General features: G+C 45.9%; 1 protein-coding gene across 28 annotated transcripts; it reads right to left on the minus strand.

The window, feature by feature from the left end:
• Positions 1 to 337: 337 nt before the first annotated feature.
• On the minus strand, positions 338 to 278,720 carry Celf4 (CUGBP Elav-like family member 4). 28 transcript variants are annotated; one of them, XM_038329941.1, is made up of 14 exons: positions 278,435 to 278,720; positions 205,597 to 205,679; positions 60,191 to 60,239; positions 26,708 to 26,833; positions 26,302 to 26,381; positions 25,902 to 26,042; positions 24,716 to 24,863; positions 22,985 to 23,134; positions 18,708 to 18,773; positions 16,644 to 16,724; positions 13,618 to 13,701; positions 9,925 to 10,003; positions 9,479 to 9,650; positions 338 to 2,364 (listed from the first exon to the last, which is right to left on the minus strand). In XM_038329941.1, exons 1-14 carry the CDS (start codon positions 278,718 to 278,720, stop codon positions 2,338 to 2,340), a joined length of 1,572 nt encoding a protein of 523 aa, XP_038185869.1. In that variant the 3' UTR covers positions 338 to 2,337. The 28 variants fall into 28 exon arrangements, with proteins under 28 accessions (XP_038185869.1, XP_038185846.1, XP_038185868.1 ...); XM_038329918.1 differs by having other exon boundaries at positions 13,558 to 13,701; XM_038329940.1 differs by having other exon boundaries at positions 16,644 to 16,727.
• Between the last annotated feature and the right edge of the window lie 297,996 nt (positions 278,721 to 576,716).

The raw sequence follows: 576,716 nt of genomic DNA on the forward strand, positions 1-576,716 counted from the left end.
AGGCTCTGTGACCAATTCTCCCCCAGGAAGCCCAAACCAAAACAGAGACTAGCTCAATGTAACAGTTGAAGCTTTCTTAGGGTGACCAGGCTTGCCTTTTATTGTTCTCACACACAGCTGGACTGCTGGGGTCACAGTGAGGACCTGTATGTATGGCAGATCCCAGGAAAAGAAAGGTCCTGGGAAGACCTTAACGCTTTGAAGCACAACTGGAAAGAACCTGAGAGGCACAGAGCAATCAGACGCTGGAGTGTTTTGTTTTTTTTTAAACTGTGCTTTATTTAGGGCTAAGCTGGAGAAAGCGTCATCCAATAGTTACAGAAGGTTACAAGGAGTTTCGGGAGTCAGTGTGAAAAGAGCAGTTGTACCGAACTGCAGCTGATTTTTTTACAACATCTGGACATCCTAAAAGGAGTCAAGAGAAAGAAAAAGAAAACTAAATGAAGTAAAACAACAACAGAACAGACAGAAAGAAAAGGGAGGAGGCCTGAGAGCAACCAGAATTTTGTCGTTCTAAAGAAAAAAAAAATGGTAGTTCCGAGAGCCCTCTGGCCTCCAGATGGACATCAATGAGAAGCTCTTGAAGCAGAATGCAAAGCAAGTCTTCCCAAGGGTGCAAATAAATTATAATAAATATGTTATACTTTAAAATATATGTGTTCTTAAATAATTCAGTGTTTTTTCTGATTCTGAGTTTTTTAAGCAATGTCTTTAACTGCTCTAAAGTCATTTACCAAAGATAAATATCGTGCTTTCATTAAATAGTTTCCTTGTTTTTTCTCTATCATTACAATTAAAAGTCCTACAAAATATGCAAATTTATTTACAGAAAAACAGAGCCGGCATCATTTAAACATCCCTGTTTTTCAAAATTCCTTGTAAACAGTTTCAGAAATTCTTCAAAGATTGTTTGTTTTTCTCTCTCTTGTTTAAGGTTTTGTGTGTGTGTGTGTTGTCTAGTTGTTTGAAGATGAAAGTTCCCAGTTCTCCCTGACCTGGAAAGTCTCCGGAACAAGCACAGAAGGCGAGTGAAGCAGAGGTGAGGAGGGCGGAGAGCGCGCACGCGCGCGGCTCCCGGGCGGGCTGGCGGGCGGGCGAAGCGAGAGGCGGCAGGACGCTTCCGGAGAGGCGCTTCCTAGCGGAGGGGCGCTTCCGGCTGGAGCCCGCAGGTCTGGACAGTCCGGCCTGGCCCCTGGGGACCGAGTCCGACAGCACTCGCGGGGAGACGGGATCGATGCTCAGTCTAAACTCTACAGAAGTACAGTCCTACAACATCTGGGATTTTAGCATAACGCTAACTTCTATAAGGTTTTTTTTTCCTTTTTTTATTTTTTATTTTTTTGCTTTCCTCTAATTTTTTTCTTCTATGATATAGGTATTTTAAACTTTTCCTTTTAAAATTCTGTACAACTATTATGGTTTTAAGAGGGGGGAAGAGTTAGAAGCATTTACAGACTTTTCACAACAATTACCTTGCCTTCGAAGCCCCTTGGTTCCCCACGTGTTCTCACTCTTCATCGATAATGATTTACTATCTTTGTTGCTTTCCCCAAATATCCACCAATATGTTTATCTTAACAGCTCCATCCAGACATATAATACAGAAAACCATAGGAAAGTTTCAGAGACTTCAATGGGGGTAATCAAAGCGCCTCTCAAAGTATCAAAGAACTAGTATCTTGCTGTTTTAAAAGCGTTGAAGCATTATTTTTTCCTGTTTTTTTGTTCATTTTTAAATTTTTTTATTATTTTTTATTTTTTTATTACATTTTTCATAGAATCGCTCTAAAGCTGTTTCAAGAACAGCCAGGAGGCAGGAAGGAGTTTGGCCTCCATTCCACCTCTAATTGACAGAGCTACACATCTGCAATAAAAAGTTTGGTCCTTTGGTCCCTAAATAGCTAAAGGAATGACAGAGATGCTCAGTGGCGGCCTCCTAGCCACCTGCTGGGGACCAGGCCCCGCTGCACGCTTGCCTCTGCCTGCCTCAGGCGCCCACGGGCTGGAAAAGCCCCGGAATCGGTTGGCAGCAGCAGTGGCTCTTCCAGTGCCCAGCCCTTCAGCTCCTCATCTGGGCTCACGTTGTTTTGTTTCAAAGTTGCGGGATTTTGTTTGTTTGTTTTATCTCATTTTTCTTTGTCGTCGTCATCTTTATGTCTTGTGTATTTTTCCCCAAACACGTGCCCTCTGCACTCCATAGACGCTATACTTTCCTTCAAGAAATGTTACAGTCACACAGAGTGTCTGGAGTCTTCAGCTTGATTGGTATTGGCTGATATGTCAAAGGTGTCATCCAACAGTTCTCATTTATAAATAGAGAGAGAAAGAGGTTTGTTTTTAATGTAGCCCGTTCAGCATCCTGCCCTAAAATGAAGAAAATCAGGGCTGATTAAGCCAAGTGTGAAAACACAGAACACATCCAAACACCAATAGAATCCTACCTCTGGGGAAGATGGGGTTTCTGGGGATGGTGGGTGGGAAGGAAGAGAGACCAGTATGAGGATTAGTCATGATCATGATACGGCCAGAAGAAATTTGTTCTTCTCTTCAGACTGAGAAACCATTGGGCAGTCTAGAGGTGACGGTTGTAGCTGGGGCTTAGATGTTTGAAGAGAATTCTTGATTTGGCTTCCTTAAGAAGGGTTCTGGATTAAGGGACTGCTAGATTTAGGATAAATTTGTAATTCAACTTGTCCAAAGGGACCTAGCCCAGATACCATATGTATACAGAAGCCTAGCAAACAAGATAGCAAAAATGTGGCAAGCCAGACCAATCCTCCCCAGCCTGAGGAAAACTAGAAAGACAGAGCTAGCCACTTCTCAGATTTTGCCAAATCCTTGCCCAGTTTCTAACCAACCACTTCTTCCCCAAGGTCAGTAACTATTTGCGAGGCTGTGTGTATATATATGTATATCTGGATATATGTGTAGAATATATTCACCTGCACATATGTATATATACATGGATATGTGTGTATGTGAATGCATCTATGCACACACATATGCACATACACAATACTTTTCTCATACATGCCAGGGAATTTAGAGGAAATTCAGAACTTCCAGGGACTGGATGGGAGAACCTAAAATGGTCAAAATAGATTTAATTATCAAACTTAAATAAATTAACTGAAACAATTCTTGGATTTTGTTTCCAATGGTGGATTTTGTTTTGTTTTGTTTTCAAGGGAAAAAAAATCATGATCTGACTAGAATCAGAAAGCGAATGCTTAACCATTGTGAATTAACAAATGAGACTCATCTCCATTCTAGCAAGCAGCTTCCACTTATACATGGGGTGACCGGTTACATCAAGAAAACTGTAACTGCAAGGCCCCCACTGGAGGGGACAACGTCATGCGTATATCAATCCATGCTGGCAGGTTTTCACACTGTTGGTTCAACAAACAGCAAACCGTACACAGCAGTCTAAACAATTACAACACCAAAGAAAATAATAATCAAATTAAAAAACACTTGTCAAGGACCCTTTTTCAGTTGTAAATAAAAAGATGCATTTTGCTTTTGTTGCTACTGCTTTCTTTCGGACCAACCAAAAATCCCCTCCCGTGACCCCAGCCACCCTTCCCGCCCCACATTCAATTTAGCACAAGTGGCTACAATACAAACCTTACAATTTTTACCAGGCTCTCTCTCAGAGACCTCTGGCTTTGAACTCTAGCTTTTTGGCTTAGATTTTTTTTTTCTTTATCATTTTGTTTCTTTATCATTTTGGTTTTGGTTTCCATAAGGTGAGATTTAAAATAGACTAGCTCGAAAAAGACCAAACCTAGGAAAGTGTCAATTGAAAAAGGCCCCCAAATTTCTAGAAAAAAATAAAATCACAATATTTTCAAGTGCAAGTAAATCAACCACGCAGAAATATTTTAAAATGTTTTCCTTATTTGTAAGAAAAAAAAGAATGGTTTATACAGTTAAATGATCCCATGTTTGATAATTGAGGAATTTGTCTTTTAGTTTTACTAATTTTTTTTTTGTTCTTTTGTTTTGGTTTTTTTTTTCTTTCTCTATGTGACATCTAGAGAAGCATTAAAAAAAAAAAAAAAAAAAAAAAAAAAAAAAAAACGCTGAACAAGAAAAACCAAACAACAGAAAGTAAAACCACTGCAAGCACCAAGAACAAACGAAAATGAGCACAGCAAAAGAGACCGTGGCAGCACAAGGGTTAAGAAAATGCACGTGTGATCATGACTGGCCAATCATCCACGGGTACGACATCCAAGAAGAAACGCTCCAATCACAGCACCTCCACGAAACTTGACGGCAAGTGTCATGCAACCGATCCTTAGCCTCGTTACATGACGCCATCATGTCACACTGTGAACTTTGAGTCGATGTGAACTTACGGATGGGGGACTTTTCTCCACTCTCATGTGATTACGTGAACTTTATTCCTAGCTCAGCGCGAGACTGTGGTGGATTTGACTGGCCCTGGTTGGGTTGTTGGAATTTGGTTGAATGACAAAAGAAGAAAAGATTTATATATATATATTTATATATGTAGAGAGAGAGAGAGAGAAAGGGGAACAAGAGACTGTAGGGAAAGGGAAGGGGTAGGGCAAGTGGGATTAGAGAGGGAGGAGAGACAGGGAGAGGGTTGAGGGTAAAGAAGGGGAAGGAAGAAGTTAAAACAAAATTAAAAGGAAAAATATTTATACAGCACCAGACCACAGCATCAGTCTAAAAGCTTGGATGAGAAAACAGCAGTCAAATCATAGGGGAACCAAAGGGAACTCAAAGGATGGAGGAAGCCAGCAGACAGACAAGGTGAGCACATCAACACACACATATACACACACAGCTATTTATGCAGACACATGGCACACCGTGAACAGGAGCAGAACCTCACAAGGGGCCCCTAGGGGCACCCATCATGCGTTGGGAAGAGGAAGGGGTACAGGCAGTTTGGTGAGGGGGGCCAGAAAAAAAATCAGCCCCTCACACCACCATAGCCAGCAAGCAGGTGTCGGGGAGCAAGCTCTGTTAACACCTTTGGTTCCTTCTCCCCCACAAGTAGAGCTCTCCTCACCTGAGGACCTGCAGGGGAGCCAGTGTGCCCTGATGGGCCGTGCACGTAGGCCAGCTGAGTCTCCTGAGGCACTCTGCCACCACCACGGTGTAGTCCACCTGGGCAGCACCCTTGGACCCCCACCCGTGGATCCCCACCCTTGGAAAAGGTGTTCTGGTCCACCACTACACTCACACTTCCTCACCCTGGCAAACCAACGCCTTCCTTTAGAGTAAATTATATCAAAACCCCTGGCGTCACCTTTTTTTGGTTTGGGGTTTTTTTGTTTTTTGGGTTTTTTTTTGTGGTTACCTCATACTGACTAGCTCACCAGCTGGCCAAGCCAAGGTTGCTTCTGTGCTTTGAGGGCCTCTGGCCTGCAGAGAGCTGCAGGGTGGGGCTGCAGAAGGCAGGGTGCTGGTCTTGCCCCTTGTTGCTCTTATTCTTTCCTTGGCTCTGGACCACTCCTCCATCCTTCCTCTACCTATCACCAGCAGCTTTCCAGGCTGTCCCACCTCCCTGACTGGACCCCTCGGGTTAAGAGGAATTGCTTTGCTCTGTAGGCATCACCATGTTGCTCTCTTCTGGGATACCTTGTGTCTAGGGTCCCTGCCCCAACTCACCTCCTGAGGTGATCTGTGAACTGGCTCCCTGCTCCCTGTTTCTGTATAACACTCAAGCCTATGCTAAGACCTTCACATTCTCTGTCTCCAGAGTCTGCAACCCACCAGCCCCTGTGAAGTACACTTCCAATCTCTGTCTTGGTTTCTTTAAGAGTGGAAGGGAAGCCTAGACTCTCACAAAGGTACTGTAAATAATAAACTGCATTTGCCAAGCAACTGGGCGCACACATGGCCTCCAGCTCAACCTCCCAAGAGGCACTCCCCAGCAACCCTGCAATGCTGGATTCTTTGCTTTTTCAGCATCAGGCCTCGCTTTCAAGTGCCCACTGCATCCTGACTGGCACCCTCCTCTGCATTCCCAGGCCCTCAGAGAAGCCCTCCCTGCTGGGCTGCCTGGTTAGAGAAGTGGAAGAACTAAGGAGCACATGGCCATCGGGTGTCAGCTCTGGAAACTACAGTGAGAAGACACACTGGGTCTAGATCAGAACTCCCAACCAGAGTCCGCTCTTCCTTTCCCCTTAAGCTTCAGTCCAGCTGCCCCGGGGTGCCAGACACTGCCCTTGGCATGTGGACTCAGACCTGAATGTATACAGCTCCTCTTCTCAAAGCCCCACCAGGGAAGCCTCTCATACAGCCTTCATCTCTCCTACACTGATCCACAGACACACAGTACAGTCCCGTTCGTATCTATCCCCCAAGGAGGGGTACCTCACAGAGCACAGCCCTGGAGGTGATAATACTGTCCTGACCAGCATGGGTAAGCTGAGACCAAGTCTGGAACGTTCTGGTCCATCAGCCTGAACCAGGCAAGACCAGTTCATACACCATCTAAAATAGCTTGGCTCTAGCCATAAATGACCCAGACATTAAGCTATAGTCCAAACTTGCACAGGCTGGGGATACACCAGGCCCAAACAGCCAGTGGAGATAGGAAACCAGCAAGGGAGGAGAGCCTTGCTGTCGCCAGCATTGACCCTACCCTATTGGGGCCTCAGTCTGTGGAACCAAGCCTAGCCATGTTGCCTAGCTACCTAGCTACCTTGCTTGAATCTCTCTTCTCCAAACATGCATCACAGTGGCTTTGACTTGGCCTTGCACAATCCCATCTTACTACTACAGGGTGACCACCTCGCTGCTCCCAGCTTTACCTGGTCCCTCAAGCCTTCCCCTCATCATTTATATGCCTCCCTGACCTGTGATGGTACATCCTCTGAGTTGCCTCTGAGTGTGTGCTCTTTCCTCCTATTGGCAGCCCCACAGCTGCTTTCAATAGCCCCGCCTTCTCTTAGAACCCTTCTACTGCAGCTTCCATCCTATTGGGCTGCAAAGGCAGTGGCACTAAATACAGTCTGCATGAAAACTACAAGGCATCTTGATAAGCGTTTAAGACTGCGTGTCCTAGGGAGGAGGCAGGCAGATAGCTGGTTCCAAAGAAGTCATATAGTGTGCTTTCTGAAGTACAAGGTGCTGTGTGTAGGCAGCGCTGTGATGAGGGCAATAGTTTTCCATTCTCCCTACTTGGAGGGAGCTAGGCTCCTCGCCTCAAATTTTGGCTCCATTGCTCACTGGCTGATGGGCAAGTCACTTAATCCCTCTGTGCTCACCTGTGAGGGAAGAATTCTGATATTTCCCGCTAGATAGGGCATCATGGCTGGTAGCTACACGTTACTAACTGTTACCTGTCAGAGCAATGCCTGGTATACGAAAGTCTGTGGTGGTCATCTTCCCAGCCTATGAAAGTCTGTGGTGGTCATCTTCCCAGCCTTTGTATTTACTGGTGGAAGGACTCCTCCCAAGTCTGAGTGCCAGCTGGATCTGTCCACCCTGTGGTCCACTTCTTACTTACTTCATGTCCCACACAACACACTTGCCTTTTTCCATTCTGCATCTAGGAATTTCTGACTTAGAGGTTCTACCCTTGCTTAGGCAATAAGGGTATGACCACAGTTGCTAGCAAAAGTACCCTCAGCACCTCCAAAATCGTGGTTTCATTAGCAAGGAAGTGGAGGCCTAGGCATGCACCTTGGAGTACGCTCTCTATTTCAGGAAGTGTGTTCACTGTCCAGGAAGAGCTTTGTGACTTCCTCTCTGGGAGCAAACCCATCTGCTGGCTGCACCTTGGTGCCTGTGTGTTCATGACTCTGTGTTGTAACCCACTCATCTCTGTATCCTCAGCCCCAACATCCAGCACAAAATAGTGCTCAGATTCTGTGAACCAACATGCCTGCATGTACGCATACGGCAGAAACTGGCAGAGCTGGGAAGCGAGGAGGCCAGAGTCAGCTTTGCTCTTTCAGGCTTACAGAGTGCGGGCTAAAGTTCACAGAGAGAGAAAAGATCCCCTGCTTCAGCTGGTGCAGAAGGCTCTGCTGCTGGTGCCTGTACCCCTGCAGGGAAGTGTGAAATGACAGGAGAGACTGGGAATCTGGGGGCTCCCTCCCACGCTCCTGATCGTGAACCTCCACCTAATGGCTTAACTCTCACACACCTCAATTTTCTTACAGACTCTCTGTCTCTATCACTAGGGACGAATTGTGTCTCCCCAAGGTCCTCTCCCATTCCACACCTTCTAGTGTGTCAGGAATAACATCTTTGGCTCTGCCTTCAAATTGTGTCAGCATCCATACTGCCTGCCCTGCCCTAGACTAAGGTCAACACAGCAGATCTCAGCTGCAGCAGCCCTTGCAGCCTAGCAGCAGGCTACCCCAGGCCCCCTGAACACCTACCTCTCCAAAACCCCTTCCCACTTCAGGGGATGCCCAAATCTACATCGTGGCCTTCAGGGTCTCTCCCACTTCTTAGCCCTCTTTGCAACACCTTCAGCCCCCTGCTTGCTCTTTAGACACGCTGCCCCTGACCTTGCCCCAGAGGAAGGACACTCGTCCCCAGATTCTCCCTCCAACACCTTCTGTAATATCAGCTCAGGCTGGCCTAACAATTCTGTGTTTCTTCAGTCTGGCTTCCGGTCACTTACCCGCCAATACTAGGTAATCTACCTCCAACTTCCTCACTCACACAACACAGTGCCCGAGGCACAGTACTGCTGAATAAAAGGAGGAAGGGGTGGGGTGGAGCAACCTGAGCTAGAAGAGGTCACACGTGACCTTCATCTGTGGTCAGTGATTAAACTGAGGATTACTGGGGAGGGTGGCATCAAAGGAACTGGTAGAGGTGGACTTGATAGACTAGCATTCCCTCCGTTCTTTTCCCAGTAATCTGCTGTGTCCAGGAGACCACTTAGCCCAAAAAAGAGTGGCTAACTACCTCTGGTCACCAGGCAGGGTTCCCACTCCCAACATTGTTCCCTTCCTTCCTTAGCTGAGTGTCCTCCTGCTGTGTTTCTTGCTAAAATTCCTTTGAAAAATCCCTGACCCTCCTGTCCTGGCTGAGCTAGGGCACCTACAGGGTACAGTAGTCAAGGAGCAAGCTGCCAGCAAACCTGGGCGTACAAAAGCCAGGGAGTCTGGGAGAAGGCTCAACCCGAGGGTCTCTCTCACTGCAGGACCTGACCTTGCCGGCTGCCCAACCAGGGTCCCTATCTAACAGGACCACAATGGAAGCCTGAAGGCGCAGGCCCAAGGCTCTGCTCACCTTCACAGAGGTTCCTAGCTTCTACCCTTCGTGGTCGGGAAGCAGAGGGGATGGCCAAGCCTGGTTCTGCCAGGATGACCTTAGTCCTATGCCTATAATGTAGGCCTTGAGCCAGGAGCAGGTTGATCAGGGCGCATCGGGTCCAAGGCACAGGTGAGGGCGGGGCGCAGGAAGGCCCGAGTAGGCGACGGGTCCATCCAAACCTCCCGGCCCTACGCCCGCCGCCCCTGGTTACCTGTGCGAGTCCTGGTCTCCCCCGGGGGACGCTCCCGCCGGCGTTCAGTAAGGGCGATTGGCGTCTTTGGGCCGCTTCAGCTGCACCTTGAGCCTCTTCATGCCTATCTGAAAGCCGTTCATGGCCTGGATGGCGGTCTGCGCGCTGGCCGGGTTGTCGAAGCTCACGAAGCCTGGCGAGACACGAGGGACCAGGGCCTGGGTTTCCACGGGGCCGCCCGGGGCCGCTGCGGGCGGGAGGGGAGGGGAGGGGCGGGGCTCGAGGCTCCGCCCCCGGCCCGGCCCGGCCTCAGCCCCGCCCCGACGCCCGCAGGCCCCTCCCGGCCTGGCGCCCGGGCCCGGGCTCGGCTGCTTCTCGGCTCCCGGTGACGCCGGCGCCCACCCACCCCCCACCCCGGCCGGCCCGCCACCTCGGCCCTCTCCTCCCGCGGGAGAGGGCGGACACACCTGCGGGCGGAGGAGCTTATTGCACACTGTCCTCCCTGACAGGAGGGGGCCTGGCAGCGGGAGGGCACGGGGTGCCGGCCTGGGGAGAGAGAGGAGTGCGAGGGCCGGGAGGGAGGAACGTCGGGGAAGCCACTCCACCGCCCGGTCACCCCCCAACCCCGCCTCACCCCTGGGGCTGTGCGCAGCCCTCGCCATCGTGGGAAGCTCCCTGGCTAAACACACAAATGTGACTTGTCCTGCACCACCAGCCTTTCCTAGGGATGAGGAGCGCCTTCCACTACTGTTATGCTCGGTGCTTCACTTGTGAGCAACACCCGCAGACAGACCCGACTGTGGCTTAGGTTGGGGAGTAGCCTCTGAATGCATTTCCTCTGTTCCCTAACTGGCCCCTGAGAAAGGGGTTTGTTTCTATGATCCACTGGGCCAGGCTACTAGGGACCAGAATTAGGGGCATCAAGTAAAAGCAAGCCCTCTTGCCACAAATATTCCAGGAAATAAATAAACCTTCAGAGCTTAGTTTAATTCATTCTGTTTCAGAGGCTTATTTTCTGTAAGAAAAAAAGTGGACTTAGGTCCTATAAAACACATGAAGCCCAGCTTGGCTGAGATGGCCAGGCTATACACAGAACATGGTTGTCTACAGATGGCTGTGAGACAGAAAGAAAGAAAAGTGTATGAGCCGGAAGCCATGCAAAGTAGCTGCTTTCCTGAATATTTGCTGTGTATCTTGGGCCTGCCCTGACTGCATCCTGAGTTAACTACACCCTTGCTCTCTCCTGACCTTTTCTCTCTCTCCCAGACACTGTCTGCATCTGGCTCTCCTCTCTTCCTCTTGTCCCCCTCCTGCTTTGCTCAGTTAATTCATGCAGTCATGTATCATGAGAGATGAGGGAAAGGGTGTTCTGTGTCTCACTTGTGCACGTGTGCATGCATAAGTGATTAGAGTCAGGCTCAGAGTGACAAAACCAGCATCAACATGTACCAAAGCAGGTGGCCACTAGCCTCCAGTCCCGCATCCCCTCCAGCCATCTCCCTCCACTGACCTGTGTGTCTGATGACTCCAGAGTGGGAGTGGGAGTCTGTTTTCACTGCTGTCCCCTAAGCTAACTACGGAAGGAGAGCAAAGCTAAGCCCTGGCCCCACCCGGCTACATCCACTTGTGCACCTGTGGCACCGACTCTAGGGTACACTCAGATTGGGTGGGTCTTTCTGGAGGAAGGAAGGGCAAAGCTGAGAGGAGAAGGAGGACCTCAGAGCTGTCTGGGGTGAAGCCAAATGGAGGGATGGCCACTGGGTAGAAGTTTGCAGAAAACAGCAGCCCAGCTTTCTGCGAGCTAAGGATCTGGGAGTGTTTCTGAGCTCGGGGAACAGCCCCCCCCCCCCAATCTAGTTTCACTAGGCAACTAGCCATCAGGGCAAGGGCATCTGTAAGAAGACTGGGGCTCTGGGCACTGCATCCCTTGTCTACTGCTTTCCTTTGCCAGACAGCCTCCTACCCCACCTTCAGGAAGTTCCTGCCTCCCAAACACTGAAAAGCCTCAGAGGTAGGATGTTTTCCTTCCAAAATGGGGGCCTTTGTGCTATGCATTCCCTCATAAAGCTCCAGGAGGCTTATGCCGCCTCTGAGTGGTGCACGTTGGCACAGGACCGTGATTACAGCCACACGCTTTTTATAAGAAAAGAGACTGTGGCCCTTTCAGAAGGTCTGTTCAGCCAAGCCTCTGTATTTCCAGCTCATAGACCCTTACAGGACCCCTCAGGGACAACTGTTACATCCCTACTTCATAAACCAGGGCCCTGAGGCTCAGAGCACTCAATGGCTTGCCCGTGAGTGATCACTGAAGGTCTGGCAGTAAAGGTCTCTGATAAAGGGAAGGAGGCTGTCCTGTAGGAGTGAGCCAGGAAACCCAAGTGGCTTAAGGGGGGCAGGGGCAAGACAGAAGCCTACGGAGAGAAGAAGAAATCAAGTAGAGGTGTACGGGAAAAGGAAACCTTGGTCCTGGGGAGCATAAGTGGTCTAAGGGAGTAAGCAGTCATTTTGGGGGTAGACACTGCAGAAATGACTTTGAAAATTGGGTCGTTTCCATAGGGACAGACAACAAGTCACATGTGATGTGGCTAAAGGCTCCTAGCGGTGGTCTTTACGTGGTTTGTGGCGTAAATGACATTTGGAAAGCAAAGCACGAATGGAATCGACTTCCAGCTTGGTTTTATATACATCATCTTAATTCATAAAGAGACGTGCCAGTCGGTAGGGAGAGGCACAGCTATGTATTCTTCTCTTTGCTTTTCATAGCCAAGGAGAAATGAGATGCTGGGGCAGCCCTATCTGATTGGAGAAAAATGAGTTTCCTGTCATAGCTGCCAGAGGGGAAGGCACGATGGTGCCAAGTTCTTGACTCTCCTGGGAGACACACCCTGAGTTCCCAAGCTTTTTGTGATCCTGTACTGGAAAGTCCTCAATACTTCATGCTTCCTGGTGCTTAGCCAGTCTGCGCTACCTACAGTGTACATCCCTACGTTCTCTGGCCATCACGGTCGGTGCTTCCTTCCCTACAGTGTACATCCCTACATTCCCTGGCCATCACAGGCTCCCACTCTCTCCTCCTACACACAGAATCTGAGAGTCACATGACATTTTGGCAGACTCAGCTCTGGCTCCACGTATGGCACTCCATTGGGCTCTATACTCTTATCCCGTGGGGACTCACGAGTAGATACTGCCCTAGAAGGATGTTCTGATGGAAAATGAAAAGGAGGGGGATGGACCAAAAAGGAGCTGAAAGAAGAGGTGTGAGCATGAGAGAGGATCCCATGAGATCTGGACCTATCTCAATAATGGTGTCGAATTTATAAAACAGGAGTCAAAGACTCCCCACAGAATGGTGGAAGTCTAGTGCAGTCCTCCCTCTCCAGTACTGTGAGCCCTCTCATCTCCCGAACCCTCATCTCCTGCCCCCTGCCTCTTCTCATTCCAGTCCTGTGCCCATTCTAGCCTCCTGCTTTCCTTATTGCTCATTGCTTGGTACTCCGCCTAGCTCACTGCTGCTACATAGCTACTGTGCTCAGAACTTAGACTTCCTGAGGGCAGTCTCCTCCTGGCTCCTCAACAATGCCCACTCTGGTGGCCTGAAGTGGGTGTAAGGGTGGGGTCACTGCATGGCATGAGAGGAGCAAGGAGCGGGGCAGGCACGGGAAAGGTGGCAGGACAGAGAGATGGAGAGAGGGCTAAGGGGACAGGTAGGGAGAGCCTCCTCGGGCTGACTGACCCCTGGATCCTTCACCCTAGGGCTCAAGCCAGACTCTTGAGCAGGGGAGGCTTCTGGAAAGAGGAATGCGCTCTGGCTCTGCGTGCTACACTCCCACCCCCACCCACAGTGACCCCTTCCCTCTCTTGCTGGCTGCAGCTGGGCTTTGGGGCTAGTAAGGGATTTCTTGGCCTGGGGTGGGTGGGAGCCACGTGAGTGTGAGCAGGGAAAGCCGAGAAGCCAGAGGAAGAGCAGAACAGAAGAAAAGGACTGAGAGATGGAAGCTGGGCCCAGGAGCACCTGGGGCAGTGTGAAGGAGCAGGAGGAGTCGGTGGGAGCAGCCCCCATCCTAGGTGAAGCTGAATGGTTTGTTATCTTTACCCACCAAAGCATTTACTTTGGTTAGTCGCCCGATCCACAAACACTTTCGAGGAGATGACATTACCGAAAGGGAGGAACATCTGCATCAGCTCAGCGTCCCCAAACTCCTGGGGCAGATGGTAGATGAGCAGGTTACAGCCCTCGGGCCCTGTGGTGCGGGGAGGGGCAGGGCAGGGAGGAGGGGTGGCAGGGTGGGGGGAAAAGAGAGAGACAGAGGAAAGGTGAGTTAGGCCGCGCAGCAGGGAGGGAGGGCGGGGCTAGGAGGTGGAGGCTCTTCACAAGTCCGGGAGCGAATCCCCCAAACGGAGAGAGTTTACTGAGCCCCTAATATAAGCTCCAATCTCTACTTGAACCCTTCTGGGCCTCAGTAGACATTTAGCAAAAAGATCAATCACGGGTACCCTAGCAACTCTGGGGCTGGAAGGGCAGCCAGAGTCAAGGAGAAAATGGGGCTTACTATGCCAATGTCTGATCAGCTATGTCCCTGGAAATGAGGTGCTGAGGAAGGAGCACAGAACTTGGGGGTATTCTCCTGCCCAGTCCCTGTTCTGGGGGGCTGAGGAAATGGCCCTCCCTGTGCTGACACTTCCTTTCTGTCCCTTTTAGCCTTAGCTCAGACTGACCAGCCCAAGAGACAGGCACATAGACCCAGTCACCTGTTTGGCCGGCAGGCTTCACACAGATCTCTTTCTAAGGCCCCGCTGCCCTGCTCCATACCTTCCACCTTCCTAGTCTTGATGGCAGAAAGCAAGATTTCCCCTTCCTGATCCAGCATATGGCACAGGAACGGCTTGAGGGAGGCTCCAGGGTTGACAGCCCCTGAGCTGCCCGCCCCACCTGAACAGTAGCTGGAAAGCTTCCACCCCACCCTGGGGACATCCTTGGGCTGTGCGGGATTCCCATCACCCTTGCAGCACCCTCTCACTTAGCTACGCTGTCACCTCTTTGCAGCTGAGGAAACTGTGTTCCAAAGAGGTCAAATCATCTCTCAAAAGACATAGCTGGGGTGGGGTGGGGGGCAGTGAAGCCAAGCTATGAACCAAGCCTGTAGCTTTCATAATGTGAGCTCTGCTTTCTGCCTATCTGTCACCAACCATAGCCTGCCCGGCTAATTTCCAGATAAAGCTGTGTTTCTTTTACAGTGGTCAGACGGATTGATTTTTAACTACTTAAATGAAAATCTTCCCAAGTCTGTATCCTGTCATCCTAAGAAGCATCTGCCATCTATCCCTTAGACTTTGAGGTGGACTCTTCAGGGCAGAAGCCACCACTGAGGACCAATTTAAGTCATACTCCTCCAGAACTCCTCTAGATTCACACGCATGGAACAGAGTTTAGGGATTCATAGACCTTTAAGACAGAGAGATGAAGGAATCTGACAGAGAGAGAGGTAAGCAAGGAGCAAACATTGTGGGGCCTTTGGGCTCTAGGCCTAGATCAGCAATACTGGGACTCCTGGTCCACCCTCATGACTCTGACGTAATTGAGGAAGGTCTGGGCTGCAGTAAGGTAGGCCCACAGACCTCTGGGGTGCTGGGTATGGGGAAATGTGATGATATGGTCCTCAGGAGCTGTCTGATGCACGGGAATATGCCTTTCGAGGTTTGGGGGGAGATGGTAACTGGGTGGAGAAGGGCTGTGTGTGGACATTTGCTGCCCGGGAGAGCAGACCTAAGCGAGTGTGATACACACATCTTTCTAAGGAACTGCCCTCTGTTCTAGCTGTGTAAGCGATGGAGCAGAGGAACTCGTGTGGAGTTACCTAAACAGGACATAGTCAGTCTGGGAGGCAGACCCAGAGGGGTGTAGTTCGAAGTCCATACTGCTGGGGGCTCTCTCACCAAAGGGATTTGCATCAGTGTGTACTCAAAGTCGTTGGGGAGTAACCTAAACCCCAGATCACGGAAACGGTCCAGATCAGGAGCAGCCTGCCTGGCATTCGGAAACCACTGGAACCTGCCATGTGGACTGCTGGGACAGACTTGGTGGCCTCGTTACAGGTCACCCTTACCAGGAGGTGAAGAAGATGCGGTTTGGTTGTGTTCCTCATTCTCAAGCTCAGCTTTCTGTGACAGGGCCTCTGGGACGATTGTTTATATAGTCTCCTATCTTGCTGCTTCTGTGGCTTTTGGGTACTGGGAGGAAAACTGAGGAGTGCCGTCATGAATCTCTGCCAAAGCTCTGGTCTTGCTTGTCCTCTGCCCACACTCTGACTTCTGCCCACACACGACCGTCTAGGGCATCCCTCTTCACTGACCTGCACTGTTACCATCACACACCTACCCATGGAGCCTGTCTGGGAATGCCACCTTTCACTCCCCATCACCCAGAGGGGACATGCATCCTGCAAAGGATAAACTAGCCTCCTGTGCCTGCTCCTTCCAGTCATAGGCATTTATCCCTGCCCGCCCTCCACACTGACCAAGTCCTACCCCTGAGGGAAGGCAGGTGGGCTGTGCCTCCTGCAGCACCTCACTTCCCTGACCACCTGAAGCTAGCCACCATCTCCTGCCCAGTGCCCAGTGCTGCAAAGGCTGCCCCATTGTTGGAGCCCCACTTCCCAGCTGTTTTCTCTCTTTGGAAACAGAGCCGATGGACCTCAGAAGATCACTACCGGAGATGGACCTATGTGTTCTCTGGAGCAGGGACAAGGCCTCCACCAGCAAATACATTCTTAACTTCTACCAGGTCTTGTTTTGAAGAATAACTGGCAGGGCTTGCAGCAGCAGGAAAACAACCTCTCCATTCTCAAGGGTTGGATTTTAAAGACCAGTGAACATGCATGTGAGCTGTGTCAAACCACAAATTACAGTAGGGAGTAGAGAAGGTGCCTTGGGCATGGGCTTGCTGGCTCCAGGGGCATGGTATCCTGTCACCTGCCCAGGGGCCAGGCTACTTTGACTTGAGGGCTTCTTACAAGATGCACGCCTCCCTGTTTGAATAGGAGAGCACCTCTTCTTCTAGCCCAGCAGTCTCCCACCCACGTCCGTGTTCACAGCTAACCAAAGGCCTGTCAGAGGCCTGGGGAGGCCAGAGGCCCAGGGAAGCAGCCTCTCCAGGGAGTGAGGAGGAGCAGGGGCCGAGACTCACCTTCTCTCTGTTGCTGGGGAATCATTGGCGGTGGCTGGGGAAAGGCCTGGCTTATCTGACCATAGGCAGCAGGGTAGGCAGCTGCTGGAGAGCCGAAGAGAAAGTCAAGAGATGGCAACAGGGCGCAGAGAGACATAGACAGGGTGGGAGGCCAGAATAAAGAGAGAGATTTCAGTGTCAGTTTAGCAAGAGCCACCAGCCACGGGCTGTACGGCAGCTCAGGCAGCTCAGAGAAAGCAGCTCTGTTTGGGTTCCCTGTGGAGGGGAAATGTCAGTATGAAGATCAGAGATTCCTCTGTGTGTGTCTGTGTGTCTGTGTGTGTCTGTGTGTGTGTCTGTCTGTATGTGTGTCTGTGTGTCTGTGTGTGTCTGTGTGTGTGTCTGTCTGTGTGTGTGACTGTGTGTATGTGTCTGTGTGTATGTGTATATGTGTCTGTTTATGTGACTGTGTGTGTATGTGTCTCTGTGTGTGTGCTGTGTACGTGACTGTGTGTATGTGTCTGTGTATGTGACTGTGTGTGTATGTGTCTGTGTATATGTGTCTATGTGTATGTGTCTGTTTATTTGACTGTGTGTATGTGTCTGTGTATATGTGTCTATGTGTATGTGTCTGTTTGTGACTGTGTGTGTATATGTCTGTATATATGTGTCTGTGTGTATGTGTGTCTGTGTGTATGTGTCTGTGTATGTGACTCTGTGTGTGTATATGTGTATGTGTCTGTATGTGTGTGTGTCTATGTGTGTATGTGTGTGTCTGTCTGTGTGTATGTGTCTGTGTGTATGTGTATATATGTCTGTTTATGTGACTGTGTGTATGTGTCTGTGTGTATGTGTCTGTGTATATGTGTCTATGTGTATGTGTCTGTTTATGTAATTGTGTGTGTATATGTCTGTATATATGTGTCTGTGTGTGTGTCTGTGTATGTGACTCTGTGTGTGTATATGTGTATGTGTCTGTATGTGTGTGTGTGTCTGTCTGTGTGTGTATGTATATGTCTGTGTGTGTGTGTTTGTGTGTGTGTGTGTGTGTCCAGGGACAGGCAGATATAATCTGGAACACTGGATGATCATAGCTGACCTACTTCTGCTCAAATGATACCTGGTGGGGTATAAGGAGCTGCCTGAGGAAATATGGCTGTGTATTCCCCAGGAGTGTGCCTGATGTTCCCTGTGTGTGGTTGGAAAAGCTTTGGTCAGAGGGAGGGCAGAATGGCTCTCTCTCCTAGCAGCCCAGCCTGGCTCCCAGGGCTGCAGAGCCCAAGGTTAAAGCTGGGAAAGGCCCAATAACAGGGCCTCCTCTTGGCTCCAACTAAGCAAAGACAACTTTCGCTGAGGTCCCATCTTTTGGGGTAGCCCCATCACCCACAGGAGGGGCATCACTAGATCTCCAAAGTCAGTGAAGAAGTGCCCTGGCCAGCACAGGCAGTGGACACGGGCTGGGTAGGGATGACAAGAGTATGTGGCCAAGTGGTGAGGCAAAGGGAGAAGCTTGACTGACAGCGTGGCTGGATTCTATGACACCTAGCCTGCTGGCCTCAGGCCTCCTCTTCCTGCCTGCCTGTCCATTTTGCTGCCTCTCCTCTGGGCTCCATCTTACTTGCCTTAGAGGAGAAGCTGCTTCCCCTCCAGAGTGGCTCCTCCTCTCATATCCAGGCCTCTGCTTGCTGGGTCAGAGACCATGGACTGCACAGAGCAGCAACCAATGTAGCTATGTAACATGAGACTGCCAGGCACATTGGCCCTGGCAGGTAGTGCCATAGGGACAGGAAATCAAATGTGTCACTGCCTATCAAGGGCAAAACTTCACTCTGGCTCACCAGCTCAAGGGGTTCTGGCCCTCTCTCCACCCCATGTGAGGGCACCATGTAGAGAATCCGAGGTGGAAGACAGCCCAGGTGGTGATGAAAGCTGTGCCAGCCCTGCCCTCCCTCCTTCCATCTAGAGCCCCCACTACTCCCTCCCCGCCTCATGCAGGCCTGGGACCAGGGCTGGAGAGGGAAGGTACGGCGTGTGGAAAGATGGGTAGAGCTGGTGAAAGAGCCAAGAGGCTGCGCGGATACTAACGTCCTGCGTACTGCTGCACTCCAGCGTAGGCCTGCTGCAGGGGGTCCGCTGCGGTGGGGCTCTGTGCTGCAGGAAGCCAAGACAGCAGAGGTCAGTGACATCTACCCGAGCTAGTCCCTGCCCCCACCATGCCCAGTGTGGCTTTGATGCCCTCTCTGGTCACCACAGACCGGTTCCAAGGCAGGACAGCTGAGTTCTCTGATCTGTACCCAAAACCTAAGTAGGTACTGAACTGTCCGTTCTAGCTGGGAAGTACAAAGTGAAGCTAGCTGGCCTAGGGCGGGGCTGAGACCAGTTCATGCAGAAGCTTGTGAAGGCTGGGGAGAGATGTCAGACCATGAGGGCCTTGGCTGGGGAGACATGAGGGCCCTAGCCCTGGAACTGGACTGAGCAGCCAAGGGTGCTCACTTAGGTTGGGGGCCTTTGTTTACAGATCCCCAGAAGAAGGTAGGAGCAGTGAATGAAAGCTCTGGGAGGACTCACCCTGACTCTGGCCCTGTGCTGGGTGGGTTTTTGTCATGTGACACAAGCTAGAGTCATCTGGGGGAAGAACCTCAACTGAGAAGATACCTCCATCAGATTGGCCTTTAGGCAAGTTTGCAGGGAATTTTCTTGATTAATGGTCAACGTAGGAGAGCCCAGCTTATAGTGGGCAGTGTCACCCTTGGGAAAGTGGTCCTGAGTTGTATAACAGGTTGAGTCAATCATGGGGAGGAAGCCAATAAGCAGCACTACTCCATGGCTTCTGCTTCAGTTCCTGCCCTAGGTTCTTGCTTTGGCTTTCCTCAATAGACTAGGGCCCATGATACGTAGGCAAATAAACCCTTTCCATCCCATGGTCATTATCACCAATAAAGCTTGGAGAAAGATACCTCCCAGAGAAGGCAAGGAGCTAGAACAAGAGAAGCACCTCGAATGGAAACTTTACCAAGAACCCCGGGGAAACTGGACGGGGGAAAGACTTTTCAGTAGAAAAATTAAGTATCAACTAGTAGCGGGTGCAGCTGAGACCCCTGATGATTGACATGAGGAGTGGGCTGGTCCAGAGAGATGCATGGAGATAGATGTCCACACACAGGGAGGATATCCAACCCCACTGTGTTGGGAATAAACTGATTAACCCTAGATGGCAGGGGAAAAGCCCCTGGGCTCAAAAGTCCTTTAACCCAGACCAGCCAATGCCTTTAATGGGGCATTTTTGAGCTCTTTTTCTTGGGTAAAATTCCACATGGGAAACAACAGTTAGGGCTCAGAAAAACCTCTAGAATACCCTGGGACAAAAGTCCCTAGAGATAGGCAGGCGACAGATATAATACCCACTATGAATTGGGGGTGTGCACAACCCTCCACAGGTGGGGCTCTGCCTAGCAGGAGGGAGCTAAAGAGGGGTCATAAAAGGTATTTCCTGCCTGGGGCTGTCACAGCCCAATACCCAATCCCCACTTTTCTCCATGGTGGAGACTAGAACCAAGAACTCCAAACTGTGATGCTTGGCAGAGCTAATCCCTGCTCCCTCTTGACTGTCTCCTTTGCTTTCTTCTGAGCTCTCTAGATGACAGCCATATCTGGTTTGTTATCTTGGTCTTTCTGGATGCTCACCCATACAGCACCTTTATGCATGTAAGAAACGGTACCCTTTCTAACAGAGCAAAGTTTGAAGCCAACGTGCAAAACAACCTGTACAATTTAGAGGCAGTGCCCACCGTAGTGTGGGGGGCTCGGCAAACACTGAACTGGAAAGAAGGTATAAAAAGTTTTCAGTGCTTGTCAGAGCCAGTCCTTGGAAGGTGATACATGGCTCTTAGGACCACACACGTTGTTGGGTGGTGCTGGTGCAGGCCTTTAACCCCAGCGCTCACAAAGACAGAGGCAGGTGGATCTCTGTGAGTTCAAGGCCAGCCTGGTCTACAAAGTGAGGTCAAGCCCAGAGAAACCCTGACTTGAAAAACCAAAAACAAAAAAAGATCACACACATTAAGAACTTCCAACATAGTTGTCAGCAAGATGGGAGAACAGAGGAGCTACTGGGGCTAAGATTGGAGAGCAGCATGCAGAGACCCCTCTCTGCTTTTCTGCCTAACGACCTCATTAGTAACTGCCAAAGAGCGAACATTTTGAAGGATCTCGCTCATTACGGTGGCTCCAAACTCTGCATTTAAAGATGGTAAATTAATTTTTTTAATGTACTACTTTTCTTCTTCCCTTCCCTGCATCCCTCCTCTGGTTCTGTCAGGGAATTGTTTATGGGATATGGCAGATTGTTATAAATAGGGGGGAAAACATCTCCAAGCCCCATCAGAGAAATGGCTCACAGATGCTGGTGAGGGTGGGGAAGGAATTGGGGATCCAGATGGGCTTAGTGGCAGAGGAGAGTGGGGGAAGAAGATGCCCAGATGTGCCAGGGGTGGCATCTCCCAGCCACCAGGCCTGAGATTAGCACAGTCACTTCTGCCTCCAGCATGCCCCTCCCCCACCTGTGCCAGGCAGGATCCCCATGCTTACAGCACACCAGACCCAGTGGGCTCTAACAAGTCCCTCTCCAGACCCTACACTCCACACTTGCTACAACCTGTTTATACTGCAGCGTCCTTCTGGACTGTGAAATCCGAACCTCCAAGCTGCTAGGTTTTGTCAAGACCCATAGTGGTTTCTGATGAGCATGAATCTGCCCCGCCTAGGTGGGTCTGCTGCAGACTGGGCTCTTGTCCTTATTGGGCCTGCCTCCTAACAATTCTGCTTTTTTCCGAGTAGGCCTTTCCTGCATCTGGGTCTCCAGAACAGCCCACCCTAGAGCTGTGTTCTCTGTTTACCTTAACTGTTAAAGTTTGCCATGGGCTTGCTCACCAGGAATGCTCCTGGGGTTCTCTAGCCTGAAGGAATCTTCACTTGAGTCTTTGGCCATCTTGAATCAGAGGACATTCCCTCTTGATTGGCTTGGGTGTGCTGCTTAAAGATGGAGTAGGACAGGAGATAAGGTGCTCTCAACTGACAATCATTGGATTGTCAAAAGGGACAATCCAATGTCCTGGAATCCTAGCATCTAACAAAGACTGGGCTTTTATGACCTCTTCCTCTGATAGCCAGAAAGGAGTACTGATGTGGGATTTCCCTCTTTATGCTGTGAATATGTTCTGTTACCATTGATTAATAAAGAAGCTGCTTTGGACCTATGGCAGCGCAGAATAGAGCAAGGCGGGAATTCCAAACAGATAGAGGAGAAAAGAAGGTGGAGTCAGAGAGATGCCGTGTAGCTACCAAAAGAGAAAGATGCCATCTGCCAGTCAGAAACTTACCAGTAGGCCACACCCTTGTGGTAATTCACAGATTAATAGAAATGGATTAATTTAAGATGTAAGAGTTAGCTAAAAATATGCATAAGCTATTGGCCAAGCAGTGTTTTGATTAATATAGTTTTTATGTGATTATTTCAGGTCTGGGTGAGCAGGAAGTGACCGAGCAGCCTCCATCTACAAAGGACGGTGCCTTGCGCATCTCTATTAAGTGGCCACTTGATAGTCTAGGACTCTGGACCCTGCTTCCCTGCCATGATATCTGTCATCCTTCCTGTGAGAAGGAAGAAGTGCTTCAGAACAACTAACTGCATGCTCTTGTTATGTGAGGATCACTGGATTTGACAGGAACAAAGTTACTTGGCAACCAGCAATGAGCCTTCTTGTTTATCTTTAGGTCCATGTCCTGAATCCAGGAGCTGGCCTAAGGAGCTGTCCGGAGTGCTGACCTCTGTGTGTGTGTGTGTGTGTGTGTGTGTGTGTGTGTGTGTGTGTGTGTGTGTGTCTGTGTGTGTGAGTATGCGCGTGTGCGCGCACGCAAGAGCATCAAAAAACTAGACTGGAATGTCATGGCTAGACTGTCAGTCAAAGTAACTGCAGTTCCTTCTCCAATGATTACTTGTCACTAAATGAGGTTATTCTTTTAGCTTTTCCCTTCTAGTTATTGCAGCCCAAGTTCCCAATCAGCTCACAGTTGCTGGCCCCTTTTCTCCACCTGGGTTGTACAATGGCTCCCAGTGCTTTTTCTTCCTGCACACAGTCCCTGGGATGGAATTCTCTCTTATGGATCAGAAGGCACTCCCCATGTTAGGATCTTGGTGCTTCCTCTCTCATTACAGGTTCCCTGAAGCAGCTGCTCTGATCATATTGGTGGTCCCACCAGGGGATGGCCAAAGGAGCTCCCACAGCACAGAGGGCTGGTGTTGTGCATCTCTTCTTCTGACAGTGAGTGAAAAGGGGGAAGGGAGGGCCACTAGACATGCTTACCTGGGTATGGGTGGATGCCGTTGGCAAACACAGCTTCCGCAGCAGGTTGCCCATTGGCCTGTGGGGGGAGGCCGGTGAAGCCATTCACCCCAATGGGGGATGGGATGCTAGGCACAGCTGGTGCAGTGATGCCTGGAGGAGTGCTGCCACCTAGTTTGGGGGACATAGAGGGATTGGGGAAGAGGTAAGGCAAGGACAGCAAAGGTGAGAAAGGCTGAGTCATGGAGTTCTACCTTGCTAGCTCTCAGGGCCTTGGGTCAGACTTGGACCTTACACAGCCACCCTGTTTTGTTGTTAAACTATGCTTGGCTTAATTTCTTGAATGTAACCTTTATTTATCCCAGATTATTCATTGTCCGAGGCAGAGCCCCCAGGCCATGAAGACTTCTCTAACCACTGACGGGTTTTCTTGAATCTAGAGCACACAGACTATTCCCCATATCCTTGACTCTATCCACACTTGGCTCTTTGTTCCTTTTCAGTGGCTCTTGCCCACTCCAGCTAAGTCAGGACTGACTGATCCTTTTTGGGCCCATGGGAGGCCTATCTGCTTCTCCAAGAAGTCTTGCTATTCAACTGGAGGAACATTCTAGATTCTTACACAGAGGGAGAAAGGACAATTTAGAGTCCAATCTCAGCCCTATTTGGCTTCGTTCAGCAGAAGCAATAGCGGTGGTTGTGGTAGTGATGATTATGTTGGGGCCAGATGACAACTGCATGCACTTTCCATATTCCAGGTGGTGCATATCAAGATGTCGGACTGTTATCATCCTGAGGCCCCAAAGGGTGGAAAGAGCCTTCCAATTGTAGCCGAGGCTGATCCACTTCCCAGACCCATGAGTGTCCCTGACGTTGGGGAACAGGACTAAATAACAGGGTGATGCTCTAGTTGACTCCAGAGATATCTCAGTGAGGCTTTGAGATGGGAAAGGAACAGCTGGACCTCGGGACGATCGCTGCTGTGGCCTGGGACAGAGAGCCAGAATGCTTGGTAGAAGAGAGCCTACCATATCAACCCAGCCTTGGAATTAGAGCCTAGGGCTTCTCAGGGTTGACACTGTCGTCACCTAGAGCCAGATAGTTCCTCTAGAGAGCTGACCTGTGTACCGTGAGATGTGCAGTAACACCTTTCAGGCCTCTGCACACCAGATGATAGTAATGCTCTCTCTTCTGAGCTGTGACAAACAAAACATGTCTGTGGGCATTGCCAGATAGTCTAGGGGTGGGAGGCAGAATTGTACTGGAGAAGAGTCACGAGCCAACAAAAACATTGTTTTGTGAGATGGTTGGTTGCAGTGCCCATCCGTGGATGACTCATATGGCTCTCCAGCTGGTTGTGTAGTTTCTCGGAAAATGCCCATTAGTCAAGGTTGGTGTAAAGACGAAGGCCAAGGCAACTGAACAGGAGGGCTATGCTGGACTTTGAATGGAGGTGTTTTCATGTCACTTTCTTCCCAGACGTTGGTTGTTAATACACGTAAAGATAGGTTGACTTTAAGGAAGGACTGACAACTTGAGAGAGACTATCTCACACTGGAATCCTATTGTGGATTCCATGGGGCCCACATCTCATTTTCCCTTGGGCACCTACGGATTAGAACAATTTTGAGACAAACTACCTCGGTCTAGAGCCTGTGTGTTCTTACTGTAGAACGAGCCCCTCGTCGTTATAATGATGCCCCAGCCTGGGCCCTGATACTCTCTCCCCAGGCCAGGGACCTGCTGGCTCACCTGAGGTTGGGGTCATAGGTGCGGCTGCCAGGCCGTTCATGTTGAGGGCCGCCATCTGCTGCATCTGGGCGGCAGCGAAGGCAGCCATGGGATTCAGGTAGCCTCCTTGAGCAACCGATGCCATGATGGCCGCTTGCTGCTGCATCAGCTGGGGCAGAGGGAGTGGAAAAAATATCACACGCTTCCAGGGGGGCAACCCTCCCACCAGGGGCTCAGCTCCTGGAGACCAACTTCTGAGCCTCAGGGAGTTGGTACAGTCTTTTGGTCACTACCTCTTGAAAGCCCTGAGGCCTCCCCGGGGCTTGCTTGCTTTAGTCTCCACTTCCCCGGGGACTGACTACTTAAAACAAGGAGCAGTAAGACCTTTGGTAACCTAAGTTGTTCAGGGTAGGGAAAGGGACTAAGTATGCTAGCTGGCAGGTCTGTGTGAGGCATACTATTGTGGAGAATGGCAGCCAGACTCCTACACGCCTATTGAATAAGCCGTATACAGTTAACAGGGGAATTCTTGCTCAAATTGGTCACATAGAAAAGTGAGGAGAAACATGACTAGACCTTCCAATGTTATTGCAAAGGTGAGCGGGGGCCGAGGAGGTTGCATAAGTGGTCAGAGCTAGACTGCTCAGGATGTGAGTGGTGTTTGCACGGTTAGAGCCTGCCACCCTGCAACCCTGGAGGACCTCAAGGCCACCGTGCAGGGACGGTGGCTACAAGTCTGGAGGCAGGAGAGGGTGCTATTACTGGAGAGGATGCAACTGTGGAAGAAATAAGCTGGAGGGCCAGAGCAGAGGGAGAGTGGGTACTGGAGGCTCCGGGTCAGTCACATCACACAACCCCTGCCAGGGGTGACCAGAGTCCTGAGGAAAACCCTGGGAGTGGAGTTTGTACAATGAGACCCAGACGCCTGACCATTACCCCATTGGTGCTTCCCAGTCTTTACACTGATTTGGGGAGGGGGTGCGGGTGGCCCATCTGGCCTTCTCTAGGAGCCCCTCCTTGAACATCAGGACAGCAGCCCACCTGGATTCTCCTAAGCTCCGAGGCTACCCTCTCTGGGTTTATGCCTGACATGTCACTCTGGGGACAGAGCAATATGTTGGGTAGGCATCCCTGTGCTCTGGGACTCAAGGGAAGGGTGTTTGAGCTCCAGAACAAATCCCTGCCCACCCTTGCCCCCACTTACTGCCTGAGCGTAGGCCCCGTAGGCCCCGAAGGGGATGGCCATGGGGTTGAACATGCCCATCTGGCCAGCCATCTGCTGCATCCGTCGCATCGTACGCTCCTTGTCAGTGTCAGCAAACTTGACCACCAGGCTGGAGGAGGCTCCCTGCAGCCAGGGCGGCACATGAGATCTGCATGCCCCAGCCAATACCCCAGCGTCCCTGCTCTGCCTCGACCCACCCCCTCCCCTGCACACTTTGTGGGGGTCACCCAGGAGTACCAAGTCTCAATTCCACTTTCTGGGTTACCTCAATCTACCCTGATCTGAGAAACAGTGGTAAGGGTGGTGAGACCCTGCACATACCCCTGAGGGCCACTCTCACAGGCATGGTCACCCTGCGCGCACCCCCGAGGGCTACACTCACAGGCATGGTCTGACTGCCGTGTAGAGCATTGATGGCAGCTTGTGCCTCAGCGTGGGAGGAGTACTTCACAAACGCGCACCCTGCGGGAATAGGACAGATTGAGCCATGGCCTTGAGGACCCAGAAAGAGAGAGACAGAGAGACAAACAGACAGAGACATACAGAGAAAGTCAGAGAGAGATGTGGCACAGAAACAGGGTGAGCAGAGAAGATGTTCCCCCACGAGGAGCATAAAATGTGAAGGGACCAAGACAGTGATGGAAAGAGGCACAGAGCATAGGACCCACAGCCTCTTCCCCTCTTGGTCTCTACAAGGACCATCTGGAGGCGCTAGCATCCTTCCCAGCGCGCATGCATACACATACACACACACACACACACACACACACACACACACACACACACACCCTTGCTGTTGCCGTCGGGCCCGCGCAGGATAGTGCACTCCTCAATGTTCCCGAAGGCCTCGAAGAGGCGGCGCACGTCGTCTTCGGATTGCTGCTTGTTGAGCATGCCCACGAAGAGTTTTCTATCTTCTAGAACAAAATTAGGAGATGCTTACCCGGGCCAGGGGCGGAGCACTGCGGGGGGCGGGCCGCCGGCAAAAGGGCGCGGCCAGAGAAGGAGGGCAACGGGGTAGGGGAGGAGCTTGGCGGGAGGGGGCGGAGCTCACAGCCAGAGCAAAAGCAATAGGGAGGGTGAGGGAGGATCTTGGCGGGAAGGTACAAAGCTCTCAGCGGCCAGAGGTGGGTGGGGTGGAGACAGGAGCTTGGCTGGAAGCAGCGAGGTTTTGTGGTGGTGGGGGGAGGGGGGCGCGGGCCAGGAGCGGGGGGGCGGGGGGGAGCAGAGCGTCCAGAGCAGAGCGTCAGCAAGGAGTGGGAGCTGGATGGCAGCGACTTCCTCTGCCTCCTTCTGCTAGAAAACAGCTCTCTGAGAAGCCTTGTCCCTGGTCTGACTTCTGGCACACGGGCCATCTGGGCTACCTTGTAGTCCCTTCCTTCTTCTAAACCCCATCTTCTCTAGCACAAGAATGAATTGCAATGGGTAGTCGTCCTGAAACCTTGGCTGGTGCTGTGTGCTCTGAATGGGGGGGAGGGGTCCCCAGCAGAGTCCTCTTCTAGAACAGTCTCTTGCCAATGTGCCTTGTACCTCCTCTCACTTAATGCTTTCCCTGTGAGATTGTTATCTGTCTGCTTTCCTCCCCACCATCCTATCTCCAAGTTGCTCCCCAGAGAAAAATAGTAGATATTCTGCAGCACAGGGTCAGCACCTGGGGCAGCATGCACAAGCCATCCCAGGTCCTTCCCCACCAACCTAGGGATGAATTTTGGCTGCTCACCTAACCCACTGGTGATGTGTGGTCAACTCCTGGGTCAGGAACCAGTAGCCTGACCCTCTACCATGTTTGGACAGCCAAAGTTCTATGCCTGCCTTAGTTTGGGTCATGGCAGGGCTGTAAGTTCCAGTCTCACTTCATCTTTAGGGTCACAGTGCTCCTGGCTCACCAACAGCAAGCTCTGGGGTGGGGGTGAACATCAGAGACCAAGAGACTGAGACAAATGAGAGAGTGTAAAGGGTGCAGTGGAGGAGAGAGGGGAAATGACAGGGGAAAGGATTGGAGTAAAAAACCAGGGAGACTCCAGATGAGTAAAAAAGAAGAGAGAAAAAGCAAGAATAGAGCCCTTAGAGAGGGGAAGACTTAGGGAGAACCCTTAGAGATAGGAAGACTTAGGGAGAACCCTTAGAGAGGGGAAGACTTAGGGAGAACCCTTAGAGAGGGGAAGATGTCAGCCCTTAGGTTTGCCTTGCGAAGCTGAAGTGGAAGGGGAACTTGGAGTACTTCAGTGCAGCAACTGAAACTTGCCTCTGCCCCAGCCAGGTACCTTTTAAAGGCTCCAGGTTCGTGAACATGACTTCCAAAAGACTAAGACTAAAAGCCTGAAGCTTCTTAATATCTGGCCCTCCCTCCTGCTTTAAAAATCCCTTCCTTCCCTTCAGAAGGAGTCTCATGGTGCTTCCTCCATGATGTTGATTTAAATGCTGGAACTCAGTTCCCTGCCTCACTCTCCTGATGTCTGAATGTATTCCTTTATTATCATCGCGACAGCTTTCTGATTGCATTAAAATTCATCCACAGTGCCCTTCTATTCCGCTCCTCCCCGTTGTCAGTGTTGTTTCTCCCCTTAATTTGTACTCCCCTCCCCTGAGTCCCTTTTACTATGTAGCTCTCTGGAGACCATTCTTAACATGTAGGTTACCAGACTGCCCCTTTGCTGACCATCTTGATGATGCCAGGGAAACAGCAACTAGCTCACTTATCCCTAAAGCTAAAAGACAGCAAAACAGATCTGGCTCCAGACTTCTTCCTTCCTAGTGAACCTATACAATGCACATGTTCCTATCCTTTCCATTTGGATTTTGTTACCATAGAGTTGGTCCTAAGGCTTGTGTTTCAGATCAAGGACCGGAAGAATTGTGAGTCTGGAGTGACCTCCTGGGCAGGCCTAGCGTGTCATGCTCCTTTCCTCCCAGCTACAAAACTGACTACTTCAAGCCTCAGTTTTCTACGTCTATAAAATGGGGACAATGCAGCCCTTTTGCCTATGGTTCTGGGAGTTGCTGTGGGGACAGTGCCTGGTGAGCAGTATTACAAGATTATTTGGGATTCTTCTGTAGGAAGAGGGAATGGGTTGCCATTTCTCCTTGGACTGTTCAGCCCTGATTTTGCCAAGAAAGTCACCTCTGTTTTGGGAGGCAGTGAACTACAGCCAAGGCCTCAACTACCTCAGCTTCGAGATCCCAGAGCCCTCGCTTTCAGCTCCCCTACTCAACCATCCCCTCCAGCAGGGTTTATGGAGAACTTACTGTGTGCTGGGGAAATGACTCTCAAGTGAATCCTGGGTGTGGGGGTGTCCTTCTGGGTTTTTCTCTTTTAGTAGGTTGTAAGGTTGTACATAGTTCTGCAATCCCATGACAACCCAAAGCTTTTGTATTATGGGTCTCTCTGCCATAGAGCAGAGATTAGTCACACCTAGATTCCCAGTGGATGGTTACATCCAGCAGCTCTGAACCACAGACTAGTAAGGGCTGGTTGGAAGAAAGGGCATGGCTATGTTTAGAAGGACCCCAGGAGGAGGTGGGCTAGAGATATGACCGGCAGTCCAAGCAAGGACTCCAGAGCCTCTTCAGCTGCCTCTGCCCACCTGCTCCCATGTGATCCCACACCTACCCTCTCCCTCCCTCCCTCTCTCTCCCCACTCCCTGCCAGGGCTTATATCTGAAGAATGTGCTGCTATCCTTTATAATAACTTTGTCTCGGTCCGACTACCCTGAAACCCTTTTCTACAGTGTTGTCAAGGATCTAGCTTTACCTGAGTGGAGGTTCCTTCCTGTGGCAGTGCTTGCAGTGAGGACCCTGGGACACCCCCCCCCCCGTTTCTCATTTGACTCCTGTCTGCTCTCCCTCCCAACTAGCACCTCCATTCATCCAGCCTTGGAGATCTTTATTCTCTCAGAACCACGATCTGACTTTGTGCTTTCTCCATCTATAAAATGCACTAGGCCACGCCTCCTGGGACCCTGGTGGAGTGTGTGGAAAGGCAGCAGAGTCTGCTTCAGGAATCTCTGGCCCTGGAGAGAGGGAGACTCCTGCACTCACTCTTTTATCTTGCCTTGTCTTCAGATTAGGGTGGAGCAGGAAGGGGAGTTTGCAACCCACAAGCATTGCTGCACCACTAGGCAAAAGCCTTGGGAAGAACAGCCCTTAAGCAGGAATTTCAGGCTCTGCTTTGACTTAGCTGGTCTACCCCCACCCAACCTCTCCTAGGGAGCGTCTTGTTGGCTGCACAGGGTGCTTGACCCCAGAAGGTCAAGAAGTAGTGGCAACAGTGCCTCCTGACTTGCCAAATGCAAATATTTTGATGCTAATGTTCAAATTCCAGTTAAATTTTCAAATTTTGAATTGCTCACTACCATCAGCCAGCCCTGAACAGTTTTTTGTTTGTTTGTTTTTGTTTGTTTGGTTGGTTGGCCAATGAGGAGATGGGCAGGTGGGCAGTTTGTAAATGAAGATAACAGATCACACATCTCCAGTGATGGAGCTGGAAGCTTCTCTCCTACCCATAGAGCTTTGGCCCAGGTGTGGACAGGACAAAGCAAGAACCGACTAACCACTCTCCTGGACAGAGCATGGAGCACTGAAGCATCCCATACTGGACTCTTCAGAGCCTCTTGGGTACGTGTCTACTGTGGAATTCCTCCCTGTTGAAGGTACCTCTTCTGGGCAGAGCTTGAAGTGCTACTAAATCCCTAATGCCCCACAGGCATGAATTTAGGGGCAAATACACTTATGAATGAATTGAAACCTCCCTGAAGTGGGGCGCAGGGAGTCACAGCAGATAGGACAGAGCTAGGCACCCTGCATAGGAGGCGCATAGGAAGTGAGGCTCTGTCAAGTCCTGTTTCTAGCACTTTCTGGCTATGTAACTGTGGACAAGGAATGTATTCTACCTGGACAGAGCCAAGGGAGGATGAAGTAAATTGGACTTTATGACACTCTTAGGACAAGGCCGAGCACAGGATAAATGTTCAACAAATGTCTGTTACTGTGACTGCTAGCAGCCATGGCTGCTGCTTACTCACAGGGGTGCTGGGTGGTAGGTAAGGTGTGGAGCACTGGATAGTCTTGCCAGCCCAGACAATCTGAGAAGCCAGATTTTCCTTAAATCTTCCTGGTCACCTGGCAGTGTTTCCGGGACTGAGAGGCCCCCAGCATCCTTTAGGATGCCTAACTGGATGGAGCCAAAACAAGGGAAGCCTCTACCTGTTCTGCTCCAGCTACACTGGGCATCTCCACATGACATTTCCATTAGTTCCCCCAAGATCATATCAGTCAAACTTCTATGGCTCCAAAGCGACAAGTAGGGACCACACCAATTCATCTGAACCTGGATCTGTGTGTTCAGATTTCAAGGGTCCTGTAGTATACCCTGGTATAATCTGGGCCCAGCAGCCCCTGTGGTCTCTTCCCTGTTTCCCGTGGTGACCCCCTCACTACCTACACAGACAGCACCCAGCCTCAGCCCTAGCCCTGTCCTCTGCATAGGAAAGCCGTGCACCGGGATGAATGTCAGAGCTGCCTGCTGCTTAGGTGATGCGCAGCCAGTTCCGTTTCACTGGCCCCACCAGGAAAGCAAGCCCAGCTTTGGGTCCTTCTGAAGCTGACAGCCAGACTGGCTGTCCTCTTCACTTAGGTCTCAGGGGTCAGCTGCCAGGCCTCAGAAGAGCTCTTGCACGAGGTGACTGACCCAAGTGATAGGAGGATAATGCCCCTTTTCCTCCCTGCTCTGCTTCCCCCCTCTGTGACAGAACCAGAGCCAGTGACAGGCAGCTGGGCTGGGAACTGCCTCGTGAGGATTAAAGGCTTCCTGCCTGGGAAGAGGTTGAAGGAGACATCAAACCAGATCAAAGGCTGCTGGGCTGGGGACTGCAATGGGATGCAAATGAAGACCCTCACCCCTCTGTCCCCCACTGGCAAGGCAGTGCCAGGCCTTGATCTGACTGGATTCCTCCAGGACTGGGCTGTTTGATGTTGGTGTGGGAGGAAGCAGAAGCTGGAGAAAGCATCCATTCCCCCATCTCTTGCGTTCCCTTAGCCAGATTTATCCTCCCTCCTCTTCTGCCTTTAGATGGAGCCACCACTACCCATTGCTTTCTTACTCTCTGATATGACCTCCAGACCCTACCCTCCACTCTTCACATGGCAGCTAGAATGTGGGTTGTCACCTAAGATAGATCTTGTCCTTCCTGTATCCCACAGGAACTGTGCTGACACAAGCTCCACTCTGCTCATCCATGAATGAATGACCATGGCTGCTCACTAGCCAGTGCCTAACAGGCCTGGCGTGTAGTAGATATCCAGTGAACATTTGTTGATGTCAGTGAATGAATTCCCTGCTCAGTGAGTATTGGGGGTGGAGATGGAATGGGGCTGGGTTGGCAATAGGTGCAGGGGATGTAGGACTGACTTTAGGAAAGCCTCAGGAAGTAAGAAATGAGTGTCCCCAGCAGCAGTGAGAGCAGAGTCTAGAGGGATGAGCACTATGGGTGGAGGAGTAGGGAAGGATCTGGAAGGTGGGAACTGGATGCTGAAGGACTCATGGGGGCGGGGTTTGCATGCATGTGCATTCTCTCTGCTGCTTCCCCACCACATACCATACACACCCCTTCCTCCTTCTTGTCATTTCAACAAGCACCTCTCCAAAGGACCGAGTCCTGAGCCTCGCCTTTGGCACTAGGAAGCCTGCGCTAGGCCTAAGACCCCATTTCTTTCCCTTTCCTGCACTCACCGTGTCCTGAGTAGACTCTGTATGGCTCCCAGATGCACAGCTCCATCAGTCGTTAGTGATTCACTGGACTCCAGCCTACCCAGTCCCAGTGTCCGTACATTACGAAAGCCTGCAGGCCTGCCTGCCCTCTCCCGCTGCCCTGGGCATGCCTACTCCGACCCTGCTGCATCATTTAGGTCAGGCACCTTTCCATTTATCCAAAAGCAACCAGGACTCAGATGCTGAAGTAAGCACTCTACAGGCCTGGCAGATATTATTTGCAGTGTACAAATGAGGAAATTGAGCCACATAAAAGGTAAGAATTGTTGTGGAATAGAGTATTTGTTTAACTATGTAAAGATGTGTTGCATTTGATTGTGTTACAGAATAAATTGTTTATCTGTGTTGTGTGTTGCTTTTGTTTATGCTTCTTTGTTTAACTATGTAAAGATGTGTTGTTTTTATGTTATTCTGCATTTCTTTAACATATCAAGATGTGCTGCTGTTTTGCCTTGCCTGCCTAAGGCACCTGACTGGTCTAATAAAAACTGAATGATCAATAGCTAGGCAGAGGAGGGATAGATGGAGCTGATGGGCAGAGAAAAGGCAGGGAGGGGGGGAGGCAGCTGTCCAGGGGCCAGCCATACAGACACGGAAGAGTCAGGAAAGCAGGGCAGACAGCACATAGATGATGAAAAGTGCCTCAGGGCAGCACAGTGATGAATAGAAATGGATTCGTTTAAATTTAAGTCTAACTAGAAACAAGTCTAAACTAAGGCTAAGCATTCATAATTAGTAATGTCTTTGTGTTATATTTGGGGCCTGGCCATCCAAGAATGCCTGCTACAAAGGATCTTTCCCAAGAAATCTGACCCAGACTTTGGAGAAGGCAGGACTCTGGTCCTGTGGCCTGAATGGTGCTGTCGCTCTTAGGTTTCTGTCACTGCTCCTGGTGGAAGATGGGGCTGACCAGAGTTCTTGTTCTGCCTTCCCACCCCACAACTCACAAAATGCCCAATAAACATACTTTTTTGTGAGGACCAGGACTCCAGCTCAGAGCCCAGAGGGTGGGTGAGTGGGCAGGACATTCGTAGCCTGCTGCTCAGTTCCCAGGGATTGGCCTCATGATCATTTTGGTTGTCTGGAGGTCGCCTGACGACTCAAATTCCCATCACAAGTCTTGTCTGCCTCTCTGCCAAAAGCCTTGTTATAAAATCTCCTGATGACTGAGGAGTAAATCTCTGTTTTGGAGTCCACAGGCCACCTGATCTGAGACGGAAGGCTCTTCTTTCCCAATCACACCGGAAGTGTAGGCTGCAAACGCTAGAGCCATCCTCTGACCGCAAGCTCCCTCTCTAGTGTCTCCCATGTTGCTGGGTGTCTGTTCAGGTCAGAGGAACAGAGACTGAGGCATATTTAGGGAGACAGACCTAAAACTTGTGGTCTCTTATCACCTTTTAGAGGTGGGGAGCAGGGCAGAAATGTTTCATTCATTCTCGTAGTCTCAGAGATGAGACATTGCTTTAGGGTTCCAAGTTGGGCCAGATCTGAACCCCCGAGTTCTATGCAGGTTCAGGGTAGGGTCCAGAGAGTGACTGAGACCACACCCACTTCCCTTGCTGCCCGTCTTCCTGACCTTCCATCTGTGACTCAGGCATCGCTGCTCCCAGCAGGCGCATGGGACATGTGGTGGCTCTGTCTAGAAGTCACCTTTTGCTGAGGCGGCTGTGCACAGTCATCTCTCCAGGTAACTGATTATACATTTGATCGGCTACATTATCCTTCCCAGGCTCAGCGTACAACAGACGGCCTGGTGTTCTGTGGGGACTTCTCAGCAGCCGAACCCTGTTGTCTAATGGGGTTTCCGCTGGTGTCTGGCACAGTAGCCAGCATTTCACCCTTCACAGGATAATTTATAGCATAATGGGGCCTTTTTCCCCCCTTTATATCATGCTGGAGCATAAATTATGGCCAGTTTGTCCTCGGCTCTCAAGGAGACAGACAAAGCAGAGCTGCATTCCAGCTAGGGAAAGGGTTTCTGCAGGGCATGGCCAGTGGTTGGGTGGTCCACGGGAGAGGAGGGGGGGCCCGAGAATAAGAGAACAAGGACTAGAATGTAAAACACCTTGCTGACAGGGCCATACCCAGCCACAGAGCTGGGGAAGAAATCTCGGACCTGTTTGCCTGTACTAACTGCCAAGCAGGGCCTGACATTGAGTCAGGGCAGGAATAAAGCCCAGGGCAGCTGTCACTGCCTGTAGATAACCTGGCCTGGCTGTAAGCTGACCCTCACGTGAGCCTCAGATCTTCCCAGCTGTGGTCTGACTTCCCACAGCCTCAGAAACAGGCATTCGTAGGTAACGTCTGTGTTTCTGTGAGGCATCATCGCCCGAAGCACAAAGTAAGCCATGCCAGGGAGTAGAGTAAATGTCTGTCCTCTGACTTCCCACCTATTTTTACTGCTGAGGGTGGGCCACTCTAGTGGGTGATGGAGAAGGTCGCTCACTGAAGTATGGTGATATAAACACCTGAGTCCTGGGCACTCAGTGTCAGAGGGGAGGCCATGAGGCTATGGCTCCCCAGTCCACTCCCAACTTCTGGACATAACAAAGATCTCTGGGGTTTCCTGACTGGGATGGGGTCTTCAGAGCCCGCCTGGCACTACATCTCCCAGAATGACCTAGTGTCAGGAATGCCTCCTGAGCTCTCCCGGCAGTGGCCCAACTGGCCTCCATGAAAGACCAGGATTCAGCCCAGAGGACCTAGGCTCCTCCATGGGTCTCTTCAGAGCCTGCATCCTTCTCTCTCTTCCTGGGAATGACTGTCCTTCAGAGATAAGTAGCAGGAATCGGAGGCCTTATAGGGTGATGGTTCTCAGCTGTGGCTGTTATGAAGATCACTTGGAAACTTTCAAAATATAGGTGCCTAGGATGGCTGCAACATCAGGTTGGATTGGTTGATCTGGGGTCCAGGCATAAGTAGTTTTGTTTTAAGTTTTTGAAAGATACTCAGACAATGCCAGGATGCAGCCATTGCTGGGAAGAGCTATAATAAGCCTCTCCTGGCAGGGGTCTCCGTCCGGGTCCTACATCTCTGACTTTCCACCTGCCTTCTGGTTGGTGGAGGCAGGATTCTGGGCCCTGCCAATGCTGTGAACGATGGCAGGACCACACTCCCTATGCCCTGATACCTGAGCTCAGGCATTCTCCCTGCCCCTTCCTGTCACTCACAGGATCATCTTGAATGGTGCTATCGGGTTTGTGGAAGTAGAGAAAGGAGAAGACTGTATGTCTGCAACATTCCAGTAGCTTTTCAAGTCCCCTCTCTTCTTCCTTCTTTTCTCTTTGTCTGTTTCCCTCCATCCACCAGCCCAGCTCCGCTATGAAGAGAAGTCTTAGCTCCTCTGTCACTATCCAGCCCTGTTTTGCTCTCCAACTTTGATCTACTGTGAGTCACAGCTGCCCTCCCTCGGGGAACCTAGAGGGGCCTGTGCTTAAGTATACATTGTGTTAACTCCTAACTGATAATGGAGTCTAGAGAGACACGGAGATGGATGGATGGTAGACATGATTAATAAAGGCTAGATTTCCAGATTAAATGTTAGATGATAGATAGATACACAGATGAGAGAAGAATGATTGCTGAACGGAGATAGATTTATGATGGATGGCACATGAAGAGCAATAGGTAAATGTGGGTGGGTAGATGGATGGTTGGGAGGCTTCTTAGACGTTCAGATAAAGGCTCTGAACACAAAGGTCAGAAAACTTGTCACAGCCTCTAAAGTATTGGCATGTGAACTCTTAAAAGAAGGAGCCCTTGCTGGCTCCAGACCTACAGGGATCCAACCTGCCTTTTTACTGCAGGCCCCAACCTCTGTATTTGCCAATGGGCTGTGCTTAGCAAAAATTTCCATTGAGTTGGCTGTTGAGGTTATTGACAGACCCCGAAACATCACACGGTTTCCCTGAGTCTACTGGTGAGCCACGGTTGCCTTCTGAATCCCAGGTGCACCTGGTGAGAACCTCCCTTCCCGGAGAAGAGGGACAGCTTCAGTCTAGGTGTTCGGTCCTCAAAGGACAAGGCCACAGCCCCTAACCCCATGGAGCAGGTTGACTTTTGGAGTGTGATGGGCCTGAATCGGTCCTGTAATTACATGGCAGGTGGTGGCCCATATGGTGTGTGCAGAGATGCGGTCATTCATTGTCATGGTCAGAGATCATGGCCTCGGAAGAAACTGTGAGAACTAATTCATCTTCAGAACTCACCACGGACCAAGCTCTACACTTAATACTCTGGCTTTAGGAAGTGGGTGCCACTGTCACCCCATTTTACAGGTATCAAGTGAGATATAGAAGAGTTTGTGGCAGGTCTTCAGGGCTTTCAGGGCTAAGAAGCAGCAAAATTGGGATTTGAATTCAGGTAGTCTAGCTCCTGCACACTCATTCATAGTATAGAAAACAGCACACACACACACACACACACACACACACACACCTGCACCCTGCCTGATAGGGTGGGCTTAGGCAGCTCTGATGGGCTTAGGAAAACACATGACTCTGGGAACTGCATAGCAAACATTGTGTCTATGGCCAGTGGAATCAGAAGGGCAATGTCAGCTGGCTCCAGAAAATGAAGTATTCACCACTGGTGCATGGCTGGCATGGTTAACCACGGAGAAGCAGGCTCTTGCCATTCAGGGGGTTTTCTGAAGACTTCTGGTTGGCAGTATTTGGTTGCTATGAAGTTCAGAGGATAGAGAGACAGAGAGGAAATCTTACATGTTTCAAAACCTGCATGCCAGCCCTGAGTTGCCCCAGATCCCATTTATTATTTGGCAGTCAGTCACACAGTCATTAAGTCAACGAATTATGTACAAGATACTATTGAGAGATACAAGAACTTGACCCTCGAGTAAATGTTTTCCCACACGAGGGCACGATTGGCCAACTCTAGGAGGTCAGGCCACGATGGAGTGCTAAGGTAAGATGAAGAAGGGCCAACAGAGAGACAACAGAGCAGGGAGAGTTTGTCAGGACGCAGCCTCTTCAGGCCTGTAGGCCATAACCCTGAGAACTGGTCTACTTCTCCTTTCTGGGGGAAGCTGGAGGAAACACTGGAGAAAGGAAGGAAGGAAATCTGGGAATGAGAAAAGAAAATGCAGAGTTTCCTCTCAGTTACAAGGAACTAGGAAAGTGGGTTTTGAAGAACAAGGTATGTCCTTCCTACTGACGTTCTCAAAGGAAGTGGACCAACGTGCTAATAATTGTGAAGTCCACTTCATCCGAGGCAGGTTCTCCAGGAATGAAGAAAGCGAGCAAGACCTCTGGCTCACTAGCTCCCTCTTCTGATGCAGCCACGCATCTTCCAGACCATTTTGCGCCCTGTTTTCAGTGCAGCATGGCCGCAGTCCCTTAAGCAGTTAACTGAGGCTCGGAGAGAAGAAACAGCAGGCTGGAGTTCACAGCGGTGGTAAGTGCTAGGAGGAGCTGTTCCATCCAAGCCCACGCTAGCGGCTAGTGTGAGGAAGAGGAAGCTGAAGAGGCTGATGGAGAAAGAGGAGCTCAAGAGAACAAAGCTAAGCTCTATGGATCCACTCTTGGAAAGAGACAGTGCTCCCTGCCTGTTCTCACCCTCCTCGATTCCTTAAGCACAGCGCTTGGATAGGCTAGGGTGGCTGGGCTGTGTCGCTTGAACTCAAGGTCTGAGGCACCTCAAGTTTTCTCTACCAACTGCTTCTGAAATGTTCCCTTTATAGGTGTATGTGACTATTTTTCAGATGCATGTAGATGCTGCCGTGATTAAAAACATCCAAATCCATTTGAAAGCACCATTGAATCCTAGGTAGCTGTTTGTCATTTTGTATTCTCTTGAACAATGGATACTCAAAGTGTAACATCTGTCAAGGGGGGAGCTGATGAATTTTTTATGTTAAAACTGGCTTCTTCACCTTGAAAAGTCTGGGAATGCTGATCAAGAAAGGTGATGGAAGCCGCCAAGGGGAGCAAGCACAGCAACCACACAAATCTTAGGAGGTTTCAGCTCCCCCGAAAGACTATAGCTCCTTATCCAAACGGCAGGGGTACCAGGGCAGGGTCACCCTAGGCTTGGCGCTAGCAAACTGCTTTTTGTCCTGCCCACCTTGCACTGTTACCTGGCACTGATTCTGTCTTTCTCTGTTCATGAACCCCAAGCTCATCCTGTGACAAGGCCAAAATAATAGAACTAGGAGAGGAAGGTACTGAGTCCCACACAAGACTCCCAGTAAACACCTGGCTCAGCATCTCTGTTGCCAGTTGGGAAGGGGGTCAAGACACACACACACACACACACACAGTGCTTTCCTAACTCACAACTTGATTGATCATCTTCTTAGAAGGAGAAATGGACATCATTTGGACTCAGTGGTTAGGGGCTAGGGACTTGTCATCAGCTGTAATGAGCTCTGTGTTGGGGGGCAGGAGACTTGGGCTGGAATAAGGTTTGGACTGCAGCAATGGGCTGGCCTGATGTCACAACTACTTAGGATCTATTTGGCTGCCTGGTGGCTGCTCACTCCATGGTCATCTCCCCTCACCATGCTCTTCTACCCTACTACACTCTGGACATCCCTCAGAGTCTCCAGAGTCTATAGGTATCTAATAGAGATCCCATTCTGCTCAGCTACACCCAGACAGTACCCGTAAACAGGTCTAGTTCTCATCTCATAAACAGGTCTGACCACCCCTTGTCCAGTATAGTAAGGCCTAATCCTCCCTGCTAACATTTAACTGTTTGTGTCTTCCCAAAATTCAGAGAAGTCCTAACATGAAAGGTGATGTTTTTAGGGACTTTTCTTGGGTGACTAGGTCATGAAGGAAGAGCCCTCAAGAATGGAACTGATTCCTTTAGAATAAAAGCCTGAAGACTGTGGGTGCAGCTCAATGAGTCGAGCCCTTGTCTAGCATGCCCAAGATGCACAGGGCCCTGAGTTTGATCTCCAGAATCTCAGAAAACAAGGTTGGCATACGCCTGTAATCCCAGCATTCAGGAGTTGAAGGCTGGAGAATCGTAAGTTCAAAGTCTTTCCTGGCTACATAGTACTACCTCATGAAATTTGTTCAAGGTCAGAAGACCTTGAGGGGGCGGGGCGGGTAGAGAGAGCTTGTGGGTTCCTTTCCTGTGAAGCTGGGCCATCCGAATCGGCTGGAACCCTAGCCCTGTATTTCCCGCCTCCAGAACTGCAAGGGAAATGCCTGAGGTTGATGAGCCGCCCAGGCTCTGGTATTTTGTTAGAGCAGCTGGAACAGACTGAGCTTCTCCCGTTGAACATCTTGTCATTTCCACGACAGATATCATGTCAATACATATTTCTTTCTAGAAAAATTTAGAATGTGCTTCCAAAGCCTGACTCTAAAGGGATGCAGATTTATGGTGACATTATCACACTCTGTGACGGGGAAAATGTAAAATGGCTCCGGATGGGGAGACCACCCCGAATCCCTCAAAGTGCCTCATTGAAGTTCCCGCCCATTGACTAGTCTGCCTGTGGAGAAGACTTTCCAAGAGCATCTCTTGCCTTAGGTCTTCCCTGATGCAGGAAGTGACCCACCCAGGCAAGTAGTTAGCACATTCTCTAGGAGAGGAGGAGGGGCTGAGGTTATTAGTGGTGCCTAATGATATTTGCATAGACTAACAGACTTAATGCAATCATGAATGCCACAATCCCAAGAAAATAATGAAGGAATCCATTACAAAGTCATAAAGCAACTAAGTCAATACAGTAATAACCTGATCCTGCGTTAGCTATAATTTCATCTCCCGCTGAAGGCAATTTCACAATACTCACTGTTTCTGGACACTTTTATAAATTCCACCTTTGTTTGAGATAATTAATTAACAAAATAAAAAAAACTGCTTCTGGCATTTTCTACAGTAAATTAGTCATTAGTCTAAACTGGCAGGCTGTAATAAAATGTATGAAGATGGATGTGCTGGGGTCTCTAACTTTTCTTCACTTGGCCTGGAACGTTCTCGTGGGCAAAGCTCTCGGGGCTGCTTGGTGGCACAGTTTCCATGTACACCAACAGGAATTCTGAAAAGTTGAGATCCATCTACATTTGCATGGTTTGTGGGACCCCCTGGGGTACCTGCACCCTCTGCCCCCAGGGTCTTTTGGGTTCTGTGATTGTTCCTGAACCACCGCAGCAGTCACTGCTTCTTCACAGAAGGGGTCATTAGGGCTGTGCCCTTTCTGTGCCTTTGCCTTGCTTTTGGGGTTTGCTGGGAGTTCTTGGCTTCTTTCAGAATGTAGCCACACCATACCCATCTGTTTTTATGATCTTCTCTGCCCCCCCACCCCCTGTGTTCATGCCACTTTTCCTCCCAAGGACACTAGTCTTAACAGAAATCCCCTTATCCCCTACAGCTTCATCTTATCTTGACTGTATCTGTAAAGATTCTAAGTAAGGCCATTTTCATGGTTTGTGAGTGGGCACAAATTTGGGGGACACTATATTTACTAAAGCCTGGGTGAACACTGCCCTCACTCAACCACAAACAAAGAAATAGTCTGAGCTACCAGTAACTGAAGGGGTTGGCCTGCCTAGCAGAGGCTGGCTACTGAAAGCACGTGTTTCCCAAGAAGTTACAGGACTGGCTGGAGAGGTTCTGTGGGCCTCCCTCAAAGGGTCACCACCATCCATTCTTCTGTACATTCTTCCTAGAGAAAGAATCATAGCTTCCATCAGCTTTGGATGGGACTAGGACCCAAAAGTGTGCTGTCTAGTTACCATGTGAAATGTGGGCGTCAAGAAGGTTTAAATTACATAAACTTACTAACTGAAAGATACCTTCTGGATTTGCAGTCGTTCAAAATGTCCCCAAATCTTTCTACTCTCTCCATCCCTGAAGTCCTGGGCATTAAGAAGAGAGCTGTAGAATCTTTATTTCTGATGGGCAGGAAGATCGTAGGGGACAAGCCAGTAGCTCCCTTGCTTCGTCATCAGGAATGAGAACTTCATGGGGAGATGTCTTTGGACCTCAAATATATTATCAGCATCCTACCATTGAGACAGTGTGGGGGTCTCAGGAATTTACCCTGTCCTCTCCACAAAGTCCTTGATAAAAATGTTCTAGTAGGGAGGGTACCAGAAACAAATCATGACCACGCATGACAGCAGGGACCTCCTTTTCTACCCTGAGTTACTGAGACATCTCTGCCACCCTACTAGGTGACATGATGCAGGTTAGCCCTATTCTTCCATGTGTCCAAGTGGCACTCACCAAACAGACACCCAGTTCCGGCCTGTAAATCACTGTGGGTGAACCACGGCATTTCCTAAGTCCCCATCACGTGTCCCCAGTTGCTCTCAAAACACCAGCTTGACAATTTTTAATTTATTCTTCAGGATTTCCCAGCTTCCAGTTTTGAAACATCAGCCTCTTTACTTGTGAAATCTTGGATCTTAGTCCATTTCTGGGCCTCATGATACCTTAAAGTGACTCTAAGCCTCTTTGATTTCTCCTCCTAGGGCCATGCCTCAGAGTTTGTACTGGCCCGGAGAAATTCTACATCTGATCTTTTTTCTTGTCTGGATCTTAATTATTATTATTTTAAAAACAACATTTACCTCCATCCTGAGGACCAGGCTCTAAGCTGGTAAAGATGCAGCTCATAAGTCAGCCTCTCTGTTCCTTTTTTTCTAGACATCAATCAGAGTTCAGTCTTCTAGCAGGTATAATTGGTGGATAACAGGTAGGAACACCTGGCCATGGGATCTTGGGGGCCCACAGCTGAAACCTGGCATGGAGGAACATCCAGAATGTTCATAAAACAACCCAAAAATCTGCCAATGCCCCCTCCTCCAGGGAGGACAGTCATGACCTCTCTTCCTGTCACTTCCTTTCTCTGGGTACTCTTCCCTGGAGCTCACTCTTCCTGCTGTCTCCGAAGCCTGGAGAGGAAGAGGGTCATGCCCTTGGCACTTAGCACAGGGCCTGGCAGGCGGCTGTGTTGCCTAACGTGTTTGGAACAATCAGTTGGATGATTGAAAAGCTTCCTGGGAGTGGAGCACTGGAGATATAGCCCAGTAGAGTGCTTGCCTAGCATTTAGGAAGTCCTGGGTTTAACAGTCAGCACCAGATAAACCAGGTGTGGTGGCATATGACCAGAAGCCTGGCATTTGGAAAGTGGGGACAGGTGGGAGATGATAAGTTTGAGGTCATCTTCAGCTGCATAGAGAGTTCAAGGCCAGCTTGAGAGAGAAGTGGGGGGAGGGGAGGGAGAGACAGTGCAAGACTGCCAGTACTTCATTGAACTCCACCCCCACTCCATCCCTCAAAGCTTTCTCCTAATAAGGGACCCACCTGTTCGATCTGGTCCTGCCTTGGAGCTTTACATTTTCTGGGGAGTCTCAACCTCATGAGTGCAAAGCTTTGCTTGATTTCTACATTGTTTCATGGCTTCATCCCTGTGACAACAAAGCCTGGCACCTGCAGCTGAGGACCTCATAGGAGACAAGGTCCCAAGGACCAGATTAGAAACCAAGACAGGAACAGAGTCAACCTTTGGACGCTCTCCCACTGTGTGGGCCTAACAAGGGTGAGGAATGAGGAACACAGGGGTTAATGGGAAGGGAGGTGATGGAAGGCAGTGGCTGGGGACTTTTGCAGTGGTGCACGCCTCTGCCGCAGCTTCACTCCTCCAGTGTCACTTAATGTTTGCAGTTAAGTATTTACAGATACGTTGCCATGGCAACTAAGGCCTCAGAGTTACTCTCACAATTCTGTTTTCTCAAATGCATTTCTCTGCCTGCTAGCATAGAGTTTCCTGGAAACTGGCCAGGTTCTGAGTCATATTCACAGTCCTGGGATGTACCTACCATCTCTGCCTCCCGCTTTGGAGGTCAACAGCCTGACCCACACACTCTCCCCTAGCTCACAGGCCTGTCAGGCAATTCATTCTTGGGCCTAATACTCAGAACCCACCAGCCTTCACCACTCCAGTCCTCTCGCTTTCTGGATCCATTGCCAGCATTCCTTCTCTAAGAAACCTCTCAGAGCATCCTTAAATCCTTAACCCCACCAGACAAAGCTAAGCCTCTGGATCACCTGGACCAGAGGAGTCTTTCCTCTAGCCTCTGGCCCTCAGCTCCTGTAAACTTGCTGATATTGATACTCTCTGCTTGCACTTCATTGGACCCCATGCCAGCCCTCTCTCTTGCCAGCGCATGTAAGTCCCTGTCCTGTGAATTTAACCATTCATCCCGTACCCTGGCTTTGGGTTAAACCTTGTTCAAGGTGAAGAGACAGAAGGGGAACAGAGAGTCCCTCAAGACCTAGAGCTTATCTCTCAGTGGAGGAGAGATGCACAAAGATTAAGAAAAGATGGAGGTGTGAATACAATAAACACGTGACAGATGGGGGGGGGGCTTGGCAAGAGGGACGTGGTTGCTGAGCCAGGAGAGTGGAAGCGACATCTGTGGGAGCAATGTTTACCAGAGGAAACGCTAGTACAAGGGATGGAACAAGGATGTGTAAGGGACACCCAGGAGGCAAGGTGGCAGGTTATCAAGGCATCAGAGAGATAGCAGGAGCAGGCCACATAATGTTGCATCTGAATGCCACTGCCAAGCCCTTGCTAGAGTCATAATGGAATGGAGAGTCCAGGAAGAGAATAGGAAGACTGCAGTGTTAACCATCTGTGACTCAAGCTGTAGGAGGTCAGTCACTAGACATGTCCCCAAATGCCTCTTACGACCATGCATGATCTTGTTCTTGTCCAATCCTCCAACAGATGCTGCCACAGAAGGAAGAGACAGGACTCAGAACTCATCTAGTGAACCAACACCTTTCTGGGCAAACTCACTGCATCCAGCTCCCAGCTCGCACTCCCAGGGGTAGCCATGCAGCTCTCGTCAAGCCATGTTCTCTTTCTATCTGCCCATGCTGATGGGCTGCTTGGTGAAAAGGAGGAGGTTGGACCAGAACTCTTCGCCCAGCTCAGCGCCACCCTCCCCTGGGAACTCACCTATACTATGCTGCCCTTCTCCTATCCCACAAACCCTGGGGGTTGCTTGAAGGCCCTTCTCCTTCAGACCCTACTCGAAGCCAGAAGGCACTGGCAGCTAAGGGTTCCTCCAGTGGCTGTATCACCGTTATAGACTGTCTAAGCCACTGCCTTCAATCGATGTTATAAATACAACGCCCATGGCACGGTATGGGAAGTGATGAATTCTCTTGTTCTTGCACTTCATGGAGCCAAGGTGCTGCAGCCAAGTACAAAAGCTACAGAGCCTGAAGAAGGTACCATTCTGCAGGACCTGGGGCCCTGGCAGGTTGTTGAGCAGACAGGGAACTGAACATGTTCCCAGGAACAAGAAGCCACGGGATTAAGGATGGCCACGGCAGGAAAGGCCTTCAAGACTCTCTGGGGCCTTCAGCAAAGCAGAGGACTTCCCAGGCACTATGTGGTATAGAGAATGTGTAGGAATGCATTCAGGTGAGGACAAGTCAGGATGGAGACAGAGGTACTGGGGAGTAGGGGCGAGAGTGGAGCCTGCTGTCTGAGGAGGTTGAACCAACGGGGAGCAAGGACAGATCTCGTTCTGATGTCAATCAGTTTACTCAGACCCTCGCTGGCCTCCTTCCTGCGAGGCTTCCCCTGCAGTGGGGAGAGATTAATAGTTGAAATCCACAGAAGGAGGGCTTTTTCATCCACTACCCACCCCTCAGTTCTCCCCAAAAGGAAAACAGTTGTTGAAATTGAAAAATGGTGTTCAGCGGAGGGTTTAAAGACATTTTGAATTTAAAACATATTTTAAAGGTCATTTTAAGCAGTAATTATGTTCTAATGGTGGGGCTCTTAGCAAAAGGCAAGAGTCCTTTGGTTACATTAGCCCAAATGTGAAGCAGCAAGAGCTAGGTTTCCAGTAGCCTTCAGAACCCAGTGGAGGGACATGTGGGGGGGGGGGTAGTGGGAAGATAAGCTGGGTACACTCTGAACTCCCTTCCACATCCCACACCATGCCCCCTGTGAACGATAAGCCACATGCTTCAGCTTGACCCTGGCAGAGAAAGATCTTTCAAGACCCCGCTGGGGTCTGCCACCTCAGTGACTTTGAGACTCACAGGGAGTGGAGCGTGTAGGCTGGTCCTACGCCTTTCTCTCCCACTCTCAAACATGGTCTTCCACCAGTGCTTCCGGCAGCAGGCTTTTAAATTGTTGTGGGACATGTGTGTCTGGAGTGGGGAGGGGCCCCTGAGCTCGCACCCAGCCTTCGAGGCCCATGTCTATGTTACTCTGGGACACGCTAAGGATATTAGCTATTTATTCGAAAGTCAGCATTTTCCACCCGCCATCTCCAGCTAGCAAGCCCTCAGCCTGCTTTCTCCTTGGCGCATGCCCTCCCTGCTCTTGCAGAAGACCTCACCCATTTAGATGGGCACACACTTGTGGGGAGGCTGATGCTGAAAACTCACTGCTAGCACCTACTGTTCTCCAAACTTGAGAGGTTCCAGAAGGGCTAGCCATAGGTGAGCACCATGGGAGACCCTTAACAAGGGAAGCAGTGGACTGCAGAAGCGTGCAGCTGGGTTTGTAGAAACACAGGCATTGCATTTAATTTGGGAGGGATTCAGGACTGAGAGATGAGGGTCGTTACCAGAAGGAAAAACTAAAGAAGGAATAACCAAACACTTTGAGTGAAGAAATAAGCAGCAACCTTCCCAACTGGGTAAACCCCAGGTTTCAGCCATGTCCTCAAAGGGAGAGTATACAGGCAGCGAGGAGAGGATCACCGTGTGCACCGGGCACAGGACTCTTTGTTCAGGGCCTCACCCTTCCCATCTAGTCGCCTGGTCTTTCATTGAGCAAGAGCCGGGGCCAGGAGCACCCAAACTGACATCTGTGCGAGGAAGTCTGTAAAGGAGACCCGCGCACGCGTTTATCACCGGAGAGAGGACTGGGAGCAGGCAGGAGCTGGTGGCACTGGGCGGCCACCACTGTACACTGGGCGCTGTGGCGGGTGACCAGTAAGTAGGGAAGTGGCCCGGGACTCAGCCCAGGAGGCGGCTGCGGGTGGCGCGACACAGGAGCAGTGGAAGGGCAAAATATAAAAATATCCAGGAGTGGCGCAGCGCCGGGCCACAGCGTTATTAAACTAAAGCATCTTATAAATCTCGAGCCATTAATAACAGGCTGCCTCCACGTCGGGATAATTTATTCAAATTGCGGGTCCCGGGATGGAGGAGCAGATGTTTCAGAGCTGTTGGTGTCACTGAAAGAGTTCCAGGGGAGGAGGGGAGCGCTTCGTGCTGGTAGCGAGAGCTCAGCCCTACCCCCTCTGTCCCTCTAAGGAATAGCTCCATCTTCCACAGCTCAGGCCACGGAGCCCTTACGCTGGGGAGGGCAGAACAAAGTCCTTAAGGGACAGCCAACTTAGTTCAACAAATGCTAGACTAAAGAACTGTCTAGAGAGACAGGTGGGCAAGCTGCCACATCTAGAATGCAATGCCACTCCCCACTGGCTTAGGGTGGCCAGTGATCATGGCTGTCTTGACTCTTTGAAATAACGGGTCTCAAAGGAGTGTTGCTTAGAGTCTGGTAGCCTGGGAGTCAGAGGGCTTGAGCAGGTCATCTACTGATGACACAGAAGTGAATCCTGCATCTTATTTGCCTCCTCTGTACAACTGGGCAGTCCTACACGTATGATTTGCCTCCTGCTGGGAAATGGGGGGGGGGGCTGTCCCAGGGCTGCCCTTGTACTCAGATCAGCCCTCAGGGTCAAACCTCAGTCCTGTGACAGGGTGGAGGCAGATGTATCAGGACCTCAGCCTGGGTCTGGTCACAATTCCTGGACAGAATTCCAGGAAATACGCATCAGCCACTGAGTAGCTGTCTAGACCCAGGAGAGGTTAACTTCCTCAGGTGGAAGCTCTCCTGCCAAATTTCGCCTCTCTGGTGCGGCAGCTCTCACTCCATGGTGCCATTTCTATCCCCAACTCCTTCCTTTCCTAAATGTCTAGCAGGGGTTTGGGGAAGGGGTCACAGCTCTGTCCATGTTTTCATGCCTAGGAATCCCAATCTTCACTGAGTCCATATCAGTGGCCTCGCAGGAGACATGCTAACCTTTATTTATTGCACTTTCCCCCGTCATGGCAGGAAATTCAGGAGGGACCTGAGCAGCTGTGAGCGCCCTGGATTGTGCCTTGCTGTAGCTGAAGAGAGGGTCTTCCTCCTGTGTCTGTTCTGTGGTCCTGAAGGACTGCTTACCAAATGAATTTGGAGCGAGACCCTGCCCAGCCGTGGAATGCCATACTACTCCCTTCAAAGTCCAGGCCTTACATGTGTGAGCTCAAGTCCAGAGGCTCTCAGCCTGCACTGCTGCCATGCCCTGCTGAGTGGCGGCTGGAATAAAGGAAATGCCATAGAGGGAGGCACACTCATCTCTTCCCTGAAGTCTGATTCCGTGCCACCATCATAGGATGAAAGGCAAAGGAAGAGCTCCTGCTTCCTCGTGCCTGGTCCTGACATGTAATGGCATTTCTCAGGTAGAGCACTGGTAAGGAAAAATTGCATAGGCATACTCGACCCTAGACAGGACAGCATCAGAAGCCAACATCCAAGGAGAGAGAAGAGAGGCGCTCTTTGCCACTTCTGGAACCTGACTACCATAGATAGAGGAGCTGCTGGGAGAACTGATTGTCAGGAGCCTAGGGTGAGGTGGAAGGAGCCCCCAGTAGGCCTCCAGTAGGCCAAGGGAGGGAGGAGCCCCTCCCCCCACTGCTTCCTGTCAGCCACAGCATGGCTGGGAGGGTCAGTGGTAGCTGTCACCCTGTACTGCTCCAGGCACATTGGACCTCATCCACAGCTCAAGGTTCCTTTCCAGTGAAGGAGAAAGTGCAGCCCACACTCGCAGGGCAATCAGCATGCTCCGTGATGAATGGCGCCTGTGTCACTCAGCGAAAATGAATATTTCTCTGCGATAATGGCCAGATGGTAGCAACTCTCCGATCCAAATTAAAACATGCATGATAAATGCCAGGAAAACAGAGGAAGACAAAACCCCAACCTGGAGTGAATTCTCTCTATAAATCTTCCTTCGGTGCCCCTCCCCCACAACAGTGGCCCTGCTAATAGCCATTAAATTATTAAGATGTGCTGCAAGGAGAATGCCAATGTCAGTGGCTCCAGCCCCCTGCCCACCCCTGCCTCAGCTTGTGGGGCCAGAGAGGGTAGGAAGCCTGAAGTGTAGACTGCTCCGCCACCTGGCCCAACTGGGGAGGGGAGAGCATTTTCAGCCATAGACACAAGATTGGCATTGTGGAGCAAGCACAGACTGGCACCCATCCCCAGACAAGCTCTGAGGAGGGTAGATATGTCTCTCTTTAAACAGAGAAAAGTCTCCATGGAGATGAGAAATTAACACCATGCCTGACTTTATAGTGCATGCAGAGGGCAGAAGAGGGTGTCTCAGCTGGGGACGCAGTGAGGGGACCGCTAGAGAAAACCAATCAGCAGGGTGGAGTGAGGAGGGCTTGGACTGGTGGCATGGAGCTGGGTAACTGAGAAGGGTCAAGAGTGCTGCAAGGGTGGATGTGTTCTGGAAGTTTGAGGTAGCAGATCCCAGGGGAGAGGTGGCTTGGTACTGAATTTTTACTTCCTAGTGAGGAAGGGCTCCTGAATCTTTATTCTCATGGTTCTTGCCTATCCTCATGGCCAGAGCCTGCATGGATTTCTTGTTCTCCTGATATACTGGCCATCCTCCCTGTTGTTGGCCCTCTTCCCACGTCCAGTTCCTGTGGACCCAAACATTTCCACAGAACCCAGGCCTTCTCTTCTTTCTCCAGGAGCCAGACTCCAACACTTTCTTTGGTATTCCTAGGACTCTTCTCCTGAACCACGCGGTTTCCTGTTTGTCCCTGGACATGCTGGAGGCCATGGGGCTTGCATCTCATATCTTGGTGGAATATCAGTTTAGAATCCTCTCCAACACAGAGAAGCTTCCGGAAGGCCACTCAGATTGCCCCGGTTGCTCCAGGCACACACTGTCTCCACTGCGAATGTATTTCAACAGATCTCCCCAGTCTAGCCTGTGAGCTTCTCCAGAGCCTAGAGCCCAGCAGAGGTTGGAAAATAGCTTCCTAGAGCCATGCATCTGTCTTATGGTTCATAAGCTCTGCGGGCTAAGGAGTACCCTCTGGTGTGGAAAGTCACTGCAATTGGCCATTTCTACATAAACTTCAAGCATCCTGAGGCACCCAAATGGGTTACCCAGGGATGGGTTGTGGTGTTCAGGGTGTTAAGAACATAGGCTGTCCTTAGTATGGATCCCTGTTGATGTCTGCAATCCTGTATTCCAGATGGGCAAGGCCCTGGTGATTCAGTGGAGTTTCCATGGGCTTTTACTGCCTGCTTCTTCCAGCTGGTCTCCAAACTTACATGGCTACAGACAGGCTCTCCCTTCTATAAGTTGAGTGGTACCTGAGCAGATCCAGCCTTAGACCCTCTCTGAGGTCCCCTGCACCCTGTTTCCCAAAAGCATGGGCAAGGAGTAAGAGAAGCCATTGTAGACCGTGTTCCAGCCTCCTCTCTGTGGATAAGATGGTGGGCTTGGAGGATATGCTTTGGAGTGTGTGGTTGTGAGAGGTCCCAAAACCCCATGAGGAGTCAGCAAGATGTGGAGGTGACCAGAAGGATTGAGACAAGAAGGGTTAATGATTGCTATCTGTCCCGGGAAGTCAACTCTCTTCCAGCCCTTGTTTCTCACTCCATAAATGGAGAGGCTGCTCAGTCGAGGCCATGGGCCTGCTGCCAGGTGTGGGTGGGACTCTCACACTAGAAGTGCTGGGTGACTCAGTGGCAGTATTGGAGCACCACTGCCTCTGTCTGTCTTCTAGAGTCCCAGCAGTCCCTGTTGCCTGCATTGACAAAGCCCTGGATCTTTAACCTTAGGCCAGGAGGGGCAGACTCTAGAATACAACGACAAGAGCCAACCTTTTGGATGCAGAAGAATGAGCATGCACACCTATACTTAACTGTGTATTGAAGAGGACTTGGAGCCTCCTACCTCTTCACAGTATCCTTGGCCCAAGTCTGCAGTCCTATTTTAGAGCCATATTTCTCTACTCTGATATTGCCCAGGCCAGTGAGAGAACCTGTCTCAACAGAACAAAGGTAGGGCTAGCAAAATGGCCCACTGGGGGAAAGGTACCTGCTGCCAAGCCTGATGACCTCAGATCAGTTCCCAGGATCCATAGGGTAAAACGAGAGGACCAACTCCTACTAGTCTGCGTCCGGGTTTTACACATGCACTATGACACACGCATGCACCAACACACACACACACACACACACACAAAGTCCAGTTCCCCTAGTCCACTAAGTAGACACACCTTTCCAACCAAACCCACTCTTCTCCAGATTTAAAAATATCTGGAATGCCACCCACATGCCTGCCATCCTTGTCTCCAAATGCATGCCTTTGCTGTGACAACCCATGTGCTTCCTATTATCTCATTATCACCACCTCCGGGGAACCCCCCTCCCCCCCCAGTCCTGCTCCTTTCCGGTAATTCACATACCTAACCCAGTGGAGCTTCGGGTGGTATACAATCTCAGTTTGTGCTTGGCTCACCGCACCTCGTCAGAGGTCCTCATCCTGCTAGCATCTCTTTTTCCTCACATACCAGACTCTAAAAATAACACGACAACAGCTACAGCTACCGCGAGGGGACATCCTACGTTTTCCTACTATGCTCCATCTGCAAAAAGCATTTTAGGGGACGGTTATCTTCCTCTTTGCAATCAGAGCATGTAGCTCGCAGAGTGGATACTTTGTGGGAAAGACAGGGGTCTAGAATGAAGATGTGAAGCTTGGGCCTATTGCGCCTAGCTCTTTACTCAGGCTCCTTGCTCCACATGGCTGAACAGCCCAAGAACATCACTTGTACAATGTTACTCCCTAACCCTCGGGTCTAAGAGTGCTCCTCGTTACCTAAACACCTCTGTTCAAAGCCCCTTGTGAAAATCAGTGTTCCCATACCTTACCTCAACCCTCAGAGCCACACATCTTACACCCTTGCTCACCTGGAGGCCCTCACCTACTTGGGTTCCGCTCATTTTCCCGCAGAGCAAGTTCAGCTTCATACTCCCATTTCTGGTTCACACAGTCTGTTCCCTCTTCCTGTTCTGCCCCTGTAATCCCCACCCATGCCCGTATTCTTGTCAAACTGTCTTGGTGAGTTGCATCGGGCACTTGAGAACACACTGGTATTTCACTCCTATGCTGAGGACTGCCTAGCCCAGCAAGCATGTCCTCTCTCTCATTGCCCCATCTTCCCTAGAAGTGAGAACACCCTCCTGTGTGCTCACACAGTGCAGGGGACAGGATGCAATAGGATGGTTCACCAGAGGGGGCCCAGTCCCCTCTCTCTGTCATTCCTATTCCCAGGCGCACAGGCAGGAGGCACTTTTAAATATCATCCAGAAGGCCATTTGCGATGATTAATACCCCATTTCCCCCGAAACCGTTGTTTGCTAAATTAGCTGGGGCCAGGGGGAATTTGTTGAGGAGCTTGAGTCTCAACTTCGATGCTTAAAACAAAACAAAACAAAACAAGACAAAACAGAAAAACCCACTTTAAAACCAAAATGTAGATCAAGCCGCATGCCTTCCCCAGCTGAAAACCTAGAGTCCATTTGCATTCAGCAGATTTGCAGTTAATTATATTTTCACACCTGTGGTGGGAGTTACAGATGTATTTATAATGTGTGTCTGCCCCACTGGAGTGCCTTGGGCCTCCCTGGGGACCCTTCCCCATAGAGTCACCTCCCCAGCCACAAAGACCTGACTTCACAGGTCTATCTGCCATAGCTGTATAAATTAACGGAGAGGCCTCAGCTTTCAAAACTCCTTTTCCAATGGGGAAAGAAAGGAGACAAAGATTCCGTTAAGTCAGAAAATTGGGGGTTTAAGAATAAAAGCCACAAGGTAGAGTGAGCCTTGCACAAATGGGTTTGTAGATGAGTCATTGAACTTAATTGGTAGGGAAGCCACACTTTGGTTGGACAGTATGGCTTAGTCATAGGTTTGCCATCTCTTGATCATTTCAAATCTTTCAGACTGCATGCATAGAGCATGATGGGCCTAGGCCTGGGTCTGTGATCCTACATTCGAGATAAACATTGCTGTGGTTTTTTTTCCTTCAACATTAGTCCAAAATGAAAATGGGACATGGGCTTTGAGGTTGGTTCATGGAAAAACATGATACAAACTGAGAAATTCCCATGGTAACAGGAGGTCAAAACAGGCCTGAGACAGGAGACTTGGTGGGGGAGGGGACTGTGGAATTGTTCTGTTCTCTCTCTCTTCTCCCTCCCTCCCTTCCTCCCTCCCTTCCCCCTCTCTCCTCTGTGTGTGTGTGTGTGTGAGAGAGAGAGAGAGAGAGAGAAAGAGAGAGAGAGAGAGAGAGAGAGAGAGAGAGAGAGAGAGAGAGTTGCGGTGGTGGTATGCATGTATGCTTGGGTTAACCTAACGTTTTGTTCCTCAGATGCTACCCATGTTGGTTTGCTTTGTTTTTTTAAATATTTATTTATTATGCATACAATATTCTGTCTGTGTGTATGCCTGAAGGGCAGAAGAGGGCACCAGACCCCATTACAGATGGTTGTGAGCCACCATGTGGTTGCTGGGAATTGAACTCAGGACCTTTGGAAGAGCAGGCAATGCTCTTAACCTCTGGGCCATCTCTCCAGCCCCTGGTTTGCTTTGTTTTTTAAACAATTTGGTTTTAGTTTAAATCTCAATTGGCCTTCTTTTATTTTTTTTTTTTAATTCTGTGTGCTTGATTGGGGGAAGGGCAGAGCGCAAATGTGTGGTGGTCTGAGAGTAGCTAGAAAGGATCTCTTCTTTCTTTCTACCATGTGGGTCATAGCGTGGCCAGCTTGGCAGCAGGTGCTGGTGCCCTTTTTCACTGAGCTGTCTTGCTGACGACATCCCCCCCCTTTCTGTTTTTGAGCGTTTCTTACTGGCCTTGAACTCACCGAAGGCAGTGAGCCTCAAGAACCTGTCTCCCTGTCCACCATTGCGACCACGTGTGTGCCACCTTGCTCAGCTTTCTCACGTGGATTCTGAAGATTGAATTTAGGTTGTCGCACTTGTGTGGCAAGCTATTTACAGACTGGGCTATTGCCCTTTTCCAGCTGCTTCTTCATATAAATGGGGTGGGGGACTGGGTGAGGGGCAGACCCATGGGTTGGGATAGATTGGTTCCTGGGCCTCTCCAGGCCTACATGGTTTGGTGTCCTGGACAAAAATGAAATTATCTTCCCTGGTTTGCCATGGTATCTCCTTCATGGGACTATCTCAGAGGAAGAAGATGGTACTGTCACAGTCCCCATGATTCAGGGAGTCCCAGTTCTGAAGCAAGTTTTGATGGACGAACAAAGCACACATGTACTCACACACAAATGTGCACAGAGAGGGGGGAGTGTACTGTCCAGCCCAGCTCCCAAGACTTGCTGTGGGGACTCAGAAGGTGCAGGCGATGCTAAAGTGTGAATGTTTTGTGCTCCAAAGTGTTGGCAAACAGCTCCTTTCGGTGGCTGCTGTGAGGCCTCAGCCACCAGTCACGTTCTACTGGCTATAGTCAACTCTGTTCAGGCCTGGCTCCTCTGGCAGCTCCAAACTAGAGGTCTGTGTGTGCGGAATCAGGACAAAGCCCTGTGATCTACAGACCCAGGATAGCTTCAGGCTGGTGGAACTGCCCTTCAGCCTTCTTCTGCTCTGCCACCCTCCCACCTGCCTAGCCTGAGGGCTTCCTCTGCAGAACCCGGAGGGGCTCTGTTCTGTCAGAAGCCCTTGGCCAGTGAGTCATTCATTGCTTCTAGAGACAGAAAAATGGGCACTTTTTATGGTGCATTTCCACAAAGCAGGGTCAGCCTGCAAGTCCATTCCATCAGAACACACTGTAAATGGCCTTTGGAGTGTAAGAGGATTGGATTGTTAGAAGAGCCCGGAAGTGGGAAATGCAGCATCTGGAGGTCAATAGTTATGGCCGTAGGTCTCTCTCAGCCATGTGCCTGGGCCAGAACCACTGCAGGAGCAGACAGCTGCCCTGCCTGGACTCATACCCCTCAGCTGGTCCCCCAAAGCCTCTGGGAACCCTTACAGACCACACGTGGTCTGCTTGCTTAGAAATAGAATAATGCTTGGAGGAGAAATGAGGAACGTAATAGGATTTCAAAAGCCACAGGACCCGATGGGGCTACAGATGGTGGAGGGGCTGGGAGGAGGGAATGGGGCCTGGGTTTATGGTGGGGAACGTGGCCTCAGGGAGGGCCTGGGATCTGCATCACAGGCATTGTGTCCAACCTCATTAGCTGGCCCAGCGGGACTCCACCGCCACACTGGTGTGTCTGCCGTGAGGAAAAGGATGCTCTGAAGATGCCATTGTGGACTGGGGGCAGCAAGAGGCTATCAGAGCACAGCTCGCTGGCTCGGCCGGCACCTGCCTGGGGTGGCATGGGGGCAAGGGAAACCTAATGACTGGCGAGGGTGGGGCTCGCACCCGCCACAATCCTCCCCTTCCTTCCCTTACCCTGTATAGTTCTAGCAGAGATAGACGAGTCAGGGACACAAAAATGAGTGTGGGGGGGGGCGCAGAGTCCACAAAAGAAGATTGGGGAGCTGATAGGACAGGAATGTTTGGCTCCAGGCACTTCTGGGAGACCTGGGGAAGGAGAGGTTTCCACTTTCGGAAGGCTTCCTTGGGGGTGTGTCAACAACCGTGTTCCTTTCCACCATAGCTCAGGGCTCCTTCCCTCCTTGGTCTGCCTCAGGCCCTGCAGCTGGGGTAAGAGTGGGGGTGGGGTTAAAAAGCTCTCTCCTCCTGCCTTGCTCACCTGAACTCCTTGCGTGTTCCTCTGGATGCCCTCAGGCTACCATCTCAGTCTCCCTCCCCTGGCCTGGGGAAAATACAGCCTGCTTAGCTGGAAGAGACTTGGCCTGTCCTTTTAATGTGGGTTTAACCTATTCCAGCCAAAGGTCAGGCGACTGCTGATTTAATCTGGTCATGTCTTTAAGCAATTAGGCCTGATTCTGCCACAGCGGTTTCTGCTTTTTGTGTCTCTTTGCCTGTGAGCTTTCTCTAGAGCTAAGCGCCGAGGACAGTGGGGGCACACCCTGGAAGACTGGAACCTTACTCCTGGTCCTGCTGGAGGCCTTCCAAAGGCCAGACCTGTCAGCTTTAGTCTGGGCATCTGGGAACAGTGACCTGTTAGCCCAAGGCTCTGATGGACCCAGCCTTTGCGTTGGTTCTCATGGCTGGATGAGAAGAGGGGAAGAACCCTGCTCCTGTTCCTGTCAGTCTGACTAAGCAATTCATCTGCACCGGAGCTCCGCACGGAAGAAGGCGCCGTTACACTTACAGTTCTCTCGACACCTGCCCATTCCCTGAACTGCATGTGACCATGGGATGCATCTAGAAGCACAAGAAGTGGAATGGGAAATGGAACCTTGGGGTGCCTGAGCTAGCAGTCGCTTCTGTGTGCTGGGGTGTGGGGAGAAGCTCTCCTTCAGCCAAAGTCTCTTTACTGACCCGGAAGGCAGGTGGGTGGAGATCACAGAGGCTCATGCATGTCCCAGGTTCTAAGTCTTTGGAATATTGAGTGAGCACTATTCCACTTTGGAATAGTGGGAGGAGAACTGCAAGGATTGCGATGCAGCTGCAGCCTGGGTAGGGCTGGGTGGGGCCCAGCAGCACCGTCTGCTCCTGGGGTGCTTCCTTTCCTGCCCTCCCTGCTCCAGCACACATACATCCCCCAAGGCCCTTCTCCCAGCTCCTGTTTCCTTCTCTCAGCTCCTGTTTCCTTCTCTCACAGTTTTTTTTTTAAAAAAAAGTTGTGATGTGTGTGTTCATGAGTCTGTGTGTGTGTTTGCATACATGCCCGTGTGTGTGTGTGTGTGTGTGTGTGTGTGTGTGTGTGTATGGGGGCTGATAATGGTTGCCTTCCTCCATACTTTATTGTGATAAGACCTCAGGCCTCTCACCGACTATGAGCTTACCTATTGACTGGACTGGCTGGCCGAGAAGCCCCAGGAGCCTCCTCTCTCTGCACGCCTTGCCTTTAGGACTCAGTGACAGGATCACAGGCCCCTCACATGCTCAGCTCTCTACCCTTTCCCGAAGGAGCCCTCTCATCTGCCCGACCCATTTCTTTTCACCCTTCCTTCTTACTCACTCGGCTCCTCCCCTGCCACCCCACCCTCTCTTCGTTCCACACCTCTCCTCTTCTTTATTCCTTTAATCATTCCCACCTTTCTCTCCTTCCTTTCCCTCCTTTCCCCACAAGAAATATTTAATGGATATTAAATTATTTTAAACCAACTTTCTTTTTTTAAAAAAAAATAGCTTGGTGATAGTGCTGACTCAGGACCATCTCCCTGTTTAATATTGAATATGCAATTAATAGATAGATGTTTAGGTTTGGCTCTTCTCTCCCCCCCCCCACTTCCACCGCAGCAAGAATAAAAGAGCTGATTAATCTGGCTTGGGGCAAGTGTCAGAGCAGGAGATATATGGCAGAAAAGGATGAGGTTAGCAGCTTGGAGTTGGAGAGCAATTGCCTCCCAGGCAAGGGATGGGTGAAGAGCATTAGAACAGGCGCTCAGCTGGGCTGGGACTGAGGGGATGTCCCACACCCATGCTGGCTCTGGAGAACCTGCTGGGGCCAGGCCTGCCTGACCACTCTGAGGCTTCTCTAGGTGCAGCCTGCCTTGTTTGGGCCACCGGGTTTCTTCCCTAGCTCTGGGGATCCCTTCCCTTCAAGTCTAGAAGTCACAGTTCTCACGCTGTCTCCTCCGAGTTCTCTTTCTGTCCCTCTCTGCATTTACTGCAGGCACGGAGAGTCCAAGCAGACTGCCTGCGCTTGAGAGCTACCCTCTGTCGTGTGGTTCCCGGAGTACCGTTCAGTGAGGCACTGCATGTCTGGGTAACTTGCACCCAGCTCTCACTGGGTCTGCCTTCTAGAGACCATTTCTAAGAGAGACCCTGATTTCTGCCATGGGTCTCTTCAGCCCTGGATGAGGCTGAGCCAGGACGTGATCCTGCCTCCATCATGGAAGGAGCCAGGGTGGGAAGCAGAAGCCACGTGGGTTTGCTCCCTTCGGCCCTTTACACCCGAGTATATGCTTCAATTATCAGGGTCCGTGTGTTGCTCAGTGAGCCATGGGGGAGATGTGTTTATGCCCTAAGACATGAGGCCCCTTTGGTAGGCCCCAGGGTCTGCTTGAGCTCTGCTCTAGGACCTGAAGCTCAGGTCAACAGGAGCCTGAGCCAGGTAAGCAGCTTGAAACAGAGGGCTCATGGGAGTCTTCTGGGACCAGTGCCACCTTTAGTCACAGCAGATTCCTTCAGGACAGCTGAATCTGAGTTTCAAGTGTCTTTGGTCTATTTTGTTTTCTTATACATTTTTAGGAGAGAAGGAAGATGAAGAGAAACCCCTTAGTGGCTGGCCAAGCTAGTGAGTAGTGAAAGCCAGGGGCAGAAGTCCCTGAGTCTAGAGAGGGAGCAGCCAGCGTGCACCCGGGGGTGGGGGGGTCACATTCTACCTCAGTGGGAGGCTTGGCAGGAGGCAGAAGGTAGCTGGGATTAACTGATGCCCCGTTTCATTCCCACACCCTCCCTCTTGCCTAACGGACCCTGTAGGAAGACTTCTCTAACCCCTATGTGCTCGCTAGTTTTATGTCAACTTGACACAGGCTAGAGTCATTTAAGAGACAAAAACCTTGATTGAGAAAATGCCTCCATAAAATCAGGCTGCAGGCAAAGACCATGGAGCATTTTTGTGATTAGCGATGATGAGGAGGGCTGCTCCTGGGCGGGTAATCCTGGGTGCTTTAAGAAAGCAGGCTGAGTAAGCGTTGGAGAGCGAGCCAGTTTGCAGCCCTCCATGGCATCTGCATCAGCTCCTGCCTCCAGGTTCCTGCCCTGTTGGAGTTCCTGCCCTGACTTCCTTCAATGACGGACTGTGCAGGTGTAAGCCCTTTCCTCCCCAACTTGCTGTGGAGCACGGTGTTTCCTCACAGTAGTAACCGGAGCTAGGATGCTCCCCCTGGCAGCTCTTGCTCTGGGAGAGACCCTTCCCTGGTAGAAGAGCGGCCAAGATCTCTCACTGCTGGCCAAGGCAGGAAGCAAGTGCCCTTTCCCCTTTCGCTATCCCCTAGGGTTTCCTGCTCATGAATGGCTCCTCAGTTCACCACCTGCTGCTGAGCCTGTGCGTGTTTAGGTGGGGACCTGCCATTGGTGGGTTGGACAGTGTCCCCTTAGGGGGGGGGGGTCCTGGGTCTGACTGTGGACTGAATTTGTCCACATTCCTGAGGGCACTGTTAGGTGCTGAGGTCAGGCAAGTGAAAGTAAGTGTGGAGTTGGAGGCTGGATGAAGACAGACTCCACGAGATGCAGAAAGAACGGCACCCTCCTTTTCAAGGCTGCCAGTCTAGAGCTTAGCAGAGGCTGTGGCTCCCTTCTCTCTCTTGGGCTGATATGTCTCCTCTTTCTCAGTACCATGGGAAAGACTGTTGGCTATGGACAGAGTCCAAGCCTGGGTGGCAGAGGACTGACCTTTGATGCTTGAGGTGTTCTTTATCCTTTTCTTTTACTTTCTTTCCACACTATAGCGTGGTTGAATCCTACCTAGAGGATACCTAGAGATTAGACTGTGCCCAGGTGGGCACAGGTCACCCTGCAGCTGAGGTGGGAAACATTATTGCTACAAAGGCACTGAATTTTCGGGAGAATTGTTGCCTGGTAACAGAGCTGTCCCTGAATGGCACATGTCTTGTCTTCACAGGGCTGAGCTTCTGGGGTAGTCTATCTATCTAATCTATCTATCTAATCTATCTATCTATCTATCTATCTATCTATCTATCTATCTCTCTATCATCTATCTATCTATCTATCTATCTATCTATCTATCTATCTATCTATCTATCTATCTATCATCTATCTCATGTGTGTGCACACATATGTGTTCATGGGGTGAACATTTGTGGGTAAAGCTATATCCTTTTCCCCGTCCCCTTCCAGACATCTGTCTGCTTGGATCCACATGTTTGCCTTGTGCGGCCTGCACCCCCACCCCAGCCCTTCTCAGGTGTGTTCCTTCACAGCCTTGATTCCTCCTAGAACAAGATTGCAAGCATTGTGTCTCTCACAGGGCAGTGTTCAAATCCCATCACAGAGAGTTTTCCTTGACAGCACTCAGGCAGGCACACTTTTTTTTTTTCCCTAACTAAGAGAATGGGAAAGGATAGCTCTTACGTGGTTCCTTGTTTCACTAGACAAGTATTAAACCATTCCCTCCCGCCAGCAGGCCCGGTCTCCGAGCCCCTCCCTGTTGTCTTTCCACAAACAACAAAGGCCTGCCCCTAGCCTTCAGACCTGAGGGGAAAGCAGCAGGAAGAGGAAGAGGTAGGGAGTCGCTGCAGCCGGACAGGGTGGGGAGAAAAAAAGGAGGAGAGGGGGAGGGGTCAGAGACAAGTGGGCCCTCACGTGAAGGGGGCTGGCGCAGGCAGCTACTACCTCCTCGACTCTCGCTGTCCGCAGGCTTCACCTGGATCGGCCGGTTCATCTGCAACAGAGTAGAGGAACAGCATTACAGGGAGCCTGGGACCAAAGTGCTCAAGTGCACAGATGCCGGTGTGCAAGACACGCCCACATTGAGAACCCAAACACCTAGAGACAAGCAGGTACAGTCTCCAAAAGTGCCACCTGTCTTTGTCCACCAACTCATCCTCCAAAGCTGGAGAAGCTATATGGCTCCTGCCTCTTTGAGTAGCTCTCAATAGCCTGATACCAGAATCTAAGGGTAATAGCATGCCTGCTTCTCCTCTCTTTACCCAGAAGGCCCTCCTGTACCCGAGGCACACCTGTGGTCCAACCTTAGTACAACTGGCTTTGCTGAGCTGGTTCCTGCAGGTGTCTGACTTCAGGCCCTGCCATCTCTAAGCCTGGTCTGTGAGGCAGAGGTGGCAGGGGGCTTGGTTCCCACATCTGTGTCTGGGGTTCCTGAAGGCAGTCCGCCGAGGGTGGAGCAGACACCACTAGTTTTCTTGTTCTTGTGTACCGCTATGGTTTCAGGGCACTGGGGCACGGACTGCCTGAAACTGGTGCAATACTACATTTGGCCACTAGAGGTCTCTAAACACCAAGCATCTTGGCTTGATCAAACCGCAGGTTAAACGCCAGCTTCAAGGTACTAGAGAGGTCTCTCCAGCCTTGCGTTCCCGACGTATTCCAGACAATAAAAATTATGGAAGCCACACAATGAGTTCTTTGTGTCTTCACCGTGTTTCTCCTGTATGCCCCACCATGATTCCTTTTTTTGTAGTTGGGTTTTTCTCACAAGAACAAGCCCCAAGAGGCAAGGAGAGCCGCGAAAGCACCCCCATTTTAAAGACAGAGAAGCCGAGGCCAAGAGGCAGTCACGTGCTTCTCCAGGCCGCCTTGAGGCAGGATCTGCAAAGACTATTTCTGCCCTTGCTTTCACAGCGCCTTAAGACCTTGCTGCCAGTTCCCCTCCCTTCCAGGGCTTGGACCAGCAGTCACAAGCTGCCTCCTGCCTCCCAGTCTAGGATCTGAAGTGAGTTTTGGCTGCGTCGAGACAACTGGGGGTTGCAGGAAGGATGTTTGTGACTCAGCAAGGTGAAGCTGAGGCCAGGGGAAGGGCAGAGCCACACAAAGAAGGACAGAGGCAGCATACAGGATTCAGAGTGAGGGCAGACAGGGAAGGAGAAGTCGCAGGAGCCAAGGCCAGCAAAATGGGCCTCTGGGGGCCGGGCAGTTCTGCTTTGCCGCCAGGTCGTGATGGACAGCCCTGAAAGGGGGTGAATGAAAAAGCCCCAGCCCTCCAGGAGGAGTGTCATAGCACAGCAAACCACCAGTGTGTGGAAGCATGACAGGGTGCTTTTGGATCCCCAGCAAGACAATCCGTTCCAAAGTCTGAAGGGAAGGAAATGTCTAGAAGGCCAGTCAGGAATCTCACTATAGAAGAGGGGATCCAGGGGAGAGTTTGGTCACTCCTGGCTTGCTGTTTGGAGTGCAGCATCTCAGTGAGGATTGAACCTCAGGCTGTTGGCTTGCTAGCCAGAGCTCTAACACTGAGCTCCAGCCCCAGCTGTCTCTTTTCACGACACCTGGGATACTACCCCCTCCCCATCTGGGGGCTTAGCAGAGTTGGGCCCAGGCACCCAGTTACGACCATGTTTTCTCTCACACCTGTCTCTCTCCAGACTTTGTGCTTTCAAAGTAGACAGTTCTCTGAGGTCAGGAATATTATCTCTATCTTGCTAGGAGGAACCAGGAGATGCAGAAGCAACAGTACCAGGGACACAATGACTAGCTTTCTGTTAGGGACCCTGCCCACTTGGGCAGGAAGGGCCAGACAGTCAGTGGAGAATACAGAACGTCCAGGTAGCGAAGGTGGTTCGGTAGATTCTTTGGGCCGCCCAGTTGTATATAATCCTTTTGGTGTAGAAGCTTCTCCCACTGTCCCCTGCATTCTCCCTCCCCACATTTCCACGTCGCCCCTCCCTCACGTCCATTCCTTGAGCCTGCAGTGTCCTGCGCCAACATTCTGTCATTCTCTAGGGCTAACAGGGTCCCCACTGTGGGCCAATTCAAACGATGAAGCTGGAGCCCGCAGTGTGACTGTATCTGGCAAAACAAAGAGCATCAAGGAGGTGACTACAGTTACATTAAGTAATAACTGCAGGTCCCACATGGCTGCTGTCCTTATGAGACAAAGAGGAAACACGAGGACCTATGCACATGGAAAAAGGCCGTTTGAGGACACAGCAAGGTGACTCTCTTCAAGGAAGAACGACTTCGCTCAAAACCAAACCCACTCACACCTTCCATCCCTCAGGGCAGTGAGAAATACATTCTGGTAATTTAAACCACACAAGTAGCCTGTACCCAGAAGCCCCAGCAAATCTGGTCCATGAGGTCTGACTGAGGGAAGGATCTTACAGGGAATCCACCCTTTTCCAGATAAAATGCACACTTGAGGGTGGAAAGCCACTTACGAGAGGCGGGGGGCTTAGGCTACATGCATTAGATTGCTGGATTATGATACCCACTAGGATATATGGGAATAGAGTCACTGCAGTCAAGGAAGCAGAGCTTCAAAGAGATGAAGACATCAGCCCAGAGTTTCATAGATGGTAAATGGAAGCCTTAGCGTGAGCCCAGGGTTCTAGAAAGCTGCCTCTGGGGTTGGAAGATGCTGGGAGCCAGGTGAGATAGGTTCAGGGGTTAGGTCTAAGGAGACCCTAACCAAGATGAAGAGCTGAGGGGAAGAGCACTGGTGGGCGGGGAGGGGTGTCAGTCTGTCTGAGGCAGGCAGAGGTGTGAACAAGACCTTGTGTGTGAGCAGCGCCCTTATCCTTAGCAACAGTGGGGGGAAGATGGCTCTGCCTCTGGGAGGAGGTTCTGTGTTCTAGGCTGGCATTCTTCAGAAGAGCCCTATAGGCTGCCAGGGACTGGGATAGAAATCTTTCAGACATGATACGTCCTAATTTCCGTGACAAACACGGAAGGTGTTGAAATTTTCTTCATGTACATGAATCCATCCACTCTAGAAACCCTGCCCTCTGCAGCCACTCCCTGGCCCTGTCCTCGGCACCTGACCACTCAGAATGTTCAGTTTACACTCCTGAGTTAGGCCTGGCATATCCCCTTCAAAGACTCTTCATCCCATGCCAGGCCTGGACAATACACGTAGACCTCCTCAAAAGTTTACTGGGGGTTCATTCACTGCTCATTGCCCCCTACGCTTCTCCCCAGCTTCACTGAGGGCTTCCTGGTGGGAATCTAGGTTCTCACTGTCCTGCCACTTAAACCTCAGCCACAGGCTGGGCACCCATGACTTCTCCACAAAGACCATCGGAGCAGAACTGACTTGCCTCCCACTGAGCTGAGATTCCTAGAGCCACTTTGTTTTTCCCATTGTAATTGAGGGTGGCCAGTGTCCCAGCAGCCTTTTCAGGGCTTGCCTCAAATGATGGCCAGGTAGCATGCAGGCTTATTTTACATCAGAAGTCAAATACTGACTGTGGGGTGGAGGGTTCCCAGCCACAGCAAGCTCTCCACAGGAGGCTGGGGCAGGAAGACCGCCCTCCCCTGCTCCTTGTCCTAGATAGGTCCAGCCTTATCAAGTCTTGGTTCTACCTTAAGGAAGGAAGTGTGGGCAGAGCAAGCTGGCCTGGGTAGAGGGTACCAAGTCAGGCTGCAGAGATGGTGAGAGATGACAAAGCCAAGTATGACAGAGGGTGAGGAGCCAGGAGGACACCAAAGGAAGGGGAGAGAGACTGTGTGTGTGTGTGTGTGTGTGTGTGTGTGTGTGTGTGTGTGAGAGAGAGAGAGAGAGAGAGAGAGAGAGAGAGAGAGAGAGAGAGGGATTGTCGAGTGCGAGATGATCAAAGGGAGACCTGAAGAGGCAATGGCTACCTTGCTCTCTCCCTGCAGCTAACATTGTTCCTCAGGACCCCATTGGTCCTCACTTTTTCCTTTCTCACAGTTTGCCTGTCATCCGTCAACACCCTTCCACCAGTGTGAGCTCCCTGAGAAAGACCCTGTGTGTCACTTTCCTAGGGTGTGTTCTTCATTCTGGATCCTGTTCTCTGGGTTTGGGTGGGCTGACAGCCCAGCCAGGGGTGACCTTCCCTGGACCAGGATCAGCTCCCTAAGGAGCCAGATGTTCCTGTGCCAGCCTCTGTGGAGACTACTTGGGAAGTGTGGTCTTCTTGCAGTTAGAGTCCCCTCAGAAGGAGAAAGCTGATTTGACTTGAGTGTGGTAGTTTCCTGAGCTCTGCACAGGTGGCTGCGGTCAGAAGGGAGCTGACCCCTTTCTGTCCTTGCCACACACACCCAGGACCAACCCTGTCAACGTCTGCTTCTGCTTTGTGGAGAGATGTGTCCAGAGTGAGCCAGTCTCACCTGATCAGGATTTAGAGCCAGCTTTGCTCCTTGGCATGGCAGAGGGTAGACAGGCAGGTGGCTCCTTCCTAGTCCCTTCCCTCTAACTGTGTCTCCCTGTCCCCTGCCCCTCCCTCTGCCACTCTTTGCATCAACACATAACCATGCATTAAACAAGACATTCCATTAATTTCTTCATCATCATAATGTACGCTGGGACATACCCTTTAAATATTCATTCAGCTATGAAAACTGGGCATTAAAATTTTAATAATGTCAGGCTCATTTGAACCCCGGCTCCCTTGGGGACGATTACGATACAATTAGAATAAATACAATGATTGAGCTGGTCAAAAGGCTTCACCTGTCCGGCATGGCTCTCTGGCTAGGTAGAGACCTGTGGCTGATGGGCAGACAGACTGACAGCAGACTGACAGACGGGCCGGCTCTCCCTGACTCCCATCTCCCTCTGCACCCGTGGCCTCTCGTTTCTCTGCTCTGTGCTGCCGCATCAGCTCCTCACAGTTGCCTCTGCAGCTTTATTCCTGAGAGCCAGGGGCGCAGGGCCACTATCCATCTTCAGGAAGATGGCTCTGATAACACCCCAGTTCGGTTCCCTCCTGGCGCCTGCCCGGCTGTTCACCGGATTCATGTGAGAGCCTGGTTTTATTTGTACGAACTTCCTCCTCTCCCCAACCTTTAAAGGGTTCCTCGAACTGCAATGAACACGATCTCTAGAACAGGGCCCAGCCTGGGCATCCCATGGTCCCTGAACAATCAACTGTGCCCCATCATGGAGAGGGAGAGATGTGTACCTTCTGCAGCCCTGTGCTCCCTGAAGGCTTATATGGATATCTGGGGATGAGGCCTGAGCCTTCTCCTGCATCCCTCATTGCCCCACAGCTCTCAAAATCCAATTCGGGAGGTGACCTAGGATTGTCCTCTTGTGTCCCCATCCAGCTTCTATTTTCCCTGATGACAGGAAAATAATTTCTCATTAGGTCATGGGCCCTTCTGAGAAGCTGGTACCAGCCAGACCTAGCCTCTCTACTGAGCCTTCCTGGCTCACGTGTACACATGCATGATTAGTAGTAACTGTTGCTTAGGGAACTCCTTTTGGCTTGGGGGTCGGGATGAAAGAAGGTAAAAGAATACAGAAAGGTAGCGCCCATTATAGGCAGGCACGATCAGTGTCTCCTGCATTCCTGTGTCTGTGGGCAGAATAGCCCTGTGGTGTAGGAAAAAGCATCGTTGGCCTGATTTCAAAGGGCTGGCCCTCTGTGTTTCATTCCGGGTTCCCCCGTCCCACTGGCAGTCTGGAGCCCCCCTCCCCCCCCCCCCCAGGTGCTCCCTGGTTTGCAGGCGGAGACTACCAGGGCAGGGACAAGGGATCTTTAGTGGGTGGGGTAGCTGTCTCCAGGACATGGGCCAGTACTGGTATAAAGGGCACAGACTTCTGGACATGACCAGGCAGGTCACAGCACAGCCAGCCTGGGTTGTCAGAAGATGAGTGTGTTCCATCCTGATCCCTATAGCTTGCCCACTGCTGGCTGGCGCAGATAACATCCAGGATACAGATGCATGGGGATCAGTGCATGGCAGGAGACAGCCTTTGCATGAGCAAAGATCCCAAACTATACCATATCCCAGAAAATCACTTAAAAAACACAAGTTCAAAGCTAACCTTGAGAATTCCAAGGTAGGGAGCTCTAAATTCTAAGCTTTGTGTGGCCTTCTGAGAGCAGAAATTGCCAGCACAAAGGTGTTTTCTTTAAAAGATGCACTTCAACCCCTGTCTCCCGCCTCCTCACACATTCTTTGGGAGGCAGGATTACACCATGTAGTCACCTAGCTTCGAATTACAATACTCCTGCCTTCATCTCTCCCGTGCCACCATGCTTGTCAACTGACTGCAGGAACTTGTTGAGAAGAGAGACTAAGGATGGGCAGCCGCTGGCAAGCAAGTCTGGAGCTGAGGATCCCTTTATGGTCAGAGAACGGAACTCCCCCATAAATTCTCTGGGAACAAAGGTGTGTGGCTTGCCACACTGCCTTCCCTGAACTTTACCTTCACACAAATAATGTAATTAACATATTAATAACCAAAGTATCTGTCTCAAACTGCCAAGAGGTCAAGATCTCATGTGGTACTGGGTTCGACTCCAGGCTGTCTGTCATGGGCTCTGGCACAGTTGAAGGAAACACTGAGCCCTCGCCTGGGGGTTTCCATTGCCCTGGTGAGGAAGGTTCTCAGGGGAAATATGGAGGCTGTGTGCCTCACTTGTAGTTTGGTTAAAAAAAATATACTGCTTTAAAGTTGCTTCTCCTTAATAAATTGCATATGGTTCACATCCATAAGAGAAGGGCTAGAGCTTCAAGGAACATGTCTTTCACCGTCAGCAAGGGCCTGACTTGTGGACATCCCCAGTGGCAATCCGTAGCACCCAAGCCATGAATTGTCCAGCAGCTGGCCGCCGGTCAGAGATGACCGACTTCCAGGGCTTCCTGGGGTAGAGATGCTGTTGATCTCTTTCTGTGTGTTGGCCTCCTATCCCTTCTGTGGTCTCTTGGCTCTCCCCTCTTGGTCCGGCAATATATATGCTGCTTTTCAAGTCTGCTCCTACCCTATTCTTTCTCCATTTGTGGCATTGAGGGAATGTTCTGGTCCCAGACTACTTGATGGTTTCTTTACTGCCTATCCTCCACACGGTCAGGGAAGGCCCTGATGCACATCCAGGACCCAGTCACGGCCACAGAACAATGGGTATTTAGTCCATACTGAGGACTTGGAGATAGGCTCAGTCACTAAAGTACTTGTGGTACAAGCATGAGGGCCCCAGGGCCTATGTGAAAAACTGGACATGGTAGCATGTGCTTATAATCAATCTCAGTGATGGGGAAGTAGATCCAGGCAGATTTCTGGGGCGCCTTGGTCGGTCAGCCTAACCGAATTGATGAGTTCCAGGCCAGTGAGAGACCCTGCCTCAAAAACCTAAGCCATGTTCGCTTCCGCATCACATACACTAAGCCTGGGGAAAGGCACAGAATATTACCCTGGCCCCTGATAAATGGTCACACAGCGGATCCCTGAAGCAGTCCACTTCTTGGAAGTATAAGGGGAACTTGTTGAGAAGAAAGGTTCCAATGGGAGGAGGGGAAAGGGGGTTGTGGAGAGAGACAAATGAAGTCCATCATGTACTATTTAAACTGTCCAGGCCAAAACCAAACTAGACAGCGTCTTGTGGAATGACACCTGAAGTTGACCTTGCTCCACACACAATGGGCATGTGCACTCACAAGGGAAACACACATGCATGCACACACGCGCAATTTAACACGATCATCAAATGGATGACCAAAGCTTCTCAAGTGACATCATCGCCCTAGTCCCGAGTCTGGCAGAAGTGCCCCGGAGCTGGAAGTGGGTCATCCGCCTCAGACTTGTTTCTAGACCAAAGAGAAGGACCTTTTAATCCTCTGCCCTCCAGCTGAGTGAACGGCAGTGTTGTACCTTTGGATTAGGAAGGGTTTATTGAAGCAGAGATCGCCCTTTAGAGAGACAGCCAGCAGTTCGGACCAGACAGAAGAACAGGGTTATTGTTAAAATATGCAAATCTAGAGCCCATTGAAATGCAAGCCCTCCAGACAAGATTTTTTTTTTTATTTTAATAAAATCTTGCTTTCTCGTCATTGCTCCCTGATCCAAGGAGGCCATCTGATGCTTGTGTTGGGTCAAGATGCATCAGCCTTCAACTTTTCAATCTTTCAAACCCCTTTTAGTGCCCTCTCCGATTGACCTGCCAACTAAAGCCTTCAACACATTCCTTGGGCAAAGTGCTTGAGGTGGCCTCCAGGTCCCTCCCAGACCCCTCCTCTATCCTGCACCCCTCTTACTCTGTCACACAGGAAATCCTAAGTCTTTGCCTCCACCTCTTGCAAGACTTCCATGATTGAGCCCACTTGATTACACCCGCGACTTTGTGTGTGCTGTGTAATACACGTGTGTGGGCAGGTGTGCATGCCATGTAATGGCCAGAGGCCAATACAGGAAGCCCTCTTCCATTGCTCTCCACCTTATCTTTTGGGCCAAGATTTCGTGCTGAAGCTGGAGTTCAGTGAGTAAGCTAGACTGGTTGACCAGTAAGCCCTGAGAATCCTCCTGGCCCTGCCTTCCCAGTGCTGGGATTACAGGTGCATTTCAGAGGGTCTGGAATTTCATGTGCGTACTGGGATCAAACTCAGGTCTGCAGACTGGCGTGGCAAGCACTTTGCTAAGCCATCTCCTCCACCCTCCCACCTGTCGCACTGTGCACCACTGATTCGGGATGCTTTGCTCTCCACTGTCAACAGTGTTCGGTTTCAAGGACAGTTGCTCAGAAGCAACAGGGCTTCTAGGTCTAGGGCCATGGCTGGATCCTATCATAGGAGTGGGCCTTCTGGCTGTGAGAAAGGACCTGTGGAGTCAGGCATGTGGTAGGAACTGGGCTCCTGGGCGGGACAAGGGTGGACTGTGGCCAGTAAGTCTCTCTTATGCTCCAGGATTTTCCATGGCCACATAGTGAACATTATATCCTTTCTTCCTTCCAGAAACCCAAATTCTCAGGTTGGGTAGGATTAGGGTTGGAGGGCAGGGGTGGGGGCTTAACAGGGATAGACATAAGAGCAAGAGGGGCGATCACAGAGAATGAGAGCGAGGAGAGTCACTGAGGATAAGGGGAGAGGTAGACTGTTCTTGCTAAGACTGGCAGGACCTGAGCACTCTTGTGGGTTGGGTGTTCCCTGCTTGTTTGAGACAAGAGAGAATTCCACCAGGGTCTCTTCTAGCAAGAGCATGAAGTAGGGTGAGCTCAAAGAGGCCTGAGAGATGCCAGACAGATGATTAAAGCAAGATTGGCCACTGTTTTCTGGTCTCCTGTCCCCTCTGGTCCTGTGGAAAGATAGGAGTCCAGAGCTGATGCCAGGGAGGTACTGGATAAACTCATCAGTTATCCCATGATATAGCTGTATATTTTGGTTCCCAAGTGACCCCATGCCCCAGGGCAATCCTGGAAACAGGACTAAAATTGTGTGTGGAATGCAGAGCCCTTAGTCCAGGCAGCCTCCTTTGCAGCCTACACATCCTCTTGGTCCAGCAGGCTGCCCGGCGGATTGCTATGCAACAGGCTTCTCTGCTCTCAGTGTCCAGCCAGTAGCAGCAGGCAGCACTGGGAGGCAATTCTGTTGGTGGCAGCTTGTGCTGCCCACACTCCTTCCGTTCTGTTCACCTCCCTTCTCCTCTGAGCCTTCTCCTCCCCCTTTCCCTGGGAATTTATATTAAAGTCCACTGCCCTTTCACCTAAAGGGCTAGAAGGAAGGTTTCTCCCATTGTTCCTCTGCCCTGGACTTCCCAGGTCTATGGCAGGTCCTATGACAGGACCAGCCCAAGCCCACTGCTGCTTTCAGTACAGAAAAGACCTCCAAGTTGGCGTTTCGTGCCCCTTGTCCCCTGAACCTCCATGATACAATGAGGAGGGGAATAGTCCTTGGGATTCATGCTTCTCTGGGCCAGGGCAGTGAGGTAGAAGGTTTCCAAGATAGAACCCATTGACCTAAAGAAGATGGGATTTAGTGGCCCTACATCCCTGTCAAGACTCTGAGTCCCCCAGTGCCAAGGGTTTCCTCGTCCATCTCAGCCTTACTGTTTCCCACCCATGCCATCAGGCAGGGCTATGCTGGCAGAGGTAGGAGGATCCTCACAATCTTAGTTAAGCACTGCTGCCTTGGAAACCAAACTAATTAGCTGCTCAGCCAGGCTGGGTCACTAACCCTCTTCAGGGTGGGGGTGTGTGATGGCTGAAAAAAACCAGTGGATGGATAATTCTGGATGAAAACAGCTCTGATTTTAGTTGCCAGGCCCAGATTTCAGCCCTAGCTTTGCCGTGTACTTGCTCCTGGAGATAGATAGCAGTTGCTTAACCCCTTCAAGGCCAAACCCTCCTAGAATGCAGGGGAGATGGGGCTTAATGAAAACTCACAGGGTCCCACAAGCCATCCACCCTCCTGTGGCTCTCCCTGCCCCTCTGAGGAAAGGCTGGAATTAATGGTGGGAAGGCCCATGTATGACCAAGAAGCAGGGGCTTCCAAATGCCAGAGGCTTGTGTTACCTATTACCCTCCCCCTCCCAAGGGCCTACCCTTTGCTCTTGCCCCAGCTTTGTCCTCTCTACTTGGTCTATTGCACCTGTGCCCATTTATTCAATGGACCACAGCATTGATCCATTCAGCCACTCACTCATTCGTTCATCCGCCTGAGGACCTTGGTGGGCAGGGCCTACTCTACGACCCCCTCCCACCACACCACTCTGCTCGATTCTTCTTGGACCTCACTCTACACCCAGCTTACTGATTTGGCTAGATTGGCTTAGCAGTAAGTTTCAGGGACCAACATGCTTCTTCCTTCTGAATGCTGAGTTTACAAGTACATGCCATTATAGCATGTTTCCCCAGTACTTGCTGAGGACTGAACTCAGGTCTGCATGCTTATGGGACATAGCACTTTATTGACGACCATCTCCCCTAATCTACTCAGTGTCTATTTTTTATTTTTATGCCCCACAGTTTTGCTACTATGGCTCTGTAGTATAATTTGAGATTATGCTTACTGCTGCTGTTGTCCTTGAACTCACTATATAGAAGCAGGGCTAACCTCAGAATCATAACAATTCTCCTGCTTCAGATCCCCAGATTGGGGGATATGGATTTCCATGCCTGTTTTATTTTTCCTGGTATTTTTTAAAGCAATTATGACTTGGCCTGTATACTTCTGCCCATCACACAACACTGTAACTGATTCCTCAATCGCTAGACATAGCCCTTCTAACTACCAGCCTGCAAAAGTCCTCTCATTTCTGCCCGGTGGAGAGCTGCCCCGGGGAGTGGAGATCCCCACTGAGTGGTGTGAACATGTGGACATCTTAGGGCCCATGTAGGCTAACTTAGTGATCAGTGAGGCTGAGTCTCCTTTCCCAAATGTGGATCTGTCTCATCTCCCCTCACCCGCTGCTGCTGATCCTGTCTTCCAAGTCAGTGCCCCAAGGCTGAGCCATTCTGCACACCTAAGGTCTTTGTGTTTTCTTGGAAACATATCGATGATTCTCCTTCAACCAGCTATCAGGTGCCTTGGACTGATGACCCTGTCCTGCCTTCCCAGGGGCTCTCTGCATCTGCAGCTGACAGTTCCCAGCCCACAGTGCCACTGTTGCCTCTGAAGATTTAGACCCAGAGCCTCATGGACAAGCTAGCAGAGCAGGCATGAAGAGGGGATAGAGTCAGGCCCAGGGACTTGGACACAGGTCCTCTTCTGTGCCACCTACCCTTCTCCCTCCCTCTGCATCCTCTCATCTTACCTGTGCCACATGCTGTCTGTCCCCTCACCCTTCTAGGTTTGTCCCCAGCTAGGTTTCTTCCACTTCCTCCCCAAATCTGAACCCTCTTAATTCTCAGCCTCAGCATAGGCCTGGGGAGAAAACCCACACCAAGTAAATGACAAATGCAGAGGAAATCGCTCTTCTAATCCCATGCCACAATCTGGTGATGTCGGCCAAGCGCAAAGCTGAGTCATCCTCTCAACTGCAGGCATCGACATTTGCTTTTTGGAATTTTGTTTTGTCTCTGGGCTTTTTTTTTTAATCACCCCCCCTCCTCCTTTCCCTCCCTGCTCTCATCCCTTCCTCTGCCCCTAGTGTTCCAAGCGTTCTAATGTTAGCCTGCACCCAGCTCGTCCAAGCCTGTTTTCCTGGCATTCATTAACACAGCTCTCCACCTCCAACAGAGCTCTAAATGATGAATCCAGGTTTAAATTCCAGACAACAGCCACACACCACCATCAATTAGCCATCTCTAGGGCAGCTTCATTAATAAGCATCGATCACGATCCTCCTTCTGGAACATGCCAGGGTCCTCTGGGTCACGGGCACTGCCTGTAAGTGTGTCAGGCTTGGGTGCAAGTGTTAGCATGTGTGGTGAGAAGCTGGAGTGTGGGGTGAGGACAAGGTGTGGGGGTGGGCACATGTTGGGTGAGTTGACCTAAGTGGGTGTTGGCAGTTGATTTGTGATTAATGTGCATGTAAGTGGTGTGTGTGTGTGCATGTGTGTAGGGTGCGTGTGTGTAGGGTGTGGCATGGAATGTGTGTGCTGTAACATGTGACACATGGGTGGAGTGTGCAATCAAGGGGGTAAGGAGCTATGCTCTCTCCTCTTCTAACATCATGTCTTTCTTTCCAGTTGCCCCATGAATCCTCCCTGCTCCACCTCTGGTCAGGCAGAACCCAGGGCCTACTTCTTCTGCATGAGCACTTTAGGTGCCACTGGTCCCTTGTCTCATCCCCCTCCTCCTCTTCCCTCAGAAATTCCACTTGGCTTGCAGTTCTGTGAGGTAATTCTAAACTCTAACCTTGCCATTCGGACCCTGCTTCTGGTACATTCTAGATGGTCACTCAGCTTTTTTCTGACATGCCAGAGATCTGGAATGATTTCTAGCCAAAGCCAGACATGCTCCACAGTTTCCTTTCTCGGCCTTCGAGGCCACTCTTCACTCTCAGTACACAAGGCTAGCACACCCCCCAAAACCTTTCAGCTCTCCGAGATTAGAACCCAGCTCTCTGCCTCTATTACTCGACTCCTGCTTTGTCCCATATTTGCCCCTGGCAGAAAAACTTCTGATCCAGGAGCAGCTGGAAGGCTCAATGACCCCTGTGCCCACAGGCAGGTCCTGTCACTTCGCGCTGCCCATGTCAGCCTGCGCCCCACCCTACTGTTACTCTTGAGGACCCAGCCTGAGCACAGTTCCTGAAGGTGCTGTCCTCTCACCATGCCGGCCACAGCCAGCAGCCTGCAGCTGCTCACACCCCCCTTACCCTTCCAAAGTCTGCTTTAAGGGGGGGTGATTAGCATCACACGCGGGACAGTGTGGTCCTTACACATGAGCATCTGAGTGGGGGATGGAGCATGACCTCTCGTGGCAGCCTAGCAGATTGGCTTCTTAAAGGTTAATTAAGAACCTTCAGCTGACAGCACGGCCATGGTGCGGCCAGTGACGGCGGATGCTGTGTCTCTCCAGACCATTAAACACTAATTAGGTTTGGAAAGTCTATTGAGCTCCTGAGGTCTTGTCAAGGCAGGTGCTGGCCCCAGGATGCCCTTTGAAATACCAGCACAATCACCTTGACCCCAAGCCCAGCTGCTGGGCTGCCCCTGTAACCCCCATTCCCCCATCTCCACTGTCTCTCCCTTGCCTAGTTTTTCCCTAGCCTACCAGCCCTCTTGATGCTTGTTGGCAGGCTGAGTGGTCTATCTTGGTGCCTGCCCAACAAATACCTCCCGACAATCCTTCTTGTACCCAAGGGCTTACAGGAGCATGGTATCCTGTGAATGGGACAGGCTAATAGTGTTTGCAGAATTGGCCAGAGCTCCAGCGTCCAATAGCAAAGGATGTGCTGGAAGAATCCATTTCCCCAAGTTCCACACCTTCCTCTTGGACTTGTCGTCCTTTGGCTCTATTGAAAGTACCTTAAGATGTCTGGCCCCAGTGATTCCCCTGGTGGAATACTGCTTCCCCTTCAGCGAAGCCCCATCCACCAGAATATCGGCAACCTTCTAGGCACCCTCTTTCCTGATCTGCTTTTTTCTTTGCTGTTGAATTCAGCAAGCGCAGCCACAAGCTATCTGCATTCATTCACCAGCTGCCCACTACTGGAAGCCCTGCCTTGTGCTAAGAGACCTGGAAGGAGCCCCCCCCTGTGGGGTTTCTCCATAGGTGATTCAATATCCATCTGAAAGTCATGTTCCCTGTTGTCATGGATTTCCAGAGATTTCTTTTTTTTAAATATTTATTTATTTATTATGTATACAATATTCTGTCAGTGTGTGTGCCTCAGGCCAGAAGAGGGCACCAGGACCTCATTACAGATGGTTGTGAGCCACCATGTGGTTGCCAGGAATTGAACTCAGGACCTTTGGAAGACGCAGGCAGTGCTCTTAACCACCGAGCCATTTCTCCAGCCCGATTTCAGAGATTTCTGAAGCAGGGAAATAAGTATCTTCACACCCAGATGTAATAAAACGATCACACGATCCCAAGGGTTTCCCAAGATGCTGGGCTAGGGTGTGAGGTTCTTGGGCTCAGTTGCGGAAGTTGGAGCGAGGACTGGCCTTTAGCCTATCCACAGAGTCTGCATATCTTATCTGTCCCTCAGCTCTAGGAGCAACACATGTATCTGAGAACACACATGACTGCTGCTGTCCCCATTCCTGTCCACCGCTCACGGTCACCACTGCCATGTAACCTCCAGTCACCACTATTGGCACCTTCATCACTACTTCTCAGTCACCGCAGTCACCACCAGCACCACACGGTAGACCTGCATAGAGTATGGCTTAACTCGAGGGGTAGCACCTATTGGTGGGATGCTGGATAGCTCATGTTTCTCTTGGGCGGAGCTTTCTTGTAACATGCCAACATGCTAACCTTGTCCCCCCTATAATAGCAAGAAAACATAGGATAGCTCAGCAGTGCTAGAACTTTCCTCATCCCAGCCACTGAGGGACCACACCTGTCTTTGCTGAGTATGAGTGTTCTCTCAAGGGCCTTTCCTGGAATGGTTCCCCAGAGCAGGGCAGGCTCAAGCAGGTCAAGGCACCAGCAAAGGGCTGGGGACCCAGCTTGATACATTTGTCACTCGTTTCTCTTCACTGCCCCTCTGGACCGTACCCTGCACCCCTACTACCTCCCAGGAAGGCTGGAAAGGAGGTAGGTAGTGTACGTCATTTAGGGGTCTCCACCCATACTACCAGACTCCCCAGCTCTGGTGACAGGCAGGGCTGCAGTGAAGTGGGCCTGTGTGGGCCCAGGAGGCACAGCCCAATTTCATAAGCATGAAGTATTATGATTGCATTGATTTCCGTCATAAATCATATTTCCTATCTCCTGACTTTCTCTCCTGCGCCCCGAATTAAGACTTGGTATTTTCTTTAGCTGCTGCCTCTGCCGAGACTAGAGATGATATTAGGATAATGATGATAAATTTTGCCCAGAGGCTAGACCACTCCCTCTGTGTGGGGAGGGGGGGCTGTGTGTCCCTCAGATGGAACCTTTGGCTAGAAGGTGGCTTTTCTGAGGACCTACGGAAGGGAGAGTGCTCAGCTATGCCGGGTTGGGTTTTATCACACAAGTACATGGGCACACATGTAAGTGCATGCAAGTGTGCCCATGCTTATTTTCATACCCATACAAAGGCTTCCTAGGGTTTTTTGCTAGAATCACTGTGTGTAAACACATGACAAGAGGAAGCAAGGCTAAAGGTCAAAGTCCTCACTGAGCCTTCAATGAGCAGCTACCACCAGCCTGGTGGTCCTGGAGACTTAGGACCCCGTGTGTCCCATGTTCCTCTGTGGAAAGTACCTCCCATGCTATCCTAAGCTCTGCTGTACCTCATTCTCTCTTAAGAACTTGCAGCGTATCCCTGCGACAGCTGAGACGGGGCCTTCTCACCCTCCTGACTCTCACTATGGTGCCGAGCCTGGGATATCTTGGTGGGTGCCGGCACATTTTCCCCTGGACCCTGGCTTCAGGAAATCTTTCTGTAATACAGCTGACACCTAAGTGGGGGCACCAGTTTGACTTCCCACATCCCACATGAGCCAGGAGATGAAGCTCATGGATGGTGCTTGGAGCTCTTGGGTTTATGCCTTTCCAGATGACGTGGGTTCTGCTGACTGACCTGGGGTCACCTGAGGGTATAAGAAAGACATTGGGATCCAGGCACAGCACCAGTGATCCCATGGGGCTCTGCGGCTGAACCCTATGTGTGGAGACCCTGTGGAAACTGCAGGTTCTCTGACACAAGGACTGGTCTTGGGACAGGACGAAGGGCTTCAGTGGGGACATGGACTGGTGGCTGGCCTCTTATTCACTCATCTATTCAACACATATTTTTTAGTCTTGTCCCCCCCTTCCTGTCCCACAGAACTGAGGGCAGATGCCACTGGTTTAGGATCCCCTCCAGACTAGGGCTGCTTGAAACCTGTGTACAGTCTCTTGGACTTTATCGGATTTATCATCGGAATAGTGTGTTCCTACTGAATAAGGAAGACAGAGACAACGAGTCACACCCAAAGATGAAATGGTCCTAACCTACCACCCCCAATCCAGAAAGCCTTCTCACAGCACCCTCCAGGGTAAATGCCCTCGCGTGACGGGAGCCTCACGTCAGGCTGAGGGATGAGCCACACCCACACCATCCACAGCGCTGTGTTCCACCACCCCCCATGCTGTAAGTACAAGATTGCCTTGCTCTTCCCTGTAGACAATGGTGCCTTACGAGCAGGCCCGCAATGATGAGAGTCCCTTGGTAGGCTGGGAAGAGCAAACCTTTGTGTGAGATTGCCAGGGCTTGGGGTTTTCCATGGTGCATAATAGGGATTGAGGCATCACTAAAGGGGCTGAAAGCAAGAGGTGCCTCTGCCTACCAGTTCATCCAGTCCTTGTGTACCCATGGCTGCTTAGATATAAATTCCTACAATTCTGCCCCTGTCGGGAGGGTTATAGCCATTTTACACCTGTATAGGAGTTTAAACTGAGGGGGAAATAACAGACACACACACACCACACCACACACCACACAGAGAGAGGAGACGGAGAAGAGGCAGAGAGCGAGGAGAGAGAGAGAGAGAGAGAGAGAGAGAGAGAGAGAACGCACAAGCTCTTCATCCTCCTAAGGCTTTCTGCTCCCTGCCAGCACTCCTGAGAGCCAACAAAGACAGCATTCAGGTTCAGGCTGCCGAGCACAATGCCCAGAGAGTGCAGGGTCAGAATGAATGACTCCATGCTCTGTGTCCAGTTGCTGCTGTGCCAATGGGAAGGGTCCCTGCTTCAGCAGACTAGACAGGCTTCGGGAGACAGGAAGAGCAGGATGAGGTGGTGCATCTGTCCTGCCCTGACTCTCTGCACTGCATCCCCCACCCCATATTGTAGAGAGCACAGGCCAAACAAGAGGTCAGATCCCTGCTGGCTCCGGACTGTACGACCATCCTCTCCCAACCTTGTACCTTCTGGGAAATCATGGGCTGCAGGGGAGGAGGTCAAATAATAACGAATGCTGCGTCTCTCTCTCTCTCTCTCTCTCTCTCTCTCTCTCTCTCTCTCTCTCTCTCTCTGTGTGTGTGTGTGTGTGTGTGTGTGTGTGTGTGTGATTCTGAGCCACGTGGTGCAGGCCAAACTGTGAGAGTATCTAATTTTACCTGTTTTATTAACACAAAAAGCCCCTGGGTTCTAACATGGAGGGGACCAAGGAAACAGGTCATCCTTGCCCTGTCCCTGATGGTTTCCGTGAATGCCAGGTTTACAAGAGCAGGCAGAGCAGCGGGATGTCTGCCTAGCACCCCCATTTGTGCACAGAGGGAGAGCCCTAAAGCATGTGGGTGTCGACTCGAGGTGGGAGCTTGAGGTGCTGTTCTCAGGGGATTCGCTCGTGCTGGAAGCAGATTGGGCTGCAGAGAACACGCAGGTGTTGGCTGTGGTCGTGCGTGTGCTGGGCTGAGAGCAGAGCTTTATATGTCTGTGCTTTGCATATGCTTTCGTGAGAAGAGGCAGAATGTGTGAGTGGTAATGACCGTGTCTGTGTCTGGGTGTTCCTGCCGGAGCTCTTCTGGGAGGCCCAGTGTGCATTCTGTGTGTGGAGTGCTGTCGTGGACAGCCACTAGCTAATCCCTCTCAGTGTGTGTGTGTGTGTGTGTGTGTGTGTGTTGTGGGGGAAGAAAGAGGGAATGTAACATTCCAAAGCGCCAAGATCCCAGAAACTTAGGACGTTCTTCAAGTGACCCCCAGATGGCACCAATGTGCAACCTTAAGGGTTGAGACCTGCAGGCTTGTGGACTGGGTAGGCTTTGTGTTCAGTTCCCTGCCTGTGTGACTGGTCGTGGGGAGTGTGTCTAAATGGGTGGGGAGGTGTAGGAAGACACTACCTGATGAGGGCTGGGCATTCCTGCATATTTGGGGGATAGCTCGTGAATGCACCTGACCTACTGGCCATACTTAATGGGCTCTGCCCAGACTCCGCGCCCTACGCCCTACATTCTCTGCTTCTCTGGGTGTCTGTGTGTGGTGTGCCGAGGCTGACTGTGTCTTATCTCCAGACTCCCTGAAATCCCCACCTTCCATTCTTGCCGGGCTGCCTACCCTAACTGCCTGCCCCCATCCTCACAATTGCTTCCTTCTTTCCTTCTCCCCACCCCGCACCACACTGTGGTGGATCTGCCCCAAACAGGCTCGCCCACTCTCCAAGCACTCTGTGGGAGCCCTCTTTGTGCCTCTGAGCATCAATCCATGGCCCCTACTTGTCTCCTTCTTCAGCCAGCCATCGCCTGGGACTGTTACATTCACACTGGTTTGCAGTCAGTCATCTATTCAGCATGGCTCACTCAGGAATCTTCTAGAAATCAAGACCTGTCCTGATAGAGGCGACCATAGGGGCTAGACACTAGAGGGAGGGCCAGAAAAGCCAGTGTCAGGGGACACGTTTCCTACTTGCCTGTCCACAGAGGGTCCCAGTGCCTAGGAAAGACTGGTTGGCCCACCTTGGCACTCAGCCCTTGAGGCAGAACAAGTGGCATCCTGAAGATGCAGCAGGTTGTAGCAGAGCACTGGGGTGTGCAGAGCACTGGGGGGGGGGTGGCTGTACGGTTCACAAACGGGACTAGGGATGTGGGGAGATGGGGTGGGAGGTGAGGGAGGCCATGCAGATCACAGGCCCTACCTGAGGGTATTTGTTTTGTTTTGTGAAACAAGGTATCAAGTAACCTCAAACTACCTTTGTAGTTGAGATAGCCTTGAACACTTTCTGTATGTATAATATGCCTATGTGTATGCATTTGTTTATATTTATGTGCGTATATAAGTGTACATGTACATGGGAGCCAGAAGTCACCCTTGGGTGCTGAAGGAGCTCTCCTTGTTTGTGAGCCAGGGTTTCTCACTGGAATCTAAGGCTAGCCAAGTCAGCTAAGCTGGCACCTTAGTCAAAATTTTATTGCTGTGAGAGACGCCATGACAACAGCAACTATTATAAAAGAAAACATTTAATTGGGGTTTGCTTATATTTAAAAGGTTTGGTTCATTATCTTCATGGAGGAGAGCGTGGCAGCACACAGGCAGACATGGTAGCTGAGAATTCTACACCTGGTTCCACAGACAGTGGAGAGAGAGAGAGAGAGAGAGAGAGAGAGAGAGAGAGAGAGAGAGAGAGAGAGAGAGAGAGAGAGAGAGACTGGACCTGGCTTGAGCATTTGCAACCCCAAAGCCCACACCCAGTGACACACTTCCTCCAACAAGGCCATAACTCCTAATCTCTGATTTAAACATATCACCATGCATTTAAATATATGAGCCTGTGGGAGTCATTCCTATTCAAACCATCACAGCTGTCTGCTAAAGAGCATCAGGAGCTCCGGCTTCTGCCTCCTTCCTGGGGCTCAGATTACAAGCATTTGCCCCTGCCTTGCTTTTTACATGGGTTCCTCACGCTATTACAGAAAGCACTCCACGGAATGAATTATCCCCCCGCCCATGGCCTTAATCCTCCTGTCTCTGCCTCCCAATTGCTGGGATTACAAGTGAGCACCACCATGCCCAACCCTACCACCAATGGCTGCCAAACTGAAGGAAGGTTCCCTGGTAAGCCAGAAAGGGTGCTCGCTCTCAAAGAAGCCACGCACAGGTGTAGGCACTCTTGAACCTGAGCTCTAAGTGGGAGGAAATGCCCTGGGGCCAGGCTGGCCCACAGGTGTCCTCCAGGTTCTAGACTGCCATTCTTCAGGGAAGCTTGTTGAAGAAGCAGAGGGAGGGGCGTGTCCTTCCTGGCCCCTACAGTGTCCTAACCTCTATCCATTCCACTTGCTTAGGTTTTGTTGTTCAAAATGTGGGAGCAAAATGTGTGGGATGGGGGAGAGGCTGAGTAGGTAGAAATGGAGGAAAGGGGTGGAGTTTAGTGCAGTGTTCTTTGTTTCTTGGGCCAGACCAGGCTGGCCAGAAGTGTGGGGGTGGGGGCGATAGTGAGGTATGCAGGCTGTGCTTGCTTGCTGGGCTAGAGAAGGTGGGTAAGAGTCTGGGAGTTTGCTGGCAATGCGCTTTTAGGCACCTTTGAAGGAGATGGGTGGAGAGGAAGCCCTGGACTTGTAAAGGTGGAGGAAGTCTGAGGTCGGGGACCTCAGAGGATGCCCTGGGGTCTTACAGAGGACATGGCTGGAAAGCCAAGTCAGAGTCTAGCTTATAACCTGGGTACACTGCAATCTCCAAGGTCTCCCAGTCACCCACCCTCCCTGGCTAAGTGGTGACAGCCGCCACGCAGCTAAGATTTATCCGTGGCCCTTCTGTGCAAGATGCTGACATGTTGCTATGCTCATCAATCAGGGAAACGCTAGGCCAATTATTCATTTATTAATAAGGGCTCTGCAGGCCCATCCCCCACCTCTGTGCTGGGCTCTTTGAGTGTCTGCTTTCATCTGGAAAATCTCCCAGGGAGCACCTGACTTGCAATCCTTGGTCCTTACCACTTAATGGTCAGGAGGGAGGCTGCACGTCTCTGCTGGAGGTCAGTCCACCCGGCTTGCCCAACCTTTTGGCATTTCAAAATTCACACTTGGAAACAACGAAATCAAATTACAAAATAAGTAAATAAATAAACCTCTCATTTCTCTTTCGCTAATGTTCTTTGTAACTTTAGGATCTTTGTGTTGGGCAGACTTTGTAGTTGTCCAAGACTCCATGAAGGCCACAGGTTGGAGGATTCTTCCAAGCCCTGCTTCTGGTGTGTGTGTGTGGTGGGGGGGGGAGCTGCCTTTTCTCCTACACACTGGGGTGGCCAGCCTGCCTGCACCTGCCAGTCCCAGGGATCCACCTGCCTCCCACAGCCCTAGCACTAGAATTACATGCACAGCCACACTTGACGTTTTTCACGAGAAAGCTGAGGATTGAACGCAGCAGCTCATCTTGCTGTGTATAGCAAGTGTGTCACCTGCCATACCATCTCCCAGGCCTTCTTCAAGAAAGCTTCAGGAACACACAGCCTCTAAGGTGAAGCATAGCCCTTCCCTGTGACTGGGGGGGGGGGGGTGATGAGCATTGTCACGCAGGGTTCCCTGGGAGTGCTTGGTGATTCACTGTCCCCAGAGTGAGAAGGAGTGGAGTGGGGACATTCCTGCACATGGCTGGGGGACTTCAAGATGCCCAGTCATTAGGATTCAGTCCTTTTGATGGAACTGGGCCTGGGCAACACATGCCTTGCTGTCCTGGGTCTTTGGGTGGGAATAGCAAGGGAACAGGTTGGGACTGTGTGCTCACAGACATGAGGGAACCTTGAAGGAAGACAGCTATGCTACTGATGGGTGGCAAAAAACGTGAGGGAAATGCTGGACAGAGCACAGCTCACATTTCACAGAAGCACAGCTGGAAAGCTCCCAGACAAGGGTAGTTTCTGATCATTTTGTTTCCTTCAGGCTGGGGAAAAGAAAGGTTGTGTCTGGTTGCCCTCCAGACCTGAACCCAGGGCCATCTATAGACTCTGAAAGAAGCACATGGAAGTGGTTGGGGAAACCACGAAGCTAGGGAGTCATCAGTGCTGAGTTGGAGATGCCGGCCATAGTTGGTCCTTTCTGGTGGGATTATAGCGGGGAGAAGGAGACAGGGGACAATTTAAAATGACCCATAAGTGGTCTTCAGTGACAGCAGGAGTTGCAATGGCCTTAAAGAAGAATTTCTCTTTCTTTCAACCCCAAAAGACAAAATTGGGAAGTAGCAACCCTTCACTCTCCAAACACAACGGCAGCCTAAATGATAGAGCATCCGCTGCGCTGTGTACTAAGTGTGTGCCTGTGAGAGGCTCAGGCTCGCCTCTAACAAACATGCAGGGAAGGGAGGCTGAGCAGCAGCCTGGACCAGGCCCGTCAGAATCACAAAGCAGCAGCGAGTGATGAAAGACTTGTTCTGGGGTGACAGGCATGATGGGTTCCCGAAGGACACACGGGGGTGCATCCTTCCGCAAGCAGCATGACTCTGAGAGGGACTTGTGTCCATCAAGGCAAGGCTCTGGGAGAGCAAACGTTGTGGCAAGAGGAGCTGGGGGTTAGCGGCACCGCATGGAGGCTTGTGGACAGTTTGCGTCCAGGAGATATGAGTGTAGGGAAGCAAACAGAGCAGGCTGAGGCAGCTTGTGCATCCAGTCCAAGCAGACTTAGCTCTGCAGAGGTGCAGAGTCACTGGCATGTGCTGGCATCATCACCATAGTCTAGCAGCCTCTGCAGGGATGGGGAGAGAGCCGCACAGAGGGAAAGGAAGTCCTTAAGTTAGGATGTGGAGCAGGGTGGTGGTGCACGCCTTTAATCCCAGCACTCAGGAGGCAGAGGCCGGGGAACCTCTGAGTCTGAGGCCAGTTCTGGTCTACAGAGCTAGTTTCAGGACAGCCAGGGTTACACAGAGAAGCAGTGTCTCGAAAAACCAAAACAAAAAAAGTCAGGATGCAGAATTTAGGAAAGGGACAAATGACAGACAGACCCAGGAGCATTGGCATCCTGTTGTGTGGATGAAGGGACAATGGACGTCCTGGCCTTGACCCACAAGGGAAAGGACAGATGTGAAAGTGGCCCTCTGACAAAGACGCTGAGAACAGTCTGTATGCTGGCACTTCTCTCCAGAGACAAAACCAAGACTGTCCCTGTGAGTATGCTCTGCTTATGACAGGGACCTCTCACTCGGGGAGAGAAAGCTGTGTTCCGGGAACTTCCTTAGAGTCCATGTTTCTGAGCAGTTGGCCACTCAAGCACTTCCTTGCCAGAATGTCAAACTGTTCGTCCGAGCACACCTGATTGCTGGATGACTGTTTAGAGTCCCCACGGGGCTCAAAATCCTTCCTGAGCAGTTCTAAAGCAGTGTGGCATGGATTCCATAGATCCCAGCCAGGTCTCCATACTGCAGGACCTAACTGCCCCCGGATCCTATCCTAAATACCATCTCCCTTCCATCACTTTGGGAAGACCGCCACCACAGCATGTGTTCTTCTACTGAGTCAGGCTAGCTGGCTTTGCTAGACCAAGCTGATCAGATGGCCTCTCAAGGGTTTTGATGACGTTCAGAGTCTAAAAGGCAGCTTTGAATGTCTAGTTCTGAGTGTAGGCTTCTTTCAACCAAGACCCATGATTCTGAGATCCCCAGCTTCTTGGGTTCATGGTACATGCCATGTGAAGTCCTGATAGTAGCAGTGGGTCTGGACCTCTGACCTGACCCCACTTACCATCTCTGGGGAGCCCCCACCCAGAGACTTCTGTACTGACTCGAAGGTGACACAAGCCTTTCTGTGGGTCACACTCTCACCCACTTCCCTTCGTCTTTCAGAGTCTTATTTTTGGCCAGGCAATTAACATAGCTCTTCTCATTAATATTATATATTTTTAAAAGAATGGGTGCTAGTCAAGGGAGAAGGGGCAGGGAGGGAGGGGCTTGCACATGCCAGTAATTGTCCTGACAGCCAGAGAGGAATCCTGGTACATTGACAGTCTCCTTTAAGTGGCCCAATTAGCATAAGAAACAGCTCACCAAGAGTTCTGAAGGCATCATGTTGATTAATGCAATTTATCTTGCAAACCAGTGGCAGACAGCTGAGTCTGCTGCTGATTATTCTATACATTTATACACATTATGTGCATGTAGCTTCCTCTCCCAGAAAGGGCTCCTCATCTTTACTTCCTGCCCCGTGCCCTCAGGTCCAGAGTACAGAATACCCAGGGGTGATTCTACTAGGCCCCAACCCCAAGCCCAACTTAAAGATGTCCTGCATGGCCTCAGTTCCAATTTCTTGCTCCCATGAGTTGTCCTTGATATGTAGGCAGGGTCTGAATTTACCCTGATACTGAGCTAATCATCATCATCATCATCATCATCATCATAATAATAGTAATAACGACAACAACAACAGCCAGCAAAGATAATGTAACCTGCTCAAAGCAGGCAGCTCCAGAAGCGGCCAACAGAGAAATCTGAAGAATGAAGGTGGGGTCTCCGTTGTTCTGCACCAATGGTCCCCAGCTACCATTTAAACAAGACAGAATGTATGATGGGATGCTAACAGCGTCCCCCTCCTTCCATGGATGCTAACAGCTACCCCTCCTTCCATGGATGCTAACAGTGTCCCTCTCCTTCCATCTTAGACATCTTATTCTGGAAGCAGTGAACTGTTGTTACCCTGGCTATTGTGAAAACAGGAGTCCAGGCTGTGCCTTTCGAAGAGCCTCTTCACCTGGACAAGGCAAGGACAAGAACACGAAAGGAAGCTGACAAGTAGGGTGGTTCTGAAGTTGGCTGTAGCTTCCACTTCTCTCACTCCAGGACTGTCCTGAAGTTACAACTATATTCCTTTGTATTTCCTCCTTTCTCCACTTACAAATTTAAAATGATTTATTACTTATGTTTGTGTGTCAGGGCCTGTGTGCCTGCTCTGGTGTATATGTAGAAGTCAGAGGTCAGTTTGCAGGAACCGCTTCTGTCCTTCTACCGTGTGGATCCTGAGGATCAAACTCGAGTTGTCTGTCTTGGCAGCAAGTGCCTTTCCCAGCTGAGCTATCTTGTTGGCCTGCCTTTCTCCATTTTTGAAGGAAGGAAGTCTGCTAGTCTGGAAACCAGGAGACTGGCCCTTGAGCAGGTGCTCTTTTCAGACACTATGAAAATATCCAAATACAGGTCAGAATCTAGAAGTGGACACCAGCAGCAGAGGAGGGTAAGGCAGATGCTTCCTCTCTGAGGTGGGTGGGGAGGCTCAGAAATACTGGCTTCTAGACTAGTTGACTTCCAAAGAATACCAGGTGAAGATGTGGAAGTGGGACCAGGCAGATTAACACCAGGTCATCAGTGTAGACTCCATGCACGGGTGCTGAAAGACACCAGCCATGGCTGTAGGACATTGGCGCAGGCTATTGGTCTAAGACATGGCTGGTCTCTGGTGCAGAACCATTTACAGAAGAGGCTGAAGTTTACAAGGATGGTTAAGACAGGACTCTTACCTGAAGGGTTTAGGGACCAATGTTAAGCTTGATTAAGCATTGGAGTCAAAGCCTCTGGATTCATTCTTCACAGAACAATCCCTAAGGACAGTGGGAAATCTGACTAGTCCTTAATGAAGGATAGGAGGCCACTGATAAGGTGTGACAGCAGTGGGGATTGGGCTGAGGATTGTCTTGGAATGTGGCTTTGGGAGGACCAATAAGGTCAGGAAGGCAGCTGGCAGTGGTGATGGGCCACAGCATCTCAGATCTGTGTGCACGGGGACCAGGAGCTGCCCAGGGTGGCCTTGATAGTGGATGCAGATGCTCTTGGCAGCGATAAGAGCGTGGGGAGAGGGTTAGCTCGCCTCCCACTCAGCTCAGCCTTCAGGTGGAGGTTAGATGCTGACTCTCAGGAGGAAGGTCAGAGCCAGCAGAATGAGTTTTTCATTTTGTCTTAAGATATAGACTCCAGGATTGGAACACACCCCAGGTGAGCATTTGCTTTATTCCAGGCTGGGTGCCAGGACCAGGCTCCCTTTCTGCCAACTGTGCAAGGAGGTACTATTGTCCGCATTTACAGACCATCAAACTAAGTCTTATTGAGTGGCCAGCAAAGGTCATGCAGAGTGAGAACAAACTTAGTCTTGTCCTGCTGCTATTGAACATCAAAGAGAAATGAGGCCCCACAGAACAAAGGGCATGCATGGCATGAGCATCAGTTGATAACGCAGGGCACTGGGCATCACTACCTTAACCGTGCACCTGACAGAGCTCAGTGAGCATGGGCTAGGATGGTTCTTCACAGGCTCCTGCTTGGCTCCATTCAAGCATCCACTAGACAAGACTCTGATGTTTTGAAGCAGAGGTGGGTATGTGTATTCTCTCACAAACTCAAAGATGGAATTGTCTCACCCCAGTTCTCTGATCCCTTGTCTTAGTGCTGGATGCTCCCTGAGGTGAGAAGAGACCCAGGACAGGGTCCAGGAGGGAGAGGGCCTGCTCCATTCCCCAGCACACTTCTGCCCATCCTCCTCCTCCTCCTCCGTAATGCACCTGCCTGCATCAGCACCACCAAGCTATTCAAGGCATCTCATTGGATCCAGGTGAGCAGGGAGCCAGGACAATGGTGAAGAGGCCTTACTGGTGCCTCATTGTGTGGAGAAAGAGGTGTCAAGAGGGAAGAGACTTTGGTTCTTGGCAGTTCTTTCTCCAGCTATCAGGAGCAGGAGCAGGAGCATGAGCATGTGTGTGCTGGTGTGCTTGTGTGTATGCGTCTTTGTGTATGCTCGAGTGAGTGCATTTGTCCTCTTGTGTGGAGGGTGTGTCCACACACACAGTTTGGGCTTGGAAGTCCCTGAATACACACTTGGAAGTGTGTCTGGGTAGGGTTTGTACACAGCTCTCTGTGAGAGACAATGTGTGCCTAAGAAGTGTGTGCACATGTGCACCTGCTTGCTTGCTTGCCCCCCCCTTTTTTCCCCAGACAAATTCTCACCATACAGCCCTGGCTAGCGTGGGACTCTGTGTCGACCAAGATGGCTTCAAATGTAGCAATCTACATGCTTCTGCTTCCATAATACTAGGATTAAAGGCGTGCACCACCACTCCTGACTTTGCAGGTACATTTCTGAGAGTGTGCTGCCTGTCCCCTTGCCTGCAGGCCTGAATATGTTCTATACGTGTGAATGTGCACGGAAAGCTGTTTCCTCTGAAACGTCTGGCTATGTCTGTGATGCAGGTGATGCTTGGGAGTGTGAATCACGTGTGTTCACGTGCTCTTGTGCACATGTGTCCTGTGGTACAGTCAGCGGCAAACAAACTGAAAACACAGGCCTGGCAGGACAGATGGGCATGATGGAACCGGGTAGGGTGATCTCTGTAGACTGCCAGGTGGAGGTGGCGCCTGAGCCTTCTGCTCATCTCCTCTCTCTGGGCCACTACTTGTCTTCCAAGGCTTGCATAGCCAGAGGCTGTCAGTCGGCAGAGTCAGGGAAAGCCTGCACACAGAACCTGAGTCTGGGGCCTTAGAGTCCACAGAGCAAAAGAGGCCTGAATACATTTCCAGTGGAGGGAAGAGCAGAGAGGCCGTGCAGGGGAGGGGCACAGTGTGGCCGCTTCTGGGTAGATGGGATGGAGGGGCTGAGTGAAGAGAACAGGGCCTAGGTGCCTCCTCAGTGGAGACTGAGGTACCCAGGAGCCCAGCTCAGGCCTGGTCCCGGGGTCTGTCAGGAAATGGTGCACTGCCTCACTAAGACCCGGTATTTGGTTGCTAACAGCAGCTCTGGGGCCCAGGAGAAGGCCCCCACCTTTTCTTTTCTTCCGCAGATTGACTGAGCAATGGACGAAGTCACCATGGGGGCTATCAAAGCCACTCTGCTGACTTTCTGCTTCTGAATAGGAAAACATAGCTTGGCGCTCGTCCACTTTAAAAATAAAAAATAGAGAACATAAAACTTGATTTAATAAAGACACCAAATAATAAGATATTCTTTTGTTCTATGTTGTGGTAATTGAAGGGAGAGTGAAGGGGGTGGGGTGGGGTGGGGTGGGGAGGCAGCGTACAGAGAACTGGGAAGGCCGGGTGGGGTTCAAAGAAAGACCAGGAGAGAGCTGCCCAGCAGGACAAAAGTGCAGAGAAACAAGGGAAATGAGGAGTCCATGGGGCGCTTCAGGGTAAGCCTAAGCAGTGCCCCCATCCTCAGAGCCTGCTGTGGGCCTGCAGGGGCTCTTTTTCCCACCTGCTCAAACAATCTCCTTAGTAATCCTAACAGGGACTCCTGGAACAGCTTAGAGACCCAGGTGAGGCCCAGCTAAGCTGTCTCATGGCTCTGATTCCTAAGGCAACACTAGATCTCTCCACTTCGGCCTCACCTCATGTCAGGGCTGAGGATCTTGTCTAAGCTTGCGACACTGCTCTGACCTCACCTCCGGACCTTCATAGTCTTGTCAGGAGCTCCCCAAAGTAGTCAGTCAGCCTCCCTCAAGCCTTCATTTTCTACACTCTGCCCCTCCACAGGACCCCAGGGACCTGCTATTGCCAAGCACACTCTACGCACCCACGCCTTACGATTCTTTCACACGGTCACACTGGGGCGATATCTGCTTAGCCTGAGGTGCTTACGAGTACTATAGAGGTGTGTTTGGGGGCTGGAGGGGATCCTGAGAAGAGGGTCAGACTGTCCGAGCATGGAGTCTACAGATCCACAAAGACCTGAATACATTTCAAGTGGAGGGAAGAGCAGAGAGGCCATGCAGGCGAGGGGCACAGTGTGGCAGCTTCTGAGCAGGTGGGATGGAGGGGCTGAGTGAAGAGAAGCAGGGAGGTAGGCCCCCTGAGACTGTGCTAATTCTCTCCTGAGGTGGCTTTACACATGGCTACGAAGGGCACAGATGCGCAATGCAGACATATGGCCTGCAGGGCTCCTCTCCAGTTGTGGCGGGCACTGATTTTACTTCTCTAGACAACAGGATTTTGGATGGTGCAGGGTGTGCCATTCCTGCTAAATGGTATTAGCTCAAAAACGACCTGTCTGAGAAGAAAAAAAATCTAAGGATGACAACCCTCAAGGAACAAGCAAAGGCAGAACGGGTCAAATGTCATGCAGAATTGGGCCACATGGTAAGGCTGTGGTTACCAGGAAGGGCCAGTCAGAGGTCATGTCTACATGTGGAGTTCAGTATCCCTGGACTGCTGAGACCCCAGCAAAGCCATGAGTTATTCCTTTCCAACCACACTTGTCTGTTCCCAATAAGGTCTGTCTAACAAATACCCTTTCCACATTCTGGCCAGCACCTCCACGAGAGGCACTTGGCATCTGTGCAATTGACAGAGCCTCAGGAGACTCTGGATACCAAAGACTCCAGTTGTGTGCTAGTACACACACCTGTGTAGGAAGCAGCTGAAGGCCAAAGCCCTCTACAGGTTGCTAACAGTGGGGTGGCTCATCAACAGCCCGGTGAGCCAGGGTTGGCTCCTGCACATCACAAAGTAATCAGAATGACACCACTGGCATTGTCTTCATGGTGAGGACAGAGGGGGAAACTGAGGCCCATACAGGTGAAGCCACTTTGCCCCAAGCTGGGCAGCTGGGCAGCTGGGCAGCTGGGCAGCTGAGCAGCTCAAAGCATGGGGGCAGGAAGCTGTGCTCTGGGATTGTCCTCCAGAAGGCTAAAGTGGCTTGTGCAGCCTGACCTCGGGGCTCTGATACTGGTGCTCAGAAAACGACTCCATTTTCTATGACTTCCTGAGTAATGTGAACTGCAGGACACTGGAGAAGCCTCGGAAACAGTCTCTCTGCCCTCAGGCCTATTTCTGAGGTGAGCCCTCAGAACCAGCACCCTTCTTCAAGGTGGGTGGTAGAGACTAGACCCTGTCTCCCCTAGAGTACACCACTCTCCCTTCCTCTTGAAGACACTTACCCAAGAGGCCTATTTGCCCATGGGAGTAAGTAATGCTGCCCACAGGTCAAAAAGGATTACTCAGATGCCCTTTTCTGGGGTTTCTCGCCTCAAGCTATTAGCATCATGAAATCCCCTTTCTATAGGACTGTCCCTTCTTCAGCAAAGCTAAGACTAAAAGCGGTTTTTCCAGTCATTTGTGTCTTCATTTCTGAAGGCTCTGTGTCATGAAAACCTTGAATAAACGGTATATGGCTCATCTGTCTTTTGTTACAGGAGAAGCAGCCAGGACCCTTACAGACCCTTAGAGTGGGTGTCCTTTTAGGACACAGGGGCATCTACAAAGTGTAGGGTTGAGCTGCGCCACCAGTGCACAAGGCTGAGTGACTGAAAAGCTACCTCGTCTCCCCAGTCTCTCCAGGGACACGACTTCATTATCAGTGAAGATCGCGGAGGGCACGGTGACAGCTGAGTGGGGACCAGACTGAAACAAGATTAACATATGAAAGAAGCCAGTTGGCAGAGAAAGGCGTGAAGCCGGTCTTTATCCAGTTTCATCTGGCCAACAGGCTACTGGCTGTTGTGGCCCGGGCTGTCCAAAGGGAAGAGAAGTGCTGTGTCAAAGTCCTGTAAAGGACCGTGCAGCCCCTGGCCAGGCGCTTTGGGGAGCTTTCCCCTCCGCGCATTGGTGCACTTCTGTCTCATGAGTGCTTTCAAAACCCCTTTCTATGTCTAACTGTGTGCAGCCGGTGCAGTCCTTTGTCCCGGGACTTAAGAGTTTGGAATCTGCCCTCTGAAGTCAGATCCACAGCCCGATACTAAGCGCGTTTTAACTGTGCCTTTTATTTATCTCTTTTAGGGATACAAGCTTCTGGGGACCCTCTGGGCTTTCTCTGAAGTCCCCTTCCCCCACCAGCACTGTGACTCCCCTGGTTTTTGCTCTTCCTCTTCTCCACTTCCCTCCTCCCTGTGGCCGTCAAGATTTGCGATTTGTCCGCCTTGGTGTTTTTCTCTCAAACTCTAATCAAATTGTCCTTAAACTTCCCTTTGAGTCCATTTTTATTTATTTATTTTTAATTAATGAGACTAAGAACCCAAAAGGGAGCCCAAATTGCCCAGTAACAGCCTGTCTTAGACACGAGCCCCAGCATAGGCACGGTCCAGCCTAGGTGCTCACTAAACTCTCGTTATTACCAGCAGCGTTTCCTTAGGTGGCCCCCAGCAGTGGGGAAGCTCGGAACAGTCCGCTTGGGAAAGCAGCTCAGACGGACCTCAGCTGTCTTCTGGAGAGGTACGCATTTCCACCGCGCCCGCTTTTGCTGCATCGGAGGGCAGACCTGAAGCTGGAGCTAAACTGACCTCCGACGCAGAGATTTAAAGGGTGGCTGGGAATTAAAATCTCAAGGTGGAGTTTCCAGCTGGAGCAGTGGCTCCCCAGTTTCTCGGCTCAGGGTTCCTGCTGCTCTCAGGAAGCTGGCGTTGAGTCTGGCTGCTGCCCCATTAACGAAGTTATTTAGACTTCTGTGTTAATGACTTCCGAGGACAGCGCTCCTCCTGGATATGTAAATCCAGCGAAGGTTGTTAACAAAATTAGCCTGCTTAGCTTACAGTCTCAAACCTCTACTTGGCTCAGGATGGTGCGGGGACCCACCTAAGTGCGACGTGTGGGGTGTGTGTGTACACACCGTGGGTTCTGAGCTCCATATACTGTCTTGGCTTTTTTCCATCCTCAGGGGTCACTAGTCTTCATCAAGGACACTTTTAATGGCTTTTAAAAATCCTGCTTGAGTTTTCTGTCAAGACTCCCCTCAGAGATTCTCAGCTAGGAGAGCAACCAGCCCATTAGAGCTGCCATCGAGGTGGCATTTGTTAGTAGGGGGTCTGTGTGGGTTCCTTCCCTTGGCCCAGAGAGGGAGAGAGAGAAGAGAGGGAAGGTGGGGGTGGGGCACACCTAGGTTGCCCAGAGGGTCTGAAGCCAGTCCAGTCCGCTGTGCAGAGGGAGCAGTCAGTGACAAGAGCAAGGCAGCCCGGGGCCCATCCCCAGTGAGCGTCTGTGGAAGGATGTGACGGGCCTGCCCCTCAGTCTCGGTAAAATGACAAAGGTCTCAGGGTCAAGCTGGACGGGGAGCCCCTAAAGACAGACAGAGACCCACCCCACCTGTGGCTGACTGCAGCTGTGACCCCTAGGAATCAGAGTCAATCAAGGTTGTGGGTAGGTTTCTGATTAGCTGGTCTCTCAGGCCTGGTCTCTCTACTCAGGCACCCAGGCAGGGTTGGCTTGCAGTTCCTCCTCCTCCAACCACAAATGGCATTTAAATGTTAATTAAGTCTGGGCTGCAGACTAACCCTGCCTGGCAGCCATCGAAGGTCGTGGCCAAATCTGCCCTTCTGGGATGGGGCGACTTTGTGAGCTGGTCCATCTACCCGGTGGGAGACTGATTGTGAGCTGGGTGGGTCTGTTGGTCAGAGGAAAGTCCGAATGAAGACTGTTTATCTTTGCCAACCTGCCCAGGGAGCCCCTACTGCCCCCCACTCCCTGCTTTCTCTCAGTTCTTTCCCCTATTTTTGCCCCATGCACGGTGTCTCTCCCTCACTTCCTCTGACTTTGTCTGGGGAGTGGACTCCCTCCTTGCCCCTCTCCATCCATATATCTACACCTTCAAGCTTCTCTACGCCTTTGCTTCTGCCTCCCTGAGGTTTGAAAACTTCCCTGTCCAGGCCGAACCCTTAAGGAGTGATAAAAAAAAAAAGTGGCTTCTGGAAAGGAGCCTGAATACAGCAAACTCTCTCAGTACAAAATTCTCTATTCTTCCCAGTCTTCTTCAGTCCTTCCTTAAAGTCTCATTTCCACCCCCTCCTTAGGCATTGCCCTGCACGGGGTGGATTCACTCACCCTCTGGCTACGAAGTTTCCTGTGCACATGCCAGGGACTCCATAGAGGGTCCGGGGTGACCAGGGCAGGGGCCTGGGCCTGAGTGAGTTTTGGGGGCACTAAGTGGGCTTTTGTGCCTTGAAAACACTGTGACAAAAAACCGCAGCGTCTGTAATTTACTATCAAGGACCAGAGCATTCCATCCGGGCAACATTTTCAGGTACTCGAATTTATCCCATTCTAGGAGACAGACAGGAAAGAGGAAGGAAGAACCATTTTCTCCAGGCATCTAAACTCAGCCAAACAAAAATAAGCAGCAACAGTGTTCACATGTGACTTTTGCAGTGTTCACATGTGCCCTTGCAGTGTTCACATGTGACTTTTGCAGGGCTCCTCTCGAAGTCACATTGTCCAAAATGCTAACGGTGGGAACAGCCTGGTTCTAGCAAGAGCTTTGTTCGGACACTATGAGTGTTGGTGGGTGGCCGTGGAGAGAGAAACTCTAAAGTGTGGAGCCCCTGACAGGAAGGATCATGGCAAGGATGGTGAGATTTGGCTATAAAAGGTGAGGGAAGAGCCAGAATGGTCACTCACTGTCTGTGCTCCCAGCACTTGAGAGGCTGAAGGAGAAGAAATGCAGAGAGTTCTTTAGCCAGCCTGGGCTACAGGTGAGACCCTGTAACAAAGCAAAATAAAAATCCCCCAAAACAAAATAAATGAAAAAATAAGTAATAAAGAGATGAGGGCAATCAATGGCGGGAATTACCTTTGGCTATTCATGCTAGCTATTAATTCCCTCATACCTGAGCCACAAGTCAGCTGGAAGCGGCTGGACCTGTTGTTCTTCCCCATAACTGAACACACACTGGCTCCCTCCCTCACCACTATGCTTTCCTTGAATCCATTTCCTCCCCTTCCTCATGCCCAGGACTGTTCCTGCTCTCCGGCCCTCAAGTGTAGCCCCTAGCTGCTGGGTAGTGGGTGCCCGTGAGACTATGTTTGCAGGAGCACACTGCTTCTGAAACCCGGGGCCTGCTGGAGAGGAACCAGCAGGAGGCAGACCTTTCAGCCAGATAGAGGTGTCCATGTCTAGGAAATACTTCGTTCTCAGGTTCTCTGCAGTAGGCATGTTGCCAGAGAGCTTCCATGAGCCACCATTTACCATGCTTCCCTAAGCACTCAGGTTCTGGAGCTCACTCCCCAGAGCGCCTGCTCTGTCCCCACCCAGCCTCCTATCTTTCATGGCCTGTTGGCATCTTCTCCTTGACCCTCCCCAGCACCTCAACAAATGTGTTCCCGGCTGCTGCTGTTTGCCTTCCTCTTTGCCTGAAAGACAAGAAGTGGCATTTCTTTTCTCCCTGGCAGCCACCTGGAAATCAGCCCATTCTGGATCTGAGCTTCAGGATACATCCCAGAGATTCAGAATTCTAGCCATGGCTGGGGAAAGAGTCAGAAACCCAGAAATCCTAAGCAAAGAATTTCAAAATTTAGGTCTGGCAGTGCAGGCTTGGCCTGGCAAGGCAACAGTGGTCTAAGTGGGGTGTCTTCTAGACTGTCATTTCCTTGCGGGGAATCTTGCTTTCAAATGACCCACACTGCCCACCAGCCAAAAGTGTCTGCTCAGTCCATGAGAGGACATGCCCCAAATTCAGAGCATACTCTTTTCTCTTTGGGCTTGATGAATGTAGTATGAAGTGCTCCTAGCAGAACAGGGCTCACATGCTCTCTTCAGAAGGTAGAAGCCAAGTGCAAATGGTTTCTCTGCAGTTCAGCTGACGGGCACAGGAAGACAGCGGAGTGAGAGGATGGGGCTTCTGCTCCTTGTAGTTTGGGGGTGGGGCAAAGAGACAGGTGTGTCTGGGACACTGAAAAGGTCAGACAGCTGTACTGGAGGAGGGAGGAGCGGGGGAGGACAGGGAGGACCTGGGCAGTTACCAAAAGTCTCTCAAGGTGGCCTAAAGGAGGAGGTGCTTGGTGGGGATGAAAGTGATGAGGGGAGGGTCACTAGGAGGATAATTTATGTGGGAGAGTAAGAGCCAGCAGAGAAGAGTACTGAAATAAAGGGTGGGGGATGGGCAAGAGGAACCGCTTGGGAAGGGAAGACACAGGCTAGAATACCAAGGACCTAGGCATCAGCTCTTCCCTGAGGCAATATGATAAGCAACTGTTGCAGGTTCTTGAGCAGGGGAATAGCCCAGTGAAGGAGAAATATGGTTCTCTAGAACCTCCCAATATGGCAAACAGAGATTGGATTGAATGTTTCTCTATCATGCCTAGGGTTAAGTGGAACTGCTCACTACGTAAGCATGACGACTTTTGTTATTATTCATTGCCTCCATATAAAAACCAGGTAGGGCAGGGCGCATCATCCCATCATCCCAGTGCTTGAGAGGTAAAGACAGAAGCCCACTGATCAGCCAGTCTAGCCCATTGGTGACCTCCCAGTTCTGTAAGAGGTCTTATCTCAAAAAGTAAGGTGGAGAGTGGCCGAGGAAGAAGATACTGAATGTCTGTTGACATTTACACACATTTGTGTGTGTACTAGAACACACGTGTGTGCAGGAACATGTACATATGCATGCATACACACACAAATACAGTCACAAAAGGAATAGAGAAGCATTGCTTTGACATCTGGGATTGATTGAGGCTAAGAACTGAGGACGGGTCCGGATGAGACAGAAGAGCTGTTGTTCCCTCCTTGGTCCCTCTATTAATGTTATTTTAAATCTCAGTTGACAGTTTGACACCAGATCCACTCAGGAGGAAGTGACATTTTCATGTAGACAATTGTAGAATCCCACCCCTAGGTTCAGCTACTCAATGACAAGTCAATAACAATGGCCCTTGTTGACAGCCATTTGAAGAACTTAGCCATTAAAACTGACTAACTGTGGCACAGAACATCATGAAGAGGGAGGCCGGGAGCTTCCTTTGTGGGGGGCCCCATAAAGGAGGGGGCTTGGTAGCTACCATCTCTCATCTTGTCTTCTTGTCTAGTGGACCACACTGAGAATAGTCTGTATCGTTTGCTTCTTTGTTTGTTTCTCTGTATAGCCCTGACTGTCCTGGAACTCATTCTGTAGACTAGGCTGGCTTCAAACTCAGTGATCTACTTGCCTCTGCCTCTGAGTGCTGTTGAGCTGGAGAAGTCAGAAGACTGCTCACAGACAGCATCATTGCAGCCCAAGCAGATCTTCCTAACACTCACCATGACAACAGCCAAGTCCCATTGAGGGGCCAGCTCTGTTTCTCTTAGGTGTTCTTTTGACCTCCACCGACTAGCTCACACCCTCATGAGAGTCCACAGCAGAGACTTCATACCCATTATGACAGGAAAAACAAAACAAAACAAAACCCCAAAAGCAATCCGAAGCTGAAAGGTATTGGCTCACAGAGCTGGCAGGGTGCACAGGGGCTACAGTTGGCCTAACTCTGACCTGGTTTTACCTATACTCCTCTTCAGGATTCTTGCCTGGTCCTTTCCCATTTCAGAGATCTTAGGCTTAGTTCCTTTGGAAACAGTCAGGAAAGGATTTGGAGTTCGTCCCATATCTGCCCCTAATCACAGGGAAGAGCAGTGGGAATCGCTGATGCTGTCACTGCGGGACCAGGAGACTGAGCTTGGACAGAGTAGAGGCTGTTCTCAGGGTAGCAGCGTCCATGGATTTGAATCCTGGACCTGCTCACCTCACACACTTCTATGCTCCCTACCATCCTTACAGCATCATCTCTGTCTAGGGTGAGTCTGGGCTTCAGAACCCGCTCTCTGCTGGGCTCTGCTCCCATCCATCTCCTTGTAGCCTCCAGAGCTCTTCTGGATGACTGCTTGTTTTGTTTAAGAGGTGTTTACCAAGCTAAGTTCTTTGGGATCCGGGTACAGAGAACAGAGAGGCTGGCCTTAAGGACATGTTCACTGGCCTTAGAGGCAGATCTGAGAGAGGGAGCCTGGGATGCTGCAATCCTAGCCCCATAAGGGCTGTGCAGAGGCTGTCAGAGTCATGTTACGGTATCGCGGCTGGCAAGCAGGTGGGGCTCAGGTGTATGTGAGATGATTCCCGGTGGAGAGGAAGGACTAGATGTGAAGAGGATGCAGCAGGCAGACAGGAAGGAGCCATAGGTCAAAGGTGGGAATTTGAGGGGTGATTGACAGGTGTGTATGTGCACGTGCATGTGTGTGTGTGTGTGTGTGTGTGTGATGTAGTTGGAGTCAGGACAGGACCTGTAGCTTCCCAGATTGGGAAGGAAGATGTGGGAAGTTAGGTCTGTCCTACATGAGTCACTTGGGATGCAAGTAACTAGGACTCAGAGCTGATTTTCACAAGAGCTGTGGCCTTTGGACCCCAAGTTTGCACGATGGGGGCAGTTTTCCCCAATAGAGGAACAGAGAAGCAGAGGAAGGAAAAAAATGTAAATTGCATCAGGAAGATTTTTTTTTCCTTAACAGAGAGAGTGAGAACATAAGTGACATTTGGAGCCATAATACCTTAAAGTCAATATCATTACCTCTGATATTTACTGTCAGCTCACGGTGCTGGGGGAGAGGAGAAGGTTCATCCAGCTCTCCTTCCGCACCCCGCCCCACCCTGTGCGCAGCTGCAGTTCACTATTTGCTGACTTAAAGCCCCACATCTGCCAATTTCCCACTGGTTGAGAACAGAGGCAGGCCTGTGTTCATACTCTCTGGTACCTGACCTAATTTAGCACGTCCTATGAGTTGTCTCCTGGGGAATGCCCATGCCTGCATCCCTCCCTGAGCTCCCTGTCTCCTCCTTGCATTGGAGTCCTGGGTTATGTGAAATATAGGAAATAACAGCAGCCCTCTTCACCTCTACAGAGCTGATGTGGCAAATGTCTTTGCTCTCTGTCCTCAGAACTGGCCAGCTTGGCTCACGTGGCTTGTCTCAGCCCCATGTTCCTGTAAAGTGTAAAGCACATGCTACCCCAAACCAGAGGGACATAGGGAGAGAAAAACAGCAGTCCAGAAAGCCCAGCTCCTAACTTCCAGGTCCCATAAGCCAAGGACTCGTGAGGATCCCACCTTCCAATCAAGCAGGCTCTGTGGTAGGAAGCTTCTCTGCGCGTAGGATCCTATGTCACTCCTTCTGAGGGATCAGCTAACCCCTTCCTGAGACTTCAGAGATGCAGTAAGCAATAGCTACCTTTCTGCCCTGAGGGATATGGATTTATTCTGCTGCTCAGAGGGAGGGTGGAGATGCCACAGGCTCCTTGGTCTTAAATGGTATCGCGATCATGCCACCTAGAAGGTATGCATCAGGATGGGGGTGCCCTGAGAACCAGTAGGAACCATGAAAACCAGATGTCTTTACAAGAAGACTTTGAGACTGCCCTGCCTCTCCATATCCTACATTTAATTCTCATTGAGTGGTCCTTGCTCTGAACATGGGGTTGACCCACTCAGTAACTTAGCCCGTCACTCTATTCACAAATCCTGTAATCAGCAACGAAAGTGATTGTGCTTTTCATAGTTACCCCTAAGCTTGCTTCTGGAAACTTCCATGAATGGCCATAATTCTCTCCCTTAGGGGCACAGGGGAAAAGCCGTTTCATTGTGATTATGTTTGAAGCGTCTGCTTTTTAGTTGGTCCTCCCTTGGCTTAGCAGCACTAGTTCTTTTAGCCTGTATGACCTATGTCATGTATGCCAAGTGCAGATCATTCTAGACACATCACCCAAATCATGGGCTTATGTAGTTCTCACCCATTACCTCTGTGGTCCACAGACCTGGTTGGAGACCAACACCTATTCCTTTCAAATATCACCTGTGTCTTAACGCAGCCTAAAGTACCGCTAGGTGCCAGGATGGCCACACACTGCAGCAGCTTGCTATAAAGCTGTCACCAGAGCATTCATCCCAGGTGACAGCAGGTGCTTTTAAGCCTTGCCTTCTTTTGCCTATGTCTTTGCTGCAGGGGGGGAGACCCCCTCAGTTTCTGCTACTGAACGTTGTGCTGGGTTTTACCCATCACGTCTGTCAGTTGGGACTTCTTTGTGGTCTTATTCTGTCATCTAATAAGATGTGCCACATCCCTTAGCTCTAAGTCATCACAAATGTGGTCAACTGACGGACTATCTTTAAGCCACATCGTTGATAACAATGTGGGTTTCAGCAGGACCAAGGACAGAGGTGGCTGAGCTAGGTGACATATGTCTCCCTGGGTTGACTGCCTAATTGCCGGTTTTCAATGATTACATTCCTGTCTGATCTTTCTGTCACCCAGAACATTCTTTCTTCGTTATCCATGAGACACTTCTGCCAAAACTTGCTGAGGGTCATGGAACTCAAATCAACTTGTCGGCAGAGGAAATGACCCATTGACCTGGCTTCTTGGGGGAAGCCCTGGCGAAGCCCAAGGACTCCTATTATATCTCTGAAAGCTTGTGTTCTCTCTGTCATAGAATCTTCTTCTTGTTCTCTTTTTAAGACAGAGTCTTTCCATGTAGTCTGTTGACCTACAATCTCATTACCTTCCTGCTGTAGACTCCCCAGTACAGGGATCACAGACATGAACCACCACAGCCAGTTATTTCTAGAATCATGGCAATGACTCTCTTGTCTGTATTCCAGGAGACTCCTCTTTCATGTTAGGTGAAAATCAGACTTAGATTTGTCTTTTGGGGGTATCATAGTCCCATTCTCATTTGCCATTCATCAAAGACCATTAATCAAGAATATGTCAACCTATATCTACAAATTCTGCTGAAAGCAGACAATATAAAGCTGAAAGATTCAGGACCTGGAGCATTCTACAGGGAGCTAAGGCAGGTCCTGGGTGTTCTATGGGTATTTGGGCCCTAATTCTCAGTAATGTGGCTTCTGGGGATATATAAAAACACCCTAGTAACAGCAATCAGATATTGGGGGCTCAAGGGCTATGGCTACACCTCATGAAAATATCTTTCTTTCCTATAGTGGCCGTTGGACTAAAAATCTACAGGAATCTCAATTTGCTTATGGAGAAGCAATGCCAAGCTCACAGTGAGGGCTTCTTGGCTTGTGCTTGGGTTGAGGAGAGAAGAAAAAAAAGCCAGTAAGCATGATATAAGGGCCAGTCCAGGGTGAAATTAAATCAGAACTAGAGACCTTTGGGAGTACTGCCTAGGTCCTGAGGTCACCATGGAGGTGATGGAGGCATATGCCTGATTCTGAGACTAATCAGGTCACACGACCATAGTGATGATCCCATTCAGAAGCTGGTAAGCACAGCTTTCTTAATGCATGTGACATCTTTTCATTGTGCTAGAACTTGGTCTTGGCAACGTGGACTGTGGAGCTTTAAAAAGTGCAGCGTTGTTCTCCTGGCCTCTCAAAGGCCAGCCTGGAGAATTCATGGGGATGAAAAAGAGGCTTGATTAAGAGGAGAGAATTTAGCTGAGGGGCCTGTGTTCAACAGCTGATACCCTTCACAAATCTTCTCTTCAGCTGCTCGCTCCTGCAGCTCGACGAGTCAGGGGGATTCACAGAGAAATGGTGATCCCTATTTTACAGGCAGGATGCCACCATTGCCAGGTAGACCTCACTCAGTGAGTCTTACGGAGTGGGCACTGCCCCCCTCTCTGCCCTGTGCCTTTCCTGGTTCCCAGGTGTGAGTCAGGGGGAGACTGTTGCTTCCTGTCACTGGATCTGGGGTGCTTGTCTGGGCTGCAGCCTTAGTCTGTGTGTCTACACTCAGGAAGAAGGGTTTTCCTGTGCCCAGACTGACCATAGACAGTAATATCCCAGGCTCCACTCTGCCCAAGACTCTATGATGAGAAACAAATGAGCACCACAACAGTCTGGTTCCTTGAGGGAAATTGCTCAGAGTAGGCCTGGTGAGGCATCCAGAGATACAAGCATGATGATTAGCATGATCAACTCCATGGGTATCCAGGAAACTCTAGGCATGTTTGTGAGGGGGTTTCCTGTATTGGATTTATTGAGGAGGGTCTAGTAGGGGCTGGGTGCTAGATCAGTTCCAGCCTTCCAGTCGGTCCTCTCAATAAGGGGACACACAAGTAGGGCCCTCACAGGCGTGAGACTGATGCAGGTGCTACCAGAGGCTGCCTTCTGCTGACCCCCAGCTGCATACAGAGCTGAACCCAATTCTGCCCATTTGACCCTCCACACACCCGTAAGATGCTAATCATTCACAGGACAAGCAAGGAACTCAACACATGTAGAGGAAAGGGACTTCTTCCAGGACTCTTGGATGTTTCCCTTGGCTCTTCACAGGACCGGAGGCCCAAGAGTTAGGGATGTGGCCAGGGCTAGTGCCAAGCTCCCTGCTCCTTTATCCTCAGACACTTGTTTCCAGTTATCGTTCTCACTCCCTAGACCTGGGTTGACTTCGTCAGTGTAGCCCCACCCCTAGTGCTTGAGGAGATCTCTTTAATTGGGTCCATGAGAACTTTATTACTGGACAGGTACTTCCTTTGCTTTTCCTGTAACAAATTATCCTAATGATGTGACCCGGGACCAGATGTTAATTGCAATGGAAAGTAATCAATTTTCTTTACTGAGCAGAAGCTTGTAGGCAGGTTCCTTGGGAGCAGAAATGGGTGTCTTAATGAGGAAGGCACCTGAGGTGCCCATCTGGACTGCCTCCACCTCTCCTCCTTCCATGCCATCCTCACCCTTCCTTATAGGGATAATAGTCAGCCCAACCCTTTCCATGATAGCAAGAGCAATCTACAGCGTCTCCAGGCCACCTACATTACAAGGGCTTCTGCAGCTCCTAAGTCCCCATGCTGAGTTCTCCATCCTAGCACTAAGGCTACTGCCATCACCTCAAGGCCCCCTCCAGCCTGGCTGTCCTTTCCCTAGTGTAGACTCCTCTGTAGCTCAGTCCCAACCCTGCTATACTTGGAAATGTCACCTGATTTCCACCACTTTCTTTCCCCCAGGCAACTTGCCTCTCACAAGTGTGTCCCTCACTTCTCCAACTCTGGCCATAGTTGAGTCTTCCTCTGACTCAATGCTTCCTGGTTTCAGTGGTGGGGGATAAAGAATCCTGACTGTCACACACACCCTGACATCATTTCTGTTTTGCCAAGACTTACGGTTTTCCAGAGCTTAGGGCTCTGGGCAGAGAACAGGTGCCTTGGGGTCTGGCCTCACCTTGGTTGAAAAGCTGCTGGAGGCTTGTCAGGTTCACCAGGGAGTCAGGGGTAGGAAAGGTTTCATTTCCCCCTAGCATAGACATCAGTTCATGCTGGTGAGCACACTCTAGTGGGACTCTATGGAAGGTCATCTCCATTTAGAAGCATAGCCAGTCCCTGGGGTTTAATACTATTTTCCTTCAGCTGGGTATACCACCGGGAGGAATGAGGGTGACCTAGGGGAGGGGGAGGAAACAGGAAGTATGGAGGAATAAAGAGAAAAAAGGCAGAAGGGAGTCCTTAAGTAGAGAGGTATCCTTGATCTGTTCCAGACTACCTTAAACTAGACACCATTTCCCATCCCCCACCCACTGCAGTGCCAGACCAGGGTAGAAGGCTGCTATTCCCTCCTCTTCCCATTCCTTGCTGGTTGCCATGGTGGATGGAGGTGGGGATTGGCCCCCAGTGGAGCCAGGGAAGAGTCAGAGTCAGAGAGGGCCACAGGGGTGGCCAAGGACAAATTCCCCAGCCTTTACTTTACAAATTCCCCGTGAGTCTACAATTCTATTAAATAGGATAATGGTTTTTAAAATGCCTCGAAAAGCAGAGAGTGCTGTAAGATGGGCGGGATTGTTGTTGTTAACAGCCGTATTCTTCTTGGAGCTTGGAGAGGAAATAAATCAGATGCTTCTCTCGTGCAGCACCAAGCAAGTCCCTCGGAAGCGTTCATTGCAGGGAAGTAAACACATATATATTATAAACCCCAAATTAAAGGGAAATGGTGCTTGGGGGTGAGCCAGGACTTTATTTTTTAGTTTTTTTTTTAAAGTAAAACCCCGCAAATGCTGGGAAAGGAGGTTGGGGTGAAGAGGTTTATACCAGCCACAGTTGGGTCTGGGATCCTATGGTGGGGAGCCGCTGAGGGGTGCCCCTTCTCCCAAAGTAGTCTAGGAAAGAAGAAGCCTGGACCGGCCCAGTCGGCTCACTTTGACCTCCTACCCTCACAGCACAAAGTGGCCCTTTAGGCGGAGGGGCTGACAGGTCCTCCTCTTCTGCGGTTCCTTTTCTACTTGTCTGGGCTTCTCCCCAAAAGCCCACTTGCTTCTCATATCCTGCCTGAGCTCCTTGGCTCCATTCTGCCTCCTGCAGGCTGGCCCCATCCTCCTGTCCACTTGTCTTCCCAGGGCCTCCCTGGTGGGATGGGAAGGAGTGGGGGGTAGAGTTGTGGGGGGAGGTCAGGGGAGGTACCTAGTGGATGCTCAGAAACTGTGCACCTGAAGAATAGGTAGAGTGTTACAGGCATGGCTGTCTTCACACTTTGCTCTCCTTTGCCCCGATGGCTTTCATGATTTCCTCTCTCACCCCAAGCCAAAGGCTGGGTTATTGAGAAAGTGTGCAAGCTGAGGTGGGGCTGTACCCCAGTTGGGTCGTGGTCTTATTTTTTTTCTTTCTTACCTCATTAAGCTTAGCTTCCAATTACGTGTTAATGACGCTGGCTGCCTTTTGTAGCCTGGAGTTTACTGCAGAGTCTTTAAATTTAATCACCTCCATAATGGCCAGCTCTGGCACTGCAAATAACAGGCCATGGGGGAAAAAAGAACAGTCCTTTGCTCCTGAATGAGCCAGCAAGATCCGGGATCCCAGGGAAGCTAGAAAAGTCCTTCAATGTCTCCTTACCCCAGAAAACATCTAAGAGATTCTAAGACCGGCTTTCTATACCTCAAACAGGGTTCTCTCTACTTCTCCACTCAAACGTGTATCAAGAAAGAGAAAGGCCAGACTTGGGGAAAGATCTCTTGCTTGGGTAGGAATGGGAAGGTTTCTTCTGAGAGCCTACTTGAGGTCCTGAAAAATCTGATGACCACTGCTGGTCCTTACCTGCATCTCTTATGTAGGCACATTGTACATTGTGCTGGAGAGAAACAGAGGTGTGTAGTCCATACCTAACCTTCAGGAGCCCCTTAGTCTTAGACTGCTCTTCACCTTCACTCGGTCACCGAGTTCTGGGGACATGTGTCTTTGCGACGCTTAGGTCACGTTTCACATTGAACTACAGCTAGAATTTGAGGCTCTTCTCAGCTTGTGGCCTCAGTTCTCCTGCTGAGTCCCCCTTTGAACTTATCCAAAGGTTAGAGTGAAGGGCTGACCCTCCCAGAGTTCTGAAGATTGTGAAGAATCTGAGAGATGCTCTCTGCCCTTGCCTTCCTCTTGGCTGGCTGTCGTTCTTTTCCACCCCACAAACACCACTCAACTCGTCCCTTCAGCTGCACCCCCTATCCCGGGAAACATCTACCACCCTCCTGAGGCCACATGAAATGGTCTTTTCTCATTCAACTTCCCATTTCATACGCCACACCCCCTGAGTGTCTGACATTCCCAGAGTCCACATAACATGGTCTTCTTTCCTGGGATGAAAGTCTGTGTGCAAGTTCTCTCCTTGTTCTTCTTCCAGTCCTGTCCTCACTGTGTCTCTGGTCAGGCCACATTCTTGTCTTCCTCTATACCCTGGCCTCTGCTGCTTCTGCCACTTACCTACAAGTGACTTATCAACCACATATCTTCATTTATCTCTCTACCTCCCATCCATCATCCATCCATCCATCCATCCATCCCCTACACATTTATCTACAATCTATACATTTACCTCATCCATCAATCTATGTATCTACTATCTTTTTCTTCATCTATCCACCTACCTTCCACCCACCTACCATCCATCTGCCATTCCTCCCTTCCTCCAACTATAATTTCTCCCCCCAACCACCCATCCCTCCATGATCCATTCCTATATCATTCATCCATCCATAATCAATCACTCATCCTTGCTCATTTCACTCACCCATTTGTTTGTCTGTCTATCCATTTACCACCGATCCTTCCGTCTATTTACCTGCTAGCTATAACTCATTTATGCTCCATCTACCCATTCATCCATTTTTTTCATCCATTTACCCACATCCATCTCTTAACCCACCATTCGTCCCTTAACCCACTATCCATCCATCGTCCTCTATCTCTTCATCCACCAGCTATCATTCATTCAAGATCAACTGTCTATTCATCCATCAGTATCCAGTCCTGTATTCATTCTGGAATCAAGCATACCTTCCTCAGAGAGCAACATTAGCATGAAGAATATAGACAATTACGTCACAAAATCTTAAGGCTACCTGGAGGGGGCACTCTCTAAGGTGAACACTGAAGTGTGACTGGGTTTAGCTCAGGCCCTTACCTCTGAATTCTGAGCTTCTGAAATGCTGAGGCTATAGGCTACCAATCAGTTGCTTCAGAGGGCCTGTGGGTTCACCTAGATGTGAGTCTTGCAAGTGTCCTGGAGTAGAGACTGCATATTAACACTACTTTACAAGGGGAGGTAGAAGGGGGCCTAGTTCTGGGACGGAGTGGTGTTTTGGGTGTTAGGGTGGTGCCCTCTGTCCCTTCCCACTCTCCCCACTACCCACAGATGATGTGAATGATGGAGGGCTTGGGATGAACTTAGAGGGTATCTCTGATTGCAGAGACCCTGCTGGGTGAAGACACAGGTGACTGCCCCTCTCCAGCATACCCTCCTGCCTGTCCTATACCAGGCTCATCTTGGTTCTTCCTTACTAAGAACTCTGAGCAATACTCACTAAAGGGCCATTGGGAACTGGAATGGAGAAGCAACTACCCAGGGCAGCTGTAAGGAGGCCTTCCTTATGTGCTTCAGGCCTGCAAGGAGCCACCAACCCACTTTAGGCTACTTCCTGTGGTCCCTAAATCAACCCTGTAAGGAAGCCAAAGAGAAAAAGTAGAAAACATGAACAGACCAGGGTTACCATCAGTGGGCTGCAGTCAGGAGTTCCTGCTGAATAAGTGATTCTAACTGACCCTGCCACAGAAAGGAGAGAAGATGACCGTGGGAGACAAAGGATATGTGCATTTCCTTGTTTGCTACACACATATGTACCTTCTGGCACTTGTCTACCATAAATAGTCAGAATAAAATGTATTCTAAGAATAGTATAGAGAGACAGAAGGTGGGGGTGTTCAGCAGCAGTATAGGCACTTAACATACATGACTCTGTGTTCAACACTTACCATCAAAACCCCAAAGGAGTAAGACCAGGGGTATACTAAATAAAGTGTCTAGCCTAGTATAATAAAAAAATTAAATTAAGAAAAAGCCCAGCAAGTGCTGACTTAGAACTTGCTAAGTGACACACAGTGTTTTAAAGTCCAGGCATCTGACACTCAGACCATTTTCATAATGGCAAGAAGGGCACAGGCACCTCCCCATTTGGTACATGAGAAATTTGAGGCCCAGAGGTCAACATTTGCCAACAACCATGGAACCCATGCATGCTGGGCCTTGACTACTCTTTTGTCTTGCCTTTCTTGGCAAGAAGTCCTTGGAGGGTCTGAGAAAGTCAGACTTGGCCCACCCCAGCCTCATACTGGTCTGTAACTGAGTGTGTTCCACACAAACAAACACAGGCTCCTGACCCTGTACCTAGCGCTCACTCTGAGGGTGGCGAGAGATGGCCTCAGCAGCAGACTCGCTGCTTCCTGAGGTCCTGCTTCTTCACTAAGAGCAGGTAGAAGTGGGTGAATCCACACGTGTGCACAGCCATGTGCGAGGAATGCCTTCACTACCTATGAGAGAACTAGGAAGCAAGAAGTTTCTTTCTAGAACACAGCACAACACAGAACCAGGAAGTAGGTCAGAAAGGCCCGCAAGGCTTATTAATCCCTTCATTGATTCAACAAATGTAAAATGTTTACGGTCTGTGCGCTGAAACTCTTGTGTCCTTTCCTCATGGAAAACCCACTCTAGGGCTGTTAGTTGCTGCTTTACAAACAGGGCTGGCATCATGCCCCCTCCACAGAAGGCTGAACCCAGGATCCCATGCCCAGGTGAAGCATGGTACCCACACACTCCGGAGTGACCTGGCAAAGCTCAGTTATGCTGGTGTCTGTCATCAGAGGTGCCTGGCTACAGATTTCATCAGGAGGGCCAAGAGGGCAGCTGCCCCAAGGCAAAGCAAGACCTCCAGGAGGCAGGCTGGGGACATGGCAGGGACAGACAGTGGTGATTTTGCTTTCAGGCATTTTGGACGCGGTACTGCTTGCTTGAGGACACCCCTGGGTGTCAGGTTTCGGTGCTGAAGAATGGCAGTGAGATTGGACCAAGTTTCAGGAAGCTGTTCCCTAATGGCAGTTAAAATGAATGCTTATACGTTTTGATGCTTAAAAGAGGCCATCTACAGTCAGCTGAAAACTCGATCCTACACTCCTCCATCTGCAGATGGCTCCAGATAATACAGACGTCTGTAGCACGCAGCCCTCGGATTGCCCCTCTGCACCAAACGCCACGTTGCATCTGTAAACCTCTCCTTTACATTGCCAAGCACAGTCCAGTTTAGCTTCCTGCTCAATTCTGATTTGTCATCTTTTACAGAAGAGGAAATAGAGGCTCGAAGAAGTGTGATACAGCGTTCCAGTCACCATCAAAACCCACCAAGGTGGGACTCCTGACATATCAGTCCCCTGAGCTCCACCTGGCTGGCTAGGAGGGTGACAGGCTCCTAGCATCACAGAAACCTTGAATTGTCTTTAACCCCTTCCTGCCTAGAGCCCCAGCAGGCTCTGCCTCGCCTTCCACTTACCACAGGGCACGACTGCTCTTGGAGCCCTGTGGTGCTGAGCTTGCTCCTTTGCCTTCCCTCCTTCGACGAGGCTCACTGTGGGATGGGGCAGAGATGCTCAATGAGGGAGGGGGAGGAGGGGTGACAGAGAGACAGATGGACTGACTGATGGGAGGAAGCACGCAGGTCCGTTGGCGGGAGGGGCCCATTTTGGCTTCCCCAGTCTAGTTATCTCATTTATGGGGATGGGGGAGGGGAGGCTCCGTACTTCCTGAGCTGCTAAACGCTGTCACAAAAACATTTATTAATATGCAAATTCTAAGTGGCAATCTGGACCCAGTCGGGTTGCGCTAATTTGCACATTAATATCTGTCTTCAGGCTGGCCTCAGCCCTGGAGAGGGAAGCTTTAGGGCTTGGGAATGGGACTGGGAAGGGAGGGTGCAGGTGGGGTCTAATGGGGAGGGGTTACAGGCGTCTCCAGATGAGGTGGTAGGGGTCAGGGACCTGGCCAGCCTGTGGTGGAGACACTGGAGGCATCTTTTTGCAGGGTCAGTCATGTCAAGACAGGAATAGGACACTGTCGGTGTGCCTGGCCGGTGCCCTGTGATGGCAGGGAGAGCTGCTAGGAAGAAGCAGAAGTGCAGAACTGTTGGGAGCAGTGAGACCCAGATCCTGAATTTCTTGTAATCCCCTGATCTGAGTGACTATAGCTGCTCTGAGCATGAGACCTTCAGGAGTTCCTGATGGCAGGAGAGTGGTTTCTGGTGGGTTTGGCTGGGGCGTGGCTATCTCTATATAATCTGCTCCTGAACACAATAAAGGGAGCATTCTTGGGGAATTCAAGGATTACCCATGTCTCTGTCTCTCTGTCTGTATGTGTTTGTGTATTTTAACCTCCTGCCCCTTGCCTGAAGCTCAGTAACTGGGTAATAGTGCACTGAACGCAGACACGGGGGCGCGGTGCGCGGCACAGAACAGGGAGAAATATGCCTGGGCAACACTTTGGGACATTGGACTGGGCAGTGCCTACTATTCTGCACCTCAATCATGGGCACCTTTGGGGACAAGGCTAAGGCACATCTTCTGATTTGTTTGCTCCTGGCTTCCTTTCCTTCACACAGGTGACCCATGTTTCCAAGGGTTCACACGTCTCCAGTGAGCTCACTGATAACCATGGGACCATGCATCATAGGTTTTCTGTGTCGGCCCCATCTCAAACCCTCTTTTGTACCTGTAAACATATGAACCTGGTTCACATTGTCAGGATGATATGATCTCTAGCCTGGGCTGTGATGGCGTTAGGACCAAGGACCTTCAGGAAGGAGGGTGCTGTTGAGTGATAGCCTCCCCTTTCGAGCTAGTTCACACCTCCTACTTACTGGCTTTTCAGCAGCAGGGAGTGTGCGTCACCTTCTATCTCCCCAAGCCACAGTGCCTCCCTGCTGGCTGACTTTAGTCTAATGAGATGAGTCTTCCAATCCTGCCCTGTGCAGGGAGCCATCTCTGGCATCATCACAATCCTGTTTCTATGACAATATGTCACAATCTAGCTTTGCTTCTATAATTGCTTCATCTGTGAATCTTTTTTTCACAGCTACACAGGGAGTCTTCTCCACAATACCTGGCAGGCAATGTATGTTTGTTTGGTCTGTTTTCTATATATACATATCAGAAATATTTTTCCCAAGTTCTTATACCCGTTAACATAATTAACAGTGACACAAACCTGGAGAGTGACCAGAATATTATTTTCAGAAACTATATTTACAGTGTTCAAATGTGTCTTTCATTCCTACTTCACAAGTTAGATTTAGAGTCAAGAGTTCATGTAATCACAATAAACTATACTTGCAATTCTAAATTTGGCCACTAGGTGGTAATGTGTGCTTGAGTGTGCAAAAAACCTTTTTTAAAAATAATTCCCTAGCGTCTATACCTGAGACCATAAGTTAATGTATTTACTTTTCTTCCTTTTCTATTTATTTGATTTACCTGATTTTATGTTTCATGGGTGGTCCTTTCAGTTTAGCCCTCACGAAGTAGATCTGATCACAAAGTGTGGCATACAGATGTACAAAGATATCGTGTGATGCGTGTTGAAACCAAGTATTCTGGAAGCTAAGAGGAAGCCATAATTGACTCAAAGGAGGAGAGGGAGGTGAAAAGGGAAAAAAAGAGTTTATAGTTTATAGTGTGTGTACCTATGATAAGGGATGAGTCCTCCACAGGCTGAAACACAGACCCAAAGGAACAGAGGCTTCAAGGTGGGAGGAAGAAAAGACATGTGGCTGAGGGAGAGTCCCCACAGAAAGAGCAGGATCTGGGGGCCACAATAAGCTGTAACACCTTGCCCTGGACTGTAGGGGGGGTTGAGACAGTGTGTTGGGGTGAGGAGCAACTCTTGGGGATCATGCATGTGGTCTGTGGTAGGTGAGGTAAAGGGACATCACAGCACTGACCCTTAGCAGGAAACGTCCAGCTCTTCCCTGCAGGCCTAAAGCAAGGCCATGTTGGAGAGAGGCCTGCACCCAGGAAGCAACCATGGCATAAGGGCTGAATGGGAAGTCACTCCATGATGGCAACAGAGCCACCCAGAGCTAGAGACCTAGAGACGGTGTAGAAGATGACACCATTAAAGGAAAGAGGGAACACATGCTTCCCCACTAATTATCCCCAGGAAAAGTCAAAATAGAACTTTTGATTGAATTAAATTAACTTGAACATGGCGCCATTAAAGGCGGGATTGGAAAGTCTGATAGAACAAGGCCATAAAGAAAACGCACCTAGGTGCAATTCAGCCCCGTCTCCATAATCTTTAACTGTTATGCTCCTAAATAGCTTCTTGTTTCCTAAATCGTTCCCCCTCTAGGGTTCGAAAGAATCCGTCCTTGACTAACCACTCACCTCCTTGCTTCGTTCTCATACCGCGGGGTGTGTGCAAAACCCTACACTGTGAATTCTCTTTGCATTGAAACGGCTTTATTGCCTTCTATGGAGTACATTTGTACTCTCAGTGACCTGAAGAAGAAGCTATCAGCAGGAAAAAAGATTCATTATGCCTCTTCTCCAGTCCTGGGGCTTTCTGGGGTCTAGTCTGAGCAGTGGCATCAGGTAAGCCCAGGGCTGAGCCCAGGGCTTTAGTCTCCCTGGCCCTGTTGGTCTCAGCTGGGCGTATGTACTTTGATCCTCACTGAAGGTGCAGATTCTGATAGTGTTGGCCGTTGCTTTATTGTGTGCCCAAATCTTGTTAGCAGAAACCCAGGAGGCTGTCCTCCTCCCCAGCCTCCTCCTCGTCACTTCCATTGACACAGCAGGGTTAGTCCAGATTGCTGGTTTGAGACAATGCAGTTTCACAGCATAACTGAGTATACGCCTCTGGTACAGGCCTTGCTTCCACCATTATAGGGAAAGGGGGCTTTTAGATTCTGCCCTGGGCCCTTGCTGATCTCTACATTTGCAGGACAAAGTCTGCCTCCCCCTCCTTCCAAGTTCCTTCAGGAGATTTATCAGACTCCATGGACTCCCTGGTACTGAACCAAAGGCTGAGGCAGGTCCATGCATGCCAGCAGCCACTCCTCAGAGGACTGGATTCAGCTTCTCTTTCTCTTTGAGCAAGGGACTCTGAGCTCAAGGTCTCAGGACCTTGGTTGATTCGGGGAGGCTGGTGGAAGAGTCTGGGGTTTTCCAAGGCTTGGGTTCTTCCCTGGCTTGGGTATCCTTGCAGGGTAGACACTGCTGAGTAAGCCATCTCTTCTCTACCTTTGTTTCTTCTAGCTCTGATTCTAGTAGAATTTGAAGCTGCCCCTGGTAGCCCAAGACTCAAACCTAAGGCCCAGTAAAGGAGCCACAGGAGAGGAAGTATTATCTCATTGAAGCCGAGAAGACCACCCACCCTGGGGAAGGTCACTTTCTCCAGTATCAATCCAGACATTTCTCCATTCCTACTATCAGAGGATGCTCTGCAGGTGTCTTCCCTGTCACTGTCCTTGCTTTGAGGCAACACCCTGCAGGTGGCTAATACTATAGTGTGTCTTAGGTAGATCTTTTTAAAAAGCCAGTTTCATTGAGGGAGAGGAAAGAATGGGGAGCAACTCTGATGTACAAGAGGGGCTTCTCTGAGGGGGGAGAGGAGGATGAGGATGTGGGGGTCATTGATAACATCAAACATTAATCAGACTTGATGGCAAAGGTACCAGAGGTCCCATAATAGGAGATAGGGGACAGGGAGGAGTATTGTCCCTTCTTCTCAAACAGGCCACTGTCAAGAGGCTTCTGCCTCTTATTCAGCCTCTTCCCTCTTCTCCTTCCTTCCTCTTCCTCCTCTTTCTTCTTCACTTCTCCCTAACCCCTTTCCCTTTCCTTACCCCCGGCTGAGTATCAGAGATGGTCTGGCCTGTATTTAACCCCAGCACTGTTCCTGCTCCCCTTTCCTGTTGCAGGCCCTCTCAGTTCCTAAGGAGCCCTGTTAGGTTGAGCTCCTGTCACTCATTAGCATAATGGGCCAGGCAAGAAAGAGCTATCACAGTAAGTGCTAGTAGGGGGAAGACACAGTGCTTCTCAGTGTTTTTTTTTCAGGGTGCAATGAGGACACCTGCAATCACAAGCTCACCCCCATTCTACCCTGTCACCTTCCTTGTCTGAAGTCCCAACCCTTTGCTTCCATTTGGAGCTGTTCGGCCCTTGTCACCTGAGATAGATCCTTTTGTCCAGGCGACACTGCCTGGCACCCTGTAGGTACTCTTGAGCCATTTTGCCAGCTCATCATTTTCCAGGATTTTTCTGGGTACTTCTATGATCCAGGCACCTTGGCTGCCTCCTGATGGACAGTATGAGGACATCTGGGGTTCTCAGCATCCTTCTTCGCCCAGCACCTCCAGGACAGGGGGTCACCCCACTGCTAGTGCTTCAGTTTAAAATGAGAAGAAACACAAAGCTGGAGAAAGAGCCATAAGGCTGACAGCGGGAACACACCTGAACCGTGAGGCTATGTAAGATGAGGCTTAGACGGACTCGGTTTCATGTCTAGATATAGCGAGACAGATCTCTGGGTGTGGCATAGAGGGAGGGGGCATTTCAAAGCGCCAGCACTGATGTTTCTTGTCAGTCAGCTCAGTCCCATTCTGGTCTGAACCTACGTCCACAGAGTAGCTGTCTAGCTGCCGAGCACGGCAGGCTACCAGAATGCAAGGCTCCTAAAATTTATGGCCAGACTTTATGACAATGGAAATATTTTTTTAATTGAGGCTTGCACCACCATTACACTGCTAATTTAATTATTCCCTATATTTCATCCATCACCATCTGATCCTCTGGAAGCAAATAGCTTGTCTTCTTGACAAGAAAGCACCAAATTAATTAAAAGTGTGTGCAGGACAGAGCTGGGCTGTGATCTGCTCACCGAGGCTGGACCTCTGGGTGTGCTCAGGGGAGAATAGGAAAACAGAACTTGCAAACATGCGCTTGCCAAGACTGTTGCCTCCCGGAAATGTGTCTTGTTCTTTCCAACAGTCACACAGCCACAGTCCAAATATCCCATGTGCAGGTGAGCACACCAGAAAGGCTCACAGATAGAGCACAGTATGCCAGGAGTGACTTCTCACACCTAGTTGATTCCACACAGCCATGTGCAGTCAGAGAATGACATGCTCCCTCATAAGGCCTGTCAGAGATAGCCTGGGAACCTGACACGTACTCATGTGACACACATCCTTTGGGGAAAGACCCATGGAGTGCTTTGGGGACCCAGGGTCCCTCCTGAACAAGAAGAGGTATCAGCTTGCCTTGTCCCACCCAGGAAGAAGCAAACAGCAGCTCTTTGGCAGCCAGTCCCCTGTGGCATCATCGTGTTAGCCTACCTAAGGGTGCCAACCTTTAAGAAACTTTACCTCCACTCCCATGCAGGTAGGTGACCTATATCCATGGATATGGACAGTATTAAATCCCCCTCCCAAACTAGTGTGCTTTCAGACAGGAGTCTAAGGAATGTAGCTCTGCCCTTGCCAGGGACAGTCACCTAGAAGTGTGACTTCTCCTGAACCCTACAGCGTATCCCTGCTTAATTCTCTCTATTTTAAAGCAACCCCTGAAGGCCTGGGAAGGAAATAGTGGGAAACCTCAATGCCCTAGATCCAAGGTATGTGGCTGTGCTCCTGCCTGCCTAGATGCCCTAGCCACAGAGAACTCTCAAAGGGAAGCTGCTGGAGTTTCTCTACCTCTTTCCTAGGCATTCTTCGTCCTACCTAAGGCAAGTCTCATTGCTGGGACAGTCCCCATGCAAGTGAGTGACCCCACCCCCACCCCGTGTGTGTGTGTGTGTGTGTGTGTGTGTGTGTGTTACTGGTGGTGGTGGTAGAATGGCCCTGGCAAAGATGAGTAAAACAGAGAGTAGAGTGGAGGAGGAATCTCTGGGAGTACTTAGTAAGTACCGAACGGGTAGATGAAGAAGGGGGAGCTGATGTAAGTAGGAGCTTGGCAGATGCTGCTGGCCATGGTAGTAATGCTATTACTCAATACGAACCTTCTAGAAACCTAGTACAGACATCTATAGCACTATCTGGCCGACCCTTAACTACTGCTGTAAATCCTAGTGGAGTGAAATGCAGGGTCAAGAGTTTGCTCAGGGTCCTCTCTGATGTCCCTGTACCTGGAGCTTATGAGTGGCCACAACGTCTTATGTGAGAAACTGTCTACTTCAGTCATGTCTGGTCTCTTCTGTCTGGCTTTGTGTGCCAGCAGATAAGGGATATGGGGAGGAGGCAGGAGATGGACAGGCCACCTGTGAGGGGTCTTTAAACTGTAACTCTGATGCAACAGAGACCAATATAAGCAGCAGAGATGGAGCCAGGTTTCTCATCAAGAGCCTCCTGCCCTTGAGTGTATCTTTGCTCTTCAGAAGGCCATAGGGTCAAGGGCTATCATTAAGCTGTTGCTTTCCCACCTGGAATTCAGGTCCAGGCAACTCTTCCATCTTTCTGGAGCTACACACTTGTCCTCACTTCAGGAACTGGCCCTGGTGCCCCTGCCTCAAGTTTCTCCATGTTTCTGGAAGTTCTGTGGTGACAGTAGCACTTGAACCCAAGGCAGATACCCTTCTAGATAGTCTTTCTGTTCAAATGGCCCTGCCTCTCAAGATGGCCCTGTCTCTCTGTTCCTTGTTTTTGCTGTGCTCTGGTTGTATGTCTCCCGTTCTGTGTCACAGCTTCCTTCAGTTGTATCCATGCCTTTGTTCCTCTCATAGGAGCCAGAGAGTAATTCATGCTCAAAAATCATTACAATCCCATTGCACACATTCCTTCTGTGGTGATGGCTTAGCTTCTCACACCTGTATCTTCTCACCACTGTGGTGGAGAAAGTGAGAAAAACCGATTCTTTCCAGAATAGGCTGGCTGGAGGGAAGAGCTCCGAGCTGAGTACTGCATCTGGTTGCAGTCCCACATCTACAAGGGTGTAAATCTACAATGCCTGCCTAGCCATCTCCAAGAATGCTTACACAGAAGAAAATGTATTTATTTACTGGTTTCAGCAAGGATCGCTAGCCCTGGCTGTCTTGATCTTTCTGTTTCCACCTCTCAAGGGTTCCAGGCCTACAGTACCATTCCCAGTGTCTGTGGGCTGAGGACTGAACGCAGGAACTTGTAGATGTTGGCGAGGATTCTACTAACTGGTCTGCACCTCCAGTCCTGAAGAGCTTCGGAGGTCACCCACAGCAGCCACTTCCTCACTTTCCCCTCCCCCACTCCCTTATCTCCTTTGGTGCTTGTACCTGGCCACCTATTTTGCATAAGGGACCACCTCCCAGAGTGCTGTTGAGCCAGGCTTGTTCAAGCTCTGCCTGGTAGTTTTGGGAATTAGACTGATAAGTTCTCCAGGGAGCTCAGAACCTAAAGCAGAAAGAAGTTGTGTGTGTTTGTGTGTGTTTCCCTAGCACAGTAGGCTGCTTCCCGCATTTCAGAAGTTCCTTGTTGCCCCCAGGCACAGTACAGCCGTCATCTAGTAAGGGTTTCATTCCGTTCACAAAGCTCTGTACTCCAGTGCTAAAAACATTCTGCAACTCACACTCCACCGGCCACTTTTGTTACAGCAATTCTACACACACACACACACACACACACACACACACACACACACGTGCACACACACAGCCAGACACAGACAAAGACAGAGACACTGACGGAGACAGAGAGATATTATGGCCTGCTGTCTGAGAGATCCAGAGTGTGATATTGAAAAAGCTTCGTGAAGAAGGTGAACTTAAAGCAGAGAGCAGGCTGGGGTAGGGACGAACCAGCAGGGCAGGCAGGACTGTTGGGCTGTGTAGAATGTTTCAGGGCTCCTGCAGATCCTAGGTGAAAGTCCTTTCAAAGAAGCTTCCTGGTTTCTTCATCCCAAAGCCCCCCCCCCCCCCCCCTTCGGGCCTACCATCATCTCCATTCTCCTTGGGAAATCTTGAGAAGGTTGACTTGTTTGTCGATTGTCCCTCCCCCGAGTGTCTCTCCATAAAAGCATACTTTTTGTCCATCCTTCCTGATGCCTTGGTACCTTGTGGGACAACTAGGCCCCGAGTTCTAGTCACACACCTGAACTAGGCAGGAGAACAAGATAGGGCCTGAGAAGCTGGCTTTGTACCATTTTTCCTGCACATTCTTGGTCAAGGCACTCCCAACTCCACCAGGCACCATGGAAGAGCCTCCACCTCAGACCCTGGCTTCCCTGATACAATGCCTTTAGCAATTGCACGGAGCCACTCAAAGTCTGAAAATGTGTCACCAGCTAAGGAAAGGGCAGTGTTCGCTTTATGGATTTTAGTAAGTTTGCCAGGAATCCTCCCTCCACCTTTCATGATAATCTGGTGGTACCAAATGACTATCTGGGGACCAAGCATTTACCACCATGGAGGGCTGCACAGAGCCTATGCACAGGTGACAAGAGGTGCAGGTCAGGGTGAGGAAGGCCAGGCTGCCATCTTGGGAGAAAAAAAACACATTAGAGGCTTTTCCAGCAATGTGAGGCTCCACTACCTAAGGGGTGGCAAAAGGCAGCAGTGGTGGTGGTGGGTAAAACTTTCAGAGGAGTGTGGCCACCCACCTAGGCAGATTTCACCTCCGAGGCCAGGCAACCAATCTCCCTATCCTCTAAAGTGTAGAGAGCAATGGCTTAGTAGAGAGTCATAAACACTAAAACCAAATAGAATTAAATGGGAGATATTCCTTTATGTGACTTAATGTAAATTAAGCAACATCAATTATTACAATCTACAAAAGCCTAAGGGGGAAAAAGGAGAAAGAATTGCCCCACCTCCTCAATGTGGAGCCTAACGGCAGAGACCGGCTCCCGGGTTTGCATGACAAAAGCACTCGACAAACAACAACAAATTGCCAGCTTGTCGGGGGGCCTCAGGGCACTCGCGACAACTGGCTCGTTCCTCCGGGCGGCGCTGGGCTCCCTGCCCGCGGGAGGGACCCGCGGCAGATGCTTCGCGAGCGACTGTAGTCTTGGCAGGGGGAGGGGGCGGCCTCCACAGCAACTGAGCGGTGACTGCCGCTGGAGCTCGTGAGGCAGACGCTGACTTGCCGCCGCTGCCCTGCTGCTGGGCCAACCCGGGTACCTGGTGACCCTGCAGGACGCCCCCTCACTCCCCTGAGATCAGAACTGTCCTGAGCCTAACTACCACGCCAAGTGACCAAGCCCCACCTGCTCATGCGTCCAGCTCCTTAGGCTTGGCTGGGAGAGGAGAGCGCCTCTATCCTTGGCTCCCCCAATATAAGGTCTGGGCAGATGGCTGGCCAGAGCTAAATTGATTCATAATTATTTGTGTCTCTTCCCTGCCCGGCAACGGGTAACTTTTCATTAGAGGCACAGATGTCTTAATAAGGAGGTGCCAGGCCCTCCCACCGCAGGCAGCCTCAACATCCCTCCATACATGGCAGACAGATGTAGGGTGGAACAACATAGCCGAGAGACTTCAAGGGTGCCATAGCTAGCTGGAATCCCATCCGTACCCCAAAGGTTGGCTTTCCATTTCCCTCAAGGATGGACAGCTGTGGCCACCTCCTAATCTGAGCTACTCAGGCACACCCAACAACCTTCTTTAGCAGGCCTGTCATGGCAGGCTCCCCCACTCACAGCTTCCTGCCCCAGGGCCAGTCTTCAACCTGTGCTTTCTAGATCCAGCTCCACTTGCCCATTGCTAACCCTTAAGACAGAAATAACAACAAAACAAACCAACCAACCACCACCAAAAAACAACCCCCAACAAACAAACAAACAAACAAACAAAAACCCAGTCCGTTCAGCACCACGGACAGAGATTGTCCCGCCCACAATCTGTCGTGTAACTGTTCACTGGCTGTACCCTTTCCCATTTAATGGCCACGCCCCCCACCCCCTCCCCCGAGGTAAAGGCTGTGCCCCTACCCTACCCATGCCCACGCTATCATGTCGTGGGTGCTCACTAGAGATATGCAGAGCCCGTTCATGAACGTCCTGGAGCCTACTATTAGTTACCTGCCGTTTGGAGGTCAGTATTTTTTTCTCCTTTTACAATTCACAGTGTGAATCTGTCCCTGAGATACTCTGGTGCCTGAGGGAACAACTCCTTCAGCATGCAGGGGTGCTAAAGGCCAACCCAACTGACCTCTTGTTTCCAAAGAGCCCGCCGTGCTTGCCAGTATTTGAGAACCCCAAATGGCACAGTTTAGGATTAGACCAGTTCTGACGCCACCCCTGCCTCACCACGTGAGGAGGAAGGAGGCTGTCATGGGGTGTTCTACCCTCAAAGCTCCCAAGGAATATGGTGCCAGGTGTAATCTTCCTAGCCTGGGGCCCCGATTCTCTTCAGCTAACCTCACTCAATCCTACTTCCCTGCAGCAGCCCACACCCTAATGCTCCCTTCCCAGACACCCACTAATTTTTTCCTCCTTCTCCCACATTTATGACTTTGAATAGCTCTTGTATGGTCTGCCTATGTTAACACATCTTATGGTTGGACCCTGGATTGTTTGTATGGGTGAGTTTCTTTTTTTTTCCAGCCACAAGTATAAGTAGGCAGTGCTTTTGACTTTTGGCATATCCCTTGGGATCCCACGGAGACACATTTGCCTGACCTTGTGGGATCTCAGGTCTGGAGTTCTGCTAACTCTAACCCTCCAAGCAGTCACATGGCATCCCGATACCTGTCCCCAGATCTCCAGGTGCGGCCCATGCTACAACCTGCCAGCCCATGTCGGAACAGCATGTGCCACAAGGCTTGAAGAATATGTCATTACAAGAGAGCCAGGAGCTCCAAATTCTTGTCCTAGCTCTGCTGCCCTTTTCCCATCTGTACATTTTTGGCTATTGAGAACATGCCTCAAGATGGTGGCTTTGAATAGGCTGTTCAGAGAGTGAAAACCAGATGAACAGGAACAACGGAAAGATCAAGCTGGTGGTAGCTGTCCTGAGGGGAAGGCACCTCCTGCATGTCCTCTCTGCTCTGAGCTTAGCACTTAGTAGGTGTTCAACAAATGCAGACTGAACGGATGCAGCTACTCTGTCTTGTCCATGCCCAGGGAAGGCAAAGCTTGGATGAAGTAGGAGGATGGACAGAGCTAGCAGTCAGTGTGGAGTGAAAATCTGTTTTTCCCCTGCTCATTCACCTAAGGCTCATAGACAGCATGGCTAAACCAAGCGCATTCCTCACAGACTGTCTTCTAGAAGAAGCCAAGAACTCATCCATTCCACCTCCCTGCACATCTCCCAGGCAACCATGCTCCACTCATGTCTTTTGTTTTTCTTAATGAAAGCAGCAAGAGCCAGAATTCCGTCTAAAGGTGCAGCCTTCAGTGTGGATGTCTTCATTCTGGCTGTGCCACTCGTGTGTCTGCTTGTGCTGGCAGTCGGGGCCTCATGGGGCACACTAGGCAGGTGAGTTTAGGAGCCTCCAAAATTGTAGCTCGCACACCTCCCCATTGCCCCAGTACTCTCAGCTTCCCTTTCCAAAAGATACAAGGCCTTGTGCTCTCTTCTATGTGGGCACGCACCAATTGTTCCATGCTTCTTCTTGGGTCTGCCTGTAACATTAGTGTATATGTATGCACTTATAATATGGTTGCACACATTCAGTATATGTGTATGTGTGTGTGTGCATGTATGAGGTAAACTTCAGACTTCAGGTATTACTCATCTGGAGTTGTCTACCTTGATTTTTACATTGTATTTTATTTATTATTTTGGGAGGGGGCACACAAGGGCCATGGAGTATGAGGAGGTCAGAGGACAACTCTCAGGAGTTTATTTTCTGTCATAGGTTCCAGGGATTAAAGTGAGGTCACCTGGCTTGTATGATAAGCACTTTGCCTGCTGAGCTATCTTTCCAGTACCCTTGGATTTTGGAAACAGGACCTGCTCACTGCTACCTGGAGCTGGCTGATTAGGCTAGGTTGGCTGGTTTTGCCTCCTAAGCACTGGGATTACAAATTCATGTCACTATGTCTGATTTTTTGTGGTGGGTGCTGGGGTTGAGCTCAAGTCTTCATGGTTGCACGACAAGCATTTTAATGACTTGTGCTATCTCCCCAACCCCTGTCTTTGATATTTTGCAGTCTCTGCTGTGCTGGCAGCCCCCATATTCCCTTGTGCTCTCTTACTGAGCCCTGGGTGTACTTGTATGTAAGTACATCTTATTGGTGAAGGGAGATTTACATGACCCTACATAAGCCTAAGTTTGTGTTAGATAGGACTGTGGCTCCTGCTGAAAGTCCCCACTTTCAACAACAGTTGGCAGGGACAGGGCCATCTAGGGATCCCTGGGAGTCTACCTGCCAAAGTATATAGGCTTTGACTTTCCTCTGTGAACACTGAAAGGATTTATCGGCACCACAAACTACACACTGGGGAGCCCTGGGGAGTCCATGATAGGAAGACCGGGCTAGCTAAGCTTCCTTTAGAGCTGCCCAAGCATGCATCTCTGAACTGGGCCCAGGGAGGGCCTACACTATGTAAATAACATTGACTATACTAGGACCCCGTGGAATAGTGATATGGGCTTTTGTATCAGGGAAGAGTCTAGTTGTCGCTGGGGTAGAGCTGTGTTGGGCCTGGACCTAGGTCTCTCTGTCTTAGAGCCCATCACATGTCAAGAATCCTGTCCTTAGTTCTGGGGACTCCTGAGATGTGCTTTGTTCTCTTTTGATACAAGTGGATTCTGACCCTTGGATCTGCTGACTGGGCAGGTGCCACTTCTTTGTCCCACCTTTCATCTACCCCAGGCCTGAGACAGGCTAGCAGTGGTGGCAGTAGGTGTCAACAGGCCCTCTGAGAAGGCAGATGCTTCACAGAGGGCAAATATTCAAAGTGGGCGATAGGAGCTACCTCCCACTGCTGTGGAGAGAGAGTCGGAGAACTTTTACATCCTGTGAGGACCTGTGTCTCCTTCTCTTTCAAGCAGTCCGGGCTAAATTACTTCCTTCTGGGGTTCAGAAATTATAGTTGAGAGCAGCCTAGAGTAAGGGCAGAAGAGGGCCAGATGACAGCGAGAGTCTCTAGCTAGAGGATGGGTGCCTATTGCTGGTCCTCTCTACCTGTGGGCCAGGTAGGAAGGTAAAATGGACGGAACTTACCACAGCTTTGTGACTCAGAAAGACATCCTTTTGCAGAGCTTGTGGCTTGCTTGGAAGCCCCTCCCACTAGGATCAGGTATGATACGATGTCTCCATGTGTGGGGCTATAGGTCATACAGTGGGATTCCTTCTTCCCAAAGTCACAGAAACAGACCTGTCTTCATGATCACCTGTAAAGTGGAGGTGGCCACATCCAGATGTGGCAGGAATGATTGGCAGAAGCACCATGAAGTGGGATAACTCACAGAAGATTTTCAGGTTTTTTTCCCTATCAGAAATACTTGTTGAGGATGGGTAAGACGGTTCAGTGGGCAAACCATGTGCTGACCTCTTTTCACTGAATCAATTCCTCACACACACACACACCAAACAAACGAACACATGAACAAACACATGCTGACTGCCAACACAAGGCTTTTACTAACAGAATGGACATCAGTCAGCACAAATGGCCTCAGACAACAGAAATGCAAGATGCCTGAGACTTCTCTTGTAACCCACGATCAATTTACAATGTAGTTGCACACTCGTCCCACCGTGCCCTGTAAAGTACTTGGTGGCAGGATGATCTGTCTACCTATAGGCGACAGTATTGTGTGGTTCTGACTTGGCATGACTCTTGCCATCCAGCTAGCCATGCGAACTTGAGCAAGCCAGTTCAGCTGAGGGCATCAGAGTTCCAAACACTACAGGCTTTCCTTTGTTCCATAACACTTTGCCTCTTCCTCCTAAAGATAACTGAATTAGGCTGGACCGGGAGAGTGGATCTCCAGAGAATAGCTCACACCACAGGAAAGCTGGTGAGGTGTTTAGTGTTAGTCTCAAGTGGTGGTCCAGGTGGTCCTCAGATGGAATTTCATGCACGAGAACAGCATTTATAATTGACAGCTACAATTAGTTGACTCTAAGTAAAGGCGATCATTCTTAATTAAGCAGGTGGGCCTCATCTAATCTGTTGAAAGACTTTAAACGCAAAAGTGAGTTTCACCCAAAGAAGAGGAAATTATACCTCAAGACTAGACTATGGCATCAATTTGTGGCTGATATTTTCTGGGTTGGTGGACTGCCCCAAAGAAGTCAGATATGTCGATCAACATTAGTGGCCTCTTTGAAACCAATCAGTTTATCTATCATCTATCTAGTCTCTCTCTGTGACATAGTTTCCATAAACTTGATACAAACCTAGATATCTCTGGGAGGAGGGAGCATCAGTTGAGGAATACCACTCTTGGGGTTGCTTGTGGACATGTCTATGGCAGGACATTGTTGATGTGGGAGAGCCCAGGCCACTGTGGGCAGTGTCATCCCTGAACAAGTGGACCTGGGCCGTGTGGGAGGGGTGACTGGACAAGCTAGAGAAAGCAAGCCAGTAAGCAGCACTCCTTCATGGTATTTGCTTTGGTTTCTACCTTCAGGTTCTTGCCTCTAGCTCCTGGGCTTCCCTCAGTGATGGCCTGTAAACTGTACAATGAAATTATACCCTTTCCTCTTCAAGTTGTGTTTGCTTATGGTATTTCTCATACAAACAGACAAGTAAACTAGAACTCTATCTATCATCTATCTATCATCTATCTATCTATCTATCTATCTATCTATCTATCTATCTATCTATCATCTACTGTCTGTCTGTCCATCTGTCTGTCTATCTATCTATCTATCTATCTATCTATCTATCTATCATTTACTGTCTGTCCATCTGACTATCTATCTATCTATCTATCTATCTACCTACCTACCTACCTACCTACTTATCTACCTATCTATCATCTGTGATTCCCCATTCTCCTTCTTTTTCTTTGGGAACCCTGACTTATAAACCTTGGCTTAACAACATCTCCAAGGATATGTATTTGCTGCTACACATACTTCCAGGAAATACTATGTAGAAACAATTCAGTCTGCTGACTTAAAGAACTGGAGCTGGATCATTTTAGGTGTATTTACCAAGGTACTTGAAACACAAACTCTTCATGGGCACTTCCCAGCTCCAATTGTTCAAATCAATTTCATGTTCTCAGTCTGCCTTGTTGGCTGGCTTCATAAGGACCTCCCAGATTGCAGGACCCCGGGCCTGGAATGGCTGCAGCTCACTGGAATCTAATTTTTGAAACATTTGACTGGTGTCTACTTGACTGTTCTGAGCAGATGATGTTCTTTGTTTATGAGAGAAATTAGGCCAAATCCAACTTTTCCACAGATGGAGAAGCCTGAATTATTTATCAGAGGCTCATGAATTTGGTTCTGGCAAATGGCAGGGCCGAGGGCGGCTGATTTGTGTTCCACAGTTGGAACAGCCTGGTCTCAGTGGGTCCTGAGCCTTTCTGACACTGCACCAGGCCTGGCAGGAGCACTGGAGCCCCCTTGGCTTTCTTCACGGAACTGTACTGGTTCTGCAGTGTGTACTGCCTGGACCGGTAAGGTTTTAACTGGCTACGGCAATGTCTGAGCCCATCTGAAGCCCCGCTGGGCGGCAGGCTGCCTGGGGATATGGTGCTGCTTCTTTCAGAAAGGGAAAGGGCAGGCCTGTGGTGCTTGCTCTTGCCACTCTTAGGGCTCCTGCCTTCTCTCAGGTGGCCATCTTTCTTTTCAGTGGAGCCATGTGGCGGAGGGTGAAAGCTTTGAGTAGCTAATGTGTGAAGCCCTGTCCTATGCTCCTGATCAGCATTGGCATCAGGAAGGGAAGGCGAACTCTCTGGGTTGGGGAGGAACTCGGAAAAGTGTCTCATATCTATGTACTAACATTAACTCCTGCTGAGGGTATGGGGGTCTTGGGATGATATGCATTTCTATATTTTGTCTTCAGGACAGCCCGAGGAGCCTTCAGATGTAAGGATATTCGGGAGCTTGTTTAGGAATTTCTGGCTAGTGAGAAAGAGCCCAGTTTAGGCAACACTTATTATCCAACAGGACAGAGAAACGGGAGTCCCCAGGTAACAGTGAGGACCCAGAAAGCCTTCTTCTCCTAAGCACATCCTTGTGTTTGAGTGAGGAGAAGGAAGGAAGCAAGTCAGCATCCAGCCCTTCTTGACAGCTTGTTTGGAGATTCCAGCCGTGGAGCGCAGCTATTCCCCTAGCAAGCAGCGGTCCTCCTGGATTAGGGAAGGTCATCGTCTTTGACAGGGCATGCAGCTTTGGGAGGGATGCATGTGGAACAAATAGAGAGGCAGGGAACACATGACTAGCCAGCTAGATCAGCCTAATCAACCCTAGAGATCACTGAGATGGCAGATGTCACAGTCCAGTTGCTCTCACGCTAGCCTGTTCATCTGTAGTAGTTACTTAAATTGTCACTGTGATAAAAACCCTCGACAAAGGCAACTTAAGGGAGGAATAAGGATTAACTCTGGCACTGGGTTTCAGAGGGTACAGCCCATCAAAGTGGGAAAGCCAGAGTTCATGGTGGCAAGAATGCACACCTAAGACTCCTCCCCCACCCCTTTTAATTTAGTCCAAGGCTCCAGCCTATGGCATGGTGCCATCCACACTCAGGGTATGCCTTCCCTCTTCAGTTAAACGTCTCTGGAAATATCCTCAACACACAACAGAGGTGTGTCTCCTAGGCGGCTCTAGACCCAGTGACGCTGACAGGGAACGCGAGCCCTTACGCCACCCAACACTCCTGCACAGATTGGACATCTCATCTTCCGTAGGCTGTCACTCGGTCTAAAAAGGAGATAGGGATCTAGCGTTTCCAACCTTGAGTTGGCATGACCTGGGCCTGGAGTGCCCATAAGGAGGCCTGGGCCAAGCCATCTGCTCAGCTGCATCGCTCCTGGCCACAATCCACTGTTTCCTTGGAGCTGTCTGGCCTTTCTATTATTATTATTGTGTATGTATTCACAGTGTGTGTGTGTGTGTATGTATGTGTGTGTATGTGTGTGTATGTGTGTGTGTATGTGTGTGTATGTGTGCGTATGTGTGCGTATGTATGTGTGTGTATGTGTGTATGTGTGTGTGTATGTGTGTGTGTATGTGTGTGTGTATGTGTGTGTGTGTATGTGTGTGTGTGTGTGTATGGGGGATACAACACATGTGCAGAGGCCATAGGACAACTTTATGCAGTCAGTGCTCTCCTCCTGCCTTTGCTGGGGTTTCAGGGATTGAAATCAGTTCATAAGGTCTTTAACACTAGGCTATCTCCCTGGTCATATCTGGTCTTAAAACAAATTCTGTCTCAAAAAAAACCAAGAAAAACAATTCTGAATATGCAGCCCGTTTGGTGGTAACTCGGCACAAATCTGTGTATTTTTTGGAGGCTTCAGGCCCTGTTACTTCTGAGCTTTTTTTTTTTTGTATTTTTCTCAGGCTGCCTGAAGAGACCTGCCTCTTCTTACGCAGAGACTGTGGAACAAATGATCAGGAGGGAGTGAGGAAGGAGGCTGCTGAGGTGGGTCTCTTAAGTGTTTGGTTTGAACCATTTTAATTTGCATTCAAGTTTAATTACTATCTGTCTTTAAGGTGGCCCACGTGGGAGAAGAGGCGTCTGGGCCCCAAGGATCCTGCTTCTAAATGTGTCTTTTACTGCTCTTGTCTGGAGTCTACACTGGTTCATGGTCTCCATCAACTGACATGGCTCCTACTAGGGCTTCAGGATCAGAGGGGTCCCCCCCCAAGGCACTGACTGTTCTTACCCCTCCCTACTGGGCTCCAGATGAACCCTGCATTCCTCTTCTGCAGTCCTAGTGGGATTCCCCCTTTTCCTTTCTTTTCCAATCCACCCAGCTCCAAGAAGCAGATGGGGAGTGGATGTGGGGTAGGGTAGCAGGAGAAGCCCGTTGTCATTTCCTTTGGCAAAGAGCCAGGTTCTGGATGTGAAATTAACGAGGAAGAAAAGCAGTAAGTAGAAGAACAAAGACAAGTTCAAACCAATGAAACCTAAAAGTCAAGACGAGGGCAGAAAAATGATGACAACCTGATTTCTGTCCCTGGAACCCACATAGCAAAAGGGGACAACTGGCTCTGGCCTCCACATGTATGCATATCCCCACAGATAAAATATGTAAATGAAAAAGATAGTTTTCCTTCTTCTTGTACAGAATTTCCAGGTCCACCTTGTTTAGTTCATTCTGCCTCTAGAACTGCCTGGTGCTTCTGTGAGCCAAATGTTCTCCTACCTCTGACCGAATTCAAGGTCTGCTTCAGGCCTAGGTCAAACTCTTCCTCTTCCATGCAGCCCTCCGTGACCTTACTGAAACCACGCATCCTACATGTATCTGGTCCTGATGCTCATGGGGTCCCTCAGGAGATCTTGTGGCTGGGTGTTGAGAAAGTGTTGACTAGCCAAACACAGGACAGGAGGGGAGGAGTGGTGTTGCTTGGGGCTGAAACAGCCGGAGAGAGGGGAAAAGAGCAGCAAGAAGAAAGGCAGGGAGAAAAGAGGAGGAGGGGTGGCAGCGGAGGAAGGGGTGAGCCAGCCTGAAGCACTTACAGGACTAAATACAGTCCTGGGACAGCAGATAATTGGGGCCTGAGTCAGCAAGTTTCAGCCGTAGTTTCTTAAGCATCTGCCAGGCCACTGCCTCCCTGCCCCCCCGCTGGGAGAGGCACAGCCGCTTCAAAGAAGCCTGAGTGGAAAGCCTCATTTAGCAAATGAGTGGAATGTTTAAAAATAACGCCAGGAGTCACCCTCTGAGAAGGCAGGAGGCAAAGGCGAGGCCGCCCTCCTATCTTGCTGCACACATTCCTTTTCCCTAGTTCAACAAGGCCCCTCAGGAGGGCTTGGGGACAGTTTGCTAGAGTGGAGGCACGAGGAGGGGTTGTGCTGTGTTCAGGTGTACGATGGTGCAAAGAAGTCTGCCTTACCTGAGCCTGTGTGTGTGTGTGTGTGTGTGTGTGTGTGTGTGTGAGTGTATGTGAGTATGTGTATGTGTGTGTGAGTGTGTGCATTATGTGTGTGTATGTGTATGTATGTGTGAGTGACTGTGTGTGAGAGTGTGTGAGTGTGTGTGTGTGTCTTGTGATGGTGCGACAGTACAGGTTTGTGCTCTTACTTGGTGGGAGGCTGGCTCTGGAAGCAGGAGTGACAGGTGTCACTGTTTCCATCCGTGAGTTATACGAAGCATTGAGGTTCGTGAGACAGAAGGACAGATGGATTCTGCAGCAGAGACTGACACACAGACTTTCTGGAACAGTACGGCTCTTAAAAAACAGTTCTCGTTCTGAGATGACTGTGGCGGCGCAGACTCGCCCAGATTTGGCCTACTCTTTGAGCTTCATCTCCCCGCCTCATCCTGGGTGCTGACTGCTGGCCTTGTGCTGGCCTTGCCCCCTGCTGTGAGCCATCTGTCCAGGAGCCAGAGTCCTAACCAGGCAGCTGGGGTGGCTGAGAGCCAACAGCTTCTACCTGAGGTGGGATCTTGGCCTGTCATCCATGGATCCTGACCCAGGACTACCTCATCTTAGCTTCTCCTTTCAACTGTTGCCCTGTGAGCAACGATTATGAACTACATGTTACAGAGAAGACAGTTATAACTTAGAGACATCACAGCAAGGGCCCATGGCCTGCAGAGTAACCAACCCACTTCCTCCTGGCCGTGCACTTACTAGTCCATGGGGAATCTGAGAGTCAGTCTCTCCTAGGAGGCATCTTACGCCACATTCATAAGAGAGGAGGACCCTGTTTTCAAATGTCCCCCAGCGCTCCCTTGAGTGGGGCAGCCCTGGAGACACCTAGGTGAGCATTCAGATTATTAAGTTGGTGGGATGGGGCCTAGAGAGGGAGATGGACACGTGCCTACCTCATGACCAGCCATCTCTTGCACTCACTGGAGCTGCCACTCCTGTACAGTGCGTACGCCTGGACGTGACTCTGTTTTCTTGTCCCTCATTCTCTGGTTCTTAGTGAAGTCACCTCAGAGGACTCGGGAATCTCTAGAAAACCCTGGGGGCCCGAATGAAGAGTCCAGACTTTATAGCCAAGGCCAGGAAAGAGGCAGAGCTGTCTCGGTGTTGTGTGTGGGACTGGGAAGACTCCAGCCTTCTTAGGTCTCCCTGCCAATCTGTTCTGGTGGCCGACTCGTGGCCTGGTCCGCTTCACTTTGGCCTGAGCATTGTGCCACATCTCCTCCAGCCTGCCCTTGTCATTCATTCTGCTTCACCCACTAAACTTTTTTCTCTCCTTGTAACGTTTCTCCCTGCTCTGAGCTGACTGGCTTCACACCTCTCCAGCATCCTTTGTTGCTAGAATGTGTTCTAGCACATCTGGACACTTCTACATCAAATTCTGTCATTCACTAATTGTTGAGCGTCTTTCCTTTTGGCAGTGATATCTGTAGGGCTCATGTAGGAACAGGATGCCAGAGTTTAGTACATCTCTACTTGCTCAGCTCTGTACCTAGGGCCTGCCTATCCTCAGGGTCAAGTACCCAGCCTATGGACTCTGCCCACCCCAGGGGACATCACAGTTCTTTCCCTGTGGTATACACACTAGCTTCTGCCTCTGTCTTTCCCATGAATGGGTCAGTGCGCATGGACTCAGAGGGTGGAGAAGGTTTGACAAACTAGAGGTGTATATGCCTTGCCACTAAGGCCAACACAGAACCCTTCTCATACAGCATCATTTGCCCCTCTCCCCCTTTTAAGAGCTAAGGTCTCATGTAGCCCTGGCTGACCTTAAACTGAAAGTAGCCAAGGAAGCCCTGAGCTTCTGATCCTCCTGCCTCCACCCTCCAAGTGCTAAAACCACAGATTTATGTCACCACACCCAGTTTTTTGCATGGCTGAGGATTGAACCCAGCTTTATATCTGCTAGGTAAGCACCCTCCTAGCTAAACGATTTTCCCAGCCCCTCATGCACTTCATGTGTAAAAACAAGGCTGAAAGCTTGTGGTGGGGAGTGGTCCCCAATACTGTGATGGTCTTAGGAGCCTGTGGCTGCATCCTTCCCTCTAGCAGGCAGCAGGTGCCCCCTCTCTACCTGTTGAAGAGGACAGTGGCCAGGGAGGGATCTTGAGAGATATTGCCTGAAACGTGCTGAGATGGATGTTCTTGCCTTCCTAGTCTGTACCCTGTCTGTTCCTCTTACACATCAATTCCATCACTTTAGGTCAGGCTTGAGGGGAAGGGGAGAGCCGGCCCCTCCAGCAGGGAGCGGAAAAATCCATCAGGCATCTACCATATATTTTAAAATAACTTACATGTACAACCCCCCACACTTCCATTTCTACGTCTCAGATCTGATTATCCACAGTGCACACACTCTCTCTTTTTTAATAAAAAATTGCTATAAATCTTTTTGTCACCGAAGATATAAGACGTGGGTCTGCAGGAGAAACTGCCTGGCTGAGTTGTTTTGTAGGCTGCTTGGTGGCCTGCTCCAATTTTTTTTTAAACTCCCTTACAGCTCAAACTGAATTATAAAGATGAGGAGTAAAGAAGAGCCGTCCCCGGCTGTCATTAGAGGAAGGGAAGAAGTTAGAGGCTTGATAATGCTCATTACATCTCAGCCTCGGGAGCCCTCTGTGCTTTCACCCATCATCATCTGGATTTAGACTGTGGGATTGTGGGGAGGGAGGGGACACGTGTCCCAGGGCAGAAACAGTCTTTCTTTTGAAAAGAATCCTTTGCTGCCCTCTGTTACTCTGGTCAAGTCTGACCCTTGTGCTCTGGGCCTGTGGGGAATGTGAGGGGGGATGGGCTGTTTGGGAACTCAAACAGTGTAACTGCTGAGCACCCAGACAGCCAACCCTGTGCTGGTGGAGAACTCAGAAGACTGGCTTCAGCCATCTCCCTCCCTCCCTCCTTCCCTCCCTCCCTCCCTCCCTCCCTTCCTCCTCCCCCCCCCTCTCTGTGTGTGTGTGTGTGTGTATGCCTCTGTGTGTGTGTGTGCCTCTGTGTGTGTGTTCAAATGTAAGCCGCAGTATGCATGTGGAGGTCACCCGATAACTTGTGAGAGCCGGTTCTCCTTTTCTACTTACTATGTGACTTTTGACATTGAACTCAGGCATCCATCCCGGTGGCAAATATCTCTGACTTTTGTGGTATCTTGCTGGCCCAAGAAAAATATTTCCTAATATGGGGCAGGAATAAAAATGAAGAAAACAGACCAAGGTTGCATGCAGCATGGCCGTTCCAGGGTCTGGTCTCGGAGGTCCTGTACTGAGCAGATGGAATGTAGGAAATAGAGGAGGGCCGTTCATAGAAAGGCCAGGGTTGGGGAGTTAGGGGGTGGGGAGGTGTGTGAATGGTTGCGCCAAGGCCTCAGTGCAAACACGTGGGAGCAGGAGGGAAATTATCTTGAGTAGAAGGAAAGCTGGAAGGGTCTCCATAAGTTTACCACCATCCCACCATTCGCACACACATGAATGTGAGTTTTATCTTTACAGCCTTCAAGACAACCGCAGAGTTCAGTTATAAAGAAGCACCAGCATAGATCTGCTGCTTACAATTCTGTTACACCTGGGCCAACTTCCCTTCATCTTCGTACCTCAGTTTCCTCCTGTGTAACTCAGGGATGGTGTTACTATCTGCAGAGTTGCTGTGGGGATTCAAGGCCCTGGGTACATGGGGGTGGGGGGGGGAGCTGGCCAAAGATGTCATCCATTCCCACCCATTAACATCACTTTAGGGGGAGTGCCACTGGGTGCTTGCTCCAGCTCCTTGCCAAGGCTTTTGAAGAATGAGGCAGGTTCAGCAAGAGCCATGTAAGTGAGCAAGACACAGTATCCACTCGGCCCCTTAACCTCCTGGGCTTCTGTGGTGGGGACAGATTCCATATGTGATTAATAAAGTCCATCTATAAGACAGTTTATGAATCACAGTGTAAGCTATGAGAATGGATACCAGACATGTGTGTGTATATGTATGCATGTATGTGTGTGTGTGTGTGTATAATTCTCAGGTCCACTACTGGTATTAATCTTGTTCAGAGTACGAAGTTTGGTTTAATATATGAAGTGAAAAATCCAAGACTTGATTTGTCCCCCAGGCTCCCTGCCCCGTTCCCTGCCTTCTGTTTGCTCTCCAGGGCAACACTACATACATGTTATATTAGATTCCAGTTTGGTCCTGTTCTGATGAGTAGGAGATTAAATAATGAAAGAGATTCCCATTAGCCAATTGGGAGGGGCACATATTTCAGGCAACCTTTCTCCTTTTTAATCAGATATGCTTCGTACTGCAGAATATTTTCACATAGAAGGAAAAGGATTCTTTTAAAGACACATCCCATGTGTACCGAAACGTGACCTGTGCATCAGTGATGTGACGCAGGGAGGACGCAGCTGGAGGCTGGAAGCAGAACTGGGGAAAGATGCTGCTTCCTGGGGCCTTAGCTCCACCCGGATCCCCTCTTCTCTACCCTTCTCCTCTCCTTTCTCCCATGTGAGGGACTGATGCCCTTCCGTAGCTGGCTCCTAGAGACCCATTCCTCCTTTCTCTCGTTAGCAAGTATGGCTTTTCGCTGGGCATGGCGGCACACACCTGTAATACTAGGACTTGGGAGACTGAGGCAGGAGGAGTTTGTGTGTTCAAGGCTGACCTGAATTATGCAGTGAGTGGAAATTCTTTCATAAAACAAGCAAGCAAAATGAGTGGTGGAAGGGGAAGGAGGCTGTTTATAGAAATCCTACTCCATGTGTAGGGAGTACAGGGTAAGTGAGCTGAAGTCCCTGCCTCATATTATAAAGACTCTGAGCCACCTCTCTCAAAGAACTACAGGGCCCAAGCTCTCACTTCCAAGCATGCAGGAATCTTGATCCTTCACATCCTTGTGTATTGCTTCTCAGCTTCCTTCACCAACAATATTTCTCATGGAAATGTCAGGATGGTTTTTCTTTCTTTCCAGGGAGTCCGTAAAAGGAGTTAGCTTGGAGCTAACTGCCTCTCCCCCTCTTTGGATTCTTCTCGCTTCCTGGGTGGGTAGGTAGAATGGAATGACACAGGCCTGCCTCTTTTCCCTTAGTTCTTCTTCAAATTTGGGACCCAGTTGCTTATCAGACCCTGTCTTAGAGATATAATGCTAACCCCTGCCATTGATACTGCCAGAAGGTGTTATGGTCATTCCTGAAGAAGGGAGAGGGATGCCAGGGTGGGCACCCCCAAGTCCCTGTCTGCGTCTGAGGACACATGTCTGTATTTCCCTGAAGTTTCTGGCCTGCCAATCCCTCTCTGTTTTTCCCCCTAGCACGGTATCCTTACAGCATCTTGCCCCGTGGTTTATGTGAGGGGATCTTTGTGCTCTATGCCACTGCAGCCCTGGTATTAAGAAACCACAGTAGTCAGATTCTAGTTCTTTGTCAATCCCTGTTTAGCCAACAGGGAGGTAGAGGGCTCCCCTGCACCCAGGCCGAAGGTCCTATGGTTTGACTCACTGACTGTGGGTGAAGTCAAGGCAGTGGGGGCAGGGTCTCATCTTGCTCAGTCTTCTCACTTGTCCAGAGGTCGGTCATGTGGAAGCAACCAGAGCCTGACCTACATAGCTCATCACTGGGAAATGTGTCTCTCCCCAGTGATGTGATTTCCCACATGAATAAACACCTTCCCCCCAGTGGCTCTCTTAGAGGACTGGACACACACAGCAAACAAGGTTGCTGCCTCTTACCCTGTTGGCTGCCCTGAGAGCAAAAGCCAGGGCAGGGGGCAGGGGGGATCAGCGAGAAGGGTTCCCTTCCAGCAGGATGCAATGGTTCCCACAGAGAGGCCAACTGGGTCCTAGAGGTGACTCACAGAGTGCCACAATTAGGAGGGATCTTGGGGACATTGCAGTCCCCTCCAGGATGCTTCAGGGAAGACAGATGGTCCCTTCACGGGGAGCTGCCACACGGTGGGACACTCCTTGCTGGCAGCAAGCTCTTCACACTTAGCTGAGCTCCGCCTTTCTTGGAGGCTGGCCTTTCTAAGAGATCAGGTAGACCCTAGGCCAGATTTTGCCTCTAAGTGAAATTTCTGGAATAGGGGTTGCATCGAAGAAGGGTTACAATACAGGGTTAGGGAAGCCCAGGGGAGGCAGAGAGATGGGTGGACAGAGCCTGGGCTCACTGTCCTGTTGTCCTTCTGGCCTCTGCATCCCTCCCTAGGGCTATTCGATGAGAATGGTCGGGAATTACAGCTTGGCTTTTCCCAACCCTGCCCAGGTCTAACTAGCCACTGGATACCACAGATACTAGACAGAGACACAGATGCCACTGTACAATGTGGCCCTTCACATGCAGTGCTCAGGGCCCACACGTGTTCCCTGGATGAAGCCCGAGGACCATTTTCTGTCTAACTTTGGTTAACACTGCCTAAGAAAAGCCAATGCAAAGGCTGGAGGCAGAGGCAACCAACCACAGGCCGTTCCCCAGTGTTGACAAGACAGTTACAACTAGATATGTCTCAAGTCCCTAGGAGAGCATGGTATATAAAGGACAGAAAGGGGATAGGAGAGAAACCAGTGTGGACCCTGCTCGCCCTGCCCTGCTTTCCTCAAAGCCCCAGCTCACACAATCCTGGCTCAAGATCTAGCTCCAATTAATCTATTCTCTCCCCTGTCTCCTTCTTTCCCCTCCTCCTAAAGACAAGGAAAGGAGAGTGTGCCCTTTTGTCTGATGCCTCTGCTGACTTATTTGAGAAGCAAGACTTTAAATGAACGTTTAAAGGGCTAGAGACCCAGGCCTTCATTCCTGAGTTTATTAAAGGTTTGGGCCTGCAGGCTAGAGGGCAGTTGCCTAGACACATCTGGTGTTGCCAGGACTTCAGGCTAGTGAACCACTGATGGGGATTGGTACCGCACCTGCGTGCTTCTGGGTATGTGTGGACATCTCTGATGGTACTGTGCCAGCTTGTCTGTGTGTGCACATGCACATGCATGCATGTTCCCTGGTGGGAGTTGTGTGCACACAGCATATTTGGCATGTGTGCTCTTGTTGAAGGAAATGGGTTTTAGGTGGACAGGCTCAGTGTATGTTCAATGTTATATTTGTGTGCATGTGTACACACAGAGGCAAGCGAATCAGATGTGTTGATTAGCGTGCACGCGGCCTCCAGTTGAAGTGAGTGTGGTCCAGGAAATCTTTTGATTTCCTGATCTGAACAGCACTGCCCTTGGACTGATGGCCTGCAGGAGTGATGTCACCTTCGGATGAGCCTTGGTGAGAAGGGGTGTCATTGTTTCCCAGGGACAGAAACAAAAGGGTCCAACTGTTGGGAAGAGTTGAGATTTTCCCTGAGTTTGTAAATGTAGACGAGGAGGGGAAGATGGTCATGTGTGCACACACATGCAGGGCTGCACTGGTGAGTCTGACAGATCCTGGTACCTAGTCAGTGACTCTATGTGCCCAGGGCTCACTGCTGGACAAGACAGATATGATATTTTGTGTCACGGCTCAGGGGGCGAGATTGCTTCCAGGAGGTCATAAAGCAGGCGCCTGCCACCATCTGAGGAGGCAGAGGGTCCCTTAGCAGAAGTTCAGAGACACATATTTTATTCTAATCAGAGTGGAACTTACCCTGGTACGGGAGCAGCACTTTCTCCTCGCTGTGATCCCCCCAGGCCTTCATCCAGGTGTTACTTCTCATAGACTAGCGGTGTGCGAATTCTTGGGTGGATGGACGGGCAATTGCACCGCTGGTGTGTAGTTTGCTTTCTGAGGTTGGGAAATGTGGGCTAGTCAACTGGGTCACTTGTGAGGAGAGTTAGTGGAAGTGCTAGCCCTCTTTACATTCATTGCCTGCCCGTGCTTCTCACCAGGCTGGGGGGGGGGGCTCAGCAAGGGGGCTCCCCTCCCCGCTCGGGCTGTGCACACACATTATTGGCTGACTCTTCAATCATGCCGTTTCCAGCTAGCTGCTCCTGTCACAGTGCATCTTGTTAGCCCTGGAGGCTCAATGAAATGGAAATTCATGTTTAAATTTAAAAACAACATATTGACCCTGGGAGCCAGCCATGTCTACATTTTTAATAACTTACTCAGAATGAAGGCTTGGATGAGCATGTGTGTTGCCTCATGTCTGCCTGCCTTCAAGTGCTCATGCGTTTTGTGTGGAGTGCGTCTGCATGGATGTGGGCATCTATGGACGTGTTTACTTGTGCTTATGGGCATCTGTGTGTGCCAGGAGGGAACACCATCGCTATTTTCTCTGGAGTTCGGTAGTGAGAGTTGGCTAAGCTTTCATGTGTGGAAGAGTTGATTTGATTGGGTAGCATTTGGGTAGAAGGTCTGGAAAAAGGTGGACAGAACTGGCGAATTTTCATCCCTACTCCTGTATAGCCCTGGATCCTGAGACATCTGTTCTCAAAGTTTCTTTTTAACCTAGGACTCATGGGTCAATTGTGGGAAATTTCCCAGTTGGTTGATGGCATCTGGGCCCTGAGGGAAGCACTCACCCTATTCCCTCTCTTGGCAAAACTAGCGGTAACTCATTGAAACAGTGTGGTCTCCCTAAGCGAAGTCTCTCTGCCTTGCAGAACCTAGGGCTTTCTCATCCTTTGCTGTGGTGCCTTCTGGTGTGAAGGAAGAACCATCTGGTGATCCAGAGGAGCAAGAGTAGGTCCTTCCTCCAGCCAGCTATGAGGTCAACAACATCTAGACCCTTGGTGTTAGGCCCCAGAAGGCTCGTGTGGAGAGCCTGTCAGTGTGACGTCATGAGCTCCGGGTTTCAACCCAGTCTCATCACCACCATTCTGCCCTCAGCACAGTCTGGTAGGTCACCGACCCTTCTGCTTTGAGTTCCGGTACAGGAGAGAGGAACATCAAATTACGGCAGGGCTCCACAGCATTTGGTCGCTGACTGGAAACTCTAACACGGGAGCTTCAATTTTCATTTTCATTTAATTAATTTATTTATTTTGAGACAAGCTTTCTTTCTGTAGCTCTAGCTGTCCTGGAACTCATTCTGTAGACCATGCTGGCCTTGGAGATCTGCCTGCCTCTGGCCTCCTGAGTTCTGGGATTAAAGTCATGTGCTACACACCCAATTCAAGTTTACTTTTTAAAAGATGTAAAATTTTGACTTTGTGTGTATGTGCTCCTGCATGTATGGATCTGTACCATGGGAAGTGAATGTAGTTACCCAAGCCGAACAGAAGAGGGTGAAAAATTCCCAAGAATTGAAATTAGAACTGTTGTGAGCTGCCTGATGTGGGTGCTATGAATTAAACTCTGGGTCTCCTACAACAGCAACAAGTGTTAAGCCATTTCTCCAGCCTCTGACTTTCATATTCTTCAACTTATCCATCTGTTCATTTACCCATCTGTCCATCCATCCACCCATCCAACCATCTGTCCATCCATCTATCCATGGCGCAGAGCAAGAAAGATCATGCCTCACAGGCAGGACCAGGAAAGTTGTTGGTGACTGAATTCAGGACAAGAGGTCAGATGGATCAGATGAAGAAAGAAGGAGACAGAGGGTGTAAGGGCAGGACTGGGCAGGGCAGGGCAAGGCAGGGCAGCGCAGGGCAGAGCATGTCAAAGGCATCTTTAGAACCATGAATCTCTAACAAGGCTAACGTTTCATAACTCAGTTGGGATAGAAAATTAATCCAGCTACCTATAGAATTCCTTCTTCTTATCATTTCATAATTTTTTATTACCCCGAAGAGAGAAGCAGGAGGCACTGTCACCCCTCCTTATTGGGACAAAACTTTGTCTAGTATGGTTGCGCACCTGGCCTAAAGACACACAGCAACTTTGTGGCATGGTGGAGGTTACACACACCTTTCCTGACTCCTCAGTCTGGAGTTTTCTTCCCGTTGATGGGATGAGGAGCCCAGCTGGGAGGTGTTTATTAACTTCCTGGGGAGTGGGATAGGCTCTGGGAGTACCTGTCCCTGTTATCCTGGAATTTGACACAACGCTTTGGTGGGTCTCGCTTCATATTGTTCTGTACGTGGAGCCTGACGAGCTCCACCATCGAATGTGACAGGCCGGAAAGATTAAAAGGAGGAGCCAACCCGGCAGCAGTTGGAGATGGGGAAGGTAGCACACTTATGAATAATTTCAGATGAATCCTCACAACATGACACTCCCTGGACAGAACACATTCATTATCTTATTCACCAAGACTCCTGCAATATTAGTGATTTGTTACCGAATCAATTATTAATTTATACAGGAGGACGGGGCTCTGTCACTTAACTCTTTTCTGAACATTGGGCCTGGGGTAGGGTAGAGAGAGGATGTGCCTGTTTAGTCTTGTTCAGAATGTGGAAGGGCAGCCCAGAGAGAGGGAGGTGGGGAGAAAGGGAGTTATAGCCAGGGTGTGTTTCAGCCCTGCCCCCAATAAAGTCACAGAATTTTAAGACACCAGGGCATTTCAGAATCCAACAACCTCCTGGGGTTATTTGAGGCCATCAGTCTATCTGTCTGCTGTCTATCCAACATACTGCCTGCCTCCTCAAATACCGTTTAGGTATGTTTCTCATGTCTACAGCTCTTCACTCCATGATGACCCCGCAACAGACCCTTCTCTGGCAGAATCAAGCTTCAGTGCTTTATTTGGAGACCCTCTCCATCCTCCCAGCCTTCCACCCCCAAGTCTCCATCCCATAGCTTAACTACACACTATCTTCACTCAAGTTTCTTATTGGACCAGATCGTGATTCCTCAGAGAAATTTGATACCCTGCTGTACCTCACCAGGTCTGGTCCCTGTCAAAGAGACAATTGGGCTCCATCCCAGACAGCTTGAGCTAGAATTCTGGGACAAGCGCATTAGAGTTATTCTTTTAAAAGAGGACTCGGGGCATTCTAGAACATGCTGCTTAGCTAGCCTGGGAGGGCTCTCTTCTTCTCATGCCTTAAGCCCAGGGCTTGCCTTCAGGATGTTAAAGGAGCATCTCAGTACGTATAAGCCTGTCTCATGAACTGTGGCCTCTCTCTTCAACTAGCGTGGCCCCGTCGTATCCTCTCTGTGCTGTGGGGGCAGAAATGCAGTTCTGCAGTCAGGTAGGCTCAGAGAGAGGCAGCTGAAAATACTAGGGCATGACAGAATCTTCCTGGGGATTGGAACAAGGAGGAAGGGTGGGGAGTGGGCGTGGGAGAAGGAAAGGAAGGAGGAGGGGAAAAGATAGATAAGGATAAAAAGGAAAAAAAAGAGAAGGACAGGAGAAAGAATGGTAAATACTTCTTAAGGACAAAAAAAAGAAAAAGAAGGAGGGAAAGAAAGAAGAGAAAGAAGGAAGAAAGGAGAGAGGGAAGGAGAGGGAGGGAGAACAAAAGGACAGAGTGTGCAAGACAAGCTTACAGATGCTGTGTTCACTGGGACGCAGAGCCCTGATCTCCCTCCCCACTGGCCACCAACCATATCCAAACACTCTGCAGCTGTTGTGAGCTCATCTGGGAATTACAACCTCCTTGCATGGAATACTCAGAGCCATGGCCCGTGGGCTAAGGAATGCCACCTCTTTACAATGTCTTATGGTCAATAGTTTATGAGCTTGAAGGACATTCTGGGGTCAATGGAGCCCCTCATTTCTGAATGCTTGCTCTTGACCCTCAGATCACAGGCTAGAGTCTGACTACTCCCGTAGTGTGCCTGAAAAGGCACCAAAGAGGGCACCTCAGACACCTGCCTCTCTTGTAAGGCAAAACAGCCTCCTCTGTCTCTTGACTCTTGTCTTCCCCAACAAGCTTATAACCCATGCAGTTGGGAAGCTAACAGTCCCAATACAGAGCTCTGCAGGCAGTAATTACTGCTGGATAAATAAACCGAAGGGGAATACTGTCTACAAATCTAATTGCTATGCAGCGAGGAAGTTTCAGTCTTGGTCAAGTACAGCCAGGTCTACCTTCCATGCCATCATAAACTATGAGCATTCAGCACACCCTCACCGCTCCTCCTTGGTGCTTGCTTTCCCAGCGTCTCTGCACTCTTAGGACCAGCCCAACCCTTATTAGCCTCCAACTGTAGTTCCAGGATGTTGATGGATGTGGGCTCTGTGTGCACTCCAACCTCTGTTCTATTAAGTCTTAGCATTTTCAAAGTGAAAGCGACTTGGAGGCCACCTGACCCAACCCCGAAAGGATCATTGAGAAAGGACGCAGAAGAACGGGCCTGGGTCTGTTACTCCTACTGTTTATGACTTAAGTCCAGTTATGAGGCCTCTTATATTTTCCTCACTTTCAAAAAAAACATGCATTCTGACTGCACCACAGAATTGCTGAGGATAATAAAAACACTGCACATCATGGCTCAGATAAAAGTAAGACCAGAGATCAAGTTATTGGGAGAAGTAAAATCCAGTGAAACTAAAGGACTGGCCAGTGGCCCACAGATTCTCAGCTCAGGGTCTGTGGTCATTCATGGTGTGGTTCCTGGAGGATCAGGCTTTCTTTATGAGCAAAACTTGGTGTGTTTCACAATTTCTTTTGCAGCATTCAGCTGATGCTGCCTTGAGTTTTGCACAGCACCATTGCGTAGTTGAGGCACTTCAGAGAACAAAATGGAATGCATTGCTGGTTTTCTTTGACTTCCCAGCAGTATGAGGATCAGGGGCAAAGCCCACAATGTGGAGATACCATGTTCCTTCCGCTACTCCTTGTCTGCCCAGCATATAGTGAGTGTTCTAGCAACCTCTGGGGGAGCTTGTGCTCCTACAGAATACAGAGACCCACTGCTAATACTGGTTTTACTTTTGTGTTTGATTATGTGAGTTTATAAATTTCTCTAAGGTATGAAACTCCATTTATTTAAAATGATTCCAGAAGTATTTGAGTGAGTATAAATCAAGAAAGATGTATCAGGGAATGAGTGTTAGTGCTTCTGGAAGCCACTGGCATTTATTGAATCAGGGAAAGGGGAGGGGGAGATAGAGTTGAAGTATCCCACCCTGGAGGAATCTCCTGTGCAGGACTTGCTCAAGCCGTATGGGAGTTAGAAAAGGGCCAAGTATGTGATCAGACGTGAAGTCAGAGGGGACTTATCTGTATTTCTGTAAGGTGGGAGGAGCCCCCAGCCCCCTCTTGAGGAATATGGGTCAGAGAGAAAGATGCCTTAAACTTTTCCAGGACAGAAGTTCAAGGTTCTGTCTCCAAGGGTCGGGTTGGTGACCAGGGAGGTGGGTTTGCTTGTGCTCCACTTATACTGGTCAAAATGGCCATCCAGAGAACCCATAGAAGACCTCAGAACCATAGGAACACACTCAGGTTCATAAACCTCCTCCCCAGGAAAATATAGGGATCCACTCCACACTTGGAGGGAGGCTTCAGGATGATATTAAGGGCAAAGAGAGAATCATTCTCCCTGTTCTTGGATGACCTGCTCCTCCTAACCCCCTTGGCCTTAACTATGTTGGTTTACAGTCTTGGGGTTCTTGGAAACAAATCTAGCCATGTGGTGGCCCAGTGTTAGCAGGACGGGCATCTTCTGTAAAGGATCCACAAAGTGGCCACAATGGGGCTGACTCAGTGACACCATGTCAGCATGAAAACCACCTACTCTTGTGTCGAGCCACACCCTAAGTCATACACCTTTGGCATCTAGCTGGATAGCTTGTGGGTCAAGATGGTGGAGTAACCCCACTAAGCCCTGCCCCAACAGTGGCCTCCCATGAAAGGCTGTGACTCTGACCCTCAAACATGAGAGCTAACGCATGTCTATGTGGTGGCCTCCTAATGAGAGGGCAGCCTCCGCAGCCAGCACCCCACAGGGTATGCACCCCAGTTCCAGTCTTCACCAGTTCCTTTGTCAGGGTAGCTACTGCAGTCTGGGTGGCCTAGTTTCCATATGTGGTGGACGGGGATGCCAGCTCTCGCCTAGCAGGCGTGAATGAAATAGTGAGCACACTTGCTGAGAATGGCTGTGAACAGAGTCTCAGGCTCCTTCGTGTGGGAGGTGGGACTCGAACTGGGCGGGGGGTGTGAGAGCGGGAAGTGTGTGGAACTGTGTGAGCAAAAGCGTGCTGGGTGTGTGGGTGGGACTCGCGCTAGGGACGCTGGGAGGGGAACTGAAGAGTGATCCGCCTACCCGGCCATGGTCAGGAGGAGTGCTCCTGCCCACAGGACCGTTCTCTCTGCTGGAGAGCTAGGGACAGTTGTTTGCTCCCTGAAAACAGGAGTTGGGGCATAGCTAATGGCATGATGGTGTCATCAAATGGTCAGAACATTGACTTCCGTTGTCATGAAGAAGGTTTTATGAGCACAGACAGAAAGTCTGGAACACCCAAGGACTGGAGCAGGGTGTCTCTCTGGATCAGAGACATCCAGCCCTGAGGGCCTACGTCCTGGTCTACCTGGGAGATTCAAGGAACCACGTGCCCCCTCCTTTCCTTAGTAACAGCCTGATGGTATTTATATTGTCCTGTTCTAATTCAAGTAAGAACTTGTGACAGGCAACTCCAACACAGATCGCCCAGCTCCCAGGCCAAAGCGGTCCTAGCCCAAGTGCCTTCTCTCTCTCCCTGGCTGAGCTCTAGGGGCTATGGGCTCTGCAGCCGGCCATGGAGGATAGCCTTCGGAGTCTGACTGCCAGCCTCTTTCTCTGATTAATGGCATCCCTGCTCTCAATTGTGTCACGCGTGAGTCATGTCTCGCAGCCAGACAGTGACCTACTGCCTGCCTCAGCACTGAAAGCCCCCTTTTTGGAGCCCTGTGTCCTGTGCATGGAGCGGGTCTCAGTGGAGAGATAAAACAGCTCTGAGACTCAGAGTTGAGAAAGACTGGGCTTGACTTTTGCCCTGTCTGTAGCGAAGGGGTTTGTGGGACAGAGGGTTACTCAGTCCCAAGACAGTCAGATGAGGTCTGTACCATGTGTGTCATAAAATGTTTGACATGAACTGCAGCCCTCCTCTGTCGGCGACTGACTAGCATGGCCTGATTCTCCTCGGAAGGCGATTCTCACACCTCCCTCTAGTCACCTATGGGGTGGCCTTTTAGAGAGTGGCAGAATGTGAGCAAACTCAGAGAAAAGATCTTCCTGGAGCTTGGCTTACTTTCCCTCTATGCCTGCCTCAGGTCCTTCCTGCTGTCAGGGCTGCCATGCTGCAGGCAAACCTTTGGTGAGGCGACAGTGTTTAAGGACGGTCACAGAGAGGGTCAAGATCTGGGGGCAGGTATTACTGTAAACCCCTCATGGCACTTTGACTCTAAACACCTACCCTTTTCAAGGAAGCATAGATGAGGTAAATCCATCTCTGCAAGGGTTGGGGATAAGTGTAGGAGTGGGGGTGGGACCAGAGTCTAGATAGGGGGCCATAGACCTAGGAAGAATATGAGAGACAGAGACAGACAGACAGAAAGACAGACAGACAGACAGACAGACAGACAGACACACACACACACACACACACACACACACACACACACACACAGAGAGAGAGAGAGAGAGAGAGAGAGAGAGATGTTTGTGGTGTGTGGAAAGGCATGTGAAGGGGCAGCTATGCATGCATGCATATGTGTTGTGCCCATGCAAGCATGTGTTGCAGATGAGTGTGTGGGCCAGGTTTGGGTCTATGTGACATCATTTTTATCCTCCTCCATCAGTGCCTAGCATAGGAAGCCACACCTTGCTGTATTCTGCTAAGGAAAAGGGTCAGATGCCACTCTGCTGATTTTCTCAGAGCAAAGGTGCTCAGGTTATCCCGTGACTGATTTTCCTAGCAAAGGGTGGGCAGTGGACAGAGGTTGCAGGCCTGTGTGGCTTGTTCCCTGGCTCTTTCAGGTCCTCTTGGGATCTAGGGTCTTCCTGGTGAACTGAGCAGCAGCAGTGAGTCTCAGCGCCTGTGGGATATAGACCTCATGGGGGTTTGATTTGCACAGGGAAGGCAGTCTCTGTGGTAGTGAGGGCAGAAGGTCCTATCTGCGGTAGGAAGCCTGCCTGGAGGAGGTAGATGGGAGGTAGGTCGCACAGAGTTCAGAGGCATTGCTTGCAGGGGAGAGTCTGAGTGTCACAGGGTGGGAATTGTCCCTACAGAGAGTGGGGTGACTGTACTTCCACTGTTTCTGGATCACCGGCCTTTTCTTCTCCCCTGTGCTCTTTGGGAGAACTTAGGTGAAGCTGATCTAGTGAGAAATGTGGATAGGATGCCAGAGACTTGAGACCCCTCCTTTTCTCATAACATGGGAACAGGGAAGAAGAAAAAGAAAGCTGTTTGCTTTCTTCCTTCCTAAGTCTTGGGAAGAGGCTTCTTCTCCACCTCTTCTGAGAAGCCCTCAAAAGATTCATTCTCCAGTGGTGTTGGCGTGCCTTTCCACCCCACAAACTGGCAAAGACCTAGCACCTTTTGCTAATGCAGAGTGTCTCCCTCAGCCCAATAAGCCACTCTCGACCTTTCCCTGGTTAGCCTAACATCTGTGGATATAGCTTACTCTAAGACAAAATGCTAGCATGGGCCCAGAAGCAGTGATGTAATGGGTAGCTAAGAGAAGGGCAGAGCTGGGGGCAAAGGCGGAAGAGTGGCTTGCCAAGGAGGAAGGGAACCGAGGGACTTCAGGCTGCCCCGGACCATCCAAGACACTAAAGAAAGGATTGAGTTCTTGTTTCCACTCTGTCTACTCTGCTCTGGAGGGTCTTAGCCTGGTCCAGTCTCCGGCATAACTTGCCTTGCATGAGTACCCAGGGGCACCAACTGGTAGAATTCCTTGTGACGTTGCTAAGGTTTGTTTAAGTGAGGCTGCAGCTTGGCTGTTTCAACTGCTGCATAGCAAAGCCTGTGGATACACTGAGGGTCTGCCTGTGTCAGATGGAGGACAAGTAGCCTGGAGGATGAGGACATGAACCTCCTCTGCAGGGCCCCAGACAGACGCCTACTGGCCTAAGGCACAGGCCGGTTCTGGCTATGTCCTTCCCCTCTCCTCACACCCCACTGTCATGAGTAGGAAAGGAGGTCAGAATCCCTACCAAGTCTAGGGGTGTAAGCTTGACACTGCTGACCCTGTCGTCTTTTTCTGCCACCCCTTGTCTTTTCCTCTGCATTTTCAGATCCTGAGATCTCCCCACCTGCCCTCCCCTCCCAAGTGTCTTCTCCTCATAGCAGCGCACAGCGCAGGGACATACTCTTGACACTAATCTCAGTCTCCCAAGGCCTGTGCCACTCTATGGGCACTTGGCCATCTCCTGTCTTACGGTGGGACTCACTTGTCCTGTGTGAATGTGTGACTCCACTGTAGATTCTGGGACTTTGGAGGACAGAAATAACTTGCTCTAATCTCTGGGCTTCCCATCTTGCCAAATCTGGGGCTGCACAACCTGAAGGCACTTGGCTGTGACGGACTGTCTGACCGTGATGCCACCTGCCCCGTGCATGGGCTGATGACACAATTGCAGCCTGCAGGTTACAGTGGGAATACTGTCTACGTGTCATTTGCCACCTCTGCTCTGTAGTAATAAGGACAGGGCCTTCTCCTAGAAGGTTCTTCTACCCTTTCCCTGCTTAGTGGGGTACCGAGAGACATTTAGCCCCTGAGGAGGTCACTAAGGGGTGGGGTGATGTCTCTGAGATGCTACTGTGAGACGCCCTCCTCTCTCTTCATGCCCAGAGCAGTGGGTGAATGGATACATCCTAGGCTGGAATATTAGAAACCTAGAAGCTCGTAGTCAAGGGCTTTGCTTTAAAAAATAAAAGGATGAAAAAAAAGAAAGATTGTGTATGTCCATGCGTGGAATTGTGCTGGTCACCTCATTAAAGCAGGCATGCATCAGACATTTGTGTGAGTAAGGAGGGACCTCATGGAGAGTAAAAAAAGAACAGAGGGTTCAAGGAGGTCTGTAAAGTCAGGAGCCCCTCTATGCATAGGCTTCATTATCTACTGCTGGAAACCCCTCGGCAAAATTCCTTGGCCACTGTCTACGCCATCTTGGAAGAACCTAGGACAGAGATGTCAACACCAAAATACTGCTTGCTGAGGGAACTTGGGGTCACTGTGGTGTTGAAGGAGGCCGCTTATTGGTTCCTGGCTGCTCAGCCTTGGAATAATCACACAGAAACTATATTATTTAAAACACTGCTTGGCCCATTAGCTCTAGCTTCTTATTTGCTAACTCTTACATCTTAATTTAACCCATTTCTATTAATCTGTGTATTGCCATGTGGCAGTGGCTTACTGGTTAAAGTTCTGGTGGCATCTGTCTCTGGTGGGGCTACATGGCTTCCTTCTCACCCCACCTTCTTCCTCCCAGCATTCAGTTTAGTTTTCCCCACCTAGCTCTGTTTTATCCTATCAGACCAAACCAGTTTTCTCTATTCATTAATGGTAATCACAGCATACAGAGGGGAATCCCACATCACTGTGATCTCAATCGGGACCTGGAGACAGAGCATCCATACTCCAGGTGGAAGTGGGGGCCCTGCATGGACACATCAGGTAGCTCCACTACAGTATCCTCTATGGACAGTGTTTTGAGGAGTCAAAGGCTACTGGGGACTGTGCCAGACCAGGGTCAAGATGGATTTCATACCGAGTATATACGTGTCTGGGCTCCTGGGTCCTGAGCAGGACCTGCATGACAGCGAAGGTCATAGTCATCAGAGGGGAGTCTGCCTGACCCCAGCTACTTCTCTCTCCCTCTCTTAGATAAGATTCTGTATTAAGTGAGCCTGGATTCCAGTTGTCAGAAGCCTAGATTGTCATTTTTAATGTCTCCAGGAGGGGACAGTAGAGAGAGAGAGATGAGTAGGAAATCAGCCATAATGACTCTGGTTGTGTGGCAGGTACCCTCCTTGTGCCTCAGTTTCTGTTGATGAAAGAGTCCGGAGGAATCCCAAAATCTTTCAAGCCCTCAGTTCTGTCCCAGAGGCTGGAGGAAAGGGGGCAGAAGATCCTGTAAAAGAGCCCTGTAAAATATCATGGCCTTAGGGATTCTTACTGATAACCACTTGGGAGCTAGGGAATGGGAGAAGCAGTGGAAGAAGCCACCAAGGCACACGAAGCCAACGATAACCTGTAAAGACTCTAGTGAAACCACAGCCAAGGCCACCACAGTCAATAGGTACTGCAGCACGAACACCTTTCTCATCTGGGGAGGGAGGGGACCAAGGTTGAGACACAAAGGATTGGAGGTGGGGCCACCTGTCCAAGGGCTCTGTTCCCTTAAAAGCCTCATTCAAACACATGGAAAACAATTTGCGGGCCACGTTGCATTGCTGCTGCTGCGTACAGTTTGCTGCACGTTAAATTCATTATTTTAACAGGTCAGTGCCTCTGACAGATATTCATTTGTGGAGATGAGCACGGCTGCTTCTTTAATCCCTGTGGATTATTCAGCTTTCTGGAAAAGCGATACCAGTGACTCGCAGAGACTTTAATCCCGATCACTCAGGCTGTTTACAAGGAGTGGAAAATCAGAGCGGAGAGCCTTTCAAGGGGGTTGGTCTGACACCCAGCCCTGCTGACCAAAGGTCTGTGGCCACGCAGCCACTCTGAGGAGCAGACGCAAGGCATCGATGGTACTCAGAGTGGCAGGGGCATGATAGAGGAACTGGGCACAGTCAGCCAGGGCCCTCTGGGAGGTCTTTCTTGGGGAGGCTTCCTCTTTCTGTCTGCTATTACTCTTACCACCTTCTCCAACCCAAAGTGGTTGTGTGTGACTGAGGGTCTGAACAGGAGGTCTGGGAGTTCTCGGCCATATTCTGAATAGGCTCTTCGTTTGATTAATAGTCTAGGCAGGGATGAGTACAGGAGGCTATTTGGGAACCACTGACGACTCCTTCCTGAGGGACTCCCACAGATGGATGTCTAGGTCCCCCCAGAGATGCATGGGAGATTTGCTCTGCTCAGCAGCTTGCTCCAGAATCTTCCTAGTGCTGCTGATGCCCATAGTTGGGTCCTGCTAGGAAGCTGTGGAGGGAGGCCAACCTGGCTTGGTACTTTGTGGCCCTGCCCACCTTGCTACAGCCATTCCTCTACCCTGATGTCATCTTATGGCTGCTACTCCTCTCTCCTTGGGACCATGATTTCCTGAGTTCTGTGTTAGAGAGCCTCTTCCCCTCTCAGAGTTCTGGCTCAATTGTCTACCTGATACCCCCAGGTAACCTCATTCAGAGATAAAACAGAGAAGAGTGGACCTTGAGTATCCAGGCCTGTCTGTGTACCTTGTCCATATGGGTGGCAGGTAGACAGGGGATGGGGTGCTACCAAGATAGTGATATAGTAATGATGCTTTCCTCCTGGGCGCTCTCTCTCTCTCTCTCTCTCTCTCTCTCTCTCTCGACAGGGTTTCTCTGTGTGGCTTTGGAGCATGTCCTGGAACTCACTCTGTAGACCAGGCTGGCCTCGAACTCCCAGAAATCCGCCTGCCTCTGTCTCCCAAGTGCTGGGATTAAAGGCGTGCACCACCACTGCCCAACTTCTCCTGGTTTCTTTACCAGACTCTACCAGTGGTGATTCCTGCCAAGAAAAGGTATAGTGTGTGTGTGTGTGTGTGTGTGTGTGTGTGTGTGTGTGTGTGCGTGCACACGCACTCTCCCACACGCACCTACATTCATATGCAGCCTTGTGTGTTTGTGTGCAAAGTTTAACCTGCAGTCCTGCCTCCTTGAGAATATGTTCACCCATGTTCTGGGGGCAGTGGCTACCTGTCCAGTGAATGAGCAATTAATTGGTAGGTGATAAACCAATTAGCCCTAGAGCTTTTGAAAATAATGAATGAGGGTCCTGTAGATGTCAATATTTGAAAATACTAATTTAAGGCCTATTAGCTGAAACAAATTTTAATTAAACAGGGAATAATCAGGGTGATGAGAGGAAAATAAAAGATCTGGCCAGTGCCTGAGTCTTCAGCAGTTCTGGACAAGGGAGGAAGGGGCTGTGTGGATCCCAGCTTGAACTTGCCAAAGGTGGAAGGGCAAAGGTGAAGAAGATAACCACACTGCTGCTCTAGATGCTAGCTCCCTTGTGTAAAATGAGAGTGGGTCTCCAGGAAGGTTCTCCAGGCTAGAAGGAAAGAGGCAGGGACCAGAAGGGGTCTTGAATGTGGGTGTATCCCTTGGGCGTGGTTATTTCCAATTCCTATGGGAATTGGATCAGAGTTTACACATCCATGGAAGCTTCAACCCCAGCAGGATTATGCAATTAACCTGCCTGCAAAGTCCTGTAAGGACTCAGAAGTTCACCCTAGACTTTAGTTACAAATGTGAACTGGCTTTAAATCTGTGCTCAAAGGTAGGCCTGATTGCTGTGAGGTTTGTGGAACAGGAAGGTCAGAAAGGGATTCCTGAGTGCTTTGTGTGTTTTGGGCAGCGGCAGCATGGCCAGCAGTACGGGGCCCAATCCCTCCAGCTAGGCCAAGAACCCTTAGGCTCCTGAGGGCTGAGTTTTGACTTACTATTTTCGGACCTCTTCAACAGCTATGTGACACCCAGAAGGTGTTGAACACCCAGAAGGTTCTAGGAGCTCAGCAGCATTTTCTCCCTCTGAGCCCTCAGGACTGGGCATGGAAGCTCCTGGCAAATGCTTGCTGAGGTTTTATGGAAGGTGTCCTAATGTAGGCCTGGGTTCCTGTGTATGTCTCATGGGTGACACACTAGTGAGTCCTTACACTTGTCTTTTAATGAATGCTATGATAAGGGGTCTTTCCTTACAGCAGGGGCCCTGATATCAGCAGCTGGTTGGGTAGTATTCTGAATAACAGTTCTGTCTCCCCATTATACCCTTGTCTCCCCGTTAGAAGCTTCCTTACCTGACCCATTTTTCTGGTAATATGGACTCTTCCCGCCATGGGTGTAGCCACCAGAGGAGAGACTCTGACACCTAGGATGGTGCATGCACGTGTGTCTGAGAGTGTGTGCACGTACCTTGGTGTGTGCTCTGTGTCTCTGCATGTTTGCAGGTATCTTGTGTTTGTCAGTGAGTCTGCGTCCATGTTTACATACATGTGGTTGTGTGTGCATATCTGTGAGTATGGATGCATGCCTGCGTATAATTATGTCTTTTTGCATATCTGCCTATCTCCTTACCCCCTCCCTTCCTGCTGCCAGGGAGCTCAGACTTGCCATGTTGCAGTGTTACGCCATGTAGGAAAATTTTATATCTGAGAACTCTAGTTCGCACTATTACTTCTGTGTTTATTTATTTATTTATAATTCATGGTGTTCCAGAAATGGTTGGAGAGGGAAATCTTGGGGAACCTGGGGCCTGCCATGTCCATGGGTTCGGGTTTTTTTTTTCCTGAATCTTACCTCAGGATACCAGCACAAACTCATCTCTTCTTTGAACTGGCGTCTACTGAAGTGCCTTAGATGTGAGTCTCCTCAGTCCCTCACTCCAGTCAGACTTGCCTGAATTTCCAGCTTCCAGTTATTCACACCTGCCCAGTAGCTTCCTCTGGCCACACTATTGTCTCAGTCCCCTTCTCCTTTATCGTTACCACCCAGACTCAAGCTAAGCTATCACAACCCAAGTCCTTCAGGGTAGGCCGTGGTACCCTGATCTCAGTCACTGGTCTGAGTTTGATCCCCCTTTGTGTGTAAGGCCCCCATGTCCAGTTTCTGCCCTCTACCTTTCCAGCTGAGCGTGGTCTGGGAATCCGTACGCTCAGTGATGCAGGTGGAACTGAGGTTGCATAATAACCTAGGGCCCCCTGGAAACTTCATCTCATCGCAGAGACTGATTAAATAGCAACAAAAATAAATTATGTATACAGAGGGCTGTAAAAGCACCCAGGGACCTAAGACTTGGGGTCTGTGCCTCATATAAATGCAAATACAGTAACACCATTGCAGTGGGTGCCCCCCCCCCCAATACCTGGCATGGAGCTGCAAGGATGGGGTGGAGCAGGGCAAAGCTTCAACCTGCTGAAGCTTTAGGCAAAACCTGAAGCCAGCACTGAAAGTTCCTCTTGGAAACTGGCTGGCTAGTGTCTCTTTGAGGCTCAGTTATCAAAGAGTTGTGCAAACAGTTGGTGCACATGGCTTCTGTAGTCGGGAATAAGAAAGACTGGTTCCCTGTGTTCACTGCAGCCCTTAGCTTCTTTTTCTCTCTGTCCCTTCCTGGAAGAAAAGGGCGTGGTGCCCTTTGGTTACTGTCTCCCAGGTTGAGCAAAAGGACACACACCTTCAGGATGTCCCAACTCCAGGAGGGCAGCATCTTCTGCTTCTGCTTGTCCCATGGTGGAGGCTGGGGCACACACTGGGAGCTCCATGGCTCTCATCTGGACAGAAGGTGGAGCCCGAGCTTTCTCGAGCTGTAGGTATCTCGGGGGTCTCTCTCCCACTCCCCATCGGTAGTTTCTTCCTTTTATCCTTGCTCTAGAGAATTTGTCCCTAGGTATGGCTGCCTAAAGCCACTGAGTCAGACAGGCTAGACAGCATTTTCCGTGGGTGTCATGGGTGAGCCAGAAGGCAAGGGACCAGCACATCTTCCTTCCATGATTTCCTTGTTGACCCCTTACTTATGATCAAGTCCTTGGCATCCATTAGGTATCTATTTACAACTGGCTGGTGGGGATGTAGGACTGGGGATGTCATTCCGTGGTGGAATGCTTGCTAGCATGTGTAAGGGGTTTCGTCCCCAGTGCCACAAAACCAAACTAGCTGGCTGATCAAAGCCCAAGGAGGAGCAACTTCAGTAAACTACAGTTGTCGCAATAAAACTGGACCTCACGTGAGCACCCCCATTCCAGGCTTGTGTTTTGTGAAAGATTTGGCAGCAGCAAAGGCCTCCCTACCTCGAACAATTGATCTTCTGTTGCTTCAAGGAACAGGGACCTTGAAAGGTGCCTGCAACCATCCAATGATATGTGGACTCTCTTTGGGTTCACTCCTGCTGGGTCCTCAACCAGTGGATGAGACGCAGTCAGGACTGATGGAACTTACTGTGAGGGGGTCATAGAGCCTCCTGTAACTGACACTCATCTAAGGAGAGACATCCACCCAAGCATATCCCCAAGCATTTGGGCTCAAGGGGGGCGGGGGTAGAAATGGGGGCAAGAAAAGGGTTAATTTGCTTTCTGACTTATTGAAAAGATCAAATTGAAGAAAGAAGAGAACAAATAAGAGCCACTAGGCAAGGGTGCTCACTCTTCTGTAAGGAAGGGCAAAAAGAGCAGCGTGAAGAGCAGGAGAAAGCTTCGCAGGATGAGGGACTGGGGTGGAAGCCACGAGCTAAAAAGCATGTTTGATGTACCGCACAAACACGTGAGTGAATACAGCTTATTGCCACTCACATAGCTTGCTGAGAGTGCTCCTACAAAGACCCTCCTCACGTCTTCATCTTACGTAGGAGGACAGACTTACAGGGTCAGAGGTCAGGGGCTTCTCTGACCCCTGAAGAACACCCTAAGGACAGCCATTGGAATCCACTTAGTGTCAGTCCCTTAGGGAGATGGGCTTTGCTGCCACAGGGAACCTGCCTGGACTCACCTGTCTTACCTCACTCCCCAACTCCCCTCATCAAGGAAGCCATCATGGGCCCCACTCTGGCCTTACAGTGGTTTTGTTACCAATGCCACTCTCTCAGCCCCAAGCTCTGCATTTATGTTCCTTTGGTTTGCATCTGTGAGAAGGGAGCTTGAGATGGCTATCACGTTTCTTTCTAATGCCCATCTACTTGCTCAGTCAGGCTCCCACAATGCAGGCATCTTACCACCACCACACACACATTTCTAACATAATACATGAATAGTTGAAGGAACCTAATGGGTGGCCAGGGGATGTGCAAGTCTCCTTTCCCCACTGTCCATGGAGCAACAGTACTCTGGGAAGTTAACAGTGGAAAGGTTGCTGAGCTCCTTGCAGATGAAAGGAGTGAGCATCTATCTACCGAGGAGCCACTTTGGGCTGCCCAGTGCCCAATAGCAAGAAGCAGGCACAGTAGCATGCCATCTGCTGCACTGCTCTTGCCAATACAGTGCAAAAGTGGATGTCTTCTCCTCAGTCTTCCAGTAGATGTTTGTGTAGCCCTCCCAATTGGACCAGATATGTTTTAGGGACCAGGATCGATCTCGTGCCATCAGTACTTCTACCCCATCCAGCTCAGCACAGCACACTCATCAGGAAAGTCATACTGTTAACAGAAGAACCATTGTCTTTTTGGTTATAACATTTGCTTTTGGAAATCATCTCAAAATGCCAAGTTGTGGTGGTTATCTCTGTCTTGGGGGCACCTTGTAGTCACTAGCCACCACAGAATGAGAAGTCCAGCCTGTGGGGGACTTTGTGGAAGGTGTCTGCAAGCAAAGATGGTGCGACCTTTTTGTAAGATGCATGGAGATGATTCCTGCATCCAGGGTGATAGTGGACCTCTAAGACATTCTGTTTCTCTCTCTGGAGGATGTAAGAGGCAAAGAATGGAGGATGGTGTGTCTGGGCCACATAGGATGGTTTGTTTTGAGACAGGCTGGCTCCTTTAAGACCTGAACCTCTGCAAGAGGCAGAGTTTGAAGTCTTTTTTGTTTACTACTTATTTTTATGTGTGTGCAGGGTGCATACATGCATGTACATATGTGAGTTAGTGTGCTAGCTTGTCTATGCATGTATGTGTTGAGCCCAGAAATCAACTTCTATTGCTCTCCACCTTAACTTTTTGAGATAGGGTCTGCTCACTAAACCTAAACCTCGTGGTTTTGGCTAGACAGGCTGGCCAGCAAGCTCGCAGGGTCTGTCTGTTTTCACATCACCAGGGCTAAAGGACCGGCTTCTTATGTGGTGTGTGTGGGATCAACACACACTCAAGTCCTCACACTTACACAGCATGCACTTTACCCACTGAGCCAGAGTTTGGAAATCTTGAAAGAAAGAGATCTTAGTTGACTGTCCAACACATCCTGAATTGTATATTTGTATACAACGTGCTAGGTACCCAGGATAAGACCGAGGCTCGTAGGTCTGCAATTATAACTTGCAGTTTTGTTTGGGAGAAGATGTACATAAATTAAAACATAAACAATAAAAGCTAAATTAATATTGGAAGTGTTAAGTAAGAGTTCTCAATAGAAGGAGAAGTGACGAGTCAAGGCCATCCACAATTAGCTGTGCAATGACGGGCACTGGCAGCAGGCCTTGGCTTACCCTTGGGAGGAGAAAGAATTGCTGCAGGTTTCATGGAAAGCCTTAAAACTACCTTCTGGCGTCTGCAATCTGTAACTGCCATGTGACCACTGGAACTTGACTGTAAGGATCATGGGACAGAACCTACTGGGGTGTGGAAACCCAACTCATCCTATGAAGGGAGTGCATCCCTGTGCTAGGCACCTTTGTGGAGGATGCCGTCTGTACTCCCGTCTCTAAAGACAGGAGCTCTACCGTGGTACTATGTGTCCTGCCCTCCTCTGTTGTGAGTGCTGGCAAGATGCCTTTTGGAGGTAGAAGTGGGACTTGTGGGTACCCTGCTACTCTCCTACCCTGTGTGTTGAACAAGGAGCAGAACTCTGAGTCAAGGCCTTTCAGCAAGACCCAGAATTGTCCCTGTTAGTGTTGACTTCTCAGTAGGTGGTCAGTTGATGTCAGAAGGCCACAGCTGCAGTGAGGGATCAGCTACCCAATAGTGTAGGGGAGAGACTAAGCCTTCTACCCTAATTCTCCAATGCTTGGCTACCACAGAGCACTAAAATCACCCTCAAATACCTGCTATACCTCCCTAACTAATCTCAGGTCAGGAAAATGAGAATGAGTATCCTCTTTATGGGGGAGCTTTGGGTATTTTGATATCCTCCTCCCAAACCCTGGAGGCCAAAGGAGGAAGAACGGAAGGGATGGGAGTGTCTGCATGTGCTTGGGATGCACTTTATGTTTGTACTTCTTGGGGTGCCTTTTGGGGAAAGGATGGGGGTGTCTGCACGTGCTTGGGATACAGTTTATGTTTGTACTTCTTGGGGTGCCATTTGGAGACTGGGAACCATGCTGATCTGTCTACAGCCCTGTTCTAGGACCCGGCATCCAGGTTTGGCGGAGAGACTGGGATTCTGTTGAAGGAAAGTTGAGATGAGTGACCAGCTGTTGGCCCCATTGCTAACTGGTGTGTGTGTGTGTGTGTGTGTGTGTGTGTGTGTGTACGTGCACATGAGTGTGTGTTGTCATTTCCCCGCTGCCTATAGTTCTAGTGGGTGTGCAAGGAGGCTGCCCCTTCTGGATTCTTCCACCTCTATTCTAGTTTCTTTCTTCCCCTGGCCACCAAATCTCCCCACTTGTTTAGGTCACTCTCTGATCCCCAGTTTTCTTTGCAGAGCTGACCGGAACAACTGACTGGTTTTGAACTTGACAAACGATCAAGCTCTCTTTACCACAGGATCTCAGCACACCCACTTCTCTGGGTTCCTCAACGAAACATCACTCAGGTGCCTTCAGTCTGTGCCACCTCATGCAGTAAGTCATAGGTTCTTGGCGACTCAACCTTAGCAGATTCCTGGCCTTTGGCAAGAGCTGAGCTGGAAGGACCTCAGCCCCCAGGTACAGAGCCATACTGCAAACCTGGACAGAGCCCATGGAGAGGGAGGAGGGAATCCAGAGCAATGGACAGCACAACCCCCTCTTTGCCTTCCTACTCGTTCCCCCCCTCACGGCTGGGGGCAGGCGGGAGGGGCGCTGGAGGCAGCAGCAGTGACTTCAGATCTTTGTTGTTGGAGCTGCTGGGCTGAAAATAGTTTCCTCTGAGGCAGCCTGGCTCAGGGTGTGAAAAGCTGGCTTCCAGGGAGCAGCATGAATCAGCCAGGGAAAAACATTAACCACAGCCTGATGCTGGCCAAGGAATAGAAGAACGTAGGGGGTGGTAGGTGGGGGACAAGGCAGCACAAATCCCCAGAGCTGCTCGCTGCTGTAGTCCTATAAGGTACAACTGTGGACTCACCGGAACTGGCCATAGCAATCTCAAACACTCCACTACAGACCTCCAAGGATACAGTTTTTCTGTTGGGACTGCGTCCAGCCCATAGAGCTATGTAAGAGGCACTTAATACTGCAGTGGACCACGACACGGTTGATATCGCCCTCATTTTACAGATGTGTAAATTGAGGTTCTGATAAATCCATTTCAGCTGCTAAAAGCCACACACCACACACACGCACAAATCCCCACCTCTGCCCAGTACCATTTAGCTGGCATCTTTGCCACCTTCTCTTAGCTACATTTGCTTGATGAGTCTACATGCCCAAGTACTTCCCAGGGATGGGTCTGATTACCAAAGGACTCTGGGGATGCCTGTTTGGGGGCCCAGAAGCCAGGCAACACAGAAAACCATGTGCCCGAGGCAGGTGCAATGGTACAACTATAATTCTAGCACTTGGTAGTTATAGGCAGGACTGCAGTGAGTCCTAAACCAGTTCAGTCCTAAGAGAAAGAGATCCTGTCTCCAAACACCAAAGGGAGGAGGAAGGAAAGGAGGAGAAGGCAGCTCTGTGGGAAGAACGGCCAGAAAGGCTCTCTACCCCTGTGCTGGAGGGAACTCCGGGGCTGAGGGCAGCATCAGCCCACCCGACCGCTACTCATTGGCCTTTCTTCTGAAAGCTTGCAGCCAAGAGGTTGGTCATCCCAGCACAATTCCCCATCATTCCCACCTTTATTCCCACCCTAAGGTATATCAGATAATTAAGTCTCTCTCAAACCTCCTTTGAACAATGCAGATTAATTTATTATTTAAATCTGGATGGAATATTAGCTCATTGTCTCACTAGTCTTGACAAATGCTTATGCGAGGGAGTACAGGATGGAAATGCTCCTACTTGTTTCCCCCACCCACCCACCAGTTGGCAGGAAAAATCTCCATGCATGGGTCCTGGTGAGCTGCCAGTGGGGTGGGCACGAGCACAGAGGGACACTGGTCTCCAGACCCCAGAACTGCAGAGGAGACTGCAAGCGAGAGGTCCCCATCTTCTGACCACCTCTCCCCACCTCCTATCTAAGGAATAAAGGGGAGGAGAGAAAGCAGGAAAGAGCAGCCAGTTTCTCATCTGGAGGCTGCAGAGACCCCTCTTCCCTGCTGTCAGGGAGTAGGGTGCAAGGCAAGTGCCCCTTGCCCACCTTCTCACTTTTGTGGGGCACGGGTGGTGTGAGCCAGGAGGGTTCTCAGCATCTCACTGGGCCCTTCTTGGAAGGATGCCTGCACCCAATGGTCCAGAATCTTTTCAGAGAGGCTGACCGCTTTGCTGACTTCTAACCTCCACTCACTTATGCCCCCAAGAACTAAGGTAAGACATCAGATGGCTCTGCCCTGGGATGGGCACCTCCTTCCTCTTTTGGAAACAGTCCCTGGGGAGGACACTTGGGGGCAGGGCAAAGGACTTGCGCATCCTTGCTTCCTGTCTCTCGCAGGGTGGTTTCCTCAGCCTCTTGATCTATAGACATGGTCATAAAGATCCAGGGAGCCTTACTGACCAGATCACAGACCCAGTGAAAGGACTGGCTTTTCTGGCAAGTCACCTCTCCTGTGGACAGCAGGTTTGTACTCTACCAGCAAACACGTTCAAGTACCAAGTCCAGCTTGATACTAGTGAAATGTAAGGCCTTTGGGAGGTCACGAGGGCGGGGCCTTCACGTGTGGTGAGTGTCCTTAGAAGATAAAAAAAATGAGAGTTCTCTCTTGGCCTCAAGGACATAGCCAGAAGGAGGCTGTCTGTAAGCCCGGAATAGAACCCTCACCAGACACAGAATCTGCCAGCGTCTTGATCTTGAACTTTTAACTCCTAGAACTATGAGAAATCAGTCTGCAGGTGAAGCCAGACTGTAGAATCTGGCCATGGCAGCCTCGTTTGCAGATGGAAGGACAAGCCCAGGAGGAATGACTGACTCTGGGGACAGAGTGAGTTGTCCCCGGGGTTAGTGATGTAACTGAGGTTCCAGGTGCCGCTGCTATGCCTGACACTGACTGAGTGCTCCTAATGGAGCTTGGCGAGGCAAGGTGCAAAGCCAGAGAAGATAAAGATGTGCTCCTGGGTCTGAGATGCCAACAAACTAGGAGGCATTTTTTTGTAGGGTGAGCACAGCTGCCCTGATGGACAAGGAAACCAAGGCCCACGGGTGGGGCTGCTGGTAGGAGGGGCAAGGATCCTGCTTCCTAATGCCATCCTGCCTCCCCGTACCATGCACACAGCTTCCTTGGCTGCGTACAGAACCTGGGAATAGTTGGTTCAGGGCCATGTTTACCCTGTGCCTCTCGGGTTGAGTGTGGAGCCGGAGCCCTTGGCAGGGAAGGTGCTGAATCAAGCCAGGAAAAATATATGGGACACATCGTGTGGCTGTGGTTTCTTCACACCATCCAGTCATACAGCTGGCAATTAATTTCCCCTATAAATGAAACACCTTACATATCACTTCATCTGGAGAGCCTGAATTGACAGCAGCGGGTGTAATTTATACATACTTTTTACCCATCTGTTAGCTTTCAGGCTTCAGGCTGCTTGTGTGTGTGTGTGTGTGTTTTCCTTTCAATTCTCTCCCCAAATTGAAAGGATTAGGTTAGGATTAGGTGAGTGTTTTAACCAGATATTCAGAAAGATGGATGGCAATGTTTCCAGACGGCTAATGCCCAGGGGAGCCTCACTGACAATGCTGGCCAGGTGGGGCTCAGTGATCTGGGAAATTGCCTCCACCTGAGAGTCTCAGTCCCAAAGCCCGGATGCTGGAGCTGCAGAGGGCCTCAGGGACCGCCAGCCCACTTCTTCGTTTCTGCAGATGAGGAGACTGAGACTCAGGGAAGCAAGGTCACGGATGCAAGGCTGTGTGCTGCTGCATGAAGGCAAAACGCAGGTGGACCTTGGGTCTGGCTACAGGGAGAGCCGTAGTAGCCGGCGCTCCGTCTCACCTTGAGGTTAGCAGAGAAGTTGCGACAGGATCTGGATGCACTGGCTGACTAGGGGACGGATTCTCCTCCCCCCTCAGACTCCATGGACATTGGGTTTCTGTATACTGAAAGCAGAACCTCGATGTGGCAAGTTCTGGGGGATCTTTTCTCTAGTTGTGTGAGTCTGTGTTTATGTGTGTGCTTGTAATACTGGCAATCGTTAGTCCTGCCCGGGGCTGGTGGTCACAACCCTTCTCTAGTGCCCACTTGTCCTTGTGTTTTCCTGGCACTGTGTACTGTCTTCTGCCAAAGAGTCTCTTCTCCAGCTTTTGCTAAGAACCTGGGGACAAGGACCATACTGGACTCCTTAGGGACTTTCAACCCTGGCTCGGCCATCTTCTCTAGGAAGCTACTGTGGGAGGCTGGGTTCAGTCAACATGGTTGGACAGTGGCATATCCTCTGTGGCCTAGGCCAAAGGAGACGTGTGTGATTGTCATTACAAATCTCTGGAGAAACATTTGTTCCCAGGATCCCTGCATCTTGAGTCTACAGGAGCCCAGTCATTTGTACACGCCATCAGCGGCCCTGGATTGGATGCCTAGACTGGACATACTCCCTTGCCTTCGTCCCCCAGGGCATCCAGAGGAATACTGCGGAGTCCTACCCTGAAAGGTGACACAGGTCCCCATGTCTTCTGCCACTCAAGGTCGCAACGAGGCACAGATATCTTAGTGCTGTGTTCTTCATTACCTCCTTGCCTAGGCTGGGCCTGGGAGCTATTAGCGGCACTGACTCTGTCTGGTTAGAACCAGTAAAATAGTTGTGTATTAATTCAGGGACCTGGGGAGAGGTGGTCATTAAATGTTACATCAGACCCAAGGTGTCCTGTACATGCTCCCTGTGGAGTGTTCCAGGCAGCCTTGTCTGGGGCGGGGGCTTGGTGAAGGGGAACGTGTTGGAAATAACAACCAGGTGGGGAGGAGGAGATGCCGGGCTGCACTCTCCCCCTGGAGAATGGAGGAGGAAGGACGGGCATGTCCTTGCTTCTGTTCAGCCCACTAGGCCTTTCAGGCTATGGCTGCATGCCCAGTTTGTGCTGGACCCAGAGGGGCAGTATCCAAGCTCACGTCCCCATCCCATAGTGGCTCTGATTTCACTTCTGCTGTCTGAGGAGCATTTCCTCCTTTGCAGACCAGATGTCCCCAGTTTTAGCTCCAAAAATGTAGTCACAGAGTAATGGAAGTCACTGAGGGAAAGCTGCTTCCCCTTCCACTGAGGAGGTGAGACCCGCAGGGAATAATTAGTGAATGGTACCGGCTCAATTTAAAATACAACCAGCTGCATCCTATGGGGCAGGTGATTACTTCAATGAGTGGCCTGGAGGAAGAGAGGCAAAAGCAGCTGAAGTCATCAACCTAGCTAACTGCCCAGCCATCCAGTACTACCTTCCCACCTGCCCACATGCCTACCCTGCCACCCACCTGCTTGCCCACCAGGGACCTCCCACCACCCATGCGCTGTCTGGGTCAGTGGTTCCCCACTCCAAGTGATGACAAGAGTTCTCCCCTGATCTCTAGGGCTTAACATAACCCAGAGATGATTTATAAAGCAATATAAGAAATCACAATTCTAGACAGGGCTGTCCTGTCAGTATCTCAATATCGCTCCTTCCAGGCTGTGCCTGACACTCTGGATGGCTCAGCCTTTCTGCTGTGTGGTTGTTTTCTGACTGCCTCCCCACAGGGATGTTACATCTGAGTGGTAGGTATGGCAGCCTGGAGGATGAGACAGATCCTGGAAGAAGCAGGATGCAGGGATCCAGTCGGGTCCATCCTGGCATTCCTGATGCTCAGAGCTGGCTCCTCTGTGCTTCCTAGGCCGCAATAACTCAGGAAAAACACAACAAACAAACGGGGCGGGAGAGCAGGCTGGAGAGCTGGCCTGTGGGGGCTGTAAGTGCTTTAATGTCTGGGCTGGTTGCAGGGAGACCGCAGACAGATGCCAGATGTATTTGTGTTTTCCAATGTTAAGGTCTCAGAACCAGAAAGAACAAACCAGGAGATTCAGAAAGGAGAGGCTAATTGTTCGGATGGGAAGATATTAGTTACAGAAACGGGGCCATTAAGAAGAAGGGGATAGAGAGCCTTGGTGTTTTAGCCAGGGCAGTCCAGTCTAGCTTAGGGATGACCTCTCAACCAGGGGTCATTTTCCTGAGTCTGGGTGTCTCCTTTGTGGTGGCCCATCTCACAGGGTCACCCTCTTTTGGGCGTGGTGCAGGTTAACTGGCAGAGGATACCCAGTCACTGTGGCTTCGGTGTTCATACCCACACCACATCCTCACCTCTGCTGGGCTTCAGGCCCTGCAAGCCTGTGTTCAGTCCCTCTACCAGGCTGGGGTTGGAACTTCCTGATGGCTGGGTGGTCATAACTCAGGGCTTTCTCATTCCTTTGAACACTCCTGGGTCTCCAACCAGAGCTACAAAGACCCCGATGTCGATCTCCATTTATAGCATGCCTGCTGGTACCTGGCAAAGAGTTAGACCGGCCACTGGGCCCGGCTGGGTGTATGAACAAGAGTGAATTGCACAGGGGCTTTGGGAGCATGCTGGGAGTCGGGCAAGGGAAAAAATGAAAGGGAAAACAAAACAAAGCAGCATAACAAGGGTCTGGTAGCTCCTGCCCTGCCCCACAGTCGTCTGCCTGTTGCCTGGGTCTTGCCATAAAGAAAGCGGAGAATCCACATTCAACCTGTACCAAAGTCTTAGATCTCAGATCGATTCTGGGGAGCCATTTGAGAATACTTAAAACTCTACATCTAGGTGAAACGTCTGCCCTTTGAAGTAGAAAATAGTCCATTTTCAAATTAATGGCTGGGTAGACCTGAGACCCTCTCAGAAAGGGGAAGGCATGGCTGGTATAGATACTTCAGGAAGCAAAGAGGATGGGTAACGTTCACTATAAAGCATGTTACCGGCACAAAGGGGTATCACCTTGAAAGCGTGGTAAGCCCTAAGCAGGCAGCTTTCACCTGACAGTTCCCAGGTTCAAGAATCCAGGCCTCACTGTACTGTTCTCTTTAAAACCTTCTTTAAGAAATAGCTACTGAGGGGCTGGGGATATAGCTCGGTTAGTAGAGTGATTGCCTTGCTGCCTAGTATACACAAGACCTAGGCTCAATCCCACAAGGAATGGTGGCGTAGGCCTAATATCCCTGGACTCAGTGGGTAGAAGCAGGAAGACCCAAAGTTTAATGTCATCCTCACCTGCATACTGAGTTCAAGGTCAGCCTATGATATATAAGATTTTTTTTTAAATGATTGGTTAGTCCTGGACTGCTAAGCTAAACTCCCAGCTTCCTACATGGGAATGAACAAGATATTCTAGTGTGGCAGCTGGGGTTGCAGAATTCTCCAAAGGCCCTGGCAAGGCTCCCTAATCCCCTTCCTGTTAAACGCTCTTCTCCTCTGCCTCTCTCCTACTCACGACTTGCTCTCCAGCTTCTGGCCTGACTGAGCTCAACACCCTGTGCCCCACTCTCGCTGGTGCCCTCATTTCTCACCTCCCTCTGCTTTCAGCCTGCTTGCGCTGGACCACAGTTAATATTCTGAGTGGTCAAATCACCCAGAGTAACTGGTGATGGACAAATGCTCAGCCCTCACTGAGACAACGTCTTTTCCCTTCAGGACCCGGGGTACCCCGAGAGCGGGGACAGAAAGGCTGTTAGAACTGGAGGGGGTGCTTAAGAAACACTGCCTTCTGGAGACAACACAGCCAACGTAACCATGATCACACAGTCATTGTGGCTACCTGCACAAGACCCACCTGTATGTGTGCAAACGTGTGTGCGCGCATGCGCGCACATACACAGGCAGCATGAAAGTGTTGGTGAGACTAGTTAAGGAAAACGATGCCTGCAGGAATGGGGGGCCTGGACATGCTTACAGTATATTGTATGCATGATTGCCAAAATTAAAAGTTTAAATTTTGTTTTTTTTACCTGATTCCTAAGGCTTCTCTCACTTCTGGATCTTTGACGGCTATACAGGAGGACCCATACATACATCTGTTGCTGGGGCGGGAGGGAATGGGGGTTTGGGGATGGGTGTGGACAATTTCTGACTCCCCACATGAGAGTCCCTGGAGTGTCTATGAAAGCCGTGCTGCCAATGGGACCCGCTGGGGGAAGCGGGTATGGGGCTGGCCTTCTGTGTGATAGATCTAGAGTAAAGGACGGGTAAAGGATGGAGTCCTAGGCCAGCCTCTGCTGCACACCCTCCCTGACTCTCTCCATTCTCCTTTACGAACAGAAGCAGAGTAAGGAAAGGTTATAAGATATTATCGTAATAGTAGTTGTAAGAGCCAGGCTCTAGGAAGGGTCTCCTGGCTGCTCCTCCAGGCTGGCCTGGGTCTCATGCTTACTGGAGACGGTCCCCTGATCTAATGCTGACTGGGAAGGGTCCCCTGACTGCCCACTGAGGGTGGCCCTGCCTCATGCTGACTTTAGCACATTTCCTTGGTGCAGAAGCTCTCTGTTGGTGTGGAAGTGACCCCTGTAGTTTTCTGTTGAAACTCTGTATATGCTGAAATATGTCACCAAAAAAGACTACAACCATATTTGACCCAAGTCCGGGATAGGGACATTCTAATTATGAGTGGGCACCTGGGCTTGGTTGATGAGGCAGCAACCCATGAATGGTTGGAGAGTGACTTGTGACCCTAGCACTTGGAAGGCTGAGACAGGAGGACTGGTGCAACTTCAAGGCCAACCTATGTTACACATAGTGAGTCAGAAACTAGGTAGTGGTATAGCAAGAGCCTGTGTCAACAGCCTCCCTCCCCAAGGGCTAGTAAGACAGCCCAGTTAGTAAAGTGCTTGCTAGCCAAGCATGAAGACCTGAGTTTGAAATCCTAGAACCCATGTGAAAGAAATCTAGGCATGGTAACCTTCACTTTAGTACCAGTTCTTGGGAGGCGAAGACAAGGGGATCCCTGCGGCTCACTGGCCAGCCAGCCCTAGCCTACATCAAGTGACCTCCTGGCCAATATAAAAAACCAAGGAAGATGGTACTTGAGTGACAATGTGCCAGGTTGTCTGGCCTCACATACATACATGCATACATGTATGACCTCACATGCATTCAGGTGAACATGTAACCACCATATACATGCACCTACCCAGCTACACACACACACACACACACACACACACACACACACACACACACACACACACAAGGAAGGAAGGAAGGAAGGAAGGAAGGAAGGAAGGAAGGAAGGAAGGAAAGAAGGAAGGATGCACTAGTCAGAGTGTCTCTGGACTCTATTGTATGTGAGATGTGGGTAGGATAGGTTCCCTCAAACATGTCTCTTCTTGGACTTTAGCTTGGGAGACACAAGCCTGGGACAGGCCTAGTAACACTATAAGGAGCTGGTTAGGAGCTCGACAGGAAGCTTTTATGAACTCCTCAAGAGGCAGCTGCAGCAGGAGACAGAGGGCATCCTCCGTGACTCCTGTGGGCCACTGGGCTTGGTTTATGGTGAGGTCACTTATGAATATTAAAACCTTTGCTCCAGGCTTCAATGACTCCCACTGCCTTGTTCTCCCCAAAAGCTGAGGTTATAGCTGTAATAAACAAAGCTGCCCTTCTCCGGAAGAAATATCCCCCCCCTCACACACACACACATCATACTGCACACACACGCACACACACACCACACTGCATGCACACACACTTCACATTGCACACATACACATCACACTGCGCACACACACATCATACTGCACACACACAACACACTGCGTGCACACACTTCACATTGCACACACACATCACACTGCATGCACACACACTGCACACACACACACACACACACACGAAGGAGTCGTGTGGCAGAAGGAAAGTATGGCAGGCTGACAGTAACAGCAGCCATTTCTGCATCTCTGGTCCTATTGTCACGGCATGTGTGGCCCCAGGCTCAGGACAGGCTATCCCTACAGAGCGTCTATTCCCATATGTCTCCCTTCTGCCTTCCCTGAGTGAGGTCCCTAGAGATACTAGATAAATCCCCCAAAGCAGCTCAGTTTGACTTCTGGGAAAGGAAAGCGGTTTCCAGGAGAGGGTGCTGTTGGAGCATGCGGCAGCGTGTGTGGAGGGCTCAGGTTTGCAGCCTGCGGAGGGTAATACAGCCAGTCTTGGAGCTCCAGCAGGCACTGGCCAGGCTGACCGGTGCAGGATGAAAGTGGGTGGCAGCCTGTGATTGTAATTTTTTAGTGCACATGTTTAAAATGCAGTAGCATCTTGGGAACCTGCCTTTTTGGGAACCTGCCTTTTAGCCAGTCTTAGGTGACCTGATACAGGCAGGTGGAAGACTGGGTGACAGGCAGACCTGGTGTCTCCCTCTTTGTCACTTTCAGTGAGAATAGGAGCAAATTCTTGGGAGCTGGGATTCCCACCACAGTGAGCACATTGGGTAATGGGGACTCAATTGTTCTTGTCCCCCACCCCCTAGGGAAACAAAAGCAGACCTGAGTTGTTTTGTTTGTTTGTTTGTTTTTTCCCCTCCCCCCAGGGTTTCAGAGGCTTCCAGGAGGTGCAGTTTGGGGCATTTTTTAGTGTGTGTAACTCAGGGGTTGTCACCTCTTGGGGCAGTGCTGCTTCCAGACAGCCTGGGGCTGAGTAACAAGGATACAGTGATTAAGATGATTAAGCTAAGGGGAGATTTGGGAGAAAAGGCCTGAGCATAGACAAAGCAGAGTCAGGTGATAGGCAGGGAGAGGAGGTAGAGGGAGGGGCCTAGGGACTGGGAGGGGCAGGCCCGAGGCTGCAACCCGAGAAAGAGGGCAGCTTTTCCTACTGCTTGCCATGTGGTGATGAGGACCTGAATTTGGATCTCCAGCTAAAGGCTAAAGAAAGGCTGGCATGCTGGCTTTTGTGGCTGGAACCCCAATGTCAGGGAACAGAGGGAGGTAGGAGGATCCCAAGTAGATCAATGGCCAGCCGGTCTATCTGAAACAAAGAGCTCGAGGTTCATGAGAGATGCTGTCTCAAATAGGTGGAAAGCAACCCAGGAAGAGATATGAAGTTGACCTCCGTCCTCAACACATGCATAGGAGTGTACATACATATACCAGCACAGACAGACAGACACACACACACTTGCACATACACACACAGGCGCGCGCGCACACAGACACACACAGACACACACACACACACACACACACACACACACACACACACACACACACACACACACATACACAAGGAGGGGGGGGAGAGAATGAATTAGAGAATTCATTCCACATCTCCCTCAGAACTTCTCCTGAGAAGCTGAAAGAGGAAATAGCCTAGAGGAGGCTGAAACAGCCTGGCAGAGGGATGCCCACTTGTTTGCTTGTACTTATCTCCTGGTCTTTCTATCCCTGTGTCCTCTCCCTCCCCCTCCCATTACCCACTTTGAGTGTCTGCTATGTGCAGGCACCACACGGACCAGCCTTTCATCCTCGCATCCCTTCAAGGCAGGTATTAATATCTCTACTCGATAGACAGGGAGCGGGAGGCTGGGAGCAGTGAGGAGCAGGCTTCTGACCCATGGCTTCGCCGGTGCTGCCTGTCCGTGGCTTGCTGTTGCCATCCCAGAGAAGGTTCCGTATGTGGAAGGAAGGTTTGCTGTGGCAGATAGGGGTAGAAGCTGAGTCTCTGCAAACACTACAGCCAGAACCCTGCCTCCACTCTCTCATACGGGGAAGGGTTTTCTCAGTGTGTGATTCATGCTGGCTTCCAGCTGATTATCCTGAGACAAGCGGTACTCTTGTGCCTGAGAGTGCATCACCTTTGTCCCCTCGCCATCACAGTGCAAGAACCGAGCGTATTTGAAATCCTTTGTGTTCTAGGCCAGGAGTGCAGGTTAGGTAAGTGTGGTAGTCCCTTCGTATGCCTCCCCATCACAACTCAGTGCCAGCCGTGAGAAGCCAGTCTGGGTCCAGCTGAGCCTGGGTGACTAATGTCCCCTCTCCAGTATTCCCTTGGAAGACGCAGACATAGTCAGCTGGAACTGAGGGCAGACCTCTTGTTGCTCCCAAGGGCAGTTTCGTGTGCGCCCGATGCAAGCTTCCTTATGTAAAAAAAGGTTTGGGCTGGGGTCAACAGGTTCACGTGGGAGTCCTGGTTGTAACACACGATGGTTGCTGGCCCTTTTGTGACAGTCTTACCACCCGTCAGATGGTCTTCACCTCTAAGTTGTTTGGTTAGACAAGAAGCAACACAACGTGTTTAGCATAGGTACTGCACACAGCAAACTCTCAGTAAATATTACCTAATATCCCTTCAGTCAGTGGTTAAGACGGTCAGAAGTTCTCCTTTGGTTTTGGTCCTTCTTTCTTCCCTAACTCGTCTGGCTCCTCAGTCAAATCCCCCACAGTCAAATTGCTGACGGAGTCTGAGAGAGGCCTGGAATCAGTACATTATTACTGGACACTTTCCTTGACAGATAGACACAAAGCCCCCCCCCCCCCTACTCTTAAAGAGCTGCTGGACTCATCTTTGGTTCCATTCACTGCTAGGAATCCCTCAATGGAGTGGGAGCTGTAGCTCAGTTGGTGGAGTGTTTGCCTGTGCGATGCTCTGGGCTACATCCCCAGCACCACAGAAAGGCAGCATTATGCTTGTCAGCTTAGGGCTTGGGTGGCGGAGAAGAAGGAACTCTAAATCATCCTCCGCTACATAGGGTGTTCAAGGCTGACCGAGGCTACAGAAGATGGGTCTCAAACAAAAATCTCTCACTGAGTATTCAGCAATGAGTAGCTATGTGGTCAGATGACAAATAAAAGATCTTGGAATAGTATCAAAAATGCAGTATGAAAACAATCCAGTATCATAAAAGACAGGGTCCCATCATTTAGAGGCTGATGAAATAGCATAGGGACTACCTGTGAGACCAACCAAGCCAAGGCCTCTTGAGCCGAGGATAGATCTATAGATGCCACAGCCCCAAAGCCGAGAGCATCATATGCTGGTAGACTTGTGTGCACAGACCCCATGCATCCTCCCCACAGCTCTCAGAGGGTCCCTGAGTCTCACCACTGACACTACCCTAGGAAGGGAAAGTGACTGGACATCAGAGCTAGAGTGAGAACCCCAGGTCTGCCCGGTGTTCCTTTCAGGCGCATTGTTCCCATCAGGGCATCCCTCTGCAGCACCTGGCTGGGGAAAAGGAAGTATTCACCACCACCACCCCGCAACACTCTGGGGAGCTAAAAAACTCAGATGCCACACATGACTCCCTGGGTCTTGACCTTCTCTGCTGGTGTGAAATTGCCCTGTTATTTCAGGTTCAGGAAATTTCCATAGTTTGTACTGGCAGTGTGTATATAGTGTGAAAGTTAGTGTGTGTATGGTGCTCGTTTTTAATGTGTACATATGTGGAGGTCAGAGGATGTCAGATATCTTCTTGTATAAATCTCCACATTATTTCCTCGAGATAGGGTTCCCCCAAAGAACCAGAAACCCTCTGGTTAGGCTAGGCTGACTAGCCAGGGACTCTCAGGATCCATGTCTCTGCCCCGTTATGCTGGCTTTGCAGGCACGTACAGTCATGCCCGGCTTTTCACATGGACAGTGTGACTTCAAACTCAGGTCCTCATGATAGAGAGTAGATGCTGCTACCCACTGAGCCAAACCTCCAGCCTGGTCTTGTGTGCCCTTGAGGTATGCAGTCTACTCTTTCCGTTCACCTTCCTACCGTGTTTCAGTTGTGCTAGGTATGCTAGCAAAACACTCCAAAGTCTGACGTGCTAAGCAAGTACCCCTCTCTACATAGGCACCCAGCTCCCTGTCTAGGGGTGTTCCTGGCACTCTTGGCCTCCTCTGCAAAAGGGCCCTGTTGGTGTCAACCTACGTGGTGGTTGGGGATTCTCATATCAAAAACCACCCAGAACCACTGGGTGGTCAGATTCCAACCACACAGAGCAATTCCAACCACACAGAATATTGCCAAATCTCCAAGGAAACTCTTGGATGCATCGGGTTCCAACCTTGAATCACACGGAGTGGGTCTCCTGATATCAGAGGCCTTGCGCCTGTGGATTACATCTTGAGGTTTGGATCATAAGTCTTAGGTCTGTCTCCTCTGTCCTGCTGAGGTAGATGGGAGCAGAGTCCTGGGCACAGGCAGAGGACAGAGAGAGAGTCCTCTCTTTGTCTATAAGTCATCAATACTCTGGCATATGACTCCAGACACCTCCCCTCCACTTGAGCTTCCCAGACTGTAGCTCCTGCTGATGGCAGAGCATCGCATGGTCCATGTTACTTTTCCTTTTTCCAACATGCCCTCAGTGCCCTCAGCAAGGAGATGTCCACCCACAGAAGCATCTGTTGCCTTGCTAAAGATGGGGAGGGGCATCCATCTCCACCCTCTCTGTCTGGTGCAGGCGCTGGTTGCCCAACAGGGATGGCATCTGGGAGGCCGGTGGAAACTGCCACAAACTGCTCTGACTGCCTTCAAGGGCACTTCCAGGAATAGATCTAGCCACCCCGCTGCCCACATGGTCTGGCAGCATCTGAGAGCCTTGTCTCTCCATTCTCTGCTTCCCAAGGTGGGTGTGGTGATGCCTGGTGTCTAGGGGATAAAAGCATGCTTGGCCCTTGATCCTGACTCTTCAGAATGCACCAAGTGACCTTTCCGAAGCACAGGCCAGAAGAGGTTTCTCTACCTAGTTCTCTGATCAATAAATTGCAGACACCAAGGAGCTGATTGCTGGACTTCTATGCCAGCTCCCAACAGATCTGTCCCCGTGAGGGATCCAAAATGACCAAACTGCATCCTTTGCGTGGTGGTCAAGAAACAGCACTAGGGAGGTAAAGTGTCTCGCCTAGTCATAGCTTGCTAGTAGTGGTGACAGACTAACAACCCACAGCTCCTTAATCCCATAGGAAAACCTGCATGTTGCCTGGAAAAGGAAGTCTTCCAGCTCAGAGGTCAGGGAGGGCGGCAGAGAGGAGAAACACCAGGACCTTTTGGAACAGATGAGACCTGAGTGCTAAGAGATGTCTTTTCCAAGACATAGGGATGCAGGAGGCGCCCCTGAGCTAGTGAGAAGATCTATATGACCTGGCAGAAAGCCAGAGAGAGAAGTGGGCAGTGACTGTGTGGCCATTAGGGAAAGGGGACCTGAAGGTGTATGTATATGGGGGGCTCGGCCTCCGCTCTGCCATAATGCTAGCAGCGTGATTCCAGGCAGGCAGAAAGGCTCTGCCACTTCTTTAGTACATCTCTTGCAGGAATCAGTGATGAGTCTGTGGTGTCTGGGTGATGGGCTGTGTTCCAAGATCTAGGGCAGCAGACAAAGTCACTGCTCTCATGAATCTAGTGGAGAAAGATCAACACCACTGGTGACGGTGAGAATAGAGTAAGGGCCAAAGAAGTGCTTGTTCTGGGACCGAGGCCAGCTCTTTCATATATAATGACCACAGAAGGCCTCTCTGATAAGGATGTTTAAGGAGAAACTGGAAGGAAATGAGTGGACCAAATACACAGCTAGAAGAGCTTCCCGGACAGTCAACAGCAGGTGGAAAGGCCCCAGGGCTGGGGTAACCTGGGCCAGCTACCGGTAAAACAACAGGTAACCTGTGTGGTGAGGTGAACCATGGGGTTCTGGCCTCATTTCCTGGAACCACATCTGTTCATAGCCCACTCCGCAGGGCTCCATCCCTGCACCTAACTCTGAGGGCAAAGTAAGATTCCTTCCACTAACCAGACGGAAGAGCAGAGGAAGGTGGCTCTGCTAAAATATCACACACACACACACACACACACACACACACACACACACGAGAGCAGAGGAAGGTGGCTCTGCTAAAATATCTCACACACACATACACACGAACTCACACACAAGAGAACAGAGAAGGTGCCTTTGCTAAAATATTACACACACACACACACACACACACACACACACACACACACGCGCGCACACAGAGGAAGGGCTGTTATTTGGGACCTCAGGGTGTATCTCTAACTTAGTCTGAGCCCTTTATTCCATCTGCCACTATCTGCCCCACTGTTCCTTCTACCAGATGCAGGAGGGCTTGCGTGAGGATTCTGCCTTTCCTGGAACTGAGCAGCGCTGCTCAGTGAGAGTACGGGTGTCCCAGAGTAGGAGAGCACCAAACTCAGTGCACATGGTGTGTGTGAGCAGGGTCACTTGGGACAGCGCGGGAGACCTAAGGACTTCCTGACAGTCCATCCTGACAGTCCAGAGTATAGTCCTCCCTCGCTAGTGGAGAGTTGAGGCAGCAGAGTAGAGAGACTGGTGAGGAATTTGGGCACCTGTGCCTGTGTATGAGCATGTGTGCCTGAGACCGACTGAGTGTGTCTCAGGACAGAGCTGAGTGTAAACACACGCAGGGAAGAGGAGCTTGCCCAGGACTGCTGATCTTGGGAGTTGGTTCTGTTTCTTTGTGTTTGAGTCCTCCGTGGGAACGTCTCTCCCTGGTGCTCTACCTCTGTCTGCCCCCATTACCCACCCCAGTCTCTCTACCTTTGCTTCCATCTCCCTTTCTTTCCACTCCCTCCTCTTCTCTCCCACAGGAAGAGGCCTGGGAAGGACTGCTGTTTCCCTCTGCCTCCCCAACCCCCTCCCTTCCCAGGTTTTTTTCTCCCACTAGCTCCTTATTCAAGGCAGATAAAGTGCACACAGCTGCTCCCAGCTGAAACGGGCCTTAATTGCACCCCTGTTGCCATGGCGATCCCTGATGATCTCCGTGGCTGGAATGTTGCCCTCCAGATCTCTGTGCTGGGGCCCCCAGGCAGCACAGACTTCCTAGCTTGGGAGGTGACCCACAGGGCATAGCCTCACCTCTTCAACTCACTGCTACTGGTTCCCTGATGTCTCCACTGCTGTGCACTGGGGGAGGGGGAGGCCACCATGCCTATGGGGCCTCCTTCTCTGAGTCACTCTTTGGGACCCTTCAAGGTCCAGAGAAGTAATACACTACCCTATCAAGGGACAAAGCATTCCTGTTACTTGCCATGATGTGGGCTTGAGGGCTTGGCAGAGTGGCTGGGGGTGGAGGGGTCTGCTCTGGGCCCAGTTGCCTCTAACTTGTGGATTTCCAGAGGGTGGAGCTGGAGTATGGGCTGTGGGATTCTTTTGTGACTGCACAGCAGCCCACATGCTTCTCTCTGAAGGAGCATGATGAGGGGGAGACCAGAGAGAGGGGGGAGAGTTCCAGAAAGCCTCTGAAGTCCTGAGGTGTTGAACAGAGCTGTCAGCAGGATCAGTCAGTAGAGAGGAGGGAGAGGAAAGAGGGCATGCAGCTGCTCCAGGGTATCAGAGATGAGGGGAACACTAAACAGGGTCCGAATGGAGCATCTTCTAGTAACTAGAGGGCTTCAGTAAACTTGGGGGAGTCCCATAATGTGAACCCAATAAAGAAGGTTGGAGGTGGGGAGTGTGTGTACAGAACTGCATGTGTGTGTGTGTGTGTGTGTGTGTGTGTGTGTGCTTGCATGTGGGGTGGATTTAAGACTGTGAACAGTGTGTAAGAACTGAGTATGCCTGTGTGTAGTGTGTACATCTATTCTTGTGTAGTGTGTGTGACTATGTGTGATCTCTCTGTGCATGGCGCATGTATCTATATGCAATGTATGGCTATGTGCAGTATGTGTGTATGTTCCATTTGTGTGCAATGTATTGCAGTGTGTTACTATGTGCTATATATATGACTGTGTGCTTTGCAACTGTGTACATGTGATGATTATAATATGTATCTGTATGCTGCGTCAGACTATGTGCATGAGGTGACTGTATGCACTGTGTAACACACTGAGTACAGTGTGTGTAACTATATTTGCTGTTTGTCTGTGTGACTGTGCAATACCTGTAAACTGTGCATATGTGAAAACATGTGCCTTGTGTGAGCACGTGCTGTGTGCAGTTTGTCTCTGTGCACCGTATCTGGCATCTGTACATTCATGCACCTCGTGTGAGGATATGTGTGTGCACATGTGCATGCATTTGTGAGCCTTGCAGGTATAGGTGTCCACCTGTGTGTGCATGCATGTGTTTTATTCATGTGTGGTATGTCTGTGCATTCATGAATGTGCATGTCGCTTGAACCCTATTGCTGCTCTGTACACTCATCCAGTCAGGAACCCGGTGGCAACTGAGCTGGGCCATGGTGAAGTACATGTTCACAGCTCAGTGGCTCCTGACAGGAGCCTCTGGAAGGGCAGCTGTACTTAGCACCCAGTCAGCATACCCCAAGGAGCCATCAGACATGAGTGTGACAGCTCACACAGCCCAGGAAGCCTGCTCCTGGTGCTGTTGAATCACCCACTCCTTCCTCCGGGCAGCTAAACTCCAAGCCATTATCTAGTGGTCCTAGAATAGCATGGGCTTCTGATGTCCTTCTCTGATAAGCCTGCTAGAACTCCATCCCACTGAGTAAGCCTAGAGGTGAGCCCAGATGGGCATCTGAACATTTGTAGCCTGTCTGCTTCCTGCAGAATTGGAGCACTCTTGTGCCCAGCACCTGGGTGTGGCCTGCCTGCTTCCCAGGCTCTTCTTTGGGTCCATGTATGTTGCTTTTGCTACTGCTGCTGCTGCCACCTCTAACCAGAAGGCAGGGGCTGTGGGTGGAGAGGCAGGATCTTGGGAAAGATATAGCTCTGACCACTTTGCTCTCAGCTGATGGTGGCAGTCAAACCTCTCCCACCTCGGTGTAATAGCGGTAATGACCACAGCAGGAGCGATGACGTCTGTGCTTATTAAGTGCCAAATTTATGCCAGGTGCTGTAGGCTGAAGTCCCATATGTCGTGTCATGGTTCTCCCACAGCCCTTAGGCCCCTGCTGTCATCTCTATGCAGATGGCCAGCCCCTGCCCAACCCATGCTCACAGGGCTCTAGGGAAACCCAGAGGCCTGTGTCTTCCCAGCGAGGCCCTGAGCTTTCTAGTACCAAAACTTACTCTTGAGAATAGGGCTCCATGTCAGTTGGCAGCAAAGCTGCCATTCCCAGGGAAGGCTTTCTGTAGTCGACACCAGTAGGGTACCGCTGTCAGGGGCCTGACCCATGGCTACAGCTGGTCATGGGACACTGCTGGAGCTTCCTCTTTCCTCAGATAAAGGCTGCATATCTCATGTCATCCCCCTAACTTCTCCATTTTTTTAACCTCAAAATGACTCCAGTTCAGATCCTTCCCCTCTGCACAACCACACCTCAGCCTGTCACCCTGACAGCCCTGAACCAAGTCCTTGCTGTCTCCTACCCTCTTCTAGCTCTCTAAGTTCCAGCCTTCTCTAAGAACTCAGCCTGCGGCAGATGCAGTTGTCTCTCCAGCTGAGGGACATTTGCTCACCTTTCAGGCCATCTCAGGAATCCAGGAAGGGAGGTGGGTGTCTGTGCCCCAATCTTCCCTCGGCTTCCTCTCATTTCCCAGACACTTTTGGTCCGGCTGTTTCCTCTACCTGAAAGCCTTTGCCCTGCACTCTCCTGTTAGCAATGATACCTCTTTCCGAGAGCCACTGTATTTCCCACTTGCCCCAGGAAGCCCTGTCCTCCCTCACAAAAGCTTTGTCCTCTTTCACCAGAACTGCCATTGCTGAATAGGTGAGCTGAGTGGCTGCTGTGGGCAGCTCACCAGGAGCAGGCTATGTGTCTGGGAGACTCTCTAACCTTTTGCCCGATGTCACTGATACTCACAGATGTTTCCTAACCTGTCCAGGTCCAGTTCATGCAAAATTCTGAAGGAGGGCATTTCTGGTTGGAGATGGTGTTTCTGCTGGGAACCCATTGTCTCCGTGGCCCAGTGGAGCTCTCAGTGCCACGAACCTTCCTTGTGATGAAGAATTCCACCTAGTCGTAAACGTGCCAGTAGCCCCACACAAACTGTCAACTTGTTTGGAGCATTATGGGATCCCTGCCCCAACCTCTCCCAGCTCCGGTTTCTTTTTTTGTAACGAGATAGAGTGGTTGAGCTCTTGGGTGTGGGTTTCAGAGGACTGTCATGATGTCGTGTCAGAAGTTGGGCTGTGTGCCTGGAGCTGTGGGATTCCATAGAAGGACTAGCACTTGACGTTGAGGCCTGGATACAGAGGACGTATTGGGAGAGCAACCTCAAAGCCTGAATAAGAAATGGCCCTGGCAGGCTCCCATGTGGACTCCTTGTCTCCCAGCTGGTGGCAGAGGTCGGAGAAGATCTAGGAAGTGGGATCGTAGGGTCTGGCTGGAGCAGGAAGTTACACCTGGCCCTAGATCTCTCTCTCTCTCTCTCTCCTCTCTCTCTCTCTCTCTCTCTCTCTTTCTCTCTCTCTCTCTCTGTCTGCCACGAACACGAACAGCCTTTCCTCCCTTTCCTCATCACATCCCTGAACCCATGATGCTCTGCCTCACCACAAGCCCAGAACGAACACGGCCAAAAGCGTAGCCAGAAATCTCTAGAACTATGAACTAAAATAAATCCTTTTTCCTCCAAGTTGTTTATGTCATAATCACAGTAACGAGAAAAATCACTAACGTGCACTTCAGGGTGTAGTGGGGCATACAGTGGAAGGCTGGCCTGTGGGGGTGGGATGCAGGGGACAGGGAAGAGGTGCCTCAGATAGAGGCTGACCTCAACAGACAGGGGGACCTAGATCTGGTGGTGTTGTTAGGAAATGTGCCCCACATTCTCCTGAAGATAAGCAAGGAATTCTCACCAAGAAAACTTCTTTTGGGGTCTTGTCTGGTCTTGGTCAGCTTGCCTGTTGTTAATTGAGTCAATCTGATCCCTCTTCTCTTCTCCTGACAGACTTTCCTCTCCACAAATCTTCCTTTCTAGCTAAAGCTCATCTCACTCAGAGTGCAGGGCACGATTCAGGGAAGAAACAAAGAAAAAAAGTCTGTCTCTGGAAAGGTTGCCCGTGGGTACATAGCAAAGCAAGGGTCTCTTTCACCTCTCCTCAGGAAAGAAGCACTTCGGGCCCTGACAGGTGCTGAGAGCGCTGGGGACATGTGCTTTGCAAACACGTGGACCTGAGTCAAATTCCCCAGTGCCCATTAAAAAGGTGGGTGATGGCTGTGAAGGGTGTCAGTATGGAGAGATACCCCTACAAGTGTAATAGTGGCATTCAGATTTCAGTAGTGACCAACAGCTGTCTAAATTGGACTCAAGAGCCACTCAGTAGGAGGGAAAAGCATGCCTGGTAATGGAAAGCTGGTGACTAGCTAGGGCCGGTGAGGTCATGGATCTTAGAGGGGACCCTTATACTGACTGCCACTTTCCTAAACAAGTATGGTTCCTAACCGCATTCTAAATACTTATCCTTGTACCCACAGGTAAGTGTAGCTCTCATTCCTTGCCAAAGAAGCTTCTCATTACAGCAGTTAGAGACCATTACCAAAACCCCACAACTGGTAAAAATGCAAAGAACAGCTGATCATGGTGGACCCAGGTCCAGTGCGTACATCTATAAAGCAGCTCTGGCTTCTGAGGCTTAGGGAACCACACAAGATGAGCCAGAAGATCAAACAATCTGCTATGTATAAGACTGTCTCCTAGAAATGACAGGGAAGCCACACTTATGATATCTTAGTAATATGGTCGCCTAAACAAGACCTGAACAAGGACAGTACCAACAGACATGCTCATGTGGAAATGGGAAATCTCACAGGACCTCACCTCTAGACAAAGAACTATATTAAGGGATACTGATAGCAGAAGTAGTCTTTCTCCGGGGAGGACCCCACTCCCCCACCGTGGGTTATCCAACACCAAGTGGTAAGCCTTGGACCATGTACATACAAGCAATGTTGAACCAACTCAGCAGGTTGTATTTATGCATTTATGTATATATGAGTAACAATAATAAAGAAGAGGAAGCCAGGAATTTGAGAGAGAGAGAGAAAGAGAGAGAGAGAGAGAGAGAGAGAGAGAGAGAGAGAGAGAGAGAGAGAGAGAGGGGGGGGAATAGGAGGAGTTGGAAGAAAGAAAGGAATGAAGGGAAGTGATGTAATTATATTTTAATAAAAAAGAAAAAATAAGCAGTTGAAAATGCAAACTTTGAAGAGGGGGAAGACTAGATGTGGTGGTATGAACTTATAATCCCAGCACTCAGGAAGGTGGGACAGAGGATCCCAGCTTTATTGGTCAACTAATTTTACGTATTTAATGAGTTCCAAGCTCATAAGAAATCCTGTCTTAAAAACCAAGGTAGGTGATTCCTAAGGAAGCACACCCGAGGTTACTCTCCGGTTTCCAAATGCAGAAGCTCACTGAACCATGTGTGCCTGTGCCCACCCTCCACACACACAGAGAGAAAATTGCTGAGATGCCCTTCAGAACGTATCTCAATTCAGCATCCCCAGGTTCCACAGCAGCACCCGAAGAGTCTGGGGAAGCTCACTCCACTCTTGTGATCTGAATGGAACAACCAGGCTCCTGTGACCCACTCTTGGTGGGAGGAGGATGAGTCAACATTTTACCGCTCCATCCTGACCCAGCACTTAATTCCCTATGTGGTAATCATTGAAGGGTTCATTTGTAGATCTTGTGACCCTATCCAAGGCCAGTTCCACAGAGGCAGGAACATGGAATAGTTTACCTGCCATTTTGTTGTCACGCCAGCAATAGGCAGACACTTGTTGGAGCAGATATAATCGATGGCTGGATTTTAATCTCCATCTATATGGGGAGGGGGGTATCAAGAACAAGGGAGTTGGGCTATGAAGGATAATTTGCTGTAGACACCATACTTTGTTTAACTGTCTCCATTGGGGGCTTGTTAGCACACTAAAGATATTTTTAAAAATCACATAATTAACCTTGGGAATTAATAAGTGAACTAAACACATTGCTTCCACTTAGTCTGGAACTGTCTCTGGATGTCCTAACCTCCCTAATGAGGATAGAGGCCATCATTTAAATAACAAGCCAGTGGCTACAGTGTGACTCCTTTCTGGCTTGGCCAGTCCACCCCAGTCCACCGGCGATAGCTTTCTCTGCAGAACTGACCTGGGTTTGGGGGAGGAGGGGCTCAAACACATTATGTGCATTTTTCTTTTTCTTCACTCAGAGTCCTTGGGCTTTTGGATATGAGAACCTTTTATTTCTTAAACAACAACAGCAGCAGCTTTTGTAAAGCAAAGTGGATACAACACAGAAAGGTGAGGATTGCATGGGAGTTAGAAGTCTTAGGCCTATCTGCTTGTACCTTCCAGGGATGAGCCATACTTGGTATGGAAACGTCCCATATCTGGGCAAACATCAATTCTCCCTTCATCTTGCAGCACAGGATTGAATGTGCTCAGAGCTTATTTTTGAAGTAAGTTTTCTGTTTATCTTTATTTTTCTACCTCACCCCTGTCTTCTTCCTTTGGGTTTTCAGCACATATTCACTGTATCCCACCAGGAAAAGCACAGCTAGGAGAAAGGAGGTAGCCCCAAGCTATGGGCTGGGCTATGACCAACAGGATGCAATGCTCCCAAAAGACTGAAAAGTCCCTTCTAGCTGAGACCTAGGCTACCTCACCTCTGCTCTGGTCCCAGCTCTGTGGAATCCAGGCTGTGCATGCACGTTTGACTTGAAAGTGGCCTTGTGTGGAACTCCGCAGTGGGAGCAGATTCCTGAGACTCAGAATTTCATGTCAGAGATAGGGTACTGCCAAGTCAGGGTAGCAGTGGCTCTGTAGAGAATGACTGCTGTTAAAGCCAGACATGAGTTAGGCTGATGAATGGACCCCAGAGGTCACCTCATTGTGTGGCCACCTTCCTTTTGGGTTCATCTTGCCCCTAGACAAGAAACCAATGGAGGACTGGGTCCTCTTCGTGTTTGCTCTTGTATCACATCCTTGTGAAAAGATAAGCACCTTCTTGTTGACAGACCTGGACACCCATGGCTTCTGAATTCTTCCAAGCCTTCTGGAGTGTCACTGTGGCAGCGGGGACCCTGGAAGCCTTGTTCTGCTTCTGCGCCAGCACTTCCTCTTCAACTGTCCAGATGCTCCTGACCGTTGCCCTTTCAAAGTCCCTGCCCTTTAACTCATTTTCAGGTGTAGACAGTTGGGCTTTTCCTTAAGGAGTTTCTTTCATTTCTCTTCCCTGGAATCACTCTCCTCATGGTGCTTGGTCAGGAATTGAGAAGAAGCCTTGTGGGTGGTTTGCAGCACTGTTGCTGCCAGCCCATGGCAAACCTACCGTATACAGGTACTGGGGTACCAGAGGACCTCGCCTGCCTGTCCAGTACTGCACCTCTGCTAGCACGTGGTCAACAATGGTACCTGGGAGGCTCAGGCACACTCAACTTTATGGTAAACATAACTCCTATGAAAGGCTTTGCCCAAACAGTTTCTTCTGCCATCTTTTCATTAGATTCCTGTTCATCAAAGTGGGGAGGATGTTCTCAGTTCCTGGTTACAAATGGGGATATTGAGGCCTTGTTGAACAAGTAATGCACAGTCATGGACAGCAGAGCCAGGAATGTGTCCTCACGTGGACAATTACTCTGAAACTTCTTCCTGCTGACCATTCCCTGGACTTCGAGACTACCAGTCATCTTCAGGCAAGGGTGTGGCCTAAAAGAGCACCTTGAGGACCAGCTCCAGTTCCTGAGCTGCATATGTAGAGATCTCGGCTTCATACCCGGTGTCCAGTCCTTTCCCCATACTTGACCATGTCCATGTCCTGGCCTCAGAGGGTAACAATGTGAGCCTGGCCCAGGGACCTCCCACTCCCAGGCCTTCCTCACCAGCTTCTCCAAGGTAGTGTCTCTTTTGAGGGTGCTTTTAAGAACTGTCTTCATCTCCAATTCATCTCCAAGATGCAGTGAGTCAGCCAGCAGCCCGACTGTCTCCTGGAGAGCAGGAGGCTCTTATGCATCCTCGGTTCCCCTCTTGGGGTAAGGAGCTCCATGTGGCCTTTGTTACCTTCAGAGATATTATCAGATGCATCAGTCTCCTCTGGGTGGTCTCTCTCTCTCTCTCTCTCTCTCTCTCTCTCTCTCTCTCTCTCTCTCTCCCTCCCTCCCTCCCTCCCTCCCTCCCTCCCTCCCTCCCTCCCTCCATCCTCTCTCTCTCTCTCTCTCTCTCTCTCTCTCTCTCTCTCTCTCTCTCTCTCTCCCCTCTCTCTCTTCATGTTGTGTGTGCATATGTGTGCTTGGATGCCAGAGGTTCAGCATAGGGATCCTCAGGAGCCATCCGCTTTGTTTTTCGAAACAAGGTTTCTTACTGAGCTTGTAGCTCATTGATTCAGCTAGGAGGGGTGCGTAAAGAGCCTTAGGGACCCTCCTCTCCCAACACTAGGATCACAAACGTGTGTTATATGCCTGGCATTTTATGTGGGTGCCAAAAATTGAACTTGGATCCTCTTGCAGCAATAAACATTACCAACTGGGCCATTTTCTTCAGTTGCTTCTTAGTGGTCTCTTGAAGAGACCTCAGCCTCCCAGAAAGCACCCCTCTGAGCACTTACACAGTCCTCCCTGGGGTCTTGACATTCAGGACTGAGTGTCCCCTTGGGCCTTTGGGGCTGTGCTAAGCTTGGAAAGGGGGTAGGGGAGGAGGCTTCTGCCTACCCACTTCCCAGGCAGCTGCTGAACAAATCCAGGGAGTTAATAGGAACCACACAAAGCTTTTGATTTGCTTCAGAGATCAAGGGTCAGCCTGAATAACTCATTAATTAACCGAGCAAGGCTTCCTGCTATTGACAAGGTCTGGGAGCTCGGCCTGGGAGCAGACCTCACATCCCGCAGCTGAAGACCATCCCCCCACCCCGGCCTCTCCCCCTTCACTCGCTTCTGCTAGGTGCCCAGCAGTCAGACACATCCTCAGATCTCTGTCTACCATGAGGCTCTCGCCTGACAGGACTGTGAACCATGACCTGTGCTTTGAAGCTCGACCTACAAGCTGCCTTCAGCATCCCATCTCTGCCTACTCCTTTCCAGCCCACACTGGCATAACATCCGATGCTGCGCGAGCATCCAGGCGCAATCTTGCTCCCACACACCTCCATGTCTGTCACTAGGGAGAGAGGATGATGAGCTGATTCACACCAAGGTGTCAGGCTGGGGGTGTCGGGAGAATGGGCGGGTGGGTGGTAATTTCATTTTAATAAGGGTCATGTTTGAATTGCAACAGTGTAATCTCTGATGGTGGGGTCAGGCATCAAAGGCAGGATAGACAGCAGGTACATTTGGCAAGGGGTCCCGACTCCCTGTGACCACTAAGGTCTTGGATGGAGGTGATGGCCTTCTATGCTAGCGGCAGGAGCTGCTCCATCTCTAGGCTGTCTTTGTCCCATTAGAACTCAGCTCTTTCCATACAGATGAGGAAGCTTGGCATCTCCACCTCTGTTCCTGGTACCACCTGAGCTTTTCAAACAGACATTGGAAGCCCCCAACTTTGCAAGTTTTTTTGGGGGGGTTGTTGTTATTCTAAACAGGACATACCACAAGTAGAAACACCTCTATGGAGAAGACTGACTCTCTCATTCAAATGTCCCTGGAGAGAGCACCCAGTTGTCACCCACCAGTGCACATGAAGGAATACTGAGTGAAGGAGATAAAATGTTTCATATTTTGGTGTGGATTAGGATCTTCAGGCTACTGTTTGGGGGGACCAAGACCTAGGAGACCCTGTTATAGTTTTCAGCATCTCTGCGATGACTTTCAGAGCTCACCCCACTGGGTGACATTTGTAGAGCCTATTGCTGTTTGCAGAGCCAGCGGTTCCTTGAAGGGCTCGTCACTGGCTTTAGAACCTGCACTGTGGAGTCTGTTGTTTGCAGAGCTCATCACTGCCTGCAAAGCTTGCTGCTACTTGTAAAGTTTTGGGAGTGTTGCAGAGGCTGATATTGCTTAAGAAGTTCTGTCAGGGTTGCAGACCCCATGGCAAGCATGTAGAGCCGGTTGCTTGCAGAAGCCTTCTGCTTTCAGAGTTCTTCATTTGCTATGAAGCCTATGCAGTATATGGAACCCATCGTCTTTTGTAGAGGATGTTTTTGAAGGCTGAGCTCATTGGTATCATTAAGGCTTGTTGTTTTCTTCCAAACTTGATTTTGTTTGTCAAGAACCACCATTTCTTCACATACAACTGTGAATCAGAGACCATGATGCTATTTCTGATTCTCACATTGCATGCGGTACTCATTACTGATAAAGATTTTCTGGGGTGCCATCTGTTTTTACCTACTTTGCCTGGACTTTCTGTGGTGTGGTGAATTTTCAAGAGCATGAGGCCAAGCCATTAGGCTTCGACGTAGGTTTTTTTTTTGTACTTACAAGTTTGGGATTCTCTCTAATATAGCTACTGCATGTAGAGGCCATATCACAGTCTCCCCCAGTCCCCCGCCCAGGTCTTAGTTTGTCTCCACAATGCTGGGCCCACATTTAGATTCTGTTTACTATATCAAGCCAAAAATTCTTGGAATCCTCTTCCCTACAGAGCCAATGGCCTACATAATCAAACCTCCCATCTTTCTGGTTCTGAGTCCTTAGACTTCCAGTCAGGTTCAGATTCTCTTTGCCTCTGTCTCTGTCTACCTTCTCAGCACAGGGACCTGGCTGTTTCATGTCCACAGTCAGCATAGGACTTGTTCTGGGAGGATGAAGACTATGCAGGGGTTTGCACCACATATGAACCCTACTCTGCACTGCGGACCTAAGACCTCAGAGGCGACTGTGGGCCTACTGTGCTGGTTTAAAAGAAATGGCTCCTGTAGGAAGTGGGACTATTAGGAGGTGTGGCCTTGCTGGATTAGGTGTAGTCTTGTTGGAGGGAGTGTGTCACCGTGGAGGTGGACTTTGAAGTCTCCTATATGATCAAGCCACACCTAGTAAGACAGATCACTTGCTGCTGCCTGTGGGATCAAGATGTAGCAGCTCTTTCTCCAGCACCAGATCTGCCTGCATGCTGCCATGCTCCTTGTCACGATGATCATGGGCTGCACCTCTGAACTGTAAGCCACCTCAATTAAATGCTTTCCTTTATAAAGGTTGCCGTGGTCATGGTGTCTCTTCACAGCAATAGAAACCCTAACTAAGACGCCAACCATACATACTGTCTCTGGTTGCTCTGTCTTACTGGAGTTTTCTTGGGTCTGGAAGGAGCTGGTGAGGGTCCTGGGTACTCAGTATGCATGCGTGTCCTTAGCTGCGTATGGTAGACTTCAACCCACTCTAGACACCTTCAGACATTCAGTTCTCAACACCACACCAACTTAGAAACACGAAGCCAGGATGAGGCTGTTGTGTAGACACAATTACACACACACACACACACACACACACACACACACACACAAGCACATCTACATGTATCCCTGAAAGACAAGGTTGGATACCATGGTTTGGATTTTACCAAATTGAAAGCTTCTAGAAAACCATAGGAAGACCAAAATGCAGTTTCTAGATAGTTCTTACATAAATACAATAGTTTGCCCTCTCTGTTCATAGAAGTTTTAGCAGAGTGGTGGGCTGGAAGGATCAACCCCATGCCACGGTGCTTCCTCTGGAAGTCTTCTGAGCACCACCACTGCCTAGGGTGTACCATGTCTGAGTGTATGCTTGTACGGATCTTAACCCAAAGGATTCCTGCTCTCAGGAAGTCTGTAAGCGATATTCTTCCTCTGCATACGAGGAGTTCATTGAACGACTCCCTAGACACATTGATAATGGAACACGCGCCTTAGCAAGCAACACGGCAACATGGCTCCTATGTTGGATGAAGTCCTCCTGATTGCCCTGTTCCTTTCCCAGGAGCCCCCTTGAGGTCCCAGATGAACATTTTTCTGGGTAGTTCCTAACCGCCACCAGGACTGGATTTTTCCAGCATTCTTTGCCTTCGTACCCTGGAACAGCCGAAAGGTTTGGCTTATAGAACACGTCCACAGAGTGAGCTGGAAGCAAAGGCCTTTCTTTTCCAAATCCTCCATTTCCATCCTTTGTTCTTAGGGGAAGGCTCTGGATATACCTCACTGTTGGCTTTGTCCACCAGGCCCGAGGCGAGAGCTCTGCTGCTCTGGAGATAATTCGGAGTGCTAATGGCACACAGATGCAGGCTAATTCATGGGCACATACACAAATTAGGCTGCAATTATCACAGGAACTATTTGCTAATGCTGGTTACCATTTGAACCATTACTCAGCATTGGTTACCACAGACGGCTGGTCAATATGGCTCAGCATGAGGCCTGCCTCTCAGCCGGTCGTGGACGCTAACAGAAACACGCAGCTGTGGGCTGATTTGAAGGAGGAGGTGGGTCTCTCAAGGTTTGTGGCGCGAACGGAGTGAGCCTTCTGGAAAATGACAGCAGGATCCCACAGGGGTGAGTAGTCAGCAATGTGTGCCGTGTAAAACGACAGGTTCTACGTGTGGAAGGTCAAGAGTGCAAGGCACATGCTGCGTTCATCGCATTCAATGGTAATTCCCTGGCTGACTACAGGGGGCCCAGGGAAGCGAGGGGCTTGGGAAGAAAACAGTACTTGTAAGCCAAGAGCCAGCGAGGAAGTAACTGGTTACCCATGGATATGGAGGCTAACTCACCGGATTTATCAGGCACCCCTGGGGGAGACAGGTTTCGAGCTTGCTTGTCAAAGGATGTTTGAATTTGGGGGAGAGGAGGGGCTGCATCATGGTTGCCAGGACTGGAATCTGAACAACACAGTTGTACAGGAGAGAGGCTTACATGAAAGAATGGACCATGGTTGCTAAGTCATAGCAGTAGCTTCTTCTCACCGAGTGGCCTCCGTTACCTTGCTATACCTCTGCCAGCCTGCAGAGGAAGCACCACATTTGTACATTCTGTAGGGAACTGGGTGGAGTTTTGAATGGGTGATTAGTGATGAGCTCTGAGGCCACAGGTATGCGCTGGTCAGAATGGAATTAGAACCTGGCTTACGGCTATTGGGAAAGCCAAAACATGACTCAGGTTACCTATAGGGCTGGTTACAGTGGCACTGATGAGTAAGTGGTTGGTCTAGAGCAATTGGGTGAAGGGGCAGGACAAAGGTGTTCTCTTACCATGGGTACCCAAAGACCCTAGAGAAGGGAAGAGGAGGACCTAGGCGTTATATATTTGGCTGTCCTCTCCTAGAGGGACTTCACTGGCTTGTCTGCCAGTCTCAGGCAGGAGAAAGGCAGCTCAATTATCCCTGAGGTTTCTCTGGCCCCCGGAGCGCAGCTTGTCTGACTTCCCTTTGGGCAGCGAGCTGGGGTTCTTATGGCTGGCAGTGAATGCTGCAGCTCCTCTCATCAGCCTTACTGTTGCTCCCTTGGAGGCCTTCCTGGCTGGTCTGCTGTCTGCAGGCCCTGCAGGCATCCTTTTACTCCTTTGCTAATCCTTCCCTGCGGACATGCCTGAGATCTGTGATTGGGCAGCTGGTCTGCCTCCCAGCCACCTGAGACTAGAGTTCATAGTCCTCACCAGAAGGCTAATACTGCAGCTGGGCTCATATCCATCCTTCTACAATGGAGAGGCACTAAGTTTCCAGGTTTGTTAGGAGAGGGGAGTGAGATTGTGGGGGAGATGCTCACCAAGTCCTCCAAGAGGAAAGCAAAAAAACATTGTACAGGGCAGATAGTCTGATTCTAAATTAGATGGTGTGAGGCACTCATTGAATAGCAACAAACGGAAATGCCAAATTATTAATACACGGAAATGCATACAATGGAGCCCGACCTGTAACCTGGGGGGACAACAGGAGAAGATCCCCTTAGGTCCTCAGAGAGTTTCTTTCCAGGAGACACAAAAGGCCACAGAAGTCCCTAGAAAATATTTTCATGAAATAGGGTCCATGTGAGACCAGTGACCTCATTTTCAGAGGCAAAATAAAAACGCAGAGCCCCTAGTTCAAACATAACGGGGACTTTGAGATGGTGACAAAGGGTCATTAATTTAGGGTCAAGCCTTTCTGACTACGTGGGGTTTTGTGGGATTAGACAGGTCACATGCCTGTGAATTTGGACTTGACTACAGCAGACGAGAAGTGGCCGTTAGGAGCACCCTGTTGGGGCTGTCTGAGAACTCACCAAGTACTCGGGTACCCTTCTCTTCACAGGCCTCTGTAGATCCCACAGACTTGCAGTTTCCAGAAGAGGACCCTGGGGGCCCAGGGACCCCGAATCCTTTCCTTAAAGCCCTCTAAGAAGACAGAGATGAAGTCGTCTTTAGGGATGCACAAGCTCTATCTGCCCTGCTCTTTCCTTGGACTCCAGCCACTTAGGGTCACTTTGGTTCCAGACATCTTTGCCTGGAGAAATATGCCCAGGACAAAGACCTCTGACTTTGTCAGCACCCTCCCCCATTGCCCTTGGAGATGCCAGACTCCTGTCCTGCACAGCAAACCACCAGTGCCCAACGAGTACAGCCAACCCAGCAAGCACTTTCTTACCTTTGTGGGCAGTTTCCCAGTGTGTCCCATTCAACCTTATAGACATTTTATAGTCATAGTTCTACTCCTCAGAAGACCCATCCAGGAGCACTAATGAGTCCTCCAGTTATGGTACTGGCGCCCCCGTCTGCTCCGCCCTCCCACAGGAGGAAGCAATACAACCTCCAGACTCCCGGGCCCCCTCTTTCTGACCCTGCTCTCCCTGACAGGTTCCCAGACCCCCAGACCCCTCTTCCTGACCCTGCTCTCCAGTAACTCTCCCTGAAAGGTCCCCAGTCCCCTAGCATATTTACAGAAATGCCACTCAGCAGAACAACCTGAATTAAATGAACGTTAGCAGGAGAGCTGCTAGCTTCCAAATTAGCAGTGCATAATTAGTTTCGTGCATAAACCTCTGGAAAGCAGAAAGCACGAGTGCACAGGCTGGCGAAAGAGACAATGAGTTTCTGTGAGGATGAAGAGGAAGAGCAGAAAGGGATGGGGGAAGGTGGGAGGGCAGCGGAAGAGTGGATAAGCTGAATGACCACGCACACCACACTTGTACAGCAAAGCTCTATGAACCACCTTTGGGGGTGAGGCATTCCTGTGCCTTTCATTCTCCCACTTGAAGCTTTGAAGACCACACCCAAGCATAGCCTGCTTGTCCCTATCCTGTCCTCTAGTTGCAGAGGGCTCAGGTGAGCCTTTCCCGTCTGCCTGAGTGTTCATGAAGGAAAGCTTGACCCACACTTTGGCAAAGAGAGACATCTGAGCTTTGTGCCCGTCTATCCGATGTCACAGGACTCTCCACCTGAGGTGAGCCTGGAGTGCTGGCTGATCTGTTCTTTGGGGCATGGAGGTGTGCTTCTACAACAGGCTGGCTGAGAATCACAGGCTTGTGCATTCCAGAACTCCTGGCACTGACTGGGGAGAAGGGTGTGTCACACAGCAGCCCTTGCAGGTGAGGAAGGGAGAAGTCCCATCAGTTCCAGCTTTCTCTTGTTTGGTAGCTTGAGTGCCAGCTGAATCTCCCAGCTGATTCCAGCAAACCTGCTCAGGAGGGCTTGTAGCACCCTTCTGGGCTGGTGTTCTCAGATCTATTCCCTACTGGACACATGATCCCAGTGTGGACAGCAGGTCTCCCGCAGCTATCCTGGGTACTTCAGGGCTGTGTCATGGGTTAGAAGTACCTGTGCTGTTTCCTGGGAGATCTTTCACCTCTAAAGCCCCACTTGGTCTCTCTATTCAGCAGAACACCTGCCCTGACAATCAGTAAGACCAGAGAGCTACAGGTTTCCTGTGAATACAGAGAAGTTGTTAAGACCGAGGCACAAGGAAGGAAGTGAAGGCTTGCCAGGTCATGGAGCCAGTCTCCAGTTTGTGGCCCCCTGAGTGGGCTGTGCATAGTCTCTAGGCTTGGCTGTGGTTGTTCCTATGGCCTACCCAAGGGGAGCTCTCTCTGTGGAGGCGTGCAGTCTGTATTGCTTACAGTATATTATTTATTTAGTCTTAATTCATATTTGTTTCATTGCCAGAAGTTCTCAGTGCCACAGGGACAGAAATGTGCTGCCCAGTCCTCCATAAAGAATCCTTTTCCTGCCATAAATAAACAGAATACCCAATCAAGTACCCATCAAATTGCCTGGCCCTGGCACAAGCAGAATGCTACTAATGAGACACAACACACATTAGTTTAATGTTCTACCAGAGGAAGCGAGCTGGCCTCGGAGTGTCAGCCCAGGCCACAACCCAGAAAGGACCAGAATGGGCAGCCCTCCAAGGGGACACCAGAGGAAGACTCCAATGGCAAGTAGAAGCCTCTAAGAAGTCGAGGTTCATCTCTTTGAGGTCACTGCTACCATCCACTTTGTTTAAGGACAAGGCATTGGCTGTGAACCCACTGTGTGCTCTGTCCTCAATTGAGTGTAGTAGTGAATACCATCAGAGGAAACTGGTACACCTTCAAGTGAGAACCGTGCATTCTGTGAAGCAATGTGACATGGTTCAAATCATGAGAGAAGGGGTTTCATGTTTTGTGAGAAAGAAGGGAAGTGGAGGCTGGGTGGCAAGGGACAGCAGCTTAAGAAGTGTAGAGCACTCCTTCAAGGACAAGCAAGAACCGGAGACCAGGGACTGTGAGATGGTTTAGAATATGTTTACTACTCTTGCAAAGAACCCAGGGTTTGGTTTTAATCACCCACATGGCAGCTCCCAGCCACTTGTAACTCAAATTCTAAGAGCTCCAACATCACTTTCTGGCTTTTACAGGCTCTTGCATGCGGACCATACAGATAAATTCACATACATACGCAGACACAAATACAAATAAATACATTTCAAGAAATAATTTAGAGACTAGTGGGGCTCCATGGCATGGGCACACATACAAAGGAAAAAGCACACTGTGCTGGCCACACAGAGAAGTGAGCTCAGGTACTGTTGTTAGAATGCCCAGATTCATTTGGCAGCACTAGGGAGCCACTGAGGGTCCTGGAATTTTAGGAAGATCAACCCACCAGAGCGGAAGGCCACTGACTGTTACTCTTGACTGTCCACTCGATGGCAACCATGATGGAGACAAACCTCTGGGCATCATGAGACAAAAGGGAGTTTCTAGATTGGGTTAAATAAAATGGGAAGAATGACCCTAAATGCGAACAGTACTATCTCATAGACCAGAGTTCCAGACTGAATAAAAAGGAGTTGGAAATCCAAACACCAGCATTTCTCTCTCTGCATTCTGTCCGTTGGTCTAACGCGACCCAGCTGTCTCATGCCCCTGCTACCATGACTTCCTAACCGTAACAAGATGTACCATCAAGCTGTGAATCAGAGTAAATCCTCCTTCCTCTCTCCCTCCCTCTCCTTCCTCCCCTCCCCTCCCCTCCCTCCCTTCTTCCTGTTCCTTTTGTTCAGCGTTCTATCACAGCAGCAAGGAAGGTAAGCGACGTGCCACCATAGGCTCCGCTTATGCAAGCTCCTGTCTCAGTCATCCTCTGCCATCCTCTGTCCCAGCCTGCCTGGGACTGTTTGCTGGGGGCCATCACACTCACTCCTGTTCTTTTTCTGGCTGCTCATTGTCACTGTCAGCTGCTTTGAGTGGAGCTCAAGAGAGCCTCCCACCCTAACAGAGGGGCGCTCCCAGAAGATAAGATGAATGTCTGCAGGCCACAGGGCTGAGATGCTCCGGAGGAAGTGGAGAGAAGGAAGAAGGAATAAACACCCATCACATTAATAAGAGTTTGGGAGAAAAGAGGAGCCGAAGCCAGGAGTCTCCAGATGGTGTTTAGTGAAATGACAGTTTGATGCTTAAGAGGAAAAACGGAGCTGTGCTTTGCTGGGAGCCTGGCTCTCATCAGGTGGGGTGGAGGATGTGGCCATAAGCAGCCTTCTGTGAGGCCTGTGCTCACACAGGCTACCAGATCCTGTACCAGGGTGTCTGCTAATGGCTCCCTTAAAAGCGTAATTTGTTTCAGGCATCTAAGTTCCCACCTACACATCTATCCTCCCACGTATTCCAATGGCCACAGCTTCTGAGAACTGGCTAGGTCAGTGCTTACATCACACAATCCAGACAAAGGGTCAGCTGGAGGGACACGGTTATACTCTGGGCACGGCGAACAAGGTGGCTTATCCAGTCTACTCCAGATAAGGGAAGGCTTCCCAGAGAGGATGATGCTAAGCTTGGTTTGCAATGTTGACTACTGGGGAATGGCAGGCCAGGAAACAGATGGAGCAAGGCAGAGCTTGTGTATTAGTGAAGCATCAGGTGCAGGAGCTGTTTTTGGATATTGGTGTCAGCGCTAAGGTGATGGAATGGGTAGGTGAGTACCTTAAGCAATGCCCAGGTATCACCTACAGCTGGTAGAAAGTCTGAGAGGAGGTATCTGGGGTCTGCAGATTAGGAGTAGGGAGGCCATGTCAGTGATACAGAGGAACTTGGCTCTGCTTTCCTGGATACAGCCTGGGACCTTAGAAAGAACTCTGGGCTGAGCTAGAAGAAAGGCAGTGATGTTAGCCCTGAGGATCCACACCCTTGGGATTATCGTTCATCAGAGCCAAGGCCATTGCGGAGCAGACTGGAGCCAGAAGAGGCCTGTGTAGCCCATGGGGAGCAGGCAAGGGGTAGAGTACGGAGAATGCGTGACAAAAAAGCCAAGAAGCTCCAGGATGCACAATCCATTCTGTTTCCACCCCACCCCCCCAAGTCACACAGCTGCCAGGGTTCAGACAGATGCGGTGATTAGCATTTTAATACATTTCAGAGGACCTTGTCCAAACTGCTTTGGAAATCAGAAATCAAGAGTTTATCTTCGCCTGTCTCTATAGAGTCACATTCTCTTTCAGTTCCTAAGGAGGCCAAGGAACGGCATATGTGCATGCATATGTTTTTTGTGTGTGTGCCTGCAGCAGCAATATATATGTAACTGTGTGTACATACATGGTGTGTGTACTCATTTGTGTTTGCAAGAGTACATTATCTATGATCTCTGTGCGTGCTTGCAAGTCTCTCTGTGTGTGCACATGCATGCACACACACACTTTGTGTGTTCATGCACATTTTACATGTGGCTTTGTAAGTGCAGTTTCATTCAGGGCCATTCACATGGTAGAAGAGAGCTCCACACAGGTTGCAAACTGAGTGACTCAGACCGTCCAGCATCTGGGCCTCAGGTTATAGAAAATGCATTTCCAGTGCAGCTGCTTGTTGGACCTGATCCACACTTAAAACAATACAACCTAACAGGATTTTGGCCATGTTTTATTCCATTGCCCTCCCTTGAACAGTGTTGGCACCCTGAGCTGCCCTGGCAGGGGTTTTATAGCTCCAGGTGGCCTGGAGGCTGTTCTTTGTGTGCTAGGCAAGAGGTAGGTTCATAAAACCAGGAATTCCTTGTGGTGTGTATATGGTGTGCTGCCTGCTTCCTCCTACCTGCCTTCCCAGGCTCTTTTTAGGCCACCCTAACCTAGCCACATGTTACAATTGTCAAGCAGACTCATCGGTCATTCAATGTCCTTCAAGTTTACTTCTGCTACCGCATTCCTGGGACATGGGACCTAGAGGAGTAACACTCAGTGCCACACACCAATTCCAGAGGCCATTTTCCCAGCTCAAAGACTAGGGGGCCATCACTTTTTTTCTTAGGAACCTGTGCTTTGCAAGACTGAGTTCAGCTTTTAAGGAGTGAAGCAATACTGCTGGTTCCTTTGGAGTCTGAGCTCAACTCGAAACTCCTGATCTGCAACCCACTCCAGACCAGCTCACCTCCTGGGCACTGTTATAGAAGGGATATCTTCTGTATTCCTTCCATATTCACAGGTATGGAGCTGGAAAGGTGTGCCCTTTTCGAAGGAGGCCCAGGAATCAGCTAGCAGTTCCTTGTAGGGTTGTTTAATATAAATACACCCCCTATTTATCTCTGGCTGTTAATAAATTCATACATTACTATTAATTAAATAAATTATTAGGGAAGCTCTCATACCAGCAGAGCCACTGCATTAGATTGGCTTGTTTTTAGAGATTTCCTGTTGGCAGGACTCAAAGCCCACACCTGCAGCCGGCCCAGGCACAGGATTTAACTAAATGCCGGTGATAATTAGATCAGTTAACCTTGCAAATTAAAACAAGCACATCACATTAGCTCAGTTTATCCTAAAAGAAAATATTAAGTTCCCCCAGATAAATCACTTACTAAAAAGAGAGGAAGATAGCACACACTGTTGTCCCAAAACTTGGGAGAAGGAGAAAGTGGGACTTAAATAGGTGGCAGGCAGGTTTGCCATCATGGAATGACCCACCGTGGATTGAACATATTTTTCTGTGACCTAAAAGTTTCAGGGACACCCAGTTAGGAGAAGGCTAGAGCTCACAACCACAGCAAAGACCCAAGGAGTCTGAGAGTAGGGAGTGGATCCAGGGCAATCTACTGCACCTCATAATGTAGTCAGCACCCTTGACTTCCAGGGCAGTGTACATTAGAACATGGGACTCATACCTACCAGGGACAGCTTTCTGGAGAGGTTGTGATTCCTTGGGTTTGGAAACCTTGAGTTCTTTGTGTCTGACAGATGCTAAATACTAAGGAGTTATTTGAAGTCTATTAATTAGGCACTCACCATGACAAGGTTGAGGATAATTTGGAATTTAGAAGAAATTGATCTTTTTAAAGTCCATATGTGTGGGAGCATGTGCACGTGCACACACACATATAAACACACCTCTCTTTGAGAAGGGGTCTCATGTAGCTCAGGCTGGCTTTGAACTCACTATGTAGCTGAGAATGACCCTGAACCCTAGATTTTTCTGCTTCCACCTCCTTAGTGCCAAGAGTAAAGGTGTGCAACACCACACCAGTGTTATTCTGGGGATCAAATACAGAATCTGTGCATGCTACATAGGCACTCTATGAGTTAAGCTCCATTCCCAGCTCCAGGACACGAAACACTCATCACCATGTGAGATTAACCCTGAGCTTCACACACACACTAAGCAAACACTCTATTATGAAGCCACATCTCCAGAATTTTTGTATTTGATTTTAATTTTTATTTATTTTGAGATAAGGTCTCACTAAGCTGTCCAGTATCCCAGGCAGGCCTTGAATTTGTGATCCTCCTGTCTCAGCTTCCAAAAGTAGCTGAAATTGCAGAGGCCTGCCTTCATCATGCCCAGCTGAGAACAGTGCTTGCAAGTGCTGTACTAGTATTGTGTCATGGCATTGCTGTGCTAATTACACAGGCTTTGTATCTGTTCATTAAAGCAGGCTTGGCAGGACGTTAACTTGGAAACACTGTTGGAGTCTCTACTCCAAAGTAATAAAACTGAGCTGAGCACGCCCCTTAATATGGATGCTAATGGAGCCTGTGTCCTCCCCATCTTGTGAATTATAGTGGGTTCCCTTAATCTGTCAATCATGAATAAAGGCTTTACTACAGAGGAAACCAAGATTAGGCAACTCAGCGGAGCTGCGCCCAACTGTGTCTGGACTGTCATAGCTGGGTTCAAAATGGAGGCAAGTGGATAGTGCTAGGTCCCTTCCAACTCTAATTTTTCATAGTTTCCATGATTCTTAGGAGAGAAATAATGTCAGGGAAGCATTTTAGTCACACATTGAGATTACTAGACTAAGAGGACGCATCAAGGTTTTCTGATGGTTTGATTATATAGTGGGCAGGGCATCCAGGGTTTCTAAGGCTGGAGCACCAAGGTAAGCACATGAAAGATTCACAGTGTAGGAGTCCAGGCTATCCTCTGCACCTCTGTGTATGAGTATCTCTTTTCTCTCTTTTCATACAAACCAGAGTGCCAAAGAAACCCCATGTATAATGGTGAGATAGACAGGACCCTGGCCAGTTCTGTGTGGCTGGTCCTGTCATACAGAGTTTCTCCTGCAGGTGGGCACTGTCTTCCACGTGATCAAAGGAGAGCAGCATTATTCAGCAGCTTCAGAGGCCCAGAGAGAACTAAATTTCCTTTCTATCTCCCACCAGCAAGATTTTCAGAGAATCAAGGGAGGGATCTCTGCTAGGCAGATACTCAGCACAAGCCCTAGATGCCCCAGGAGGGCCAATTCTGTCCACTGAGTCTATTGCTGGGAAGGGAGACTAAGGAAAGCCACCCACAGTGCCCTGCTCCCATTTCTGTGTCCCTCCTCCATGAGGCTTTCCCTGGTCTCCATCTGCACAGGCTGCTCAATGATGAGGTAGTTACTTTCCTACTCCGGATGCCTCTGCAGTATCCAAGCACTCAAAGAAAAAGGGCCACGTTCCTCACTGGATGGCAGTTCAATCCCGAATTATAAAGCCCCTCCCCAACTCCTTTCTGAGTAAATTTCTTGCTACAACTACTTCTCCTTCCTTATTGCTTTTGTTCATGCTGTCACCTCTTGGGTACGCTACCTCCAGGTTCTCTTGTCCACCTGCAAGCCCCCATCTCTCAAAGGCTGTGCCACTGTTCCCTGCACAGTGACTTTCTGAGGAGACTCAATGAATAGTCACTTCCTCTCAGCACTCCTGATCCATGCGGACTCTGAATTGCAACCCAAGTCTCAATCCATTGTCCTCTAATTGCTTGGCATGTACACCTTTCCTCTCCTGCAGAAGGGAAGCCCCAAAGGGAGGCGGGGGTCCTTGCCCTCTCCTGCTTCCATCTGCCAAACAGCACCCAGTGTAGGGCCACGCTCCTGGTGGGTGCTCAGGAAACACTTACTGAATTGAATTAAAAACCTCCTCGCAGGCCCTGAGCGGTTCCAGCTGTCGGGTGCCAGCTGTCAGGGCTGCCGGGAGAGGCTGAATGCATATTCATCTCAGACGCTCTGTCTCCCTGTCTTGAAGGGCCTGCTGGACCATTCCGACCACACAGGGGACTGGGAATGCTCCTGCTTCTGTTCCCATGGGCTTAAGGTTTGCAGTCTCCTGGGCTCCCTTCACCCCGCTGATGGTAAAAAGTTAGTGAATGAATGGGAGGTGGAGACAGAAGTATCTTTCTCACACAAGGATCACTCTCCTGCAGCACAAATAGAATGATCTAAAAATGCATTCTGCAAGCATATCCAGGCCTCAGCAGGGATTGGTGTAGCCACCTCCATGGGTAGGGAGTGATGGTTTCCCGGGTGACCACACACCTGGGTTGTGTGGCTGGATGTTTGTAGCTGTTTATCTAGAGTTATCTGCCATCCAGGGAAATAGGGACAGTTGTGGATCAGGTAATATAAGGGAAGGAGACAGAATAGCAACAGGACAGTGGGAGCCCCTACTGTAACAGGTGGAATCCTTGGATCTCAGATCAGACAGAACCTGTCTCTCTTCTGGGTCAGTAGGGCCACCTGAAGGGTTGAATGGCCGGCCCTTCGTGGTGCTGACTGGCTCCGGAGTTTCTGTTCATGGTGCTGATTGACTTCATACGGTGACCCGAGTGGATCTTTGTCCGTGGTGCTGACAGACGCCAGGAGATCTTGTCCATGGTGCTGACAGATTCCTGAGGGCGAACGAGTGGGTCTTGTCCATGGTGCTGACCGATATTAGCGCATGGCCCTGGCTGGTTTTGTACATGACTTTGACTGAGTCTCGAGAGGGGTCTTAAGGAGCAGAGGGCAGAGCCGACCAACCTTCCTGGCTCACCTCTGCCCGTCTGGGCTGAAGCTAGCCAGTGATGCTCTGAACTGACGACTCATGGAGCTTGTGGTTGGGGTTGCAGTATTGCTTCACCCAGCTTGGTCTTCTGAAACCTCTGCCCGTATCTACCGGTCTGGGGGCAAAGTCTGCTGGTCCCTCCTCATAGTGTACAGCTCTCTTTTCTTCACAAACATAAGCACTTATTATCATGGCTCTGTGACATGACTCTGGTTATTGAGGCATAAATAGATGTCTGCTGAGCAGGGAACCCCAGGGAAGCTTTCGCATTCCTGATAAGGGACTGAAGCAGCAGACCCTCCCCTTCTCAGCTGAATATTTGATGCATGGAGCCAGGAAAACCTCTTTCTGACTACAAGGGAAGAAAGTGACCCTGACATTGTTATTCGGATGAACCAACACCGGAATCTGTGTTGTGGATACCTGTGTGATCATTCCTCGGCATGATGGCACTGTCCTTGGCTTTGTGCAGCCCATGGTGCTGGCGTCCTGGCCACAGAACCTTGGGCAAGCCTCTTCTCCTTTTTCTCATATTAACAACAGCACTGCCAGCACTCAGCTTTTAGGAACAGTGTGATATTTCTTTAAATGAGAGGGTATTTGCAGAGCACATGGGTCATACTGAGTTTTCTATGAATGGTGACTCTCACCATGGCTTGAAGGTAGGGTTCCATACCTGCTCTCTCATTTGAGAACATTCTGCCAGGCTTAAGACAGCAGAAGCAGATGGAACCCTGTCCTTAAAACTTTGCCATCCCCACCTCAGTAATGGTGGTTTAATTCCTAGCTGCCAGCACTTGCACTTCCAGCTTAAGAGACTTGTCTGGACAAGGGCATCAGTTTGCCACCCCACTGGCAAGGCAGAAGAGCTGGGGAGTTAACAATTCATGGACACATCTTGGTGTCAAATCTTGGTGGGCATTGATGTGTATACTGGCCCCTGGGTGGGAGGATTCTAGGGAATATATCTGACATTGTTTCTCAATCTTTTGGTGGGCTGAGTACTTCTCGCGGTGAATGCTGGCCTGCCTGTCAGCATGCCCTTCATTTGATTTCTTCTCTTCCCTTTTACAGTTTCTCACTATTGGACTTGTTTCCTGGGGTCACTGTCTGAAGCCCATTTGAGAAAACTCCACTTGCCTTTAAGTGCTTTTTACAATCTGCTTTTGGGGTTGCTCAGACACTGACAACAACCTCCAGAATGTCAGGTCAGGCTTGTGACTGTCAAACTTCATGTTTGTTAATTCTGTAGGGATCCTGTTCAAATGCAAATGGTACAGTTTGAGAGACATAAGTAATATGGTATGAAGTTGCAACTCAAGATTTTTCCTCCTTAACTCTAATAAAGCCCTAGCAATGTTAGTCCAGTGGTCTTGTGGTCTGATGTCCATAATTAGTCTGGGAGAGTCAAACAACAGTAGATTTGTAATGGTGACAATGTTCTGGGAGTGTTCCACCAAGGAAACCAGGAGTTTGAAGTGAGGTTCTGACCTACGGGGGATTCTGGCAGGCAGTCAGGTAGGGTGGCAGAATTTTTCCAGTGGAAGAGAAGTGGGGGGCTTCTGAGCTTGTTCTGAGTTTGGAGCCACAGTGTGTATAGGATTTTGGGTGGTTTGCGTGCCTGAAGTTGATGAGTGCTCACAGGCTGTAAGGGGCTGGAGGTTCTGAAGAATATGAGTGTGAGAAAGGTCCTTCATTCTCCAAACATCCTCCGTTCTCAGCCCCAAGTAGTACAAAGTTCAGATTCCCATCCCCAAAGCCTTTTATTTACTTATTTAATTGGTAACTGCTATGTCTTCAATGTTGAATGTCCCTAAAGGTCCCCAAGGTAGCCCTGGGAAATATACCCTATAAGTTTTTTAGATTGTGTTGTTTAGATCACTTCCTCCTTTTTGTCCTCTGGTGCTGATATATGTGGTTCAGTTTCTTTACGATGGGTTGCTTTCCTGTAAGACAGTTGGCAATGGGCTAGAGCATCCCAAATAGCTCAAACAAACTTTTCTCTTTATAAGGATAGAAAGGTAACTAACATTCCACCCTCCCAATTCTCCTGCCTTACACACCCAGCAAAATTCTGCTTTCCTCATCCTCGGACAATTTCTGGTCCTTATGGCTCACTGCCATTATTCTTGTCTGAAAACAAACAGGTCAAATAGTCCAAGCTGCATGTCTTAACCATTTTGTATTTTTATTATTCTCTATTTCAAACATACTTGAGTTAGGAATCACAGGGTTTCGCTGCAGCAAGGGCCCCCAAAGGTCATCTATGCTCACATCAGTGTTTTGTCATTAATAATTGCACTTGAGTTATTTATAGCAATTCTTGGCTCATACATGTGACTTTATTATAGAAAGTAAAAAGCTCAGACCCAAGTCACCCAGAAGGATGACATTTTCTCCACAGCTGTTGGTGTTTTAAGGGTGGAATCGAGTATTTGGCGTCATTTTGCCTCTTCTCTTCTGGACACAGAATTAGCTACAAGGCTTTGAGTCAAACTCTTGCCTTGTGCCTACTTGGCAACCAGGAGAGAATGCTAACCTTCTGGCACCCCCTGGTGGTTTCTCGAGGGCATATCACAAGCGTGTTTGATCCTATTGTGCTTTTGCACCATAATAGACTTGGGGGGACCTAGAAAGACCTCGTCCCATTAAACAGCAGCGTTTTTTTTCTGCTACAACAATTTTCATGAGGACTTTGATAAAGAACAATACCACTTTTTGCCATAACCACCTGGGGTTGCTCATCTTTGAAGGCTCAAGGCAGCCCACAGTTCCGGAACCCCACTGGTCCAAAACACAGAGGCATCTGGTCCTTTGCTCACCCACACACATGCTTTCTAAAAGGAACCCATCCGGTCCTAAGGCACATCCATCCAGAAGCAGTAGCTCACACAGGAATCTTGTGTTTCAGGCTTGTTTTTTGATGAAAGGTCGAGAAACCCTTTAATAGTCTCACCATGACTCACACAGGCACAGCTCCTGTGGCATCCCAACCTCAGGCTCCTTCTCCTGAGGACACACACACCTCACATCACATACCTCCACACTCACATCCTCACCGGTTGTGATTACTGGGGACAACATGCCTTTCTCATGCACCCAACACGACAAAGCCAGATTTGTTTTCTTTCCAAACCTACCCAACAGGGAAAGCTAAGCTAGGAACCCTCTGGGGGGGCTGTACATGATATGAACAGAAAAATTGTGAGGATGGACCAGTTTGTGTGCCCTTATGAGGTGTCCTGGTCAGCAGAGACACACAGCAGAAAGAGAAGCTGCCTTTAACTTACCCCCATCCTTTCCTCTGAACTAAGCAAGGCAAGCCCTGGTGACTGACTCTCAATGTTAACAGAAGACTCTGGGACTAAAAATCAGTGCTGGGTGACTCTGGGGATTGCAAAGCTTCCTTGGACAGAGTCTGAAGAGAGGAACTCATGCAGACTTGGGCCTTGAGGGGGAATGGAAAGTGCCCAGAAAAGGAGACTGAAGCAAAACAGAGGCCTCCGAGGAAGATGAGATGTGCAAGAGTTTTGGGGGTCTGAGGAATCCAGAGGAGGATTGGGCCACTGGCTGGATCTTCTGGGTAAAGGAGATGAAAGTTTTAGCTCACAAGGATAACACTGGTTATCCTATGAAGAAGGTACCAGCAGGGCAAGGGCCTTGGATTGAGTGGCCGCCACTGGGACTAGAATTCCTTGGGAAAGCTTGATTTATCTTTCTGGAATGCCCAGACACCTGTCATTAATACCACATTATAAACATCTTCAGCAATCTACTGTGTTAATTTTCTTCTGTTCTGAACACAGGACAAGTTGTACTGTACCACAATCAGCCAGTGCTGTGGTAAATTGCAAAATGCCTCTTTGAACCCTCAGACTGAGCAGAGTGAAGGGGTGAGTTTGCTGTTGGGAACCCAGTTTTGGCTCAGGGTGGATTCATCAGTAAGGGACGTATTATCTGACCCTTGCTTTATTATGCTTGTCATCAATGGTGGCAGAATATGTGATCACACTAGCAAGGGGGATTCTGGGCTGCACATAAACTCGACATACTAGCTTCCTTTTCAGGTGTGAGAGAAAGTCTTCCAAAGGGAGAGGTTGGAGACCTCCCACATGGCTGAGCCTTGGAGGTTTGGGTTCTTGTTCCATCTCTGTCTGGAGAAAATTCTCAGTTTGTGTCATGCAGATCACTGATTCCACGTGAGTCAAAGGAGAGAGCGGAGTTTCCCACTCACCCTTTATTCTGTCTTGTTAAGCAATGTGGGGGAATGCTGGCTCTATTATTCTTAGAACTATGAAGAATGTCAGAATTAGGAGGGATTCTGGAGGCAAACAACCTAGAAGGTGACTCCAGGGAGGGTCTGAGCTAAGCTGGAGTCACATGGATTGTTTTTGGTGGGTCTACCTAAACCTAGGTCCCTAGACAACAACCATCTACTCACAGGCCTTCTTGAAGTCAGGCCCACGGTAACAGGCACTGTTGCTTTCTGGTTCTTACCAGAATCTCACCAGACCCAGCTTGTGGCCGGGCCTAGACTTTGCTCTAGGTGTTCTATAGTCCACAGTCATTTATATGATAAGTGTATGGACTTTTAAGGCCAATGAGGCCAGGGCAAGGAAGAAGTGTCCTGTCTAGGAGGGAGGTGCATAAAGGAAACCATGAGGCCGAGAGGACTTAGGTTGTTTCTGCAATGGTGGCAGTGGAACCTGGGGCTGGCAGTATGGGCTGAGTGACAGACAGGCAGGTTGTGTGGGCTGTAGGTGTAACCCTTGTTTCTGTCTCTGGGAAAAATCCCTTTGACTCTTCTCTTGAGGCCTCAGCACTCTCTTCACCTTGGTATTGCCTTCAGCATAGTGGGCTCAGGGTGGTGCCACATAGCAAAGGGATACTGGGCTGCAGATAAACCTGGGATATAGGCTTCCTGCTGGGGTGGGAAAGAGTCTTCTGAAGGAGGGAAGTGGGGCCCTCCCAAGTGGATAAGCTTAGAAGTCCCGGGTTCTCATTCCATCTCTGTCATGAGCAAACCTTCATCTCATGTCACCCAGATCATTGGCTCCATGTGAGTCAGGGGAGAAAGCAGAACTGGAAATGGCACCAAAACTTGGGCTGAGTTTGCCCTGCAGGCTATAGCATGAAGTGGGAATGGATAGTTTTGTGCCCAGAGGAGGGAGGCAGACTTGGATGCTCTGGATGTTCACATCCTTTTAATGAATGATCTTTAACATAACCTTCAACTCCTTCTACCATAAGGACCCTTGGAGTTGTCCTCAAACTGAATGAGAACCAGCCACTAAGAGGAAATTCTCAGTCTCTGAGTCTGCTGTGTTTCCTGCCTTCTACACCACTGTTGGCCTTGAGACATTTTCTCTTCCTAAACACAAACTGCATTTGGGAAAACAGATCATTATTGGGGAGGCAGCTATGTGTATTTCAGGATTTTAGATTTATACCTGGCTACTCCTCACAGATGCTAGAAACATCTATAGACTTGCCCAAGTTCTTTGGGAACTAAATTATACAGTTGAGGACCACTACCTAAAGGACATACAGGCAATTCCTCTTTGGGGACTATGAGAAAGAAAAAGATATATCACCTATTTTCCCCACAGAAGAACAAAAGTATGAGGTTAGGTGGGAATCACAGAGAAAGGTTTTGTGGGATCCCCATGGTTCAGGCATCACTGAATATCTTTTTCTTCTACCATAGAATAGTTAAAGGTAGCACATTTTCAAAGTTGCAGATTAAACTGTGCTTTGTGCCCAAAAGAATGAAGTCTTATCTGTGTGAGTAAAGATGCGTTGGAGACAGGATATTTACAGAGGACCAAGCTGAGGTCCTTGGGATGGACCATGACCCAGTGTGACTAATGTTTTTCGAAGAGAAGCACATTTTTGAAGAGAAGGTGCAGAGATAGTGGACCGGGGACAATAGCACAAGACATCAGCAAGAGCACCTGTAGACAAGAGTCCCTAGACGTCTAGAAGCTAGCAGAGTGGTATGTGAGACTGTCCCTAAGCCCTCCATGGAGACAAACCTTGGTTTGTGAGTCAAGAGCCAAGATGTTTTTGTGTCTGAAGCCTCCAGTTGGTGGTATTTTGTCATTATCGTTCCTAAACTAACACACTCAGACAGAAGGACAACAGGAGGAGTATGTGGGTCTGCCTGCGACACTACTATCTCAAATAGAGACACAGAAGGTGGCAGAGCCTGGGAGAGAAGACACAGGTCGTGACAAGACCCAGATTCCCTACACAGAGACAAATCCGACACTTCCTGCAAGACCGACAAGTAGAAATAGATCACATTTCTAAACTGAAACGCTTTGATTACGCCTATCACCAGGAGTTGTAAAACTACCCCGGAGAATTCACAGCCTCTGAACATGCTAACTACACCCTTCATAAATTTGTCTCTAGTTTCTGTTATCATATCACTGTCTCTGGGGACCCCTGGCTTGTCATCATTTGCCCTTTATAATTTATTCATCTTTCTTGCTTCTATCCTTTCTACTTATCATTCATCTTTACAGTTGTACATAAAATTAGACGGATCCTTCAGTGGCAGGGCAGTTTGAAAGGGGGATGGGCCTCTTTGGGGAAGCCCCTTCAAGGCTGGCAAAGGACCCATTAGAGTCTACTCTAGGCGCCAAGGTGGGGTAAGCAAAAGGAGACAGGAGTAAGAAGAAGAGGGAGAGAAGACAGTGAGAGGGCAGAAAAAAGAAGAAGGTGGAAATGAAAGGCAAAAAAGATAGCCAGAGCGGAGAGCAGGAGAAAACAGACCCGAACAGAAGTGAGCAAAGAGGGAAAATGAAATTGAGGGAAAGGGAAGTGAAAGTGAGATGTGATGTTAGGGCTTCAACTCGGATTTTATGTTTGGTAATTCTTTTTATCTTACTATCTTTCTTAACACACTCTCAGAAGGTCACCCTGATTTGCCTTGGAAATGACAGTTCCTGCATTGCAAGCACCAGAGTTGGCAAAGGCATTGCATGTCTCCTGTGTGACTTCAGGGGAGGTTAAAAAGAAGCAACGTGTGTTGGTTGCCCACTAAGGGTACAGAAGCCCATCTTAAGTAGCAGATTGGAGCTTCGATATTTACCAAGAAGAAACAGCTCCCTTCCAGCATGCCAGTTCCCCTCCACACCAGCTTCCTCCTCACTGCCTCCAGGCCTCCTGCTAACTGAAACCAGCACCCCACTTCTTCCAGTTCTGGCCAAGAATGTTTCTGCTACTGAAGGAGTAATTCTGGCCACCTTTCATCACATTGTTTGCATTTCCTTAGCCAGAGCTTTGTTCCCTAGGTCCCATATTCCCAACTTTGGGAGCAGATGGGCTGTTCCTGGAAGACAATCCTCTGCAAAGTCCCAAAGGCTGGAGCATCTGGAACTTAGCAGTGGGGCTGTGTTTTAAGGCACACAGTTCTTACACTGGGCCTCCTGTGCACTCTCAGACCCTGGAGAGCTCTCAGCCCTGGTGTGAGGCATGAACACCTCTCTTTCAGGTGGGCCTTTTGGTCGGGCTCCTGCCTTGATGTGCATGCATGGTGCAAGGCCGTTTCTTGCTATTCTAGCATACTCATCTGACTCCCAACTCTCTTCTTACTGGCTCACGTCCTGAAGGAAACCCAACCCCCAGAGCCATCCTTGTCCCCTTGAGAGTTCTAAAGCAACTGGCAGCACAAACATAAGTGAGGAATTTGAGTGGCAGTGACTGAACAAGAGCTATTTATCCATTGTGTGATCAAAATCATGGTGTCTTCCTCACAGGGTGGTCTTAAAAAGAGACTGAGGCAAGGGGTGTGACAAGTAGCATCAAGCCTATCATTTAGTACAGTGCTTATCAAGTATTTGTTGTGAATGCTAAGCAGTTGACTACACTGGCCATTTTATTGCAATGTCTATTGTCTTCCATGGTTGGTTGTATTTGTGTGTGCGGCTTCTGTCCCCAGTTTGATGGGCAACTCCAAGAAGGAAGGAGATACATTGGAAAATGCTTGCTGATGGGTTCAGAAGTCACATTAGGTGATTGCATTCTGTAAAAATGAATGCTAGAAGGGACTTGTCTATTAGGAAAGAATAAAGAGATACAGACAGAGATAGACAGAGGGGAGAGAGAGAGAGAGAGAGAGAGAGAGAGAGAGAGAGAGAGAGAGAGATCTAAAAACAGTACATCATGCTGACTTTCTGGCAAAAGGCCATATTCCCAAGGACCCTGGTGAGGCTTCATGGTCTAGTAATCTCACTCTACTGAAACCATGCCACATTCAAGAATAATAATCCATTTGTGACACTGGTCCAGGTGATGACTCCAAACAGCTTCAATTAGGCTGATTTCCAAGGAAATTGGCCTCTGATTCAGAAGAACAGCCCTTGGGGACCTGCTCCCTAAAATTCTACTTATTCCAAGAGGAATGTTAGCTCCCCTGTCCTCCTGGATGAAGGTGGTGAGGAGTGCCTCTGGTCTAGCTGCAGTTGCTGTGCTGGTGTTGTGAGCCTCAGTGGTGTGTGCACGTGTGCTTATGTGTCTTTGTGCACAAGAATGGATTGTTTTTTTTTTCTTGCTGCAAGGTGATACCAGCTCTGCAAGTCACTGGGGAGCAGAGTGTGTTGTCTGTACCAGCTTTCCCTCCTCAGTAAGAAAGTAGACAGGTGATTTCAATGGGTTGATTTAATGAATTTTGAAGCCTGGAAAAGTGCCTAAATTGCTGAGGTTACTAGTTTTCCAGTTTCCCATTTCAATTTCATTCTCCTCAGTCGGATGCAGAGGGTGCTCACTGGGACCCCTACTATGGCCGCCCCAGACAAGAAGAGGTTTCTCCTGTGCCCCACTTCCAACCAAACAGGCATCTGTAAGCACAGCCTCAGCTGGCAGGAAGATGTATGATTTGGTTGAAGAGCATTTTGCTTGGACCTCTCCCTGCATTTGCTGGCGGCACACTTCCTCTGATCTCCAAGGAGAGAACCAGCTCACAATAATAACGGCAGTTCTGCTTTTTGGGATCAAAATGACTCCACTTTAAAGCATAATTTTACTCGGTCATTTTGTTTTCCATTTTTTCTGCATGCAATTTTTTGTGGGGGACAATGTGTCCTCAGAACCTGTAGCTGCAACTCTTATCTTTCTCTCCATGTCTCCCCCTGCAAGTTCTGCCGGCCCAGAGAATTGTGCGAGTAGGCTTGTGAGGGCGAGTCTCCTCAGGAAGCCTTTGAAGAAAGGTCGGTGTTCTGGGTGGCACAGGGAACTCTGAGCTGTATCTGAGCCCCACTAGAGACATTTATTTCCACCCATCTCTGCCAACATACATTCATGGTTCTTCTCGCCTCTTGCCCAACTTGTCTTTGTGATTTCAGAAAAATGCCACTGGATCTCCCAGTATGAGGGATTAACGCAGATTATGGAGAATGGTGTTAATTATCGGTGGAAGGGGGACTGGCTTCTCGCTCCACCGTGCTCCTGATTTCCCCTGGGCCTTTCTGCCTGGTAATAAGCCTTCTTTAATCTGGCAGGCCCCTTGGTGAAATCAGCACCACGGACAGTGATATTGATTGCTTCTGAGAAACCATCACAGCTGCTCAACCAAATTACCTTTGATATGTGACCTTTAATGTAATTACTGCAACATCAAAGTATTTCTATAAATTATTAAAGAACTAATACACTCCATCATTTAGCTATTCTATTATATGTAAAATAAACAACCACGAGTTAAGGTTAGGTCTGAAACAATTCACAATCGCTTTTTCTTTTTCGAAAATCCAAACCCTCCTCCCACCTTCTCTCTTTCTGTTTCTCCATTTGATTCCGACTTTTAGCTGTTATGAGACTCTCCAGCAATCTCTCTCAAGCTGATGGAGAGCCTCCAATAACAACGTGGTATTTTCTATTCCATTTGGGTGGTTCTCAAATATCTATCACAATCTTCCCCTAAACAAAGTGCCATAAACACTTTACTAATCAGTGCAAACCTTCCTGAGAAACCTTTGACTGTCTTACAATATGGCTTTATGCGTCATGCACAACGTGGAGCACATTTCTGCCATCCTACTGAGGGCACCCAGAAAGTATTACTATAATATATGTGCATGTAGTCACGCCACTAAAAAACCAACTGGGAACGGCCACCCTGCCAAAGCCCCGCTCCACACAAAATCTGTGCGCGCCTCCATTTCCATACATTTGCATCCGCGGCTGTGCTATTAAGATGACTCAGCCCTGAGCTTTGCAATCACAAATACCAAAATACAATACAAAGGCTGTCATAATGAAAGGAAGGGCCTGTGTAATTCCTCATTCTCGACCCATAGCCTTAATGAAAGACCTCTGAAGCAAGGGGGTTAAGGAGGTAGAGGTGGGGAGCTGCTTCACCCTGGGGTGTGCCATTTGCTCTCCTCTACCTGGTTAACCTTTCCTGCTGTGGGGGCAGAAACGGAAACGTGTGTTTACATACGGTTTGCTTGGTAAGAATGTAAACACGCGTGCCTAAGCATAGGCGTGCATACATCGAAAACACACGTGCTTCCCAGCAGCGCCCACTGTATACGCGAAAAAAACTGTATATTTGCTTATTCTTTAAAATATGCCCACAAACACACCTCTTTCCATTTATTTTTAGTTGCTCAGCGGCTGTATATTTCCTAACCCCCAACCCAATCTCTTTGAACCCACAGGAGAGACCGCACAGACCCTTGACCCGAGGGACACTTCTTATTTTATGGTGATGAACTAGCCTCGATAATAGCCACGGCTGATATCACACCCAGTTAGGGAGACCATAAATAATTTCCTTCTCCCCCTCACGGAAGCTATAAACCAGGGCCAAGCGCTATACTTTATCAAAGACGAGGGCTGGCTCCTTAAATAAACCGCGGTGATCTCACTCGCGGCGCCGGGGATGCGCCCCTCCCACCGCGGCTCGGGGCTCGGGAGCTGCGGGTGCTGGACCCCAGCGGGGCCCAACCGGATGCGCTCCGGAGCAAGCGGAGCATCGCCCGGTTTGCGTGGCTCCAGGCCCAGGACATGGAGCGCCCCGCCCCGGGCCGTGCGCACGTTAACCCCGTCTGGGCTCCTGGCCACGGCCAAGTTCGTACCCCGTCGGGCCTGGACGGGCGAGAGCCGGGGCGGCGGACGTCCCTGCTCTGTGCCCGCGGCCCTTGCACAGCACCTCCCCCCTACCTTCGGCACCTCGAGCTCAGGGGCTCAGCGGGAGACAGCCCGACCCGAGGGGTCCCTGCTGTCCCTGCCCCGCGCGTCGTGGGCCCGACCTCCCGAAGTCGCCCCCTGTCGGCGCGCGGCCGGCTGCTTCGCGGCCGGTGCCACTTACCCCGGGGAGGGTCTTCTGCTCGTGCAGCGCGCTCTGGGCCTTCAGCGCTGACTCACGCTCGCAGTAGGTGAGGAAAGCGCAGCCTGCGAGGGAAGCAAGCGGCGACAAGGGTCAGTGGGGGCGCCCCCAGCCAGGCCCGGCCCGCCGCCGCGCCCTGCCGCCCGCCCCACTCTCCCGCCTTCCTGTTCGTCATTGCTCTCCCCACCTCGCTCTCTTGGGCGCTCTCTTTGGAGCTTCCCTGTCCCTCGGTTTTCCGTCTGTCTGCTTCTCCTTCCTCTCGTAGCTTTTTCTGTTTTGCTCCCTCCGCGGAGTCCTTCCCACTCCCCACGCCCCCCCTCTCTGCCCGCGGGTCTCTCTCTGTCCTTGCGCCCTAATGCTTCAGGCGTCTCTGCCTTCTCCTCACTCCTTGTCAGTGTTGTTTTTAATCAATTTCAACTCTAGCCCCCCACACCTCCCAGGAGGGGCAGTTTTCCCCTTTAGCTCCCTGACTCTTTAGCTGTTACTACCGGTGCCTCCTTCCTTGCTCTGAGCCCCTCAGCAGTCCAAGAGTCAAGGACCTTCCAAATAAACGCCGAATCTGTAAGGGAGAGCCCACCCTCAGATCAGTTGTAATCAAACGAACACGGCTGTCGTATGTTCTTTGTGTTCTCTGCCCCGATTCCTGCTGTCAAATTTGTAGTGAGGGTCTTGATACACCTCCCTGTCTGAAGGTTTTTTTGGGCTATCAAACCCACTGAGGCCTACCCTTGTTCTGCCTCTTACTGCTTGAGGACAGCTCTGCCTCACACCACTCTGCCTGTATCTCCTGTTAAGAGAACTGAGCATGCTCTCCAAGGTCCTGTCCACCCCCCCCCCCCACCCCCAGCCATTGTAACAGCTCCACTGTACGGTGTGTCAGGGACTCTGGAGAGTTCCGTGCAGACTGGAGGTCTCAACACCTGTCTGCAGGCACCAAGACACAGGAATAGAATATTTGGCGACATAACTGGTTTTGAGTGTTAACTCTACTGAGCAGCTTCAGGGGCCCCTTCTGCTGTCTGCAGGTGTGACTGAATGTTGCTTGGATCTCCTGCAAAACCAGCTGGAAGCCAAGGAAAAACTGCAAAGGCCTACTAAGGCTAAAACACTCTTGTTTGTAAAATCATCCATGACCCTCCCCTAGGGAAAAGTCTGACCACATAGACCCTTGCCTGCAGGTCTTCTCTGGCCTCCCCTGCTCCCTCTACTTCTCACCCCATCTTCTGTGACCATCAGCTCAGGCTTTGTCTCTCTCCACTTTCTCTGCTTCCAATCCAGTCCTTTGCATGAGTCTGGTGACACAGCTCCTGCCTGCTCCAGTCCCCCCATGGGCTACATTCTGATACCTTCTGGCCTTTCGAAGACCATTTACTTCTTCAATGTCCATGCTGTGCTAGACTCAGGCTCTTTTCTCCTGAGGCCTTCCAATTGGCAGTGACTGTCTGCTACATACCTCAGTCCTAGTCATTAGAACACCTAGTCATTGTGGCCACTTGATGCACAGAATCCCCACAGTGTCCTCTCCAGTACCTAACTCCCATCAGATTTATACCTAGTAACCTCTGTTCTTCCCCTTCTGATATAGAAATAGACCCTGCTCCCCTGTCTTTGCTGCCTGAAGAGATGGCCAAAAGGGAGCACGCGTCTGGAGGGGACAGAGAAACGGGAAAAGGAAACAGAGACTGTAGTTCCAGTGCAGGTCTACCCTCCTGCTAAGCAGTCTCCGTGCCATCCTCCCTCCCCTGGACCAGGCCCACATCGCCCCTCCTCCCTTCTCTCCCTCCTCTTCCCTCCTGGTCACTGGCAGACGGTTATTGATGGAGACACATGCGACTGAAATGAATAGCGGTCAGAGGCCCCGTGACGTCGTCCCCCATGCTGCCGCCTGCCTTTCCCAGGGGTGTCTTTCCTCCTGTTCCCTCGTCCCCTTGTTGGCCTTGTCTTCTGCTTGCTACAGAGAGACAGCCAGTGTCTCAGCCACATGCAGGCAAGCCAGCTTGGGACAAGGTCAGGGGCAGGTTTGGAGAGAAGGAGGAAGTAAGAGAAGAAGGAGGAAGTGACCATATTATTTTTACAGCTCAGAAAAATAAACTAGGGACCCCAGAAGGGGAAATCTGTTGTTTTTGTCCAGCTTCCAGGGATTTCTTTCATTTTTTTTTTTTTTGAGAATTCTCAGGGCTCCACCATGTACCTGTGCCTTTTAGGAACCCTGTCCCAGACCCAAGTGACCTCCCTCTGTCTTCCACCTCTGAATCTCCTGCCAGCACACACATTTCCCTCGGTCACTCCCTGGTTCCCTTATTTTCTCATCCTTTTGAGAAATATTCTATCTTAGAGCCCTTTTCTACAGTGGCCACTTCCTCGCCGTTCTGCTTCTACCAGCCTGGCCTGCCTTCCTCCTTCACTGCCTTCTGGTATCCATCAAACGTGACCTCCTCTGTAGCGTCTCTCAACCCCCTCACTTACCAGCATCGCAACCTCCAGCACACACATCTCCCTTGACCCTCTGCCCTGCTTCCTTCCCTATTTGTCACCCACTACTCCCTGACATTAATATCTATTTTCTCATTGATTGTCACTCTCCTAACGCTCAGATGAGACCAGGAACTCCATCTGGTTGTGCCGATTGCTTCTCTGTGCTCAGAACAAGGGCAGGACGCCTTACTCCTTGAGAGCACCGACTGCTCTGACACATTGAATAACACTGTAGGAGGGCCACAGGTGATGGAAGGATTACAGAAATCATGTTCAGAGGTTGCCGAGAGCTGCCCCGAGTGCCTTGGATGTGTTCAGAGTGCCGAGTGCTGGAGTGGCCGCCTTTGTGGTATGGGTCTGAGATTGCTTTTGAGGGTCAGTAGGCGGGTCACTGTAGCTTGCCTTCCTGTAGGCTCCCAGGTTAGGTCTGACAGTGCAGTCAAAGCCCTCTTCTGGAATTCCTTGCAAGACACACAGTTCTGCTCAGAAGAGCCCTGTACCAATCACAGTCATTCAAAGCTTCCTTTTTCTGAATTATGGGTTCCTTATCTGCCCTCTATATCTAACCTGGGGACAGTAACCCCTCTTAGAAGCTTGTAGAGAGACCTGTTAACCACAGCTGAATCTGAACCTTGTGAAATCAGCTGTGGGTTTTTGTTCCCTCTTGTGAAATAGGAAGTGGGGAAGGGCAGAGCCCCTTGCTTCATCCTCCATCCTTCTGTCTTTCTGCCCCCGCAGTTAGGAAGGTCTACCTTCATAGAGACACCTGGTACTTCCCCAGCCATCGTTCTGCAGTTGCTTTTGCACTTCACCTTGCAGTGGGAGAGATTAGTTTGCTCACTCAAGGCTTTTGGAGGGAGGCAGATATGGATAAGCTGCTCGTTATGCCAAATCTGGAGTGCAAGAAACCACTAACTTGCACCCTGGCCAAGATGACAGTATAGCCCCAGGGGATGGCAGCTTTGGCAGGGAGGGGGTTACAGGAGGAGAGCTTGCTCTCACAGGGTACTCTGCACAACCATGGGTTTGGGATAGAGGCCAAGGTGGGGGTCCCTGGGGCCAAGCCTTACCAGATGCTAGCAAGGCTCTCCTGTCTAGCAACAGAGTGGAGACACAGCTCGCACCAAGACAGTCAGCCTTTACCTCCCGTTGTTCATTGTGGCTCCTCAGGGTCTGAGCAGTGAGGCTGGGGTATCTTGAAGGGATGGGGTTCTTGCAGCCCGAACCTGGCAGCTCCTAAGGCAGCCAGGCTCACTGTCTTAAGGTATATAGCGGAGTCCTCAGTACCATTCCTTCAGGGGCCCTGTGTGAATGCACAGTGTGGGTGGCCAGCGGATTCTGTCATGGAGTGGCTATGCACAGGACACCGTGGGAGATCTTGCCACAGGATTTCTACCTGGGGGCCAGGAAAGTTCCGAGAGGGGCGTGTCCTTCCAGGGGTGGGACCAGTGACACGGAGGTTTCTCCTGGTTTTGAAGTGCAGCCATCCTTTCCAAGTTCCCATCCTGTAAGAATATGGTCTGGTCTTTACGCTCACAGGGGAAAGAACAGCAATCAGCTGCGGCTGTTAGGAGTGGGGAAAAAAACCCTAACACCTAAGAAATGTACCCAAGGCAGGAGTGTTTCTACTTAAGAACTGTGAGTGCTCCATAGTAGTTAGAAAACTGAAATGAGCCAGGTAGTGGGGGTGCTTTAATCCCAGCCCTCTGGAGGCAGAGGCAGAGGCAGGTGGATCTCTGTGAGTTTGAGGCCAGCCTGGTCTACAGAGTGAGTTCCAAGACATCTAGGACTGTTATACAGATAAATCCTGTCATGAAAAACAGGAACAAATGAATAAAACAAAAATAAATAAAAAGGGTGAAATAATCCTTAATGTACCAACAAGGGAAGCAGCATTGTCCGACAGGAAAACCAAACTGTGTGATAATTGCTACCATGGATACGTGGTGGAGGGATATCCATCCCACTTCTTTTGTACGAACTCCTCTCTCCGTTTACAGGCAAAGGTACAAGGCGCTGCACACGGAGCATGAGGCCCCGATGCAGGATGTATCCCCGAGGTGATCTTGTCTTTTTGACACAGTTAGACTCAGACTGTATTCACAGATCACTTGCATAATTAACTTTCAAGGAAAAAAACCGATCTGTGCAAAAATAGGAGAGTGGAGTAAAAAGGAAGTAGTCGAGACTAGGTAAGGCAGAATGCAGGACCCACAGCCTGCGCTGAGGACACACCTGGGCATCAGCTGTCTTGCAGATCCACCCTGAAGACAGTCATCTGTGGGGGCGGCAGATACCCTGCTGCCTCAGCTACTCCTCTGTGCTGGAACTGGGCAGTATAGCGCTGATCTCTGAAGCAGGCTTCTGCCTGGTAAGCTATAAATGTAAGTGAGTTTCGTTCACAGCCTAAGTGCGAGGAGCTGGAGTTTGGGGAATGGAATCCATGACAGGGTAGCTAGTTGTTCTGAGAGCATTGCCAGACTCTGGTCTCTTGAGATCTCCCCAGGTGTGTGGCCTGAGAAACCACCCAAGTGACACAGGGAACCTCTGGGTGAGCCATGACATCTCCTTAAGCTCCTGTTCCCCGTCCTCTTCCACCAACTCATTGCTGACCTCCTGCCCTTCAAGAGTCCACACACTCTCTCGTCTCCACTGAAAGCACTAAACTGAGCAGAACAGAATCCCGGTCTGTCAGAGAAGGAACTTCGGAAACCACCTTGATGGGTGGGAGTAGAGACGAAGACAGCACCATTAGAGAGAAATTGCACACAGTGCTGAGTCTGCAGCTAATGGCCTGGGCACCTCCTCTTCCTCACAGCTGGAGGGAGACCTTATGCCTACTTGTCACCTCCGCTGGCCCACTCCGATCTGCCCTCCCCAGGCATTCCCAACTCTGCGGTGTGGTAAATACTCTGGATCTGATTTCCTTTTCTTTATATAGCCACCTAACCTTCTCTGGCTTGCCATTTTATTTACTCATGCCTTCTATTCACCAGTTTCTTTGCCTTGTGTCTTTGAATAGACTACTACCCTGCGAGAGTGGAGACACCATCCTTTTATCTCTTGGATTGGGTGGAGGGGTGAGAGACCAAGAACATACATGGAAGAGGAGCAAGAGACCTCTGATTGAGGCCTGAAGAGAGACTGGGAACCTCGGGATATAATCTCAGGAAGAAAGGACAGAAGGCAGGAAGGGATGGAACAACATGGCCTGGTCACAAGAATCCAGCTGGGAAGAGACAAGCAGAATGGGTGGTGTGGAGGCATGGACAGGAGAGGTGTGGGCATGGAAGGGTGTCTACCTTTCTCTAGCACAGCAGCCTACAGCCCACCATGGGGCAAGGGGCATTGGTGATGCCTAGGGAAGTGGGCGGAGCCCTCTCCCACGTGGGGGAAAAACACAGTGTTGCAGAATTAATTGTACCGAGAGATGAGGGCAGCAATTTACAAAGCCCCCGTGAGCTGGGATAAAAGGCCCTTGTCATTGTGAAGTGAGGAAAGAACAATTTCCGGCCCCAGCTCGAACAGGGCTGAAGCCTGGGGTGTAATCATCACGGAAGGAAAGGCTCCCGATGTGATGGGCTCCCCTTCCTCCCCCCGCAGCCAGGCCTTGGCTTCCTACTAATTGAATTACAGAATTAGTCAGAGGAAGGTGGCCTTGGAATAGGAAGATCTGGACTTTAATAAAACATCAGGTCTTTCAGGCCTGGAATCAGCTGGTTTGGAGGAAGTAGGAGAGAGCTGGGGGGTGGGATAAATCAAAAACACACCGGGTAAGGAGATGAGGTGGGGAAGGACTGGGAGAGGGATCAGGGAAAGGCGAAGGGTTTGAGTCTGCATGCCCATCACCTGGCTTTGCAAGCACATTGATAAAAGGTCTTCATGTAAATCAGGCCATGTTAAATCATCCTGGGCTGGTGTACTGTCGGAGGATCTGTCTCAAATCTGGATCTCCTGTGTGTGCTATGGGGCCTGAAACTCTATCCTCAGTGGATTTCTTCTCAGGCCAGCATCCTGGTTCCAGGATGCCCCTGAAGACCCCTTGATGGGTGTAACATAGAGATGTAGCCTTCTGCAGAGAAGTGATGTCCGTTTCTTAGGTGGACAGAGTAAAGAAGGACAAGAGAGAGTGTCCCCAGAGAGAAAGTTACTGGTTCTCTGAGGCCACAATTTCTAGTCTTCCCTGTTGTTCTGGGACTTACATGTTCCCTCTGCCTGTGGACCTATCCCAAGCCTGCCCCTCCTCCAAGAGCCACCTCTTGGGTCCTAGTCCAACCCACCCGACTATCACATGCTGGAGCCTTCTATGTGGACTCACCTTTGAACACAGCTTAAGATCTGCAGTATGAGTGAGCCAAGAATGGCCCAGTAGGCGGGGTAGTGAGCAGAACTGAGCCCTGAGCCTCACTCTGCCTGTCCTTCCATCCAACCCCCGTGCCACCTTCTCAGGACCCCTTCTGATAGGTCCCAGGAGGGCCATCTTCCCTTTTCTGTTTCCATGCTCCATCCCTATTTCCTGGAACTGTTCCCTCTCCAAGTAAAGAGATAGACATTCCCCACAGATGGCATCTGGTTTCCCCTGCTTTCTCCACTGCCTTGGTAGATTTGGAATACTGTTCTTCCCTCTGCTACCTGCCCCATGACTCCCTCTTCTGGAGCCTTGCCTCTTTCCAGAGATGAACCAGCCTCCTTCCTCCAAAAACCTTTCCTGACTCTACCAACCTCACATCCCTTCTGGTCTCTGGGGACTACCCACCTCATTTGGCAGTTAGACGGTGAATCTTTGTCTACCTCATATTTATGAATCTGCTGATGATGAATAGACTCTATTATAGGTGCTACTTACAGGGGGGAGGGGCCATCTTCATTCAGGGCAAATCAGATTACAATGCAGAAGACATCCTTAAACTCTGGTTTCTACCAGAGAGCAGTAAGTTTGGGCAATGACTGGATGAATGATAGAAGGAGTTTCAGGGGTGGAACATAAAGCCTGAGAGAATGAGCAGCCAGTGGTGGAGCCATCCGTTTTCCTCAGAGGAGGCAGCCTTGGGGTGAGGACCAGGCAACATGTTCCCACTTCACCTAGGCTCAGTCTTGCCCTCCTGGGTTCTCCTTTCTAAATCAGCAATTCCAGAGAGTAAGGTCATGCAAGATTATGGCTGAGTTTCTGCAAAATTCAACTCAATTGCACATTACAGAAGGAGAATAGGCTTCCTCAGAACTCTAAATTTATTTACTCCTTCTCTTAGCCCTTCCTGCTGTGAGTGTCCTCAAGACAGAGATGGCCTGGTGCTGGGTAGCTCAGGTTTCTTGACCTGCACCGAGACTCTTAGGGGAGCAGGACCCACCTCTCATTTCTCTTTTTGCTGGCCAGAGGCACTGAGACCACAGTGGCTCTGACTGAGGAGCTACAAACCTCCGAGGGTTAAAGGACCAGTCTGTGGGTCTTTGCCAAGCACCTGTCCCTGCCTGTTACCCTTGTTTACACCCTAAACACCAGAGAATTACATGGCTGGTGTTCTACAGCACTGCGAAAAGGAACAAAAAGTGTACATGACATATTGATGGCTTCACCTCCCTCCTGATGAAGAGCTCTCCAGTTCCTGGCCAGGGTGTGTGACCCAGGAGATGGAAGGAGCATGGCGGAATATCTTAGCCTTTCCCACGCAAGCCTGGGAAAAAAATGTGACTGGCCATCTGACCACAGTTTGGCCCCTGTTCCTGTAACCACAAGGCTGTTTCTGTGACTTTGCTCTAGTCTGGCAGCTCCTTGGAGTACCCAGGAGAGCACAAGGGTGTCTCTATCATGAGCCATCATGGTCTGTTTCTCTGGCTATTACATGCCAAAGTGCGTGTACATGATTCTTGGACCTTAGAGAAGATGTGGGCTGTTATCAGCATTTGACAGTTCATAAGTAGTCTGGGAGAGGCATCCAGTATGACTATGGCAGGACAGACACCCAACATCTCTCATTGACTGATTTGAGGTTCACTTCCTATCATCCATCCCAGGGGTCTTAGACAGTATCTAAAGAACAACGTGAGTGTAGCAAATACTCAGAGAGACGCTCGGGTTACTACATAAAAATATTCTCTCTTCCTTCCTTCCACTCATGTCTTCACTTGAGGTAAGGGGCTCAGGGGTGACCTCATCTCTTCCTGAAGGGACATGGATTGACATCAGCTACAGTGGTGCCTGGCTCACTTACCCCTGGGTCATCTTAAGCACCAGTGGCCAACATTCCAGGGCTCTTCCACAGAACATCAAGATTGAGCTCTACATGCCTTCAGAATATCTATTCACATCAATGCCAGAAGAAGTTCTCTGCTAGAAACTAAAAACCAAACCTGTTCTCTTCTAATTAATGTGGAGGGCAGTTTAGATCCCATTTTGTATAGTCTGTGAACAGTGTAAGGAGCCAGACTCCTTCCTGTAGGGATGAACCACTGCCTCATAGAGGTCTGTTCGCCATCACCAGACTTTAGGAGATCTCTGACCAAATCAAGGTGCATCTTAGCTGACTTGGAGAAAAACGCTACCTCTGATATCCCTACCCATCTTGGGTATCTTCTCCTTCTTCTGTCTGTGTGGAACATGGTAACTTCACGCATAGTCTGATTCCTGCCTGACATGCTGAACTTAGTGAACAGGAAACATGTGGTGCCTCATCTGAGCCTCTAGTAGTCTGGGGCCTTTTGGGTAGCAGAGGCAACTCAGTAGATCTTTACTATTTTGCATAGGGATCTTCTTGCTGGAGCATTCTATGAAGGCTAATAGAAGTAGAGGTGAGGTAATTTTCCCAGAATACCCTTCCCCACACAGAGGAAGCTTGGAGCTATTTGTACTTTAGCTGCTCCAGAAGCTGTCACCACGTTGGCAAGCCTGAAACTCTCCGAATGCACCACAGAGACTGATCTTGGCTTTTGAGGTGCCGTGTGTGTTAAGGAGAAGATGGACAGGCTTGTTTGACTCATTTCTACTACTAAAGGAGGACAGGTCACAGCAGCAAGGCAGTGGAGTTCAGAGTCCCTCAAGGGACAGAGACCCTTCCTCGGTTACACTGCTAATGTGTTCCTGTCACTCTTGGCACTTGGCTGTCTCACTCCTCCTCCAGGATGCCTTCCCTGTTTTGGCATCATTTAAAAAAATATTCTATTCTTATGTCTATGAGTGCTTTGCCTGCAGATATGCCTGGTACCTGTGGAGGTCAGAAAAGGACACTAGATTCCCTAGGACTAGAGTTACAAGTGGTTGTGAACTGCCACGTGGATGCTAGTACTTGAACCTAGGCCCTCTTGAAGAGCAGCCAGTGTACCTATCACTGAGCAACCTTCCCAGCTCTTGTTCCTGAATCCTTAACTGGATCCTCCCATCTAAAGAGCCCAGCTAAGCTTTTAGTACCTCCATGTAATCCTCCTCTGTTTCCTAGCTCCTGCTGCTTCACCTTTGAATGAGCCCCTCCTTCCAGGTTCAAATACTCAGAACATGTGTGTCTGAATGCCTTTTTTTCCCCTGTTGTCATCTGTGGAAATCACAACCCTCTAATAAGACCACGGCTAATGGGCTGGGATCTTCATGCAGGCCCCAGTACTGGAGTCTACAATGGACAATTGGACTGAACTGATCAGAATCAGAAGGAGAGGCTGTATCCACTACCCTCCGGTTGCAGTGGAGCTGGGCCTAAAAGACCTTTGGAAGTGCTCGGTGAGGGAAACTAATCTCAACTCTCTTCTTGGGCTTCTTCCAAACAGGGTATAAGTTACAAGAGCAAAACAAGGTGTTTATATTGTGTGTGTATGTGTCTCTGTGTGTCTATATCTGTGTGTGTGTGTTTGCATTGTTGTGTTTATGCCTGTCTATGTGTCTGTGGGCCTTTCTCTCAGTGTGTATGTTTTTGTATGTGTGTCTGTGAGTCTATGCCTGTCTCTGTGTTTGTGTGCCCTGTTTGTATGTGTGTGTGTGTCTGTGTGCCTGTCTCTCCGTCTGTGTATCTGCGCAACCCCGTGTGTGTGTGTGTGTGTGTGTGTGTGTGTGTGTGTGTGTGATGCATCTGCACAGCAACAACAAAACATCACACCTGATGCCAGGCAACAGCCCAGCTCTTCACAGAGCTCTTTCTCCCTTACTCTCAGTTATTTAAGCTGCTCTCTTGACTTGACTTTGATTTTCACCCAGTGTCAGACAAGCTCAACTTCAAGCATTTGATAACATTTAACCCAAGAGTGACAAGAGAGGGGTCTGTAGACATGACGAGAGTGCTGGACCCAGAGTCATACTCTATGGCTTCAGAGGCTATTTGAGGGACCATTCATATTTTCAGAGGAATGTGAGCTCTGGGCTTGGTAGAGCATCTCCAGTTCACCCTCAAATCGCTGACCCACAAGGGTGCAGGGGGTGTGTGCCAACAAACGGGGAAGATGAACAGAGTCCAGCACTCAGCTGTACTTCTTCTCTTTATCCAGTGCTCACATAGCCAACAGAGGGAGAAAGAAAACTGAGCCCATAAAACAGCTGACTGTAACAAAGACCTAATAAGCCATGTGACTATGAGGAGGGCTGACATTTCTGTATGGAGTGACACAATGCTCCATTCATCTCACAGCCATTTATTGGTCATACACAATTTTTCAGAGGGTGGAAACATATGCACTTTTTTATTGGAGTCCCCAGATAAACACGAGCAAGTCAGCTGACGGGTGTGTGACAAACACATCCTGTGAGTCAAGGCTCGTGTAGGGACTTTTCAGTGAGGACAACAGTGAGCACTCCCTAGCATTTTAGTATGTGTTGGTTTTTGTGGTTTTATGGAGTTGTATTGAATGTGTTGGACTGACACGTTCAATATAAGTCCATAAACTATTAGGGTTATCATCCGATTTCACAGGGCAGGAAAACTGAGGCAGCAAAAGATTAAAGGTCTTGTGGCCAGGCGCATGGCAGATGGTGCATTTTGAATGCTGCCTGGCCCCTGCAGCCTTGCTGAAACAGTTGTTCAACTCTGCCTAAGCCAGATCTCATTGTAGGGTTTTTATTCCTGGCCTACAGTGGCCTTGAGGGAAGTATGCAGTAGGACAGTGCAGGGCAAGTGACTGAGTTTGGATCCCCTGCAGTGGTGTAGGAGGGCTGGAGCCGGAAGGAACATCAATTCCGCGATGCTTCCTCCAGACACCTTTGGCTTTCTTGCTTTGCATTCTCCAGCTCTTCCTCTTCTCTTCCCCCTTTCCTTCCCTTCCCTCAGCTCCTCTTTTCCACTCTGCTCCTCATTCTTGTTTATTTCTTTTCTATTCTTCGCCCTCATCTTTCCCTTCCCCTTTGTCTCGCAACTGGAACCCCATATTCTCTATCATACACTCTTTATTGTTCTCCTGACTACTTCAGGCATTTTTTTCCCCTAACCCCAGACTTAGCATAGGCCCTGAGGTTCCTGTGAACAGACATCTGAGGATTCTGGGTAAAACCACCCAACCCCCAGTGCCTAAATGTTTCTATCTTTAGGATGTCTGGAGTCATGGAAAGGGCTGAACGCTTTGCATAACAGGTCAGATTCTGACAGTAGCTTGTTTTAGGAGCCTCTGAGTAGTTTATGTAATCTGTGCATGGACAGGCAACAACCATACTTACCTGCTGGGATTCTGGGTGAGCGGAGTCCCTAGGACATAATGGATCGGGAGGGTATTGATATTACTGTTATTGTCAGTAGCAATGGCTGTGATATGACGCTTGCCATTCCCCATGGTGAGCACAATGACTTTAGCCTTTAGACCGTTTGCTCCCCTGCATCAGACCTGCACATGCAGCTTGACTGAACTCTGCTCCCATCTGTGCTCCCCAGAGCAGGGGCCCTGCCCATCTCTCTGCACAGCCAGCCTGTGTGCAGCTCAGAGCAATCTTGTTTCACATGGAGAATCTCAGATGCATGCGTGTTTTGTTTACCTCATGTATCTAATATGCTAATGACAGGAGGCTGTAACGAGCTGGCAGGGACCAGGGTGACAAAGAGCTAGAGCTTCATGCTTCCCCAAAGAGACTGTGTGGTATCAATTGTTTCTTTTGTGAGAGGAATTTTCAAGACCTGGGAAGATGGGCTGGGAGGGGAGGAAAGAGGAAAGTGGGAGTGTTTTAGACAATGCTTAGAGGTGTTAGATTCCAACTCAGGAATGGTACAGGTTGGTAAGGGACATTTGAATAGGGTCAGGAGCTCCAGAGGTGTCTATGGGAGAGCAGGAGGAACAAATGCCCACTGGGGAGGAATCCCGTGAAGTTTGGACACTGCATCCACATACCTGTTGGGTTCTCAAGAGACCTCTGTGATCTCCATGGCAGGAACCAGCCCCATGGACACTTATCTGTCCTGCCTCTGCTATAAGGCTTGGCATGAGGCAGAAGTATGGGGTGAGGGGTAGATAATGGTCTACAAGAGACGATACATGGAGTCCTCAAGCAAGCTCTCAATGGGTGAATTGCAGCCCTCAAAAAGTCAGTGAATTGTTTTGGACCTTAGTTTCCTTTCCTGTGAAATGAGTTTGATAAATTCCTGTTTAGGAGTCCAGGTCTCCAGAATCAATGAATGAATGAGTGGGGATGAGGAAGGAACAGAAAGCATGTGCCTCTCTTACAGATGCACCATCTTCTAGATGAGGGAAAGGACATGTGTGTAGGCCAAGGTTAAGCAACCGCTCAAAGACAACGAGATAACCAGGGATCAGATCCACTGCTGTCCTTGGAGATGGGTGGAGAGTACCAAGAGACTTGAGAGCCCAGGGCAACCTGAACCCTGAGCAGGAGCAGCAAGTTCACACAATTAGCACGAGAGGTCTCCGACTGTGTAGGCAGAAGACTGTGCATCAACAGATGGGAGAATATTTCCATGGTTTGCCACCAAATGGAAGGCAACAGGGGAATAAAAGCATGTGTGGACATATGGCTGCATCCAGCCAGGCCTTCTGCCCTTTCTGGGTGGATAATGGTCAGTGGCTGGAGGGACAGTGATGCTCGTGTGTTCATAGAGGTGTGTAGGGCTCTGTTCTTGAGATGATTGAGAGGATGGGAGGGGTTAGAGCTGAGAAGAGGTTTTTGTGGTACCCTGAACCAGTGAGTTGTGCCAGTCAAAGCCACCCCTGGGCCTTGCATTTTTGCCATCCATCCAATGGGTCTGATTCTCCCAGCTGCCCTGTCTTTTTCTCATTGAATCTATCTTTTTTTCTTGGCTCTCTAACACACCTTACTTTGCCTTGGCTGATCGATCATACCCCTTGGCCAGAAAAGTCAGCTGGATGGCTGAGGCCAGGAAACGTGGGGTGGAGAAGATTCCTGTCTGCTGACTGCTCGTCCCTGGACTTTCTGCTAATGGGCAGCTATGTGCTGTGGCCAAGGCTGACCACATGGATTCCGCCTCCAGTTTCACACACTCTTGAGGTCTGGGACTGATCTCAGTGGTATCTGACAGACAGGTGAAGCCAGTGGAGAGCAGAAGGTTCAGGGCTGCCATATGTGAGAATTGGTGGTAAAGATGGTCTATGTAGCACCTAGTTGTGAACAGATTCAAGGTTGAAGACAGAAACTGGGGTGAGAGGCCAGGCTGGGTCTCTATCAAGGCCCTAATGTCTCGGACCCTGACCTGTTAGTTTGCAAATTTCTACCTAAGAAGCAGATTCTTTGTAGACTTTTCAGCAACCAAAGGTAGGAATAAAGAATCAAAATCTGGGATTTTAATTCTACTTCTTCTGGAGGCTACATGAGACCAGGTAGAGTGTTGAGTCTCTAAGTCTTGCTACTCTCAGTTCCTTCAATAAGGACGTAGGGACTACTGTTTGTCCAGCTCTGGCCTGGGAAGGGAAAGAGAAGAAGTTTGGAGACATGCATTATAGGGAGTGGCTGTGGATTGAAGCAGGCCATGGCCCATGGCCCATGGTGGGTGAGCAAGCCTCAGCTACAGGTGCCCAGAGGAAGAAAGGGCAGAGGAGATCTTCTAGAGGTAGAAGTGCCACCTGAATACTTAATAAAGAGAGGGAGGATGAACAGCTAGACACCTAGGAGGACAAGATCAGCTGCTAAGTATAGGGAATGACTTTAGGAATTCAGTCCCGTGCTGACCAGGATGGGACTAGCTCACCCTTCCTCTCTGCTCCCCTTCCTCTTAATCCCTCTCTCTTCTTGTCTTTCCTCTCTTACTAAGGTTCTGTTCTGGAGCAAAGAGCCCCAGTAAGAAGGGAAGAGGCACCAGGGACTGAACAAGAAGCCACAGAGGAGGGCACTTATGTTTTGTGCAGTGGTCTCTGCAGCTCAGGCTGCTCCCGCCTCCCACGGCCAGTCCCCCCCATGAACTTTCCGCCACCAAGCCGCCCATTTTTTTTTGTCTGAAGGTCTATATATAGATGGAGAGGCACACTCTGAAACTGCATTTGATGTAGCCCTCTGGACTCCAGCTAACTTTTGGGGAGTAGTTTTCTTGGGAGCCTGCCAGTCCAATTCCTCCCTCGTGAACACTAATTACCGCACAGACCTTCTCCATGAAATCGGTGCTGAAGCCATTTCCATCCAGGCGGCTCTCCAAGACGAAATTTTTCTACTGGGAACCGACAGCCGCAAATAAACCTACCATCTACTTAGCAACGGAGAGCAAGAGCTGGCGGGAGGTGGGGAGGGAGGAGGTGCTGGGAGAGTGGGAGGGAAGGAGAGAGGGAGGGAGCCAAGGGAGGGCTTGCCTTCTCCCTCCTGTTCTTTATTTTTCAGAAAGGATGCAATCATCTCTCCCCAGGAAGGTGGTACAGAGTGGATTATAAGACAGTGTGGTGGCTGAGAATGGGGGCTCAGGCACCCACAAGACCATTTCCTGCTCCTGAGTACTTGAGTTTAGCCAGACCCTTCTCTGTTCTGCTGGAAACCGAGGCAGTCTCTTGTTCACTCTGGGCTTTCTTCTCTTCTTTCCTTTTATAGCTTTGTTATGGCTCTGCAGGTGTGGTCCATTCCTGTCTCCCTTTCTTTACGTCTGGAGCTGTCACTCTCATCAACTAGAAACGGGGTACCAGCCTCCCTCTGCAGGACAGCAATCCCCGAACTATCCATTCTGACCTCAGGAGGGCTGCACTGTACACCTAACCTCAGAGCCGACTCTGCCCTCTTTGCTTCCAAATAGAATCTGGGCATTGGCTCTTCCTCTGAAAACTAGAAAAGGTAGCTACTTATAGGCTGACAGTTTGAAGCTCCTCCCTCTAGATCAGTTTCCCCATCCACCAGATGGGCAGAGTAGCTCCTGTCTTTGCTTCACTGTTGGGGATGGATGTTGAAAGCAGTTGGAAGCACTGCAATCTCCCTGCTTGTTGGGAGATGTCCTGCAGGTTCCCTGATTCCTGTGAACACGAACTCTTCTCGTCCAGGGTGGATGGGTTAAGGGTTGAACTTAGATTTCCTCTCTAGAAAGAAGCAGGCTGAGAAACTCCCAAGAGGGCCAGCAGAACAGCCTCCAGAGAATCCTTCCTGGGACGAGGGGAGGCCAGGAGTCCTGGGAGAGCTTCCTATTAGAAGAAGCCTGGGTTAGAGATCCTGGAAACATATGTCCAAGGACAAGCTCCATTCCTTCCCCAGGCACCTGTGGCCGTGTTTACATGGTGGGGAGTGCAGTTGGATCAGCTGACTAAAGGGGCCCTTTTGTGGAGCTGGTTTGGCCATTAGTTAAAGATGGGGCACATAGTGCTTGGCTCTGTCGCCTTTAGCTGTGTGATCAGGGCCACACTCACTTTGGTTTACGGGGCCTGAGAGCACTTTCTTTTTTGGGTGCTGAGAGCAGGATGAGAACATGTGCAGATACCCGACAACACCCATCTTGGATACACACGCTAGACCAGAGTATTTTTTTTTTTTTGTAGTATGGATAGTCCTAGTCACCATCATATGCAGAAACACGTGCCTTGCACTTGGGACACGCCTGGGCAATGCATACAACGTTCTCGTTTAGTTCCGAAGCTCTGTACTCACTTTGTATATCCATGACATTCATACGGAGGGTGGGAAGCAGGGTGCTGCTGGGGCAGAGTCATGGGTACCAATTTGCATTTACAGAGTTAGACCCCAGAACCTGGCTGAGTGCTAGACTTCTTCCCACTCAGGATGGGACACTTTGGGGACTAGGGAATGTGGCATGGTCAAGAGGTAAACTGTCCCCATGAAATGAAGTTCCCTTACGGCTACTGTCAGATCCATCACTAGCTTCGATGATTGGTCTTCAGTGTTGGCTTAGCTTGATTTAGCTTGACTTAGGGAACACTCTTCTAGGGGAGTCCATGAGGGCGTTTCCAGAATTTTAACTGAGAAGGAAAGTGAATACTATTACCCTAGGGGTTGGGGCTCTGGACTGAATGAAAATGGGAAAACAGAAAATCCAGGAGAGCACCAGCTCACTTCTCTGTGTCCTTATGGCAGGTGCAGGGTGGCCTCACTCTCTGCCACCACAGCTAGGGCTGACATACTGTCAACCCCATGATGGGCAACACCCTCAAATAATTAGCCGAAACAAACCCTTCCTTCCTTAAGTCGCTTTTGCTGGGAATTTTGCCACAGTAGCAACAATTAACCAACAAACTAACTTAAGTCTGCATGACTTTGCTTGGCTGAGCTCTGTAGGCCTGGTGGCCTGGGTCTACCCTCAGTACCTGGGCATTGTCTGAGCTCCACACATACTTCCTGAAAGAAACCTTGATGGTGTCTGCTTCTTCTTCTCTACTTAAATTCCTGAGAAATTTTTTAAAAGAAAGGCTCTAAGTTTCCTCTAGTAGAGGTATTCTGAAAGGATCACACCAACCATAGGGCCTTCTTAGAGGGACGCCAGGCAGTGGGTACATCTGTCCGGACTGGAGTTCATATACAGAGGGATCTGAGGGCAGAGACTGTAGAAACCAAGCTTTTCCTTCCTAAGGCAAGAGTCCTTATCCTTGAAGCATCTTTCTCAAGGAACATCTGTGCTCCACTGGCTGGCAGGAGACAGAGACAGTACCACAGGCTAAGTTAGCTCGACTTTCCAAATTGAACAAAGATATTTGTGGTATTACTGCCACAGGTCTGCCGTGATGTATATGAAACTCCCAGCACAATGACAAGGCATGAGTGTGTCTCATTTGCTGTGCCACAGAGCAAGGGTATCCCTTGGATTGCATCCCTCCTCAACCCCATAAGCTACAACAAGCTAAGTGTTTTCTGGGAGACAGGAGAGTGGTTACTAGTTCCCATGGGCAGGCTCCCCTTTCAGAGCAGTAGATCAGTGAGCAGGCTAATGTACACAGAACTTCAGCCCATACTGGTTTCTCACCCTCCCATCCCCATCCCAGCACCACACCCCTGCTCTCTGGGCATTCTCGATCCTTCTCTCAAGCAGGCAGCAGAACAGAGAAACCAATCAAAGTTGCCTTCACGTCTTGAAGGCCGTGATGCTCCCTTGAAGTGATCCCTTGCTTCCCATTTCCCACCCCAATAACTCTTGTATATGGAGTGTGAAATAATTAACGGTGGCAAAAAATAATTCAGCAAACAAGAAGAAACTAATTGTGTAGGCTTGTGTGGGGAGAACACAGCTGAACAACAGAAAAATCTCACTGTGTAGGGAGAGGAGGACAGGCTCATCAGGTCCCTGCAGGCCAAGGCCAGAAACGGGGTGGCCAAGCTAGAAGGTCCTCCAGGATGCCTTCTTCATCTCTGCCTCTCCGAGAGAGGTTGCTCATGCTACAGTCATGACGGATGCACTTCATGGCTCCTGAAGTGACATCCTTAAACGCATTTGGCATTCCACACTCCATATTGCACCATCCAGGAAGGCAGATGGAGAGAGAAGTCTGTCTGGTCACCTGGAGAAGATTTATGTGGTCTTTTGGGAACTGGCTTCATCCCTGAACTTGAGCTGGAGGCAGCTGGCGGGCCTCCCACCCTCTCGGGCCCGGAAGGTTCCTCTTCCCTTTCTTGCCTGCCTGCCTTCACTACCCAGACTGCCAGACCCAACAGACACCCACTGAGCATCAGTCCCGTGGCTTGGGTACCATTAGACAGTGCTGCAGTTCTTCCTGGGAAAGGGGGAGTCATCCTCAGGCTCACGCACTTTATGGATCCTCTAACTTTGGGATCTCTTTCTCCTTCCCTCTCATCCTCCACCACATTTGCTCTTCTTTTCCCAGCTCGCGAGAAGGTGCGGAGGCCCCAGTTTCCAGTGTGGAGGTGTGAGACTGGAAAGATAAAATGAGTAGCTGGCCAAGGGTTGTAATTACAATGAAGGTGGCTGGCTCCCTGTCCTCTGGACCTTCTTGCTTTCCTTACCCTGCTATACAACAGGGCAGATTTCTTCAGGCGTCTGCCGTTGATCCTGGTAACCACCGTAGTCCACTCTGGCCTGGCTGCGATCCTGACTCGCATACGAAAGAGTGCTGGGCGTAGGGTAGTGAGAATGTATCTGGGGCCTGCCTGCCTTGGCCACACTTTTCCTTCTCTGTGCCCTTCCTTTATGCATGGAACATTTGCATTTATAAGGTTTATAAGGTTGTTTTTTGGGGACAAAAATCTGTCTGCTCTTTACTTGATTATCCTGTCTGACCTATTACAGTTGCCTCTGAATTTGTCCCCAGCTTCTAGAACCTCGGTATATCAGGCCATCACTAAAAGTGTGCCAAGGCCAAGTTCTGAGCTGTCATGTCCTTGTTTTCAAACCTTCTGTGACTTTACATTTTCTCTAAAATCAGCATACACTTCTCAGGGGGGGCTGGCTGGTTTCTTGTGTCATATGAATCTCCCCCACCCTCCATACTCAAATCTCAGTGTTAAGGGATTACTTTAAATCGTGGCCCCTTGGGGACAAGACAACTATTCCAGAGTCTTTCTGGGGTTCGAACTGATGATCCACCTCTTGTGGATCACCTCTGAGCCAGGTCAGCTTAACTGCATGTGCCCACAATTCTGAGACTCTTACATCTATGCTGGTGAACAACAGCAACAACCAAATTACCTCTGCTGTCTGCAGCTTCTCTGTCCTGAGGTCCCCTCCCTCTGGCCAGCTCATCTCTCTGCCTCCTGGGATTTCTGCTTACATGGTTCCTGCTCTGTTCTGTCTTTAGGACTGGAAACCCCATCCTGACTTCTGTGGCATGACACCAGCCTCCTTCCCACAGCGGGTTCAGCCATCAAAATGGGCTTTCGGTTTGCCTTTCCCTAATTCATTCTTGCCAAAATTAATTTAATGACAGAATGTTACCAGTTTTATATCTACCACCTCCAAGTAAGTTCTGATCAGCATCTGCTAATCTATACCAGTCTAGAGTAATGGGTGCAATGAATAGATATAGTACTGAGAGTTTTGAATTCTGCAAAAGGCACCATGAAGTGGAGACCTCTGAGCAGTAGGTATCTGGACGTATGGGAGAACCATGTGTGTTGGAGAAAAATCCAAGAATTTTTGACATCTGTCTGTCGGTTGACTCAAGACAGGTTCTGTTTTGGCCTAATCTTTGCCATTTGTATGAAAAAAATAAAGTCTATTGAGCACACGGCTCCTAGGACTTGTGGGAGTACATCTGACACACAGCAGTCACTTAGTAAGCATGGGGTTACAGCCTGACTCAAGCTGGAGACCTTGAGATAGAAATGTTAGCCTAGTAACTCACAAACAGTAAGAAGATACATACGGTACCATCAAGCAATCCCACTCTAGGTATGTCCTGAAGAACGAAAGGTATGTTTCTAGACAAACATTTGTATGTGAATATACAAATATTCTATGAGTAGTGACCCCCCCAAATGAAAACAACCTACATTTTTTTCCTCAGTTGATGAATGGATAAACAGATGTGGTACCCATACAAGGAATATCATCTACAGTAGAGTGATAATTCTAGTGTATTAACATTATCTATTAACATGTTAATAGAGATGAACTCATAAACGTTATATTCAGTAAAGAAGCCAGTCGCAAAAGTTCTCACAGAGTATGAACACACCTTTATGAAACAACAAGAATAGGTAATTCCTTAGAGACAAAAATGAATCTCATGTTTGTTAGGAACGGAGAGGGGATTAAACTGTATGGTTAATTCCTCTGAGTTGAAGCACTGCCGTCTGAAGGCAGTACCTAATAAGAAAGCTAAAGAAACTCACAAGACTGGGGAACTCAGAAAGTTACTAGGCTTACAAGGTTGGTGGTGAGGTTGTATGAACAATGGATGATTTGCTGGGAGAGAGGAAAGTCTCCTGTGGAGCTTCCTGCAGGATGTACCGGGAGCTCCAGGGATGTGGCTTGCATGAGTCACAACCCATGACGGGGCTGGTGATGCAGCTGCCTTTGAGTCACCCATGCTAATGTAAGCAACCTCAGTATACCCATTGGTTCACCAACCTGGACTTGGGTGGAATCTTTTCTTTGATCTGCCATTAGTCGGTGCCTTAACAGGATGAATAGGCATTTGATCACATCTCCCTCGGAAAAACCATGCAAAGGAAATTGTTGTTGCATGGAGGAAGGGAAAGGTCTTGGAGCTTGATGGAGGTGGTGGCTGTCCAACCCAGACAGTCAGTACTGCATATCATTGTACTGCATACTTTAAAATGGGTTACGAGGTAAAGACAAGAAAAGAATGGGAGAATTGAACAATTAAAATTCAGAAGCATCATTTTTCCATCCCTCTTGTGACCTGGAATGTTCCAGCCTCATTTGCATGTCGGATGTGTCCTCTTTTGCTCAGCCTGAGAGACATAACTTGGGTCCGGTTGATCAGACTGCTTCAGGGACACTGTCCTCTTACTCAGAATATAGTTTGGGGCCCCTGTCCTGAAAGGGCTCTGCACTGCAGCACCTTAGCTCTGAGCTCTCTGCTTCCTCCAGGTCCCCTAGCTGACTCCAGCAGGTCTTCCACAACCACAGGTATCTGTCTTGTTGAATAAGCCCTGAAGGAACTACCCGATCACTGCTCCTCCAGAACCTCCTGGAGCCCCCTCATGAACTGGGTGATGACATCCAGCCTCAGCTTACAGAATGAGGCTTGACTTGCTGTTGGCCCTGGTAGGCCTTCCTATGTGGTCAGAAGGATACACATTATATTGTCAAAGTCACTCCACTGTGTCTAGCACACTACTGTTTTTCTCCCTGGGTTTCTTCCCTATCTTTAGTCTCCTAGGCTCCACTGTGTAAACATTACCGTCTCTTCCTCCAGGCATTTCTACATGACAACCCACATGCTGCCCCCACCCCTGGCATCTGGCAAAAAGATGTTAAAGAGCACATATCAGTGGGGAGACTGGGCCCAGGAATAAGATGGGATGGCATGCAGGAGATGATGTGTGGGATTTGGCCAATATCAGTTTTTTGGTTCCTTTCATCTCTCTTGGAGAAACTGGCAGAACCCCTGGGTCTTTGCCCAAGGTACCATTTAATCTGTCATCACCCCATTCCTGTCACTACCCTCCCAACTTGAGGGCACCACTGGCTACTCTGTAAATATGTGTTTAATGGGTGAATGACAGACAAGCAAAAGGAGCAGAGGGCCTCAGTTTTAACAGTTCTCCAGGCTCTTCCTTCTCTGAGAATGCTTTATGTTTATGTAACAGGCAGCTTGTCACTCACTCACGTCTCTTCTCAGAAGGCAAGGGTTAGTGGCCTTTAAGCAGGCCTAGCACTAGCCTGGGTTTACACTGTGTGTTGCTCAGGAAAGTGTGTGTGCTGTGGGTCACTAGCTACAATAGTGCCTTGGGGTGAGGCCTGGGTACCCCCACTTCAGTGTGCCCGCCACTGTCAACCTTCAAGACTACTGTGTGCCACAGGCACTGCTCTCTAGACTGGTATTCGGGAAAGAGTCTCTGACTTACCCTCTCTCCCTTCTCTAAGCTCAAGATGACTGTTTTTGGTCAGCACACCCACCTGACACATGCTCCCTCTGGCTACTTGCCACTCAGGTGTGCGTCCCTAACGGACTGTGAGCACCTGGTAGGCAGGAGGCCAGAGATATTGTGTACTCTGTGCTGTGTCCACTTAGCAGCAAGCACTCTGAAAATGTCCCTGGGATAAGAAAGAAACTGGCCTCTGGGAGAGGTGTTGGGTGCTCTTTCCCTTAGCTCTTTCCTCTTGCCCTTCCTTCCTTCTTTCCTTCTTTCCTTCCTTCCTTCCTTCCTTCCTTCCTTCCTTCCTTCCTTCCTTTTTTCCTTCCTCCCTCCCTCCCTCTCTCCCTCCCTTCCTTCCTCTTTTACTCCCTCCCTCCCTCCCTTCCTTCTTTCTCTCTCCCTCCTTCCTCCCTTTCTTCATTTTTTTCCTTTTCTTTTCTCTGAAGAGAAAACAGCTTCAGCATTCCCACCCACTTTATAAGTACTTTGACAAATGGATTCTCTCCTGCCTTGCTTACCCTAAGCAGGGCATCTGTCACTTTGGAAGGCACTGTTTGTAGCTCTCCCGACCTTTCACGCAGTGTCAGCGGCTGAGGGTGGGGATGCTGGAGGGGGCAGTGTAGCTGGTTGCAGTTCATCAGACCCAGTATTTAAAAGAAGAGAAAAGAAAGCATGCGTACGCATGTGCACGCACACACACACACACACACACACACACACACACACACACCCCTCTCTACAACTCACAGAGTAATTGCTGTCTCCTTGGCAACAGAGCAGCAGTCTAGATCCTCCTGGGCTCTGAAGGCCAGGGACGATGGGGGAGTGGGGAGGAGGTAGGAGGAGGTCCAACCCTTTCATTTTACCCTCCCCCCAGCTTGTCTCTTTTCTTGTTTTCTATTGGTTTCTGGGTTGCAGTCACAATGTCTTGAGCAATACCTTAGGCTGGAAGAGTCAGTATCTGTCTGGAAGGCATGTGATGCGGTACCAAGGAAGCCTGCCAACATGACCTCCCTCCATGGCCCCTCCAAACTCTTTCCACTGGTTAAGGCTCCGAAGCCATCAATATTGTTTTTTCTTTCTTAATGCCTTTGTCTCCCTTTTTTTCCTCTTTGTATCCCCCTTTTCTTCCTTCTCTGACTGCTTTGGTTATGAAACCTTTGGGACCTGGCCTAAAAGACAGAAACGGATTACCAAGAGTGTATAAGGAACTCTGCCATATTCCCATAGCCGTGAGCTCTGCCCTGCCTTCCTGCCACAGCTGGAACTGTGAGCTCAAATACACTCCTCTTTCTCTTAAGTTGCAGCTTTGAGGTATTTGATCACAGCAATGACACCCTCTCCTTTCTCCTTCTTCCTCCCTCTTCACACTAAGCTCCCTTCTCCCCAAGATCCCTGAATAAGGTGCCCTTGGTGCCTATAGCATGCATTGGTACTACTTCCGAAATGTGGGACTCCTAGAGGCTGGGAGAGGGAAGGTGGGACCTCTCGTTAAACATGAGACAAGCACCTCTCAAGAGCTGTAGGAGAAGCCTACACTTTCCCCAGCATTCACCAAAGAATGAGCAAGTTGAATGATGTCCATCTCCTCCCTGCTTCAGTGTCGACCCCTTCAACCCTTCAAGGACAAACGCTGCTGTCTCCTTCAGAAAACCTTTCCCGGCTATGCCATACTGAATGATCTATTCTTTCTCTGACACCTGTCAGGTCCCCTCATTCAAAGTGGTCTGCTATGTGAGAGGTGGGGTGGTCAAGGTGAGTGGGTGTGAACAAATGGTGGAAAGTGGTGAGCAAATCTTGTCTCTTGATGGACTTCATGGAGCTTGAGCCTCATTTCCGGGAGCGACGCTGGGAGAGCCACTGGGTGGGCCACAAAGCAGTCCTGTTCATCAGACTTGATTTTCTGCACTCCTAGCCCCCTGCATGCCCTCCTTAAGCCAAGTCAAGCTTCTCTCTTCAATCTCACCTCCTCCCTATCTGCTGAGCCTCAATTCCCACCACACATCCATGTCTTGCTGATCCCAGCCCTCCAAACACCCTCCCTAGGCCTTTTCTGCTGTCCACCTTGGACCGGCAGGCCACATTCAGATGTTCTCCCACAGGAGCCTCTGAGAAGTGTTAATGAACTTGGCCATTCCTGGTCTTGTTACAGTTTCTGTGACCTAATGCTTTTTCCTGCTCTACCCTCCTGCTCTGGATTTGTACAGTTTGTGCCTCCTTCTAGTGTGTGTGTGTGTGTGTGTGTGTGTGTGTGTGTGTGTGTGTGTGTGTAATGGGTTCCCTGGAGAAGTTCAGGTGAGCCCGTAGGTATCTTAGGCTCCAGCACCATCTGGTGAGCCCTTGATTGTTTCCCTGAACACAACCTTCAAGCTACCCAGATGCTGCTGTTAATCGGCTTTTTCCTCCCCATCCTTTCAACTGAGGGGTCCTTGACTACAGGCAGAGATGGGGACTCTTTTCCACTGTCTCTAAGATGAGGGTGTTTTAGCAAGGATCAAAATTTCCTGGGAGGGTAGCAATACTTTCAGGCCTAGGCCTTGCGCAGCATGGCCCACCACTGACAAACATTTATTGAGCACCTATTGCATGCGCAATGCGGTAAGGGACGCCTCCTCCTTGAACATGGGTTCTAGAATGGTTAATCTTCTTTGAGAACTTGACAGAATCTAGAATCGCCATGGAAACACACCTCTGGGAGTGCCTTTGAGGCAGCTTCCAGAAAAGTTTAACGGAAGAGGGAAGATCCACCATGTATGTCAGTGACACCATTCTAAGGGCTGAGCTCTGGACTAATTAGGAAAGAGAAAGGGTTGAGCGGCAGGGCTCCTGTCTCTCCGCTTACTGACAGTATATGGAACAGGACCAGCCCCACCTTATGCTCGCCGTCTCAAGCTTCTATCTCTATGCCTCCTCCCACGGTGATGGAGTTCACCTTCAAATCATAAGCGCAAATAAACCCTTGCTTCCTAAAGTTGCTTCTCATCAGGCATTTAGTTATAGCAACAAGAAAAATAACTAATGTAGTATCTGACCCCTGGGGGCCGCCAGCCCCCTGAAGAGAGAGGCAGATGCTCACTGAACAGACCATGCTAGCAGTCAGACAGAAGGCTCACCATCTTGGCCTTCCCTGTAGTGATGACCCATTGACCTCCTAGTCCCAAACCCTAGGAGCCCCCAGAGGTAAACAAACAACTTGAGGGAAGCAAAGGGAATTAGAATTTTAAGACCCTTCCAGCGGCAATTAAACCTGGGATATAAAATGGGTTAGGAAATTTATTTTTTCAATATACAATCTCCCCCTACCTCCTCCATGAAAATCCGCATATCTGTTTGGCTTCAGGTTGGGGCTTCTTAAAATGGTTTTATTAAAAAATTCATTTACTTTGGGCTTTTCAGTTCAACTTTAACTGGACCGGGTGGAAATTAAAAGGAGGACATTTTAAAAATAAATTATATAAATTACAGCCCTAATTATAAAGCAACTTTTAAAAATGTATTCAAGCATTAACAGAGAATCTTTTTAAAAAAGAAATGTCCCATTTCCCAGTTCCATTGCAGGAGCGTAATTTAGGTACTTTGAACACAGCCTCATCCTTTGCATGACGCGAGTTCTCCTGGCCCATTTGCCTGTGTCTCTTTCTGTGTGCTATTATTATTTGATAACTTTGGGCTTAAATTTGCACGAGAGCCAATTATCTCTCTTTGTCATCAGGCAGCCTTGCTGTTAGGCAGTGGTTTTTATAGTACAGTAAAAGCCTGGCAAAGCTTGGAGAAGGGGAATTTGTGGCTTGGATCACACTGAATCCTGCTTCCCCCCATGGTTTGCCTTATCTGTACCCCCACTTCCATCGGTCCCTCATGCAGCAAGTTTTGTTCCCCCAGCTGCTCCCTAAACCCTCCCAATTCCCTTCTACCTCTGATGGTGGCCTTCTGGAGAATCTCCACTACCAAGACTTGTGTCCTTTGTCCCATCATTTGCAAGATCAGGCTTTCCAGACAGAAGTGGCAGGATGAGGTGTTACTTGGTCTACCCTTTAGCAGAGACCCAACACAAGGATCATACTTTCTGTCTGGTGAAGGTGGTCACACAGTGCTGGATAAAACAGGCCTTGATGCTGATGACAGAACTCTTGGACTAGTAGGAGACCAACATATCTCCTGAGGAAAGACGACAATGAAGCCAATGCCCCTCAATATGTCAAGAATATGGGAGTTGCTGTTCCCCAGTTAGGGCATTGGGAGTGCTGAGGAGGAGTCTAGGTTTCTGTTTCTTGGGTTTCTCCACCAAGATGAGCAAGAAAGTGATGCCTGGAAAAGGCAGTTAGAGACTTGCAGGGTCCTTGACAAGACTCTGACAGACTAGACTGTGTAAAGAGCAAAGGCCACGAAAGCTGAGCCTTAGGCTAAGGGCCCTTACGTCACTGCAGGGTGAGTGAGTGAGAGAATGATCAGGATGTGAAGGAAAACGGGAGGAGAAGCTGCAGGCAGACCCGGGGAAGGGAGGGCATTAAACTCCTTTTTGATCCAAAGGCAAAGTGCCTTTTCTGCTAAGAAATTTCTTCCTGGCTCGTAATAACCCCAGGAATAGAACCCAGGAGTCTCTTCATCACTCCTGGTAGAGTAGACCCCATCTCAGCCCCTTGGAGGTGTCTTTTCTTGGTTCCTCGTCCACTTAAACCAGCCTGCATACTACTTCAAGGTGATGGTTTCCCTCGACATTCCTGCCTGAGGCCCAAGTCCAAGATGTCAGGTGTTCTGGTTTCAACACTCACCAACTCTTCCATAGCCATGAGTTAATAGCCTGACTCCTGGTCAGCAAAAAGAGCTTGAGGAAGATCGAGTCTTTCCGCTTGGGCCAATAGATTAACCCCTCTCTCCACTTGGGCACCTCACACAAAATGTAGAGCCGGCTTAACAGTGGCTAGAATGAACTTCCTCAGACCAGGCAGCATGGTCAGCACTTTATATAAGTTACAGCATTATTCCTCAAGCTGAGACTTGGCTTGGATAGATGGCTTACCCAAGGCTAATGCCGTAGACGCGGCAGGAAGCCGATTTAGAATCCCAGCAGCTCTGGCTCCACAACCTAAATTGCCATGACATTGACTGGCCAGGAGGCCCCAGGCTTGAAGGGGGTTGGGTGGACAATGGCCTTCAGCCAGCAGCTCTCCAATGCTGTGATAGGACATCACTACTGGGATTCCTTCCTCCAAGGGGTCTCCTTTCATGTCACGCCTTGACTAAACACCCCCTCTCCAGAAGCTTCAGTGGGACACATAACTCCTACTTGGTCTCTGTGTGGATTAGACAGTCCTGGGAGGTTGAGGAAGTGCTTCCAACACTTAGCACCACACAGGCACACACATGTCCACACCCTGATTCCAGATGGCAGGTTGGTGAGGGAGCTGCCTCTGCAGGTCATGCCTTACCCTTAAAGCCTGGTGACCCAAAGATGCTACAGGGTCTGCCATTGACTCTCCTTGAAGCCTGAAGTTTGGCCAGTAGAGCTTCAAACTTCCCAGAGAAAGAGAGTGTCAGAGCCATGGCTTCTCTGTGCATGGGGCTCAAATAGGGTGACTTACAGTCAGCATGGGAAAATGGACTTTTGCCAGTTGAGCTTCATAACACTAATGGAAAGTATCTCCTTGACAGTGATAGACATTTTCTTATTTTTATTTTCCAAGTAGCTATTTGCCATGGTCCCAAAGTGGTTGTCAGGTGAGGACATGGCTTCTTTGTGGGGCTGTAGCATCGGGTGGGGGATGTGGCTGTCAAATGGGGCTTGTTTACCAGGTGTGAGCTGTGCCAGTCAGGCAGAGCCAATGTTCTATCCTTCAGAAGTGTTCTTGCATCTTTGCTGAGGTGCATGTCACCGGGCCACATGGGCAGGTCCCTCTTGTACTTCCTAAGTTTCAGTACTGAGAATCACATGTCTGGGTTATGTTGGTACCCCACATCCAACACCTTAAGAACATACCCAACATAGGCACAGTATGATTGTGGGCACCTCTTCCTCTCCTTCCCTAGTCTCCCCCATGGTAGAATCTGGGGTACACTCATGGTGGTATCTGGGTTTGGACATGAAATGTTCCCTAAAAGACTCATGTGTGGACGTTTTGATCTCCAACTGATGGAGTCAGTCATTGAGAGTATTGATCTGTTGATGGATACACAATTGGATGACATTATAGAGACGGCAATGATGGAGGAGCCTAGCTGAAAGACATAGGCTACTAGGGTATGCTTTGGAAAGATATCTTGCCTTTCTGTCTGTTCTGTCTGTTCTCTGGCCACCGTAAGATGAGCTACTTGGCTCCACCATGATGTTCTGGGTCTAGAGGTACTGGAAGCCTCCTCCAGCCATGGAGGAAAACTTTAACACCATGAGCTAAAATAAATCTTCCTTTGTTTTCCCTCCATATATTTTGTCATGGCAACAAACACATATAACAAATGACTGCACAACACAGTTGGTTAACTGAGATGGCTCCATCCATGACTGAGGTGACCCCTTGCCTCGTGGGATCCAATGATTCCTGGGAAGAAACATTCTACTCCGGGTTTGGAAGCCCATTGCTGTAGCAGATCTCTTATGTCCTAAGGGCTGGTATTGGGAGGGGTGTATGTGAGGCCTTTGCACAGGACTGGGTTAGGGACTGTAACTTAGGACCGGTCTGTTAGGGTGCAAGAGGTGATGCTTGGACTATCAGCTGTCTACCTCCTAAGCCTCCAAAGGCATAGCCACCCTGGTTGTTTGGTAGAGGTAGAGCAGTGGGGATTTTGACTGCCCAACCATATCCCGCCAAGGCCCTTCACAGCCCTCATCTAGCTGCTGGGTCCTTGGTTTAGTGTTAGCTGCCTCAGGGATTCATATAGTCCTCAGGGTAAGACCTTTTTTTTTGGTGGCCATTCTGTGGCTTCACACTGCTGGCTGGCAGTCAGGAGAGCAGGCAGTATTACCCCTAAGATAAATGAAGAGGCGCTTTAGCCCTTATTGGATTATAGTTTTTATTGAACTTTATAAATTCCAATTAGCAGACCCCTGGGCAATAAGCGACACGCAGCTCGTGGCTCACTTTATAGCGTGATTATGACCCTGTTTATCCTCCCCTGAACGAGAAGTATTAATGGAGGAAATGAAGGAAAGAGGATTCAAGAATACATAAAAACAGATAATGTTGGTGACACTGAGCTAGACAGGGTCAGGAAAGAAAACAAGCTCCTGGTAGGTACCAGAGAACAAACAGATCAATGATTCAAGAGTCTTTGTGTTGGCAGCTCACAGGGAGCTTGGACACCTATGGTTAAAATCCCCAGAGTCTCATGATGGCTGCTCGGGCCACTGCCCAGTTCTTGGCAAGCTCACTTGGATTGGAGTCTGATTTCCTACGTGTAGAGTCCCGTTTATACATGTGTCCCACTGAGCAACTCACTGTCCCTAGAGGACCTTGCTTTTAGTCCTTGAAAAATGTACCCACTCATGATCTCAAGTAAGCATTTGATTCTTCTTCCCAGTTTTGGGGTCATCAGATCCCTGACAATGGGTCATGGGTCTTTTCTCCTTTAATTGACTAAAAGTGTCAGGTAAAAAATCCTTGAATTCAGAACGAGCTGAGACCTGCACCCCTGTTGCTTCTGCCTGGAAGAGTCCCATGATCTCACAGACAGAAGTGCAGTCTCCAAGGATGGAGCCTGGCAACCACTGACAATACCTCTCCAGCTCCATTACTCGTTTGTTTCCCTTCTGGGTGCACTGGCTTGTGTTACCAGCTTTAACTTTTTAGGAGCCAGGAGCCAGGGCACTGGTGGGGGAGAAACTGCCTCCCACAGAGGTGGGATGGGCTATGCATCTTTTGAATTGATAAAGTCAGTGAAAACCCTTTTCCCTCAAACAGAATATTCCTGAGGCAGCATGGTCAAGGATGCTGTGTCTTGCTTCTTTGTCTGCCTTTGTCTATCAGCCTTGTTCCATTGTCTGGGAATGCTAACAGAAAAGAATCTGAAGGGGCATCCTCAGTTTGAACAGGATGAAAAACACTTCATGTGTTCTTAGCCTGCAACAGTATGCAAATAAGACACAGGGGTTCATGGGAGGCTCAGGAAATCTGACTGACTGGGCCCACAGGGAATTAGAGCAGCCTCAGGCCTCAGCTGGCCCCTGCGCCTCTGTAATCTGTGGAGTGTGCTGGAGCTAGGCCATCTTGCTAGGCACGGTAGGCATACATAAACTCTAGTGGTCAAGAGTTTCCCACCCATTGCTCAGATTCCTGTCCTTTGGAGGGGACACAGGACATGAGCATAACGGGAGAGACGTTCCTGAGCTGGCTGACCTCTGGCAAATAAGGTATGCCTTGTTCAGACCTGAAGGAGGGAGAGAAGAAGGTCCCTTTGGTCTTACAGACATTAGCATGTAATGCTTTACGACAGACTAAGGCTAGGGCTTTCAGAGAACTTCAGGTTTCTGGAAGGGAAGTCATTTTCTAATCAGGGTCTCCATCCCTCACATTGCCAGAACTATATGTTGATCTCTTTACTCCTGGCACCCGAATTGACTAAGATAGTCTCAAGAGAATAGGCAATTTCTTCCCCTGGCCCAAGCTCCTTGGGGCAGTTTCCCTCCTTGCTTACAATTCAGGTTCCATGACCAGCAATGCAAATGGCCAAGTTCAGAGCTGCTAAGCTAGTATAAGGCATGTTTGTGCACTTCCCAGGGCACAGTTGCAGAAAGGTGTGAGTTAATAGGTTTATGTTTTCATTCTGTTTCCAGGTATAGAAGGGCAGGGGCAGAGACAGATTATCTGGTTAGACTGTATTCTAGCCAAGTGCTTAAGACAGAAGGTTTTAGAGCTGAGAGGCCGCTGGGTTATCTGTTGACCTAGCAGGCAGAGGGTTCAGATTTTGGGTAGCTTTAGGGAGGTGGAATAACAAATTAGAGGTGGGTAGAAGAGGTGGGGATAACAGGCCCGAGCTGTGCCGTGGAGAGCATGGATGTTTCTGCCTATCAGGCCAGCCCTGCCCTTAAAAGTAAGGAGCCCATTCCAAAAGTGCCTGCTGCCTTCCATGGGTCAGAGGAAAGCTTCTACCCAGGCCCAGAGGCATTCTAATGAGTTTTACAGAGGACATCGCCCTATGAGGTCACTGTCACCCCGCCTGCATCACAGTGCAGTGCCCACAGTGGACGTACCATCTGACTTCAGCATGTTTATTGTCAGTGTGAGATCTTCGAGTGTCTGAAGCCTCTTGCGTGTGGTGGGGAAATGGTACGTGGAACCTTTGTGTTTCCCTGATTCTTCTGTAAGCAGCAAGAGCCCTCTGAACCCCTTGTCCCAGAGGGGAGTCTCCTGGGATCCTCTAAGACAGAAGCAGCAGCAATCTGTGCCGGGAAGGGACAGGTCTGCTACTAATCAAGTGGCTGTGGTCCTGCCTCTCTCCTGGGCCTTGGTTCCTTCACAGCAAAGCGAAGGAGTTGATAGTGCAGTTGATTTTTAAGGCTGATGCGGAGTATAAAATACACAGTTTCCTTCTCTGATGTTTCAGGCATGAACACTAATTAGTACAAATGGAGAAACACGGCAAGTAATAATGGCCCTTAGCCCCTCCTTACGCACCCCCACGCTCTTTTCTCTCCCTCTACCCCCCTGTAATAGATCATACAGGATAGATTACATTAATTTTCTATAAACTATATCAACTTGAGTGACATGTCCTTAAGGGTTGGCTGATTGATATCTACAATGCAGTCTTATAATCTAAAATCATATTAATATTAATATTAAAGATTTTCTGTCCTTTACGTGCACCATTAAATCTGGAGGATAAGGTGAAATTGACAACATACATTTTGACAGCTTATCTATAATAAATATGCAAATCTTGATGCCCACATGTCATCACAGATGCGCGGCAACTCTCTGAAGATCACAGCATGCCTGTCTCCCATGTGACATTTTCAGCAGAGGATCAGAGCTGGGCGGTGGGAGCAGTGTGGGGGCGAACCTTTGCTGGAAGTGACCCTGACCTCTCCTGTCTGCTTGAGAAAGCCTGTCCTTCATTCTGCCAAGCAGGCGGGAGGGCTGGAGAAGTGACAGCCGCAGAGAACAGGGCACACGCTTGGGGCAGACACAGGGAAACCCAGTTTCCCTCTTTATTTCTCTTGAGTATCAAAGGAACTTCTGTTGTGTCCTGCCTAGTCACAATGGGTTGTAACTCTTCCATACCCAGTGAGTGTAAGAGTTTGGAGCTTCCCCCGGCTTTGCTCATATCTTCCTGGCTTGTTTTGTACTTGTGAAAGAAGAGAGGCTATGTCTTTCTCAATAAGCACAGAAGGGACTGAATAAGATAACAGGTGCTCCATCCAAGGCAATGCCTCAGCAAAGGGGTAGCGTGCAAATTATTTTCTAAACGAGCCCTAATACTTTCTGCCCCAAGCCACATGCAATTCTCCTTTCTGTATTTCTCCTTGCCCCAACATCCTACACCAAACAGAGCCTATACCTTACCCCAGTGGCTGTTACAGGTCCTCTCCTGACCTACGAGTCCCAGATGGCAGGAACCACACAACTCCCTCTGTCCCCAGCCTTAGTTGAAGCTGAGATAGTCAAACTAAGATTGGGAGTGAGGAATTTGTCATAAGGAGGAAGTCTGATCATTTTCCCAGTGAGGTGTGTGTGTGTGTGTGTGTGTGTGTGTGTGTTGTTCTGAGCCTGTGAAGTCCCTCTTCCTCAACTTAACAGGGAGGATGTGGGAAGTTCCAGGGGATGTGCAGAGCACTTTTTCATGGTTGCAAGGTTGTTTATCCAGATGGGCTCCAGCCCATCTTGGAGGGTCCGTCCCATCTTCCCTCAAGCCTGATAACAGGTCCTCAAGGCCTACCCAAGGCTCTGAGACAAGAAGCAATGTCTCTTGATCATTGACTTCCTCCTAATTTGTGAGTCTACTCTTTGGGACAATATCCAGCCTTCCTGGTGGACCCCTCTGTTGGCTCTATCTCTAGTTTCTGGTGCTCCTTTCTGCCCTCTGCCCATCTTCTTTCATGAGATCATATTATGTTGGTCTATCCACACGAGCGCTTCTTGTTTCTGGGCTCCACAAAGTCATGTGAAGAATCATATACAGCACAATGTTATCACACCTTTTTGTCTTGTTGACTGTTTGCCAGAGAATAGGATTTCTTTCTTACACCCAGCCCAGGAAGAAAACGTTGCCACGGACCCTACTTCCCTGTAAGCTTGCTGCCTGGGTGGATCCATCCGGACTGTATCCTAGTGTGTACCAAAAGACAGAGGACCCCATGGATCTGGGAAAGTGTTAAGAGGTCCAGTCACCTTGCATCTCTCCCAAGGTGAGAGTTGGTGTGGATCTGTTCTCATCTTTTTCCATGTCTTTTGGGACCAGGATCAGGGCTTGGGGAGGTCATAGATGTTCTTTTGAGACATCAAGAACCTGCCCACACCTCTTCCCTCTTTATATGGGTGGGTGACTAGGGTCCTGGAGGTAAGAAAAAAAAAAACCCTGTTTACTGCTAAGGGCCTGCCATATGTCCTTTGCCATGAACTGTTTTCCATTTCATCTTCAGTTCTCACCAGAAGTGGCCCAGGCTGGGAGCACAGCCTTGCTAAAGGAGCACCATTGTTGGGCAAGCAGCGGTTAAGGCCTTCAGTTCTGCAGTTCTGTGAAACGCTGATTCATAAAACTACCTTCAGACCATGCTGTGAGGTGACTGGGAGAGGTTTCTTTGTGGGGTGGGGTGGCACCCCCACCTCCACGGGCTGCCAACAGGAGACCCGCTGCCAGAGAGTACTGTCTTATTGCCTCCCACATTTCACGCCACCGGCCCGTACTGGTGGTCCTTCATTCTGTGGGGTAAAATCCTACACTTTAATAAAGAATGGCTGACCCATCCATCTACCATTCATCTATAGTGAGTCATCAGAGCCGAGGATGGAGGAGACAGTTGGAAAGAACGAGGCTGCAGTAGCTTTTGCAGGCTCACTGGAGTCTGCCATAGGTGTGGGCATTCTATTCTGCCTCTGCCCTGGCACTTGAGCTTGAGGAACGGTGTGGGTACCCGGTACACAGACCTTATCTTCTGGACTGAAGAGGTTAAATGAGAAAATATTTGATTATTGCCTGGCTCATTGCCTGGCATATAGCCAGACCCCCATAAATGTTAGTTTTTCTCTCTGCCTTGAATGAGTCACATCCGGTTGGAGGAAAAAGCCCACTTAAGACAGGTTCACATAATGCAGGAGAGAGGTCTCTGCAGGGGTGCCCTTGGTAGTGGTGTTGGGAGTGGGTGGGTAGGCGGCTGGCAAGGTGGGTGGGGAGGAAATGGATGGTTACAGATGACTTCGAAGGCCAACGTCAGGAATAAGAATTCCAGGGCCTTAGTAAGTCCCTTTCTCTTTCTCCCTCCTCATTCATCTCTCACAATTAACCCTAGGCTATGTCTCTGCTTGCACGTGCTAATCTCTTCCTGGTCCCCATCCTGCTTCGTTTTTTGTTTTTGTTTTTTTCCTTTCTTTCTTTTTAAAAATTTGTGTTGATGTGACAGGGCCCTAATCCCAGACTCAGCTCCCTCTTCTAGCCAAACCAAAGGTAAATTCTTCTCTAGTGGGGCAGCCCAAAGCAGGCAGATCCACAGCACGGAGTAGCCTCGGGGATTATTGATATTAGCCAAACTCCGGCTCCGGCCGCCCACGGTGAAAATAGGACGCCGGGCCAATCAATTAATGAGTCATTAAGGGCGGGGAGCAGGGACAGAAAGGGAAAAAGACTCAACTCCCCGGTGGGGCGTCACCCGGAGCCTGGGCTGTCGTCAACCTCCAGGCGGCGCTGGGTCCCGCACTTCTCTCTGCGCTCCCTACTCTCCAAGCTCCTCTGTTGTTGCTCCCTGCGGTCAAGAGCCACCACCTCGCTGTCACAGCGTTGACCTGACCTCATCTGAGTGGCTCTGACCCTGGGGTCCGGAGGGGGCTGGAGCCGCGGTGCCTTGCCTGGACCAGGCGCTGGGGGGGTCTTTGGGGCGCATTTCTCAGCTTCCTTGCCCTTTGTCTGCCTTTTTCCTCGCTCTGAACTCCTCGTCCTCCCGCACGGTCTTTCTCCTCTGCCTCCATGGGCCTGGGTTTCCCTCTTTAACTGACCACCGCGCCCTTTCCAAAGTGCCTCGGGCTATATGGCCACCTTCTGCTTTTACTTTTCCGGAACGCCCCCTTCCTCCTGAGCTAGCTACAGGGTGGCTCCCTATTGGGTCCCCCCCTCCACCACCACCACCACCAGCAGGCTCTGAGGGGAACTGCTCTGGCAGCCTGGTTGGAGGGTGGTGTGCCACTGACTTCGGATGTCATTCCAGTTCACATCTATCCTCACCAATTGGAACTGACATCAGGCCCTTCTTACTTGGGGCTAAGGACTTGTGTGGTCCTTTCCGTTTTAAATCTGGATTGCGGATTTGACTTAGAACTTTATCATTTGATTTTTGGGGTTACTTGACTGATTTCTTGAGCCGATCATTCCTGGGCGTGGCAGAGTTGGGAGAGATGAAGGAAGGCTCATTAGGTGATGGGCTAGCTATATATCCTGACATTTCCATAGGATCTTGGACAAGCCAATAGGATCTGTGAACATTTAAACTGATCAGATCTATAGGAAATGGTATATTTTCTATTTAAAGAAGGATCTTGCATTTTACAAACAGTTAAATAATACCAAAAGTCCCTTGGGTGAAAAACCAGGGGCTGGAGAGATGACTTAGTGATTAAAAATGCTTGCTGCTCTCCCAGAGGACTAAGTGAATTTTGTCCCTAGACCCCAGGACAGGCAGCTAACAGCCACCAGAAACTCCAGTCTCTCTAGTCCAGGGGATCTGACACTTTCCTCTTCCTCTTCCTCTTCCTCTCTCCCTCCCCCTCCCCCTTTGCTTGTAAAAATCTTAAAAAGAAGACAATAGCCCAGTGCTAGGGGGAATGGCTTGGTCAATGAAGTGCTTGCTGTTCAAACATGAGGACCTGAGTGTCATCCCTAGACCCCTGTAAAAAGCCCTGTAATCCCAGTTCTAAAAAGGCCAAGACTGAAGGACACCTAGTGTGAGCTGGCCACTAAGCCTAGGCAAATTGCTAAGTTCCACGCTGCTGAGAGATCCTGTCTTACAATACAAGGTGGGCGGCATCTGAGAAAAGATACCCAGGGCTGTCCTCGGGCCTCCACATGCACACATGTGCACACACATATGTATACACACCTTTGAACTTGTATGAACATACGCACACCCCTACCATCTCATAGAGCATCTTTTTCCCACGTAAGGCCTTCTCAGGCAGGATGAATCTGTAGGCTAGGCACAGCCTGGAAACCTCTAACAAACGCAGCCAGGGGCCTTTCTTAGCCTCCTTTGGCATCAGAACTCCAAGTAAGTCTAAATCATCTGTACAGTTTAACAAGAACTCCAGGGGATTCTCTGGCCCACTAAAGTTTCAACAACACCAACCTCAGATGACCCCTGCAGTTGAGAGAGTGGAAAAGATGGAAATTTCTTTCCCTTATTGGAGAGTTGGTGGCAAAGAAACACCGCATGGCCAGATGGTTGCCGGATGTGGTGAGGACTGTTTTCTAGTCTCAGTGCCTGGTGTCCTTTCAGAGCACTGGATGGGTGTGATTTACACCAACCCCTAGGTGATCAACCCTCAAGGGAGACATGTGTTTGTTAAAACAACCGCATTGGCTAGGCTGTGAGTTTGCCTCTGACATCTAGGGGCTGGGTACGTTTTGAAATTTGCTGTTCTCTTAGTAAGTACTCAGTCTTAGGGAGGTAGCTGATTTGGGGTATAGGCATCTGGGGAAAAGATAAAGTATGTGGAAAGAGTGTGTGGTCATTGGACTATTGGAAGTCGCCAACTATTATACCAACACTCTACCCGGAGACTCCTTGGATAATCTCAAAGCCTACCTTGAGAGTCTTCCTAAGGAGACATTCCAGCGCTCAGGAGAAAGGGACCCAGGGTCCTCACACCTTAGCAGAAGTTCAGGCACTGTATGGCATTAGTTTAAATCTCAGCGTTGTCCCCAGAGTTGTGAGGTCTTGGACAAGCCACATAGTCAGTCTAGGTCTTTAGTAAAGTTCCTCTGTGTCTGGGCCTCAATTTTCTTGTCAATGAAGTGACTCTATTCGTAACAAAGCAGGGCTAATAATACCAATTCTTGTAAACCTCAAACAACATAGCCTCAAGCTATCAGAGTTTCTAAGCCCCTGCAGGGATTTTCTCATGGCGCGCACCCCCTTTCATAGGAAGATGAACTCAAGCACTCACAAATAAGTACCATTAACAAGAAAATAAAACAATAATCCTGATTCACAGAGTTACCAAGAACCCAGGATAGTGCCTGTACTTCTTGACTCCAGATTGACCATCAGCTGGATCTGAGCAGCCCTGATCTCAAGTTTAAAGGGAGCACGAGAGAGGTCATCAGCCCGAATCAACTCACGTGGGCAGGAGCTGACGTTTCCTAAAGTCATTCTCAGGACAAAGTGATTCTCCCACCTCCGTTTGTCTTCTATTAGCCAGGAAACTAAGTTAATTAGAACCTGCCGTTTTCTGAAAACTTGGGTTAATCAAGGTTTATATGTAGTAGTTTTCCCTCCAGAACAGTAAAGCCAAGAGATGTTTCCACAAAGAACTCAGTACTTAGTGAAGCCGCTGGGGCGGGAAGGAATCCTCACTGAACCGTAACATCGGGAACGTCAACCCGTGCTCTGAAACAAACCCGATGTCTCACTCTGTTTAGGCTGCCATGAGAAGCAAGCATTCTGTGGGGTTGCTGCTGCTGGAGAGAGGAGGCCTTTGGATGCCCAGGCTTTCACTAGGCTGCAAGGTGGGTGGGTGAGATGGGTCCTACTGTATTTCCAACCAGCCCTTTCGGCGCCTGTTCCTATACCTTCCTTTCACGTAGGGGACACTTCCTCTAGGTGCCCTGGTCCTGTGACCTTTCGCAGCTTCATAGACTAACCAACACAACTTTGCCCTTGACTCCAGACTGGCTCTGAGGTGATCCTTAAAATCTCTGGGTATATCTCAGCTCCTCAGCCAGACTCCAGTTCCCTCAGGATGGGGAACTTGATGGGTCCCAGCCTACTTCCAATAGACAGAAGACAAAGGCTAGATTAACTCAAAGTCACAGCCTTAGGGAACTGAAAGGAATCATACATTAACCTGGCCAGCTCTCAGTTTGCAGGCCCAGCAAGCAAATCATGCTCCTAACTTGGAGGATAGGGTACCTAAGTCTTAGCTATATAGCTGATTTTCTCTGACCATGATCAAGGTTGTTAAGAATCCTAGGAAAGTTGAGGGTGGGGGAAGGGAGAAAAAAAGAGGACCTAATGGGCACTTAAGTTGGTAGGTCATTTGAGGAAGCAAATGTCACTAAGAATTCAGACTGCTTGCATCTATTGAAATAAATTCACTCTTAAGAAAGGATGGAACAGGAATGAAGTACATGAGGAACTGTCTGTGTGCAGCTTGGAATAAAACAAAAAAAATAAAATCAGAACTCAAAATCTATTAGTGGAGTGGGAGCTAGCTGTGGGAATCGGGGTAGGTGTGACCACTAGAACGCCAGGCAGCTAAGTGTAATGAAGTAGTTCTGTGTGCAGACAAATGCAGAAGGATCCAAGACCCACTGGAAAGCCTCACATCAAGTACACAGCTGTGTATCCCAACTTTTACAGTGGAAAGGCTGGGTGGCATGTTCACCTTGTACCTATCTGTGCTTGACAGGTTCCTGAGAGAAAACACGGGGATTTGTGCCTTCTGAAGAGTGGGAAGAAGTCTACAGTGGGAGGGGAAATCACACTTCTTGGCATACCCTTTGGCACTTTTACCTTGTGCGTGTGTTATTTCAAAAACTGCAACATGGCAGTCTCCTGGCTCAGCAGTGTTTTCCAGCAAAAATATAATTCTAATATTGGTTCATAGCAGGACTAGCACATTCTCAGGTTCTCTTAACAGAAGACCTTGTGTAATTGTCGACACAGCCCTCTACGGTTTTTGCCATGATTATGCCATGTCACCAGGGAGTAAACTGGGCCAGACAAGAGTGAAGGAACTTGCTTACCGTCTCTGTCTCTGGTGGGGCATACCACAACCACAATTGTGGGCCCTGCTGAATGTTATGTTAGCTGTCACAAATACGCTTCCCATGGGGCTGGGCCATTCCTAGGTGCCACTTCTGATTGTGGGAGTGCCCAAGCCAGAGCCGGTGCCTCTTCAGTGTCCTCAGAGGAGATACAAACAGCCACACCCCTACCTGTGCTGCAAGGCACGAAATGAGTAACATCCCCCAGCTGCTTTGCAAAGTTACAGTTCACCCCACCTGGTCACCCACTCAGCTTCCATCTATAATGAGCAGAGAAGCTGCAGAGAAGTTGAGTTTGGAGGACCAGACCCACCAGAGACTGTGAGTCACGCTTGGCTCCCTCACAACCCCAGGATTGCTACTCTCTGTCTCACGGTTTGTTTTTTCCCTTTGTCCCTGTGGCCTTCCCAGAGTTAATGCCCATGTGATTCTGTCCTGACAAGTTCTTTTGACCTCTAATATCCTCTGGGTTTAGGATTAATAGATCCCCCCTTATTTGATATCAAAAAGGAGAAAGAGAGGGAGAGAGGATGGATGGATGGATGGATGGATGGATGGATGGATGGAAGGAGGGAGGAAGGAAGGGGGGAGGATATAGAGGAGAAGGAAGGAGGAAGGTAGAGAAAGAGAGAGAAAACCCAATAAACATTAAAAAGAAAGGAAACACTCATCAAGATTGTTTAAAAAGACCTGCTATCTGGTGAGGAACAGGTTGCTGATGCTGTAATCTGTGTTTTTAATTCAGGGAAATAGGTAAGGGCAGGGTCAGATCTTGGATGGTGTCCTGTCTGTAGCCGAGGAGCCCAGATGGGTTGTTTGTGGGGCAGCAGAACAGGGTGAGTTGGGAGAGCCCTGGCAATGCTCTGAGAGGTCAGAGTCCTCTCTACTACATCCTGGTCTCTGCTTGGGAGCTTTCTTTCCCAGGTCCACTCCAATTAGGATGATTTCCAATATAGAAGCTGGGACCTCAAAGTCCCCTTTACAGAACCTCAGGGCCCCTGGTAAGCATGGGTTGTGCAGCTGAGTTTGCCATCTTGGAGTCCCCAGACTCCAGCCTGCTCTCAATATTTCCCAGGGAAAATTGCACATGTCCCCTTGATGAGGCTGCACGGGAAAAGCAAAAATAGCACCTCGCTGCTTTTAGCAAAAATTATATCCAGTCGGTATGGCTAATACTGGGTGCAGCATGCCGATCTGCAGCTCTGATTAGCCTTTGATTAATAAAAAATGGAGAAGGGAATCAATTATTTATTTAATAAGAGCAGTTTGTCTTAAGCAAAACCCTTAAGAAAGTAGAGGACTCAGAATGGGCCGGGTGGGAACCGGAAGTCTTTGGAGGTGAGACGTTTGCCAGTAGAGGGCTTCATTCGTGGAGACAGGGATCCCCTGAGCCAAGAGTGAATAAGCCATTCCATGTGGGTTTAGGGGTAGGGTGTAGCTGTGTATGAAGGGAGCCAAGCCTCCAGTCAGGACAGGCCCCTCCCTAGCTCCTTTGTAGGGAAGGTTGCTCCTGGGAAATCTCGGGGGGGGGGGAGGGGGAGGAGGGAGGTCCTTTGCAGGCAACACCCCTTACCTCCCTCCCTTTCCCTTACTTACCTCCCCTCCCCTTCCCTTGCTCATTGTCTACAGCCTGCTAAACGGCCTGGAGTGTGTGACGTCAGCTTGAATGCCGGTTCTGGTGTTTCCCTTGCTGTGCTAGCCCTCATGCTAGCCCATGGAACCCCTACATTGTTTCTCAGCACATTTTGACCATCACCTGATCTTCTTGTGTAGTGTGCTTCTGTTGATCTCTGAATTTCATAATCATATCCATTTGTCAAGGCTAAAATCGAAGGGTGCCCACCTTTAGATGTGGGTCCTGTTGGAAACTGTACCTCTGTGTTTGGTATTTTAAAGCCAGGGACAGCCTCTTAACTATCTCTGTGACCCCTGCTCAAGATTCATGAAATAATGTACAGAGGAATCTGTGTTATCTTTTGGGGAGGCTGTACCCACTATTTATGCCTGAATTTTGATTGTAAATCAGACTCTTTTGTTTCAAGATAGAATTTATTATAGCCCAGGCTACTCCCAAACTCAGTATGGTTTAGTGCCTGCTTTGGCAAGAGGGCCCAGAACTGCTCAGAGCCAGTCTTTCTTCCCCTCTTTGTTATCTGGACATTACTCATGGAAGTTAAATTTCCCAGAATGATCTGGGTTTTTGCCATCCCTGTCTTCTGAGTTTACTGGTGTGGGTGGATACTTCTAGAATGAAAACTTTCCAGCAAGCTGGCTGTGTGGGTCCAGAAGCCACACCCTGACGCTTCCACCAGGTGCAGGGCTGCATTCAAAGTGATCTACATGTTTGCTTATGCAGGAACCAATGTAGGATCATCTCTTTTCCACCACTAGCTTGCCTTGAGTTTTCCTAAATGTCTGCTTCCAGACGTTATCCCTGGAACTTGTCCTCAGTTCCAGGATGGGAGTTGGTTACTCCAGATAAAGGACCAGATTTGCTGATCCATACAGAGGCTACCTAGCAAGGCATCCGAGAAGTTTGGGAATTGAGGGCTTCAGCCATGGAGTCAGCATCTTCATCCCTTAGCCACCTCAAGTTGGGGTCTCCCCAGTAGTCAGAGAACAGAGGAGCTGAGTAGAGGACTGGCTTACTTGGAGAATAAATCACCAGATAATACAGTATGGGTTTTTTTTTAAAAAAACATAGGCCTGTGGGGACCCCCCCCCCCCAGCTCATAAACCGGATGAATTAAAGGGTAACTATTCACACAGCAGAAGGATATGCCAGTTCTAAAAGGATCCCTTTACAAGGCTCTTCTGATGAGCAAACACAGCACATTTCAGACAGAATCCATTGTAAGAAAAGAGATGACAAAAAGAAGATAATAACAATTTGCATCCACTATTTTTGGTGCAGCTTTGTGAGGAGCCAGGCACACCTGTATCTCACCCTTTCACTGCCAGCAAGTCCCTCTCCTGGAGAGAGTGGGGAGCTGCAAGGTGGGGATAAGGCATTGATCTAACTGTCCTTCTTGGCCCTAAAGGAAACCTGTCATCTACATGAGAGGGTCCAGAACCAGGAACTGACTTTTGTTGGGTCCTGGCTTGTTGAGGGTATGTGTAGAATTATTCCGGAGAATATGTGTCTGACCCTGACCACGGGACCCAAATGGAATCCTCACCTTTCCTGTGCTCCCGAGCAGTTCCAGGATATTGGCAATATTTGCCTTATGGCATCAGTGCGACATTTCCCGTATCCACATAGTTAAATTAGTTAGCTGGATAGAAACCTCAGAGATGATGTATCTAGTTGTCAGTCGTGACTTGGTGCTAATGGCACTACAATTTGGTTACAGTCCTTGCAGTCATTAATCATCAGCCCCAGCCGGCTGTATACTAAGGGTGCTGGGATGGGAAGCACGGGGACGGCTTCCTACAGAAGGTGCCCAGCACTCAGGCTGCGGTGTCCCTTCTTCCTTTCGGAAGAGCTCAAGTGATAGCTGCCACTGCTTGGCCCCTGTCACCAACCCAACAGAAGCCCTGCACACCTCTGTTTGTTAGCCTCTTGCTACTTATGCTAATAGCATCCTGTAAACTATTTCTGAGTATTAACATCTGCCTCGAGCAGCCGACTCTCACTTACAGAAACTGATTTCAGCTCAGTCAAGCAGATAAACAGAGAAATCAAAGCAGGTGGTTGAAAGTGAAGGAGGAATTCTCCATTCCTGCATTCAACCACTGAACGTCGCCAAAGCCGCCGTAATTAATATTCAGATAACTATATTCCAACATATAGAATAAACAGATCATTTAGAGGATGCAAAATATATCTCTGGGGCCAGAGGAGAAGAGAGGGAAGAATAGGCAGAGAACTGCATGTGAGCCGCTACCCAGTCTGCCCTATATGGCAGACGGTTTACAGCTTTTGAGAACAGGGATGCACCTCACAAAGCCAGGAAGCTGGGTGTTTACAATGCCAAGACTTCAGCCTGGCAGGCATGGGACTGTGCAGCACTATCTGGCTTCAAGGGACTCAAGGTGTTTGAGCTGTCTACCCTGTAGCCCTGTTCATCCTGGGGATGCTGCATTCGCGTGTGACTTGGGAGAGGGGTACTCAGACCTTCCCATGAGGTAGACCAAGGTGGAAGCCTCTAAAGGGATGGTTCTGGAATTCGAGTAACCTCCCTGAGGAGTGCGGAGCAGGCAGAAGCAGCCTCCTGATATTAATAAAGGAAGGAGAGAGGACATGCCTGTTGGGCTTTCTTGCATCTGTTTGCTGTTTTCCTTGTCAGTCAATTCAGAATTAAAATAAGCCTGACACAACCACCCGGAATAGATTTGGAAGTCTGTCTTTCCTGTATGCCCCAGGGGATGCAAGGACAGACTTCCAGCTCAGCTGGCAAACCTACAAAGTGAGGTCCTGGGTCTGGTTTGCAACCAACTTGTCATATTCATGCACAGAGAGGGTTCGGATGTGAGGAGCAGGCCTCATCACCCAGTGTGGTGCACACTACCGTGTGTGCAGGTGAGGCCACCCAGAGATAATATATACATGGGTGTTATTTGAGAGCAGAATTATGCACCATAAACTTCAGGGAAACAGCAAGCAACCAGGTCCAGAGTGTTCAATCGGAACCAGCCCTTTGTACCTCTTGTGGGCGGGGCAGTTCCCAGGAGAAGGGTAATCGCAGAAGTCATGCTGTCATGCAGTATCCAGACTGGCCATGCCCAGGATCACCCCGTGGTAAAAATGTTCCTGCTGACTTTGACCCCCCTCCCCTCTTTCTGTTCCTGTAGTTGCAAGGGCCCTGTGGCTGAACAATAAATATGATCAAGAACTTTAATTTCCACTTTGGGGAATCAGGGGAATCATCCAGAGCCCCTCCCTGTCCTTACCCCTGAGCTTAGGTCCTGCTTGCATCTGTCCCTTGAGGATGGAGCCCAGAGCTGCATCCTGGAGTGTGTGCCTCTGGAGCCACTGCTTAGTGGTTGAAATTTACCCTGATGCAGGGATTTTTTTTTTTTTTTTGGTTTCCTTGGAAATAACTCTCTGAATCACAGCTGTTTGTGGCAATGGGGGAGGTGGGAGAATGTTCCCTGGAGGGGTGTTGGGAGGGGTAGAGTGGCAAACAGGCTTCCCCAGGGAAAACTGGGTAGTGTATAGGCTGGTGTGGTGTGGGGAGGCCCGTAGTCTCTGGGGATCTCTGAGGAAAGACATGGGGATGGGATGAATTTGGACAAACGGGAACTCTTTCTTTCCTAAAGCCTGGCTTTGTGCTTTTCCTGTCCTTGCCACCCCTCCCAAAGGCAGCTGGCAGAGCTGCAGCCATCTTCTCAGTTCCGGGCTAAGTATGTGTCTCCAGCTACAGGTCTGCCAGGGGCACCTGTGCTGTGTGTGCCTTTTCTCCACGTTTTTGTCTAATGAAAGCAACACAACACCCATGTGAAGTGGGCCAGGCAGAGCCTGTGGGTTTGCATTGCACACAGACAGAGGGGCGGTGTTGGGAGGTTGTTGCTCACTAGATATGGCATTGTGAGTGAGTGTAGAGACAGAAAGAAAGCCTGGCCCTGACCCCACCTAGGCAAGTCTTGGCACTGTCTGTTGCTGGTCCTTTTTAATCCATGGCAATGACAGTCACCTCTTCTCCATAAAGTCACAAAAGCAGTGGCCTGACTGTGACTTCGGACATGTTCTTGTATGCAAAGCCTGGGAGGGATGCAGGTGACCCTCACCACCAACAGGTGCTACGTTTTGCCAGAGAAAGAGAGGAGGCAACGCACCCTGTCTGGGTGCATGACAACTGCTTTTACAAGATCTGCACATAGAATGCTGAGAATGGATGGAACCTGGTGGTACCACACAGAATGCGGAGCATGGATGGAACCTGGTGGGGCCTCACAGGATGCGGAGCACAGATGGAACCTGGTGGGGCCACACAGAATGCAGAGCACGAATGGAACCTGATGTGGTCACACAGGACGCTGACACGGATGGAACCTGGTGGGGCCACACAGAATGCAGAGCACGAATGGAACTTGGTGGGGCCACACAGAATGCAGAGCACGGATGGAACCTGATGTGGTCACACAGGACGCTGACACGGATGGAACCTGGTGGGGCCACACAGGATGCGGAGCATGGATGGAACCTGGTGGGGCCACACAGATTGCTGAGCTATCATTCGCCCGTCCCTCCACAGGTCTTGATAATGTTCCTTACCCTCCAACTTTAGCCTTGCCTCCCGGACACCCTTCTGGAACCCCTCTCATCTACCTTCCAACTCCCCAGTCTCCTTCTCAATTATCATTATCATATTATTACTGTCATTTTAATCTCCAAAATGTTACTACCCAGCCTGAAAAAAAAAATGCAGGTTTTCAGGATTACAAGAGGAAAAACCAAATTCAGGCCAAATCTTTTGGAGTCTGGATAGTTTCACCTTGGGTTACTGAAGGCCTGATCTACAATGGAATTGTGCCTTTTATTCAAGGGATGGGGCCCCCAAGGGAACTCTGTCAAAAGACACACCCATCTGTGTGTGGGGGCTTGGGGACTATGACTTCTGGGGGATTGTTCGTGATTGTTCTGTCCACCCAACTTGCAACGGACAGACTGCAGGAAGGTCATATACTATTTCACTGGGGTCCTAGGGATTCGCAACACACCCCCTAGAGGTGCCGCACAGGCAGGCACTACCCTCTTCCTTCTCTGAGTGCCACCCACAGGAAGCACAGTTATTTTATGTCACGCCAGACATAAGATTTTTTTCTTGGAGAATTTTTTTTCTTTTCCAGAACTGGGTATAGAGTTCAGGGCCTCATGCACACTAGGCAAGAGTCAGAGGTTTGCAGGGGGCATGTGGAAATTTAGGTGGCCAAGTCTCTGACCCAGCTGCACAGTAGTCCTGGTGCCCTCTGCTGGTCACATCTGGAAACACAGTCAGCCTGTAGCAGGTTGAGCGGGACCTTCTGAGGTCAACTAGACTTCCTTAGGGGGAAGGGTTTGTCAGGTTGCTGAGGTCCCCCTCAGAGGCTAGCCACTGAGCATTTGCATAAGAATGCATGTCTTCTTAGGTTCTATCTTTTCATGCTTGGGGTGGCTGTGGGCATTACTAGCTGTATAGTCCTGGACAATCAGTCCAACCACACTGGACTCCATTTTGCTATATGTAAAATATCATTAGTCCTAGAATCGAGTGATGTGGTACATGCCTATGATCCTCGCACTCTAGGGGATGTGGCAGAGGGATTGCCACACATTTGAGATCATTCTGGATGGCATATTGTGTTCCGTGCCACTTTGGGCTACAGAATGAAAACCTGTCTCAGAAAAACCAAAAAATAAAAATAAGATGAAACAAAAGACGACCATAAAGCCAAACAGATCCATGAATCCTTCAGACCCATTTCAAATGATATTCCGTATGATCTCTGCATTCAGGACGCCATGCTCAGCACAGGCTGTGAGTAGGGAGGTCAGAAGATGACCAGAATACAAATGCTTCTTCCTATTCTGATGCCTAACTCGGATAAGAGTTTCATTTCCCCAGGAATGCTACTCTCCCTCCCTCCCTCCCTCCCTCCCTCCCTCCCTCCCTCCCTCCCTCCCTCCCTCCCTCCCTTCCTTCCTCCCTCCCTTCCTCCCTTCTTTCCTTTCTTTCTTCCTTTTTTCTTTCTTGGTCTTTTCTTTTTTTCAAATTATTATTATTATTGTCATTATTGTGTATGTGTGTGTGGGGTGCATGTGTTCCACGGTTCAAATGCGGAGGTCAGAAGTTCCCTCTGTGGAGCTGCTTCTCTCCCTCCATTTTCATATGGCTCAGGCTATCAGGCTTGTGGGTCAAGTGTTTCACCTGCTGAGTTATATCGCTGACCTGGATCTTTGCATTCTAATTGTTGCTTTGGGGTTACTCTCATTTCCCCAGGGGCGGGGGGTTAGATCCTCAAGGGCAGAGTGTAGGGTAGCAGGAGTTTAGTGTTTTGTTAACAAGGAAAACAATTTTGACACGTGGAAAAGTTACACACACACGATCTTTTCTCCCTGCTTGGGCAGGGTCATTTGGATGCTGTGGCTGAGTCCCTTCCTGGCACTACCTTAATCTCATGTCCTAGTGATGGTCTCTGCCCCAGGCTCTCTGCCCAGGGTTGCATGTGTCTCGGGCTCCTGCCTGATAAGGTCCTCACTGAAGCCACCTCCGTGTCTTATATCTGCTCTCCATGCTTGCCTCTCCCTCCCGCTCATCAAGGCTGCCCTGGTGCAGCAAACACTCCTGGAGACTATGCTAACAGCTCACATTTATTAATAGCTCAGCGCGGCTGAGAGCTTCGCACGTATCGTCTCATGTAATGTTCTTAATAACCTGGCCGGCGGCTCCATTGCTATCTTCACTTTATAAAGGGGAAGCCAAGGCACAGAGATGTTGAGCCCTTGCCTCAAGTCACACAGCTAGAGAGTGGGAGGGTGAAAGTTTGAACCCAGTTGGTTGGATTCTAGATTCTGGGTTCATAAAACTGGACATAGGAGGTTTGGGATAGAGGGCAAAGTCTGCTTCTTAAACGTGCGTGCAGAGCAGCCTAAACACATGCGTGCACAGCATACCTCCTGGAGGTCCCTGAATGCTGGTTTCCGTGTGCATTCATCAGTCTGTGCAGGCACAGCACCCCTCCCCTCTCCCCCGTCTTAAAACAGTTCTGCGTCACGAAGGCAATGCTATGCATCTCAGGCATTACACGTTCCGCTTAGCGTATCTCTACTATATAGTAGTGCAAAGGCCAAACACGGCCAGTGGAAATTGTCCTTCGAGGTGGCTGGGGAGATGACTCAGTCAGTTATACAAGCATGAGGATGTGAATTAGATCCCAGAACCTTCACAAAAGCCAGGAACACACAAGAGTGTGCCCCAAACACAGAAACAGGAGGAACCCCCCCCCCCCCCCCCGGGGGCTTGCTGACTATTAGTATAGTTAAACTGGTGAACTCCAGGCTCAGTGAACAGTGATGGAGGAATAACACTCGACATTGACCTCTGGCTCTGTGTACTCACGTGTGGTGTGCCTGTATACAAACAAGTGCATATAACACACAAATGTATACAATAAAGACAATACACATTGTTGTTCTTTTCTCAGGCGCAGGACTGGTGGGATGAGGTGGCAGCTGTAAGTTGCACTCCCAGTCAGTCCCCTGTCCTGAGCTATCACCACCACACTCTCCAGAGTTGTGTTGCTGGCCAGGAGAGGTGGCGTTGAGTGCACCTTCTACTCAGGCCTTCAGCTCACCAGTGGATTTATAGAGACTCGGCTTCTTAGGAAGTACAAGACCTTCTTAGCCACTTTGAGCCCTCTGACACTGCAAAGATCCCAGCGAGATGCAGAGAGGACTGGATTTTTAATTGTGTACAAGTAAGTTTGCTTTAAACAAATATGAACAGTCACACGTGCTGGCTATAGCACTGTTCAGGTCCTGGGGGCTATCTCAAATCTGAACAGAGCACGAGTGGGCTTGTGGGAATCACAGGGTGGGATGTTTACATGCAAACAATAAATGAGTCAACGGGAGCCACCTTCTTCATGCCGTCCTTTGTTCTTCCTTCCCAGCACCTGGCTTTCTGAAGACCACCCTTTGACATTGGGTTCTTATTCAGGTATCCCTGAGGGTGGTCAGAGAGATGCTTTGGATTCTGTGTCTGGGAAGAGCAGTTTGGGGTACAGTCCATGGTGGGGACTCTCACTTGCCTGCAGTCAGCAGGACCTCAATGGCTGACAGAGTCCTAAAAGCCTGCGGCCACATATTGCCTCTGGCAGACGCATTTTTAACATGTATATAACCCGTCAGATTCTCGCTGGTCACACTGATTTTATTAGTATTGTTTTCCTTTTATGCTAAAAGAGAAAGAGCCAGCAGTTCTCCTTAGACATTTGGCTGTGGCTCTGGGGTCAAACAGAAGCTCCCAAGGCAAACATTATGTTAAGACCAGGCTCCAGGGGGCCAGCAAAGGTGGGGCAGGAGGATGTGGGTGACAATGACATGGGTCGCTGGACAGGAAGGGTGGAAGGAAGGCTCTAGCCAAAGCAGCAGGGAGGGAGGCAGGAGCTGAGCGACCTACATCTCCACTGGGAATCAGCTGACTCACCCCTGGACAGTAGGCTTTACCTCCTGGGTGGAACTCAGCCCTGGCATTATGGGAGGCTGGCACCCCAAGAGAGGGCAGCAGCAGAGGCCCAGCAAAAGTTGGTGTGAATGAAGCTACAGAATGAGAGATTTGGGGGGGGGGGCATTGCAAGGATGCAATGGTGTGTGCAGACTTTGCTAATGACCGAGGGTCAAAATGTGGGCATAAATTCACCTGCAAGGAGGGCTTTGCCAGGAGGTAGGGCAATCAGGCCTCAGCAGCATTCATGTGTGTGGCTTTCTAGTGCACACTGCACAGCCTGTGACCTAACAGACATTCAGTGCGTACCAAGTAAGAATGACAATTGCAGCGAGGAAGTCTCATTTAACTTGTTCAGTTTTAAATGACTTTAAAACCATGGTATCTTGGCTGTCTTTACCCTGTGCTCAGGGTTTTGAATCCACTGTCTTCACCAGCCTCCACCTATGTTTGCCACAGCTTCCTTATCTCAGGATTTTGACCATCCCCCCAATACATTCATTCTGTAAACAGCATTTGCCACCAAATGGCAGATCAAATTGTCCTTGGCCCCCCCATTTCATCAGGACCGCCACGTTCACAACACATCCTGACCGAGGTATGCCTTCAACACTCTTTACCCATGCTCGTCTCAGCTCCAGCATTGCTCTATGGCTGCTCAGGACAATACTGTCTTCTGGCTCCATACAGCAGCTGGGGAGATATCTGGGGCATGTTTAGAACATACTTTTTATTGGTAGACTACAATTCATGGCTAGAGCTCCCTCCACCCACCAGGCCTATCACAGCCTGTCTTTGTCCGCCATCTCCTACCTCCGGCCCCTCACCACCTCATGACACCCTGGTCCTTTTCTGTCCCTGGAACTTCCCCTGAAGACTGTTACTACTTCAGGGTCTTTGCATCTTCTGTTCACCTGCATGCAGTGCTTTTCTTTTTAGGCTGGTCTTGATCTCGACTTCACCCAGAACATAGTAGCCTCTGCCATGCTGTACCTCATCTGTAGGCTTTAGTTCTCAGCTCTGCACTTATGAAAAGGTGTTTTATTTTTATTCTTAATTTATTATCTGTCTTCCCTCGTGCTAGTGTAGGTGTGTGGTAGGACTCCATCTTCCTTGGTCATTGCTGCTTCTCCAGTAGCTAGAGCCACGCCTGGCGCGAGGCGGGTGATCAATAGCTGTGAAGGAATGAACCAATGGGCTAATCCTGATGGTGCTCTTCTGAGAAGGCTTCTTGCCTAGGGTAGAAGTGCGAGCTTCTGAATGTGATTCCTGGACTGGCTCCTGTGTACGAACTGCACTAATTAAACTCATTCATATTTGTGGAAATGCAAATATAATTTTATTTACCAATGACTGTAATAAAGGTAAATGCTCCTTGCTTAAACAAACAATTCACTTTGGGAATAGAGCTGTAAACAGAAGCAATAAATAAACACTCATTATTGAGTGCTTACTGTGGTGCCTCCACTGAACTTCAGGAGCCCGCTGCTCTGCTCCCCCATCTCAGCGTCACAAGCACGGAGACCAAAGCTCAGCTTGGAAGACTCCTCCCTCCATCCACAAAATGAAGGGACGTAACCACACCAGGCGCCAGCACTCTTTATCAAGCCCATGACTCTCTGAAGCCCAGCTTCACATCTTGGCTGTACCCTGAGAAGTTGCTCGAACTCTCCATGTCTCTGTCTCCCTGCCTATAAAACAGAAATGGAAACTTCCCCTAGGAGAAACAGGAAGTATTAAATGAGAGAATGTTTTGGAATGCCTGAGTTGTGCTGGCAATGTCAACTGATAAATACATGCTAACAGTTTTTCCTCTTATTATTATTGCTATGATTATTACCATTATGCAAGAGTGTTCTAGATGTTTCTACATATTCTAATTTAATTGCCAAATAACTCACAGAGTCGGCGTTATTCTTGACTTACAGGTTAGGAGGAGCTCAGCACTTGTAGAATAACAAGCATTACATACGGCCATCCTGTGGCTCTCAACTGTGAGCTACTTTGGACTTCATGCAGTGCCCCATGGCTGCCTCTAGAGTGCTGGATCCTGGTTCTCCCATGGACTCAGTATCAGGCTTTATTTCCTTTCCAGTCAATCACTGATCACAGTCTCTGTTTTGACTCAGCCTTTCCACCTGTTCCAAGTTTTACTGTGGTCCCAAGCTGGTCCTTAGACCCGCCCATTGTCAATCCCCATTTGCATCTTTCAGGGTTCTGAATGACTGCATCCCAGACTCCAAGCCAGCAAGGAACCTTCCCTGGCAGGGTTAGAGAGTGAGGGGCCCTCTGGGATTCCCCATTCTTTTCCCAGGTGGCAAGACCTAAACAAGTTGCTGATGGACTCAAAGTGTCCCCAAGTTCCCCAGCCCAAGAGCCTGACTCCCCTCCCTCCTTGCTACCTTCTTCCCTTTTGTCTTCCACAAGACTTGTGAGAGTCCCCAGGGTATCCCAGTGCAGAGGGGCGGGCAGTGTGAACACAGCTTTGGGGAGGTCTCATTTTCTGAGTGTCACTCACCAGGAGTTCTGAGCCTTCCAGACAGGAGTTGCTGCTAGTCTATCTACTTCCTCAAAAGTGTGTATCCCAGGCTGAAGATGCTGCAGGTAAGCAAGATGCCGCCCCAAGCTAGAGGAGGCTTTTGCCCTGGACAGGCTAAGGATGCCAGCAGACATTGGCGGTGGTCATCTTTTGGGGAATTATGCACACTGGTCTGGTACTCTTCCTCCAGCCACCCCATGTCCTTTCCTCTTTCTGTGACACGCACTGTTCACAGCAGAGGATGGCATGCAGATCAACTTAATGCTTTCCAGATCATCAAAGGAGCTGCCACGTGAGACAAGCCCAGCTAGGGCCCCCGGGGAGCTCTGCTGGGTTCCTGGTGCCAAAGCGCTGGCTTGCTGTGGAAAGTTCCCAGGCTCAGGCAGACTCAGTCTGCATGCACAGTGGAGCCTGCTGAGGCTGGGCTGTGCAAGGGGTCTGAGGCCTCGGGCTGTAAGATTCAGACTCTGGGAACTCAAAGAGGTTGTGGAGGCTGCAGTAGTGAGCGGCTTCTGGGAGGAGATGGCGCCTTATTCAAAGCAGCTAATTTTTGTTTTGAGGGGAAAGGAAAGGAAGAGAGTGAATGGGGCTAGGGAACAGTTAGTGTCCCAGGAAGGACCCGGTGAAGGGAGAACAAGCAGCGAGGCCAGGGGTGCCTGGCTGGGAGCTCTCTTGATTGTCCTCTCTTTTTCGTTTGTCCTGCAGCTACACTGATGCAGGCTCGCTGTGTCCCAGGCACTGTGCCAGGCGTGCTACCTGGATTGCAGCACTTCCTGCTCATAGTACATTTCTTTAGGCAGCATGGATTTCCCACCGGCTAGAGAGGGAAACTGAGGCTGGCTCAAGCAGTCACACAAGTTGTCCCTATAGCAGCAGCTGGGCTTGGACACTGTAAATGTTGCCTGACTTGCTACTCCTTAACCCTCTTCCCCCTGGCATCTGGGTCTAGGAAGCTCTGGGAAGCCCTGCTGGGTGTAGAGGGCACATGGCTTGACCCTGCAAATCAAGAAATTAAACTGAATGCTTTATCTCAGAGTACAGCTGCGCATGTGTAAGCATGTGTGTGTATTTGTGTATAAGAGCACGACTCTATTCTACAGTGAGCCGACAATGTCCCTATGATGTACGGCTGTGGCAGTGACCTAAGGAATGAGTTCTGGTGTGCAGGAAGGTGGAGATGTAGCAGGTTGTATCCCTGGGAAAGTAAGTGGAACTGAGTGATGTTGGGAGTGTTCCAACCAGGAGAAAGCCAGAGCATTCTGACAACTTAGCCTAGGAGATGACCCACAGCTCCATGGATCGAGTGACATGATGTCCCTTGGGGTTGTTAGCCAATTGCAGATCTCTGTCCCCATCTGCAGGGAATTGAGAGGTCAGGCGTGGAGGTCAGGGCCTTCATTTCTGCCAAATTCCTAGGAAATTGTGTTGCAGGCTCCTAGGGATGTTGGGGAGGATGGGTCCTTCCAGCTGTAGGAATTCATTAGGCTCCACCTACCTGCGGAGCCTTCTGGAAAGCCTAGATGTGAGGAGAGGGGCATACCCCAGGGGCTAGAATGGCCAGGTCTTTAAATGAGTTTGTGTTATAGCTACCAATCTGTGTTTGAGATTCCAAGAGTTATGGGCAGGCAGCACCCCAGGGAGCAGTGAGTTCATGCTTGCCCCAGGAATGGTCTGCAGCTAGATATTTGTTGGTTCCTAGCAGCTGGAGTCAGCCTCTAGGGACTTAGGAGAGAAGCAGAGGGGCACCTGTAGCTTGACTTGGGTGCTGTATCTGTGTAAGGGTTGCCCTGCGAACAAAGTGGACATGCATTTGGTGTGAGGGTATTTTCTTGGCTCTACCCTGGCCTCCTTGGCACTGTCCTCTTGGGATATGTTGTTTCCAAGCACAGCCTCTGGCATCCCTAATCTGGTCTGAGTGCCATCTGTTCCAACCCAGATAGAGGGGAGGGGGTGGGGGACGCTCTCCTCATTGTAACTGTCCTTCTGTCTCTCAATCTCTCTCTCGGTCTCTCACTGTCTCTCTGTCTCTGTCTCTCTGTCTCTGTCTGTCTCTGTCTGTTTCTCTCTCTGTCTCTGTCTCTCTGTCTCTCTGTCTCTCTCTGTCTCTCTGTCTCTGTCTCTCTGTCTCTGTCTCTCTGTCCCTCTCTCTCTCTCTCTCACACACACACACACACACACAAGAGGCCAGCTCGCCATTCACGATAGTGGTAAGGAATCTCTGCCTGGAGGACACTTTCTAACTCTTTCCACTGTCCTTCTCAGTAGCCCCCCATTCCCATGCTCCATCCAGGGACACCCATGCTCTGTCCAGGGACACCCATGCTCTGTCCAGGGAAACCCATGCTCACACACATTTTCAGAGCTGCAGGAGTGCCCACCCAGGGTGTTGGACTCATCTTTTCTGTTTTTTTCATGCACTTGGTAGAAACTGTAGTCATAGACGTACACACAATCTGTCACTAAAATTTGGCTCAGCTGAGCTGTCACAGCCCACACACGCCTGCATAAACTCAGCACGTATGAGTGCACATGTCCACACATCTCCTTTCCTGGTCTCACAGGCTGAGACTGGCATGTACACATATGGAGGAGGCATGCACTGTTACGCACACACACGCTACACACTCCATGTAGGCATTTGTGTGTGTGCACGCGCGCGCGCACGCGCGCACGCACACACACACACACACACACACACACACACACACACACACCTCATTTCTTACTGCAACCACAGTGAAGGGTTCCAGATCTTGGATCTCTGCCCAAGATTCTCAGGCTGGGTACTGGGGTGGTCTTGGCATAAGGTGTGAATAATTCTAGATCTAGGAGAGGGAGGATGGGGCTTTCCCAGGAGAGGGGAGTTTTGCCTTCTTGGAGGAACAGTGAGAGTTCTATGTGTTGTTTTCTCTTCTCAGACTCAGCACAGAAAACACATCTCTTCTCCACATTGATCCAGGGTATGTGGTGTGTACTCTAGAGTTTGTGAAAAACCTGAGGTTACAACGTGAATCCACACAGGATGTCCCAGAAGACATGTCACAGTGTACTGCAGCCCAGTGCAGAGGTGCCATCCGCCACACTCACTCTTGCAACCCCTGCAGAGTATGTCTGCACAGAAGAATGGCACATGTGCACTGTCCCATTGCGTATCACGTCCAACAAAGGGCTCAAGGATGTACCATTCAAGTGGGCTGTGCACTGCCTGGGAAGCCAACAGGTGGAGAGACCCAGGTGGACTCACTCTAAGATCCTCAGGCATTGGTTTATTTAAAGAAAACTAAACCAGTTGTCTTTCCAGATAAGCACCTTCACCATTGTGTAACCAACCCAGTGAGTATTTTCTTACTAAAGCTGACTGGACTCATTTCATCTACCAAGCATGTCCCTATAGACTAGCAGAAGTCCCACAGACTGAGAGCACCCTTAGGTGGTCACAGCAGCCTGGTTGAGCAAAGGGTTCACTCTCTGTCTCTGAGCCACAGCAGGTGGCAGTCTCCAATGCCTGGGGACCCACTTATCCTATCTTCTCAACTGCCACCACTTCTGCTAGAGTGCCGTCCTTTACAGAGCTGAGAGCGGCTCAGTGTCACCCCATAGGACTGTGTGGCCCTTGGGAAGTCTGCCCTCAGTCCCTGCGGGACCTTTCTTTGGGGTTGGGCAGATGGGTAGAAATCTGCCCTAGATCCAAAGACGGATGCAGTCAGAAGGATGCAGAGGGAGTACCGTCAGCAAAGGCCTTCTGGGCATTTGTTGATTTCTAATGAGGTTGTGGTCTCAGGCTTAGGGGTACTCCTGGTCTACACAGGGAGAGCATTTGGCCTGTAGCCTCATCTAGAAAGAAACTGAGGTTCCCCTCCCATGCTTGTTTTGATTCTATACTATGCCATTTTCAACACATCTACAAAACAGCTGATTTTGTTACACCTAAGAAATTAGGTCATTGTCTGTGTGTGTGTGCGCACATTTGTGTTTTTGATTAATTAAGCTTTGTCATTACAGTTTAGTGTGTGTGTGTGTGTGTATTCAGGTCTGTGTGTATCTCTATATGTGTTTCTTTCAAGTGTCAGTGTGTCTGTCAGAGTGTCTCTAGGTGTGTGTGACCATGCACATGTGCATATCTTTGTATATTTGAATGAAGGTTTTTATACCGGTGGTGTGTGTCTGTCTGTCTGTCTCTCTCTCTCTCTCTCTCTCTCTCTCTCTCTCCTCTCTCTCTCTCTCTCCTCTCTCTCTCTTCTCTCTCTCTCTCTCTGTGTGTGTGTGTGTGTGTATGAATTAACCTGTATGATTGTGTGCCACTGCATACGGTGTATCCACAGGCAACTGTGTCTGTGTGTCCTATCTCTCTGTACCCAGAAATGTGCACAAATCTTTCTCTGTGTGCCTGCATCTTCAGATCCTCTGCACAAGATGGCAGGGACGGACATGAGAAAACACTAGCTGATACATTGCAGGGCTCCCATTCGCTCATCTGCAGATGGGGGTGATGGCGTTGACCGCCGAGTCTGTAAGAGGAGATGTGGTAGCTTGAGGACACAGAAGAACTGGGTGTGTGAAGCTAGGTCGAGCCGCTCTTGTCAGAGATCTCATTTTCTTCCCAGTCCAAGGGATGCAGTGATGTTTCTTCCTCTTTGTCAGGAGAATTTGCTGAGATAATGTAGACCAGAGGCTGTGTGTGCCACATAGTAGGTTCATTAGCAATCGTATTTCCTGTCTACCTGCGACTCTCAATGCTCCCTCTGTCATTTTGTGCCCTGAGAAGGACAGCCAGAACCATTTGGTGTTCTGGAGGGGACTCTGACCTGTAATTTGGATGGATGAACCGAGACAGTTAACTGTTCTCACGATGCGTGCCTTTCTTATCTGATCCCTACAATGACCTTAAAAAGGTGAGCTGAGCAGGTTCACTGTAGTGATGTGAGGGAGGAGAAACTGAGTTCTGGAGTGGGTGGAGACAGGACTGGGGTCTTACACTCCCAGAGGCCCCCTGAGGCCATAGACATCCAGAGTTGTGCAGCCTGACCAGGAGGGTGATCACACAAATCCCCGACACAACCGGCTGTGCACTGACCCTCTGTATGGAACCAGAGGGGCAACTCTTATCAAAGACAGTCACGCGGAGATGGTTCCGACCACCTGCATGAAGACACTTCCGTTCATCCAGTCAGCTGGGGTGGCAGCCACCAAAACATGCTCATGAGCCTCATCACTAACTTATTTACAGGATCTGACTCTGTATGGTGTGCGCTAGTTCCCCAAAACACACACCACAGCACACTAGTGTGGAGTGTGATGGAAGGCAGGGAGATCCCAGTTATGTTCCGGAAGGAGCCTTTTCAGCCAGAGATCCTTGGAAAAGGGTGCACGTGCTTTCGTATTTAATACAGAGCAGCTTTGTCAGGGAGATCTTTGTGTATGGTGGGTGCCCTACTGCCAGGAGCTGCCATGCAGGCTAAGCCCCAGGCTAAGCCCCAGGAGTCTGCCCGCTGGTCCAGCCTCTTCCCCTGGTTTGCCCAGGTCCCCAATCCTGCCTCACCAGCAAGCATCCCAAGCCCACGCTGCTCTGTTCATCCTGGCAACATTTTACCAGGCTGTAATTTTCCTTCACCGTTCATTTTTCATGTTTCTTTACAAAATAGGTACAATTGGACCTGGCCACAACAGAGCGAGGGTGGGGTGAGATGCAGGAAAGCGTTCGGCGTGGTAAAATGCTATATAAGCAGAAGGTATACGAAACATACATAAGCACATGTACGGCACAGTGTGTAAGATGGCGTGACTTTAAGTGACAGGAAGACTTTCGTGTATAGGCTGTATGTGTACAGTGAACACAGGACTTAATGTGGCATCTGATGCAGCTTGTGCTATGTTCTGCAACTCAGTGGATTACCTAATATTTTATGACATGTCCTATTCCCCAATTCACTGAAAAGTGTAATTGAAGTCACTCTTACTGTAGGCATTTTTGGCATTCTAAGCACAAGATTTCACCACTGGTCAGCAATGTAGCCCACTGGGTTGGAGGGAGGTCCAGGGAAAGACAGAACACCCTGGCATAATCTGGCCAAGTGGTGCAGCAGAAAGAGGGCCATCTCGGGAGGAGGTGGGGAAGCTGGGCTTGTCAGTGATTGCTCCTTCTATTTATGAAGCCAGATGAGGAGCTATAGGGCTTGCGGTGGGCCCTGTGTCTGTTGATTAGCTGGCGATTATATTGATGATGTAATAAAAATTCACTTTGTCTATTAAGTTTCACCAGGACAATCAGAGAGAGATTAGATAAAAATCAGAGGAAATGAATAACAGAACAGAGGAGAAAGTCACGAGTCTTATCCACCATGGTCTCCCTTTTTTTCCTCTCTTTGCTGTCTTGAAGGGGAGGGCATGAACAAAGAAAGCCCATCCCTGGCACTCAGGATATCTTTCTGTTCCAGAAACTTCCCCAGCAGAGCTTTTCTCTGAAGGGATTTCATGTTACAAGTACGACACTGCTTTCAATTTGCCATCTGCTTATAATTCTGTAAACCTTCGGCATGGCTGCTGGCCTTGTTGAGAGACCAGAATGGTGGGCCTGGGTGTCTCTATTGCTATAGCATGGCGGGTAAGACTCCATGTGTTCTTCCCTGCTCCGAACCAGGTATGCCACGCTACTTAGGGCCCTCTCTACCTGACAATGTCTCCATTCCCTCTGGTGTGGTCTGCGTTGATGCAGATACTTTTTCTCTTACGGCTCGGGCTCTGAGAGGCCTGTTAGGAGGTACATGTCACGATGATGGTCACACATTAATGTCCATTGGTCGCCAGGGCCACTTCTGCCCAGACTGATCTGTCAGATCAACAAGAGGCTGGACTTGGAAAGGACAGGAAAAGAAGGTCAGTTTGGGTTGGTGCCCCTTGCTTAAGGGCCCTACCTAGCTTCTGGTTTGGGAGCCTGGGGCTTGGGGTTTGGAAAATGGGTGGGGCCCATGTGGAGGGGGCAGAGGGACCAGGAACTGGGGAGGTGCTGGATACACATGATTGATAACTTCTACATCTCTGCGGGGATCTGAAAGCCCCCAGTGAACTTGTGATCTTAGAGTTAAGACTAACCCAGAAGTTTTAGGAGAAGTCCAGTTCTGGTCTCTGCTGAAAAGTCCTGGGAGTCAAACACAAGGATCAAGGTTTGCAGGAAGGGGTTTCTCTCCTCTAAAAAGATGAATCTGAAGGTTCTCGTCTCACCTCTCCCTGTTCTGAGCTGTTTTCTCTCGCTGAGATGGGAAAGACCCCTCGCCGCTGCCTCGGGGCCCTGGCATCCCTGCACAAACATTCTGCTCGCCTTTAGAGCAGCACGCCCTGGCACCTGTGAGGATTCTTTTAACTGCAAGACCAGTGTCACCCCGGAAAACAGTCTCCTGGCTTAATTCTCACTGCCTGGCTGCTGTCCAGCTCCTCCCGCATCAGGGAATGCTCAGAGAGGAAGGGTGGAGAGTGCAGGAAGATTCTAGTTCCAGAACCCCTCCGTGTGTGACCTGAAAAAGTCGTCCTTTGTGGGTAATCTAGGTGCCTGAGTCGGTGATGGGGAGCATGGACACAGTTTACATATTCCATGAGTAATTTCTGAGCCCAAGCAGGGTGCAGCGAGGACGGCTGAAGGACGCTGCAGCCCCAGAGCAGGTGAAGACCGAGGACAATCCCGGCAGGCTCTCTCTGTGTGTCGCTGACTTCCCTGAAGCCCCCGGACCCCACCCACCTGTCCTTGGCCCCCTCTTCCTGAGCCAGACTGATGATGGGTCCAGATTTATCCACAACGAGAAATTCCTTTGTCCATCAGCCTGAGAATGAGACTTTATTGCAGTGGGACAAAAAACACAGAATGGAACACAACAGAACGCTCTGACCTGTCGGCTTTGCAGCTTCCTACTCTGCCTTCCTGCCATTAGCTACTTTGGGAATTTTGCTGTTCCTCTAGACCTGGGAATCTGGTACCACCCTGATACCCCTATCCGAGGCTTCATATTGAGGGGTTTCTTATCCAAGACATTCTCTTTGGGAGGCTTTATGCTTGTGGGGTTACCATTTTTATACCCATAGTTATTACTATGATGGTGAGCATGAGTCCCCATCTTCTGAGATCAGGTCGCCACATTCAGAGAACTGTCTTTGTGTGGACCTGTGCCTCCCCCAGAATGGGTTCTGTCATCCCATCAGACCCAGGGACTTCCCAGTGGTGTGCCAGGCGTCTCCACAGGCATCTCCCTCCCTCTTTTTTTTTTTTTTTTTTTTTTTTGCAGAAGTTGTCTGTCTGCGTTTGTGGTGGAGTTGTGGAGGTGAGTGTGGGGAGGGTCAGGACACCCGAGGGATGTTCTAGTTGCTTCTGTGACACTCCTGCTTTCTGCTGACCTAGGGACCACTCTCTTACTCGTTGTCTGGTCTCTGCTGTGACCAGACCTCCTAAATCACTGGCTCAGCTGAGACAAGGTCAGAACAATAGAAGTTAATTTTTGGCAGAGAAACTTGAGAAACTACGACAGAAACAAGCCAAGGCCAGAGAGGAAGCATGAGGACAGGGTGTCACTCCCATAGGAGAGGTAGTCTGGCTCCATTCCTGCGGGTCTAGTCTGTACGCTTGGTCCACTGAGGGTCCCTGGAGTGGCAGGGTATAGGGCTGGCTGGCCCTTTGGAAGACTGTCCCAGGGTACACTATTACCCATCTATCCAGTAGTTACCGCTCAGCCTAAGCACACACCTTTCCCTAATGGAGACACAACCCTTCACCTGCTGCTCCTTTCCCCTCCCTGAGGGGCCAGCTCAGTTGCCCTGGTCTAGTTCACCCCTCCCTCCTTCCTTATTCCAGCACATTTTCAAGCTTGCCCAATAGGATTTCTGTGGAGTCGGCTCTAAAGTAAATTAAATGGCTAGCTCCATGCAGCAGCAAGGGCAACGGTACTGAGAGACTCTTGCTTTTTCACTAGAAGGGTTATGAGTTTTTTAAATCAGAAAAGAAACTAAAGCCGTGACCACAAGCCAGAGGCAGATCTCTAGCCCCGCGCCTCTGCAGCTCCAGTGAGCCAGACTTCCGGTGCTGCTTGGAATCTGCTGGCTAGTGGGTATGTAAATCAATTCCTAACCCATCCTGCCTGGATTCAGACTTGACCGCGAGATGTGCTGGGCTGATGTGAGCCTCCACTGGGATGTTCGGACTTCCCTTTGCAGAAGTCCAGGATGGCGATGTAAGTTTGGAGTCAAACCATGTCAGGCCCTAAATATAGACAAGATTTTGGTTCTTCCTCCAACAAAAGGAAACTTCTCATCACATGGAATTAAGAATCAATACAGTACCAAACCAGATGATCACTGTTTAGTTTTGAAACAAAACAAAGCTCATATAAGTTGAGAAATGATAATACTTTCTGAACTTTCTGGTTATTTTGTGTGTCCTTGTTTAGTTGGTGTCTCAGGCCCAGACCTGACTGGCCGAGAGAGGAAAGTGGCCCTGGATCCTGAGCATCCATTCCCACCCACAGGGTTAGGCGGGCCCTGGGTGACTGCGGGCACTGCGGAAGGTCGCTCAATTGTGAGGGGCCATCAGAGGTGTGTGAGTTCTTTTTCTCACCGTCAGAGGGCAGGCGACAGCCAGAGGAGATAGGACCTCCTTCACAGTGTTGGGGCACTCCTCCCTACTCTCCCGAAAAGGGGCTAAAGCCGAGGTCAGGCTTTGATGTTTGCTGCCTTTCTCTCTGGAGTTGCTGGCACCTTTGACTTGTGGCTGAGGAGGGAGCAGAGGCATGTCTGGGGAGGACTACGCTCTGGCACCAGTACTCACCTTTCCCTCTCACCTTTTGAGACTACTGTGGGAGCCAGACTCAAGCGTAAAACCCGAGGGTGACCTAGCTGGAAGGCTGGCTGGCAATGCTGTGGAGGGAACTGAAGCAGTTAGTAAGGGCACTGAGCCCCACTGCTGAATGGGATGTAGAAAAACATGCCACTTGGTGGCTTTCTATGTGTGGGGTGCACATATGCTTGGGATCTGCTGGAACCCATCTGCTGGGACCCTAGCAGAAATACCTTCCTCCAGAGACACCTCTCTCCCCATCCAAGCAGAGGAAGCTATATCTTACTCTCCTATGCAGTCTAAGGCAGGCCCCTGCTCCTCCCCGGGGACCTCTCTTGTTATCTTTACCCTGCCACAGGACTGGGTGTGAAGGCAGGCTCTCTCCGAGCGTTCTTGTTGACTTGGAGGAAAGAAAAAGGAAATGAGCAAATAGTCTTTTGGGTTTGGGCTGGTGGAGCAACACTGGGGTTGCTCTCCTCTCTTTCCTGTGAACACTTCCAGGGCATCCAAGGACCACTAGGATGAACCAGGATGTCTTTGGGTGGAAGGAGAAAAAGTTTGGGCAAACCCCAAAGGAACACTAAGGTTAAAGAAGCCTGACCTTTTCTTTGGTCTCTTGATGAAAGTAGAGTGAGCCTCGGTGGGAGCTAGCTTTCCAGATGCTAACATTCTTATCTCACCATGATCAATGCATACAGGAAACTCTGAGCCTCTGGTTCCAAGAATGCACCTGGGAGACTGATCTAAACAAACGTTTTTCGTTCAGGACCCCTCTAAGCTGTGATGTGCACCCTTGCAACTCCAGGGCCCGGTTCTCTACTCTGTCAGTGGGGGACACTGCTCCAACTCTATCTTCTTCCTTGGAGATAGACCTCTTCACACACACATGCAGAAGGAACAAGAGTGCTCTTCCTGCCTCATCCGGTGAGACCAAGCCAAGCCAAGTATTGACTTGATATAAAGATATGGATATGTTGGATGGATAGAGGTTAGGTGATCTAATTTCTTCCTTTTCCTGTCCAGAGGACACTTCTCCTCCACCTCGCCCTGCTGGAAAGCAGAGGGCAGAAAAGGGAGTGTTTTTATCAGTTACACAGGAATGCCTCCATCCCCTCTGGGCTCATCCCAGGAGTTTATGAAGCCTCTGGGAGCAAGGTCTCCTCTCCCATCGCACAAGCACTGCCAACATCGTCACCTCCCTGGATATTCTTAGAACCAGTCAATATGATTAATTTTACATGGGAGTAATTTCCTGCTATTGTTGTGGAGTCCTCCTGGCCTCCCCCATCAGCAGCAGCATGATACTGTTTCTGGTTATATTGGTCAACCAAGATATTGATATTATTTGTCCACACAACTGAATCACTCTGGGCTGGCTGTCACATTTCTTTAAAAGGTATTGATAAGCCCATTATAGGAAGGGCATATACACTCTTCGGTGTGTGCGTTCTATTTCAAGCACCTGTGAGAATCCACCTACACTGGTTAGGTGGGGAGGGTAGGATGGATGCAATTTGCAGGAAGACATCTGTGTACATATGCTTGAGATGCGTGCGAGTGTGTTGAACACCAGCCCTTTTAGAGCTGATCAAATAGTCAATTAGAACATTATAGGGAGGTAGCAGAATCAGAGAGTCCCTACAAATACACTGTGATGTCGTGTTTGATCTTGCATGCCTCTTGTCTCATAGGACTTGCGAGAGAAGGTTTGACTTTATGAGGATATTACTAGGTTGATGCTTCATTCTCTTAATTTACCTGCCAGGTGAGAGCTAGTATTCACTACTACTGCATGGCCAGAATCAACCGCTGAAAGTTAGTTACATCAAAGGCCATTCTACAGGCTGGACTTGAGCAGTAGGCTTCCTCACTGACTTGGTTTCTTATAGTTTTGATTGTGAGCATAGCCTTTAATGGCAGAGCCATCTCTCCAGCCCCTGACTTGGTTTCTTTATCTGTGAACAGACAACAATAATTCATCTGGCTCTACTTTCTTAAGGCCAGAAGCAGGGAGGCTGACTCAGCTCGGGCTCTCAATCCTCTGCACTGATTCTCCGGTCAGAAGAAGGCTTGGCAGACCAGCAGACCTTGCTGATTCTGTTCTGTGCTCCAGCCTTCTGCCTTATGGAAGGGAATGGGTGCTGGAGTTCTGTGTTGCAGGCATGCTTTGGGTATGTATGCATGCTTGTATGCCCAGGTGCCCAGACCTGACACTTATGTGTCTCTGGACCTACCTGCATTGGTAGGGAGGTGTCAGAGATCATGTCTTTGCCAGCTAGCTCTACAGTGTTCCCATTCCAAAATGCTCCCTTGTAGGGGTGTCCCCTCACTTGTCCCTGTGCAAAGAAGCTGGTTAGTTAGAGAGATCCTCTGGATCTTCAGATACAGCATATGAATAAACCAGACATGGATTAATTAGGTGTGACTGCATCATTAAATTAGAATAATGAACAAACAGCCACGTATGGCGTTCAAATCTGCCTAGAACGACTCCAAGGGCTGATTTCAACTAAGTCACCTGTCAGTTAGTAGGTCTGAGGGACACTGGAAAGTGAAGTTTCTGTTATATTCTGAGCAGTGGTTCCTCTAGAATCCCTCCACCCTGTGTTAGGGCTGTCCTTCACTGGGAACCCAGCCTCCACAACTGGATCCAAACAACACGGTTCGATCCAGCATCATCTATGCATGCTTCGGCTGTGCACATTTCTCCATGTGAAATATGGCAGAGGCTCAGGTGCTCAAGGAATGGGAGGGCGACGTTAAGAGGTGTGGGCAGAAGATGGGAAAGGTATCGATCTCATAATATTTATATGTTGGTGTACCATGGCTATACATGTACTTATACACACACCCTCCTCCAATAGCTCTGTTTCCACGACTTCTATTTTTCTCCCACATACTCTCCACATAGATTTATAGGTGAAATGAATCTTAGTTGTGTAATTTTAGAAACAACTGTGAAAATACAACCCTAAGTCCTCAACCAACATCACCAATCATATTTTCTATTCTAGGACACACAACTGTGTGGAAGAACTGCTTGTTTTTTCTCTTTTAAATAAAGAGGAGGAAACGAGAGAGAGAGAGAGAGAGAGAGAGAGAGAGAGAGAGAGAGAGAGAGAGAGAGAAGGAGAAGAGGAAGAGAAAGAGGAAGAGGAAGAGGAGAAGGAGAAGAAGCAGCAGCAGCAGTAGCAGCTTGCTGGCCTCATTAGCAGGTGGTAGGGCAGTCTAATGCATGGGGGTGGTGGTTGTGAGATCTGTTAAGTGTGCAGAAACATTTGATTCTGTGGCCTTTCTTAACAAAGGTGATAATTAATTAAAGCAGGGTGTACTGCAATAAAGAAACATTGCAGTTGGTTTGTGCAGGGTTGTCCAGAACCAGCCTTCCAAAGTTGCTCTCAATTAAACCCTTATTGCAAGCCAGCTCATTATCAGTTTTTTTCATCTTGAGTTTGATCACTATTTTTGGTATTCACAGAACTAGGACTATGTCTTTCTTTATGAGAGCACCCATTTATTTATTCTTGCAGTCGCCACATAGGATCTGCTCTTGAGCTGAGCTGCTGGGAATTGCCGTTTTAGAGCCTCAATCAGCTCATGTTGGAGAGGAGATACAACAGGGATAAGAGAAGGCAAATTCAGATCAAGTGGAAGGGAAGAAACCATGTGAATGCATCATCCTGAAAGCATCTACTCTTGATGGACTCAGAAACCAGAGGGATTTCCAAGTTGATAGACTTTCTGTAAGAGCCTCCTCCATTTCCACTCAGAAAGCTCCTAGTGGCCCTGTATGGGTACAGTGCCATAGCCACAGCCCTGCTACAGTTGCCTACAAGAACACCAGGTGGGAATTCCATGGGCAACAACCCTGGTTTCTGAGTCAATTAAGAGTAGATGAGAACTTTGGCTGCCTCTGTGATTATCTTTCTGTCCTAGAACTTTTAGCTCCACCCTTGTGTGGTCAATAGGAGTATTTGCTCCTCCTTCAGGTCCCATTTTGGGTTGGGTAGGGCTTCCTTAGGAGCAAGGATGAAGAAACGGGGGAGAGAAAAGGCGACGGACAATGAGTGGGCTGCAGTTGAGTAAGGAGGGAAGGGCAGTTACTGGTCCAGTCCCAGAAGTGACTGAACAGGACAGAATGCTTTCTACTATTCTTGGAGAGACCCTGCATTTAAAAGACTTGAAAATAAAATGAAGTAATGGGGAGAAGGGATGTGCTTTCTTGTTATAAAGAGCTCAGAAGGAGGGCAATTGGGTGTCTGCCACACCCTGCTTGCATTTAGAGAGAATGCATCCCAGAGCTCAGAGGGACTGTTTGGACCATCTGAACTTGTCAAGGTGTGTGTGTGTGTGTGTGTGTGTGTGTGTGTGTGTGTGTGTGTGTGTATACTCATGACAAAAAAGTAGGCTGAGATGTCGGGGCAGTGTGTGGGATAGGGAAGCCGTGGGTGGGAACTCAGTCCTGCAGAGAGCTGGGTTCTGTGGATGGCTTTTCAGATCCCAGATGGAAGGTCGTTTCTAAAATGAGTCAATGAGTGAGGAGAAGCAGGCCAGACTTCAAAGAGTGATGGGTGAGGGACGAGGATGGGATTCTCTCCCAAACCTGAACTTCTGAGTGGAAAAACCATCCAGATGAAAAGAAGCACACCTCCACACTGCAACCCGAGTGCGGACAAATTCAAGCCATGAGCTCTGAGGGGGGAGATGGATATAACAAGGAGGGCAGCCCTTCTCTCCAGCTCTCTTCTCTTTCTCCATCACCCATATCCTGATGTTGTATATAGCCCCGCGTGGTGAAATTTCCCTTCACATCATCTCTATGCCACTTGTCTCTGCCCCTCTTTCCTAAGCATGCATGTTTCTCTGCGTACAGCACGTGCGCGCACACACACCAGCCACACACACACACACACACACACACACACACACACACACACACACACCAGCCACACAGGCCACAATGTCTTCCTGCATCCCACCCTCTGGTACTCAGATGCACGCCGGCTTTCACACCCTCTGGCTCTTGCATGCCACATGGGATTCCCTTTTAAACTCAGAAGTCACTTCGATCACAGCACATCCAGCTTCCACCTAGCATTTTGACCCTACAGTGCTGCTTTTTGAAAATTTCTGCTTGCAGTGTTGGATCTTGGTCACTGTTATATCTCCTTTACTCTATAGCCATCCTACCAAAACCCTTCTCAGCTGAGATCATTCTTGGTCAGACTGGAAACTGACCCTCCTTCCAGGGACATGGAAGTTGTGAGCTTTGAAGTGTTTCCTCTAAATCTGTCTCAGACAAAGTTGGGACCAGTTATTTTCTTAACTGATGAGGTGGGGGTCTTGGCTGTCTTCTTAGGCATTCCCTCTCATCCTGGTTTATCTTCTAGAACAATGGGAGTGGCGATACTAAGAATAGTAATGGTAATGGATGTGATATCAGCCACGTCCCTGGAATCAGCTCTTATAAAAATAAACTCCGAGAACTTCTCAATGACTGTCCATGGAGCTGCAACCTTAGAATGCATTTTTCTAATTGTTTTCAAGCTACGACTTCCTTAAAAATAATCTTTGGTTTTACTTTGTTTTGTGATTGAGAGGCCACAGACCCAGGGAACCTGGAGGAGGAAGTGGAGGGAACTTCAAGGGATTCTTTCAATACAGCCGGGAATTACCATTACAGACTGGGCTGGGGGCACGTGTGTCTCTCTGCTGAACTGCAATTAAATCTAGGCCAGCCCTGCTTTTCATATATGTCAAATGCAGTTAGCAGTTCTTGTACATGGATGAACATCTGGACACATGTGCATGCTAATTTGCCTATGTGTGCCGATTCACAGAACATTCGTTTTAAAGATAGACAAAATTATGCTCAAAAGAATAAATAATCTTTTAAATAAACAAACCATCCCATTATTTTTTTTTATTGCTTTCAAATAGGACAAGCTGATACCTGGAATTTGGAGATCTTTAAATGGTTAATGTTGCTTTGACATGCTTTAGTCTCCAAATGATTTCTACTGATCTTTTGTGTATGTGTGTATGTGTGTGTGTGGGGGGGACCTTTAGAGTATTTTTTCCTTCTTTTCTTATTCTAGCTATCCAATTTTTCCTATAGCTGACAAGGTAAACCTTTCTTTTAGCAGTTGTAGGTATGTAACCAGTCATTCAGCCAGGCTATTTTTTTTCCTGGACAAAACTGACTTTTTATTTTTCAAAGTGATTATAAAAAAGTTCATCTTCATTGAGTTGACACACATGCTGATAGTTTTGCTCTCTTAGGTTCATTTGAAAATGGAAGCCAGATAGTGCCTCACAGATTTAATTCACCTATAAGCACAGTAATAGGAAAAAAATCCATTTTGGTTAAAATCAAGAGGTAGACATTTGACGTTCCGAAAAGCAGTTGTGTCTTCAAACTAGAACATGAGATGTAATTTTATGAAGATAGTTATAGATTACCAAAACATAACCATAACCCCCATCTCTCTTCTCCCTCCCACTTCCGTATCAAATCAAGGGGCTTCAGATGTTTCCTACCTAGATGCAGCTGAAAGAAGAGGATGTGCAATTGATAGTGAGGATATATGAAAATGTTGCTCCCCCCGAAGCTGAATACCCAGAGGATTTGTTACTCAGTCCCCACCCTTCTTCTGCATGGAGTATGATAGCCCAGAGGCTGCTGCCCCTGCAGCAATAGCTCCTGAGAGTGGAGCCCCCTACTCTAGTGAATATCAGGATATTACTAGAGTAGATTTTTGACCATTCAGTAGCTAAAAATCTCCATGCAGAGTAGTTTCCCAGGAACAGAGCTGTTCTGACCAAATAACAAGAGGATGCTGATGGAGACCTAGCTGTTTAGATTAAAATGCATTGTAGGCTCCCAGAACAAGCATACATCAGTGGTAAAGGCAGTTTAAATCTTTGGGGACAATCCTATGTTTAGATTACATTAATTCATAAATATTATACTAAATACCACTTAAATTGGACTTAAATGACTTCTGAGATAATGCATTATAATATGGCTATCCAGAGAGCACTAGTCTTTATGTATCCAAGTAACTCAGTCTTGGCTGCCTCCTATTTGCTAGACAGGACCAAAGTTATGAATGGATTTCTGGTGTATTCATGTGTGATGTAGTGGTGTGTGTGTGTGTGTGTGCATGTGAGTGTATACAAGTATGGATATGCGTGTATATTTTTGTACCTTCAATCATCATTTCTGTTCTCAAGGAAACAAAAAGAAGTAAAAGAAAAACAAAAAAAGGAAAGAAGTAGACTAGTGGGTGACCTATTCCCTTTTCCAGGGAGGAAAAATTCTACAAAACAGGGTGAAATTGGCCCTCAGCTCATTTCTGCTGCTATCCCGGGAATTGGCTTCTCTCTTGTTTGATCAATACTACAATGTCTTTCTCTTTGGAGTCTGAAAAAACAATCTTTCCAAAAGTGCTTCGAATTGGGGAGAAGAGAAGGTTCTAGTTAGCGGGAGTTTGCATTACAGTGGGCTTTCTTCTGTGCGTATTGTTTCTTTGACTTTGATTTGGCCTTTTTTTTTTTTCTTTCTCTCTGCCTAGCACACAGACCCCTTCCCACCAATTGCTTGCTGGTCTCTAGGGGGTAAATTTACCTTTACAGTAATTATCCCACTCCGCAGCTGCTATTTGCTGCTTCTCAGTCCAACAGCCTTTTCTGGATATGGGGGGGGGGGGTTGGGATGATCCACACCACCCACCCACTCCCTCCTCCACAGACTCCCAATTCGACTGGAGTAATTGCCTTTTAAGGTGCACTCTACGCATGGCAGGTATTCCATTAACCCTTGGAACTTCTCCCTTTTATAGTCACCTGAAATGGCAGGTGGCCAAGAAATAGATACCCACTTGAAACCTCAAGCATATCATTTAGATTTTACTAATTTTTAGGAACTAATATTGTACACATGCCACCCACACTGGAGGCCAGTGTCTTGTTAGGTCTCTCAATTATATCCCAGTGTAATTCATTAGAAGTTAAACACTCAGATGCCCTGAAACCAGGCTTAACAAAGGCATGGCTCCCTCCCTAGCCTTACATTGTCAGTTTAGAGACTAGGAAGATGTAGAAGCCAGGTGCAGCTTTCATTCTTAAAGTCTCATCATGCTTTTTTAGTTAGGAGCAATTAATCACCAATGGCACGCAAGCAATTTTTTTAGGTGGCCAGAGGCTTATTTTATCAGGGTAAGCTAATAAATCAGAATCAGTGAAGTAGGAGTTCAAACTCTACTAGGACTGAATAAACCAGCTCTTAGGAATGCTTGAATTTATTCAGCTCTACGAGAGCATCTCAATATTATCCAGGATGTGGTGGACCAGCCCTGACTCTTAAAATTCAGAAGGATGGAGAAGCAGGAACTTTCTTAAGGGAAAATATATACCCAAATTATGAATGACAAGGGGCAACAATGAGGCACCCAGTATGCTAGAGCCAGCAGTCCTGCCTGTCACAGACTGAGCCAGTTTACAAGAAGAATTATTTGGGAAATGAAGTTTTGCCTTTCTTAGGAATTCTTGATAAACATGCACATTATACATAAGTGTGTGTGTGTGTGTGTGTGTGTGTGTTAGAGAGAGAGAGAAGAAGAGAGAAGAGAGTATGTGGTGTGTGTGTGTGTGTATTCACATGTGTACATGTGTACCAAACCTTCTGTAGCTTCCTGATGAAAATAATAGAAATTCTTTACTTCAATATGAGAGAGTTTGAATTACACTAGGAACAAAGTGGTGATATCAGCAAGGGATTACTGAGAAGCAAACATGGAATATGTTAGAGTTTATCTGCACTGGAAATAGAGAAGTGATAAGGTGATCCAATACAGAGCCCACAGAACATTCAGCTCCCCACAACTGTCTTTTGCCTCTAGTGGGTTCTAATCTTTTAAAACTTTGAAATCTTAAATTACTACAGGAACCGATTGTTAAGATGGGCAGCTTCCCTCCTCCATGCTGTTAAAATTCTATTATTACTATTTTTAAAGCTGAGGACCTATTAGAATGACAAAGGTTTATACAAACCTTGATTAGCTTCTAGGGAGCTTGATTGGAAAGGGGAAAAAGTACAAAGACATGGTTGCCTCCAGAGGGAGGGGAAAAGAAAGTATTTTCCAAAATATTATTTTGAAGCCTGCCTCCCCCTTCTTCCCCTCAATCTCTTCTCTGAACAGACATTTTCTCCATATTGGATAAAGGTTGTTTTCTCTCTCCATGACAGCCCCCACCCTCACCCCACCCCAACAAATCTAGTATATTTCCATTCTGCTGTGCTTTTTTTTTTTGTGCTATTCAACATGCCATTAACTTTAAGATTTACTCCTCAGCAGGCAAGCTGGAAGACGCTAAAGCCAATAAAAACTGCTCTCTGGGACTCCAACTAGGAAGACTTTGGAGCTCTGTTTAGTATTCGCATGAAGGGAGGGCTGGAGAATGAGGGTGGCCGTGATAGTGAAAACCCTCTGCTGCTCAGAGATCCGCTCAGCTCTGCACTCTGCACCTAATGTGCCGGAGGATCAGCTCTGTTCATAGCCCATTTCTGGCCAAAGACAAGGCTGCTCTCTGTGTGGGGGTGGGTGTACGTGTGTGTTTTCATCTTTAAAACCACCAGCTCTAACACAGCATCTTCCGTGGCTCTCCACACCGCTGTTTATTAAAACCGAATGTCCATACATCCCTACAACTTCCTTAGCCCCGTACTTCTTCCCTGCCTGGCCATCAATCTCTCTCAGAAAGCATTTAACTTGCCCACACAGCTCCAGCACCGATTAATCCCTGGTGTACATCCTATACGTTACTGTTAGGGAGCAGAGCACTGGGCTAATCTCGTCACCCACCAGCCACCCACACACATTCTACAACTGAACTCGTTTGGGGCTCTGCCTTTAAGATAATAAAACAAGGAGAAAACAGGCAGGCTGCAGACAATCCCATGACCACTTTCCTAAAAAGTTGTTAGGTTTTAATTCTTTGATTATTTTGTCCCTACCTTCCCCTGTCACTCACGAGCAGTGTTTGCTTCTAGGAGGAAATAATACACTATGAAGCTCCCTGTATGGTGAGTTTGGGATAAATTAAGGTTTACCTTTCAATATGCATTTCTTGTATGCATATATTCTTCCCCAAATCCCAGCCTCACTGGGGAAGGGGATTGTTCAGGCTTCCTAGACCCCTCACTCCACCCAAGGGACAGCTCTCCCCGTGCTCATTCTTGCCTTGGGTTTTTTTCATTACTCCTTCCAAATATCCAAAACAGCCCCTTCTTGCCAGTCACACTACAACCAGACTACTGAGGCACACATCTCGCTAGGGAGAGTTTACTGTTAAATTGATAGCAAAATAAAAATATCTCTGCGAATTTGTTAGCTTTCTCCCTTTTAGACGGCCACACTCTTGTTCTGGCCCAAACAGAGGAGGAGGGCAATTCTTGTAGTGTTTTCAGCACCACGGCGATGGACAGCACCCCAGATTCTGGGCCAGCTGAGCGCCCGCTAGTCAGCTCAATTTTCTGGGTTTGCCCTGAGCAGCTGTCCCTATCCCAATCTTTCAAGTCTCTAGATCCAAAAGCCCCAGCCCCACTTGCCCCATCTCTTCTTATTCCCATCTCCAGTCCCCCCCTGCCCTCTCTAAAGCACCCCTTCCATCGGCTGCTCGCCCCAAACCCAGCCTTGTCCCAGCGAACATCTCCCCACACACCCCAGCTCGGTCTCCGCTGCCGGAGCGCCTCCCTCCTCGGCGCCCGCCCGCGGCTCGCTTTCGCCCAGTCTCCCGCTTGCCAGTCGCTGGCCGGCCAGTTTGCTACCCGCCCGCTCCTGCTCCCCGGCAAAGTTGGGAGGGAAAGGTGCTCTCACCTTTGTGCATGCCTGTGAACCTGTCCTTCAGAACCGTAAGCTCGTAGATCTTGCCGAACTCCTCGAAGAGGGGCTTGAGGTCCTTCTCATCCAGGTTTCGGGGGATCTGCCCAATGAACAGCTTGATGGCATCGTGGTCCTTCATGGGAATGGTCGACGGGTTCCCCGGGCTGTGGCTTAATCCGTTCATATGCCCGGCGCTGCCCGGGCTGCTGCCGAGCCCGTTGGTACTGAGGCTCGCGTTGTCAGCCTGTCCGTTTGCTAACGTGGCCATCTTTATATACATAGAGAAAAATCTTTCCTTTTATTCTTTCTCGCTCGCACTCTCTCGCTCCTCTCTCTCACTAGCTCGCTCGCGCTCACACACGCACACGCACACACACACACACACACACACGCACACACGCACACACACTCACACACACACGCGCGCGCACACACACATACACACCATACACACACACGCACACACACACACACACACACACACACACACACACACACACACACACACGCACACTCGGGTTCTCTCCCCCTCGGTTTCCTACACCTCGCTCTGCTCTCAGCTCTCGTTCTATGCTCTCTCCTCTCTTCTCTCTCTTCTCTCTCTCTCTCTCTCTCTCTCTCTCTCTCTCTCTCTCTCTCTCTCTCTCTCTCTCTCTCTCTCTCTCTCTCTCTCCCCCTCTCCCTTTCCCTCTTCCTCTCTCTCGGTCTGATGTGATTTTTTTCCTTCTTCTTTTTTTCTTTTTTTCTTTCTTTCTTTCTTTTTTTTTTTACATTGAACAGACAGGATCTCTGTCCTTTCGGTTTAAACAGGCTGGACCGGTTCAAGTTCCTTGCCAGACCAGGGGTGGGGGTGGCGAGGACGCGCGGTAGGAGGAGGGGAGGGGAGAGCGGGGGCCGAAAGTGGGCGCGCTGGGGGGCGCACGCAGGCAGGCGGCGGCCGGGGGCAGGGCGGCCGGGGCGGCGCCGGCCTCGCGTGCCTCCCCCGTCGGCAGCCCCGCGGAGCGGCGGTGGTACAGTCCGAGACGTCCCCCGGCTATAAATAGCGCCAGGCGCATGGCTCTTTGGGAGGCGCTGAGATTCCGGGTCCCGCAGCCTCGGGCAGCGGGTGCCTGTTAGCCACCGGGGCTCCTGGTCTCTTCTCTTTGCCTTTTGGAGGTTATTTTTTTTGTAATAGCAGCAGGTGCAACCTTTTGTATTTTCAAAGCATTGATTTTCATTTTCGTGTGGGTAGGTAGGGGGGCGTTATCCACTTAGCTGCGCTCTGTTAGGGCGACAGGCGGGCTAAGCAAAGGCAGGGGCGGCGGGCGGGGCGGCGGTGCAGGCGGCGGCGGAGGTGGAATGGGCGCTTTTCTCTCCCATCTGGCTCCACTTATTTATTTATTTAGACTAGAAAAAGCCAGTCGGCTTGAAGGGAGTCCGCCCAGAGACCCGAGTGCGCTCTAATCAGTGTCGAGAGACAAAAAAGAAAAGAGAAAAGAAAGAAAGAAAAAAGAAAGACCGCTACATAAATATATATTATGTGGATAAATCTGTAGACAGGAGCTCTAGCTCGCGCGCTCTCTGTTTCTGTCTCTGCTTTTATCCTTCTCTCATTCCCAAGCTGCCAGAATAGTCCCCAAATTTCTCCTTCCTATCTGTATTCACCGACACCGGATCCACCTGGGAGGATGGGGCTAGGAGAGCAGCCGGTGCCGTGCCAGAGGTTCAGGGAGTAGAATTCGTTCGGTTCTCCACCCCAGCTCTCTGAGAAGGCGGGAGGGAATGTTTCAGTCCAGGACGATTTCTCCCGTCCGGACAGCGGTAGCCAGTACGTCAGGTGGCTGGAGGGAGGTAGGAGCCGGGGGCCCAGGCCGGCTCGCCCGCGGCGGACGAGGAAGCCACTGGGCGCAGTGGCCAGAATCAGAAGGGGAGAGGCTTGGTCTTTGCTCTCTTTCTTGTTTTACTGACGCAAATTGGAATATTATTTTCTTAGTCTACTGTCAAAGAAATGAATCCTGCCCCGTGCTCCCGCCATCCTAGTTTCAGCGGGAGGTAGACTGGCGAGGCTCGTGCTGCTCTGCACCCCCAGATTCCGAGGTGCGAAGCGGGAAGCGGGAGTCTCCAGTGCGGGGTCTGGCCGCCGGGATCGCACGGAGCGGGACTCCTGCAGGGCCGGTGGGGCTAGAGCCTCAGCTGCGTGCGAGGGAGTGGCCGGCGCACGAGTTGTCCCGCCTCTGGGGGCGAATAGTGGTGGTGAACTTGGCTGGGGCAGCCGATTTTCTTTCTCTGCGTGTTTACCTGCACCCCCATCCTCTCCCACGTTTGCTTTTCTCGACTTCAGAAACCTGGTCAATTAAAACAACGCGCCCATTCTCCCTCAGGCTTCAGGATATGGCCTCCTCCCTCCCCTCCCCCCCCTCGCCCCAGCCCGCTAGGCCCCTGCTGACCACTTTCGGGTTTTCACGAATCTCTGTTCTTAACCCTGAATTACATTACTAGACTTTGTACTTAAATTTTAATTTAAAGAAGCGAGACTCTAACAGCTGAAAATCCCGGCCAAACATTCCAAACAACTAGAGGGTTCTGCATTACAAAACCAGATGTGGCCAGAGGGCACAGGGAGTCTCTCAGCCCTGAGGTTGACCGCCCTAAGGAACCAAAGAGCAAGAACGAATCTGAGATCAGGGGAGCATTGTTCATTTTAAATTTTCCTGTCTTTTCTTTTCGGAGGTGTGTGTGTGTTTCCTAGGCTTTTATTATTCCATCTTAGATGTTGATCTTACAATCTCTGAAGTTGGTGGAATGGAGCAGAGCCATCTGAAGAGGATTTCTCTGTGGCTGTGTGTTTTGTGAACCTCTGATAAGCTATAAGGTGGGCATGTCCCTGGAAAGCAAGCTGGAGTGTTTGTTAGTGTGTGACAGGTGTGTGCAAATGCCTTGTTAGTACCGTGTGCTTGTGTGGTGGGTGCTGTTCGTATTCACACTGCTCTCTCTCTCTCTCTCTCTCTCTCTCTCTCTCTCTCTCTCTCTCTCTCTCTCTCCACCCCAGGACACATAAGCAGAAAATAATGACTATTCAAATATTCAAATTCACTATCCAACAGCATCTTATAGTGCTGTTAGCTCTCAGGATCTCATTGTGAAGTGGAATATGTATGTATGTATGTATGTATATACATATATATATGCTATAACAGGAGAGTTAATGAAAATAATTTCTACTTGATGTTCCCTTTTCTCTCCCTGCCTCCCATCCATCCTGTCAGAAAAGGGCATGAGGCTCTGAAGCTGAGGCTCAGGAAAAGGAAGGGGCTACTCAGATGAAAATCCCAAAACTGCCACCTCCGTTCTCCTGACACCATCCCATTTGTCCCCAGGTCCAAGTAAATCATTCACAGATGTTTAATTATTTGTGCTATTATTATTAGTAATAGCTACTATGCAAACCAAAGCAGTAGTGTCTTGGCAGGAGTGAATGAAAGAATTGGGGGCATTAATGAAAGGGGTCACCTGGGTATTTCCGATTCCCACGCTTCCTCATGTTTCCTTTAGGGCTGCCCCTCTGGGTTGTGTCCCTTTGTGTGTTCACCCAAGGCTGAGGAGAATGACGTCCTTCTTGGGTGGACGTCTTCTCTCCTCTGTAGCCCACCTCAGAGTTGTACATCTTGGGTTTACGTTTAGTTCCTTGGTTGGGAGGGCCTCTATTATCCTTCATCTCTCTGACAGATGTCTGGGGAGATACCCTAAGTCCCCTCAGAAACATCCAGGGCTGTTCACGTGTAGATGGCAGTTGAAGCAGTTTCTGCAAGGCCCTTCTGTCGTAAAAGGACCAAGCTGTTGCTGTTGGACTTCCACATCTTATCCTCAGCAGAATGTTGAGGGTAGAAAAATGCAGACAGGTGTCTCAAAAGAATGAATAGAGGAGCAAAGTTAGAGCCCTGGGAAAAATATGGCACGTGGTTAGGCTGGCTCTCTGGCATGCTTGTCCTTGATATTCTAGGACGACTTGAGGTAAATTTTCTTTTTCTCCCTCAGATCATCAAAGAGAAATGTAATTAGAGAAAGGTAGGGACAAAGTGTTATTCCCAGTGTCATTAAGGTAGATTTAAAACTTTTTCTCCAAGTGCCACTTCATGCTCACAACTATTCCATCCATCAACAGAGAGAGGAGACTAGCAAAGGGAAGGCGGGGCTGGGATCATCTGCTTTTTGTTTTCTCTCTGGTTCTGGCGTGAATGCTTTGTTGCTGATTTATCTCTGGGGGCATCAGGATGCCCTGTGGTGGTGAAGGTATTTGAGGGCAGTTAAGGTCACTTCCCTCTGCTTTCCTCTTTGTGTTTAATGGAAGAGAAGACTCTCCACATACCACTCCCCACCCCAGGCATCCTCCACCCCCCTTCCCTCTGGAACCCACTGAACCACTGTCAGGCCTGCTTTGGAAACTGTTCTGCCTGTGTTTTCCCTTTCTTTTTGGTCAGAGAGTAGGAATTTGGTCCCTCTCCATCACGGTCACCCCTTACACTGCGATACTCACTCAGGATAGTGCTTAGTAATTAACTTAACTGTGTTCATCCTTCTGCTCCCTTGGAATAGGGGGCTGTAGCCCTAAGTCAACACTGTGAGACAGATTTAGTGTCAAATACGAGAACACACACAGGAGCTCAGACTCCTGAATTTGCCTGGCTAAGCTCGGAGGCAGCCCCACTCAGCCATCCTTGCATTCATCCAGCCCGGTCCATCTCTCTCACTGGAAATGCTGGAGAAAGGACAGGCCAGCAATGAACTCACGGTCTAGTTAGAGAGCAAAGTTACAGCAAGTGAAAAGCCCCCGAACTGCAAACTGCAACAGATGGTTAAATGTCTTCCAGGCTTGAGGATTTCCACAAGGAGGAAATAGAAAACAGAAAGCAATGCAAGTTGAGGGTGGGAAGTGGGGATGAACTAACTGCGAGGTGGGTAGTGGCTTGGAGGAGAGAGGGGTGCTGTGCTCGCAAGGCTGGATGCCAGGGCGTTCTACCGCGGGGAGCTGGCGGGTGGCCTAGAGTTAGACAGAAGGAAAGAAGCAGCCGATTCTCAATGGAATCCAGGGAAGAGCTCCCGGAGAAGAGCACTGTAGTGCTGACCCAAGGGAGGAACAATTCAGCCTGGCCTGGAGGTGGTGCTTGGAGTCACCCGCGGTTGCTGGTCGGAGTGAGCAGTCAGCTGTGGCTTTCCTGCTAAGTAGAACCTCCCAGATGCTCCTCTGTTGATAGGGCACAAGGAAGCAGGATGGGACTTGGAGGGTTCAGCTTTTTGTGAACTGTGCCATAAGCTCAGAGCTTCTGTGCCCTTGAATAATTTGGGAAGGCTTTGTAATATAAAGCCCAGTAAAGAAGAGAAAAAAAAAAAACAGCTCTCACCACCTCTGTTAATTTTAGCAGAATCTTGTCACCAGCATCTTGTCACCAGCATCAAAAGACCTCCTTGTCCTGTCTGAGCCCACAGTGTGTCTAGCTAGGGAACCAAATCTATTGGAGGGAAGGAAAAGATAGGAGGATGGAAGTTGTGTTTGAGAAACTCAGGAGCTCCTTAGAAGGCTAGAACTGTCAACAGGGGCACTACCTAGTACCATGGCTGGTAGACAAGGCTCCTCTATACTGTTTTCCTTGCTATCTGAGCCCCAAGGACAAACTTCCCCGGTCCATTGGGGGTTCCCTAGCTGTACCCACTGACAAGCTATACCTCTAGGAGTCCTTGTGTCCTTGGTCAACAACTGTTAAAGGTTTCTATTCCAAGCCCTCAGTTTTGTTGAGGACAGGCTGACAATGAAAGACCAGTATGTGAACCAAGGTATTTCATGTCTTGGCTGAGGACATCCTGATCAGTGTGTCCACAGAGACAGTTACAGAAGCAGGAGTCTGGGCCTGGCCACTGCTTTCTTGGACTTCAGCTTTCCCACCTGACAAGTGGAATAGAGCCCCCCCCCCTTTTTTTTTTTTTTTTTTTTTTTTTTTTTACCAAACCTCATTTCCTTCCTCCTTTTCTATCCAAGGGTTGAGTCAGTGATGTGTCTATAAGGTTGACTCAATGATTTTATGTAAAAATGTATTATTAAGATTGGAAAGTAGGGGCTAAGGCCTTGGGATGAGGAATGTAGACTTGATCTCTCCATTTTTGCACCCTAGTGAGCCAGGAACTAGCTGAGTATTTTCTCTAGGGTAAGGGCATCTTGTCAAAGAGGACTGTACTTAGACCTACAGAAGCAGCTGTGTTCACCTGCCAGTCCTGCCTCCCCTGCTTATTAACTGTGTGACCTTGGGTGCATTATTTAATCTCTCTGTGGCTCAGTTTCCACAGTTGCAAAATCAGCAGAGAAACAGAGCCACTCGAGTTGGTGGAGTCGTTGTGAAGATTAAATGAGTAAGCGCAGGTAAAGTGTTCAGATCAATGTCTGGACAGCCGATATTATTGGAGCATCACTAACAGGCCACTGGGGGCTGAGGGAATGCCTGAGCTCCGCCCAAGTCCTGCAGGGCTTGGAATGGGTCCTAGAACTCGGTGCCCAGTTTTGAGGTCGATAAGCTTACACATTGCAGTCTGATTTCCCTAGATACCCCTTGGGGATGGGAATATCTAGGTAACATAAAGCTTTGTCCCTGCTTCAGTCTTCTGGGGTCCTGCCCTGTGTATCTGCTGCTAGCACTCTGGCCCCTTCTTACCTGAGAGGTGTTACAGAAGTAAGTCTTTTTAATTGTGATGTTTTACTAATTAGTTTTTAATTATGTTAATTTATAGTACATGAGCCCTGAGGTTTGCAGACAGTAGCTCACTTGGAAACTGGAATAGGAGGTTGCATTTATCACACAAAATGCTGTGGATACATGCTACTGTAGCATGGCCATGGTTTCTTCAATAATATTCTTGAATCAGCAAGTCCTACCTGGGATTTCTCACCCTAACTTTTTACACAGCCACAAGGCTTCTGTTGTTATAGTCCTTTACCTAGTACAGGGGTTGTTAGAGAGATTCAACTCTGTTAGGCTATGCAAGTAAAGACTGAGGTAGGTGGCTGAGGCCAGGGGACACTGGGTGGGGCTCAGAAAAGTGAGGTGTTATCAGGGAAGGTCTCTAAGGGTGGTTACGTGGACCCGCAGACTTGCCCACTTTGGTAGAATTCTCCTGATGGAACTGGTACTGCTGCAGACATGTCCAGTGCCGTAACAGCACAACACAGTATTGTCATCTACAAAGTTCACACTCAACAGTCATGCAATGGGCTTAAAAATTGCAAATGATTGCACGATTCCTTTAAAAGTAAGTTTACGATTTTGTGTCAGGTTACATTTTAGGTCTCCTCAGCTGCATATGGCCTGCAGGTTATAGGCTGAACACCTAGACAAAGGGCCTATAGCCATGAGGTCTGGGGAGAAGCGGCAGAAGTTGAAGAGGAGGATAATGCATACAAGGGCAGTCAGGGTCTGGGGCTATAGAGAGATACAGGCTTGGTTTTTTTGTGTTCCAAATTGTGTGTATATAATATGTGTGGGGTTGAACAGGCAAGATTTATAGCAAGGCTGTGACTTAGGAAAGAGTAGTATTTGGACACCACAGCCATGATCTTATTGTCTAATGAAAATGAAGAAAAGTATAATCAATGGTACCAGACCAAAGAAAGTGTCAGTAGTTTATGATGTACAGAAGGGTGGGTCACACTATGGGGTCCATCCCTCCCGGGTCATTTCCACTTCCAGAGGATACAGGTCTGCTGCTATTAGGAATATATCAAAGAAGAAACCCCAGTTTCAAGGAAACCACATTCCCCCCAACACTCACTTGATTACAGCCTTCTTTTAATAATCTTCACTTCCTTTAAAGTGTCCACTCAGAGTTGTGTGCACAAATTCTTGTCCCTTGTTCAATGAACACAGTAACAGAAATTTGTCTTAGAGAGCACATTTAAAAGAAGTACATTCTATAAATACAGCTGGACATTTACTGCTTAAAAACCTGTGCTTAAACATACACACACACACACACACACACACACACACACACACACGGTATGCTGAATACACACCTGGATAGGTGAATGTCTGTGCTTAGGAAGAGTGACGGCTTGTGTTGGAGACATGGCTCAGGAGGTCATGTCTGCAGTACTGCAGTACAAACATGAGGACCTGAGATCTGGTCCCCAGCCATCAGGTTAACAGTCTGGTGCAGGAGTGTTTGCCTCTGATTTCAGCCCTTGGATTTGTTGGTCAGTCTAGATGAATTGGTGGTCTCCATGTTCAATGAGAGAACACTGCCTCAAAAATAAAAATCATATGGTTTGGTACTGGGGCTGCAGCAATATCTCGATTGATAGGAATGCTTGCTGTTCGTTCAGAGAATGGGAGTTCAGTTCCCAGCTCCCATGTTGGGGGATTTACAATCTCCCTAACTCTAGTTAGGGGATTCAGTACTCTCTTTGGGCCTTGGCAAACATGCATACATACGCGCACAAGTATACACACACACACACACACACACACACACACACACACATGCGTGCACACACACACAGGAGAGCGAAAAAGAGAGAAAGAGAGCAGACATCTTCGCAAATATATTCTCAGAGTGCCAGTTTCCTCATCTAAAACATAGGGGTGCTTTCTATGGTTGTGGAAACATTAGAGGAACAATTGTTCAGTTCCTGCTACAAAGCAGGTGTCTAACACATATTTCCCATGCTTACAGCCATATCAAGTGTCTCCATTCTAGGCTTGAGTTGGTGCAGAGCATCCACTGAGAATCGTGCAGGGCACATGGGAGATTTCCTAAGAAGGGATAGTCAGAATTTCTTTGGATCAGTCTTCTCAGTGCTCTTGGGTGTCCCTGCTCCCACCCTGGAGTAAGAAGAGGGAGCCTCTAGTTAGTTAAAGAGATGCAAAGGAGGGAACCAGAGCAAGTCCTCATCCCTGGGGTTTGTGTTACCATAGCTTAGAGATTCATGCCTACATTCAGCACCTCCATCTTTTAGAGGTCCCTTATCGGACACTTGCATAGGAGGTAAGACTTTTGCCCAGGCCAACTCCCCTCCCTCACTCTGTAGGGTGAACAAATTATGTGCCTTCATGTTGAGTCACAGCGTAATTGGTTCCTCTGAGCCAGGTGGCTGCTCTCCTGTGTCCCAAAGCAGGACTACTGAGCCATGTTGAATCCAAACTGGGATTCAGGAGACCCCGCTAGACTGAGTCCATCTTGGAAGCAGGGTAGGACTGTTATACTGGAGGGTAGCGCTGAATCCACCCTAGAAGGAGGGTCAGACTGTCATACTGGAGGGTAGCGCCGAGTCCATCCTGGAAGGAGGGTCGGACTGTCACACTGGAGGGTAGCGCTGAGTCCATCCTGGAAGTAGAGTCAGACTGTCATAGTGGAGGGTAGCTGAGTCAATAGTAGAAGGAGGATCAGACTGTTGAGCTGTCATACTGGAGGGTGACTCTGAGCCTTTTATAAGGTGCTCCTGAAAGTCTCTTTGAAGAAAGTGGGTCTCATCCTCACTGTCCAGATTAGATTTACTTATTGGCCCTTATCAATATCTCTGTGACTTAAAAAAAAGGCATCATTTTGTCTGGGAATTTCCATAAAGAAGTTCTCAGTCTTTCTGCTTCTGGGATGAGACTTGGAGGAGCTAGTAAAGGGTCATCCACACATCCTCCAAGGAAAGTTCCTGATGTTTGGTTTATTTGGTCCTCTGGCATCTTTCCCACGGGTACTAAGGAAATTCCAGGTATTGGGAGTTAAGCCCTAAGTTCTCCTAGTCTGGAGGTAAAGGGCAGAGTAAGGCTCACTTCTCTGAAGGTTTCCCAGCGGCAGATCTGGGAAGAGTAGGTCCTGTAGCTCCCTGGAGCAGCAAGGATCATGTGATTACCACTGCCATGCATTAAACAGGCAGTTACTTTTGTTTCTGTACTGTCATAGTTTAGAGTCCGTGTTGTCCTATACTGGCTGGCTCATGTCTGAACACTTGGTCCCCAGCGTGTGGGACCATTTTGAAGGCTATGAAGCCTTTAGGAAATCAGCCTTGGCTGCTGGTAGGAGGGCAGCAGGGACAGGACTTGGAGCGAGGTACCAGCCCATAGCTCTTCCTGGGATCTCTGCTCCTTGGATGATGGAGGCTGTCTTCTGTTCTCCCCCATCATACTCTTGTAGCCATTCTGGACTTTGATCTCTGACTATGTCAGCCTTTTCTCCATGAGCTTCTGCTTCCAGCTCTTCTGTCAGTGATGAGAAAAGCGACAAATGCACGAACATTTATCTCTGAAGGACACGTAATCCTCTGTTCTAGAGAGGTGTCTAAGGAAAATATAAGGTTCCAAGAGATAATCCATTATAATCCCTACCCCTATTAACTGCGCTGACCTGCTCAGAGGGGGCGCTGAGGTCCTACCCTCTGAGACTATATGGGCTACTCTTAGTTCTGAGATGGTCCCTACTCTACTTCACAGCTGCCCAGTTATGCCATTCCCTCCCAGGAACCTCTTTGTCTCACCAGCCAACAGCAAAGTGGATGCCTGGGTTAGGTCAGCACTTCCCCTCCTTCGACCTCAGCTGTTTATTTTGTATGCTTCATCCTTCACCTATAGTTTGTAGAGAAGGAACTCGTCCCTTGGTGCAGTAAATGCACTCGACCCTAGGTACAGTAAACGCACTCCTCAGTTACCAACCTGTCCCTTGTTCTTCCCTGATCCTGGCCCCAAAGCAGCCCCGAGAACACAGAGACCAACCCAGCCAGTTCATTCTTCCTCTTCCTCCCCATTAGTTCTTCCAATCACACTTAACAGCCGCCTGGCTTTTGGCCGCAGCACGGTATATAATAACCTGCAATTATTGTCCACTTAAACTGTCCCCAGGGCCTTGTCTGTTGTGCTGCCTGCCTCGTACCGCTGGCCTGCTGATTTTCCTGTCAGAGTCAAAGCCAATGAGAAGAAAGTCCCTGACAGGGCCAAACTGACAGCCTGTTTGGCAGGGCACCACCGCTGCGCCTGAAGCTTCCTTAGAGACGGGGGCCACAGAAGGGACTGCTTGCAGTCACAGTCTATCCAGCCTGGGAGCACCATGCTTCTGAGCTCCTCACAGTTTTTCTCATCTTCTAGTTCCTGATTCTTTATGTGCAGTGCCTCAGTTTCAGCCTCTGTGCCTTCGCTTACCCACTGCGTGCCAGACCTTTCTAGGCTATGGTTTTCCTCCCTGTATCTTTGCAATGAAGGCAATTTGTTTCTTTCTTTCTTTCTTTTTTTTTTTTTTTTTTTGGTTTTTCGAGACAGGGTTTCTCTGCAGCTTTTTTAGAGCCTGTCCTGGAACTAGCTCTTGTAGACCAGGCTGGCCTCGAACTCACAGAGATCCGCCTGCCTCTGCCTCCCGAGTGCTGGGATTAAAGGCGTGTGCCACCACCGCCCGGCTGAAGGCAATTTCTACACAGGTCTGTTGAAGAACAGAGAGGTTAGTTGTCTTTTCAGGGGTATACAGACAGGAAGTGAGAGTACACTAAAACTCACCGACTTAAGCCTTTGCTGTGTAATCTTCCCTCGTAGTAACAACTTCTCCACATCAGTGGCTCTGCTCCAGATTTCTCCCTCCAGGAAGTCCGTCTCCACCGCTGCAGTGATAGCTGTCTTGCTGTTTGATTTCTGAAGCATCTGTGTACGCAGATCTACCACCATCACTACTCATGGCTCCTCCTTCCGAACTTTGCCTGCTTGTGTTCTTGTGAGCACCACTGGGGCATAACATTCACTGCTTCTGCCTGGAATGTCAGTCATCTGTATGGTCAACCAGTGGATCATGTCTGCGTGAAGGTGGTGATAATGAAATAGATTTCTAGGATGCAGGAAAACATATGAGTCTTGTGCCGCCATTGGGGGACTGCAGAATCTGAGGGCACCATGTTTTCTTTCATACCACTACATGTCTAGTAACTAACTGGCCAGAGACAAAATGGAGTAGATGCTGGGGCTCCCTGATGGGAGTGCTGATTTTGGTGTGTGCATGCGTGCATGCGTGCGTGTATGTGTGTGTGTGTTCACACACTTGCATAGTCCAGAGTGCAGGGGTGATGATGGTTGTGGGACTTGGACAGCCAAGGGCTGGGATTCTGAAGAGCAGTATGTGGGGAGGGTCCTCTAGGCTCCTAACTCACTGGAAGTCCCCATGTGGGGAGGACAGACCTAAGGGTCATTTTCAGTGAGTCCACCTTATTTCCAGCTTCAGGCCAGTCCCCCAGCAATGACCCAGGAACTCTCCTGGCTCACTCACCCTTTGTCAGGGTGCTCATCACCAGTTGCAGCCCCTTTTCAATTCTTTGCTTTGCAAGTGCTTCTAAGCAAGCAACTGTCCTGGGAAGTAGTTTGGGGGCAGCCTGAGGCCTTTTCTGTCCTATCATATCTTACAGGTTAAGTTCAAGGCTGACTTGAAGACAAATTGTCAAGGGGTTGGTGGGACCAAGTTTCTTGTCTTCTGCATCACTGGAGTAGCGTAAGGCAGGTAGAGGGGCTTGATGTCCTAAGGTGCCAGAGACAGTGCCTGCACCATTGCTCCCTGCCTGCCCTTCTCTGTTTTTAGACTGTATATAAACATCCTGTTGGGTGACTCTCAACCTTTAGAGCTGAACTAAGACTCTTCAGGAAGGAGCTGAGAAAAGATTCCCTGGTAGGGACAGGGACCAGAATGAATGCCTGAGAGAAGAGAAGGCACACATCAGTCCTCAGTTCCTCCAGCTTTATTCTCCTGTCCCTTTACAAGGTCCCACTTATGCCCAGGCATAAACCTGCTGGTTTAGGGCAACTAGAAAGGTTTGAGTGTAAAATGCTCTTACAGGCTCACGTGTTTGAACACTTGATCTCCAGCTGGTGGTGCTGTTCAGAGAGGCTGTGGAACATTCGGAAGGTAACCTCGTTGAAGTAAGTGGGCTGGTGGACCCTTAAGTCCCACTTTCTGTCCCGTTTGCTTCCTGTTCTGCCCAAACAGGAGCAAGCAGCCCTGTTCTGCCACTGCACCCACAGCTGCCCCCCGCCCCTGCCTGCCACCTTCCTTCCTGTGATGGAAATACCCCAAACGCAAAACAGAACAACAATCAAAACAAGAAAAGCATTCCCCCCTTAAGTTGCTTCCTACCAGGGATTTTGTCATAGCATTGAGGAAAGTGTCTTACACGTAGCCTCTCCTGTCATACTGTCATCCAATTTGCTGTGAAAAACTCCATCTGTAGAGTCAACTCCATCTGTAGAGTCGCCCCCATCATAGCCTAGGTGGCCTCTAAGGTAGGGGGAAGCTTCTTTGTCATGTGGGAGGGACCATGGGGTATCCTGCAGCTTTGATGTGTTCTATGAGAGGTGACAATTATTTTCTCCATGGTCTCCATTCCAGCCTAAAGTCCCTGTGTGCCAGGTGACCACTATGCTCATAGGTGGCCTCTGGGCCTAAGTGGCTATTGGTTAGGATTGCTATTTCTGCGACAAAACACCAAAAACAAGTTGGGGAGGAAAGAGTTTATTTGGCTGACACTTTCACAACACTGTTCATCACCAAAGGAAGTCAGGACAGAAATTTAAGCAGGGCAGGAATCTGGAAGCAGGAGCTGATGCAGAAGCCATGGAGGTGTTGCTTACTGGCTTGCTTCCCTTGGTTTGCTCAGCCTGCTTTCTTATAGAACCCAAGAACACCAGCCCAGGAGGTGACGGCACCACACACTATGTGTTGGGCTCTCCCATACTGATCGCTAATTGAGATAATGTCTTACACCTGGATCTCATGAAGACATTTCCTCAACTGAGGCTCCATCTTCTTTGATGTCTGTAGCTTGTGTCAAGTTAACATGCAAAACCAGCCAGTACAGATATCTACCTACAATCTCTGCAGAGAGGCCATCTACCCTTCTCCAGGTGTCCTGGAGCAGACTGGGCCTTCTGGTTTTCCCACTCAAAAAGAAAACCATATAGTTTCTGAAATTCCCTCATGCCTAGGCAGGAAGGATGGGTGGATAGATGATGGGGATGGTGCCTATGTCTAGCTTTCTGCCGAAGCCCACTGTTCTTTGGCACCTCCATGAAGCCTAGGCTGCTCACTGCCATCCCACAAGAGGGAGAGCTCAGTCTGCAGTTTGGAAGTTCTGTGGAACCTGCCCCTTTCTTTTTCCACGCTGCCCATTGTTCTTCCTAGTTCATTCTGAAGTAGCAAGATGAGGCAGCCTGGTGTGTAGCTCCTCACCTGACCTTTCCTGCCTTTTCTTTAGGTCAGGACAGCTTCTGAACAGCTTTCCCTCAAGTAGAGGACACTGGAGAATGGTCCCGTTGTGCTGTGTGGTGCAGCTCCAGCTGGGGACATGGAGCAGAGTATTGGGAGACTTGAAAACCAGTGTTGGAGAGCCACGTGGTAGGTATATCAGATGTGTCAGTCTGCTTTAAAAATAACTTATAACAACAAAATTTCAAGGTGGCTTTCCTAAAAAACTTTGATCATCTTGATTGATTGTAGTGAGGAGCAGCGGGCTGCTTCCCGCTGCCCGGCTCCCGGCCACCTGGCTAGCTTTACACCCGAAATAACAACACACAAATTGTATTCATTTAAATAGTGCCTGGCCCATTAGTTCTAGCCTCTTATTGACTAATTCTCACATTTTTCTTCAACCCATATTTAGTAATCTGTGTAGCACCACGAGGAATGGCTTACCAGGAGAGATGTTAACCTGCGTCCATCTTGGAGAGGAGAGGCATGGCGACTGTCCAGGGAAGGGAGGCATGACAATTGCCTGAGGCATCTGCCTCACTCCCAGCATCCTGTTCTGTCTACTCCACCCACCTATGTTGTGACCTATCAGGCCAAGCAGTTTCTTTATTAATTAACCAATGAAATCATCAGATAGATAGAAGACCCACCCACATCAATTGATCATCCTTTATGATGAAAGCTTGACAACCTAAGTGATACATCTAAGTGTTCAGGTTACTTGCAATGGTCATCTCTTAGCAGCACAGGAAGAGCCTGAACATGGGTCTAGCTGGCAGGGCTCTGTGTGCGTGTTCTGGCACTTCCAGCACCTAGAGATGTGTGCTGCAAAGCCGCGCGCGCTCATCACCTCCTGTGTGCTGAGGGTTACTTGCCTGTGGTTGTCAGGGATGCGTGTGCATCTGTCTTCGCACATTGTCACTGGAGCTTATTGTTCTTTCTTTGTGTTGTTAATGCCTTTGGCCTCTGGGAGTGCTCTCTAAATATAGATAGGAAATCAGGAGTACCAAGCTGAAAGGAACACCAGGCATCTTCTAATCTTTTCTCATTCTATACTTTTGGCAATTAACAGCCACAGAGGAGAAGTGATTTACTCAGGGTCAGATATATCAATCATCAATCAATCAATCAATCAATCAATATTATTAATCCCCTTCCTCTGTGTACGTTTTTGCTCATTAGTCTATCTGTCTGTGTCTTTTCTTCTCCATACTCTCTGTGTTCCATCTTCAGCCAGAGCCGAGGCTACCAGAGGCAGTGGGGATGCTTGTTTTCAGGAACATTGTTTAGAAGTTGCTCATGGCCACTGAGGTGGAGGCTTAACATGTGTCTGTCTTTACTGTAAGTCTGGAGCCCAAGGGAGCAAGGCTCCATTCTCTGGGAAGAGCCAGAGGAAGGAAGGGGAGGGACTGGTTCCATTGTTAGGAAACCTGCTTTCAGTCTGGCTCTTCTTCCCTGGTCTTTCCTGCCAGAAGCTGACTTGGTCAACTCAGGGAGAAGGAAGGAGGTGGCGTCTTCCTTCCAGTATCCTTTTCTTCAGCTCTGGTTGTTTAGCCTCTGAGTCAAACATCCTTTTAGGGAAGGAATACATGCTATTTGTCACATACCCCAAAGGCACAGCAAAAATCCTGCTCTACTGGTGCTAGAGTTTGGCACTCAGTTCTCAGCGACAGAGCAGAAGTGACTGTCTGACTGATCTCTTTTCCATGGAGGCCCAGAATTATAGGTTTGAAATGATCTCAGCAACCTTCCTCTTTTTCATGCATTCACTGTTGTGTGTTGTCCAGAAGTTTCTCCAGTATGCTTAGTTACCTTCTGCTCATTTCTCCACATGGCAGCCAACTGCTTTAAGAAATCTGAATTTCCACCCCTAGAGACAACCCCTTGCCCCTGTCCTTTGTTTTGCCATAGGCTGGAAAGAAGCAGCTGCCTCTGCTTGCTTCCTGTATTTTGGTCCTTTGGTTTGTAATACTATTAGATTTCTTTTTATTTTGTTCCCCCACACACCCACTTCACCAGAGCTATTCTTAATAAGGTCAATAGTGGCTTCTTCTTACAATTGTAGTAGGCACCTTCAGTCCTCATAAGAAAGCTATTAATAACATCTTCTTTGAAGGGGTCTTTGCTTCCAAGAAAATAGTCCACTTTGTCCACCTGCCACATCCCATCCTCTTTTCATTGGAAATCATTTTTTTACAGGTCTTAGATGTCGTGGCTATCCTGGTTCTAACCCTGACCTTTTCTTCTCTTCGGGCTTCACCTGCTTATACAGGATGGTAATCCTCTATACACTGATGATCTGAATGAGCATGTCTAGTCTCTCCTATCTCACAACTTCTAGAATTCTCCGTGAGAAGAAACTCAGGCTCATTCCTTGAAAGAAAGAAAGGATTTCTTCCACTGTTCTCTGATTTTGTGTGTGTGTGTGTGTGTGTGTGTATGAGAGAGAGAGAGAGATGAGAGGAGAGAGAGAGAGAGGAGAGAGAGAGAGAGAGAGAGAGGGAGAAGGGAGGAGGGGGAGAGGTGCATGCATATGTTTATGGGTGTTCATATGTGTGTGAACACACGCATGTGTGCACCTCTGTGAGTACACTTGTACACATTGTGGATATGTGTGGAGGCCGAAAGTGGCAGGGCCTCTTGATGAATCTTGTGCTCAGCAGTTCCAGCTAGTCTGCCCTAGAGACAGAGACTGTGCTTCCCGAGTGCTGGGATTATAGATGACTGCCACATCCACGCATTTACGTGGTTTCTGGGTCTCCCAACTTAGCTCCTCACACTTGCTTGGAAGTACTTTATCCACTGACTCAGGTCCCCAGTAACCAAACTCCCTATTTTGAGGAGTGGTCTGTCAACTAAGCCCAAATAAGAACTTCCCTGGTCACACTATCTCTCTCATCTTAGAGAGGGCCATACTCACTGAGGTCTGTGAGCCCCATTCCTCCTTCACCTTCTTCCTGCTGACCCGCATACTGCCTCACTGATTGCCAGTCTGCTAAATGGTCTCTTTGACCTTGGCCTTACTGTCTCTGACCCACATACACTTGGTTCTGGGCACAGAATGGAGTTTCTAAAACAGTCTGACATTCTAGGTCCATCTTCAACAGCTTTCGAAGGCTCCTTGTTGCTTCAGAGATAGAGCTCACTTTCACCCACTTGTATTTCATGATTCTTATGACCAGTTGAACCCCATTTGCCTTTTCTTTTGGAACCTTCACCATCTCCCCTTCCTTTTCTGTGTTCTGGATAAGGCTTGTGACATTTATATGATAATTTCCTCTGCTTCCATTGGCTTACAGATCCCACCACCTCTCCCATCCCATGTATCTTCCAGGAACCCACTCATACTCCTTTGCTAGTTAACTGGTGTGCAGTGGTCACATTTCTTCTGATGTCAAGGCTGCAGGGAAGTGTCTTTTGCCTGACCTCTACAGGCAAGAGATGTGCAGCCTTTGGGTGCCCCAAGGAAATATGCCCTTACTAGCCATTCACCTAATTGTACCTGCTATTACTTGGCGTTAATTCTTTTCTCTATCCCAGTAGACCCTAAGCTCCTTGAAGGGTAGGTTTCTGCTTCCTTTCTTGTTCAAGTCTGAACACCTAGTGCCCAACACTGGTGGCTCAGCCGATACCCACTGCCTAATTGAGTGACTGACGAATGCTTGGATGTCAGGGCAAGTAGGATTTTGATTATGCAAGACAGTAATGGAGTGTTGAAGACTGTCCCCAGTAGTAACCCAACTGATGGTTGACAGCGGGGCTGCATGCGGAATGGAGTAGGCATGGGGTGATCAGGAACTTGGGAGGCAGGCAGCAGTACAGGGTTGAGATGCCTTTTCCATTCCCATCCCATATGCTTCCCATGGAGTCCAGGAGATGGAGGCAATTCATGCATAATTGAAAACAACCCAAATCCTAGAATGGACTCATAATAAGCTTGTGAAACTGAAACAATCTCATCCTACTCCGCCGAGGTTCTTGTCCACTCCATTCTCTAAATCTGATTGCTTTTCTTGGTTCCCATCCACCCTCCTACAAAGACTGAGAACAGAAGAGGATGATCTCTGTTTGAGATGATGCTCCTGTTTGATTGGAAGCTGCCTTATTATTATCGGTACTCTCTGAAATACATGGACAGCTTTCTGATAACTCGTCTGGGGTTTCTGACCCCTGGGAAGAACAAAATTACAACTGGAAGAGTCCAAAAAACTGACTGGGTTTTTAAAAGTTCATGCTGGCTAAATTGGTAGCTGATCTCAACTCTAATTTCTGGGCTAGGAACAAAGAACACCCTCGCATGGCTCTGTCTCGCCTGACCCGTGCTCTCTAGCACAGTGATAAGCAGGGGTGTGCTGTTTTGATCTTTGTTATACTGGGTTCTGCCCCATCTCTCTAAAGAAATCTTATAAATCATTGATGAGAATATTTCTATTTTTGTCTTAAATATCCCAGCCAAGAAAGCCTCATGAACACTTTCCAAATCAGAAGCTGGCATTGCATGATGCTTCCTCATTGATGGCAGGCCCATTTCATTGTTTTTTTTTTTTTTTTCCACTTTTGGCTCTGCTGTTGGTGGCAACAATTCCAAGTCTCAGCCTGAGGGTGTGGAGGCAGGGCTGGTTCTGAGTCTGAACTCTGTGTGGCCTTTCTCTTTCTCCTCTGTCTATTGTGCTCGTCACTTCCTATCTGCAATGATAACTGGTGTTCATTTTCAGTGAGGCTTGTTCCTACCATCTTTCTGCCTCCTCAACCACCCCCCCTTAAACTTTGTGACTGGAAATTCAACTCGCTTGACTACCAACCTCCATCTGCACATACAAGGTTCAGTAGAAAAGAGGCCTTATCACATGGCACATGCCAAACCACATTTGCTCACAAAGACAACGTTTCCCACTATATTGCCATTAGCAAGGGGATACAAATGGTGCATGACAGACCATCTAAAGTTGAGTTGAGTGTATAAGTGAAACAGAAGACCTAAAGGATTTGACGCGCTGCATGCATGTTAGGGCTCTTCCATCCCCAAGAACACTCTGGACTTGCTACTAGAAGGTGGCTCAACACAGAGCTTTTCTGGGGCTTCAAAATAACACCCTATTGAGAAGGTAAAATGAGGAGAATTCATTTTTTCTGATGATCTCCAACCTGTTGGGTCTGTCTCTCACTTTGGCCTCTTAGGCTTCAAAAAAATAACTTCACATTACCTCTCCCTCGCGTGTGAATTGTTTGCTTTAGCATGAGCTTTCTAATCCAAGTAAGTCTTGTATTCCAGACAAGAATAGAAATAGGTGGAGGAAGAAATGTGTCCATTTAATTAGCAGTCAGACTGTGCAGACCCCATTCAGCAGGCATTTTCTCTCTCTCTATTTTTTGTCTTCTCTCCAATTGCAGCTTCCCCTCCCTCAACACCTCCCAGCACGCCCACCCCCAATCCACTCTGTTTCCCTTCAGAAAGGAGCAGGCCTCCCAGGGATATCAACTGAACAATGTAACAAGATTCAATAAGACTAGGCACAAACCCTCATATCAAGGCTGTATGAGGCAATCCAGTAGTAGGAAAAAGGGTCCCAAGAGCAAGTAAGAGAGTCAGAGACACCACCACTGTCACTGTTAGGAGTCCCACAAGAAACCCAAGCTCAAAAAAAAAAAAACAAAAAAACAAAAAAAATATAACATGGATGCAGAGGACCTAATGCAGACCCATGCAGGTTCCATGATTGCTGCTTCAGTCTCTTTGAGCCCCCATGAGCCCTGCCATTTGGTGGGACACTGCTTTTATTTTTTAATATTAGAGGTTAGAATCTAAGTCCAAGAAGGAATAAACAATACATTTCCAACACTTTTTAAAAATCAAAGTTTTTATAGCTCCTTTCTGACAACACGGAATGCTATGGATTTACACAGCTTATTAATTGCACAGGTATGCAGCAGAAAAATGTTACATAAGTCACAATTACCAAGGAGACCGGGCAATTTTTATTATGTCTTTGTAACAATTAGTTACTTTAGAGAGAGAATTCATTCTTTGGTATTTGATGCCTGAGGAGATGGTGTACTTCTTTGCCACAACTTATGTGCCAATGGGAAGTGAGAAACCAGAACTGTGAAGCTGCCCACTAGTACCAAACTGCCTGGATTGAAGCCTTCCTAAACCAATGATGTGCTGTCTTCCATGAGCGCAGTACTCTGGACAGTGGCAGGGGAGGTGAGTGTAAGACCAAATGCAAACGCCTGAATGAACTTTGCTCTCAGATGAGTTGCTTCTCCCCAGAGACCCCTGCTTACCTCCTGCAGAAGGCGGCATTTAGACTGAGTGTTGGAGGAAAATGCTGATCTTACAAGCCAAGATTGTGCCTGATACCTAAAAAGTGTTCAGCAAAAATGCTGCTGGCAATTTAAGAAGAGACGTGTGTTCCAGGCAGACGGAAAGAGTGAGACACGGGAAGCGCGAGGGCCAAGCTCGTTTGGGACGTGGTGAGTCATATTCTGGGAGTTCGGCACAAGCCTGGAGTGACTGAGCCAGTATCTGAGGATGAATCTGGTTGGCTGGATGGTGGCGGAGTGCGAAAGTCCTTGAATTGAGCTGAGGATTTTAGACTTTAATCAGAAGGCGATGGAAATCCCTGAATGTGTTGGAGCAAAGACAAGGCATGATCTAATGTTGGTGAGAGGCTGTGTGGGGTGATAGGGGCTGGATGCAGAGCAAGCCTCGCAAGGCTAATGCAGATGATTGACTTGTGAGTAGCAGAGTTATGAACCTCAAGAGTATCCATGAGTGGCAGAGGGGCTTTGTGAAGACAGAACGTGCAGTTCTGGGGGTTCCCTTCATGATGCTATTTTTTTTTTTTTTTTGCCTAGGAGCCTCTGCTTCTTGTCCTCTTCTGTCACACTGTGTCCATAATATCAGCCCCTTAAGGGGTCTGCGCCTACACCTCCTCCCAGAGGACACTCATTCAGATGCAGGATTGACTTGAGACTGGAGTGTGTGGATGCATTCGTTAAGATCCTTACTTATTTATAAGTTGTTTTTTGATGTCTTCCTACAGGTCCAAAATGATTTGAGTTATGCAGTGTGATTATATGCAAATGTGTGTTTTCCCACCCCATGAACCTGCAGTCTCACAGGTGTTAAGAAGAAAGACTCTAGAATCGATGACCTTGATTTGAGCCTGACTCCTTCACCTGTAGGATATCTGCCAACAGCTAGTTTCCTGTTTGCCTTGAGCCTCAGAATTCACACCTTTGGATCTGGGAGGAACATAGACTTCTTCTAATTTTATTGTCTAGTTCAATAAGATCACACCTGCTGAGTGCTTAGTATAGTACCCTGAGCACCAGAAGCAGTCAGTCAATACCACTACTGTTATCAATGCTTTTCAAGCATTAGTGATCAGGGTGGGAAGCCTACCTTTCCTAAGCTCTTGTCAGCCCAGCCAGTGTGTGATGGCTTATATTTTTGCAAGGCGTGTCTTCTAGTCTGGTTACTAGTGTTCTTCCCTGTAAATGGAGCAGCGGACTGTGTCCCGCCAACTGGCTAGCTTTACCCAAAATAGTTACACGGAAACTGTATTCTTTTGAACACTGCCTGGCCCATTAGTTTCAGCCTCTTATTGGTTAATTCTCACATCTTCCTTTAACCCATATTTAGTAATCTGTGTAGCACCACGATGTGGTCACTTACCAGGAGCGATCTTAACCTGCATCTGTCTTGGAGAGGAGAAGCATGGTGACTGCCTATGGCGACTGCCTGAAGCATCTGCCTTCTCTCTCCCAGCATCCTGTTCTGTCTACTCCACCCACCTGTGTTCTGACTTATTGGGCCAAGCAGTTTCTTTATTAATTAACCAAAGAAAGTCCTCCATCACTTCCCCTCAAATCCTGACCATCTTACAAGCTAATTTAGAGAGTATCGGTACGTGATACAAGTACCTACATTCACAGTAGAGGAAATTCATCTAAAGACCTAAAAGACAACCCAAGACTTAACCTTTGCCCTCAGGGAATTCCCCTGGGGAAGGGGCGGTAGAGTGCATTAATTAATAGGAGAGCTAGGACAATGAGACAAAGATATGGGGTACTCAGGCCAGCTACTTCCTGGACTGTCTCTGTGCACCTACCAGAAAACTTCCTGCCATCCTCAGCCCAGGGAAGATATGACTACAGGTGACACCATGAGCCCACGGAGTCAGGAAATCCCTGACATTGGACACTTCTCTTCAAAGCAAAATAAATAAACAAATATTGAATGCAAGTAACTGAATGTGTGAATGGTACAGAGTCACACCATGGGCATTCGTCCCCGCTGAAGAGAAAGCTGGAAGTGTTGGGACACATCAGTCAGATTTGCCGCTTCAGAGCCTGTCACTGTTAAAATCTGTCATAAATAAGGCAGAACTTAGACCTGGCTATCCCAAGGGTCTTAGTAGTTTAAACCAGGATAAAGTTTAATTTGGGAAGTCATTGCATTTTTAAATACTTTACTGTGTTCCAATGGGGATACTTTCTCCAGCAGAGAAACTGAAAGTAGCCATAGGCCTTAGAGCCTAACACTGGAAGGGGTAGACAGGGACCCTGCTCAGGAAACCACTTTTAAAATCAAGCTCCTCTGGTGTCAGATCAAATGCCTAAAGAAGGGGGAAGCTGACTCCCACTTCTGTTATTTCATGCACTGGGTTTTGTGTGTGTGTGTGTGTGTGTGTGTGTGTGTGTGTATGTATATCTCTCTTTCTCTCCTCTCTCTCTCTCTCTCTCTCTCTCTCTCTCTCTGTGTGTGTGTGTGTGTGTGTGTGCATGTGCTTGTATGTGATCCCATGTGCATAGTCATATGTGTGTACATGTTTGCAGAAAACAGAGATTGATGCGGGCATATTCTTTAACTTCTTTCCTTCTTATATCCTTATGTATTGGGACAGTGTTTCTCACTTGAAACCAAAGTTAGTCGACTTGGTTGGTCTTGGGGATCCCTTGTCTCTACATCCTGAAGGACTGGGATTATAGGGAGATACCACACTCAACTGGCATTTATTTGGGTGCTGGGAATCTGAACTTAGGTCCTTATGCTTGTACAGTAATCACTTTTCCCACTGAGTTGTCTTTCCACCTCTTAAATTGCATTCTTCAAATGAGAAGACATGCTTTGGAAACTTTACTGTTTTTTTCCTGGTTTAATTGATTGATGAGTGCTCTGGTCTGCAGATATTTCATTGAGTTAGCTGCAAAGATTTAAAATGTGAGCTACATTGGAAGGTCTGGAAGGTCGGGGCAGGTGTTATGGGCTGAACAGAGGGCACACACAGTCTACAGTCTTACCTAACTGCTTACGTGCACGTTTGTGTCTTTGACTTTGTAGTCTTAATCTGGTAAACTGCTCCTTAGATCTCTTTGGGCTCTTTTAGTGTCTGCCTGGTGGTGTTATATGCACCTCAACCTACTGTCTCAGCTAGTCACAGCCAACTTGTGGAAACCAAAGAAGTCATGTCCCAACTGTTTTGAGCTTTCATAGTTTCCCACTGTATTTCCAATTGTGCCTGTGAATCAGCAGCTAATGAACTTGGGCAGCAGAATATGTGAGTTAATTCTTGCGTGGTAGCCGGGAAGTATCAAGTACTAAGCAAGGAAAGGTGTCAACTCTAATAGGTGACGGACAAAGTGGTGCTAGAATCATGCTGACCTGTCTGGCTGAGACTTTATGGGGAGATAGGGTAAGCTTAGAAGAATAATCCTTATTTAAAATTTGTGTTGTCTATTCAGCTATAAATTCTCTAGAAATTTTGACCTTGTAGGAAGAAAAAAAAGTAGTGGTCTTTTTCTTTCCCCAAAGCCACCAGGAATGCATGAGAAATGGAAATACACAGTCTTATTTTTAGCATTGTTTTTCAACAATATTGTTACTTAAAACACTGACGAATATAAATACTTATTAATCATAAATTGTTGATAACATATGCACAGAGATGCAAGAGCCTTTGTAGGAAGTGAAAGAGCTTCATTTACAGAAGCCCACCTTTCCAGAACTGACATCTATTTTAAATTCCTAGGGAAGCAGACCAGGAGACTTATGAAAGGCTGATATCTGAAGCTCCATAGAAATGCTTCTTCATGTTTCCAATCTAGTCAAACATTTAAACAGTTCTGTGGGATCCATCCCTTCGTTGCTTATGCTGTTTCTAGCTGTGCTCTAACTAACACCATACTAAGAATTGCATTTTTCCTCTCACCCGACTTAGATTTAAATCTTGCAATCACTGCTGGGAAGCGAGCTGTATCATCTTGAGAAATCAGACCACAGAGACCAGCCTGCAGCTGGCAGCCTGGGTCATCTCTAATCACTTAACTCTTCATATCAAAGGATGGCTGGGAGCAGAGGATTCCTATTCTAAAATATTCTATGGTACATTTTATCAAGGAACTTTGGAGAGTTAAAATGAAACAGAGTGTGCACAGCAAATCCTTGCCTCATGAGTGGACTTGGTGCCTCTATACATGGCTGATTCTATGCATATCTCCATGTAATTCTTTCCCCGTGGCTTTCTGCTAATGTTTGAGTGAATAAGTGACTGTGGCATGTATGTACATGTGTTTCTGTGCGAGACTATTCAATGCTTCTTTCTGTGCCTGCACTGATGTGTGTGCCCATTGTTTTGTAAATGGAGACTGTTTTCATTTCCTGGCCAGACCTGAATAATCACACAGAATCTATATTAATTATAATATTGTTTGGCTTATGGCTTAGGCATATTCCCAGCTAGCTCTTACATCTTAAATTACCCATTTCAATTAATCTGTGTATCACCATGAGGCTGCAGCTTACTGGTAAGGTTCCACTGTCTTTCTCTTTAGGCAGTTACATAGAGTCTGCTTGACTCTGCCTTCTTTCTTCCTACATTCAGTTTAGTTTTCCCACCTACTTATATTCTGCCCTGCCATAGGCTAAAGCAGATTCTTTATTAACCAATGGTAATAAAATGTATTCACAGCTTACAGAGGGGAATCCTCTCTGTCTCCCCCTTTCTGTCTAAATAAAAGGAAGGTTTTAACTTTAGTAAAATTACCTATGACAAAAGAGGTATTATGCAAGATTACAATTACAATATTTCTTTGCAAGTCTAAAGTTTTATATTTATCTTTTATCATAACTAAGGAAAGCTATAACTATCTGTCTTCAACTCTATCAAAGATCCTAGAAGGATATAATATTATCTAAGTAAATAGGAAGTGTACTGTAAGCAACTTCCAGAACTCTACAATTGACACAGACATCTTGCTGCCCGGACAGTCACCCAAAGTTCTTCTGTAACATTGGGACATCCATCTTCAGCCTACAGGTCAATAGTATCCAGCAGACTTTTCCATAAATTAGGAAATTTGAAAGACTGTTTTGTTTACATTGGCAGCTTGTCAGTCACTTTCTTCTGTGTCCTGCAGAATGTCTAGCAGACTCTTCTGTGAAGCAGAAACCCCGAAGAACTGTCTCACCTTTGGCAAGCTCAGCAGTCATTTCTCTGGGGGTTCTGCATGTCCAGTTTATACAGAATATCATCAAGCTGTCCAAGTAGGAACAGTTTCTTGCCCAAATTGCTAGCCTTGTCACATTGAAGGCAAATTCCATAACAAGTTTATTCAATGCCCATCAACCTCTCTGAGGTAATTGGTGCTCCCAGAAGCAGACATGTCTCACTGTCAAGAAAAGTCTAAGTTCTTAAAACTCTTTTAATGCCATATTCGGTAGGTCTTTGAAGTGTTGAAGATTATTTATCTAACTGAAATTTATCTCTATATATCTAAAAATCTAAATGATGTAATTAAAAGTTTGATTATTATAGATGACTATTAATCTGTATTTCTTAACTATACATTTTTTTTTTGGTTTTTTCGAGACAGGGTTTCCCTGTAGTTTCTAGAGCCTGTTCTGGAACTAGCTCTTGTAGACCAGGCTGGCCTCGAACTCAGAGATCCGCCTGCCTCTGCCTCCCAAGTGCTGGGATTAAAGGCGTGTGCCACCACCGCCCAGCTACATTATACTTTAAATGAACTGCATAAACATAATACCTTAAATTAGAGTAGAAATATACATATAACAAAATTGGCCTTAAATTTGTATCAATCGCTCTGGGGACCTGGAATTGAGTGCACCCAGGCCGGTGGGAGGTCCCCTCCTTCATTTAACTGCCCGGAGCAAGGTAGGCCTTTGTCTGAGAGCTGCTTGGCCTGCAAGGGGATCTGAAAGTCTGCAGGAGGATCCATCGTTCTTTGGGGTGAGTGAGGAGTGAGTGCCCGAACCGCGGCAGCTGCACGGAGAGGGACCACCGACTCTCCACAACTCCCCCTGCCACCAGCACACTTCCTGCTCTTCCTGCAGGGGTTATTCTCCCCGGATACCGCCTCTCTCTCCCTGTCCCTTCCCAGCTTGCACCCAGAATCCTCCCCCCCCTCCCCCTTCCTCATCCTCCCGTCTTTGGGGCCACAAAATCCCACAGCTCAGCCTGTTTGGGCTCTGGGGACCCGGAATTGAGTGCACCCAGGCTGGTGGGAGGTCCCCTCCTTCATTTGACTGCCCGGAGCAAGGTAGGCCTTTGTCTGAGAGCTGCTTGGCCTGCAAGGGGACCTCACAGTCTGCAGAAGGATCCATCATTCTTTGGGGTGAGTGAGGAGTGAGTGCCCGAACCGTGGCAGCTGCCCGGAGAGGGACCACCGACTCTCCACAACTCCCCCTGCCACCAGCACACTTCCTGCTCTTCCTGCAGGGGTTATTCTCCCCGGATACTGCCTCTCTCTTCCTGTCCCTTCCCAGCTTGCACCCAGAATCCTCCCCCCCTCCCCCTGCCTCATCCTCCCGTCTTTGGGGCCACAAAATCCCACAGCTCAGCCTGTTTGGGCTCTGGGGACCTGGAATTGAGTGCACCCAGGCCGGTGGGAGGTCCCCTCCTTCATTTGACTGCCCGGAGCAAGGTAGGCCTTTGTCTGAGAGCTGCTTGGCCTGCAAGGGGACCTCACAGTCTGCAGAAGGATCCATCATTCTTTGGGGTGAGTGAGGAGTGAGTGCCCGAACCGCGGCAGCTGCCCGGAGAGGGACCACCGACTCTCCACAACTCCCCCTGCCACCAGCACACTTCCTGCTCTTCCTGCAGGGGTTATTCTCCCCGGATACTGCCTCTCTCTTCCTGTCCCTTCCCAGCTTGCACCCAGAACCCTCCCTCCTCCCCCTTCCTCATCCTCTCGTCTTTGGGGCCACAAAATCCCACAGCTCAGCCTGTTTGGGCTCTGGGGACCCGGAATTGAGTGCACCCAGGCCGGTGGGAGGTCCCCTCCTTCATTTGACTGCCTGGGGCAAGGTAGGCCTTTGTCTGAGAGCTGCTTGGCCTGCAAGGGGACCTCACAGTCTGCAGGAGGATCCATCATTCTTTGGGGTGAGTGAGGAGTGAGTGCCCGAACCGCGGCAGCTGCCCGGAGAGGGACCACCGACTTTCCACAACTCCCCCTGCCACCAGCACACTTCCTGCTCTTCCTGCAGGGGTTATTCTCCCCGGATACTGCCTCTCTCTTCCTGTCCCTTCCCAGCTTGCACCCAGAATCCTCCCCCCTCCCCCTGCCTCATCCTCCCGTCTTTGGGGCCACAAAATCCCACAGCTCAGCCTGTTTGGGCTCTGGGGACCTGGAATTGAGTGCACCCAGGCCGGTGGGAGGTCCCCTCCTTCATTTGACTGCCCGGAGCAAGGTAGGCCTTTGTCTGAGAGCTGCTTGGCCTGCAAGGGGACCTCACAGTCTGCAGGAGGATCCATCATTCTTTGGGGACACCAAACACCTCCGCGCTCCTTTTGAAGGAAGAGATGGGCAGGCGCCAATGCAGGAGCTCCTCCAACAACATGAAAGGCAACATGACATCACCACAAGCCAGACATCCCGAAACAACAAGAATTGATCACCCTACCCCAGAAGATATAGAAGAAACCGACATTAAACAGTACTTTATAAAAATAATAGAGGACCTTAAACAGGAGGTAAAAAACTGCCATAAAGAAATGGAGATGACAAACAAAAAGGTAGACGAAATAAATAAATCTCTCAAAGATACCCAAGAAAAACAAGAAAAACAAGAAAAAGCAATCAAACAGGTAAGGGAAACAGTACAAGACCTGATAAATGAAATGGAGGTATTGAAGAAAACACAATCTGAGGGACGACTGGAAATGGAAACTCTGAGTAAACGAACAGAAACTTCAGAGACAAGTATTTCCAACCGAATACAAGAGATGGAAGAAAGAATCTCGGACTCTGAAGATACTATAGAGGAAATAAACTCACAGATTAAAGAACTAAACAAATCTAACAAATTCTTAACACAAAACATTCAGGAAATCTGGGACACCATGAAAAGACCAAACCTAAGAATAATTGGGGTAGAAGAAGGAGAAGAATTACAACTCAAAGGCCCAGAAAACATATTCAACAAAATTATAGAAGAAAACTTCCCCAACCTAAAGAAGGATGTTCCTATGAAGGTACAAGAAGCCTACAGAACACCAAATAGACTGGATCAAAAGAAAGCATCCCCACGCCATATAATAATCAAAACACAAAACATACAGAATAAAGAACAGATATTAAGAGCTGCAAAGGAAAAAGGTCAAGTAACATATAAAGGGAAACCTATCAGAATTACACCTGATTTCTCAATGGAAGCCATGAAAGCCAGAAGAGCTTGGATAGATGTGCTACAGACACTTAGGGAACATGGATGCAAGCCTAGACTATTATACCCAGCAAAGCTTGCATTCACCATTGATGGAGAAAACAAGATATTCCAGGACAAAAACAGATTTAAACAATACGCAGCCACAAATCCAGCCTTGCAGAAAGTAATAGAAGGAAAATCACAAACCAAGGAGTCCAACAACGCCGACAATAACTCAGGCATCTAGCGACCCTTCACCAGCACAACTAGAAGAAGGGAAACACACAAACTCTACTACTAAAAATGACTGAAGTTAACAACCACTGGTCATTAATATCACTTAATATCAATGGACTCAATTCACCTATAAAAAGGCACAGGCTAAGAGACTGGATACGAAAACAGAATCCAACATTTTGCTGTTTACAAGAAACACACCTCAACCACAAAGACAGGCACCTACTCAGAGTAAAGGGTTGGGAAAAGGTTTATCAAGCAAATGGCCCTAAGAAACAAGCGGGTGTGGCCATACTAATTTCCAACAAAGTTGACTTCAAACTAAAATCAATCAGAAGAGATGGAAAGGGACACTTTATACTCATAACAGGAAAAATCCTTCAGAATGAAGTCTCAATCCTGAATATCTATGCCCCTAATATAAAAGCTCCCACTTATGTAAAAGAAACACTTCTAGAACTCAAGGCAGCCATCAAACCACACACACTAATAGTTGGAGACTTCAACACTCCTCTCTCACCAATGGACAGGTCAATCAGACAGAAACCTAACAGAGAATTGAAAGACTTAATGGAGGTAATGAACCAAATGGACTTAACAGACATATATAGAACATTCCACCCAAATAGGAAAGAATATACCTTCTTCTCTGCGGCTCATGGAACCTTTTCGAAAATTGACCATATACTTGGTAACAAAGCAAACTTCCACAGTTACAAAAAAATATTAGTAACCACCTGTGTCTTATCGGATCACCATGGATTAAAATTAGAATTCAACAACAATGCTACCCCCAGAAGGCCCACAAACTCATGGAAACTGAACAGTCAACTACTGACCCACACCTGGGTCAAGGAAGAAATAAAGAAAGAAATTAAAGTCTTTCTTGAATTTAATGAAAACAAAGACACAACATACTCAAACCTATGGGACACAATGAAAGCAGTGCTAAGAGGAAAGTTCATAGCACTAAGTGCCCACTTAAAGAAAACGGAGAAAGCACTCATTGGTGACTTAACAGCACACCTGAAAGCTCTGGAAAAAAAAGAAGCAGACTCACCTAGGAGAAGTAGAAGACTGGAAATAATCAAACTGAGGGCAGAAATCAACAAAATAGAAACACAGAAAACAATCCAAAGAATCAATGAAACAAGAAGCTGGTTCTTGGAGAAAATCAACAAGATTGACAAACCCTTAGCCAAACTAATCAAACGGCAGAGGGAGAACACGCAAATTAACAAGATCAGAAATGAAAAGGGGGACATAACCACAGACACAGAGGAAATTCAGAAAATCATTAGATCTTACTACAAAAGCCTGTATGCCACAAAATTGGAAAATGTAAAAGAAATGGACAGTTTTTTAGATAAATACCATATACCAAAGTTAAACCAGGACCAGGTAAATGCTCTAAATCGTCCTGTTAGTCGCGAAGAATTAGAAACTGTTATCAGAAACCTCCCTACCAAAAAGAGCCCAGGACCAGATGGTTTCAATGCGGAATTCTACCAGAACTTCCAAGAAGACCTAATACCTATACTCCTTAAGGTATTTCATAATATAGAAACACAAGAGTCACTGCCAAATTCCTTCTATGAAGCTACAGTTACCCTGATACCTAAACCACACAAAGACTCAACCAAGAAAGAGAATTACAGGCCAATCTCACTCATGAACATGGACGCAAAAATTCTCAATAAAATACTGGCAAACCGAATCCAAGAACACATTAGAAAAATTATCCATTACGATCAAGTAGGCTTCATCCCAGAGATGCAGGGCTGGTTCAACATACGAAAATCTATTAATGTAATCCATCATATAAACAAACTGAAGGAAAAAAACCATATGGTCATCTCATTAGATGCTGAAAAAGCATTTGACAAAATTCAGCACCCTTTTATGATAAAGGTCTTGGAGAGATTAGGGATACAAGGGTCATTCCTAAATATAATAAAAGCTATTTACAGCAAGCCGACAGCTAACATCAAATTAAACGGAGAGAAACTCAAGGCTATCCCACTAAATTCAGGAACACGACAAGGCTGTCCACTCTCTCCTTATCTCTTCAATATAGTGCTTGAAGTTCTAGCAATAGCAATAAGACAACATAAGGGAATCAAGGGGATTCAATTTGGAAAGGAAGAAGTTAAACTTTCATTATTTGCAGATGATATGATAGTATACATAAGCGACCCCAAAAACTCCACCAAAGAACTCCTACAGCTGATAAACTCCTTCAGTAACGTGGCAGGATACAAGATCAACTCCAAAAAATCAGTCGCCCTTTTATACACAAAGGATAAGGAAGCAGAGATGGAAATCAGAGAAGTATCACCTTTCACAATAGCCACAAATAGCATAAGATATCTGGGAGTATCGCTAACCAAGGAAGGGAAGGATTTATTTGACAAGAACTTTAAGTCTTTGAAGAAAGAAATTGAAGAGGATACCAGAAAATGGAAGGATCTCCCCTGCTCGTGGATTGGGAGGATCAACATAGTAAAAATGGCAATTCTACCAAAAGCAATCTATAGATTCAATGCAATCCCAATCAAGGTCCCATTAAAATTCTTCACAGAGATTGAGAGGACAATAATCAACTTTATATGGAAAAACAAGAAACCCAGGATAGCCAAAAAAATCTTATACAATAAAGGTACTTCTGGAGGCATTACCATCCCTGACTTCAAACTCTAGTACAGAGCTACAGTATTGAAAACGGCTTGGTATTGGCATAAGAACAGAGAAGTTGACCAATGGAATCGTATAGAAGACCCGGATCTTAAACCACAAACCTATGAACACCTGATTTTTGATAAAGGAGCCAAAAGTACACAATGGAAAAAAGAGGGCATCTTCAACAAATGGTGCTGGCATAACTGGATGTCAACCTGTAGAAGAATGAAAGTAGATCCATATCTATCACCATGCACAAAACTCAAGTCCAAATGGATTAAAGACCCCAATATTAATTTGAACACATTGAGATTGATAGAGGAGAAAGTGGGAAGTACTCTACAACAAATGGGCACAGGGAACCGTTTCCTATGCATAACCCCAGCTGCACAGACTTTAAGGGCAATATTGAATAAATGGGACCTCCTGAAGTTGAGCAGCTTCTGTAAAGCAAAGGACATTGTCACTAAGACACAAAGGCAGCCTACTGACTGGGAAAAGATCTTCACCAACCCTGCAACTGACAAAGGTCTGATCTCTAAAATATATAAGGAACTCAAGAGACTAGACGGTAAAATGCCAATTAACCCAATTAAAAAATGGGGCGATGAACTGAACAGAGAATTCTCAACAGAAGAAGTTCGAATGGCCAAAAGACACTTAAGGTCATGCTCAACCTCCCTAGCTATCAGGGAAATGCAAATCAAAACAACTTTGAGATATCATCTTACACCTGTCAGATTGGCTAAAATCCAAAACACCAATAATAACCTTTGCTGGAGAGGTTGTGGGATAAGGGGCACACTCATCCATTGCTGGTGGGAATGCAAACTTGTGCAACCACTTTGGAAAGCAGTGTGGCGGTTTCTCAGGAAATTCGGGATCAACCTACCCCAGGACCCAGCAATTCCACTATTGGGAATCTACCCAAGAGATGCCCAATCATACAACAAAAGCATATGCTCATCTATGTTCATAGCAGCATTATTTGTAATAGCCAGATCCTGGAGACAGCCTAGATGCCCTTCAGTGGAAGAATGGATGAAGAAACTGTGGAATATATACATGCTAGAATACTACTCAGCGGTAAAAAACAATGACATCTTGAATTTTGCAGGCAAATGGATGGAAATAGAAAACACTATTCTGAGTGAGGTAACCCAGACCCATAAAGATGAACATGGGATGTACTCACTCATATTCGGTTTCTAGCCATGATTAAAGGACATCGAGCCTATAAGTTTGGGATCCTTGAGAAGATAATAAGAAGGTGAACTCCCAAAAAAGATATAGTAATCCTCCTGGATATTGGAAGTAGACACGATCGCCAGGCAAAATTGGGAACTTGAGGGTTGGGCAAGACTGGGCCAAGGGAAGATGGGGAGAGAAAAGTGTGAAGGGGAGAGCGGGGGGAGCTCGGAGGAATGGGGTGCTTGGGATATAGGAAGGGTGGATATGAGAGCAGGGAAGCATATATCTGAATTTAAGGAGCTACCTGAGGGTTGTCAAGAGACTTGACCCTAGAGGGGTTCCCAGGTTTCCAGGGAGACGCCCCCAGTTAGTTCCTTGGGCAGCTGAGGAGAGGGAGCCTGAAAAGGCCAGTTCCTATAGCCATACTGATGAATTTCTTGCATATCACCATAGAACCTCCACCTGACGATAGATGAAGAAAATGACAGAGCCCCACCTTGGAGCACCGGACTGAGCTCCCAAGGTCCTGATGAGGAGCAGAAGGAGAGAGAACATGAGAAAGAAAGTCAGGACCGTGAGGGAACCTCCAGCTGGCGACAGATGGGGAAGGTGACTGAGCCCCACATTGGAGCACTGGACTGAGCTCCCAAGGTCCCGATGAGGAGCAGAAGGAGCGAGAACATGAGGGAGAAAGTCAGGAACGAGAGGGGTGCGTTCACTCATGGAGACGGTGGGACAGAACTAATGGGAGATCACCAACTCCAGTTGGAATGGGACTGATGGATCATGCGACCAAACCCGTCTCTCTGAGTGTGGCCAACAGCGGGGGCTGACTGAGAAGCAAAGGACAATGGCTCTGGGCTCTGATTGTTCTTCATGGACGGGCTCTGTGGGAGCCTTCTCAGCTTGGTCGATCACCTTCCTGGACCTGGGGGGAGTTGGGAGGACCTTGGTCTTAGCATAGAGTGGGGAACCCTGATGGCTCCTTGGCCTTGAGAGGGAGGGAGGGGAGGTATGGGTGGAGGGGAGGGGAGGGAAGGGGGAGAAGGAGGGGAGAGAAAGGGGAGAAGGAGGGGAGGGAGGGGGGAGGAGGAGGGAAGGAGATGGAAATTTTTAAATATAAAAAAAAATAAACCATGAGAAAAAAAAATTTGTATCAATCAACCAGGTTCATACCAGTGTATTTATTTCTATATATATCCCCTTATTTTCATTAACCATTGACTGCCAGCCATATGGATGAGGTTATCATAGCCCTAAATTTTCACCACATCTAAGGGCTATGTGGCTTATAAGTATGAGACCTAGGAAAGTCCAGCAAAAACACATTCTTGCTGAGTCTTGCTCAGATTGTCTACTTGTATGTTCAGGGATTTATAATAAGTGATTGGTGTTTCAAATCACTTGCTACTGTGGTTTGCATGCAGACAAATCTAACTGACTCATAGAGTTGGTAGCATGAGGGAAGTGCTCTTTTGGATGAGAGGGTGTTGATGAGAATTTGTGCTCATAAATGATAAGAATATAAGCAATTTCATGTTTAATTATTTATAATTCTGGTTGCATCTTATGAGTTAAACAATAGAAAATGGCTCTATTGGGGGATCTATCATTAATTCTCATGCAGAGACATGCACATTAATGAAACAAGTCCACACACAGGTCCACAGTCCTGTGTGCTCCACCACTACACTGTTGAGGAATTGAGAAGGAGCTGTTTTAATTCACTTTCTATTGCTGATAACACACGAGAGGCTGAGCACCTCGCAGTGAAAGAGGGTGACTTAGGCTCATGGTGCTGGTCCAAGGTCGAGGGCCATATCTGATGGTGGACTTCTTGTCTGATAAAGTGTCAAGATGGCTCAGAGCATCACATGGCAAGAGACAGAAAACTTACACACAAGCACATACGCACACACGCGCGCGCACACACATACCCTCTATTCACCTTTCACTTTCTCTTACTCATGTGATATCTTTATTCTTAATCATTCCCTGGAGGCCTCACCTCTAGACATGGTAGCTGGTTTAAGTTTCTTTCAAAGGTGTCTTTCAATTTGTGTGTGTTGCATGTATATGTATGTACTGTGGATAAGTGCATGTGTGTGCAGGTATGTATACATGTGTGTTCATGTGGAGGCCACAGGTAGGTGTCTTCCTTAATCTGTCTCCGTTAAGAAAGATGTTTGTCTCTGAATCTAGAACTAACTGATTTGATTTGGCAAGACAGGTAAGCCAGTACTAGGTACCTCCCTGTCTCACTGGGATTATAGGCACACACCACCTCTTCCTCAGGTACCGCCCACCTTGGTTTATTAGAATCTTTTAATAGCTTAGATCTTGTCAAGTAAGCTTCAGGGAACCACCTATCCCACTGTTCCCCTCCCTAGTGCTGGGATTATAAGTAGGTACCAACATGGTAGGTTTTTATAAAATGTGAACTCTGTGGGATCAAACTCAGATCTTTTTGCTTGCAAGTGAAACACTTTCCTTAAAAAGATAGATGGGGGGAAGAGAGAAAGAGAGAGAGCGAGTGAGAAAGAGACAGAGTCCATCTCCTCACTTAAATAGTTTTAATACTTGGGAGCAGAGAAGGTTAGTAAAGTGAGAATCCACGAAACTATTTTACCTGGAAGTTTCTCATCATCCTCCTTTTGAAGTACTGAACTACATGAACCTTTTAGTTGGCCATGCCTATAGGCCACAGATAGTCAACCATCTAGGAACTGCTGTCCCGTTCAGTGTTCTGATCCTTGGATGACACAAATGAAGTCCCTTTGTAAGATTACCCCTGTCCTGCCTAGAATCTAAGGAGGAGAAGAAGTCTAGAAGTTTGTCTGTCAGGCTCCCAGTCCTTCCTTCTTCCTCCTCACATAGCCTATTTTAGAGAGGAGAAAAGGGAGGTTCAGCAGTATTCAATTGCTGATCAATCTAACATTATTCTAGCTGATGGAAAACATGGGGCCAGGCATTCTGCTTTTAGATATGATTATTTCCATATGGATCAGTTGTTCTTGGCTTGGGTAATTCATTAATTACACACGAGGAATATTTTGTTTGCCAGGTATATCTGAAACGCAGTGGGGACTGAAGAAGACCATGCACATATTTTCTCTCTTGTTCAAGCTTCTGCTCACCCTTCATGACTTTTTCTCTGCAGGTGAGATCCATGAGCTGAGTCCACAGTGCCTCGATGACTCTCTCTCTCTCTCTCTCTCTCTCTCTCTCTCTCTCTCTCTCTCTCTCTCTCTCTCTCTCTCTCTCTCTCTGTGTGTGTGTGTGTATGCATGTGTATATATACATATATATTTATCACAGTTTGTGTGTGTGGTGTATATGTATGTATGTATATGTGGAGGCTAAAGTCAACATCGTATACCTTCACCTTACTTGTTGAGATTGGATCTTGGAACTTGGGGCTCTCTGATTGGCTAGACTAGCAGGTCAGCAAGTCCTTGGGATGCTCCTCTCTCTGCCTTCTCAGTGTAGGGATTTGCAGACTCACACCTCTATGTTTGACTTTTATGTGGTACTGGGGATGCACACTCAGGTCGTCATTTTTCTGCGGTAAGTGCTTTCCCAGCTTATCTCCCTAGCCTACCCAGTCTTTTCAATAATTATGATTTTTGGAATAGGATGCATTAGATGTCTTAGTCACCATTTAACAATAATATGGCTTTCAATTGCCCATCTGAGAGCACTCATATCATGTATTTAGATGAAACACACACATACACCCCAAAGGGACCTGAGTGCTCCTATCCCACAGCATATTCAGGGCTTACACTAGCGCTAAGCTTGTTTCCACAATACCCTCTCATCACAGTCAGTAGGTGGGCTACACTTTCTTCTGTATGGGTGTTTGTGATGTCACAAGCTGCAGGAACCAGCCAGTAGCTTGCCTGCTCTTCTGTTCTGCAGCGTCCATGGCTCATTGCTTTCTTTCCCCAGGAGATCTGGTCAGGTTTTTTTTTTCACATCTTGTACCCATCGTCAGATTTAAAACAGCCTCACAGTGTACGCACATTCATAACATTATATTGAATAGTTATAAAGAAAACCATGCAGCTTCTAATCTCGACCATTATACTAGTAAGAGTCAGACACGCTGTTGCATGTAGCCAAGCTTCATTGGTTTTGAGTGTCTCACAATACCAAACTGTGGAGCGCACTAGAATTCTCGTCCTCCTTTGGAGTATTTCCAGGTTCTTACTCTTGAGAATGGTACTGCAAATACTTTTGTGCTTCCATTTTGGACTATACATTTGGGATTGTTTTTCTTGAGCACACATCCATAAGTGGAATACAAAACTGTAGAATTTGCAATTATTTACCTTTGTAAGATAATATTAAATTATTTTTCAATGGAGCTTATATATTTCTTAATCATTGGGTGCTCCAGCGTGTGTATGTGGTCCCTAACACTTCATGATGCTGCCTTTCTTAATTCTGCTAGTCAAATGGCTATCAGAGGTAGCTCATTTTGCATTTCCTCGGTATGCTCTGAAATGTTTTCTGTTCTTATGAATCTTCTACAAAATTATTGCCCATGCCTTTTCTATGTATTATTGTTTTGCTCATTTTTAATGAATGTATAGTAATTCTTTTCATACTTTTTATATCAGTCCTTTTCTATTTGGATGTATTTTTAAAAAGTATAGAACCTGAAGAGTTCAGGGTTGGAAATTTTTTGGGGGGACATAATTGCATATATATAATCTGAGATATATTGGAGGCAAAATCCAAGTTTAAAGAAAAATTGAATTTCATAATACCTTATACACATAGTCTGAGAATACCATATTTTCAAATATTTTCATAATTTGAATGTAGAGTTTCAATTTGAGTATTATACCAGTGCTCAAAAAGTTTCAACTTTTAGATAACTTTATAGTTTAGATTTTGGGATGAAAGATGCTTAACCTCTATATAACACAATATGTGTTTCTGGTTTACAATTTCTATTTTTCTGTAGTAAGATTATAATTTGATGCCTTCTTACACTCTTTTTAGACATCTCTTTCCATACAGTCACAATTGCTATTTCAAGACAAAATAAAAAGCAAAACAAAACAGGAGAGTCAGCATAGTCTGGTGTCAATACCTTAATGTGTTTGCAAGTTGATTTCTATGATATCAAATAATTATATGTTCAACTTATATTAGAGTACTAATAGTGGAAGAGGAGCCCTAAGGTATTGCTTTATACTTCACTAGACATTTAAAAACATGTGGCTTTCCAGTGGAGTAACATGTCTGAGCAGTGGGCCACTCTCCCTGAATGCCCACTGTTATGCCTAATGCTCTTATGCACCATGGAGGTATGCTCATGACTCTGACATACAAATCTCCAGGAAGTCACCACTTTTCCTCCAAGAAGTGAGACTCCTGTTTCTCCGTGTGCTGTTTTGCAACCAGAGTTTCCGCACTTCATGGATCCATCACGGAGCTGCACGTTACAGCGAACACGAATCCGTTTGCCTCTATTATTGTCATAATCAAAAGGCGGGGCTACAGTGAAATATTTGCTCTGTGCCTGCATATCTGTTATCCGAAGGGCCCTTTAACCTAAATGGTGTGCTTTCTGTAATGTCTCTGGTTAATGAATGGGTCTGCGAGGGCCTCAGAGCGGTGCAATGTGGGAAGAATGCTATAATTTCTTTTTAACATGCAGGAATTCTGAATACGAGAAAATGCATGCCAAATTTTATTGCTTCTAAATCTGAATAATTGTATTTCTGGGCTGTGCATCTGGGTAGATAATAAAGCCACAAAACAATTTAATGAAACATATAAAAAATAAAATGACATTACTAAATATTATAATATGAAGAAACTATTTTTTGCATATTGTCACCTAATCTTTCAACCATATAGCAACAAATAATGCAGCCATAATTGAAAGTTTTATTATCCATCTGAGTAAATTGAGCTCAAATTTACCTTGTTCTCGTTAGTTGGTGGGCAAGCCTATTGAGGTAACTGACAGATTTTTATTTTCATAGTGAATGTTTTTCCTCCTTTTCTATGAAATCTAAAATGGTCAATAAATAGCCCTGTTGCTTGATCGATTCTTAACTCAGCTCTTTAGAAAGCCACTCCTCGGTGGCCCTGTGACCCATGCTAGCAGGCAGTCCTTGTTTTAGAATCTGACTGCATAGACTACAGTTCTTCCTAGTTCCGAAGTCCCACAGACACACGAAGGAGCCAGGTATCTTTACTCTCTTGCCTGACATGTTTCTTGATTCTCCTCCTGGCTCCAGAGGGGGATCCTATGCTCACTATAAGTGAGTCCAATTGCAATTCTGTGAGTATGTTAAATGATTCTGACCTAAAAAGGTCCTCAAGCAGCCTCCATGGCCTGGGGCGGCTGGAGGCTGCAACTTGGGAGGAATCCAGCCTGTGTGATCTTCAGACTATGTGGTAGATTCCAGGGCTAGAACAGGGGCCCATATATTCTTAGCCTAGGCTGCAGGGCGTGGGGATGCCAATCCCTGGAAGAAGATGACATTTTTTTTTCCGTAGCATCTGGAGAGTTGTGAGAAAAGTCTCTACTGTTCTCAATCCGCAGTGTTAAATTATGCTCACTATAAAATGCTCAGCCTTTTCCTGGAGCCGTGGCCAGGGGAATCAGTCTCCTTTGCTAGTCTCAGCTTCTGAGTGCACATGGTGGACTCTTCAGACTGTCCAGCTTGGACTACCCTTCTGTGGAAGTGGAAGTGAAGACACCTCTTCTTTAGCCCACAGCAGTCGAGCTGGGTAGTTTTTGCCAACTTGACACAAGCTTGAGTCACCCCCATAGTGAGCTCTTCAACTACCCGGTCAGATTAAACCTAAGATCATTTTAATGAGACATTTGCTGAACTGCTATGTGATGTGGGAGGACCCAGCCTATTGTAGATGGTAATTTCCCTAGGCTGGGGGGTCTGGGCTGTTTAAGAAAGATATCTGAGCAAGTCAGGGAAAGCATACAAGTCAGTACACAACTGCAGATTCCCTCCACGGTCTTTACTTCAGTTTCTGCCTCCAGGGTCCTGCTGGAGTCTGACCACAGACTGGAGTGGGAGACATGCTGGCTTACTTGTTTGCAAGACTGAAGCCACCCTGTGTGATTGACCTTTAGTTGTCGCGATGGAGATCTTAGATTACCCTTTTATTAGACAGTCTTTCCCACTGCTCTTTGTACTCTGTGGACGGTATTAGCAATATGCCTAATATTGCACAAGAGCAGAAAGTGACCCGGTGTTGAGATCTGAAAACAAAACTGAGTGCTGGCAGCATTCTTTCAGAAATAAAATCTTCCTCAAAGGCATTGCAGTTTTTAAAAATTGTAGTAAAATACATACAACATGAAATTTACCCTCTTAATCATGTTTAAGTGCACAGTTGGGCAGTGCTAAGCACATTCGCATTGCTTTGCAGCAGCCAATCTCTAGAACTCTTCATCTTGGGAAACTGAAACTGTACCCATTAAGCTACAACTCCCCTCCATGCCACTGCCTAGCAACCATTCTGCTTTCTGTTTCATATATTTAGTATGCCACAGATGTGGGGCCAGGAAGCGTTTATCTTTGTGACTATCCTATTTCACCGAGCAGAATGTCCTCAGGATGTGTTAGAATTTCTGTCATTTTTAATACTCCATATTTCCCCCATTTTTTATTTACTCATCTGTCAGTAGATAGCTAGCTTGTCTCCGCCTTTTGGTTATCATGAACCCTGAGACTGTGAACACGACGATGCAGGTATTTTTTTGTGTGTGTGACCCTGCTTTCAACTCTACTGGAGGGTTGTGGTTTAGATGTCATATGTCCCCTGAAGGCTCATTTCTTGGAGGTTTTGTCCCCAATGAAATGCTTTGCTAAGTGGTTGTATCATGAGGGCTCTGACCTAATCAATGGTTTAGCCATTGATAGGCTTATGATTTGATAGCATTGTTCTCGGGCAGTGGAAACTAGGAGGTGGGTTATAGTTGGGAGAAGGGGCTACTGGGTAACCGGGAAGGATATATGTTGTCCTTGACACCTTCTCTTTCTGTCTGTTTCCTGGATGTCTGGAGATGAAGCCAGGTTTCTTCATCACATGCTGCCCACCTTAACATATGGCCTCTTCTCGGGTCCATGGGACCAAGCAGCCATGGAGTGAAAACTCTGAAATTGTGAGTCAAGAACAGGACTTTGCTCAGCTTTGTGTCACAGCAGAAGGGCACCGGGTAGCACAGGTGTGTCTCTCAAAGCCCAGTGTCCATAGAGTGATCTTATTTCTGAGAACATGAAAGATGGTTTGCCACAGCTGCTGTACCATCAGGAGCTCCCACCAACACACAGACATTCAAAAATTCCAATTTCTCCATTTTTTTTTACAAAGCTTTATTTCTTCCAGGACCCCACACATGTTAGACAGTCAACCACTGAACTACAGCTTCTGCCCTCTTTGTTTGAGACAGGATCTCACTAAGTTGCTTAGGCTGGTCTTGAACTCAGTCTGTAGGTCAGTGAGTAAGGATGTATCACCTGGTTTAGATTTCCATTTTCCTAACTATTATAGGTAGCCCATTTTCTTCATGAGCTTCTTAGCTGTATGTAGACCTTATTTTGAGAAATATTTTGGTTCTTTGTTTATTTCAGTTAAGTATGGTTTGAGTGGTAGATATACTTTTTGTGTTCTAGATATTAACCTCTTATCAGATATGTTCCTTTCAAATATTTCATCACATTGTATGAACTGCCAGTGAACTTTATTGGTTGTGTTCTCTGACTCATGGGGACATTTAATTATGGAAAGTTCTTTTTCGTTTTTGTTTTTTTTTTATTTTTCAAGACAGGGTTTGTCTGTTGTAACATCTCTGACTGTCCTAGAACTCACTTCATAGACCAGACTGACCTCAAACTCATAGAGATCTGCCTTCCTCTGCCTCCCAAGTGCTGAAATTAAAGGCATGCACCACCACTGCCTGACTTTGTTTTGTTTATTTCTTGATTTAAGTATCTTTTTTTTCATTTATTTTATATACCAACCAGTTTACTCTCCCTCCTTCCCTCCCCTCCCCTTTTCTGTCTAACCTCCTCCCCATCCATCCTCCTCCATCTCCATTCAGAAAAGGACAGGCCTCCCATGGGCTTGCACAAAGCATGGCACAGGCTCCCATAGAGCCAGCTGAGCGCTGGGGACAGGCCCTGCTCTCACTGCGAGAAGCCTTACTGAGAGACCACGTTACAAGACTGTCACACTCGTTTTCAGTCTTGGCATCATCTCCAGGAAAGCACTGATAGAGCGAATGTTATAAAGCTTTTCCTAGTTGTCTTCTGTTTTAATAGACTAGTTCTAGATTGTATGACTTGAGGCAGAATCTTCATATATGAAGTATAAAGTAAAGGTCTAACTTCACCCCCCTCCCGTGGATATTTCCCCAGCACTATTAAATTTTGAAAATGTATTTGTATTAATTCTTTGACAACTTTATGCAGTGTGTTTTGATCACATTCTCCACCCCCACTGCTCCAAGTCCTTCCACACTCTCCACACTCACCTCAATATCTACCCAACTTGTAGTTTTCATCTTTTTTTTTAAACCCACAGACTCCAGTTTATGTTACCTAACGACTTTAGGGAGGGGGGCCTGTCCCCGAATGTGGTCAGCCTACCTGGGGCCGTGCACTTCAAGGAAACACCCCTTTCCAACAGATGTCAGTTGATAGCAGTTCCTCAGCGAGAGGCCGTGTTTTGTGCATCTCCTCTCCATGCTGGGAATCTTTTCTTTTCTGGTTTGAGCTTTGGCAGGTCCTGTGCATACTGTCATAGTTACTGTCAGTTTATGTGTATGACTGCCCTACAGTGTCTGGAAAATACTGTGTGCTTGAGCCATCTCTGGATCTTGTAATAGTTCTGCCTCTCTTCCTGGAAGATTTCTGAGCTTGAAGTAGGGGAGGGAGAAGAGAAAGGGTGTGATAGTTACGCCCTGTTTAGGACTCAGCACTCCACAGTCTCTTATTGTTAGGACTATTTTGAAGTCTTCTGCATCTCCGTTGAATAGTCTTGGAACCCGGGTCCAAAACTCTTCAACCCCACACGGGGGAGGGCTTATGAGCTTTGTAAGCACGCCATCAGTATTTTTGCGCAGGTCCCACACTGTTTGACTCCTGCAGTTCTGTGGTGAGTTTTGAAATCAGGAAGTGTAAGGTCCCCAGTTTTCCTCAAAATTGTTTAGATTGCTTGGATTTTCTTCTTGCTCTATACAAAATGAAAATTTCTGCTTTCATACAACTTTCCACTGAGATTTTGATGTTGATAGTGACCACATGAAATCTGTAGGCACTTAGAGTAATAGTTTACATGTTAATTAACATCGAGGCTTTTACTTTATGAACATGGAACACATTTCATTTTACCTGTCATATTTTTTTCTGGGGTAGCTTTTTGTTTTTAGCATGTAAGTCTTCTGTGCTTCCTTGATTAAATTTATTTTCAATTTTCCTTCTCTCTCTCTCTCTCCCTCTCTCTCTCTCTCTCTCTCTCTCTCTCTCTCTCTCTCTCTCTCTCTCTCTCTCTCTCTCTCCTTCTTCCTCTTTTTTTCAAGGCAGGGTCTCATTATGTAGTTCTGGCTGTCCTAAAACTCTCTATGTGGACCAGGATGGCCTCAGGGTCACAGAGATCTGCCTGCCTCTGCCTTCAGAGTGCTGGGAATAAAGGCCTGGGCTACTACCGCCTGGCTCTTTTTTTATTTACAATAAATGATTTCATTTTTTTGCATTCCGGGTTGATTATTGTTAGAGTATAGAAATGTAACACATTGCTTCTTTTCAGTATATAGAATAGGTTGATTTTGTATCCAACTTGCTGAGTTTATTGGCACTAGCATTTATTTTTGTGGACATCTCTAGTGGTTCCTACACATACAATTATTTTTAGAAACATTTTAGCAGTATTCCGTAAACAAATCCTCCCTCGTTTTGTTCACAGGTCTTCTTATCTCTTACCCCTCTCTCAGTTCCCCTGGGCTTCCTTCCAGCACTCAGTGGCAGGCTCATTGCGCTTTCTTTGTGCCTGCTCACACCATTCTCTCTTGTCAATGGCTCTGATATTTTCTCATAACCTCAGGGCAATGTCCTCACTCTTTAGCGGAGCTTAGAAAGTTCTTCAAGATTTGACCCAGTTCTTGAAACTCTGAACTATTGTAGCATTTGAGCATTATTTGTACATCTCAGGAACTTTGGACTGCTCCCTTGCCTGGTGTGTTCTGTGTTCCCCTTCTATCACCAGCTCACAGTGCCAGAAAACTTTGGCATGGCTAGTTTAGGAGACTATAGTATTATGGTCCTTGAAGACCCTGTACTTATCCCATGCCATTTCATATAGTATTTTAGTTTTCTTTTTTATATGCCTTTCTAAATAGACTGTGTTCTTGCATGAAGGGGAATGTGGGTTGTTCCTTAATATATTATTAATTTTAATGTAATTATGGGCCCTGAAAAGGTACTGAGGAAGGGCATATGGCAGGAAGAGTTGGAGAAGTACTGAGTTTTGTAGGAAAGGGAACAAAAGGAGGTAGAAATCAAAGGAGTTAGAGAGGAGCAGATCTTCCTTACCATCTCCTAAATTGAGGACAATCATAACAGCTTCCTATATTCCACTCAACTAAACTCCATTACTCCAGAATAATGTTTATTGAAAATCGACCGTGTCCTTCTTCCTCTTGGCACCTATGATGGAGTTGAGATAAGGTAAGCAGCATTGTTTGCCTCCACATTGATTAAAATGGGGCAGCCTGGGGAAGAGGGACTGAAAGGATGCAAACCGCGACATACAGAGCACAGCAGAGAGGACACAGTAGGTGCAGGCAAGAGGTAGGGAGGGGAAAATCAGATGAAAGTGATTTTCAGCGTCTGTGCTGAAAGCTGTCCTGTGTCTGGAACTGGTTCACCAACCGGAGAAAGGCGCTCTTTCCTCTGCTCCTGTATCTTTTCAAGGAAGGAAGCTTTTGGGGTGGTCAGACATCCCCTTTTCAGAGACATCACTCTTAGTGGAGATCAGAGCTTCAGGATGAAAAAGCCTGCTGCACTGTGGTTTAATGAGCTGCTCCTGCTGACTGGACATGGTGCCGACACTTGGAATGACTGTCCATTGCTCTTACCTGGGATGCTGGTGAGATCGTGGATAGCTATCATCCGATAGTGGATACCAGAAGGGTCGGAGTACGTCCACCCTTCTTGGTGATGTACTTCTGTGAAGAGTTACATCAGTTACCTGAAACACTTAAGGGCTGTTAGGAACTTGATAACCAGTTAGACACTAAAGACAGCTATCTTAGAAAATATTTATTTTACTTTTAGTTTTGTGTATATGTGTATGTGTAAGCATGGGAGTGTCAGTGCCCGAAGAGGCCAGAGGCTCTAGATCTTCTGGACCTGGAGTTACAGGTGATTATGAGCCATCAACGTGGGTTCTGGGAACAGGACTCCACTCCTCTTCAAGGGCAGTATTTACTCTTACCCACTGAGCCATCTCTTCAGCCCCATTAGGGCCTCTTTCTAAAAATGCTTTTAGTGAACTAAAAAAACGTTAAAATTATTTTTGAGCTTACCAAGCCCAGCTGGACTGGGACTGAAAAAGCATGAGATAAAACCGGTCTCCCTGAACATGGCAGACAATGAGGGCTGCTGAGAAGCCAAGGACAATGACACTGGATTTGGACCCTACTACACATACTGACTTTGGGGGTCCTGGCCTGTTTGGATGCTCACCTTCCTGGACCTGGATCGAGGGGGGAGGAACTTCGACTTCCCACAGGGCAGGGAACCCTTACTGCTCTCTGGACAGGAGAGGGAGGGGGAGTGGAGGAGGGAGGGGGTAATTGGGAGGCTGGAAGGAGGCAGAAATTTAAAAAAAAAAAAAGAAAATTCCTCCATCAGACTGGCCTCTCAGCAAATCTGTGGGCCATTTTCTTTATTAACGCTTGATGTGGGAGAGTTCAGCTTACTGAGGGTAATACTACTCCTGAACAGGTGGGCCTGAGTTACAAACGAAAGCAGGTCGAGTAAGCCATGGAAAGTCAGTAAGAGCATTCCCCCCATGGTCTTCAGTTTCTGCCTCCTGGTTCCTGCCTGAGTTCCTGGCCTGACTTCTGAGGAACTTTTAGTTTTGTGTATATGTATATGTGTATATGTGTACACAAAATTGAGGACAATCTTAACAGCTTGTTGGAAGCTGAAATAAACCCTTTCCTCTCAAAAAAATATTTTTGAAGCCTTCTCTCTCTCTCCCTCCCTCCCTCCCTCCCTCCCTCCCTCCCTCCCTCCCTCACTCCCTTACCCCCCCCCCACAAACACTTTTAAACACAGGACCTCATGTAGCCCAGGGTGGCCTAGAAATTGCTATGTAGCCAAGGATGTCCTTGAATTTATGATCTTCCTGCCTTTGCCTCCCAAGTGCTAGGATTATAAGGGATGCTTCAACATTCACAGCTTATGTGGTGCTGAGGGTGGAACTCAGGGCTTTGTGCGTGCTAGGAATACAGTCTGCCAGCTAAGCTGCATTACTAGCCCTTATCATTAACAGTTTTAAATCTGGCAGAAAACATCTTCTGCTTCCCTGCTTTGTATACCAGGTTGTGTTCAGAGCTTTGAGAAAATGAATACATGAGCCATGCTATAGCTTAGTGTTTTGGACTGGTGGTGAACCTATTTTCTCACAAGTATTTTAGCTATGAGATTGCTAGAGCATGTGTTCATGGCTGTGTTCTTAGGACCAAAATGGGTGTTGTCTTAGTTAAGATTTCTATTACTGTGAAGAGACAACATGAGCATGGCCACTCTTACAAAGAAAACTTTTAATTGTAACTTGGTTGCAGTTCAGAGGTTCAGTCCATGATCATCATAGTGGGACATTGTGGCATGCAGGCAGACACGGGGCTGGAGAAGGAGCTAAGAGTTCTATGTCTTTGATCCATAGGCAACAGGACATGAACTGCAACACTGGGCATGACTTGAGCATATATGGGATCTCAGAGCCCACCCCCACAGTGACACACTTCCTCCAACATGGCTATACCCACTCCAACAAAGCCACACCTCTCATAGTGCCACTCCCTTTGGGGGCCATTTTATATAATAGAGCCTCACGTTGGCTAATGTGCTTGTTAACTCGAAAAGGCCTGGACTCACTAGGAGACAACTTCTGGCCATGATTCTGAAGGTTTATCTAGATCGAGTTACTGGACATGGGTCGATGATAACCTCCAGTGACCCCATTCCATGGGTCCTGAGCTAAAAACAAAGCAGTGAGTGAGCTGAACACCACTATTTACCTCTCTCAGCCTTCTCTCTGTGGATGCAACATGAGCAGCTGCCTCAAGTTCCTGCTGCCATGCCTTCCTCTCATCCCCGTGAACTTGAAGATGAAACAAACTTCCCATCTTCACATCACTTCTTGGATAAAACCAACAATAATAGGTACAGTGAAAAACTGTGAGAAATAACTATAACTTAGCCCCCAGATATGTTGCCTGTAACTCAAGGTTTGAAAGGAAAAAGATAAAATGTACAGCGAAGTGTTTGTGGTACTTTGGAAGCTGGGGCAGGTGGATTATAAATTTGAAGCCTGAGCTTTGTATTTAATGGTGGGCCAACCAGAACTAGAGTGAGATTGTGTGAATTGACCTCAAAACAACCAAATATAACCCCGTACATTCCTCAACTCCCAAGGAACATGATGGATAACTGCTATCATCATGGAGAATCTAAAGGGTTATCAAAACCTTCTGATGAAGTCTGAGAGTTCATTTTTTCCCCCCAAATTCACACTAGAAACCACATTGTAGTATGTAGGAGGGAGAGCCTTTGGTTGGGTCATTAGCTCACAAGAGTAGAAGGCTCACAAGAGAGATTAGCACCCTTGTAAAATAAACCCAAAGGACGGTGATGAGATAGTTCTGTGGGCAAACATGTTCGCTGCCAAGGTTGACAATCAAGGTTTCATTCCTGCAATCCATGTAGTGGAAGGTGAGAACCAATCTACGGAGTTATCCTTTTACCAACATTGTGGCACATGTGCCCATACACATATGTGCACACATACAAGCACACATACAAACACATATACACACAAAATAAAGAAACAGGGGAGGCCATTCACTATGTGAAGAGATAATGAGACGGCATCATTTGCAAATTAGACTTTCAAGCCACCAAAACTATAAACTTGTTGTTCATTAGACAGTTAATCCATGCTATTTGTGGTATCAATTTTAACAAGCTAAAATATTCTTTTCTGAAGGTGGACCTTGAGTCAAGTGAACAAGGGGTTTTGAGTGGGAAGGATGCCTTGAGGTATGAGCAGCGCCTGAGCAAATGGTGGTGGTGTGGAAAGATGCGGAGTAACTAACTGAACCAAAAGAAGCTTCTAGGGTGTAATGGACTGGTCCTGAGTGTAGCGCTTGGAGTGAGACAGTTTACATCAGGAGGCCCAGCTCCAGGTCTGCATCAGTGTCCACTTGATACACACTAGCAGTTGGGGAAGTGGGCTGAGAGAAGCTGTTTGGTGGCAGAGAAGAAGCAGATGGACACACTTCCTCCAGTGTCTTCTGATTTCCCCACATTTCCTGTCTGTTAGTCTTCGTGCTCCCCTTTAGCCACTGAGGAAGTGAGGGCCATGTCTACTCGGCCACGCCTCCACAGGTAAATGCCAGTGAGGGAACCGCTTTGGATTTTGTACATGGAGAAAGATAGAGCACAGAGACAGATTTGTTTTTTTTTTTTTAAGGAGCAAGTGGTGAGAAATAAGGAGCATCTCAAAGAATATTAGCATACAACTTGATTTTTTGCATAGAGAATTCAGACAAACTGCTTTTGCAGACTTAAATAATCCCAGGATGAAAGGTACTGTATAAATGCAAAGTGTTATTATTATTACCCAGTGGCAAAGAAGGGCATTTCAAAGAGTGTTTCAGTGCAATACAATTTTATTTTGCACAGAGTTCAAGGGAGAAAGCTTTATTTTATAGACTTAAATAATATCGTTATGGAGCTACAGTAAAATAAATAATACAGATATGCTGTGAAAATAAATAATACAGTTAGGAGGCTTAAATAAATAATGGTGAAGAGAGAAGAGAAATTAAGAGTCCTGGGAGAAGGCAGGGGGAGATACAATTTTGAATTATAAGTGGTAGAGAATTGAGGTCTACAGGGTCCTAAAATATTCACGATGATCTACATTGACCAAAAAGAAAAAAAAAAGAGACACAGGGGAGAACAGTTCACAATCAAGGGGCTCATATGGCAGTGTTCTAAACTTTTTTGGTAGTCGAATGGTTTCTCATACGATTGTTATCATGGCTCTTCAGGCTGTCTCAAAGCTTTCAGTGGGGGAGTTGAGGATGGCTGACCTACTCTGTGCAAGGTCCTAGGTTAATTCCTAGCACCACAGGATGGCAGCCTAAAACCATTAGCTTACAGATTAAAAAGAAATAACAGTCCCCAATGCCACTTCTTTCCTCTTTTAACCTTTATTCTATAATCTGTACCCATTTATTTGCTCATTTCTGTAAAATATGATCTCATTTTTCATAAACCCCAAGCTTCTTTTTCAGAAGCTATCACATTTTCACTGTTTCCATATCAGTGAACCAACACTGTCTAAATCATGGTTCTAATGCTTAATTAATTAATTAATTAATTGTATTGTATACATGTTAGGGTGCATGCATGCGTGCGTGTGTGTGTGTGTGTGTGTGTGTGTGTGTGTGTGTGTGTGTGTGTGTATATGTATGAACAGAAGCCAGAAGCCAACCTTGGATGCTGCTCCCTCAGTCACCATTCACGTTTCAGTTTTGGGCACATTCTCTCACTTTTAGTTGAAAGTCACCAATTTGATTAGATAGGCTGAAGAGCAAGCCCCAGGGAACCACTTGTTCCTACCCCCCAGTGCTGGGATTACAAGTGTGCTCACTAGAATGCCTGCTTTTATTTTGTGTTTGTTGTTTATTTTTTTTAAATGTGGGTTCTGAATAGCAGACTCAGGTATTCATTCTGTCAAGACAAGCACTTTCACGACCCATTTCCTTTTAAGATTTATTTATGATGTATTATATAGCATTCTGCTTCCATGTATGCCTACATGCCAGAAGAGGACACTATATCTCATCATATATGGCTGTGAGCCATCATGTGGCTGCTGGGAATTGAACTCAGGACCTTTGAAAGAGCAGCCAGTGCTCTTAACCTCCATCTCTCTCCTCTTTCTCCAGGGGTGGATCAATGTGTTCCAGGATATCTAGACCATTTTCTGCTGGGAATGTTAGCCACATTGCTTGGTACCTTTGTTGGTATGGTAGTCATGTCTTGCTTGCTCTGTGTCTGCTTTCTTCTCTGTCTGGGTGATGACTGTAGTCTGAAACTTCCCTCTTCCCAGAATTCTCGTTATTCTGCCTCTACTTCCTGCCTGGTCACTCCGCCTATACTTCCTGCCTGGCTACTGGCCAATCAGTGTTTACTTAAAACACAAGTGACAGGGTACAGACCATTGTCTCACAGCACCAGGATGGCTATGATGTGGCCCAACAGAAACTCATAAAATTACTTTAAAAATTATGAGATGTTTATTAACTAAATAATAATTTAGTTAATTTGGCAATTTCATATATTTTGATAATATCCATTCCCTCTCCTAACTCCTCTTAGATTCATCCCTACCTACCCACTTCATGTCCTCTCTTTCTCTTAAACCACAAACTCAATTTGTATTGTAAAATATCCTTGGGAGTGGGGATTGATTTGGAGCATTGCTGACCCACCAGGTGTTGATGTGAGATTCCCCTCTGTATGCTGTGAATATCATTGGTTAATAAAGGAACTGCTTTGGGCCTATAGCAGAGCTATAGGGGAACAGAGCTAAGCAGGGAAAACTAAACTGGATGCTGGGAAAAAGGAGGCGGGTTCAGAGAGAGGCCATGTAGCCCCACTGGAGCTGGCCAGAACTTTACCAGTAAGTCACAGCCATGTGTCAATACACAAATTACTAGGAATGGGTTAAATTAATATGTAAGAGTTAGCCAATAAGAAGTTAGAGTGAATGGGCCAAGCAGTGGTTTAATTAATTAAGAATCTGTGTGACTATTTTGGGGCTGAGCAGCCAGGAACAAAACAAGTGGCCTCCATGAAACAAGGGGTCACACTCTTAAGGAAAATTGATCTTCCTTCTCTGGTAATTATCAATTACCAATTCCCCCCCCCCCAGTCAAGGGTGAAAATTCATATTCCTTTCTCCTTCTCCATGCTTGAATTTTGGCCTAAGTTTCCACTGATCTTGTGCATGTTCTCACAGTTGCAAGTTCATACTTGCAACTGCCCTGCTATATCTAGAAAATGTTGTTTTCTTGTGGTCATTCAACACCTCTAGTGTTTATGCTCTTTCTTACCCTCTTTTGTGGTTATCCCTGAACCTTTAGGGGAGGAGCATGATACAGAAGATGGTCTATTTATGGCTGATCTCCATAGCCTCTTATTCTCTGCCTACTGACCAGTTGTGCGTCTTTGTGTTGTCATCCAATACATGAAAAACACCCTCTCTTTTGAGGGTTGAGAAATGCACCAATCTATGGGTATAGCAAAAAGTCTTTAGGAACATTTTAGTACTATGACATTTTATCAAAATCATAGTAGTATATGTTGTACCTTAGGGTCTATGTAGCCATAGGGTATTGGTTTCAATAATGGAACAGGTTTGAGTTCCATCTTATGAGTGCGTTTTAGATCCAACAGGGAATTGGTTGATTAATACCAAGACATTTATGCCACTATTACAGTGGTGAGCATGTCTTCCTAAGCCAGTCATTACTGCAGCTCACAGCATTCACAGACGGGTAAAAAGGATGACTGCTTTTCTTCTCCAGTAGTGTTCATAGCACCTTACAGTACCATGAAAGAGAGTCAGCGAGGATGAAGTCATTACCAGCTTAATTTCTTCATTTATGTGGTGTCTTCAGCAATAGGGCCTTTCTATCAATATCTGGAGGCTAACCAGGAGAATTAGCAGTGGCCTGTAGTGTCTGAGGTGGTCTAAATGGGACACCACTGACTACAACTCAAAAAAGGTAATTAATTCCTGATGATGGGATTTTTATTAGTTAGTATGTGGTGACTAGAAGAGGAAATTTCTTTTGGTAATTTGATTGTAGGGTTCTTGGGTGTGAACAATGTAAATGACAATGTCAATATTTGAACAGGTCTGATAGTCTATTGCACTTGATGGGGTATACCCAGAAACTAGACAAAAACCCATCTCCTCTTTTGCCTCCTCCAGCTCATATAGCTGTGGTCTGGATCCTGAGCAGAGAATATGGTTTTGGAGGGAGGTAAGAAAGCTGTGGTTAAGGGAAGAATTTGAAGGATTGTGGGAGCACCCAATTTTCTGTCTCAATGATGCTACAACACTCCTCAGAAGGTCCTTCCTGTTTCTTGGAATTGGATGTTTTGGGCAGCCTCATAGAGGGAGTACAGCAAGCTTTGTGGTCATTGTTTTCCCCAAGCTAAGATGAGGAGCCAGATGTGCTCTTATGTACTATAGAAAGGAAAGAAAAAAAACCCCACACAACAAAAATGAAGAAACAAAATAGAAAGGCTGGGAAAATATAAATAAAAAAGAGTGCAAAGTTTTATTGTCAACTGCTGCTGTCACCTCCTGGAACTACAGTCATATCTAAGAAATATGTGACATACTAATAGGAAGTAATTTACCCAAGGATGTTTTTGTGTCTAGAATTGCCTTCTCCGCTTGGCTGCGGGAACTTTGCGAGTGTATATGCATGAGAGCTGGCTTGGTGCTTCAGAAACTTCCCAATTTGTGCACAATGTGACTTTTATAAGGCCATTAAACTCATCCTGGAGAAGAGTGCTCTGGAAAGCAATGACACATGGGATCTTAAGGAGCTGGCAAAGGCAGATAGAGATGACAAAATGATGACCGCACACTGTTGGTTAAAGTGACTTTGAGCTGCAGCCCAACCCAAGCTTTTCTCCTTTCTTTCTTCCTGTTGTGTGTCTACTAGGGCCTGGGCAGACCTTTAACAGTTCCTTCTTTGGTCCAGGAGCACTGATGCTCCTTCTAGCTGTGGTAGGGTGGACACTCTGAGAGCAGAGGGTAGGATTGACCCCAGGACTCTGCCCTCAGCCTAGAAAGAACTTCAAAGCTGTGGTGACCCTAGGACACCAGTGACAAATCTCCATAGCCATTGCAATAAAAGCCAAGTCCACAGAGAGAAGCATGGGGGACCTTTAGCCCTTGTGAAACAGTGTAGGCCACAGAGTCAAGAGAGTAAAAGAAAGGAGTTGAAGGGAGAAAGAACACAATGAGATTGTCAGGAAAGAGAAATGAAGAACCGAGAAGAGGAGAAAGAAAAGCAGAAGGGAGTCAGCGAGAGAGTGGAGAGGAGTGATTAAGAGCGGGTGATGAGTGGAGGCCAAGGAGGCAGGACAGGGAGAATGAAGGAGAGGCAATGCCCAGAAACCTGTCTCATCAGCTTCCCTCCCTCAAGTGTCTTTGCCTTCACATTTCCTTAACACAAGGAAGTCAGAACACTGAAGGTACAAATTCACCCCTAGCACCCATGGTCAGAGAAGGCACTACCAGGGTTGGCTTTTCGCCGGGAGAGTGGACAGCAGATGGTCGTGTGGAGCATGGCTGCGGGTTCTCATGTTGAGTGATATGTTAGGCCTTTTCCTACTGGGCTGAAAAGCTAAGGGCTGAGATCTTGCTTTCTCTGTGACTGGAACAAATTCGCTGAGCTAAGAATCCCTGCGGTGTGGAGATGGTTGGAGTGGTGGGGCATGCCTCTTCAGTTCTACCCCTCAACTAGGAGCAGAACTCTGAGCATCAAGACACCAGTAAAGGGACCCTTGAGCCCTTACTGGGCAGTGGCTACGTAGAAAAGGGGGAAGAAAAGAGATTGTGGGAGCCTTTAATTTGTGCTTTGGCTTGCATATATCTCCTGTGTCCTAGCTTGGGAAAAAAGAAATGAGCCCTTTATCAATTTTTAATAAATTGAAATGACAAATAATCCATTTAATAAATTATTAACTGAGAAAATTACTGAAAACTGAAATATCAAACAATCGTGAGCAAATGCTCGAAGCAGCGTGTTTATTAATAACTCTCCCTGCTGTGGGAGAGTGCTGATGCTGTGGATCCCGTACAACCGCTGGCTGACCCCAGTCAGGCCCAGGGCATCAGAGACTTCAGGCTGTACCACAGTAGGGGCATGCTCTGTGCAGGGGTGTTGTGTGTGTGTGTGTGTGTGTGTGTGTGTGTATGTGTGTGTGTGCACGTCAAAGACAACTTGAACCTGAAGCTAACAGATCATCCATAGCTCTTGGTTAGGAGGTACTTGCCTGGACATGGCACCTTGGCTGATCCCAAGAAGTTTCTAGATTCCTCCCTTTAGGGCTGGAAGATGGCCAATGATGTTCTTACTTTCAGGGCTTAGTTCTTTAAATTAAGACCTATATTCTCAGGTTAAATTGCCTATGCATGTGGGTAACTTAGGTTGGGGCTCCTTATCCCCAAACCATCAAATTGAAAACATTATAAGCTGAAAATGTCTTTAATACATTTAACCCAATGAAATGCCTTAGCAATCGAGCCGGCAACCACTCATCCTGAGATGCCACATTGTATTAATGCAATGGGACAGTTTGATGTTTGGGTATCAAGTTTTCCTGTTGGCTGTCATCCCTGTTTTACAGGAAAAGGAAAGAGGAGTCCCAGAGGTCAACAGATGGGTTGTTTTTTGTTGGGTTCATGGGGTTGGCTAGAACCTGTGGCCTGCCTTCATGCTCAGCATAGCTAGAAAGAAGTTCTCTGCTGGGAAACAGATCCAAATGAATTCTTCTGAATGCATATTGCTTCTGTACCAACATAAAATAGAACCACTATTAAGTTGAACTGTTATAAGCTGGGGACGATCTGCTTAGAGGGACAATCCTGGCATGATGGTTGGCAATTAGGGCTGGTAGTACCCAGTGCCCATGGGAGGGAGGCTTGATGATCTATAAGCAACTGGTCCAGAATGTAAGAGGAAGGAAAAGATGCAGGAAGGTGCTGGCTGGGGAGGCTGAGCCCTGTGTGTGGGAGTGGTCAGCTTCTGTTAAGGCCAATGACCCCAGACCATTAGGCCACTTCTAAGACACACTTCTGTGAGACCTCCTTTTCTGTAGGGGCGTGGTCGATTGGCAATTATGATTAACCAGACTAGCTTTAATATATAATATTCAGTTTTAATAAAGGAAAGAAAAGGGAACTTACAAAAGCCAAGGTTCCAGCGAGGAGCACAGGAAAACAAAGAGAGCGAACAAAGGCACACGGATGTTTTAGAGGTATTTGGAGCCCCAGAGGGGTCACGACCCTCAGACAAAGGGATTGGTTAGCTCCCCCATCAGAACTTTTACATGTGGTCACACAAACCTGTTCAGCATGACTGGGGTGCTACAGGAGGTGGCCAAGAAGTCCCTCACCATACTTTGGTACATAGTCATGTCTGCATTGACCCTGTAAGTGACAGTGGGCAATGGCACCCCTAAATGCTTGGTTTCTCTAAAAGCAGCCTAGTCCTGCCTCTGCTATTTCCTGGATTCGGAAGCCTGGAAACACTTCTCCATTTCAGCCCTGATGTGGGACTTGGGGAAGTCAGGTCAGCTGACCTCCTTGTGTCCTAGTTTCTTTATCTGTAAAATGGGGATAATAATAAACGGGGTAATTTGATGACTGGGATTGAAACGTCCCATTATATAAATACAATACGGCACTTTGGGATGCCAGGCTTATGCTTGAAGTCGGTGCTGCAATGGGTATTTTTAGGAAGGAGGGATGGGGGAGCGATGAGTGGTTTATAAATGTTTGTTACATTAAAAATGTGCGAGTTTCAATTGTGCAGAGCAGAGTATCATTTGTTTCCAGAAAAATTCGCTGCTGTGGAAATGAATTGGTTTGCGCTGAATATGCGATGGTTCAGAGAAAGGGATATTAACCCAATTTGCATTTCTTTGAACTGAAATAAATTATTGCCATGTTTGCATTAGTTGGGTCAACTGGATGTGATTGGGCAGGCTGCCTGTGGGGGAGGGTTTGCCTTGAGCTTGGAGGTTTGTGGCAGGGTCAATATGTGGAGATTGGCAAGCACCTTCCAAACTTGATTATTAATCTTTGAAGGACTGTGGATCTCTTGAGGTCTAATGGCAGAAGTGTGGCAGACCCACCATGTACAACTGAATTGTGTGCAGTTCTCAGCAGAGCCTGTGATGGTTCAGGGGCTAAGTCCCAATCCTAAGGAAGGCAATGACCACAGTTTGATATCTTGTGGTTAGATCATAGTACAATCAGGTTGGAGCTCAGTTTCTGAAGCCTTACATGATCTGTGCAAACAAAACAGGACTTGATTCTGAAGAGGAGGACAGCCAAAGACAAGTTCACTTGCAAGCTGTGCATTGGGGGCTTTGGACATTTTGTGCCAATATAACATACAGTCCCAGTCAGAAGAGGGAGCTGGCCAAGACACATGTAGCCATATCACTTACCAGAATTGACTCTGTAGGTCTGACCGGCAGGCCACAACCCCTCTTTTTCTGCTTTTCCCACACAGTACCCATAGAAACTGCGCAGGGCTTCTCTGTAATGCCAGTGTCTGGGTTCCTCCAAGTCCAGCCTTGGACCTTCTGTGGGGTGTTTCCCAGGCTCTAAAACAGCAACCTCAGCTGCATTCAGTACACTTGGTGAGTAGTGGGCACCTGCCATTGTGGTGGGGATTAGAAAGCTTAGCTTAAGAGGAAATGGAAGCTACATTAGAGATACACATATGGTTTCTGCCAGCTAGCTGGGCCCAACTAACTTCAGCAACTCAAGTCTCTGCTTTATGATAGGGGGAGAGCGAGCAGGGACAGAGACAACATCCTGTCTCCCACCACCCGGGGCAACGAAATCGCCGCTAAGTCGTACTTAACAAGGCCCCCATTTGAACGCACTGTTTGATTGGAAAGAGGCAAACACAGGAAAAGAAGATGATGAGAAGCAGAGACCTAATTTAAAAAAATAACTCGAGGGGAAAGTCCCTTTTGTATCATTCTTCTGCTTAAAAGCCATTCACAGTGTTGCAGTGATTTCAGGTAAAACCCAATTCCCTTAACTCAGCACACAGCTTACTGCTCCCTACTGGACCAGTGCCACCAAGCTTTTGGTATTTCCGTATGTGTTATGCTCCCTCACTCTAAACCCAATGGCTTTGAAGACCTTTTTCCCCCCTTACTGAAGTCAGGTCCTTTAGGCAATTTTCTCTGGGTTAGACAAGGCTCCAGCCACTGTGATAGCACCTATTATGTTGTTATAACTAGAGGCAGAGCCTCGTACTGACAGCCAGCCTTTGGGCTCCTCAGGACAGAGCCTCGACCATTACACCGTGGTTGTATGTCCAGCCACTCAGGAGGAACTTAGGAAATACATGTTGAATGTGCGCCTTTATACAGTAAAATGACTCTGTGGAGGAAATGGGGTCAGTCTCACTGTTCTGCCTCCCACCCAAGCCGGTGATTACCTCTATCAAACAAAATATGGCTTGTGTTTCCTAAGCCTCTGCCACCTGTAAGGGGAGCTCTCACTGTCTGCCTGATGGATTTTTCAAGGAGAAAATGAGTTAATGCACAGAAAAAGCAGGTCCTGGCACCCAGTGAGGGCCCAGCCATCTTAGCAGTTATTACTCTCCACAAGGGGCGGAGAGTGACCAAGCCCGATGCTGTCCCATGAGTAAGAAATGCTTCTCTTCAATATGGAGAAGCACTATTGCAATGATCTGATTCAGTGCTTCCAGGACACATCTCCAGAACAGAGGTGGGGTGTCTGAGCCTTAAGACAGTGGGCCAGATTCTGGGGATCCCCTCAGGGCCCCACTCAGGCTGCCAGTGTGGTAGGGTGTTTGGTTGGATCTGGGAAAGGGTAGTGAGGCAGGGAGAGAGGAAACTGTTAGTAGAGCCAGTGTCTGGATAGGTCTTGCTTAACTTAGGGGATGGAAGCCACGCTGGGTAAATGAGGTGATGAATGTGTGAGTGCCTGGCAAACGGCAGCGTGCTGTTCAAATGAGAAGCATGATCATACTCATCTATTTCTCTCCCTTGTGTTCTCAGGGATTTTTAATAAGAGCTGCTTTGGAAAGTCCTAGCTAGGCTTTCCATTTGCTAGGGGGAAATGCTGTCTGTGTGCAGTGGGTAAGTTGGGAGGCCTCCATTCCTGAGCCTAGCAAAGGTCCTGGCTGGGAGAGAGGGACTTTTGGCAGTAGGACCTGGGGTATGAAAATGCATCTGATTGCCATGTGGAGATGAAACCCCTCTTACATGCTATGCTTCCCAGCTTCAGGGGTCACCCTACCACTGCACAAAATATTCTTAAGAGACAGGATTGTTTCTTTAACGAATAAAGAAAAAGTGTGGCTGGGAATGAGTTGAATATCTTAGCAACAGCCCTGAACAGTCTGTGCTTTTAACTCAAGATCTGTGTAGGTCCAGGGCAGTGCGAGCCATTTCCAGTTGCCTTACACAACGGACCAAGAGCAGATATGAGAAGAGAAGATTCCTGACCCCTAACACCAGTGATTATCCCCATAGCATGATTCATTAGATTGATTGACTTCTGCCTGTGCCTGGCATGCCCCTGGATCTCCTTCCCCACCGCAGAGCCATGGCAACAAGTCTAACAAATAGGTATTTGAAGATGTGAAGCCCAGCTTCAGCACGAGGCAGCTAGCATGGCAGAGAGGTCAAGGCACCAGGCCGATTTCCAGACAAATGTCCCTTAATTTGCAGCTAAACTCAAGCTGATTGTGTTTATATTTTTTTTTCTGGGGCAAAGGAGACTCACCTGAGAGACTTAGGTGAAATCTTAGCCTCTAAAATTTCCACTAAGGTATGAGGTTGAAACCTCAGACCACTGCATGGCCAAACATCAGAACATGGTATATGAATTTTCTGTCAAATTATCTGTATTAAAGACACTCCAAATTATTCACTTATTATTCCTAAGCAATAATACTTAGCATGAAGCAAGGGCCATGATCTTTCATCACTGGTCCATATAGAGCAGTGAACACAGTTATTGTTACATGGATAAGGCCAGTCATGATTGTTCATTAAGTAAATATGGGGGAACCATCCTATGCGAATTTTAAAGCTCTTAGGAAGATAAAACCCAAACACATTCTTTTTGTTCAGTTGTCAGTCAATTCTACATGGTTAGCTCAACTCTCTTATTTTCCTATACAGATGAGTTAGATTTGGAGAGTGTACCTGTCAGTATATTAGTGGTTAGAAAATTCCTTGGAACAAAGAGGGGCAGGAAAAACTCAAATTCATTTTCATTAAACTAGAAGGGCCAGTTGTTAAACTTTCATTGTCTGAGTTACCTGTTTTGTCCAAGATATATTTCATTTCCAGAAAGCCTTTGTTCATTCATTCATTCATTCCCTACCTGCCTTTGACCTCTTTCAAAGGTCATTTTAAAACTATACTTAGAAACAGAAAGAGACAGACTCAACCCATGGTCAAATGGCTTAGACTTTAGGGCCTGTCAAAATCATTTGTGAAAATTCTGGAATGATGGATGTTCACTTTTCTTTTTTCTTCTAAATCTCAAACTAAATAAAAACTTCTAAGGTTGAGAAGACTGCCCAGTGTTGAGAGGGGACCAAGCTCTAGAGATGACATTGGTGTTCTAATTACAATTAGTGCACAGATCCTTCTGTAGCACAGGAAGTGTTATTGACATGACATTTCCCAGTCTTGATGTTTTCTTAAGATGCCTCCAGATTATTCTCTGTATCATGCACTTTCCCCTGAAAGAGCAGTGAACAGAAAGACACCTACATCACTCACAAAGAGGACCATGATTACAGATTCTTGTTTTTAGTTTATTTATGCTGTCAAGAGCCTAGGCACCAAGACAGTGTCTTCAGAAGGAGATAAGGAGAGAGTCAGAGACTGGTCCTGTAGTCAGAAGGCTGCCTAGTGCAGGACCCCTGCAGCAGGTCAGAAGGGGTGCTTTTTAACCTATTTTGTTCTTTCAATCATTTATTTGTTTATGTATTAGTCTCTTTTTGTTTTTATGATTTTGGAAAGCACCTAGTAGGAGCATGGCTCTGCAGCTACACAGTGAATGAGACAGTCATGTCTTCTGTCTCATGAAACTGGGATAAGTGAGGTGGAGAGCGAGAGATAATGCATAAGTCAACAAATGGCTAATATTTGTAGAGATTTTAGTACGTGTTGAGAAATGAATGGACTACGGCAGCGGATGAGAATGACAATCACAAGGGAAAGCTGTGAGTTACTTGCCATACTATTCTGCCACCACCAGCTGCCATCCTGAATTAGAAGTGGCTTTCATTCTATTCTCTGTGACACACTGGCCAATTACACCTACTGTCGCTCAGGAACTACCCTTTATAATCTTTCAGCTCTGCCCCACTCCTCTATCTCTTTGTATAATTTACATTTTAGCATGTGGTTATGCCACACAGCTTGTGGATGAGTCAACTGCGTCTGGAGGGGAGAACTGCTCTCTTTTACCTGGCCAGCAGATGGAGGCTCCAAATCTCCCTCAACGTCCTGCTCACCTTCCCTTCTCTGCTGACCCCAGAGCAGGCTGCTACAGTTCCTTCCTGGAGTCAGGGGCTTCAATTAACTTTTCTCTATAGAATGACTGTATTAGGCAAAAGTTTGTGTGGGATCCAATAAAACGTCAGATGATACTGAGCATACATCAGGCAGAGCCTGCAGCCCAGTAAGTTATTATGTGTAAATGCTACAACTTTATTTTGAGGAGAATACATGTGTACTATCAAACTGTTTTATGGATACGCGGTGTGATTGATTACAGCGTGTGGATCTGTCGCAACAAGATAAACTCAGATAGAATAATCTGTGGATATTTAGGCTTCAGCAATTTGTTATCCAAACACAACTCCAGAAATGAGAACTCCTTCCATTTCAATGATTTCTCTCTTCTCCTCCCCAATAAAAACTACTTCCACAGAGCTGACTTCTGAAGCCAGGAGTTGTCTTATTCTTGTTTCGGTTGGTTATCGTTCTGGTCACTCATAGAAAGTTGTGTTTGTATCAAAGCAGTAGTAGCAGCGGCAGGTGGGAGCTGGGTAGATGATGGGCAGAGATGTGTGTGTGGGGGGACTGGTGAGAGGAAGGGTAGAGCTGAGGTTGCTACCTTATGGCAGTCTCTGTTTTAAGTTAGTAAACAAGCAAACCTGAAAAGCGTCTCCACGACTTGTTAGACCATGAAATACTTTGGGTACAAAGGGACTGCATCAAGGAACAGAATGTTTTGTATATCAGCCCCAACCAACTTGTTGCTAAAAAATGACAGGACAGAATTCATCAGTAACTTTTCAAAGACTCATTTGTCTGTGAAATCAAGAGTTGAATCAGGCAAGCTGCAGTTCTCACCTCTTCCCTGCAGCTATCACTGAGAAACTGGGGACTTGACGATCTTCTCTGACCTCTCAAGAGTTGGGGTCCTTCTTTTGGTGAGTCACTCGTGTTTATTGCTTGGTTTTCTGGTCTGAAGTACACTTCTCTCTGATTATAACAGCATTTTTCACAAGTATGGTGAAGAGCCATGACTGAGAGGAAGGGAACTGGAAGTTCAGAAAGAGAAGTTCTGTATTAACATCTTTGCCCTGCGAAGTTCAGAAAGAGAAGTTCTGTATTAACATCTTTGCCCCGCTTTCTGCAGGTTCTATGGCCTTCTCCTTGAAATACAGTTCCATCTACTGAAAAGGAGAGATGAGGGAGCCCATTTCGAACACCTTGCACCCTGGTGACCTGCAAACTAAACAGTTTAGAAACTGAACAATCCTAGTCAAAAAATAGTCATGTGACACCCTATTGATTTATGTACAAATGGTCCTCTTTGTTTTACTTTCCTAATCAGCCATGTAAGACCTCAACTGCTTATATTACCAGAAAATCCATTCCTGCACTTCCTGTCCCATACACATTTCCGCCAAATGAGGGACGAACCTCCACTCAGGGGCACATGTTTGCCGCAACTGGTTTACAAAGCCTGTGCTGTACTTGGGTCTTTGCTTTTAGACCTTATGCAAATCCACAGTAGGCCTTTCTTGAGGTCTTAGGGGTGTCCTGGGAATAATAACATCATTTCTGTGCCTTTGGATGCTCTTTTATTATTAAGTGGAAATGAAAAGTAGCCTCAGTGCTGTTGCAAGATTTGGATTAGATACTAGATGCAAGGCTTTCCTTAGAAGAGCGTGGCATGGACGGAGCCCCAGAGGTGTTACTAGCTGTCACCTACTTTGATTGGAGGGTGGCAGATAATGGTTACTGTGATCTATGTGGTTCTCAAATCTAAGATTTTTACTGCAGGCGTTGGAATCCAGGTTGTTTCTCCCTTAAAATGGCTCTGGGTCCTAATATGACAAATATAATTTAGCTGTGTTTTTTGCCTCCATTACTGGGTGATGGTGGTGCACACCTTTAATCCCAGTACTCAGGAGGCAGAGGCAGACAGATCTCTGTGAGTTTGAGGCCAGCCTGGTCTACAAAGCCAGTTCCAGAACAGTTAGAACTGGTTCACAGAAAAACCCTGTCTTGAGAAAAAAACAAGAAAAAAAATCCTAAAAATACAAAAGAAAAAAATATTAAAAATTCACAAAGGGGGAAAGTTCTATCTGTTAGGTTTTGTTACATAACAAATTGCTATAAAAATATATTGTGGCTTAAAACAATTACCACTTATTTTAGTATGTGGTTATTTTATTTCACTGGTTGGTTGTTCTCTGTTCAGCTGGTCCCTGCTAGGTTCTCTCAGGTGTCTGATCAATTGGTGAGTTTTCCATGGCTTGCTGACCTGAGGAAAACACGGGCAGAGGGTCATTGACTAGAGTACCTTAGTGTTTCTTTAGGAGCCCCAACTTCCTGCAAACTAGCTTGGGATTACCCATAATGCTGTCTCAGTTTTAGACATGCAGACAATGAGGTTACAAGGCCTGCTTGGGTGTAGCCATAGAACATTTAGTTTCTATTAACTCTATCATTTGGTTGGAGATGCTTTGCTGTTAACAGTCTTGGTCTTAGTTTTTTCATTGACATTTGAGAGCTATCTCTGCCTCACTTTTCTCTCTCACACTCCTTTAACTTTTAGTTTATTATATACCTACTCTGCACCAGGCACATTAGTCTGTAAAAAAAGAGTCACACAGTACTCAAGGGGGGCTTTCAAAATGGGGTAAAAATACTTGTATAGTTTATAGCAGGGACTTTAGGCTTGTCTAGAGAAAATATAAAGGTCCCCTAGAGTAATTAAAGTTCAGGTTAAGTGATTTTATTTGTTGATTAATTTTTCTTGTAGTACTGGGAATTGAACTAAGGGTCTTGTGCATGCTAGGTAAGGACTCTACCACTGAACTGTAACCCCAGCCCAAGACTGAATCAAAGAAGAAAGTTCTGTCATTTAGGGGGTGGGGGAATAGTGTAAAAATGAATGTTACAGCCGAAGAACACCAAGAATGTTCTCTGAGCTACAGTAAGACCTCCAAGATTTTCCAAGTTGCACTCACATTTAGGCAAAGGATGGGAAAAAAATCCTGGCTGCTTTGTTTGGATTTCCATGGGAAACTAGATCATCAAATAGAGCAGTCTCAGGGAGATCGCCTTGGAAAGTCTAAAGACTTACGCATGCTCCCTCTTTTTGTCTCTGGTTCTACCTTCCTTCCAAGATGCTCTTCTCCCGCCTCCTCCTCTGACTCCAATGTCTATGAATGTAGTAAGCCTTCTTCAGGATCAACCGATGAGCAGCCAAAGCATATTTCCACTGTGGCCCTAAGTATTTTCTACATTCCTAAGTGAGGCTTATCTTTGTTTGTCAGTGTGACAGGATCTAGAACCTCTGGCTCCATGTTTGTGGGGATTTATCCATAGCATTAATTGAACTGGTAGGACTTACTTCAAATGTGAATTCAGAGGCTTGTATCTTGGATTGAATAAAAGAGAGAAAACAAGGTAAGCTCCTGCGTTTGTTGTTCTTTGCTTCCTGAGATCAGATGCAACATGAACAGCTACTTCATGTTCCTGCTTCTATGATTTCCACACCATAATGGATGGTTAACAAACTGTGAGTCCAATTGTACCCCTCCTTCCTGAAGTTTCCCTTTTTTCAGATAACCAATACAACCTATGTGGCTGGTGATGTTCTTTCATGCAACTGGCTGTTTTGTGGAACCAAGCTTTCCATTTGTGTTTTCTGCAGCATGTTATGTCAAAGGTTACTATTTGGAGCTCATGGAGTGAAGCAGGACAGTCACAGAAAAACAAATGCTCCAAGATCTCATTTCCATGTGGGCTCTAAAATGTCAGACAGGGAGGCAGAGAGTACTGTGGTGTTTATGGTGTTTACAGAAGCTTGGATGAGGGACATGGGGAAATGCTCATGACAATTGGTATGAACAAGAGCTAGGGATCTAAACTATATGGTGACTGTGCTTTATAATACTACATCGTAATAGATATTAAGTATTCTCATACACACACACACAGACTTACACACAAAACAAGGCATATGTGAGACAATGGATAGTTAATTGGATAGTTGTGATAATCAGTTCACAGAGTGTGTGTGTGTATGTATAATGTACATATGCATACATATAATCACTACATTGCATACTTAAAGTATCTACAATTTTCAGTCAGATTTCAGTAAATATGGGGTAAAATGGAACTTTATGGAGAGTTTCACCTGATACTGCTTTGTTATCTCTCTCCAGATAAAATTCTGTTACTGAAAGGTACAGGATAACAAATCAGTGACCGTGATTCTGGAATCCTTGGCCCTTGGGCTCTGTCTCAATTAGAAATGTGATTCCTTCAGCATACTGGGGTGCCTGTTGGCTACAATTCCCAGATGTGGATCTGGGTATTCCCACAGACCTGAAGTCAACCTTGGTCTCCACCCATGGTGGAGTGTTGCATGGTCTCCATTAGTGTTGCATGGCCCTTTGACTTTCAAGCATTCTCAAGCTCACCTTGGATACATTTCTCATAAAGCTATCAGGTAGACAAAGAGACATATTTTCATCTGGGAATGAGAACCCACAGGTGCTGGAAAGTATGCTTAGACTGGACTCTACTACTAGTGAGGAACTGGTGCACATATAGAACTAGGTTTTAACACTTCCAGAGCAGAATTTCATTGAGAAATACAGAGTAACAGCCTGCAGCTTGTCCATAAAACCTTCCATCCAGCTCTCTTGTACCCTACACCCTGATCCTTGTCCAATTAGAGCCAACCAACCCAAGTACACTTTCTTGAGCCTTACTCTCTGATATGTCTTCCCCTTCATGGCCTGGGGTCTAGTTAGTCCCTTCCAGCAATGTAAATCTTTACATACACTATGGTGTATAGTCATTGAGAGACAGTGAACACGGGGATATTTTGGGTCAAAGATAACCTTTGATTTCTGTTTACTTAAGACTATTTTCTGAAGGTTTGAGATGCCAGAGGTGGGGAAGGGATGGAGAGGGAGAACAATGAAAGAGATACAGTGAGAGAATGTAAGCCATTTGGGGGTTAGGGAGAAACCTGATGCTAGGGAAATATCTAGGAATCCACAAAGATGACCCCAGTTAAGACTCCTAGTGATAGTGGAGAGGGTGCCTGAACTGGTCTTCCCCTATAATCAGATTAGTGACTACCCTAATTGTCATCATAGAACCTGTATCTAGTAACTGATGGAAATGAATGCAGTGACCCATAGCTAAGCACTGGGCTGAGTTCCTGGAGTTCAGCTGAAGAGAAGGAGGAGGGATCATATGAGCAAGTTGTGTGTGGGGGTCAAGGTCATGATTGGGAAAACCACAGAGACAGCTAGTCCAAGCTAGTGGGAGTTAACAGACTCTGGGCTGATAGCTGGAGAACCTTCATGGGAGCTAACTAGGCCATTTGAATGGGGGTACCCATTATGTGACTTGATCTGTTGGGGGAATGGCACTGGGCCCAGCACTTATCCTGAGTGTATGAATGAGCCCATTCCCTATGGTGGGATACCTTGCTCAGCCTTGTTACAGGGGGGATGGTCTTTGGTTCTATCTCGACCTGGTATGCCAGACATTGTTAACTCCCAATGGGAGGCCTTGCACCCTTTGATGTAGGTGGGTCTTCTTTTTATGTATTGCTTTCATTGGTCAGATAAAGAAACTGCCTTGGCTTTTTGATAGGACAGCAGCTTAGATAGGCAGAGTAGACAGAACAAAATGCTGGGAGAAAGAAGCAGAGTCAGGCAGACGCCATGAAGCTCCAGCCCGAGATGGACGTGGGTTAGAATTCCTGGTAAGCCAAGACCCCGTGGTGCTACACAGATTATTAAATATGGGTTAAAGCAAGATATGAGAGTTAGCCAAGAAGGAGCTAGATATAATGGGCCAGGCAATGTTTAAATGAATACTATATGTCTGTTGTTATTTCGAGTAAAGCTAGCCGGGTGGCAGAATGCAGCCTGCTGCTCTGCTGTTCCTTTTACAACCCTCAGAGGAGTGTATGGGAAGTGGAATAGGGGGAGGAATGGGGGTAGGAGAAGCAGAGGGAGGGGGAACTGAGGTTTGTATGTAAAATGAAAAAAATTAAATTAAAAAGAAATGTTTTTAACCATCTCAAGATGCATAAACTTCTTATCTGACAGACATGGAGAAAGGCTGCAGGAGCTCTCAGGAAAGAAGAAGTCTGAATTAGAATAGTTGACATGGTGCCAAAAATTAAATGTTGTATCAAGGCCAGAACGAAGGCAAGCCATTGAGAATGCTGGGAAGTGACTGGTGATGCACCAGGAAGAGGAACTTCCTGTCCTTAGGGCTATCCAGACGACTGGAGATCTACTGGGAAGAGGAACTTCCTGTCCTTAGGGCTATCCAGACGACTGGAGATCTACCAAGAAGAGGAACTTCCTGTCCTTAGAGCTATTCAGACGACTGGAGATCTACTGGGAAGAGGAACTTCCTGTCCTTAGGGCTATCCAGACGACTGGAGATCTACCAAGAAGAGGAACTTCCTGTCCTTAGAGCTATTCAGATGACTGGAGATCTACTGGGAAGAGGAACTTCCTGTCCTTAGGGCTATCCAGACGACTGGAGATCTACCAAGAAGAGGAACTTCCTGTCCTTAGGGCTATCCAGACGACTGGAGATCTACCAAGAAGAGGAACTTCCTGTCCTTAGAGCTATTCAAATGACTGGAGATCTACTGGGAAGAGGAACTTTCTGTCCTTAGGGCTATTCAGATGAGAAGATTCTACCTGAAGAAACTGTTTGTCAATTCATGGGAGCTACCAGTCCTGCAACAAAGAGCAAGAACCGACAAGAGGCATTTTCAGTCAAATGAAATCCCATCAATTTTTCTTTATTAAGCCCAGCCATTGGTCCTAATTTTAGATTCTAGAATGGCAGCAAATAAAGCTAATCACTTTTGCACATTTTACAAGAGGGGCTTGTAAATGAATTTCTAATTGGTGGAAATTTAGGAATGTTTATGAAGTGGAATAAATTTCAGGCCAGTGGGAGATATTTTGAGACAGTATGATTGTTTATGCCCACACTTTTCTCATTCCATAAAGATGACCAGTGACCATCCCGGTTGGAGATATGTGTGGCAAACTCATTTTAACTTTGAATTGCTAAAGATGCTTTTGGTGGGAAGGAAATAGAGTCAGTGGTACTTTTGGAGTTACTTCCAAGTCTTTCAAAAGGGCATAGCCTTCAGATTCTGACTATGAATGACATATGGAGGGTAAATTAAGAAAATGGCTATGTTGAATGGCACAGGGTCAGGAGGGGTTTCAAAGAATTCCTGCACCACCATATACAACCCAAGCTGGCCTCAAACTATCTGTCCCCATTCTACCTCAGCATGCTTAGTGCTTTATTGCAGGTATTCCCCACCAAAAATCTGGTTTCTAAGATACCAGCTTCCTTATCATGAATCAATTATCTGTTTCTATCTATCCTCTTGCCATGATGTAGTGTGATTATCTATTAAATATATAGGTAGTATTTCCATACTTCTGTCTGACTATAAAAGTATTCACAAATATGAATACTTTATTTAATATTTTTCTAAGAGTTAGCAATTGTTCAGTTTGGAATTTTGCCTACCTTCCTGTGTACTCACCACTTAAACTTCCTCAGAGTCTTTGGCAGAGGAACAGAGGTCCTCTACACTGAGCCAAGTCCATTGGCTGATAGAGCAATGTCATTTTCTCTTCACAGGTTAAAGCAATTTTCTATTTCATTTGGACTGGCTGTCTCTGGGCCTTCTTCCTTCATCTCATCTTCAAAGTTTCACTCCCTTGTTGGCCATCCTCTTCCTAGAATTTAAATCTTTTCTGCTTTACCCACCTGCTTTGGTGAAGACCCTTTTCTGTGGCTTTCCATGGAACTGTGTGCAGATGGGATTTTAGAGCCCTTGTTTACCTAAATGTCTTTGCCCATTCTTCACATTTGGCTTTCCATTTGGCTGGATATGTATTGTGGTTTGAATGTGAAATGTATTTGAGCGCTTGATTCCCAGCTTGTGGGCACTATCGGGAATACAGCAGAACATTTAGGAGGTAGAACTTCAAAGGAGAAAGTGTGTCACCGAGGGAAGGCCTCCAGGTCTGATAACTTGACCATTTGTTCACCCTGCCTGTTCGGTGCCTTCTGTGTCACCGATATTTGAGGAATCCCAACTGCACATTCTGTCACCATTGTGCTGCCTCCAGTCATGTCTTCCCCTCCATCACTGACTGTATCTAGATCTGTAAGACAAAAAACACTATTTTTTCCCCTGAGTTGCTTTTGGTCAGCTATTTGGTCACAACTAGAAGAGTAGCAGCACAATAGGGTGCTGTAGAATGGAATATGCCACCCATAACCCTGCATCACTTCAGGGTTCTGATGGTACAGCTTTCCATCCATAGCTTTCTAGACATCAGATTCCAGACTCTGGCTTTTTTACTGTCAACTCTGGTATTGTTCTGGTTTTTACTCCTGTTTTTCTGATTTCCTTAATTTTGTGAAAAGTGTTTATTCCTACTATCTCAGGTGGTTTGAAGCTTTATAATCTCTTTTTCCACTAAGTATTCTCTATTTAAAATGTTCTTTTTGTTGGATAATTTCATGCATGGCTATAATATATTTATTTTAATCAGGTCCACCCCCTTTTTTCATCCCCCTATCCCCTCCTCTCTTTCCCCTCCCAACATCACATGCTCTCCCCCACCCCCAAACCACTGCATTCATTTAGTGCTGCTTATCTGGAGAAGGCTTGCCCTCACATTATAGAAATATTTCATTTACCCCCTTTATATATGTATATATATACATTTTAATTTTTTTATGATAGTAGGTATACATATGGCATTTTCAAAGGTCTTTAGCATAGCTACCCTTACCCCATTTTTTGTTAATTTAATTGTAGGAGTTTTGATTGTAGAGTTTATGCTCCCCCTCTACCTTTTCCTCCCACTCTCATTTAACCCCTCCCATTCCAGCATTTACCCTCCCCCCTTCATACAACCTGTGTTCTATTTCCTCTCACAGAATCACCCTCAATTGTCCTTTATTATTTTCATGGCCTCTATGAGAATTCCCACATAAACATACACTGAAAGAGTCAAAGTTTTCACCCATATTTAAGAGAGAACACATGGTTCCTGTCTTATCTACTGTTCTATTGTTATAAAGAGGCACCATGCCCAAAAAGCTTATGGAGGAAAGCATTTAATTCAGGGCTTGCTTACAGTTTCAAAGGGTTAATCTAGTGTCATCATGGCAGGGATTATGGTGACAGGCATTAGCTGTGCTGAGATCCATTTCTCATCATGGCTCTGAGAGAGAGATGAGGGGGGCACTGTCACGGTCCTTTGAAATCTCAAAGTCCACTCCCTGTGACCCAACTTCTCCAACAAGACCACATGTCCTAATCCTCCCAAACAGTTCTACCAAAACTAGGGGCCAAATATTCAAACCTATGGGGCCTAGTATCATTCAGACTACCACAGTTCAATTACTCAGTGGGATTATTTTCAGCTCCATCCATTCAACAATTTATTGTTCTTTATGGTTGAATACTATTCCATTGTTTCTATGTGCCATATTTTTATTGTCCATTCATCAGTTGATGGACGTCAATGCTGAGTCCACTTTTGGCTATTGTAAAAAATCTTTCAGTTATGCAAATACTTTTGGAATTGTATCTGTGTAATTTCCTTGTTTAGTTTGAACTCTCATTAAAATTTTCTCTATAGGATTTTTGGATCTCCTTATGTCCTACAATGTATCATGTTACCCATTATATACTTCCTAGATGTTACTTGCATTTACCTTCTGGAAGTCTGTGCAATTTTTCAGTATGGTTGTTCCATATTTAATACCCTCACAATATTCTTAAAATTTTGTGGTTGTTCTTCCACAATAGCCCTCTGTTCTTGTTGCATGAATATTCTATTTTTTCCTGAAGACTATCATTTTTATTTCAATGTTTTTTCTACTTATTATTTTGCTTTCTCTAAGTCTCTTGTGTCCATTTTTAATAAATTTTTTATAGAAGTTCCTATTTGTAAATTGTCATTCTTGTTCATATTTTAGAGTGAGGAACCACATTTGTCACTAAAGTTCTCTGTTTTTTGTTGAACTTTGTTATTTGTTGCTCTTCACTATAGAATTACTGGATCCTGGAAATTTTGTTAGTCAACTCACAAATCAGACTTCCCACATTAGAGTCACAAATCTGAAATGTTAAATGTGTATAGACAACCCTTTTAGCTTTCTGTCTTGCTCATGGCCTTCTCTGGGTCATAGGGAGAAGGAAGGGAGGTATCATACATTCAGGTGCTTAAGTAGGCACTACTTCTGAGGAGGGCAGCCAGGAATGTCACATTTGTGGTAGAAGAATTAATGAGACTAGAGAAATGGTCAAACTGGTAGGAGGAGAGCACGTGAAGGAAGATGAGCACAGCTTGACTTTAGAAGTCAGAGCAGTTGACTGTAGATTACAACTGAAGGGCTTTAATATTACAGTGGAGATAGAATCCAGTTTTGGGGACTAAGGGGGAAAAAGAAGAGAACTGATTGTGGGGGAGACAGTTTACTACACCAGAACCTTGCTCTTCCCTGGGCATCCCTGGCCTCAGTTCACCTGGCTTTCAATAGTATTGAATAGATTCTGGAATAATACAGGATGCCTACACTGCAACAGTGGGAAGTGATGGGCAGGAGACAAAAGAGATTTTTAAACGTATGAAAGTAAAACAAACACTTTATTTAAGGAAAAGGCAACTTGGAAAAAAAGGAAGCCTAATAAATAACTCAGTACAGCTGGCTTAAGCACTTTAAAGCCAGTGTCTGTGATAAGCAATGAAAACATTAATATACAATGCTTCACCATAAATGAGTACAATTCAGGCTGATGTATTGCAGCTGAGCCGGCTGGTGGATGGCATGCTTTTAAAGTGATGTTTACAATCAGGATCTTTTTTGCTTGGGGAAGTAGAAGAAGGCAGAAATGGCTGAGAGCTTTGCCAGGGTGCAGCTCTGAGCCTTTGGTGTGTGGGAGCCCTGCCAAATGGCTGGCTTCCTCTATGGTCTCTTCCCACTCAGTTGAGCACAAGGCAGCTGGGGAAGCTCAGAGCAGGGTGGTGGTGGGCTTATGCAAAGAGCTTGGAACAGGGATATGCTCTGGCCAGTAATGAGGGCTGGAGACTGTGTGCTGGCATTTCGGGGATCTCTGTCTCCACAACTTAGGTCACAGAGGGGGGTCTCCCAGATGATGAAGATCAATGACCTCCTGCCGTGCAGTCTCCTTCTCTGGCCTGGAGTATATGGATGTGATTCACATTGGTGTGTGTGTGTGTGTATTTATACCAAAGATTTTCACAAGGGTTGCTTTTTAGGAGCATGAGCAAGGAGTAATTTACACACACACACACACACACACACACACACACACACACACACACGGGCAACTTACTAGTGGTTATACCACTGAAGAAAATGTTTCTCTCTTCTACAGTAAACAGTAACTTCTTATAAACTCTCAGCAAGGCATGGGGCCTTATGTATCCTTCTCCCCTCCATGATGGAGGGTTGGTGGTCCCAATTCTGTGTAGATAATCACAGCTGCTGAGATATCAAGAGAACAATAGCCATGTCATGCCCAGGAGAGTGTCGTGCAACACTTCATGCTTTTCTTTAATTCTTATGTTCTTCCCATCCATTCTCCCTCCATGTTTGTTATGCCTTCCAGGGGTCGATCTAGATGTCCCATTTAGAGCTGAACACTCAACATTCACTTATTTTATGTGCTCTGATCAGGTGTCAGTCTATTTAGTAACCACTGATCACTGTGAAAAGAAGCTTTGCTTTGAGGTTTGAAGGTTTGTGAAATGGTATGGGAAATGCTGCCTTGTCAATACAGTTATAGAAGAATCAGAAACTATAATCCAAATGAAAGGATGCACCAGGAAGCTTTCTCTTTAATGCAGGGTTAGTTTGGTAATGTGCCTCATGGATACATTCCTAAGACTGTACAGTCATGATACATGTGTGCACAGTACTGTCTCCAAGATGAGACCAGCCCCACCTTCAGCAGAAGGACCTACCTGGAAACACACCCATCACCTCATCCTTGTTTATCCTCACCCATGTTTGTGTAAGTAGCCTTCCCATGACCTCCACATCCCTTCTCGCCCTTGACTGGCGTGGTAACCTGTCAAGATTTAGCTTTTCTCCTGTTGCCAACACCTGTTTCTCTTCTGTTTCTGGCAGCCCTGACTGAGTGGGGAACCGGAAATGTTCCTTTTATCTTTTTTCTTTCTTTGCTTTTTTTTTCTCTTATCACTACTGTCCATGAAGCAAATCAAAGGCCCTGTATCCTTAAACGATTCCACTGCCAGTCACTACAAGGGAAATACACACCATTGCACAGTTAGTGACTTGGTCAGAGTGACAATGTCTCTGGACGCCTGTCACTGGCTAGCAGCTCTAGCATTTTTCTTAATTTGTGACTCCAGTGGTCCCCAAGAAAGGTCTTGAAGCCTCTGACTGGATGTATGGGGCTTGCCTGAGCCTTATTGAAAGCCCCTGACTACTGAGCATGCTCAGCCTCTCACCCAGGATCCTGACTACAGAGAGCTGCTGGACTTGCAATGGATGACCTCATATGCAAGATTAAAAGTCAGGTCACTCCTTTGTACCCTACAGATTTCCCCCCTGCCACCTGCACTTAGGCAACCATACATTGCTTTTGAATAGTTTCTGTTAGATGATGTCACAAATTGCCACAAGCATTGTGTTTTCTAACAACCGGGATTCATTGTCTTACAATGCAGATGGTAAGAAACTGAGTACAGGCCCCAGTAGATGGTTTATGCTTTTTATAAGTGTTTTTGGGTAGAACTTTCTCTTCTGTGGCCTTTTCAAGCATCAGGAGGCAGCCCCCATCTCTTGGCTCATAGTTCATCTCCTTTGTACATCCGTCCCAGGCTGGATGAGTATGCCTTAGACCACAGCTCTGATGCCCACAGTATGGCATCCTTCTTTAATCTTCTTAATGCCCGTGACTAGGTCAGCCTCACCTGAAACATTCAGGATGACTCTCTCACTTTCTGGTCAGCTGATTTGCAACATCAGCAACTTCAATCTTCCCTTACCATGCAAGGAACTTATTTATATTTTCTTGGGATTTAGAACAGAAATCTTTGCCTGGGGACACTTTTTTTTTCTTTCAGTCATGAAGATTTGTATTAAATTTTGACCCTTAATGTTATTTATGACCTAAAACAGGTATCTAGAGAGATTGCTTATCCCCTTCAGGTAGAGCTCACTTCTTCACCAGGCTTCCCTTTGTGCTGAACTCTGGCATTTTCTCAGATGACCCCCTGAATCAGAAACCTCTTCTAGGCTTTTTGCATCTTTTAGAGACCTGTCCCTTCCCAGCCCTATTTCCAGTCCATATTCTGATTGGAGGAGCCTCTGTTCAAAGCCCGGAGCAATATGCTGGAAAGCTGGTTGGCTCAGCACCATGATGAGTCAGTCCTCTCACTAGACGCACTGAGCTGATGCATATCTGAGATCACAGGCCAGGATTCTCCCTGGAATGTATTCTTCAAATGACAGCTAGCTATGAAACTAAGTTGAAAAATTGAAAAAGGAACAAATAGGTAGGTAGATGATAGATGCAAAAGTATATTCATACACATGTGTCAGTAAACTGTACAACATTATGACAAAAATACCTGAGACGATGAACTTTTAAAATGGTAAGGTGTATCTTAGTCCATGTTTCCTAGGTTTTTTTTCACGACTGCTTCACTCTGGTGCTTTGGGTATGTGGTAGTTAAATAAATCACATAATGGCAGAAAAACCTTGTTTGCCTCATGGTGGTCAGGAAGCAAACTCTTTAAGCACATACCCCAATGACCTAACTTTCTTCCAATAAACCCTACTTCTAATTTACAATTATTCTATAGGCTGGAGAGTAAACCATACACACATGCAAGCCTATGGGGGCTTTGCTGGGGCATAACTTTATGTGTATGTGTAACGTGCAGGAGTTAATGAGGAGGGTTATTTTGTCCATTATTTGCCCTAGGATGATCTGCCACTATGCTGGGTATTTGACCAGTCCCATGCCACATATGTGGTTGGTCACCTCTTGGGTTGTGTTCTTGAATCTAGTAACGTTACCTGAAACAAACTATTTATTTCTTCAAGCCTCAGTTTTCTTATTACCCCAAATTGGAAAATATAATTTAAAGAGAAAAGTTCATGAGGTATATAATTTTCTTTTCCCTTCCTACCTGATACCTGTCCTGGTTCATTTAGCTCATCTATCCACACATAGCTTTTGTTCTTACTGTGCCTCATTTGTTCCTCAAGGGCTTCCCACATTGGTATTTTCAGTACCTTTTCTATCATGGATACTCCCAACACATGTGCACACATATGTACTCACTCACATAGATGCATGAATGCACATACTCACATGCATGCATCGATGCACATGTATGCTAAGGATAAGGATGTAGAGATGGTACCAAAATCCCTTTGACTTCTTGGGTAAGGATTGTTTTATGAGCGGGGAAGAATTAACTTTTTATGTGGATAGAACCAAAGTCACAACAGGGATGGCTCAGATAGAGGGATTGTGGGGTAGATCATGGAAGAAAGTCTTTGGGTCTAAGAGTATCTGAATTAGCTGCCTAGGTCTCTGTCTTTCTCCCCATTCCTGAACCAGGAATGTTGTTTCCAAGATTCCTTCTGTTCTTCCATAGTGTCTTAGGGCTTCTATTGCTGTGAAGAGATATCACAACCATGGCAACTCTTATAAATAAAAACATTTAATTGGGAAAGGCTTACGGTTTCAGAGGTTTAGTTCGTTATCATCATGACAGCAAGCATTCAGGTGGACATGTACTAGAGATGTAGCTAAGTTCTACATCTGGATCTGTAGGCAGCAGGAGACACTGGACATGACTTGAGCATCTGAAACCTCAAAGCCCACCACCACTAACACACTTTCTTCAACAAGGCCACGCCTCCTATTAGTACCACTCTTTATGGGCCTATGGGGGCCATTTTCATTCATATCACCACAAATAGGGTGAAGAGAGGCTGAGCAGCATCCAAGAATGAGGGCCACTGTGAGGTATTTGTCAGGGGCTTATCTTGACAACAGTGATTTCTGGATCAGAATCATTCTCCCTCCAGAAAACCCTAAACACAGATGGCATACAATCCCTGGTGACTAACTGTTGGCAAGGTTCTGCTTGCTTTCTAGACCCCAATTTTAAACTAGAACTATTATAAATTAAAAAAAAAAATGATGTGAGAGAAAGACACCATGCAACAGGGCTCACATGGAGGTTTTTTTTTTATTGGGAAGAAGGAAATGGGAGAAAGGCGGAGGGGATGAGGGAAACTGGCTTCTGGTGGTAGGACCAATAGAAGAGAAGAGAAAGGGATGGGAAGAGAGAGAGAAAGAGAGAGAGAGAGAGAGAGAGAGAGAGAGAGAGAGAGAGAGAGAGAGAGAGAAGAGGTGGGTAAGGCCCACGTTTTAAAAAGGGAACATGGTGAATGTGCACCGGAGTTTCTCTTAGTGGCTGTAACTGAGGATATATCCTGTTAGGACCCCAAGGGCAGGCTAATACAGATGTCTGAATACTAACAAGAACCAAACAGATTTGTCGCACAGAAACAGGTTTTGGTGTTAGAACAGTGTCGGTATTAGAAGTCGTCTCTCCTAGTGTCACTTCACATTTATGTCTAAGTACTTGGTAACTTGAAAAATTTCATTCTCTTCTAGAATAAATTTGAGTCAATAGTATGAGTCTCCCAACTCACTTGTCCACACCATGCTGATGTTTCACGTGGAGAAGAGATTAGTGGTGATTACTGAGATCACACAGCTCTGTAAGGAAGGAGTTAGGCATCTCTGGTGCCTTGTGGTTGGATGCTTTAAAAATAGTCCCAGTGATCCATGCTTCTTGGAGTACAGACCCAGCATGGGCTAGATCTATTAATGTCATGGCAGGAGTCATTAGCTGTCACTTCTGAGATAATGTTTTTATGCATGTGTTGTCAGTTACCAAATGCTACAACCTAAGTGAGCTTAGGTTCATGGTTGTAGATGAAGTTCAAGAGCCTACATTTGGAGATGGTTTTCTTATTTTGTCTGAGCTCTATTCTGGGGCAGCTCAGGATATCACAAAAGAGACAGGAGGACCGTGCACCTATGAATCTTTTGATTTCTGTTTTTATAATGTCCCCAGGACTGAGTCATAGAAACTTCATTCACCCCAGTGACTTTCTCTAATTCCAATTACCACTCAAAAGCCTCACTTCTACTTCTAAACACTATGCTAAAGTTTCTATCTTTTCAGTACCTCAAAATGAAATATAAACTTTACTCTAATATGCATTCAGAGAGATCCATATTCAAACCATAACATTTAAGAAAGAATGACTTTTGTCTTGCTAATTCTTTCTCCATCTTCTCTGGCTTTGATGAAGCAAGCAGTCACAGTTGAGAGATCACACAGCAAGACACTGAGGGTACCCTCCAGCCATTATCTTGAGAGGAACTGAGACCCTCAGGAATAACTCAGCAGCTCATGAAGAACCAAGTTGTGATGACACACATTGTGTAGCTTGGAATCAGATCTTATCTCATTTGTACTTTGGAAAGACTATGGTGTCAGGGGACATGTGGTTGGGAGCCTATGAGAGATACTAAATTAGAGGACCCAGTTCATTATGACATCATGACTCAATTTCTGGCCCATAGAAAGTGGAAAATAGCAAATAATAACATGGTATGATAAGCTGTTAAGTTTTATGGTATTCTGTCCTACAGTAAAAACTCACACACTTTGTGGCTCTGTTCAGTAAAATGGAACCATATCCAGCAGTTTTCTTAAGTATGCATGATAAGGATGGGTGATATCATTATGTATTTCAATATTGAAACCTTATTTTGATTGTATTAATAATGAACATAGAAAATTCCACAAGTATGCACTGAGTATCAGTTATGGCTAGCTGCTGTGTTGGGAAATTGGGCTGTGAACACAGATATAACATATTTCTTTCCCTTGATGAAGTCATGGTCTTCAAGAGGACACTTAGAGACAGTCTGGAAACAGAATGAAACACATTATGTTATGTGTTTTGAAATATTCACAAAACATTTTGGGAACCCAGATGCGTGTAGCAAAATTTCTCACCACAACAGAGAGCATTTGAAGAACTTTTGGGGGATTCCTTACTCTATTCTAGTGACAGTTCTAGTAAGGAAAAAAAATGAGTTTAAGGACAGAGAGTAAGAACTTGAGCTATTTGGGTACAATCCTAAACTAGAGACATTGACTCTTAACATTAATCTTTAGAACATTATTCCAACAGGGAATCTCACTCAACATTTCATTTGTCTATGATCAAATACTTAACAAGGAGCAGTGTCAGGGAAGAACGATTTATTCTAGTTCAGATTCTGAAGGTAAAATCCTTCACAGTGAAGGAATGGCAGAGGAAGTGGTACATGGTTGTGGTGGCAGAAAACTGAGGCTGTTTGTTCATATCTTGGAGGACTGGGATGCAGGGCAAGGAAGAAGGAGGGCAGGTTATAATCTCCCTGCTTTCCACACCCAGTCATGCATGCCTTTGTTTCATTTCTGCTGTTGTGATAAAATACTTTGCTAAAAGTAACGTATGGAAGAAAGGGTTTCTTTTAGCTTAGAGTTCCACATTACAGTACATCATTGCAGGGAGGTCACAGTGTCAAGAACTTGAGAATGAACCACAGTGAATCTATAGTCAATATGTAGAGCAGTGATTTGATGCACGCATGTCCAGCATGGTTTCTCTACCTTTCAGTACTTTAGAATTTCCTTCCCAGAGAATGATGCCATCCACAGTGAGCAAGTTTTTCCAACTCAAACAACATAATCAACATTTTCCCCATAGATATACCCACAGGCTAACCTAGTCTAGACAATCCCTCATCTAAGACCACCTTCCTAAGAGATTGACTCTACATTGTACCATTAAGAGTCAAAACAACATGTTGATTTGTTGAATATGCTTTCTGTTTTCCATTTTATATTTTTTTGCTTCTTTGTCAAAAATGAGGTGTTTGTAAGTGTGTGAATTGATATCTGGGTCTTCAATTTGATTCCATTGGTCCTACTGTTTGTTTTCATGTCAATACCAGTTTTCAGTACTGTAGCTCTGGAGTAGAGTTTAAAGTCAGAGATTGTGTTGTCTTTGGGAGTTCCTTTATTGTACAGGATTGTTTTGGCTATCCTATTTTTTTCTGCTTTTCCATATGAAGTTGAGTGTTGTTTTTAGAGGTTTGTGAAGAATTTTGCTGGGCATTGCATTGAATCTATAGATTACTTTGGTATCAACATGTAGAAGAATGAAAATGCAGAAAACTCAAGCCAAAATGGATTAAAGACCTCAAAATAAAACCAACAGAGAAAGTGGGCAGTATAATTGAACATACTGGCACAAGAGACCACTTTCTAAATATAGCAGCAGTAGCACAGACACTGAGAGAAACAATTAATAAATGGGACCTCCTGAAACTGAGAAGCTTCTGTAAAGCAAAGGATATTGTCAACAAGTCAAAATGGCAGCCTATAGAATTAGAAAAGATTTTTACTAACCCCACATTGGACAGAGGGCTGATCTCTAAGATAAAAAAAAGAACTCAAGAAATTGGTCATCAAACGTACAAACAATCCAATAAAAAATGGACCTAAACAGAATTCTCAACAGAGGAATCTAAAATGGCTGAAAGACACTTAAGGAAATGTTCAACATCCTTAGTCATCAGAGAAATGTAAATCAAATCAACTCTGAGATTATATCTTTACATCTGTAATAATGGTCAAGATAAAAAATACTGATGATAGCTTATGGGGTAAAGGGAACACTCCTCCATTGCTGTTGGGAATGCAGACTGGTATAACCACTATGGAAATCAGTATGGCAATTTCACAGAAAATTTGGAAACAATTTACCTTAAGACCCAGCAATATCACTTTTAGGCATATACCCAAAGGATGCTCAATCATACCACAAGGACATGTGCTCAACTATGTTCACAGCAGCATTATTTGTGATAGCCAGAACCTGGACACAACCTAAATGCCCTTCGACCAACAACTTGATAAAGAAAATGTAGTAATTTATACAATGGAGTAGTACACAGCAGAAAAAATAATGATATGTTGAATTTTGTTGGCAAATGGATGGAGCTAGGAAATATCATATTGAGTGAGGTAACCCAGACCCAAAAAGACAAATATAATATGTATTCACTCACAAGTGGCTTTTAGACATAAAACAAAGAAAAACCAGCCTACAATTCACACTGCTAGAGAACCTACACAATAAAGAGGATCCTAAGAGATATACATGAATCTAATGTACATGGGAAGTAGAAAAAGGCAAGATCTCCTGAGTAAATTGGGAGTGCCGGGATCATGGGAGAAGGTAGAAGGGGAAGGGGTGGGAAGGAGGGGAATGGAAAAAAATACATATCTCAATAAAAAAGAGTCAAAGATAACCAATACAATCAACCTTTTTTTCCAGTTTGTCCCTACTACCCAAAGGTTCTATAGCATATGAAAGCTGGGTACCAAGTGATCAAACATGAGTCCAAAGAGATGTAAACTGTATTCTCATGATCTCAGATATTTGGCCATAGTTACATTTGCAGCAACAACCAGTTTTTAAATGATGTTCCTAGACTTCCAAATTTCCTTCTCATTTAACTTCCAAGAGCCCCAAATTGAAACTATATGTTTTTATCCAGGTGTGGTGGCTCATGCTTTTAATCCCAGTACTTGGGAGGTAAAGGCAGAAGAAGGGTCTCTGAGTTCAAGGATGAGATCAACCTGGTCTATGTAGTGAGGTTCTGGAGAGCCAAGGGCTATGTAGAAGCCTGTCTAAAACAGAAACAAAACAAAAAATCCAAAGCCAAAAACCAAGCGAATTATACATTCCCTTTCATTTCAGTATAGTTAGTATTCATTCAGTCCTTACCTCAGTGACATAAAATAAAGATGCTAGGCCCCAATAAGATAAGATAAAGACATGGGCTTCATAAACATTTCACTAAAGACAGAATTTGTTGAAATGTTGCTTGAGCAATTATTGGTCACTAGAATTTGACACCAATCATTAATCCACAGAGCCTCCAACTGTGTATCACTATCCACAAAAGGGCTGGGGGTATGGTGCCTTAACGAAGATAGTCATTCAATGAAGAGGATTCATGGTCTATATCATGACTTCATTGCTATTAAGTGAGTAAGATCTGAATTGTTTATCTCTACCTGGCAAGAATTAGCTCCTCAAAGAATGCCTCCACCTGAAATATCTAATATTTCAAAAGTTGTAACATTACAGACCCATGAAAGTTCCACTAGCATCCATTTGGTTTCCTGGTAACCAAGTGTCAGGTGCTCCAGGGCCTCTGTTCTGGTTATCCTTCTGCCAAGAGTGCTCTTTCCACACATTGTTCTGGCTCACTTTTTCGCTTTCCCTCTTTGTTCAGACTCCATGCTCTCCTTTAATCCTGCCATCCAAATCTGCATACCTCTCTCAAACAAACACTCAGAAGCGCTTGGTTCATAGTTATCTCGTAGGATGTATTTTTGAGATGTGTCTGAGTGTTGAACATATTCTTAGTTGTAGTTAAATACATATATAATACAGTCCACTGATTCCATTGTGGCATTAAGTGTATGACCATCACCCTATCAATTTCCAGAAAAATATAATATCACTAAACTAAACCCTGAACCAATAAGTTCTCTAAACTAAACAATAAGTTTTCTAAACCCTGTCCAGTCCCCTGCAGCTACTCTACCTCTATGAATGTGATTACCCCAGATAACTCACATAAATAGAACATACTATTTGTAAGTCACTATTTGTCTGCTGTATATTTGCCTTATCTTACTATTGTATTTTCAAAGCTCATTCATATTTTAGCATTTACCTCATTAAGGCTTAATAATATCATACATATACATATTCTGAATTTTGTCTATAGATATGTGTAAGATTCCTTTATGAAATGGGACCCAAAGTTCTATAATGTAGAATAGTAACTGAGAATGCCCAAAATCTTTAGATATAAAATCACTTTTTGTTTTCCAGAACTATGATAGAAGGTAGAGGTAGAAAGAATTTAGTAAGAGTGTAGATACATTATCTACTGTATGGTTCATAAATAATGAACAAAAGAACTCTGTGTCTCCAAACATAATTTAGATTTTTTTATTGACTAGGTAACTTTAGGTTAAGTTAACCTAACTTCTCCACTTCTTCATTCTAAAATTAGAAAAGACTAATTAGGAACAATTGAGAAATCATCTTACTAGAAGAGAGTCTCACTAAGTTTTCTGATGTGAGAGTGACCCAAAGTAGTCATAGACTTAGAACCATTAGACAGTTGATACTAACTAGACGATAGTAGCTCTTGGTTTGACTTCTCTTATCCTGTCTTGGTTTTCTTCCTTGGCTTTATTTTTTCCTGACAAAGTGCTTGGTGGTGATTACCATCTTAAAGATGTACATTAATTTTTATTGTCTTTTGACCTTGACCTGTTTGTTTCTTTTTCAGACATGTTTCACACACCCCCCCCCATGGTGCTTTTAAGACAGTGACAAGCTTTACACTACATCTATCTACTCCTGTTGAGTTTATTTCTTCTTTTTCAACAGTTGCTGAAGGCTTGGTAAGATTTCTCTACTGCTGTTAGTTGTGGGCATGGTCAGAACTTCTCAATAGGCTTTCAGAGATATGGGCTTGCATCTTAAGTTCCAAACAATTCCATTGGAACTCATCCATCTTCCCTTTTCTGCTACATCTGGCTTGTTAATAGTCAAGTAATATTTTCCCCACAACACATCAGGACAAAATAGAAACCAGAAATATTTTTTACTCAACTTGTCCTATCTTCAGGTAGGATTATGGGAAAATGTCTCCTGAGGGAGACAGACAGAGTGGTTGTTACCAATATGTATATGGTTTGCCAGTCTGAGGTTAGACCTCTGTACTTGTTCTCCATAAAGTCTACGGTAGCATTGCACCTCATTTGCTCATGCTTCAGCAGGCTTTAATGGGATTCCTGGGGACCTAGTCACCACATACAGCCTGGTGTCTGTGGGAAGATGCTTTTTGAATACTAGAAGACTGACATAAACTCAAATGTTTGGAAGAAAGCCTGCTCTAAGTTGGAGAATGCTTGAATACCACATTCACAGCTGAATTATATACAGGAGTTTATTTTTAAGATGTGTGTCTATTTCTAAGACATCTAGCTTATATAACAATGAGAATTGGAAGGAAGAATTGATAGAAGTAGAGTCATGGGCTCAGTTGGGAAGGAGACAAGACACGAACATTCCTCATATAGAACATGTTCAGTTCAATGGAAGGAAGGCGGAAGACACAGAAGGAATGCCTAAAATATTCTCTAGGTTTATGAAGGCCACGAGATGTTGGTTTTCTTTTAAGTATCTCCAAATGGATATGGTTTTTAATTTTTGAGACATAAAGTTGAATTCTATAGTGACAGGGAAGATTGCATTAAATTGTAGGATTTGCCCAAGTCTTGAAGTCCTCTATTTCCTCTCAGTCCGTGGACTTCAGGATTGCGATGCCCAGTTTTCATGTCCAACTGAGGCAAGGTAGGGTTTCATGGAAAAAAATCTTAATCAAAAAATGCCTTCCTATTATTAGCGTGTAGACAAGTCTATATGACATTTTCTTGACTGATGATTGATGTGGGAAGGCCCGGCCCATTGTGTGATGTGTCTTCTTTGGGAAGATGGTCTGAGATGTATAAGAAAATAAATTGGGAAAACTAAGATGAGCAAGGCAGTAAGCAGCACCCTCCATGGACTCCGCATTAATTCTTGCCTCCAGGTTCCTCCCCTGTTTGCGCTCCTGCTCTCCTTTCAGTGGTGGACTGTGCTGTGGAAATGCGAACTGAATAAACCCTCTCCTCCCCAAGTCGCCTTTGGTCACATGGTTTCTCACAGCAATAGAAACCCCGGCTAAGACAAGAATGATATGAAAATGAACAGCAACATAAAAAAATGTGTAAGTCTCTATCAGAACCCAAACCAACACACTTGACAGCAACAGCAACAACAACAAAAAGTGCTTGGAATTTAAAATCTGTAGTTGGGAGCAACAGGGAAGTCTCTGTGCTTGAGAACCCAGAATCTCAGCTGTCTTTGCAGCATGAACACATAGGTGCTGAATTTGTCATTGCTATGACTAAATATCTGACCAACACAACTTAATGGAAGAAGGTTCATTTTGGCACATAGGTTAAGATGGGATACAATAAACACCAGGGATGGGAGACATAGAGGCAGGAGCTTAAGTCATGTGTCTTCAGTCAGAAAGCAGAAAGAAGAGAGGTATGGAGCAGGGCTAAGCAACATCAAGGTCACACTCACCATTGACCTATCTAGGAGTCACCTCATCTTCCCTGAACTGAAGATCTAGTATGATACATAAACCTATAGGGAACTGTTCCTGTTTAAATTGCAATAGTATCTCAGCTGATGTTAGGTGCAGGGTCCCCAGATACTGACTTCATATGGGACAGCTGTGCTCCAAATAGACCTTCCCTTCAGGAGTCAGAAATGACTTTGCATGGGACCATGTCCAGGTCCCACCTTCCCTGAGTTCTCAGTTCTGCAAGGTCCATGCCATATCCACTGACCACTAGTTAAATTTAACAGTGATAAACTCACTGTTCCTGAATCTAAGGATGAACCAATCTAGATTCACTTCATGTCATTTTACTCCAAACAACTCATTTCAATCTGGCATTTTGTGGGGTTAAATTAATTAATTTCAATTTAATGACTTTAGCCCAACACTGCTCAGGTGGGACCTGAATACAGCATCCCAAGCATGGGCTGAGCAGCTCGTTTTGGCTGGTACTTTGTGCTTAGCTTTGGGAAGTTGTGAATATTGTTCTGCCGGCCTTTGAGCTGCCAGAGAGCTGCGAGATGAATTCTCCCCCTCTCCAACTGTGTGTATTTTATTCATAGACAACCCGTGTATTCTAGACAAAAATAACAAATGTAAATGCTGTTGTTTTTCAGTTGTGAATTTAAAAGAGTTTTAGTTCAGATTCAGTCTTGTATTTGGAACAGTCTTGTTGGTATCCCATGACAACAAGAAAGATGTGAAGGCAAAGAGAGCAGGACTTGAATTCTTGAAGAAAGTCAGCCCCTTCTCCTGGGGTGTGCTCATGGTGTCTTAGTTAGAGTTTCTATTGCTGTGCAGAGACACCATGACCACGACAACTCTTATAAAGGAAACCATTTCATTGGGGTGGCTTTATAGTTCAGAGGTTCAGTCCATTATTATCATGATGGGACATGGCAGCACACAGGCAGGCATGGTGCCAGAGAAGTAGTTGAGAGTCCTACATCTTGCAGGCAACAGGAAGTGATCTGTTTCACTGGACGTAGATTGAGCATATGACCTGAAACCCCATCCCTACAACTTCCTCCAACAAGGCCACACCTAAGAGTGCACTTCCTTTGGGGACCATTTTCTTTCCAACTACCACACATGACATCCATTACTGCTTCTCAGGTCTTAGAAAAAAAGTTCGTCCACAGTTAGGAGGGACAAAAAGCTCATGTACTGTGTAGGTTTTCTTTCTTTCTTTCTTCTGTAGGAGGAGGGAGGGGGACGGGAGGGAGGGAGGGAGGGAGGAGAGGAGAGAGAGAGAAAGAGAGAGAGAGAGATGAAAGAGCAGGGAAAAAAAAAAAAAGCCCGAAGAAAAAGAAGAAAGAGAGAGGGCACTTAGGAACGAACACTATATGATATTTAAGTCATTACATTCAAAGGAAGATCCCAGTCCATCTAGTCCGCCTCTCACATCACTTCCTCCCTCCCTCCCTCTCTCCCTCCCTTCTTCCTTCCTTCCCTCCCTCCCTTCCCCCCATTTATGCTTGTTGTACATGCAGATGACAGAGGACAAACTTAAGTTTTGTTCCTTAGAAACCTTTAACTTGTTTCTTTAGATTGTCTTTCACTAGCAGCTGGGACTCGTTGATTAGGCTAGTCTGATTGGCCATCTAGCCCCAGGGTTCTGCCTGTCTCTGCTCACCAACCATGAATTTGCAAGTATGTCTGCTACCATATCTGGATTTTTATATGTCTTCCAGGGATTAAGCTCAGATTCTCATGCTTATATGGTGAACACTTTACTAACTGTACTAACTCTCTAGTTTCTGGTGTGTAGTTTGCTCAGCATGGACACATGTCAGTTCTCATGAGACTGTCTACCAGTGAGGGCCTGAGGCTGGAAAAGGGTCAGGTTTGGATACTTTTTTTTTTTTTTCTTTTTTCTTTTTTTGGTTTTTCGAGACAGGGTTTCTCTGCAGCTTTTTTAGAGCCTGGCCTGGAACTAGCTCTTGTAGACCAGGCTGGCCTCGAACTCACAGAGATCCGCCTGCCTCTGCCTCCCGAGTGCTGGGATTAAAGGCGTGCGCCACCACCGCCCGGCTCAGGTTTGGATACTTTTTGAAGATCATCATGCATTAAAATTGTTCTGGTGGCATGGTAATAACCCTTTGTTACAAAGCAGGTGAGTAGGGGCTGAGAGATGGCTTAGCAGTTAAGAGCACTGGCAGCTCTTCCAGAGGACCCAGGTTCAATTCCCAGCACCCATTTGGCAGTTCACAGGTGTCTGTCACTTCAGTTTTAGGGATCTGACACTCTCATACAGACATACATGTAGGTAAAATACCAATGTATGTCAAATAAAAATTAATAAGTTTTAAGTAAAGAAAAAACCCTCAAAACTTATGAGCGATTTGATCAGCTTGTATGAGCTAGATAATTGTTATCCTGCCACTTGGCCAGTAGTGCCTGGCGTGGGAGTAGAAAGGAGCTACTGGCAGCTTCAGTTGCTTGTTGGACCATAAAGCACTTCAGTTTCATCATTGATCTTGGCCCAGAAGGTTGGCCTTTCTGCACCTCAGCCCCATAAGCCGGTGGAGCCTAAAACAGACAGTATAGTTGTAACCTCAGAAGCTACTACTGTATTTTTCCTTGAATATCAGCACCCATCTCAGCCATTAGCATACACAAGGAAGTAAATATATGCTAGTCTCTCTACTAACCACTTATTATGATCTTGTTCCTTCTTTCTTACAATTTTATAAGAATGTGCATGCTCCCCTTTTAAAATAAATGACCTGTCTGGATGTATAAGCTATACCTTGTATGCCTAATCCTCAAACTCATTCCCTCAAGTCCACTGACTCAGCTCTGGACCTGGGTTTCTGAGTCTTCTCTGGTGTCACCATCTGTTTCTTTGCAACAGACAGAGTGATATGCTGAAGTCAAGGCCCCTTGGGTTTGTCCTGAATCCTTCATCGGGACTGCATCGATATGGATCTACTCTTTTTCTCCCAAACCGATGCTGTCTTCCCAGCTCTGAATGCATCAAACACTCTGTGATGCTGTTGACACCCACATCTGAAACACCTGATGCATGTCTGTTGTTGTATAGCTATCACAACGCCTCCACGTCCTCTGAGCTATGGTTCTAATGTCCTCAGGGCCTATTGGAGACAAGGCTAATATTAGCATAGTTTTTCTAGGGCTCTTTAGTTTGTGATTTATAGTTCTGGGCTTGCTCCCTTTTCTATCTGCCCTCACTCGAGTGCTCAACATGATTCTCACCCAAGTTCCCTAAGCTTACTTGGAACCTGTGGGAAAGAATATAGTGGAACATGGTGATCTCATCCCAGAGTGGAAGGTGACCCAGGGGTCAAGCCAGCAGGGGGTGGTATAGGGGCTGTGCAAGAAAGCACTATAAATACAGCTTTTGTTTTATTCATGTGTTCCTTTCCACCCTCTCTTATTTCTCTGCTTGTGGAGAGCTCTTGAGTACAAAGCCACAGGGGAGAGAGGCCTTTTCACCAAGTTGGCCCAATCTTGTTCTGCTTCTGCTCCTCACAGGATTTGGTTGTTTTCCATCTTAATTATGCTCCGTGCATTAGTGGCTGGCGGGCACACAACCTTTGAAGGAGTTTATCTTACAAACCCACTCTCTCCTGAAAGAAGCAGCTCAATTGCAGAACTGTGCTACTTCCAGGGATGGCTTTGTGTGCATATGCATATATATAACTGAGCCTTGTGTGTATGTGTGTATTGTGTGTGCATACATGCATGTATGCATGCATGCCTGCACTTGTGTGTTTTGTATATATGGGCAGATACGAACATGTATATATATGCATGATACTGCACATGGGTGTGTGCTTATATGCCTCTATGTATATATGTGTGTACGTGCCTGTGAATGTGTCTCTGTGTGTGCATGTTTTATGTACTGTGCATGCATGTGTGTGCATATGTATAGACAGTGGTGTAGGCAATGGTACTTGCCTTCTCATTGGACAGTTCCACTGGGGAAACCAAAGATTGTGTGAATGCACTGGGCCTTTTCACAAATCCACTGGCCTTACGTATCACTAGCTAAATGGTTGTCTATTTGTGATGTCACTATTAAATCAAATCAGGATGGTGGTAACGAGGTGAAGTGGAGCTGGGACTTGCTAGCAGCTTAAACAGTTGTGGCACTGTGAGTGTGGGGGATGGTTGTCTCACTTCACTCCATGTACTATGTCAGTATGGCAGTGATGTGCAAAGAAAGTCCTTTCTCTCTACGGTTTGATTGCATCCTTCTCTTTAGTGATGTCCACCCATGGCTTAAATTGTCTAGCTCTTTTCAAATTTGTCCACTGACTCTATGGCCAGGTATAGAACTCTGTCACATATAGCAACTGTTTAACCAATGTATTGAATACAAGAGCACATAGTCCATTCTTGAGTGCATCTGTTAAGCTGAGATGCTCCAAGAGCTTAGTATTAACTTTTCTGGGGGTTAAAGTTGTTTTATTCCAAGGGTATTTTAGTGAGTGTGGGTTTGTTGCAAGCTTTTCTATAACCTCACTCACATCTTCCGTTCACTTGGTCAGGTGCTCCAAAACAGCCCATCTAAAAATTGTGTCACTTTTGTCCCCTAATAATACAGAATTAGTAGCTACTTTTTATTATGAACAGTGAGAAACTGCTTCAGGGAAAAACAAAGAAATTTTAGATCTAGCTTACAATAAAATTAGTCTTTCCAAAGCATAAAATTCTCATATCTTTAATAAATGTCCATAATGTAGCCTCTTGCTAGCTTGTATCCTCCAGAGGGTGAACCAATTGGGAAAGAGATCTAACATTCCTAACTGTCCGTCCTATGGCTAGGGATCAGGTAGGATGAACTCTCCCGTTCAACTCTGGCATCAGGAACACTTAGAAGCACATGGTAACAAAGGAGAATTTTGTGGGCCCTAACTTTTCACCATCTTCTAAAGCTCTAAGATAGGACTGGAAGTGTTGTTACATGTTTATCCAAAAGGAGAGCCTGAACCTTCTGAGGACACCAGGGCATCCTGGAGACGAGCTATATCCAGGATCAAAAGTCCTGCTTGTCAGCTCAGCTCCAAGTAGGCATGAAAGAGGACTCTTGACCTTACGTCAGTACCAAGGTGCTTTCATACCCCATTCTTCTCTCCACTTACAGCCCTGTTTCTCTCCAACCAGAAAGGTGAAATGTTTAATATTTAAACTTCTGCTAAACCCCAAAGAAGCTGGCTTTCTATTTGGCACTGTTATTTCTGGGGTCTTCTCTCACTATATCATCACGCCAATGGCCCCCATCAGGAAGATCATTGAGAAAGAAGAGAAAGAAGTGGCCAGACATCTGTTTACATTATAGTTTCTAAGATCCACTGACAAAGCAAATCATGTGGCCAAGCCCTGAAGAAAATGTCAGAAAAAAAGAATCAACATCTCATTTCTCAATATCTCAGAAATGAGAGCCGAGGACTGTTTGTTAATTGGGTACCACGGACAAGCTGGGGCTTTCACCAGGTATTAATTTCTTTATAGTTCCCTCATTTATCCTTCTTCTGTAAATGACATAGGCATTGTGTCTGTGATGGTTCTTCTTGATGGTCCACTTGATTGTATCTAGAGTCAACTGGGAGATGAACTCCTTGGTGGAGCTGTGAAAACATTTTCTTCTAGAGTGGGTGGAGCCTTTGGCAGCCGCTCAAACATGAAGAGTTGTGAGGGGAAAGCCATGGTGCAGGTCTGCAGTAGCTTCTTGCCTGTGAGTGCATCTGCCCTCTACAGCTATTACAGCCCACTTCCTTGGCCCCTCCAGGTAGCCTGAAGACTAGTAACTCTGCAGGCAATATCCAGATCTACAGTACCTCATTACAACTATTGAGGCCTCAGGCTTTTGTGGACTGAACAGCTGTTGGGTTCTTAGCTTCTCCAGCTGCAGATGGCCATTGTTGGACTACTGAGGTCCTATCATAAGCCCATGTAATTAGTCTCTTTCCTAATACGTGCTCTTCCTATCAATTCCATTCCTCTAGAGAACCCGGGCCAACAGAGTCTTAACTGCCGCTGTGCCAGATGTGGAATTTGCTCTCTGGTGGTTCAGTTGAATTATTGAGCTATATCAGTAAATAGCCACTATCTGCTCTGGAGACCCACATTAGCATGGAGGCATGCCCAGGGCATAACACAGAGACAGAAGAAAGTACCAACTCAGAAAGAGGGTTTCCTGGAGGAAGAACAGCCTTAGCTGAGTCCTGAAGAACATGATGAGAATGGGGGTTTCTGGGAACAAGAGGGGAGTTAGAAAGTCACTGAAGGCCGACAATGATTGGATGTCAAAGTTGAAAAGGTGAACCTGGGGTTTTGGGCAACTCTCTTGCTTCAAGCCATGGTTGATTTTGAGCACTAGGGTCTAGTCTGCACTTGTTCATACTGTTATGGTTGGGATTAAGGGAGGAGGATGTTGTATGGAGGAGTACTAGTAGATTTAGTCTGCAGGTGAATTCTATTCTGAGGCTTTCCACAGCATGTGTTCTGAATGCCATCAGACTGGAGACTCGAGTCATATGGTCAATGTGAACTGTCAGCCTTGGCAGAGTCTTGGTGCCTCTTTACTGGAAATAGTCTCCTGTTTCCCCATACAGACTGTGTCCTTCAGGGACAACTGGGCATGAGTGTATCATTCACTACTGCACTCTCTGTAGGGGAGGGGAGTGAGGAGAGAATTTCAAAAAAAGTGTATATTTATCCTGGTCTGGCCTTAAGAAGACATAGCCACCGATCCATCAAAAATGAATTTGAGTTTGGATAACATTAGCGTTTAAGGCAATGCTCTTCTCTGGTATTGATTCTCTGTGGGTTGAAATGGAAACAATTTTAGAAATGTAGTCTTAGGTTTCCTTAATCTGCGTGGCCCAGGGAGGAAAAGGCTGTTGTCACTTGTGCTAATAACCACAAGAAACAGGGTACTAAAGTGCTTAGCTGGAAAACGAATTCCAGGAGCCAGCCCTGGTCATGCCTCCAGGGAGAATGCTTCCTAAAAATTCTGCCTTTTTTTTCTTTCCTTCAAGAGAGTTGCCTTAAAGAGCATAGCCATTTGGGAAGGAGACAGTAGCTTGTGGAATTAAGGATTCCCAGGACATGCAGAGTCAGCATGGGGTGGTGGCCCCAGAATGGGGTCAGGTCCCAATTGTCATTGTCAAGAGAGAAGAGAAGGATAATGTGTACATTTGATTTTGGAAGCATGGAAGGGGGAGGGGACCTCTGCTTCCTCTCTTTCAAAACACACCTTTTCTTCTTTCTTTCAAATGAAACTTTTGATTGAATTCTCTAGATTAAGGTATTGATGGTCTCTGGTCACATGTGCATGACTTTTGGTTATCTTAGCATGAACTATGCATCACGTAAATACTACTCACCTCCCTGGGCCCTGAAATGGAGACAGAGATCAGGGGGGAGAGAAAGGTATGCACATGACATCCAGCAATGGTCAGAGAACTCAGAAGGTATGTGGGTTTGGTATATAAATGCCATTAGGCTGGCTATCCCCCAAGAATTTCTGGCCCTTTTGAAGAAAGTCAGGGTTGTCTGTAACTTAGTTGGGGCCCTCTACAGTCTCAACATCTGAAGCCTTGGATCTCAACCCCTTTACTCGAGCAGGAGGGGGTGATGTCAGAAAGAATTAGCATCGAAACTGAGGTGAGGAGGGAAGAGAACAGTCCTCTCCTTTCAACTGTCTACATGGCCTTTCTGCCTCTGGCAAGGAAGGAAGCTCTTATAGGTATCAGCATCAATGTGGACTCCTTTTGAAGAACATGTGGGCACTGTTTGTAGTGTCACCTGGAGAAGCAATCTGTCTTGTAGCCTTTTCTGTTTGTCCTCTGAGGTTTTTCACATTGCACCTCTCTTGCTTCTCACCTGCCCCCATGTCTTGACCCAGATCCGGGGAACCAGAGTGTGGGAGGAAGGTGGACAATCTCATCTTCTGGGCCCAAGGTAGGTCTGCATGCTGCTTCCCTCCGGAAAGGTTTCTTGCCCTTCCTGGCCACCACAATCCTTGTCTGTAGCCATATATCTTCTTAGTTACACCTTCCCTTTTACAATGACTAATTTTCCCAAAGCAAAATCCTTCATATCCTTCAGGGGACCACATTGGCATGTTCTGCGATGGTAACCTACTGATGAAATGGTCTCCTGAATTCCTGAATCCCAAGTCTGGAACCCTTGGAAGTCAGCCTTTCCCACCCCTAAACTCTGGGTTTTTAGAGTGACACTGGGGGAGATGACCAGCCTCATCTTTGGCTCCCAAGAGCAGGAATGCAAGAAATAGATCAGGGCTAGACATAGCAATGATGGAAAGAAGTCTTGGGAGATTTTTCAAAATCCAGGACAAATCTAGTGTCTGGCCTTGACGGCTGAGAACTCCTGGTTCCTTCTAATAATGAGAAACTCTCCCTCTTCTTTGGTTTAAGAACTTCGAAAAACTTGAAGCTTCCACTTATTTAAGCCAATCCAGGACAGACTTGTTGCTGTTGGAATACTTTCTGTGGTGTTATTTTCAATTAACTCATTTGCCCCATGAAATTTAGAGAATATAATATATCCAGCTAATTACCATCATCCTAATTTGGTCATAGTTTGGGTGTTCATCCCTTAGGAAGGTTGGTGACCAACACAGAGATTGCTTTTTCCTCTGAACTAAGTTCTTAACCAGAGATTTGATCCAGTTAGCTGACAGAAGGTAGCAAGACCCCTTGGATGGGTGACTGTCATGGCATGCGAACGCCAACCTGACCAGAGTGGCAGCAGCTCCAAGCACAGTCAGGATCTGTGGCCATCTACTTGCTGCTGCCAAGGAAATCTTAGCTCCCCCCTCACATCTAACACTGTAGCCTTCTGTGGTTTGTCCATCTGTCCTGCTGGCTCAGGGGTTCTGGTATGTATTGCAGTTCTTGGCACATCCTCAAGATCCACTGATGCTTTGTAGAATAAATCAATGCATGCTGCCTAGATTATAATAAAAACATCCTCTTTCCACTCTTGTACATTATAAGTATATTTAAAATGGGAATGTTCTATAAAAATATAAAATGCCCAAGGATCAGGCACATGGTTTTATATGATTAAATGTCCATTGATTTACTGCCTGGTAAGTAAACAGGGAAATGTCATAGAAAATAGAGGGTATGTCTAGACAGGTCTCCTAATGGGACTTTTGCAAGTCTTTGGGCAACTTATGCAGTATTAATAACATTATATATCATTACATATGATATATATTAGTAATGATTATATGTCCATATTATATCTAGCTCTATATATTTACATTTAATGTGAAACTGGGCAGGTGGCTAATAAATAAAACACAAAATTGTTATATTAGAGGCCTCATAAGCAAGCATGAATTCACTTGAATATAATGAAAAATATGGTCATCTTAAATCTCATTAATGTAAGCTCCACTAATTCAGGTAGTAATCACTCAGATCCGTGGAGCTGAGGTTTGCTTTTGTTCTTTGAAAATGTTTCTATAAAGCCAGTGAACAGTGTCTGCAGGAAATGGCTGACAGCTGACTGTCACATCTTGACCAGTACTGATCCCCGGAAAGGCTTCTGTCACTGCTTCTCACCCTTGTCCAGAGTCAGCGTCTGTTCTGGGAATGCTCCTTTCTCTCATAACCCTTAGCACACAGTAAACAATTTTCAGTAGATGGGAACCCCTTGAGGGGGACACCACTGGGCTCTTTTCTCTGTATCTCCAGCTCATAGCCTGCCTAAATAAATGTTTGTTCAGTGGATAAATAAAGGAGAGCTTCCACAGAAACAGCCTTACATAAAAATGAGCACCGCGTTCATTGCAGAGATTATTCTAGGAATAAGGTGTCACATGTATATCCCAATGCTGTACAAATTTTTCTCTTAGATCTAGTATTACTACTAAAGAGTAAATGTTGAAAAGCCAACTGGATAGGAGTAAACCCAGTTTTTATTGAGTGGTATTTCACTGATAATTAGATACTTTAATGTTATGTCTTGCTTTCTTCCCTCACTCTGGAGTCTCATGTCACGAAGTGACTCAGTGAAAGAATAGTAAGCGAATGCTCCAAGGTCCCTCCTCGCTGTGGTTCAGGTCTTTCACTTTGTACCGTGGTCAGGTCACCTTCTCGTAGGAATAGGTGTAGAGAAGAAGACTGTGAGAGGAACTGGTGAAGATCAACATGGCTAGAACTGAGTTCTGCTGGAACATCTTTGGGCAAATCTAGGTGCAACTAGGACCAAACACAGTTTTGCAGTAGAGAGTCTTGTGAGTGTGGAGGAGCTTCCTTGAAGCTGTCCTGACAATATTAGTAATCGATGTTTAGATATTTGGTAGATGGTTAGCTTCAGACATGTATTAGGAGGAGTGCAGAATATCTGAAAAAGAGGATACAGTGCAGTTGTTGTCAACTGAATCTGGCCAGTAGGATCCAAGGAACACTAGCAAATGCAAAAGTCTTGCTCTATATACAGGGTTCCCACAAATTAGGACTATATGAATTGGAGTTATGTCAACCCGTCCTTAAAGGCATAAAGAACAGGGAATTCTGTAGGTGAAAAGGAAAAGACAGAAATATAAATTTGCAACATCTGAGACTGCATGAATTAGTTGCATAAACAACGCAGTAGTCTGGTTAGTGCTGTGGCATGCAACCGAAGTCAGGTACGGCATGAAGCTGAGTCTCCTAAGTGCTTATGCAGGATTAATACTTATACTGAGTATATAAGAATATTAAGTACTTCATAACTCATTCAATTTCCTCTACTAGCCATTTGTTCTAGGGAAAAGGTGTGGACAGTCTATCTGTACTTAGAAGTTGAAAGAAAATTCATGTGTTAGGGGTGGGTTAATGTTGGAATTGGTGGGATAACTATTAATTTGAAGCCAACACTTCTGAGGACCAGAAAAGTTAAACAATGACTGGAAACCACCACCAAAGGCATCAGAGAGAGAGAATCGAGTGCTCAGTGCTCAGGAGAAAATTGAAAAAACAAACCACAACAATACAGCTATACTTATAAGCACCGCTAAATTACTGCCAACTTGGATTGGAGTTGTAGAAGGCTGTATTGTAGGAAAACAGGTAAATTAGAAGTAAAGCTCCAACAATAGCAACAACAACACAACCCAAGACTCCAGCCCATTTGTGCCACTGAGTACATTAGCTTGTCTCTGTACCGTGAGCTGGTTAAAATAATTCTAGATTGTGATTCTCAGATTATTCATAATAGTAATTGAAAAATCATTTGTTTGGAAAGATAATGCCATTCTAGGTCTTTAATTAGTTCTACAAATAAGTAATTTTTCAAATATAGTCTCTAAGCCGGACGGCGGTGGCGCACGCCTTTAATCCCAGCACTCGGGAGGCAGAGGCAGGCGGATCTCTTGAGTTCGAGGCCAGCCTGGTCTACAAGAGCTAGTTCCAGGACAGGCTCTAGAAACTACAGGGAAACCCTGTCTCGAAAAACCAAAAAAAAAATATAGTCTCTAGTATACAATCAAAGATAGATTAATCAAAACTAACATGGGCAAGAACTTGGCTAAAGAAAAAGAATCATAGACTCTGTATACATTAAAAATACCAGGCAAAGAATTAAATATATGTATAATATTGAATTTATTCAAGATGAGCATTACAAACAAAAAAATAAGAAACTCTAGAATTGATACAATACTACTTGAAAAAGCAAATATATAGAAATTATGTAACTAAAAGTATAATATTCTAACTGAAGATCTTTATTGAATGATTTTCCTTAAGATTAGACACAGTTGAACAAAGAATAAGTTAACTGGAATAAATGTTAAAAATATTCCATATTGAAAGATGGAAAACAAAAAACAAAAAAACAAAAAGAGGTAAACATCAACAGAGGAATCATTGGCATATTCTACCATATTTTTAATAGAAGAGGAAGAGGAGGAAGAAGAAAGAGAGAGGAAGGATAGGTGTAGGGAAAGAAATAGAATTATTTAAAGAAATATTTGTGATTATTTTCTAACAATTCTAAAAGAAATTGACCAAATACTTAAAAATATCATAAGGCAAAAGAAAGATCTTGCAAATCCCATAATTTCCAAGCCAGAGAAGATCAAAAACAAGTAATTTGAGGGAAAAAGGCTATCTTGAAAGTATAACAATTAAGATTAATGGATTAAGCCTCCAGGGCAGGTTTGTATGGAAGAGGCAGCATCTGGGGTGAGCTAGCCAGGGGTGACCACCATGTCTCACCTGGCCTTGCCGTGCTGGGGCCAGGATGATGTCTGTGGCATGTGTTTCTGCAGACAGCTAGGCAGCTGTCCATAGTCTGTCCTACAGCCTGAAACCACATCGAAGTTTGTGAACCATGCTGCTGGCTACCCTGGTCCATACTGATATGGATGGCCTGTGCTTCAACTTGGGGCCATGTTGGTGTGTGCCGTCTGGGTAGTCGCCAAGGGCCTTGTCTTGGTGTGTGGTCCTACTGCAGCAAGGGACCATGTTTGTGGTCTGTGTTGTGGTCAGAAACCAAGTGGAGGCCCTTGATCTGTGCACTTGCCCATTGTGAAGAGCAAGGAGGGTGCTGTTGCCATGGGATTGGTCACTGCTGATACTCAATTGAGAAGATACATGGAAGGCTTATGTGAACCTCTCCCACAACCACACACAAAGGTAATAGCCTACATAGGAAGCCACTGAAGAGGACTCTTAAAATATGTGTGCTGGAGATACTGAATAATAGCTCTCCACAATTGATGGTTTCTGGTGGAGGTGTGAAAGGGGAAGTACTCCATTATATTTAAGGGGTGGGTCATTAAGAATTTGACCATGCTTCAGCAAGTATGTAAATAACACGAAGTGGATAGTCTATTTTATTTTTTTTCACTTTTTTCTCACTTCTTTTGAGGAGGGTAGGTCACAAAGGTGGTGGGGCAGACACGGAAGGACCAAGAAGGGATTGTGTTTGAGGAACATGATGTGAAACTCCCAGAGAATCAATAAAAATGTTATCTGAAAAAAGGTTATTGGATTGAATATTAACAAAAGAAAAGAGAAAGAAAGTCAGAAGATAATACAATGATATTCATAACATGCTGAAAGAAGATATTTGCCTGTGTAAAATTTTATATATTGAAACTTATCATTCTAGGGTTAAAGTAAAATAAAGACATTTAACACAATCATAAAGGAAACTTGTTGGCAATCTTACATGAAATAGAAATCTGCCTATATTCTTTGGGCAGAAAGAAAAGATACTTTTATAACTGGAGGTTTCTCTCCCGCACACTAGTTCATAAATAACCACTCTGAGGCTTAATATTAACTACAAACTGTTTGGCTTATTAGCTTAGGCTTATTATTAACTAGCTCTTACAGCTTAAATTAACACAGTTCTATTAGTCTATATTTTACCATGAGGTTCCTAGCTTCTTACCTCACACCTTGCTTCCCTAGCAACTGCTGCCATCTCTATTGACTCTGCCTTCTTTCTTTCTGTATTCAGTTTGGTTTTCCTGCCTATCTATATTCTGCCCTGCCATAGGTCAAAGCAGCTTTATTTATCAACCAACAAAAGCAACACATATTCACACTATATAAAAGGGCATTTCACACCAAGGCTCAGCTAGAAACAAAGGAAGATACAAAAAATTGAAGAGTAATATGAGTAAATACGCAACTCAATTAAAATGATTTTACAAAGTTAATACTTCCTTTAAACACAGAAAAATAGGATTAAAATACAAAGCATGAATTGTAATGGAGCAGATTTATATAAAAAAGATTCAAGAGCTACACAAGTAGTTAATGTAAATGGATTAAACATTCTATTTAAAAGGCTGAGATTGTTAGACTGGATTCAAACAATTGCATTTTTGAAAGATGTTACTGAAAAGCAGGGATTATAAAACAGTAGAAATGGATATAGTACATAAATATAATAAAGCGTAGTGACTTAAATGCATTAGTTGTAGTAGAGTCAGAATTTCTTAGTCATTAAAGACAACTTGTTTTGGAAAAAAAATAGCTGTCTTAAATTTGGATTCACCAAAAATACTGTACTAAAATAGATGAGATAAAAATGATCAAATTTTAAAGACAAAAAGAAATTACCTGGTTCTTTCTTTGCTGCCTTCGTTCTCCCTTCTCCTGTTGCAAGAATATTCTCCTCTCCACCTCACAGTGAGAAATGACTTCGTGAACTCAGGAATGTTAGGAGTAATGTCTTTACTAGCACCCGGCAGATCTTGACTAATGCTCAATTAAGAGCTGTTCTTGATCAGAATATTCCACTAACTTATATTCAACTTAGGCATATGCATTATATAGGCATTGCCATAAAATATTAAGTCTCTTTCAGGACTGGTCCAAAGTTATACTTTGAACAATTTAAAAAGAGATGGAAGACTGCAAAGTCTGGTCACTTAGAAAGATAGGAGATTAACACAAAAGAGATATTAAGTAATGCAGGAATTATTTTAGGTACACCAGTGTTGTTCTTTCTTGAATAGTTCTTACATGGGGTCATCTTATTCACCTAGAAGAATTTTATATATTTTCTGATAAGAGCACAGGGGGTTTAATGACAGACTTGAACTTAATGATGGTTATGACCCCTAAGCTGTCCATCTTGTATTGCCCATTAGAGGTATGTTTTAGTTACAGGACCTGGACCTAATAGTTAGTGGTAAGCCTTTTTTTGTTGTTGTTATGGGGATGGAGTCTAATTGGTTTGTCAGTTCTGGCGAATGAATAGTTACATCATTGTATCCTAAATTTTCCTTATCTCTAACAGACTGGGTCAAAATCCTACTTATTATTGGGGTATTGTGCAGTGATATAGGTGTGTCTTCTATCTATCTGATGATTTCATTGGTTAATTAATAAAGAAACTGCTTGGCCTGATAGGTCAGAACATAGGTGGGTGAAGTAGACAGAACAGGATGCTGGGAGTGAGGCAAGACACTTCAGGCAATCATCATGCCTCTCCTCTCTGGGCAGTCATCATGCCTCTCCTCTCTGAGACAGTTGCCGTGAAGCCAGCCACCAGGTCAGACATGCTGAATCCTTCCCGGTAAAACACCACCTTGTGGTGCTACACAGATTACTAAATATGGGTTAAAGCAAGATGTGAGAATTAGATAATAAGAGGCTGAAACTAACGGGCCAGGCAATGTTTAAATGAATACAGTTTGTGTGTTGTTATTTTGGGTCATAAGCTAGCCAGGTGGCAGGGAGCAGGGTGGCAGGAACGCAGCCCACAGCTCCTCACTACAGCTAAATTTCATTCATGAATTTATCATTATATTATTTAATGTCTCCTAAGCAAACATATTAGTAAGTCCTTTATAATACCAATACTATTACTTCAAGTTTCTTCTACATGCTAGAATATAAAGAAGGAGAAAAAAACCCACTTCAACAGAGTGTATAGCATGAGATGATAAGGACTGAGGGGATATATATATATATATATATATATATATATATATATGAATGATAGATAGAGATTTAGAAAGTACAACAGTGCCTCTGTGCTGATCATCAGAATTAGAGTCTAATTTGACAGGAGTCCTGGAGTCTGCAAAGCAAATTGGCACTGGTGAAATACTCTCTTCCTGGCATCTGGTCTGGTGCAGTGGCCAGAAGCCATTTGTAGAGTCTGTAGCTTTAAAAGCCAAAGGTTTCTGCATTGTTCTGTCTCTGGGAACTCCCAGAAAAAGTCAGCTGTTCATCTATCATACAATGGTTTAGAGTAGTGTTATCATTGCTGGGAAAAGGCTTTGGTAAGAGACAGGTGGAACTTTACATGTGGTAAACTAGTCAAAGTCCTGAGAAGGAGTGACAGGTACTTCCTGTTTAAGTTGGGGATGTGGCAGAAGTCAAACTAGCTAGTTACTACTTACTAGCTAGTGATTATAGGCAGGAGCTAAATTGCAGAAAGTGAAAGACCCAGAGGTTGGGGAGTTCTGGTCTGTTGCATAGGCAGAAAATAGAAAAGAATACATAGTATCTTTGGGACACCATCAAAGGACTAAACTAATAAAGTCATGGACATAGAAGAAAGGAAAAAGAAACAAGCTAAAAATCACAGAGAATGTATTTAATAAAATAACAGCAGATTTCCCAAATCATGGCAAGGAGTTGAGTATCTAGATGAAAAAGGCATAATGAAGCCCAAAAAGATATGCTCAGAAAGTGCTATCCTTCCCACGTTCACATGACAATGAAATCACCAGAAACAATTAAAGCCATCTATAAAGACAAAGTCATTGGAATAACAGCAGATTTTTCTTCTAAAACTAAAATTCAAAAGAAAATAGAATGATGTACTTCACGTCCTGAAATAAAATCATTACTAATCTTTTATTGAATACAAGTATCCTTCAAAACTGAAGGAGAAACAAAGACCTTCTTCACTAAACATATACTAAAGAAATTCATGATAGCTAAAATCACTGCAAAAGATAATTACCAGAATTCTACATACACAACAGGAGATAAAGACTACCATGAGAATATGAGCAAGAATAAATCTCACTAGAATAGTACAAAAGCAGATTAAGATTATGAGAGACTATGTTAACACAAAATAACAAAATGACAAGAATTAAACATACCATTAGTGACAACCCTTAACCAGAGGAACGCAAGTAAGATCAGAAGCCATGTACACACCAGAACGTCAGTCCCAAACTTGGCCAGCAACTCCCTGCTAGACCAGAGACCATCCAGGTCATCAGAAGCCCAGCTCCCAATGTGGGCAGAGACCCTATACTCAATCACAGGTCATGGCAGCCAGAAGATCAGACAGAAAACAGAAACCAAGGAAGAAAATATCCATCTAACAAAGACAAATCCAGAAATTGGCACCTAGACCCATAATCACTCCAAATATCAGTATAAGAACATAATCAACAGTCAAGGCAATATGTCACCACCAGAGTCCAGCCATCCAGCTATAGCAAGGCCCAAATATTCCATCACAATAAAAGCACAAGAAAATGGCCTTAAAACCATGTTTATAAAAATTTTTAATAATATAAAAAATAAAGCTATCAAACATGAAAAAAACCATGTTTATAGTGATGATAGAAGCCCATAAAGAATAAATGAATAAATCCCTTAAAGAAATCAAGGAAAAGACAACCAAAAATTGGAAAATCAATAAATCTCTTAAAGAATGTCAAGAAAATCAAGAAAAAACAAACAGTTGATGGAAATGAATAAAATGGAACATGACCTGAAAATGTAACTAGAAGCAACAAAGAAAACGCAAACTGAAGGAATTCTGAATATAAAAATCTAGGTAAGCAAGCATTAGCAGCAAAATATAGGAGATAGAAGAGTGAATTTCAGGCATCAAAGACAAGATAGAAGAAATACACACATCAATCAAACAAAATGTTAAATTTAAAAAATTCCTGACACATAACACCCAGGAAATCTGGGATACTATGTGATGTGAGATTCCCCTCTGTATGCTGTGAATACTACTGGTTAAAACAGAAACTGCCTTGGCCTGTTGATAGGGCGGAACTTAGGTAGGCGAGGAAAACTAAACTGAATGCTGGGAGAAAGGAGGCAGAATCAGGGAGAAGCCATGTAGCCCCCTCAGAGACAGACTTTACCCAGTAATCCACAGCCATGTGATGATACACAGATTAATGGAGATGGTTTAAATTAATGTGTAAGAGCTAGCCAATAAGAAGCTAGAGCTAATAGGCCAAGAAGTGATTTAATTAATACAGTTTCTGTGTGGTTATTTCAGGGCTGAGCAGTTGGGAAACAACCTAATGGCTTTTCCAACAACTTAGATCAAGTCTAAGAATATTGGGAATAGAAGAAGGAGAAGATTCCCAGGTCAAAGGCCCCAAAATACTTTTAATAAAATCTTAGAAGAAAATTTCCTTAACTTAAAGAAGAACATGTATATAAAAGCACTAGAAGCATATAAAACACTAATAGATTGGACCAGAAAAGAAAACACCCTTGCCATATAATATTCAAAACAATAGACACACAGAAAAAAGAAAGAATATTAAAAGCTGTAAGAGAAAAAGTCAGACCAAATAACATTTGATGTAAGACCTATTGGAATTATACTGGCCTTCTCAATGGAGATTCTAAAATCCAGAAGGGCCTGGACAGGTATTCTGTAGACTCTAAGAGACCAGCCCAGCCTAATAGACCCAGCAAAAATTTCAATAACCACAGATAGATTAAAGAAGACATTCCATGATAAAGTCAAAATTAAACAATATTTGTCCACAAATCCAGGCCTACAGAAGGTACTAGAGGAAAACTCCCACACAAGGTAGTTAATTATACACAAAACTGCAGACAATAAGTAATCTCACATCAGCATAATCTAAAGAAGAAATAGTAACACACACACACAGACACATACAACCAACAACAACTACAACATATAACAGAAATTAACAAAAATTGGTCATTGACATCTCTCAATATCATCAGATTCAAGTCCCCAATAAAAAGAGACTGTCACATGACCACTCAGAGCTATTCTGAGTGGTCAGGAAGAAGCTACAAGTCCTCCTGTTGCTTTTTGGTATTGGTTATGGTGAGCAAATATATGTGGATATGGGAGGGAGAGAGAGGCAGAGGGGTTCATGACCTATAGAGAGATATTTCAAGAGATGGAGGCCATGAGGAACAGACTGATGTGGGAGGCATGCTTGCCACCTGGGGACATGGTGTTGTCAGTTCTGGACAGCTGCCAAGGTTCATGACTGGGTCTGTGACCCTACTGCAGCCAGAGTCTGTGTTGATGACCATGGCACCTGTTACTACCGGAGGCCATGTGGATGCCTGGAATCTAGGGTCGTGTTGTGGCCCAAGGCCACCCTGCAGCTGAGGTGATGCAGACCTGAGTGGCTTGCACTGCCATTTATGGCCATGGTGGCATCTGGTTGCTTTCAAGGACCATTTATGGGCCTTGTACTACAGCAGCCAGAATCCATGGTGACGTACATTGCCTGTGTTACCACTGAAGGCAACACAGATAGATGCTTGTGTTCTGGGGACAAGGTGATCCAGGTGGCCTATACTGCCACCAATGACCATGATGTCAACCAGGCTTGAGCTGCTGCTGGGGCATGTCTGGGTCTGTGGCCCTACTGTAGCCAAGGTCTTTGTCAATATCAAGGTCTCCTATTACTGTTGAAGGCTGTACAGATGCCTATAATATGGGCTGTCACCTGAGACCATGCTAGTGCCCGAGGTTCATGTTGCCACTAGAATCATACAGATCAGGCTGGACTATGCTGCCACTCAGGGTAATGGAGATGTCTGGGCTCAGGCTGCAGCTGAGGGCCATATCTGGGCTCAAGTCCCTATTGCAGTGGGGGACTATGCTGATGTCCATGGTTCCTGCTACCATCAAAGGCAGTGCAGAAAACCAGGGTCTGAACAGAAATCTGAGACTATGTTGGTGTTCAATGATCATATGGCCACTGTAGCCATGTGATTCACAGCAGCTTCCAATGCCACTAAGATGAATGAAAAGGCAATGGAAAAGGCAGAGGAGTGAAGTGTTCTTTTTTCTTTTTAAAAACTTTATTATTATTATTGCTATTAATTTTTATCTTTTATTCTTTTTTAACTTTGGGGGTACTACAAGAGGAAAGGGCAGATATGGAGGGACAGGGAGATGAGCGGGATTGGGGAGAATGAAGTAAAACTTCCAAAGAATCAACACAAATGGGGGAAAAAGACACAGACTATCAGAATGGATGTGAAAATAAGATCCATCCTTCTGATGCATACAAGAAACATATATCAACATCAGGGTTAAGCATCACCTCAAAGTAAAGGTTTGGAAAAATGTTTTCTAAGCAAATGGCTGTAAGAAGAAAGCTGGTGTAGTTATTCTAATATCTAACAAAATAGACTTTAAACCAAAATGAATCAAAAGAAGGATACTTCTCTTATAAAGACTGACACTTTATATTCGTTAAAGGAAAAAATCCACCAAGCTAATGCCTCAATTTTCAACATCTATGTCTCAAACACAAAGGCACCCACATTTGTAAAGAAGCACTAATAAGCTTAAGTCACACATTGACCCTCACACATTGATAGTGGGAGACTTTAGTAACCTACTCTCACCAATAGACAAATCATCCAGAAAAAAACTTAGCAGGGAAATACTGGAGCTAAGAGACATTATGAATCAAATGGACCTAATATATATAACATTTCACCCAAACACAAAAGAATACACTTTCTTCTTAGTACCTCGTGGAACATTTTCTAAAATTCTCCACATACTAGGTCACAAAGCAAGTCTTGACAGATACAGGAAAATTAAAATAACCCCTGCATCTGATCAGACCATCATGGATTAAAGATGGATTTTAACAACAATAGAAGCAACAGAAAGCCTACAAACTCATGGAAATTGAACAGCTCTCTACTGAATTACCACCAAGTCCAGAAAGAAAGTAGTTAAAGATTTCCTAGAATTCAATGAAAATGAATGCAGAACATAACCAAACTTATGGGACACAATGAGAACAGTGCTAAGAAGAAAGTTCAGAACACTAAGTGCCTTCATGAAGAATTTGGAGAGATCCATATTAGCAGCTTACCAGCACACGGAAAAACTCTAGAACAAAAAGAAACAAACACACCCAAGAGGAGTAGGTGTCAGGAAATTACTAAACTAAGTGCTGAAATCAATAAAATAGAAACAAAGGGAATAATACAAAGACAAAAAAAAATCTAACACCCCTTCTTGAAAAAAAGTCTTGGAGAGCAATATTCGGTAAGTTGATAGCCAACATTGGCAGGGCTCACAGATGTGAGTCCTGTTCCACTTTGACTAAAGGTGAGATACTTTGAGCTTATTCTTGCTCTCTCAAAGTTGTTGACTACAGGTCTAGCAACAAACAAGAGATTCTGATGTAGAGTGTGGTTAATTAGTATTTTGAGTATAGAGGTGGATCCATTCCATCTTGACCAAAGGTCAGAGAATTCAAGTCTAGTCCTGCTCCTTCAAGGAGATTGGCAGGAGATTCCAGGAGAGTGGTTGTCTGCAGGGTGCTTGGTCTGTTCCTTATATAATGCTAATGAAAACTCTAGCCCAACCCCTTCCCTTTTGGAGTGAAGTATATAAGCATGTGGAAAAATAAATGTGAGCAATATCAGTATTCACTGATTTTTCTTCCCAGTGCTATTCTGTGTTTCCATCTTTTATTTCTCTCATATCTCTGTTCCTTTTTCTTAATAATTTTAATCTACATGTGCCTACCCTGGAATGTGTAAACCCTTTAAGGTGGGACCCTAAGAGATGTTACCCTAATATGTGGCTTATGACCAATGGTGCCTGAATATGGGGCCCTGACAGACACCCCTCAAAGTAGGATGCACAACACAACATCAAGATAAATGTAGAGAAAACCTCATATCAATTCCATTAAAATCAGTAACAAGACAAGGCTGTCCACTCTCTCCATACCTATTCAATAAAGTACTTGAAGTTCTAGCTAGAGCAATAAGACAACTTAAGGAGATCAAGGGGATAGAGGTTAGAAAGGCAAGAGTCAAAGTATCATTATTTGCAGATGATATAATAGTATACATAAGTGGCCCCCAAAATTCTACCAGGGAACTCCTACACTGATAAACACCTTTAGTGAAGTGGCTGGACACAAGATTAACTAAAAAAAACCCAAATCAGTATTCCTCTTATATACAAATGATAAACAGGCTGAGAAAGAAATAACGGAAAAATATCCTTCACAATATTCACAAATAATATAAAATATCTTGGTGTAACTCTAACCAGGCAGATGAAAGACCTGTATGATAAGAACTGTAGAAAGAAATTGAAGATATCAGATTATGGGACGATCTCTCATTCTCATGGATCAGTAGGATTAAAAATTACAAATACTTTCTAAAAATTACAAAGTAAAAATGTCCATCCTACCAAAAGCAACCTACAGATTCAATGCAATTCCCATCAGTATTTTTCATTCAACACAATTCTTTACAGACTTGAAATAACAACACTCAGCTTCATATGGGAAAATGAAAAACCAAGGATAGCCAAAACAACCCTGTACAATAAAAAAAAAAAACTACCAGTGGCATCACCATCTCTGATTCCAAGCTCTACTATAGAGTTCTAGTAATAAAAACCATATGATATTGGCATAAAAACAGACAGGTGGACCAATGAAATTTAACCAAAGATCCAGAAGTAAATTCACACACATATGGACACTTGATTTTTGACAAAAATAGCCAAAATTATAAAATGATAAAAAGTCTGTATATTCAGCAAATGTTGCTGGTATAACTAGATGTCAGTATGTGGAAGAATGAAAATAGATCCATATCTATCACCCCATACAAAACTCAAATCCAAGTGGATCAAAGACCTCACCATAAAACCAGATACACTGAACTTGATAAAATAAAAAGTGAGGACTAGTCTTGAATGCATTGGCACAGGAGACAAGCTTCTTGAACAGAATACCAAAAGTGCAGGCACTAAGATCAAGTATTAATAAATGGGACCTCATAAAACTGAAAAGCTTCTATAGGGCAAAGGACACTGACAATAGGACAAACAGGCAAGTCTACAAAATAGGAAAAGATTTTTACCAACCCCATGTTGACAGATGGTTAATATCCAAAACAAATAAAGAACTCAAGAAATTAGACATCAGCAAACTAAATAATCCAATTAATAAGTAGGGTACTGATCTAAACAGAATTCTCAAGGATCTCCAATGACAGAGAAACACTTAAAGAAATGTTCAACCTCCTTGGCCATCAAGGAAATGCAAATCAAAATGACTTTGAGATTCAATCTTACACCTGTCAGAATGGTTAAGATCAAACCCACAAGTAATAGCTCATGCTGAAGAGGATGTCCAGCGAGGGCAACATTCTTCCATTGTGGGTGGGATTGCAAAATTGTACAACTGCTTTGGAAATCAATGATGGTTCCTCTGGAAATTGGGAATCAATTTAACTTAAGACCCAGTATATATCCAGAGTATGCTCAACTGTATCACAAGGACACTTGCTCAACTATGTTAATAGCAGTTTTATTCATAATAGTCAGAACCTGGAAACAACCCAGATGTCCCCCAACCAAAAAATGGCTAAAGAAAATGTGATACATTTATACAATGGAACATTACTCAGCTGTTAAAAACAATGACATCATGAAAATCACATGCAAATAAATGGAACTAGAAAAAAATCATCCCAAGTGAAGTAACTTAGACCCAGAAAGACAAACATGGTATGTATTCATACATGGTATTGTAACAGGTGTCTATTAGCTGTGAAGTAAGAGATAACCATGGAGAGGCTAGGTAACCAGGAGGTCTCAAGGACGGGATGCTCAGATCTCCAGGGAAGGGGAAATAAAAAAGATTTCACAGGCAGAGTGTGGTTGGGAGCATGAGGAATCAGGTGTGGAGGAAGAGTACTAAAAGGTGGCCATTCCAGGGTCAGGTAGAAACCTGCAACAGAGGAAACTCCCAGGACTCTACAAAGATAATCCCAGGTAAGATTCCTCACAGTAGAGGATATATAACCTAAACTGGCCATCTCCTGTGGCCAGGTAAGACTGTCAGTGTAGGAGTTGGGACACCAACCCAGCCACATAACCTTAGACCTATAGTCTGTCCTTTCTATTGTAAGTTCTAGGGTAAGGGTGGCCTAGAGATTGGGGAAATGGCCAACCAATTACTGGTCCAATATGAAACACATGCTCTAAGAGTGTATACTGATCCCTGACATTACTTGGAACACCATGACTTAGAAGCAGGATGAACCTGAGACCTGGGATAGAATCAAACATGACTGGAGGAAAAAAAAGCCAATGTAATGATGCCTAATGCCATTCTACTATACTTATAGATCAGTGTCTAGCCCAATAGTCATCAGAGAAGTCTCATCAGTAACTGGTGGAAACAGATGCAGAGACCCACAGCCTCATATTAGCTTGGGGAATCCTACTGGGGATTGTAGGAGCCAGAGGGGTCAAGGACATCACAAGAAACTACACAGAATCAACAAACCTGGGCTCATAGGTACTCATAGAGACTGAACCAACAACCATGGATCCTGCATTGGACTAACCTAGGCAGTCTGCATATATGTTACAGTTGTATACCTTGGTCCTCTTGTGGGACTACTAACAGTAAGAGCAGGGATTGCCTCTGATTCTTCTTCTGGCTTTTGGGATCCTATGCCTCATACTAGGTTGCCTTGACCAGGCTTAACACAAGGGAAGGTGCTTATTCTTACTTTAACTTGATACGCCATGTTTTGTTGATATTCGTGGAAGGCCTACCCTTTTTTGAAGAGAAATGGAGGAGGAGTACATGGAGGGACAGAGCGGAGGTTGGGGATGACTTGGAGGAGAGGAGGGAAAGGAAACTGGTTAGGATATAAAATAAATAAATATTAAAAAGAAGACAGACTGGCAGACTGGATTTAAAAAAAAAAAAAACAAGACCTAATTGCTGAATGCATGAAATGCAACCCAGTAGCAAAGTTACACATGGCCAGAAAGTGAAAAGATAGAAAAACTTAATGCAGGCAAACAGAACTGCAGAGGAAGTAGGATTCTTCTTCTGTATTCATGTATGACTAAACAGACTTCACAACAAAATCAGACAGAAAGGGTGAAGAAGGTCACATCATATTGATAAAGGAAACACCCCCTCATAAGGTTGTGCAATTGTAAACACATAGCATGGAATTTCAGTGCACCCAATTTTGTAAACCAGATACAGAGGATCTGCTCAACTTCAACAAAATAATTGTGACTTTAGTTCTTCTTTGTCACTAATAGATAAACAATTGGGGTGAAAGGGGGATGGATCAACAAAGAAACATAAGAACCAATTTACAGTAAGACCAAACGTAATGCATTATTGAAAGACATTTACACAATAGTTTATCCACCATCTGTAAACTTACATTCCTCTCAAAGATTCATGGGGATTTCTTTAAAGAATATTATATTTTAGCACATAAAGTAAGTCTTAAAACACAAGAAAAGTGAAATAAGTTATTTTATTATGTCATAATGGAATAAACTAAGCAAGAGAAACTACAGAGAATAAACAAACATAGGAATTGAATAACACACATTTAAATTGCTAGTAGATTATTGAAGAAATTAAGGGGAATGTAGTGGCATTTCAATTGTATTTTAATAAATAAAGACTGCCTGAAGATCTGAGAGTAAAACGGTCCTACTGGTCAGCCTTATAGACCAGGTTATGGTAATACACGCTTTTAATCTCAGTAGTCATAATGACACCCACCTTTAATCCCAGTAGCCACACTAGTTACACAGAAACTGGGCGGTACATGCCTTTAAATGAGGGTAGTGCACACCTTTTATCCCAGCCCTAGAAAGGATTATAAAATGAGAGGAAACAGCTGTCAGATACACAGTCTCCTTCTGAGAGTCCAGGAGGTAGGATCACCATTTCAGACTGAGGTCGAGGTAAGAGCCAGTGACTGGCTGTTTTGCTCTTTGGATCTTCAAGTTGAACCCCAATTTTGACCTTGAGTTTTTATTAATCATGCTTCAGGGGGAAAATTTCTAGGATCAAATAAAAATAAAAACAGTAAGTACAGAAAGGATAAGATACAATTATAAAATGGGTTCTGAGAAGGAAGCACAGTTATAAAAACTTACATTAAAATTGGAGAGATCTCTCCTGTTACCACCAAAGGGCAAACAACTGCCAGAGGTCTGGGGCAACACCTGGAGCCATGTTGGTTATCTGAGGGTCATGCTGCTGCTAGGGCCATACAGATCTGAGTGCAGTATGTTACTATCCAGGATCACAGTGTCCTCCAGGCCTGAGCCACAGCTTAGGGCCATGTCTGGGTCCCTGGTCCTACCGTGGTTGGGTCTATGTTGATGTTTATGGTTGTGTTGTCACCAAAGGCCACAAGAAAGCCTGGGTTCTGGACCACCTTCTATGGACATATTGGAGCCTAAGAGATGTGTGACTGTTGGGTGCCTATCTGCCACCTAGGGCCAAGGTGCCATCAGGGCCCAAGCTGATGCTGAGGGCCATGTCCGAGTCTGTGGTCCTATAGGAGCCAGGGTATGTGTTGATGTTTGTGGCTCCTGTTACTGTTGAAGGCCATATGGCTGCCAGGGATCTGGGTGGCTACCTGGGGCCATTTTGGAGTTCAACAACCATGTTATTGCTGGGCCCAGAATGATCTGAGAGGTCTGCCCTGACACCTGGAGTCATGGTGATAACTCGGCCCAAACTGCCGCTCTTGGCCATGACTGTGTCTGTAGTCCTGATGCAGCTGGGGTTTGTGTTATGTCCACTGTCCACGCTACTACAGGGGCCATGGGAACCATGTGTTGAACCATGTGCTCAAGTATGAGGGCCAAGCTGAGCTGGCCCTGCCCCTTACTGACCCTGGGAGAGCTGCTCCTTCCTCACTGGAGAGCTAAGCCTGTCTAGTCCCCCCACCCACCACGCTGGTCTTGCCCCTCATAGGAGAGCCCTTCATCTACCCTTCATCTGAGGGGTATGGTTCCATCAGCCTGGACTAACCAACTCAGCTACTACCCAGGCACATAGACTGGGCGTTGAGTTGTCAATCCCCCACATCTACCCCATCTTTGGGCTGCTGGAGTGCATGGAGGGTGAAGGGCTGGCCTGGGGAACCATAGTCACAGGATTTCCATGAATTGGGGCAGCAGCAGGATATCCAAGAGGAGATTCAGTAAGGGTGCAGCATTGATGGTGCAGCAGAAGGCACAGCCCTTGAACCTGACCAGTAACACAGCACACAAAGAAGAGGAAAGTTGCTTGGAAAGAGTATATGGCACGATAAAGCTCAGCTCCGCATGCCACTAAGAGGAATAAAAAAGGTGGTGGAGACGGGGATTGAAGTGGTTTTCTCTCTGTGTCTTCTTGGCTTGCTTTTTTATTATTTTTGTTTTTTAATTAATATTTTTATTTTATTTTTATTATTTCTTTTTGAGTTTTCCTTCGGTATGGGACTCTACAAAGGTCTGAAGGGTGGATATGGAGGGACTGGAAAATAAGTGTGATTGGGGTGCATGATGTGAAATTCCCAAAGAAACAATAAAAGATATGTCTAAAAAAAAAAGCTGGAGAGATGGCAAATAAATAGCCTAATCACAGACCTTAAATTCTTAGAAAAATGAAAACAAGTAAATGTTAAAATTAGTAGGAAGAAATTAAAAAGTTTGGGGCCAAAATTAATGAAGTAGAAACTAAAGAAGAACACAAAAGATCAATGAAATAAACACAAAATATGACCTTCTGAAAAGATAAAAGTTAGTCAAACTTTTTTTTTTGAGACAAGGTTTCTCTGTAGCTTTGGTGCCTGCCCTGACACTAGCTCTTGTAGACCAGTCTGGCCTCGAACTCACAGAGATCCTCTTGCCTCTGCCTCCCGAGTGTTGGAATTAAAGGCATGTGCCGTTACTGCCTGGCAGTCAAAATAATTTTAAAAAGAAATGATCCCAAACCAGCAATGTTAGTTTATGATGAAATACCAACATTCAGCAGGCTGAGGCAACAGGACTGTTGCAAATTTGAGGCCATCTTGGGCTACAATGAATTCCAGGCCAGTATGGATTTACCCATTTTATTGGTTTGCACAGGTGAAGAATTCTTGAATAAAATGCTTGTCTACCAAATTTAACAAAGCATTGAGATCATACACCATGGCCCTGTAGTGTTGGTGCACATCTTTACTCCCAGCACTCAGGAGGCAGAGACAGGTGGATCTCTGTGACTTCAAGGCCAGCCTTATCTACAGAGCTAGTTCCAGGACAGCGAGGACTATTACACAGAGAAAGCATGCCTTGAAAAAAATCATACACCATGATCAAGTTGGATTCATACCAGGAATGCATGGATGGTTCAACATATGTAGGCCAATACACCCAGTACAGTAATAAACAGAATGAGAAAACCATATCAATACATCTAGACAAACTTTTGAACCAAGTCCATTCATGATAAAAGCTCGGAACTAACCAGGAACAGAAAGATTTTATCACAACATAGCATGAGTTATATATGACAGATTCCTATAGCCAACCTTATCCTGTATGTGGGAAAATTCTAAGAATTGTCTCTAAAATTAAAAAAAAAAACTTCAGAAGACTGCTCAGGATCACTGTTCTTATTTAGTACAGTGCTTGAGTAGCACGTACTTCTCATGGTTTCTCTTTCAACTCTTATTTTAAAGTATTTGATCCATTTGAAATGATATTGTTATTATTTTTATTACTAGTAGTGTGTGAAATGATATTGTTATTGTTATTAATAGTTTTGTGTGTGTGTGTGTGTGTGTGTGTGTGTGTGTGTGTGTGTTTGGCAAGTAGAGGAGAGAACACATGCCTATGGAGGCAGAAAACAACTTTGTGGAATTATTTTTTTCTCTCCACTTGGGCACTGAACTCGGATCTTCAGGCTTCCATGAAAAGTACCTTTACATACTAAGTCATCTTGCCAGCCCCTGAGTTGATTTTTGTACTGACTAAAACTTTGGGGTCGTTGTTCATTTTCTCACATCGAATCTTCAGTTTCCCCAGCACTACTTAGTAAAAACACTACCTGTTCCCCTTTGGAACCTTTACTGAAATCCATAGCCATAAATGTATATATTCATTTCATGCAAATAGTCTACACTATTGTTATATGCCAGTGTATACTGATTTTGTTACTGCTGATACATCCTGCGTTGCATTTTCTCCCCCCCCCCCCCGATTGTTTTTACTGGTTGGGAACTCAGTGTTTACATCTGAGTTTTGAGAAATATTTAAAGATATTTGAATAGTCAAGGGCTTTCTGCTAAAATTCTATTGGTCAGGAAATATCAAGATTGACAAATGGATTATATCAACTAATTCTGAATAGTCAAAAATACAATTACTAGAGTAAAAAGGAAAAAATCTTTAAAACTGGAGAAAATACTTTCTAATCATGCATCTTGAGTATTAATAGTCACATATAAAATACATAAAAATTAAACAATAAGGAACAAACAGTGCATCAGTAAATCAACAAATGACCCAAACACATAGTTCCCAAATGAATAAAAACAAATGTCCAATAAACATATGAAAAGTTATTTAATTTCTTTAGTCATTATGGCAATGCAAATTAAAATTCCACTGAGGTCAGATTTTTGACCAAGTAAGAATGGCTTCCTTCAAGGAAAAAAATGATGCATGTTAGTGAGGTTGCAGAGAAAATTGGACCTTATACACTGCTTGGAAATCTGACATGGGATTACCCTGCAATCACAGAATGTTTTAATAGTTAAAAATCAGTGAATGGATTTCATCATGTTAATAGAAGGCACTGGAAAATTTTGTGTTAAGAAATGCAGGAAAAGTGTTTGATGAAATTCATGACAAAAAATCAGCGAACTTAAGCATCGATCTAAGCTTCCTGTTCAAAGGGTCATCTTTCTGGAAAGTCAGTCTATGGAAATTGTGCCTTTACTGTTCCTTTTGTGCGCAGATTATTTGCGACCATTACCTACGTCAAGTGACTAACTATCCTGTCTTCTACCCAGCATTGTACTAGATGCCCTAGACAATTAAGTAGGGGAAAGAGGGAAGAATCTATTACTTGAGTGGGAAATCAATAAATAAAATCATAGTATTTATTCATAGTTTATACTGCTTTTTATGTAAAATATCTAAACAAATCTGCAACTTATCAGCATTTACAAATGAGTTTAGCAGGTTTTGTGCAAAGCTCCACATTAAGCAGATTTTAGAACAACATGTACAACCATATACAACTGGAAACTGAAAATTTAAAATGTATCACTTATTATAGCATCAAAAATAAAACATGAAATTCCATGAATAAATCAAAAATGTGACTGATGTGAACTATGATAAGAATAGCTATGACATTTTGGGAGCAATGAAAAGATCTTTTCCATTGAATATTATGATTTTCCTTCCACAGTGACAACAGTTATGATGGAATGGCATTGTTATAGTAATAGACTAAGACACGCAGAACTATACAAACACAGGCCTTGAGTTAGGACATGCATGGTGCTATCTTGTGGTGAGCAAGCATTTATTAAATGCATGGAAAACAAAATAGATTCCTATATGTTTTAAAAAGCAACCTTGACCCCTATCTAACTTCATTAAAAAAAATCAATCACAGATGTAATAAAATGATAACAATCAAAATAACAAACCTTATGGAAAATAAGCTAGATAATACCGTTCCAATCTCAGAAGAGGGAAAAAGTTTTAGACAAGAAACAACACTAATCACAATGAGAAAGATTGGCACTTTATCTGTCCTCAATTTGATAGAACATCTGGTTTTATCACAAACCATCAAGAGAGCAAAGATATAATCCAAATGGTGAGAGGTGTTTGCAATATATGTAACAAAATCCAGCTTCCAGAATAATGAACTTCTTCAGATCAATAAAAAAGATAGTCCAAGGGAAAACTGGAGAAAAGATGAATAGGAATTCTATCCAAAGATGACACATCCATCTTTATTGGCAATTATGAGAAAAATGCAAATCAAAACCATAATGAGATAACACTATAAAATGATAGATTCAGTAATTTTCAAATCTGTTAATAATGAATTTTCATAATGTTTGAGATGAAATTTGTTATGTTCACATGGAGCTATATGAAATGGGAATGAGAATGAGCACATGCTCCACGCAGAGTGAGAAGACTCTTCAAAGCCCGACGTTAAGCAAATGGATCTAAGCACAAGACTCCATGTGTGATTCACTTAGTGGAAGGTTCCAAAGCAGGCAGAGTTAAGCTATAGTGCTTAGAAATGCAGACCAGGTGACATGTCTACAAAGAACTGCTATCGTCAAGCAACACGGCCAAAAGTGTCTTGGGGAGTTTCTCCTTATAACTTACAAGTCCACTACCGAGAAAAGACAGGGCAGGAATTTGGAAGCAGGACCTGGAGCAGAGGCCATGGAGCTATGCTGCTTACTGGCTTGCTCCTCATGGCTGCCTCAGCCTGCTTTCTTAAACCACCCAGGGCCTCCTATCTATCTGCTTAAGGGAAGTGTTTGCCCACACTGAGCTGGGCCCTCCCATATCAATCACCAAGAAAATGTTCTACAGTTTCTCCTATAGGTCAGTCTGGCGGGGACATTTTCTCAGTTGAGGTTCCCTCTTCCCAAATGACTCTACCTTGTGTCAAGGTGGCGTAAAGCTAGCCAGCACTGTTACCATTGCTTAAAACTGTGCCAGTGGTTTCCTTTGTAGGCTGGGAGGGAAGAGCTGTTGGAGGCTGTGGGTTCTGGGGAATGTTTGCTTTGACCTGGGTTTAGTTACACAAGGGCTCATTTCATGAGTATTACTATTGCTATTTTCTGGGCTGCTTGGGATTAAAGCCAGTGCTTGAGCTGCTAACCAAGTGCTGTGCCACTGACCTGCATCTCAATTTTCTAGTTTTGATTTTTGACGCAGGGTCTCACAGTGTAGCCTAGTCTGGCCTCCAGCTTTCAATCCTTCTGCCTTAGCTCTATAATAGCTGGGATTACAGGAATGTGCCACCATGCCTGACTCATGTTGTAATATGTATTGAAGTGTACACAGTACTTCCAGCCCTTTTCGGTCCATGTGACCCAATTTGGCAGCACAAAAGAGGCGAAGCCAAGTTCAGGGACAAGGAAACTCACCTCTAGCATTTTCCTTTCCTGGCTCCTACTCTTTCCTCTTCTACTTTCAATCTAAGTATCATCTAAATCATTATTTCCTAGAATTAGTTTATGTAAAAGCAAAAGAAACACCTTTTCCCAAGATTTCCTTCTTTCTTTTTCTTTTCTAAAAGTCTCCTTTTATCTCCACAGAAAAGTATTCTGCGAGGCAGGTGTTAGGAAGAAGAACTGACTGGAATCGTTAGTTACCCCAGGGCTTTTCTGTAGTAGATTACATATTCTGTTTGTTTTGGCAGCTGTGGGGGTAGAACATTGGGTAAGAAGCTCCAAAGTCCGTGAATAAACTTGAGTTGTGGTTTCAAGAATGTGCTTGCTAATGATGATAACCATGCCCCATGCCTCACAGATTTCCTGGAGTGGGCGCTGTTATCTACCTGCTTGCATCTTGTGATTCTTCATTCCAAGAAGGCATCTCTCAGCCATGGAGATAAAAGACACATGAGCTCCCAGAAAACTCCCATGCCAGCAAACCCATAAAGACTAATGGCTTTTGTCCTTCCCCCTCCTTTTGTGTTTTTTGTTTCTTTTTTTTGCAAGACTCTTGTGGGAGGAGCCTGTTGGGAACATGCTCAGTGCCTGGCACTTCTGAGATCTGAGTTCATTGGCATTCTCCTCCTGCCTTCTGCCTAGAGAAGGTGAAGGAGGGAATCACCTCTGTGACAGCAAACGAGAGGGACCTGGAAGGGTTGACAAATCATCTGGCAGTGACACACATCAGACTGACTGAGGAGACCATGGGTGAGAGTGTCCTAAATGAGCCCAAGGAAGGGTTGACAACACCCAGAAAGTCACTGACTCCAGCTCTATTGGCACAGGAGCTGTTTACTTCCCAGGAGCATGTCTGCCTTGTGTCCCTGCCATGCTCACTCCCTGGCGAGGAGCAGCGCGTGGGAGCTGTCGACTCAGTGTGAGAACCAGGATGGATGTGAAACCTTAAGAGTTGGGCCTGCAGCCATCTATGCTCCCCGCGAGTCTCTCTCCTGCTATGGCAATGGCAGTAGTTTCATGGTTGCCATAGTGAGGGAAGAGAGAAGCAGTGGGATTCTGAGCACAGTTCCCAATGCCTCCCTAGGGTGGGGAACTTAATTGCTGCTTGGCTTCTTCCTATGTCTTTGAAAGTCACCTTGAGGTATGAAGATAACCTAGTTCCTAAACCCAAAGGATAGAACCCCAGCTGCTCAGACCTTTCTATTGTTCTTAAGGCTGTCTGTCCCAAGGTTCCTGCTTATGAGGATACCCTAAGTCACCCCTGGAGCCAGGCTCTGGGGGAATGGAGAGACTTTCATGGCAGTCTGGGGACCATGAAGTGTACTGTTAATTCCTCACAGTGCCCAGGGTAGACACACCACAGCATGCACCATGGCCAGAAAAGGACAATCCCAGTGTCCTGCCTTGATGAGACATCACACATCGAAGTGTGGTGTTGGTAGTGTGACTTGATAACACAGTGCAGGGTTGGGGGTGAAGACTGCATTGTTGAACTGTCTCCCAGTGGGTCTTGTCCTTTATTCCACAAGGAACTCTTCGAGAAATATTCTCTCTCTCTCTTTTTCCTTCCAGATTTCCCAGAACACAGAGTATATTTTACTTATAATAACCTCTATAAAATCCATCACCAAGGCCCCAGGGATTCAGTGTCAAAACTGATGGTCAACTTTAGCCAGACTGGGAGAAATATATGCATCTGGCAACAGAAGAGACCCTTAGAGGAGAATCTGATTTCAGAAGAAGATGAAGCATTTTCAGCCCAAGGACCTCAAGGATTCAGGTGGGGTATTCTGGAACAGCGCAAGAGCTGGTCCTGTAGATGTGGGAATCATTATCCCAGGATGCAACACACAGTTATTAACCATAGCACTGGCCCATTATCCCAGGATGGAACACACAGTTATTAACCACAGCACTGCGCCACTTTCAGAACAGTTGGGATCATGTATTGGGCATAAAATCTCTCTTCAGAGAATAGCTAATCTCGCCAGAGAATGAAATATTGAGGTATTGAGGCGTTAAACAATAACCTGACATTATTTAGGCAGCATGTTGAAAGAGATGTACATGATCAGTGACAGACATTGTAAGTTTCATGTCTTTCAAAGAAGGAGAAACCATATTTGTCTGGGAAACCTAAACTTTTGCAGAGATCTTTAAAAACAGGGGAAAAGAGAAAATCCCAAACAAGTGTTCTTCACTAGCAAGATGCTGCTGAGACAGCATGAAAGACAAATTCTGATATGGTTAGAGATGCCCTAGGGGTTTAGCTGTCTGCATAGGAAGGCTTAGTTCCCCACCTACTTGACTTTAACACACCCTTTCCTAGAAGCAGCGTACCCTAAGGCAGATAAGCTTGGAATTGAAGGCCTTAGGCTGGGATGGCTGCTCCACTTGTTAGGGATGGGATACTGAACAGCAAAGACACTTCATCTTCCCGAATCCCTATCTCTCATCTGCAAAACCAGCTCTGTCCATGTTGATCCAAAGGAGTCTTTAAAATTCAGCAATGGTGGTTATTATGAATTCTGACCTCTTTGATGTACACAGTGCCTTCCAGATTCTCGGAATCCTGAAAGCCAGCTAATTCATGTATCCTTCATTTTGACCTACTGCACCTTCTGCCATTGTCTCTTAATTGCTTCACAAGTTTGTAGACGCTTCTTAATTTGAACATAAACTCACTGTGGACCTGGGCCTTGTCTGAGACACTCACTGGATGCTCAGAACATTGCAGGTTCATAACAGGTACACAAAAAATTGTTTCTGTGATTGATTTATATATCTATGAGGACCAAAATAATCCCGAAGTGTTCTCAGAGGAAATAGATCTTGGGGTTGACATTGACGGATGAGTAAGGAATGACAAGAATTGTTCAAGGGACAGAATGGCTGGGGAGGGCAATGATAGGATATTGTGACAGTTTCTTTTCCAACTTTTTACTTTTCTGGCTGCTGATCCCCCTAGAACATCTAGCAGGTTTTGAAGTCATTTATCACCTTGGTGCTTTGTGAGAAAAATCAAATGAAACAAAAATGAAAGAGAAAAATCTCCACCCAACAGCTGGACAGCTCAGTTATTTTTAGGGACAGAAGAAGCCAGTGTTTGGGACTCAGCAAAACACCCCACTCTGCTTGGAGTTGGCCAGGGCCTGGAAATGCATGGGTCTAAGCATTTTCTCAGCTGGAACTCGCTAGCACGTGTGAGTTGAAGGGAAATTCAATCCATCTGTTTCTCACTCATTTACATTGAATCCATCAAAATGGCCTTTGCATGACGACATTTTCCATAATTTTACAGGAAATATTAATATACTGTTGAATTTTTTTTTTTTAGTATCCTGGGGTTCTCAGCTTTTGTCTTTATGGAGAACCCAAGAAGAGTGGACACTGCTCAGGTACCCTGCCCCTATGCTCCATCCATCTCTTGAGGAGTCTTGGTGGCTCACAGAGTTTGACCATTTTGGAAAGAGAAAAGAGTAAAGGCTTCCCCAAGGTCTCAGATCCCTTGTCCTTGTGTCTGGCAGAGCCTGAGAGATAGCCCAGGAGACGGAGAAAGTGCTTCAGAGGCAATTTGGTCAGTAGACTAATTATGGGACAAAGAAAGTTTTGATTCCAGACTTTGTGTGACCTTGAGCAAAAGCAATTCCTTTTCTGTTCTCCAATTCCCCCAACATGTGGTAGGACAATGACATTGCAGAGTTTGATTCATCTCCTGGAAATGGCTCATGTGGTTGAAATGCGGTTTGTAACTTTAGGAAACAAAATCACCACAGCAAAGAGGGCTGAGGAGATGGCCCAGTGGGTAAAGTCATTGTCGTGCAAGCCTGAGAGTCTGAGTTCGAGTTCCCAGAACCCATGGGAAACAATGTGGGTGTGGCAATGTGCATCTGTAATCTCAGTGACGGGGAAATGATGATAGCAGGATGCCTGTGGCTCATGGTCCATCCTGCTCAGTGAAATTGGCAGGCCCTCGGTTCAGTGAGACAGCATGTCCCCAAAATATGTTGGAGACTAATTGAGGAAGGCACCTGATTTTTACAGCTTCTGCATGCATGTGTACCTTCACACACACACACACACACACACACACACACACACACACACGTGTGCACGCAGATGCACACACATGTACACTCACAGGCACACATGCACACACATACACAATAGTAAGATATTATTATTTTTCCAGACATCCAAATGGTAGTCTTGATTTTTTTGGTGTACACATTGGGTAAACTAACTCCAACACCGAACATGGACAAGTCCTATATTGTCCATTCTCATTCTTTTCCAGACTCAGCAAAGAGTCTCAGTACAGTTCGAGTTTGTAGCTCAAGTTCTGAGTGATCATGGACCAGGTTTCTGATATGATAGCAGGTCTTCCCAGGCCTTTCATCTGATACATGCTTTTGAGTAGTCACTGAAGGAGATCTGTGCCCAAGCCCACACAGACATAGCTAATGCTCCATTGGGAAATGTGCACACTCTCCACAGAACCAGATACCGAAAAGGAACCTGGGAGCGCCTGTGCTGCAAGTCATTTGTACTTTTCAGTGATCGGAAGTGGTGAAGTGGCAATGAGGTCTACGCGGGTTGTTCTTCAGCAGAGGAGAGGCAATTTGATTGGGTCTTTTTGGAAATGGGTCTGAGTAAAAGGGAGTCACTTGAATTCTATCTGTTTATTGGGTTAGTTATCTTCCTCTGCTTTCCATTCTCCTCTTGTCAGAGGGGAATATGAAAATGGAACATGTACTTAGACAAGCTTCTCTTTCTCCTCTCCTCTTGAGCACATTTTGCTTGTGTTTGCATTCCCTGGCTTTGGCCAAGAGAGACGAAGGCACCGGCTGCCAGATTGGCTATTCTTTCCAGATGAGCTACTCAATACTACAGTGGAGAGAGATCAAGAGAGGAGAGAAGAGGAGGAGTAAAAAAAAAAAAAAAAACAAGGACTCAGAGGAGAGAGGAGGAGGGGGGCATGTAGGGTGCCAGGAAGAGCAAAGAACAAGAGTTTGATGGTAGAGGGTTGGGAAATGCATCAAAGAAAGAAACCAGGGTTCTGGAGGCAGCAGGCATTGAAGGGAGGGGGAAGGGCAGAGTGAAAGGGCAGTAAGAGAGCTGGGGGGACTAAAATTTGGGGTCCAAGCCAGAGCAGCTTCCCAGACCTGCTGTCTGGCCGACTGCTGCAACATCTGCATCCTGGCAGGGTGTCTCCAAATGAGGATGCCTCTTCCTTGAACCTCTGCACCCACAGGGCGCCTGCCCACCTACCCCCTCCCATTGCACTTACTCTTGCTCTTACTCACCAGCCGCTGGTGCCCAGATAACTGAATCAGCTCTGGATGCGGCCAACCTCGGGAGCCACCAGGAGAAAAAGCATCCGTGATGGGCGTGACAGCTCAGTTTCAGGAGCAAATGACCACCTTCACCTTGCTCCTGTGACCTTCACTTGAGTGACTGTGGATTAATGGACAGAGCACGGAAGAAGGAGTCAGAGTTTGGGGCACAGTCACTGAATTGCACCCAATCCTATCATCTGTGTGATAGGGACTAGGAGTCTCTCACTGGCGATTTGGGCAGAAAATAATTTTATTTTTTCTTATATTTTTTCTGACTTCTGGATTTAAGGAGAGAGAATTCAGATGAATATCATCTCCCAGCATTTTAGGCTTGAGTTGTGTCATGGAGATATTCTCACCCTTAAGTCTATTCTGGTATGGGAGAGGAGATTCTAGGCGTGACTTCCAACAGGAGACGGAGGAAGCACTTGCTGTCCCAATCAGCCTAGCTTCCATGATGTCCTCTTGCCCCTTGCAGGATTTACTGTCTTTGGGTATCGCCCGCCGCCAACACCCCATGGCTTTTCAACAAGTGTAGAGTGCAATTAACCTCTGCTAATCTAACTGCCAGTCAGATGGAGAAAGGTTCTTGTTCGGCTCTTCTCTGAGTCATTAGCCTGGAAAGGCCTCCCTGTCCCTTCTGCAGATGGCTGATGACCTGTTCTTTTTTTTATCACCCCTCTTGCTCTCTTGATTTGTCTGATACGCTGGAGGATGTTGAGTCGAAGGATCTTGGCGGAGGGGTCAAGGTCAACCACCTCACACGGCCTCCCCTCCCCTCTGACAAGATGGGAGATGAATACACAGAAGCACTCAGGGAGGCACTAGAGACTGAGGCAGAGAGCATATGCCAGAAATGAAGACTCAGTTTGTCATAAGAGACCTCATTGCCTGTTGTCGGGACCAGCCATGGAGGAGTTCCTGCAATTTACTTTCTATGGATTGCCAGATCCAGACGGCTAGATGGTGCATGTTTTTCTATGGAGAAAAAAAAAAAGAAAATATTCATTCATTCCAGGTAGGGTACTGATGGCAGGTGAAATAAATGAGTCCATGCGGGTCTAACTTAGTGATACAGCTGTTTTACAGAGGTCATCTACAGAAGCATGAGTGACTCATGGGCAGTTGTACCAACTGAAAGACCCTCCCCAGCATGGGTGATGACTCAGGATAAGCTGCACCACCGCAGCTCGCTGCACAACCAGCTCAGATGCAGGAAGAGCCTTTTCCCCCAGTAATTGTCGCCACTTATATAACCTTGGGAAGGGCCCCCAGAAACATATTGAGCCTTGTAAATTTCATGTACTTCAGAGTTTTATGAGTCTCTTTCCACCCTCATGAATGGAATGCTTTGCTTTGGAGTTCTACACAGCACAGGTACCTCATGTAGCCCCACCTAGCCTTTCTAGAAGGCACTGTCCTGCAAGGTGTTATACTAATGTTCTGGCTAGTTATATGTCAACGTGCCACAAGATAGAGTCATCTGAGAGGAGAGATCCTCAATTGAGAAAATGTCTCCATAAGGTTAGGCTATAGGAGCCAGGTGCACGCCTTTAATCCTAGCACTTGGGAGACAGAGGCAGGCAGATCTCTCTGAGTTCTATCTAGGTCAGCCTCATCTACAGAGAGAATTCCAGGCAGGCAAGGTCACACAGACACAGAGAAGCCCTGTCTCAAAGAAAAAGAAACACAAAAAATACTAACAACAAAAGATTTGGCTATAGGCAAGCATAAGGGCATTTTCTAAACCACTGATTAATATGGGAGCACCCAGGCCTGTGTGGGTGGTACCACCCCTGGGCTAGTGATCCTGAGTGCTTTAAGAAAGCAGGCTGAGCAAGGCATAAGGAACAATCTAGTAAGCAGCACTCCTCCATGGCCTTTGAATCAGCTCCCACCTCCAGGTTCCTGCCCTGTTTGAGTCCTTACCCTGACCACCTTTGATGATGAACTGTGATAGAGAAATGCAAATGTAATAAACCCCTTTCTTCCCCAAGTTGCTTTTGGTCATAGTGTTTCATCACAGCAGTAGAAATCCTAAAACACATTCTCATAGCCTCCCTGCTTCTACCTGATCTACCAAGAACCTCTCTGAAGGGCAAGTGTTGAGGTGGGATAGACTTCTTTTTTTGTCTTCATATGGACTAAGCCAAACAACGAAGATTTCCTGCAAATGTGGGTCTCTATGTGATGGCAAGAAGTTTAGGTTCAAATAGCTCTTTGCCTTTATCATTACTTAGTCGCAGAGTTGGTCTTCCAAAAGATCCCCATTGGCCAAGAGCACTTATGCATCCCTTAGATGAGCAGTGGAAACTGGGGTAGGAGAATACTGGAAGAATAGGGAGTCAACCTTGAGGAAATGACAGAAGAAGGCACCAAGGTAGGTCAGTGTGAGATTCACTGTTGCCAGAGGACAAGGTGAAAAATAATTCAATATAAATTTCTTTTTTATTTATTCTTCTCTCATAAAATACACCCCAGCCATAGCCTCCACTCCCTTCACTCCTTCCAATCTCCCCCAAATTTCCCTCTATCCCAGATCCACTTCTCTGTTTCCATTCAGAAAAGCGTAGGGCTCCTAGGGATATCAACAGAATACAATGTAACATGATGCCGTAAGACTAGGCACAAACCCTCATGTCAAAGCCAGAGGACACAATCTTGGAGGAGGAAAAGGGTCCTGAGAGCAGATAGAAGAGTCAGAGACAAACCCCACTCCCACTGTTAGGAGTTCCACAAAAGCCCTAAGTTAAACAACCACAACACACATGCAGAGGACCTAGCACAGACCCATGCAGGTTCTGTGACTGCTACCTCAGTCTCTGGGAGACTCCATGAGGCCTGCTTAGCTGTGAACAGTGCTCTCCTGGTGTCCTTGACTCCCAGGGCTCCCACATTCCCTCCTCCCCTTCTTTGGTGTTGGTTCCCTGAGCTTGGCCCGAAGTTTGATTGTGGGTCTCTGCATTTGTTCTCATCATTTGTTGGATGAAGCCTTTCTGACAGTCATTGGGCTAGGCAATGATCTGTGATTTTAGCCAGAATATCATTAGGAATACTTTCTTTGACTTTTGACATTTTTTCCCCACCAGTCATGTACAGCTCTTCCCTTGGTCCCTGGGCCATCTAGCTTCCTGTTCTTGGCCATCCAGACAGCATTGGGCATGGGCCTTCTCTTCTGGTGTGGACCTCAAGTTAGACCAGTGATTGATTGGCCACTCCCACAAGCTCTGAGCTACCCTTGCCCCAGCACATCTCATAGGCAGGATAGGTTGAAGGTTTAGTAGCTAGGTTTTGTAGCCAAGTTCCACTATTGTAAACCTTGAATGGTTACAGAAGGTAGCTGGTTCGGGCTCTGTATTCTCCATTACTAGGGGTCCTCAATAGGGTCACCCTCACAGACTGTAAGATATTTCCACTGTACTAGGTTTCCATTTCTCCTTCCAAAGGCCCCCAAGTCCAGTCAGTGTGGATTAAAATGTAATTCAGTATAAATTTATATAAGCAGACCTAGAAGGCAGGGATGGGACTATCTTTCATTGAAAACTTACTAAATACCATTTGACCATTTACCCTTAGAACAACCTTGGCAGGTATGTCACACGGCTTTCTTTCTCTAAGAAGGACACCAGGACCAGAAAGATTATGAAAATGGCTTCAGATCACACAATACAAATGGCGGGGCTAAGACTTCAACTTGGTAAAGAGAAGTCTCTCTCTCTCTCTCTCTCTCTCTCTCTCTCTCTCTCTCTCTCTCTCTCTCTCTCTCACACACACACACACACACACACACACAGAGAGAGAGAGAGAGAGAGAGAGAGAGAGAGATCCTACCTGCCCTGAAGAGTAGTCCTAATCCTTGCGGAAGACACCAGTGCAAAGCTCCTTCTCTGTTCCCCGTAGCAACACCACAGTCAATTCAGACTCCAGTATTAAGAAGAGTGCCACCTCTCAGGCCTTCTCCCCTCTTGCACTGGTTTTGAGCTGCTGCAACATGCAAGGAAAGAAAAAAGTAAGAGAATTTTCTCCATGTGGTGTGGATTTCTTCCTTTGTCTGAGCTAGGTTTTTGGGAGTGAGTCAGGTGGGGACATCATTGGTTTTGCTGACACCCTTCTCACAGCCCATGATGAAGCAGCCACCGAGTGATCAGCATGACTAAGTCTTGTGGACATTTCTGAGCTCTCTGTTTGTTTGACTCTGACTTGATCAAACTTTGTTGGAAGGTTTTGGCAGGAGAGTGGTGAACTCTGGAACATATTTCTGCCAATAGGGCTAATCTAGGTTCTTATAGAGTACAGAGGAGTGCAGAGTATTGGTGGTAGCTCACATGACCAAAGATGGAGGTCAGGTCCCTTACCTTAGTCCAACATTCTTATTCTTAGCCCCAGAGAACTTTCTTGTTATCTGCCAGTTTACCTCTGTTTATATACAGTGGTGCTGGTGGGAACCTGGAGTCACATTCACTAGACTCACTTGCCGACAGGCATACACCTCTTATCCTAAAACGTTTAGTTCTGTACATGGTATTTCACATGCATCTTCTTTCATTTGGTTAGTGGCCCCATCTACTTGACTCTGCCATTACTTTTTTAGGGCACATGGGTCCTTGTGGTTCTTTTGCTACTTAGCCTTTAAGTCATTGTGTCCCATTTCATGTCCCCTGCCCAAGACTCTCTCATTGGGCATGAAGTCTTTCTGAATGTGCCGTTCAGGATATGTCTTCATCTCTCAGGGTGAGTTTTAGGACTAGAAGGTGCATGACAGACATCAAAAGGAATGTGTCATTGAATGCCTCATAGTTCGTGCATGACTTGCATTGGGTGGGGACAGAAGTAGAAGAGTCTGTGCTGTGCTGGTCACTGGTAATTTTGTGCAGGATCTTCTTTAGAGTCCAGCTTTGCCTTAGACTTGATTTGGTTGGACTGGGATTGATAGTACTGGGAACTATCCTGTTGGCCTCAGAGTGGCCATCTTAAATGGACTTCTCCTGCTTCACTCTGGACCAGTCTGGATGACTGGCTCTATTTTCAGATGGTTATTTGGGAATCTGCTCTATCCTCATGAGACAGATGTCCACCTGGACCATCCCACTTGCATTCCACTTGGTTTCCAGAATTGTCTTAAGTCCAGGTGGCTAAAGTGTAGAAGCCCCCACACTGGCCCTCTTGCCTCTCAGTCCTTCTGTTCTCTCTGGTGCCAGGCTTGAGTTGAGTCTTTTTTCTGTCTGGGGCGGGAGAAAAGTGTGTACTTTCTTACTGCTGCAACCACCAAAAAACCCTATTCCACTTTTGAGGGTCCATTGGAAGTGCTCCTTGATAATTTAGTCTACACAGTTTAATGCTGAGAGTCTCTGGTGCAAACCACCCAGAGAATCACAGAACCACATCATCTCCCAGGAATCCTCTGCCTGCTCTCAGGATGCCCTTGACTGTATGAGTATCTCTTGTTTCTCCCAAAGTACTTACTGCATAGCCTATGCCCAGTAAACTTTTTGATCCCTCCGTGGCTTTGGGATGCAGCTATCTAGCCCCCATCAGGGATCAACCCCTTTCTGTTGTGAGCCTAAATTCCACCTTGGTTCATTAACACTCTGCGGGAAGTGTGAGTAACTGGCTTCTGTTCTCAAACACATCCTATCCTGGCCTTCACCACAGCTCCCCCAGCTCTGCAAACACAGGCACTGCCTTCCTTCCAGGTGTTTCTCTGAACCCTTACGGAAGATGTGTAGATTTTGGCAAAGCTTTAAAGCTGGCAATAAATAACAAAAAATTCAGCATACCGTTCTGCATATTTTATAACTCTATCTAATAAAGAAATAATCTAAGATGGCACCTGCTAAGAAAACTTAGTTTATTGAAATATGACTGTAATATAGAAAAAGATGGCTAATGTACCGGGCTGCAAGATATTAATGCCCTATTCTTCAGCTGGTGTGTTTAAAAGAAGTCTCTCATGTATTTTATTTTATTTTATTAGAAGCCATAACATTAGCTTTTAAAGACATTGTGCGAGAATGAAGAAAAGAGATTTGGACTCTTAAAAAAAAAAACAAAGCAAAACCCTTAGCAACTAGACCTGTTCTTTTCTATAAATGAAACAAACTAAACAAAAAAAAGTTTCTTCCCCCCATAAACATTTTTTTTCTTGGCTGGAATATTAGGACAGTATATTAAATTCCCCCAAAAGGAGGCCCCAGAACTATTTACATAATAATGCTTCCACTGTGGTTGTGACAGATGGGTTTCACTGACGCAGACATACTGTTAGGGGCTTAGCAATAGATTAAAAAACACCACAATTCTGTGCAACATAATAAAAGTGTATTGTAATGTACATCATAACTTGTGGCCAAGGTTAAATTTGCAGACAGAGTATGGAAGTCGTATTCCATTACACGAAATAAATGTTACACAGAAAAGCATTAAAGATGAGTTGACTTAACCATTTATTTTTAGTTTATATTTTATTCTATTTTCTTGGCCCCATTTATGCAATATGTTTTTAATCACATGAAATGTAATTGTTATGGGCTTCTTACCTCCTGCTTGGACTGAAAGACAGCCTGGGGTCCCCAGACTGTATTAGCCTGGTAGGTTCATGCTGTAGGAGGCTGGAGGTATGCTCTACCAGAAAATAGCTGGGGATACATCTTAGGACTCAGCCAATAGTGGTCTCTAGGGTTAGCTTCCTTTGGCTTATGTGGAAAATTTTGGAGGCTGTAATTCTCGGAACTTTCTCACCATTTGAGAGACAAAAAAGACATAAGAACAGAAGCCAACATGAGCCATCCCATGAATGATGGAGCATGAGAAGGGAGGTGGCTGGGTTACTTTGGTCCATTCTAGACCACTGATTTTGGCTTTCTTCTGCATACCCAAATTCACTCTGAGTTTTCCAGAATACTCTCCAAGCACCGAAGAGAAAGTAATGGTTTATTGCAGTATATCACACAGCTAGTGATGTTTAGACCTTTAAGGAAGAGATGAAACATATGTCTCTCTCTCTCTCTCTCTCTCTCTCTCTCTCTCTCTCTATATATATATATATATATATATATGTGTGTGTGTGTGTGTGTGTGTGTGTGTGTGTGTGTGCGCCAATGAGTGTCCACTCCTGTGTGCTCATGTGTGTTTTTCTCTGTGTGTGTACATATGCTTGCGCATGCATGCCCATGTGTGTCGACATGTGTATGCCAGCGGTCAATCTCCCCCAGTGTTGTTCTGCAGATGCCATCTACTTTAAGAAAGAATCCCTCGATGGGCCAGATCTCACTATTGGGGTAGGCCGACCCTACCCTGAAATCAGCCTTCTCCACCTCGCCAGCACTGTGTTTTGAAGGCCATGCCATCACACCAGGCTTCAAGCAATCATGCTTACATTGTACCGAGTGATTCACCTCTCCAGACCTTGGCAAAGATAAATTTTGGAGCCATGCTTGAGACTCTAGGTAGAAGTAGCTTTTTATAGATTCTCTTTCCCTTGTGACAACTTGGAAAGTTTGTATTATATTGTTTAAGGGAGACGGCATTTCTGTTCAGTCAAAGGGCCCAATCAATGCTGTAGGTCCTACTTTAAACAAATGATGTTAACCTTGATTTAAACAGTCTGTAATTCTGATACCTTCAGTTAATTGGAGCCAGTGACCTCTCAGAAGACAATGGAGAATCCAGAGAGGACATTATCTCAGGACTTATGGCAACATGGGCAGTTTAAGGGTATGATGGCTAATCAGGGTCCTTCTTTGGGAGCCATACTAAGGTGTTCTGGAAGACAGAGGTATTCAAGAGACTGAAACCCATGTCTAAATATGACCAGGAGAGTTCATTTGGGGCTTAGCTGGGTCACTAGCTGTTTCTGTGCTAGGTTTGACCATCAGCACTGGACAGTTTGGAAAGGTGACAGCTGGGGATGTTCCTGTGAGGAGACAGCAGCACTCTTCCAATGTGACTAAGTTCTGAGTTCTATTTCTGCAGACAACAGGATGCCAAGCAACACCTAGGCCTACGACTTCTTATATGCAGATACCTGAAGTACTAGGAGAGGCTCACTGTCCATATGAGCAATGATCGGTAGAAATATATAATACAGAGTAAAAGGAAGAGCTTAGTGAAATCTGACGCCTCTTAGTGAAAACATTAAAAATGTGAAAAGAACCAGGTACAGCTAATGTTATTAATATTCTAAGTGTGATACCATGTATCTAAAACGTTCTACCTTAACATTCCAACCTTATAACATTATTGGCAAGATGTTTTATACCACTTTCTAGAAACTCTATGTATATTCGTACTTAAAGCAAATTATGGCTGGGGCTAGTTACAGAACTTCAGAGCAGAGAGATGATGTGCTTATGGTTTACACTGAGTATCAGAAATTCAAGAGAAGGCGGAGCAGAGTGTGTGGTCCTTGGGAATGAAGACCACACACTGTGGTACTAGGTGCTGCAGCCAGCGCAGCCTAGATAGCCAAGACTGGCCGGGGTGGGGGGGGGGGTTTACTGGAATTGAGACACGGAGGCTTCTTTTCAGGTGGAAGAACAGCAACCTTTATTTTGCCCAGCAACCTTTTATACCTCTACTGCTTCTGTGGAGACCCACCAGCCAGAAAGAACACAAACATCCTTGTCAATTACAGACCACAAGGAAGTTCCCCTATCCAGGGGGAGTGAGGCTAGCTGAATCACAACAACAGGGACCTCTAAGGTCGGACAGAAGAGAAGAGCATGGTGAAATGGCCTCTGGGTCCCTTCCATGACAGTCCCTTCCTATCAGACACAGACCAAACTCCCAATACCCCCAAATGGAGTCACGCTCCACAGAAGAGACCAGCTCACTCAAAATAAGTAAAAAGTATGAAAAAGGACCACAGACAGACTGGGGATGCTTGACAATCACATGACGACTCTGGGAAGCTCAGGACAATGGAGGCCTTTAGGTCATCTGTCGATTGTGGAGCTTTGTCCTAGGAATAAAGAAGGATTGAGAAGGTGAGAGGAATAAAATTACAAATTATTTTTAAAACAGTGTCAGATTTTCAAAGTTGTTTTGTTTTAAAATCAACATGATTGCTATATGAACCTCTAAATCTTACATATGTACCCATTGGGCTCCACCTGCAAGTGGGATGGGCACTCTCCAGTTCCCCCAGCAGCACAGTCAGATGTTCTGCCAACACACACACACACACACACACACACACACACACACACACACACACAAGCACATAGGACTCCACCTGCATGAGTGTGGGTGTTCCCTGATCTTCACAGTAGCACACATAGAAATCCTATCAGCACACTACACACACACACACACACACACACACACACACACACACTTACTTGACCATTCAAAACCACATATACCTTCACAACACAGAAAACAAAAACATTTGAAAAGCAATGGATGGAGATTCAAGGCCAAGGTGATGCATGAAATTGCTAACCAGATGCCTAAATAGGTAGCTGAAAAATGACCCCAGGGTTTATTTATCCCCTCTTCCTTCCTCTCCTGTCAATTTTCTGTCAGCTCTAATATATGTCAAACTTTGGGGTCCTTACCTGCCTGTCATTTTCTCTCTATCCTTGGATGTACATTTTTCAGGGTTCAGATGAGTCTAGGAATGTGAAATTTGGTAAAGGCAAATGTTGTTAGTTAAGTGTTTTTCATTAATTTGGGTGGGGATTTGAAATGCACCTCTTCCCTAGATGTCTTCTTCCCTCACATGCCTCAACGATCTTCTCCGAACTACCTTAAATCCTTCTTCTTCTGAGAAAATGCAGGCAGAAGCCACTTTCCTCTCTTTCTACAAATTCTTAATGGCCCCACTCAGTATATAGGGCAAATAGGTAAATGGATTGTTAATTTACATACTCATTCTATTTGCCAGTCAGTTTTTGATCTCTGTGTATGTTAGAGACTGTCTTATTGTTGCAAAAGTAACCTAAGGGAGAAGGAATTGGTTTTAGCTCACATCTGAAGGGCTGACATTTGGAGGGCTGACATCTGGGGGCTGACATCTGTAGGCCTGACATCTGGAGGGCTCATATCTGGAGGGCTGACATCTGGAGGGTTCACTTCTGGAGGGCTTATGTCTGGAGGATTGACATCATGGAGGGCTCATGTCTGGAGGGCTGAAATCTGGAGGCCTGACATCTGGAAGGTTGACATCTGGAGGGCTGACATCTGGAGGGCCCACATCTGGAGGGCCCACATTTGGAGGGCTGACATCTGGAGGGCTCACAACCTGTCACAGAGGGGAATGCATAGCAGGAGGTGGCTCCATAGCACTGATAATCAGAGACTGGGACTCTTCACCTCTTCCCATGCAAGCAGAATCAGAAGCAAGGCGAACTGCACAAGGAGGAAGGCCAGCCTGTAATCTTTCTGCCTCATCCACCGAAGGACCCACTTCTTCCAGCTAAAGATTACATAACATCCCCTAGGGAAAAACAGTGCCATTACCTGGGAACCAAATATTCACACCCATGAGCCCACATAAGACATTTTTGCACCCAAACTTGGAATACTGTGAGGTATTTGTCAAGAGTTCTGACACTGGTCATAGAATGAGCTCTTAGGTCCCACTGTCATGATGATAGACTTCTGTGCCAGCACACTCCAGATTGGCTGAAAGACTGATTAAAAGCACCTAGGCTGGGGCTTTGGTGATAGCTGAGCTGGTAAGCTATGCTTCCCTTGTGAGCGTGAGGACACGAGTTCACTCCCTAGATGCCACATTATAAAAGCTGGTATATTAGTGTGCTTACAATCTTGATGTTGGGGAGACAGAGACAGGCAGATATCTGGAGTGCTCTGGCTAGCCAGTCTAGCCTATTTAGCAAGTTCCAGCCAGTGAAAGACTTGGTCACAAAAACTTGGTGGTTACCACTTGAGGAACATTAGAAATGGTTCTCCAGCCTCTCTACAGGTGTACTCACACAAGGACACATATATCCCTATCACATGCGCACCAGTATTCAGACACACACACACACACACACACACACACACACACACACACACACCCCACACAGACTCTCTCTCTCTCTCTCTCTCTCTCTCTCTCTCTCTCTCTCACACACACACACACACACACACACACACAGAGAGAGAGAGACAGACACAGAGAGAGACTCATACACACAGACCCATATATACACATACATACAAGAGAAAGAGAGAGGGAGGGAGGGAGGGAGGGAGGAGAGAGAGAGAGAAAGAGAGAGAGAGAAAGAGAGAGAGAGAGAGAGAGAGAGAGAGAGAGAGAGAGAGAGAGAGAGAGAGAGAGAGAGAGAGAGAGAGACCACAATGGTGATGGGAAAGAGACAATGGAACAGACACTGGGTGAATACAGAAACATCTCACTGTGTCAGTTTCTGTGTATCCCCGCTCTGGCAGTTGGAATGCTGCACTGTGAACTGGACAATGAATTCTCTGAGAACAGAGAAGACAGGGTTAGCTTCCAGGTGTTTTTGTAGATTTGGAACTGAATCTCACTTCCCATATCAGAATCTGTTCAGTTTGCATCAAAGTGGAAGGACCAGGCAGGCCTCATCATCCTGATGACACATAACTTCTATCTTTAGGAGGGGAAGTCAGATATACGTGTGATGTTGACATGGCCCATATCATTTCAGATATCTCTAGTATACTATTTCACTTAACTTTCATAACTAGGCAATTATTCTAAACAAGACTAAGGATTCTGGAAATGAACAGTCTTTAGCTGCTATACATGATGGTTATGAAACTTCCAAAATTGATATCTCTGTCCTGTCACTGGGCAGATTTGATTGGGGAAGCATGGCACTGAGCTGATACAAACAGAAGTGGAACTCACAGGATAGCACAACACGTGGTTAGAAATCACTCCCATTACCTCTTTCTTCTGACCTCAAAGGCTCTGTAGTGGGATGGCCTAATAGGTTAGGTCCTGCCTAAGGATTTGGAATTTGAAGTTAATGGTTAATGGGTTGAAGGGGGAAGAATCTCCAGTGTTGGGATATCAGGTTACCTAACAGGACAAGATCCTGGGTGGAGGAGTCCTGAGGACCCGAAAGGCTGCCAGTGTTTTGAGCATCTTCTTGAAACTCTTTTGTACCTGATTATTTCTCTGCCAGGCCTACTCCCTCTGCTGTTTTCTGTCTGGCTCTTCGGCTTTCTTGCTTTCTTTTCAGGACTCTGAGTTGCTAGGCAACCTCAGTTTGGAGCTGAAGTTCTCACTGTGGTGAGCAGCCTCCATGAAGGGAAAGGGAGTCTGATGGAGCCTGTGATTACGGGTGTCTGTGCAGAAAGGAAGACAACAGCGGCCACCTCCCTTCACTCCTCCCCACTTCCTGGGGAGAGGAAGCTGGAGTTCTGGACAAGGGAGGCAGAGCCATGCTTGGCTGGTTTGCCATTTCCCCATTATTTCTCCCAGTCCCTCCTCCTACTGTTACAACTTCCTTGAATCTAGAAATCACATCTTCCTGCTGTGACTGCTCCTGCTGCCTCACTGAGTGCCCTCTAACATGGATCATCCAGTTCCTTAATACCTCCCTTGTAGTTGCTCCCGCTGCCATCTTGTTAGAGACAGCTAATTTGGACATGTATCCATAGATCCTCTAAGAAGTAATATAGGACTTATAGCTGGAAGAATAGGGACCATACAAGAACTGGCAGAGGGGACCTGTAGAAAATAACTTGAGAGGCACCTTGGGCTTCAGATGCACAGCTATAAATACGAACTTCATCTGTATCAGCCACAGCCTATGCGTGGAGCTGGAGACAGTAGGCAAGGAAGTACTCAGAGTCTCCAGCTTCCCAGAGCTCATGGCTTCACTAGAGAAGAGTTAGGTGATAATGAACAGATGATACAACCTCACATCACCACAGAAGTTGTTCTCTCACCACCACCACCACCACCACCATCATCATCACCATTATCGTCGTCGTCGTCGTTGTCATCATCATCATCACATCATCATCAAGACAGGACCTTACTCTGTGGCCCAGGCTGGCTTCAAACTTACTACATAGTATGGTCTGGCCTTGATTCCATGGCAATTCCCCCTGCCTCAGCCTTCTAGGTGTTGGGATTAGAGGTGTGAGCTACCACATCTGGCTTTGATGGCTGTAGTGATGGGCTGTGCGGGCGGCTTCCCGCCGCCCTGCTCTCGGCCACCGGCTAGCTTATGCCCCAAAATAACAACACACAATTGTATTCTTTTAAAGACTGCATGGCCCATTAATTCCAGCCTCTTTCTCACATCTTGACTAACCCATATCTAATAATCTGTGTAGCACCACAAAGTGGTGCCTTACCAGGTAGATTCTAGCGTACGTCCATCTTGGGCTGGAGCTTCATCACATCTCTCTCTCTGAGGAGAGGCACGGCAGTCTGACTAACTTAGGAGAGGTGTGGCAATTGACTAAGCCATCTACCTCACTTCCTTCTTCCTATTCTGTCTACTCCACCCACCTAAGGGCTGGCCAAGGCAGTTTCTTTATTAAGGAATGAAATCAACACAAACAGAAAATTCTCCCACATCAGATGGCTTTTCTATATAGGTTTCTTTTCTCATCACTGTGAACAAAACAGCTGATAGTAGCAACTGAGAGGAGAAGTTTATTTCTGCTTGTTATTCAGAGTTTAGAAACAATAGGCCATAGCAGGGAAGGCTTGACAGATCTGTGGCTGCAGCAGTGTGAGAGAGCCACTTGTTCACATCTTGGTGGGCAGGAAGTAAGAAGAAAAAGTGGGGACCAGAAGCAACTATCATCTTCAAAGGTCTGCTTCTAGTGACCTACTTCCACCAGCTGGGCTCCATTGACTTATAGGTTCCGTGACTTTAAAATAGTGTCACATGCTGATGACTAAACAGTCAAAACATGCAGCTGTAGGGGAGCATTTCAGATTCAAACCAAAGTAGGTTTCTGATGGAGGAGCAGTTTTGCTCAGAGATGGAAGACCCTGTATTCCCCTTTAGGAATTTCTGTGGTATGAGACTTTAAGCTTTTGAGGACTCCAAGGACCCCATTATGCATCACCCTAAACAGTTGGAAGGTGTGGCTACTGAAACTGTCCTGAATAAACCTGACAGGCGTTCTGGGAAGCACAGGGGCTTGGACCTGACCAATCAGAGCTCAGTGATGAGCCAAGGAGAAACCCAGAACCTCAGCATGGCCAATCAGACATGTACTTTGTCCAGGGGGAGTCTTTATGATGCTGCATGAGCCTAGCTGCTGGCCTGGGAGCCTGGTACTGCCTGGGCATTCTGTGCTGTCCTTGAAAAGTGTACAGGTAGCCTGAAGAAGTCAGAGCCAGGATGAGAAAGAATCCAGCTGGGCCTGGGCCAGAATGCCTTTCCACATTTAGATTTCATAAGTAAATATATCCCTGCTTTATATATTTTTATTCATTTATTGATATTTATGTATTTTGAATACTTAAGCCAGTGCTACATGGTCTGTGTATGCTTCCTAAAATTATCATGCAGGAAATGTAATTCCTCCTGTGACAAAGTTCTCATGTGGGACCTTTAAGCAGTGCTTAAAGCTGATTTTGGGGGAGTGGATCATTTATCCCAGAAGCGGGTGGTAGGGGATCCTGGTAAGGGGATGACTTCAGCTCTCTTTCCCCCTATCACATGCAAACATGTGAGTGAATTTGGCTCTTTCCCTTCTTCATGGGATGATGCAGCAAGAGAGGCCCTCACCATGCATAGACTATTTTTTTCCTAAATAATGACCTGGTCTCAGGTGTCCTGTCATAGCAGCAAGAAAGCTATGAGACAGCCATTTTACATGGGCTTTTCCTACTTAGGCTAGAATGTCTCCGTCACTTTCTCCTCCTCCAGATTCTGAGTGTTCATGGCTGACCTCCAGATGGAGGACTCAGTGCTTTGACTAAGCTCTTGTTAGTCAGACCTCCATGTTGCAGGCAGGGAGTCACCCTCTTCCCTTTTCTTCTTGTCAAAACAGATTTGCCTCGCAGTTTGTCTTTTCTGGGCTCTGCCAGCAGCCATTTGGTTAAGTTACATCAGGGTACTGATGGCTAAAAATCACCCTGGACATCAACAATGCTGTGTGGTACCTGCACCTTTGGATTTCAGTTCTTCACCATCGTCTGTCTTCCCAAGCACCCAGTGGAGGAAGCTTAGGCACTGCAGCTGGTTGTTGAAGAGATGAATGACGTCAAGACTCTCCTTCTAGTCACCAAGGTTTCTTGGCTGCGTGTTCATTCACTCTGCCTGTGTCCATGGCCAAGGGCCAGCTCTTCTGGCTCATAGTGAAGTTCTGGGCCTCTACCACTGGGAAGAGGTCATGTCCTTCCCACAGAAAGTAGGGAAAGGTTTTGATAGGAGAGTATCAGATAGACCACTGTGTCCTGCCATGTCCTTGACTCCAGAGGCACCTTCTAGAACTTCTCTCTTCTTATTTGCAAAATAGAGATGCCTCCTGAGCTGACCTGCTAGTGCCTGCTCCCCATCCCCCCACATGGCACTGTGGGTGAGTGTCTGATGCTGAGTGATCTCAGGTCTTCCATGCTGTGGGGGTGACAGTGAACTGGGGAAATGTGATGCTTTTCACAGTGCACACTAGGAAAATGTCAGAGGTATTTTCTGCTTCGGCTTGATGGAGGTCATACTGTAGCTTTCTTTGGATTTCCCATAATTCATGATCATTTGACACCAGTGACATTTACAATGCCACCTCAATTTGAACCCAATAAGATTCAGTTTCATATCTGGGGTGCACCACAGGAAAGACGGTGGCATAAATGCCTTAGGCTTCCTAGGTCTGCACCAACACAGGTTGGTGTTGATATCACCTTGTCACCTTTTCTCTCTGCACAATCACTACATCTTGCAAAGAAGCTAGCCAGAGATAAAAAGACCCAGGCTAAACACCAGGCACAGAGGAAGCATTGCATTTTCTGAGTCAACAACGTCTAACAGACGGAGGTGCAATTTTCATGTAGAAAGCTCTCTTTGGATGCAATGTTAGTGACCCCCATCATAGCTGATACAAACTGATATGAAGGCATGCCCAGTGGATTAGAGTAACTAACAAAAGTATCTTCATCAAGGTTCATTTGACAACCAGAAAAAAAATCTCTCAGGAAAAAAGTGTTTAATTTTGCAAATGCACTCAGCAAGAGAGTGTTAGTCTGTTGCCACACCCAGGGGAACAGATGCTGCAAAGTACTTGCCCCAACGACAGGAAGGAAGTGGGGGGCTCAGAAAGAGGAACTATCCACTTAGCCCCACATGGCAAGTCAGGGGACAGACGTGCAGTCTGCTGGCTGAGCAAGAGTCTTGCTTCCTGAGTCTTCTTGGCTTGTTCTGGCCCTTGTTGCCAGCTTCGAGATTTGAGTCAGAGATGAAGCAAATGCTTAGGCAAGGAAAAAAATGTTTTGCCAGCTTGCTCCATAGGGAAGGAAAGTCCGTGAGATGATATGAAGCTGAAAATAGAGTGGTTCAGAGAAGAACTACTAGACTAGGTTGTGGCAGTGTGGGGACCTACTCCAGGAAGATGGGAACTGAAGGGAATGGGACATCACAAGTCATAGCATAAATGAACCTAGAGGCTCTGGGCAGGGACTCAGGATAAGTGTCACAGAAAAAGGTCCCCCTGAAAAGCCTCATTTAGCAGTGCTTGCCTGTTGGGGTCTGTGAACCTCCTGACACAATCCAGACCTTGACCAAAGGCCAAAAATTTATCCAGAGACAGCAATCCCCGTACAAAGATGATTCTGGATTTAGAACAGAAGAAAGGTACTTTGAGGGAGTTCAAACAACGGGCACATGTTCCCTGATGGCTGCTTGCTGGATATTTTGAGAGGCGACTAGGGCATATTTCCCCTCTCTGCTTCTCCCAGGAGCCTTTTCCAGCATGGTTCCTACCCATTAGTGTATTCCAGAGCTTTGGAGCTTGAAAGTCTTAATATGAAAATTCCTGCAGTGATGGGAACAAGTCTCTCCCAGTTGGGGCTTTCCAAGGCCATTATCCTGATGATGTTAATGGTGATGATTAATTATAACCAGTGATGGAGACAGTGAAAGGAAATAGGCCAATCTGATTAGGTGCTGAAAGGTGGGGTATATAGGCTCATCATAAAGACAGTGGCAGACAGCTTGGTTTTTAGAAATCTAGGGAGTTAAGTAACCCTGAGTCATTGTCTTATCTAGCAAAGATCAGCAAAAATAAAAATTGAAACAAATTTTAACTATGAGAAAAAGGGAAAAAAACAAACAAAACTTTTGCCTGTGGTTAGGGCTTGCCAAGCAAAATGCTTGGCATGAAGCATACTAATCATGGTGCCTCTGGCTTTTGATGGGTTATAATGGGAGCTCAAACCAGTGCGTGAGGATTTCCCAATATATATTCTCATGCGATCCACAAGTGGATGGCCTGTAATGATGGATGAACAAGCAAAGGGGCTGATTATCATCTTTGACTGGAGCAGTGTTTAGAGGATGGACGGGAAAGGCAATCATCAATGTCTTCTTCAGGATCAGAGACAACCTTACTGCCCTGAAGAACATTCAAGAAAAGCAATGCCTAGCATAGGTCTGGCTTCTACCCTACTTCTCTCCCAGAGCCAGTCTTGCCTCCTCTCATCACTGGGTCTAGCTGAAGGCAAAAGGACTAAGCTAAAGAGATTTTGCGATCTAGAGGATTCTTGATCATGACCTTGGCCCCCCCCCCCCCGCCCCGACTCCCAAATAGTGCCATGTTGCTATTGATTCTGCCACACAGTAAGCCCATGCATCCTCTCCAGGGGATTTTCTTTCTAAAGAAAGAGCCTCAAGAGGACTACATTTAGTCCACAAAGACATCTGAAATGATGGTTAGCATATAGCATGGTCTTCTCTCTTCAAGTCACCACATAGGTGTCACCTACGCTAGGGCCACAAGAATCATATCTTAACTAGGTTCTGTTTGCTTTTACAGGTCAAAGTTCTGTTGATTCTCATTTATTGAGGGCCTGAAGACAGCAGTGGTGGCTACTTCTTACAAAAAATACTGCCAGCCTAGGTCCTCTTGAATTATCAGCTTTCTTTTTATAGTGAATAAAAATTTCATGCTCTCAAACAAGAGGTGCATTTGAAAAGAATTGTGTGGAAGGAAACATAAAATTCAGAAGAAGCATAAAAAGGATTTGCTTTTCTGATTCTCTTCATCAAGAAGTTATTGACAAAGACTCAGCAGTGTGCACGAGTTTGAACTACGAAATTGAAGGAAGATTAATGCCCCCCACTGGTCTAGTCATCTATACAACAAGTGTACATGGATTAGTTTTGTAGAAGAGATTGAGGACTGAAAGTATTCCAAATAAGAAAGCTATAAGAGAGATAAGCAAAAACGGAAGGCTAATTCTCATTTGTCAATGGCTGTGTGTTAAATCACTTTAGAACTTAAAGTCTTAAAATTAAGCAATTATTTATTATAATATTTGAAAGACTAGGTTCAATGAGGTAGTGCTTGTTCAGGTATCTCACAATATCTCACAAAAATATCTCTCCTCCTTTCCCCTCTCTTCCCTTTTTCTCCCCTTTTCTCCTTTTCCCTTTTTTCCTTCCCTTCCCCTCCACTCTGCTTCTCTCTTTTCTCCTGTTCCCCTTTCCTTTTCTCTACTCCTCTCCTTTCCCACTTTCTTCTTTCTCTCTTTCTCATTCTTTCTCTCCTATATCTCATTTTGCACAAAGCCAGGGATGACTTAGCCCACAACTCACTAAGCAGCACAGTTTGTCTCAAACTCATGTTAGTTCCCCCACTTCAGTCTCCTGACTACAGCTTCCTGACTACTAGGATTGCACCTGTGACCCACTATGCCCGACTCTCAATGGCTTTGCTATTTACACATTGCTAGTTAGTTTCTGGCTCTTGACAAGAATTTCAGTACAGAATCCTAGATAGAACATCCACCTATGGGCAGCTCACATTGCCTGGGCTTTCTTAAGGCAGCTATGATCTAAGAAAGAGTATCCTAGGGGAGCTCGAGGAATGTTCTACCTGCTTTTAGGTACCAGCCACCAAAGTCTCATATTAATAATAGAATCATTTCTTCTGTTTCAAGCCCAGAGAATATATGTCCTGCCCTTTTATAGGAGAAATGCTAATGTTAGGAATAGTGTGTGGGATGCAGTAACTTGTTGCAATCATTGGAGAAATATAATATGCTACAAGTGAGGTAAATCAAATCTAGCTATTACTGGGCCTTGAATGAAATTTTCCTGAGGAATGAATGCTTCTAGACCCGAGGTAATTATGTAGCAATACAAGGAAGCCACTGAGCAAATGGGTGACTACAACAGGGATATAAATGGAGACGGGTGTGAGGAATGAGCTGTTTAATGAGGTCTGGAGTAGTCAAAGAACACTTTGTGGAAGAACTAGGACCTTGAGTTGATTTATGATGTCTGGCTAGGGTCCATTCAGTTATGTTTAACTTATATTAATCTCTACCCCTAGAAAAAAATAATAAAACTTATACTTAACATTTCAGTGTATAGTATATAGTCTATCCCTGGTTTCTTCCTCTCAGGAATGTGGCAGAAATTATAAATTCAGAATCTCTCTATTTTATTTATACTATCACGGAAATATTTTCCTTAATGATGAACTATTCCTTTCAATATAGTTGAATTACTGCACATAGCATCATGGTGTGTAAATACACTATCATTTATTTTCAACCGTATCCTTGGGAGCTTATGGTGGTTCATGGTTCTTCTGCTGCAAAAACACCATGATGAAAAGATCACGACTCTCACCAATGGCTATTCTCCTAAGATGAATTTGTAAAGTTAGATGGCCAGTTAGCTGCTGCCTACTTTTTCAGAGCTCTTTATGCATCTTGGCATAGAGGCTTCCAGAGCACATATGCTAATTGGTTCCTGCTGGGGTGAGGGACTCTTGTTTATTTGCATGACTGACAGTATTGATTGTTTCCACAAAAGAAGGGTTCCTCTTTGATAGAACGAAGAAGGGCTTTGCTCTGGTTTGACACAATAATTTGAAAGGTGGTTCTCCCTAAATATTTCTCTCAGATTTGTGAATCTCCCCACCCCTGTAGTTTATTACTTTAAACCCATTGTTTAATTTCTTCTATCGATATCTTTCTCTTATCAATTAGTAAGAGTTTTTAGCAAATTATTGACCTTTTGTTTAGTGTATATTATTCCAAAGTCCTCCCCATTTGATTGGGGGGGGGGTTGTTTGTTTGTTTGGTGTGTTTTTCTTTGTTTATGTTATATTTATAGATGCAGGGAGTTTTTGCATTTATTAGTCAAATGCATTAATATTTTTAAATTATGCATTTTGTTTTTCTTTTGTGCCTGAGAGGCCTCAGACATAATGGTAATGCATAACTTCACTTTTTGATTTTTTTTTGTTTCTACACACATAATGCACACACACAGGTATATAAATATAAAACATTTGATTCTTGAATTAAAGCTGGACTGGGTCTTAAGGCACACCTTGAATGCAAATCTCATAAAGACTGTTTTCCAAGTATTCGCCCTGATAGTGGGTGAAGATTTAGTTTGGTGGGTGGCAGGTTAGGCCTGCTGAATGTCACCTGTACATATGTCTAAGATGAGAGAAATCTGGTGAAGCCTGAGGGCTCCTTGTGTTGGTTGGAGGTGACAGAGCTCCAGGATGACTCCCTGGCATTTTGGTTGCCTGGGAGCCCTGGAGGCCAAAAGAAGGGAGGCACAATTTCAGGTCTGGCAGTGGGGAAATTGTCTTTTCTATTCTTTAGTATCTCTTGAGGGCTCGTTAGGAGACAGGCAGTCCTGGAGAAGGACCTGATAGATCATTTAATTTTCATCACTGCCTATGAGGGATATACTAAAGTCATTTTTATTTTATAGATGAGGTGGCCGAGGCTGAGTAAGTGGTAGGGCTGGGATGGAGTCCAAATCTGGCTATTTCCAGGGATCTGTTTTCAACCATGATTCATATTCATCTCCTACTATGATTACAGTAATAATTTTAGTAAGTTAATCTAGAAACATTTAATAGGTGAGAAGGAAAGGAAGAGATTGGGGTCTGACATTTCTCAAGTACTGGGAGGCTAAGGGATGAAGGCTTGGTCTGAAGTGATGGTTGGGGAAACAGGCCATGAGATGCTGACGGGAGAGACTTGGGGCACATGTAGCAGTTGAGTCTCATGTGCCTTTGTCTTCTGTCTAGCTCTAAAGAGCAACTGATTCTCTCAGACCTTGCTTTTGGTCTTCATTAGGACAGTACCAGCTGATCCTGGAAAGATCAGATTTCCCAAGGGCCAGGCATTCTAAGAAAGATATTGAGAATAGGACCAATATTCTAGATCCTTGAAGGAAGCCAGCATGATTAAGACCTCTCTGTGAGGGATGAAAATGTGTGGATTCATGGGTACATATGAATTAAGACCCAACTATGAAGGGTCTGAAGACACATCAAAAGAGAGCCCCTCCCTCACAGAAACTGAGGGTGAATGAAGCAACAACATGTACATACATACACAGAAGGGAAAGGAGGCTCAGGCATGAGCTATGGGGAGTTTAGGGTAGAGAGGGTGATCCCTGGTAGGGCGGGGCAGGAGATACAGTCATGAAGTCTTTATAAGCAGGTTCTAAGGGCACCACTGGATTTTCTAGAAGGAATAGATAAGGATCCCAGCAGGAGAACTTTACCCCTTGGTTGCAGTTCAGAGCCTGCCCTATCCCAGGCCTGTCTGACTTCTTTGCCATTTGGCCCTCCTTTCCTCATCCCCGAGGCAGTTTCCCCTTCAATCAAAACCCTATCTAGCTGTGATTACAGTAACAGAGCAAGCTCTGTTGTTTTCCTTCTTCATGCATCTAAGATGTTCTAAGAAAGAGAACAAAAGCAGACAAGGAATAAACTCCAGCTCGCCACACAGAACATGCATTTTTATCAAAAGAATTAGAGAGAGGATAAGGCTTTGATTCTCCACCCAAGCATGAACTGAAATTCTACCTCTGTTTCATGGTCCCCTCCAATATCTCATGCCTCACATACCATCTCTAGCCCTTACATTTATAACCCTAATTTGGACCCATGGTACTTGGTAACTGAACAGTCAAAAGTGGGCTGAGTTCCATCAAGAACACCCAGAAAAATGTCTGTGAAGAATCTCTCTGCTTTATCAGACAGACACATAGAGAGGAAGAGTCCCTAATTGCTTGAGAGCTCCTGGGTTTTAATCCAAGCCCCGTGGATGCCTACTTGCCAACTCCAGGCTGTGTGAACTTGGAGAAGTTCCTGGATTTGCCTAAGTACTTTTTCATTAGCCTGTGAAAGGGGGACAGATAATAGTAGTTACCAGTGATGACACGGAAGCTTCCATGAGGCTGTGTATGAGTGGGATTTATGCAGAATGAGGGCAGCTATCAGTCCTGGCTGGGTGAAGTTCAGCATATCTCACTGAGTTCTAATAGTGCAGGAATATTTCCCTTCAGGTTGGAAGTCATTCATTCCCTTCATTTGCTCTATTATTATTCCAGGGGAGTGCCTGGAAAGGGTCTTTTGCATCTTGTTACAGGATGACTGGATTCTGATGAATATGCCTTCTACACTAGCATCTGAAACCCCCTCTCTGAGTTTGACAAGCATCTCAGGCTTGAAGACTGCAAATCTGAAATGCTGCAAAGTGGCATTTTTTTCTTATCCACCTACACGCAACCCGTGGACCAAATGCTAGTTGACTTGCCTGTTTCCATTCTCAGGCTGTAAGTTTCATGAGATGGGCATGGCCCTGCCTAGTGCACGGACTTCTACATTTCCATAGAAATTGGACATAGAACTTGGTGCATGGTAGATGTTCGTAGAATGTTTATCAAATGGAAGCCCGGCATGGTGGCTTATGCCTGTTATCCCAGCATTTCGGAGGCTGAGTTAGGAAGATAGCCTGCAAGGTGAGGCCAAACTGAGTGGCAGAGTCGTCAGCCTGCACTGATGTGAGACTTTGCCTCAAAAACTAAGGTAATAATAATAAGGGTAATCATTTTATTGATTGGACAGTATTATAGTTTATTCCTACCCATAGATTGATGGCAAATGTATTGGATGGACCTCTTTTTTTTAATTTACTCAAAATATCCTAAATTGGATCTCTTGCTTCAGGTTTATTAACAGAGATTCAGAAAGGTTAACCACCTCACCAAAGTCAAAGAAGTAGCTATTTCTTTTCTCCACACCCACATACATTTGCTCTTCAATACCCTGGATCTTGTTTTAACTATACCATTTATTGTCGATAGGGCACAAGAGAAACCAGATACTTTAAAAGAATCATGCTCCACTTGCAGTGAGAGAATGCTGTGTTGCCTTTAGAATGTATTAATATTTTCTGAATATTCACAATCCTACAAAAATAAGTGACTCATGGTGGTATTGTTTTGATGAAGGCTGAAAATGGCTCATCTATTTTTATCACCGAACGATGGTAACTAATAATATCAGGTGTTCTTTTCTGCTCAGAAGAGAGAAATGTTCTGTAGGTCACATGGGTTGAGGAGTATCTGTAGCGGGAAGGTGGTACCCTGGAAGAATCAGGATAGACACTGGCCAGTCACCTCATGCACCTTGCCCCAAAGGTGGATGTTTTAAGTCACAACAGTGTTGTCTGCTAGGAGTCCCGTCAGCAACTGCCCTCAGCTCTGTCCATTTTATAACTGTTCTCAATTTCTTTTGAGTGTAGCTCCTTCTCCAGGTAAACTCCATGTTTTCTTCCTGCTGCATTTCTATTATTTTCTAAAAAAAGTAATTAGCATATATAATATTAGGTTGCATAAGACATTTTCAAAGATAACTTGTTTTTGTTAATGCTTCCCCCTTTCTCCCACACTCTCATCTCCACCCCGAGTACCATGTGTACCAAAGTAGTTCCCTCTGAAACAGCTCAGGTTCTCAAGTTATCATTACAATATGGTACTCAGTCTTCTACTTTTTGAAAAAAATATGAATTAATATATGTAAATGGTGCACATACATGCTTGCAAGCACTCACACATACATATAAAATAAAAATAAAGTCATTCTTAAAATATAAATGATTAAATTCATGAATGAGAAAACATGTGGCATTGGAGGGATATTTAAAATTCACTCAAGTATGTACGAGGGACCAAGGAAGGAAAGAAAGCAGCTGGGGGTATTGTCTGATCTTTAGCACCTTGGGAACCTGAGCTAGACAACTTGGTCTCACTGCTCACCAACTGTGAGATGCTGGGTGACCATTGCTAAGCCTTATCTTTCTTTGTTTTTAAAATGGTAGCCATGATGATACTATCATCACTTGCCCATGACTATATAACAAACCATCTCAATACCCAGTGGCAGAAAACAGCCATCATATTGACTGTTCTTGAGTCTTTGAAGTGATTGCCTTGGTGATAACACACCTTTGTCACCTAGCTATGGCTATGTCACAAACTCATTCATAGAAAACAACTGCTATTTTGACTGCTCTTAAGGCTGCCCATGAATGTGTCTGATCTAGGATGGATACTGATATCTCATGTGTTTTTTTTTCTCCAGGACCAGTGAGTCAGCCTTGACACATTCTTCTCATGAGGATGAAAAAGGTGAAGCCAAAAGGAGAAATACACAGGAAACTTGATTCTTAGCATGTCACTGATGTAACATTGGCCACACTAAAAGGAAGGAGGTGAGAAACAGTATTTTCACTCACCACGGGGCATTTCCACTGACCATGGAACACTTTCGCTCACTACGGAGCTCCCTCACTCATGATGGGGACACTCTGACTAGGAACACCCTCACTCACCATAGGGTACTCTCATTCACTACAGGGCGCTGACATTTACCAAAAATCACCCTCTCTCACCATAAGATGCTGTCACTCACCATGGGACACTAGCACTCACTTTGGGGCATCCTTACAAACTACCTTCATTCAACATAGATGCAGTCTACCTCATCATAGGGAAGCCTCACTCACTATGGGCCACTCATATTCATTGCTCACCATAGGGTACCTTCACTCACTGGGGGGGGGGGACTCCCACTCACTGTCCTGTATCCTTACTCACCATGCAGCACCCTCATTTACCATAAAGCCACCCCTACTCACTTTGGGACACCTCAAAGATACGGATGCTGCAGAAGAAATGAAGGAGAAAATTAGCTGTGGTAAGGCATCCTAATATATCCCTTATTAAAGTATCTGAAACATGTAAAGATGTATTCCTAGTTAAGTTTGTAGAGTGCATTGATACATTGTGGGGCATTTGAGTAGCTGGGTTAACTAGGTGGCCAGAGAAGTAAGAATAATCTTGAAAGGAGGTAACAGAATGTACCAAACAGACACTGGGTAAGAGGGAACATCCTAGTCCAGGGAGAACTCAGAACAAAGACCCTCATAAAGTCTCATGGAATATAGTTTAGGAGCAGAGAGGAGGACAATGTTCTGGATATTATCAATGAATTGAGATGGAAGAGGACATGCAATGGCTAGCTTTCCATGTAGGACATTGGAAAAATGTAGTGATTTGGATGACAATGGACTCATTAGGCCTTTATAGTAGAATTCTTTGTCCCCAGCTGGTGAAACTGTTTTGGAAGAATGAGGTGATATGGTCTTGTTAAAATAGGTGTGGTCTTGTCACGAGGGTTAAGCTTTGAGGTTTAAGAAGTTCATGGCAGGCCCAGTCTCTTTCTTTGCCTGCAGCTTGTGGATCAGATGTATGTAAGCTCTCAGCTACTTCTCCAACACCATGCCTGCCTGCCTGTTGTCGTGCTTTTTGCCATGATGATAATAGAACAACCTTCTGAAACTGTAAGCAATTAAATGCTTCCTTTTATAAGTTGCTTTGGCCATGGTGTTTCATCAAAGAAATAGAACAGTAAAACAAAGGGTTTGAGTTTAATTTTAGTGAACGGGAAAGCTGCTGGAAGGTTTCAGACATGCACATAACTTGATTTTATACTGAAGGAAAAGAAGGATGTTTCAAAGCATCTCTGCGGCCCATGTTAAGGATACCTCCAAGGAGGCAAAGAAGGCTGTGAACGAAGTTCAGAAAGAAGCATATATCAGTTGGATTTGGGAACTGATTGCAGATGTCTGGAGGATAGAAGACTTGACTATACTTTCAAGGTAGAGCCAGTAGAATCTACTGGAAGATTATATATAGGTGTCTGATACAATGAAATAAGTCATGAATGGCTTCAAGTTTTCTAGTCAGAGTGACCAAATGGAAAATGTTTTTGGTAAAATCAGATGGGAGAGGGAAGGAAACAGCTGTTGAATTTTGGACACCTGCATGAGAGGGCTGTTAGATATTCAAGTGAAGATTGTCACACGGGTAGCTATAGATACATACTTCAAGTTCACAGGTTAAATCCAATACATGCTAGAAGGATGAATTTGGCATCCACTGGGCCACATAAGTATTTAAAGTGTGTTTTCTGGTTGTATCACCAAGGAGATAAGCTTTGGTAGGAAGAGAACCACTGAGGCTGTTTGATGGGCATGAGGGAAGATGGAAGGTGACCAGTGTTAAATACTACTGCGAGGTCAAGATGAAGAATAGGAATGGACAGATGGGTACAGTAATAGGCAGCTCAACAGGACTCGAGAGCAGTTCTGGTTGGAAAGTCTGTGTGGAAGGTGAGTTAGAGTAGCTGAAGCAAACTGAGCAACTCTATAATGTGTGGGTAACTCTTTGAGGCAGTCTGTGCAAAAGTGAATACAGAAAAAAAGGTTAAAGGAAACAGAAGCAATGTCAAGAAAGTTTCATTTACTGTAAGACATAAATCATGGTTATGTACTGATGGAAGAACCCATGAGTGAGAACTGATGATGCAGGGGAGCAGAAGAGAATGATATGGAAGTAATATGGCAGCCAGCAAAGGAAGCAGGAATGATCTTTTTCCGGCTCTTAGTCCTGAGATTCCTTTCCCTAATAGGGATTTTCACTCCATTATCGTGCTCTCTCCTGTGTAGTGATTGCATTGCATCCCACAGTTATTTCAGCCCCACCATTAGCATTAGCGTTTTCTCTGTTGTCATCTATCATCCCTCTCCTCAGGAGTGATAGCACCAGGAGATTATTTTTTTATTTCATAAACATGAAACCTTTAGTCATTTCCTTTGCTTTCCCTTGCTACCCAGAGAAGACCACAACAAAGCAAAATTAGGCTCCCTGATGCTAGTCCATGACATGATACAAGCAAGGTCTATTTTGTGGTCCTATTGAGTTACATTGGGATTGACTGTGGAAGAAGGGGTTAAGTACAGTGAATCATGTTGCAGGTTTTAATGAGAAATGGGTCAGAGGAGAGGCATCATCTCAGAAGCAAGGTGTGTCTGGAGACTGTCTTGGGAGGGATTAGTGTCACTACTGTCTTCAGCTTCCTGATACAGGCTCTTCTTCTTTTTAAACTGGTACTGAGTCCCATCTACAGTCTGTTCCTCACTATCAGGATCTGTACTCTGTCCTGGGTCATTTTTTGACCCTGTTATACATGGCTTTGAACTTTCTGAAGCCAAGGATGGTGAGTCTCATATGCTTCAGTGTATCGACACTGATCTATAGCAAAACAGCAGGTAGGTTAGTACTTGACAGTTACCTGATGTGGGTCACCTAGGAGCAAAACCAACCAGTTGGAAGAGGTTTAAGTTTTCTGCCTCATCTTCAAGACAATTAGAAGAGCAGAGATGTCATATGGAGTGACTCATCCCAACCTTCTACATCAAGTGCATCCTATGTAGGAGGCAGCCTGGCCTTCCTCATCTACTGACAGCTGTCCTCTATGCTCACTCAGTTCATATTTGTTGGGCTCTCTGGAAGGTGGTGAGGCTGCAGTGACTGCTCAAGAGCTGCTGTGACCAGACCTCTTCATGACCGTCGATGTTCTTTTAGGTCCCTGTTACTTTTACATGCTGTGACAGCCCATAGCAGAGAATAGGTATTGGTCCATAGTGCCTATTACACTGTCAGCCCCATATCTCCTGGCACCCCTACCTCTTATGTAGAAGGAGCTGCAGGCCCCTTCCAGCCGCCAGACTCCTGCACGGCTAGCTTTACCCAAAATAATTACACAGAAACTGTATTCATTTAAACACTGCCTGGCCCATTAGTTTCAGCCTCTTATTGGCTAATTCTCACATCTTGCTTTAACTCATATTTAGTAATCTCTGTAGCACCACGAGGTGGTGGCCTACTAGGAAAGATTCTAACCTACATCCATCTCGGGTCGAAGAATCATGGCGTCTGACTCACTTCCCTTCTTCCCAGCATTCTGTTCTGTCCACTCCACCCACCTATTTTCTGACCTATCAGGCCAAGCTGTTTCTTTATTAACCAATGAAAGTAACACATAGACAGATGACCCTCCTCCATCACTCTTACTATGTAATCTCTCCACTGCTGCTTTACTCTCCCAAGTCTGCAGCTGGCTCCAGGATGACACACTTCCCCTGTCTCATTTTGGTGCAGGATTCCAGAGAGGGATGTACCTGACTATGTCAGGAAGAACTGGAACTGTGCTCAGACACTGGTAAGTCCCCCGATTCCTGGTCGTTATGTTTATCTTCAGGAAGCATGAGTGAGAGATTCAGTGAGTGCTTACTTCTGGGTCATTGAGATAGAGCTCCTGTCTTCCTATCTGTTGGTTGACATGGATAGTTTTGTCTCATGAGACCTTAAACTTTGTTCATCTCTAAAAAAATGCACACAGCAGAAAGATATCAAGGAATATTTTAGTAGCAGCTACCACTTCTGTATGTGACTAAAAAGACAAGTCATGTCATGAGGGTGATATTACACTATAGAAGATCCTAATGTAGGGGACAGAGAGAGAGAGAGAGAGAGAGAGAGAGAGAGAGAGAGAGAGAGAGAGAGAGAGAGAGCTCCCCAATTGGAGCATCTCCCAAATAAATGTTTTTGTTGTCACTGTCCTGAAGAGGGGGAGTTCCCCACACCTGTTGCACTCCTAGTCTTCAAACCTCCTCAAACAGCAACTCCAAAAAGGCCTTCAGACACCAAATGACACTCTCATCAACAAGCTTGCATTGCAAGCCCACATTTTGACAACACGTTTCCCAAATTTAGTCCCCTAATCCACTCCCAGAATATATTATGCTTTGCACCCAGCAGATGGATTAAAAGCTAAATCTTCTGCTTGTTAGGAAACCAACCAGAAACCAAAAATACAAACACATACACTCCTGTAGGTATGTGTGCCATGCTGGGGGTGGATAGAAGGACCCTAGAATGTTTACTCTAGGGAGGTGAGAGCCACAGTAGGAGTGTGTGGGAGACCAGTGCATCCCTTGTGTTCTGAATAGGGTTCTGGGAAATCGGAAACTGTCTATAAATCCTTCTTGACGTAGGTTTTTGTGTGCAGTTGAGTCTGTATGGTATAGTGGTGGCTTAGAATACAGGCCAGGACATCTGGTGTGGGTTTGTCATCACCTGTTGTAGAGATGATCACTTTTAAATGAAGGCTATGTTTTAGGAGGACTCAGAGGCCTGAGCAGGGCATGGAGTTGACAACTCACTTTCAGCTCTAGATGTGAGACTGACTCCTGGCTGGCCCCCTCCAGGGATTCTACGGGGGGTCTTGTGGGCTTTGCAGGGTTCCTTTCATTCAGTTTTGGAGTCCTAAGTTTTCGTTGTGCCAAGGAACATCTCATTTTCTCTCTGTGTTTAAGATATTCTGAAATGGTTGCAAATGGAGACTGCTTTGAAGGCAGCCAGGGGGTAAGATAAATCAGAGAAGGATCACCAGAGCCACCAGGGGCACTTACAAAGAAAATAAGGGAACACCCTAGGAGCTGGGGTCATCAGAGGAGGTAGAAATGATCTCAGGAGGTGCTTGAAAAATGCTTGAATCCTTTCCCCACTGTCTTGTTTTCTTCTTATCATTGAAAAATTGCTCCGAATGCAATAAAAACAAGGTGTTCTAATTAAACAGATTTGTTTACATGTTGCGGCATGAAAAACTAATTCAATCTGATATACAGTACATTCTCGCTGTACTTTTTCTTCTTCCCTTTATATAAAAGTGCCCATTTTTAAATAGCATTGTGTTTAAGCATCTTAAAGAGTATCCTTGATTAAAAGGATGTGAGTAATTTCCTACTTCCCACAGCTTTCAAAGCATTGTGTCAACAGGGAGGGAAAGGGACCAGTTGTGGGTAGGGGCCCTTTTTGCACTTAATTTGGCATTCAATTCCCCGGTGTGTGATGTGGGGCTAGACTGGAGTTTCAGATGTTTTCCTTTATGGCCAAAGTGCAGAAGCCAAGATTCTGGAAGCGAGTGGTAGTCTGAACCTGTGGTGTGAGAGAACAGAGAACATCAGTGCATATCTTCCCGGGAGTATAGTGGCCCCTGTGCACTACATCACATTTGGGATGAGCTTTGTATCATTTCTGATCTTTAATGGTTTACTTGGTGGCTGCTTTTGATCCAGTCTTGTCCTCAGCTGGGTGTTATCTTCTTTCTCTGTTTTTTAACAACCCCATGTTATACTAGAGAGATGCTGTTGGTTCATAAGGACATCCCTGTAGAGTTTGATGAGGTTAATCATTTGAGAATTCTTCTAACTACTCTCCATACTAACCCCCATTTTCCCCATGAGTATTTAGTAGACACACTAGACCAAGCCCCGGTGTGTCTCAAACATGAACATGATAGAATTGTTCTGAGGCATTATACCGTTGGTGGACGATGACCTCCATTCTAGGTAAATGTTTATGTGGGCTTTGCAAAGAGAAGCCTTGAGATCGAAGGGATTCAGCAGGGTTGCATTTCCCTTAGCCTCAGCTCTGGGGGAGAACCTGTGCTTCTTTTCTTATCTCCTTCCTGTCTCTTTCCTACCCATCTGCACTTCTACCATCCAGAGGCTTCAAGGAATCCCAATATAAAGTCTTGGGTTAGTGCTGAAGATAAAAACAGGGAACGATGCCTGTGATCCAAGTCTCTTGAGGGAACTGTGGAAGGTTCCTCTGGCTTCTGTAGGATACATCTGCAGAGTGGGATAGTGATTCCCAAAATAAAGACCAGGCAGACACCAATGCGCGGAAGATGCCAAACACATCCTTCCAGTTCCTCTACAACAGCTCATATCTGTGTGTAGGATCCAGAGAGGGTTTTTCTTCCTAGTAGCCTTGATCCACATAACCATTCATTTAATGGCTAGGCAGGTACATTTATTCAAAAACCAATGTTCCAAGCTCTTTTGGGGGGATTCTGAAATATGTCCCACATGTCCATCTTGCAAGTGTCATTTTTCCTTTTGTTTCTTTTAAATGGTACATTGTTTACATCTTTAAATGGCACACAATCTCGTGGTGCTATTATTCATTTAAAATGTAAATGCTCTTGTTTCTCCATGTCTCCTGCTTGGTCACAGCTTCTTGTTCAGATGAAGGCTGGGTACTCTTGTTCCCTTCATATCTCACGTCTCTTCCATGAAAGGTCTCCAAATAAGTGTCAGAGTATAGACAGATAATTTTTTACATTAACAGTCTTATGGAGGAGGGGTATTGGCTTAGATTCCAATTTGAAGTTCAATTAAAGAATTTAAACCAGACATTTTTCGAGGCCTCTGGCACCTTGGTCAAAGTACTGCTATTTCTGAACCTAAGAGTCTAAACTTGCCAATCTGGGATGAAAATACTAGTTTTTGGGGCTGTAGAGATGGCTCTGAAGTTAAGAGTGCTGGCTGCTCTTGTACATGACCTGAATTCTGTACCTACATCAGACAGTTCACAATCACCTGCAATCCCAGCTCCAGGCATACATCACCTTGTTCTAGCCTCTGTGGGCACCTGCACTTGTGTGGGTGGGTACATGCCCCCATATGCAGACATTGACACAGAGACACACGAACACAGGCACACACACACACACACACACACACACACACACACACACACACACAATGTTCTTATTAACCCCTAATTTAGCCTTAGGGGTTAAAGAACACTTTTCATCTCACCAAGTCACACAAGAAAGTCCAAACTTACACACAGGGTATTCGTCCAGGCTTGGGATCCTGACCACTGGTCCTGTGATTTATTTCATCATACTCAGGGTTGTGTCCAGACAGATGTCTTCCATGTGGGATATGGACTGGGTTGTACCTTGTTGTCTTTAATAGGCAATTTTCTTATCTGTAGCTTCTTTAGAGCCCTCAGTATAGAGAGAGTGAGAGCAAGGACGGTTCTTTTTCTTATAGCTTCTTCAACTGAGCTACCACACTATGAAAAAACTCTCAAGGATGTCAGCATTCCTGCGCTCTCTCTCTCTCTCTCTCTTTCTCTCTCTCTCTCTCTCTCTCTCTCTCTCTCTCTCTGTGTGTGTGTGTGTGTGTGTGTAAGGGAAAAGTGATCATGCAATTCATTGAGAGGTCAGGGATTTTGAAAGGAAGCTCACTAAATGAATTTATTTATTTTGCAGTGCAAGGGAGTCAAGTATTTTTAAGTAAATGCTTCATTTCATTACTGATAGATTTTGACAAAATCAAATTCCTTGGCAGCAGCTGTAGAGGTATAACATTGTGAAGACTTGTCACTTTTGGTCCACCTTTATGTCATCAGCTTTTGTGGCTGGTAATCTGGCTGGACCAGATGACTCTAAGTCTTGACTAGGTCACCAAACAGTGATTTTCTGAACCTGGAACTTACTGTTGGGAGGCTGACCAGTGTCAACCAAAGACCCAGGGATCTTTCAGACTCTGAGTTCATGACACCTGCCTAAGTACCAAGTAAAACTTAGCACCAGCATAGCTCAGCAGTTCAAATTTCATGCATCCAGAGGACAATAGGAGACCAGAGAAAGGACACCATTTAAGCTTGGAGAGTAGGCATTACTGTCTAGGACTCGCATCATAAAGACATAAGTCAGGACTCAGCATCACAACAGCCACAGCAGAACATGGATGCAGGTCTTCAGGTCATTGAGTTTTCTCTTTGTTCTCTTTCACCAGTGGCTTAGTACCTGCCTCGTGGATTCTGATTGACTGATGCTGGACAGGATCATAGGAATTGGAAGCTCCTTGAAGACTAATTTCCCCTGTCAGAGGCTAGGAAACAGGATGAAGGGACAGCCCTGTTAGGGGCTGTCCAGCTTAGAGAAGGAAAACTGTGTGATGATGCTTGAACTCACCACAGTGGTTGTTAGCAGCAGCTGCTGGCAGGATGTGATGGCTCAGTTTTGAGTTGAGCATTGGAGCTCAATGAGATGGTTCTAGCTGTCTATGGAGAGAACCACAGGAAACTCAGTGGTATGGGTTTTTTTAGGAACAGCTGATGGTTGAGAGCCTTGTTTGGGGGGAATGTCTTACATTTATGGTTATGTAGTGACCAGTGTTAGAGTCTACTGAAACTGGACTCAATGGGGCTCACGCCCACACATAGTCTTTGAAAATACCCACTGTGTTCAAAAGGTCACTAAAACTGCTGATACCTGTCCAGGCGTCTTTCTTTCTTCACATATTTCTGTGGGGCAGACCTGTAGTCTCCGTGCACTTGCACTTCTCACAGTGGATTACTTCATGAAGAACACGAACTTTAAAAAAATCTCGGCAGATGCTTCTCACGATCATCTAAAGTCACATAGCATCCCTTGCTGATCAAGTGTGAGCTGTAGAATGAGCCTTGGGGATGGCCCTGCAGCAGGTTCACTCTAGGGCCATTTTCGAAGCTCAGTTATCAGCTGTGTACGTGAAGACAAAGCAAGAAGGACTTAATGTCTCAGTCTTTTAGTTTGTGGGTGGGACACTCGTAATGACTGCTTTGTGGGGCTGCTGACGTTTTAACATAAGTGAGAGAAGATTCTGCACAGTGTCCAGCATAACTAGGTGGCTCTTCCTCTAGTTCCTGTTCCCTGATACTTTAATGTGTGCATGTCTTGTCTTCCCAGCCTCCCTGGAAGCTCCTGGAGGTCAAGGGTCACCCTATTTGTCTCTCTTTAGACGTGTCATTGCCCTGATAAGCACAAGCTGAAGAACTGAGAAGGAAGGAGAGACAGGGTAACTAAGGACCCTGGGAACAAGCTTGGACATCTTTATAATTTTCTCTGGGCTCAGCACTGCGTTCAAGGCACTGGAAAGCTGACCTTTGCCTTCTCTGGAAAAAAACTAATAAGTTATCCTAGATTCTAAGGGGGGCATTATTAATCTAGTTAATAGATTGCACTGTTTTTATGAGGGCTTTAGCCCATTAATTGTTTCCATGCAAATGGATGCTGTTAATTACAAATTAATCTTATCTTTTCGTTAAGGCAGGGCCATCAGGACCTCCACTTGGCAATGCTTGTTGGCAGTTGATATGAATCAATGCTTATACTTGAAAGTAATAAAACTGCATTTCTTTAAAGATAGTTAATAAATCAGATCTTCATTAATGCAGATAGGCCAGACCCCCGACTTGTCTAATTTAATGAGGTTCTAATTCATTACTGTGATTCATGTGTCCCCCAGGGATGGTGGCCAACAGGGCAGGGCACACAGTAGGCAGTTAATAAATCCTATATTTCCTGGGCTTCCCCACAGTTGGAGGGGGTTGTTCAAGTACTCTTTCTCCCCATTCTAAGTGCCATGCAGGTCTTCATTAGCCTTGGTGCCATTCCTCAGGTGGTCACATAGGACCTCAAAGAGGAAATAAAACTTTCTCACAAGCCTCTTGTTTCTGTGGTAGATGTGTGCTAGGACCTCAGTATCCTCAACTGAGAAATGAAGAGTTGGGACTTTGAAGATCTGTTTGAGTCCATAGCAGTTTGTTTAGTGGGTGCTTGGGCTCAGGGACTGAGGCAGTAGGGTGAGGATGCCTGATCCTCTGGACTCTGTCTTAAGAGGAAGAATGAACAAGTGAACGAGGGATGGGGCTTCAGTTTTTCTTTAGAGCACATAGTGATCCCTGTCTTGGTGGTACCTGGGAACCCTCTTCAAAGCCTGTTTTTCCTCTCAGCAGGTTTTACTTTCTAGAAAAACTAGTTACTCCATAGTGTATTTGTGGTTAGCCAGAGGCTGGACCTCCACCAACTTCCTGGCTATAGGAGCCCCGGGAGCCTAGCTTTGGCTTTCTGTTTTATATTACAAGTACCAACCAGAGGAGGCAGGGGACTAGTTCATCCCTTTTCTATTCCACGCACCAGGATAGAGTCTAGAATAGATGCCCCACTAAAATGTGGGGTGGCATTTGTGAGCGTGGGGCAGGAGGAAGAGGCAGCATGGCTTCCCTTGAAGGTTTGGGAGCTGGCAGTGTGATGGAGCACTTCCTTCCGTGCTGCTGAATTCATTTCTCTAAAGTTCCTCTGTGCACAGAACCATTTGTTTCCACATTGTTTTTATTAAACAAGAAAGGCGAGCTTTATTACTGCGCAAATGAAAGCAGCCGGCAAAGACAGATACTTCCCAGATTCTTATTAATCTCCAAGAGTTATGGGGCCTCTGAAGTCCCACAGAAATTAACATACTCTCTCAGGCAGTTGTGGGGTGCAGCTCCCCTCCCACGTGGGTGGAAATAAGTGCCCTTCCCTGGCCAGCCCACGCGAGCTCCCTGTCTGTCTCACCCTCCCTCCTCACTGACCCTCTTGGGACTTATATGTGCTACCCTCATGCTTCAGTACACAGGCACAAATTTATTTGCACATACATTCTGGGCATTGTCTTGAAATGTGGATTTAGGTGTTGTTCAGTTCTCTTCCATGTACAATTAAATATGTATGGATTATTTACTATTGTAGTGTGGGAGAGCTTTGACATCTGTGAGATTATATCCTAAGGCCTTTGCGAATCTCAACCCAGGGGGGAAAAACGCCACAGTCATGTGTAATTCCCTCTCTCCGTAAACACAGTGTAGGGATCACTCACTCAGTCTACAAATGTTTACGCAATACTCTCCATGGGCTGGACATATGACTCTGTCTTCAGGGAGTCCTGAGTCTTCTGGGGTTGCTGGAGACATAGGAGAATCTAGAAGAGACAATGATGGGTTACGCTTGTGATTTTTTAGAGATCTTATCAGTATGGTCCTAAAGACTGTCCATGGGGCATGCAACTGAAGTGTCCTAATTAGCTATGGGATGCTGCAACAGCCCGAAGAAGATGAGAGAGTAGGGAGGGCAGTCACGGATAGTGGGTGGCCTCGAGCTGTGTTATGATGCCTTTGAGGTAGAAATAGGAGTGGACATCACATCTTTAGGTCCCTTGGGAAGACGCATAGTGCCTTCATATGGGATCTCGCCCCTGAGGGTGGATGGGTGCTGGGATGCTAGCTAAGCTCACTCATAGGACTTTGCTCTTCAACATGGAATTGAAAATCAAATTCCAGCAAAATGGTGACTTACTGTCATGTCATAGGATTTGGGAGTCACTTGCAAACAAAGACAAAATCCACAGAATCTGTAAATGATAGGATCTCTAGCATGAAATATTAAAAACGAATGAGTTTAGGACACTTTTAATCTGATCTTTTTTTCTATTCAAAAAGCAAAATAGCCCAAATGCACTATTAGCTCTGGTTTATAAGTGTGAAAGTAAAAGTGTAAAGATTCTAGATGAAATTTCCGAAGTCATTAGATAATTAGACAGGCCTGCAGTTGAAGACTTGGTTTTCTGCATCCAGATGTGGCTTTTCCTCCCGGCAATGATCTTTCTGTCACTCAGCCCTGTGTGAGAGGAGAGGATGGTGGCAAATGGGAAGAGCTAAGGGCGATTCAAAGTGCTGGATCCAGAGAAGTTAGGCTCATGGAAAGAAGAGGAAAGATGGCTTCCCGTGAAGAAATGTGTAGAAGCTACAGTCACACTGGTTAGGGCTCAAAACAGTATTTTATGAGGTTCAGGTGTTGGGGTTCCAACTCCCAGTCTTTAACCATTGAGTTCATCCCCATGAAATGTGCCTTGATGGTGCAGGGGCTCCAAGGTGGAATTTGTAGGGTGAATTTATGTTTATATAGTTGTCACTCAACTGGTGGATTCAAGAATATTTGTTCCCTGACCTCATATTTCCTTCTGATCTCCCAAGCCCTTTGGCTTGAGGAAGGCCAGGGCCCCTAGTCCATTCTCATAATAGTCATTTCTGCCACCTGTGCCTTTGCTTGCTTTAGTCCTGGTTCCTTATTAATTTGATAAACCTCACTCCTTATTCCAGAGACACTCCAGTTTCACTGTCCTGAGAAAGCTCTCTGTCTCTATGTGCTAAAATTCTCACCCAAACAAGGAGTGAATCCCTGAAAATCTTCCAGTTTAGGTTGGAGGGTAGGGAACAAAACAAAATTTAGAACAAACCAAATGAGAGCCCAGGAAATCTTGGCTTGAGATTATGGCAGGAGTTAGGAAGAAATATTAATTATTTCTCAAAGCTAGATGTGGGTGTTTCTAGACAGTTGAAAGGTAAGAAACCACATCAGTTAGAAGTGCAGAGGACTGACTGTTTTCTGTAAGGATGAAATGGAAACCACCTCAAAGCCTCTGATGATTCCTTAAGGGGCTCTGAAGGATGCTGGAGTTAGAGACTGTTGAGAGTGTCAGGGAGCAGGCAAGTCAGAAAGCTCAAGGACATCTGCCCTGGGACATGGATGCTGGGAACCAGCATCTGAAGTACAAAAGAAGCAGATGCGGGAGGGATGCATCAGGTCTACTGCTCTTCTATTTGCCCTGGACATGGTCCTTTTGTGATGACTCTAGGCCCTCACCTCTATATTGTGTGGTGAGATATAGGGAGCCACGATCCCCATCCCTGTCCCCAGCACTCCCAATGAAGGGTTGACCTGTGGAAAGAACTTCTCATTACTTTCCGGAACTCTTTGTTGGGCGTTAGAAAAAACTGATGCACGTGTGATGTCTGCATTCTGCTGAGCTCAGTGAATCTGCATCTGCAATTCTAAGGTCTGGATAGAGACTTGAAAGCCTCTTTCTCTGGAACTGCCACTATGTCTTAGTTTGCTTTTCTGTTGCTGTGATAAACACTAACCAAAACAACTTGGGGAGGAAAGGGTTTATTTGGCTTATACATCTTTTCCACAGTCCATCCTTGAGGGAAACCAAGGCAGGAACCCAGATAGGGCAGGAACCTGGAGGTGGGAACTGAAACAGAGATCATGTTTCCCATAGCTTGCTCATCCTGCCTTTTTATGCAACCCACTTGCATAAAAAGACTACTTGCCCAGGTGTAACAATGTCCTTCCCATGTGAATCATTAATTCAGAAAATGCCCCCACAGACTTGCCTACAATCTAACCTGATGGAGGTTCCCTCTTCTTAGATGACCCTAACTTGTGTGAAGTTGATTACAAAACTACACAGTTTACCTTGTCATGAGATTTTCAGAGTCTTTGCATTTGGAGGAGCGAAAATTTACAACAGAGTTCTACATCCTGTAAAGAATGACATCATGACATTTCCAGGTAAATGGATAGAACTGAAGATCATTATGTTAAGCAAATAGACAAAAGTCAGACAAATACCGAATGTTTTCTTTCATGAAGAGCATAGCTTAGATTCACATATATGTATACATGATACACATCATATACACATACACAGATTTATAGGACATGAAGGTAAAAAGGGGACAGGGAGGGAGAGGAAAAGAATGAAGAGTTCTAAAGGGGGTGCAGAGAGAAAACAATATAGGATAATGCAAAACAGCATAAAAGCAAAATGTGATTTGGAGAAAATGGGACAGTAAGAAGGAGGGGGGCTGTGGAAAGCAGTAGGGGAGGGAGAGCATGTATAAGAACAAAGTATAGCCATGTGTATATGCGCGCACACACAAATGACACAATAAAAACCATTACTTTGTCATGCTAATTTAAAAACTAATAAAACATCTAAATAATAAAGAAATAAAATATATTGTAACCAATAAACAATAAAAGAGAAATTGTTGGCCAAGACTCCCCTTGGAAAGTGAAGATTTGTGTGGATTCAGAATGTCTACATATGCATGTCTCAGAGGTCAGAGTTCTTACAGTGGCATCTAGGATTCCTACAGGATTCCTATACTTGAACTGATAAGGTTCTAGAGATCCCTGGAAGAGGGTACAGTCAGATTCTGACTTTCCGTGTATCTGCAAACCTTGGTGCTTGTGAGCACTGCTGGGCCAGCCAGGATGGAGCGGCTAGGAATGACTATCTGATGGTGATATTTACATACGCAGTCAGTTTGACATTTCCCTCCTCAACAATTCCATTCTTTTCTATTTGTTTTTATTTAATGTCATAGCACTCCGTGTGCACTTAGATCCCTGAATTCAAGCAACCTACCCATATTGGGGTCTTCTTAATCTTAGTTCTGCCATTTCCCTGGGCTCCTTTCTCTCCTTTTTCTGTTTTTGCATTCAGATTTCATGTTCTTGGTGCGGCAATGACCCAGCAGATGGATTTCCTAAGAAACACTCCAGTCCCAGGGCAGGAAGCAGATGGCATGTGTGCAAAGGCTCCTCCCCCTCAGAGAAAGCAAAGGCAAGATTAAGCCTAGCTGAATCTCTAGACTCCCATTCTAGACCTATCTGCTTTTCTCCAACACTCATGAGACAACAAAGGACAGAAAAATAAAAAGAACTAAGAGGTTGAGGGGACGGAAAGCAGAAGAAATGGAGACGGGGGAAAGTGGACAGACTGAAGGAATCTGGGAAAACGCCTGGAACCTAGAGTAGATTTACATTTAGATCCGAATTCTATATTTAATAATTTTAAACATTAAGCAAATTGCTTTTCTCCCTTGACTATGGGCATGAAGAATCATATGCCCAATCTATCCAATGAGATAGTGACATGTATTTTGTAGCTGAAATGTCTTCTTCAGGGCCATCATCCACTGCCCTGGCATCTTTGTCTTTGTTGGCATCCGTATCTGATCAACTTTTCAATTTCTGACCATCCTGTGTATTAATCTGAACCATTTCTCCAGCCTCTGACAAACTCAGCTGGCAATCAGGAGACAGTTCAGGATTTCTCAGACACACTGGACTCATTTCTTTAAAGGAAGAGAAGGGCTCCCTCCTCCCCATTCCCATCCCTCCCTGGATGTGGATTATTTTAAACACAAGCACAGATGGAACTGTGTTCTTGAAATGATTAGGAGTGATTATATTTCCACAGTTCTTTATTATTCTAATAAGTGGCATTAGGCAAAATGACTGTCAATGTTTTCCACTTCTGCCCTGAGTAGGGGCGAGGAAAAGCACCCACTATGCAGGTTTCTGTTATTCTGTTAAAGACAATCACCTATAGTTTGGAAACCTGAGGCTTATACAGTTCAAACCATTCTGAAATAGCTCAGAGAGCAAGAGAACCTCTTGGAAAACACTATTTATTGTACTGAGATCACAGTGACTATAGGAAGCTTCAGTGTGCAGGACCAAGTGGTCAGAGTGTGAAACTTGCTGAGATCATGCTTCCGAGGGCATCGTGTGGCTCTGGTATATATTCACTCCACTTCTGTGTTTGACCAATGCATTCAGAAGAGGAAGAAGCAAGACCTTAGTATAGATGTTGAGAGCTGTGCATAGACTCAACATCCAACTACTGAGGACCTATCTCATAGCCCCATGTGTTCCAAGTGCATGTCTCCATTTTCCAGGAAGAATATTTTCAAAGACTTAGTATCTTACAAATGGAAAAAATGCTACCTTAGAGCTTATAGGCCTAGAATACCAACAACTCCTCTATTTACCCACTGAAGTAAAATGAACACTGTAGATCAATAATACATCACATCCTGCTCTATATGACACATAGCACCTCAGCGGATACTTATAGAATCCTAGGAAGGTTGAGTAATTTTGTGGTTCAAGTCACATATCTACAAAATAATAAAGCTGAGTCTGCAGTATCTGTACTCCCAAATAAGCCCTCAACTCTTATTTAAAAGAATTATTTATTTTAATTTATCAGTATAAGTATTTTGCCTTCATGCACATATATGTGTCCCATGTGCATGCCTGGTGCCATGGATGCCCTGGAACTGGAGTCACAGGACAGTTGTGAGCTGCCATGCAGATGCTAGGAAATGAACCTGAGTCCTCTAGAGGAGTACCCAGTACTCTTAACCCAGTGCTCTTAACCACTGAGCTATTTCTCCAGCCTCAAGTTCTCTCTCTCTCTCTCTCTCTCTCTCTCTCTCTCTCTCTCTCTCTCTCTCTCTCTCTCTCTCTCTCTCTCCTCTTTCCTCTTTGTCTCTACCTTTCTTTCTTAGTCTCTATCTAGCTGTTTCTCTCTCCTTTCTGTTTCTCCTTCTATCTTTGTTTCTCCTTTCTCTTCTCTTTGTATTTGTCTCTTTCCTTTCTGTCTACGTACCTATCTTCCTCATCTGGCATGTGTGTGTGTGTGTGTGTGTGTGTGTGTTTGTGTGTGTGTGTGTGTGTGTGTGTGTGAGAGTGTGCATATGACACAGACTTGGCATGGTATACACTTCACATTTGTACAGTAGGAGAAGTTAGAAATGAAACATTGCTGGGTTTTGAAAAACAGCCATCTTTTTCAAAGGACACACCCTCTGCAAATCTATTGCAATTCCCACAAATAGAAACATCCTTAAAATAGAGCATTTCTTCATATGCCATGTTTGTAACCACTTTAGCCCCATCACATTTTTAGAACTGTAGGTAATATTTGCTTTCCATTAGTTGTCTACATTATGAAGTCTCTCAGAAAGCAATCTCTGAGTTTGTCCCTTTTAATGTAGCTGATGCCAAGCATATGATACTAGTGAAAGAAGGAAAGGATGCCATGCAGCTGGACTACCATCAGCTTCCTCTTCATGAGAATTAACTGTCTGTTTAGACAGAGTTGTGAGGAAGTGCCGACAGCACAGAGTCTGGTTGATCAGCATTGTTTATGAACCAGAGACCCACTGCTTAAGAAGTGCTGTCCTTCCTAAGTGTGGTTTGGCTCATACTCAGCTTGCAGTCTTGGCCATGGACACCATGGTGGAGCTAAAAGTGAGCTTCTTAGCTTCCATTTTTGTGTGGTTTTGAATACTGAGGATGAAGTCATTTCTAGGAAACAAATGTTCTTTTTCTCTTTCATTTGTTATCAGGCAATCTATCACTTGAAACTCTGAGAGAAGATGTGTTTTCTCAGCTCTAGTGAGGCTGTCTTATGGGAGAAGTTCTGCACAGCACAAGTTCAAGGAAGCCAGTGATATGATTTAGAAGCAATCCACCAGGTCAGAGACACTGCTAAATCAGAGTATGGCAAGGGGGAAGCAGAGGGAGCTGGAGTAGTTAGATATTTTGTCTACAAATCAAGAGTAGTAAACTTTTTTACTTTTAACTTCTGTTGAAATGATGGCTATAAACCATACACAATGCTAAAAACCAATTAAACAGCCACCCTAAATCAATAAAAAGAGGGCAAACAGAATTTTAAGTAATACATGCTCTTGTGAATTGTACTTCATGCTTAGGACTCATGTAATACTGATATTTCTGTAAGCTAGCTTTTCTGATTGGTGACTCAATTATCCTTTTCCTATAATCTTAGCTGGTGTCAGTTTTAACTGAGACCTGCCCTTCATGATGTGTCCCCATGATTGTCATCATCAGAAGAATTATCAACACTTCCATCACTATCGTCAGCCCCATCACTATTATTAAGATCATCAGCACTATTACCACCTTTGTTACCGTTACAATCATCATCATCGTTGATGTTGATGTCGTCATCACCATCACCACCTGCACAACTGTAATCAGCACCATCATCACGATCATTATAATGGCTTTTTTTATAGCCATGGGTCCAACTAAGAGGTCCTCCCCCCCTCCGACTGTCTAAATCCTACTCATCCCTATCATACCCTTTGTTCTTTCATTTAGTCTACAAAAATAGTCCTCCAGTGATGTGGGATGTCCTTCTATGTATGTGATGCTTTTACTGGATAATGAATAAAGCTGTTTCAGCCAATGGCTTAGCAGAGTAAAGCCAGGCAGGAAATCTGAACAGAGATAGAGAGAAACAGTAGGCAGAGTTAAGGAGATGCCATGCACCTGCCAAAGGAAAAGGAAGCTGGAACTTCACCTGTAGGTTATAGCCTCATGGTGATATGCAGATGAATAGAAATGGGTTTATTCAATGTGTAAGAGCTAGCTAGGAATACACCCGTGTCATTGGCCAAACAGTGTTGTAATTAGTATAATTTCTGTGTGATTATTCAGGTCAGGGCAGCCAGGAAAGAGAAAAGCAGTCTCCTTTTACACTCCAACACTTCTGTTTCTTATTGTTTTGGTTATGAGCCTAACCTTTACAAGCTAACTCATCTCTTCAGTCAGACTTCCACTCCTTAAAGAATACTTTACGATGGTCTGTTTCTCTTAGTGGCCACTTTTTATACTCACCTTCATAAAACCATTTATATATTTCCATTGTTCTTTAGTCTTATAGTCCTCTGGCCTCTATGTTCATCAGAAATGACTAGGTGATGTAGGAACAAATTATTTCCAAATGTCAGTGGTTCAACTTTATATAACTTTAGTTTTTGTGTGCATAGTATCAGTTGTAGGTCCAGGTAATTTTTCAAGTAACTAGACTACATATAGGGACTTAGGAATATAGACTAAAGGGGGCTTCTTCTTTCTAGAATCTACAACCTGGAGCACAGGACATCATAGAACCATGCACAAGAGTTTGATTATGCCTTTTCCTGACTCTTCCAGGATGTGACATGTATTCCTTCTGCTTTATTGTTTAATTGATCTTAAGGTGTGGTGTGTTTAAATGCTGAAGTGGCTATAATGTGGCTGGAGCTAGACAGGATTGAGATGTTTAGAATGATAAGAGCTTGATGATGACAGAAGACTGTATTTTCTGTGAATGAAATGGAAAACCATTGAAGCTTCATACATAGACAGGCATCATGACCCACGTTGAATACCAATAGAAGGAAACAAGAGCATAATCTGGGAAATCAGCTCAGAGGTAAAAACAAGATTCCAGGAAAGAGATGATGGTGTTCAGAATAGGAAGGCAGCAACGAGGAAGATATTTTTGAATGAACAAACATATACATTTTATATGCATATAAATCCAAAATACATTTACTTTAAAATATATGTATGCTAACTGATTATATATTGTACACATATGCAGCACCTTCATGTGCTGTAAGTATTTATATTTTAATCCAAAGAGAAAAATGTAACTTTATGGTTTGCTAGTATTTGATGATACATTTTGGGTCCATTTTATGATACTTAACATTTGTCTTTTCAGAGCATTTTTTCATGTGTTATATTGCAAAACCAAAATGATAAAGATAGAAGGGTTGGTATTATTAACATCCCCTTCCTACATGCTGTCTTTATGGAGATCATCAATGACATAAGCCTACATACAAAATTCCTGGATCCTTATGATCCTGGTACCTGAGAATAGGGATTATACTGTGAGCAGTTTGCAACCCCTTAGGGGTCAAATAACCCTTTCACAGGGGTCATATATCAGAAATCCTATATATCAGTTATTTACATTATGATCCATAACAGTAGCAAAATAACAGTTAGGAAGTAGCGATATAAATAATTTTATGGTTGGGGTCATCACAACATGAAGAATTGTATTAAAGGCTTGCAGTATTAGGGAGGTTGAGAACCACTGGCTTATAGGAATCAGCTTCTCTCTTACCAGCCTCCCTACAGCATCACATCATAAGGTCTTGGGGAAAAAAACAACTTAGTCAAGAGAGTCAAATGTTGGTGAGATGGCGTTCTGTGTAATCCCCACTCTCATTGAGTCTAAGCGCCTCTTAATAAAACTCACAGTTGTTTTGGGGAAGGGATATAGGGCTCCAGTCTCTTCAGCCCGCTGAGCCACCACCTGCTCCCGGCAGGGGCTGCACTGTTAATCCCCTGAGCACCATTGCTTACTTCCTAGGCTGCTTTCCCTTCCAGGAAGAAAATAACCACTGGTGTGTGAGTTAAATGGAGTCTCTTTCTAATGCCACCAGCATGTGTGTGAGTAGATGAGCACTTTCCCTACATCCTTCTGAAAAAGCTTATTTTAGCTGGCTAGCACCCACTTTTTTTTCCTGTCCCAGGAGGTCAAAGTGTGGGTCACATCCCTTCACCGGGATGTACCTCAGCTTAGATATTCATGGTATTGCCGTGTGATGGTGATAGCCATCAGACCAAGTACAGCTACGCAGAAGGATGCACAATGGTCCCTTAATGTATTACTGAATGAAGAGGCAAGAGACCATCACACCTTGCTGGCATTGTTCTCACTCTGCCTAAATGGTCTCTTCTTGGTTTCCAACCCCCCAAAAAACCCCACTGCACACACAATCAGCAATAGGAATTGCTGTGCAACCTGGAGAGTGTTAACTCTTTGATGGATGAACGTGTAGCGAACCTTCTCCCAGTTGCTGTGTTTGCTAATTCTACCATACCGTGCCATCTGCTATGCTTATACCTATCCTATTCTACTCTCAGATATCTAGATTTCTGCCCCAGCATGCTGAATCTCCTACCTCCACCAAGTTTCTTTGCAGCCCTCTATCTGTTGGGAGTCAGCTAATGAGAGGCAATATACAGAGTTGGGGGACGGAGGTCACAGTATTTCTTCCCTGCTCTCTCTTTCTTTGGACAATAGCCCTGCTTGACAGCATGGTCCTCTTTCAGGGTTCTAGCTCTTGGTTCTGGCAACATCATTTCCCTCCTCTGCTTGCTTCTGGTATTCTAGGGTGTCAATGCCCCAGTGTTAAACTAGCTTCTGGGTACTTTGATGTCTCCTGTTAGCTTACTTAAACCTGCAGTAGTTTTGTCCCTAAATTATTTTCAAAACTCACTTTTGGTAGCTTCTATTTCCATGCTCACCTTTTCTACTCCTATAATCTGTTTAAGGAACTTTATAGTCACACTCAGGGATAGGCATAAACTATCTGCCAATCAGGACACGCCAATGTGGGTAGGTTTGAAACAAAGGGAGAAGGTACTGAGCTGAAATGTAAAGGCCCTTTTACTACCTCAGGTAGTCCACAGACTTTCTGGAGATATATGATATCATATCATCAAAATACTGCTTATGGGTCTAGTGAGATGGCTCATCAGGTAAAGATGCTTTCCATCAGGGATGGAGACGTGAATCTGATGGAAGGATGCACCAGATAGAAGGAGAGAACTAACTCTTTTAAGCTGTCCTCTAATTTCTATATGTGGTCCATGGTACATATGTGTCCACCCCCCCCACACACAGAGAAAGAGAGAGAGAGAGAGAGAGAGAGAGAGAGAGAGAGAGAGAGAGAGAGAGAGAGGAGAGAATCAGACATAGAGACACAGAAATAAGTAAATAAATAAATGCAATAAAATTAAAGAAAACAAAATAATTACTGATGATCATAAAAGTATTTCCTTATTTATTGAGAATATCATATATGTTAGATATTAGAGCACACAGTAACTGTATATGGGTACCTCCAATTCCAATTGTCCCTGACAATGTTGATATAGTGGCCTTCATCTTATACACAAGTAGCTTGGCAATAAGATATGTCAGACGGTGATAATCAGGTCCCGTTTGGCTCCAAACCAGATCAGCTCTTTGATCTATGTCACATGGACTCATGAACAACAACAACAACAACAACAACAACAATACCCAGACAACTAATGCATGTGATTCAGGACTTAGATGGGACACGACTCAATTCTGTGTGGTAGAAGGTTAGATTTAGGAAAAGCAATGTAGGATAAAACACATTTCATCAAGGAGGCAATATCTAGCTTGCATCTTGAAGGAGAGACATGAGGAAATGTGGAGAAAGGAGAAAGGAGGAATGAGGCCATAAATACTAGTGCTCAATCCAGAGCTAATTACTCCAGCCTCAGGAAGAGGCTGCTCATGCCATGTCCATCCTCCCGGAACCACAGGATTGCCCTGGGTTAGGGTTTCAGGTGTGGCTCTACAGTTTAGCTTTCCTAAGGTACAGCCGCCTGCACTGAAAAAGGGGTTTTAAAACCTGAGTTACCTCCCATTTGACTCCCTGTCAGAATGGGCCTGCCAACTTCTGCTTTGCCTTGTTCCTTGCTTTGGGGCCACACTCGAGAACTCTTCTGTCTATCTCACCACCCACATCTCCATTCATTTACTTACTTAGAGCTTGCACTCATCCGTGTTCGCTTATTCATTCTAAGCATATGTCTGTGTTCGAATCTTACTTCAGATCCTGAGCTGTGGACTCGGGCACACCACAGCCCTGTACTCAAGCTACTTGTGCATAAGATGAAGGTCACTATACCAACACTGTTAGGTGATAATCATAGTTGGACATACCTATAGTCAAGTACTGTGTGCTCCTATGCCTGGCACATATGAGGCGCTCAATAAGTAACATATTTTTATGATGGTGTGTAATCCCCCCAAGTTGATGGGGAGCTACCATCTTTTCACAAATCCCTACCCACTTCTCTCTGTGTTTATGATGCACTTGTCCGTACAGGTAGTCCTACTAGACTCTGGTCACCCTTCTTTAGATATCTACCGCCCATAAACTTCCTACTTTTGACTCACTCATCTCCCTCCACTTCCCAGCTATCTTTATAACCTTCTCCGTTTGTCCCCAACTGATTGCTTCAGCACTCTGTACCTTCGTGTGCCTCTCTCTCTCTCTCTCTCTCTCTCTCTCTCTCTGTCTCTCTCTCTCTCTCTCTCCATTGTTTTGTATGCCAAGGGTTGTCATTCCTCTCACCACGTTCCATTCACCGAACCCATTGCAGTCTTCCTACCAGTTCATGGATACAGGTTTCACTAGCCCCCAGATGGCTGAATCAACAGGACTTTTAGGACTTTTTCAGGTCTTTTCCTGTAGCATGTGACCTTGACTTCCTTCTTCCTTCAGGATCTGCTTGATATCTTTGTGCCTGTGATCCCCAGAGCTACACTTTCTCTACTGTCTTCTGTATCTCAAACTACCCTCCTCGTCTTTCTATGTTTTCCCTCTGCTCCTCTCCTAATTTGATTCCTAAATTTGAAGACATCTTTCTCTATCGACATCTCCCATCGTATGATGTGCTGTGTCCTGCACAGCTTCCCTCTGGAAACTCGATTAGGGTGACCTAGGAATGAGGATGTGACACACTGAAGAAATGACAGATGCACATACAGAAAAGATAAGCTCCTGTGGGCTGTGCTTGCACTAATGAAGGGCACTGACTACACAACCCAGAAAACTCAGTACATTTATTAGTGGTCAGTGTTTTCTGCAAACACTCTCAGCATTCATACTTGGACCAGGAGAAGGCTTTGCTGTTTTCCCAGAGCCTCACTTGGGGAAGGCTTTGCCGTCTCCCTGGGTCTGGTGCATTGGGATCCTTGACATTGTGTCAAAAATACACATTAAGTCAGGACTTCATTTGCTCCTTACACATACACCCAGGGCTTCTTATCCCCACAATGATACACTGATTAGATGAATGGACTCTCTGCTCAGTTGACTCCGGCTGAGCTTCTGCATCTTGGATTCACCATGTCACACTTAGGTGACTTAACATGCCTTATTGTGTCTGTACATGGAAATAGAGCCTGGCATTAATATAGCACACATTAATGCTTCAGAATCACTACTGACTATCCCACTGTCACGCTGAGAAATCTAATAGTTTTCCCTTACTGCTCCTTTTTCTTCACCCCATCATTCAATCCAGTGCCAGGCCTACTGATCTCTTGCCTCTCAGAGCTGGGCATGTTTTGTTTTCTTAATAGTTGCCCCAGTTCAGGGACTCGTGAGACATTTGATCCTTTACTGTTCTATGTATTTCCAGCTTTACTGCCTTGATCCAATTTTTACTTTGAAGCCAAAGTAATTTTTCTAAGAAACAAGTATGACCTCACTCGTGCTTAGAATCCTGCTGGGGCTGCTACTGCCTTCAGGAAGGAGCCCAAATGCCCTGGCGTGTAATAGGAGGCCCTTGTAGGTCTGTTTCTTTATCCCTTCCAGGTAGTCCTGCCTCCTCCAAGTTTCCCAACATCTATCCCATAACCTAGCCATAATAGCTCATTAAATAAAGGCCCCATCCTGCTGGAATCAAATGCCCCATTAATTTGCATATTTGACAAGCACCTCACAAATGCAGTCAGCCAATTTGAACTGCCTCTGATGAATCTTGTATTTTCCCCCCTTCCCCCTCCCTCCTTCTTTTTGGTCTTATACATTGATCAGAGCCAGGTTTTATTCCAGCATATTTGGTTAACAATAGATATAATTGTCAGCCTCCCCAGGGCTGGCCAGGTTTTTATGAAATTAGACATATTTGTCTTGATGTTTAGGAGCGCGCATGAAATTCAAATCTGTGTGTTGGCACTCCACGGGTTGGGCCTTTAATATTCAATGACATAACTTCATTGCAGTTTGACAACACTATATAGAAGTTGTGCTTACCACTGAAAATTAAAGCCCCGGAAAGCGTTGACAACAGCAAAAGTGCGAATGCTTCTCAGCTCCTGAACTGATTGCTATTCCAGTTTGTCTAGAGCTGCTTATTGTGTTTGCAATGCCGTCAGTTCTACTTAGAGACGACTCGAAGTCAATGCCATACAGGTAAGTGCCACAGAAACCGCGGCTTTTCTTCCTCTCCCCACCCCTTCGCTGTTTCCTAGTTTTACTACTGAAGTTTTATCTGCATTCAGTTACAGAGTCGCAGGTTCCCTCAACCTCTGAGCCAGTTACTTCACTTCTCTTGTGGGTGACTGGCTTCAGTGGTCTTTTGTTTTCTTCTTTGCATCATTTCCATTTTCTTTTTTCTTTCACGTAAGTATGAAAGACATTTAACTGCAGTGACTTATTCCACAAATCCTCTGTACTTGTCAATCATGGCTTCCTGTGTGTATTGTGAAACTTGAGTGGGTGGTGAGAAAGATTTTGTGTCTGAGGAAGGATTACAAGGGGCTGTCCCTTTGAGTTAATTATTTACTATCCGTTCCAGCGTGTGTGTGTGTGTGTGTGTGTGTGTGTGTGTGTGTGTGTGTGTGTGTATGTGTTCATGCGTAGAGGGAACTGCAGAGTCCAAAAGAGGGCATCAGGTTTCATGGAGCTGAAGTTATGGATTACACACTTCCTGACGTGGGTGCTGGTGGGAGCCAAATGTGAGTCCTCCAGAAGAGCATCAAGTTTTCTTACCCACTGAGCCTTTATCTCCAGACCCCTGGTTCTAAGAGTCCAGCTGATTCTAAGAGCAGGAAGAGTACACTCTATTAATTATGAATTTAGTTTGGGTCCTCTCATGTTGAAATGATTTTTAAAAACCCTCAAGAATAATTAAAACCAATTTGCTTTGCTGGTGTTGGTAGTATCCCTGTAACAGAAGACCGTTAATAGACAGGTGTGACATGTTCCTGTTTAAGTTGGCTGTTTGGTCTTGTCTTTGAAGATTTTCTCCCCCCAGTTTTAGTCAGTATAGGAGTATTTATCTGAAAGTATCTTCCTTCCTTAAGCCTTTCATCTTCAAGCAAGCTAAGACCCTAGGGATGCAGAACTGAGACGCAGATAGGACATCTCACGTTGTCTGGGGTCTGAGCACAGTGACTCTTGTGGACCAGGAAGGTGCTCTGTTCACCAGTCTACTGAGTGGACAGCTGTGTTCATAAGCCACATCTACAGTTTCAGGGAGCCTGTGGTGATCCAGTCTCTTTCTGTGGATAGTTCCTTCACTCGGGACTCAGGCCAGCACAGCCCTGGCTGCTTCTTTCCTCTTGATCCACATCTAGTCCCTGAGAAATGCTTACACATCCCTGTTCTATTCCAGGAGGAAAGCCTAGGCCTGGTAGAGTAGCTATCAATGCTCTTCCCTTGAGTCTCTGTGGAGTTCTAAGCGGGGTTCAGACGCTGGGTCCTAATGCCCTTCATCTTTCCAGGAGCAAGCCACATGGCAATATACTGTGTCTTTGAAGTGCAGAAATACATTTCAGCTTTCTGCAAGTGCTTCCATTGGGGAAATTCCTCGTTAGGGGTATGAATAGATGGCTCTTTTACACTCCCCCCCCCAAGTATTTACTTGAGTGGAGAGACCTAAAAATTACAAAAACTACTCTATTTCCTTTCCTTTGTAAAGCTTATCTAAAGGACAGGTCTGATAACTGAAGTCTAATGTGTCCACCTGTGCCTTGTGGCTCATGCTTCTTACTTAAAAGGACCTCATAGTTTACAGGGTTGATTAGATCTAATAAGGAAGAGGTTAAAAAGTAATAAAAGATATATTAGCAGTCAAGTGTCAGCAAGTTTCAATAACACAGACAGTTATCATGATGCTTCAGGTTGGTTTGGATAATGGTTTTAGATAGTGGGGTAGAGTCTTAAGCCCGTGGGCTCACAGCACTCAGCTTCAGCCTATTGCTTTTCTACTTGAAATTCAAGATTCAGACATTGAGGTGATGAGCCAAGCTTCAAGGATTCTTCTGGCTGGAAATGACTGGCTGAGAAAATGCATCCAGGGTCCAGGCAGCTCCTCCATGGGGGAGCTGAGATGATAAAATACAGCACTTACACTAAGCACCATATGCATGTGAACCTTGTCCCATTAGCCTAACATGTGTTTTGGGCCAACTTTAGAAGACTCCTGAGATACTACTCACTAATGGGAGAAGAGGTAAACTTGGATCTGCAGCATTCACTTTGCAGGCATCCAATTGATCATCTCTGCCTTTAATATATACATGTATTCAATATGTAAATACACATACCATGCTTCGTATTATCCAAGACTGTGTTCCAGGAGATGGGAGAGATGGTAACATTTCTCAGGTAGCTCTAGAGATGAGAAATATACAGCCAGGACGTGGACTTACTGCATGAGACAGTGAATCACTATATTTGAATGTGGGGAATGAGAATATTTTCCAGGTAAGCATTATAAAGATGCCTTTCTGCTGCTTTAGTACAAGGATGCTTTATTGGAAGGAGAAAATGGAGCTGAATCGCCTTCTAAAATTCATTGTCTCACCAAGTGCTGACTTCCTGGTTGTGCTAACCAGTTCCTGCTGCACTTACGCTGTACTTCCCAACATGTCGATGTGGCCTCTGACTGACCACTTCCAGTACTGCAGCAGTTTACCAATTCAGAATTCTTATGCTCTGCTTAGGATTTCTCCTAGTACAGAGCAGCTCTTCCTCAATGACAGGTGGGTTTGCTGAATGAGAAATTGAAAGACAGTTTTGAGGGTCATTTTCAAGCAATGTCCCTATAACTTTAAAATTGACTACAATAGAGCCAAATAAGCCATGTTAGGGAGGACAATACCAAACCCAAAGGGTGGGTACTGACAAGACATAAATGTCCTTCAAAGATCTTGGCCTTCTGGGTATTTTTCCTACCTTTTCAGTTATTGGTTTAATTTTCTCCTTTGGTATGGGGATTATGCCATGCTCTCTGTCTCTTTCTCAAGGCAAATGACAATCTTCGCTTAAAAACTCCCACGAAGCTGTTATCAGGGGCGACATATACTTGGGTGAGAAAAGAGTAAGAGAGAACTTTCAGCTTTTCATATTTCCTATTTTTTTATTGCCAGAAGGTTCTGGTTTAAGTGCCTACGTGGTTTCTCTCTCTGGCACTGGAAGTCATTTTCTCTGTTCCTGGGTCTGTTTCACATGGATAATTTCTGGCGAGGCTTGAGTTCCCCAAGGAACACTTTCAGAGTCAGCCCAGGCTCCTTTTCAGAACTCTGCTAGACTTCTCACTCTGACCCACTTCACCGGGGCCTGGTGGTCCTTCTAGACCTTGGAATAAGTAGGCATAATTTCAGTGTAAATTGAAGATGCTTTCCCCAGTACATCAGCATCACCACTGTCTGTGTAAGTAAATGGTTTAGTATATGAAGTATTGGGAGTTCCTGAGCAGCTCCAGTGGCTCTCCCTTCGGGTGGAGGAACCCATGCCTCTGAAATTTCACTACCAGGTGACCGTTCCAGTGTGTCCACACCAGAGAGCATCAGAACACAGAACTAGTTTTGGCTTCTCCTCATCCTCCCACCAATCTGCAAGGTTCCTGAGTTTGCAGACTGAAGCTGCTGTTTAATTTCTAACCTCCCATGGTTCCCAATTTGGGGCTCACCTATGGGGTCCATCCAGTCAATTAGGGCAGGCATTAAAGATCATGGTTTCTTTTTCCGTGTATTGGGGGAGGCAGCAGTATGTTCCCAGCAGCCTTCCCTGATCCATGGGCCTCCTCCAGGACTTTGCCAATAAGCACCTTCCTTGTTATTGCTGTGCAAAACATTATGTCATATAGGCTTGAGAGCCTATATGGGGTAGGCTTTGAATAAATGGGACATTTAGGGTAGAACTCCAGCAGATGGCCAAGGGAAAATGAAATTAGATATGAAGTCAACAAAGAAAATCATTCCTACTTTTTGCCAAGAGTGATCCCAATTGCTCATCACTGTTCCCCTAATAACAAGGACAGCTACTATTTATGCCATAGCACCTCTTGACACAGGAATAATTAAAAAACTTATTTTATTTATTCTTTGACAAATTCATGAATGTATATAATGCATTTTGATCATATCTACCATATCCTACATACCTTCAGCTTCTTTTAGATCCCTACCACATCCTTTCCTCACCTTATATTTTCTTTTATTAACTCATTGAGTCCAGTTACTTTTGCTGGTATGTGCCTGGGCATAGGGCCATTTGTTAGAACAAGCGCAACCTACCAGGAGTCACATCCCTAAAGAAAACTGACTACATCAAGAGTAATTTTTATTCTTATTTTGTAGTGAATGACTGAAGACTAAGAGTTCATGATCTTCCTAGGATGACATGACCATTTAGTGTGAATATGGTATTAAATTCATAGTGATTGCAAAGCTATTCTGCCCTGCAGACATCCTGTAAACTCATATTCTCTCTCTCTCTCTCTCTCTCTCTCTCTCTCTCAGGTTTGACTTGCATAGATGTGAATTTTAAGATAGCATGAGAATATTGATTAGTGTGTATCACCCATTGATTCCAGAACAGTCTAGAAGGGACAGCAGGGAGAGTTCTAGGAAAGAATCTAACCCACACTCTGAGAAAAGCCTGCAAGGTCTGTGCTCTCCCATTCTAGTCCATCTTTTCTCTCTCTCCTGTTCTTGGCAACTGTCCCTTAAGCCCGTCTGTTCTCTGCTGCTAATATATTATGCTGATATTTTATTACCAAACAATTATATCCACTAATTTGAAAAGGAAACGAGCAGGAAATTGCAATTATAAGAGTAAAAGCAACGGTCTTTTATGCATATGAAATACGGTTTGTCGCTGCTACAAAACAGACTTCCCCTCTTCCGTGGCTCTTCACTGCCTTGTCTTTAATAATTGAGCAGAGAGCAGAGTAATAATTAGATTCCTGATAGCAGAGGAGATGCTGGTGGATTTGCGGCATGTGGAGGCTCAGCTTGGAGCACGAGCTGCCACCATGTCTCCACAGGGAGAAGCATTCTTCATGCTGTTTCCGTTGAGCACTGTCCAAAGCATTCTCTGAATCCATGAATCCTATGCAGATTAATTATTTGTTCACAACTAGTGCTTTCTCTCTGCTCTGGAATGCTTTCCCACTCATGGCCTCTAAGCTTGGCCCAGGGTTGCCTTGGTCCCTGGAATATTAGTCAATGTGACATATATCACTTGTAACCAAGCAGAAGCTATCACTGGACCTGCACGGTTTGGCTCTGTTTCTCTTGTGTCGCTCAGGGTAGTGGATGCTCCGTTCAGGCCCCTAGGTGATCATTCTACACAGGACCATGCAGCTGGCTCCTAAGGGATATGCAGAGAGAGAGCAAGGGAAAAATGATTGCTGTTTATAGGCACTGATCTTTAGAGCTGTGTTTAATCACAGCCTAACCCAGCCTGCACCTACTGGTAGATCTGTGATTTCATTTGACTCATTATACCCGTAGAATAAAGCAAAAGGTGATCACATTGGGCACATGTGTGGGAGAGAGCAAGTGACATGGAATCTAAGGTGCCTAGCCTATAAGACTTTTCCTTATCGTTGCTCACCCAAGCAGCCTATCTCCCTGAAAATCTGTTCATCTGTGACAAGGGAGTGAAAATATCTACCTAGGAGATGCCTTGAGGACCCAAGTCACTGTATGCCAGGGGTCCAGGCACAGCAGAATCCTCATCACAGAATAACCTCAGGAAATAGAGTTTATTTAAATGACATTATTATTTTAAAATTCCTCCTTTGACATTATCTCCATCAAACAGATAAGAGTGCCAAGGGTGACCAAATTTGCTGCAGAGACCCACCCACCTGTGCTACTTTGATGATAAGCAGGCACAATGGCTTCCGTACCTTGAATCCATAGCCTTCCCACTGGGCTCATAGTGACTGATTTTCATGCTTGGAATAGTCCTGGGCATAGTGGGTGCGGGAAGGTTTCAAGCAGGAAACTACTGCTCGTTCAAGAAATGCAGAGTCTACTTAATGAGATGAGCTGGGGAGCAGCATTGTTGTTGAAGAAATCTCCTGCTTCTCTAACGTACACTATATTCCAAAGCCCCTACTCTGAGCCTATGAGAATCACCCAAGGAACTTAGCACAATGCATATTCTCTAACCATTCCTAACAATTTCTGCTTTAATAGTACCCTGGATAGCTTAGAGGCAGCCAGGCATAAAAGATTCTAGCAAGTTTCCCCTCTTCTGGGTTCTACAAATTAATGGCACAAGCTTAGACCTGTTTCCTAACCTCTCTGAGCTTTAGTGTCTTCATCTGAGAGATGGGGCTAACAGACAGAGTTGTTTTCTCTAGTGTGATGAGGATTAAACTAGTTGAGACATTCAGGCATTCATGAAGGGATACTCATCAGCACTCTGACATAGGAGTTCTTAGAACCCTGACTCCAGAGACACAGACATCTCTAAGTGTTGCTCTGGCTCTGGACAGCCAATTTCTCTGATACTGCATTGAGCACTCTTTTATAGTGCTTCTTCTTCCTCTTTTTTTTTTTTGAGACAGGGTTTCTCTATAGTTTTTGAGTCTATCCTGGAACTAGCTCTTGTAGACCAGGCTGGCCTTGAACTCACAGAGATTTGCCTGCCTCTGCCTCTTGAGTGCTGGGATTAAAGGCGTGCGCCACCACTGTCTGGCTTCCACTCCTTCTCAAACCAATGGCCTCAACCTTGTGCAGTCAACCTGGGGGTTCCTACTGGCAAAAGTGTTGAGTGTAGTGGGCCTATTTGGGGTTGCCTTGTGTTCTGTGCTGACCCATCAATCACTAATGTGTTTCCAACTTGTGCTCATTGCTCTAAGGGTTTGCCTCCAGGAGGAAGCATTCGTTGTAAATTTCATTTGGGATCATCTCAGGCTGGAAGATAGACAATAGTCAGGCCTGGGTCCCAGACAGGGCTGGATTTGTGTTTTACTTACTGCCCCTACCCTGTGCTAAGTGCCTCATTTTGGCCCTCCTTAGTCACTGGGTATTAGAGACCTTAGGAGCTATGTTTTCAGTACAAAAGGCATTTTATCTCCTGTTTTAATTTCTTTGAATAAATCGTGTCCTATTTAGAAGCTCTAAACTTGCTATACTTTTCATTGAGCAAGATCTGCTGGTGAGTTTGCTATTTGGAGAAAGCAGAGGCTATTGGGAGTTCTCCCATTCCCAACCTTTCTGTGCTGTTGTAGAGGCTTGACTCAGGTCTTTTGGGTTGCCTTTATTTCCATGTCCCAAGTTGATCTCCACAGGCAGTCTCCTTCGAAGAACCTGCCTTGCCTGCTTCTCTAGTTCTTGAGTCCAGGGGATGGAGGCTTTTCTTGCCACTATCCTATGTCGTTCCCTCTCCATGCCATCTTGCCAGCGTGGGGTACCAAGGTGAGAGAAGGCTGATTGTCTTTTTTGAAGAGAGATGGGATTAAAACTGAAATGGCCGCCTACACCTTGGCTCAGAGGCTGGAAGGATGTTAAGACCGTAAACACCTGTGATCCATCTCCACTTCTCTAGCTGCTTGGGGGTGGTGAGCTTAGACCCCAACCTCATCTTCCTTTTGTTTTAGCATCTTCAACTTAGGGGAAGCATGAGAACAGCTTTTCCTCATAGTGCTATCCTGAAAATAAAGATGAAACACATTAATATAAAAAAAATGGAAACCACATAGAGCAGGACCTGTCTGGCATTTGATAGCTTCTCCACTAACCTGAACAATTATGAATCCTTTAGATCAGAATTTGAGGTTTATGGTGAGACATAGGTTTTTATTGCATTTTGTTTGTTCAATTAGAATTGATTTTAATTATAAAAGGAATCGATGCATGAATTCTTATAAAAATCAAAATGTAACAATGGAAAATAAATTCCGACTTGGCTACTCACCTTTCTAAACTTTTTGGAGCACATACCTTTTGTTTTTTTTTTTGTTTGTTTGTTTGTTTGCTACACACATTTTTCTAAAGATTTTAAAACAGTAGATGTATGTTCATATATGTGCATGTTGAAGATAAGAGTATAGTAAAATACATCGCTGCTTATAATCTAGCTATGAAGCATTTGCGTTATCTGTGTTAGTTACTTTCCCCTTTGCTGAAAAAAACACACAGGAGCAACTTAGTGAATGAAGGCTTTGTTCTGGTTCCGAGTTTGAGGATATAGTCCACCTCATAGGGAAGACATCAAAGGATCTTTAGCAGAAGCAAAAGTTTCACACTGCATCTTCTGCTAGGAAGCAGAGACAAATGAATGCTGGAGCTCCATTTGCTCTGGTTTCTACCTTGAAAATTATTTCTTTTACATTTTGAGACAACAAAATTCCATCAGTCCCCCTTCCCTTTCTTTCCTCTAAATCTTCCCATATATTCCTTCTTGCTCTCTTTAAAATTACACATAAAATGGAATATATGTGAATAATAGGAATTATATATACATACTATATATAATGTATATATTATGTTCATATAACACATACACCACACACACACACACACACACACACACACACACACACACATATATATATATATATATTCCTAAATACACAAGAAGTACCTTCTTAGACTATGATTTTATATGTTTGTTTCTAGGACTCATCATTAGGTATTGGATAGCTAATTGGTGTGCTCTTTCTTGGCAAGGACTATTTCTCCCATTCTCAGCATTCAATAGTTGCCTGCAGTTCTTTTTTAAGGTTGAGGCTCTTTGAGCTTTCCTCTATTCATGTTAGCATGCTACTGTTGTCCTTGTTCAGCTCGTGTTTAGACAGTCAGGTTGGTGAGACTTTATGAGTGTAAATCCTGACATTCCTAGGAGACACAGCAAACTCTCTGATCCTCTGGTTCTTACAATAGTTCCACTTACTCTTGTGCATTTTCTATAAATCTTAGGTGGATGGGTTGTATTATTAATGTATCACCTTCCTCATTTTTGTTGGTTATAGTTTTCTAGAAGGGTGCAGTAGTGGCATGTATACTTTGCAGTAACCAATAGCTTTCTATCTAGACTTAAGACCTGATCAACAACGGGACAGTCATCCCATTAGAAACTTAGCCAAATACCTAGGGTTAGTGAAACCGTGGATCATGGAGGAGAACCAAACTGCCAACTTACTAAATCAGTATAATCTCTAACTACATTCTAAACATTTGTCCTTGTTCTCATAAACAAGTGTACTCTGTACACTTCCTCAAGAAGCTTTCTTTTTCTTTTTCTTTCTTTTTGTTTTTATTCAGTCCTGGACCCCAACACATGGGATGTTATTACCCATGCTTGGTATCATCATTTTTATGATACCATACTATTATACTATGGAGTCATAATATATCATTTTTAACCTTATTGTTAATATATCCCCTGACCCAAAGTATGGTTCTGGAATGTCCCTGTGGCTGCCTCCATGTATGGGAATATCTTAGAAGTTTCATGAGGGTTATCTAATCATGAAACAGATGTGCAGTCTTGTACTTTTCTCAACTGTGTGCAGATCACGCTCACCACAACTGCACCATTCTTTTAGATTACTAAACTCTAGTTTTGACTACCTAAAGTAGGATAAAAATCTAAAACTTGATTGCTTTTTAATTTGAGTTTCCCTCACTCCTAGTAAATCCAAGTCTTTGTCTACAGCTATGTTCATCCGTCTTTCCTCTTTGGTGAATTAACTGTATTCATTGTCTATTGCTTTTGTTGAGTCATGTTTCTTTTTCCTAATTTTTTTTTGGAGTTTCAAATAATGTTATTTGGATAATGTCCCTTTATGCATTATGTTTGGTGTCAGGGCTCTCTCCCTATTCATCACTTGCTTTTTGTCATATACATGTGCTTCATTTATTCGGTTCATTTGAATTACATCACCTTGTTTTTTGATAACTTTTGTCTTTGCATTCTATCCATAAATAGACTCTGCTTACTTGCAGCATAAATACATTTTGCAGGAGTTTTTTCTTTTTCTATTTTTAAACACATAAAGCCTGTCATTTATCTCAGCTTTATTTTGGTAAATGATTCAAAATAAGATCTAATATTCTTGTTAGTTATTGAGCAAAGAGATTTACATACATGATACTGGTCACTTTAACATTTGGAATCTGGGGCAGTCTAACACTCAACTTCCGGTGGGGAAATGAACTGGGAGACCGTGATGGTCTGTCTTCATTGTTATTTTGGCTGGGCTTTGGACCACCTTGAAGACACACCTCTGTGTGGATGTGAGGTATTTATAGAGAGGTGTAATTAAGGAGAGAGGATTGATTTTGACTGGGTGGAATCATCTCATAGGCTAGAGCCACAGACTGAACAAAACGGGAAATAGAGGAAGGTCATTCTCTGCTTCCTGGTGTGCCCAGATGTGAGGAGTCCCAGTCACCAGTTTCTGATGCCATGAGCGCTGTCATACTTTGTCTTTATGGACTGTATCTTATGAATCTTGAGCCCAGGACTTAAGTACTGACTGATTACACTATGAAGAGGAATTAGACAATGTGCAGAAGAGGCACTACCATATAGGAGCTGAAGACACCAGGCATTCCCTTTCTCCAGAACCTTGGTAATGGTTGCCACTCTGGACCATTGTTCTCATACTCTTTACTGCCTGACATGTTCAGTCTTCCATGTTTGATTGGCATGTAATCATGCTGTCTTGATATGTTCATTTCATCCCACTGAAAGGCAGAAAGGGAGAGAGAGTTGTCCCTTCCTATGTGTTTTTCACAGTTCTCCACTGTTGGGTCCAAAGTTTTCTAGTTGTAAGGGATAGTTCCCTAGGTTTGTGGTCCAGATCAGTCATTTCCATGCTCTATTCTTTTACCAGATTCCATCAGTACCAGCAAGGACATCCTCCAGATGACCTCTTACCCATAACAACCCTGCTGGGAGGAGGTCAATATGATGTCAGCATATCATATACTCAGTTAACCAGCCTTATTAATGAATTCTGTAGGTGTCACCTATTTGTGGTGGGAAGGTCCTATTCAAGCCTCCAGCTTCCTTTCCTAAATGGGTTGACATGATAGAGTTTGTCCTCCTAGATTCTATATTGAACAGCCATTTCTTGGAAGAGTAGTGGTAGAGAAGTAATATTTCCCTTTTCAGAAATTATTGAATTACGAAAAGATTCTAATATCTCACCACCTTACCACTCTCGATGACAGTGCCATTGCCTTAAATACTGTTGGGATTGTTAGTTATTATACATGGAAGTTCCTTGAAGTCACAGAACAAGATATACACTAGATGTCTTTTGCAGGACACAAAAATTTCATGTGGAGAAATCACTCCTTTGAAGGACATAGGAGTTTTGATTTCCTGTCCGTGGAACATGTAAGGATCTCAGTACACTTGCTGCATTAACCTCTGTATCAGAGTTAGAGGTGACCTTCAATCCTGGGCTCTACTGGCTCCCATCTACCATTGACTCACCATCCCCATTGGCCAGATCACCCAATATACAACCTCTCTGCTTAATTAACTTCTCTACTGTTATCCCAAGTTGGATTAAGTTCTAGTTTAGACAGAATTAGGGTACAATTTGCTTAGGCTAAGTTGGGCTGAACAAAGTATTTACAGTGAGTATGTTGACAATCAATTGCCTCAGTGGGTGCTGATGTCCAAGTGATAGTTTCTCCCTGTTCACTGTGGTGAGAATCCCTATCTTTGCTACCCATGGGCATGTGATTTATGTCAGAAGGAAGAGGGTGGTTTCTATATTAGTTCTCCATAGGATTACTCAAGGCAGAAGTCAACTTTCAATTAGATTCCTTTCATCCTCTGAACCCATATCAATTGCCAAATGGGAAAATGTGTTCTGCAAAGTAGTTATGGATTAAGAAAGGAAAGGCAAATTGCGCTTATAGAATCAGGGAGGACTTCTGGGATTTGGGAAGACTGATTCAGAATTTGCTTCCAGAGTGTGCTTGTCCCTGGAAGGCATCAAGGCAAAGGATGAGCAAAAGATGGGAGGTGGGGAAATGAGCCTATCATGCCCCAGTGCCACACAAATCCCCAGGTGTGACTAAGAACTCGAATCTCTGACTGCAGGGATGAGAGTACTACTGAAGGCCTTACAGGACGGTTCACTTAGAAAGTCTTCTTTATTGATGGCTTCTGGTCAGAAGAATCCTGGGACTGAGAAGAGTCCAGCTGACTTCTTCAGTTAGCTTTCTTTGTGATGAGTCCTTTGCTGACAGAGGGACTGTGATGGCTAAGAGTCAAGGATACAGCTTTCAAATTTCAAGAGTGGCACTCTTGACAGGGTAGCTGTGAAGTGAGTTATAGGCATGATTCAAGAGAGACCAACCAGAACTCTCAGAGTTCATGATGAGCCCAGTACACCCTGGGAGTCAGATGAGGACTTGAGTTACTCTCTCTTCCCAGGGGGCTCCATCTGTGCAAGGGAAACAACCTGAACTTTTATCAAAAGCCCAGAGCTTTAATAATTGTGGTAGAAGGGTATAGCTGCTTACCTTCCAGGCAGTGCTGTGGGATGACAGAGAATGAGAGAGAAGGGAGATGTGGCACCTGGTGTGGACAAGGACATTCACTGATGAAATTGGATAAAATGGGACCAAAAAACCTGAGACATCCTTTAAAGAAAAATATTCAAATAATTTTTCAAGAGCTACTAACTGACAAGTGTAGTGCATATCTATGTGCAGAATTGTGTAAGGAGTGCTGGGTGGAGGCAGGGCAAGGGCAAGGTGAATGGTGCCCGTACTCACTTGGGACCTGCTATGGGAGGCCCATCCATCCATCCATCCATCCATCCATCCATCCATCCATCCATCCATCTATCCATCCATTCATCCGTTCATCCTACAGATATTGTACCCACTTACTGTGCACTGCTGGATCTGTGCAAAGTGTTAGAGATATATTGTTCTACTGAGTTAGATAACATGGCAACTTGTGTTAGCTCTCCATTACTGAAGGATATGTGAGAAACTCAAAGAAAGAAAGATTTTGTTTCTGGTTTCGAAGTTCCTATCTATTCATGTACTTGATCCCCTTGTTGTAGGCTTGGAATAGGCCATCAAGGTAGGCTTTAGGGACAAATATGCTACCCTAGGACCTCCTAAAAGCAGAGAGAAAGGGAGTGGTAAAGAGAGAAAGTAGAGAAAGATAGGAGAAAATTCCACATCCCTTTTTAAGGTCACAATTACAATGACCACCTTCCTCCAACAAAGACCTACTTTCTGAAGATTCTTTTACCACCCTATAGTGCCCCATATTGTCTGTCAAGTGATTAGCACATGATCTTCTGGTTTAAAAGTCAGATTGGAAGAAAGAAGCAAAGGACACTTACCCAGCATTTATACTCCCGCCTCTGTGTGTAGTTTGCAGGGTTAAAATAGTTGAGCAGCCTCCTGTGTAAAGGGATTCTTGTGATATACCATGCTGAAGATGATAGTCAAATAAGAATGTCCAGAAAGAGAAAAGAGTGAAGGGAAGGTGCACTAGTCACTTTTTTTCATGTTTGCTCTGGCAAAAATGCCAGACAAAAGCAGTTTATGGAAGGACAGGTTTATTGTGATTCACAGTTAAAAGACCACCCTGATGGGGAAGACATAGCAGTGGGAGTGTGAAGCAGCTGGTCACATTGCACTTACAGTCAGGAAGCAGAAAGGGAAACGCTGGTGTTTAGGTTGCTTTCTCTATTTCATCAGCTGGATTAAATCTTAGCCTAGGTAACAGTATTGTCCAATTTTACAAGGGGTCACCGTACATCAATCACCTAATCTAGAAACTCCTTCTCCAACTCATCCAGAGAGTTGTTTTCCTAGGCGATTCTAGATTCTGTCAGTGCAAAGGGCAGAAAGGGTGGGTCTGAGACCAGAAGGAAACTTTACTCTGTGTATGTGTGTGGGGGTGGGGCTTGGTGTGTGAATTCTTGTGTGCTGATGCTGATACATACATAAGTATGTAAAGATCTCAGGATCTCAGTTCCCATTCCTATGAGTTACTTCGTGTCTCATGAAAAGCATTGGGGATGCTGGAAAATGACTTTTTGATGTTGATGCTTCGTAAACAGGCTTCCTGGGACAGGCATATTTTAATGCAATGTTAACAGATAAAGAGGGGCCTGGGGGAGATGCAACTTTAAAGCCTCAGTCTTTGAAGCCAGTCTTCTCTACAGGAGCCCCCTGTGAGGGTCCACCTGGTGACACCCCCACTCCAGGGCTGAGAGTGACAGTAGCCACGAGGAGACAGGAAGAAGAGAGCACACTGATGACTTAGGCCTCCCCATCACATAAACATTTCTGCAGTGACCCACAGGGAATACCAGAGGCTGCGCCTGGGAATCCAGTTTCATAAAACTCCTGCATCCAGGGCTCTGATTTCTCATTTAGTGACATAACTGGTTCCCAGGGCTGTCTTAAGTATCTTTGGAGGGCAGCTTTTTCATGGTAAGGCTTATGGCCACCAGCAAAGTCTCCCTGCTCCACATCGCTCCTCATCATTCTAGCTTGGCTGCCTCCTAGTCTGCCTGAGGTTCTTTTCTTGCTTGGCTTAACATTATATCATTTGGGTTAAACATCTCCCTCTTTGGGATCCTCTTTGAGTTTAATTTATACATTTGTGTTTATGCGCAACTTTCTCGAGAGCTTCCCCTTGCCCTGCCTCAGGGTAGCCAGGGCTCCTCATGAGAAGCATGATGAATGCATCAAACAGGCAAACCTCTAGGATCCACGGGCAGAGGTGGGGCAGCCTCTGCTCTTCCTCTCTCTTGTTATTACTCCCCTTCACAGCATCAAACACACACTCTCAACCCGCCTGTATCCTGTGACTGTACTGTAAGTAGGATGGCACACAACAGGACTGCAAGTAGTTGACAGTTTATGTCGGTCAGAATAGGAAGCTATTCTAAGCTATCTCAACTGAGTGACCAAGCTCATGGCAATGCCTTTTATTCCTGATAGGAATAATGGCAACAAACATGAACAGATGTGGACATACTGGACAGTTGAAGATTAGAAGAACTGAGGCATCATAAGATAAACTGGAAAAGAGACAGGGATTACTAGCTCTCTCTCTCTCTCTCTCTCTCTCTCTCTCTCTGTTGAATATTGAATGTGTAGTATGCATGCTCATTGCATAAGGAGAGATGGCCAGAAGAAGATGTTGGGTGCCTTGCTCTGTCCTTCCCTACCTTACTCCATTGAGAAAGGTTCTTTTACTGAAACTGGAACTTGGTGGGAAGCCAGAAGGCACCGGTAAGTCTCTTGTCTTTGTCCCTGATAGTACTGAGGTTACAGAATCATGCATAGCCAGGCTGGATTTTAGTGGCTTTTTAAATTATGTGACAACTGGGGATTCGAACTCAGGTCCTCAAATTTGCATAGAAGTGCTCTTACCAATTGAGACATCTCTCCAGCCACTAGGGATTACTACATGGACTGGTTTCTACATTTGTAAGAGATTCAGCATCCCAGATAGCTACCACATACCATTTACTGCCAAAAAGCCTCACCCTCAGGACCCTTCCCTGGACACTTATTTGCCCTACAACCCTGACAATACTGGCTAGAAAGATCATGGAAAGGCAATCTAATTATCCCATGTGTTGGTTAGGGTTTCAATCACTGCGATAAAAACATCATCACCAAAAGCAACCTGGGAGGAAAGGGTTTATTTGTCTTACATATTCTAAGTCACAGTCCACTGAGGGAAGGCAAGGCAGGAGCTCAAACTGGGCAGGAACATGGAAATAGGAGCTGATGTAGAGGCCATGGAGGAGTGCTGCTTACTGGCTTGCTCCTTAAGGCTTGCCCAGCCTGCTTTCTTATAGAATCCTGGGCCACCAACCCAGGAATGTTCCCACACACCGTGGTCTGGACCCTCCCTCATCAATCACTAAAAAGAAAATGACCTACAGGCCTGTCTACTTACAGTCAGATCTTCTGGAGACATATTCTCAATTGAGATATTTTATCAGAGAATTCTAGCTTGTGTTAAGTTGGTATACAACTAGTCAGTACATCCTGTCTCAACAGGCCAAGAGAATCTAATCCTAGAGACAAGAGACATAAACTTCTGGAGATGGTGCAGGATCTAACTGTGCACAGTGATTATATATTGAAGGACAAAAAAATTCCTGATTGATTTTCAGTGTAATTTCATAGATATTCTATACATTTAATGGACTTTCACCTCTTTGATGAGAGTGTAAACTGACTATAATATACCCTTACACCCAGGACAGTATTTGGCACATAGTAAGTGCTCAGTGTTTGCTTTCTGGCTGAGATGCTTTGCGTTCCATACTGTTCCATTTTCATTATCTTAGTGAAGCTGTGGCTTATTGAAGGAGCAGCTCCTGGAACCCCACTGGCCTAGACAGATACTCTGGGAGGGGATTTGGTACAGGAGACAGAAAAGATCGTTCTCGGTGAGTTTGGTTGATCAATGACAAGAATGGGCATAAAATTTCCAGTGAAGAATAGTCTATGAAGAAACAAATAGTTACCAAGCACAGCTGTGGGCCACCCTGTTCTTTGCAGCCTCCGTATGGTAGCTTTTCTTTCTTCTGGCCAACTCTCAAGTCAGATGATGTTTGTCTTCCCATTATAGATGAGGAAAGGTGTCAGAATAAGGCCACAGCAATCCTAAGTGACAGTACCAGGACTTCAGCCCATCCTAAGTAACCTTTATGTGTGATGGGACCAGGATTCTACCCCATCCTAAGTGACCCTGATGGGTGATGGCACCAGGACTTCACCCTATCCTGGTAACCTTTATGGGTGAGGATACCAGGACTCCACCCCTTCCTAAGTAACCCTTGCTGGTGACAACGGTACCAGAATTCCCACCCAAGCTCCTTGACTTGAGACTTTATGACAATTTTTTTCTTGAAAAAAAAAAGCATTTACTTATTTGCTTATTTTTGTGTGCATTGTGTGGATATACATGTACCATAACACTCATGGGTCAGATGTGTAGAGGTCAGAGGTCAATTGACAAAAGTTGGTTTTCTCCTTCAGCCACGCAGCTTCTGGGGATACAGTTTAAGCTGGCAGTCTTGGCAGCAAGTACCTTTATCTCTTAAGCCATCCTGCCAGCTCCAAGATTTCATGCTCTTTACTTTTCTCTATTGCTTTCCTACAAAGTGGGGCCCTGTGGGGAGTGCAGCCTGAAGCTGAGCAACCTGGAAGCCAGCTGGTCCAGGTAAGCTCAGCCAGCAGGCATTGTTCAGAAGCAGGGCTCTCTCCGTGGCTGGTGATATGCTTTGAATCAGGTGAACCAAATCCTAGAGTGGCTGGGCACTAAGTTGGTGATGGAGCAAGGGATGTACATGCAGAAACAGAAGACAGTGGCCATACCCAGGCAGGAAGTTCCCTGGGTCAAGGGCTGGTTCACACTAACTAAAGTTAACAGTTCTCAACCACCCAACATTGGAACTGCTTCTCACTTGTCCAGATTCTAGGCAATTCTGGGCAACAGTTTAAGATGTTTTCTTAAGGTTAGAAATGCCTGAATAAAGGGATAGAACAAAAGCAGAAGACACCCAGTCGTATCTGGTGCAGACTCACTGTATCCACTTACCGTGGATTTGTTTCCTTTAGGACCACAATATCTTCTCAGGCCACACAACTGGAGCTAGTGTTTGTTTCCAAAGCTGTGTAATATGCTCGGGAATGTTCTCTGGAGGGAAATTCTGGGGCTCATTACACTGTGGGTGGAACTGTGGGTGGAAGAGGAGAAGAGAACGAGGAAGTGAAGTAAACAGAAAATTATCTCAGGATGAGGTTTTCTTTCCCTTTTGGAGGAAACAGAAAATAATTGTATCTTTTATTTAGAGCATTTCTGTTTCCCACACCTCATGCCTGCTTGTGCAAATCAAAGGCTACAAGGCTGCACTGGGAAGAAGTGTTCCCAGGAAGCACCAGGCTACACCTCAGGATTGTTTTGGTTGTTGGGATTTCTTCCAATGGAGAGTTGGTCAGAAGCCACTTCTACTCTTTGCTATCTATTGATCTTATTTTAATTTTATTTTTTTTTATATTTTGAAGCTTTGAAGACAATGCTTTCACTTTTATGTTTAATTCCGTGTGTGTGTGTGTGTGTGTGTGTGTGTCTGGGTGTGTTTGTGCCTGTGAATGTCTTGCCAGCAAAGGCCAGAAGAGATTGCTGGAGTTGATTGTGCATGACCTGACCTGGGCATTAGGGACCAAGCCCAGCTTCCTTGCAATATGAGTATGCACTCTTATCTACTGAACCTTATTTCTAGCTTCTACTTTATTGTTATTATTATAGTTATTTCTTATTATTTGCTTAGTTTAATTCTACATCACAGCAATCATCCTACCACAGCATCCTAAGTGCTGAGACTGCTGGCAGAGCCCTCTACACTGGCTTAATCTTTGCTTTTTAAATACTTTGGAGTTTTGATATTCAATTTGGGTAAGTTAGTTGGTCTTCACTATGGTTTGAATGTCCCCTCTAGAACTCATATCAAAGCTCATTTGCTATCATGGCAGTATTAAGAGGTAGCTCATCGTTGTTGTCAAATAGATCATCTAGGAAGCATCTTCAGCAATACATTAAGGCTGCTGCTTCAAGAATAAATTAAGCCGGGTTGTGGTGGCACACGCCTTTAATCCCAGCACTCAGGAGGCAGAGACAGGCAGATCTCTGTGAGTCTGGGACCAGCTTGGTCTATAAGAGCTAGTTCCAGGAGAAGCTCCAATGCTACCGATAAACCTGGTTTTGAATAATACTAAAAAAAGACTCAAAAAGTAAAAGAATAAGTTAATCACCTCAAAATGGGCTCCTCATAAAAGAATTAGTTTGGATTTCTCTCTCTCTTCCTCTCCTTCCCCCCTTCCCCCTCTTTCTCTTTTGTTTTTTTTTTTTTGTTTTTTTTTTTTTTTTTTTTTTTTTTTTGTTTTTTGTTTTTTTTTTTTTGAGCAAGGAGTTCTCTGTAACTTTGGAGCCTGTCCTGGAATTAGCTCTTGTAAACCAGGCTGGTTTCAAATTCACAGAGATCCACCTGCCTCTGTCTCTCGAGTGCTGGGATTAAAGGTGAGTGTCACCACTGCCCGGCTGGATCTTTGTCTGTCTCTTAATTGTGCGCATTTTTCTTCTGCTGTGTTATGATGCAGAAAGATCTTCATAGATGATGGGCTTCCAAGCCTCTAGAACCACAGGAATCAGATTATTATTATTTTTGAATCAGTTACTCAGACTGTAGTTATCTGTTATAGTATCAGATCATGGACAAGACTAAGAATCCCGCTAAGTATAACTAGAGAAGCTTAGAAATCCTTCTTCATGCAAACCTGGAGCAATGAATCTTTATTGTCAGCTTAACTGGTTTTGGACTTAGGAAACACAGGTCTGAGATCGTCAGTGAAGGTGTTCTCAAGACATGTTTAACTGAATGTGGAAGGCTGAATCTGATGTGGGTGAACCATCCCTTTGCCTGGGGCCCTGGAGACAATAAAATAAGAAAAGAAGGTGTGTGTAGGTGTCAGGGAGAAGAAAATGAGCTTAGCAGCAGCCTTCATCTCTCTGCTCCCTTTGACTGCAGACCCAGTGAGACCAGCTGCCTCCTAATCCCCACACCATGGCTAGAGGCATGCTCACCCCATTTTCCTACAATGACAGACAGTGCTTTCAAACTGTGAGCCAAAATAAACCCTTCCTTTCTTAAGGAATCTTTTCAAACATTTTGTCACAGCCATGAAAAATAACTAATATGCCCAGGTGAGGAAGTAATTTTTCCCTGTTTAGGTATTTTTTTTGGGGGGGGGTGGATTTTTGATGACACAAGAAAGAGCTAGAAACTGGTGTTGTGAAGCAGTCTTTGAGCAGAGCAGGGATTCTGCAAGTCCATCGTCCCCTGCCCCTCACTCCAGAGGCTAATGAGCTAATGATCTCCTACCAACCCTTAACCAAAGCAGCTCAGAGGCCAAGTTCAAGGATGAAGTGACCACATGTAGAAAAAGCACCTGCTAGATTGATGGATTTGATTTGACATTTCACAGAGGCTTTGACTTAAGTTGTAAGAACGTCTTAGATGGCTGCGTTGCCCATGGCTGGATAGAATGCATAGTTTGAGTACAACTGACTCCTCCCACCTCCTAGTAGACCACCACTACAACAAGCCCTAATTGCCCTATTTCCCTTACAAACCTTCTATCATTTTACTAAGGATGGATTATAGGGGCTGGCTGTTTTGGGAGAACTTAGATCAGCTCATGCACTGATAGGACGGAGAGAAAAAGTCCAAGGATGTTGAGAAAGTCCTGTATAACAGAGCCCTGTTCTGTAGCACCAGCATTTGAGCCTGTAAGGAGACTCTGCTTTAGGGAGTATTCAGAAGCTCCTGGCTATGTAGAAAACAAAGGAAAAAATGTGGAAGAGAGACTGAGGGAAGAAACGGGGTTGAGAAGTATGTGTTTTCGCCAGGGCAGTCATAACAGATATAGAGTAGGTGGCTTAAATACAGACATTCATACTCTCACTAGAAGGGCACTAGAAGGTCAAGATGAAGGTGAAGTCAGGGTCAGTTTCTTTGGAGGCCCCTCTACATAGGTTTTAGGCAGCTGTGGCTTCACAGAGACCCTTTTTTTCTGTAAATATCTACATCTTAAACTCTTCTTATGAGAAGAACAGTTGAACTCTGGTACAACCCACTCCAATGACCTCAACTTACTTCTTTCAAAGTCCTATCTTCAAACAGTCACATTTTCAGGTAAGTGGGTCAGGACTTCACTATGTGGATTTGGGAAGAAACACAATTCAGAACAAACAAGGAGAGAAATTTTGAAAGGTTTCTGCAATCAGAAATAGCCTTGTTCTTTCTGTACAAAGGGGGCTTATTCTTGCCTACATAGCATTGACATTAGAAATCAATTTAGCAGAGTCTCAATGGACCATGCATTCATCCTCCAATGCTTTTCAAAATCATATGCCCATTTCAACTACCAGAGAGGTTTTTGAAAACACTGATGTCTGGTTCTTCAGTCACTGAGATTCAATTGCTATAAAGATAGAGCCAGACTTTTGTAATTAAAGAACTTCTTAGGTAATTTTAATGTAAGGTCAGCAGTCATAAATACTGGTTTAATCCATATTCAGATTCTATAAATAAAGAAATTGTTGGCCAGAGAAGACTGATGAATTGTCCAAGATTAAAACAAAACAAAACAAAACAAAAACAACAAATGTTATCTAGAGCACAGGGCACCTGATTTGGGTCTCTGGCTCTTTTTGCTAGGATGTGTTTTTCCATTCCCTCATCCTTTCATGACTTTATCAGTGGGTGTGAGGCATCCAAAATTCCCCACCAAGCTCTGAAGTCTCTTTCTCTGAGCTAGAGGGTGTGTTGGTGCACTGAGGAAGCCCATGAATACCCTAGCAAATGATGATTTAAAAGATGAGTAACACCCAAGGGCCCTTTGAACCCCAACTCCTCTGCCCAGTTCTACTTTTCTCATTCCCTCACAGGAGTCCCTTTCCACATTGTTCCCTAATAAACCTCCAATGATTTCCATCTAGAGACTGATTTCCCTGTAGCACAATCTAGGACAGTTCTTCCCATGTTTGTCGTTCTTTCTCTAGTACGTATTGACTGCTCACCATGCTGGAATCTGTATATTAAGTATCTGGAACAGGAAGGGGAATAGCTCTCTTCCTTGAAGAAACTGCTGGCCAGCAATCCACTTCAATATCCTGTCTGAGCTGAGAGATGCGAGTGGTGTGGGAACTCCACGCAGAAGCACGGGTGCTGATGCTCCAGCAAGAGAACTTATCCAAGGCCACCATGTGCTCTGTTTCTTAGCCAGGGATATTGCTGTCTCTTAATAGCAAGTTTCCTTCTCACCCCCACAATCTTGCAGATTATATATGTGTACATATATATATTATTGGAGTGAAAGATGACTAAAAGAGAAATAATAAATATAAAAGTGGAGGGGCCAGGTTAGTTAGGAAATGATGGTGGTTGACTGTAAACGTCCACTTGATGGTACCAAGGGGGTTCCAGATGAGTGATAAAAAGATTATTTCGTGGTAATATGTGAGGATGATCCTTGAAGAGATTAGCACTTGAATCAGTTTGAGGGTTACATAAATACATAAGCAGGACTTTCTCTCACCTGGATGGGCACTGTCCAAGGCACAGAAGGCCGAAGAAGGGAAATAGCAAGGGACAGATGAATCTCTCTAATCTCTGTAAGATATATTGCCACCAGATAGCAAGAACTCATGTTCTTGTGTCTTTGGATTTTGTGATTTTTTACCAGTTTTTCTACTGCCTTCTCATTTCTTCAATTGATGTAGGAGGGCCTTCTATCTTTGTGTTACTTTCATTGGTCAAATAAAGAGACTTCCTTAGCCTTTGATAGGACAGCAGCTTAGATAGGCAGAGTGGACAGAACAGGATGCTGGGAGCAAGAAGCAGAGTCAGGCAGACACCATGAAGCTCTGGCCCAAGATGGATGTAGGTTAGACTCATCCTAGTAAGCCACAGTCACGTGGTGATATACAGATTATTAGAAATGGGTTAATTAAGATGTGACAGTTAGCCAAGAAGAGGCTAGATATAATGGGCCAGGCAGTGTTTAAATGAATACAGTTTCCATGTAATTATTTCAGGTAAAGCTAACTGGGCAGCGGGAAGTGGCCCGCTGCTCCTTTTACATTCAATCTCAAACTGGAAGCATCCAGCTTCTTTATTTTGCTGGTGACGGATTGTGGGATTTCTTGACTTCCAGAATTCCTCATGGGAACGTATATATCCTCTCTCTCTCTCTCTCTCTCTCTCTCTCTCTCTCTCTCTCTCTCTCTCTCTCTCTCTCTCTCTCTCTTATTTCTATATGCCTACCATCATCCACCCACCTACCTCTATGAGTTCCCTTTCTTCAAAAGTCTCTGGATAATACAGTTTAAGTCCAGTTTGATCTCCTGGTGTTCCATAATCTTCAGTCTTTTAGATCATTTCACTTCCACCTTTACTGAGATTATATTGTCTAAAGTGCAACCCCTTCTTTAAAGAGACGGCAGAATCAGACTTTGATATTTTATAGACTATGTTGCCAATGACAGTCAGCCGTCATTTTCCAGAGGAGATTTTCCCTCTGCGTCTTGTCTTATAGATGAGAATGCTCACATTAACTAGCAGACGGGCAAGGTCTTAGGTTCATGTAAGGGGTTTTCCTGACGTTTCTGACACTAATAGTGAAGTCATTATCCCTGTGCCTTGTACCCTAGTTACAGAGCACAAGCCAGGGTTGGATCTTTGTGACAACTGCCTTACTGTGTACATAGGCTAAAGAGAGGACTGATCAGCATCTCTGTCCTAGTCACTGATCTGTGGCTGTGAAGAGACACAATGACCAAGGCATCTCTTAAAGAAAGTATTTAATTTGGGGCTTGTTTATAGTTTCAGAGATTTAGTCCATTATCATTTTGGAGGAGAATATGCTGGCAATATGGCACTGGAGCAATAGCTTAGAGCTATATCCCGATCCAGAGAGAGAGAGAGAGAGAGAGAGAGAGAGAGAGAGAGAGGGAGGGAGGGAGGGAGGGAGAGAGAGAGAGAGAGAGAGAGAGAGAGAGAGAGAGAGAGAGAGAGAGAGAGAGAGAACCTGGAAACCTGGAATGGCCTTTGGAAACTTCAAAGCTCATCCTCAGTGACACACTTCCTCCAACAAGGTCATAGCTACTTCAAGGCCACACCTTCTAATGTTTCTAATCCTCTCAAATAGTGTTACTCCCTGGTGGCTGAGCATTCAACTCTAGAAGCCCATGGGGGTCATTCAAACAACAACAGTGCCTGGACAGGAGGTTGTAAGCCCAACCCCAGGCAGTCTCAGGCTTGTGCGGAGTCTTAATATGAATCAGAGGGTCCCAGTGAAATAAAAACTGAGGCTTCGGCCTTCTATCAGACTCTGGCATAAGTGGGTTGACAGGCACACCCTCACCAGGTGTCTCAAGTCAGCGGGAAGACAAACAGGCTGTCCCCTGGGGAGCCCCAGACCTCCTGGCCTAATTTGAGAGATGTGGTTTCTGCCAAGGGCCAGGATTTAGGACACACATACATATTTAAAAGGCCCAAGAACAGACACAAATAAGGCATTAACATGTGCAAATGGTTCCAGCTGAATAGCTTGAGCCAGGGGACAGGACAAAAAGGCAAACCCTGAGCAGCATGGCCCTGACACATGGAGTCAGCTCATCAGGCCACAACCAAATCAGGGGGCAATGTGGGCCTAGGCAGACTTGGGGATAAGGGAGGTGTTAGAAAGCACAATTCTTTCTTTAAAATAAGTTTATTTATGTTTTATGTTTATGGGTGTTCATCTGCATGTATATCTGTTTCCACATTCCTCCATGCATGGAGGAAAGAAAAGGACATCAGATCCTCTGGAACTGAAGTTATAGACAGTTGTTAGCTGGTATGTGGATGCTAAGAACTAAACCTGGATCTCCTGAAAGAACGTTATATGCTCCTAACTGCTGAGCCATTTCTCCCGCCCCCACACCATGCACACCAGTGTTTTCTTTAATTGAGAGTATAAGAAACATATGTATGGGAATGGGGATGCACCTGACGGTCCTCTAATAGCATCAACTGGATGTTTGATGTATATAGTCTTCTGATTTGAAAAGATGATGGCAGATGGAATCCTTTCTATCTTCTCTCTCCCCCTCTCTTTCACCTCTCTCTCTCTCTCTCTCTCTGTCTCTCTCTCTCTCTCTCTCTCTCTGTCTGTCTCTTTTTCTCCATACTCGAGGCAGCATAATTTATAATGGAATTAGGTTGAAGATACTCACATGCCAATGATCAGTCCCTCCTCCCTCTGATTCCATAAAGTTTTCTCTGAACCATTATCAGTCTGCTTAGTGCTTATGACTGTCTCTTATTGTTTTCCTTTTGGGAGCAGGTTCTCTTCTTGGGGACCCAGATTTCTGGTCAGTGCAAGACACTGCTTTTCGGCTCAGTTTAATACTTTTTCTTGCTCCTTGCCTCAGGATAAAAAGAGTTTCATATTATTTTATTTATGTTTTTTACCATTTAACAAGTTGTCAAGAGACATTTCAGATGAGGGATGGACTTGTCTACTTTGAAATCCAGATTCTTCATCTTGGCAAAAACAAAAGCTTCCTGAAAAAAACAAGCAGAGTGTAGAGAAAACTAAACTGCTCGTCAAACTCTTAGAAGCAGGTGAGGGGAGAAATTGGGAAAGCCGGCACCTCGTGTACAGTGGGACTAGGAGAGGACCTTAATTAGGAACACCATAATGTGGGGCAGACGGGGGTTTGCAGAGAACTGGCTGAAGAACTTAAAGTGGAGCTCATTTCCTGAGTTCTGGAGTTAAAGACTCCCGGAGGCATTCCGCCCTTGAAACAGATGGCAGTGAAGAGGGGGCTGGATGCAGGGCAGCTGATGGTTGGGCTGCACAGTGGGAAGAGAGACCCAGGCCCAGGATGGCTCTCTTAGTGACTGCTGATTTGTCCGAGGAGTAAGGAAGCAGTAGTGCTGGATGCTGCTGACCCTTGGGTATTTGAAGGGTCTGGGGCCCAGGGTAGACCGTGAGCCATGGAAGACAGGAATCAGCCTTGGATTCCCCTTCGCTTTCACACAACCTTTGTCTTTGACTTTTCTTCATGGTCCCCAAACATGGGCAACATATTAATGCTGCCATTACCCCTCCCTCTTTCTGGTTCCTGGGCTCTCAGTGTCATTGCCCTACTCCATGGCTTTGCCCATACACCTGCATCCGTTTGGGCCCTGAATTTCTGTATACAGCTCCAATTCCCATCTAATCCCTAAGGTTTGGGGTTGTGTTACTTTCTCCAGGAATCCTTGCATTCTTTAGCAGCTTGTATACAATCTACCTTCACTAGATCCTCTCCCCTGCCATGTTAGATTAGCTGAAGCACCATCCCAACCCTCCTTTCTCTGTTAGCTACCTTTACTCTTTTGAGGTAATGTTTTCCACCTTGTGTTTATAATCACTAATTCTACAATGATGACGCCAAAACTGAGAGGTACAGGACAAGTCTTTCCCACGACTACGAGACTTCTACATCCAACCACCTTTCCTCCACTTCCTTTGGGTATGTGCCAGGATCTCAGAGTTCTCACATCCTGATTTCTTCTTTTGTTCTCTCTTTCCCCTGTCTCAATAAATAGCCTCATGGAATACTTAATTTCTCTAGCCGAGCTGAAGCCTAATCCTAAATTATCTCATTTTAAAATTCCTTGTGTATCTTTTATTGGAAAATCCCACTGACTTTGCTTAAGAAACATAGCTGGCCTCCTTCTAAATTGTTCTCTGTTCACCCATGACAGTTTATAATCTTCGCAACTGGAAATAATTTTAAGCCTTCTAACTTATCTTCTTGCCTCCACCTGTTACCTAAATCAATTGTTCACAAAGCCACAAGGGACTGTGAGAAGTAAAGCCATTTACTCCTCTTCCCAGAGACCCCCCCACCTTAGTGGTAGAATACATTGAGGGTAGAACACATAATCCATTAGGTCTACCAAGCCATCCTATGGTCAGCCTTCCTGTGGTCTAGCCATTTTGGGGGAAAATCCTTGCTAATTGTAGGTTGTATCATCCTAGGAGCAGGGGTATTCAGCATCATCCTAGGAGCAGGGGTATTCAGCTGAGTAAAAAGAAGAAAGCCAACTGGGCACCGGCACTCATCTCTTGTTGCTGTTGACTGAGGATGAACCGTGGCCGGATGCCTCACATTCCGTGCGCCACGCCTGTTCCAGAATGGTGAACAGTATCCTCAGACTGTTAGCCCAAAAAGCCCTTTTTTTTTTTTCCAAGCTGCATGTTCTACTTCCGAGGTACACTCTAATTCCTGTGCCTACATACAGCCCAACCCAGTGACACTTCCTCCAACAAGGCCCCACATACTCCTGCGTGCTGATTTCTCTTTTCCTGTTTCCCAAGCACCAGCTTCTTCCCTTGGGCGGTTCTCAGGTTTAATGCCACCTCCTTCAACAGGTCTTTCTTCACACACAGTTTAATGGAGTGCCTCAACTACCCTGTATTTCATCATTCAGTTTTACTTTCTTCAAATTACTCAGCATAGCCTAATGGTATTCTTTATTTGGTTTTCTCATTTATTCATTTGGTTGTGTATTTATTTGAGATAGTGTCTCATGCATCCCAGGATGGTCTTGTTTGATTTTATGAGTGGTGCTGAAGAGTGAACCTTGGGATTTGTGCTTGTGAGAAGAGTGCCCTACCAACCGAGCTTTAACCCCACCTCTGGTTTATTAGCATGGAGGCTCTAAGAGGATATCGCCAACTTGCCATCCAAGTCACAGGCAATGAAACATACTACAGAGTCTTAGTTTAATGGCTAAATAAATAAGAGAGCCCAAAAGACCTGGAATACTTTGATTTTCCTTTTTGGAAATATGTTCTAGACTCATTTTTATTTATTTTTTAATCAGGCAGGATTCAGTCTGTACATTTACGCAGGTGGCATACTTGAAGCTTTTGTCCTTGTCCTACTAATTCAATATGACCGTTACTATTTGATATTTATTTATTATTGAAGAGGTGACTCTATCTCATCCTTATATCATTGGCGACAGCTTTCACATTTGGTTCCATGGTCTTTCCCTCGGCATTTGGCTGATGTGCTAGCAAAGGGACCAAGGCAGGCAGGAAGGTCTCACAGATGAGTTAAAACTCACTTGGGGATGCCCTTTTTCCTGAATCCCGTTTTCTAGCTGTTTTAGTCACTGTTTTCTTTTTTTGCTGTGAAGAGACACCATGGCCAAGGTAACTCTTATCAAAGAAGGCATTTATTTAACTGGGGACTTTCCATTTTAGAGGGCTAGTCCATGGTCGCCATGGCTGAAGCTGGTGGCAGGTAGGCAGCCCATCCACAGTGACAAATCTCCAATAATGCCACACCTATTTCAACAAAGCCACTCCAAATCTTTCCCAAACAGTTTCACTAACTGGGGACTAAGCATTCGAGCCATTATCATCCAAAACAGCACACTATTATACAAGATGAACTTAGTAGTTGCTGTCTTCCTGGCCTTGAGAGGCAGTTTGAAGCTAAGGGAGAGTCCAACGGTTATAGTTGAAGGGAGATGGCTGTCACTCCCAGTTCATATTTCACTTCTCAATCTCTCAACATCTCAGAGAAAATCACTTCACTGCTTAAAGGATGATCCCTGTCCCCCACCATGTGCCTGGAAGGGCTGATGCACACAAGGTGACAGTTTATAGGAGAAGATATACCAGTAAGCTGCTGTATTCACAGGTGAGCTGCTGTCTCAGATGGGAGGCTTCTGAGACTGGGGAAGATGGTGTTTAGAAAATGCTGGCCCAGCAGAGCGATCTGTGACTTTCTCAACTCAGGAGCCAGGACAGAGCTAACAGGTGGTAGGAGCCAAGCCTGGACCGACCTGATCAGCAGGTCCTGAGACTGGGAAGTAACATTTTTCCTTTCAGAACAAGCTTGTAACATTCACATGGGCAGAATTTAAAAGCACAGACATTAATTTTCTTATTATTGCTGTTAGTTGATTTATTTTGAGTCTTTTCTGAGTTTCCTTGTAGGGATTCAATCTTGCTTCCCCCTTCCTTGGAAACCATCCTGGAGTCAAGCCCCTGGAGTGTCCCAGGGTTTCAGGGAGCTAAGCTTGCCCATAGTTACTATTTCCAGTAGGCAAATCTTTTGCTCCAATTAGCACCGTCTGTGCTGTGGTCCCGTTCCTTCTGCCCTTCTTTCCCAGAGTGAAGCTCCCGGGACTGGAGGAAGACAACCACCCATAGGCTGGGATCCTTCTGGGAATAGCAGGGAGAACAGCAGACAGGTGGGAGGCAGCTGAGGGGGTTTCTGCCAGAGAACCCTCAATCCTATTTTCATGCCATGCAGACAGAAAAAGAAGGCATCTGGAATTTCCTGCATTACAGATTGGAAAGGCCTTTGACAGGAAGTAGAAGTGCTAGCATAATACACAGGACCACATCTCTGGAAGAAAAGAAGGAAAAAAACTTGAAAGCTTGATTTTTTTTTAAAAAAAGCATTTGTTAAAGCAAAGTACAAGTTCTATTCAGAAAGTGGAATGAATATTGTTTGGTATAATATGATTCTTTCCTTTTTGTATCAACTTTCAGGACACAAACAGGAGGCAGTTGTGGTGAGCACCCATGCTGAGTACTAACAAATTTGGTAAATCAAAAATAGAATCTGTAGATAAATTTGAATTTCAGACAAAGATCGAATTTTAGCACAAGTATATCCCACATAATGTTTGGTATTTAAATTAAAACAATTATGTACTGTTTATCTGGAATCCAAGTTTCACAGAGTGCCTTGGATTTTACCTGATAGATTTACCTTTCAACACTCTCAAGCTGACTGTGTGTCCATGTGTATGTGTGGGAGCTCTGACTTCAGGGCTGTCTTCTCTCCTCCAGATGTGGAGCTGATCTGTCCTATAGGTCCTTGTTCCAGGACAGCTATGCAGGGGACTCCAGGAGGAGATTCTTCTCTGTAGTATTAGCCCAAAGTCCCTGGTCTCTGTCATCACCCAGGCAGGATCACATGGTAGAATCTGGCAACCCATGTAGTCATGGTCTTCGTTCCTGGGTCATAGAGAGAAGTAACTCCTGGTGTTGATTACAATGGGAATATCCAGTAGTTTAGCAAAAAAAATATCCTGGGTCTCAAGATTGGAGATCTGAAATTATTTGGTCTAGCATCTGTTCCAGTTACTGGGGTTTACAAACTTCTCCAGGTGATTCTAATGAGTGTGAAGGGTCAAGGACCAAGACTTCAGAGCTACTTTTCCGGGGTCTCAACTATGCTACAGGAAGCTATATACTGCTGAGTGTGTCCAGGGTTCCAAGACGGAAGAGAAGTCAAATAAGTCTAATGCTGTATTGCTAGCTATCCATCATTTATCAGTTTTGTGGTAGGGTTCAGGTAACTGGATTGCAGACCTTTCCTATCCAGATGGTCACAGGACACTTGAAGAAAGATGCTGCCTCATCCTCAGCCCTATGAATACTGTCTTCTATGAATACTGTCTTCCTTACATGGACTTCTGAACTGGGGACATCAGGGGGAAGGTTTGTTCATTATGGCTATACCATCTCAGGAAGTCTGTGGCCAAAAGCAAGGTCAAGTCCAAGTTTAATGTCCAAGATAGTCATTCTTTTGTTGAAGTATGAAAAGTTGCAGTTATTCCTGAGATGGAAAAGCAATGCCACAACATAGTGACTTTGCATCTGTGATGACTAGTCTTGCTTGTCAACTTGACACTCTGGAATGTGTGAACCCCAGTTGAAGAGTTGCCCCCATTGGATTGTCCTATAGGCGTGTCTGCAGGGCATTTTCTTGATTGCTGATTAAAGGGAGAGCACCCAGCTTACTGCCAGTAGTGCCATCTCTGGGCAGGCAGTCTTGGGAAGTATATGAAATGGGACTGAATGTGAATCTTGGAGCAAGCCAGTAGTATGGTTCTTCCAGAGCTACTGCTTTAGCTTCTGTCTCTAGGTTCCTGCCTTGAGTTCCAGCTTCTGCTTCCTTAGAGGGCACACTATAGCTCATAAGCTAAATAAACCCTTTCTTTGCAAGTTGCTTTTGGATATGGCATTTATCACAGCAATAGAAAGTGAACCAAGATAAGTCGCAAGGAAGACAAGATGTGAACAATGTGTGAACCATATTTGATCATCTTAGCTTTACAGCTCACATCTGGATGTGCACACTAAGGGGCAGGAAGGATAGGTTCAATGGCGGTACCAAGAATGGTCACTCTACTACTAATTCATTGTGGTATAGTGGTAATTATTACACATTCCATTGCCTTATTTTTACAGAAACTAAAGATAGTAAGAATAATTTTATCTACATTTTCTTTCTATAATTCCATGTCCAAATCCTTGGGACCATAATGGCTTCAACATGGGAACTTTTAATTTTCTTAGTGGTAAATTAATGAATATTATTTTAAAAGAAAATTCCAGTGGCAACTGGGACAGAATCTAACTAAACACTTGTTGTTACTAAGTGGGATGGATAAGCATGATTGAAAGTTCTCAGTCACTCCAGGCCAGGAGTCTGTCAATAGGAAATTGTGGGACTCTACCATCTACATCATTTATGGATCATTAACTGATTGGCAGGCAATGTGCCGAACATTTCAAATACATCAACCCCGCTTAAACCTCATGAAAGCCGTGTCAGGTAGAAACTGTTGTTACCCCTATTATGCAGCTGGGGAAAAAGAGGATTACATGATCAAATGTCCAACTCGTTAAGATAAATTCTGCTTTGATTCCAGTTCTAAACTACCCTGCTGTGGCTACTGAGAGTGGAAAAACGGGAAGGTCAGACACCTGAGTAGACACAACAAAGTGCAAAGTCATGGTGGCCTTACTATAAGTGTGTGTGTGTATGTGTGTGTGTGTGTGTGTGTGTGTGGTGTGTGTCAGAAACACACACGAATACGTTCCTGTGTAAAACAGCATGTGAGAGAATTGTGTATTCCATGGTTTAGGTTTGTGTGTTTGCCTGCTTTGCTGTTTTTACCTGTGAGTGTGGGAAGGTGATTGGATTTGGTATAGGATGTGAATAGCATTTTCCCCATGACTCTGTGCATTGCCTCTCCCTGCTTCAACTCCTCCACTCTTTCTTTTGATCTCTCTCCAAGGTCTCATGTATCCCAGGCTGGTCTTCAACTTCATGTAGTCAAGGATGCCCTTAAAGGTCTGATCCTCTATCTTCTCCAGAGTTCTGGGATTGCAGACACATACCCCCATGATTGGTTTATGTGGTGCTGGAGATCAAACCCTGTGCTGTGTACATGTTAGGCAAGTACTCTCCCAACTGAGCTACATCCCCAGCCTCCTCCTGCCCTATCTTGTCTCTTTGTCAGCAATTTTGGATAAGAACTGCCTTAGTGATGATTATACTTTGATAATATCTGTAAGCAAGAAAAGAGGGTGTGGAAGCATTATGTTGTCACTAAGTTTCTGTTATTCTGAGAGAGATTCTTCTGAGGGTGACCCAGTAACAAAGGCTGTCTGATACAGGCCACAGTGATAAGTCAATGCACAGCCATGCGTAGTGCAGAAAACTCCGCAGGCAGCTCAGTGCGGTCAGTGAGCTTCATCTTGGTTCATTAATTTTTGAAGGGACTGTTCTTTGCATAAATGAAAGACATGCAGATTTTCTCAAAGGTTCTTTGAAGAAGTTTCTTATGTCTTAGAAAGAAGAATTAAAGATAAGAACCTCAATGGAGGCCTTGATTTTGTGGGGTTGGACTGCATTTTAGACAGTCTGCAGAGCCACACACAGTAAGTGGGAGACTGGTATATGACTGTTTGGCTTTCTACTGGACTGAGATCCACAGAAGGATCCCATTGAGCATCCAGAAGATCTCCTGCCTAGACAGCACAATCAATTTAACAATGATCCCAAAGTTTGGAATCACAGGTTGAGGTTCGAAGCAGTCATAGGCATGGGTTAGTAAACTTCAACACACTGTTGTCTAAGGAAAAAAGGAAACATCCAAATAACTTGCTGTTCATCAAACCAATATATTACATATGAGCCTCTGGGTGGCTTCCCCAGGAAGCAAAGGAAAAAAGGGAATGTGCTACCACAATGCTAAATGCAGTTTATCAGTTGGTTTTTTTGTGCATTATTTTATTTCTTCTCTGGAGCATTCCCTAAGGAAGGCATTTAATCTTCATTTTTGTAGAATCTTCTGGGGCTCATGTGGCTTATCCCAGAACATTTTATTAGTATGTGGCAGAGCTGGGTTTTGAACTCATGAGCCCTTGGTCACCTGTATTTTCTGTTATACAAAATTACAAGGGGTCTCCCCTTTCTCTGAATCGTATCTCTGGCAGAACACAAACCATAAAACACAAATAATGCATTAGCATTCACAGTTGTGAATTTTTGGGTGTTTTATCTGATACAATTAAGGAAATTCCATGTGCTGAAAGATTCAATGCCATAGTGTTAAGTTTAATTGAGCTATTATATCTGAGGATGTTGACTTCTTCGTCTGGGAGACAAAGTGGTCAGTATGAGTGTTGTCTAAAATCTTTTAGCCAAGACTAAGCTCTAACAGTGAGAATGACTGGCATGGTTACTCTTCTTTGTCAATGGGACTGCATTTGGGATCACTTCAAAGAGGCATCATTGGGTGTATCTCTGAAGATGTTCCCAGAGAGGTTTAGCAGAACAGGGACGATCCACTTTGACAGTGGGAAGCACCATTCCATGGGGTGGGGCTTAGATGGAATAGAGGAAAAGTAAAAAGGAATGTGTTGGCCAGTTTTTTGTCAACTTGACACAGGCTAGAATAGGACTGGAGGAAGCTTCAATTGAAAAATGCTTCTATAAGATCACATTGTAGGTACGCCTGTAGTGTATTTTCTTAATAGTGATTGTTGTGGGAGGGACCAGTCCATTACGGGTGGGGTTATTCCTGGACTGGTGGTCCTTGATTCTATAAGAAAACAGACTGAGCAAGCCATGGAGGATAAGTCAGTCAGCCCTTTAATGACTTCTGCATCAGCTCCTGCCTCCAGATTTTAGGCCTGCTTGGTGTCAAAGTATAATCTAAATAAACCCTTGCCTCCCCAATTTGCTTTTGGTCATGATGTTTCATTTTAGCAACAGAAACCCTAACAAGGACAGAGGAGAAAGTGAGAATTTTTCCTCTTCTTCCTGACTGGGGTGTAGTGGGACCAGCCACAGTGTTCCTACTACTGTGCCTCCCCATGGTGGTCTTCATTTCTTTGAACTAGGATTCAAAGTAAGTTCTTCCTTCTTCAAGTTGCTTTGGTCAGCTATCTGATCCCAGTGATGAGAAAAGTAATTAATACAATGATTTTGCTTCACTTCTGAATGAACTTGGTCTATAGCACAGAGCTAGACAGAAAGTGGACACGGGCATGTACTAAATAGTTAATGGAGTTACTGTCATTAATTCATGTGACTTTTTAAAGCAATGAATGATTAAACACCAGTACTCGAAGTATCAATTAGCACATAGTTGGTAATATTCCTCTTTTTGGAGTCTAGGTACCACCCCTCCCCCTATTTTAACTGGGATGAATATGGGCTTTGTAACTATTATATGCAGCAGCTTGCTAATTTACTGTGGTAAGAAAAGGGAGCCAGGGAACCTTCTAACCCTGCTGAAAGCCACCCACAAACACATTGTAGTCAATATCAATTTTCCAATGTGTTATTGATTTGAAGAGGCATTTATTTCAAAACAAACAGTGGTTTTCCTTGGTAATTTCCATATTGTGGATACAACTGCATTTTTGCTGACCTCCTTGTTGTCAAATATTATTGACTACCTATAGAAATAAAGAGAACTTATTTTATGGGTACACTTATTGAACTGAGCTGAGAGCAGGAGAATGGGGAATTATAAGAGGAAGAATTAGTAACTGTCTTCATCCCAATCCTGCTGCTTGGTCTGAACTTAATATAAAATTGCACTTCTTAACCCACTGAGTCCCCGCTCTAGTTTTAAGGTTTCCCCTTGTTTCTAGCACATACACAAATTAATTGCATTTGTCTATTGGTGGGGTTATGATTCAGAACCTATCTGTTAAGCATCCACTCGCTCATCAAACTTGTGAACGAAGCTCCAGTGTGAACGAGAAAAGCGGAGGTCAAGGTCAAATGAATAGTGGAGAAAGAGGCAGCCTCTGAGACGAGCCCCTCCTTGTAAGCAGGGTGAACCTCAAGGAAGGATGAAACAATGGAGACTGAGTGTTCAGGAAGTTTACACTGCCCATGTCCACTGAGGTGGATATATGTAGCCCAGAGACCTTGTCTCTTTCTTTCTGTAGCCCACCTCTTTTCATAGTGCCCTTTCTCCTGCAAGTCCCATCTTCTCTGGTTATCATTGCTAGATTGACAGCTCTTGAATATATTCCCCATCTCGTTTGTTCATTCTAAATTTGTTCTTGGCTCAGTGGCTTGCAAGTACTTCAAATCCAGCTTCTCTAAAACTCAGTAGGCACAAAGGATGGCTTAGTAATCTGTGCATCGACCTTCACCCAATAATGCCTGAGAGGAACCCAGAGATTGACCTGTGGTTGCTTGCTCTGAATTCCACATCTTGTCAGTTAGCGACAGAAAACCTTTCAAAGTAGTCCTTAATTATATTTGTAGCTAGTATATTTTTATTACAGTGTAACATACATGCGACGTAAGTGTTGGGGGAGGAATATGCTCAGAATATATTATTCACTTGGCATGAAGATGGCCTTGTATAGTAATAGTAGTCAAAGCTTTCGTATGTGTACCTTATGCTCAGGAATTCTCCTAGAAGTAGAATGTATCTGTTAAGCATCCATTCACTCACACACACCCGCAAGAAGCCCCAGTGTGAGTGTGAACAGTGGAGGTCAAGGTCTAAGGGATAAGTGAGGGAAAGAGACAGGCTCTGAGATTAGTGTCTCCTTCTGAGCAGGGTGGACCTCAAGGCAAGATGGAGCAATGAAGGCTGAGTGTCATCTGGGAAGTCTACACTGCTCATGTCCTTGCAAAAACGATCTATGTTTAAAAACCTTTCCTACTACCGACATCTCAGCCACCAAACCTGAGGGCTGTGAATCTTTTGCCTTCTAACATGAGTGATTAAACTCATTTTATTTTAGATTTTGTCTGAATGGACTCATACTGTACACACACTTTGTGCTGGCTTTTTTTTTTTCTCTCAGTGCCGTGCTGGTGAAACGCAGCCACGCTGTGATACACTATCATGTCTTCGTTTCTCAGTGCCTTGCAGTGTTCTTAATTCATAGCAAGGGTGTTTTAATGTAAAGTTTGTATCTCCATGAGGCCATTTGAAAAGATATTGAATAAGGTCAGCTTGTCGGAAGCTTCCTTTTGGACAGAGCATGTTTGAAAGCAGGGCATATCTGTTTGTGATATTTGAAGTGCACCAATAAGGAAGTAAAGCTACTCAGGGGAGAACCAGACAGCTGAGAAGCTAGAAAAAGTGAGAGCCAAACTTCTTCCACTTCCAGAGTCTGTGCTCTTGGATGTGGTTTTGAAAGGAAAGTCATGCTTCAATTAATAACAGACAACAAAGACCAATGTGGTGAGAAGAGAGAAGATGATATGATCAAGTGCCAAGAAATGACTGACAGCTGAAGAAACACCCTGTGAGCCGCAGTGATTTCTCTTGCCTTCTGACTTTATTCACCCAGCGAATAGCATTTCATCACAGTTTATCAACGGGACACAGTTCCACTCAGGGCATCCTGTCAGTGGCTGGAAGCCACTTCAAATCATTTTGCCCATACGAATAAATCAGCCATTGATTATTATTTTTTCCATTTGGCATCAAACAGGGTGGTCAAATACCTAGGAAACAAAGGAAAGAAGGGGGAGGGTTTCTGTGCTGACAAAGCCTGTTTGGGAAAGGTAGTTTGTGTGTGTTACTGGAGAACTATTGCCGGAATGAGGAGAAATAAACACATTTAAAACTGAAAGAGAAGAGAAACTAAAACAACACAGGCAGGGAACGGCAGCGCAGCCACTCATGCCTCCACAGAGAAGCAGCAGTGTTTCCTGGCTTTGTGTGGCTTCATCTATGAAGATTTCTTTTTCTATTCTTTGAATCTATGAATGTTTTGAAAGAAAATAAAACTCTAGGATATGGAAAATCGAGAAGAGCATGCATCATTCTTCAAAGAGGAGCTGTACCAGGGGTGCCAGTTAGGAAAGAGGAGACACTATCTTGCTGGCTTGACTTGAAGCTACTGCCTGCTGTCAAATCTGGATCCTGCCAGAAAACCTTCCTCCAGATCCTTTCGGTGCGTTCATTACTGAGGAAGGAATTTGGTTTCCAAATTTAAGTTTGTGTGTGACTGAAGGTGTATGTGAGTGTGTGTGTGTGTGTGTGTGTGTGTGTGTGTGTGTGCAGGCCTGACGACAACCTCAGTTGTCATCCCTCAGGTGTCAACTACCATATATTTTTGAGACAAGGTCTCTTATTGGTCTGAATCCCATGGATTTAGCTAGGCCAGCAGGCCAGCAAATCCCAGGAATCCACATTTCTCCATTCCACAGGGCTAAGATTAAAAAACAAAACAAACAAACAAACAAAAAACCAAAAAATACATGTTACCATACCCAGCATAGTTTTTTACACATTGAAATTTCTATTTTTTGTTTATAGGTGTTTTTCGTGCATGCATGTATATGCACCACACCAAGTGCATGCCTGGTGCCTGTAGCGGTTGCAAGAGGAAACAGATTTCCTGGAAATGAAGTTGCAGGCAGTTGTGAGCTACCATGTGAGTACTGAGAGTTAACCCTGAACTCATTGGGAAAGCAGCCAGTACTCTCAGCAACCGGGCTATCTCTCTAGCCTCCATGACCTGCGTCTGTTAATGTGGGTTTAGAGGAGTTAAACTCAGGTCTTTATGACTACAGGGCAAGCACTTTCCCAGCTGACTTACCAGCCCATCCTCACATTTATATTCTTATTCATGATAAGCTTAATAAATATATACAGCAAGCAAAGTGATGTTCTCAGGGAGAGAAGAAATCTTCTGTCTCCATGGGGCCATTGAGATCAAACTTTGCTCTCTGGCTCAGGAACCTGAACCACAGACTTTTCATTTAGCTGGCTTGTCCTGTTCTTATTGTCCAATAACCCACTAGGAGGAGATTTAGTCTTTTTCTACCACACCTTTTCTCTCTCCTGGACCACTAGAGAGAGAACTGCTTTCTGTTTGACAGAAGCACAAATGTAAGTGGTCCATGGGGAGACTTTTCTGTGATGATGGGCCCAGCTAGCTACTGCAAGGGAAGAGCCCATGTTTTCCACCTGATTATTTATTTATTTGTTTATTATTTTTATGTGCATATGTATGTTAGTTGTTTGTATGCATGTGTTCTTGTGTGTGAGTGTATATATGTGTATGAGTTGTCATGCATGTTTGAGAGTGTGAGTATGGGCATGCAAAAGCCACAAAAGTCAGATGACAATCTTGGATGTCCACCTTCACTTCCCACCTTGTTCTGAGAAAGGGTCTCTTGCTGGTCACTATTGTGTACACCAAGTTAGCTAGCCTGTGAGCTTCTGGGAATTTTCTTATCTCCATCTCATTCTTCCTTTAGGGTTGTGGGGACCACAGATATATGCTATCAGATCCAGATTTTATTTTATTTTTTGTCCATTTAAAAAGACCATGTTTTATCTAGGTTCTGGGGATTTGAACTCAGGTCTTCAGAGCCACATGGTAGGCGCCGACCCACTAAGCCATCTCTGTAGCCTGCAAAATGCCATTTCATACCTCAAGTGTGATTTATCTTCCTAGGGAAAACCAGGACTGTTTCCGTCCTACAGATGCAAAAATAAATTTAACACAGGTAGTGTTCACTGTGTCATTGAGTTCCCTGTGTGAGGCTGACCTGGGAGTCATGGTGGTTTTCTTGTATGTCTGAGTCTCCAGTACATACCCTCTGCTGAAATGAGGAGAGGCTTAACAAAGACATCTGCAGGGGCAGAATGATGAGGGAGATTATTTGTGGATAATTCAAGCATTTCCACCTAAATAGAGGTTCTGAGAAAACAATGACTATTTTTAAAGTGACACCCTTTTCTTAATATTAAAAGCAGTGCTTATTCATTAAACTAGAAAACGGACACCCGGGAAGATGTAAGAGGAAACAACACATCTACATTGCCACCAAGTAGCTACTTAGACAACATTTGGTGAGGTCATATTCTCTTTTTCTCCCTCTCTTCTTCCCTCTTGCCTTCTTCCTTTCCTTCTTTGCTTTCTCCTATTCTTTGCCATATATTTTATTTTGCAAAGTTAAACTCATATTTATGCTGTTCATGGTAAAGTTATATACTAAGGTTTTTCAATTTAATATATTGTGAGCATCTTTGTTAAAATCTTGGAAACATATTAACCAAAGTCTTGTTTCCAGGGCATGAACGCTGCTCTTTGTTAATATTTAAATGAGACATACAGCATTTGTGAGCACACTAATACGCATATCTTGGGGCATATTTCAAATTATTTCCCTTAAAATATTGCTGAAAGTTGTTTTTAAAACTTTCTAATATACTCCAGAAAGTCTGAATCAATTTAATCTCCCATTTATAATATTTGGGGGTCCACATTCCCAGCGCAACATGGTTAGCGCTGGAGATGGTAATTTTAAACAGCAGGAAAGTAGTCTTCTGAAGGAAGAATAATGAATGCATTCTTATTGCCAGTGCTTATGATCTCTTTCTGTTTTGTAAGTTGTCAGCTTATATCCTAATGATCTATAAATGCTCTCTCTCAGAGTTTTGATATAGACTATGCATATTTATTCAGATGTTTCTTTTTGCTTAAAAATCATGGATTTCCACTGGCAAGTTGATATTTCTGAGACTTTGTTTAAAGAATTAACTGTTAACGAGTCTTCCTTGCATTTCAGAATAACACATTCTCCCACTTACCATCCCCGCCTTCCTTTCTTTCATTTTACTTAGTGGGTCCATATCTGTATGGATAGGGCAGGGCAGAAATCTGACGTTTTCCTTCTCAGCTTTATAATCAGTTGCCTAAGAGGTGTTTAATAAACACTCTTTTGTTCTTTTGATTTAAAACATGATCTTGGTTAAATCCTGAATTATAATTTGTAGTAGAGACTATGTCTATGAGCATATCTCCATGCTATCGCTCCATTTGGCAGTTATTTCTTTGACATTGATTTCTGAGACTTGAAAAACAACTACTGTCATCTGGTAGTGTTACTCTCTTTTGGCCACTCTTTCCTTAGGCAGGTTTCTTTCCTTCTTTATCTAGATTGGTATATTTTTTTTCAAGATTATTTTGTAACTCTGGTTAACTAAAACCTATGACTTATTTGGGAGGAAATACTCGTAATATTTGGTCTTTCTGGGAAAAAAAAGACCTACCATTCAGGAAATGTTCTAACTTACTCAAGACTCTTTGGTTCTTCAGTTGTGTGAGTGGTCTTCATCTACCCCTGTAGCTATTTCTGGACAGTTCATGTATTTGCTGTCTTTGAGGAAAGTCATTGTGTGGTGGATGTGTTTGTGTATTTGGATACTAATATTTTGATTACTTCTTTTATTTTCTTTTTCTCCACTCTTTTCAAATGTATCTATGATCTCTCTGTTTCTTGTGTTGGTTTGTTTTGCTAGAATTTCCAGTACTGTATAGAGGCAATGAGGTGTCACATGATTTGCACCCCCACAATCTTCCAGACTTTCCTCACATAACAGATGCCCAAATGTAAGCATAAAGTTCTTTAAAAGACAAATGATTTTTCTTCATATATGTATTTACATTCATGCATAAAGTATTTTTAACCAGATATATTGTTTTATGAAAATCCTTTAAAAATTACTTACTTATTTTTATTTATTTTACAACCCAATTGCTGTTTCCCCTCCTTCCTCTTCCCAGCTCCTCCTCCCCTTATCTCCTGTCTGCCTTCCCTACCATCTACCCCTCCCTGTTTCTGTTTAGAGTAGGGCAGGCTTCCCATGGATAGCAACCAAACATGGCATATCGACCATGGATAGCAACCCAAAATGGCATATCGAATTGAAGGTTGGACAATGCAACCCAGTATGAGGATAAGGCCCCCAGAAGCCATCAAAAGAGTCAGAGGTAGCCCCCCCATCCCTCTATCAGGAGTTTTACAAGAACACCAAGTTACACAGCTGTCACATGTATGCATATGACCTTGATCAGTCCTATGCACGCTTCCTGGTGCATGTCAGTTCAGTCTCTTTGAGCCCAGGGAAGTTGATTCTATAAGGTTTTTTTTTTTTTTTTTTTGTGTGTGTGTGTGTGTGTGTGTGTGTGTGTGTGTGTGGTATCTTGACCCCTCTGGTATTTACAACCCTTCCTCCCACTCTTCCACAGGATTCCCCGAGGTCCACCTAATGTTTGTCTGTGGGTCTTTGCATTTGTTTTATGAAAAAACTTTTAATTAAAATACTTCTTTACAAATCAATAAAATACTTTTCTGTTATTGAAACAGACGTGATGCTTATTTTAGAAAGTCATGTTTATCTCTTTCTGCTTGCTTGTATCTGTTTTCTGTGTATCTATATTTGCATTGGTAGCATAGTTGGGACTTTTCCACTTGTGCTATGATAACTGGTGTCTGGAGAGTGTATAAATGTGTGTGTGATCTGTGTGTATACGTGTGTATGTGTGTGTGTGTGTGTGTGATCTGTGTGTATACGTGTGTGTGTGTGTGTGTGTGTAAGACACATGTTCGTGCTTTCTCCATCAGTTTTAAATATAGGGTTGTGAAGAACAACCTAGAAATAATCTATTACAACAGATTCTGGTGATGAACAACAGAAATTATCCCTGAAAGTATATGCAGCTGGGGGCTGTGTTGATGTCCCACCAAAAGCCATGCAGATGTCTGAGATCTATGTTGCCAATGTCCATGGGCCAGGCTGCTTCTGTGGATTGTGTTGGTGTCCTGCTACTGGACACCACGCTGAGGTCCATGGCAGTTGATGATGCCGGAGGCCAGGTCCGTGGTCCATTATGTTGCTGACCGCAAAAGACCTGGAAGCTTCTTCTGCAGCATGACTACAGAGTCACAGTGGAGAAAGAGAGACATAGATGGCTTCTGTGACAATCTCACTGGCCCCCTGTCTAAAAACAAAACAACAAAACAAAACACGTAGACAGGAAGCCATGGAAGATATAGGAAGAGAATTCTTAAAAATTTTGGTAAGGATGCTGAAGTGTAACTCTCCACAATAGTAGGCTACCGGCGTGGTCGGGGTGGGAAGGACTCACTTTTCTTTAACAGGCTTGCCACTAGGAGTTTGACCATGCTCCAGTGCTTATATATAAACAACACAAATTAGACTTCTTTAAAATTCTCTTTTTGTGAGGAGGACACAAGAATGGGGGTAGATCTGGGGGCACTGGGAAGTAAGGGCGATTGGGGTGCATTATGTGAAATTCTCAAATAATCAATAAAACAATATGTTTAAAAATGGATTTTGGTGGGGGGCAAGGTACTGTACACTTTCTATCCTAGAACCTGGAAGCAGCAGCAGGTTAAATTCTGTGAGCTCCAGGCCAGCCAGGCCTTCATGAACAAAAATCAAGTGAATTCTAGTATATTTTACTTAGCATGAGAGTTATTTATTCCTTGAGAGATTCTGAGAACTTGCATATTCATCTGTGACATTTATGAGATGATAAATATTTACATTTTGGAATTTTTCTTGGTGTTTTTGATTAGTTCAGATAATTTTACCCTTGTAAAGTCTTGATGCATTCAATTTTCCTTAAAAATTAAAAAAATTACTCACTTTACCTTGTATTTTTTTTAAAGAAAAGCCTCTGCATAATCTTGCTTCCTCATTTTTAATTATTGTGATTTTTACTGTTTATATACACATACAATACTCTCACACATGTATTTGTTAGCTACTCATGTACTGGGCTTTATTTCTAATGAACTATTTCTAAGATTTTTCAGTTTTCTTCTCAGCTAGTTCATATTTTTAAGCGAGTTTTTGATCTATTTTATTTTTCTTCTGAAAACTAACTTTGATACTTTATCTTTTATTTTAAAAACGATTTTACTTTTATTTTAATTTCTCTCCATATGTGTGCATCTGAGTGTGGGTTTATCAGTGTGAGTGCAGAACTTCACAAAGCTAGCAGAGGTCATCAGAGGCCCTAGAGCTGGAGTTACAGGCAGTTGTGAGCTGCCCAACATGGGCACTGAGGATGGAACTCCAGCTCTCTGTGTGAAAGGTCTGCATTCTGCATTGCTGGGTCATCTCTTCAGTTCTTGTTCACTTGTTTGTATATTTAATAATTTTATAGGCAATTAAGCTCTGAATTTTAATATGGAAAGCTGTTTGTTTGTAACACAGACGTTTTGCCCATAATTTCTGCTTATTATAACTTGTAAACAGTCATTTAAAAAGGGTTCACACCAGTATTTAGCAAAAATTTCAGTTCTGTAGGTTTCAGTTGTGTCTTCTTGCTCCTTGTTTAATCAGATTTATACTACGGCTTGATATAGGCTCATTTTGCAGGGCTCTGGCATCTAGTGTGAGAGGCATGTCTGCAATGGGATCCTGTGTAAAATTCAGTCTGGAGGATATAGGAAGCAGGCAGTGGAGCAACTGCTGCAGAAGGGAATGCTTCCATCTGAGGAGGGCACATGTCTCCACTGTCACTCAGTAACTGAAATGGAATTCACGGCTGCAAGACAAAACATAACTGGGGAAGAAATGCTTAAGCCCTCGGTGTCAAGAAGGTGACTCTCAGGGACCAAGCGAAAACAAAGAAGGGAGGGTGGCTGGAGGGACTCTGGTGGCCAGGCTAATTCTGAGACCTCTGCAAAGTTGGTGCATCTGTTGGAAGGATTCTGGCTTGTTTCTTTCCTTTTAATAAACTCTTTAGCTTAGCCTATCTTGTCTTCTGCTCAAGGCTATGGTACACGAGAGAAATGTCTCTTTTGGACTTATACAGAGAAGTCTGTCCAGAGGTGGAAGGTCAACGGACCCATGTGAGGTACATTTGCAAGACTGCAGCCATGTAGCTGTAGAAGGATTCCTGACAAAATTCCCCTGGGTCAGGTCCTTCCTTTGGTGAGGAAGCTGTGCTTATAAGGAGCCTTATAAGGGCTGCAAGGAGCATCAGGGAGGCACCTGGAAGAACATAAGTCTTCCTGTGCAAGTGGGTGCTCACAGTGCTCCTAACTGGAGCCAATGGGATTTTTTATAGTAAATAAAATGGACCAGTTTAGAAAAAAATGAATTTGGAGTATTAATTATGTTATTTAGAGTTTTCTACTTTTTTTTTTGACAAAGTGACCAGTCAAAACCTGGAAGAGCTGTGGACAGATGTTCTGTGTCTATGTGTGGTCCTCAGTCTCCCTTGTTTGTTGGGGATTTTGCTGATTTGTTGATGAAGGCATGTGTGTGTAGATATTAATTGTGGATCACTTTCATAATCCATCTGAATGCCCCCTGGCCTACTTAGTGCTGTGTTTACAGTCTCCATCCTAATTTCTTTTTTGTGTGCATACATCTTGGCTAAGCATTAACCTTTATTCCTGACCCTGTGTGAGTAGCAGAATGTGTGTTTTGAGTTTTGACCAAACATAAAAAACTCTTTGTCTACTAATGAGAGAGACAATCACACTGATGGCAATTTTCTGAATCGGCGCTCGCAGTGGATGCCATTCTTCCACTGCCTGCAGTGGACGCCATTCTTCCATTGCCTGCAGTGGACGCCATTCTTCCATTGCCTGCAGTGGACATCCTTCCTTTTTCCATTGCCTGCAGTGGATGCCATTCTTCCATTGCCTGCAGTGGACATCCTTCCTTCTTCAATTGCCTGCGTTTGTTCCCTACTGCTCTGTTTCAGGGAACCCAGCATTTTCAGGGAGTCCCTCAAGCATACCAGGAGGAACTAACTCCACTCCAGTTCTCAGTTCAGCCCCATTCTGCATCAGTGTTTAGCTTTATAATAGTCAGGGAACCCAATAACAAACACAGCATTGAGAAAGGAAAAGGTCTGTGTGTCCCTGCAGATTATTATTATTATTTTGACAATGTTTCTCTGTCCAACAGTCCTGCTGTTCCTGAACTTGCTTTGTAAACTAGACTGGCCTTGAACTCACAGAGATCTGCTTGATTTTGCCTCCCAAGTGCTGGAATTAAAGGCAAGTGCCATCACTGCCCATCTGGAGATTCTTAGGAAAGCCATAGGAAATGATAGTCTCATACTTGTTCTGTCTTATTGCATCTGGATTCCACCAATGGAAATGTGGTTGGTAACTGTGTGCTGCCTGTGTCTGTTAATGGATTCCTTACATGATGGCAGAGGAAAGCAATGGGGGAGAACCTGTGGTTCTTGATGCTCAGGTCTAAATTGGAATATCTTCATACTCTTGTGCCCAAGGCTTGGGGAACATCTCAGAAGAGGAGATGAAAAGAATTTAAATGATGAGAAACTCTGAACTCATGAACAAGACCTGCGTAAGATCAAGCTAGCCAAAATTACAGTACAGGGGGAGGTGCTATCCATAAGGATAAAGATCACCCCTTATTGAGAAGCATATAGCCCATGATAGGTTTTTGTTTGAGGATGTGTCAATTTGTAGATTTCCCATGCTCCATTGGTTGGCCCCACAACTATACTCATATGGGTAGGATTAATTGGCTTTAGTAGGTTTATTGGAAGACAAATAGAGAGATGGAGCAGCGACAGTGTGTGGTGTTATGGGGGGAACTGGAATGAAGAAACGGGGTAGATTTGACCATATTTTATTGTGTAATTATACTTTCAAAAATAAAGACAATAAAAGACTGGGCAGTTGTTTATTGTTATTTGCACAATTTAAATGAGAACTTCAGTTAGCATACCTCCCCAGCACAATGTGTTCACTTTATCTCTACTTTTATTTCATTTTTTTGTGTATTGTTTTTATTTGATTTTGGTTGCCTGCCACACATATGCATGTGATGTTCTATTTGCTGCTGTTTTCTCTTGTGAATTGTTATGCATAATTTGATTTTCCATCTATCTATTTTTTTGGAAACAAAGTCTCACAATGTTGTTCAGACTTGTCCTTAAACTTGTAAGCTTCTTACCTCAGCCTCCTAAGCAATGGAGTGACAGGCCTGAACACCTTGCTTCGGTAGCATCTGGCTTTTACTTCTACTAAAAACTCAGCAGCTTGCTGGGTGGATGAGCCACTATGTTTATAGAGACCAAAGCCACAGAAAGCACATGGAGCTTTTTCATTTATATCAGGCAATGTGTGTTCCCTCATTCACTTAGTCTTCACGGAAGTCTCCCAAGCACCCAATAGAAGTTAGAGTATCTTGCCCAGGAACAGGCGAACCTGTCATGCCCTGTGTAGAAGATAAGGATATTCATGCAGTTTTACCTCAGCTCCCACTTTTAGCTCTCATTCACTTCCTGTTTTTCTTGCGGTTACTGGGGGGAATTTCAGACCTAGCAAATTAATAATTAATATTTTTACATTATTCATATTCTTTCAACTAAAACTGTTTTCATTTTGTCTTGAACCCACTTTCCGATAGCCATTTAGATTCAGCTCTGTGTTTAAATGCTTCTGGAACTCACCACCATTCCCTTTGAACCTTCACATTTTATTCTAAATTATTTACCCTAATTTATTATTGCATTGACGAATATGTTTTTGGTCAATTTTATTCACCGTTTTCATACATGAATCACGTTGTTTGTAGAATTTATGAGGAAAATAGTGTAAGTATCCCTTTTGTGTTTTTGAGTATTTAGTGCTTTGTACGCCTGGTCTTCTCTTTTACTTTTCTTGTCCCCAGTGATATTATTGTTTATTAGTTTGTTTAGTCCAAAGTTTGATAGTGACTTTTTCTTTGCCCAATTAATTGTCATTGCACAAGTAACTTCTGAAAATATCCTCCTTCCAAATATTAAAAAATATGGATTAAGAAATTGTGTTTGATCAACCTGCCAGAACTGACTTTACCCAGATATAAAGGCAGATATAAAAGTTTTGTATGATCTTTACACAGTGTAATCTATTAGTTTGTACACACCACACACATGCACACACACTCACACAGGCCAAGATAACAATCTCACAACTCTATGATAGTGTGAATGCAGCCTTGTGAACGTTCTGGATTTTACTTTTAAGTACACTGTTAAATATATTGCTAGGGAACCACAACACTTAAGCGCATAATAAGCACGGGTCAGCCGTAACTATTTGCCCAGCTGGAGGCTAAGGTAAGTGATCTGGTCCTGTTCAAGGTGGGATAAGCTAAGTCACAATGTTAGGTTGACTTGTTGTATTAAATTCATTTTCATCTTTTGATGCTTTCAGTTTACAAAGCATTTATTTGTCATAAGTATTCCTCTAGAAGAAGATGAAGAACACCTGCTTTTTAAACTACAGACTATTATAACTATAATATTATTACAGGTGAAAGGGAGCCTGAGAACATACATGGAATGCATCAGCAGTAAATTCTGTGGGTGAAAAAAGGAGAGGTCTTTAGTAAACAGTATTTAAGAAAGAAAACACCTCAAGAATAGGTAGTGCCAATATTCCTCAAATTATTCTACAAAATAGAAACAAAAGAAATATTGTCAATTTGTTTTATGAGGCCACAGTTACATTGATAACCAAACCATATCATGTAAAGACTCAACAAAGGAAGAAAACTGCAGATCAGTTTCCCTTATGAACACGGATGCAAAATTAATCAATAAAATACTTGCAAACTGAATTAAAGAACACGTCTAAAAGATCATCCACCATGATCAAGTAGACTTCATCCCAGACTTTCAGGGATGGTGAAAATCAGTAAATGTAGTCCACCATATAAACAAACTGAAAAAGAAAAAATTCCCACATGATCATCATTATTGCTTGGTACTTTTTGTTCTCACCCTATTTCCTTTCCTTTCTTTTCTTTTCCTTTCTCTTTTTTTTTCCTCTGTAGACCAGGCTGACCTCAGACTCACAGAGAATCTCCTGCCTCTGCCTCCTGAGTGCTGGGATTAAAGGGGTACATTATCACTGCCCAGCTTGCATACTATTTTCTACAGTTCCCCCTCCCTCAGTGGGGCTTTGGGAAAAAGTAAATTTTGATAATTATATAAGTATTGGTGTTTTTGTTTTTTGTTTCCAACTTAGCACAGAACCATCTTACTAGAGCCATCTGGGAAGAGGACACCTCAATTAAGAAAATTCCTTCATCAGACTGACCTGTAAGCAAGTCTGTGGGACATTTTCTTATTAGTGATTGATGTTGGAGATCCTAGTCCACTGTGGGTGGTGACACTACTGGGTTGCTGATCCTGGGTTATATCAGAAAGCAGGCCATGGGGGAACAAATCATAAGCAGCATTCTTCCATGGGTTCCTTCCCTGACTTCCCTTGATGATGGACTGTAATGGGGACACATAAGTCAAATAAACTCTTTCCTCTCTAAGTTTCTTTTATTTATGATATGTATCATAGCAACAGAAAGTTAACTTGGACAACACAACAAGAAAAAAATCCTGGCGAGAAATTAGGACAAGCTGCCCTGCTGGAATGCCAGGATTCCAGTCAATTAAACAAGGCTCTCCCCAGAATACCAATCTTCTTATAAATGAAGGAGGAGGAGGTTTTTTTTTTTTTTTTTGAGAGGAGTCAGATTTGTGATGAGGAAGCGCCGTGACATTGAGGCAGCGAGGGGCCTCCCTATTCGGAACTCAGGAGAACAGACTCTGGAGTTCTCCTGCCTAGTCTACCTTCTGTGCCCAGTTTCTTAGGGATCCCATAAGATTTTGTTTCCCAAGTGAGCCAATTTAGTGAGAACATGTTTTCCCGTTTTAATTGCTCCCATAACTTCCGAAGCGCGTGTGATTTTCAGATTACCACACTAAACTGCTGTCATTCTTGGCAACTGCAGGAGAAGCTGTTTCATGAGCCCAGGGAACTTGCTGTGGGTAGAAACCTGAGCCAGACTTTTAGGAGTTTGGGAGACAGAGCAATTTACCAGCTTGTATGATATACGTAATGGTGGTATTCATTTTTCAAAAAACAAAGAAATGAACAGACTGGAGAAGTGTCCAGGCCTTCTTCCTCTTGTTCTGGGGGTTGGTTCCTTATGGATCTCCTTAGTTGAGCTGCTCTCTCCCTTTCTACAGCCATTCCTATTTGTTGTCTTTCTTATTTCATTTTAACACTTACAATATTCTCTAATTCTGTGGTGGGCAACGCTCCCGCTTGACATATTCTCCTATGAAATGCATGTTCAGTGATCATTGAGGTCTTGTCTTTTTCATTGTCTGCAATCGAATTAGGACAGTTCTTACAGAGAAGGCAGTCAATGAGTGCATTTAACTTTCTGAGTGAACCTCTATATTAATTCCCAAATGATGAAACATGACCTCAACCACGTCCATGTCTAGCTCATGTTAGAAAAGCTTCCAGACCACACTTGCACTCCAGCTCTGTACCTTGGGGTCAAGGAAAGGTCTTTTCCTTTTAACCCATGAAGAACGATGTTTGCAAGTTGGAACAAAGTGGCAGGATAAACACAAATACATACAAATCACAAATCTTGAATTTTGATTTCAAATTAAAGTTTCATAAATAAAAAAATAGGAGAAATGTTAGCTATACAAGAATTTGTGGGAAAGTTATGTTTTTTCCAGACTTACTATGAATTAGCAGCACAGACAGCTACTAAAAATTATAAATAGTCTTGTAGTTCTTGAACATAATGTCCAGTAATAAAAGTAATCTTAGCATTCACTGTGACCACTATCTGAGAGTTAACTTGTTCCAGGATGTGGGCGTAGGATATTATGTGGCTGAGTGTATCATCAGTGCAGGCCTTGGTGATGGAAGTAACATTTTAAGATAGATAAAACCCAATCAGTGGCTTCACAGGGAGGACACTTGTAAGGTAAAGGATAAAGGAACCATAGCTTGCAGGAATATTTAAAGACAAAGGGTGTTTAGTAGCAAGATGATGGAAGGCAGAGGTCATGAATGGAAGGACATGGACTGGAATGGAACAGACCTGTCCTGTGTGGCTCCACATGTCATATCTGAAAGAACAGATGGAAGTTACAGTGAAGCAGATTTCAGTTTGACATAAGTACCAACTGTCTGAAGAGGTGTGGCATGCAGCTCTGGAACCTGCTCCCTCCCTTCCAAGCCTGGACAGCCCTTTGTCAAAGATACTGGGTTCGGGAGGAAGTCTTACTCCCCTCTAAGAGTCTAGGATTATCCAAGTGAGTTTAGTGTATTTGAAAGCGAAGTAAAGACTATTTGAACTGATTCAGCTGGTGGGTGTTCAAGTAAAGGGTGGGTTTAGCACTCTCCGCAGATCTTTCCACCCTTTGAGCAACCAAATCTTCTGCTGGGGGCATCACTGGAGCACATTTGATAACAGAAGGGAGACTTATGTTTGTTCTGAACATAAACCTGTTTAAAAATAACAATTCTTGACTAGTATTCTTGTATCAAATCCACACCAGACTCTTCTATGCATTTGTGCTTGTTCCTGGTAGGCACCATTTCTTTTATCCCACCCATTCCTTCTTAATTCATTCCTGAGCCAAGGGTTGTGCTTCTCATGCCTTGATGTATATAGATTTGGGCATATGAGAGTTACCCATGTTTATGGTTAATAATCCTTAAATGGTAATGAGAAAGGAGGAGTGAATCATGGGACAACAAGGAAAGAAAGGGACAAAGCTGGCTCTCAGTGCATTCCGGCAGACTGGAAGAAGCTGGGTCTTCTCTAGCAAAGGGTGTTTATTTTCAGCTTCCCACCAGTTTCATGGTGTAGAGAGCCTCTAGGAGTGCTAGATGAAACTGGATTCTATGCCATCTCACAAGGTGTTCAAGGGGAAGATCAACTCTTGGCGTAAGACTTGACAAGCTGTTTCCTCTGAAATTGTCCTTCTGTGGTTCTGAAATCCTACAGTCTGAACACGGGCTTCCAAGTTTTGCATTTTCCTAGATGTTCTACAAGCGCTTAAGCTCCTGATGTTATAATCACTTGGATGGGAGTTCTTACCCACAAGATATCAGGGGCCTGCTGCTTACTTGCTTCCTGCCAGGTGTCACCCTATGTGACAGCATGTTTATCTCATTCATTAATCACACCTCTGTAATTATACTTGGCATATCATACAGGAGGAAACTGAGTCTAGTATGTTCAAATGTCTTTTCCACACAACTAGTAAATGGTGGAGTCTAGATTTGACTTCAGAATCTGTACTCTTAACCGAGTTAAGATGTAACCATTGTTACCTTACTCTCTAACTATAGAAATTATTAGATTCTCAGTCCCATGGGAGAGCTGAGTTTAGATTAAGAATGCTGTGTGTTGGGGGCGGTAGCTAAAGAGATGGCAACTGTACATTAAACCCTATTCTTACCACAGGTCAGTTATTAATTTGAACTTTGCTCAGATGGCTCAGATAGCCCTGAGTTTTATTAAGGTCATCAATAACATTTTACTATTTTCCTCACTAATCCCTGCATTCCCTCCCTCTTTACTCCCCCTTCTTCCCTCCCTCTCTTCTCAGGTATCCAGTTATTTCTAAGTATTCTGTATTCTGGTACTGTGCGATACACAAAAATACAGTGATGAATGAATTTCAATCTATATCCTCAGAGACCCTCCAACCTGGAAAAAGACTTAAAAAATAATTACTGTTCATTGTGGCTCTGGTTAAAGAGGAGATGTTTTCCCAGCCTAGGGTTTCAGAGAGCAATGTCTGGCAGGGTACTGCGTAAGTATACTATGTATTTGCATTAAAGGAGGTATTTGTATTAAAAATAAGATTAGACAATGCTGGGTTAAAGAAAATTAAGTGTTTTTCTTTTCTTAATGGGATATTTTCATACCATTCTAAATGCTAATGAGCCTTGTGGATCTTCAAAACAGGAAAAGAGCATGCTTTCTAAACCTATTTGACCTCAGAACTTTCCTTTCATTCACACACTTAATAAATATTTTCATTCTTCTATCCATTTCCCATCTACCCACTCATCAGTTCATCCATTTATCCATCATCCACACACCTTCCCAAACTTCCTTACATCTACCCAATATTCCTTGAGTATCCACTACGTACTAGATATTGAGCTAAGTACATTCTGATATCCAGCAGGATAAAATTATGTATGGCATTATAGCTGGGAGAAAAGCATCAAGAAAAAAATAACAGGCACACGGCACTATCACAGTGTCATAAGACTTACACAGGAAATAAAAAAGGTACTAAGATGAAAAGAAAAAGCAAAGTGGCAAAGTGATCAATTAAAGTAATATTTAAGAAGCTTCTATCATCGAGTACTTAAGGAAGACAGTAGGCCAGCTTTGTAAAGAGCGAGAAGAAAAGCAATCCAGGAAGAGAAAATGGCAAGTGCCAAGTCCCTGGATAGCAGAAAGCCTTGGCAAGCACCAGGAGTTGAGCATTCTCCAGGAGTACAGGTCCTCCTAAAGGCAGAAGTTTGGCCTTGATATCTTTTTAATAATTAGATTGTCACCCTCATAAAGGTGAGGGTTTGGAGGAGACTCTGGCAGCATTAACTCCAAACTCCCATCCAAGGGATTCTGGCTTTTAAGGCATGGGGATGCCCACAATGATTGTTTGTTACAAGGATTTTCTCCTTAAGAGGTCACATTCAGTCCCAAACAGCTGACCAGAGTACTGTTTGTGACATTTCTCTTTCATGGGAAATGAGAACCAGCTGAAATTAAACATGTCTGTGCTTTTAAAGGAGAAAACTGCTTTCAGAGGTGCTAACACCAGGGTAAATGATTGAAGGTGGTAACCGCTGCTCCTTCCTAAACTTGGGAAACAGGTCTGCAGGGGAGAAATTGACAAAGAAGTTGCTGCTCTTGACTCTGTAGCCAAGGAAGGGAATGCGGCTGACCCTGATCCTTGAAGCTTGGCTGCTTTGCTCCTAGAGATTTCATCTTTCAATTCTCCCCGCAAGATTAAGCATCCCCAAACACCACTTTTTATGGTCTGTGCCCTGGTTCAAGGAGTTAAAATGGATCTTCTTTACTGTCAAATCAACTGAAAAACTTCTCAGAGAGGCATCAGGAATATCTATTATGGCCATCGTTTTCTCTTGACAGACCTTCTGGACCTTCTGCCTTCCCTTTGCCCCCTTCTCCTAATGAGAGAGAGAGAGAAAGAGAGAGAGAGAGAGAGAGAGAGAGAGAGAGAGAGAGAGAGAGAGAGAGAGAGAGAGAGAGAGAGAGAGAGGGAGAGAGAGAGGAGGGAGAGAGAGAGGAGGGAGGGAGGGAGAGAGAGAGAGAGAGAGAGAGAGAGAGAGAGAGAGAGAGAGAGAGAGAGGGGAGGGGGGGAGGGAGAGAGGGGAGAGAGAGAGAGGAGGGGGGGAGAGAGAGAGAGAGAGAGAGAGAGAGAGAGAGAGAGAGAGAGAGAGAGAGAGAGAGAGAGAGAAAGAGTCGTTTGACCATATCATAGTCACAAAAGAATAAAGAAGATAGGCTTTGGTTCTAGCTTTTTTCCTCCCCTTTGTGAGTACCACACTCTGCCTTGAAGGTCTTCAGCATCTTCCCCTGCATTCACAGACACCAATGATATTTGTAAAGCAATAGCGTTCCTGGTTACCTCCACTTATTATCAGAACTGAACTTTTAGCAATATCTTCCCAACTAATGCTAAGAAACCACTCCTCCTCTGCAACCTAATTCTTCCATCTTACCCTTTGCTAGGATCCTTGCTCTTTTAAAAACAATTCAGTCTCCCTAATATTCCCTTTCTTACTTGAAAGTCCTGGTACTTAGCTAGATATAGTTGTCTTTTAAAATGGAAAGCTTTGCTACTGGGAAAATGGCTTCATCAACAAAGTACATGCCACAAAAGCATAAGGGCACACAAAGTACATAAATAAATATTGAAAAAAACAGAAAGCACTATTGAGGATTTTTTTTATTAAAAATTTCCTCCTCCTCCCCACCTCCCATTCCCCTCCCTCTCCCCCACTCCCCTCCTCCTCCCTCTCCAGCCTGAAGAGCAGTAAGGGTTCCCTGCCCTGCAGGAAGTCCACGGTCCTCCCCCCTCCATCCAGGTCTAGGAAGGTGAACATCCACACAGGCTAGGCCCTTCCAAAGCCAATACATGCAGTAGCATCAAAACCCAGTGCCATTGTCCTTGGCTTCTCAGCAGCCCTCTTTGTCCTCCATGTTCTGGGAGTCTGGTTTTATCCCATGCTTTTTCAGTCCCAGTCCAGCTGGCCTTGGTGAGCTCCCATTAGATCAGCCCCACCATCTCAGTGGGTGGGTACACTCCTTGCGGTCCTGACTTCCTTGCTCATGTTCTCCCTCCTTCTGCTCCTCCTTTGGACCTTGGGAGCTCAGTCTGGTGCTCCAACGTGGGGACTCTGTTTCTATCTCCATCCATTGCCAGATGAAGGTTCTATGGTGATATGCAAGATATTCATCAGTATGGCTATAGGATCAGGCCATTTCAGTCTCCCTCTCCTCGGCTGCCCAAGGACTTAGCTGGGGACATCTCCCTGGACACCTGGGAACCCCTCTAGAGTTAAGACTCTTGCCAACCCTAAAATGGCTCCCTTAATTAAGATATATACTTCCTTGCTCCTATATCTACCCTTCCTTTATCCCAACCATCCCATTCCCCCACGCTCTCCCCATCCCCCCCTTCATATTTTTCTCTCCCCATCTCCCCTTAGCCCCATCAAGGATTAAGATTAAGAATCCAGAGTATGTCATGTCTTTCCTCTTGACAGATTCTCCATTCTAGCCATTGTAATTGCACCTCCCAATCTTACAAATTATCTGTGTATCATTCCTCCTTTGCACTATAGATATTTCAAATTCCCAGGTTCATTGGCAAATGGGCCATTCAGGCTCTTTTCCTTGGGTTCCTGGGAAGATGACCTGGAGGGTGGGCTATGGCCTTGTCTCGCATGGGGTGGCCACATTTTCCCTAGACTCTAGAGTGGGTTCTTAAGTATCATGAATGCTTGTATCCCTTGAGTCTCAGGTTGAAATTTTGACTCTTAAAGTGATGGTGTAGAGATGCAAAGGCCTTTGGGAAGTGATCAGACCATCATGGTTCTGCTTTGTGAATGGGCTTATGCTTCTGAGAAAACTGGCCAGATGGAGCTCTCATGCTTCTTGTCTAAGTGGGGACGGAATGAGAAGGTGCCATGTCTGAGGAAGTGGGCTCCATCCAGACGCTGGGTTTGCTGGCAACTTGATCTTACATTTCTCATCCTTTGAAACCAAGAGTCACAGATGCTTGCTGCTTTTAATTACTCAGTCTGTAATAAACTCAGTGGTAGATCCTTCTAGCAAGGTTCTGGATTAAATCACCACCACTAACAGAGACCCAAAAGAAAAGGTTGAAGCTTAGAAAGTATGAATAAAGGAAGGCTGGATATTCTTGTATTTCTCCAGAAAAAAAAATGTCAGTAAAAGCTCAGTTACACAGTGTCACATGAAAACCATGAACAGCAAATAAGACCGGTTAATAGTCTGAAATGGGTGTCCTCCTTCCCTGAGTTAAATTAGGGTTCTGTTTGTAGGGTGGAAGTAATAACACACAGGAAGCTGTAGCCTCTACTCCTCCTAGGCATTGACCCATTTTGTGCACTCTCCTTCCTGGGACTTTTCCTAAAGACTTCCTAAATTCTAGTCACAAACAAAGCCCCTAAAGTCAGTCATCTCTGACCCTGACTTCACTGAGATGCTATATCCCCATTTTCTGACATGATGTCAAGTCAGATTCAGCCTACCATCAATCCACTCCATCACAAGTACTGATCCAACTTTCTTGTCACTTAACCATAGATAAGAATTTTAGCTTTGAAAATATGTAATTCCTTGAGGGCACAGACTATTTTTAGTTAAAGAAAGAATGATATGCTATTTTGACTATGGGCAATTTCTTCTGAATTCTGCTTAACTAACCCCTAAAACTAGCTGTCAACAGATCCTAAGCTCTGTCCTAAAGTTACTTTATAATCATGAGTACCCAATTTCTATTTTGTTCTGGTCACTATCAGTCACTTTCCTTGGTCTTTGATAACTCCCTTACTAAAAAATTATAAATGAAAATCTCCTCACTGATGGAACCCCAGTCTCTAGCTTCTGTCCAAACTCAGGTTCTTACCATAAACGTGAAAGATTGTTAACTTGCAAGAATCAAATTTCAATATACACAGTTGCCAAGAACCCAGCACCTTGAATCCCAGGCACTTGCTCGTCAGCTCCAGCAAGCATCACAAAGTATCACACCATGGTTCTTGTTTCACCATAGCCAAATTTACTCCCATTTTCAGACATTACCATTTTCTATCATCTATGTATATGGTAGGTATAGCTCCAAAATGTGAGGGTTGTTTTGAAAAAGAATAACAAGTTGAAAGTAAGATACTGTATTACACATAAAACTTAACATCAATTCATTATGCATAAATCTTTCAAATTGCCTCATTTCTCAAATTGTTTCATACACAGATATTTTCAATTCTTTAAAATTAAATTTTTTCTTTGACAAGTTTATCTATGTATATAATGTGCTCTGTCACATTCCACCCCATTCTCCTCTACTCCCCTTCCCCTCATCACTCTCTTTCCTCTCTGTTAGTCCTCCTCTCATTTCTGTGTCTTTTTATTTGTATTTTATTGAGTTTAACCAGGACAGTCAGCATGGGCATGGGTGGGGCTATCCACTGAAGTATAGGGGCTTCTCTGATTACAACCCCTTCCCACATCCATCAACAACTAATAATTTCCCAGGGAAACAGGGAACATTATGAGCCTCTTCCTTATCTATCACTAAACGGGGACAGACATAATTTTGTGTTCTGTTAGCTGTTATGTGAGTATGCCTCAGTAGTAGTAGATGTCTTTTACAATTTATACATTTCCTAACTGTCATTATTGATTTTGTGCTCTTTGGTTGCCTTGCCAAAACTTTTATTCAGTAGCTATTAAATTAACTGTAGGGCAACACTAACCTTCAGTTCTGTTCACAAAGTGTTTCATAGTAGGGAGGCTCTGGTTATAAGAGAAGCAATCCCAGGAGTGGGTGATAGCGACTTGGTGAGGACTATAGCCGTTGACAATATTAACAGGTAGAATGTCCTGCCTGACGACAATCTGTCCTGTCACTGCTGTTTCAGCAATGGTGGGATCAAATGGTTCGGGCATGTACGTGAAGACTTTAGTTATGTACAGATTATATAACTGATACTGTACCTGCTCTCTGCCTGTCTGCATAAGGCAGCAAGTTTTACATGGCTTAGAAAATACAGTCCAGAGTCATGGCTGCCAAGGTATGTCAGGAATCTAGCCAATTTTATCACTTAAAGTGGTGTAGAGATGGGGGAGAAGGCCAAGCAACGTTGTATGTGTGACAGAAGCTTCCTGGTTCTAACCTCAAATGGCCTGGCTTTGGGTGATGACCATACTGTGTGTTCTGTAAGCAGCTGGTTTATATTTGAGTGTTGAGATTTTAGAAGCATTTGGCATGATTCATGTTTAGTAAAGCAACAAAAACCAGCATCTTCAGCAACTCTGTATTGCCTTTAGAGAGGGATACTCAACCCCTTGGCCGATATTCAAGTTTCTGTCCATCACAGTCTTGCCTGTTTTGACAATCACATCTTCCTCTATGCTAGTGGAATCTTCTCCTGTCAGACCGAGCTCCTTGCTCCTTCTCAAACAGCCCACATGTTTTCTGTTTCCTTGCATCTGTTCATATTATTTTCTCCTCTTGGAATGCTCTTCCCAGCTCTCTTTGGGCACAAGCCACCCAACTTCAGCAGGAGAATACCTAGAATAAACTGGAACTTCAAAGGTGCTAGAGGAGGTGGGTCTACCTGAATATAAAAAAAAATGAAATATTTCTTCAATTGACTGTAATTTTGTGTATATATGAGTGTATGCATACATGCTTCTGTGTGTTTATATGTAAAAGTACAAAATGCATGTGTGTGCACATGCATGTGAAGGCTAGACTTTGCTCTCAGGAGTTGTTCTTCAGGCACTGTCCGCCTTGTTTTCTGAGACGGAATCTTTCACTGGAACATGGCACTAACCAATTAGTTCAGACTGGCAGGCCAGGAAACCTCAGAGATCCTCTTGTCTCTGTCTCTATGGTGCTGAGACCACAAGCACACAGCAGTTGCTCAGTGTTTTGCATGGATGCCTGCATGATTAGCACTGTACTTTAGCCATCACTCCGGAAGTACGAACAGAAACTTGGGGTTAGCATGTTTCTGAATGCCTTCTAACTGGAGAAGGAGCGGGAGGGGGGAGAGCCCTCACTCTGACCTGGTGTATTTGCTGTGGCTCATGCTGCCCACAAGGGAAGCTGGATGGAAATGGTTTGAGCAAAATCAAGCACGTGATTTGTTACCAGAGCTTGCAAATTCAATAGCGGAAGACATTTATTTTGGTTTGAATTTCTCTGGCTTTTAGATACCATTTTCTCTCTCAAACTAGGTCATTTGAATTATCTGCTGATAGTTCAAATCTGCAGATAATTTGCTTTTACTCACATTCCTAAGAACTAATTACCTGTACATATAAAATGATGAAATCTCATTATATTTTCTTTTAAAACTCTGACATGCATTTAATTACATTAGTCAATTATTACCGTACATGCCGAGGATTTGCTATTGACCAGCTCATGCTAGAATATTTACTGCACAGATGTGTTACTTTAATTAAACAAATGTGATTACACACATATCAATTTTTATTTAGTTTCAAAGCCCAGAATCTAAAAGTGATGTAGTTGGCAGAGCTGTGTGGTGTGGTGCTGGTTCCCAGGAACTCAGAAAGAGGCCCTTCACTGAGGGAACACTGAGTGCCTGCAGCTCAGTGCAAGAAACTTCAGTCACAAGTGGGTTTTCTCGGAGGGTGAGTGCCATTGAGCGGATTTAAGCAAGGAACAAATCAACTAGCTGTGAATCTTCTTTGCACATCTTTAGCTTTGCTCTCTCCCATGTTGAAATGAGGGGCCAGTCTTGAAGAACCTTTAAGATAACTAAATTGAGAATGGGAGTTGATTTGGAATGGACACTTGGTTAAATAGGCCAGTGGGTATATTTGTCTTTGAGCTCAGGAGTGAATTAGAGCACCAGAATATTGGCCTCGATCTCCTTTCTTTCCCTCATCCTACTGCTAACTGTGAGTTTAGAATCTAGGATGAACATCACTCTGTGCCTAGTCCCAGTCAAGTGTGTTTGAGATAGCACAAGGACTTAACTTAAAGGCCTTAATGCATTTTTTTTTTTTTACAAACTAGATAAAGGCAAAATTCAATGCAACTCCAATGATGGCACATAATAGGTACTTAGTAAATAATCTAGGGTATTATAAATGCAATAAGCCAATATTCAACAAAGCCTTACTGAATACTGGCTTCAAAGAATGGGAGGTGCTTTCTCTGGACTCCAGACTGTTTCCACACAGGGATCAGCATACTGCCTCTTAGGCAAATGTTTTGTCTCTGGGCTGCATCAGTAGGGCACCTGATGAGCTAACCCAATTGGTCAAATCAAGCAAGGGTTCTGCTTCCACTCTGGGATACAGGAAGACTCCCTGAGAATGATGTTAGGGAGCAAATGGAATGTGAGGTATCCATATTCCTAAATCCATTCTGAGGATGGAGCATTGAGATGCTGAAGTGACTTTATGGAATGAGACATAGAAGGGGTTTTATTTTTTTATAATTTATTTTATTTTACTTGTTGCAAATTGATGAAGAGGTTAGTGATATTTAATCTTTTTGTCAGCTTGAGGACACTTAGAGCTACTTAGGAAATAGTCATCTGGGTATGTGTACCAGGAGAAGACTTCTGCTGAATGTGGGGGCACCGCCCTGTGGATTTGTGTCTAAGAATGAATGAGAAGGAGAAAGTGAGCTGAGCATTAGCATTAATTTCTCTCTGCTTCCTGACTGCAGTTGCAGTGTGTCCAGTTGCTTTGTTTCCTGATGTCTTTCATACCTTCTCCCCATGATGGTATCTTATCCTTTATTAAACCATGAATCAAAATAAACTCTTGCTTCTTTCCTTGGATTGTTTAAATCAGGTAATTTGTCACTGCTGGGAACTGAACTCAGGACCTTTAGAAGAGCAGGCAGTGCTCTTGACCGCTGAACCATCTCACAACCATCTGTAATGAGCCCTCTTTAGGAAGAGACCTGGTCAGTTGTCTTCATCAACTTAGGCCATGAAACTCGATATGGACAAGTTCAACAGAACCACCATATAGGGGCTGCCCATGCATGCTTCAGCACTGCTGGGGCATACATTTTATTTCAAATTCATTTTGTTACAGCTACAAGTAGCTAACACAGTGTTTGCTCTTGTGGCTAGGTGATCTGAATGCACAGGTCACATGCAGCACCGTAATATTTTATTTTTGTTGCTTTCATGTTTTTTGAAGCAAGGTCTCACTAGGTAATTCAGGCTGCCCTCAGATTCAAAATGTTTGTGCCCTAGCCTCAAGGATACTGAGGTTCCTGGAATGTGTGTTATGTTTCATGGTGGTACTGCACTGTTCCATTTGGCTTAAACCTCTTTTCATGAGAGGTCTTCCTCTAACAGTAATGAAAAGTCCAAGTCACACTGTTGTCACAGGAACTGTGAGTCATGTAGATGTGACATCTGGAATTTAGTGGGCTCTTGGAAAATTGTCGATTATGGCACTAGTGGCGATGGAATTATATGGGTTAGCTATGGTAAAAAGTTGGTATTATTCACTCTGCCTGTTCCTTTCTTGCTTATATCATGCTGGACAGCATTGACTTAGTCCCACCCCATGATGAAGACCTATGAGGGGTCATATTGGGAGATCTTTTAAAGAGCAGTCATCTGCTCCAGCTCCCTCAAAGTGAACTACACAAGAGTGGTGAGCTGTGAAGTAGGAGGTTTAGGTGCCATGTTAAGGTCTAACTTCAATAATTTCTGGCATTGCCTTTGGTAAGGAAGGAAGGGTATACATCACCCATAGAGAGCATGTTTAAGAAGAGGAAGGTGGAGGGGACAGTTAGTAACCCAAACCAGGAGTGGGATCTCATTTCTGTTTGCCCAAAGTCATTGGCAGTTGGGATGCTGTTGCAATATGGCTGCCCTCCTGAAAACTCTTGGATTATTTTACCAAAGAGCTTACCCTGTTTCTTTATGGAGTAGACTTCAGGTTTTCAATCCATATGGCTCAAAATATTGATCTTCTTACCCATGGAGGACTGAAGCATTGATTCCCTTATTCACTGGGGGCTGACAGATTGATTATTCCTTTATCCAGTGAGGGCTGAAACATTGACCCCTCCCCCAGCTACTCATCAGGGGATGAAGCTTTCTTTAAGTTCCTCTCCTTTCAATATGAATACCATATAAATATCGTAATTTTTATGTGTGCCAAGAAGGAGGCAAGCTGGGGTATTGGCCTAAATTAAAAAGCGATTTCATGGGTAGTTTTAGAGTAGTTTCAGCTTTAGTATTGTCGTCTTAACATATCAAGTATTCTTAACCTGACATACTATTTGAGCCTCATTTTTCCCATTAGCAAAATTGGAATCATTCTTACCCTGCAGTTTTGCTGTAAGGAGTCATTGAGACCATGCAGGATAGTGTCTGAAGCAACACAGATGCTCCAGATCGTGAGCTTAATACATCATTTTCATTGAGGGACATGTTAGAATTTTGTGAAGGAATACAAGCCATTCCAAGCATCCTGCTGCACTCACAGTGGCTAGATGGAGTTAGGAGTTAACTTAGCTTGCTTTGATGCTTGAGCTTTGGTGGCTTTTCTAACTCTATCTGTTCTACCACAGAAAACTTAACTGACTTAGTCCTCACTACGTGGGGACTCAAAAGTGCCTTGCTCTCCCCACTTTTTTAAGGGAGCCCAGGACATATTTAGCTCAGGCTCAGTTCTGCACCCCAACCCCACCAAACTCCCAGATGCTGATCTCATTCTTTTTTGCCAGGATCAATTGTAATTGAAGTCAGAGTTGTAGGAAGAAGCATGCATGCACACAGGGCCAGGCTTGGAGTTTTTACCTAAAAACAAGTTCTTTTTTCTTCTGTTCCAGTTCTTCAGCCTTACCCAGAGGAGGGATGGGGAGGAGAATCAGGGCTTCCATGGCCTGTGCTGAGGCAAAGGGATCCTGAAAAAGTGACAGTCAAGCAGCTCCTGCCATTGTATCCCACCAAGAACTGCCTGGAGCTGGCAGCCCCAGGTCACCTGAGTCCCATCCAGGCTACAGGGATCTCTTGGTTCCCCCCTCTCTGTGGGGTAGGTCACTGTGAGTTGAACCCAGCCTTGTGGGGGTGAGGGCTGGGCTGCTGGCCCACTGTACTTCATTATGTATTCCTTCATTGTTTCCTATGCAAATTAAGTTAATGAGAATTAGGAACATAATGGAGCCCATTCACCGTTCTAGTCGCTGGAAAATGGGTTTGACTACCAATTTTCCATTACAGCTGTTTTGTAATTACCGTGGAATACTCTGAATTCTAATGGAGATGCTGAGCTGCCTGACAGCCTCTTGACTACTTTTTTTTTGGAAGGTTAAAAAAAAAAGAGGGAAGAAAAAGAGAAGAAACTCACCCCCTCTAACTTGAGAGCTCTCCCGTCACAGTGCTCAGGTTTGGCTTTGGTGATAGAGAGCTGCATTTTTAGAAAAGGGCCAACGGTTAGTTTCATGGTTGGGCCAAAGTTGTCCTTTTACTTGGAGGAAAGCAAAAGTGAGTCTAGCACCACACTTAAGAGCAGCCTCTGAAGCAGTTCAGAGGTAAAACCCACTGCACTTTTTATCTGACAGCACCCGAGACTCCATCAAACATCTCATCCATCCAATGCTGAACTGGACGGAAGATTATAGTCATTATCATAGTCTTCAGGGGGCTAAAATGAGCTGCCAAAATTTTGGGGAGTCTCATCTGAGTCACCAGACAGTACTGGGAAATCAGGATCGTCTCTTAGGGATTTTAATCTCATTAATAAAAGAATTTAAGGACAAACTCAATTGGAAACTGGAGGACAATTTTATTCGAATATAAAAGCAAAGCCCTATGGTAGGCAAGTTGTAGATCTCAGCATTTGACCAAAGGGGAAAACCAGCATGGAGGTCAGTCACATGGCAGATAAGCAAACACGTGACAGGGAAGGGAGTACCAGAGAAAGTAAAGAAGCCCACGGTTCCAGAGAAGACAAAGCTAAGAACAGAGGTAGAAAGAAGAAAAGGAAATATGGTGTTCTGCAGAGTAATTCAGAAAAGTGGGCAGTCTTGCAAAACGGCTTGACCATGGTGCCGTTTGTTGCTGTGCTAGGAAAAGGGAATTGTGGGAAGGAAAGTTCCGACTACTTCTTTAGCATGTTTTTCACGGGGTGAACTGGCCTTCCTACTGGTGGTTCTGCTTTCCAGAGGGGTGATTCTTGAGCCAAGTCATTGGCCAGCCCAACTGGGATATTAAGTCTTCACCTCGGCCAGAGATTTCACCCTCTTGACTAGAAGGAAATAGTGGGTATCTTCTGCTGCTGTCTCAAAAGTGCTGTGAACTGGGTGCCTTAAAACAGTAGAAACAAACTTAAGCCACTTATAGAGGAGTCCACGACCCAGAGACCAATGAATCTGGTGTTTGGTGAAGGATGGCTCCTATTTTGTTGTAATGTCATATGGGGACAGGGATGAGGGAGTGACTGGGGTCATTGTTCACATGGCATTACTCATATCCACAAGCCACTAACCGCCACTAAAGGCTTGTCACCAATTACCTTCGCATATGGATTAGAGTGTCATCATGTAATTGGAGGAAATACAAATGCTTTCTATAACACCCTAGCTTGACCTCTTCAAATCCATGCACATCTCCTGCTATTAATTCAAAAGCCTAAAGTCCAAAGTTTCATCTAAATATTGTCTAAATCAGATACGGTTGAGACCGGAAGTCTGAGTCATCTTGAGTCAGATTTCTTCTCCAGTTATGAACATGTGAAATCAAGCGTATTGCTGCCTTTCAAAATACAACGGTGCAGCAGACACAGGACAGACAGTTCATTTCCAAATGAGACACGTAAGAAAAAAAAGAAGTAACAGGTTTTGAGCAAATCCAAACCCAACAGGGGAAATTGCAGGAGACCTTATGGCTCAATAACCTAATGAGGTAAGAAACATTAGCTTCAAATCCAAAGGCAGTGCATTGAAACACAAAGAGGTGAAAAGACTGCTCTTGTTCAAGGTGGCACAGCCAGGGACTGGGAGAGTCAGGACTCAAAGCTGGCAATTAAGTCTCACAGGTCATGTCTGAGACTCTTGGAAAACATATTTTTCCTGGGGGTAGAGATTGGGGGAGGGAGAGAAAAAGAGGGGAGGAGATAGGGAAGGAGGGAAGAAGGGAGACAGAGACAGAATGGTACACCTCCCACATACAGAGACACACAAAGAGAGACCAGAGAGACAGAGACATACAGGCAGGACAGAGACAGAGATAGACAAAGACAGACATACAGACATACACACACACACACACACAGAGAGAGAGAGAGAGAGAGAGAGAGAGAGAGAGAGAGAGAGAGAGAGAGAGAGAGAGAGAGAGAGAGGGAGGGAGGGAGGGAGAGAGAGAGAGAGATCGATCTGTGAGGTATCTTTTGGAATGGTATGGAACACATTTCTAGTAAGAGGCTAGAGAGAAAGATGACATCTCAGAAGGATGAACTGGGTTTATGGTGCAGTTTGTGAGGTGTCAATGTTCAAGGCCTAAAATGGTACAAAATCTCTCAGCAGAGGTGAGTGAGATGCCATGGGCAAAACCTGTACTTCTCCAATAGAATTTTAAAAAGCACGTTGGAGAATGTACAGAAGCACTATCCTAAGCATAGGGTGAAATAGGGTAGAAACCAGCAGTTGGCACACTTTTTCTGGCTTTCAGCTTCAGCTCCTATGATTTTTGCCATCCTGCCTGTGTGGTTTTTGGATGAAGTTGTCCCCCACGCCTGTGGGCTCATGTATTTGAATGTTTGGTTCTTAGTTGATGGTGTGTTTTGGAAAGATTAGGAGTTGTGACATATTGGAGAAGGTTTGCCACTGAGAGGTGGGCCTTAAAAGCCCCCACCAGTTTCGGTCTTCCCCAGCCCTCTCTGTCTCTAGCTCCTGCTTGTGGACAAGATGTGAGCTCTCAGCTTCTGCTCCAGTGCCATGCCCGCCTGCCTGCTGTCATCGTCCTCATGGTGATGATCAATGACTAAAACTCTGGGACTGTGAGCAAGCCCCCAATCAAATGCTTTCATCTGTAGTTTGCCTTGGTCATGGTGTCTCTTCAGAGCAATAGGAAAACAGCTAGCAGAGTCTCGATTCCAAGATGGTGGTGAGACTTCTGCAAGGTGGTCCCATCACCAGAGCAGGAGGGGCAGGGTTGGAGGAAGAAGGTACTGAAGTTTCAAATCTCAGCACTTAAAACAAACACCCCCCCCCCAAAAAAAAACAAGCAAAGTATCTTTTCAGTTGGTTCTCTAGGAATTAAACCCTAAAACAAGAAGTCCACCAGGAGGTGTTTGAAGAAGCTCTGAGCAGGAGCTGGCTTCCTCTCCACACACGTTTCCTGACTGTCCTCCAAAGTCTGCCATCTTTCTTTTCTCTCTCTCTCTCTCTCTCTCTCTCTCTCTCTCTCTCTCTCTCTCTCTCAATTTCTTTCCTTTCTTCTTCCTTAATTATATAGGGTATACCAAAAGGCTGAGAGTTTCAAAACTATCAAGTCTGGTTCTATTTATTTATTCATTCATTTATTTAATTGATGTGTGTGTGTGTGTGTGTGTGTTTGTGTGTGTGTGTGCACGAGCGTGTACACATGCATGTACAATGTGGAGACTAGGGGATAAGATCAGGTGTGTTCCTTAGAATTGTGCATCTTGTTTTTTAGACAAGCTCTCCTACTGGGACCCAGGCTTACTGATTTGGCTAGGCTAGCTGGCCAGTGAGCACCAGAGACTTTCCTGCTTCTGCTTCTCCAGAACTGGGATTACCAGAATGTACCACCATGCTCAGAATAGGTTGCTTGGGCTTGGGATTCCTCTCAGGACTTGCTGCTTTTGCAGCAAGTATGTTGCCTCCCATTCTACCCTCTTTGCTCACGCTTTGGTTAATAGTTCGTCCCTGAGTTTCTGTATCTTTTCTTACATTATTAAAAATAAGAAGGAAGAAGCCTGGCGATATTGTCAACACCTCGGTAATCACAGCATCTAGACAACCAGTTCATATCGCTGAAGCTCTATATTCCCTTTGGCAGATGGCAAAATGGCAGAGCTTTCTGTCCCTGTACCGAAGACCTTCTATGCTCCATTGTCTAGACTATGAACCTCAGTTCCCTCTGAGTCCTTCCTGGTAGTACCCCTAAGGTCTATTATCTTTTGAGGTTTTTTAATTTTCTTTTAATATTTATTTGTTATGTATACAATATTCTGTCTGTGTGTATGCCTGCAGGCCAGAAGAGGGCACCAGACCCCATTACAGATGGTTGTGAGCCACCATGTGGTGGCTGGGAATTGAACTCAGGACCTCTGGAAGAGCAGGCAATGCTCTTAACCTCTGAGCCATCTCTCCAGCCCCATAAGGTCTATTATCTCTTCAGAGAAATTTTCCCTTTCTCTTCTGTGCTTCTCAAAATTCTTTCAGCCTCTACCCAGTGGCTACTCCTACATTTGTAGGTGTTTATTACAGCGGCACACAGTTGTGGTACCAAATCCCATTCTCTCGGGGCTCAGGCGGAGAAGCAGAGCAAATAAGAGTTATCCACATATGTGTATTTTATAAGGTTTCTAATCATGTCACAAAACCATGGGAGCTGATAAAGTGGTCTCTATGATTCTGTGGCTGGCTTCTGTTCTTGACCAACTCTCTAAAGGAGGTAACTGGAAAGGAAGCTCACTGGTACACTAAGCCCAGAAACATGGACCAAATCCTGTGTTTACACTTGTTACCTATAACCTCAGTGATGGAATTATCTTGTAGAAACCACGGCCCTCCATCTTGGACTTAAACTCATGACCTACAAAGTTCAAAGAGGTTCAGAGGTAACAGGAAGGAATTGGTCACTCAATATGTGCTTTGGGTGGTTGCAGTGGATCAGCCAGCCTGCAACACATTTGAACTGTGCAGAGGCTGCTTGCACCTTTCTGCCTCTTTATGTCTTGAATTCATCCATGACTCCGTGTGGCTCTCCTTACCAGAAAATTAAGAAAGGAAATTCTGAGTGATGTAGTTAAGCCAACCCAGTAGGCACATTATGCAGGAATCACACTTAAACTCTGTTTTTACAACTGTAGTTTATCGGGGTTGTTTGTGGAACTCACGTCTTCCGGGAGGGCTTCCCATTTGCCTCCCATCCTGCTCTGCTTTCTGAGTACCTTGACTATCTCAGTACCTGGTACTTACTCATCGTGTGACATCAGTCACAGTCATGACTGGCTTACTTGAGTATCTATCTCCTCTACTCGACTTTGAGCTCCTTAAAGTAATATGGCATATTTTTCCATATAAGTTAATGCTGAGCACATACAAGGTGCTTAAAATTTGAACGAGTTTGGAAACGGCCGCAATTTCTCTGCTCCTTGGCACGCTTGCATATAATACCGTTCTAACTCACAAGACATTTGCAGAGATGAACTGTGCTGTGGCCTCATGCTTGATGGTATATTCTGGAAGTTCTGGAAACTTAGGTCTTGCCTGTAACTAGCCAGGTCAAGGAGTCATTGAGATCTTGTCCTGATGGATGGCAACTTCAGAAACCACAGGCAATGGCCAAATGATACACGAATATGCTGTTTAATATGGTGTTTAGCTGGGTAGGTGTTTCTTGGAATAAAAACATGTCTTACCAAGAAAGAAGGGGAGAGTGGTGATACATAGGGTAACAGCTTCTCCGAGACCTGAGCCCCTGTTCCTGTCAGAAGCTAAACCATCACCTCATCCTTGACTTCCTGAGTTTCTACAAGAGCAAATAAAGTCCAGATTGTCAACAGGTACTGCACAGGTTAAAGATTACTCAAAAAGGGCCTAGAGGGAGCTGGAGAGATGGCTCATCATTATAAATATTTGCTGCTCTTCAAGAGTCCCCAGGTTCAATTACTAGTACTTACATGGTGGCTTACAACCTTCTGTAACCCAAGTACCAAGTAATGTGACATCCCCTTCTGACCTCCTCAGGCACTGAACACATGTGCACATGAAATAAAGAGAAAGGAATGGACAGCCTAGAGGAGAGGTTGGATCATTCTTTGTTGCTGGTTTCAATTTTTTTTTATTAGTGCTCTGAGGATTTCCTACAATTATATTGGTCATATTCACCCTCCCTCCAGTTCCTGTCAGATCTACCTACCCCCAATTTCCCTGTGAGGTTGGGCTGTTCTAAAACCACTTATAGGATGCCTGGCTATATGGCATGTCGATCCAGTAATGAAATTTGGAGGCTGACCCATAGAAATTTCTGAACGTCTAGAGATAAGATATTGGCCAGGTTGAGTATATCTATTTATATCTGCTGGAGCCACCAAGTGAGAAAATTTCTGCTCTGTGTCACAGGGAGACAGACATCAGTTTGAAAAGGAAAGAGGACATGCTACCTCTCACCAGGGCCCAGTTCACACCTAGGGAACATTTGATCCTCAGGCTCTGGGAGAAGTTTAATTGAAATGCAAAAACCAAAGGTCAAAGCTGTGTAAAATTTAAAGGCCATTTTTACTATTTGACAAGGAACAAACTGTAACTTTATATTGCTTTTAGATGCAATTTTGTTCAGTGAAATTAGATTATACTCAAGTAAAGCACCTTCTTTAGAGCTTTTAGATTAAATATTAGAACTTATTAGAAGGACCTTGATTTCGTCAGTAAATACCAAGGAAAATATTTGGTGGGAAATGCAGCTGCCTAATTTGCATTAATACAAACGAGAACTATTAAGCTTAGTTGATTAGCATATTCATATGTACTGTAGTCTCCATGTATTTAAAATAGATTCTGCTAGATTCTGATTATAGACTTTGGGTATGTGTAATGCTGTGAACTCGGGATTGGTGACAGAATTCATTGCTAGCTGAGGGAGAGGATGATGATGGCAGAAAGCACTTTCTCTGTCTCTCTCTCTGTCTCTGTCTCTCTTTCTCTCTCGTGTGTGTGTGTGTGTGTATGTGTGTGTGTGTGTGTTCATATTGGTGTATGTATTACCATTTATGTGTATGTGTAAATGTAAGCACTCATTTGCCACAGTGTGAGTATAGAGGTCAGAAGATAGCCTTGTTTGAGACAGGGTATTTCTTTCTTAATTTTTTAAAATTCATTTTACACATCAACCATAGTTTCCCCTCCACCTCTTCTCCCTCTTCCCTTTCCTTGCCTCCCTTCAACCTCCCCACCCTGCCATCCACTCCTCTGAAAGGGTAAGACCTCACATGTTAACAAAGCTTGGCACATTAAGCTGAGGCAGGACCAAGCCCCTCCTGGCAGGGTCTCTCTTGTGTTGTTTGCTGTTGCATATGCCAGACTAACTCATGAGATTGTGGAGATTTGCTCGTCTCCACCTCCCACTTCATCAAAGGAGCTTCAAGATTGCAGTCACACATCCCTGTACCCTGTATGTGGGTTCTGTGGGCTTGAACTCAGGTCTTCGTGCTTGCAGAGAAAAGACTACCCACTGAACCATCCTCCCATGTACTCAGAATTGCTTCTATAACTTAGTACCATTCAGAGCCAGCCTGTCCTAAAGGCTCTAAGAAGATGAAATCATAGTCACCAAGGAAAGCGCATAGGTTGCCTGGGTGCAAGATGTATCAGAATTCCTAGGTGTGTGCTTCGTTCATCACCTTGTTCTTGTCTGGCCTGCTCTGCACACATTTCTCATGTGCCCATCATAGCCCTGACACGTTGGCTGATGGTTGCTAAGAATAAAGGCTACCCAAGAACAGGAGGCAAAGCCGTGGATCCTTTATTCTGTGCTTCTATTCCTGAGAAGGTGCCTCTCATGGTGACTTGGTGGGCACGGAGGTGAGGTTAGAACTGAATGGTTATTCGTATCTCATGAAATCTGCAGATGACCCCATAGGTAACCCCAGGAAGGGTCCTTTTACTTCCTTAGACATTCCATCTGAATTTCTGTTTCCATGGCTACCTCTTGAGGTGATGTAGCTGGTCAGTGAATAATTGGTGTCAATTTGTGTGTTGATACCTATAATGAAGGCAGTTGTCCACTACAATTTGCAGGTTGGTACCCTCTGAGATCATAGAACCTATGTCATATGGATGCTTCCTCATCTACATGTGAGCCCAGTCCCCAAAGCTCCTAGTGCTTTGGGTGGTTGAGTGTATGAAATGGTTGGTGATCTGAGGCTGATGGGAGGGTGGACGCAATAGCACAGTCTCTCCTGTTGGCTTACTTACTTAACTTTGCTCTCTGTGTTTTCACCTGGGACCAAACCCCCGGAGTTCTATACACATTATGTTCTGAAAATGAAGAGATGGTGGCTCTTGGTAGTTCCAAGACTTTCCAAAATGACACAATCTAAACCAAACAATATGTCCTGGGACCTCTCTGGGGTGGACTCCTGATCATCTGACAACATTCCCTAACCTTTATTTATTGTCCACAGATCTAAACTACCATCCATGTGTTTTGAGTAGAAGTAACAGATTTTCCAGGCTTGTAGGCAGAGGAGATTTCCATGGTTTATGACATTTCTTAAAGCTGGGTGCTTAGTTACTCGTTTATTCTTTGACTTCTCTAGACTCTGAAAGTAGGCTGTAAGACAATGGTCTTGGGTTCACACAGAGCTGTTCAGCGGCAAATCTGAACAGCAGGATTGAGTGGACAGTAATTGGCTGCTGTCCTGAGATTGGGAGTCATCACAGGTGAACAGACTGTGTAACACAGAGCATCTCTAGGACACGAGTCAGGGACGTAGGATATCTGGGGGAATGATGCTATAGAAAGACTGAAGACACAGGTTGGCTGGGAGTTACAACGTGGACAAAACAGGGAAAATGAAGCTGTAGGGGCAAGAGGAACAAAGACCAGAGTGGAGAATGGGTGTGGTGTGGATGGGCTGAGAGGCCACTGCAGTGAGGCCTTTGTAAGTAAGTAGGAAAGTTAGAACTTACACATATCCTATAGGGCAGACTGGGATGCATGGAGGTCAGTGATGGTGGGATGCTAGCATCAGGGGGAAGGGGAGGAGGTGGTCCATGTTAGGATGGTGGGGCAGCAGTGTAGAATTGCTCTTGTGAGGGTGGGGAGATGGGATGTGATCAACATTTCCATGGAGGTCGTAAGCTCCTGCTATTTTTTAATAACAGAAGTAGGCCTATGGGTCAGGTGATGCCTGATGATTCAGGCAAGAAAGGAAGAGGCAGCATGGTGGGGCAAGCCGTTGGATTTTAGGTAGTCATTGGAAGATTGAGTGGAAGGGTTGAGACAAAAGCAGAGCTGAGAGTGAGCAGCATGACCTCTGTTGAGGTGCTGGGGTGGGGGAGAAAAAGAAGAATTTGGTTCTATCTCTGTGACATTTGCTGTAGTTACCCAATCATGAGTGGAGCTACCAGCCTTAGTTAGAATAGGGGACTTCAGGGGGAAGTTCACAGTGCTGGAGACCAAAACTGGAGGAAGGAGATTACTGAGCACCATTGTAGACAGGGAGAAGGCAAAGGTAGCATCTCAGGTCCCATACAGTGTGCAAATGAGAAGTACCAGCACTAGAAAAGAGGGCTAAGAAAGAACAGACAAAGCCCTGGGCATGTAGCTTAACTGGTAGAATAATTTCCTAGCATGCACACTGGTTTGATTCCCAGTACCAAATGTACCTGGAATGGTGGTGCACAACTCTAATTTCAGCACTCAGCAACTGAAGGTGAGAGGATCCTAAGTACAAAGCCACCTTTGGTTGCACGGGGAGTTCAAGGCCAGCCTGGGATATCAGAGTCCCTGTCTCTAAAAATAAAGCAAACAGTAACACACACAGAGTGGGAGTAGTTGGGTGCGGCATGGTGTCTTAAAGCAATAACACACACAGAGGGAGTAGTTGGGTGTGGCATGGTGTCTTAAAGTTAAGCCAGAAGCATTTGTAGTCACTGAGATAGTGACTTTGAGCAGATTTAGTAGGATAGGAAAGAGGCCAAGAGATGTCAGTCTGAGGCCCGAGAGACTGCTGGATCATTAGCAGGTGTGTTCTGGATGGGGTGTGGAAAGGAGGGAGGCTGGATTATGAGAAAATGCCCCCAGCTAGGTACAGAGCAGTCACTAGAAGCCTAAGCTACTCTCCTTGCTCCATGAGTCATGAACCTTGAGGACAAGATCCCCAACTGTACCTGCAGTGCACCACACCCCACAGAGTTCAAGAGGAGAGGAGATGACATCTGGGCAAAGAATATAAGGAGAACTTAGGACCTGGAGCCAGAGGCCAGCTCTAGTTTCTGACTCTTTCTAGTTCAGTTTCTCTGAGCCTTTGTCCTTTGCCTCCACGGTGACAATGTCTCCTGCCTCTGGCTTGTGTAAGAGTTAAACAAGAGTGAGTTATGTCAGACACAGCTCTGGAGACCTCACTCGCTGGAAAAATGCATGGCTTTCACTTCTGTCTTCGTAATTTTGTCATTGCTTTCTATTTAAATTGGAATGGACAAAGGACTTGCTTTCTAAAGAAAGAAGAAAAGGAGCCGAGGAAGCAGTCACTGGTTAGGGGGCACTTAGAGCATCTCAGAGAAAATCACGGATTTGTCTGCAGCTGTAGACAGCTTGGGGCTTCCTGAATAAGGAGAGTGTGGTGCTGGAGGACTCTGAGGGGGTGGTGTCTTTGTGAGTCCTCTGGGGCATTGTCCAGCTACTCTGCAGAGAAGGCCTGTTCCCAATGGGCCCCTCCTAGGAACTGGTGGATAAACAGGGTGGACAATAGAAAGCAATCAGTGCAGAGATCTAGCTTGTCTCCCCATGCCCAGTGAGGTGACTTAGGAACCACAGCCTTCCTGCTGTCTTTCTGATGCCTATGGGTGCAGGTAGAGGACATTTGTGTGCGTGTGTGTGTGTGTGTGTGAGAGAGAGAGAGAGAGAGAGAGAGAGAGAGAGAGAGAGAGAGAGAGAGAGAGAGAGAGAGAGCCTGTGCACTCGCTGCTGCCGGATCGTCACAGTGGGCAAGCACACCAGTCTGCAATCCTCTAGTCAATGCATTCTATGCTCAGATTCAGGGTCTCATGGTCATGCTGCTGCCAGGGCATCTCGAGGCTTCTGCTTTCTGTGGTCTGACCATATTTAGAGGATGGTACCCTACCATGAATGATTTCTCCTGCTATCCTACCTTCAGATCATCCTTCCAGGCGAGCCTGCAGTGCCACTCTGGAATCAGATGACCAAAGTGGGACTTCCTTTGAGAAAGTGGAAATAGGGGTGCTTTGTCCAAAGGTGTGGTCCAGGGACATTTATTTGATAGATCACTCTGGAGTGGTGCACCCCAAGCTTAAAAGGGGAGGTTGGACAACTCAGACCGAGGCCCCGGGTTGCCTGGATAAGGGAGGGAACTCATCTTTTTTGTTTCCACATACCTCTATGGCTAGAGTACCAGCCATGATGGCAGCATCTCTTTCAAGACCGTAGGCTAAGACAGCAGCTGTTACTCAATGTCCTGATTCTTCTTCAGGCTCATGCATGCTGCCTTAGAGCTGAAGAGAGCTCCAGCAGGACAGGCATTTCAACTTCTTTCAATGCCGAGGCTCTTGTGACCTCATCCTCATGCCTAATGGTCACGTGGGTCAGATTTATCTCTTCTAGCAGCAGGTGCGACACCTGCTCGTTTCCAGGCTGTTAAAACGCCTGTGCAGAAGATGCTGGGGACGACTGGAGCTGCAGCCGTGGTGGTCACAGAAATAGCTCAGCTCCAGCAAGCAGGTGCGTGGTGCATTTCAGACCTCCGGCCTTAGAAGTTCTCTCTTGTACCTCCTTCCCTCCCTCACTACCTCTGGCCCTGCAGCTGGCTCTTCTTAGCTTTATTTACAGGTTGGAATAAAGCTTTGCAGAGATTCTACTTACGTTCCCAGGCGCTGCCACCAGGGGGCAGTGGAGCTCACTCACAGGCTGCCTGATGCAGCACGAGGAGACGCCTTTGGTTGAAACTTCAGAGGTGGGGGGGGCATCCTCAGAGCCCCCAGACTTCTCTCAGAGAGGGAAGACTGTGCCTTGGTTTCAGGTCAGCCAGCTTCCACACGCCCACAGGAACCACACAACCTTTACAGCTTCAACAGCGCTGCGCTGCTGCTTGTTTGGTTGGCATGGGCAGCCCAGAGAGGTTGAATCACCAAACTGAAGCCACGTAGCTCTAGACTTTCACAAGCTTATATAACCCCATGAAAACTTCCTGATTGATTTGCCTCAACTAATCCAGTTCTCTCTTGGGAAATGGATGCTGCATCCCTGATCCCCACTCCACCCTTGTCAGAATCTCTTGGGGAAGAAGTTCATGCTTGATATTTGACTTCTTCAACAAGCTCTCACGGGATTCTGCGCATACGCTGAGTGAATAGGAATATTGTACTGGTGGGAAAATCTGACCTGAGCTACTCGTGAAGTGCATTTACCTCTGTCTCCCTTTACTATCTGCCGCCTCCTGGATTCTGGTGTCAGCTGCGGCTACCAAAACCGCTGCATCAGGACCCTCTTTCCTTCGACTGAACTGTCGCCCTTTACGGCCATTCCTTCCAGAGCCAGAGCAGGCTAATCTGAATGGGCAAGGATGGAAAGTACCGTGCATTGTTCCAAGCCAGTCACACAGAAGCTGAAATTAGAGCCCCAATACCAGTATCATGGACTCCATTTTTGATTCAGACACAGGATGGAAACCTTAGGGAAGAGGGGGCTGTATTCCTTTTAACAAAAAGATTATTCTCATTTTCAAATTGTGTGTGTGTGTGGTGGTGGGGGGATACACAGAAGCCAGAAGAGGGCATTAGATTCCCTGGAGTTAGAGTTATAGGTAATTGTGAGTCTGTCTTGGGTGCTAGGCACCAATCTCTGATCCTCTGCAAAAGCAGTATACCCTCTTAATGCTGAGCCATATCTCCAGCCTCAGGAAAAGTGTTCTGAGAGACAAAGCTGCTGGGTACTGGGGCAGGTGTTTGAAGCCTGCTTTACCTATACTGTGGGTACCCATTGCAGGGGTGAGTGGTGTTAGAAATAACACAAGTTGGGGTTCTTTTTATTATGACAATAATATAGATGCATGCAAAATGTTTATGAGCTAGGAAAAATAATGAAAAAAATTAATGGCACAGAGATTCTTCTCACCTGCCTTTTCACATGTCTCCATAAACATGTCAGAGATGGATGGGCAAAGACATTGAACTTCAGTGAGTACTCAGAATGTGCCATGCCTGGGCTTTGCTCCTCCGTTCACTTTGTGATCTAATTATCGAATGTTTCATAGGAAGGAGGTGATAGTAAAATGGAAGGAGAACCAAAAGCTGGAAGAGGAGAATGAAGGTCTATGGTAACATCCTGTGTGACAGAGCACTAACCCACCTTAGTGTTCTCGAAGTCAGACCTCGGGTTCCTCCAGCTACATCCACAAGAAGAGACAGAGTCATGGAGCCCACAGGCAGTCGTAGCGCAGACACTCAAAACACATAGCCAGAGAGTCAGGAAGCTCACATGTCGACACAGTAAAGACACTCAAAAACACATGGCTAGAGACAGAGAACTCACATACAATCACAGTGCATATATTGAGCAAGAATTAATTGCAAGGCAGATAGTGAACTCATTCACACACCCTACAATTGCTCCCACCCATAGTCATGCTAAGAACATAGAAATATATGAAGTACACACAGAGAGAACACACACACACACACACACACACACACACACACACACGAGAGAGAGAGAGAGAAAGTATACAGAGACAAACACATATGTATATATATGCATCGTACATAGCACAAATACACATACTAACAATGAGCATAGTTTCACACACACGCACACATTTCAGAAACACAGAAACACGCACAGAAAGCACAAACATCATAGAATTATACCCATAACTCACACTTTCTATATACACACCAGGAGCACATGCACACACTCACACGCATACAGATGTAGAATGTAGACACACAGAGAGATATTCACACACATAGCACTTAGGTACACACGGAGACATCGAGATTCTACCAAAAACTGATATTTCTCTTATTCAATATGTTTGTGAAGATTTTTATTCTTTTAAAGCCTGTAGTATTCCATTATGTGACTCTATCATGGTGTGTCTAGTCAAGTCCTTGTGATGGGTAGGCAAGCTTATTAAAGTGACTGAATTACAGTATGAGGATGGAAACGGAAAGGTACAGGCTCACTTTCCCGATGGCTCCATAGATTCTGTCCTCTCATCTCCACAGCAGCCCTTTTGTGACCTCAGTATGAAGATGTAAACCTTAGATTCTGAGGTCTTACATGCTTCTAAGTGGCAGGACCAGGAAATAGGTTTGGAATCGTCCAGATTTGCCCTATATGAACATACATGTGCAAACATGTTCCCACTGTGAAATCTTAGCCAAGTCCAAGTGCAGAGGCTTCTGTACCCTCCACTGCACACAGAGAGGTGGCTTGGCCCTCAGAGAAAAATATCAGCAGCTGCCTCTTTACATCCATGCATGGATGCCCCATTGCCTCTCAACTTTGCCAGGACTGTGTGGTCCTTTGGTTTGCTGCATGAGAAGTTACATCTAAGTTTTAGTGATAGCTCTACACAGAGTGTGATGAATGTGTTTAGGGAAGGCTTGGTGGTTGGAAAAACAATGAAGACAGTCAGGTTTGCCATAGCCAGAGTCTGGTTCTGTAAGAAGAGTGGAGTTATATCAACCAGTCTATTGGAGCTTCCAGCCTACTGAGTTGCATCCAGAAGACTCTCACGTTACTTATCACAAGGACTGCCTTGGCTGAGGCTCAGAGCATGGAAGTATGGTCTCTCACAGACATAGACAGAGTTCAATCTTAGAAAACTGACTTCACCTGTCTATCCTCACTGCCATTTAGGACCGTCTGCTGGACATGTAACAGGTGTCACGGCAGAGGGCCACTTCAGAAGCCATAGGTGACAGATCTGGAACTGCGGATGTGGTCCATTTTGCCTCAGTATTGTCTCAGGCTTCCTAGAATAAGAACACATTAATCAGAGCTCCCCCACTGAGGTGATTGTTTCTGCTCTTCAGCCCAAGGTAGTCTCCTCTAGAGGCTTGGGTCTTGCTATGCTTTAGGGCTACATTTCTCCAGGCATCATCTTGTCGCTTACTGATGGTGGTAGTTCCAGGTTCATGCAGATGGATACAGACAGTCCTGGAGGTAAAAGTGGGTGTGTATCAGAACCCCACCTGTCCCTAGCTCTTTGTCGGCAGCTGACCACCTCAGTCCTGCCTGGTCTCCACTGCCACCTGCCAACTTCTTTAGCTCAGTGTGGCACCCTGGGGCTAAGCAGAACCAGACAGCCCCCAAAGCTCATCCAGCTGTAGCAGAGCTGAAACCCTAAAAAAGCAGCAATTCCTATCTCATGCCAAACCTTTCTGCATGATTATAAAATCTGGCTTTTCCTTGCTGGAAGGATGGGATTTTCATACTCATTTGCAAGTCTTTTTGTAAGTGGGCTCCTTCAGAATGGCAGAAGAGAGAGCAGGGGTGAGGAGCGCTGAGAATGAGCTGCTTCTTCCAACCCCAGAGTAGCCTGAGGAAGTTCACTGCTCCAGAGAGAGGTATTTTCTGGGTGATGCAGTGCTGGAGAGGCAGAGGCAAGAAAGTCTCGAGGGGCGCTAGCCGTCCAGTCTAGGCAAACAAGTTTCATCAAGTGATAGCCCCTGTCTCAACAAACAGGGTGCTTCTGGGGAATGACCCCGGAGGTGGACCACTGGCCTACACATGCACATATGCCTGCACATCCATTAATACACACATGCACACTCACCCCACGCCCCCAAACCCCCTTCCACATCAGGATAGAATATAATAGCTTAGACTAAGCTAGGATAAAAATGAGAAGAGGGTGGTGAGCACTTTCTTCCATTTTATGGAAAAAAAAAAGATCTGTCCTAGTCTAGTTTGCTATAGGAATATATAAAATAGTCATATTATGTGTCAGGCTTTCCTCTTCAGGAGACCTAGAGCTCTTCGCTCCTGAAGGTCAATCAGGTTGACCCTGTCTACCTGGGTGCTGTTTCTGGACAGGCTGTTTGCTGTCTTTCCCCCCTGTACATTGCCCTTCTAGATACCCATGATTCTATATAGATCAGGAGACTAGAAAGAAGGGAGTTAAAGATTATTTTTTGGTAAATATAACAGTTACTGCATATTCACATAAATGTCATCCCCAATTTCTCTTTTATAGCCCCCGTATTATGTTCATTGTGCATTTTACATATGTTATAAGCACAATGCATTGCATCTATTTTTGCTTTAGACAGTTCTCTTTTAGTGCTGTAACAAATAGGAACGAGTGGGGTTTTATCTCGTCTTCATTAATGCCATTGCCACTGTTGTCCATTTTATTTTTCTGCAGTGTTAGTTTCTACATAGTGGGTCTGGTATCAAATCTTTTCCTCTTTTAAAACTTTTAATATTTCTTAGAGTAAAGGTCACCTGACAGTGAGTTCTCTGTCTTTCTTTGATAAAGTATGTTTCATTAGTTTTTTTAAGACTTTTTCCCCTTGAGTATGGAAGTCTGAGTTGAAGACTTTTTTCCCAATAGTTTAAAATGCCATTTCATTTTCTTTAGGTTTCATGGTTTCAGAAAGGAACTTAAAATGTATAATTTGGATCTTCATTTTTTTTATAGGTAAAGCATCATTTTTCTCTGTAAATCTCAAGATTTTCTTATGCTTTTGGTTTCTGTTAGTTTAAATATAATGTGCCATGTTTTAAACTTTAGGTTTTTCCCCTTGTTTAGTGTCATAGTAGTCATTAATTTAAAAGTCATTCTCTCCTTGTGTCTTCCCCTTCTGAGTGTCCTGTGATTTGGATGGTCTACTGTTCGAAGGTCGTCCTCCCTCCTTTTGTTCTCTTCTTCCTCTTTCTCCTCCCCCTCCTCTTCCTATTTTGGTTGTTTTCTTTGCTTCAGTTTGGACCATATTCATTGCTTCTTTTCATTGCTGAGAAAAACTTGAAGAATGTTTTGTTTGTTATTGTTTTATTTTTAATATTTTCATTTCCTTGATAAAATGCCCATCTGATAAGGTATGATGTCCATCTTTTCTTTTTAATACTTGCCTGAAAGTTTCAAGATCTCTGCTATATATATTTGCAAGCACTGTGTGTATATGTGTGGATGACAGATCTCTCTCTCTCATCTATCTATCTATCTATCTATCTATCTATCTATCTATCTATCTATCTATCTATCATCTATCTATCTATCTATCTATCTATCTATCTATCTATCATCTATCTATCTATCTATCTATCTATCTATCTATCTATCTATCTATCATCTATCTACCTATCTTTATATCTGGTTCTCTTGATGGTGCTATTTCTTTAAAGCATGAGTGTGTGTGTTTTGAATCTTTGTACATATGAGTTCTAAGTTTCTGTTGGAAGACATACATTTTGCATACAATATTTGAGCCTGAGTTCAGTGGTCTATACACTTGAAAAAGGGTGAGGCTTTACTGCTGATATAATTCTGGTTTGAGGATTTTCATGAACCTACTTAGGTATTATGCTACGTTTTCAACTTGATGTCAGCAGTTACCAAAAAAATTGCCTTCTTTGAATTCCTCAAGCTCTACAAGATCTGGGACATGGTTTGTCAACATCTAACCCACCATCAGCATCAGATCTTCCCCTTATTACAAGACAGGCTTCCTCATGTTCTTGTTCCTCTGCAATCTGCTACTTCCACTCAATGACCCTTAGCCTTGTGGTGGAAAGCAGGTGCTTATTCTGTTTTTTTTGACTGAATTTAGGCTTATAAGGAGCTGTCCGTGCTTTGATGCTGGTAGCTTCCCCCCTGTGCTGTGCCTGCTCTTGGGTCTAATCCTGGGGTGCATTAGTCAAAGTTATCTAGAGGAAGAGACAAGATAGAATGACTATATACATACACACACACACACACACACACACACACACATATATATATATATATATATATATACACTCATATTAAGTAATTTATTAAATTAGTTTCCATAGTATGTTCAAAATCATAACCATAGTTGTCTTACATCTGAGAGACTGAGAATCCAAAAGATTTGTAGCAGAGTCCTTGCCACTACCTGGTAGCATCTGTTCCAGATGCACAGGAGCTCCTGTTCTCTTTGATAGACACTTGTGTTTACTTAGGTTTTAGAATGGTCATTTGTCTTGTAGGTTCACATCTCTGATGGGTTCAAGAGAAAACATGAATCTGTGCATCCTGCAGCATTTTTCTTCTTTTGGCGAAAGTAGGAGAGATACTCCCGGAGAGTCACTGTTCCTCAGTCCACCCTGGCAGTCTAGAATCACTGACTCTAATGTTACTTACACAAATGGTCATGGGCAGCAACAACATGGAAAATCAGCTTGGTGTCCAGAGGGGAGGCTGAGTGAGCAAGGAGAGGTTCGTCATCCTCCCACATCCTTGTTTATCTGGGTTGCTGCCAGAAGATGGCCCCCACTTCTGTGGCATGTCTTCCTACACCAGTTAGAGCCCTCAAGATAATTCTCTCCTCACATGATTCCAAAATGTGGTAAACTGAGAAACTAATACAAAGCCTCAGTTTCTATTCCTGACCCAATCCTGGAGTCAGGATTGACTTAGCTACATATATACGCATGTGCATGTATTCATTGTATCAGGCCTGTTCCTCTAGATAACCTTGACTAATGCGGCCCAGGATTAGCCCCAAGAGAAGAGCACAAACAGTGGGAAGACCCTAGTGCCAAAGCATGGACAGAACTTTTATAAGGCTGAGCTTTTGTCAGATGCAATAGCTTTTCACCGTTATCCATGAAGTGATGAGCTGACATTTCTTATACCCCCTTCCCTGTCACTTTAAAGCTTTCTTTTATGAAGAACGACAGGCAAAGAAAATATGGTTGGGGTTTCATTTCCTCCAGACTGTTCCTGCTGTTTCTCTCGTTTCAGGCTTATACTACACGTGGCACTCCTTTGCGGATCTTCACCAGCCCTCTCACGTGATTGCCAGTAAGGTCTTTGTAGAGGAACCCAGGAGACCTGTGCATTGCTGCAATATCTGTATCCTCAAGAGATCCCTATTCTGATGAAATCCATCGTGTGCCCGTAACAGTTCAATAGTAGTTGTAGCCAGGTCCTTGCCACTGTCTGGCAGCATCTGTCCCAGGTGAGCAAGCACCCCTGTTCTCTTTGCTAGACACTGTATTTAATTAGATTTTAGATTAGTCATTTGTCTTGTAGGCTCACATCTCTGATGGGTTCAAGACCAAACACAAATCTGTGGATCCCACAGCATTTTTTTCTTCATTTGGTGAAACTAGGAGCGATGCTTGCCCCTTCTGGTTTTCTGACTGGCAAACTGAAACTAGAAGTAGAATTGCCCTTAATGCTCACAAACTTGAAGCTACTACTATTCCCATTGATAGGTACATGGCAGTCTGTCCTCTCAAAGGACTGCTAGACAGACAGAAGATGAAGGGATCTCATCACACATAGCAGTGTAGATGTAGTAGCACAGTATTGAATTAGGGAGGCCAGTAACAAGTGCATGCAGTCTTAACAATTCCATGTCTACAAACCTACAAAACTTATCCGTGTTCTTAAAATACAGGGGAGCAATGAGTCCTGCTGAGTCCAAGACCAAAATGAAGGACAAGGAGGAGGGCATGTATAAGATACTGCAGTACTCTCTCTGTGTGCTTGTTGTCCTGCAGATTTTAATTTCTGAAATTATCTAGCTAATGCCCACTTTTTTCTGTGTACTCTTTGTCAAAACAATTGAAAGGCTATCCATTAATATAATTTAAAATAGTTTTTTAAGTAGCTTGAGGATGTAAAAACACTGCTAAAACATAATACAGCAAAGGATAGAAAATAAAGTGAATACTAAGGAAGCATGTAAAATAACATGCAAAAGCCTAAGGATATCAATTATGGCAATAAATTTAAATGCTTACATTTTCCCCGTTAAAAGATAATGAAATAAAAGAAAGCTCATATATGTTTTTAATGATGTGCAAAGGCAAAGTATTGTTACAGATGCTCCATTTGCTCTTGAATTTTCTTCTCTTCTTGAAGTGTATGTGTGCTACTGTGGTGATGCTGTTGAGACAAGATGGCAGTTATATTAAATGACAGAAAAGTCAAAGAAAAGCCGGTGAGAACAGTCATACATTTCTTATAGACTGATCTGGTTATAAGCTAGACCACCTTCAGGATGACTAGGAGAAATTCTTTTTAATTATTTTGTGTGCATTGTATGTGTGCATGCACATTTGCATGTGTGTGAGTATAGGTGTGCATGTGCTGTCATGCACATGTGGAAGTCATGACTTCCACAGAAGTCAGATGCCAGTCCTCACCTTCTGCCTTGTAAGAGTCAGAATCTCTTTACTTTTTGCTGTGGTGTACATCAGGCTGACTCAAGAGCATCTGAAACATCTTCTTCTTCTTCATCATCATCTTCTTCTTCTTCTTCTTCTTCTTCTTCTTCTTCTTCTTCTTCTTCTTCTTCTTCTTCTTCTTCTCCTCCTCCTCCTCCTCCTCCTCCTCCTCCTCCTCCTCCTCCTCCTTCCCTCCCTCCCTCAATCCTTCCCTCCTATCCTCACTGAGGAGCTCTGGGGTTATGGATATATGCTAGCATACTTGCATCCAGCTTTATGTGCATCTGGTGATTTGAAATTAAGTCCTCATGCATGTTCAGCAAATAGTTTATCCATTGAGCTTCCACCATGGGCCTGGAACTACTTTTAAGTTAATGCTAACTTCCAAACTGTCTTACCTGAACCTCACTTCAGGATATAACCAGGGCACTTCTGTATTGATCACTTTTCTGGTAACTATGCCAAAATATCTGGCAAAAGCTAATTAAGGAAGGAAGAATCTATTTTGGCTCATACTTGAGGGCACAGTTTATTGTTGTGAAGGAGGCATGACAGTGGCAGTGTAGGGTGGCTGGTCACATTATCACCTATAGTCAGGAATCAGAGAGAATAAATACTTAGCTGGCTTCCTCCTTTTAACCTCCCCTTTTTAGTCTAAAACTCTAGTCCATGGAGTCTTGCTGCCTATGTTCAAGTGGATCTTCCTTACTTGGTTCTAGTCGTCTGGAAATATCCTTATATATCCACCAAAAGATGTCTCCTAGGTGGTTTCAAAACCAGTCAAGTTTACAATAAAAATAAAACACCACAATTGCTTTCATGAACTTCAGAATGTTCTAACTCCAGGACAATATACCCTTCTGTAGAAATCAGGAGAAGCCCTTCCTGGTGTTACCACTGTGTAAAGCAAGAAAAGGAGAAAAGGAACCTAAAATATTAGGCTAGAGAAAGATGGGATTTAAGGGTGAGTGAAGAGAAGAATTTGAAAGCTATTTTGTTTTTCTGAGCTTTACTGAGGTATAATTGAAACACAAAACTGAATGTATGTAAAACATACAATGGTAAGTTTGCAGACTCACCCATGTTATCAATGTCATAATCAAGGTTTTCTCCAAATTAGATACATTTGATTTCACAACTGTGTTATTCACTGTATATAAGGCCCAGAATAACAAAACTCTGTCTCTATTGTCAAGAAATTCAAAACCCAATGACAGAGATTGACAGTTTCATGGGTAACAAGAACTCAGTGTCATAAAAACTGTGACTGTATAATATTCAGAGTGTTGGAAGACAATTATCCATGGATCTCTCGCTACAGTTTCTACACGTCTTTTAAGGTTCTAGTTCTTCTGTTTTAATTATTGTTCCCAAGGTGTTAGCGTTATAAACAATCTTGATACAGTCTCTCTAAAGAGCAATGGGCAGGTGACCTTCTTGACCATTTAAACAATTTGTCTTTCAAGTCTCAGCTCCTCTCCAATAGCATATTTTTCTATGTACACAGATACTGTTTAGTTCCCTTTGACTAGGACTATAGGAAACAGGAAATACAGTATTGTCTGTTACTGTGGCATTTACAATGCAATTAATAAATTGTCCCTCATCTTTGAGTTTTCTACCACTATCCATAAAGCTGCAGTAGGAAAAATGATTGGTTTTTTTTTTTAGGAAGGATAAACTTTATAGTGTTGACACACCCTACTATGGGGGTATGAAGATATGCTCATCCCAATAAACTCAGTAGCAATGATTCTGTAAATGAAGACCATAAACACACAGAATCTATCCAGATATGATTTGATAACATGAAAAGGGACAAAAGGAGCAGAAGTAAAGAGAAATAGCAGTTAAGAAAGGCAGGACTTGGCAGTTGGCATTGGCAAATGTGTTTCAATGTTATCTAATAATGTGAGTATTTTTATGAAGAAAATGTAGTTGAAGGATAGTAAGTAGAAGATAAATAATGGGATGTATGTTCAGACATGTCCTTTTGGTAACAGTAGAGAATGAGTTGCCTGTTTAAGATGGTCAGTAGGGAGCTCTAAAGACAAACTGGAAATCTTTGAGTTTATAGTTGGTACAGGTAAATGACAATGAAAGACCAAAATTGGGATGCCGTGATAGAGTGGAGTAAAACTTCCCAGCACATTAAGGAAGAATAATAAACTGATACATTGACAGGAAATATCTTGCCTTTTTATAATTAATCTTTTCATACAAGTACATAATAGTGACATTTTCATGAGGGATGGAGGAATAAGGCTTTATCACATTTATAACAGAGCTTGGACTTAATAGTTGCATAGATATTCGGCTGATTTCCATTCTAGTTGGACAGAGTGTGCATTTCTCTTGTTTGATGATTAATCTTGAGGGCTAGGTGGCTTACTAAGGACTGTATAATCAGAAAACTTATGAAAATTGGGTAAGATGACTACACCAATGAAAACTGAATTTTTGATAATTAGTACTAGTCACAGATGCTTTACCTACCCTCAAAGGATCTTAGCATCACTTGGAGATGAAAGAAACAGAAGAGAGAACTTTAGATTGATGTGTGTTTTCATTCATTGGATAAACATGTTGTTTCTGTCAGTTCACTGCAAAAAGAAAGGAAACTAAGAATTTATGTTTGACACTGAAGATCAGAGAAAATCTTCCTTGTTAATGAAGTATCTCCTAAATTTTAGAGATGTTGATCTTAGATGACTTTAGAAGGAACACACAGATGGCAGATACTCATCTTTTAGCATTCAATCAGACTACTTTGCTCACAATGGCACAGAATTACAGCACCAAATTTGTATCTATATAATAATCCTAACACAACTTGTGGATAAGTTTTGTGAAAAACTATATATATACACACACACCAACTCTCTTGTTTGATTTTTCACTATCCTGACAGAAGCTTTATGAAGTCATGGGATGGTCTCAGGGCATTAGTGTTCTACCTGGATCTCTGTCTCCTGCCTGCCAAACTTTATGATCTCTACAGACCTCTAAGATCTCTTCTCAGACCGCCCTAGGAGTGTGAGAGACCCCGGAAGAGAATGTGAAAAGTATTGAGGACAGCGAGTTCAGAATATCAGAAAAGCCACATTTAGGAGCCATGGATACCAGGAGGATCTAAAAGTTAGAAAAAAGGGAATCAATGAAATATAGAAAAAAAGGAACATTTAAAGAACACCTGTTTCTTTTTTTCCCTGAAGGAATTTCCACTTCTGGTAACTTAATTTTACTGACTAGCTCTTTCCCATGCCTATGCAATGTCATGTAGGAAAAAGAAAGCATGAAAAATTTGAGTTAGGTATAAAAATTAAATTTCTCCTTATTATAAAGAAGTAGGACGTTTTACCCTAAATTCCCCCCAAAATCAATCCCTAAAAAGAAAATAATTGCTTGTTCATAACATTGCCAATCTCAGAATTCCTTCATTTCTCCCTGGGCTTATTTTGTATCATCCTTGTTTTCATTACCATATATATATATAGTTTCTCAAATGAGATATAAGTTTCTTTAGAATATAGTTCTAGTACACATTTGATAATAATAGGTTTATGCGGACCTAATAGCTTAGAATAGAATCTGTCTTCTAAGGATGACAGAGACAAACTTGGCATTGAAGACTTACATTGAAATGTGGTGGTCACTAAAGGTGTTTTTATGGTTCTTCTGGTTCTAAGATCATCTGAGATACATTAAATAAACTGGAGATTCTAGAGCCTCAAGTTGTCTCCAGAACTACCCTTGCCTCCCTTGCCCTCTTTGTATCCTGATTCTGGAGAAGCAGCTCATTTTTCATCACTAGGAAGCTTACCCTCAGAAAACAGCTGCACTTAACTGCGGGATCCAAATGGTGCCTGCCACTCTTGGTCTTTGGCAGAAAATGTCTCTGGTTCCCAAAATAACCTTAACCACAGGGTTAAGATTTTCCCATAATTGAAGAGTACTGAGGGAAAGCATTGGCTGCGTGAGGGTTGATAGGCATTTAATCCCACTGTACTCAACAATTTGGGTTTATTTTGTAGTCACATTGGTTATGCAGGGAAAGCTTAACCTTTGAGGTTTCAGCCTCCCGTGATGAGGTGTTGAGGGGTCATTTAATCCTATGGATTCAATCTGCAGTATTTCTGAAATGCCCACGTGTTATGGGCTTGCTCACCAGCCTTTGCTGCTGTTGAGAGATGGGACCTAGCAGAAAGAATTTAGGTCAATGGGGACAGATATGGAAGATATTTCAAGGAGATATGGGGTCCCTGAGTCCTTATTTCTTTCTGTTTCATGCAGAAACCACCATGAGGTGAAGATGGTTCCCTCTACCATCAGTTTCCACTGCGATGTTCTACATTACTGTAGGCTCCAAGCAAGAGTGCTGAGCAATCAGAACTGAAACTGTGAGGCCAGATAAACCTCCCCCCTCAGGTATTTTGTTACCACAATGAAAAGTTTGATAACACACACACATGCACACACATGCACACACATACGATCTACAACTTTTGATGGTGACCTCAGTCAGTGATGGGATAGGAGGGTCACAAGGAGATTGACTAAGTGGAACCCTTTCATTTGAATCTTCTAGTGTGTCAGCATTTGGGAGACTGATCAAGGAGAATTATGAACTTGATTTTGAGGCCAGCTCAGCCTACATAATGACACAGTGTGTCCACAAAGCAAAACAAAGCAAAAGGATGGACATATGCTTTCATTCAGTTGACACTGTTGAGTCAAGGATGGTTTCTTCCTAATAATACAGCCACTTGTCATCAAGGTGGGGGCATATGAGCATCTGGACTTGGAGATTGAATCTTAGAAAATATTCCACTATCTAAGAAAACTTGAACCAACCTGGAAGCAAAGTGATGACTCTGAAAGCTTCCAAGCTCAAGCATCTGCAATGTACAGTTGTTAGCTAAATCATACATTTGTTTATTATAATAGAAATGTTTTAGTTTATAATGTGAGTTCTACATTATATGTAACAATTACAGCTACAATCACTTTATTTCATTACAGTAAAGCAATTAAATATAAATCATGTGCTTTACTAAGGATAATTAAGATTATCAAAATAATTTATTATTATAATATATAGAACTTCAACATTCTAACTATTGTATGCATTATTATTTGAAATTTAGATTATATTTCTTTTCAAAGTCTTTTCTCAGAAGAATTATAACTGTTGGAGGCTTGGTTGATTTCTTTATTTTCTGATCTGAGCCATAGCAGGAACTTCTCAGGGCCATCCTGGAGCTGTTACATCTGGGAGAAGTTGTTCAAGTCTTTACCCAGACTATGTCCATGTCTTCAGACTTCTCACCTACCCACTTGTATATTATCAAATAGAATTGTTCTCCTTAATTTACCTATTTCCATCTTTCTATTCAAATTCTCTGTAGCTGCTTGAATATATAATGAGTGCCCAACCACCTGCCCATTGTCTTTTTTTTTCTTTCAAACTTAAAGCAAATGTATTATTGGGAGACCTCTTTTCGCCTGAGTTTGACTGCATGGAGGTTTGAGAAACCTTTAGGGATACACACATAAAAAGAGGTCACTTCGGAGCAGTGGTTCTCAACCTGTGGGTCATGATACCTCATTTATACTGCATATCAAATATTTATATTATGATTCATAATAGTAGCAATGTTACCGTTATAAAGTAGCAATGAAATAATTTTATGATTGGGGTCACTGGAACATTAGGAATGAAATTAAAGGGTTGCAGCATTAGGAAGGCTGAGAACTCCTGCTTTGGAGGGTGGAACACTAAAATATTAAAATATGGTGTGATGGGGAAAGGACTTGTTTTGTGCTTTTTATCTGAAGTCTTAGCATTAGATTAGTTCTAATGCGTTACTAAAGTGATGTTTTTTGTCACATTCCTCTTCTGAACTGAGGGTCTGCTAATTCAATTTGCCTCTTTTGCTTTCATTAAGAGTTCCTTGCCAAGATCTCTTCTTGGGCTTTGTCATGGGTAGTGTTTCAAATTTTAACTTGTCACACTGTAGAGTTACCTGGGAAGAGAGGCTCAGCTGAGAAACTATTTAGGTCAGCTTGGCTGTGGGTATGTCTGTGGCAGATTATCTTAATTGTCAATTGACAAAAGAAAACACAGCCCACTTTGACCAGCACTATTCCTTAGGCAGCACCCATAACTGTCTAGGGCAGAAGAAAGGCAGATGAACAAGCAAGAAGGCACCATGGGTACAATTGTCTCCTGCTCTTGGCTGTGGGTACGGTATGGCCAGTTGCCTCAAGTTCTTGCCTCTATGACTTCCCCTCACTGATGGACTGTAACCTGGAGTTAGAAGCTCAGGAGAATTTGTTTTCCTCCATTTCTATTGGTCAGGCTATTTGATGACAGCAACAGAGAGAAAACTAGGACAACCCTGAAGATCATACATTCAAACTAGGCCTGCTTGGTGACCACACAGCAAGAAGGTGTGACAGGGACACAAAGGAGGAATAACTCTTGGGGCTGGAGAAACTGCTCAACAGTTAAGAGCACTTGCTTCTTTGGCAGAAGACCATAGACTGATTCCCAGGACCTCCATGGCAGCCCACAACCATCCATAACACCAGTTCGAGGGCATTCATTGACCTTATCTGACATCCACGGGAACCAGGCATGTATGTGACAAACATACATGTAGGCAAAACACTTATACACATAATAAAACCAGTCTTTGGTTGGTGTGAATAAAATCACATGTCGTATGTAAAATGCATAGCCCTTAACCAGAATTTTAGGACAAGACACCCCGGGGAAGGAGAACCATGAGTGACCTTCCAGGTAGAGGCACTTCAGTCAACCCAGACATGACCCATATTTGGGAAGGGGGGGCATGTGCAGCAAAGAAAAGACAAGTTCACGCTGCAAAGGAACTTGGTGCAAGAACTTCTCTAAAGCTAGCCGGGTAGTACTTGGGCTAGAGTCCTGACAGGCAAGAAAGAGCCTGGTATCTGTTCCCTTGAAGCTGCGGTTCTGCTCAGGAATCAAGTCTCCCATGCATGCGCCAGGTCAGAGTGACAGTAATCGCTGGATATTTAGTGGTTGTGTGGCTAGGGGGAAAACCTAGCTCCACTAGTTGAAAGAAACGTTTTGGAGATGTAACTGCGATAAACAGGAGTGGTTGACATTGCTCTACTCTGATTGGCTGAGCTGTTTCCCGGCACTGGAGTGGCAGCTACGACAGTTTGGGAATTGTATTACATACCACCTTAGAGACATCAGGGCAAGAGGAAGCTCCTCTCTCCAAAAGTTCTCAGACCTAGCAGGATGGGAGTGTGTCATGGGTTCATTCCTGGCTATGCAGAGGGCTTGGCTTCTATGATGGGCAGGCCCAGAGGCATGCATTTTCTCTTATGAATTAAAAGATGGGGTGCCCCATGGTAGCTTCATGAGATTGAAAAATAAACCAGCATCATACAGAGGAAGGTGCAAAGAAGGCTGGGAGACTCTGGCAGGTGCCGTGTCCATGGGCCAGGGCTTTTCTGGGGGCCAGAATTTGTGGTATGTTGCTCAGTAAAGGGAGCTGTGGGGGCTGGCAGGGGCAGAGGAGCAAAAAGGCTCTCTGGGAAAAAGCGAGACTTGAGAGGAAAGTGTCTGTGGAGGGAAATGGCACACTTCTGCTCTGCAGGGAAAGCACAGGAAGAGCCTGGAAGTTGGCCAAGCTCCTCTCCTGCAAGGCCCCCTTCCATCGGAAAGTGGTGGTTATCCAGGAGGGGCCCCTGATGAAGCCACTTAGCAGCACTCATGCTAAGGGTCAGTGACCTCCAACCCTGGAACTGGGGCGCTCTGGCAAAGGCAGCTGTAACCACCCAGAGTGCAATTTGTCAGGGACGCGAAGGTTAACATTTTTCTTCACGAAAACCATCTTTAATGACCATCAGCAATCAGGACCTCCGATTTCTGTCTCATTTGAAAGCTTTTAATGCTTTCCGAGGGATAGATGGGGTGACCTAATAGGTCCTTTCCATCTCTGATTTTCTATGATTAATGAAGTTCAATTGTGCAGAATAAAATGGTGAGTTTCTCCTGTCGGTTCAGCTGCATTCTTTTTCCTCCCTCTTTTTTTCCCCATTTTTTTTTTCAGATAGATGATAACCATGCATGTGTTCACTTAATGCTGCAGAGAAAAGAGACGTTTTCTTCTGAGCCAGGCTTTGAAAATGTCAAGGTGGGTGGATTTATGTGTGGTGTAAATCCTTGCCAAATGCCAGGAGCCACTTTTCTCTCCCCCTCCCCCAGACAGACAGGGGACCTCTAGGAAAAGCAATAGGAGTGGTAAAAATTGAAAATGCTTTTTCTTTGTGGAATTTGTTAGACTTAATCCCAAGTCCCGCATAGGCTGTGCTTGTTTAATAACATACTGAGCTTAGTCCTCATGGTAGACATGAACTAAGCCCGTTTTGTTGAAGGGAAGCTGAGGCTCAGTACATTTATGGGGTTTGATTAAGAGTGTCTACCTTGGTAAGAGGAACATGCTAGCCAGGACTTTCTGGACTCCACTCCTCATGATACAGGGATTACGATCTTGAAAAAAAATCTCTTGAGGAAAATTCTAGAGATACTCTCATGCTGTAGATTTTCCTGGGTTGCAACTCCTCTATATTGTGAAGCAGCCAGGCCTGTAGGGAACTCTCTTGGGGCAGAACGCGTTTAACCTCCATATACTCTACATTTGGAAGGGAATGGCTTTCAGGAAGTTATTTCTTTGGACTTGTGTGTTTAGCCTTTTTTTTTTCTTCCTGGCTAAAACGACACAGCTGGGCTGTGAATTCCTGGATGTTCTTTTCAGCATGGACAGTAGCAGTGGGACCCAGACAGGATTCCTTGCCAGGAAGAATGGAGACTCTGCCAGGTTGACAAACGCTACTGTCCAGGAGTTCTGGGACAGCCCCGGAAGGAGCTGTTAAAAAGCCATCACTAGAGGCTGGACTGACAGCTCAGTTAGCAAATTGCTTATCGTGTGAGCATGAGGGCCTGATTTGGTCTCCAGTGCTCATGGGACTATGTTTTTTACTTTTTCTTTTTTTAAAGACACAGTGGTGAACACTTGTTATCCTAATGCTGGGAGGCAGACACAGGTAGATTCCTAGTCCCTGGTCAGCCAGTCTATTGTAACCAGCCAGCTCCATGTCCCAGGGAGACTCTAAAAAGGCAGATGGTGCATGAGAACCATATCAGAGGTTTATCTCTGACTTTCACGGGTATGCACACACATATATCTGCCCATATATGTACCTGCATACATCTAGGTGTGTATGCATGGGCAAACACACACACACACACACACACACACACACACACACACACACACACGCTTAACTAAAATCATCAAAAATCCCCAAATGACTGAACTTAGACAAACTTGTTTCTAATATCACAGGGATTCACAAGGGACAGTTTGCCTACATTTCCTACCACATTGAATTGTAGCAGATTACAGTAATGGAGAGCCGGCATTCTGGCCTTTTGATGACACAGTGAACAAGAAGTGACATGATTGATGGAGGACTCTCATTGGTTAATAAAGAAACTGCCTTGGCTTTTTGATAGGGCAGGATTTAGGTGGGTGGAGTAGACAGAACAGGATGCTGGGAGTGACGCAGAGGCCTCGGGGAATCGCCATGCCTCTCCTCTCTGGGACAGTCGCCATGAAGCCAGCCACCAGATCAGACATGCTGAGTCTTTCCCGGTAAGCCACCACTTCGTGGTGCTACACAGATTATTAGAAATGGGTTAATCAAGATGTGAGAATTAGACAATAAGAGGCTGGAACTAATGGGCCAGGCAGTGTTTAAAAGTTTGTGTGTTATTATTGGAGGTGTAAAGCTAGCCATGTGGGAGCCAGGCAGGATGAAAAGCAGGCCTGCTCAACTCATCACTACACATGATCTGGCAGCTGGCTTAACCTGGTGATCATACCAGGGTTCAAGGGCTCTTTGGTATCTTTATTTAGGAGATGTCAGCTACTTTTACCCAGAACTCACTCTTATGTTGTGGAGGTTTAGAATTTCCTTATGTTTGCAGGCTATGCACAGGTGAGCCTTTAAATCCACAGACCTTCCTTTCCTAGCCCAAAGGAGTTGATGTGTGAAGTGGGGACTGCTATTTAAAGCTGGGTAATAAGGTTTATTTCACCTCTCTCTCTCTCTCTCTCTCTCTCTCTCTCTCTCTCTCTCTTTCTTTCTCTCTCTCTATCTCTTCCTCCCTTCCTCCCTCCCTCTCTCACTCTGTGTTTGTGTGTGTGTGTGCATATACACACACATGTAAACATATATGTTCAGACCAGAGGATAGCCCCAGTTGTCATCTTCAGAAACACTACCCACCTTCCTTGAGACAGGGTCTGTTGTGGGCCTGGAGCTCACTAACTAAGCTAGACTTGAGGCCTGTAAACTTTAGGGCTCTACCTTTTCTCCACCATTCTGGCTTTGGTACGTTAAGTGCTTAGTGCCAAGGCCAGCCTAGATTTTTTACTAAGGTGCTGGGTCATCTTTCCAACCCCAGATACATTTCATTTTAATTGGAAGCACAGTGAAAGATGTGTGAACCTCGTGGGCGAGGGCTGGTGGAAGGAGCTGGGACTCCACTGACCCTGTGTGATACTAACTGGGAGATTAAGCAGTGGGTAAAATGTGGGGTTCGGTACTAGAGAGACAGGTGGTAGGAAGATTTATTCTGAGGTGTTGGCCTAAAAAGAGTTTCACATTAGCCCAGAATGGAGTACAGTTATTTGAGTATAAACTCACAGAAAGGGTAGTGATCCACAGTCCTCTGCATGTGCTGGGAACTGGAACTGAATCCAGCAGCCAAGAGGTCTGTACACACTTTTTGTCTGCATTTATAGTACAGGAGACCATGCCCAAAGTGGGCTGGTTTCTTAAAGGCTATTGGCTGAAGGAGTTCCCACAGCACTGAGGCATAGTTTAAATCTTTTACTTCTTCGAACACTGGTTTGAGGATTATGATCTGCAATGGATTTTCTCCCTTGACCCACAGTAGGTCTATGGATAAAGAATGGGCTCCTGAGATCATAGGCAGCACTGTAGCTTGAATGTGTTCCACCTGTTCACTGTGACCCCAGTGCAAAATGAGGCAATTAAGAGGCCTCCTTTAATATCCCTTTAATATCATATGTGGGATTAGGATTTAACAGAGGGAGTTCCTGCTTTACATCATGTGAGGACACAACTTTTCGTTCCTTCTCTCCGGAGAACACAGATGCAAACTACTATCTTGGAGGCAGAGATAATAATCTACCAGCAAAACCCACTACGACCTTCATATTAGACTCAGCAGCCTCCAGGAGTGTCAGAAAACACATCTTTGTTTTCAAGCATTTGTTTAGATAAGGCTGCACAAAACCGACAGGGATTTTAATCAGCTAGAGTGTGTGTTGCTTCCTGAGGGAGAGATGGACTTGTGGAGTCTGGACTCCTGAAGACGGGTCTCAGTGATGTGTGTTAGCTTCCTGTTTCCCACACATGTGCCTGAACATGCAGGCTTGGGGGCTTGGCCACGAGTTCTTTTTGTTTTTTACCGGATTTTAAAATTGGGTTTAAAATATATTGGACAGTGCTGGGCGGTGGTGGCACACACCTTTAATCCCAGCACTCGGGAGGCAGAGGCAGACAGATTTCTGTGAGTTCGAGGCCAGCCTGGTCTACAAGAGCTAGTTCCAGGACAGGCTCCAAAGCCACAGAGAAACTCTGTCTCGAAAAACCAAAAAATATATATATTGAACATAACGCTTGCCATTTTTATCATTTTAAGTATGCACTTTGTGGCCTTCTGTTCATATTGCTTCACAGCCATCTCTCTTTTCATCCTGCTGTAGAACCTTCCCATTTTCCTGAGCTGAAACTGAACTTGGTAACACTTTCAAGTCTCTTTTCTGTAGCCTCTGCAACTGTCATTTTTCCTTTTCACCCTGAGAATTTTATCACTGTAGGGACTCTGTGTAAGTAGTTATACAGTATTCGTTTATGATTACCTACTTTTACTGTTGACTGAGGTTTCTGTCCCACCAGGTCCCGCAGCCATTTAGCCCCAAAGAAATCACACAGAGGTCTATGTTAGTTATAAACTGATTGGCCCATTAGCTCAGGCTTCTTACTAACTAATTCTTATAAATTATATTAGCCCAAAATTCTTGTCTGAGTTAGCCACATGGCTTGGTACCTTTTTTTGATGAGGCAGTCACATCTTGCTTTTTCTGAGGCTGGGTCACAACTGCAGACTACAGAATCCTCTTCCCAGAATTCTCCTGTTCTCATTGCCCTGCCTATACTTTCTGCCTGGCTCTGGCCAATCAGCACTTTATTAAACAAGTACAAGAAACAAATGTTACATTTGTTTGTAAAACCATTGTCCCACAGCATTTTACAATATACTTTCCCCCTCACTATTGGTCATTGCCTTCCATCTTGCTTGAGATAGGATCTCTTGTTTGATCTTGTATAGGCAAGGATAGCCAACCTGTAAGTTCAGGACATTGTCTCGCCTGCCTACCATCTCTGGGATTACAGTTGTGTGCTATTATGTTTGGCTTTAGATGACTCTTAAGGATTTGAACTCAAGTCCTTATGCTTTTGTGGCAAACACTTTACTCCCTGAGCCATCTCTCTAGCCTCTCAGAAGTTCTATTTTAAAGATGTTAGCGATCCATGTCATATTTGCTTATTCATCTATCAGTAAATAACTGAGCTGCTTCCACCTTCTGCCTATAGCGAATAATGCCTCTGTTAACATGGATAGATAGATAGATATCATTTTTTTGAGTCTCTGTTTTAAATTCTTTTGGGATTGCAGGATTGTGTGTGGATTTAACCCTTTGAGAATTTCTATAGAGGTTGGGCCTAGCTGTGCACTAGGGTTCTGATATCTTCACACTTTAGCGAGCACCCATTTTCCCGGTTGTGATAGCAATCATCCGACCACTGTGAAACCCTGTTTCACTGTAGTTTTAATTTCTCTTTATCTAATAATTAAATACACTAAGCCGGGATTTTTGACTACACATTCTTTCTCAATGATTCTCAGTCCTGGTTGCACACTAAAATTTCTCTTGGAACTGTTAACAAGAATTATTGATGTCTGGGTCCCACTGATTAATCCAGAAGTTTCACTATTTGAGGCTTGGGGCTAAAGTGTTCTGGATCTCCAGAATGGAATCACCAGGTGAAATCATGACACATTTTTGGGAGTTGTCCTACTTGAGTCAACATTTTTAAATCTTATGTTTTGATAAGCAACTTAAATATTTGGCTTTTTCTATAAGATGTGCTGAAGGGCCCCTAAATAATTCCAGATGGGCTGGTTTCCAGAGGAAACTATGCTTCGATGATTGAAAATTTTCACCCAATCCCTGACCTTGGATGGGAGAAGGGTAGTAGACTGAGTTATGTCACCAATGGCCAAGGATTTAATTGATCATACTGATGTAATATCAATGGGCTAAGTGATGGGCTTCCGAGTTGGTGGCTCCACGGAGATGCTGATAGGGTGGCACACACAAGCAGGGTATAGACGTTCCAATCAGCCTGCCTCCCATCCCACCCTAGGCATTTCTTCAACTTGACAGTTCCCGAGCTCATCTCCCACTGTAAACAAGCCATAGTAAATGAGGGGCTTTCTTTTGTTCTATGAATATTCTAGCACATTATCAGTCATGAGGAGGGAACTGAAACCCTTCGGCACTGCTGGTGGGAATTTAAATGTAGCCACTACTGCAGGAAACAGTATAGTAGTTTCTCAAAAAATTAAATGTAGAATTATATAATCCAGCAATATAGCCAGTGTTTCTGAGGTAGAGGTGCAAAGCTAGGGCTTAGAGTTTATGATGTTGGGGGAGCAGTGCATTGGGCCTGTATCTTTTAGCTGTAAAGTAGCACTAACTCCAGGGACTTACCATCAGCATTAAATTGAAATGGAGGACATTTGGTTGGTGCGTGGAGAATTGGAGGACAACTTAGTATTAAAACAACAACAACAACAACAACTGGGTACAAACAGTTCATCCTTTTTCATTGTCAGATAGGAATTGCAGACCATGCTCTGGAGGGAGGGAGGACCAGTAGGGTAACACTGGCACTCATTTCCATACTTCTCGTAACAGGATTGGGGGTGGGAAGAGGAAGGGACATCCATGTTGTTCTCTGATCTGGGTGATACGTAGGGGAGACCTGCTTGCTCTGGAAGACAGAATAAGACAAAACAAAGACTGACGAGAACCCAAAGCAGTGGCTTTTGGCACCAGTCTTTCATGAATGTCACTTGGGAAATTCTGATGCACTTGATGTCCACAGTAGATTCACGGTCAAGGGCTCCAGCACCAGACAGTCGTCATCTCCGGGGCCTGGTGAGCGAGACTCTGCTCTCCCTAATCTCAGAGAAGCAGATTTCACTGTAGATCCGCAGGAGGCAGTAGGGCCGATTCACCCACGAAAGACCTTACCTTCAAACATAGCCTCGAAATAAGAAGAACCAGCCCACACTAAGAGCTTTGTAGAACTCTTTGGCTTAATGTGTGTCAGTAATAAGGTAGGTGAGTAATTGATTTCAACATATGATTTCTCATTTGATACAGAACTCCTCTAATTTCTAATTCCTACCCTGCAATGCTGGCTCACACGATTGGGATAATACCATTATTATGTTCTTTCATCTTGTAGTATAACAAAGAACCAGGTGGCACAATTTCAATAAAAAAATATTAAATTCAGGTTCTTTTGTCTGTTGCACGCATCCAAAAAAGGATTTTCTTTGATAGAATAAGGCCATTATTGAATTTTAATTAAGTGACTGGTGATTATGAGAATCACACTTTTTGGCATTTTGTATCTTGGTTTTATAAAGCTTGAAAATCTCTAATGCCTTTTGGAAAACCTTATGTTTCCTATCTAACCAACGCGTACTCATTAGCACTAATCAGTCACTTCCTCATGCTTTATCATCCCAGTTATCTCTTTTTTTGTTCATATTTCTTTCTTTCTTTTTTCTTAAAATGGAGACAAAAGTCCATTCCTGTGAATCTGGAAGAGAAGGATCTGAGGGTGGAAACCATGCCCGGGATCCATTCTTGGCAAAACTGGAAATTTTCCAAATGCAGACTCACTCCTGTCGGTTACTTCATTCCTTATTGCCCAATGCTCTTGGACCTGTAATACCCTAACTAGTGTTTTTTCCACTAAACCACCGCGTTAGTTATTTTTCTCGTTACAGTGACAAAATACCGAAGTTAAGGAAGGAAGGGTTTGTTGTGGCTGACAGTTTGAAGGTGCAGTCTGTCACGGCAGAGAAAGCCTGGGACAGGAGTCTGAGGCAGTTGATCACATTGCCTTTGCTGCAGTCAGGAAGTAAAGGGAGATGAAAGCTTATGTGTTTTTCTCTTTATCATTTTCAGTCCTGGTCCACGGAATGGTATTGCCCATATTTAGGGTAGATTTCTTTCTTTAAATTTTTCCCTTATTTCTTTCTTTTCTTGCTTTCTTTGAGACAGGGTTTCTCTGTTTAACAGCCCTAGCTGTCCTAGAACTAGCTCTTGTAGACCAGGCTGGTCTTGAATTCACAGAGATCTGCCTGCCTCTGCCTCCTGAGTACTGGGATTAAAGGCGTGCACCACCACCTGGCTGCTCTCTCTCTCTCTCTCTCTCTCTCTCTCTCTCTCTCTCTCTCTCTCTCTCTCTCTCTCTCTCTCTTTCCCTCTCTCCAGATTTCTAATCTCAATTAATTCAGCCTAGAAACTTCCAAACAGACACATGCATACCTAGGATGTTCTCCTCAGCGATTCTAGATCTTGCCAAAGTATCAACCAATTTAAACCCTCAGAAATACTCATGTACAAAACCCTACAAGTCATATATAGTACTTACTGTGTTCTATGGTATAAATGCTCACTCAGAGGCTGATTTCAGGCCACCAACTAGAGGTCTCCATAGAGAAGGGAAAGGGCTTGTAAATTCAATTCCAGCACATCGTCAACACCAGTGCCAACAGTTTCTCCTCCCCCATCCCCCGGTTCAAAACCCACTGTCTCCATAGGGTTGTACAATATTTGCCTATAGATTTATATCAATTACTTTCTCTTAGCTCTCCATCTGAGGACTTGCATCTATCTACCCTGCAAGAAAAACAGGTGATATTCTGGCATTGAGCAGGTGGAGAAGATAGCTTCCTGAAGATGGGAAGGTTTACTTTTAAGAGAAACCCACATATATCTATATTGCAGCAGGAAAAGAACAGGTTAGAAGAAGCCACGAGGACAGCATTTTAGTCCTCAACTAAGCATCTCCATGAACTTTGAAGCAGCCATGTTTCTTCGGTCTGTGGTTATCATGAAGGAGTGAACCAGTTGCTGGCCTCTTAGATGATCGGTTACCTTTCTATATGACTTTATTTTTCCTCCATATTTAATCACAAAACTAAGTGTAGATGTGAGATGTGGTGAAATGGGCTAATCAGAATACTTCACGATGTATGTCTAATCAGTTGAATATATTTATGTGGTAAGTGTGTAAAAGTGGTGTAAGAATCAGTGTGATTCTTTCCTAATGAGAGGAACTATAAATTATGAAATGTTTTTTCCTATCTACCAGCATTTGTTAATACACAGAGCATCTATTCCTTGTTATCAAGTACTATGTATTTATCATACAATCGTTACCTTATTAGGCTATAATAAATGTCTAGTTAAGTGCATATAGGCTGTTTCTGTTGCAGTTTAATTACCAGCACAGTTAATTAGGCAATACACTCCATCACCATTTCAATTCAGAGAGTTTCTTGACTTTATTAAGCAAGTTTGAGAAAAGACCATTGGACCCAAACTCCTTGCCTAGGAGGCAGCGAGGAAACCACAAAGCCTCATTGGCACTTACACAATACCTACTATGTGCCAACACACTCTATAGTTAGCTCAAAACTGTTATTTGCCTAGAGTAAGCATGGTAGGGATTCAATGACACTTGCATCTTTGAGGTCAATTTAACAGCTATGTGTGCAAATTTCAGAGAGAAGAGATGGGTGCTCTGTACCTAGAGGGAAGAAAACTCCATTTCAGAACTGAGGCCAGAAGTGTTCAGAGACTCACAGGGACAGGTGTTCTGTACCTGACAGGTAGCCTCATCTCAGAACTGTAGTCAAAAGCCCTCAGAGAGCCTTAGGATGCTACGTTTCTGTGAGAAGTGCATTTGAGAATTACCCGGAAGGCTCAATCAATCACATGGACACCCCTCATTCAACTGGGGAAAGAACAAGTACAATTCTGTGATTGAAACACCGGTCTTTAGTTTAATATCCTGAAGATTGTCAAGCATACTTCTCCTTAAAAAGCTTTGGATAAAAGGATTGCTGCCAATCCCTTTACTTCAGAGAGAATTAAAAGCCTTAGAGAATTGAGATTAAGAAGGAAGGGAAAGGAGAATGACAAGAGAGTGGATGGGGTAGGAAATATGAGAAAGAATAAACAAGTTTTTAAACTAAGACTTTCCCTAAGCCCTAAGTCCTCAGGATATGGAACTGTCCTGATACAGCAACTCTGAAGATAACTGGAATGATGTCAGAAGTAGAAATTCGTAGTAAGAACTTTTCCAGAGACTAGTTGAAGTCATGAGGTTTGAAATAGGACCATCTCATAACCAAGTCCCCTACTGATCATTAACAATGCAAGGGCATTTTTCTGATACTTGTTTCTGACTGTGAAATGAAGTTAGGGATGAATGCCGCCTCCTGTCAGAGGTCAACAGTGAGTTAAAGTATAATAGGTGTAAAATGTCTGCATAGTCTGTAATAGTCAGCTTTCTGTCACTGTTGTAAATACCTATGATATGAACTTACAAAGAGAATGGCTGCTTATTGAGAGTTTAGTTCATGATTGACTGACTCCTTTGCTTTGGGCTTGTGGCAAGGTAAGCAGATCCTGGTAGTAGCACAGGGCAGAACCAAATCTCTCAACTCATATCATGAAGTGGTTGAGAGGATGGGGTGAAGATCGCACATTCCCTTTCAACATGCCTCTATAACTTTTCAAAATGCCCACACCTAAAAATTTCACTCTGTGTTCTCTATTCTTCACACCCCAGGAAATGTTATCAGTGGTCCCCAGTTTCCTCAGGCCTTCATCCCTGACTCCCTTGGTTCCTAGGTCTTCAGAAAGGGGCTGAGCTATGCTATCAAGTCATCCCCTGCAGAGACTATATCCTAGGGAATCTCAAGTTGCTCAGTCCCCATAAATTCTCTCTCTGTCCCAACTCTTCAACCATCCTATGGGGTCTTTTTTCTGAGAAACCTTGAGTCATTCAGGAAGAGATGAAGCTGTGTGGAAATAGGAATTACTAATTATAAAGTGCATCTAGGAAAACCTTTATTGAGAAGGGACCTATAGCCGGGCGGTGGTGGCAGCACTTTAATGCCAGCACTCAGGAGGCAGAGGCAGGTGGATCTTTGTGAGTTCGAGGCCAGCCTGGTCTACAAGAGCTAGTTCCAAGACAGGCACCAAAGCTACAGAGAAACCCTGTCTCAAAAAAAGAGAAGGGACCTTTATAAAAATTGTTTTTATTGAGCTATATATTTTCCTCCGCTCCATTCCCTTCCTCTTCCTCTACTCTTCTACCCTCTCCCATGATACCCGTGTTCCTAATTTACTCAGGAGATCTCATCATTTTCTACTTCCCATGTAGATTAGCTCTCTAAGGGTCCTTTTTGTTGTCTAGGTTCTCTGAAATTGTTAACTGTAGGCTGTTTTTTCTTTGCTTTATGTCTAAAAGCCACTTATGTGTGAGTACATATGATATTTGTCTTTCTGGGTCTGGGTTACCTCACTCAACATGATGTTTCTAGATCCAGCCATTTGCCCCAAAATTTCAAGCATTTTTTTTTTCTGTTGTGTAGTAAGTACTCCATTGTGTAAATGAATTACATTATTCTTATCCATTCTTTGATCGAGGGACATTTAGGTTGTTTCCAGGTTCTGGTTATGACAAATAATGCTGCTATGAACATAGTTGAGCACATGTCCTTGTATTACAATTGAGCATCCTTTGGGTATATACCCAAAAGTGGTATTGCTAGGTCTTGAGGTAGGTCGTTTCCTAATATTTTGATAAATCACCATACTGATAATCAAATCAGCTGTACCATTTTGCACTCCCAACAGCAATGGAGGAGTGTTTCCTTTACCCCACAACCTCTCCAGCATAAGTTGTCATCAGTGTTTTGATCTTGGCCATTCTTACAGGTGTAAGATGGAATCTCAGGGTTGTTTAGATTTGCATTTCTCTGATGATTAAGGATGCTGAACATTTTCTTAAGTGTCTTTCAGCCATTTTAGATTCCTCTGTTGAGAGTTCCCTGTTTAGGTCTGTACTCCTTTTTTTTTTTTTTAAATTGGATTATTTGTTCTTTTGATGACCAATTTCTTAAGTTCTTTGTATATTTTGGAGATCAGCCCTCTGTCTGATGTGGGGTTGGTGAAGATTTTTCTCACTCTGGAGACTCCATTTTGTTAGCTAAAGGAAATGAGGGAGGGAGGCAAGAAAGTGTTTGGAGAAACAGCAGTTCTGACAGAGAGGCAAGAAAGGGTGGCAACCCAGATTTAGGGGCATGTCTGATTCATTGGGGAAATCTAACAAAGCCAAGACAAATAGAGAGGGAAGAACAAGGGAAGAATCCTAGGAAGTTAGGATGGCAGAGGAAAAGAGCAAAGCATCCAAGTCCAAAGAGGCCACTATGATTTCTTTGTTTCTGACTTGAGCAGTGTAGGACTTTGAGTAGGTAAATGGCCAGATTGGACTTAATTTTAGCAATACCATTTATCTTCAGTTATTAAGTATTAGTGAATTCATTATTAAGAGTAAGTTGGCAAAGAGGGCAGAATTAGGTAGACTGATTTGGAGATTGCAATTGTGCTGAGAGCTGATGTTCTATCTAAAGTATTTGTCAGGGGTTAGTCAAATATGGATGGAGTATAAAGATACAAGCCACAGTATTCTCTGATTACTGTGAGTGGAAGAGGAAGCACATGTGACCTCAAGATTCCTGATTAAGACGTGTCAGTTCCTCTTTGCATTGCTGTGATCAAATATCTAACTAAAACAATTTGTTTATCTGATTAGCAGATCAGAGGATAAAATCCATCATGGTGGTGGACTCCATGATAGTGGGAACTGTTCCTGTCCATGAGAGCAGGAGGATACCTGATCAAGTCTTGCTGGATCAGCAGAGAAAGGAAAATGTGGCACTCAGCTTGCTTTCACTTCCCCCTTTTTTCTTAAGTCTAGGACCCTGCTCATGGGATAGTGGCATCTCTGTCCATGTAATATTGATCATCCTCAACTCTCTCAGTGAGTCTGTTCTGAAAACATCTTCACAGATGCACTCAGACGGGCTCTCCAAAATGGCCCAGGTGTCTCTCTCTCTTTTTCCTTTTAATTAGTTATTTATTATTTTGAGATACGGCTTCTCTATGTAACAGTTCTGGCTGTTCTGGAACTTGCTTTGTAGGTGGTGTCAAACTCGCAGAAATCTACCTCCCTCTGTCTCCCACATGCTGGAATTAAAGGCATGTGCTGCCACTGACTGTCCCAGGTGTTTCTTAATCTAACCAATTTGAAAAATCAACACTAACCTCATAAACACTAAGAATGGGGTTGTCATTTACTGAGAGAGAAGTGTGGTGGGGGAAGGACATTTTAGGGGTCTAGGGTATTCTTTTATTTTTATGTCTTTTTTCTCATTTTTTTATTAAAGATTTCCATCTCCTCCCCTCCTCCTCCCCCTTCCCTCCCCTCCCTTCCACCCATACCCCTACTCCCTCCCTCTCCAGGTCAAAGAGCCATCAAGGCTCCCTTCACTATGTTAAGTCCAAGGTCCTCCCAACTCCCTAAGTTCAGGAAGGTGAGCAACCAAGCTGACAAGGCTCACAGTGAGCCCGTCCATGCTGAAGAGTCCAAGCCCATCGCCTTTGTCCTTGGTTTCTCAGTCCTCCTCCACTGTCAGCCACATTCAGAGAGTCTGGTTTGGTCGCCTGTTCCATCAGTCCCATTCCAACTGGACTTGGTGGTCTCCCGTTAGATCTGTCCCACCGTCTCAATGGGTAAACGCACTCCTCAGGGTCCTGACTTCCTTGCTCATGATCTCCCTCCTTTTGCTCCTCATCAGGTCCTTGGGAGCTCAGTCCGGTGCTCCAATGTGGGGCTCTGTCATTTTCTCCATCCAACGCCAGGTGAAGGTTCTATGTTGATATGCAAGATATTCATGAGTATGGCAATAGGATGTGGACATTTCTGGCTCCATCTCCTCAGCTGCCCAAGGAACTAGCTGGGGGCATCTTCCTGGATACCTGGGAACCCCTCTAGAGTCAAGTCTCTGCAAACCCTAGAATGGCTCCCTTAATTAAGATATATAATTCCTTGTTCCCATATCCACCCTTCCTATACCCAACCATCCTATTCCCCCAAGCTCTCCCCATCCTCCACATCATACTTTTCTCTCCCCATCCCCCCTTCCCCCCATCCCCCCATCCCCCCATCCCACCCCACCCCCAAGTTCCCATTTTTTGTCCGGCAATCTTGTCTACTTCCACTATCCAGGAGGATAACTATATGTTTTTCTTTGGATTAACCTTCTTATTTAGCTTCTCTAGGATCACGAATTATAGGCTCGATGTCCTTTATTTATGGCTAGAAACCAATTACGAGTGAGTACATCCCATGTTCATCTTTTTGGGCCTGGGTTACCTCACTCAGGATGGTGTTTTCTATTTCCATCCATTTGCATGCAAAATTCAAGATGTCATTGTTTTTTTGTTTTTCCCTTGTCGTTTAACATATCAAATTTGGATTAAAGTGTTCTTTCTTTTTCTTTTTTCTTCATTCTTCTCTCACATATTATATCCAGATTGCAAATTCCCCTCCATGCACTGAGTTCTCTTTTTCTCAGTAGTGTTTTGTTCTAGCCTAGGTCTCTGGGTCATCCATACACTGCTTCCTTCTAAGCAGTGTCAGACACTGGCTCCTTCTCACGGCACGAGTCTTAAGCTGGACCGGTCATCGGTTGGCCACCTTTATTCACTCCAGCATGTCTTGCAGGCAGAACAAATTGTAGGTTGAAGGTTTTGCGGCTGGGTTGGTGTCCCAATCCCCCCATGGGAAGTCTTGCCTGGTTACAGAAGATGGCCAATTCAGGCTCCATGTCCCCTATTATTAGGAGTTTTTGCTAGAGCCAGCTTCATAGATTCCTGGTGGTTTTCAGTGCATTAAGTTTCCACCTCACCCCTGAAAGGCCTTCAGTAAAGTTGTCTCTCTGTACTCTCTCTCTCTACCCCTCACACCATCCCTCGTTTCCATTCCCACCTTCCCAGAGTCTGACTCAAAATCTATTCTATTTCCCCTTCCCAGCGAGATCCACCCTTTGTCCCTTGAGCCCTCCTTGAAATTTGCAGGCAAATGGATGGAACTAGAAAAAAAACCCATCCCGAGTGAGGTAATACAGACCCAGGAAGACAAACATGGTATGTACTCACTTATAAGTGGGATATTAGCTGCAAAGTAAAGAATAATCATGCTACAATCCACAGACCCAGAGAGAGAGGCTAAGTAGCAAAGTGATTGCTTTACTTTGTGATTAGGTATATGAAACTAGATCCAGTGGGGAGTTCTGGTCTGTTTTATCAGTAAGGAACTAGGCCCCGAGAAATGGAGCAGACACCATAGAATGCTTATGGCCAGGCAGGGATGCCACTCCATGTATGAGCCCTGGAGCCCAAGGCAATTGGAGGACAGCTCAGGTGGAGAGACTTGGAAGGAGAAGCAAGTGACAGAAAAGAAAATCTGTAAGAAATAATGGGAGGAAATTATTTCAAGGAAGAGGGAGTTTTCAGCAGTGTTGAGCTCTGCAGGTATATTTAAAACAAAGATCGAGAGTAAACTGCATATTTAAAAAACAATATAGACATCACTGGCATCCTTAAGAGCATTTTTTTATAAGAATACTGAGAATAGAACCTTAATTAGTTGGTACTGAGAAATTGAGAGGAAGGAATTAAGTTCAGGCTGTCCTCAAAAAGTATTGCAAAGAATAGAGAAATACAGCAATCACATAGGTGAGTGTGGGGCAAAACAATCTTTTTAAAGAGCAGACAAATAGAACATGCTGTGTTCTAATGAGAATGATGCAGTAGAAACAGGTTCTGATTCAGAAAGGGGAGAGAACTCATGGAGCAGACTCGAGGAGTATCAAAGAAGAGATGAAGGGTAAATGATAGCACATTTAGGGAAAAGGTGCAGGATGGCAAGTTTACAATGGGAAGACTGGTGACATTTGGGAATGAGCCTTAGAATGTCTTGTGAAGGTGGAATCTGATTAGCAAAATGTCAATAGAAAGTTTACAGAATAACCAGGAACCTAAGGAGACATAATTAAACCATGAGACAAAGGTAAGGAGGTTAGAGTTCTAATGCATGAGATAACTTAAAAGGTCACAGTATAAGGCACAGAACGGTGACAAATAGGAAACAAACAAGCACCAGGATGGCAGAATCAAACATGGATTATATCAAATGTGGTTGGACTGGTATCTCTCGGTGTGATCGTGGCTGGCAACTTGACTACAATTGCAATGAGCTAAAAGCTAATCATCTGGGAGGAACTGAGAGTGATTTGTCTTGGTCTCATCATTTGAAGTGGGAAACCCATCCTGAATCAGGTCGTTTGAGATCAGAAGATCTATCCTAAATCTAAATCACAACTTCTGGTGACAGCCCACAGAAAACGGAAAAAGAAAGATTTTACTTTTTTGCGTGCTTGCTCACTCTCATGGGCATGTTCATTGTTCCCTAACCATTCCTCTGCTAGTGTGAGGACCTACTTCTTAAAGATTCCAATGTAGGTGGAAAACTGCGGATCTGTGGGACCTCCTTGGGATTCCAGCACTGGATTGGGACTGCTGAGACTTCCGGTTTTGTGGACTAAACAACTACTCAATCCCTGACTTTTCTATCAAGAGATGGTCACTGTTTAACTGCCTAGAGCATGGTCTGTGGGCCACTCTAATAAACTTTATATAAACACTGTGCATTCTACCTATCTTAGAGAACCTTGACTAACATACTTGGTAAAGGTGTAGAGATTGTTAAATTGGATAGCTTGAAGGAGTTTGATACATGCTGTCTATAATATGTACACCTAGAATTAGGATCAGGCTCTTATAGTCTTTCCAACCCCTCTTTCAAAATGATCACTGAGTCTGAGTGTGGGTTGTATTATAAAATCATTAATAATTAAAAATTAAAATCAGATAGATTGGATGTAACATTTTACACCATAAGATATTAATAAAAGGAGCCTACTATGCTCATTTAATACCTGAGAAGTTAGAGATGTTTTATTAATAAAGATCCAGCTGGACATGGCAGTGCACAGCTAAAATTGCAGGATGAGAGAGGTGGAACTGGGAGGATCTGGAGTTTACAGCTGGCCTCAGCTGTAGTGAGTACTGCTGTCAGCCTGGTTTACATGAGACTTTATACCAAATGGGAAACAGAGAACAAAACAAAAGAGGTAAACAGAAGCAATGCCTCTTCCAAAAAAATAACCAGAGAAAGAAAACAACAATAAAACAGTGAAAAGAGAAAAGAGTTTATCTACAAATAGACTTTCATACAAGGAATATTATGCTGCAGAATCAGAGGCATTTCATAATTATAAAAAATTTCAAATTATCAGGGTACTATAACCCTGACAAAGTTTATATACCCCAAGATGAAGCAACCTAATACGTAAAGTGAAAATGTACAAAACTAAGCTGAGAAATAGAAAATGCTCAATCTGGATGATTGACAGAACAAATAAATAAAAGGAAGCACTGAGGCTACAGTCTGTGTAACACTGTCAAATGCTTGTCCTAATTTGCTTTTTATAGAACCCTAAACTCAGCAACAGCAGATTATACATTCTTTTCAATCACATATGAATCATATACCAAGAATGACCATATGTTAGCTAATTAAATTAGTCTCAATAAATTTCAAAGAATTGAAATCGTGCAGTGTACATTCCCTGAAGGCCACACATTAAATTATAAATCAACAACATAAAGATATCCAGACAGACAAATATTTGGAAATTAAGCAATATACATCTAAATCATCCATATGCTAAGATTAAACTTCAAAAATTAAAAAAAATAAACTTTATGATAATGGAAATCCAATATGTCAGAATTTATGAAGTGTAGCTAAGATAGCACTAAGGAAAAGTTATAAATATAAATTCTTGTATTAGAGGGAAAATGCTGTAGAAGAGCAGTTATTCAGCCCTTCCCTTATAGAAACTAGAAAAAGAGGAGGAAATTGTGAAAAATGTTAGCAGAAGAGAGCAGACAAAAATAAGGAGGGATATTAACAAAGTACAAAATGAATAAGTGATAGAGAAAATGGACAAAATTAGGTTGTGTATGAGTAAGATATTCTATTCTATTCTTTTTTTTTTTTTTTTTTTTTTTGGTTTTTCGAGACAGGGTTTCCCTGTAGTTTCTAGAGCCTGTCCTGGAACTAGCTCTTGTAGACCAGGCTGGCCTCGAACTCAGAGATTAGTAAGATTTCAAGAAAATAGAAAATATCTCTACTCCAAAACTGGAATAAGAGAGAGGGAATCATTAAAACCCCACAGATATTAGAAATATAAAACACATACATATTTCAGACTATATTATACCAAAAATTTAAATTTATTGTGAACTCTAACTTTGAAACCTAACCAAAGAATAAATTAATAAATAAATAAAACCTTTAAAATCTTAGTCATCAGGCCTGAATAGATGGCTCCATTAGTAAAATACTTTCTATGAAAGTATAAAGATCAGAGTCTAATTCCAGGTATCTGAAATGCTTTAGCTATATTGTTGTTATGGGTGGCTTCTTCTGGTGTCAAGTCTATTTGTTATTTTTAATCCTCTTGTACCTGGAAAGAATTTTTTTTTCTTATGGAGTTCCTAGAAATATTGTTTCTCCCTTTTCTATGGTGTAATGCTCCTTCTATGCTATAATCCAAAGACTGCTGGGCCATCTCATAATTCCCAGAGCTCTCCTATATTCTGTTGAGTCTCACACCTGCCTATAACTCCAGATCCAACGTTCCCCTCTGCTTTTTGCAAGTGCACACAAGCACTGTCTCATATATTCACCCCCAAGTACACAAAAAAATTATAATAAAATAAACCTTAAAAAACAATTTTTAAGGCCAAATTCTTTCTAATTTTCTTTGAAAATTGCTATGTGAGAATAGAGAAAATGAAGTTTATGCTTATAAATAAAAAAAGTAATAAATATAACTATATTTATTAGGAAGAAACAAAGTTTCAGATATACTCGACTTAATGTAGAAAGTTAAGTGGATTTTACTTAAATATAACTAAAATAAATTCAAAAGTAAGTAATGCAAATGCAAATTCTTAGTAAATACCAAGAAATTTTAATTCTTAAACAAATTAAGCAAATACAAATTTTAGACCATAATGGAAGTCGTTATAAATTTCACCAAAGGAAACAGAAAGTCTATCTACCCACCCATATATCTATCTTATATATTTTCTAACACTCCATAATTACATTAATTTTAGTTTCGATCTTGATAGAATTTTTCATGGAACCTGAAAAATTACTCCTAATATTTGTATTCAAAATAGCAAAACTTATTCTTTTTAAAAAAAGAATAACTGTGAATATTTCCTTTAACTTATTAGGAATTAGTATAAAGTTTTAGTAGCAAAAGTGATGTGGCTTTGGTGCTTGGGTAAAATGAAAATAGAGCAAAGTGTAGCGCTAGAATGGGGTTAAGGTTAGGGAGGATGCTCAGAGGGTAAGGACACCAGCTGTAACGTCTAGGTTGTTTCCAGGTTCTGGCTATTACAAATAAAGCTGCTGTAAGCATAGCTGAGCAAATGTTCTTGTGATAAAAATGTGTATCCTTTGGATATATGCCCAAGAGTAGTATTGCTGGGTCTTGAGGTAGATTTGTTCCCGATTTTCTGAGAAACTGCCATAATGATTTCCAAAATGGCTGCAAAAGTTTACACTCCCACCAGCGATGGAGGAGTGTTCCCCTTACTCCATATCCTTTCCAGCATAAGCTATCATCAGTGTTTTTGATCTAGATGGCTCTCAAGTGAAGAACGTATAAAAGAAAATGTTATACATTTACACAGTGGAGTATTACTCAGTGGTAAAAAACAATGATGTCTTGAAATTTGCAGGCAAATGGATGGAATTAGAAAGAAAAAAACCATCCTGAGTGAGGTAGCCCAGGCCCAGAAAGACAAACATGACATAGTCCCAGCAGCTGTAAAGTGGAAACAGATCAGGAATGATCCTTTGCTGCAGAATGAAGTTAAGGCTTGGCCTATAGGAAACCTTGTTGTATAAAATAGAATAGGGTCTGGAGAGATGCTCAGTGGTTAAGAGGTCCCAACACTCACATAGCAGTTCGATATCACCTGTAACTCTAGTTCCAGAGGGTTTGGTGCCCTTATTTGCTCTCCATGATCAGCGTGCATAGACATGGTACATATACACAGGCAAAACATCCATCCACACAAAATAAAACAATAAAGTTAAATATATATGAATTGATATACATAACATATAAGCATATGCATTTATGCATAAACAGAATATATAAAATTATATTTATAATATTGTTATATTTTATCATACATGAGTAAATAAAACTTGCCAGGACAGCTAGCTGTAGAACATGCAATCAGATAGACTCAGAATAAAAGATATAGGAAAGAAATGTTGTGGTTGTGTCTACTCTCAGGAAGCATGCATTTAGTTGGGTAGCAAGATCTACGTAAGAAGCCAGAATGGACTCTACAACAGCATGATATCAAGAGAAAGTAAAGAGGACAAACTTTACATTTTCCCAAAAAGTGCTGTTAATGGCTAAGGAGATAAACATTAATCTTCAAAGCAACAGCAAAATGTAGAGATAATGGAATATCTAAATCTTTTTTTCCTAAATCTTTTATTTTAATGGAATATTTTCCTAATATTCTGATAGCGTAGAAGGTAGAGCTGTGATTACTGCTATTCAGGACAAGAGGCTAAGTCACAGAAAATGTCCAGTTCTGTTACATGCTATACATGTCACATAGAAATGACAGTTAGCATTCTTTTCCTTCCCTCCCTCCCTTCCTCCATCTTTCCCTCCCTCCCTTCCTCCCTCCCTCCCTCCTTCCCTCCCTTCCTCCCTCCCTCCCTCTCTCTCTCTCTCTCTCTCTCTCTCTCTCCCTCTCTCAGACACACAGACACACACACACAGACACACACACACACACACACACACACACACACACACACACACACACAGATACAGACACACACACACATACACACACACACAGCTCTACCCCAGCTCCCAATCCTGCTACTTCTACTTCAAGTTCTGTACCCTCCTGCCTGGTGCTGTCACCTGTCTTTCCTCTGAAGGCCTTGGTAGCATTCTACAGCTGAGCCCAGCAGGCGCCTGCCCCAGGCCAAACAAACATTAACAGAAGAGAAATCTTTCAGACTGGGCACCAGGGAAAAGTGATCTTGATGCTGTCCATGGCATGAGCCAGGGCGATTGATGAGTTGGCATTCTGTCCCCGAGTCATCAATCATACAGAATCAATCCTGGCTCCCTCAGGAGCTAGCCCCTGGCTCACATAATTCTCTCTCCCTGCCACCAACCTGAACAGTCTGATCCCAGTGGTGGGAGCTGTTTTGTTCTGCGTTCAGCATTGATTCACTTGGCCTTCAGTAGTGTTTTCTACATTCCCCAGAAATGTCACTTAATTTATCCTCTCAGAGGTAGCTAAGTTGCCTGGGTCTCACGGCGACGAGTGGAACAGTCCGGCAGGGAAATGTGTCTTGCTTTTCACAGCAAATGTACTGTGAAGCTTGGAGCTCCTAGACCTGAAAGGCAGAACTCCTCTGTGTTCAGGCTCCTGAACTCAGTGACAAGGCTGAGGCAGGGGATTGAACAGAGGCCAGGGCTGGGGCATCTCGGTCAGATGGCCCTGTTGTTTTTACAACTCTGCTCCCTAACTTTTGATATGCTATGGGGCCCATACACATGGTTCTCTAGCATCTTTTCTGTAACAGGAGGGAGCAGGCCTGCTTTTCATCCCAGCTGCCTGGTTACTTTACACCCGAAATAATCACAGAGAAACTACATTCATATAAACACTGCCTGGCCCGTTAGCTCTAACTTCTTATTGGCTAATTCTTACATCTTAATTTAACCCATTTCTATTAATCTTTATATCACCACGGGGTCATGGCTTACTAGGAAAGATTCAGCAGGTCTGACCTGGCAGCTCTGTGGCGGTTCTCTCTAACTCTGCTTCTTCCTCCCAGCATTCAGTTCTGTCTTCTCTGCCTACCTAAGTTCTGCCCTATCAGGCCAAAACTTTTCTTTATTGACTAACCAATGAAAGCAACACATAAACAGAAGGACCTCCTACACTACTTTTCCTATGAAATAATGATAATAAATAGCCCATCTCATGGAAATGCAGGGTTGAATTCAATGGTGGATAAAGTGCTTGCTATGGAAGGAGAGTGATCAGTAGGTGTGAGTTACAAAATTGCCATAATGAGGGTGCAGGATTTGTAGTACTAACAATGGAGATAAAGTTGCCATCTACGAAAGAAAAGCTCCAGGAAGATAGTCTTTCCAGAAAGAACAACTTCTTTAACTTGTCTTGGAACCTACCAGCTTATCAGTACTGACTTGCTTCCATATCTGCCAAAATGCCCTCTCCATTTCATGTAGTAAAAAGTGGGCCCCATGGAAAAGGTGTCAACAGGATGTGGCATGTGGCAGATAGAACCAAAGGCTGTCTTAAGGTCATCTCTAAAGGGTGTGCACAGGGAGGAGGGAAGTCTTCTTCTTTTTTTTTTCTGCAGAAAGCTCCTTCTGTAAAAAGGGTCCTTCTGGTTTACCACATATACTTGCTAGAACTGAAGGATAGAGAACGAGGCAAGGGAGAGAAATGGTCCAGGCAGGCCAAGCTGTAACAATGGAAGGGGCTGTGGTATTAGAAAGGGTAGCTTGGTCCTGTCCAGACCCTTGTGGAAATTCAGAGAACTTCTTAGTCTAAAGCTGTGTAGATCTTGTCTGTTTGTCCTTTTCTCCTAGCAAACAGAATCCCTTTTCCAGGAGATTCTGAAGACTGCTTTATTTGTTAGAAGACAAGGAGGCACTAATAAATTCCTCTGTGTGAGGTATTTAATTACATAATAATGTGTACACTAATCAGAGTAAATGTGTTTGTGAAAACACCTTGATATGGGAACAGTTAATCACCCAAGGCATTGCTTCTTAACACACCTTGGAAGTTAACTTAATTAAATTAATTAGAACAATGAAAAAATTGAACTGTTTATTGGTCCACAATGGCCTGAAGAAATGCTCCCCTCAAATTCAAGAACATCTCCCACACTGCAAGCAATTTTCCCCAAACTCTCAGCCCTTATGGTTATGGCTATACCCCAGGAGCCTACAGCTGGCAAAAGCCTCCCCTGTGCCTTACCTTGGAGTCATTTCCTGTTTCAGACAGAAGGCAGTCAGTGTGTACCTGAATACATGTACACACACACACCTCTTTTGTGTGTGTCACTGAATCTCAGGGAAATCCAGGATGCTTTTATCCAGGATGCTAGTGTACAGTTTTCATGTGACCTTTGCGACATGGGTTCCAAAGAGAGGAGGGTAGATGGTAGAGGACATTCTGGTTGCTATCATTATTATGACTTCCATAATAACTGTTTCCTATTGATCAGGACGATTTTATATGAATTGTGTAGTGTTTTCAGCACTGCACCAATTCTTAAGTGCATCCTCCCTTCTCTACCTGGACTTTGTAGAAGACATAAAAGGCTAGGCACCCACTGCTTGAAACCGTTTGTTTCAGTACTCAGTGCCAACAAGAACACAGATACAAGTCATTGTGACAACTGAGCAGACACTGAAGAGTGTACATATGAAATCAGTCATTGAAGAATGAGCAAGAACCAATAGAACAGGGAATGTTACCTGGGGAGAGAAGTGTCCAAAATGATAAGGGTCATTGGTGCTCTAGATATTGTCCCCCAAATCCAGGACCAAGAGGCTTCAATTCTTGATGAGTTGTGTAAACCTGGATAACATCTCTTCTAAGAAACACTATGGCAGCCGTCTTCTTTACCTTGATGGAAAATGACTATTTTGATACCTTATAACAAAGCCACCTACCTAAGAGCAAAGTTGTGTTTATGTCCCGAAATACCAGTTATAAAAATAAGAGACCTGATAACAGATAACCTTAAGTTATTTGCTGAATCCACCTTCTTTTTCTTTTAAGATAAACAAGCAACAAACAAACTAAAACGAAAGCCCTCATGCAAACACCAGCCTCTCTGAAACTAGTATGAGCTCCAAAGAGCCCAGACCAGGGCTGAAAGCAGAGATGGGGCCTCCATTTCCACAAGCCCCTGGGCAGGGTCTGGAAGTTTGCTTTCTACAAGGTTTGTCTCTACTCCATCACGAACTTCTTCAGGGAACGTCTCATGAGTCAGTTTTATTGGGGAAGCAGAAGTTGAGGATTTTGGCGGTTCTCCAACTAGTCCAGTTATCCGGTTGTCACACCCTTGTTCAGACATCAGACTGTGCCTGGCACGGAGAACATGAGCACAACAGTATGGTGTCGTCTTTAAGTTCCTCGAGCCTGTCTTTGGAAGTTTGGGTTGGTTGGAATTCTTGTGGGAAACTGGGATTGGAAGACTCTGATAGGGCAGAGATTTGGAGGATTAAGTAAAAGTGAGAAAAGGTGTTAAGGTTCCCCTAGTTTGGTCAAGAGCAGGAGGTGTTTCCAGCATAAGATCAGAGGATAGTTCTTGCCTTTAGACTTTGGATCCTTTGATGGGAAAATCTCAGCTACTTCCAAGCCAGAGAACTGCACAGAGGGAGCTGCAGGCACAGGCTTTGACTGCTGCCTCTTTCTTTTCCTCATCTTCTGCTAACACTTCAAGAAAGCAGGGGTAGGGCATCCTGGAGCAGTAGAGAGGGTGAGGGGAGAAATAAGCAGAACTAGTGCAGAATAGCCAGCTGGAGTCACCTGGTATTAGGGAAAGAAAAAGTATGCTTGAAAAGGGAAAAAACAAATCTCGTCCCAGATTTTATTTGGATGGTTCCTGTACATCAAGTCCATAGACATTCTGAAATCCACTGCTAAAATTCTCCACAATGGGCGCCCGAGATATCTCTGGTGGTAAAGTGCTTACCATGCAAGTATGAAAAATCTGAATTCAATCCCCAGAGCACATATTAAGAAAAACCAGACAGTGGGATCAGGATTTATCCCTACTTCATTTACTAGATTTTTAGAACCCATTCTCTTCGGAGGAATACCTTGCTCAGCCTAGACATACTAGGGAGGGTCTTGGTCCTTTCCCAAAGCAATGTGCCTTACCTTCTCTGAGGAGTGGATGGGGGCTGGGGGAAGTTAGAGAGAATGGGAAAAAGGGAGGGAGTGGGAACTGGAATTCATATGTAAATGAAAAAAGATAGTTTTAATTTTTTTTTAAAAAATAAAATAACAAAAGGAAAAGCCATGTTTATGGTCATGCATGTTTTTAATCTCAGTGCTGGGAAATGGAACAGCTGAATCCACAAGATTGGCTAGCCAGCCAGTCTAGCATTCCTGGCAAGTTCCAGGCCAGTGTTTCAAAAAACAGAGATCAGACAGCATCTGGGGAATAATATCTGACATTGTCCTCTGGTCCCACCTATATGCACACATATGTGCACATATATAGACACAAATACACACATATACACATATCAAAACAAAGTAAAAACCTTCCATATAATGCAGGTCATAACTCCTCTTTCTGAGCTTCTAACTACATACTTCATCTTTGTTTGTGTTTAGGGAGTGCTGGGGGGAGCCTAAATATGAAATTAATCTGTAAACAAGTGAGAAGGCTGGATGAGGGTTGCAGGCTCAGCCTTTAAGAAACAAAAAAAGCAGAGAAACTCCATAAGAAGAGAGCACGCCGGACAGTGATGTTTTGTGAGATTAGCCTTGGACTTTCAAAGGTTGAGAAGTTTCTGGACCTCAGTCAGATTTTAAATACCACTGAGAATACCACTTAACAGGTAGTCCAAGCATAGCTTTTTACCATTAATCAATTAGTTAACTCAACTAACCCACACTAAAGTGTTAGTAGGGAGAATGTGCCTATTAGTGACATGATACAGTTACAAGTCTATTAAGGAATTTAGGTCAGACAAACAACTGCAGAAGAAGTCAATACCTGATGCAGGCCCAGAAATGTGCAAGAGGGAAATATAGATTAAAGGAAACTGAAGATGCTCCTGAGGGAGCTAATGAGGGATTCACCAGGAAAGAAGGCCTTAGGGGTATCAAAGGATGGAGGAGTTATTAGTATAACTTGTTCTCAGTGACCCTGCTCCTTGCCATGTTCATTTCATCTCTAGTCCTTAATATATTCTGTTATCATAATGCCTGGGAGGCCCAGTCTATGTCTCCCTTCCAGTCTTTAATGTGCAAACAGAATTCTAGCTATTCCAGTGAGCTTGAGTCTACCACTTCAAGAGACCATGACCTCATGTTTTTGAGCACCTAGAGGCTAAGACACCCACCTTGAAACTTTCCCAATTTACTTTTTTCTTGAGAGGTCTGTCTCTCCAACACTGCTGTGAGTAAGTGCCTTGCTTTTTGCATAATTAATTTTGTACTGTCCATCTGTGTTCCAGAAGAGGATAAATTCTGAGTGGGACCTGTGGGGAGATGTGTTCAGTTGCCATATTTTTGTCTGAGAAAACTGCCCCAGCCCCTGGAAAACTGCACACACAGGATATTTAGATTTTCTGATGGTGAGAGGCTCTCCATAAATAGCTACGTTGCAAGGACTCCACACTCACTGAGCGGATGATCTGAGTTTTCCAGCCATTTATCCATCTCTAAGTTAATGTTTTTCTCAGAGATGATTACAGAGGAAAGATGCAAACGTAAGCAGAAAAGGTCTTTTTTGCCTCATCAGTTCAATCCTCCTGCAATTATGACTCCATCAGATGAACAAGACAAACGCACGCCAACAACAGGATTCTAGAGCATGCAATGCCACCCCTGTGCTCTCCCCCTGGCTCCCTGCCCTTCATCTGCTACCCCTCTTCCAGGACTCTTTCCTGCTTCCTCTGTGATCTCCTCCAGAGCCTGAAGCCACTATGCTGGCCTTGTCGTCAGGGTAGGAACTCAGGAACCATTTTCCTTTACCCTCTGTTATTATTGGCCTTTCATTTCTTAATATTCTTGGTAGCTCTTTCATGTCAATTATATATCATGAGTCCAAATAGCAAAACAAGAAGGGGAAGAGAAAAAAATAATTCACTCCCCCATGGATTGTTGCCTTTCCTCTAATATTCAGACATAACACCCTAACCCTCACCTTCACCCTAACCTTAAGCTCCTAATTTCAACTGTAGTGGAAAATAACAGCACATGCCCAGAAGAGCTTCTGGCAAGTGTCAGGGATCAGGAATTCTTATGTTTATGCAAGTCTATGATACCATTTGCATTGAAAACAGTTTAGTCTAGTTGAAAGTTCCTCTCTTTAGTTGGATTCAGTATATATCTGGCCTGGTTACTTCTCAAGATCAATTCTGCTTATTTTATTCTGTCCTGTTTAATTCAAGTGGCTGTTGAAATCTGTGGTCAAATCTTAAAAATGTTCACAGTGGGCTATGGACAAAATAGTAGGTGTGTCCATAATGTGTGACACCCTGCGTTTAATTCTCAGCAACACATACACACATGATGGGGGGAGAGAGATGTATTGGGGTTCAAGCTTAAAGATCAGAGAAGCAAACGGCCAAGCTGCTAGAGAGCTCTCACCTCTACGGAATCTTCAGACTGGGAAAAGAGTGTGTTCCTGTTTCATCCTGCCTTATATTATTCTCTAGTGCTGGTGTTAAAGTTGTGCACCACCACTGCCTGGCTTGTACGGCTGACTTGGATGGCTAATTTTGTACTCTGGTTTTCAGGCAAGCTTTATTTATTAAAACACACAAAAATCACTATATTCCCCCTTTTTGTCTCAAATAAAAAAGAAAAGGCTAAAACCAATTTAAGAAAAACTATATACAATAAGTACAATAACTATGTTCAATATATATAGGCAATAAGTACATCAACAATTCCTAGTCTATTAGCATTTGACAAATTCAGAGAGAATATTTCTTTATGCCTCCTCTCTTGCTGAGTTCAAAGTCTTGTACCTCATTTACCTTCTATCATAACTTGCATTACCATACAAAACTACCTTTTGATATCACTAAATCTTATACATTATACTTCTTTAGTGAATTTCTTTTTTGAGGCTCATAAACAAGGAAAAATATAGCTATCTAATCTTCAACTACATCAGAGACCCAAGAAGAAAATGGCACTAACTAAATAAGCAGGAATTACAAGAAAGTGACTTCCCAAAAAATGTGAGAAATGACAGAAACAACTAGCTGCCTGGACAAAGTTCCACTGTAATGTTGGGGCATCAATCTTCAGCCTAAAGGTCTAGAGTATTCAACAGACTTTTCTATGAAGCAGGATTTTTGAAGGGCTGTTCGCCCATGTCTTGACAAGATTTGGTAGTCACTCTCTTTTGTGTCCTTCTTATCTATTTAGGACAGTTTACTGTTAGAAGTTGAGGCATGGATATTTTCTTTTCTTTTTTTATTTTTCTTTTTTTATTTTTATTATTATTATTACAAATTTTCACCTCCTCCCCTCTTCCCATTTCTTCCCTCCCCTCATTTCCCCTTCCTCTCCTTCTCCAGTCCAAAGAGCAGTCAGGGTTCCTTGCCCTGTGGGGAGTTCAAGGTCCTCCTCCCACCATCTTGGTCTAGGAAGGTGAGCATCCAAACAGACTAGGTCCCACAAAGCCAGTACATGGAGTAGAATCAAAACCCAGTGCCATTGTCCTTGGCTTCACAGTCAGCCCTCCATGTAAGCCACGTTCAGAGAGTCCGGTTTGATCACCTGCTCCATCAGACCCAGTCCAGCTGGCCTTGGTGAGTTCCCATTACATCGGCCCCACCGTCACAATGGGTGGGCGCACCCCTCGCAGACCTGACTTCCTTGCTCATGTTCTCTCTCCTTCTACTCCTCATTTGGACCTTGGGGGCTCAGTCCAGTGCTCCAATGTGGGTCTCTGTCTCTATCTCCATCCATCACCAGATGAAGGTTCTATGGTGGTATACAAGATATTCATCAGAGTGGCTATAATATAGGGCCAGTTCAGGTGCCCTCTCCTCAGCTGCTCAAGGAACAAGAGGCATGGATATTTTCTTATACAGTGGCTTACTTTTGCCACAAAGAAAGTAAACTCCATGTGGAGTTTCTTCAATGCACATTATCATCTCTGAAGTAGATTAGTGCTGCCAAGAGCAGACATATCTGATTGCCATAAAAAGAACCTATGTTGTTAAAACATCTTAAATGCCATATTCTGTAGATCTCTGAAGTGTTAGGAAATGATCTGTCTATCTAAAATACATCTGTTTGACCTTGAAAACATACCTAATATATCTACAAAATTGATTCTAATAGGTGACTAATTACTAATCTGTATTTCCTTATTATCTTAAATAGTTGATAATAACAACTTTCATCAAATAGAAATTTACATTGCTTTGTTAAACGAACTGTATAGGTACAGTACCTTGAACAAGATTTGACATGTATGTATAATATGTTTTAATAAAATTTATCTAAATTTTGTGTCAACATACAAAATTTGTGTATAATATGCAAAAGTCCAATCTAATTTAAAATATTTAAAACTAGTACTTGTTTTTTAAAAGTCAATTCAACAATCTTTCTCTCTTACCATTTCTCTCTCTTTTCTCTCTCTCTGTACACACACACACACACACACACACTTTTTTTTCAAAACAAGAACTTTGAATCTAATCACCTTTGTTCAGTTTTCCTCCTGAATGTACCAAAAAACAATTTGTAACCAAGCCCCCTATGTAGCGTGTGTGGTCGGCCAGCAATGGGAAATAACCAAACTAGCCTTATATGAAATACTCAGCTTTAATAAAAGGAGAAAAATGGGAGAAACTTACAGAACCAGAGTTCCAGCGAAGAGCAGGAAACCAAGAGAGCAAATCACACAAGCACGGATCTTTTAAAGGTATTTTGTGCCCCCAAGGGGTCATGCCCCTCAGACAAGGGATTGGTCAGCTACCCCATCACCCCTAAACAATAACAAATATCCATAGCCCATTGAATGACCCAAACCCACCCATCCTACCTTTTGGGAATGTGGGCATCACATTCTTAAATTTACTTCCTGCTATCTGGGGTGATGGAATCTTTGGGGGATCCCAAAAAGAAGAATTTGGGTTAATTGTCAAGTCCTGGGAGTGTTAACTTTATCATTTGTTGCCCAGTCTTTGTGTAATGGGAGTGTGCAGGGCTTGTTTCAAGTCCTGGCTACTCTATAAGGCTGGATTATCTCAGCTAGCCCCCTGAAATTGTTCTGAGTAGTGTGTAGTCCAAAGCCAATCTTTAGATGATATCTTTTAGCTTATTGGTGTTATCATAGTCTTGGAGGAATTATCATTGTGGGGCCCCATCTTCCTTTTAAGGACTTCAGGGGCTGCTGTTAAGCATACTAATGGTTCACTGCAGAAAACTGGTAGAGACTCAAAATTGAAATAATATACAGGAAGGTAGATAAAACCATTTTTAGAGTTAATTAGTAATCTATATGATCATAACTATTATAGCAAAAATTTTAATACATATATATCTTATAAATTTTGAGATATTTACACCTTCAAGAAAGCTGTTAAAGAGTAAATGTAAAACCAAAATATTATGAGGTTAGTTGCGATAAAATAGTCTTAAAATTTTGTTTTTCTTCTGTACCATATCAGTTGGCTCTTTTTGAATTTTGCTTTGATAAGCATGCTTGGGCTTAGCTAAGGACAGACGCCAACTCCAAAGCCAGTGTAATCCTTAAGTGGACTTGGACTACAAATAGATCATTTGCACTATATGTTTGTAGAGAACAGCAGAAAGAAACTGGGAAGATTTATGAAATTTTATCCTGTGAAAATGTGATATACATATAGGCCAATTTACTCTTCTTCCTGGTACTTTTTTGGCTTGTTTGTTTTTTTGAGATAAGGTTTCTCTATAGCTTTGGAGCCTATCCTGAAACTAGCTCTTGTAGACCAGGCTGGCCTTGAACTCACAGACATCTGCCTGCCTCTGTCTCCTGAGTGCTGGGATTAAAGGCATGTGCCACCATTGCCCAGCTTCCTGGGACATTTTTTCTGGATGATTTGTCCTTTTTCTTCAGTGTCTCATTATGTGTAGTTGTCTTCAGATTCCTTACCCAGATATCTTTTTCTTCTGAAAAGAAAAAAAAAACATAACCTCTCTCCAACCTTAATTTTGGATAGATTATTTTTTGGTGAGTTATATATGATCAACCGAAAAGCATTTGTTAGTTTTATAGGTTAGTTTAGACTAAATAGCTATGGTATTTGATGAACTATCATCTCTTTTAACTAAGAGGAGTTTCTTTTCAAATCAAATCTTTATCAATTTTCATGGTATCCATAGCTTTTCTTCTCCTGAGGAAGCAAAAGCAAAACCCCTTCGCCAACATAACGGACATCCTGGTTTACATTATGAGGTCAGTACATCTTTAAAGTATACCAGTTGACTTAATTCTGTAGTTTTCTTTCTACTAGCCAGTATCTTTCCAGAGCTACCCATTAGCATTTAGAAAATTCAAAGTTAATAAAGCATTGTTAAATATATTTCTGAGGGTCTTCATCATATCTTTCTGTTCATTTAATAAATCCTTTAGAGTTTAATTTGATCTTTTTATAACTGCGTGCATTGAAGGATTGTGTGGTATACCTGTAATATGCCTTATATTCTAATAAGCAAAAAGCTGTTTCATGTTCTTAGAGACATATGCTGGAGCATTGTCTGTTTTTATTTGTATACCCATGATGGCCATAACTTCTAGCAACCGTGTGATTACCTGAACTGTCTATTTCGAACTCAAAGCAGTTACCTATGGAAAGACTTAATAGGTGTCAATAGTGTGATCTTCAAACTTTGGTTATCCAAATGCTACAAAATGAAACACATCCACTTGCCAGATTTAATTCCTTTGAGTTAATTCCTGCAGGTAGTGGTGTTTGGTTGTATAAAGAACAAGTAGGGCATTTCCTTATAATTTCCTTGGCTTGTTTCCATGTGATGAAAAAGTCTTAACTTAAACCTTCGGTATTGACTTGATGTTTTTCTATGAAAATCTGAGGCCTTCAGCACATTTCCAATCAATAACTGTCTGATTTCTGCATTACCTTGTTGTAGAGGGCATAGGATAGGATGGGTACTCTGTATATGGGATGATTCCTATTACTACATATATCTTGTAACTGAATAAATAATGAAGTCAATTCTGTGTCATCTGTTATAAGTTCAGCAGTTCTAGTATGCAAAACAACTCTTTCTGCATTTTGTGAATCAGTAACTATGTTGAAAAGTTCATTAAAATACCTTAGTACCATGAGAATAGCATATAATTATGATTTTGGGGCAGAATCATAAGGGCTTTGGTCCACTTCATGTAAATTTTCTCCCTTTTCTGGTTTATTTGCATGAGTGTAAAATGTAGGGACTTCAGTTATTAGTGTTTCTCATACACTGAGAGGAAGGATCCAGCTAGTTCTTTTTATAAGTTGAATTCTCTTGCTTTTGGGATATTTTTTTGTCAATCTCCCCCTTCCAAATTGCTACAAGCTCTTTGCCAGGGTTCAATTTCTGTCCCTAATTTGTCAGTTTCATCATTATTAAAAGGTACTATAATTTCTTCTGGTTCGATTCCTGCTAATTGACCAAGTATCAATTTTCCTTTTAAAATGAACTCAGAGACATTTTCCACATAAGCTTCTAATTATTTACTCAGTTTATGTGACAAAAAGATCCATTATAAGATAAGACATACCCTTTACATTAAAATTTCTATAGCAGGAATGCTTGGAGGGTAGTATGACCTGAATGTAGTTAAGCTTCAAAGTCACATGATTCACATGTACCTTCTGTAATTTCTCTTCAATCAAAACTAATTCTCTCTCAGCCTCAGCTGATAATTTTCTGGGACTATTTAAGTCCTTTTCACAATCTAAGGTTTAATTTTAATTAATCAATTTATCAGGTTTTATCCCACTAGTGGGTCATAGATGGGAAATTTCTCCTAGCAGTCTTTGAAAACCATTAAGAGTCTCTAAGTGATCTTTTCTAATTTGTACCTTTTGGGGTCTAATTTTTTGTAAACCTATTTTATTACCTAAATAATTATTAAAATGCCCTTTTTATTTTTTCAGGAGCAATTTGTAATCCCCAACTAGGCAAATTTTTTTTTACTTTGTCAAACATTCTTTTTAAAGTATTTATATTTGAATCAGCTAATATGATGTCATCTATGTAATGGTAAACTATAGATTCATGAAATTGATTATGTATCATTCCAGATAGCTACCATATAAAATATTGGCACAGTGTAGGGTTATTTAGCATTTCCTGTAAGAGAATCTTCCACTGATATCTCTTAAAGGGTTGAGAATTATTATAAGTAAGCACCATAAAGACAATATTTTGTCTGTCCTTTTCTTATAGAGGTATAGTGAAGTAGCAATCTTTCAAATCAATAACTATAAGAGACCACCCTTTAAGAAACAGAGAAGGCAAAGGAAGTCCAGACTGTAGAGAACCTATTGGCTGAATCACTTGATTAGCAGCTTTTAAATCTTTTACCATTCTCCATTTTCTAGATTTCTTTTAAATAACAAATACAGGAGAATTCCAAGGGCTGCTTGATTTTTCAATATATTGAGCATTTAGTTGCTCTTGTACCAGTTCTTCTAAGGCTTTCAGTTTCTCTGTTGTTAAAGGGCTTCACATTACCAATGTAGGTTTGTCTGTCAACCATTTTAAAGCTAGTGCTGTTGGGGTTTTTGAAAGATCAGTAGTATTGTGCCCTGTTCTTGCACAACCTGAATGTTTAGTGACTGTTCTATATAATACCTTCTAACATTTTCCCCAGAAACATACATTAATTTATGGTTTGTTTCTAAGATTGGGGAAATTTAATCTGAGTCTTTTATTGTTGTAAAAAATCATATCCCCATGAACCCATTAATCCAATGCCTCTCAGTTTTCTCTAGTTAGATTGCAACTATTATTTATTTATTTGGGCTAAAATGAAAGTTCCAATTCTTCTGAGGGGTCTTCAAAAATTTTATAACAAGTGTGACCCCACTACAAAGACTTAATATCCAAATGTGAGGTTTTTGTTCCTAATCAGAAAACATATAACTCTTTGGCAGAAAATAATGAAGACATAATTAGAATGACAATGAATTGAGGTAAAGAATCAGCCAATGAAAGAAAGGTGTCATATGTGAATTTAATTACAAATCTAGGTATATGTCACAGAACAGTCAGAAATGAGTGTAGCAAATGTGTGACTTCTGCAAGTTACAGATTAAATGCACCTCCCCAAAACTCATAAATTGAGTTGCTAACTACTGAACTGATGCTGTGAGGAGGTGGACCTATAGTGAGATACTTAGATTTTAAGGTTGTAACTTTCCTCAACTGGATTAGTGCCATTTTAGGCTCAGTCCAGTATCCTTTCTGTCCTTGAGAGGACATAAGGAGATGTCTTTGCTTTTAATGTGTCACACAGAGGTACATCTGAAGTACAGTATCACTCTGACCTTGGATTTCTGGCCTCCAGAGCTATGAGAAATAAATTTTCATTTTGTAAAGTATTGCTGGTGTCTTAGTCAGAATTTCTATTGCTGGAAGAGACACCATGACCACAGAAACTCTTAAAAACCAATTAAGGTGGTGGTTTACAGTTCAGAAGTTCAGTTCATTATCATTATGGCAGGGAGCATGGCTTCTTGCAAACAGACATAGCACTGGCTACATCTGGATCATAAGACAACAGGAAGTAGACTGTGACATTGAGCTAAGCTTAAACAAAAGAAACCTCAACAGGAAGTGGACTGTGACATTGAGCTAAGCCTAAACAAAAGAAACCTCAAAGACTAACCCCACGTGACACACTTCCTTTAACAAGACCACACCTCCCAAAGGTGCCAACCCTATGAGCTTATGGGGGCCAGTTATATTTAAACTACCACCAATAGCTATGGTAGGTATTTTTTGAAATATCTTGAAGTAGGATAGCTACCAGTCTAGCCTCTTTCTCTTGTTGATTTTGTTTTATGTGTAAAATATGTTATAATATAATTAAAACAAAGCAGAAAACACAGAAAGGTACATTAATACAGAGCTAACAGCTAACTAGGCATAGGAATAAAACTTAAACTTGCAAAGGATTAGTTGAGGCCGTTGGATCTCCTAATATTTCCTGAATCTATTTGCCAACTTGGAGTCATTTGAGGGCAATAAATTCTTGTTACTTCCTTGTGCCCTGGCTTTTATTACTTGTTTGGAACAGCTTGAACTTTAGGTTCATTTTTACCCTTTTAAATACAATTTCCACATACATAAAAATTGAAAGCTATTTAAGAAGAAATAAGAAAGTCTAAGAAGATGAAGAAAATCATAGCAAAACCAGCAGAAGAAGCATTGTCTTTTGGAATATTATTTTAAACATATTTTCTCTTCCAGATGGAACAACTCCAGAAAACAAACTTTGGGAAAGTTCTAAAGGACCATCAGTGAAATTTTTTGGATCTTAAATGTCCAAAAGACTTGAGGTATTACTGAAAAAGTACAATGTTTGACCTGGGATTGATGATGTGTCTGCTTATGAAGAATATAGAAAGTACACCACAGTTCTGGAAGGGAGGCTGAAATGTTCAAGTTTTCAGTGCTTTCTAGACTCTTACATTTGTCTTTCTGTGCATTGTTAGTATGACTTTTAGTTCTTTTATAGTTTCATTTAATACAGAAATGATGACATAATAATAATTAAAATTACTTGTTAGTAATAGGTATTCAATGACATTGCAGTTGAATGAGTAGATATTACTTTGTATAAAACAAAATGAAATTGCAACTTCATATGAGTTTATTAACAAGACCACACCTCCCAATAGTGCCAACCCTATGAGCTTATGGGGACCAGTTACATTTAAACTACCACTAATAGCTATGGTATTTTTTTTGATTGAAAGTAAATATGTGACATGAATCAATGTAAGGGAGTTGCCATGAGAGGGTCAATGCATCATAGCTGAGAAGACATGGCATGACAGTGAGTGGAGAAGATGTGGTGATAGGAGCAGGAGTCCAGATGTTCATATTGGATCTGTATTCAGGAAATGGAAAGTGAATGGGGAGTAGGGTCAGAGTATTGAGCCTCAAGACATGTACTTAGGGACCTACTTCTGCTGGCAAGATTCTGCTTCCTAAAAGCTCCACAAGCTTCCTAAATAGCATTGCCAGATGGAGACCAAATATTCAAATGCATGAACACGTGGGGGACATTTCACATTCAAACCAACATAATTATTTTTTCTATAAAAATCACATAAGCATTCTAGATTCCAAAATAAATGATGGTTGGGCTATCTGCTCTTACTGGGAGAATTAGAATATACCTCTTCTCTGGACAGTGTTTATCAGTATTGGAACAACAACATGCAACCGAGTCCTTTCCATGATGCTATGGACCACAGAGTGGATATTGCTTTGCAGCTTGGTGGTGCATGGCCTCCAATGTTACATAATTACATACACTTCATTAGGAAATAAACAACCCCAGAAACTATGCTGGGAATATGTGAATATTACCCATATATCCCTTAAATGTGTACCTTATAGAACTTTCAGAGTTTTGTAGATTTGCTCTGGAGCTGAGTCATTTGATACTGGGCTTATATTTCTCTTGGGTTGATGGATAGAATGACTTCTAGCAAGAATCAGGGGTCCATTCATCCATTAGGGAGAGCAGGAGTGACAGCAATGATGAATATGATCTGATGGGTGCGAGAAGCAAGAAACACAACAGGTAAGGGACTTGGTGCATTATTCACTCTGGGCAGGAGGATAATGTATCTCCACCTGGGCCTCAGACTCAAGCCATTATGGTATTTATAATATCCCTGCAGAATGTGCTGGAGATTAAGGAAATTGCTCTTTTGTTGGTCCCTGATGTGCTCATGCTGGCTCTGGGCAAAATCCTTCATGCTCATCCCCCCTGCCTCCTCTCTCAGCCATGTTCTGGCTTGGATTAAATGCTCTGACCTCATGGGGATACCTCTGATTGTATAGGTGGCTCATGATCATCCCTCGGCTGCCCCAGAGCATGATAGTGCTTTGCTTGCATCTTTCTTAAGGCTCTCACACAAATTCCTCTCTGTGGGGGCCTGCTTTCCCATGAGAGCTTTCTGGCATTATGTTTAATCAACATCCCTTCTTCCTTGGACCACTGGTTAAGATGAAAGTGTTAGCTCTCCCCTGATATTTGATTTCAAACAGAAATTCTCTGAGGAACTAAGGAGTTTTGAAGAAGCAACTACTGATGATAGAATGTCCAGGATGTGTTTTCCTTTGTGTTAACAAAGGTTTGAAGTTCAATTTATAACTTCAGAGGAATTCTATCCCTTGTCACCAACCTAAAATCCTGGTTGTTTAATGTGGTCCTTTCCGAGTTCCTCCTATCTGTAAACTCTTCAGCTATACCCCATTCTCCCAGTGACTACCTCACTTCTTGAATCACTGTCCCAATCTATTTTCTCTGTTCAGCTGTCTGAAGAATGTTTTCAGGGACTGCCCTTCCTTTTCTAGTCAGTGTGGCATCCTTTTACTTAGCTCACTATTGTGGCCTTAGTCCTGATCTCAGATTTCTGCTGCATTCAGTCTGTCATGTGCTCACAATGCCCTCCTCTCCTTCCAGGCTGTCTAGTGGTTTATCCCAGGTCTTCTAATTTGCCAAGTGAGCCCTTAGCTCTACATCATGTCTATCATGTTCATCATGGACTTCCTACTCTCACCCCGTGTTTCCTACTTCATTACCATATTTCACTTTGTAGATACAGAAACATGCGCATGACACATAAACCTGTGTACACATATAAACAAACACACAAATGCATACTTGTGTCTAGATAATACATGTACTAGTTCACTTTCTCTTGCTATGATAAAATGCTGAGCAAAAGCAACACAGGGAGGAAAGAGTTCATTTTCAAAGAAGCCCAGGCAGACACAAAAGGGATGCTGTTTACTGCGTGGTTCCTCTGGGTTGTTCAGCTTCATTCATTCCTCCCATCTACTCTCCTTCCCTTCCTTTCTTCCTTTCTTTCTTTTTTTTTGAGACAGGTTTTCTCTGTGTTGTCCTGACTGTTCTGCAGCTCACTCTGTAGACCAGGCTGGCCTTAAACTGAGAGATCTGTCTGATTCTACCTCTACCTCTGCCCCTCCCTCTGTTGGGATTAAAGGTGTGTGCCACCACTGCTCAGCCAATAGCTACCTTTCTTAAGCTGCTCAGGTTTAC

Source organism: Arvicola amphibius, chromosome 5, assembly GCF_903992535.2.
Source record: "Arvicola amphibius chromosome 5, mArvAmp1.2, whole genome shotgun sequence".
NCBI lineage: Eukaryota > Metazoa > Chordata > Mammalia > Rodentia > Cricetidae > Arvicola > Arvicola amphibius.

Excerpts from the sequence above, each read along its gene's own strand:
- Celf4 (XM_038329917.1), bottom strand. The coding sequence starts at position 278,720 with ATGTATATAAAGATGGCCACGTTAGCAAACGGACAGGCTGACAACGCG. Across the intron at positions 18,774-22,984 it reads CGGCATCCACCCATACCCAG|CACAGAGCCCCACCGCAGCG; the intron begins GTAAGCATGTCT and ends GGCTTCCTGCAG. Across the intron at positions 2,365-9,478 it reads GGAGACCAGGACTCGCACAG|GGCAGGATGCTGAACGGGCT; the intron begins GTAACCAGGGGC and ends TCTTCATTTTAG.